The following is a 513,211-nucleotide window of genomic DNA, read 5'->3' as shown; positions in this document are numbered from 1 at the left end:
TTTCCTTTTCTTTGGGGAGTGCCCGGGCCCCCCCTCTGGGTGCGCCACTGCAACACAATCATAAATAATCATGCCTACAGTGAGATGCGAACTTACAATTCATTCGTTAGTTATAAGTATGTTAACCATTCAGCCAACCAGACCGATCAGCTACGGCACATAGTTATCCTATAAAAACGTTAAAAGTATGAATAGATAAAATATTATTATTATTATTACACAAACACCTCCTAAAGTCAAGACTCATAAACAGATAAATAATTATCATTCTTCCATTAAAATTAAAGTCTTTAAAATAAATACTTATTGACTAGACTTTAGTTATCATAAAATTATTACAAATTAAAATTAGAAGCTTATTTCAAAGATGATTAATTAATAATCAAAAATCAAATTAAAATATGTATATGCATTATTCTCTCTTACACCATTTCAAAATAAAAGTATTCCTTATTAATGTACGTTTCTGAATGTTTGTTTTTTCACTTTAGCCTGTAGCGCCCCACGATGTACACTAATATGATAAAACTTAAGGGCAATCAGAACAAATCTCTGTCATTCGAAACACCGTTGTTCAACAAGGACTCGAAACTTCATGAGAATACGACGACCGAAATTATGTTCATACATGATACAGCTCTCAAATTCTTGATAAAGGCGACTTCTACTTATCCTAACCAAGTAGACTGTCGAGTAATGGATTACAATGAACATAACTTATAGAACTACAAGCCCTACAAAGACACAGTGGAATCGCCTCATTTCCAATCACATCAACAGAGGAACAAAGTGTTCAACAAACATTCCTACACAAGGCATTCTCGTCAACAATATAGGGATTACTGCCATCTCTCGTTAGCGTTATTAGCTGGTCATCCTCAAAATTATAAATTAAATTTTGAATGTATTGAATCAATTATTTTGCTGAAACTAAAAATAAATTTTAAAAACTTGTACTTTTTTTTTTCTTCAAAAATCATCATTGTGACGAAATCGACACGAGCAACTGAGATTCCTCTATTCATTACCCATCTCCACTATCTTTCATTATTTCATATACTTTTATTTTATTTTGTTTTATTTTTAAGTATATATTTATAAATATATATACTTAACAGTACCGACAGGACAAAATTCCTATCCTCCATCTAGAATAGTATGTAATTCTTTCTTAAATTACATAAATTCACTCCTTTTATATCTCGCCTGAAAGTAATTCCACAATTTTCAATCCCATTGGATAAAATCAACTTCTTATCTTCATTACTAATAAAATCTCTTTTAATTAGTAATGCCTGGTTCAGGAAAACGGTTATCTCCATGGAGTCAGAAGACTCATCGCTGTAGGAAACATGCAAGAAACTTCATCAGATCACAACCGATTCTCATAACTGTCATGACACACATCTTCATTAATCTTCTCTGAATATCTCCATCTCCTTGTCATACATTGCACACGTGGTCGAGTAAAGTCGTGAGCTATAAAAAATAAAACTTCGCTTCTAGAAGAAGGGATGTTATGATGCCATTATACAGATCTCTGGCTAGATTAATATCCTTTCTTCTACAAGTGAAGTTTTATTTAAATAAAATCTAGATTGTTAATCTAGATTTTATTTATTACCCCCCTCAATCATAGAACATCCTGGAACTTAAATAATCGGAACAGTTGACTACTCTACCCCACTTCACATGAGCAACAGAGAGAAAAGATTACCCACCCACCCCTCCTCCATCAATCCGTTCAGGTGGATGAAATAGCCAAACCACCGGTGCTTTACTCATGGATCAAAACTTTAATGGCATTCTACCTTTTATCATATTATTATCTCCCTCTGCCGTTAATCCCTTTACAGCTATTTTAGAGCCATTAGTGGATTAACTGTTGGTTAGCAACAGTTAATCCACCTTTCTGTCACCTGTCTATAAGAGTTCTGTGTTACTTGGAATTTCCTTTACTGTCCTAAGATATTTGACCTTATTATTTTTTTTTTTTTGCCTCGCAATTGATTTATTGTGTCTCTTCCCCAAAACTGAAACCAATTTCACATGTAATTATTCCTGAAATGACCACCGATCAGCCTTTGCAATGAATCTATTTAGTAATAGTAAATTTGCTGTATTTTATTCTTAAAATCAGTGCAATGGAACAGTTGCACTGATTGTTCTTTCACTTTATTGACATTACAGAAGCATTTTGGGGGGGGGGGGGATTTTCAAATGTTTGTTTGCATTGAAAATATCTCAAATATTTATTTTTTTAAACAAAACATTATTGAAATAAATATAATGACCTTTTGCTTTCTTTTGGAGCAAGATACCATTATATGGATCATCAGATTTCAGTTTTAGATACGAATTTTTTTGGTTTTGGTTTTTTATAAATAACAAATGATGTTAAATTGCATTACTCGGTTTCGATTGCGAGTCATTTTAGTATCAAAAATTTATATCCAATGAGCAGGGACTCTCGCCTTCGATTTTTTTTAGGATAATATCCGGTACGTAACCACCATATATATTGTTGAAAACATAGTATGAAAGATATCATATTACTGAATGGTTCAAAATGTATGCTCATTTTGAAGATTTTCTAATGCTTTCCCCACCCCCTTATCCTCTCTAGGAACGCAATTATATAACTAATCTATATTTCTACAGGTTCGAAAACGTTTCCAGACAGTATTCAAAATTTTGCAATCTAAAATCAGCTGTTCATATTTTCACCGTGTAAAACTGTTGACATGCATACCACACAAAAGAAAGTTCAGTAGTATTATTTTTGTTTATTTTTCTTAAAAAATCTAAATATTACTACTTGTACTGCTGTTGCTGGTTGCTATTAGAAATACTTGATAATAATCCTCTAGCTGGAAGAAAATCTAAAAGCTTAGATTACTCTCACTGCTATTGAGAAAGAAAAGAGGGAACACTTCTCCATTAGTCACACTCAAGTGCCTCGAGCTGTACTGCAGAATACATCAAGAATGTCTTGTTGATTAGCAGACATCCTCTCCCGTAGTCCTTGATGGAGCTTTGGGTCACTCATGGCTGAGCCATGAATTAAATATATATTTAAAAATTTTCAATTAAATTAAAATATTAAAGAAGGTTCCATAACCGAGGTACACCTCCTAAGAGTATGTCTTTTTGAAGACCTCTTTAAATACTTCTTTATTTCTTTTATTAATCAACCCCATCTCACTAGGCACCTACTGGAAACATTTTCATCAATTGATTCTTATGTGGAACGCTAGCAAAGGCTTGATAAAACCCAAATAGATCACATGATAGAATTTATCTTAGTCTATTTACCACATGATTTCATCGTTAAAAAATAAAACAAAGAGAAGTCAGCGGATTTATCATGACAATTTCCCCTTAACAAACCATGCTGGGCTCTATTCAGCAAGTAATCACTATCTGGATTACTAATTAAGTTTTTTTCCGAGTTGCTAGGAAAAAAATAATTAGTGCTAATTGTCCACTTCTCCACTAACCAAACATTTTCTTTTAGGAAAATCCTAATAAAAAAAAAGTTTTTATGAATATCGATGCTACAGTATGGTTCGAATCCAACTGACGTCTGTCGAAGTGGTTTTATTAGCCACAGAAGCTGATATTATACATAAGATTTAATTAAAATATTATGTTAACATTACTGTATATTATAATAATTGCAAATAATTAGTGATTTAAGCATATTTAAAACTGTATTGAAATTTTGAAATTATTCATTATTAAAATAAAAAAAAAAACTGATGTTCGGTGCACTTCATAATTTTGTATCCAAGAGCAGCGCTATTTTTTAATACATTTTTAAAACATAAATATTAATTGCTGCTCATTGAATTTGGTGTTCGTCAAGTTGATGGTATGTAAAAAATGTCAAAACAGAATTACGCATATCAGGCAACATAATAAGGAGAACAATAACTGAAAATATAGTTATTGTTCTCCTTATTATGTTGCCTGAAAATTAAATTTCACTGAAAATTTAGAGAATTTCAAAGATATTACATGCTATTTCTTTAACCAGCATACAATAATCTTAGTTCTCAACGTTTTTCTATTTGTAATTAATCTATAAGATAACTCTTTCTTAACTATTTCTTATAAGATAACTCTTTCTTTATATATATATATATATATATAATAAAATAAATAAAAATGAAAACTACAATAAACTCTGCTAACGTCCTCACGTACTAAGATTCTTCTGGAATTGTACAGTTCATATTGTTATACTAAGATATAAGATCATTTCTTTTCTCAAATAAGTAATAGACATCTTTATTATCAGAAATATGTAAATATGTGTTAATATTTTAGAAGAAATAAATTTCGGTATTTAATTTTATCAGTGTTGTTGTTTCCTTTCTTAAAAAATTACTTTTGCAGTGATATTAACTGCATTATTTCACATCCCTTTGAATATGTCAAACTGTATTTATTTACCAGTGGTTTTCATGCGATTAAAATAATGAAAACCATTTCTGGAAACGCAAAACCAATTAGTTATGTTTTTATAACGTTACAGAAGAATAATTATAAGTTTTTAAAAATAGGGATGTTGGTATCAAAAGAATTCTAAGTACGGATTTTGTCATTAATGTATCGACTATATTTTATAGCTTTATGTTTGAACATTTCTTGTAAAATATCGTCTACTCTAGCTGACTTTTCATATATTTTTATGGATTTTTCTACTTTAAGTTTACTCATTATTGTACTCCTCTTTAATGTCTCCCACGTGCGACACTGCTTGTTTCATTTAGCAGTCTTTCAAAGTAATTACTCCAGGCATCTAGAATATTTTTAAGTTTCCATACCACCTTTTTTCTTTTTACAGTACATCCAAGCTCTTTCAGTTTTATCCTCCCAAATTATACGATCTTTCAAACATCTACATGGTTGGTATTACATTAAGGCCTGTAGTAAATTGCACTGACTTCCCTCCCTATGCATAAAGTTTCCAAGTACTTGTTTCCGTTATCTGTCTTCGCTTCAGCTTCTCGTGTTAAGAACGCTGTGTTTTAAAACTAAAATTTGCGATCTTTTGTGACATTTCTCGTAAACTTACACAAGGGTGCAGATGTGTCGTTATTTTTGAGATAGAAAAATGGTTCTCCATTTGATCCGAAGCTGTCCCGAAAATAACTAATTCAATTCACTCTAGAGGAAGAATCTTTGTCAGCTTGATGGTAGTTTGCAATTCTCGATATTTTTTTTTTTGAAAGGAAACACCTGTTTCTTCTTACATCCATGCTGCTCATCTTAATCTCAGTCAAAGAGTTAATCATCAAGACCTTGTTATACCGTACTTATAATTTATGTTCTACTGAAAAATTTCTACCTCAAGAATTAGATTTCGTATCTGCCTTTTACTGATATTCCTTTATCGGCAAAGCGTTTAATATCTCGCGAAATCTATCACATCCCGCTAACATTTTTATGAGAATATCTGAACACATTGCTAAAGTTCTAAGGCTTTGTAAACATTGTGGTATCTTTCGACCAGCCACGAAATTTCTACTTTTCAATTCTCACCTAAAGACAAACTGCCTTCACTCGACTTTCCAGGTGTGTGCCATATCCCTTTACACCTTTGGCATGTCTTGCTTCAGTATCGTAGATCTGTCGTGAAGACAAATGTTACATCCAGTATCTGTTCATGAACCTGAACCACATTGCTCATAAACCTGAGCCACATTGCTCATGAACCTGAGCCACATTGCTCATGAACCTGAGCAATATAGCTCAGGTGAATATATGACCAAACACAAAGTACTTTCGGGAGAAAAAAAAAAGCTTTTACATAAAAGATTCCTTATGGAACGTTTTCTTCGGTTATTATCTTAATAGGAAATATTGTATCTTCTTCACCTAGGGTCTCTCTAGATAGTTGGGGTACTATAAAGGTAACAGTGCTGACATAGTTTCTCCAGGTGTTTCTGTCTTGGGATCTCCTTAACAAGGTGGAGAACATGTGTGTGAGTTCATAACGGTTGATAATCGTCATAGCATGCATGTTTTCTATCTCTGCAATAAGACAAAAATCTGCTGGTGACACTATTCTTTCCATATTCGAACATACAAGAATGAAGTCATGCCATGAATTCAAAAAAGGGACAAAACGGGACTAAAGTTAATAAAAAGGAACAATTAACGTCCCGTTAAGGGTTTTTGTAGGGGACAACAGGACCAGAGTCTAAAAAAAGGGACAATCCCGTTAAAAAAGGGACGTCTGGTCACCCTAATATATATATATATATATATCAGTGGCGGCTGGCGAAAATTTTAAGTGGGGGTACTGCATATACAAAAAAAAATTCATTTTTTCCTAATCAGTAACCACAATTTTAAGTAAATTTACATATCACAAAAATTGCTTTATTAAAAATATATTTCACCCTCACTACGAACACACACCAATAAAAAAAAGTTTCGTACATAGAAATAACGCGCGCAAGCATACAATATATCTGTAGTGACACTCCTCAACGTGCTAGTTTCGACATGCCGACACTGCGTTAGATCGCAGCAGGGCGGGTTTTAGACTTTAGACGCATGTACAGCAGTGAATAGAACATATGCAAGAATGATGATAGCCACGTTGACGGAAAAAATTTGTACAGAACATCACCATTCTTGTGCATATGTTCTATTCACTGCTTTACATGTTCGGAAAAAAAAAAAAAAAAAAAAAAAAAAAAACTAGTGTAGCCTTACCCTAACAATGCAGATCGCGAATAAATTTACAGCATATGACCAGAATATTACTATTAGTACGTTTTTATGACAGTACAATATAGGAAAAACAACTGACAAAGGAAAATTCATAAAATATTTTATATATTGTAGGCTATTTATTTTAATTTTATAAAAATAGAAAGAGTAAAATGAATGTATAAATTATATCAAATAGATGCAAAATGTAAAACTTCCTAAACAGATGCAATCATTACGTCAGAACATTGCTCTTCTTGCTTTTTTATTTGCCAATTCATCAATAACATTTGATAATTTTAATTTTTCAGACAAATCCTTTTCTATTGGTAGCAATCCTAAATCACTAAACCTGTCTTGGGTCATTGATGTTCCTAAATATGTTTATATAAGTTTGAGTTTCGAAAAGCTCCTTTCACCTGATGCTACACTAGCGGGTAATGTGAGGAAAATTCTCAAAGCTATGAATAGATTTGGAAACGATGACATCAAGTTGTTTTTTACAATATATGTCAAATTTTTTAATGGGTCATTTTAATACCACCGCTAAAAGTTCTGTACATTATCAGCTCATTGAAGAGCTCAAAACCATCAATATCTTTAATATATTCACCATCTTTATTAATTTGAAGGGAAATATCTAAATCAACACAAGATTTTTTAATTTTTTATTCGGTCATTTCTCTGAATTCACAAAGAAATTTAAATTCATTATTACATTCATTCAGAATTTCAAATCTTTCCTTAATAGAATTTAATGCAGTAACAACAATTTCTAGATAAAATTGTATTCTGAACAATTCTTTTGAATTTTTTATTTCTTCATCAAGTACATCTGGACTTTCAAAATCTAAGTGGCGAACTTTAGTTCTGTTCCTTACAACTGGAAATTCGGATACTACGTTTACTTCTTTAGCTAAGACGTCTGCGTCTTTAATATAAGTATTAATTGCTTCATCGCATCTAGCTGCCCCTTAAAAATTTAACGAGCTCACCCAAAACATTAAGAAATTCATTTATATTAGATTCAGGAGACTGCAACATTTTGCTTACGACATCAATTTTTGACAGAATATCGTTCTTCCATATAACAATTGAGCAAATGAACTTGAAAAAAGCAATCTGACTGAACAAGCACTGAGCTGTATGTTTTGTTTTCATGTCTCTGGAATTTTTATTTTTATATTTTTATTTTATTTTTAAAGAGATAGACAATGAAATCCAAAGAAGATATTTCGAAGTTAGCACCGCTATAAGTTTTAACAATGTTACGTTCCTATTTCATCACCAATATTTTTAAAATTAATAACTATAGGCTATATCGAATTTATTCCATCGGCAGCCCTAGAGATTTGGCCGCCTGTGTGCACGCACGCTCTGCACACCTATTAGAACCGGCCCTGGATCGCAGTGCATTTGTTTCGTGTAACGATAATTGAAAAATATAATTGTTTTCATATTATCCACAGTGACACTCGTCATAATTCAGCCTTGTATCTATAATAAATAATTATATTTTATTTTAACAGAAAAAAATAAGATTTATCAAAAATATTTCACCCTCACCACGAACACGCACCAATAATAAAAGTTTCGTATCTCACAGAAATAACGCGCGCAAGCCTACAATTTATCTGTAGCGACACTGGTCGTTGAGCAGTGTCGCTACAGATTCGCTTGTTACATGTAGTGACAAGTGCAAACGAATATCAGCGAGTCTAGCCGTAACTGACCGAACGTGATAATTCCGACATTGAGTTAGATCGCAGTGCATTTGTTTCGTAATCTAAAGCGTTAATCGAACAATTCCAATTATTAACTATTCAATCAATGTCGAAACATAAGCTCTAGCCTTTAATATGTTGTACTGCATTTATATAATATTGTAAGCATTATTATTTATAAACAAACAAAATTTAATTTTTTCATTTTTTTCCTTGGGGTGCTACAATGTCGTACTGCTTATGTACAAGCCGCCACTGATATATATTGTCATGTACTATGCATGTTATAACATGCACAAATGTTATCCACACTTATTATCATGATAAAGTGGTCTGAATACGGAAAATAAAATTGACGAACTTTTTATATAATCACGTGACAGTTTTTAAGGTAAAAATCTGTATGTGGATTTTATATTACAAAGATATATATACAGGGTGTTCGGGATAAATTTGACATATTTATAATTAATTATATTTTTCCGTAAGTTACATGTATTAACACACACTTCTCTTCATTTAAAAGTTTGGACCCTTCTTCATTCATATACAAGATGTCAGAAAGGATGGATAGCTCTAACCCACCTGAATCATGGAAGAGAATAACTTGTATCATGATGATTCGTGCCCGCCATCAAAATAAGGATATTACGACTGCTGCCCAATGCTCCCTGAATACAGTAAAAACAATCAGGCATGAACTAGAGACTTGCAATGGTGACTACGAGGATGTAGCAAGAAGAAAGATCCCTAGCAGACGATCTGATTGCGTTCGTACAGCAGAATTCCTCGCAAATCTGCAGGAACAGGTGTTGAAGAACCCTGGCATTGGAATTCGGGCTTTGTTCGTGGAGTTGCTAACTGTAGTCAAGCCCTGGATAACAAGGGTAGCCAATGGTAGGCCGTATGTATGGCAGCAGGATTCGGCCCCTTGCCACACCTCTGGGAAAAGTCAAAAATGGTTGTCTGAAAATTTCTACGACTTCACCAGTCCAAATGTTTGGCCTCCAAACTCCCCAGACCTTAACCCCATGGATTATTTTGTATGGGGCGCAGTTGAAAAAGACACCAATCGCACTTCCAGTAATACAAAAGCCCAGTTAATGGATAAAATTAAAACAGTTTTTGCGGCCCTTCCCAGGGAGACTGTAGCATCAGCTTGTTCGAGGTTCCGAAGCAGAATTGAAGCTGTGATCGATGCTAATGGTGGTTATTTTGAGTAAATCTTGTTGATAGTATTGTAATTAACTCTGCCTGTAATGTTTTTTTGTTGATTCATTAAATTTAATAGATATAAAGAAGATTTTCTTTTTCCTTACGAAACTGTCAAATTCATCCCGAACACCCTGTATATACACGCGGTCACCTATTCAAATATGACTGTTACTATTCTGCTTTTTATTAAGCTGGAAAGTCCATGTTTTTTACCGTGTTATTTTTATATCTTATGTTTTTTCTTTCTCACCTGAAGAAGTCGGAGCACCGATGAAACTAGTCGTGATGTATTAAAGGTTTTTGTTTTACTTTCTCGGGTTCTAGTCAGTTAAATTTATTTTTATAAATGTATACATCCCGAGTAAATCCTAATTTCAATAATTTTTATTTATATATATATATATGTTAGCCTGTGTAGCTCAGTGGATGTGGCGTTTGCCAACCATGGCGCTTGGCCGCACGAAGGAAGACTTGGTTTCGAGTCTAGTCGGCGACTAGAGGAAATTTTTCTAAGCCTTTTTTCGACCGGTTCCCGAGTTAGTCGATCTCTGGCACGGGCAAGCAGGTTTTTCCTCCCGGAAACTCGGGTTTTTCGTCCTGTAAACTCAAGAAAATCGACCGTAGAACCCACATTATTTCAGACATTAAATGTATTGTGTTAGGGTTAGGGACCACGAGATGGCGGCACATTTGAGCCGTCTCTCTTCACTGAGTACTGCTTAATTAGTGATAGCCTTGGGCCATCTATCTCTGATTGGTACCAGTGGAGATTGAACTGCCCACTCAGTCTCAAAAGTTAGATAGGGCTAAATGGCCTCGCCTACTCCCCGTATACGGGAATAAAAAGGCGTTAGCTGATTTTTTTTTTTTTTATATATATATGTGTGTGTGTGTGACGTTTAATTTGATAATTATCTTCTAATAGAGGAAATGAATACCTCATAAGATAGCAATGCAGTTACTTTCTTTTTCTAAGGAGAGTTAAATATTTAATCTCCAGTTGGTTTTACTATTTGTAGAGAGGAAATTGCTAGACATCACAGTATGACACCATCTAACTAGCCTCTGGTTAAATTATGGGGAATTTAATTTGATTTATGATAACAATAACATTCATCTTCAGGTGAGTGTACAGAAAATATTCCTGGAAAATAACATCACAACGGAAACATTGAAATTGGTAAAAGGTGATTTTACTCAGCACTGCATTTTGTATCTCTTGTTTTCTTTCTATTTTTTGTTTTTGAAAACGCATAAGCCGTGCACATTTTTTATAATCGCGATAAAAGCAATACAGTTGGCTTCTATGAGAGGAGGGAAAAAGTGCTCCTATCTCTCTCTCTGTGTTATCTGGACCCACCATTCCTCGAGTTGCATCACAGTTCAAACTTTTCTTTGCCTTTGAAGTAATGTTATGCCAAAGTTATACTGCTGGGATCGATTTGATTTCGGTTTTGATAAAAATAATTTTTGGTAATTTCATCAAACGGATTTTATTGCTTCATTCGGCTTATTTCTTCTGCTTAAAATTAAATTAAATACTAATTTAAATAACCTAATAACCTATCTTTCTGAAAAGGAATCGAAATCCGTTTGTACATTATATAATCTACAATATATCTACATCATACTACTTAGTACTAGGTTTAAACATATTCTGGAAATGGATTACAAATCCGCTTATAAATATTTATTTATTTTATTTTTTTTTTTTTTGGCTAGATGGGTGAAGCAAGAATGCTTTTCATATTCCCCTTTATCTGTAGAAGAAAGTGTATGGATAGAGTGTTATTGAGCTATAAGTTCTGGTCATGGCGGGATAACAGCAATAGTCGAGCCTAAGTTAGAACTTCATTGGGTACAGCATTGCCATCCATTACCCTCTGGAATCCCCTCTGTCCAAATTTTATGAATAATAGTTGACCATTGACCATTGACGTTACTGACAGGATGGGTGAAGCACAAGTGCTTTTCATATTCCCCTTTATCTGTAATGAGAGTTATTTGGGAATGGGAGATTTGTGAGCAATTAAGCTCGCCCTCTGAGGGCAGTAGTGTTAGCTATGATCAGTTGAGAGAAGAACAGCCTTCGGTCTTTTGTGTTTGTAGTAATCAGTCTCATTGTAATTGACAGCTTGCACGATTAGTGGGTTTGAATGGGAACTTGACTTCACGAAGAATTTTTCTGCAAGATCACGAAGAAGAGAGGAGATGTATGGAGTGCCGGTTTCTCGGTGAATTTGTGAATTTCTGATGAACCACGGTGCATCCAGGATCATCCTAAGGCATTTGTTTTGGATTCTCTGTAATTTTGAAATGTTTGATCTTGAAGTGTGACTCCATGCTGGTGAGGCGTAGGTAATGACTGGACGTATTACCATCTGGTAAAGAAGCAATTTATTATGTAGGTTCAATTTGCTCTTGCGGTTGATCAATGGGTAGAGCTGAGCTATGACTTTGGAAGATTTGGAACAAACGAGATTGATGTGTTTGTTGAAAAGGAGTTTCTTATCCATCAATACCCCAAGATATTTGGTCTCTGAATGCCATGGGATCTTTTGACCAGAGAGCAGGATGTCTTCTTTGTTGCAGATCTTTCTTCTTGAAAACATCATGGCTGAGCTTTTGAGGGGGTTTACTTGAATTCTCCAGTTGGTGAACCAGTTTGCTAGCTCATTGATACTTCCTTGGAGTCTAGTGATTGCTAGGTGAGGGCTGAGCGATCTGGATAGAATAGCGGTGTCGTCAGCATAAAGAGCCGTAGTAGTTTTTGGGTTGAGAGGAACATCTGCCATGTAAGTTGTGATGAATAATAGTTGAGTTCGAAAGAACTCTATTATAATTATTTTATGTACGAGTTTATAAGGTGTCGTTATTAACTAAGTACTTCTTATCATTAATAATTCATCCAAACGGATCACTTCTTCCACAGACTGTTGATTGGACTCGGGGAATTCAACTATCAAGTTAGTGTCCTTTTACATTATTTAATTGAGTATTTTATTCTAAAGCATGCGATGGCGAAATTTTTAGACTCAGGGTGTCAAAAATTCGGAAAATGCCTAATTTGACTCTACTGGCATAACCCACCTCCTACGGATAAAAGAGAAACAATTCTTTACTAATTCATTTATTTAAAAAATTTTTTTTAAAAAATCCAGTCACGTGTACTGTTATGCATTGAAACATCAAATAATTACAAAACTGAAATAGGAGTAAAACAAACTGAGCAACCAGCGAAATATTAGCTTCTAAGTTAATAGTTATTTTCTTATCCATCTGTGTTCATATCATACTGTGAAATCTATTACAACAGCTAATTAATGTTTTGGCTAATTTCTCTCTTACTCCACATATATTTATTCAATTGACTTCCTACCATACCAGCTTTACTGATTCTGTTGTCTATTTTCATATTTTAACTTACCATCTTCATTAAAAATCGTGCCTAAATAGCTGAAATGTTTTACTTGTTCCATAAATTCTCCATTCACAATATAGTTGATATTTTCGATGTTTCTGTCTATTTTCATTGTCTTTGTCTTTTTAATGCTGCCCTTCATACCATATCTATTACAGCAATTATTCAATTTAGTCAGGGAATCTTGTAGTGTAGCGGATTAATTTAGAAGTATAACATCAACCGCATAAATTAAAAAGAGGCTGATATTAACATCTCCAATTTTGATACATATCAGGTTTAATACCACTTTCCTTCATAATGTGATCCATATATATAATGAATAACAGAGAGGATAATTTACATCCCTGTCTGACACCAGATTCAACATTAAATCATCTCCCTGTACTCCTTTAATTCTAACTGCTGACTTACAACTCAAATAAAGACTACGTATTGCTTGATATAATGGCCCATTGACACCACATAACTGTAGCGTATTGCATAGCTTCTCTCTTGGCACCTTGTCATATGCCTTTTCCAGATTGACAAAACTTAATACAGATCTTTGTTGTTATATTTCCATGCTTTCTTAGCTATTTGTCATAAAGTGAAGATCTGATCCTGACAGCCTCTATTTGGCCTCAATCCAACTTGTTCTTCATCAAGCTTTTCTTCCACAATTCTTCTCAACCGTTTCTCAGGTATCATATATCTTTCTCACATTCATTTCCTTTAAATATATATATATATATATATATATATATATATATAGGTACTATGAAAGCTCTACTCCAATCATCCGGAATTCGTCTGTCTGTCCAAGCCTTCTGAACTATGCAGTGCAGCCACTGTAAGACTTTTATACCTCCATACTTGAGCATTTCTGGTCGAATATCATCTACTCCTGCTCCCCTCCACATTTCAGTCTTTTGATGTATTTTTCTACTTTAAGTATGGATATGTATTCCTGACTGCATGCCTGGTCAGTGTTTTTAATCATGCTCTCATCACTGCTTATTTCATTTAGCAGTTTTTCAAAGTAATTACTCCGTATTTCAAGGATATCTTTTTCTCCAGTTTTCATGTCACCTTTATCATCTCTAATTCCTTTTACAGCAATCTTTCCTCCATTTCTGAGCTTCTTCAACAAACTCCAGAATATCTTGTCACCTTCTTGATATTTATTTTCTATGTTTTTGCCAAAGTCTTCCCATGACTTTTGTTTAGCCAGTTTTACACAGTGTTTAGCTTTCTTACATTTGTCTCTGTATTCTCTAAGAGCACAAGCTGAGTTATTTGCCAGGAACTTTGATTATGATTTATTCTTTTCCTTCTCTGCCTCTTTAATCTTCCTGTGTCCACCATGGAGTTCGGATTTTTCTATCCTTGCAGACCTCACCACATGCCTCTCTGGCAGAATCAATCAATGTTTTCTTCAGAGTTTGCCACTGAATCTCCAAGGTTTGATTCCTGTTCTCAAACTCTTTCATTTTCTTTTCAATAATCTTTCTGTATTTTAGTCTACAGTTAACATCTGAGAGCTGCTCAACTTTTATTCGCTTTAAAACTTTCTTACATGTTATTCTTTTCAATATGAAATTCAATTTTATCCTGCTCAAGACTAAATGGTGATCACTTCCAATTTCAAATCCTCTGTACATTCTGGTGTCCTTCACCAGCGGGAAAACATCACTATCAAAAATAACAGTCAATGAGACTTTTCTTATTCTTTGCCTCTTCTCCCATGTGAATTTATCAATATTTTTTATGTCGGAACTTTGTGTTAGCAATAACCAGTCCATGTCCTGAGTAGAAATCCAACAGGTATTTGCCATTATTATTAGCTCTGCTCTTTCTCCAAATTTTCCCAAAATATTTTTGTATGTCTGACAATCATTTCCTACTCTGCCATTTAGATCCCCAACAACCAACTCTTCCTTTTTCATTGTGTCGGTTGCTTTTTATAAAGCATCAAAATCCTCCACTTCTATCTTAGTAGAACCTTCTGTGGGACCATAGGCACAAATAAGTCTCATTGTCCAGTTCCCCATTCTCATATTTGCCCACATCACTCTACTTAAGACGTATTTAATGTTGAATACTATGGCTACTCCTCCTTTTCCTTGACTGTCATTGCCTGAATATAACATTTTGTATTTATTGCTCAGAAAAAACGCACCAGTTTTTGTCTTTTTTGTTTCAGTCACCCCTATTATGTCGATCTGGTACTTATCCAATTCCTCAGCTAGCTCCATTTCTTTGCCATTCAGGCTTCTTATGTTGATAGTACTGATCTTTAACTCTGGTGATGTTGAGTTGGGGTAAGTTTTAGGATTTGTTCCAGTAGCTGACTTGTCGCTGTTTGCCCTGGTTCCCTGAAAAAAACAACGGGGGCCCCTTGTTTAACCAAATGCACCCCAGCCAGCATGATATTCTGTCATGTTGTACCATCATTTGAAATTTTGGTTTAAGCCAGTAAGAATACAATTTGGTCAGCTAAATCCCAAATTGACAGCCCATCATCGTTCATTGATTATCCAGATAGATACCTAACAAGGTGCACCACGAGAACGTGAGGATTGGACATCAGGTCAGAAGCTCTGGTCGGTTCTCCGCAGTACTTTGAAGGCTATGTGGAGGTCTCCTCTCAGTTATATAGCTTCGACTCTTATGCACCCCTGCAAAAAATTTCTAAATAGTTTAATTCAATAACAAACATATATATTGACGATAATGGTCAAAAACAAGATGCCAAATTAAGATTGTCAAAGTGTCTCAATAAGGAATGTGGTCAGCAACAGGGGCGGCTCATGCATAGGCACTGTGGAACTGCAGCACCCCCCCAATTTTTCTCGATATATAAATATATTTATTAATTTATTTATATTTGCTTGTAATATTTAATCTTATCAACAATCCTATTATTTTGCATAAAAATAATAAAAATCCATCTTGTAGCACTTAGGAGGGCGAAGGACGCTAGCAGCACTGTGTTTATCACAGTGTCATATTGCTACGAGCGCAAGCATATGCACGTCATAGTGAGATGCGAGTTATTAGCGTAATGCGGCACTGTCCATCGCGCAGTTCCACTGTTGTTTATATGCAGTTTGCATATAAACAACAGTGGAACTGCGCGATGGACAGTGCCGCATTACGCTAATAACTCGCATCTCACTATGACGTTGAGTGTTCGTAGTGCTTATCGTGTTTACTCCGTCTGTTGAAATATTTGGACATACAATTAAAGATATAACATGTTATAGTTTTTATTTAACATTATTGGAGTTACTAACAATTATGACCTCAGAAATGCAACCTCAAGAAATAAGTTCTATAACTGGCAAAGGTTGGTCGATTGGTAGAGCCTCTGCTACTAATGGCTCAGTTAAGTAAGTTTGAGCGTGGGTAGTTGTTGGAAGGTGACCAATTGTTCGATGCTGTTAGCACTCTCTTCCTCGATGAGTCTCTGAACTCCCTGGAGGTGCCATATAATAATAATGACAGTAAGTGAACTACAAAAACTTAAATTTTTTTCACAGTTGACTCGCTGAGAGTCTGTCCTTTACCCAATATTCAAATATCTCATCCTGGAATAAGTAATGATAAGAAGTACATGAGAAGTTTTAATACAGAGTGGCATACAAAAAAAAAGTTGGCTATGTGGTTTTGAAGTGAAACATTTTATCCCAACACGTATACACTGTACAGTACTTACTGTGTAGGTATATTTCGAAACTTGCAGCATCCCCACGATTTCAAGCCACGAGCCGCCACTGGTAAGCAAACAACGACGTTTCATACTGTTTATAATGGTGCCTAGTAGCTCAGTTAGTAATAACAACCATTGCTACTGCAAAACTCTCTTAAGTCCTTCAACGACTTCGGAGAAGAGGGCCGAGAAAGCAACACTAGAGCATCGCAGACATGCTCAACACGATTAAGATCAGTTGACCTGGCTCGCTGACAGTCCATATAATATTATATACATATATATATATATATATATATATATATATATATATACACACACACACACACAGTGTTTTTTTGTGGAAAAAAAAAGGTGCCGGTACTCACCATGAAGATATTACAGCAACTTCCACACTTTTAACATATCTTCCGATATGCTCTCGTCGTCTCGCTTTGTGCGCTGCACTCTACTTATGATCGTAAATCTTTTTTTCTTAATGACATCAACATTAACTGTTCCTTGCGAGATTCTCCAAAATGACTGATTTTATCATTTGCCCAGTCCGCTGAAATTTTCATTCCCATGTGTTTATCGACGGCCAGACTTCCGACATCATGACGGAACGACTGGCTGCAGCCCAACATTTTATTCTTGACATACAGCCAGTCGTTTCTCTCGCAGAAGTCATTTTTCTGGAAAAGTGTCCAACATTCGGGCCAATCATTATCAGAATCTGCTTCCTTTTGGATCTTCGGTCTTGGTTTCGTGATACTCTTCACCAAGTGTATTTTCACAAAGTTTTCTGTTTTAAAGGATCACAAGTAGATTCAACAATTTCTGCTTCTTCAGCCTTCCTTTTTTTACTCATTGGCATAAAGTAGCTACTTATTTTACTCATGTTGAACAATGATTGCATTAATTTAACTTAGATTAATTCAAAACTCACGTGAGCACCTGCCTGTTGCAGAGTGAATATAGAACTCAAACTGATATTGGAAGCAATCGGAAGTGAACACAACTTCCTGTTTCCGGTTGCGTACCAACCCATGAAACAGGAAAGCAGGATATCTAATAAACAGTGCCATCTACCAGAATATTTATAATACATTTTGTTGTCAATAAATCGCAAATTTTTAAAAACTTAAATAAAAAGGTGCCGGTACTGCGTACCGCCAGAAAAACAGCTCTGTGTGTGTGTATATGTATATATATATATATATACTTTATAATATAAAATAAGCCTTTTTTTGTAACGTTTTGAAACTCAGGGGCTATCCTGAGTGTCGAGTCTTCAAAATTCGAGTCATCAGAATTCAAGAACTGGCCTACCAGTCCGCAACTCGGGGGATGGGCGCCGCAGACGCCGGGGGGGGGGGATCCTCCATTTTGAATATTCAAAATTCGAGTCATCAGAATTCAAGGAGAACCGGCCTACCAGTCCGGAACTCGGGGGATTTGGGCACTGTAGGCGCCGGGGGGGGGGGGGCCTTTCGAGTCATCAGAATTCAAAGAGAACCGGACTACTAGTCCGGAACTCGGGGGGGGGGGGGCGCCGTATGCGCCAGGGAAGCGGAACCCGCCTATCGACTCTTCAAAATTCGAGTCATCAGAATTCAAGGAGAACCGGACTAGTAGGCTAGAACTCGGGGGGGGGGGACGTATTATGCGTCATAGTGTGTGTGTGTGTATATATGTGTGTGTGTGTCTATGTTGAGGAACATTGACTCGGTTGTTTTGATACTTTTGTATAAAGAGAATTTAATGACTGAAACCGAGAATAATTGTAAGATTTTAATGGTATAACACAGTACTAATTTCGGCTTTTGAAAGCCTTCTTCAGGCGTCTTTTAAAAAATAAGAAACAGCATTAATAACACTGAAGCTTATAAAAAACTGAAAAACAGGAAAAAATTGCAGTACATAATTAACATGAAAAACGTTGTAGTTACATTTAAGTTGTTCTTTCAATCGTGGCATTGTTTGGAGACTGCAAGCACTCATTGAGTGAGTGCTTGCAGTCTCTCGTGAACGCCAGTACTGAACAACAGCAGAATGGTTATCTGGGAGGATGTAGCTCAAATTGTTATTTAAATGTTCGTGATTAAGGATGATTTCTCTGGACTCCACAATTTTTCTTTCAAACTCATCATGGCAAGGAAATATATTTTTGTATCTATCCCAGCAGACTGAATGACCCTGGTGTTCATCATCAGGATTATTCGAGAAAAGAACATGACTAGACAGGGCACTGACGCGTGTTCTTTTGTAAGAGACGTCTCTCTTATGCTCCTCTATACGTAATTCAAAAGATTTATCTGTTTGTCCAAAATAAGGGATATTACAGTCACACCATATCTTGTACACGCCAGGATATTTCAGATTATGATGATGAGGCTTCGGATGGCTTACTAGAGAGCAGATTTTTGGAACTGTAGTAAATTAATCATGAACATTTAAACCTAATTTTTGAGAAACTGAACTGATGAATGGGATATCTTCGATGGATTTCATTTCTGGAATCCATTCAAGGTGAATTCCAGAAATGAAAGTAATAAAAAATTGAGTATCAGCATATAAGATGCACGCTGTTTCTCAGATCTATTTTCAAAGAAAAAAGTGGGTCTTATACGCCTGCAAATATGGTAATTTCTAGCGCACTTATTGAATCAATGTACCCAAACCATGGTCTTCCATCCTTCCTTCTATCTCGGTCTCAAACATATTTTGCCAATATTTCCTCTCACATTCTTTAAGTAACCACCTTAGATTAGGTATTCACACTTGAATGCTAACAAATGATACGTTGTTTCTACTATCTTCATTTTATGGTAAGATTCTGCCCCTGATAACATAGGTTTACTCCACTAATTTTTCTAATAATTCTGTGGTCTCAAATCTTAGAACAAGTACTTTATTTTTAACCCAGCTGTAGGGTCATACCTTAAAACTAGTTTGAATACAATCTCATATAATGACAGTTTGATGTTTGGGCTGATTTCTCTTATTCTATATAAATATATTCAACTGGCTTCCACCATACCAGCTTTGTTTTAATTAAAAGAAGTTCTAAAGAGTCGTTTGAACAGTTTTAGTTTTTTTCTTATCGGCATAAATTCTACGATAAGCAAAATGACTCTCCAGACCTCGGCAAACAAGCATTCTTCGATTAACATCTGCATCCATATCCATTATTTGCTGCTTAAGCGATTGTAAACTGCGAAATATTCCATCCAGTTAAAGATACCAAGCTATTTTAAATATAAACCTGGTTTTTTACTCCATTTCCCAAGTAAGCAAACAGACAAGTAAGTCAAGTTTGTGCCTGCAAGTCTAACTGACCCTGCAGGTAGTGCAAGTCAAGGCAACTCGTGGTGAAGGGAGTATAAGCTCTGATCACTATTCTTAATATTTACCCTTAATGCAAAGCACATCTCCTGGAGATGTATGATGCTATGTATTAAAGGCAAGGGGCCACTACCCAGACCGATTTCGACCTTTATTGAGGTCTCGTCAGTGGGAACCAGGCTAAGAAATACTAAGTTTTAAGTAATACAGAGCTTATATTTTTACCAAACCAAGTTACCATAAGGTGCTTTGAAACCTTATTAAATAAAAATCTTGTAGAATACCCAAGGTAAAAAACTTTCTACATCTATCTCTCATCCTGAGATTTTTATTTAATAAGGTCAAAGCACCTTATGGTAACTTGGTTTGGTAAAATATTTATGAGCTCTGTATTGCTTAAAACTTAGTATTTCTTAGCCTGGCTCCCACTGACGAGACCTCAATACAGGTCGAAACCGGTCTGGGTAGTGTCCCCTTGCCTTTAATACATAGCATCATACATCTCCTCCAGGAGATGTGCTTTGCATTAAGGGTAAATATTAAGAATAGTGATCAGAGCTTAATCTACCTTTACCACGAGTTGCCTTGACTTGCACTACCTGCAGGGTCAGCTAGACTTGCAACACTTGCAGGCACAAACTTGACTTGACTCGTTTGTTTGCTTACTTTGGAAATGGAGAAAAAAAAAAAAAAACAGGTTTATATATTTAAAATAGCTTGGTATTTTTAACCTATATCATACCCAAGGTATGAAACTACATTCCATCCAATTCTTTGACTGTTATTTGCTTTGGAACCTCATCTTCACATTCCATTTATTTGTTGTCTGCGTTGTTCAATTTCAAGAAGATCGTTGTCACTAAAATCTTTTGAATTTGAATCCAATAATTCTTTAACATCTGCATCAAAACCAAGATCTTCACCAACTGCAACGATTTCTTTGACCACGTTGTTCACAGGATTTTGAAAACAACCTAAGTCATTAGCGCATTCTGGCAGGTTTTTCCAAACAGCTTTCATGCGGCTAGAAGACACTTGCTCCCATGAGTGTTCTCAATTGCGTGTTTAATGTTAAATGTTTTCCAAAATTCGTGGAGCGTAATCGCATTTTCTCCCGTTGTTTCTACTGGCTTTCAGAATGCCTTTTTAAGAAAATAGGCTTTGAAAGTTGCAATGATGCCATGTCCATGGGGTGTAGCAATGATGTCGTATTTGGTGGGAAAAATAAAACTTTCACATTCTCACACAGATCATTAAGAGAATTTGGATGACCATGAGGCTAGCAGCGTCGTGGCGTGAGCATGATTTTGCGTAGTAAATTTAAAGGCGCGTCAATCAAAACTCTTGCCGCGTATATCAAGGGATTGCCGCAATTATTTTCGCCGTGTTAAGCAAAGAATACCTGTATACCAAACTATAATTTTATCGATAATCAGGTACGCTTACTGGTCGGCATTTTGTGTTCAGATTCCCATTAGTTTGAGCTCTTGATTTTTTTCGACTTTATAATGAATGGTAATATTTAACTATATACATATAAAGCAGTACAACCAATAATAAAGGTCATGGGAAGTCTTTCCTTTACGAATTACAAGAAAAATGAATGCTTATGAATATTATACAGCTACTTCTTTTACTGATAAATGATACGCGATATATAAGTATACTGTATAACCATGGCTTATGTATTTTATCAAAATCGCTAATACTTAATTATGAAAAAAATATACATATAAAGCAGTACAACCAATAATAAAGAACATGGGAAGTCTTTCTTTACGAATTTCACGAAAAATGAATGCTTATGAACGTCATACAGCCTTCTGTTTACGGATAAATGATACGAGCTCTAATCGCCAAGATGGCGCCTGTAAGCGTACTTGTTATTTAGAGCCTTACTGGTACCCAATCAGATAGCCCAAGGGGAGCTCATGTATAGGCACTGCAGAATAGCTAATTTTTCTCGATATATATAAATATATTTATTAATTTATTTATATTTGCTTGTAATATTTAATTTTATCATCGACAATCCTATGCAATTCTCTTATTTTGTATAAAAAACAATAAAAAAAATCCATCTTGTAGCAACTTAGGAGTGCGAAGGACGCTAGTTCTTCGCCCTCCTAATACACTGTACTTACAGTGTGTATGTATATTTCGAAAGTTGCACCACCGCCACGATTTCAAGCCACTGCCAAGGCTATCAATAATTAAGTGCCACGCAGTGAAGAGACAGCTTAATAAGTGGCGCCATTTCTAACCCTAACAAATATGAATACAAATTTGTTAAATTTTTAAATCTTAAATTAAATTTAAAATTCAGTTCAGTTAAATTTTGGTTTTAATGAGACTGATTTTAATCACTAAGTTGAGATCAATATTTTCGTTTTAATAATTTGCCATATGTGGAACATTATTTTGCAGACGTATGTTGATCTAAAATATTAACTATTTAAGACCTAAAAATTAAACTAACCAGTCATATAACGGTAGCAAAAAATATTCAAGAGGAATGCAAGCCAGAGTACATCTTAATATTTGATGTAGAAAAACTATCAAAAGCTTGAAATGTAGAAATGTTATTTGAACAAAAATGATCATATATGTATGGAGGAATAAAAGTTAATTAGCGGCTACACCACATAATTTAGAAGGCGGAATTCCCGATAATGAAGTAGAACTCTTATAGAACCAATCTAAAATAGAATAAAACTGAACGTGATAATTATAGATATTATGAAAGCATACTGGAGAAGAGGTTATAAAAATTGTGGAAGAGAAACTTTGAGAAGAATAAGCTGGGTTCAGGCCAAATAGAGATCAAGATAAGATTTTCCCCTTTGTGAAAAATAGAGAAATATCGCTGGAATATAACAATAACCTATAGGTTTTATAGATCTGAAAGGTAGAGAACAAGGTGCCCAGAGAAAAGCTCTTCAAAATACTACAATTATATGGTGTGAATTAGGAGTAAGAATTGAAAGAAATTCAGGAATGTGGTTTGATGTAAAATGAGGTGTAAAACAAAGAGTGTACACACTGATCTTAGTATGAAAGAAAGTGACAGGAAAGTTGATATTAGTGTTGGAGAACGAAAACTTAGCTCTTTGCTTTATGTACATCACAATGCACTCCTAAACAAATCCCGTGCAAGTCTGCAAGATCCTCTAATTAAATGGAAATAATTCGAATTTGGCTGGAAAAATAATAAGCAATTATAACGCCAAATCTATGACAATCACAGAAAAACTTCAACTGTATTCTTAATGGAGAACCTATAGAACAAGTAAAATATTTCAGCTGTTTAGGCAGTTTTAGTGAAGATGGCAAAGCAGTAACTAATGTAGGTACAAGTATTTATTAAACATTTACTTTGCAGTCATTTTTTTTTTCTTTCCTAAAAGAGTACCATGTAAAACGAACTATTATTACAGTAACTGATCAGGGACGAATTGTACTTTTTACCATTATTAGATTTGATTAACGCGATTTTGATATATGCGGTAACATCGAGGGATACCTGTAACTCAAAATTACTTAAAAATAAAACATATTCTTCTTTTGTTTCATGAAAAAAAAAAAGATTGTTTATTACCGATAAAATTATAGTTTAGTATAATTCAAAATTACTATAACAAATTTTATATCTTTAATTGTAATGTCCAAATATTTAAAGAGACGGAGTAAACACGATAAGCACTACAAACACTCTACTACTGGCGCAAACTGCATATAAACAAGTGGAACTGCGCGACAGACAGTGCCACATTACGCTAATAGCACGCATCTCACTATGACGTGCATATGCGTGCACGTATGGCAATATGACACTGTTCTAAACAGTGCTGCTAACATCCTTCGCCCTCCTAAGTGCTGCAAGATGATTTTTATTATTTTTATACAAAATAAGAGAATTGTATAGGACTGTTGATAATAAAAAGTAAATATTACAAGCAAATATAAATAAATTAATATATTTATATATCAAGAAAAATTGGAGATGCTGCAGTTCTGCAGTGCCTATACATGAGCTGCCCCTGAGCCTTGGACTATCTCCGATTGGGTACCAGTTGAGATTGAACTGCTCACTCAGTCTCCAAAACTTAGAGGGCTAAAAGGGCCTCGCCTACTCTCTATACGAGAAAAAGGGGTTAGCTGATTTATATTTTAGAACCAAATTCAGGAAAAATATAAATTATAGAAATGAAAACACAGGAATCATATTTTATTTACTTCTTTGTTTTTACGTTAGAATAAATTTCTAACCTTTGGAATGAAACCTTCAAAATGCAGTTCAGATTTCTTGAAGATAATAGAAAGAAAAAAAAAAAAACATTCCTGATTACGTATTTTTAAAATTGCAAAAAAGCACCCTATTTGAAATTCAAAAATCTTGATGTGAACTTTCACTACAGCTTAAATAAAGCATAAATAAGCATAATTTGCCATTTCATGGAAAAAATATCAGAAATCAATGTTTAAAAAAAATCAGCTAAAGCCATAGCTATCACTAATTTAAGCAGCATGCAGTGAAGAGAAGACTAGCAAGTGCCACCATCTTATGACCCCTAAACCTAACAATATTTTTATTGCCTGAAACAGTGTGAAGTCTACGAACGATTTTCTTGAATTTAAGGGACAGAAAACCAGTTACTAGTAGGAAAAAAAAAAAAAACCTGCTTGCCTGTTTCAGAGATCGACCAACTTGGGAACTGGTCAATAAAAGCTAAGAAAAAGTTTCTCTAGTTGGCAGCTAGAATCGAACTCATGACGCTCTTTCTTCAAAGCCATGGCTTTGAAGAATTCTAACCTAAATAAATTTGGGAGACTGTCATCTTAAGAGCACCTCCCACATAGCTGGAATATATATATATATATATTTTTTACATTAGAGGCTGCCAAAATAGGACTAGATCTTTGGTCCATTACAATTGCATAGCTTCACTTTACTGTCGCATATACAAGCTGTGTTGTGCTCTGATACCGATTTGAAATTCAGCAAAACATGAGCAGTTACTAAAACATCGTTTGATAAAATTGTTAATACCACTAAAAATAAGTCCTAAAATACCATCAACACCTAAGCTTTTCTGTAAGAGTGAAATGAGCCAAAACACTAAACTGGCATGATATAAGCCAATATTCACACCAGTTTTAAGTTATGGATCTGAGAACTAGTTTAAAAATAAAGCAGTTGATCTAAAACTGGAACCACCATTGTTCTGAGAAAAATTAGCAGAGTTAATGTACATCAATGGCAGAATCATAATGTAAAATGAAGAACCTAAATATATTGTTAGCACTCAAGAACGCATGCCTCTACCATCTTATTGTAAAATGAAGATATTATGAAGAATCTAAATATTGTCAGCATTCAAGAATGCATGCCTCTATCATGGTTTGTAATTTTCAGGAGATATATATATATATATATATATATATATATATATATATATATATATATATATATATATATATATATATACAGGGTGTTCGGGATAAATTTGACAGTTTCGTAAGGAAAAAGAAAATCTTCTTTGTATCTATTAAATTTAATGAATTGACAAAAAAACATTACAGGCAGAGTTAATTACAATACTATCAACAAGATTTACTCAAAATAACCACCATTAGCATCGATCACAGCTTCAATTCTGCTTCGGAACCTCGAACAAGCTGATGCTACAGTCTCCCTGGGAAGGGCCGCAAAAACTGTTTTAATTTTATCCATTAACTGGGCTTTTGTATTACTGGAAGTGCGATTGGTGTCTTTTTCAACTGCGCCCCATACAAAATAATCCATGGGGTTAAGGTCTGGGGAGTTTGGAGGCCAAACATTTGGACTGGTGAAGTCGTAGAAATTTTCAGACAACCATTTTTGACTTTTCCCAGAGGTGTGGCAAGGGGCCGAATCCTGCTGCCATACATACGGCCTACCATTGGCTACCCTTGTTATCCAGGGCTTGACTACAGTTAGCAACTCCACGAACAAAGCCCGAATTCCAATGCCAGGGTTCTTCAACACCTGTTCCTGCAGATTTGCGAGGAATTCTGCTGTACGAACGCAATCAGATCGTCTGCTAGGGATCTTTCTTCTTGCTACATCCTCGTAGTCACCATTGCAAGTCTCTAGTTCATGCCTGATTGTTTTTACTGTATTCAGGGAGCATTGGGCAGCAGTCGTAATATCCTTATTTTGATGGCGGGCACGAATCATCATGATACAAGTTATTCTCTTCCATGATTCAGGTGGGTTCCAGCTATCCATCCTTTCTGACATCTTGTATATGAATGAAGAAGGGTCCAAACTTTTAAATGAAGAGAAGTGTGTGTTAATACATGTAACTTACAGAAAAATATAATTAATTATAAATATGTCAAATTTATCCCGAACACCCTGTATATATATATATATATCTCCTGAAAATTACAAACCATGATAGAGGCATGCATTCTTGAATGCTGACAATATTTAGATTCTTCATAATATCTTCATTTTACAATAAGATGGTAGAGGCATGCGTTCTTGAGTGCTAACAATATATTTAGGTTCTTCATTTTACATTATGATTCTGCCATTGATGTACATTAACTCTGCTAATTTTTCTCAGAACAATGGTGGTTCCAGTTTTAGATCAACTGCTTTATTTTTAAACTAGTTCTCAGATCCATAACTTAAAACTGGTGTGAATATTGGCTTATATATATATATATATATATATATATGGTAGGTGGTCCGAATATTTTGAATAAGGACTCGTGGACCAACAGGGGGGGGCAATAATCTTGATTGTAAGTGAAGTGGCACTCTCATGGTTCCCTAGCTGGACCTATCCTCTTCTTCAAGGAAGATCCACTCACTTTAATCTTTCCTATAAGGCCTTATCAGCCAACTTATTTTTATGACCCTTATGCTATTAGAGTACTTGAAGGCCATGGGGTCTTTCCATTTCTGGCCTATATTTATGTTCCCTCTATAAACCTCTACTATAAAGTACTGTTTCCCCTTCAATATACCCTATTCCTCCTATGGGTTTAAATTTGAAAGAAGGCTAGTGCTGAAGCCTCAGCCTTAAGGTAGTAGCCCTACCACCGGACTATCCATTGCCAGGCTAGTCACCTGACATGGTGAACATTATTCTACTTTTAAGCTGACATAGAAAGGTAATCGGAATGAATCTATGGAACATGACCTATCTATGGAATGGAAAAGGTAAAACCAAAATGGAAACGACAAATAATAGATATGGCAAACTGGAACATAAGAGGAATAGCATATGGTATCATGTATATTCCTTGAGAGTACATATCTTTACTACATTTCATCTGTCCAACACTATTAATTCTGTACAAATCCACCTAAATTTGTTATACAGCTCCGACATTTTTGGTGGTGCACCTGACTCAGATCTCTCTAAAAAGCCATGATACTATCCAGAAGATATAAGATTTAATAATGGAATAAAAACAGCATAAACAATTAAATACATGTTTAACCAATCCTGCATTTCATTTGTCACTGAGACATCGTCGGGGGGGGGGGGGGATATTACAGCAACCAGAAACAACATAATAATATATGTTGCTAGTTGACATCACGTGTAAACTATTTAACCCACCTACTGTGACCTCTTGGGGCAAAAAAAATAAATAAAATAAGAAGAAATAAATTATACAAAATAGTAGGTAACAAATTTTTTAATATTAATTATAATATAATTATATCAACCAATCTCAATATTCTTTATGACACCTAGTTCTTCCTTATTTAGTCTTGATATTTATATTACTGTATTCATTTATTGGCTTGATTTTCAGCCATCCTTTTTTACATATACAGTTGGTCTCTTCATATTGGAAGAGGCTATATTCTGTGAACTATACTCTCAACCAAATAGCCCAAGATGTTTTCTATATATATACACACACACACACATATATATATATACATACATATATACCTAAACACTTAAACAATATTACAATTAAGAGAAAAATGTTTAAATGTGCTTTAAAAGGTTTTTATCATAATGAGAACCATTTTAGAACCAATGTTTTAAAAATACTGTGTCAAAATTCGATTACATAGTAAAGAAAAAGGTATGTACCAGGGTATTTACCACAGGCAGTGCTCCTCAGTAGCAGGAATCTCAAAGACTTAAGTAGTAGCAGGGTTAGCTATTGTTAAGATCTCTGGTTTAAGGGTATAAGGAATTTTAGGTGTTGAAGTGGAAGTTGTCCTTTTCAGGAACATTGTGATTAATGTAACGTATATAATAATAGAGCCTCCATAGCTTAGTTGGTATAGACCAGCAATTTTCAACCGATGTGCTGCTAGAGGTCTTCAGGTGTGCCACGAGATTTATGAAAACAAATTAATTGAAAGAAATAATGTCGTAATTTGTGCATTTATTTATTAGTGCCTGGTCTTCCATCTTCTTGTGTGTGTAAAGCAATCAAAATTATGCCTATTTTTTGCCAGATCATCAAAAAAATTAAAAAAATATATTTTGGTTTAGGTGGGTGCCGTGTTATGAAAAAGGTTGAAAATCACTGGTATAGACAAATTCCTTTGGTCGGAAAGACCTAGGTTCGATTCCCATCAGTGGTGTGAGAAACCTTTATCTAAAGATGAGTAAGCCAGTCTCATACATAGGCAGAGTTTTTCACACAGAAACTCTAGTTTTTTGTCACTCAGAATAGGCAAACTGGCCCCGGGAACACAGACATACAGTCAAAAATAGCTTACAATCCTAACCATGTTAGAAGGATTCTAGGCTAAATACCATATTGCAATGAATGAATATAGTAATATAAAATAGATAAGATGTACAAATGAAATATTTTGATTTTGATACTAAGATCAGCCAATAAGATTAAATTGTCGAATGTTTGTTAACTTGGTTATAAATTAAATTAAGAATGCCAAGAAATTATATTCTTGTTCAATCCTTTATTATTATTATGCGAGATCTCCAAGGAGTCCAAGGACTTATCGTGGGAGGGCACACACTATTCTATTTTTATTTAAGTGTAGGCAAACAAAGTTTGCACATGAAGTATCTTCAAGACTAGGCTACTTGTACATAGAGGCTAATGACTTCATATTAATTGCCTTTATCCCATAATGCAAAATACACATCCTTTTGGATGTATAATACTATGCATTATGGGAAGGTCTACTACACAGATTGATTGACCCTTATTGAGATCTCATCAATGAGAGCTAGATCTAGAAGAGATACTAAGGTTGAATGCAAAATTGATACAAACAAAAATATAATTTCTTGGTATCTTTAATTTATAACCAAGTGAAAGCAAAACTTTCAACAACTAGTTCAAACCCAGAGTATTTTAATGAGATGTTACACCTTTTCACCACTTGTATATGGGAAATATGAGTTCTGTATAATTTTAACCTTGGTATCTCTTCTGGGTCTGCCTCCCACTAATCAGTAAAGGTTGAAATTGGTTCGGATAATGACCCTTCACACACACGAAAGAATGTGTTTTGCATTATGGAATACTAAGGCAATTAATATAGAGTCATTAGTCTCTATATACAAGTAGCCTAGTTGCGAAGATTCTTCATGCAAAAAAACTTTGTTTGCTTATACTTGGACAAAGGGTTACACTAGAATATAATTTTTTGGTATCTTTAATTTCAATCAGATTAATCTAACTTGGATAAATAGTTCAGACATGACACAAGATACTATGGGATATCACTAGTTACCATAATGTAGATGCATATACATATGCATATTCCTAAAGATGACAACATCAAGGTTGCAATAATTTCTCTGCCTATCCCTTCTTAATGCCTTAGAGAAATATATCTTCTGGCACTTGGCAACAAGAAAAATAGTATGACAAAGCAAAGAACTGCTAGATACTGTCTGACCACAGAATCGAGAGCTGTCACTGGCAGATTGCCAAGAAGAGTCAATTCATGTTGAAAGGAATAAGGCAATGTATGAATTTGCAACAACATGCGAAATCGCATGCTTTATATGTAAAATTTAACTGTTGTACAAGCAAAATAGTTACTTCTTTAAAAACCAGAAGTTTCATGAAAGAAAAACTAAGATACCAAGGTTAAAATTACCCTATTATCAGAATGGATTCGCCTTCTTCTGCCATGCACAGAAGTGTCGATAGGCTCACATTTGTGGTTCGCACAATAAGTGGTCTAGGTAATCTAGGCCATCAGAGATGGAGTCATATTCCATGTTTCAAAACTTCCTGCATGTGTGCGCATGGGAGGGGAATACTAAATGTCCCAAATGATCTCTGGTTTAAGTGTATAAGGAATTTTAGGTGTCGAAGTGGAAGTTGTCCTTTTCAGGAACATTGTGATTAATGTAATGTATACAATAATAGAGCCTCCATAGCTCAGTTGGTATATATGAATTCAATACTTTGAAAGGAATTAATGTATCTATAAGACAGTAATCTTCAAATTGCACTGACTGGAAAAGGCAGGATAGGATATCACCCTGCATGATTTTTGCTTACTTCATTAGTATATTCTGTTATTGTTTTCTCTGACATAATTATTTTAATGAAAACAATAGCAGAATAATTTACTCTCTCAGCAAAGATGAACCACTTGAATTTTTTTTCTCTCCCCTGCACATAAAGGACAGCAAATATCTCAAATACATTTGGAATTTTATCAGAAACCATACCTTATGAAGTTCTATAAGAATGGTCTCGCTTCTTGTTGTGTGTGATATTTTCTTGAATTCTGCAATACATCTGCATTTGGTTATCAAAGCACACTAACATTGCATAGTTGAAACTTAGCATTACCATACATTATACTTTATACACATTAAACAAAATGATACTATAGAAACTGAACATTTTGTATGACAAAGAGCACTAAAAGTTAATAGTTTACTGATTTTTTTTTCCCCCTTCAGGTATCTATTTCTGCATAATGTGCACTAAAAGCACTTGAGTTATGAAAAACATCCTTTATGGTTGGGGTTTGTATCATTCAAAATAAAACAGCAGCTGGAGTAAGTGAGAGCAGTTTAATCTATAACTGCTTTCACTCACATCCACATAATAAGTATTAGCGAGTTCTAAACTTACTAACTTTTCCCTGATTTCATGTGTTCCTCGCAATCACTTGAACAACCTTTTCTCTTTAATATATTAACATATGTCAGCATCTTACTTCTTCTCAAAACTTATCAGGATTAGTATAGCATACTCAAAATAAAGCAGCAATAGTGTACTGTGTGCATTATGTTTTGTTTTGGAAGTACAAAACCAACTAAAAATGTAATACATAAATCTGCACTTTGATATGTAAAAGAAAATATTAATATTTTGAGGGCAGTATTATATTAAGATAAAAACTGAAATGCAACTGTTTTCTTAAAGCAAGATGCTGGAAACTTTTTTATCAAAATTAAAATTAACATTTATTACCACACTGTGGTCACACAACTAACTTTTCAATATAAAATTTAACATGAGCAAATTATTTCCAAATTAAATCCAATTGGAAATGAGTTAAACAGAATTCCAAAATAAATTTATTCAATAAAAGAAAATTTTTATTGTTTAAACTTTAATGAAAGATTTAAGACTTAATTGAAACACTTTTAAAAATATATATACAAAACACTTGGTGTAATATATATCCAAGTGGTGCAACTAGGACAATAACGAATTTTTGTTTACTTTATTTTTTACATTTAAAACCAAAGAAAGAATAAATATCAAAAAGCAAAACCTTAACTTTTATTATAAATAATTTTTTTTTTTTTTTTTTCAAAATCTAAAGTCAACTCTCACTATAGCAAACTCGCAGGGATCTTAGGAATTGTTTGGCTGTAGTGGAGAGATTGCTAATATAGAATTTTCTTTAGAATTACAAACTACTTCAAAATCCAATCTAATCTGTGCAAATTTGGATGGAGCTTTGAACTAGTTTACAATAGTAAGCAAGTTTATGTTATTACTATATCAAAAGTGACTACTGCAATGAAATTATAAAGTGTATTAACAATTCATCAGCAAAACAATACAGATTTGAAGATGTTCACATAATCTGAGAGATGAATACATTTTCTACTAGCTACATATATTGAAGTTGATTAAATGATAATATTGGGATTGCTGAGAGCCTCTGTAGCTCAGTTTGTATAGACGAAGCCCTTTGGTCGGAAATACCTGGATTTGATTCCCATCTGTGACATGAGGAACCTTTATCTGGTCTCTTTCAATGAGAGGCGAGTTAGCCAGTCTTATACAGAGGTAGGGTTTTTTTATATTTTCACCCGGAAACTCTGGTTTTTTTGTCCCCCCAGAACAGGTAAAAGCCCTGCAAACACACATCTAGACACAGAACACTCTGGGGGACATAGGGCTAACCACCTTATCCTTGAATTAGGTTTAAGAAATCCAAGAATACTTGGAAGGTCATGGCTGCATAAGTGCCTGTTAGAACCACTGATGGATGGATGGATTGGTGACCAGATCTGTGCTATTAATAACATTTCAGAATATTCAATCTAACGTTTTATACTGCTTTTGTATCACAACTGAAGGAGATAGTTACTGTACATGTTATATGCATGTTAAACTAGTGTTAATAATCAGCAGGATAAAGTTAGACATTGATGGACTAAGAGGTGAGAGGTTATTTTATTTTAATCCGGAAATTCTGCTCTAGAGACCAAACTTAGTACTTTTTCTCCCAGCTGCTTCAGGTCTTCCAAAAGCAGGGTGATGGTCATACACCGGGTAATGAAATTCACGTCTCACCTGTGTGGACTGCACCTTTACCATTCTCTTCACTACTTTGATACAGACTACTTAATTATCAAGCAACTTAAGACAAAAGGCAAAAAGATGTTATATGTGCAGTGCAGTTATTGTCCACACATAGCACTAACGTGTCACAGGTTTTGCAATATTTTGCACGCGTGTTCATGCGCACTCACATGCATTAAGTAAATAAAAATAACATGTATCACTTTTTTGATATGCTATATAAAAATCTGTTAAATATCTCTAAAAAATACCTTAGCAATCCTAAATGAAGTACAAAAATCATACAAGAAAGTTGAACATCAAAATTTATGTAGAAGAGGCACTGATCAATTTCTGAATATTTCCAAAATTAGTACATGTGAAAAGAATATGTTAATTATAAAATATTTCTCAATATATGAAATATTATTATACATGACATTCTATTCTACCATGTCTACTAATTTGATCCTGAGACTAGGCAATATTCAATTCATGATAAAAAAAAATAAATTAAAAAAGAGAGAGGGAGAGAATATAGGTATTTAAAGCAAGCAAAATAAAACATAATAAGAACAAAAATCACATTTATAAACATTTAGGAGGAGAATTTATTCAAATAATGAGCATAAAAGTGCAATTAAATTCAGTTTATGTTTCATGTCTAACTTGGGTTAAGGAATTTTCTAGTTTTGCCAAAAAAAATAATTTTAAAATAACCATCCCAGGAAACACATTTTTTTTTTTTTTATTGGATTGAAGGTTAAACAAAGACCCCCCCCACCACCACCACACACACACTCTTTCACCTAGTGCATTAATCTGGCAGATTTTAAGTAATAATGCAAATATTTCCAAAACACTATCAATAAATTTAAACCTATAGAACAAGGTTGCTTAAAGGTTCATCCTCACTTTGACCAAAATACCGTAATGGACAGATTTAAATTACTTAAATATCACTTTTTATCATTTTCTTATTAGTTTTAACATTGGTATATTACAAATAACAGAGTAGAAAGATCTAAAAATTAACGACCAAGTTTATGCAGAACTCATAAAAACCTATTAATATCATGCTAATGTTTTCATATATATAAAAAGGTGAAGAGCTTGAAAGACCAATTAACTGCTAAATAAAGTGAAACATACACTAAGTTTAGAATGTATAACAGATTATCACTTCAAGTAAATGGAGATGGAAAGATAAATATCTCTTATTTGAAAATGTAATTTGTTATTGCTCAAACACCCACCTGTGATGATTAATATTAACTAAAATGAAAGATCATTTCAGGCTTAATCCCCTAAGATCCAACATTAAAATTTTATGAAAGGGTATTTTGAATTGCTTTTAACCAACCTTGTCTTATATATATCAAATGAAATTTAAAATTAAAATCAATTAAACTAGTTAAAAAACATTAGCCAGAAATTTGAAATATTCTGAAAACAAGTTTCATGTAGCTCCATAAGTTAGACATTAAACAAAAAGGATAAGCTTTATAGTAATGAAGCTTTTCTGTTAATCAAAGCAAAAGATTAATAGATAATTGCGAATAATTTTTGATGTTATAAATCAAATGAACCTGGATAATTTGAAGGCCATGATGATGGTGATATTTAGAATTTAAAATTAAGTCAAAAAAATTATGTGAGATTGACAAACACTGAAAAGTCAAACCAAATGACTGAGCAAAGAAAGTAGGAATAAAATAAAAAAAAATTAAGAACCCAGTGAATTTAGATATGATTTTAAAAATATAAAAAAAAAAAAAAAAATGAGCTAAACTGCCTTTCCCTGAAAATTTGTAGCAAACATGATCCAGCATATAAATTATGGCATGCTGGCCATTTTGGCAGATATGTCATTAGATAAAAGACAGGAGGAAAAAAATAATACTTATTAGCATGATGTGTGGTTCATAATTTTTTCAATATCTTTTTCATCAGATTAACTAATGCACAAAGCTCATAGCCAGCTTTTTTCTGATTATGAATTCACCAAGTCAGCCAGCACAACATCATTTATACTTTTGGCTGATCATGTTTACTACAAGTATCATTTTTTGTTCATATTTATTTAAAAATTCTTAATCTTTAAATTCCTTGCCTTGTTAATATTGTTTTATCTATGTTTTTATTCTTACTTTTTGATATGTCTTTATGTATTTGCTTTTCTCCTTCCACATTGTTTTCTAATCTTACATGATTTTTGGCCTAATTTTAAATTCTGCACTAAATATTACTACCATCATAATCTTCAAAATTACCAGGTAAGTTTAATATGCTATTCTTTTTTTTATTAATAAATAATTTATTCACCTCTTAAAGCCTACAGTTTAGGAGATATTCCATTATTACTATAAGCATTTATTTTTGTTTAATGTTATCCAAAAATATTAAATGATAGATATTTTAAACAAACTTAAAAATTTCATATTAAACCCAAATGCATCTTGATAATTCAAATTACACACTGCAGAAAATTTACAGAAGCAAAACTTGAAAAATAGAAATAGCCATTAAATTAAAATACTTAGGCTCCATCAAAAAATAAAATGAATTTTTAAGCATATAAAGACTAAACTTTAGAACAATGAAAAACTAAATAATACAAGAACTATTAATGTGCACTTAAAATGAAAACCTCAAAATTTTAATACAAATTTTTTTAAATATCAAAAATAAATAAAATTATAAATTATAAAATATAAGTAAATGTTTTGCAAATAGAAAATCATGCTAAAAACTGAACTTTTTTTAAATGCATTCTATGGCATATTAACTTATACAAAGGGGAGATGAAATATATAGAACAATAACTATCTATGCAAATATTTAAAGTACAACCTATTATTTTACTGAATAAGGAATTATTTTCAGTTAGACTAGTTGCACCACTTGGTAAAACAGTTTAATTATTACACTAAAATCTCTAAATTTTTTAGGCACCAACAGATAATTTAATAAAATTTTATATTATGCCTATATTATATTTTATAAGTGGCAGTATTTTGTAGGGTAACCAGAACAGAGGAATCTTGATTTATCGTTATTCTCTATTCCAGCACCTATTATGACTATTTATAGCACCAAGTATATTTTGTTGTCCACTGTATAAATGAGTCCTCTTGCTCATAATGAATAAGATGAGAACACAGCGTACTGAGTTTCTGTACAATGATGATGAAATAACTACTTTTCAGAGTTTCAAAAATAAGCTGATCAGTAGTAAAAACCTGATCATAAGACACTTCAAGGGCTGAGAATGCTTTTATACACTGGCCAATCCTTCATGGGAATATATAAAAAAAAATAATAAACTTTATCACTAGAGACCAGATCTGAATTTTCTTTTATCTTCACTAGAAGATGCACCACAAACATCTATCAGACTACTCCCGTCTTTCCTTTAATACCTACTTTTTCAGCAAATTGATCAAGTAGATTCGATAGTCCTCCAGGCTCATTACAGTTCTTAAAATGAAGAGAAGCATATGCACTGTTGAAAATACAACGCACGGCCTGCAATTTCTCTAGTCTCATTGTCCTTACATTTGCTTTAGATAATGAATTAGATGGAAATTTGTTATTTCCAAGATTTTCTTGAATCCTATATATATATATTAAAAAAAAAAAAAAAAAAAGAAACTTATAGCAGCTAAAGGGAGTTTGAGAAAGCAAAATTTTCATTAATATATCTGATTAAAGCAACTAATTTTATCAGAAATAAAGCATTTGCTTTTCTTTCAGAAAACAATATATGATTATTCAAAACTCATTTTATGTACTTATCTTTTTTTTAAGGTACTAATCCAGTAAAAATATATAAAAATTCAAAATGGCTTATTATCTGAATAGCAAGTTCAAAGTTCACTGATGATAAGAAAATAGTAACTGTTAATCAGTCAGTTGCTACTGTAACTTAGAGATTGAGATTCAAGTTAGGTATCACATGTCACTGGATTGGGGAGGGTGGGGAAGAAGAGTTTTATTACACATGTATTACTGTTGAGGGGGGGGGGGGTTCCTTATTGCTTCTAAAATGCAATATGAGTGATGTGCTTAGTTTCATTAGCTTTCAAAATAGTATATTTTGAAAAATATACTAATTTTTAATATATTTTAATTTAATATTTAAAATATATTTTTTACCAAATGTGGCCAGAGCAAGTGGTATACAGAAGAAAAGCAATGGCAATATTGAGGCCATAATTTCTATATGGAAGGCAGAAAATAATCCATCACGGTGTATTCCACAATCCCAATATTAAGTTGTTTAATTACCATGAAAAGTCAAGCAAACAGAAATAATTATATGAAAGAAACAAGCAAGACACCTAAAACTTATGTGAAAAATTGCAGTGGTCAAAACCTCAGTAATATTCAATTTCCATATTTCCAGTATGAAAACCACAAAGAGAAAACACTAAGAAAATTGTTTATTCAACCAGTTTTCTATATCAGGAATACAATTTAATATATATGGCATATAATATCAGAAATACAATTTAATTTTTTTTAAAAAGTTTTGGTTCCTAAATCATACACTGTTAAACTGATGGCAAACATTTTGCTGAGATACCAAACACGTGACTTATTCTTGAGCTGCACTATGTATATCTAGTGTTGCCAAATGAAAATTACTAAAAACAGCTAAATCTTAAAAAAAAAAAAAGAGCTAAAAAGGAGTTAAAAATAAAAATTTTAAGCTAATTAAAAGTAGTAGATGCTACTTTTAAGTTACTTACTGTATTCAAGTTGAAGTGATACTTGCATATAAGTGGCTAAATACATCTTCCATGTGGTCTTCTGCACTTAATTCACCCACATTTTCACTTAGATTTTCAGCTTTATTATATCTGGCCATCGTTAGAATATTACTCAGTGTAGATGCTGGTAAATGATAGTCTGTACAGCACTTGTTGTTATGCCTAAGGCCATACTTGACTGACAAAATAGCTGTCAGCATTGCCAATTCCATCTTGTTTCTTAATTTAGTTTTCACTACATTCATGGAAACTAAACATTCGTTCAATTTCCACATTAGAATTTGGCAATATTATTAAATTTATTGCCCACTGAGCAATTTCTTTAAATGGATTCATTCCAGATGCATCTTTATATTCTCATACTTCAGTCCAGAATAGTTCAGTGTTTTTTATATTTGTCCATTTATTTAAGTGGATAGCATTGAACTGGTATTCAGCAGCAACATCTTTTTCTGTTTTCAGCATTATTTCTAAGATGGGAGTAGCAGGTTCTTTTATATGTTTTAGGATATTGTCAACAGAAAAAGAAGACATCATTCTCAAAATATTCAAGTTTTCAGGCAACCTTTGCTTAAACTGTTTGAAAAGACCAAGAAGAAACTGTCTTGCTCTACTTCTAAGATTTTGCTCATCATTTTGCTTTATTTTCTTTTGTATCATCAACTCTGAAATTTTTCTTTCAAATCTGTAACCAAAATTTGGACTGGGATCCAAATAGTCATCAATCTCTGACTCTAGAGGGTCGACTGTGGATGATGGTAGCACTACCATATTAACAACAGAGCGAATCAAACGAGAAGGTCTTCAAATAATCTCATCTTATCTGCACTGTTAGATGTGAAAATTTTGTTAACTTGCTGAACTTGAACAGGATGCAAAAATAAAAGGTACAACAGATTCCTTTCATCTTTATACATCGCCCACAACATTTGAGCTTTGTAACATTTCTCAGTCACACTCACGACTTCGAAGTGAGTTTTTAATTCCAACCACTGGCTGAGAATTCTGCCTATTGCAGGTTCAATGGAGAGCCACCTTGTTGCACAATTGCTTAAAATTTTCAGAGGAGCATAATTTTCGTTGATAGTTTGATACAGCTCTTTGTATGTTGCTTGTCTTGAAGAAGAATGTGAAAACCACTTATGTTTCGGCAACTAAAAATTCTAATTTTCTTGGGAGAGATTCTGCACAGGTGTGAGACATTGCCAGTTGTAATGAATGGCATACACATCTAATTAAAATTAAGGAGGAAATATATGCCTTCAGTTGTTCATAAAAGCCATTATTGACACCAACCATAAAACTGGCATTTTCTGTACTGATTGCAATGAGATTTTTAATGTCCAGTTTCTTGGTCAAGAGCTCTTTTTTCAGTGCTGCCACAATACCACTAGTGTCACACTCTTCTAGAACTACCATGCTCAGAAATGTATGCATAATTTTGTTGAATTTCCTGCTATAATAAATGATGGCCATTCCTAAAATCTTATTCACTGTGATATCATTCAATTCATCTATTAGCAAGCTGAAATTCTCATTTCCAATGTCCGCGGAAGATTTTGAAGACTATTTTCAAGATCTAATTGCGGAAATTTCATTTCCGCAATTAGATCTTCAAAATGCTCGCTTAGAATATTCTTTACAATTGCAGAGCACTTAGTTCGGTGCATTTTTACCTTTGGCATAATTTGACTGTCTGGGATGATATTTTTGCAAAGATCTACTAGATGATCGCAACTGTTGAATGATGAGTGACAACAAAGAAATAATGCTAACCTATGTGGTCTCATCAGACTTTTTCACAAGCATATTTGTAATAGCAGCAGCCTTATATGGAACTGCAGCAAGATGTTTCTTAGTTTCGCTATGCTTTACAAGTCGACAATATTTAGCAGCTATATCACATCTGCAAAACTTAAATTGGCCTTTTGTAGCATCACCAGGAACTTCACACAACCATTTACTAAACATTCCAATTTGCAACCACTCCCTCCTAAATTTTTGCTTGTAAGCTTTATTTTTCTCTTTGCTCATTTTTGAAGAAAGATATACAACTCTTTTCTGCAACGAATTACAATCAGTCTTTGAAAACTTCCCACTCGCTATTGTAACTACACCAGAACACTGTGTAACTTGTAGTGGTGCTATCAACTTTAAAATGACAAAATGGCAGACTGTTGGGCCACATGACTGACTGACGTCATCATGCATTTAAAACATGTACGATGCTCATACCAAACGTACAATACAATTCCTTCAAATGCGAACATCTGGAAAACTTTTAAAACAATTTCTTTAACAATAAGTTATAAAAACAACTAAAAAGAGCTGGAACTGGTTCTGAAGGAGCTAGATTAAAATTTTTGAAGCTAGGGAAGAAAAAAGAGCTAGATCTAGCTCCAAAAGAGCTAAATTGGCAACACTATGTATATCATAAGCTAGTCCTCAGCTTCTCAAGGTCTTTAATATATGCTAACTAAAGCTGGTTTAATATAAGACCTTGATTTGTGTCGCACAATTTTGAACGATGTATCATTTCAGTAGCTTATTTTGAACATAGCTGTTGAATTCATTATATGGAATTTTTATAAAATGCCGAAGAAGTACCTGATATCTTTCATTGGTAGTATGATAAGAAAAAACTAAATTTCTGCATCTGCCATTTTGGTCAGCATACATTAAAGACTTACATCTCTACATCTTTAATATGTTCTTTCACAAATCTCTTCTGAGCATCCCATTTGTCTGATGTAACAGACACTGAATGTACAGAAAATTTTATAAATATATCCAGTCCTTTGAGTGGTAAATGAGGATATTTTGGTGACATAAGCTTCATGGAGGACTGTCAATGTGTGAAGACAAAGTTGTCTTCACACATCAATACACCAGCAATCTTATCAGTTGTTTTAACGTAAAGTAAAGAACCTGCATCTTTCTGTTTTGTATGTGTCGAAACACAGAAATGGTAGGCACAAATTCCAGCTTGGCATGTCAAACTAACAATGAAAAAAAATTAAACTTTATCAACTCACAAGAATGCTATATACTAAATTCAAAAAGGATATGTTATATAGCACAGTGCAATAAAATTAACATCTTATTTTAATCAAGTTTTGGTCAGCATACATTAAAGACTTAAGTTAACTAGGTTATGATAGACAATACACATTTAGGCTCAAAATGAGCCATGCTTGATATCTAAGCAATATGTTCACTATCAATTTAACAATTCTACATGGCAGTTGTTTTAGGAAACAATCCGTTAATGTGATTTTTTTTTTTAAATATAATTATGCCCTATTATTACATGATGTATGCCAGAATGTAGGAAACTAGAATAAAGTTTCCTACACTCTGGCATACATCATGTAATAATAGGGCATAAATAAAGACAGTGTTTCTCTTTGGGTTCATACCAAAAATATCACGGACAATTCAAACTACATAAGCTTAAAGTAAATTTTCATTTCCATCTCCAATTGTAAAGCCACCTTTTTTTTTTTTTTCACATATAAAATTAAAACTTGTATAAATTTCAGCTTTTGGGCACTAGAGGTCTTGGTCAACTTATTTATATACAGGATGGTCATAAAATAACTTTCCCTCTCTGGAGGCATCTGTAGCTAAAACCAATAAATGGAATGAGACCAAATTTTATATTGAGACTTTTGAAGGCATGGGGAGATGATTTCTGCAAAAAAAGATTTAATACCAAAAGTTGCCGATAGGGGAAATTTTGGTGCTGGCAGAGCTTAAAACAAGCAGGCAATTACATTAAAGGCAGATAAAATGGAATAATAACATTTCAATGGTGTAAGCTGTCATTTACATCATTGAAATGTCACAATGCGTTATAATGATAATAAGAATAATAATAATTAAACTAAAACAACAACTTGCAAGAGAGACAGAAATTAATGTAGCGATTGAACTCACAGGAAATTACTATTACTATTATTACGGGCAACTCCAGGGAGTCATTGGACTCATCGAGGGAGGCCCCAAATCATATTCATCACAACTATTTGACATTCATACAGTATCTATCATACCTCGCCTTAAACTCATTCACTGTCACAGCATCCACCACAGACTCAGGGAGCGCATTCCACTCATTCACTACTCTAAAAGTAAAGAACCCAGCTCTAACACCTTTACTAACCACACTTTTGCCCAGTTTCCATGGATGTCCCCTAGTCCTCCCACAACCAGCCCTGTTCTCAAAAATATCTTCTGAATTAATTTTATAGAAACCCTTCAGTAATTTGAATGTCTCAATCATATCTCCCCTCCTCCGCCTATCAACCAATTTTTGCAACCCACAAATCCTCAACCTGTTCTCATACGGTTCATTCTACAGACCTGCTATCATCTTGGTCACTCGCCTCTGGATGGGGTCTTGATGGGGTCTTATCAAGGCTCGATACAGAGGAACAATAACCTGCTTGTCTCTGCTTGTCATCGTATTCTTCAGCAACCAAGTGATTTGATGAGCTGTTTTGGTCACTTTTGCAATGTGTCCCCTAAATTTCAATTCCTTATCTACCAACACTCCTAAATCTCGTTCCTCATCAATTTCCTGGAGCACGGTTCCACCAATGCAGTAAACTGCCGCCAATCTTTTCACCCCAAAATGCATAACATTACATTTTGCCACATTAAACTGACATCCATTCTCCTTAGCCCAGACCTCCAATCTATCCAAATCATCCTGCAAAATTTTGACGTCATCTGCATTCACTATTGCCCTACCCAACTTCGCATCATCCCCAAACAAATGAACTGTTCCTCTCAGATCATTTCCTATATCATTTATGAACAAATTAAACAGTAGTGGTCCAAGAACAGATCCTTGTGGCACACCACTAGTCACAGGCCGTCTTGTGGACTCTACTCCCGAGTAAACCACTCTCTGATATCTCTCCGTCAACCACCCTCCTATCCATCTCACCAACCCGAAATAATGTTTTATTCATCAGAATCAGGGTCCCCTGGATCACACACATGATGTGCTTCTTGCACTGCTTTCCATCATCTGCCAGATTTAATTCCTAGTGATCCAGTTTCTTCAAACTTCTTAATCAGAGCTCTCAGTGCTACAGTTGACATAGGACCTGTACGCAGGTTATGAAGCCTTCAGAATACCCGAAGGGCTGCTACGCATTGCACTGTTTAAGGTAAAACAACTTAACAAGTAAAGCACGCCGAGGCAAGGTAGGACATATTGAGCACAATTCGTCAGTCATTCGAATAACTGCCTGAACATTCCCAATCCCTTTTTAAGTGGAATTGGTGGCACTGCTGTCACATACGCACAGTAAAATTTGCATAATCCTTTTTACCTGTGTTTACTGCAAATATTTGGCTGCTTTCGGCTCTGCCAGTGCCAAAATTTCCCCTATCTGCGACTTTTGGTACTAAATATTTTTTTCGCATAATTCATCTCCCCGTGCCTTCAAAAGTCTCAATATAAAATATGGTCTCATTCCATGTATTAGTTTTAGCTACAGATGCCTCCAAAGAGGGGAAAGTTAATTTATTGCCACCCTGTACTATCTGACTATTTCAAAAATGATATTTGTGCATATATACACAGATATACAATGTCAGAGAGTTTGGAACTTAATTTCTTTCTCTCTATTTTTAAAATAAAAACATATTTGCTTATTTGAATTGTTAGCTATCCCTACTACTCTCAAAAACAAAGCCAGTAACTTTCTTTACATGTTGACTTTCTCAAGTACAACTTTGCTAATAGTTAAGTCATTTTTTTTTTTTTTTTGGAGATTTTAATGCTCAACACAAAGTGGACTTCCAACTACTTTGTTGGAAGTAAATACAGATGTTGAAGAATTTGCTGTCACCAGTGAACCCTCTCCAAAAGTTATTTCTTCAATACTAATGAAAAACTTCAAGTATACTTGAAGTATACTTTAATAGTACATAGTAAATAGAATGATAGTACAGAATTGTCTAGAGCTACAGTACTCTAGGCAATTCTGACTACAACTCTAGTGCTGATTTCTTCTCCAACAGAAAAATTCACACAGTCATCCACAGGTGTTCAATAACGTAGGAATGCCAAGTGACTTCTGAATTCTATGCTTTATTTACTTGGCTTATTGTTATCAGACTTCTCCACACATTTGCACTGAAAGCATCCAAACCACTCTTATTAATATTCATTCCACATTCCAGTCAAATTTTTATCATGTATATCCAAGTCTTCAACTTGCAATGGAGTACACTAAGGATATGCATGAGAAGAATCTAGCTTCTTATGTTTATAGTAAATCTGAGATTTACTACACTTTTTTTTCTAGTTTCTGAAATAAGAAATGGAGGAAAGAGTAGGTAAAGAATCAGAAATGATAAGACTATGAAATTTGAGGATAAAGATATTCAGGATGTCCGAAGTAATTCCTTTGAAAGATCATTAAATGAAACAAGCAGTGACAGTTCACATTCCATGGTAGAAAGAAAAATTAGACACCTGAAATTTAAAAGGAAGTTGGTGTAGATAATATTTAACCAGAAATACTAAAATATGGAAGTATAAAAGTTTTACATGTTGGGTATCTAACTGGATACTGAACGAATGAGGACAGGCTGGCAATTTGGGATTTAGCTGACCAAATTGTATTCTTATTGGCTTAAACCATATACAAATATACAAAATGATAGTACAACATGACAAAATTTCCGGCTGGAGCGTCGCATGGTTAAACAAGGCCCACCTTTTTTTCACCAGGGAACCAGACTGAACAACAAAAAGTCAGCTACTGGAAGAAATCTGAAAGCACACCCCAACTCAACATCACCAGAGTTAAAGATCGGTAGTATCAACATAAGAAGCCTGAATGGCAAAGAAATGGAGCTAGCTGAGGAATTAGATAAGTACCAGATCGACATAATAGGGGTGACTGAAACAAAAAAGTCAAAAAATGGTGAGATCTTTCTGAGCAATAAATACAAAATGTTATATTCAGGAAATGACAATCAAGGAAAAGAAGGAGTAGCCATAGTATTCAACACAAAATACAAGGCTAATCTTGAATGGCGGGCAGTCTAAATTGATGTGGGCTAATATCAGAATGGGGAATTGGACAATGAGACTTATTTGTGCCTATGGTCCCACAAAAGTTTCTACTAAGGTAGAAGTGGAGGAATTTTTTGATGCTTTACAAAAAGCAAATGACACAATGAAAAAGGAAAAGTTGGTTGTTGCTGGAGATCTAAATAGCAGAGTAGGAAATGATTGTCAGACATACAAAAATATTTTGGGAAAATCTGGAGAAAAGAGCAAAGCTAATAATAATGGCAAATACCTGTTGGATTTCTACTCAGGACATGGACTGGTTATTACTAACACCATGTTCAAACATAAAAATGTGCACAAATTCACATGGAGAGGCAAGGAATAAGAAAAGTCTCATTGACTATGTTATTGTTGATAGTGATGTTTTCTCCCTGGTGCAGGACACCAGAGTGTACAGAGGATTTGAAATTGGAAATGATCACTATTTAGCCTTGAGCAAGATAAAATTTAATTTGATATTGAAAAGAATAATATGTAAGAAATTTTAAAGCGAATAAAAGTTGAGCAGCTCTCAGATGTAAACTGTAGACTAAAATACAGAAATATTATTGAAAAGAAAATGAAAGAGTTTGAGAACAGGAATCAAACCTTGGAGATTCAGTGGCAAACTCTGAAGGAAACATTGATTGATTCTGCCAGAGAGGCATGTGGTGAGGTAGTCTGCAAGGATAGAAAAATCAGAACTCCATGGTGGGCACAGGAAGGTTAAAGAGGCAGTGCAGGAAAAGAAGAAAGCATATCAAAAATTCCTGGCAAATAAGTCAGCTTTTGCTCTTAGAGAATACAGAGACAAATGTAAGAAAGCGAAAGTCATAGGAGAACTTTGGCAAGAACATAGAAAATAAATATCAAGAAGGTGGTAAGATATTCTGGAGGTTGTTGAAGAAACTTAGAAATGGAGGAAAGAATGCTGTAAAAGGAATTAGAGATGATAAAGGTGACATGAAAATGGGAGAAAAAAAAAGATATACTTGAAGTATGGAGTAATTACTTCGAAAAATTGCTAAATTAAAGAAGCAGTGATAGCACTGTGGTAAAAAAACACTCAACAGGCATACAGTCAGGAATACATACCCATTACTTGAAGTAGAAAAAGCCATCAAAGGATTGAAATGTGGAAAGGCAGCAGGAGTAGATGATATTTGACCAGAAATGCTCAAGTACGGTGGTATAAAAGTCTTACAGTGGCTGCACGGCATCATTCAGAAAGCCTGGACAGAGGGACGAATTCCCAATGATTGGAGTAGAGCTCTAATAGTACCCATATATAAAAAGAGAAATAAAACTGAATGTGAGAATTACAGAGGTATTTCTCTACTGAGTGTTCCTGGCAAGATCTATGCACGTATACTTGAGAAACGGTTGAGAAGAATTGTGGAAGAAAAGCTTGATGAAGAACAAGCTGGATTGAGGCCAAATAGAGGCTGTCAGGATCAGATCTTCACTTTATGACAAATAGCTGAGAAAGCATGGAAATATAACAACAAAGATCTGTATTTAAGTTTTGTCAATCTGGAAAAGGCATATGACAAGGTGCCAAGAGAGAAGCTATGCAATACGCTACAGTCATATGGTGTCAATGGGCCATTATATCAAACAATACGTAGTCTTTATTTGAGTTGTAAGTCAGCAGTTAAAATTGAAGGTAGTACAGGAAGATTTTTTAATGTTAAATCTGGTGTGAGACAAGGATGTACATTAACCCCTCTGTTATTCATTATCTATATGGATCACATTATGAAGGAAAGTGGTATTAAGCATGATATGATATGTATTAAACATGAATTGGATATACCTAAGATGAAAAGCCAAACGGCTATTTTTCTGGCGAGGTTGATAAGTTAAGGGGATAAAAATCCCTTATTGTTTTTCAGCCAGTAAGCGAAACTAAGATCGAAAACTACGATCTGAAACGTTTCACGCCGATGAACTGTTGGCAGATCCAAGCATAAGTGACCACTTGGTAGTGCCACACCAAGGCAACTCGTTGCAAAAGTGGAGCAAGCTCCCTCACTATTCTTGATATTTTCTCATAATGTAAAAAAACACATCTCCTAGGAGATGTAGTACTGTTTTACATTATGAGGGGAGGTCACTACCCAGACCGGTCTTTTTTGAGGTCTCATCAGTGAGTAGCTAGACCTAGAATATCAGAGTTTAAGTGAAAAGAACTTACATACTTTCACTATACGAATGCCAGAAAGGTGTGTCACTATATTATGTTATAACTAAGATGAAAAGCCAAACAGCTATTTTTCTGGCGAGGTTGATAAGTTAAGGGGATAAAAATCCCTTATTGTTTTTCAGCCAGTAAGCAAAACTAAGATCGAAAACTACGATCTGAAACGTTTCATGCCGACGAACTGCCGGCGGATAAGTGGTCACTTACGCTTGGATCCGCCGACAGTTCGTCGGCATGAAACCGAGCTCTCAAATCCATAAGTTAAAAATGGTAAATTAAATATGGAAATAGACAACAGAATCAATAAAGCTGGTATGGTAGGAAGTCAATTGAATAAATTCATATGGAATAAGAGAGAAATTAGTCAGGATACTAAATTAACTGAATTAAGCCCAAATGGTTTGAACAAGACAGTGTTCAAACCATTTTTAACTTATGGATTTGAGAGCTCGGTCAGAAGTAAAACACTTGCCCAAAGACTAGAGACCGCAGATATGAGAGTCCTGAGAAAGATTACAGGCGTGAACAGATGGCATCAATGGCAATATCATATTAAAAAATGAGGATATTAGGAAAGAACTTGACATTGTCAGCATCCAGGAATGCATTAGCAGAACTAATCTCAGGTGATATGGTGACTTAAACAGAATGGGCGAGGAAAGATTAGCAAAAAAAGTGTTCTCTGACAGGTTGGCAAGAAAACGACCCAGAGGAAGACCAAGATATAGGTGGATTGATATGGTACAAAATGCCTTAGAGGATGGAAATATAAGATCTGATAATGTTGGAGTCTTGACAAGTAACAGACTGATTTGGAGGAAAATTGTAGATAGGAAGTTAGTAATGACGTGAATTTTTCATGTAGTACTATCATATCCTGTACGCCCCCTCGAGGGTACATGTCAGGAATTTGATGATGAAACGCTTTACAGTGGCTGCACAGCACAATAAAGAAAGTCAATATCTAGATGACTGGAGTAGAGTACCCATTTATAAAAAAATGCATGCAAAATACAGAGGAATTTTGAGTGTTTCAGGTTAAGAATTATGCAAGCATGCTTAAGAGGCTAAGAAAAATTGTTGAAGAGGAACATGAAGAACAAAATGTGCTCAGCCCAAATAAGAGTTGAAAGATCAGATTTTTTTTTTTACTCTAACCGGAAAAAACATACACGGTGCCAAGAGGGAAAACACTACAATTATATGTTGTAAATAGATATTATACAGAGCAATACAAAGTCTATATTTCAGTTTCTTGGTAGTTAGAACTGAAGAAGGTGAAAAATGATTTGATGCAAAATCAGGTGTATATATTTATATTATCTCTATTATTAACCATCATCTATATGAATCACATTATGAAGAAAATGTAGCATCAAACCTCACATCAGAATTGGAGATATTAACTTTGCTCTACTTTATGCAGATATTATACTTCTAAATAAACTAAGTGCAAGTCTTCAGGGTATAACAAGTTTGGTATGAAAATCTGCAATAAAAAAGAAAAAAAAATGAAAACAGACTGGAACACAAAAAATGCCACCTGCATTTTCAAGGGGGAACTACGGAATAAATATTTCTAGGTGGTAGATGATCTTTATTGCTTAGTGAAGTGGCAAATGCAGCATTTAATCACCAGAGCAGGAGTTCTGGTTCACCCCCCCCCCCTGACACACACACACACTCTCTCTCTCCACTGCACATATTTTGCCAGGTAGTGTCTGAAAAGGGAGTCCAAGTAGTCTCTGTACCATAATGGGGTTTCATTATGGCACGGAGACTAGTCACTCTTTACTGGTGTAATGCTCAAGACTATCTCCTCTCACTGCATTTTTGCTTTATCCTTACATCAAACCATAAAATGATAAAATGTATAAACACTGAAAGCAGCATTGTGACTAAAACAGATCTCCCTCAAAACCATTCTACACAAAAAAGACCAAGCACAGTACATAAATCATGCCAGATTCCCACATTCACTTTACTGATATGTGTCGCACTACTTCCTTTCATCACATAACGCTGCACATTCGCCTTTGTGAGATCTGACTTGCTTGACAGAGAATAGCTAATTTAGAATCCCCTGCTTTTGATCTCCTCTGTCTCAAAGGTTTCCTTGCTTCACTTAGTCATCTACTTCAAATTCTAAAAACCACTTACCTCTTCACCTTCTCTATGAAACTCAACCATTCTCAATCCAGCTATCTAAACAAAGTCTTCTTCTTAGATGACTAATGTCCTCAACTCAAATTGGCTTCCCTTTTCCCAACATTGACCATTCTGGACAAGATGCATTAAATGTCTGCTATAAACAATGACCTAATGCAAATCATACATCTACCTACTTGAATTCCTGATAATCCTCTTTACTCTCCTAATACTCTTGATCTCATTTTAACCAGCTCTCTTTCTAGATACAGATGCTATCTCTTCTCATAGATTAGAATGTAAAAGTTACAGAGCATTTTCCTTCCTACAACCAATTCCTACTTCATGTCCTTTGGCACAACAAAGGCACTAAGTGGAACAAACCTCTAGAATTTCTACTGTTTCCATAGTCTGACTACTGCTTCCACTCTTCTCACTCTGCTTTGAGTGAGTCATGCCTTGGTTCAACAGAAAGTGTACCAAAACAGTAACATGCAATAAATGTAAAACAGCCATAAGCAAATATGACTTCATAAATGCGAACAGCAGAAAACTTGCCTCCTGTTCAAACAGATGCCATGCCTTCTAGTCCTTTGTGAGAGATCACTGGATGCAACTTTTACTCACCTGAGCTTCCACCTCTCTCATCCAAATGGCTGCTGTTACAGTAAAAAATACCTAGTATAACTTGTCCTATAATTTCCAGACAGGTGACCAAAATAAACTACCTCCTCACACACCAGCATCTAAGCACCAAACGTCTCCTGTGGTTTTTCATCAAAAAAAAAAGTATAACTTCAACACTAAAATCTTCTGCCCTAATGGCATTACTCCAAATGGACTCATTGTGTTCCAAAACATTCCTACTTTTATTTTTATGGCTATTTCGCCTACTTTCGTTTAGGAGTGTCCTTTTTTGTGTCGTTGGCTTTTTACTCAAAAATTCTTTAGGGCATTACTGATGTGTTATAGAGACAAATATATGCAGAATAATAGAGGAAGAAATTGCAGACATACCTTACTTGGATGTTGTTGGCTGTCTTCTTTCCACGATGTGCATACTTCTGCTGTTAGGCTGTTAAAGAAAGGGAGTTTTTGGAAAAAGTGGGGTGGGAACGGGGGTTGAGGCAACGTGGGAGAATTAATTTGAAAAAAACCCAGGTTTTTTATATAATATATATATATATAATATTATTAAGGGGTGGGTGGAGTACTTTTTTGGAGAGAGAAGAGATCAAAAAGGGAGCTGGAAATAGAAATTTTTTTTTGAGGAAGGGTTTATCGGAAAAGGCGTCAGGGGAGGGGGTTAATGGGGTGCGAGCCATTTCGACTGTTCGTCATCTTCGGAACTCATGGGGAAAGTGGATGCTATGTTGTCATGTCGGCTTGGTGTTAGCATCCACTTCCTCCTTATTGGTCGAGGTCGTGACCTAATTTTTATGTTATGGAACTTCCAACAATTATGTAGGGTCGGTGGACGTTGATTGAGTTTGTCACATTTTATGGTTACCGTTTCCAATATTTTAAGCACTGTTTCTTTGTCTTGTCTATTTGCAGGATATATTTCAGTTCAAGGGCATGTGTGCTGCTATTTCTGTTTTCCCTGTACTTTGTATTCTATTTTTCTTTTTGTTGTTGCGTTTTTTTTTAGTGTTTAACTGTTCTGGAATAGGAATGTTACAGTCACGGAAGTGTTCTTGTAGTCTTGGCCCATAAAGACCTGATGGTAGAACTTGTGTAGGTGACTTCACAGTCTTTTTGGCAAGGAAATTTGTAGACTACATTGTGGTGTTCTAATATTTCTTTGTGTGTGAGAGATTTAGTGGGTTTTAGAAGTGTTGCCAATTATTGGTTTGTGGTGAATACCAACTTATGGTCAGTATGTTTGAAAATGTATTTGTAAGCTTTGTATGTGTTCTGGATGTATGGCAGCTTGATAACTTTTTGTGTTGGGAAGTTTGTTTTGGTTGTAGGGTTGTTTTGACAAGTTTTTGCTCCTGTTAGCATAATTTATTAGTTGTGTAGGAGAGTTTTAATTTTGAAAAATCTGTGTTAATTTCTTTATTTCTGTGTTGAGATAATTACAGTTAGTTGAAAACTTGTAAGCATTTATGAATTGTAATAGAATGACCGATTTTTTTAACTGAATATGGATGGTATGAGTTGAAATGGAGGTAGTGCCGAAATGTGTGGGTTTGTGGTATATTTTTGTTGCTATTTTGTTGTTTGTTCTGATTAATGTCATTCCTACTTTGTTCTAAAGATAACATCTGTCCCCTATCATCAATACCATCTTCTTCACTTAGCTGGCACTTTTCAAAATGTGTGAAAGTCATCATATGTCCATCTTCTCCCAAACAAGGAGATAGAAGTCTCAAACTACTGATAACCAACTATTGATAACTTTTTCCCAAAACAATGGAGAAAGTTATCAATAGCTTCTCCACTACCTAGAGGTCCACCAGTACGGATTTTGCCATTCAAGATTCACAGCTAGCATCTCAGCCGAGATCACCAATCACTGGAATGATTTGGAAACATGTGCTGTTGGGCATGACATTTCTAGAACTTTTGGATGCATCTGGTATTGTGGCTTGTTAACAAAATTACAATCTTTTGGTCTACCATCCACTCTAATTGGGCAGCTAGCTTTCTGTGGTCATTCACTCTGTGTGTGTCATAGTGGATGGCTCCCTCTTTCTCTGAGCTTTGCCACCGCTGAAGGAGAGCCTCAATGATCTATTCTATCATTCTCTTCTTGAAATTACCCTGACATCAAGCCTCTCCTGGCATAAATACATCACAACCATTGCATCCTCAGCTTCTAAAAATATGCTCTCACATTTGGAGGGGTCCCTAAAAGCTCCCTCAAAATGCTTGACTCAATGTAGAGGAGCAATCAGACTAATGACTCATCTCTTACCAACTCACTCCTCTCACTTTTGCAGATGTTTGGCTTCTGCAATATGTATATTCTATAAATATTTCCATGGGAAATGTTCATCTGAAATAGCATTACTAATTCCCCGCTTAGTACTGAGCTCAGAACACATGCAGCTGCTCAACAACCCTTCACAGTGCACCTTGAAACCCACATAACAAGTTTCTTTTCCTCCTCCTCCTCCTTCATCCCTGCTGCTGCTGCTGCTGTATTGTGGAACAGTCTTCCCCTTGGTATGTTTCCCAAGGAATACAGTCTCAAATCAAATGTAAACAAGTTCCTCCTTTACCAACCCACTACCCATATATGGTACTAATGTATTATAGGACAATCACCACTAATTCCATTCACAGTTTTGCTGATGACAGCACTCCCCATTCATCCTACTCATTTGACAAACCGTGCAGTGCTCAGACATCCAAGCTTCAACATAATCTTCAACTAATGCTGTAAACATTAATCTTCACACCATCCTTCAATAGGGTGAGGACAATTTGGCCACCTTCAATACCACCAAACTGTTCCCTATCCCACTGAGTAATACACACAGCAAACAGGATCAGATATTTGTTTTTACTGACATTTATCTTTAGCCTCTCTTAGAATCAATATAGTATGACACACTAAAAAACAGTACTGAATAACAACATGATATATATTGAGTAAATGGGTTTATTAACAAAGAAATATGTCTTCACCTGATATGTACATCCACAACTATTTTTCGAATCTTGGTTAAATAAAGCATTAACAACAGTAGATTATGTACTCATAATGGGCACCTTGTTTTTTAAGACCGGTTTTGTAGTGCATGTGAAAGTTCTGTCATCTTGGAGAACAAGGGTTGGGACATTTGCTGGACATATCGTGTAATTTTATCCCTTAGTTCATCAAGATTTGAAGGTGAGTCATGGTGGAATACCCATTCCTTCAACATACTCTAAATGAAGGCTTGGACCATTAGCTCTACCAACTCTATATGAAGGAAAATAATGCTCAACAATAAACATCTTTTCTTCCAACATCAACACCATTGCTACAGCTAAACATGATGGTGTAGACCAGTGGTTCTTAACCTTTTTTTTTGCCTGATGCCCCCTTTCAACTATTCGTATGGCCTTGAGCAGGGGGCACAAGGCCCCTACTCATTTTTACACTAAATTAATGACTCAATAAGATAATTATAATATTATTAGCCACACCTAAATTACCATCAACATATTTAAACTGACAGTTAATTAAAAATTAGTGACTGATGCAAATTAATTTTTACCCAAAAAAATGTAAACTTACTGTATTTAATAAGCCAATCATTAATGGCTACCCTGAGCCTGATAAGATCCTGGTAATTTTTCGATATCAGGTTCAATGTTTGACGGTCAAGTTTTTCTTATTTTTTTCCAAGTTTATTATAATGCTTACTGCCCTCCCCTCAGCGTTAACCGTGCCCCCATGGGGGGGATGCTACTGCCCAGGTTAAAAACCACTGGTGTAGACTCTACATGTGCTCTTCTATTAACGTGCATTCAGTCGAATGGCATATCTCATACTGAAGGGAGTGTTGAAGTTTAGTACTTACTGTGTCATACTGAACATCATATCAAGTAAGCTTCCTCAGCATCTAGAAAATTATGCAACTGTTCCTCTCAAAATGATATTTTTCACCCAGCTAGCTACTAATCTCTATACCAAATCTATTCTTGTCCCAACCTTAGAATACTGCTTTTTCCATGACCAATGCTCCAATGAACTAACAATATTATTCCTCCACTTTTTCTTGGACCTGTTAAAACAAAGAACAGCTGCCCACATACCCTTTTCAGTGCAAATGCAAAACCACTGAATCCTCTTTTATTCCACCTACTTGTGTTCTCTGGAACAGCCTTCCTCATGAAGACTTTCCAAACTACAACTTTTCAAAAGTTGCACATTATAGTTACTTGGGACACATCTTCTATACCACTTGCATAATTTAAACTAATAAATTATTGCTGGAATGGATTCCAACGATCAATAAATGTTAATAAATTTCTTTCTCAGTCCTCACCAGCACCACACATATAGCACTGAATGCAGAAACTATTAGTTTATGGATGTGACAGTTGTGTTAGAAATAAATGTTGATCAAAGACCAAGGATAGCAGATCATCTGAGAAAAATTAGGGAAGTAAGTAAAATAGAGACTTAAACAATCATGATATTTTTACCATTCTTGAATGGCAATAATCACCAAAACAACCCAAAGATCAAAATCTACATGAAATGATATAGCTAAAAGTGTCACTCATCATCAAATTCCTGCCATGTACCCTCAAGGGGTGTACAGGATATGACAGTACTAGACGAAAAAATTACATCATTACTAACTTCCTATCTACAATTTTCCTCCAAATCAGTCTGTTACTTGTCAAGACTCCAACATTATCAGATCTTATATTTCTATCATCTAAGGCACTTTGTACCGTATCAATCCACCTATATCTTGGTCTTCCTCTGGGTCGTTTTCCTGCCAACCTGGCAGAGAACACTTGTTTTGCTAATCTTTCCTCTCCCGTTCTATTTAAGTGACCATACCACCTGAGATTAGCTCTGCTAATGCATTCCTGGATGCTGACAATGTCAAGTTCTTTCCTAATATCCTCATTTTTAATATGATATTGCCATTGATGCCATCTGTTCACGCCTCTAATCTTTCTCAGGACTCTCATATCTGCGGTCTCTAGTCTTTGGTCAAGTGTTTTACTTCTGACCCAGCTCTCAGATCCATAAGTTAAAACTGGTTTGAACACTGTCTTGTATACAGCTAATTTAGTGTTCCGACTAATTTCTCTCTTATTCCATATGAATTTATTCAATTGACTTCCCACCATACCAGATTGCTGATTCTGTTGTCTATTTCTATATTTAATTTACCATCTTCGGTAAAAATTGTGCCTAAGTAGCTGAAATGTTTTACTTGTTCCACAGGTTCTCCATTCACAACACAGTTGACATTTTCAATGATTCTGCCTATTTTCATTGTCTTTGTCTTTTTATTGCTGACCTTCATACCATATCTATTACAGCAGCTATTCAATTTAGTCAGAGAATCTTGCAGACTTGTAGCGGATTTATTTAGAAGTATAACATCATCCGCATAAAGCAAAGAGCTGACATTAACATCTCCAATTTTGATATCAGGTTTAATACCACTTTCCTTCATAATGTGATCCATATAGATAATGAATAACAGAGGGGATAACGTACATCCTTGTCTCACACCAGATTTAACATTAAACCATTTTCCTGTACTTCCTTCAATTCTAACTGCTGACTTACAACTCAAATAAAGACTAAGTATTGCTTGATATAATGCCCCATTGACACCATATAACTGCAGCATATTGAATAGCTTCTCTCTTGGCACCTTGTCATATGCCTTTTCCAAATCGACAAAACTTAAATACAGATCTTTGTTATATTCCCATGCTTTCTCGACTATTTGTCGTAAAGTGAAGATCTGATCCTGACAGCCTCTATTTGGCCTGAATCCAGCTTGTTCTTCCACAATTCTTCTCAACCGTTTCTCAAGTATACTTGCGTAGATCTTGCCAGGAACACTCAGTAGGGAAATACCTCTGTAATTCTCACATTCAGTTTTATTTCCCTTTTTATATATGGGTACTATGAGAGCTCTACTGCAATCATCGGGAATTCGTCCCTTTGTCCAGGCTTTCTGAACTATGCAGTGCAGCCACTGTAAGACTTTTATACCACCATACTTCAGCATTTCTGGTCGAATATCATCTACTCCTGCTGCCTTTCCACATTTCAAGCCTTTGATGGCTTTTTCTACTTCAAGTATGGATATGTATTCCTGACTGCATGCCTGGTCAGTGTTTTTTTATCACTGTGCTGTCATCACTGCTTGTTTCATTTAGCAGTTTTTCAAAGTAATTACTCCACACTTTAAGGATATCTTTTTCTCCTGTTTTCATGTCACCTTTATCATCTCTAACTCCTTTTACAGCACTCTTTCCTCCCATTCCTAAGCTTCTTCAACAACCTCCAGAATATTTTGCCACCTTCTTGATATTTATTTTCTATATTCTTGCCAAAGTCCTCCCATGACTTTTGTTTAGCTAGTTTTACACACTGTTTAGCTTTCTTACATTTGTCTCTGTATTCTGTAAGAGTAAAAGCTGACTTATTTGCCAGGAACTTTTGATATGCTTTCTTCTTTTCCTTCACTGCCTCTTTAACTTCTTGTGTCCATCAGGGAGTTCTGATTTTTTTATCCTTGCACACAACCTCGCCACATGCCTCTCTGGCAGAATCAATCAATGTTTTCTTCAGAGTTTGCCACTGAATCTCCAAGGTTTGATTCCTGTTCTCAAACTCTTTCATTTTCTTTTCAATAATCTTTCTGTATTTTAGTCTACAGTTAACATCTGAGAGCTGCTCAACTTTTATTCGCTTTAAAACTTTCTTACATGTTATTCTTTTCAATATGAAATTCTATTTTATCCTGCTCAAGACTAAATACTGATCACTTCCAATTTCAAATCCTCTGTACACTCTGGTGTCCTGCACCAGGGAGAAAACATCACTATCAACAATAACATAGTCAATGAGACTTTTCTTATTCCTAGCCTCTTCTCTCCATGTGAATTTGTGCACTTTTTTATTTTGGAACATGGTGTTAGTAATAACCAGTCCATGTCCTGAGCAGAAATCCAACAGATATTTGCCATTATTATTAGCTTTGCTCTTTTCTCCAAATTTTCCCAAAATATTTTTGTATGTCTCACAATCATTTCCTACTCTGCTATTTAGATCCCCAACAAGGACCAACTTTTCCTTTTTCATTGTGTCAGTTGCATTTTCTAGAGCGTCAAAAAATTCCTCCACTTCTACCTTAGTAGAACCTTCTGTGGGACCATAGGCACAAATAAGTCTCATTGTCCAGTTCCCCATTCTCATATTTGCCCACATTACTCTACTTGAGACTGACTGCCATTCAAGAAGATTAGTCTCGTATTTTGTGTTGAATACTATGGCTACTCCTTTTCCTTGATTGTCATTGCCTGAATATAACATTTTGTATTTATTGCTCAGAAAGATCTCACCAGTTTTGGTCTTTTTTGTTTCAGTCACCCCTATTATGTCGATCTGGTACTTATCTAATTCCTCAGCTAGCTCCATTTCTTTGCCATTCAGGCTTCTTACGTTGATAGTACCGATCTTTAACTCTGGTGATGTTGAGTTTGGGTTTGTTTTCAGATTTGTTCCAGTAGCTGACTTTTCGCTGTTCGCCCTGGTTCCCTGGCGAAAACAATGGGGGCCTTGTTTAACCGGGCGACGTCCCAGCCGGCATGAAATTTTGTCATGTTGTACCATCATTTTTTAATTTGGTTTAACCAATAAAAATACAATTTGGTCGGCTAAATCCCAAATTGCCAGCCCATCCTCTTTCGTTCAGTATCAAAGTAGATACCTAACAGGGTGCACCACGAGAAGGTGAGGATTGGACATTAGGTCAGAAGCCCTGGTCGGTTCTCAGCATTCCTTTAAAGGCTATGTGGAGGTCTCCTCTCAGTTATACAGCTCTGACCCTTAGGCACCCCAAAAAATGACAAAAAAGTGTCACTAAAAATGAAAATAAATATAAAATTCTACAGTCATGCTGACAAATAGATTATTCTGGAGAAAAACTTATAGGAGTTATATAGGAATTTAATAATAATGCAACCTTAAGAATGTGTTACACCTCTTGAGATTACACATCAAAAATTTGATGAGTAAATATCAAAGTAGTTGCAACAATCAACATCCAAAACACAATGATTTCAAAGAGGCCAAAAGTAGAAACTTACATCATAACCAAAAGGTAATGCTTTCTGCTCTCCACAGCTACTGGTCCCACTCCATCATTGTTATTGCCAAATAAAAAGAAACTAATCTTCTGGCTTTTTTTTCTCCAGTTCATGCATGGATGATGTTGGTAAACATTCTCCTACCATTCCAAACAAAGGTTGATCAAAGCTGTTTAATGATCATAGGTTGATTAATGCTGCAATTTTTTCCCAGAAGAATTTTGTCCAAACTCAATAACAAAAAATTGTCAAGTCCTGATGGTATCTCCAAATTTACTAAAGATTTGTGCTCTAGAGTTAAGTCATGTTCTATGTTATACTTTTATTCTTTAGTAAAAGAATAAAAGCAGCTTGAAGATTGATTTTCAACCCATTCCCAAGCAGAACAATTCATCTCTACCATTAAGTTACCATCTGATTTTTTTTCACTTCAGTTCTTTCTAAAATTGGAGAAAGCATTTGCACTTAAAAAGTATGGGGGTAGCACAGAAGTTAATTAATAAATTGTCAGGATATGTTCTGTGATCAATGGTATCTTCTTGCTAAAGTCACTCAGCTTAGAGAAAAATTAAGCTCCCAGTTCTGACAACATCATTAATTTCAATGCTAATAAATAGCCATTCTCTTCTGATGTCTTACTTTAAACACCAAAATCTGTAAACAGATTAGATTTCTCTTCTTGGGACCAGCCTCTAGTTTTCTTTGCCATAAACCTATTTGAAATATCACTTTCTCAGCAGTCAATCAATTAGATTCTCTTTCGCATGAAAAGTTACTTCTGAATAGCTATTAATTCTGTACTAACAACCATTGAATACTGTTCTTACCAATTCAATTCATTCTCTTTCACATAGACTAAATTTTTACTGCATACATTCACTATAAAGATCTCTATGGTGATTGTTCAAATTGGTATGGTTAATTCTCCCCTCCCCACTCTTCTCTAAATCGATTAAAATACATGCATTAACTATCCAAATATTCTTCACATTTCAATTCTGGTCTCAGTATTTTTCTGTTCTCTTTATTATTTCCTTTCACTGCTGTCTTTTTGGAATGGTCTCAACTCTAATGCATTTTTAAACTGCACAATCTGTAGGTCTCGGTATATACTGGGCTGAAAAACTTCTTGTTGATGAAATTACCATAAAAATGTGTCTGTAACAATTGCTGAACTACTAGTGATCCTTCTTTGACAAATTTCCTACTCTTACTAATAGTAGTGTAGATTTTTCCATATAGATGAGAACACCATTTTTGTCTATAATCAGTTCTGAATTATCAAACTCAGAAAAAAAATAATCTTGAAAACCGTACAAAAAGCTTGGGGTCAAAGCAGGCTGACTGGAAGAGATAAAATGGAGAGGAAGATGAATAGCACTCTTAAAGTAATTAAAGAATGCTATATAATAATTACACTATGTTACAGGTTTAATGAAGTACTCGCAGCACTAAGAAAGGATTAAAAATTAATTTATAATGCTTCCAATATTTTATCTCAGTCACAGACATCTTCAGGGAGTACAACTAACACTTGTAACACACACACAAAGACAACACATACTCAAGGAAACATGAGGTTATGAACTAAAGTCTGGTGTGCCCTCTATGGACATTTGTAGGCAGTCTAAGATGTAAACTGGGAACTCTGACGATTAATGTTTCCCAAATTTCAGAAAAATGTTCTGCGCTCATACTTGTTTAAAGTCAGTTGAGTTCTGAGTGCCACTGCAGATTCCAAAAACAGTCTTTTTTTAAAAAAAATTACTGTGAGGAGCCTGGTGGTTTTTCTTCCAGTGATCCCTGTGAGTGGCATTCAATACATGATCCATGACAGACTAGACATCTGGAAAAAAAAATGGAATCTGCAGAAATCAACAAAATTTAAACAAATACAGGTGCAAAAAAGATATACAAATTTACATCCTAGGCCACTTACAAATGCCCATAGAGGACAAACCACCTAGATAAATAAAACTTTAGTCATAGCCAAGCATTTCCTTGAGTATTGTGTTGTCTTTGTGCGTGTGTTACAAGTTAGTTATACTCCCTGAGGATGTCTCAGTGACAGATGAAATATTGGAAGCATTAAAGATTAGTTTTTAATCCTTTCTTAGTGCTGGAAATGATTTATATAAGTACACTTTATAAAATATCAAGAATAATTGATGAACAATCTGAGACTGAAGTTTGAATTGTTGAAACCAGGCTTTATCATTGTGATAATAGTTAAAAAATATTATACAAATCTCTATAATGTGAAAATACATGGTGTGTGTGTGTGTGTGTGTGTGTATATATATATACACACACACACACAGTGAATTTTGTGAGGATGAAGATTATATTTAAAAAAATACACTTAAAAAGACATTAAAATATACAGAGTATTATCTACATCATTCAAAGGATAAAGAACTGAAGAAACATCACATGCAGCTGCTAGTAAAACATCACTGATCTAGTTGACAGATTGCTTTTCATATCCTGCTATTTCATGAAAATTTTTGCTACTATTCAGTTGCCTTCATTAAGTTACATAAGAATATGTACAGTCAATTCATCTTTCTCATTCCAACATGCTCTGTTCTCTAGAACAGTCTTACCCATACCGTTTTTCTCCAATGAATACAAAACTTCCAGCTTTTCAGGAAACTTGCTAACAGATTCCTTCCTTCCTTCATTTTTTTTTACCAACAAGCAGCACTGTTGCATTATAGGCTTTTATGACCTCTCATATGTGGGTGGGCAAGATTAATATATATATATATATATATATATATATATATATATATAAAGAAGCAAACTAGCAAATGTTGAGAATGTAATAAAAACAAACCTTTGTTCTTATTGCATTTCATGGATGAGCAAATCATCTGCACTGCTTCACTGAACTTCAGAATACAGTAATACCCCATCATATGACAATCTGCTCATATGACACTTTTCAGTTATGACCAGCCATTTTATACAACACCACTCTTCCTTATATAACAGGTTTAGCTACATGAACTGCTGTGAATCAACCAATGCAGTTTTCATGGACTCGGTATACAATACCACTGCTTCCTGTATTTCTGTGTTTTGGTGTTACACTGTGAATTATAAACTGATTATAAATATTATTTTATTGTTGTTAATAATGGCAGATAAAATTCAAAGTAAGAGTGCTGGTTTTTCATTGAAAAGAAGATGTTTAAACTTATTACATTATATGCTAAAACTAAAATTATTGAATTTAATGACAATGGTGTATTGAACACTCATATAGGCTGCAGGCTAAACTTAATCTTGCATTATTGTTGCTACATTTATAAAAAACAAAGATAAAGTTTTAAAATGAAGTGAAAATTGCTACATTAGTTATCTGTAAAAATGCTTTTCGATGAAATGGAAAAACTTAATGACATAGAATGATGACCGAACTAGTTAGCCAAGCTATTCAGAATAACTTCGTTTGCAAAAAAAATTCTAAATATATAATTTGCATATCTGACATGAATAAATGCCTTTTTACCTTTGTTTTCCACTCTCCCACTCCTTAAAAATTATTAAACCATTACATACATCTACAAGTGGGAGAAGGGGGAAAAAAAAAAGTAGCAATTCACTATATGACAGTGGTCTGGAACCTAAAATATAGTGTGACTGGGGTATGCCTATAAAATATGAGATTGCAAGCCATGGATAAAATATGAGTATGTACAGGAGATTTTGAAATAGGATATGACTACCACCTAGCATTCATTCAGCAGCATACAAATGAGGATCTTATTAAAAAAAAAAAAACCTCCTCTGCAGAGCTCAAAGAAGTCAGTTGAACATCTCTTAGATGTTAGACATTATTAGAAAAATTCATATTTCCGAATTTAGGGAGACAAAACACATGTGTTGAAATGTTTTTTCTTCTGGCCATGTGTTAACTGATTTAATTAATTCAGTTGTTTTCTTTTTGATACGTTTTGTGGGGTTGTAGTTTACCATTAGGTAGGTGTTGTGGTCCGATACCAAATGGTTCATTTTCTATATGCAGGTAGTCCGGTCTAAAATGACAGTGGCATCCCCTTTATCTGCTTCTGTGATAATGTCCTGGTTATTTTTTTGTTTGAATTTAGAATACAGGATGTTTCCATGATATCATTTATTATATCAAGAGAGGTTTAAGATCCCTCCTCACCAATTTAGCTGACAAAATACACATGGAAACATCCTGTATTCTAAATTCAAACAAAAATCTAAGCAGCTACATAAACAAAAAGGAAAAACAAGCCCTTAAATCCTTAAAAAATAACCAGGACATTATTATCACAAAAGCAGATAAAGGGAATGCCACTGTCATTTTAGACCGGACTACCTACATATAGAAAATGAACCATTTGGTATCGGACAACAACAACTACCAAATGGTAAATTACAACCCACGAAACGTATCAAAAAACAACAACAACTGAATTAATTAAATCCGTTAACACATGGCCAGAAGAAAAAACATTTCAACACGTATGTTTTGTGTCCCTAAATTCAGAAATATGAATGTTGATCACCGTGTAACCTTAAAAGAAAGAATTATTAGAAAAAAGTGAAGGAATTGAGAACAAATAAACTTCTTGGATGGCTAAGCTAGATTTTTATGTGCTCTATATTTCCAATGTATTTGCCTATTTGAATTTCATGTGCTAATTCAAGGGACTTAAGCAACTGTATTTTTTTTAAAGTAGTAACTACAATTTAGATTACTGGATATCTGTATATACTTGCAAGATGTTACTGTTTTTTTTTTTTTGTATTACTGTTCTTATAAATAATGCAAGATTAACCATTTTTAATTAGGATTTACTTTGAGTATTCAAGCCTACTTTTTTTTTTGTTGCTGTTCTCATCATTTGATATACCATATGTTCTGTTCCTCGTGGTGTTGATGATTTCATATTTCTGTGCTGGTGGCAGTATGCACGTGCCATGTAGGCATTTTTTATGCTCGTTTTCTTTTGGCATACTGCTGGCCTGGTTGGATATCATTTATGCTATCTAAATAGGCTGTGAACTAGAATCTCATCAACCATTATGAAATCATCATCATCCTTTATTTATTGAAGGCCTTAAGTGGCATTAAAATGGTTCCATGGTTGATGTGACGAGCAGCATCCTGGTTTATCCAACCCTCAACTCATCATAGGGTTGGATGATCCAACCCTATGATGCTAATGGATGACAAATTTATTTTCACTAGTGCAATTTATTAAAAAAAAAAAGTTTGTTCTGCTTGCATATGGCTATTAAGATGTCCAAAGAGGGGGGGGTTCTGATTTATTTCAAGTATGAAACAAATTAAGGCATCATTCAATTCTCCTTCCTGTTTTAAGTTTATATGTTAAAAACAATTGTTTATCTCCATATTTAATTTACTATATTCACTAAAAATTGTGTCCACCCACCCACACCAGTGGCAAGCAAAGTCATGGTATCAGTCTTCTTAGATTCCAAGCAAATAATGATCAATTACCATTCAAAGTGCCAAACTATGAATGAAGAGTACCACCATGACTCGAGCATGCCTATAAAATATGAGATTGCAAGCCATGGATAAAATATGAGTATACAGGAGATTTGAAATAGGATATGACTGCCATCTACAAAGTTAATGTGGTACTTAGTTCAGAAAACTGAGGTTTCTGAACTAAGCATTCAAAACTTTAGTCAGGTTTATTTATTCTCAATTCCTTCACTTTTCTCTAATAATGTCTAACATCTTAGAGATGTTCAACTGACTTCAAGCACTACAGAGAAGTTTTTTTTTTTTTTTTTTTTTTTGATAAGATCCTCATTTGTATGCTGCTGAATGCTAGATGGCAGTCATATCATATTTCAAATCTCCTGCATACACACTCATATTTTGTACATCATTATCACTATCAAGCACTTATTTGTGCCTATGGTCCCACAGAAGGTTCTCCTAAGGAAGAAGTGGAAATTTTTTTTTATGAGTCACTAGAGCAGACAGCTCACAAAGGAAAGGAAAAGTGGTACTTGTTGGAGATCTGAACAGCTGAGTAATAAGTGAATCCCATCAGGCATATAGAAATGTTGGGGAAAATTTGGGGAAAAAGGACAAGGCCAAGGACAATAATAATGGTAAGTATCTGCTAGATTTCTGCTCAGGATATGGACTAACACCATTTTCCAACATAAATGTGCACACAAGTTCATGTAAAGAGAGAGAGAGAGAGAGAGAGAGAGAGAGGACACCAAAAATAAGAAAAAGCTCATGATTATGTTGTTGATGGTGATATCTTCATGGTGGTTCAGGATACAAGAGTGTAGAAGATTGGAATGTGAAAGTGACCATCACTTAGTTTTAAGTCTAGTTTACTTGGAAACAAGTAAACCTCTACACTCAGCTATACAAACATAGAACACAGAATGAAACAGTTTGATAACAAAAACAAAACCATGGAGTCTCAGTGGCAAACTCTGAAAGAAATTACTGATTCAGCTAGGGAGGCATGTACTGAAGTTGTTTGCAACAATAGAAAGATAAGAACACCATGGTAGACACAAGTAGCTAAATAAGCAGTCCTGTAAAAGAAGAAAGCATACCAAAAGTTTCTAGCAGATAAGTCGGCAGATGCCCTAAAAGTATACAGAGAAAAATTATTATTATAATACGGGAATTTTCATGGGCCCGAAGACTCATCGCAGGAGACCCAATCTACCCACACAATCTACCATACCTCTTCTTGAACCCATTAACAGACAAAGCACTCATAACTGACATTGGCAACTCATTTCACTCATTAACAACTCTCCAAGCAAAAAAAAATCTAGTCCAACACCCCCTATTAACCACACTTGTATTTAACTCCCAGGGATGACCCCATGTTCTGGTCACTCTAGCCAAGTGCTAAAACATTCCCCTTGCATCAATCCTATAAACCCTATAAGCAACTTAAATGTTTTATCATATCCCTTCTTTTTCTCCTATCAACCAACTTCTACAATGCACATATCCTTAATTTATCTTCATAGGGAACATTCCACTCACCAATCTTGGTTGCTTGCCTCTGAATCCTCTCCACCACATCCTCATCATCAAGAAACCCAGGGGGACCAGACTTGAACACAGTAATCCAAACATGGGTGTATCAAGGCCTTATAAACAGGAATAACAACTTCCTTATCTCTACTTGTTAATGTGTTTTTCAATACCCAAGCAATTTTATGGGCTACTTCAGCAGCCTTAGCATTATGTCCTCTAAGCTTTAACTCCCTGTCTACCATCCCCTCCCCAAATCTCTAGTGTCAACTATTTCACAGAGAACAATGAATCAATGTGATACACAGCTTGCAATCTATTTATCCCAAAATGCATAAATTGACATTTATGCATTTTGGGATAAATAGATATTTCTTGACAAACTGATAACTCATTATCTTTTGTCCATACTGGCAGCCTATTTAAATCATCCTACAAGCTCTCCACATTACCCTGATAAACTATTACTCTACCTAATTTTGCAAACAACTGAATATTTCCTATCAGGTTATTTCCTATATCATTTATGTACAAATTAAACAGCAATGGTCCTAGCACGGAACCTTGCTGACACACCACTAGCCACCTGTTTTTGCCTTGATTCTGCCCCTCCATATACCACTTTCTGATATCTGACTAGCAGCTACAATCTTATTCACTTAACTAGTGTCATATCCATCTCCATTTGTTCTAATTTGTGTAACAGAGCTCCATGTGGTATTCTGTCAAATGCCTTTGCAAAATCATCATGTCGCCATTTCCTTTATCCAACTCAGCTATTACTATATTATAAAAAGTAAGTAATAAATAATGAAAAAAACTCACGTAGAAAGATTATTTATTAGTATAATTTTTGCCTGTGTGTCACAGGCATCCTCAGTACATTAAGCTCAAAATTAAACACTAACTGACAATTCCAAAAAGCGCCACCTAAGTAGCTGGTGTAAGATAACTAAAAAGGTCAATAACTTGACTAAAAATAAAAAATAAATAAATAAAAAATAAAATAAAAAAAATAAAAAAATAATACAATAAAAAGTTAGGAAAGATTAGCTGATTTGTAAAGTACTATCTCCCATAAAGGGGACAGACGTAAGCCGTCGGATCTGTTTAAGTTAGGAGAATGAAGTAGAGTTTCACATGTTTCTTTATAAAGGCGTTCCATGAGAAACTGACTTTTGTGAAGAACTCTTGTCTTTCTCCAATGAACTCTGTGTCTAGTGAAGATGGCATGTTCAGAAAGTCCAGACTTTTCAGGTTTAAAGTATTCAATATAAGACTGGTGTTCTTCTAGCCGAATAGAGGCAGATCTTCCCGTTTGCCCGAAATAAGATAATCCACAAGAGCGTGGAATCTGGTAGACACCTGGATGATTAAGATGTGGAAGATTGTCCTTAGAAGAAGTGAGAAAGGTGGAGATTTTTCCAAATGGTCGAAAGGCAACAAAAATATTCAGTGGTTTTAAAACTTTTGCTATACGTTCACTGATGCCTTGTACATAAGGAATAGTAATGTGCGTTATTTCCTCTGTGTTTGAAGAGGAAGACATATTAAAACTACTCAAAGTTCTTTCAATGAAGTAATTCTTATAACCATTAGATAGAAAGTAAGAAGTTATGTATTGTAGTTCTTTCTGTAAAAGATCATCTGTAGAACAAAAGGAGTAGGCGCGATGAACCAGTGTTATTAAGTTCCTGCCTTTTGACTGGGATGGTGATGAGATTCCGCATGGATATAATGGCCTGTATGAGTCTTCTTTCTATAAACTGAGAAATGTAGGTTACCATAATAGAAATAGAATCAAATAAGCAGTTAGCCTTTTTAGATCTTCTAATTCTTCGCCAACCAGATGGTAACCTACATTTCTCAGTTTATAGAAAGAAGACTCATACAGGCCATTATATCCATGCGGAATCTCATCACCATCCCAGTCAAAAGGCAGGAAATATTAAAACACTGGTTCATTGGGCCCACTCCTTTTGTTCTACAGACGATCTTTTACAGAAAGAACTACAATACATAACTTCTTCCTTTCCATCTAATGGTTATAAGAATTGCTTCATTGAAAGAACTTTGAGTAGTTTTAATATGTCTTCCTCTTCAAACACAGAGGAAATAACGCGCATTACTATCCCTTATGTACAAGGCATCAGTGAACGTATAGCAAAAGTTTTAAAACCACTGAATATTTTTGTTGCATTTCGACCATTTAGAAAAATCTCCACCTTTCTCACTTCTCCTAAGGACAAGCTTCCACATCTTAATCATCCAGGTGTCTACCAGATTCCATGCTCTTGTGGATTATCTTATTTCGGACAAACGGGAAGATCTGCCTCTATTCGGCTAGAAGAACACCAATCTTATATTGAATACTTCATCATCGTCATCAAATTCCTGCCATGTACCCTCAAGGGGTGTACAGGATAATGATAGTACTACATGAAAAAAATTACATCATTACTAACTTCCAATCTACAATTTTCCTCCAAATCAGTCTGTTACTTGTCAAGACTCCAACATTATCAGATCTTATATTTCTAACGTCTAAGGCACTTTGTACCGTATCAATCCACCTATATCTTGGTCTTCCTCTGGGTCGTTTTCCTGCCAACCTGGCAGAGAACACTTGTTTTGCTAATCTTTCCTCTCCCGTTCTATTTAAGTGACCATACCACCTGAGATTAGCTCTGCTAATGCATTCCTGGATGCTGACAATGTCAAGTTCTTTCCTAATATCCTCATTTTTAATATGATATTGCCATTGATGCCATCTGTTCACGCCTCTAATCTTTCTCAGGACTCTTATATCTGTGGTCTCTAGTCTTTGGTCAAGTGTTTTACTTCTGACCCAGCTCTCAGATCCATAAGTTAAAACTGGTTTGAACACTGTCTTGTATACAGCTAATTTAGTGTTCCGACTAATTTCTCTCTTATTCCATATGAATTTATTCAATTGACTTCCCACCATACCAGCTTTGCTGATTCTGTTGTCTATTTCTATATTTAATTTACCATCTTCACTAAAAATCGTGCCTAAGTAGCTGAAATGTTTTACTTGTTCCACAGGTTCTCCATTCACAACACAGTTGACATTTTCAATGATTCTGACTATTTTCATTGTCTTTGTCTTTTTATTGCTGACCTTCATACCATATCTATTACAACAGCTATTCAATTTAGTCAGAGAATCTTGCAGACTTGTAGCGGATTTATTTAGAAGTATAACATCATCCGCATAAAGCAAAGAGCTGACATTAACATCTCCAATTTTGATATCAGGTTTAATACCACTTTCCTTCATAATGTGATCCATATAGATAATGAATAACAGAGGGGATAATGTACATCCTTGTCTCACACCAGATTAACATTAAACCATCTTCCTGTACTTCCTTTAATTGTAACTGCTGACTTGCAACTCAAATAAAGACTAAGTATTGCTTGATATAATGCCCCATTGACACCATATAACTGCAGCATATTGAATAGCTTCTCTCTTGGCACCTTGTCATATGCCTTTTCCAAATCGACAAAACTTAAATACAGATCTTTGTTATGTTCCCATGCTTTCTCGACTATTTGTCGTAAAGTGAAGATCTGATCCTGACAGCCTCTATTTGGCCTGAATCCAGCTTGTTCTTCACCAAGCTTTTCTTCCACAATTCTTCTCAACCGTTTCTCAAGTATACTTGCATAGATCTTGCTAGGAACACTCAGTAGGGAAATACCTCTGTAATTCTCACATTCAGTTTTATTTCCCTTTTTATATATGGGTACTATGAGAGCTCTACTCCAATCATCGGGAATTCGTCCCTCTGTCCAGGCTTTCTGAACTACGCAGTGCAGCCACTGTAAGACTTTTATACCACCATATTTCAGCATTTCTGGTCGAATATCATCTACTCCTGCTGCCTTTCCACATTTCAAGCCTTTGATGGCTTTTTCTACTTCAAGTATGGATATGTATTCCTGACTGCATGCCTGGTCAGTGTTTATTATCACTGTGCTGTCATCACTGCTTGTTTCATTTAGCAGTTTTTCAAAGTAATTACTCCATACTTCAAGGATATCTTTTTCTCCTGTTTTCATGTCACCTTTATCATCTCTAACTCCTTTTACAGCACTCTTTCCTCAATTCCTAAGCTTCTTCAACAACCTCCAGAATATTTTGCCACCTTCTTGATATTTATTTTCTATATTCTTGCCAAAGTCCTCCCATGACTTTTGTTTAGCTAGTTTTACACACTGTTTAGCTTTCTTACATTTGTCTCTGTATTCTGTAAGAGTAAAAGCTGACTTATTTGCCAGGAACTTTTGATATGCTTTCTTCTTTTTCTTCACTGCCTCTTTAACTTCCTGTTGTCCACCAGGGAGTTCTGATTTTTTTATCCTTGCACACAACCTCACCACATGCCTCTCTGGCAGAATCAATCAATGTTTTCTTCAGAGTTTGCCATTGAATCTCCAAGGTTTGATTCCTGTTCTCAAACTCTTTCATTTTCTTTTCAATAATCTTTCTGTATTTTAGTCTACAGTTCATATCTGAGAGCTGCTCAACTTTTATTCGCTTTAAAACTTTCTTACATGTTATTCTTTTCAATATGAAATTCAATTTTATTCTGCTCAAGACTAAATAGTGATCACTTCCAATTTCAAATCCTCTGTACACTCTGGTGTCCTGCACCATGGAGAAAACATCACTATCAACAATAACATAGTCAATGAGACTTTTCTTATTCCTAGCCTCTTCTCTCCATGTGAATTTGTGCACAGTTTTATGTTGGAACATGGTGTTAGTAATAACCAGTCCATGTCCTGAGCAGAAATCCAACAGATATTTGCCATTATTATTAGCTTTGCTCTTTTCTCCAAATTTTCCCAAAATATTTTTGTATGTCTCACAATCATTTCCTACTCTGCTATTTAGATCCCCAACAAGGACCAACTTTTCCTTTTTCATTGTGTCAGTTGCTTTTTCTAAAGCGTCAAAAAATTCCTCCATTTCTACCTTAGTAGAACCTTCTGTGGGACCATAGGCACAAATAAGTCTCATTGTCCAGTTCCCCATTCTCATATTTGCCCACATTACTCTACTTGAGACTGACTGCCATTCAAGAAGATTAGCCTCGTATTTTGTGTTGAATACTATGGCTACTCCTTCTTTTCCTTGATTGTCATTGCCTGAATATAACATTTTGTATTTATCGCTCAGAAAGATCTCACCAGTTTTGGTCTTTTTTGTTTCAGTCACCCCTATTATGTCGATCTGGTACTTATCTAATTCCTCAGCTAGCTCCATTTCTTTGCCATTCAGGCTTCTTACGTTGATAGTACCGATCTTTAACTCTGGTGATGTTGAGTTTGGGTTTGTTTTCAGATTTGTTCCAGTAGCTGACTTTTCGTTGTTCGCCCTGGTTCCCTGGCGAAAACAACGGGGGCCTTGTTTAACCGGGCAACGCCCCAGCCGGCATGAAAATTTGTCATGTTTTACCATCATTTTTTATTTTGGTTTAACCAATAAGAATACAATTTGGTCGGCTAAATCCCAAATTGCCAGCCCATCCTCGTTTGTTCAGTATCAAAGTAGATACCCAACAGGGTGCACCATGGATATCGAAGTGCTGACAAGTAAGACTAATTTTGAGGAAAATTGGTGAGGATTGGACATTAGGTCAGAAGCCCTGGTCGGTTCTCCGCATTCCTTTAAAGGCTATGTGGAGGTCTCCTCTCAGTTATACAGCTTTGACCCTTAAGCACCCCTATTGAATACTTTAAACCTGAAAAGTCTGGACTTTCTGAACATGCCATCTTCACTAGACACAGAGTTCATTGGAGAAAGACAAGAGTTCTTCACAAAAGTCAGTTTCTCATGGAACGTCTTTATAAAGAAACATGTGAAACTCTACTTCATTCTCTTAACTTAAACAGATCCGACGGCTTACGTCTGTCCCCTTTATGGGAGATAGTACTTTACAAATCAGCTAATCTTTCCTAACTTTTTATTGTATTAATTTTATTTTTATTTTTTTTATTTTTATTAGGAAAGTTATTGACATTTTTAGTTATCTTACACCAGCTACTTAGGTGGCGCTTTTTGGAATTGTCAGTTAGTGTTTAATTTTGAGCTTAATGTACTGAGGATGCCTGTGACACACAGGCGAAAATTATACTAATAAATAATCTTTCTACGTGAGTTTTTTCCGTTATTTATTGTGTACCGATATGTCTACTCACGGTTTACCTCTTTTAAAACTTAAAAAGTAAAGTAAATTACTAAAGTGATCCATAGTGATTTTTCCTATTACTTACTATGTAACAATAGATGAATTGCAACCAAAAAGAACAGGAGACAGGGTGGTTCATATGAAGCAATCTGGTTTGAGATTAAGGCCAGCAAGACAAAATATGCAGTTGTTTGTTGCTATAGACCGAGAGTTCCACAGATGATCTGAAAGACATGCATCGCCAAATTGGTACAAATTAGTACATGTCGAGTGACTATTATGGGGGACTTACCTATGGAGATATAGACTGGAAGGAAGAAAGATCACATGGTAGGAAGGAAACAGAATTTATACACCTGTTAAGAGATAATTACTTAAGGCAGCATGTGATGGAGGGGGACTAGGGTGGGAGAGTATTAGACCTGATCATAGGATCAGAAGAGCTATCCATAACCAATGTAGCAACATAGTCATTCTTCCTCTTACTTGCCATGTAATAAAAGAACTCTTTGGGATTTCCTTTGGCCTGCTTGGCTAGCTTCTTCTAAAAGCTCAGGCAAGAAAGATGAATAGCATAGCAAGGAAAGCAAAACAAATCATCTTTCTTGCCTGAGCTTTGTATTGTTCATGAGTTTGCTGGTCACCTTTCTCTTTATATACCCTCCAAAGCATTTTCTTCTTCTGCAGCTCATGCTTAATGATATTACTCATCCATCTTAACTCCTACCTGCTATCCCCCTAACCTAGGTATACAATTTAGTATTGCTTCCTCTAAATGACCCATAACTATATCCCATGCATCCTTACCCTGCAGTGTTTTATGCCACAGTACAGATTTAAGCTTCTTCCTAAGCATGTCATAATCACCTGCCTTGTAGTTCCACATATACCCTTTCTTGATAGATTATTCCTCATGATCTCCCAAATCAAGATCACATGGTCGCTTTCACCAATTGGAGACAATGTTGTCACATTGGTTATGGATAGCTCTTCTGATCCTATGACCAGATCCAACTCTCCCACCCTAGTCCCCCTCTATCACATGCTGCCTCTCTTAGGTGTATAAATTCTATTTCCTTCCTGCCATGTGATCTTTCTTCCTTCCAGTCTATATCTCCATTGAAATCCCTCATACCAATCACTTGACCAGTACTCAATGTACTAATTTAGTGAGGCATGTCTTCCAGATCATCTGTGGAACTTCCTGGCCTATAGCAACGACCAACTGTATATTTTGTCTTACTAACCTTAATCTCACACCAGATTCTTCAAATGAACAGCCACCTTCCTGCCTAATATCAAGAAATTATATACTTGGTTTATTTCTTGGTATCTTTAATTTATAGTATAACCCCCAAGTGAAAAAACTTCCAACAACTTTCTTTAATCCAGAGTAATTTAATAATAAGGTGTGACACCTTTTGGCAACTCATATACGAAAATATGACTTCTGCATTACTTCAATCTTAGTATCACCTCTGGGTCTGGCTCCCACTGACAATACCTCAATAAGGATCGAAACCAGTCTGGGTAGTGACACTTCCCATAATGCATAGCATTATACATGTCTGCAAGGAGATGTGCTTTGCATTATGGAATACTAAGGCAAGTGATGAAGTCTTAGCTTCCTTATAGGAGTTTCCCCAGTCCTGAAAATACTTCAGGCGCAAACTCTGTTTGCTTACATTTGGATAAAGGATTAAACCAAGTATATAATTTCTTGGTATCTTTAATTTATAGTATAACCAAGTGAAAAAACTTCCAAAAATACAAACTCACTTCTTTCCACCCTAACCGCTTAGTTTCATGAATTTGCACTTCAGCATTCTCGGTGAATGCTGAAGCTCTCTCGAGACACCTAACATCAAAGCCATTTAGATGCAGTCCATCAGCATTGTACAAATCCTTTCAGTCAAACACAGACTACAGATCAACAAATCCTATAACATTCCTTCTGCACTATCTACATATTGATTTATTTGCTACCAACACCCTTCTCAGTTCTCCTCTATCACTGCCATGATAGAAGGAGAATTTCACCTTCTTGCTCTTCAATTTTGCCTCTAACAGCTCCTTTACATCCTCCCTCATAGAATACTTTTCACCTCTCAAATCATTTGTACCAACCAACCAAGACTTCCTTTGACTTACCTTTTAGCATCTGGATAGCATGGCTAATATGAATTTTTCACATGTATGTAAAGGGGATAAGCTATGTGTGAAAGTAACTAAACAAAAACCATGGGAAAAATATAGAAGGTAAATATCAGGAAAGTGATAAAATTTTTTGGAGCCATTGAAAAAGCTAAGAAATGGAGAAAATAGTACTGTATAAAGAATTAAAGATAAAGGTGACATGAAAATTGAGGATAAGGATATTCTAGATGTTTGGAGTAATTACTTTGAAAGACTTAAATATGGTTCTGACAAAAAGTGACAGAACCATAGCAGAAAATTTGGGAGAAATGCAAACAGGAGTACATATCAATACTTGAATTAGAAAAGATGCTTTCAAAAACTTAAAATGTGGAAATGCAGCTGGAGTAGTGTTTGACCAGAAATACTTGATTATGGAGGTATAAACGTTTTGTAGTGGCTACACAGCATAATTCAGAGGGCTAATCAGAAGGCAGATTCCAGATGACTGGAGTATAGCTCTCAATTCCCAGCTATAAAATGATAAAGCTAAAGCGAAATTACTCTAATTCTCACAAAGTGCTCCAGGTAAGTTTTATGCAAGTATACTTGAAGAGGCTGAAAAAATTGTGAAAGAGAAACAAGCTGGATTTGGGCCAAAGAGAGGTGGTCAAGATCAGATTTTCACTTTACAACAAATAATTGAGAAATCATGGGATTATGACAAGGATCTGTACTTAAATTTGTAGATCTAGAAAAGACATACAAGATGCCCAGGGGAAAAGCTTTTCAAAACACTATAGTTATACAGAGCAATACATAGTCTATATTTAAGTTGTAAGTGGTTATAATTAAAGGAAATACAGGAAAATGGTGTGTAAAATCAGGTGAAAGATAAGGATGTACATTATTCCCACTCTTATTCATCATTTATATGGAAAACAATATGAAAGAAAGTAGCATTAAACCTGATATTAGAATTGGAGATATCAAATTTAGTTCTTTGCTTTATGCAGGTGATATACTCCTAAACACATCTAGTGCAAGTTTCCAGAATTCTCTAAATTGAATAACAGCTGTAAAAAAATTGCATAAAAATCAGCAATAAAAAGACCAAAACTATGAAAATAGGTAGGAGCATAGAAAGCTTCAGCTGTATTCTGAATGAAGATCCTACAGAAGTAAAATATTTCAGCTATTTAGGCACAGTTTTTAGTGAAGAGATGCCAGGTTAAATCTGGAAATAGACAACAGAATAAGCAAAGCTGGCATGGTAGGTAGCCAACTGAATAAATTCATATGGAATAAGAAAGAGAGAGAGAAGCCAAACCACCAAACTAGCAATATAAAAGACAGTTTTCAAACCAGTTTTAAGTTATGTATCTGAAAAGCACTTGATCAAAGATTAAAGATCACAGATATGAGTCTTAGAAAAATTATGGGTCTGAACAGATGGCATCATTAGCAGAATCATGTTAAAAATGAAGACATTAAGTAAGATCTTGACATTGTTTCAATTCAAGAATGTGTGGGCATGGATAATCTAAGGTAGTATGGTCACTTAAATAGAATGAGAGGAAAGGTTAGCAAAACAGGTGTTTGATACCAAGATGGCAAGAAAAGACTCAGAGGAAGGCCAAGGTCTATGTGGATTGATTCAGTCAGAAGTGCTTAGAAGAACAAAACGTTGGATACTGAAGCTGGATAATCAACAATTTTTCTCCAACTTAGTCTATTACTTGTCAGCACTTCAATAACCAAAATTTTGTTGGATATTGAAGTGCTGACAAGTAAGACTAATTTTGAGGAAAATTGGTGATAGATTAATAAGATTTCAAACTTAATTGTGTAGTGCCATCATGGAAGCTTTAATATTCCTTGAGGGTACATATCAGGAAATTGATGATTATCACTATCATATAGCAAAACAATGTGCATAAATTCTCTATATAAATTTGTAATGAGTGATCCTGAAAAAGTGAGAAATGACTAGTTCAGAAAATTCATTTAGTTCTGCTGAGTTCTTTAGAGGATATGTGAGAGTCAACCCAGTTATCTAGCCCAAACTTGCTATAAACTGTAAACTTGCTATATGTGTAAACTAAAAAACATACATAGCTAATAACTAATATTTTATCCCAAAACATTTCATCATGAAGATTATTTGACATAAGTACAGATATATTTAAAGACATCAAAAATTTCATATAGCAAAATTTATGCATATAACTTCCAAGCAAATAAATTTGTATTTTAACTTACACTGAATCAAGTAAGCTTCTGCCAGACAGATTGCTAAATAAAAAGCATAAGTACAAGATTAAAGCAATTTTTTTATATATATATATAACAGCAGAGGGAGAGGGTTATGATAGTATAAGAAAACAATTATTCAACAAGAATATTTCATTTAAAACAAAAATTAAATTTGATATTAGTATCCTTTGTAATACATCAACTAAAGATATGTTTTGTAATATTGTTGGATTCTGATTATGTAGAGATTAGAGTAATTATTATTTGCTTCAGAATCCAACATGATCTTCCATCACAAAGGCTAAACTTGTAAATAATATTTAATGTAAACAATTTATTTTACAATTTAATATTCATATAACTACTTTAATTTTGTCTAATATCTAATTATTTAATCAAAGATATATGTATTAATAGTGATAAGACTGTATTAAATATTATTAAGCTATTTTATTCATTACTATGTTAATATTATAAGAATTTATATTCAATATTTTAACTGCGCATTTATTGAAATGTAAATATTGTCTATTTATTCCTGTTTGTAGAAGTTTAACGTTATGCAATAGCTCAATTTTATTATATTTTGTTTTGTTGTCATGGAAACGTATGTGCGTCAGTGAGCGAGCACGTTTTGGAACACCACGTGAGGTTTATTGAAAAGAGTTTTAGAAAGAAATGACGTGAGCAATTTAGGGGGGAAAACAGATATATAAGCGACGAACGCTGGAATAAATAATTAGGAGATTAGAGCATTAGAGATTTATTAGAGAGAGATTGGCATTAGGTTGGAGTCGGGCATTCGGCAATCACAGTGCGATAATAGCGAGTCGGCAAGTCACTCAAGCAACTAAATAAAGTCTACAAGTTGAGAAGCAGTTAGCTAATAAGTTTCTGAATAACAAATAAAGCAACAGAAGATAGCTGAGTGACTACTGAATGACTAGCGATATTTTAGTTGAGATTTATTTTCAGGGCCGACCTTTCAAGGACACACTGAAACGTGAAGCATAGTAAGAAGTAACTATAGAATAAATAGAGGCAACAGGGTTGTGTTTAATGATAGAGGTGTTTAGAATTATAGTGCCTAAAGAATTATTTGAATGCCGGAGGAATGAACATCTGTACATATAAAACCCCAAGTTAAAGAATTATTGTGTATTGCCCTAATTCAAGAGTAATCAGTAGTGCTTCATACAAGAACATCTGATTATATGTATTGTGCCCATAAATTAATTCAGTTAATGCTAGAAGATTTATTTTAATGAGTGCTGTTTATTGTTAAAAGTGTTTACAGTTATAAAAAGTGTTTGTGTGTATGTTGATGAAGGAAGAAGATTAACAGTAAGATTATTCCAACTTTAATATTTCTTTTCAGAGAAGTGTGCGAGTTTCATCTTAGAATTCCCTGATGTTAACAGTAACTATCGTGCAGAATTAAAAGAAGCGTAAAATCAAAAGTGTCTGTTTATGAAGAGGTATTACTGCAATTTTTATTGTATTTGGAACTTAAGGAACTATGAAAAGACTGTGATATAGAGATAACAGATTTATCTTTTCCGAGTTTGAGTTTGATTGTACTTATCGGAGAAGCTGAAGTGATTGTGATATCTTAATTACTGATTTGAAGTTAAGTGTAAAATTTATGATTTTAAAATTAAATGTTTGTTTTGTTAATGAAAAGTTTTATTTTGCCTGAATCTCTTTTACTGCACCATTCATAAAATATTCGAACCAAAGTGGGAAAATTAAGTAAGTTAAATATACTCGGCCAGTATATATAATAACATCATATAAAAGAGGATAGTTGTGAGTTGGTTTTTCTTCAATTCTTGAACTAATTCAGATATAGAGTGGCGCAGTCTATAAATATAAATTTTCTCTATATTGAATTAGAAATCAACTAGCAACTTATAATTTTGTTTAAGAACATCGTAGTGACTAACATGTCGGATCCAAGGTATAAATTAAGAAGTAGGATCCAACAATATGTACGCTTATTTCAGACCATGCCAGGCATTTTGCAAACATCTGAAATACTCACAGTGATTTTTCAGCAGGAAAATTAGATACAAGTTTTAACGTTTACTGCTTGAAATCAATTTCTTTTAATGTTAAAGGATGTCAAAGAATAGAGGAAGATTCAGAGAATTTTAGAATTCCATAATAAACAAAGTTAAGAAATTACATACCAAAGATAAAGAAGTCAAAGAACTGAGAAAAAAATCCTGTAATCCACAAGTTGTCGATAAAAAAAATAATAAAAAATAAAAAAATAAATACATAAATCTACACAAGAAGTTGCAGAAGTTATACAAGGTGTTATCAAAAAGTTTCGAGACTAGGTTTGTAACATGCCAACAGAGGGCAGCACAAGGCTGCAAGCACAGTCACAGAGAGCACCTACCTTCATAAGTCAGTGTGCCAAAAGACATTGTCCTGTGTACATTGGGAGCTGTGCAACTGATGCTATTCTGACCACCTGTGCTACCACATCTGCGATTTCATCATGGACAGCAAGTTAGAACAAAGAGCAAACGTGAAATTCTGCACGAAACTAGGCAAATCTGCCACAGAAACATTTGACATGATTCGGCAAGATTACGGCGATGCTCCAATAAGTCGTTCGAAGTGTTTTGAGTGGCATGCATGCTTCAAGAGCAGAAAAACATCAATGGAAGACGATGACAGATCAGGAAAACCTTCAACGAGCTCAACCCCAAAATATGTCAAAACTATTCAGCAACTTGTGCATGAGGATCGTCGGAGAACACTCCACAACATTGCTGCCATTGTCAGTGTATCATACGGAATAGTCCAGGCAATTCTCACGTGTGATTTTAACATGCGCCATGTTGCTGCCAAGTTCGTCCCCAGGCTGCTGATCCAGGAGCAGAAGGAACACCGCGTCAAAGTCTGCCAAGAACTCCATCAGCATGCCGTGGATGACCCATCCTTCATGTCAAGGATCATTACCGGTGACGAAACTCGGGTGTATGGGTACAACCCTGAGACGAAGCAACAGTCTTCACAGTGGAAGAGCTCATCATCTCCATGACCGAAAAAGGTGAGGCAGGTCTGCAGCTCGACCAAGTGCATACTCATCATCTTTTTTGACATCTGCAGCATTGTGCATCGAGAATTCGTCCGCAGAGGCCAGACCGTCAATAGCGAGTTCTACTGCCAGGTTTTAAGGCACCTGAGGGAGGACATTCGGCGAAAGCGACCAGATCTGTGGCGCGTGAAAAACGATGCTCCATGATGACAATGCACCCTGTCGCAGAGCTCTCCTCACACGTGAGTTTCTCACCAGAAACAACATGATCTCATTTCCACACCCACCCTACTCACCAGATTTGGCTCCTGCAGACTTTGCCCTCTTTTCCCGAAGATGAAGATCCAGCTCAAAGGTCACCATTTTGACACCATTGCAGAGATCCAGCACGAATTTCAGAAGGTGCTTGACATGCTTCGAAAAGAAGACCTCCAGGACACATTCCAGAAGTGGCAAGAATGCTGGGAGCGCTGTATTAACATGCAACGGAACTATTTTGAAGGTGATAGTGTGTAAACGTAGATAAATAAAGTAATTTCTCGTAAACAGAGCTAGTCTTGAAACTTTTTGATATCACCTCGTAGCATAGTAAGGATACATGGAAAGGAATTCCCTTGGTGTATTACTTGAAGAGCTAGACGTTACTGTTGGGGAAAGAACACCGTCATAAAAGTTATTCTATTCCAAGAGACAGTTGGAGAGCATGAAAAAGAGAACATTTAGGTTCTATGGATTCACAGTGGACAGGCTTAGGGGTAAATGGGATAATAATGAATGTCAGTTGAATTGAACAACCATGTAAGAAGCAGAAGAGATGAATGATCGAAAGAACCAAGATTCATCAGAGATGGTTACTTATCATTCAGACCATATTCCTGGGCACAAAAATGCATCAAGGATTTATCCTTGATGCATTTTTTTTTTTAAATATCATCTTTAGGGCACAAAATAGTTTAAAACTAACAGCCAACACAAAGAATCAAAGCCCACAATGATGACATCTACTGTTGGATAAAGTTTACAAGTATTAAGTTTATCTTAAATTAACTCTCCCAGGTTTTTGGTAAATTGACAACACTATACTTATTGAGGTTTGGGGAATGTTTTAAAAGTAGCTGCAGATTCAAAAAATTCACTGACTTGTAATGACTTCTGTTTACTTTGAAGTTTTCCCATACTATATGAAAGGGTGTTCAAGACATGGATCTGCTACTCCCAAATTGCTATAATGTTGACGTTGAACGTATTTCTTATGTTCTCTGAGGTAGATGTCAACAAACATAAGAAATACATTCAACACCATTGTTATGGTACAATGTGCAGGATAGCAAATATGCCTTGGATACCCCCTTCACATAGGATTAGAACCAAAGTACTTCACAGAAGTCATTACAAGCCAGAGGGACTGTTTTTGGAATATGAAACAGCTTTAAAACATTTTCCCAACCCTTGACTAGTACAGCTGTATCAATTTACAAAAATATGAGAGACAGTCATTTTAAGATCAAATTAGTACTTGTTAACCTCTTTATCCAACAACAGAGGACATCAATGTCTAATAATTATTATTCTTATTATAATTACTTGCCAGTTGTGTACTGTAACTGTTTTGTGCTCTGAAGATGCTGAATAAAAACTCAGTAAAAATGATTTAAAATAAATATTTTCTTATTATTGTCCTGTATTGTGAATTAACTGAATTGATTGATCCAATGCAATTAATTGTAGGATAACTTTGAATACTTTATCAATTAATTGTAACCAAATCTGCACAGAAGGGGGAGGGACAATATGTTTGTTTTAAAATATATTAGAGGATAATAATGAAGGAGAATGCTATATGTGAATTACTCAAAGGTGTAAATATAATAGTAAATTTGGAAGAGGAGAATGAGCTTTCTTCCTTCAACCACAATCATACAATCCGCAGAAGCCCTGGCAGAAAATGAGACATTCAGTATATTGTCAACACTGTTTCCCCATTATAAATACAGACAAAAAAGTTATGATTTATAGAAAACTAGCTGAGCCTTCCTGCTTCACCGAGGTGAACTTATATTGCCAGTGTTTCACTTCAGGGTATTTACAGTATCTGGTGCTAGTGCTTTCGTCATGGTGCAGAACTGTGAGCATTATAATGCTTCTTTGTAAACAACAGAAGTTTCATCATCCTCAACAACAATAATTACTGATAACATGCTACATATAACTGCCTGTGTCCAAAACATTCACCTCTTAAATCTAAACCTGCATATCTAATGGTCTATCCTGGGGCTTTATTAATTATCATTGCAAAGCATTTGAATTGTAACCATTTAAATGTAAATGGATAGTCTGAAGGAATGAGGGGATATCTGAGGAATTGAAGAAAATTTCTCCAATACCAGAACCTGTAAATATCACAGCTTCTATCATATTCGGTTTCAATGATTTTACTTTATGCCTAGATCCATTGCAGAGATTTTTTTTGAGGTGCAGATTTTGGAGCAACATAATAGAAACACTTATTTTCAATTTAATTTCATAACTAGGCAAATCAAGGTGGATTAAACAAATTTAAAAATTCCATGGGAAAATTAACTACAACATCTACATCCACAGAAGTATCTACTGATTTGTAAACAAATTAGATCATTAACCCTATTAAGAACTTATTCATTATTGATACGGTGTCATTTTGAGGTGCAAAGATAGCTCTTTCCCTGAATCAAGAAGGTGACTTATCTGTTATGTTATCAACCAATATTTAGGTGTGTTAATGTAATTTTTCCATTTCTTTGCTGTACTTCACCATTGCCAATTTTTAACATTTTTGAGGAGAATGAATTGCATTAGAGTCCATATAGGTGAACACACATATTGCTTTCGAGAGAAAACTTCTCTATATCATGACATAGAGACAATTTCTTAAGGCAGGCATTCACTTCATCTGCCCTGTTTCCACAGGATATGACAGGCAGCACTTGCCAAAAATCACCGACAAAGCAGTTATTCCACCCATTCTTGATCATCTGATAAGATATCCCTCATTGTTCTGTCAACCACTTCAACAAATGTTTTATGGTTGTACATCTATCCCAAACAATCAAAGAAACCTTTTGCAATAATTTCTATAAATTACTTTGTTTTGATATATTGCACATAGGTATATCATTAGTCACATTTGTAAGTGGTACTTTGAAAGTAGAATGAGCAGTCTGACTACCTTGCAATACAGTAACTGCTATACCTGAGGATACCACAGCGAGAGCAATTTTACCTTGGCTTCTCAACTTAGCTAATAACAAATTTAGTAAAAATGTTTTCCCAGTACCACCTGGAGAAACCAAGAAAAACAGTTTCTCTGATTGATTTTTTACAGCATGTTAAAACATTGCTGGCCTGGTTGGCTGAGTGGTTAATGTATCCGCTCTCCAGCCAAAATGCTGCAGGTTTGAATCCCACTGTGGGCATGGATGTTTGCGATTGTCTGAAAAATACCAGTGGTGGTGGGCAGTGGATGGCATTGGTGGATTGGGTGGAGACAGAGCTCTAGAGTAGGTGCCCTCCCTTGATGAGTCTTTGGACTCCCTGGAGGTGTCACATAATAATAATAATTATGAAAAACTTCAAGCCTGATATGAAGTTAGTGACTGTTCCTGTCGACTTAATAAATTCTGAAGTTCACTGAAATTGTATGAGGTTTCCCAGATTAAATCTGTATCTAGATGCAAAAGATTATTCAGTATTGGAAGACCGAAATTATTAATAATAATGCCTTATTATATATTGCTTCGTTAAACTAAGCTGAGAATGAATAGAACATTCTTGGTGTAAGATATCTTCTGAAAAATGATTTTTTTGTAAGTTGACGTAGTGATAAAGAATCAGTTATGTTGCAGTGAGCCAACATTACAGTGAGCAAAAGGAAACAAAGATGATTATGAATTTGAAATTATTGCATTGCTGAGACAATCCGACCAGTGAGAATCATCAAACAAATTCAAAGCCTTACATGCATCCCGGTATGTCAGATGTTCTTAGGTCACTGAATGATTTTGGTCCTTTCATACACATCAAGAGCATTCATAAATAAAATCATTCAGCATTATTGGGATGTACACTATAAACATTAACTAGAGCATTAATTCTTGCTCAGTAATGTAATAACAATTGCTGCTTCATTAGCTATGGGCACATTGAATCTGCCTGCATGATATCCTGTCAGTACTCAGTTTGCATGTATGGCCAGTCTCAGTTCTTGCATGTTGTTAGCATTCTCTACAGCAGACTTAAAAGTTTGCACATGTTATGCTAGTATAACATTCCTTGTAAATCAAATACAATTTCTGAGTTCAACCCTGTGATCTGTCTACAACAGAAAGCTGCTTGCTCGTATAGGTTTGAAATGAAATAAATTTGCAAAAATTTATGATCATTTGGTTCGACTGGCAACAAACTTCCAATCAAATAGTACACTTGACCTTGTGTCTTGAAAGTAGGCATGAATCCCCTTTCAACTATTTGCTTTGCACCAAATTATGTCATTTGAAATGCACAAATGTAAGCTCAAAAGGTTCGATAAATTGACAAGACTGTGGATTGCAATGAGTGACAATGATGGATTGGGAGGAGCTGTGATTTCATTTAGTTTCACCTTTCTATTCAAACAACATTATGGGAGATTCATGTCTGTATTTAAGTACTTTACATTGCTGACATACTACAGTCATAGTACCAATCGCAACTGTTGGATCAGTGGAATATCTTATATTACAATTATAAAAGAAAGTAAACTGTTCCTTATTATTCCAACTCCAAAAATTTCACAGTCTAGTTAGTCTCTCATATGCCTTGCTGTGGGAATCTAGCAACTTATAAAACTTGCTCTTCATCATGGCATATTGGAAAAAAAAAAAAATTACTAATACTTATAAAAGCTACTAAAAATGACTAATAAAACATAATGATAATAACAAAAGAACTTGATATCACGATATCTAACAACAGAATTTAACAATATCTAAAAATTTTTTAAATATCTGGCCACAGATAATAATGAAAGAACTTAACATCTGTCCACAAAATTGTGGCCATAAACTGCAGTATGGGCCATGGAATGAGTTAAAAGAAAATTAATCAGTGCTCCATTATCTGGAGATATACATTAATGAAAATGTGCATAAACCATCTTTGGAACATCCTCTATCAATTGGTGAAGACATCAAAATCAGTCAATTCGTTATCAAGTTAAATGTGAACATCTATAACAGACTTTGCTTTATATATACAGATTATACATCAAAAACTTGTCTATATTGATGTCATAAACATGTCAGTTCATGCAAACAAAAAAATGAAACCCAGAAAACAAAAACAGCAACTCATGACAACATTCAAATGGATTGGTTGACACAATAGCCAATCACAGCCACTGATTTCTGGGTGCCTGTCTTCTCAGCACTATCCCCTGCCTTGACTTCTGGTTGGTTTAAAACCACTGAACTGCTAAGAATTTGACCCATGTGCCATCTGTATGCCTGTTCAAAGGTCTGAAAGGTGTCTGTATTTGTGACTGCACACCTGGGTTATTAATGCAAATGTGGTGCAATGTTTAAGCATCAAAAAAGTGTCCTCTCCATGAAGCATTAGTATATTGTTTAATTTTAGGAATCACACGAAGTCAGGAAACAATTAAAGGAATCTTTAACAGAAATAAATACAAAAACATAATATCTGTGATATTACTATTCTGTGGGTATGCACAGCACACTCTGAATAAATGCCCCTGATATACAGTAGGGCCCCCCCACATCTGTGGGGTTTGGTTCCATCGCCTTCTGTGGATACCTGAAATCAAGGAGTAGTGAACCACTAGTGAGACCCAGATTTTTGCACATATAGAGCAAAACTGAAGCAGGAAATTATTAGTAAATTGACTTAGTCTCACGCACTAGGACTGCAGGGTTCTTTAGTGAATATGCTATGTAGTTAACATATAATGTACACACTAAATTGTATGACTAAGTAAATAATAAAAAGAATTTTTTTTTTTTTATTAAATGAGGTAATTTCTAGACTATCACTTCACCCATACTATTCAGGAATGCTATCAATCGCATTTGGGCACACATTCCATTGCTGCTCGATAATAATATTACATATTTAAAATGATCATGAAACAATTTTTACGTCTTTAGAATCTATGAGGAGCAATGGAATGTGTGCCCAAATGAGGTAGAAAGTACTCCTGAGTAGTGCGAGTGAAGTAGCAAACCAAAAAAATTGCCTCATTCAATAAAACTTCATCTTTAGACAAATAAAATTTAACCCACATAATAATTATGTGGAACGAAATGAGAAAATATGCTAATGAAAATGTAATTGTTAATAAAATCTTAACATTTTTATTCTTATTAGGAGGAATCAACTGAGATCAGAACACCTCGTGTTCAGCTACATATTTATTCATCTTCCGAATCTTTGGCAGTCAGCTGCTTGCTTGCCTACTGAGCAAACGATGTGGATGGCTAAGGATCATCAATTGTAGAAGCTTTGTCGGCTTTTTTAAAAAACATTGTTATTGGAAGCTGCTATTTTTCTCTCTTCAATTCAGTAAACAGGTTCTGCAAAACTTTTGTTATTGCGCGAGTAATTTTTATACTGCACTCCATCGTTGAATCATAATCCATTATCTGTTTCTTTAATGTTTGAGCCGTTCGAAATATTGTGGCAAATTTTCCGAGTGTCCACACTGGTGGGTCTTGTTCAGTTTCATCCTCATCGTCATCTTCTTCTGTAGAAGATTTGGAAATCTTTCAATTCCTCGTCAGTGAGCACCTCACGATGTCATCTATGTAATCATTCAATTCTTCTTCTGTCATATCGTTCTCCACCTATTTTCCTTGCTGTGTTAATTATTGTTGTTATCTGTGAGTTATTGTCAGGGACATCTTGGGAATTATGAATAGCATCACTCCACAAATTCTTCCAGCATGTAGTTACCATTTCTGGTTTCAATTCGTCCATTGCTCCCTTGATGAATACAACTGCATCCGCAATTGTGAATGATGTCCACCATTCCATGACTTCAATATCAGCAGAATCCTCAACTATTGCACAAATCATATCGAAAACTTGCCGAGCATATGAGGCTTTGATGCATCTAATGACACCTTGATCGAGTGGCTGAAGCAATGAGGTCATATTAGGCGAAAAGAAAACCACTCGAACATTTCATCTTCGGTGACTGGTGACTCAGGGTGTCCTGGAGCATTGTCTATTATCAATAAAACTTTAAATAGTAATCCTTCCCTCTCCAAGTATTTTTTCACCTCCGGAATAAAATATCGATGGAACATTCCGTAAATAACACGGCAGTGACCCAAGCTTTCAGATTTGATTATCAAAAAACAGGCAGACAACTTCTGTTTTTAAGGGCACGTGGATTCTGTGCTCAGTAAACAAGGCCAGGTTTAATTATATGACCAGCTGTGTTTCCACAAAGTACCAGTATCAATCTGTCCTTAAATGCTTTAAAGCCTGGTGCTTGCTTCACAGTTTTATGGATGTAGGTCCATTGGGGCATTTTCTTCCAAACGAGACCAGTTTCATCACAATTAAAAGCTGCTTAGAAAGATAACCTTTCTCTGCAATAATTTTTTTAAATTCTGCTGGGAACAATGCAGCAGCTTTCTCATGTAATTTTTATGTTTTTTAGATTAAACCTAGTCTTGAATTTATGCAACCAGCCCTTGCTTGCTGTCAATGACTTTTCTTCCTCTTCTGTTTCACCTTGCAGCCACATCTTCATATAGGATCAATGCTTTTTGTCGTAACGTGTTACCATCAACAGGAATTCTTTTTCTTGTCATATCCTCCACCCACAAATTCAAAGCTTTCTCTACCTTGAGTAACAGCTTATCACGCACTGTACCCATAACTTTTGCAGATTTGGGTGCAATGGAAAGACTGGCCCAAATTTTTTCTTTGTTCTTCAACACTTCACATACCGAAGATTTGTTTTTATCATAGATCTTAGCAACGGTTGCAATTACTTTTTTTCTACTTCAATCATATTGATAATCTTTGATTTTTCACTAATACTGAGCTTCACGTCTTCTCTTCGGTTTTGAAGCCATTTTTAATTTTTTCACAATTTATTTGCTTGAATTTAAATGGAATTTTTAATTGCAATGACAGACAATTGACTGCTTTCTTCGACAATTCAAGTAAAAGTAAACACGGACAAACATGCATGTTTAAGTCCACACGTAGCAAAACAAGCATGTTTTGACAAGTTTTCGGCCTGCACTCATGCATGTTTCAACCGGCGCAGTGCTTGACCGTTTTGCACGTTTTTTTCGAACCGCGGATATGGGAGGTGGGGGCTACTGTGCACACACACACACACCATCAATGTTTTGTTTACTATTGTGCTTTGTGTAATTGTTATAACCTGGATGAGCTCATGCTATTGGGTTATATGTATGTTAAGATTTTATAATTTTGTGATAATAAATAAAGAAGTATTGATATTAATGCAGCACTCATTAAAACTGCAGGCTTCATTCAGGCCAAATCAAACATGGTTTTTCAACTGTTGATGAATGCTATAAAATGACAGCAAATTGAGATCCTTCTGTGTGAATAAAAAACTGCTATACTAGAAATGAAATTGACTAGGTTGGCCTCACTTTACTGGTTAGGGATTCCTTGAAGCTTAAGACATTCAGGCACTCTGAGATTTTTCAAATGAGTAAAAGAAATGAGTGCACTTTGTCAGTAAAACCAGAGATAATCAGTTAGTGAGTGAAGGTCATATATGTCAAGCATGTTTCGTAATGTGAATCTAAAAGTATCAACAAGTACTTTTAGTATTGGTAAATAAGTCCAGAGAGAGAGAGAGAGAGAGGGGGGGGGGGGGGAAGCAATCTTTCATGCAGTGATTGACAAGAGAGAATGGAAGGACTAATGAAATTTGTTGACAGAACTGACTAAATGCTCTAGGAGTATCAAGTTCAACAAAAACAACATAGGTTTCTCGAAACCCTTCCATGACATGTCCAGACGTAGGTAATGTTTATGTTTAATCTAATCTACAGCCAGATCTGCTGTAGATTAGTGAACAGAATCCATACTGGCAATTGTTGGTACTGGGAAAGGATCTTCAAGGTAGTGAATAATTTCATCGATGGCTATCTGATAGAAGATGAGTAATGCCTATTTAACATGTTTGCTGCCACGCTCCTCAGGCATAGTTTGTTCCTGCACGCCAAGCATTTTCACGTCTTCAAGGTCACTACGAGTAATCTCATATCACTCACATCTTCAAGGTCACTACAAGTAATCTCGTATCACCCGCAATCTTCAAGGTCACTACAAGTAATCTCGTATCACCCGCATCTTCAAGGTCACTACAAGTAATCTCGTATCACCCGCATCTTCAAGGTCACTACAAGTGATCTCGTAGCTGGCTTATCAGACAGAATTTTGTTTCATACGCCAACTACGAGTAATCTCGTATCACCCCACATATAAATTACATATGCTGATGACTGTGTTTATTGCATCTAGTCTCAAAAAACCTTCAGTTTCGCCATGACCAGTAAAAGAAAACTTACTGATAAAGAATTAGAAGCTTACGCTAATATGAGCGATGATGAATTCATTAAATTCATCATCTCAAATGGAAGGATAAGAGGGAAGTTCTTTCCATTTCAAATATGCACAAATCTCGGAATGGTAAAATTCAATTAAAACCAAATATCGTTAGGGACTATAATTTGCGTATGTCAGGCATCGATTTTTCTAATCAAATGCTTTCTTATTCTCGTAGACAAGCTTATATGTTGGTTATGCATTACTAAATCACTTAATTGACAACGTACATAAGAATATAAATTAAATTACACTTTAATAAATATTTCTGATATTTCTGCAACGTCACGTTGCCATCTTCAAAAGGAACTTACAAAAAAGGCACGTGCATATAGGCTACAACACAGTAACTGAGAATGAAGTGATGAAGTTATTGTTCTCCTAAAAGTCCTGATGGTGCCCCCTAGCGGGCTATGTAGATGTTCTTGGCCATTGGGCTGAAGGTCTGCTGATGTACCTTCTGAATCAAATCACCAACAGTGTAAGACTGGATGTAGCTTGTGTCCTTTCCAAAGCAAGACCACCAAAAACCAACATATCCAACATGGAATATAAAGCTCTGCCAAAAATGAGGAATAATAAAGAAATAGTTATCACCAAAGCAAATAAGGGAAATGCAACTGTAGTTACTTAACCAAAAGGACTACACAGGTAAGCTTAATGCTCTTCTATTAGATCAGGCTACTTACCTTCCTATCGAATACAATCCCACCAACTCACAAATCAGAAAACTTCACAGGCTCCTTAAGAAAGTCACTTCTTGGCTTGTAGAAGTTACTAACAGATTAAAACCTGTTTAACTCTATACCCCCTTCCCGTATTTATGGACTCCCAAAAATACATAAAGAAAATGTGCCATTACGTCCGATAGTGCAGGTGACATTGATCTGACCACATACAAATTAGCTAAACATTTGGCCGGAGCGATCACGCACACACTATACTGGCAACACACTATCACACATAAAAAACTCAGCCCACTTCAAAGCCAGCATAGAAAACCTTACACTCCAACATACTGACATAATGGTCAGCTTTGACGTCTTCTCCTTATTCACAAATGCCCCACTCAAGGAAACTTTAGAGCTAATCCAAGCTAAATTTTCTCCCGATATCTCAGCCCTATTTCAGTTCACAATGAACTCAGGCTATTTCATTTGACAGGGAAAATTCTACAAACAAATAGAGGGGACAGCCATGGGTTCACCACTCTCCCCACCCTTGACTTTGACCAATTTCAAATGACCATATGGCATCGACACGTTGATGATGTGTTCGCTATTTGGCCACATGGCTCTGAAACACTCCTCTCCTTACCACATTTAAACAACCAATACCCTAGAATCAAGTTCACTCTGGAAAAAGAGGAAAACAACAGCCTCCCTTTCCTAGACACCCTAGTCAGCTGCCAGCCTGATGGAACCTTAGTTTTCTTAGTTTATAGAAAACCCACCCATACAGTCAGGTACATTCACCAACAATCCCCCTCCCCCATTCACAGCAATATGGAGTGGAAAACACTATACAACAGGACTTAAACTAATCTGTTCTAATGACAAGGCCTTAAACACTGAACTAAATCACATTCTCAACACTTTCTCAGTCAATGGCTACCCCCCCCCAAAAAAAAATCCAAAAAATATTGAAACCAACAACACCCCCCCCCCCTCACAACAAGGATTACTCTAAATCCATCACCATCTCAGAAAAAATTACCAAAATCTTAAAAAAACATGACTTGACCTCCTGTTACAGATCATACAGAAAATTGGCATCCCTTATCCACTCCACTAAAGACCAACCACTTCCCCTAGACCTACCTGGTGTATACCAGGTCCCTTGCAGCTGTAAACTGCCTTACTTTGGCCAAACAGGCAGGAATATCTGAATTTCAGAACACAAGGACTACATCTGGTTTCACAAGTACAGTCACTCTGGTCTTGCAGACCATGCTCTGGATACACGTCACAGAATATAGTGGAAGAAAGCTACAGTAATACACCGTAGCAAATACAAATTCGAAAGACTATTCATGGAATCAGCCTCAGCCCTAAAAAACTCTCCAAACCTTGGTTGTATGAGACTGCCCCAAATTTGGGAGGCTTACATCAGCAGACCTTCAGCCCAATGGCCAAGAACACCTACATAGCCTGCTAGGGGGCACCATCAGGACTTTTAGGAGAACAATAGCTTCATCACTTCATTCTCAGTTACTGTATTGTAGTGCCTACATGCACGTGCCTTTTTTGTAAATTCCTTTTGAAGATTGCAACGTGACGTTACCGAAATATCGGAAATATTTATTAAAGTGTAATTTAATTTATATTCTTATCTATGTTGTCAATTCCTTAAGTGATTTAGAAATGCTTTCTTACTATTCCGCCTTACGAAATACAATTAGATGGTCAAAGAAATTGGCAATACGCATTTTTGATATATACATTCAAAATGCGCATAAATTTTATAATATAATTACTGGAAACGCAATGACTGCGTTAAAATTTAGAGATCGATTTATTTCAGTTTTTGTTGGAATGGATGAGTTAAAAGCAGCACAGAATATCAGCAAGATTCAGGATCTTCATTATTTGGAAATTTTACCACCTATAGAAAAAAGAATCGCCTGACAAAGCCATGCCAAGTATGTACATGAAACAAACAACGACGCGAAACATGGTTATTATTATCCTGTTTACCAGAAAAAACCACCATTGTGAGAGGAAAATTGTTTTAAAGTGTATCATTGTTAATTTGAATAAATTGGTTTTTATTTTATTGATTTTATTAGTTTTAATTTGATTTACAAATTATGGCTTAACTCGTGCTTGGAATAGGAGGTCGGTAATCGACATATGAGTATATTCTGGTCGACTTCTGAGGCACACATGTACTATATTTTAGCTGAAATTATTTCCCTTCTACCAAGCCCCAAAGAAGTGCTCTCTGCTTTATTCACAAGTGAAGGGTCCAAATTAAGGTACTTATACTAAGGATTAACTCGTGATTGGTATAGGAGGTCAGTAATTGACACACAAGTATATTTGTAGTTGGCTTGTGAGGCTCATATACCAACTACGAGTATACTTGTAGTTGGCAGCGAATGTGTTAATATTTAATTCCTGTATCTACCTGTTATGCTAATTAATACAAATTTCGCAAATTATTTTCATATTATATGCATTCGTTACCAGCATATTTCATGTATATAATACAAGAAATCTCAACAAGAAATTATATTTTTGTTTTAATCCCAAGCATGAAGTAACTTCATGACAAATTCTGTAGTCTACTTGTATATAGAGGCAGCTGTAATCACATCAACTGTTTAGTTTCCCATAAGATATGAGTAGTCACGAGGTTACTTCATGCATACACTTGGGTAAAGGATTAACAGAAGTAAGTTTCTTGTCAAGTATATTAAATGTTATAAACAAGTGGAAAAACTTTCCATACTTTGTTGACCAATCTTGTTGCTAAAACTGACTGAATGTTTTGGAAATATCACATGCAAAAATGCAATAGATAAGGTCACTGGACTCGCAGTGACTGTTTCGAACTAATTTAATTCTCTAGTAACCAGTATGGCTACAGCTCTTGGTTACATAATACACAAACTAACTTACTTTATCACTAAAACCCGTAACTTATTATAAACTACGAAAACTATCTGAAAGGTATTTTATTCTATTTGTATATAGAAGGAAACATTTATTAACTGTAACAAAATAAATAGCCAAAAATAAGTAATCACCAACAGAAAATGATAGTAATACTTGAACTATATTGTATAATATTGTACATTGAATTGCAAAACTCGAATTGTATTGTATAATATTGTGCATTAAATTGCAAAACTTGAACTGTATTGTATAATATTGTACATTGAATTGTACAACTTGACTTGTATTGTATAACACTGTACATCAGGGGTCAGCAACTGGCAGCCCAAACATACATTTTTGGTGGCCCATAAAAGGTTGACTATACTTACATGGTATGTGTAAGTATAGTCAATCAATTTAAATCAATTTATTGTATCATATTTAAATCATATTATAAATTTAAAATAATTTTATACCTATACTCTGTGATATCGCCGTGAAGGACTGTGAAGTTTTCAGAGATTGTCTTGATTGGGAGGACGAATGGCAAGCAAGAGTGTTAACTTGCAGAGAGAGAGAGGGAATGAGAGGAATGATGGGGGGGGAACCAGGGATAGAGAGATGCAGGTGAGCAATCAAGGAACAGAGTGATAAGAGGTATGATGTATGGAGACTCGATGATCCGTGGTGTGCAAGATAGGATGCCAGAGGAGTGTTTGCCTGGAGGAATGATAGAAAGCGTGGCCATGGCAATTAAGTAGGGTGAAAGCGAAGATGAGATGATTGTGATGGTGGGCACGAATGACTTGAGAGGCAGTGTAAATCGGATGGTGAGAGATCTGAAATTCATGCTTGAGGTTGTACAAAAGAAAATGTAGAGAGGAAAGTTTGTGTGTGTGTGCACACATGCTACCCAGGTATGATAATGACGAGCTGAGCAGAAGAGCAGTAATAATGAATAGCATAATAGCCAGAATGCATCAGAAGAGATGATTGGAATATGTGGATGCTTGGAGGGCATTTGAGGACAAAAAGGAGCTGTATGCAAGAGACCACTTGCATCTGAATGAGGAGGGACATAGGCATCTAGATAGATCATGTCTTTTCCCCACCCTTCATAAATTGAAAAATTCCATCAGTTGAAATCCTGTATGACCCTTTCAGAAGTTTGTAAGTCTCAATCATATCACCACCCCCTCTTTCTCCTGTTTGCTAGTGTCTGCGGTCTACTGATTCTCAATCTGTCTTCATAATCCTGATATCATTTTTAACACTCTCCTTTGTACTCTCTCCAATATATCAAAATCACAATTTCTCACAATATTCCTCCAATAATTCAAAAAAATCCATATCTTCCTTACTATAACCTTCCATAGAACCATAGATACGTAGGTATCTCTGTATAATTCCTGAATACGTTCCTGAATGTGTTTGGTATCAGGAGTCTTGAAAAACTAACAACAGGTATGAGACCTTGCACAGAGAGTCACGGAAACTAAATTATAAAGGGAGGAATAGTGAGAATATGAGTGTAAGAACAGAATGTTATATAACCATGTTAATGACAGAAATGGGCTTTATCATGGAAACGTTTATGAGGAGAGAAAGATTTCGACTTTGTGTTCATCCAGTTCAGACTCATGAAATGTGTGCAAAGATGTCTACATGTATAAGGCACTGGAGAAGAATAGAGATCTGCAAGTTGTCCAACTGTTCATGTATACTGTTGTCTGCAATCTGCAGTATGCAAAAGAACATGCAAATAGATTATTACTTCTATACACAAATGCTAGGAGTATCAGAAACAAAGGGTAGAGTTTGTTGCCTTGATCATTATGTTGGGACCACAGATTGTAGGCATTAGTGAGACTTCACTATCAGAATCAGACATACTAATTGGTATCGAGTGTAAAAGGTACAATATTTTTAGGAAGGATAGAGAGGATAGGAGTGGAGGGGTGTGTGTTGCTAATGATATCAGATGACTTGAATCCAGTTAGAGCTTAGACCTATGATTGTAGTACTACTACAACTAATAGTATTTCATCTGGCAGTGAGTTTGAAGCTATCCGGTGTGAGATGGAATCTAAAACAGCAATCACATACTGGGATGATGTTACAAACCTGGTGGATCGGTTGCTAGTGATGAAGAAATGCATCACCAAATAGAAAATATGAGCGTAAAAAGAGTAACCATCATGGGAGACTTTATCCAAATGTTGATTGGGCACCTATAAAATCTCATGAGATGAATGAAAATGAATTTACTGAGCTGTTGCGGGACAACTTCCTCAAAGCAACATGTGACAGAAGCAGCGTGAGTTCAAAGGCTGCTAGATTTGATTATAGTGTCAGAGGGCATTTCAGTTAAAGACGTGACTATTCTGCTTCCAGTTGATGACAATGATCATGCGGTGCTCACTTGGGAAGTGACTAAGTTTATGAATGTTCCATTCAGAAAAGGTTACATGCTGAACTACAAAGCAGGAAATTATGACCAACTGAGGAGTATACCAAGTTCAGTAGAATGGGATCTGTTGCTGCATGGGAACAATATTGACAGTGCATGGGAAGCATTTAAACAATACTTAAATGAAGCAATATCAGAATGTGCCCTGAGCATTTCGAAGAATAAATAGGATAGGAGTCAAATAGATGTGTAATCTTATTAAGCAAGAGATTCGTAAGAAAACGATCATGTGGAAGGAATACCGAGTGCATAAGGATGATGACCATGAATATTATAACAGCAGGCTAGAATAGTTACAAATGTTGTACAAAAAAGCAAAGTCTGAGTATGAAAGGAAACTGGCTCTGCATGCTAAAAACAACCCACAAGAATTCTGTCGATATGCTGCAAGTGTAAGAAAAAAATTAACATGAAAGAATAACTCTTAAATGCAGATGGTGTGAGGGTTACAGATGCAGAAGAGGTTGTTCAACTAATCAATGCCCATTTTGTTAAAAGCCATCAACCTGGTGTGTGCAACATTGAGCTCATAGCTACCTCTTCACTGAATGAAGAAACTCAGATATATAAGGATGAGGTATTAGAGCTGTTGAACTAACTGAATAAGAATTTAGCAATAGGGACTGGTGGGATATCAGCATATGTTAGAACGTTGGGTGCTAAAAGAGGGTTCAGCTGAATTGGCTATTCCTTTGACCAGGTTGTTTAACAATGCTACTGGCCAAGACATCTATAGATGTCAAGGTTATCAAGGATGCAAAGTGCATATTAAATTTTAATACCATTAATATTACACTGAAATGCATGATGGATATGAAGTGTATGAGGATGCATATTTGATCCATAATGGCCAGTAAAGCGGTTAATATAAGTCTCAGAACAGGGAAGATTCCACAGGAATGGAAAGAATGTATGGTAATTCCATTGCACAAGAGTGGTGCAAAGATTGTTGATGTATCCAACTATCAACCAATTAGTATCTCAGGAGTGGTGGTGAAGATTTTGGAAAAATTGGTTAGGGCTCGCATTCAGAAATGGGACAGTGAATCTACTTTCGATGAGCAACATGGGTTTACTAAGGGAACATCATGTTTTAGTAACTTCCTCACATTCTATAACAATGTCACCATTGAACTAGACAAGGGAATTTATACACCGTGATACTTTTGGATTTTGCTAAGGCTTTTGACAGAATACAGCAATAGACTGTTGCATAAGTTGGAGAATATTATTATTATTACGGGCAACTCCAGGGAGTCCTTAGACTCATCGAGGGAGGCCCCAAATCATACTCATCACAACTATTCGACATTCATACAGTATCTATCATACCTTGCCTTAAACTCATTCACTGTCACAGCATCCACTACAGACTCTGGCAGCTTATTCCACTCATTCAGCACTCTAAAAGTAAAGAAGAACCAGCTCTAACACCCTTACTAACCACACTTTTGCCCAGTTTCCATGGATGTCCCCTAGTCCTCCCACAACCAGCCTTGTTCTCAAAAATATCTTCTGAATTAATTTTATAGAAACCCTTCAGTAATTTGAATGTCTCAATCATATCTCCCGTCCTCTGCCTATCAACCAATTTTTGCAACCCACAAATCTTCAACCTGTTCTCATAAGGTTCATTCCACAGACCTGCAATCATCTTGTCACTTGCCTTTGGATCCTCTCAACCTCCTCCCCATCAAGAAGAAACCTAGGTGACCAAATCTGGACACAATAGTCGAGATGGGGTCTTATCAAGACTCGATACAGAGGAACAATAACCTGCTTGTCAACGTATTCTTCAGCAACCAAGTGATTTGATGAGCTGATTTGGCCACTTTTGCAATGTGCCCCCTAAACTTCAACTCCTTATCCACCAACGTGCCTCATCTATTTCCTGGAGTACAGTTCCACCAATGTAGTAAACTGCTGCTAATCTTTTCACCCCAAAATGCATAACCTTACATTTTGCCACATTAAATTGACATCCATTCTCCTTAGCCCGGACCTCTTTGGGTTACAGAATATTAGTGTGGATAAGATGATGGCTGACTGACAGATATCAAAAAGTGGTATATGGGGGGATGTGAGTCTGCAAGATTTAAGGTAACCAGTGGTGTACCACAAGGATCTGTGCTTGGTCCACTGTTATTCAATCTGTACATTAATGATATTGGAAAGGATTTGACAAGTGACATACAGCTATTTGCTGATGATGTAAAGATAGGTAGGGTAATCAGAATGCTGCTGATATGCATTACTAGCAGAATGATTTGAATAGGCTGGAATTGTGGGCATGGTTAAATGGATGTCAGTAAATGCAAAGTCATGCACTTAGTGTGATTAGATATCCAATATCATATTATATTGGTAGGAGTGCTAGAAGAAACTGATGAGGCTCCAAGGGATCTTGGAGTGTTACCAGATAGGAAGTTGAAGTTCAGGGACCATGTAGCAAAGATTGCAAATACAACTCAAAAGATATTGGAAGTTTATTTTGCACTTGGTTAGACTAGAATAAATTTAGACTGATGTTAAATTACCTGATGGTGAGAAGGATGTCTGAAAACAATAATTTGTTGTCATTTTCAATTTCCATGGTGAATTTGATAAGTGGGTGTCAAGTATTGATTTCGACTAAAAAGGAAGGTAAAGAATCTGTTGTGAAGCCACACTGCAAAAATGTCATCTATATATCTAACCCAAAACAAAGGTTGAAGATATATAGATACATATCTTCTAAATGCTCCAAATAAAACTGCCATGGGAAAGTGGACTTCCCATGGCAGTTCCTTCTATGGTTGTAGAATTTGTTTTGACACAAGAAATACCCAGAGTGCATTACGAATCCAAATAATTTTACGATATCTTCCGGGAAGATGTCAGTAAGCAGTGTAAAGTCTCTTTGAGAGGTACATTTGTGAATACGGATTCTACATTGAAGCTCACCATAAGATCAATAGGTTGTAAGGAGACATTTAATTTGTGTAAGAATCCGAAGAGCGAGATTTGTCCATGTGATTTCAATAAGTTCGCTAAATATTTGGCTATGTGGTAAGTAGGTGAATCAATACAGTCCACAATAGGATGGAGAGGAATGTCTGTCTTGTGGATTTTTGGTAGACCATAAAATCTTTCTTTTTTTTTTTTTTTTTTTAAATGAAGATCTAGATACTACATCTGTCAATGATTAATGATATTTTAATATGATTTTATAAATTAATTTTGTATGACATTGTAAATTTATACATGTAACTATTCTGCATGCTTATGTTTACCTTTCTTCAGTGAAATGATAATCATGATTAACGATGTAACATCACGCGGCTCGTTCTAATTTTGAATGAGCGATTGTTTGTATTCTACCTTGTAAAAGACTGTTTTCTGTTTAGCACTGATGATACTTTATTTTCAAACTGAAATATTTGGCAGTATATTAAATATACTTTTCTTGTGCTAATGTGTAGATAATTCTTAAAGATTTGTATAATACTGATGGACTGCATCTAAATTGTTCTGATGTTAGATGTCTAGAGAGAGCTTTGTTCACCAAGCATGCTGAAACACAAATTCAGGAAAACTTTAGTAATTAGGGCGGAAGCAGATTAGTTTGTGAGAAGGCACCCATGAGATGAGTGAGAGTCAGAATGACCAAATACTGAATTTAGTCTCTCAAAAAAAATAATAAAAATAAATATATATATTAAATAAGGTAATCAATTCAGGCCTAAAGGGATACTGCAGTTTCCACGTACTAATGCCAGAAGTATTAGGAACAAGAGATGAATTTTTGGTGGTGGCTAGTGCAATTTCAACAAAAGTTATAGGTATTAGTGAGATTTAACTAACAGCAGATGTAGTTAAAGGGATTGAATATGCAGGGTTTCAGGGAAAATACAGGTCAGGGAGAAGGGTAATCTGATCATAGCAGATGAATCGCAGCCAAAAATAGTAGATAGGCAGACAAAATATACTGTTAGTTGTTGCTATAGACCAGGAAGTTCCACAGATGATCAGAAAGACATACATTGACAATTAGTACAATGATTAGAGGTTGGGGGACCATCTACAGAGATATACACTAGAAAGAAGAGAGATCACAGGGTAGGAAGGAAATGGAATTTATACACCGACTGAGAAATAATTCGTTGAGGCAACACGCAATATGGGAAACTAAGTGCTAGATTATTGGAATTAACCATAAGATCAGAATAGTTATCCATAACTAAGGTGGCTGCATAGCCTCTTAGTGGCAAAAGTGATTATGCAATTTTGACTTGGGAGGTTGTAAAACATGAGGAATATTCTGTCAAAAAAGGGATATATGTAGAACTACAAGGTAGGTGATTATGACAAGTTTAGGAGAAAGCTTAAATCTGTGCCATGGCATAAAATAATGCAAGGGAAGGTTATAGTGCATGAGGAAGCAGTATTAAATTGTATACCTAGGATAAATAGAGTTAATCAGGTAGGAGTTAGATGAGTAATATCATTAAGCATGAGATACAGAAGAAGAAAATGCTGTGGAGGGTATATAAAGAGAAAGGTGACCAGCAAACTAACGAACAGTACCAGATTCAGGCAAGAAAGGAGACCAGCGTGGCAAGGTAGGCAAAATCAGATTATGAGAAGAATATAGCCAAGAAGGCCATAAGAAATCCAGAGTTCTTTTGTTATGTGGCAAATAAAAGGATTAATACTATGGAAGATTAACCTTAATGAGTGATGATAGTCACGAGATGACAGAAGAAAGTGAGTGATCACTTTGCAAGAGTACATCATCCAAGGGAGATTACTGCTATAACATATGCAACAGACACTAATATAGGAACAGAGGTGGATGAATTAGTTTCTTAGGATATTGCAGAATCTCAATGCAAATACAGTTGTGAGATTAGATGGGATATCAGCTAGGTTTTGCGAGAAGAGGTCACACCTGGTAATGTCTCTGACTAGAGTGTTTACGTCTCAGCTCAGGTAGAGTTCCAAGGGAGTGAAAAGAGGGCAAAATAATTCCCTTGAATAAAAAAGTTATAAGACATCACCATCATCAAATTCCTGACATGTACCCTCAAGGGATGTACAGGATATGATAGTACTACATGAAAAATTTACATCATTACTAACTTCCTATCTACAATTTTCCTCCAAATCAGTCTATTACTTGTCAAGACTCCAATATTATCATTATCAGATCTTATATTTCTATCGTCTAAGGCACATTGTAGCGTAACAATCCACCTATATCTTGGTCTTTCTCTGGGTAGTTTTCCTGCCAACCGAGCAAAGAACACTTGTTTTACTAATCTTTCCTCGCCTATTCTGTTTAAGTGACCATACCACCTGAGATTAGCTCTGCTAACACATTCCGGGATGCCAACAATGTCAAGTTCTTTCCTAATATCCTCATTTTTAATATGATATTGCCATTGATGCCATCTGTTCAATCATTGGGAATTCATCCCTCTGTCCAGGCTTTCTGAACTATGCAGTTCAGCCACTGTAAGACTTTTATACCACCATACTTCAGCATTTCTGATTGAATATCATCTACTCCTGCTGCCTTTCAACATTTTAAGCCTTTGATGGCTTTTTCTACTTCAAGTACGGATATGTATTCCTGACTGTATGCCTGTTGAGTGTCACCTTTATCATCTCCTTTTACAGCATTCTTTCCTCCATTTCTAAGCTTCTTCAACAACCTCCAGAATATCTTACCACTTCTTGATATTTATTTTCTATGTTCTTGCCAATGTCCTCCTATGACTTTTGTTTAGCTAGTTTTACACAGTGTTTCACTTTCTTACATTTGTCTCTGTATTCTCTAAGAGCAAAAGCTGACTTATTTGCCAGGAACTTTTGATAGGATTTCTTCTTTTCCTTCACTGCCTCTTAACTTCCTGTGTCCACCATGGAGTCCTGATTTTTCTATCCTTGAAGACAACCTCACCACATGCCTCTCTGGCTGAATCAATCAGGGTTTTCTTCAAGGCTTGCCACTGAATCTCCAAGGTTTGGTTCCTGTTCTCAAACTCTTTCATTTTTTCTTCAATAATATTTGTGTATGTTAATCTACAGTTCACATCTGAGAGCTGCTCAACTTTTATTCACTTTAAAACTTTCTTACATGTTATTCTTTTCAATATGAAATTCAATTTTATCCTGCTCAAGACTAAATAGTGATCGCTTCCAATTTCAAATCCTCTGTACACTCTGGTGTCCTGCACCAGGGAGAAAACATCACTATCAACAATAACATAGTCAATGAGACTTTTCTTATTCCTTGCCTCTTCTCTCCACGTGAATGTGTGCACATTTTTATGTTGGAACGTGGTGTTAGAAGATTAGCCTTCTATTTTGTGTTGAATACTATGGCTACTCCTTCTTTTCCTTGATTGTCATTGCTTGAATATAACATTTTGTATTTATTGCTCAGAAAGATCTTGCCAGTTTTTGCCTTTTTTTGTTTCAGTCACCCCTATTATGTCGATCTGGTACTTATCTAATTCCTCAGCTAGCTCCATTTCTTTGCCATTCAAGCTTCTTATGTTGGTAGTACTGATACTATGGTGATGTTGATTTGGGGTGTGTTTTCAGATTTGTTCCAGTAGCTGACTTTTTGCTGTTCGCCCTGGTTCCCTGGCGAAAACGAGGGCCTTGTTTAACCATGTGATGCCCCAGCCAGCATGAAATTTTGTCATGTTGTACCATCATTTTTTATTTTGGTTTAACCAATAAGAATACAATTTGGTCGGCTAAATCCCAATTTACAGCCCATCCTCGTTCGTTCAGTATCCAGGTAGATACCCAACAGGGTGCACCACGAGAAGGTGAGGATTGGAAATTAGGTCAGAAGCCCTGGTCGGTTCTCCGCATTCCTTTAAAGGCTATGTGGAGGTCTCCTCTCAGTTATACGGCTTTGACCCTTAAGCACCCCAAGTTATAAGACTACAGTTGCAAATTATAAACCAAAAAGTATTTCAGGTGTGATGGCAAAAATACTGAAAAAAATTGGTCAAAAAGAGAATTCAAGAATGAGTGGATAAAAATATACTGAATAAGGGGCAACATGGCTTTGTGAAGAATTGGTTATTCTTTAGTAATTTACTATCTTTTTATAATAGAGTAACAGCTGAGTTGGATAAAGGAAATGGCTACATGATGATTCTGCTGGATTTTGCAAAGGCACTTGACAGAATGCCACATGGAACTCTGTTACACAAATTAGAACAAATGGGGATTAATATAACTTTGGTTCAGTGGATGGCTGCTCAAAAGATATCAAAATGTGATATATGAAAGGTAATGTCAGTGCTTTGACCATTGCTGTTTAATTTGTTCATAAATGACATAGGAAATAATCTGAAAGGAAATATTCAGCTGTTTGCTGATGATGCAAAATTAGGTAGAGCACTAGTTGATCAAGGTGATGTGGAGAGCTTGCAGGACAATTTAAATAGGCCACGTGGGCAAAAGTTAATGGGTGTCAGTTTAATTTGAAGAAATGTCAAGTTATGCATTTTGGGATAAATAGATTACAAGCTGTGTATCACAATGATGGAAATCTGTACTCCGGGAAACAGATGAAGCTAGATTTAGCGGTGGTGGTAGGCAGAGTTAAAATTTAGAAGACATATTGCTAAGGTAGTCCATAAGATTACTGGGTATTGATTACAGAACACACTAACAAGTAGAGATAAGGAAGTTATTCCTGTTTATAAGGTCTTGATACATCCACATCTAAATTACTGTGCTCAGATCTGATCTCCTGGGTTTCTTTTGGATGAGGAAGCAGTGGAGAAGATTCAGAGATGAATAACCTAGATGGTGAGTGGTCTGTGGAATGTTCCATATGAAGATAGACTGAGGATGTATGCGTGGTTGATAGGAGAAAAAGAAGGGATATGATAGAAATATTTTTAAGTTGATTAGAGTTATATAGGATTGATGCAAGGGAAATATTTCAACACTTGTCCAGAGGAGCCAGAATAAGAGGTCGCCCACCCTGTAAGTTGCATAAAGGGGTGGTTAGGAGTGTGAGAACTAGATTTTTTTGCTTGGAGAGGTGTGAATGAGTGAAGTGGGTTGCCAGATAAGCTGTGAGTGTTTTGTCTGTTAATGAATTCAAGGAGAGGTATGACAGGTTGTGTGAATAGTTTGGCTCTCCTGCAATGAGCATTAATTAAGCTCCATGGAGGTGCCCATACAATAATAATATGTATGTACAAAAAATTAAGCTAAGCAATGTAATATCTACGTATAAATAGCACTTATAATCAAATGTGTTTGTATAAATTAAATTCTTTGTAAAAAGTTAAAAATGCCATGCAATTGGCCTGTATCTGAGTCTATATGACTCAGCCAGGTATGTAAAAATCTCATGTGAAGTATTGACACTACCAGAATATGACAAATGATAAGATGCATGTTGCATTTTTCACACATAGGTGGGTTCATTAGTCTGTAACAAATAATGTGTCAAGATGAGTGTGAGCTATGCAGAATCTAGCAAGAACTTCCTTTCTCCATTTCTATGTTGGCTAGACTGTCAATGCTCAATTTCAGGCTTATTATCATGCAATTTATTTTTCTGTGCTTCTTGCCATGATAACTGCCACTGGGCAATTAGTAATGGTACATAGAATAGTATGAGATAATCCAGCAGCAGAGTTTGCATTCTCGTTCTCCCTATTTCCAATGTGGCTGAAATTGAAGCAACTGCACATCAAAATTAAGACTCTTCATTCTGTATAATAGTTATAACACCTCGCAAAGCACTGGATGTGGATTATATATAGAAATGATAGTGCATAAAGAACTCTAAGAGCCTGTATACATTACACACTTTTGGTAGTAGTTTTTCTTTTTTTTTAAGTCGAATGGCATGCAACACTGCTGTATAATTACTAATATCAGGAAACACAGCTGACAGAGCTGGTTCATTTGCTTCCAGAGATCTCTGATCTTAAACCATCAGTACAGATGAACAAGAAATCAGAGTTAGCTGCTATATGTGCATTAAACAATTGAAGGTAAATAGATGATGCATGAGATGTTTATAACTGACGAAGTGAGAAGTTGCAGGATGGAGTGCAAACCTACTATTGGGGGGGGGGGGGGAATGTCATGTTTGGTGTAGACAATGTCAACATTCATGCCAATAGCTTCCATAATCTCTTTAATACATATACCAAAAGGATGTATGGCAGTCTGATAAAGCCTCCCAATACAGAACTAGTCCACACAGGATGCTCTAGAAGAGACTATTTTTTTTTTTAGAGAATAGCTAAGGGACAACTGCTTCCATCTACGTGATAGAGTTGGTTCATTTGTTTCCACATAAATGTTTTGAGTGGACGATGTGTGAAAGGCACCAGCAGCTATCTGTATACTTTAATGACGGATGGGATCCAACCATTGGAGGTTACTCCGCCCTGCAAAACCAGACTTGAGACCCATATCCAGCTTTGAACATAAGCACACGATACAGATGAAACAATGAAGATCAATCGCATCCCATTTGGTAGAGAACAGAGTGCAAAGAAAATTCAGTGACCTCTTCTACTTTTTCCTTAGTTGACAAATATGTGCAAGGAATGCAAGTTTTCTGGCAAAGATGAGTCCCAAGAAATTGCTTCTGTTGTTACTGGAATAACAATTTGTCCCATTCTTAACAGAATCTGGGTGAAGAGTGCATTTTTGGCAGAAGTGTACACAATCTTTTTTCTGCTGAAACCCCTGAAATCATTACTAAGAGCCCACAGAGAGATAAGATTAATTGCTTGCTGAAGTTGTCTTTTAATTACCCTCCATGTTTCAAGAGTGACAGTAAATTATGAAGTCATCAACATACACACCTGCACCTGTAGTTATACCTTTTTATATACAAGGGAATTATTTTGCCCTCTTTTCACTTTCTTGGAACTCTACCAGAGCTGAGACTTAAACCCTAGTCAGAGACATTACCAGGTGTGACCTCTTCTCGCCAAACCTAGCTGATATCCCATCTAATCCCACAACTGTATTTGCATTGAGATTCTGCAATATCCTAAGAAACTCTAATTCATCCACCTCTGTTCCCATATCAGTGTGATAACATTGCTGATCTGTTTCATGAGTATAGCATCTAAGATATTATTTAGCAGTATTCATGCATTTTAATCTTTGTTTCAGTAACATTAATTACAGTGCAATTTTACTTTCTGATTCTTTTGATTCCAATGATACTTCTTATACTGATTTATGCCTACCTTCAATTCCACTGTTTAAATAAAAATTCCTTTACTATTCTGCTAAAACTGAACACTGCTACCAACTTACTTTCCTAATTTGCAGATCCTAAAAAAAAAAAAAAAAAAACCTACTTCTTTAGAGGGATTGCACCTCTTAGTCTCAGTAATACCAAATATCACAATATTTGTAATTCTTCTATTAGCTCTATAGTTGGAAACTGTTGAACAATCCAAGTACTAAAATTTTTCTTCACAAGTAAATTCTTAATTTTCAAAAAGAAAACCGGAATAAATTTTCTAGGTACAGTAATTTTCCACAGTACTTTAACACTAGCTATAAAGGCACTATGAACTATTTCATGCTTGTTAAGCAAGCCATACCCATTTTAGTCTATTTCTTAGCATAATTTTCTTTGTCCTAATCTTATTTCTTATGCCTTAAAGTGATTACTTTCTCATATAGTTTGAAATTACTAACTGTATAAGAAAATAATTACTTTCTTATACAGTTAATGTGAAATACTGACTAATCATCTGTTTTTTTCTGAAATTTCTCTGGATATCAAAATTTTCAAGGGATAAAGTAATGGTAGGTAAAAATTTATAGCTAAGAACACAACATGAAAAGGAGACCCCTCCCTTCCTCTATCACAAACAAGGCACCAAGGACAAGCCACAAGCAGACAACTTACATTAAAAAAAGTGCTAGCTTAATTTTTAACCACACTATTAAAGGACAACAGACAAAACAAGGACCAACACTTACAGGTTAGACTTGCTGTTGGCAGCATTCTGATTCAACTCTAAAGTTGGAGAACTAATTGAACTCCTATTGGACCCTGATCCTCTAATACTGCCTGTGCTACTGATGAACTGCCAACTGCAAGAATAGTTTGTTAGTTAGAACAATAGATCAAAACAGTACACTACATATTAAGCAAAACACTATTTATTACAAAATGAGCTGATGTTATTTTTAGACAGGTCTTCAAAATTATGGACCTACAATCAATATGTGAAAAACACTTTAAAAATCAATCAGCTGTTACTTCCATTCAATTTTCATGTTAGACCAAATGGCACATCACAGCCACGTAAATTGGAGCCATTTAAATTTAATTTGCTATATCAGGGAATGCTACAGCTGTAAATTGCATGTATTCTCAGACCAGTCTCAGGTCAAATTGCAGGAATGAAAAGACTTTTTGAAAGCATTTTTTCATTCTAAAGAAAGGATTCAAATCCAGATCTTTCCAATAAAAGATCACTGTTGTTACCACTGGACTATGGAAGTTCTCTGTAGCTCAGTCCATTTAAAAGAAGAGTTCTGAAAATTGTATTACTGGAAGAATAAGAAGGTTGAGAGAAAATTCTTTGACAATTCATGAGAAAACTTAATATTGTAATGATTCAGATATACAATAAATGGGAAATAAGTATTTTAGAAAAACTTATTTCTTACTGTATTATTTAATTAGATTTTATTTAGCTTTACGAAATTTTAAAGTTAATAGTTGATATTTATCTTCTTGACTGGGAAAAAAAGTATAGGTATATGCTCCCAAAGTGAAATGCATAAATTCTCACAAGAGAATTTATGCATTTCACTTTGTAAGCCATGTGGAAACTATTCGGCCAACAGTTCCAACTATAGATATTTCTGATTACACTTTATTTTTGAATTGTTTGCATGAGAATTAATCAGTTATATATTTCACTTTGAAAGGACACATCATGAAAGGATTTATGTAACTTTATCATTTTCTTTAATTACTCAGGAGGTACACATATAGCCTTAAACTAATCCTGTAAAACAATAATAGCCTTCAAAATCAGTTCCAAAATACACACGCATCCTATAACTGAAAGCATCTTACTTCTGAATTAGTTCAGTAAAAATCACATCTGGATGACTTAAGTGTGCAGGACATAAAGTGAAACCACCTTATGATTTTGTAAAAAAAAAAAAATTTATATCCCTTCTACAAAGCCTTTAGTATCTAAAAAAAAACATTAACACTAAGAAATAAACAGGGATTAGGGAGCTCATTGATCCATAAAATACAAAATACTACTACTTTCACTTTATTCAGAATAAAAATAAAGTTTTGAGTCCAGTTAGGATAGATAGCTATAATTGCTAACAAATAAACCTAATGGGTATTAAATGATTAATTATCATGAATAACTAATTACCTAAAACTGATGGGTTAGCAGTGAAATCTCATGAAAAGAATGAAGCTGAATGTATTAAGTTCTTGAATATTAACCTGATTATAGTGTGAGAGGAGATTTCATATAAAAGATGTAATGATTGTGCCTCCAGTTGTTGAACATGATCATGCCATACTGATATGTAAAGTAGCTAAGTATGGTTATTCCATTAAAAAAAGGTTATGTGCTGAACTTCAAAGCAGAAAATTATGACCAACTGAGGATAATTTTAGGTTTGGTCTCATTTGATAGATGAGAAAGATATCAGCAGTACATGGAGGGAAGTATTTTAAAAAAAATACAGCGATGCAATATTGGAATATGTCCCTAGAGTTCAAAGAATAAACAGGATGTGAGTGAAATGAATGAACAATCTTACTAAGAGCAAGAGATTAAGATTATGTGAAAGGAATATCATGTGCATAAGTTATGATATGTCAGTTATTTATTTCGTATCCAAACACAAGTAGTACAGTAGTAAGTGGTACAACATGATTTACAACAAATTAGAATACATTACAATGAGATCAGCTTAGATTTGGTAGGTGAATTATACAGGGAATAATAATTTAATATGGAAAAAAAAAAAAGGAAACTATACATAACGTGTATACAATAAATATGGTCAGATGTTCCTCCAGTATCTTGCACAATCAACTGCTCTTTCTGTGCAGGATATAAGGTCCTCTTTTGTGCAAGGTGATGGAAGAAAGGGACAAGAAAGAAGGTGTTCCATGGACTGGGTTGTCTCACACTCACAATTGTCTGGACCAATGAGGTAGCTCCATTTGATGATTGTTTGCAGCGTCCTGTCGTTCGAAGACTGTTGAGGCTTTTCCAAGTATTCCAGTCCAAGCGGGCACCACATGGAAGATGTTTGGCTGTTGGAATACCAGCATTATTTTTAAGATATAGTGCAAGCCATTGTTGAAGTCTTGTCTCTGGGAGTTTTTAGGTGGTTCAACAGTTGCCAGGAAGCTATGTCGGGATCTTAGTCTTTTGGGGGACTGCGGTCTGGCCGAATAGTGGGTAGCGTTCATCATGATGTGTCAGTTATGAAAATTATAAGGCTTAGACAAGAAGAGTTACTAACTACTGTGTGGAAAACTAAGTGAAAGTATGAAAAGAAACTGGTTCTGCAAGCTAAAGACAACCCAAAAGAATTCTACTGTCATGTTGCAAGTAAAAGAAAGAATGAATGTGAAAGAATAACCCCTGTCAATGTGGATGGAAGATGGAAAAGACTGTTCAACTAATGAGCACCATTTTGCTAAAAGCCTGGTGTATGCAACCACCACATTGACGGGTTATTCTTTCACATTCATTCTTTCTTTTACTTGCATTTCTAAATAACTTAGGGAATTGAAACAACGTAGATCCGAATATAAATTAAATAATATTTTAATAGATATTTCCGATATTTCCATCAGGCTGGCGGGTGACTAGTGTGTCTAGGAAAGGGAGGCAGTTGTTTTCCTCTTTTTCCAGGGTGAACTTGATTCTGGCGTGTTGGTTGTTTAAGTGTGTAAGGAAGGAGATATGATTCCCCCACATACAAATTAGCTAAACATTTGGCCAAAGAGCTCACACACTATACTGGCAACACACCATCACACATAAAAAACTCAGCCCACTTCAAAGCCAGCATAGAAAACCTTACACTCCAACATACTGACATAATGGTCAGCTTCGACGTCTCTTCCTTATTCACAAATGTCCCACTCAATGAAACTTTAGAGCTTATCCAAGCTAAATTTTCCCCCGATATCTCAGCCCTATTTCAGTTCACAATGAACTCAGGCTATTTCGTTTGGCAGGGAAAATTCTACAAACAAATAGAGGGGACAGCCATGGGCTCACCACTCTCAACCACCCTTGGCCAATTTCTTTATGGAGACCTTTGAGGAAAAAGCCTTAGCCTCTGCCCCACAAAAACCTACCATATGGCTTCGCTACGTTGATGATGTGTTCGCTATTTGGCCACGTGGCTCTGAAACACTCCTCTCCTTCCTTACACACTTAAACAACCAACACGCCAGAATCAAGTTCACCCTGGAAAAAGAGGAAAACAACTGCCTCCCTTTCCTAGACACACTAGTCACCCGCCAGCCTGATGGAACTTTGGTTTTCTCAGTTTACAGAAAACCCACCCATACAGGCAGATACATCCACCAACAATCCCCCCCCCCCCCTCACAACAATATGGAGTGGTAAAAACACTATACAACAGGGCTAAACTAATCTGTTCTAACGACATAGCCCTTAACACTGAACTAAATCACATCCTCAACACTTTCTCAGCCAATGGCTACCCCCCCCCCAAAAAAAATCCAAAAAATATTAAAACCTACAAAACCACAGCCCCCCTCCTCCCCCCCTCCACAAAAAAGATTACTCTAAATCCATCACCATTCCCTACATCCGAGGCACCTCAGAAAAAATTACCAAAATTCTAAAAAAACATGACCTCACCTCCTGTTACAGGCCTCACAGAAAATTGGCATCCCTTATCCGCTCTACCAAAGACCAACCACTTCCCCTAGACCTACCTGGTGTATACCAGGTCCCTTGCAGTTGTAAACTGTCGTACTTTGGCCAAACAGGCAGGACAGCAAATATCAGAATTTCTGAACACAAGGACTACATCCGGTTTTACAAGTATAGCCATTCTGGTCTTGCAGACCATGCTCTGGATACTCGCCACAGAATACGGTGGAAGAAAGCAACAATAATACACTGGAGCAAATATAAATTCGAAAGATTATTTATGGAATCAGCCTCTGCCCTAAGAAACTCTCCAAACCTCAATAAATTTGGTTGTATGCGACTGCCCCAAATTTGGGAGGCATACATCAGCAGACCTTCAGCCCAACAGCCAAGAACACCTACTTAGCCTTCCAGAGGGCACCATCAGGACTTCTAGGAGAACGATAGCTTCAAATCTTCATTCTTAGTTACTGTATTGTTATTGCCTTGTGTGCACCTGCCTTTTTGTAAGTTCCTTTAGAAAATGGCAATGTGACATTGCCGAAATATCGGAAATATCTATTAAAATATTATTTAATTTATATTCGGATCTACGTTGTTTCAATTCCCTAAGTTATTTAGAAATGCATAACCAACGTATAAGCCTGTCTACGAGAATTCTTTTACTTGCAACAGGACAGTAGAATTTTTTTGGGTTGTCTTTAGCTTGCAGAACCAGTTTCTGTGCACAGAACTCAATATGTTACATCACTGGAGGAAGAAACTCAGGTATGTGAGGAGGTACTAGCGCTACTGCATAAACTGAATATGAATTTGGAAATATGGAATGATAGGATATCAGCACAAAAGCTAAAATGGATGTTCCTTTGACTTGGCTGTGTAATTTGAGTTTCAACACAAGAAAAATCTCACAAAAGCATAGAGAATGTTGATAATCCCACTGCACAAAGATAATGCAAAGAATGATGTGTAACTACCATCAACCTTTCAGTATCTCTGGAGTGGTGATAAGATTTTTGAAAAGTTGGTAAGTGATCACATGCAGAAACAGGTTAACAGATTCTATAATTTGCAATGAAAAGAATAAGGTTACTAAGGTGAGGAGGGAAGAGAAGGTCATGTTTTAAGTAATTTGCTTGCACTTTACAATAAGGTTATGGTTAGACAAAGGGAATGAATACATAATAATTTTGGATTTTGCTACAGTTTCTGACAGGACTTCTGACAACAGCATTAAGCTCGTTGCATAAGTTGGAGGATATGAAATTGAGTTATAATTACTAGTTTGGGTAAGAAGATGGCTGAGTGACATCAAATAGTGGTGTATGGGGTATGAAAGTCTACATGATTTGAGGTGACCAGGATCAGTTATTCAATCTTTACGTTAATGATATTGGGAGGATCAATAAATGGCATACAGCTCTTTGCTGATGATGCAAAGACAAGCAGGTAATCAGGAATTTCAATGCTGAAACAAACACTAAGAGAAAGTTATTTTGTCTCGCAAGTTTTTTGATATGATCTCATCTGGACTATCAAGTGCAATTTGGTCTCCTGGTTTTTGAGGTGATGTAGATACAGTCGAAAGGGTGCAACAGAGAGTGTTAAAGACAATATTGGGACTGTGCACATAAATTATGAAGGGAAATTGAGAAGTTTGGGACTGCAGATCATAGCAGACAAGAGAAAGCAAGGTGATATAATAAAGACCTATAAACTTTTGAAAGGGTTTTATGAAAGATTCTATAAGATACCAGTAGATGGAATTTGATTTTATGGAAAGGAGTGAGAACAAGAGGGAAGGTAGTTTTATGTTTGAAACATAAAACTAATAGTTTTTATGTAACTGGAAAATAACGCAATTTTGCATACTAAAAATACTTTTTTTCTCCTCTTTACTTATATTATCAACATTCATTGTGCTTTACTAATTCAACAATAAAGCTTCTAAAACTATTCTAATAGTGCAAAAAGCTAGTATAATAGATCAATGGATTATTTGGATATTGAAAAGCACACTAACAAGTAACAAGTAAAGATACAGATATTCCATTTTATAAGGCTATGATTCGGTTGCATCTTGACTAGTGTGCATGGATTTGCTCTTCTGGGTTTTTTGGAGATCAGCAAACAGTGGGGAAGATTCATAGGAGTAACTAAGCTGGTGACAGGTCCGTGGAATGCTCACTATGAGGATATTCAAAGTTGAAAAGCAGAAAAGAGAACATGTTAGAAACTCTACATTATTAAAGGGGCTTCATAAAAGTGATCGAACGAGAGAGAGAAGTAGCAGTCGCCCTGGAAGTTGTCTAAGGGTATGGTTAGTGAGTAGAAACTAGACATTTTGCTTGGAGAGTGGTGAGTGAATGTAGTGGATTGCCAGAATTAGTTGTGAGCATCCTAACAATGAATGAGTTTAAGGAGTAATATGATCAGTATAAAGGTTACTGTGGGTCTTCCGACTCCATGGGACACTTGTATAATAATAATTTTTAATGGCAGGCAATGTCAAGTTGAGTAAGATGGCAACATCAAAATGGGGAATTGGACAATGGTCTCACAGAAGGTTCAAAGGAAGAACTGAAGAAATTTTTCAAGGCATTAGACAAGCAGCTGACAAAGAAATAATGGTCCTTGCTGGAAATCTAAACAGCAGTAGAACTACCAGAGAGAAATGTTTTCAGAAAATTTGGATAAAAGAGCAAAACTAACAATAATAATAAATACCTGCAGGATTTCTATTCTGATTTCTTTCTATTTTATTCTATTCAGAATAAATGGTCACATTACTAATATCATGTTCCAACAAATGTGCACAAACTCACATTCAGTTTCTGTAATAAAATAAATAAAATGCAAGAGGAACATCCAATTCCTGATATATGAGAGCAGTTATAAGTTTCCAGCCTGGCTAACTTTTAGAGGTGATAAAAAGAAACCTGTTGCTTTTCAATATAATCTTTTACTTCAACACACTTTCCTCATCTTTGAATTAACATTTCTATGCCCTTCAAAAATAGTCTAGATTACTTGGATATTGAAAAGCACACACTAACAAGTAAAGATACAGATATTCCATTTTATAAGGCTATGATTCAGATTCAAATGGAATATCTGTATCTTTACTTGTAAAGATACAGATATTTCATGCTAAAGAATTTTTTTCAGTTTTGAGAACAGTAGTAGGGGCTGGATGCTAGATCTGGGCTGTAGGATTTGTGTTCAATCAATAAAGCTGCAGTATAGGAAGCCACAGTCCTATACTGCAGCTTTCAAAAGAATAGTCATATGGACTGGAGCATTGTTGTGAAGCAGGCAAATAATATGACTCAGCATTTCTTATCTCTCTTCCTTTATGGTGTTGTGCAGTTTGTGCAGGAGTGAAGAATAATATTCTACATTCACGGTGGTATTCCTTTCCCTGAAGTCAATCAAGAGAATTCCCTGGCAATCCCAAGAGATTGTTGCCATTGTTATATACTGCTCAAAACAATTAGGGGATATTCTTGTTAAAATAATTTCATGCTAAAATGTATAATCTGTTAAATTTGTAATAAATATCGATTATTTAAACAATATCTCATCAATTACACCCTATCTATAAGTAAGAAATATTTATTCATGTATAAAGTACCCAATAGTTAATTATTTGCAGAAATTTATAATTATCCGACAGAAACTAAAATACCCCCCCCCCCCCCTAATTGTTTTGAGCAGTGTATTTGTCTATTACGTATTTCTCATCCCTGCTTTGTCTTTGTTGTTCTTTACTTATAACTTCATGAATTGTCATGAATGGTTGACTGTCTTAACTATTGACTGCCACCATTTATTTATTTCTACTAGATCTTAATGTTCACTCATTCTATAGTCTAACAAATTTATTTTATGACTGTGCCAGTTAGACTATGTATTGAGTACAGGATTATATGATTTTAAACTAAAGACAAAGCAGATAGTTTTTATTTCACCAGTTAATGTTGATCTTTACCTTTAATAAGTCATGGTCATCAGTAATTTAATCAGTTGATTATTGATCACTTAAACTTTATCTTATGCAGTTCGAAATTTTCAGGATAGTGCATTGACAGAATCAGTCCAACGTGTTGTTCAAGAACCATTTAATTAAATCAAAAAGGAATATTTACATAGTCTGATCCACATCAATACATACACTATTGCATTACATATCAATTTCAATTCTTCCTGATTCAGGCTTAGTTCTATGTTTCTTCCCTTAAAGTTAAATCACAATCTAGAATATCCTACTAATCATACATGCACAAACTGAAAATAATGCATATCTTGAGTAAGCTTATATCAATGTTAAGAATTAAAGATACGTAAACAAGATTATTTTAATATTTGCCAAATATTTCAGTCTGAAAATAACAGACTATCTTCAGTGACTACATAGGAACAGTTTTTAACAAGGTGGAATACCAACAATTGATCATTCAAATGTAACACGAGCCAAGTGATGTTACACTGCTAAGTATTAAAGAGAGGAAAAATTTCATCAGAGTGATGATTAAGCAATAGGTTTTAATTCACAATTTCATGTAATAATCTTAATTTATAAATAACATTAGACTAATGTAGGAATTACAAGTCTCAATTTAAAAAAAATTAATATGCTATCCTGATTAAACTTTCCCATATTTTTGATAAGGAAATAGTCATTTTGATTCAAGCTATGGTGTTGAAGTAAGGCTTCAGCACTTTCTTTAAATAGGCGTTCAAATTTATAGCGACATCTGAGTAGAAGGCGAGTCTTGGACCAGAGGATGTTGTAGCTTGTCTCTATCCTGTGCTGAGCCAATCCAGACTTATTAGATTTGTTGTAAAGAATGTATGATTGATGTTCTTGAATTCTTTTTTCTATAGAGCGTCCTGTTTTGTCCAAAGTAGGACAGATTGCAGTTACAAGGAACTTTATGCACACCAGGCAGAGACATAGTTGAGCATTTATCTTTAGAAGAGGAGAAATAGGTGGATATTTTGTTAATAGGTATATAAGTGGTTGTTAAATCATATTTCTTCAGAATTCTTGAAATTGGTTCTGAAATCCTGGAAATATATGGAATTGGAACGCGACATATTGAATCTTTGTTGTTCTGGATTGGATTATAGGAATCGAAAAGATGCTGTGTACTTTTTTCAGAGAAGCCATTTAATTTCATGTGATGTTTGATAGTTGAAAGTTCTTTCTGTAATTCATGAGAAGTTGAACAATTAGTTCTAGCTTGTCAGATTAAACATTTTATGATTCTTGTTTTTCGATAAGGATGATGAGCAGATTGTTTGAGAATATAACGTCCAGTGAAAGTGGGTTTTCTGTAAACTGTTGTTGTTAGAATACCTGAAGGTGAACGGATGAGGAGGACATCTATTCTACAACCAAGTTGAAGGAAAGGCCATGGGAAGTCCACTTTCACCTGCTCTAGCCAACTTTTATTTGGAACATCTAGAAGACGTCCTGTTTTCATCTATATTCCCTCAACCATCCTTTTGGGTAAGATATATAGATATAGACGACATCTTTTCAGTGTGGCCTCATAACAGAGATTCCTTACCTACCTTTTTAGCCAGAATAAATTCCTTACATCCTGGTATTGTTTACCATGGAGGTTGAAAAAGACAAGCTATCCTTTTTAGACATCCTCCTCATCTGTTCACCTACAGGTATTCTAACAACAACAGTTTACAGAAAACCCACTTTCACTGGACGCTATATTCTCAATCTGCTCATCATCATCCTTATCAAAAAACAGGAATCATAAAATGTTTAATCCGACGAGCTAGAACTAATTGTTCAACTTCTCATGAATTACAGAAAGAACTTTCAACTATCAAACATCACACGAAATTAAATGGCTTCTCTGAAAAAAGTACACATCTTTGATTCCTTCCTACAATCCAATCCAGAACAACAAAGATTCAATACATCGAGTTCCAATTCTATATATTTCCAGGATTTCAGAACCAATTTCAAGAATTCTGAAGAAATATGATTTAACAACCACTTATATACCTATTAACAAAATATCCACCTATTTCCCCTCTTCTAAAGATAAACGCTCAACTATGTCTCTCCTTGTTTGCATAAAGTTCCTTATAACTGCAATCTGTCCTACTTTGGACAAAACAGAATGCTCTATAGAAAAAAGAATTCAAGAACATCAATCATACATTCTTTACAACAAATCTAATAAGTCTGGATTGGCTCAGCACGGGATAGAGACAAGCTACAACATCCTCTGGTCCAAGACTCGCCTTCTACTCAGATGTCGCTATAAATTTGAACGCCTATTTAAAGAAAGTGCTGAAGCCTTACTTCAACACCATAGCTTGAATCAAAATGACTATTTCCTTATCAAAAATATGGGAAAGTTTAATCAGGATAGCATATTAATTTTTTTTAAATTGAGACTTGTAATTCCTACATTAGTCTAATGTTATTTATAAATTAAGATTATTACATGAAATTGTGAATTAATACCTATAATTTAATCATCACTCTGATGAAATTTTTCCTCTATTTAATACTAAGCAGTGTAACATCACTTGGCTCGTTCTACTTTTGAATGATCAATTGTTGGTATTCCACCTTGTTAAAAACTGTTCCTACTGAAGATTGTTATTTTCAGACTGAAATATTTGGCAAATATTAAAATAATGTTGAGTTTACATGTCTATAATTCTTAATCATAATGTCAGAAGTGTCTCTAAAGAGTATAAGTCAATATTAATTTACATTATCTAGTATAGCACTCTTCTTACTCTTACAATAATTACCTATACACAATTGAGATTAAGACACACCTAGAGTGAGCTTATTTTGATATTGCTTACACAATCTTGTTCTACCTATACAGACATTTGATGTGCTTTCTTGCTTGGAAATATCACATATATACTTACAATTCTCATTCAAGCACAGTCTTTTACATGAATCTTTTGTTCACATGAAAGTGTCCCTTTTGTTCTCTTTGTTTCTGCTGGCTCATTAATCCCCCGTCAATAAAAATTTTTTGTCTGAGTCATCAATTATTCTATGCCCCTTAGGATCCTTAACATGGCAGCAATGTGCAGCTCTTTCCTAGTGAGAGATCCCAACGATCAACACTATTCTTCTGGTGGCAGGAGACTTAGGTAAGTGAAGACTGAGAATCTTTAGACACAGTCCTGAACGTTTCCCCTTATAAAGGCCCAGACTTCCACTGTACACATCACGCATCTCTCAAAATTTCCATATATGGGCATGTTTTCACATAAGGACATGACATCATACTCCACACATCTTGATGAAATTGTCACATATAGACATGGGTTAACAGTGTTACATAATGATATCACATGCCACATTATTTTAACAAAAGCTCATGGTTAAGTTATTACACATATAAGATTATTACAGAAAAAAACTGACATTTCTCTAAGTGCAATCTCCTTGTAAAAACGTAAAATGCAACATAAGTTACATATCATGAGAGATTTTACACCATGATCTTCTTGGTGGACTGAGTGACCTTGGTTTTTCTCAGCAGTGCTTCGCCTGGTGTGCACCACTCCATGAATTCCCTTTTTGGAAAGAATATCATAATGACTATTGTTTCATTCCTGGTAACAATGGATTCCAGCACTTCTCTCTGATTCCCTTGGCAAAGCTCTAGAAACTTGCATGGACAGGTCACGTGATGCTCCTTCAGAATTGAAATGAGAAGTCGGGATCCCACCTTAGTCATGTGAAGCTTCTGGTGAATGATGCAAAAGATGGTTGTTATAGAAACCCCAACCCCTTGCAGAGATTTCTTTGAGCTTCAGCCATCTGTCATTGAGCAATTCCTCCTCAAAAAGAGACATTTTCTTAGTCATCACTTCCAAAGGTCATTTGTAAATTATCAGATTATTATCAAATGTTATTTTTATCTTGTACCATCACTGTCTTTTAGTTTCAGTCAATACAGAACAATCTGATTAGCTAAATCATGAACTGTCAGTCCATTCTCATTTGATTTGTATTCAGATAACTATTTATTAATGGGGTAAACTACAAGAAGGTAAGGACCGGACATTGCATTAGACGTTCCAGTGATTCCTATATTCCTTAGAAATGCTACATGGAGATTTCCTCCCAGTTATCTAGTTTTTATTCTTCAGCAAATCTAAGCTTTAATATTCAACTTACACAATGCAAGAGGGAACAGGACAGTGGACTGCCATGTCGACTAAACTGACTTCTCTAAAGAATCATTGCTTTTGCATTCCATTTATATAACATGATTAACATTTATCAAGATTTACTAAAAATGTTAAATATTCAAAATTTTAAGTATTAAATCAATAACTAACTAGATAAGACTGATATGGATGAAAATTAATGATATGAAGTTAGTAATTGAAGTAAGCTGTTCGTGTAGTACCACCATCATATTTTATATACTCCTCAAGGATGTATATCAGGAATATGATTATGATTACAAATTTAATGAATAACGTATGGATACATACCAGGACTTTGATGAAAGTATGAGAATCTGGTTTCCATGGTGTGAAAATTATTATTAGTAAAGCAATAACCTTCAACTCATCTTTCTGCCAGAATGCAGAAAGGCGAGGTGAAGAATATGTATGAGAAAAGATATGAACATTACTGGAAGAAGCAAAAAAGAAGAGCAAGAGTAAAGATTGTAAGTCTGCTGTCATGTTATAATAGAGAAAGAGAGTGAGTAAAAAATCTAATGCATAGGTTGTGAAGATTTAATAATGTGCAGTTTCAAGACTTATGGACTGATTTGACACATAAAAGGACTCAATGCTGATGGATTGCACTATGGATTTGTAGTTAAAATTACCTCAAGAGAGCATTATTCATTGAATGTGGAATGACAAAATCAGGAAAAAACTAGAGCTATTACAGTGGGTTTAGGAATCCTAAGTCAAGCGAGCATGAAAATGACAAAAAACAGAATCCAGTCTTTCAAGTAAAATTAAATGGATGTGCAATGATGTAAAAGGTAGTTGGGGGTCTAAGGGAATGCTGCAATTTATGTATACTAATGATAGAAATATCACAAATAAGAGGAAGGAGTTTTGACATTGGTTGATGCAACCATGCCAAAAGTTATAGGCATTTGTAAGACTTAACAGACAGATGTAGTTAGAGGAGCGTAGTATTTTCCAAGAGAACAGAGAGAATAGAAAGGAACAGGGTACTGTTGCTGATAGCAAATGAATTGCCAAAAAACAGTAGGAGATTAGGAAGACAGAGGGTGTGGATTGTTTTCATCTGAAACAATCTGGTGAAAATTAAACAGAACAAAATATAAGCTTGAGTGCTGTTATCTACTAGATATATCAGGTAATAATATCAGATAAGGAGAAGACAATTTACAAAGAGCAATATATAATTTAAATGTTATAGTAGAACGGTTTGGAATGAAATTTCAATAGATAAAACTAAAACAATGGCATTTTGTGGACAAACTCCAGTTAGAAGTAAAATAATTATAAATAATAAAATAATAGAACACATAAATACTTTCAGTTATCTTGGATGTGAAATATCATATGAAGGAGAAAAAGACAAAATTAAAAACTTCAAAATTTTTACAGATTATAAGCCTGATAAATAGAACACTCAATTCAAATATAGTACAAAAAGAAACACGCTTGAAAATATACAATACTTTAGCAGTGCCCCCATTATGATATGGCAGTGAAATTTGGGCAATAAACAAACAAGATAAACAAAGAATAAAAAAAGTGAAATGAGATTTATGAGAAGAACTGCAAAATACACATTATTACACAAAACAGAAACAAAGACATTTTAAAAGAACTAAAAACAAAATCAATAGAAGAAAAACTAAACAATTATAAACAAAAATGGATAGAACGTGTAAACTGAATGGCCAACACCTGATATCCTAAACAAATACTAAAATATAAGCCAAGCGGAAAGAGAAGGCAGGGTAGACCTCAAAAAAGGATATTGGATGGATAATGAGACCGGAACAGACCAATATGATCTACACCTATAATTAGCGTTATGATGATAATATATTAGCTACCACAAAGTCCTAGCTTGATTCTCATTAAACCAATGCTATTTTATGATTGGTATTACAAACAGTAAAAGCTGAAGATCTTCAATACAAGGAAATTAATTTCCTCGCAAATGATGTTGCAATCAGGATATTCAAAGCAAACAGCCAAAAAACATAAAAGAAAAATCACAGGAAATAAAACAGAAAAATCATGATGCATCAGGTGATTACATGACAAAACCAATGTTTATTAACCGATCCTCAAATCCTCAAATACTGATGACAGAACACAAATGATTGGTAGGAATCATACACAGCACACATAAGAACAGACCATGAAATTATAAAAATTAAGGATAAAGGTCAAAATCAGTCTGGGTAGTGGTCTTCCCATAATCATGGTTATGCACATCCAAAAGGAAGTGTGCATTGCATTATGGACTACTAAGGCAGCTGATGTGAAGAGTGATCAGCATCTATATACAAGAACCTAGTTGTGGAGATCTCATACGCACACTTTGTTTGCTTACACTTGGATAAAGAATTAAAAATATATATATAATTTCTTGGCAACTTTAACTAATCTAGAATTAACATTTAAATTTTGAAAGGTTAGATTAGCTTAATTAAATTAACGTTACTTATCTGAAATTTTCAAAATGAACTACACCAAATATGTTCAGCCAGTTGAAATTTAGGTTTTTATAATTAAAATCTCACACTTAGGTCAAACATTCTAAATCAGAAATTTAGAATTTGGTTACCGAAATAAAAATATATACAGGTAACCCTTGTATAACACTGATCTTATTCAATATGGTTTCGATATAATGCGTCTACAAATTGTGGTAACCCTTGCTCAACGCAGAGCTTATACAACACGTTTTCGATATAATAACATGGTCTACAAATTGCAGTAACTCTTTATCTTTTCACATATTTTTCACCACGTGACTTAAAAATCAGATTTTATCTTCGTTAAATTTGTGTCTGCCTGTATCATGCATGTAGTTATAAGTAGTGAATTTATAGTAGGGGAAATACCCTTTAGCACGTATGTATGTCAATTGTTTACTGTATAAAGTGTTTATTGTTGAAAATTGTCTTCATTTTCTGCCAGGAAAGTACATTAAAAATCACAAGTGTGTTAATCTCAAGCTGAGCACTTCATTTTCTGGTGAGTTACATAACTGATATGTACAGGGTGTTCGGGATAAATTTGACAGTTTCGTAAGGAAAAAGAAAATCTTCTTTGTATCTATTAAATTTAATGAATTGACAAAAAAACATTACAGGCAGAGTTAATTACAATACTATCAACAAGATTTACTCAAAATAACCACCATTAGCATCGATCACAGCTTCAATTCTGCTTCGGAACCTCGAACAAGCTGATGCTACAGTCTCCCTGGGAAGGGCCGCAAAAACTGTTTTAATTTTATCCATTAACTGGGCTTTTGTATTACTGGAAGTGCGATTGGTGTCTTTTTCAACTGCGCCCCATACAAAATAATCCATGGGGTTAAGGTCTGGGGAGTTTGGAGGCCAAACATTTGGACTGGTGAAGTCGTAGAAATTTTCAGACAACCATTTTTGACTTTTCCCAGAGGTGTGGCAAGGGGCCGAATCCTGCTGCCATACATACGGCCTACCATTGGCTACCCTTGTTATCCAGGGCTTGACTACAGTTAGCAACTCCACGAACAAAGCCCGAATTCCAATGCCAGGGTTCTTCAACACCTGTTCCTGCAGATTTGCGAGGAATTCTGCTGTACGAACGCAATCAGATCGTCTGCTAGGGATCTTTCTTCTTGCTACATCCTCGTAGTCACCATTGCAAGTCTCTAGTTCATGCCTGATTGTTTTTACTGTATTCAGGGAGCATTGGGCAGCAGTCGTAATATCCTTATTTTGATGGCGGGCACGAATCATCATGATACAAGTTATTCTCTTCCATGATTCAGGTGGGTTCCAGCTATCCATCCTTTCTGACATCTTGTATATGAATGAAGAAGGGTCCAAACTTTTAAATGAAGAGAAGTGTGTGTTAATACATGTAACTTACGGAAAAATATAATTAATTATAAATATGTCAAATTTATCCTGAACACCCTGTAATGCTTTTTCTTTTAATGTAAAAAATTTATTTTTATAGTAATGGCCACTAAAACTGCAACGAAAGGGAAAAAAAACCAACATTAAAAAGAAAATTAATGTTGCAAGGACTTTGAATTTAAATGAATCAACAATTCGAATAATTAAACAAAATGAACATAAAATCCGAAAAAGTGTTATTGCTGGATCAACAGTAAGTGCAAAGTGCGTTGCTCATGTACTCGATATTCGAATGGTAAAAATGGAGAATCTCTAACAATTTGGACAGAAGATTGCACTCAAAAAAAAAAAAAAAATCCTTTGGACAGAAATCTTATTAAACAAAAAGCTCTCAAAGTTTATAAATATTTAAATGAACTTGATCAACATTCTTCAGAAGAAAGCTCTCGCATGAATTTTGTGCCAATAAGGTTTGGTTTGAAAACTGTAAAAAGCTGTTTTCTTTGCATAGTTCTAAAATCCAGGGAGAATCATCATCAGCAGACGTAGAAGCTGCCCAAAAATACCCAGGAGAACTTTTAAAAGTCATTGAAGAAGGTACAGACCAGATGTTCAATGTGGATGAATCTGGGTTATATTGGGGAAAAAAATGCCAAAACTCGCCTATATTTCGAAAAATGAAAGATCAGCTCCTGGATTCAAAGTTTCCAAAGATAAAATTACTCTACGGTTTTGTAGTAATGCATCAGGTGATTACATGACAAAACCAATGTTTATTAACCGATCCTCATATCCTCGTGCTATGCAAGGACTTGACAAGTCCACCCTACCTATTTATTGGAGGACCAACAAAAAGGCATGGGTTACGTTCTGGAACAAAATTTCGTACATCCAGTGGATGCTAAGCTAAGTTATAATAAAAATCGCACACATTTTTGGTGGAGAGGGCTTTTGCAATATGGCAGAAAATGAAATCAGTGAATTAACTGATGAACAAACAGATTTAAATAAGGAAGAACTGGTACAATTAATAGATGACGTATAACCAAATAGCAGGGAAAGTTGTGCTGAAGATTCTGATTGTGATGAATCCGTTAAAGAATTCAGTTTAAAGAAATTAGCAGGACTGCATTTGGCAAGAAAGTTAGGAAGTTATTTTATGGATAATGATCCCTCAATGGAGCGATCTGGAAAATTCATGAGACAATTGGATATTTGTTTAGCTCCATATTATGAACTTAATAAAAAAAATCACAGCATAGTGGTAAGCAAGGTCTTATTACTGACTTCTTGATAACTAAACCAGCTGAAGTATACAATGAGAATTATACAAATGATGTCCAAGAGTGATGACAACGTCTGGCCTCTCGTAAATAAAGAACACATACGAAATGTTATTTTTGATGTTAAAATATGCACTTTGTTTTATTTTGCCTAAAACATTTATGCATTATGTGCAGTGAAATTTATGTACAATTTGTAATTTTTATAATTTTATACTATGTATTTGTTTCATAGTTTATATATTTTTCTTAACTTACATGAATTACTTGAATTAAATAAAAAAAAATATTTTCGTTGGACATGTCATTGTTGTTCATATAATTAAAAAAAAAAATGATTTCGGAACATAACCCTACTTTTTTCTATGTGATCCTAGTCTCGCATAATGCGATTTATATAACGTGGCATTTCTATGGAACCTAACATCTGAGTTATGCAAGGGTCACCTGTGTGTGTGTGTGTGTGTGTGTGTGTGAGTGAGTGAGTGAGTGAGTGACTTGGTTAAATGACGTTTAAAATTATTAACTGACTTAAACACCGAGAAAAAATACAAGAGATTTAATAAGGTTTGACTACTAGTTTCATTGGAAATTTCAAGCAGAATCTGATTATGAGAAGAAATTAGCCAGCAGGGCAAAGGAAATCCAGTTCGTTAAACATGTGACAAATAAAAGGAAGAATGATTATGAAAGGATAAGTAACAAGTGCTGATGGTAGTGAGGTTACAAAAGCAGATAAAACAGGCCAGTTAATGAGTGACCATTTTTAAGAATGTAAGTGACAATGTTGAGGTAAGAGATGTGACAGGAACAAGGAGGAAAAGAGGTTGATGAACTGGAAGTACTTTGTTTATTGCAAAATCTCAATGCAAACATGATCATGGGATATCAGAGTATTATGAGAAAGTGTAAAGGAAGGCTGAGGTCACAAATTATAGATCAATCAGTATCTAGAGAGGGGAAAAGTTAGTCAAAGACAAAATTCAGGAATGGGTAAATGCAAATATGATACTCTATGGAGGTACAAACATGGCTTTAAGATAAGTCATGATTAACAATTTACTAAATCTATTTCATAATAATGACAGCTGAGTTTGGAATAAAGTACACTGATACCGCTGAATAGTATGAAGGCCTTTAACAGGATACCACATGAAACAAATGGGGATGGATACGAAGTTTATATAGATATCAGAGTAGATGACGGACAAACTCTAAACAGTAATATGGAGGAATAAAATCCAGGAGAAAGTACAGACAACTCGCAGCGCAACTCGCTGCGAGTTGTCTGTGAATGTCTGCAAGGCTCTGTGAATGGACCACTAGTTTTGTTCATAAATAATATAGGAAAAGATCTGAAGGAAATATTCAGTTGTTTGTTGGTGCAAAATTGGGCAGCATAAAGTGTTAATCAAGGCAATGCGAGGGTTGTTCGATACGTCCATGCAAAAATGAACCTCATCGTTTGATAAATCTCTCTTTCCTGTCAGCCATTTTTACATGTTTGGAAACAGACAGTTTCCAAACATGGATGCGAAAGGACTTCGCAGCATAAATTGAACGATTTCGCGGTCACGATTGCAAAAAGAGTGAGTGGGTGCAGTGTCGTGGTGAAAAAGAATCTTCTTTATCACCAAGTGTGGTCGTTTTTCCTTTATTTCATTATTTAAACGATCTAGCAAAGATGCATAACACATTCCAGTAATTGTTTTATCCTTTCCAAGAAGTCTATGAAGATTGCCATGAGCATCCCAGAAGATGGTGGCCATAATCTTTCCTGCTGAAGGAATGGTTTTTGCTTTCTTTGGTGCAGATTCCCCACTTGCAACCTATTGTTTTGACTGTTCCTTGGTCTCAGGCTGGTAGTGATGAATCCATGTTTCATCCACTGTTACAAAATGACACAAAAATTCCCTAGATTCTGTTGAAACAGCTTCAAGCTGTCCCTGCAACACGTTGATGCTTTTCATCCAATGTGAGCAAATGCGGCACCCATCTTGTGGATAGTTTTCTCATATGTAAATGTTCATGTAAAATATTATGTACGTGGTCATTTGAGATGCCCACAGCCTTAGCAATTTCACACACCTTCACTCTTCTATCATCCATCACCATATCATAGATTTTTTCAATAAATTTCTGGAGTAGTGACCTCAACAGGGTGTCCAGAACGTTCAGTGTCATTTGTGCTCATATGGCCACTTCGAAAGTTACTAAACCACTTATAAACCATTCTAATCAAAGGTGCAGACTCACCATAATGTTTATCAAGCTTAGCTTTGGTTTCCTGAGCCGTTTTGCCTTTCAAAAAGGCATGTTTAATCACTACACAAAATTCTCTCTCATCCATTTTTCACAAACCACAGTACTTGATCGATTCAAATGAACGCCAAACTCAGAGTAATAGATCTATTAGACTGAAACTTAGTGTGTGATGCTCCAACAGTTGCCAGCAACTAAAAATAACCTTGATACGGTGTCGTCATCTTAGACTTTGCACGGACTTATGGAACAACTCTCATAATAAACTTGCAGGACAATTTAAACAGAGTATGGGGAAAAGATAATGGATTCTGGTTTAATGTGAAAGAGTAAAATTATGCATTTTAGGATGATTTGGATATGTTATTGGATAGATAACTGAAATTCAGAAAGTGATACTGTGAAGATTGCCAAGGTAACTAATAGGATTACTTTGTTACTAAAGAGCATGAATAATAAGAAGGCCAAATTTGGTCTAGTCACCTGGGTTTTTTGGGGATGAAGTGGTGGAGATGATTCAGAGGTGAGTGACAAAGATAGTGAGGGGTGTATGGAATGCTCTGTATGATGATGGATTGAGAATTTGCAGATGGCAAAAAAGAGGGGATATGATAGCATGACAGTGGCCTTTAATGTCTGCTGAACTACGACTTCTCAAAGGATACACTTCTTTTACATTACAAAAGAACATTTATATTAAACAAATTTACAAACTTTATAAAAATTTTAAATAATAAATTAATGACTTAATTAGTGTTTTTGCAAAAATATAATGAAATTGTGTAAATAATTTTTATAAAGCTAAATTTCATATCAAACAAATATCAAGGGGTGCTTAAGGGTCAAAGCTGTATAACTGAGAGGAGACCTCCACATAGCCATTAAAGGAATGAGGAGAACCGACCAGGGCTTCTGACCTAATGTCCAATCGTCACCTTCTCGTGGCGCACCCCTGTTGGGTATCTACTTGGATACTGAACAAACTATGATGGGCGGCTATTTGGGATTTAGCCAACCAAATTGTATTCATCATCATCATCATCAAATTCCTGCTATGTACCCTCAAGAGGTGTACAGGATATGACAGTACTACATGAAAAAATTACATCATTACTAACTTCCTATCTACAATTTTCCTCCAAATCAGTCTATTACTTGTCAAGACTCCAACATTATCAGATCTTATATTTCTATCGTCTAAGGCACTTTGTACCGTATCAATCCACCTATATCTTGGTCTTCCTCTGGGTCGTTTTCCTGCCAACCTGGCAGAGAACACTTGTTTTGCTAATCTTTCCTCTCCCATTCTATTTAAGTGACCATACCACCTGAGATTAGCTCTGCTAATGCATTTCTGGATGCTGACAATGTCAAGTTCTTTCCTAATATCCTCATTTTTAATATGATATTGCCATTGATGCCATCTATTCACGCCTCTAATCTTTCTCAGGACTCTCATATCTGCGGTCTCTAATCTTTGGTCAAGTGTTTTACTTCTGACCCAGCTCTCAGATCCATAAGTTAAAACTGGTTTGAACACCGTCTTGTATACAGCTAATTTAGTGTTCCGACTAAATTCTCTCTTATTCCATATGAATTTATTCAATTGACTTCCCACCATACCAGCTTTGCTGATTCTGTTGTCTATTTCTATATTTAATTTACCATCTTCAGTAAAAATTGTGCCTAAGTAGCTGAAATGTTTTACTTGTTCCACAGGTTCTCCATTCACAACACAGTTGACATTTTCAATGATTCTGCCTATTTTCATTGTCTTTGTCTTTTTATTGCTGACCTTCATACCATATCTATTACAACAGCTATTCAATTTAGTCAGAGAATCTTGCAGACTTGTAGCGGATTTATTTAGAAGTATAACATCATCCGCATAAAGCAAAGAGCTGACATTAACATCTCCAATTTTGATATCAGGTTTAATACCACTTTCCTTCATAATGTGATCCATATAGATAATGAATAACAGAGGGGATAATGTACATCCTTGTCTCACACCAGATTTAACATTAAACCATCTTCCTGTACTTCCTTCAATTCTAACTGCTGACTTACAACTCAAATAAAGACTAAGTATTGCTTGATATAATGTCCCATTGACACCATATAACTGCAGCATATTGAATAGCTTCTCTCTTGGCACCTTGTCATATGCCTTTTCCAAATCGACAAAACTTAAATATAGATCTTTGTTATATTCCCATGCTTTCTCGACTATTTGTTGCAAAGTGAAGATCTGATCCTGACAGCCTCTATTTGGCCTGAATCCAGCTTGTTCTTCACCAAGCCTTTCTTCCACAATTCTTCTCAATCGTTTCTCAAGTATACTGGCATAGATCTTGCCAGGAACACTCAGTAGGGAAATACCTCTGTAATTCTCACATTCAGTTTTATTTCCCTTTTTATATATGGGTACTATGAGAGCTCTACTCCAATCATCGGGAATTCATCCCTCTGTCCAGGCTTTCTGAACTATGCAGTGCAGCCACTGTAAGACTTTTATACCACCATACTTCAGCATTTCTGGTCGAATATCATCTACTCCTGCTGCCTTTCCACATTTCAAGCCTTTGATGGCTTTTTCTACTTCAAGTATGGATATGTACTCCTGACTGCATGCCTGGTCAGTGTTTTTTTTATCACTGTGCTGTCATCACTGCTTGTTTCATTTAGCAGTTTTTCAAAGTAATTACTCCATACTTCAAGGATATCTTTTTCTCCTGTTTTCATGTCACCTTTATCATCTCTAACTCCTTTTACAGCACTCTTTCCTCCATTCCTAAGCTTCTTCAACAACCTCCAGAATATTTTGCCACCTTCTTGATATTTATTTTCTATATTCTTGCCAAGGTCCTCCCATGACTTTTGTTTAGCTAGTTTTACACACTGTTTAGCTTTCTTACGTTTGTCTCTGTATTCTGTAAGAGTAAAAGCTGACTTATTTGCCAGGAACTTTTGATATGCTTTCTTCTTTTCCTTCACTGCCTCTTTAACTTCCTGTGTCCACCAGGGAGTTCTGATTTTTTTATCCTTGCACACAACCTCAACACATGCCGCTCTGGCAGAATCAATCAATGTTTTCTTCAGAGTTTGCCACTGAATCTCCAAGGTTTGATTCCTGTTCTCAAACTCTTTCATTTTCTTTTCAATAATCTTTCTGTATTTTAGTCTACAGTTCACATCTGAGAGCTGCTCAACTTTTATTCACTTTAAAACTTTCTTCATCACTATCAACAATAACATAGTCAATGAGACTTTTCTTATTCCTAGCCTCTTCTCTCCATGTGAATTTGTGCACATTTTTATGTTGGAACATGGTGTTAGTAATAACCAGTCCATGTCCTGAGCAGAAATCCAACAGATATTTGCCATTATTATTAGCTTTGCTCTTTTCTCCAAATTTTCCCAAAATATTTTTGTATGTCTCACAATCATTTCCTACTCTGCTATTTAGATCCCCAACAAGGACCAACTTTTCCTTTTTCATTGTGTCAGTTGCATTTTCTAGAGCGTCAAAAAATTCTTCCACTTCTACCTTAGTAGAACCTTCTGTGGGACCATAGGCACAAATAAGTCTCATTGTCCAGTTCCCCATTCTCATATTTGCCCACATTACTCTACTTGAGACTGACTGCCATTCAAGAAGACTAGCCTCGTATTTTGTGTTGAATACTATGGCTACTCCTTCTTTTCCTTGATTGCCAAATTGTATTCTTATTGGTTAAACCAAAATAAAAAATGATGGTACAACATGGCAAAATTTCATGCTGGCTGGGGCATCGCCCAGTTAAACAAGTTTTTTCGCCAGGGAACCAGGGCGAACAGCGAAAAGTCAGTTACTGGAACAAATCTGAAAAAACACTCCAACACAACATCACCAGAGTTAAAGATCAGTACTATCAACATAAGAAGCCTGAATGGTAAAGAAATGGAGCTAGCTGAGGAATTAGATAAGTACCAGATCGACATAATAGGGGTGACTGAAACAAAAAAGGCAAAAACTGGCAAGATCTTTCTGAGCAATAAATACAAAATGTTATATTCAGGCAATGACAATCAAGGAAAAGAAGGAGAAGCCATAGTATTCAACACAAAATCCGAGGCTAATCTTCTTGAATGGCAGCCAGTCTCAAGTAGAGGATGTGGGCAAATATCAGAATTAGGAACTGGACAATGAGACTTATTTGTGCCTATGGTCCCACAGAAGGTTCTACTAAGGTAGAAGTAGAGGAATTTTTTGATGCTTTAGAAAAAGCAACTGACACAATGAAAAAGGAAGAGTTGGTTGTTGTTGGGGATCTAAATAGCAGAGTAGGAAATGATTGTCAGACATACATAAATATTTTGGGAGAATTTGGAGAAAAGAGGAAAGCTAATAATAATGGCAAATATCTGTTGGATTTCTGCTCAAGACATGGACTGGTTATTACTAACACCATGTTCCAACATAAAAATGTGCACAAATTCACATGGAGAGGCTAGGAATAAGAAAAGTCTCATTGACTATGTAATTGTTGACAGTGATATTTTCTCCCTGGTGCAGGACACCAGAGCATACAGAGGATTTGAAATTGGAAGTGATCACTATTTAGTCTTGAGGAGGAAAGAATTGAATTTCATATCGAAAAGAATAACATGTAAGAAAGTTTTAAAGCAAATAAAAGTTGAGCAGCTCTCAGATGTGAACTGTAGACTAAAATACACAAATATAATTGAAGAAAAAATGAAAGATTTTGAGAACAGGAATCAAACCTTGGAGATTCAGTGGCAAACCTTGAAGAAAGCTCTGATTGATTGATTCTGCTAGCAAGGCATGTGGTGAAGTTGTCTGCAAGAATAGAAAAATTAGAACTCCATGGTGGATACAGGAAGTTAAAGAGGCAGCATATCAAAAGTTCCTGGCAAATGAGTCAACTTGTGCTCTTAGAGAATACAGAGACAAATGCAAGAATGCTAAACACTGTGTAAAACTAGCTAAACAAAAGTCATGGGAGGACTTTGACTAGAATATAGAAAATAAATATCAAGGAGGTGGCAAAATATTCTGGAGGTTGTTGAAGAAGCTTAGGAATGGAGGAAAGAGTGCTGTAAAAGGAGTTAGAGGTGATAAAGGTGACATGAAAACGGGAGAAAAAGATATCCTTGAAGTATGGAGTAATTACTTTGAAAATTTGCTAAATGAAACAAGCAGTGATGACAGCACAGTGATAAAAAAACACTGACCAGGCATGCAGTCAGGAATACATATCCATACTTGAAGTAGAAAAAGCCATCTAAGGCTTGAAATGTGGAAAGGCAGCAGGAGTAGATGATATTCGACCAGAAATGCTGAAGAATGGTGGAATAAGAGTCTTACAGTAGCTGCACTGCATTGTTCAGAAAGCTTGGACATAGGGACGAATTCCCAATGATTGGAGTAGAGCTCTCATAGTATCCATATATAAAAAGTGAAATAAAACTGAATGTGAGAATTACAGAGGTATTTCCCTACTGAGTGTTCCTGGCAAGATCTATGCAAGTATACTTGAGAAACGGTTGAGAAGAATTGTAGAAGAAAAGCTTGGTGAAGAACAAGCTGTATTGAGGCCAAACAGAGGCGCTGTCAGGATCAGATATTCACTTTACAACAAATAGTCGAGAAAGCATGGGAATATAACAAAGATCTGTATTTAAGTTTTGTCGATTTGGAAAAGGAATATGACAAGGTGCCAAGAGAGAAGCTATTCAATACGCTACATTATATGGCGTCAATGGGGCATTATATCAAGCAATACTTAGTCTTTATTTGAGTTGTAAGTCAGCAGTTAGAATTGAAGTGAAGTACAGGTAGATGGTTTAATGTTAAATCTGGTGTGAGGCAAGGATGTACATTATTAATATGAATAACCCTCTGTTATTCATTATCTCTATTGATCACATTATGAAGGAAAGTGGTATTAAACATAATATCAAAATTGGAGATGTTAATGTCAGCTCTTTGCTTTATGCGGATGATGTTATACTTCTAAATAAATTCGCTACAAGTCTGCAAGATTCTCTGACTAAATTGAATAGCTGTTGTAATAGATATGGTATGAAGGACAGCAATAAAAAGACAAAGACAATGAAAATAGGTTAAAATTGTTGAAAATGTTAACTGTGTTGTGAACAGGGAACCTGTTGAACAAGTAAAACATTTCAGCTACTTTTGCATGATTTTTTTAGTGAAGATGGTAAATTAAATATAGAAATAGACAACAGAATCAGCAAAGCTGGTATGGTGGGAAGTCAATTGAATAAATTCATATGGAATATGAGAGAAATTAGTCGGAACACTAAATTAGCTGTATACAAGACAATGTTCAAACCAGTTTTAACTTATGGATCTGAGAGCTGGGTTAGAAGTAAAACACTTCACCAAAGACTAGAGACCGCAGATATGAGAGTCCTGAGAAAGATTATAGGGGTGAACAGATGGCATCAATGGCAATATCATATTAAAAACGAGGATATTAGGAAAGAACTTGCCATTGTCAGCATCCAGGAATGTGTTAGCAGAGCTAATCTCAGGTGGTATGGTCACTTAAACAGAATGGGCAAAGAAAGATTATCAAAACAAGTGTTCTCTACCAGGTTGGTAGCAAAACGACCCAGAGGAAGACCAAGATATAGGTGGATTGATACGGTACAAAGTGCCTTAGACGATAGAAATATAAGACCTGATAATGTTGGAGTCTTGACTAGTAATAGACTGATTTGGAGAAAAATTGTAAATAGGAAATTAGTGATGATGTAATTTTTTTCATGTAGTACTATCATATCCTGTACACCCCTTGAGGGTACATCGCAGGAATTTGATGATGACAAATATCTATTTTTCACTTTGCACAAACACTGAGAGACTTACTCAAATATAGGATTTGGATGACAAATAAAACAATTCATGCATTCCAGCAATTTTTAAATATTTAGTATAATTAAAATGAAAGGACAGTTTTTACCTGCCACAACTTGTTGATGATGAACTCTCGGAACGCTGCCTTCCATTAGCTGGAACAGCAACTGGACTAGTTGACATATTACTGGTTACTGGTCGCCAACCTAAGCTGGATTCATTTACATTGTAGGCACTGTTATCACTGCAGCTATTGGTCAGAGTGGGTGGAGTTATGCTCCCGCTAGATTGTACATCATCCAGTTTCATCCCCCAGTCTGCAGAATGCCATCCATTTGGAGAAGATGTGTGACTTCCAGGAACATTACTAGAATACAGTAAAAAAATGTAAATATCCTGTATAAATATCCCTTGAGGTTGCATCAAGAATTTGATGAGTAAAAAATTTAATTGAGGAAGGAAAAAAAAACAATCTCAAGTTTGAGGCTACTCATTTTGCCAAGATAAATGACAAATAGAACTTAATTTTCCAATTTTTTAATCCATCTGTTCTTTACAATTTAAGGCATTTTCAAGATCTATTTCATACAAATTCCAACCTCTCCATTCTGCTGATTTTTTTGAGAGTAACTCATTCATGTGAAGTATTCTAAAGGAAAGTGATAGGTGATTTCCAAGGATGATGTGCCACCATATTGTCCCAGTCAAGGGATACCTAAAGTGGCATAAAAAAAAAGTTTCAGAGCAATATTTCCAATTTACTTTTGTTCTATTTCTAGTACTGATATCTACCAGAAATGTTTACACAGATCAACTTATTTCCTTACACACACATGCACACCAAATTGAATATTACATTGTAAATTAGTTTAATGTTAAGTGAAAAATTGACTAACTAAAGATCATTAGACATACTGAAAGGTTTAGATGTCGATGATTGTTCATGGCAATGCTTCATGGTATAAAGAAAAAAAAAAAAAGGAATAAAATGTATTCTTATTAAGTTGTTAATATTTTGCTGGATTCAAACCATATCCACCAAGCACAAAGATTTTTTTTTTGTTATGAAACAGTATTTAATCTAGTTGTTGCAGAAACATAAAATCTTATTGGAAAGAAACTAAAATCTCGCACAATAAGTAAAAATAATTAACTTTATCGAGCTCGGTTTTACAGGGGTTTCAAACACGTGTATACATAATGTAAAATGTGAAGTTAAAATAATATTTAAAATAATACCTGTTGAAAGTCATATGAAAAACTAAAGAGGTAATTAAGCAAGATTAGGAAGATAAATCAGCAAAAATAAAAGTTAGTAAGGTTTGTGAACAAAAATAGGCACCTGCATTAGAGACGTTCAAAGGGAGAAAGTTGAAGTGACATCATCACACCACGGAAAACTTCAGTATTAAGGATTAGTAAGATATTTAAAGGGACTGAGAGGGAACAGAAGGCTTTTTTTTACTTTCCTTCTTGGAGGATCCAGTTCTGACTGTGAGGAGACAACGCTGCACCTGTGGGGTTCCTGCTTCACAGAAGGAGGAGCAAAAAATTATTACCGAGAACGTGATGGAGACATTGGCAGGTTCTTTCTAGCAACCCAATGGAAGATCATAGCAGCTGCGTCAATGGAATATCTCCCCGATATCATCTGGCTGTTTCCAGGATGAGATCTACCACATGGATGCAAGTTCTTCCCATTACAGACCAAGTGACCAACCAGCAAGGGTAGAAACAGTTGTCGGCATAGGAAGTCCAAGGAAAGGATATAGTCTGCAACTCTAGCTAAGGGCACCACAGTTACCTATGGAGGGCCTAAACAACTATTGCACCCTGAAGTAAAGGATCAGAAGCAAGAAAATCCAGATTGAAATTTTATTCATATAACTGGACTAAAAATGTAAAGGTTACTGTGAGTAGGCACGCTTTGTCAATGTTCTTTTTCTTAATTGTAGATACATAGAATTAGTATTAGCATAAGTGATAATTGTGCTTATAGAAAGGAGCTCATGTGAATTTGAGTTTAGTGTTATAGATATGCAAAGGTAATACAGTTATGATCATGTACAAAGAATGGAAGGAACTGAATTAGATTAGAGATAAGGGAACAACTGCTCTTATATTGTAAAAAAAATTTGAGCAATGTGCCAAAGTTACGTGGAAGCTATGTGTTTAACAAATATATGGATGTTAAGCTGTTTCAGTATAGTTACGATTAAGAGAAGTAATTTCCTCCCCATGAATGTAATATTTGTAACATCTTACTAGTTAGCAATAAACTTGTCATATTTGTTTAATAACCTTGCCTGATCTTTTGCAATTCACTGACTCAAAATAATTGCAAACCTGTGTGCAAACTGATATAGAATCGCCACAACTAATTGATGGGTAGATGTAATTTAACTAAGATTTGCCTATGTTCCTTTTCCCGATATTCTCAGTCTATATTAATTCAATTAGGCTGGTACAGTCGATAATCAAACAAATTTGCCTAGTTGAGAAGAACGAGAATTTTAATTTTTGCAAACTGCTAACCGCTAATTGGACAACATAACTTTAAGGTCTACTTTGCATGCAGCAGGAACTAGGGACAGAGTTAAGAAGGGACAAAGGATAATCAAATGTAAGGTAGAGTTAGTTTAAGTAAAGTGATAAAAAGTTATATAAGAAGCAAATATTAATGTAACAAGGCTGCATTCTAGGATCTATTTATGAGTGATTATAATAGAGTAATTGACCCAATAGACATTAACAATGGTGCAGTCAACAAAAAAGATAAAGATAAAAAGCAAACGAGAGAGAGAGAGCGAGAGAGATTATAACAAAACTTCTGCCCTATCACAGAGCCTTTTCTTCAAGTCAGATAAAAGGCAGTGAATTCAAAGAACATTATAATACTAATTAATGACAGAAATCACTCAGCTGAAAATTCTACAAATAATTTTTACTTGTTTCATAGCCCTTTTCAATATGCTACAGGAAGATAATCACAAAAAATAGAATTAAAATGAAAGCACATGATATTATATACACTATCAACTGCAGGAGAATAACTATCTGGATTAATAGATATCAATGAATTAAATTAAAATGATAAATTTAAACAATTAGATTTTTTTATGAAATATGAATAGTGAATATTAGTGAATTAAATAACTTCACACAATTCAGAAAGCATAAAGCAATCATTTTTGTAAATGTTGGGATCACGAATACATGCCTCCCAGCTTTATTTGTACAGTCTTTCCAGAAGAAAATAGCCTCCAGAATTTTCTAGCTATGAAATATAGCTGAAAATTAACAAACAAATAATTTTTATGTGACTTTCATCATTAATTAGTGTTATAATCTCGTCTCAAATTCCTGATATGTATTCTCAGGGAACGTACAAGATATTATGATAGTACTACAAGAAGAACTTACATCATTACTAACTTCCTATCAATAATTTTCCTCCAAATCAATCCATTATCTGTCAACACTACAATATTATCAGATCTTATGTTTCTGTCTTCTAAGGCACTTTTTACTGTATCAATTCCACCTATATCTTGGTCTTCCTCTGGCTCTTTTTCTTGCCAACCTGGCAAACACTTGCTTTGCTAATTTTTCCTCTCCAATTCAACAACTTTTCACATTAACGATATTTTTTTCTTGACCACAGAAGCTATATGAATTGACTATTTGGGAAATGTTATTTAATGTATCTAAGAAAAAACTACAGGTATCCCTCGATGTTACTGCGTATATCAAAATCTCGTTAATCAAATCTAATAATCAATGGTAAAAATTACAATTCATCCATGATCGATTATTGTATTAATAATTCGTTTCATATGGTACTCTTTGGAAAGATAAAAAATGAATGCAAAGTAAATGTTTAATAAATACTTGTACCTACATTATTTACTGCAATTTTTTTTATCAAAAGAAGTTATCAAGAGTCGTTTGAACAGTATAACAAGCAAAATGACTCTTCAGACCTTGGAAAGCAAGCAATAAAACAAAGAAAAAACACTGCAAATATAATATATGATGATACAAATTAAATGGATATTGAATCCAACATTATTTCACAGCCGAATATAGAAACTAAAAGTGCCAAACATATAGAATAAAAGTTTCGGCAGATGCAAGCATAAGCAAACTCATGGACAACTCGTAGTAAAGATGGAGTAAGCTCCACATCACTTTCCTTAGTATTTTCCATAATGTGAAGCACATCTCCTAAAGGAGATGTATGATAAATAAGCTTTTGGATCTCTTTCAGTAATACATGATGGTTTATTTATTTTCAGTTACAATCTAGAAATTATTGAACAAAAAAAAAACATACTATACTGATATCGGTGGTCGCAGTATCTCTCAGATACAATTTACTGTCAAATATCACAAACCTTTACATAACATGTGTTAAACCAAACTGACAGCAAAAAAACAGTGTGGAATATCACTCGTAACATATGAATGCACAGCTACTCATGACCTCCAAGCTATACACTGAATTGTGTAAGAATATTTATATTAAACATTTTGCATGTATCTGTCAAATCAGCTGCAAGCTCCGCAGGGTTAAAGGCACGTTAATCAAAACTCTTACCACCTATATCAAGGGATTGCCATAATTAATTTCACCGTGTTAATCATATCCTGCGTTAAGCAAGGGATACCTGTATTTTAATACCAACTAGTTTCACCAACTAAAGCTGTTGGCATATTCAGGATACAGGTCTGATGATAGGAACTAAAGCTAACAAAACATGTTACAGACTAGACATTAACAGAATTCTAATTATAAATTACAAAACAACACTAAATGTGTGCAATACACGTGTGGCGCATACATGATTTTACTTGTTGTTTAGGAACGTTTTATAGTTGGTACTAAAGTTCATTTCTTGTGTGTTTCGAGATCTAATTAGGGTCTTCCAGATCTCAGACAAAATGAAACCTTGGTTCCTATTAAGATTTTCTACAGAACGGGCGACTGTTGTGGCTTCTTTAAAAATACGAGCGCAGTAATCCTCTTCTATGTAAGGAGTACAGCTTTTATCCCACTCAATGACATGGTTGGTTGTGGAGAAATGGGAAGATAAGCCCAATATATCTTGTATGTTGTTTTTGACATATCCGATGTATTCTCTCTGTCTTATCTCAAGGCTTCTTGAAGTTTGGCCGATGTAACTTAAACCGCACGAGCATGGTATATTATAAACTCCAGCATATTTAAAGAAAGGATGGAAGTCTTTTGGAGATCTTAAGAGTTGTCGAATTGTATCTTTAGGTTTAAAGGTCACTCTTATTCTATATGGTTTGAGGAGTTTAGCAACCTTGTTAGAGGCTGTCCCCACGTATGGAATGAGGAAGATTAGGGGTGTGAATAGATCGCATCAATGGCAATATCATATTAAAAGTGAGGATATTAGGAAAGAACTTCACATTATTTGCATCCATTGCAAACAATGTGAAGAGTTGATCAAGTATCTGAGAAAAAACTATTTTAATACCAACTAGTTTCACCAACTAAAGCTGTTGGCATCTTCAGGGTACAGGTCTGATGATAAGAACTAAAGCTAACAAAACATGTTACAGACTAGACATCAACAGAATTCTAATTATAAATTACAAAACAACACTAAATATGTGCAATACACGTGTGTGGCGCATACATGATTTCACAAATACAGGACGTTATTTATACTTCAGCTCCTCCCACCACATTTCTCAAAAACTCAGCATTGTACATATGCTAAAGAAGAGAGCTGGTAATATATTGAGTGTCTTCTTGTTGTGTTTGTGGTGGATCAGAGAACAGAATCTTGTTAACAAGTCTCTGGGTTTAGCCATTCAAGATGAGGTTGTTGGATATCAGTGTCAGTTCGTCTTGGAGATCTTTTTGGTCTGTTGTAATCCAGACAGCTCTCTTCTTTAGCATATGTACAATGCTGAGTTTTTGAGAAATGTGGTGGGAGGAGCTGAAGTGTGAAGCGAGGTGAAATGGACTTGGGGAGAACAAGGTAAAAGACAAGTGGAATCTGCAGACTATAAAAGACCGCTCACAGGCTATAAATGAATAGACAAGATAAGAAAACAATTATCCATAATTAACAACATATGACATCATAAACTATACAAAGAACTGAAAAACCACAGAAAGAATGAATGAGGACAGATGGACAAATATTGCTTGGAAATATAAACCAAAGGGACACCGATCAAGATGAAAACCCAGGAGGAGATGGAAGACTTTTTAAACCCTTGAAAATGTTACAGGCAAACATTTGCTTAATGTGGGAAGCCAAGAAGAAGAGTAGCTATGGCAAGGTCATCAGCATAGATAAAATTTCTAGTTCCTGGAAAGATGGGAAGATCATTGAATGATATAATCACGTAATCACAAGAAAGATATTTATTTAACCAAATATTTCGGTCTGGAAATAGCAGACCATCGTCGGTGGTATTACAAGAACAGTTTAAAAAATATACAAGCTAGAATACTAACAATAGATCATTGAAATTAGAACATGCCGTGTGATGTTATATCACTAAGTATGAAACGAAATATTTTGAAGTAGAAACATGATTGAATTTGCTATTAAAAAAAAAAAAAAAAAAAAAAAAAAAAAAAAAATTAATGAGTAATCTTGATTAGGCTTTCCCAGATTTTTGATATAGATATGCAGTCATTACGATTCAGGTTGGGATGATGGAGCAAGGCCTCCACGCTTTCCTTGAACAAACGTTCGAACCTATAACGCGATCTATGTAAGAGGCGCGTTTTGGACCAAAGGATGCTGTGGTCAGTTTCAATCCCGTGTTGAGCCAAACCAGACTTTTCAGGTTTATTGTGAAGAATGGATGATTGATGTTCTTGGATTCTTTTTTCAAGAGAACGTCCAGTCTGTCCAAAGTAAGAGAGATCACAGTTGCAAGGAATTTGATAAACTCCAGGAAGAGATAAAGTTGAGCGTTTGTCTTTAGGAGAAGGAAAATGAGAAGACAATTTGTTAATAGGAGAATACATAGCTGTTAAATCATATTTCTTCAAAATTCTTGCGATAGGTTCTGAAATACCGGAGATATAAGGAATAGGTACTCGACGTATTGAATCTTTGTTGTTTTGTGGAGGATTATAAGATGTAAGAAGACGTTGAATACTTTTTTCAGAAAAGCCATTGAGTTTCATGTGTTGCTGGATAGTAGAAAGTTCTTTCTGTAGATAATCAAAAGTAGAACAATTAGTTTTGGCTCTTTTGATGAGACATTTTATAATTCCTGTTTTATGACATGGATGATGGGCTGATTCTTTCAGAATATAACGACCTGTGAATGTTGGTTTCCTGTATACTGTAGTTGTAAGAATATTTGAAGATGATCGGATGAGGAGAACGTCTAAAAAAGATAACTGGTTGTTTTCTTCTAATTCCATAGTAAACTTTATGCGATGATGTAAGGAATTAATACTGTTTAAAAAGGAAGATAAAGTGTTTTTACTGTGAGGCCAAATAGCAAATATGTCATCTATATATCTTACCCAAAAAGATGGTAGAGGGAAACTAGATGTGAAGAGGACTTTTTCTAAATGTTCTAAATAAAAGTTGGCTAAAGCTGGAGAAAGAGGACTTCCCATGGCTGTTCCTTCTACTTGGCTATAAAATTTGTTTTGACATATGAAATAACCAGAATGTATAACGAAATCGAATAGTTTTATAATATCTTGAGGAAAGATGTCAGCAAGTAGTTTTAAAGTTTCCTTAAGAGGTACATTGGTGTATAAAGATTCTATATCAAAACTAACCATAAGATCTGTAGGTTGTAATGAGACATCTTTTAATTTTTCTAAGAAATCTGAGGAGTTTTTTAAAAAAGAACTCGAGTTGCCAATGTAAGATTTCAGTAATTTAGCTAGATATTTGGCTATACGGTAAGTAGGAGAATCAATGCAATCTACTATTGGACGAAGAGGATAGTCAATCTTATGGATTTTTGGAAGGCCATAGAATCTAGGAGGTCTTGCAAAATGAGTTTTAAGTCTTTCAATTGTGTCTTTATCCAAACTGATGACTTCATCAAGGAGAGAATTTAATTTCTTTAGTTGTCTGTTGGTTGGATTATAATCAATTTCTTGATATGTGGAGCGATCTCGAAGCAAAAGAGAAAGTTTTCTTCTGTAATTTACTGAGTCCATAACTACTGTTGCTTTTCCCTTGTCAGCTTTAGTGATAATGAGGTGATTATTTTTTCTCAAGGACTGTAAAGATTTCATTTCAGAAGGAGATATGTTAGAAGGAGGAAGTTTAGCCTTAAGTAGAGAAGAAGCGACTTCTAGGCGAAGAGCATTAGCTTTATCGCTGGTTAGATGATTAAGATTCCTTTCAATGTTAACTAGGAAATCTAGATATGGTATTTTATTTGGAACAATAGAAAAATCATGTCCTTTTGAAAGGATGAGGGTTTCGCTTTTAGTCAAAGGACGTCCGGATATATTTACAATCCAATTATCTGGAGTTATGAATGGCTTGGATTGTTTAGACGAAAGAGCCTCATATTTACGGTTAAGATGTTGACTTAGTTTATTATAAGCACGTTGAGTAGAACGTTTAGCTACATTTAGAACTATGTGAGAAAGATGTGGATCCAAATTTGTGGATATATAGGTGCGTAAATCAGAAGTCTGATGACTGTGAATAGCAAGATCACGTTTAGCAGCTTTAAGTTGATTACGGATTAGAGATAAACTTGTGTTCCGGTAAATATTATGAGCTCCAGGAGCTCATAATATTTATCATAATATTTGTTCTAATTTCAACGATCTATTGTTAGTATTCTAGCTTGTATATTTTTTAAACTGTTCTTGTAATACCACCGACGATGGTCTGCTATTTCCAGACCGAAATATTTGGTTAAATAAATATCTTTCTTGTGATTACGTGATTATATCATTCAGTCTTATGTCGCAAGTATCCTTAAAACAACAAATTCTTATCCTTCATGGGAAGATCATTGACGTAGATGTTAAAAAGTAATGGTGATAACACACTTCCCTGAGGGAGGCCATTTTTTGGGGGCTCTTCCAAAAAATGGCCTCCTTCAGGGAAGTGTGTGGCCAGCAGCTCTTCCAACCCCCCCCCCCAGGTCCACAAAAACATCTATTTTCTGAGAATGATTGGATCAGGAGGAGAAGGCAATAGTCTCTAGTTATTCTGTATATTTTATTTCTGAATGCGAGATGGTTTATGGTATCATATGCTGCAGTTACGTCTACAAAGAGTACTCCTGTGGCTAGTTTTTGCTCAAATCATTTTCTATATATTGAGTGAGGTTAAGAATTTGTGATGTACATGATTTGCCTGGTCTAAAACTAGCCTGCTCAGCAATAAGATGGGGTTGGATTAGGGGGTTGTAGCCTATTCAAAATTAATCGTTCACAGTTTAAAGAGGTTGCTGAGTAGTGATATAGGTCTGCAATTTTTTGCTTCGGTTGGAGTTTTCCCTGGTTACAGAAAGGCCACTTTAGCATGCCTCCAGATAGTTGGTATCCTTAGGGTTCTGAGGCAAGTGTTGTTTAGGTTTAATAACCACTCTTTAGTCCTGGATCCAAAATGTTTAATTTGTTCATTACAGATATCATCAAGGCCTGCAGATTTTCTAGGTTTTTTAATAGGTTTATGGCAAGCATTGAGTTCAGTGATGGTGAAATCTGAATTAATCATATTTTGTTCCTCACTTGGGGGGTTCTCAGTATCTTAATTTTTAGGTGCTTTTTTATGGAATTTTCCATTCAGCAGCAGCTGGTGAACAATTTCATTAGCTGTTACCTACGGATGCTCATATGGCTTAGTGAAATCCTTTCTAATTCTGTTGATAAAGTTCCATGCCTTTCTGCTACTATTGGTCATATCAAGGGCTTCTATTTCTTTTTTCTAGGAGAACGCCTTTTCTCTGCCATCTTGGAGCATAATTTTTCTCCTGCATGGATAGTCTCCTCTGAGAAGGGGTTGGTGTTGTAAAGTTGTAAGTAATTAGCATACTGAGCTTGTATGTCACTGGAAAGGCCTGGAATGTAGTTTGCATGGCATCCTAAGGGGGGGGGGGGATGTGTTTGGAGATTTTCCTCAGTATGCATTTTTATGAATTGGGGATACTCTCGAGGGTTTGGAGGGACTTGTTCTATGGAGCAGTCAAGATCTTCCATGAAACCCTTCCAGTTAGCTTTTTTGAAATTAAATCGTCATCTGTAAGGGACTGTGTTAAGCATAATAGCTGGGTTGAACTGAAGCATTATGGGCACATGTTGAGTATGTGGAATGGGATTTAAAACCCTTTTAACACAAATGTTGGATATTTTTGAGCTAACAAATATTGAGGTCAGGGTTATAGCCTGGCTTCCATCTGCCACTGTTGAAAGATGCATGGAGTTTTGGATAATGTATCAGGTTTAGAGAAAGGTTTTCAGCCCATTTTTGAACACGTTCTCCATCTTCATTGGACTTTGTGTAATCCCAGTTAATACTGTTTAAGTCGCCTAATACAACATTAGTCATGTATGCATTATTATTGAAGAGGATGTCAGGGAACGAAAAAACTTCTTCTGGCAGTTTATAAACTGAGATGATCAAGATATTTTTAGTGATTAAAATATTAGTACTAGATGATGTCTTCAAGTGACTGTTCACCAAATCTTTGATTAAGCACTCCACTCACTGAAGTAAGGAGGGGGTGTCCATAGTCAATGCTGATTGAAAAATAATTGCTCTTAACTTGTAGTGACCTCTCTGCAACACAGAGGTCATCTCCCATTTAATCTTCTGTGATATGGTATATTGAAATGGGTTTGACAGCCTTACCTGAACAAATGGCATCAAATGTAATTTTTATGTTCTTCAAGGCAAATTTACTCTATACAAAGTAGACTAAAGTGGTAAGGCAAATGAAAATTTTTAATACACCGTAAGATGTAAATAGATGAAGTTTGACACGAGGAGAATGGATGGAAGTTGCTAGTCAAATGTGGTTTAGCATGACATAAAGACAACATTTATAAACAACTTTGCATTATTTTGTGCTTCTCGTGTGGATTATACTATAAAGCAGCATTATGATTACAGATCATTAGCACAAATAAGTTATTTTCACAGGAGTTTTGTCACCTGTACTGTAGAGAGTGGAAATGGCAAAGTAAAATTAATAAAAATTTAATAAAATAAGAAAAGGTCTTTTAAAATGCTGATCAATTTATTCAATTATAAAATTTATGGCAAATGAAATGGAATAGAAAATTAGTATATAATACCATATTTTATATATCTAACATAAATCTATTTACCCATTTGTAGTTAAATGCGACTCATCTCCAGAGTCATGAGTAGAAAACAATGTAGGAGGATTACTTTCTTGACTGCGACTGCTTACAGAACTACCTGAACTATTTAAACTGGTATTACTACCTCGAACTGGTGAAGTTTCATCATCTATAAGAGTTAAAAAAAAAAAAAATAAAAATAAAAAAAAATCCTTCCTTATTTATACCAGCCATAAATCATTTGCTAATCTTGTCATTTTTGCAAATTTCTTAATATTTTTGGGATATCAATATTAATTTCTTTTTTTTTGGGGGGGGGGGGGGGGGGGGATAAATATAAAAAAAAATTCTCAGACCACAAAAGAAATAATATACTGTAAACAATTTTTTTCGCTAAGTGTAGATGTTTTCTAGTGTATAAGTATCATACAAATTATAACAATCTTCAACCCCAATAAAGGAAAAATATAGAAAATTTTTGCAACAATTAAGTTTTTAAATGTTGAACTAAGAATTAAAAGTTCAGTTCTCACTATGCCCTTCAATATAACCATCAAGAATAGTATAAATACACTGTACAAAAACAAGCCTCATATTTTGTTTTTCTTAATTTTTTTTCCTTTGCAAATCCATATTTCCAGTATATCGACTTCAAAAATACAAATCTTGCAAATAAAACTAGGCAAAAGGATTAAAAACATTTTCTTGAAAATAAAATCCTGAACTAAATACTCCATGCTGCATTCACTTCACAAAAACAAATGCTATCACCAGGTGAAATATCTTATTATATACAGTATGGTTAGATTGATTTTTGCCTCCCCATGTCATATGCTAATGTTAACATGACCGACATAAGCAGAGGAATTGATTGTGCAGATAAGTTTTCTGTTTCTTAAGGTCATAAGAAACCTATCACCTATGATTCACAAGTAATGGATTAATTCACTTCATCCCATAATAAATTACTACATCACCCAAATACAGAAATCCTCTAAATTAGTAGGCATTTTACATTTTTCAAAGGTTTTCCCTCCTTTGTAAATTCACTTTTAATCAATAAAACGGAGCAATATTTTGAATGTACTCTTAAATTTTCAAGAAAATTATTTTTGTCAGTATATTGCCAATTTCAAAATTTATACCACTTCATGAGCATCTTGAACTTCAGTTCACAAATTCAAGCAATTACAATACTTGGAATGTTAGTCATGTATGTTCAACAACATAAATACAGAAAATTTTGGTTTTCATTTTACTGTAAAATAATTCAGAATAATTAAAGGAATCTTATCATTATTATTTTGTCACCTCCAGAAAGTCCAAAGACTCATCGAGGGAGGGCATCCACTCTACAACTCTGCTTCCACCACTCACAATCCACCAACTGATCGCAACTACACCAACACCATCTACCGTCGACCACCACCACTAATATTTCCACAGACAATCACAAACATCCATGCCCACGGCAGGATTCGAACCTGCAGCTTCTTCACTTGCTAACACTATATAGATAACCACTTATCTATATTCAATATATGCAATTTCTGATTAATATCCAAAAATATTAAACACATTAAAAAAATTATAGAGACAACTACCATGTTAGAGCAAAACTTTAGTTTAATATAAACCAAAATGAACACTCGATGTTTTGACCTTCATAACAAGTTATCTAAAGCATACATATATATAATACAAAGAAACAAGCTGCACTACAATCTACATGGTCAGATAAAGTTACTGACCAACCATTACAACAATTATTGGCCTGACCTCTGGTGAAAAAAAAAAAAACCTTGACTACATCAAAGCTAGAGTCCTATTATTATTATCTATTAGGTTACAAATTTAAATTGGGCTGGAGAGCAACATTATATATAACTATGTAATTATACATATAAATTCCAACTGGTATGGAATAGTTTCCAATAAAAGCTGAAAATTGCTTCAAGTCCTAAAGTCAGGGTATGCTAGAAACTAAGTAGGCTGAATATGTGCCATCCAAATTCTTGGAATTTTTAAACCGTAATTATTGTTGAGATTAAGGTGGTTAATCAGATTCGCAGGCTTCTTTAAATTTTCGTTCATACCATGTTTTTGTATGATGTCAAGAGCAGGTACTTTTCCAATCAATTTATTGTATGTGTGTATATATATGTGCCATCCAAATTCTTGGAATTTTTAAACCGTAATTATTGTTGAGATTAAGGTGGTTAATCAGATTCGCAGGCTTCTTTAAATTTTCGTTCATACCATGTTTTTGTATGATGTCAAGAGCAGGTACTTTTCCAATCAATTTATTGTATGTGTGTATATATATATATATATATATATATATATATATATTAGGATAACCAAGCAATTTTATATGCTTGGTTATTTTAGCACCTAATCCCAAGTATGCAAACAATTAAGTTTGCGCCTGAAACAAAGTTCAAGTCTAAAGATGGTACAACACCAGGGCAACTCATTGTAAAGGTGGGTAAAGCTTTGATCACTATTCTTAGTATTTTCCCATAATGTAAAGCACATCTCACTAGAAGATGTATACTGCAATGCATTATGGGTGGGGTCACTACCCAGACCGGTTTCAACCTTTTTTGAGGTCTCCTCAGTGAGTAGCTAGACCCTAAATACCAAGGTTTTAGTAATACAAAGCCTTATCAACTTTACCTATATAAGTTGCAACAAGGTGTATTAAGTTTTAATAAAAATCTCTGGAGGAGATATTGATGGGAATAAATTTTTAACTTGGGTATATTGTATATTAGGATAACCAAGCAATTTTATATGCTTGGTTATTTTAGCACCTAATCCCAAGTATGCAAACAATTAAGTTTGCGCCTGAAACAAAGTTCAAGTCTAAAGATGGTACAACACCAGGGCAACTCATTGTAAAGGTGGGTAAAGCTTTGATCACTATTCTTAGTATTTTCCCATAATGTAAAGCACATCTCACTAGAAGATGTATACTGCAATGCATTATGGGTGGGGTCACTACCCAGACCGGTTTCAACCTTTTTTGAGGTCTCCTCAGTGAGTAGCTAGACCCTAAATACCCACATCTAGTGAGATGTGCTTTACATTATGGGAAAATACTAAGAATAGTGATCAAAGCTTTACCCACCTTTACAATGAGTTGCCCTGGTGTTGTACCATCTTTAGACTTGAACTTTGTTTCAGGCGCAAACTTAATTGTTTGCATACTTGGGATTAGGTGCTAAAATAACCAAGCATATAAAATTGCTTGGTTATCCTAATATACAATATACCCAAGTTAAAAATTTATTCCCATCAATATCTCCTCCAGAGATTTTTATTAAAACTTAATACACCTTGTTGCAACTTATATAGGTAAAGTTGATAAGGCTTTGTATTACTAAAACCTTGGTATTTAGGGTCTAGCTACTCACTGAGGAGACCTCAAAAAAGGTTGAAACCGGTCTGGGTAGTGACCCCACCCATAATGCATTGCAGTATACATCTTCTAGTGAGATGTGCTTTACATTATGGGAAAATACTAAGAATAGTGATCAAAGCTTTACCCACCTTTACAATGAGTTGCCCTGGTGTTGTACCATCTTTAGACTTGAACTTTGTTTCAGGCGCAAACTTAATTGTTTGCATACTTGGGATTAGGTGCTAAAATAACCAAGCATATAAAATTGCTTGGTTATCCTAATATACAATATACCCAAGTTAAAAATTTATTCCCATATATATATATATATATATATATGTACAATAAATATTGTGTTCAGAGCATGATCTGAGAGGCCTGCTTCACCAAAATTGTTATATTTAATGTGTCATTTGTGTTCTTTTTTTAGTATAGGGATTATACGTCTAGTTTCACCAATATTAGGTAAGTTACAGGTGCAGTAGATGCAATAAATTCCAGGATGTGCCAAAGGGAGGAGAGGATCCTTAGAGGAGTTGAATGTTTCTTTAATTTTATAGGTGGTTTAAAAGTGGCATTAAGATTATAATGTCGTAGGATCTACTGATTTTTTCTGATAACCCTTTAATGTATGGGATAGCTATGGTTTTACTGTAATCTATATTCTTTTTTGATGAAGTTTTATGAAGAACTTTATTAGTAGTCCTTTTTGTTATAGCCATTATTTATAAAATGTATTGCTATTAATCTTTAATTCTTGTTTAAGAGCTTGTTAGGAATTATGGACATGTTAACACAAGAATATTTTATATATTTGCCAAATATTTCAGTCTGAAAATAACAGCCTATCTTCAGTGGCTACATAGGAACAGTTTTTACCAAGGTGGAATACCAACAATTGATCATTCAAAAGTAGAAGAGCCGTGGTTTAATATTAAAATATTCTTATATACCTATACCGTGTGTTAACGTGTCTATAATTCCTAATTATAATGCCACAAGTGTCTCTCAAGAGTAAGAGCTTGTTCATTAGAGCAAATTGTTATAGCTCTGTTTTTAAGGGCGTTAATGACTCCAAATTTTATAAAGGGTGGTGATATGAGTTAGAACGTATATATATATTAGCCAGTATGTGTCAGTTTGAGTAAACCCTGCCTGAGGGAAGACGTGTGACCAGTGTATCAAGGAACGGGAGTGAGTTCTGATTTTCAATATGTTAATAGGAAGAGACTAAATGCCTCTTTCTATGTGGTATATAAAATCTAGTTTATTAACAGTTTTAGGTGCTACTGCGAAGTTAAACTGTTAATAAACTGGATTTTATATATATATCCATAGAAAGAGGCATTAAGTCTCTTCCTATTAATATAGCTGATAAAATTCGTTTAGAAACAGCATTGTTCTGAATAAAAAGAAAACCTTATATAGCAATCTTACAATAACAGAACTAGCAGCAATCAAGTCATTAAAAGCTAATCAAGATATAATTATAACAAAATCAGACAAAGGTAATGCCACTGTCATCCTTGACAGATCAACTTGCATCCATCAGATGAATCAACTAGTCTCCGATAACATCACCTATCAGCTTAAACTATAATCCAACTAATAGAATAAAGAAAAAAACTGAGAAATTACTTAAGTCCATCACTTCTTGGCCATCAAACACTGTTAAAAAAACTTTCACCCATTACACCTATTCTCCCAGAATACATGGTGTTCCTAAAGTACACAAACAAAACGTTCCACTTCGGCTGATAGTTGATGGAATAGACAGCCCTAATTATCACCTAGCCAAGAAATTAGCATCAACACTCAAGGAGTTGGTAGGTCATTCCCATCCTATATAAAGAACACACAATGCTTTATAAACAAAATTAAAAACATAACGCTCGGCAAAAATGATTTATTAGTCAGTTTTGGCATTTCTGCCCTTTTCACAAATGTCCCAATTAGTGACACAATTCTTCTCCTACAGAACAAATTTCCATCCGACATTACAGCCCTCTTTGTCTGCATACTACATTCCAGTTACATTGTGTGGCAAAATAAATTTTACTGCAAAAGGAAGGTACAGCTATGGGCTGTACCACTATCCCCCCCCCCCCCCCCACACACACACCCAATTCTAACTTTTGTATGGAAGCTTTTGAGCAAAGTGCTCTTGATTCCTTTACTCTAAAACCTACAGTGGGGCTTAGATACGTCGACAATGTTTTCATTATCAAGCCATACGGTCAACAAACTTTAAACATATTCCTTAGCCACCTGAACAAACAACATGAGAGCACGCAATTTACTATTGTATTCTAAAATCAGAACTCGCTCCCGTTCCTGGATACACTGGTCAAACATCTCTCAGGCAGTCTATCCTTCACAGTTTATTGCAAATCAATACATACTGGCCAATATATACATGCTAACTCATATCACCACCTTTTGCAAAAATTTGTTCATTAACACCCTTAAAAACAGGGCTATAATGATTTGCTCTAAGGAACAAGCTCTTAAAAAAGAATTAAAGATTATTAGCAATACATTTATAAATAATAGCTATAACAAAAATACTATTAATAAAGTTCTTCATAAAACTTCATTCAAAAAAGAATACAGATTACAGTAAAACCATAGCTATTCCATACATTAAAGGGTTATCAGAAAAAATCAATAGAATCCTACGCCATTATAATCTTAATGCCACTTTTAAACCACCTATAAAATTAAAAAAAAAACATATTCAACTCCTCTAAGGATCCTCTCCTCCCATTGGCACATCCTGGAGTTTATTGCATCTACTCCACCTGTAACTTACCTTATATTGGTGAAACTGGAAGTACAATCCCTATACGTAAAAAAGAACACAAAAGACACATTAAATATAACAATTTTGGTGAAGCAGGACTCTCAGATCATGCTCTGAACACCCTACACCAAATTGATTGGAAAAGTACCAGCTCTTTACTTCATACAAAAACCTGGTATGAATGAAAATTTAAAGAAGCCTGTGAATCTGATTAACCACCCTAATCTCAGCAATAATGATGGCTTAAAAATTCCAAGAATTTGGATGGCACATATTCAGCCTACTTAGTTTCCAGCATACCCTGACTTTAGGACAAAGCAATTTTCAGCTTTTATTTGAAACTATTCCATACCAGTTAGTTGGAATTTATATGTATACTTACATAGTTTATATATATATATATGTTAAAAATACCAAGCAATTTTAAACCTGGTTTTACTCCATTTCCGAAGTAAGCAAACAGACAAACAAGTCAAGTTTGCACCTGCAAGTGATGCAAGTCTAGCTGACCCTACAGGTAGTGCAAGACCAAGGCAACTCGTGGTAAAGGTGGCATAAGCTGTGATCACTAATCTTAATATTTACCCTTAATGCCAAAGCACATCTCCAAGGATGGGATGTATGATGTTTTGTATTAAAGGCAAGGGGCCACTACCCAGACCAGTTTCGACCTTTATTGAGGTCTCATCAGTGGGAGCCAGGCTAGAAATACCAAGATTTAGTAATACAGAGCTTATAAGTATTTTACTAGAACAAGTTACCATAAGGTGTTTTAACCTTATTAAATAAAAATCTCTGGAGGAGATATAAATGTAGAAAAGTATTTTACCTTGGGTATAATAAATGTTAAAAATACCAAGCAATTTTAAACCTGGTTTTACTCCATTTCCCAATAAGCAAACAGACAAACTTGGAGATGTGTTTTGGCATTAAGGGTAAATATTAAGATTAGTGATCAGAGAGTATGCCACCTTTACCACGAGTTGCCTTGGTCTTGCACTACCTGTAGGATCAGCTAGACTTGCATCACTTGCAGGCGCAAACTTGACTTGTTTGTCTGTTTGCTTACTTGGGAAATGGAGTAAAACCAGGTTTAAAATTGCTTGGTATTTTTAACATTTATTATACCCAAGGTAAAATTACTTTCTACATATATATATGTATATGAAAGAATGATCATTAACTCGGTTAACATACATATTTTTTAAAGTATTTTTTAAAGTAAAAAAGTTTTCATATAAAAACGTGACTAGTTTTGGCTTGTAATAGCCTTCATCAGGTGACATTATAAAAGAAAGAAAAAACACTAAAACACTGAAGCTTAAATAAACTATGAACATCATGAGAGTCTCTATACATAATTGACATTAAATCGTTGTGGTTGTATTTAAAGCTGTTCTTTCGTTTGTTATGAAAGTACGTGCTAGTAGCATCTCATCTAGTCGTGTTTTTATATTAAAATCCTCTTACTTGTAATCATGTACTGGCGTTCACGAGATGCTACTAGCACGTACTTTCCCAACAATACAACATACGAAAGAACAGCTTTAAATACAACAACAACGATTTAATGTCAATTATGTATAGAGACTCTCTATGATGTGCATAGTTTATTTAAGCTTCAGCGTTTTATTTTTTTTCCCTTTCTTTTATAATGTCACCTGATGAAGGCTGTTACAAGCCGAAACTAGTAGTGTTTTTATATTAAAACCTTTTTACTTAAACCTCAGTTCTAGTCATTTAATTCTTTTTTAAAAAAAAAAAAAAATATATATATATATATATATATATATATATATATATATATATATATATAAACATGTTGCTTTCCAGTCCACTTTAATTTTGTAAAATAATAGATAATAATAGGACTAACTTTGATGTAGTAAAAGTGTTTTCTTTTTCCCCACTAGAGGTCAGGCTAATAATTGCTGTAACGGTTGGCGAGTAACTTTAGCTATGTAGATTGTAATGCAGCTTGTTTCTTTGTATATATGTGTGTGTCCTCCAGATGATGACCTTGATATGAAGAATGAAACATCGAGTGTTCATTTTGGTTTATATTAAACTAAAGTTTTGCTCTAACATGCTAGTTGTCTCCATAATTTTTCATAATGTATTCTGATCACCATGTAAGCAGGAAGGAAAGGACAAAAATATTAAGAGATTCAAATGATATTTCTTGGTTTCCTATTGTTTTTGAAGTAATGGGACATTAGCACAATGAGAGATGTAATTGTTTTTTTCACTTGGTTACAAAGTAAATGATACTTGACTGGAATTTTATATATATATATATATATATATATATGTATGTGTGTTACCGCTAAAGTGCAGAAATCAGTTAATCTGCAGATTAGCTAGGTAATGTGCAGATTAACTAGGGTGATCCGTTAACGTGCCGAAAACTGTTCCATTTCTCAAATTACCTAGGTAATCTGCAAATTACCTAGATAATCTGCACATTACCTACTAGGCACTCGTTAAAGTGAAAATAAGATATTTGCTGGAACAGCAATTAAAAAACTATAATACAAAGAATCAAACGGTTTAAAATATTATTACAATTAAGGAAATGAATTTGCAAAACATATGATAAAATTATGTTTACTTATTAGTGCAATCTAAAGATTGGTGACACTTTGAATTACATAGCAATTGGTTTTTGCGACAAGCACACCTATTTGTGGTACATTTAGATTTACAGTCACGTTTTCTGAAACCCTGCCCAGTACCAAGGGATTGTTTTATTGCTGTTTGACGTAAAGATATTTCTACAGCAGGGACATCTTCTTTCGTTAAAAATCTCTCTTTGCAAACACTGAATTCAGATTTTGCATACAATTGTTTTAAAATACCCTTTTTAGTACCAAGTTTATAAAAGCCATCCTCTGTTTTACTAAGAACCACAGCTAAAATCGAGCGGGCATCAGATTTTGCTCTGTCTACTTCCGGTACTTTAATTCTCACAGTGACACCTTCATCAACATTTGGGTGCTTTGCATTAGAAACTGCTAACATTTTCTTTACTTGCTTTTCTAAACCTTTCTTGACTTCATCACGCTGTATTTTCTGATCCATATTCTTTTTACAGATGTTGCACAATACATTAATACCATACCCTTCCTCTTTAGGATCTATTTCACCACAAATTACGTGAACAAACATGTCACACGATTTACACTTGTGAGCACCTGATGCTGCTTTTGAGCAAACAATACAGACCATTTCTTGTACAGTCCTCTTCACAGACTGTACGAAACTGTGATGGCGATTCTGCTGAAGTTGAGGGTAACTCAGTGATGACTTCTTCAACATGCAGAGGTGATTCCTTGGAGGTGCAGGGTAACTGAATATTCTTCATAACTGTATCCTCAATCAACGGTATAGAAGGCAGTTTAAGATTACTATCGATAAATTCTTGTATTTCTATAGGTGATTCTGTAGAAGCAGGGGATAACGGAATGTCCTCTTGAGTAAGATTTGACTGTGATCACATATCACAGTTTCTTGTGAATCTTCTAATTTTTCAAGGTCTTCTTCAGTATTTATCGAATGTAATACACTTTGTGGTATAATAGAAGAAGACAATCCCACTTTTGCAGGACAACCGAACATGGCTTCATATGGACTTCTTTTAACTGCAGAATGATAGGCACGATTCTTCATGAATTGTACAAATCGTACGCCCTCACTCCACTTGTTAGTTTGGTTATCAGCCATCCAAGTAGTTAGCATGTTTTCAATGTCTTGATTCGCTCATTCTACACTTCCTTGACTTTGGCTGTGTCTAGGTTTGACATTAACCATTTTGATTTTTGGCCACAACTGTGTTACACATTCCAAGATTTTATTACAAAATTCGCGTCCGTTATCAGAATGCAAAATACTTGGAGCACCAAAAAGGAGAAAAATACCAAGCAAGTTATAGGCTACTTCATCCGCCTGTTTTGATGTGAGCGGCTTCAATACAACAAATTTTGTTAAGTGGTCTTTGTATACGAGAAGAAACTTACACTTTCCATCTGGTTGAGATTGGCAATCGATAAGATCCACCTGGCATCTGCAATTGAAATGCGATGAAATAATCGGCTTTACAACAATCCCTTTTTTCCCACATTTTTGTTTTTGTTGACAAGGTTCGCATAAATCCAAAAACATTTTATTTGGGCTTGGGTTATGTTTTTATTTAATAGTGTATTTAATTGCTTGATCATTCTGTCTCTTCCACCGTGGCCAATTGACAAATGAGTAGAATACAATATGTCAAACAATTCTTCGGCATGGACAAACTTTTTCACACTTTCTCACGCATCTGACAATGGCTCAATGAGTTTTTCACAGCCTTGTATAGTTAGCACATCATACCCTTGAATTATTCGATAATCTCGAGATGATTCTTTCTTCTTGGAAACTTTTATTCACTTTACATCGCGACGACAAGACACTGGCGAAACCAAACTAAAAGTGGAGGGGGGGAGGAGTAGGGAAAAGAAATGAGAGAAACAAACTTTTGAACTTTAACGATATGGAAGCCGTTAATGTGCACATTACCTAGGTAAAATGCAGAAAACTCCGCACGTTAACGGAGCAAATCAGTTAATCTGCAGATTAGCTAGGTAATGTGCACATTAACGGCTTTCGAGCTTTAGCGGTAACACACACACACACACACACATCAAATGCCTGATGTACCCTCAAGGGGTGTGTACAGGATATGATAGTACTCCATGAAAAACTTACATCATTACTAACTTCCTATCTATAATTTTCTTCCAAATCAATCTGTTACCTGTCAATACTCCAACATTATTAGATCATACTCTCTCTTCTAAGGCACTTTTTACTATATCAATCTTCCTATATCTTGGTCTTCCTGCCAAACTGGCAGAAAACACTTGTTTCGCTAATCTTTCCTCTCCATTCTGTTTAAGTGACCATACCACCTGAGATTAGCTCTGATAACACATTCCTGGATGCAAACAATGCCAAGTCCAATGTCAATTCTTTCCTAATATCCTCCTTTTAAATATGACATTGCAATCGATGCCATCTATTCAAGCCCCTAATCTTTCTCAGGACTCTCATATCTGTGGTCTAGTTTTTGGTCAAGTGTTTTATTTCTAACACATCTCTCAGATCGATAAGTTAAAACTGGTTTGAACACCATCTTGTATACAGCTAATTTTTTTTACTAATGTCTCTCTTATTCCATATAAATTTATTCAGATGACTTCCTACCATACTGGTTTTGTTGATTCTGTTGTCTATGAGGTCAAATAGAGAACACACCATCTACATATCTTAGCCAGATAGAAGGTTTTAGAGGGGGGAAGAGTCAATGGCTCGTTTTTCAAAATTTTCCATGTAATAATTGGCTAGAGGAGGTGAGAGGGGACCAATGGCAGTTCCCTCTATCTGTCTGTAGATTTTGTTCTTCCAAGAGAAATAACCAGAGTTGATGGCAAAGGAAAACAGCTCTAAGATATCAGAAGGAAAAAAGTTTTTTAAGAGTGTTAAGGTGTCAATTAGGAGAATATTTGTAAACAAAGAAGTCATGTCAAAGCTGACCAATATATCTGTATTATTTAAAGTAACATTTTCAATTAAGTTTTTAAAATGGGTGGAGTTTTTTTTTTACATAAGATGAAGTAAGACCAGTGGGGGGGGTCAAAGAGTTAGCTAGCTGCTTTGATAATTTGTAGCAAGGTGCATTGGTAGCATCTACTATAGGTCTTAGGGGAGAATTAGGTTTGTGGATTTTGGGTAAACCGTATATCCGGGGGTGGGGGGAAGATGAGAACAGAATGGTTTGAGTTTTTTTGTAATGTCAGGAGTCCAGGAAGAAACATTTTTAAGTAGGTTTCTTTTTAATTTTTTAACTTGAGTTTTTGTGGGATTGTGTTGCAGTGGTATGTAGGTAGTGCGATCACAGAGAATAATATCCATTTGCTAATTATATTCTGAGGCGTTGAGAACAACAGTGGCATTATCCTTATCAGTTCTGGTGATGACAATACTTTTTTCTTTCCATAACTTTTTGAGGGCAGAGAGTTGACTGGAAGATAAATTAACTTTAGGGGGTGAAGAACGGGAGAGAATGTTAGCTACATCAAGTCTGATGTTATTGGCTGTTTCTGGAGCTAAGTGACAGATTCCACGTTCGATGTTGTACATAACATCCAATACCGGAACTTCAATAGGTGCGACGGCAAAATTGTGTCCGAGGCTTAGGGCACTAATGGCATCTTCGCTAAGATGCATTAATGCTATCCTTAATGCATTAAGGGAAAGGTCACTACTCAAACCAGTTTCGATCTTTATTGAGGTCTTGTCAGTGGGAGGCAGATCCAGAAGTGGTGATACTAAGGAAGAAGCAATGATGGAGAGGTCATATTTACTTATACGAGTTGCCAAAAGGTGTACCATCTTATTATTAATTTACTCTGGATTTAGAGAAAGATGTTGGAAGTTTATTTTCCACTTGGTTAGACTATAATAAATTTAGTTTAATCCTTTATCAGTCTGGGTAGTGGCCCTTCCCTTAATGCATAGCTTTATACAGGGGTGTCCCAAAATTCATGCAAGAAGTAATTTTGATAGAAAACACAGGTTTTTAATTAAAAATTGTAATTTCTTATTGATTCATAAAGTATACAGTATAGGGTTATGCATGGAATAGCATATTGGGTAAATGGCCTCCACAGCTTTGCTGGCACATATGCATTCTTTTGTCGAAATTTCCATGACCGTTTTGCATTAAATGTGGTTGAATTTCGTTGATACAGTGCTCAATTTCCTCCTTCAAGGCATGGGTGGTCGTGGGCTTGTTGGCATAAACCTTAGACTTCAAAAAACCCCAAAGAAAAAAGTCCAACGGCATTAAGTCACATGATCTGGGCGGCCAATTCTGATAACCAAAACGGGAAATTACACGACCAGGAAATGACTCGTGCAGTAATTGTTTCTCGGGCTGTATGGCATGTGGCACCGTCTTGTTGAAACCACATGTCGTCCACATCCATATCTTGCAATTTAGGCACAAAAAACTGGATTATCATGTCGTGATAACGAGCACCATTAACTGTTATTGCCTTACCAGCCGCATTTTCGAAGAAGAATGGACCAATGATGCCTCCAGCCCAAAATCCACACCAAACAGTGACACGTTGTGGATGCATTTGTTTCTCAACAATCACTCGTGGATTTTCTGAACCCCAAATGCGACAATTTTGTTGATTAACGAAGCCATCAAGATGAAAATGAGCCTCATCGCTGAAGATGATTTTGTTCGAAAAATAAGCATCCACTTGTTCCATAATCCATTCAACGAACTCTCTTCGCTGTGTGTGGTCAGTAGGCTTCAGTTCTTGAGTTAATTGAACTTTGTAAGCATAAAGATGCATATCTTTCGTGAGAATACGCTGTAGAGAGCTTCTTGAAATGCCCAATTCAAGACCACAGTGCCGAATTGATGTTCCTGGACTCTCAGCAACACTCTCACGAACTGCTTCGATGTTTTCTGTTGAACGACTTGTTGAAGGACGGCCAGAGTGTATAAGATCACTAATTGATCCAGTTTCCTTGAATTTTTTAATTAATCTTTTCACAGTTGATGAAGTTAAATCACTATTCCGACCATATTTTGTACGAAAATTGCGAACTGTAGCTGCCAAACCTTCATTATTTTTAAAATATTGCTCAACAATGAAAATGTGTTGTTCTTTCGTGTAGCGCTCCATTTTTAATAACCCTGAACTGTCAGCTGTCATGCTGTCTTTTTTTTCTCGTTGGCAACACTTTACCGCACAAATGGTGCTAAATTTAAATCTTTTGTGAATTTTGGGACACCCTGTACATGTCCCCCAAGGAGATGTTCTTTGCATTATGGGAGATACTGAGACAAGGCATGATGAGAGCTTGGTCCACCTTTACTACAAGTTGCCTCAGTCCTAAACTACTTCAGATGCAAACTTTGTTTGCTACACTTGGGTAAAGGATTAAACTAAATTTATTATGTAAGCATTGTCTCCTACATAGTTTTACATAACAATTTTACAGGAATATTTTTCAACCTTCACTTAATTTATACTAGAGACTGTTTCTTAAGGTAATGATATTCTCATGTTAAATGTGTGTCAAAAGATTTTGAATTTCTAGAATTGCTGTGAACTTAAAATCATTACCCTAAGATGGGAGGGGAGGGGTTGCAATTCTCTAGAGGGAGAATTCACTGTTTTAAGTGAGCTGGTTGTTAAATCATCACACCCCTAGTCATTTGCTGCATTATAAATTAAAACAAATTAAAGATATTTATTTATCAATTTATTTAAAATAATAATAAACCTATTACATATATTACAAATGATTTAATGAAAAAAAAATAACTATTTTCTTAATATTAAGAAAATAGTTATTATTTTCTTAATACTAAGAAATATGCTGGCCGGTTGGCTGAGTGGTTAGTGTATCTGCTCTGCAACCAAAAGGCTGCAGGTTCGAATCCTGGCGTGGGCATGGATGTTTGTGATTGTCTGTGAACACAGTGGTGGTGGTCGGCGGTAAATGATGAAGGCAGTTGCGGTTAGTGGAGACAGAGTTGTAGAGCAGGTGCCCTCCCTTGATGAGTCTTTGGACTCCTTGGAGGTGTTATCTAATAATAATAATAATAATAATATTAAAAAAACAGTTTGGGGCTCACAGATCCTCTAAAAGGGAATAGGTGATCCCTAGTGGTCTGCAGACTACACTTTGAGAACTGCTCAGCCTTTCCAAACAGTCTTAGATTGTTTGGAAAGAGTGGGCTTAAATCCTAAGAGCATTTTTATAGGCTGAATGGAGACTCCTTTTACACTGCTTAGTGGAGGCATGAAGTGCCTTGAAAAAGTAATGTCTTTAGAACAGAGTTTACAGATGCCCCCCTCCATACAAATCCTTTGGCATAGGTACATAGCATTTTTTTGGGAGAAGAGGTAGATCCCCTTCCCAAGCTGTCTCCATCATTCATACATACACAATGATTCTTATCACAGTTTGTCCATCCCTAATTGCCAGCTAATCCCCAATCTGAAAGAAAAAAATTAGGTATAGTTTTAAACATAGTAGTGTTAATGCCATCATCTTGTTATAGTAGAACAAGCAAAAATGATTAAGTTATTTTAAACACAGGCGGCCAAGTATCATAAACTTGGCCATTAAGGTCAAGTTTATGATACTATGAACATTAGAACTTCGTGTTCATAGTATCATCAGTTAACAAAAATAAGGATATGGAAATAAGGAATAGTAGTGAAGCACGCAGCATTACCCAGATTATACATTACTGCATATGTCATTCTTATAATGCTATATTATAAACTGAAGTAAGATGAGCAATGGTCTTATCTTCAAATTACATATACAGGGTATTTCAAATTAAAGTATCCCTATTCAGAACAATCTATAGAGAGAACCAGTAGACAAAATATCCTCAAACTTAGTGGGTGCCCTAACCAGATTGACAATAAAAAAAAAAAAAATTAGTTGAAAAGTAACCGATACAGAAAATATAGCACTAAGCAGGGATAAAATTACATTTATGTGAACTGGATGGGATGGGATTGTGAAATGATTCGGAGTCAATGACAAATGAAGTTATTCAATGATGTCTATTTCACTAATCGCATAACAATGTGATACAAAAAACATATCACAGAGATGACATGCAACATGAGAGATCTGGATAATCAATGGATGTAACGGATGTATTGGCCTCTGTACAGGACCAATAGCTGATACTGCCATACAGCATAATGCAATTGATCTGTTGAAAGATTTCACACATGATGTGTGATTTTGTCTTTCGAATCTGCCAGACGAACTATGTCCCATTGCCAAAAGTCACAGTTGTTAAGGCCTGGTAACATAGTGGCCATTTCATAGAAAATGAGCAATTGATTACTATCTACTGTGAAATGTTGAAGCAATAATTGTTGAACTTCAGATGTTATTTGGGGGAAGCACTACATCTTGCACCAACACTGTTGTGTGTTCAGGCATCCTTTTAGCTGCAGATGCAGGATGATGAAACTGCCTAACAAGTCTCGATAACTCACCGTGACATTGCAGTATGCAGAATTCACTCTTTTTCACTCACAGTGCAATATTTCCCCTATCAGTCATGTTTTGAACAATTTTTTTCATTACAAAATCTCTTCCCTGTGATTTGGTTAGGGTACCACTGGTTCTCTCTACAGATTGCTTTGGATAGGAGTACTTTAATTTGAAACATGCTATATAAGTATTCTTTTCTTGAGAATCAAGCTCATGTCATGATCCATAATTGGTGATGTATTTAAGGGAAAACTCTTAATAGATAAAAACAGCATTCACAGAGTTCCCGATTTTCCTTTGTACTTCATGCACAGTTTCCAAAAATTAACTATGGATAATTTCAGATTATGATTAAGTGTGGAATGATATGAATTTTCAATTATTATTTTTAACCCATTATTTGTAACAAGAAATAATGCAGCTTAATTAACTGAAGTACCTATTACAGAACTATTAAAAACTGACTCACCATCATCCAAAACATCAGACATTTGCAAAGATTTACCCCCCCCCCCTCCCCCAACTGGCCAGGACATCTACAGGCATCCAGCTAAATCTGGATATGATTCTGCAACACCTATTGAATAATATGGATAAGAAGAGCAGTTCGGTCTCACTATTTATCCACCTCGGTCGGTAGGGATGTCAAATGCATTTTTTACCCACTGACTTAATTACTAGTTTCACAACTCTATTCCAAAGTTGCATTAGTAAATATTTTCTAACTAATTTTAATCAAATTTTAAATAAGCATATTATACATTGGTGTACAGTTAGAAAACTTTGTACCACGAAGCATAGAAGAGAAATACAATGGCTCAGAAGAAATTTCATTCTATAAACCGAACTCCTTTGAAATTGGCAAAATGAAGATACATGCCAATTAGGCATGTAGCTTTAAAGAATTAAAAAAAGTAATAAGTTACTTACCAAACATGACCCCATCCATCTGACAATCACTATTGCCACTTGTTCTGCGATTCTTACTAAAAATTAAGATTTATTAATGAATAAACTTGAAAATGAATGAAATGGGAAATTTAAACTAAAGAAATACACCTGACACACACATTTTTAAATACATGCACATTTTTCAAGGTTTTTTTTTTTTTTTTTTTTTAATTCAATGTGATATGAAGTCTTAAAAAAAAGTGGAATGTCCAAAAAACAGTAAATATATGCTGACAAGAGATAGAAAGAGTTCTAGTAGAGGAATAAAAGTGCCACTATCCTAACCTATCAACATTAATTAAAACACAAATTAGCAACATTCCTACATCTAATTTAACATATTTAGATGTAGGAATGCTACATGCTAAATATTTGAGAATTGTGTTTATTCATATTTCTTAGAAGCATAATTCATCACTAAGAAAATCAAAAAGATGTTCACTGTTAATTACACAACATTTTTCTGTAAGGGAGGGGGGAGGTTGATTTAAATGGATAGTTACTTTCCTTTAAGTAGATATGTCAAAATCAAATGAGCCTTCAGAGGTATTTCAATAAATTTTGATGATGTCCTTCAGCTGGAAAGACTTGGGTTTTGAATCTCATTAGGACGAAGCACCTTTATCTGGATTTTCCAAATGAAAGCAAGTTAGATAGATACATTTTTTTTTTCTTTGTTGTGGTTCCAGCCCATGAAAGGTTATTAGTAAACCACAAATAAAATGATGGTACAACATGAGAATTTCATGCTGGCTGAGGCATCATTTGTAGAGTGGGTGGGCTAAGGATTTTTTTGTTTTTTCATTTTTACCAATTCTAAATTTTTTTGTAATTTTTTATTTTATTTTAATTATTTTTACATAGTCTGGAAGCTGTGCTCTAAAGACCAAACATGGAATTTTTTTCAACTTCAGGTCTCCAATAATTGGGGTAATGATCTTAACACTGGATGATGAAATTCATCTCCCAAAGACAATCAGAAACATCCATGCCCATTGCAGGATTCAAGCCCATGACCTACTGGTTGGAAAGCAAGTAGATTAACCACTCAGCCAAATAGACCCACAAATATGGAAGTGAAATGGTTTTCCCTCTTACAGAAACTTGGGTTTTTCATCCTGCAAAACAGGTAAACTAGTAAAGAGGAACACACAACTGATGGCCTTACACCATGCAGATAGTAGCAGCTGTCATATCAGAGCACTGATTACATTTCAAATAAGTCAACTTACTTGGTTAGTTGCCAAAAGGTGTGGCAACTCATATAGGTAAATATGACTTCTCCATTACTTCCACCACCTCTGAGTCTGGCTCCCACTGACGAGACCTCAATAAAGGTCAAAACCCGGTCTGGGTAGTGGCCCTATGCTTAATGCATAGCATTATACATGTTCACAAGGAGATATGCTTTGCATTATGGAAGATACTAAGACAAGTGATGAGAGCTTAGTCTACCTTTACCATGAGTTGCCTCAGTCCTGAAGATACTTCAGGTGCAAACTTTATTTGCTTATACTTGGATAAAGGATTACACTAAATTTATTATAGTCTAACCAAGTGGGAAAAAACTTCCAACATCTTTCTCTAAATCCAGAGTAATTTAATAATAAGGTGAGACACTGTTTGGCAACTCGTATAGGTAAATATGACTTCTCCATTACTTCCACCTCGAGGTCTGGCTCCCACTGACAAGACCTCAATAAAGGTCGAAGCTGGTCTGGGTAGTGGCCCTTCCCTTAATGTATAGCATTATACATGTCTGCAAGGAGATTAAACTAAATTTATTATAGTCTAACCAAGTGGGGAAAAAACTTTCAACAACAATAACATAGTTAATAAGATTTTTCTTTTCTTATTCCTTGCCTCTTCTCTCCATGTGAGTTTATACACATTTTTATGTTGAAACATTGTGTTATTAATAACTACTCCATGTCCTGAGCAGAAATCCCAGGTATTTGCCATTATTAGCTTTGCTTTTTTCTCCAATTTTTCCAAAAATATTTTTGCATGCCTGACAATCATTTCCTACTCTGCTATTTAGATCCCCAACAATGACCAACTTATCCTTTCTCATTGTGTCAGTTGCTTTCTCTAAAGCCTGAAAAAATTCCTCCACTTCTACCTTAGTAGATGTGGGACCATAGGCACAAATAAGTCTCATTGTCCAGTTCCCCATTCTGATATTTTCCCACATTACTGTACTTGCTATTGTCTACCATTCATGCTATTCCTTTTCCCTGATTGTAACTGCCTGAAAATAACCTTTTGTATTCATTGCTTAGAAAGATTTCGCCAGTTTTTGTCTTTTTTGTTTTAGTCACCCTTATTATGTCGATCTGATACTTATTCAATTCCTCAGCCAGCTCCATTTCTTTGCCATTCTGGCTTCTTATGTTGACAGCACTGATCTTGAACTCTGATGATGTTGGGTTGGGACATGTTCTGGGATTTGTTCCAGTAGCTGATTTTTTGCTGTCCTTCCTGATTCCCTGGCAAAAACAACAGGGGGGGGGAGGCTTGTTTTACTGGCCGATGCCTCAGCCAGCATGAAATTCTCACATTGTACCATCATTTTATTTGTGGTTTAAGCCAATAAGAATACAATTTGGTCAGCTAAATCCCAAATTGTCAGCCCATCGTTGTTCGTTCAGTATTATCCAGATAGATACCTAACAGGGTGCATCGCAAGATGGTGAAGAATTGGACATTAGGTCAGAAGGCCTGGTCTGTTCTCTGTGTTCCTTTAAAGGCTATGTGGAAGTCTCTTCTCAGTTATACAGCTTTGACCCCTTCATTATACATTCATAAAGATTTATTATTTTTTTTAATCACATTTAACATACTGGTTTATATAGGAGGCCTGTGTAGCTCAGTGGAAATGGTACTTGCATCCTCTGCACTAGGCCTCACAAAGATAGACTGAAGTTCAAGTCTAGTCGATGAATGAAGGATTTTCTATTTCTATGCCTAGATTCAGATTCAACTGGTTCCTGAGTTAGTCAATCTTTGGAACAGGCAAGTGGGTTTTAATCTCCCAGAAACTCAGGTTTTTCATCCTGCAAACTCAAGAAAATCAACAGTAGAACAGACATTTCAGACAAAACATATCCTGTTAAGGTTAGTTACCAAGTGATGGCAGCATTTGTTTGCCTGTCTTTTCATAGGTTGCTGTTTATAGTGGGTCTTGGGCCAGCTATCTCTGATTGGCTACCGATGGAGATTGAACTGCCCATCCAGTCTCCAAAAGCTAGAGAGGGTTAAAGGGCCTTGTCTACTACCACCTATAAGGAAATAAAAGGTGTTAGCTGATTTTTTTTTTTTTTTCCAGAAAATTGCTGGTATCATACAGCCCTCCTTTAATATAGCAATTGCCTTTTTCTTACTTGATTTTATAATTAAACCATGATGAAAACAAAGTGCAGTGAACCTTGATGAAAATATTAATAATACATAATACATTGGTATAGGAAATTATAGGATGCAATTAGAAAAATATTGACTAAAGAGTCCTTTTTTTTGGGGGGGGGGGGGTATGATTACTAAAGGAAGATTGAGAAACTGATTTATAAGGAAAATAATATCTATCAGATACCTTGTGATTAAGATTTTTGGACATATGAGACAACCAGGAATGACTGTAGATGTTTGCCATTGAAAATTACATGACCTGCAAGCAACATTGTGAACTAATGCAACCTAGAGTTAGTAGAGAATGCAATCAACTTATACATACAGGATTTTCTGGTAGAAGACAAGTCTTACATAGATGCAGATTTCTTATGAAGATGACAAAGAAACTCTTGAAAAACATTCATGATTCAGATTTAAAAAGACAGATGAGCAATGGTGTTCTCATTACGAGATTTAACATTACTTTATACTCATCACTGTTAATTGGGTTTCTATTCACATACTTCTGTCACTTGGCCTTTGTTATAATTAGGACTATGCTGCTCTACAACTCCTGACCACACTTTTTCCTTATTGAGCAAAAATTCTGCAGATAAATTTCTTTATCTGGTAAACCAATATAGTCACAGATGTCAAAATTAATTGAAAATTTTGAAAAAATTTAATGGAAAATGTTTTGCTAACAGATTGCTTACATTGATCACAGTATTATTATTTAAGTTTTTAAAACAATCAGTAATACTGAAGACTGAAAGTATCCACAACTGATTAAGAACTCAATTTTAAACTGGTCTAGATTCAGAATAGAATATCTTAATGTCCTCATAACAACAGCTTGGCAGGAATGTGTTAAAATTAATATCCTATTAAAATTGATTATAAATTAATTTTAAAAACTTACATGTGAATGACGGAGAACTCTTCAGAAGCAAGATGTTTCAGCATATAGAAGCAGAAATACATTATCTGGGAAAAACACACAAAACACTCAGTAAGGATCATGTTTAAGTAGCAATTCATAGACAGTGATTATTTATAAGTGAGTGAATGAATGAGTGAGTTCTATTGACATAGTGACAGAGACAGTGATCCAATTATAAAATCTTAGAGCATCACTTCCTCATAAATGGCAAGCAATAATGTTCTCCATTTTAATTATGATTTTTTTTAAACTTAATATAATGCTATGTCATTTCATTATCTAATCAAATTGAATTTCATTTCAGAATCACTTAATTTTATTGGGTCTTATTGTAATCTTATTTTATTTAACTCTCACTAGGTGGCATCAGTAGATGGCTAAGTTCTGCAAATGGGATTAATATTCTCCATTTTAGCTTCACCTTGTGATAATGCTGAAGCACTGATGATGAACAGTTAGTTTCTGGTTGAAATATTTGCAGTAATAAAATTACTATATTCTTGTGAATACATGCGTATAATAATGCACAAGTTCCACTATGGATTCATAGAGAAACATTATGTAGTAGTAAAAATAATAATAATGTTTGATTAGAATAAGACTCTCCCATATTTTCGACAGGGAAAAGCAGTCAGTCATTCCAAGTGGAGTAAGGCTTTGGTACACACACCTTGAACATTCAAATTTATGGTGGTTATGATGGAGTAGATGTATTTCAGACCAAAGGATATTATGGTTGTATCAATCCATGTTGTACTAAGCCAGATTTCTCAGATTTTTTTAATTATTGGCAAGACAAGAAGGTGTTCTTGCAGTCTTTACTGCGCCGAACGTCCGATTTGTCCAAAGTAGGAAAGGATAGTCATACAGAACTTGGTGGATGCCAAGATTGGGGGGGGGGGGGTCATTTATTTTTAGAAAATGGAACCACGATGATAGTTTGTTGAAAGGAACAAACATAGCCACTAGATTATATTTTTCCATGGTTCTTGAGATCAGAACTGAGATGCTAGAAATGTATGGGATATGAACCTTTTGTACTGTTTCATTGTTGTTTTGAGCTAAGCAATAAGAATCAAAAATATGTTGTTTAGTCCATTATGAAAATTGTTCAATGCATATAGCATTTCCTGTAACACCTGTCTCTTCAGAAGGATGGTAAGCAGATTACTGTTCATTAGCATTCAGTAAAGTTTTAAATAAACAGAAGTAAATAATGCTTCAACCTCTGTCAGACTTATTTCTATATTAATCTCACATTTATATTCATTCTTGCTCGTTTCACTTTTTATTTTTTTAAATAGATCTATAAGATAATTTTGCCATAGTATCCTAATCTTTTTTCCAATTGTCACAAGATTTCTATATTTATTAAAATACTGTTTCTCATTCCATTTTCTATTGTGTAAATTCAACTCCGATTTTTATCTTTTTTTCAGCAGATTAAAGAATTTGAAGAATTAGAACTTATATTCAGGAAGATATATGGGTGTTATCTTTATCTCAGACAAAAGAATTATGGGCACTTTTCTGAATAATTGAGTAGCTTTAAGTCTTTTTCAGTGTTGTGTCTGGTACTGGTTAATTGCAGAGAAATATATATACAGATTGTGAAGTTAAATTGTTCATATTTGGTCTAATGCATTAAAACTAAGAACTTTTATTGTTAAAAGACCATAAGATTTAACAATTACAAATACAAAGCACCAACAAGTTTCACTAGCCACTGTCTAGCATTTTCAAGGCTGTACTGGTGTGAAAACCAATGCATCAAGTAACATGAAAACATACTTTAGTAACTGCTAGGCCATTGCATTTGATAATTCATGTTTGATGGCATGCATGCATTCGAATGCTTCAGTCAGAATCCGGTACATGACCACGTGTTGTGTAGTTTTTTGCATATTGTAGTTCTGTTGAGCTGAGAGAATTGATGAGATATTTCCATATGTCTTTAAAAACTTAGTAACTTATTTACAAAGTGATTTAGTAACTTAGCAAAAAAAAAAAGCTAAGTTACTAAATCACCTTACATTTCTGAAGAGATGTAGAGATTTTTCTGTCATCCCGAAGTTCTTAGTAGTAAAAGGACATATCCAATCTGCAACAGCCAAAAGAATATACTACAAGACTTCGTTAGCATTAATCAGAGAAAGGATACAACATACCAGGTATGAGCTTAACATCATTGACGTGAAGTGAAGAGAACAGTTTGATGAAATATCTATCAGTTTAGACTACATGACTTGGAATAACACTGACCACTTATTACATCGTAGCTATGAAAAAACTTTCAGAGTGAGTAAAATCACACAAATTAAAAAATTTGAGATACTGTATAAGAACAAATTCCAGTCGCACCACAGTCTCCCTAAGAATAAAGTGATTTTCAACTTATCAGATTACAGGCTTTCTAATCTTGAATCAGAAATCCTTAAAAGGGGTTTTAACTTTGCTATCACCTCAAATTTTATTCTTAAAATGGATTTCATATGTGGGATAAGAAAAAGGTTTTTATCATCTTCCAGAGGGTACAGCAACAAAACTGTATAAGAACAAATTCCAGTCGCACCACAGTCTCCCTAAGAATAAAGTGATTTTCAACTTATCAGATTACAGGCTTTCTAATCTTGAATCAGAAATCCTTAAAAAGGGTTTTAACTTTGCTATCACCTCAAATTTTATTCTTAAAATGGATTTCATATGTGGGATAAGAAAAAGGTTTTTATCATCTTCCAGAGGGTACAGCAAATAATATCAGATTCAATAGTACGATTATTCTTGCCTCAGCAAAACCACCAATATCTAATACTACTCCATATGATAAGAAAGCAATCCGCAATTTACTTAACAACAAAGACATTATAATAACCAAAGTGGACAAAGGAAATTCAACATTCTCAACTCGAAAGATTAATTTAATAAGATTAACTTGTTACTAGCAGACAGTTCCACTTACCAAGTCTTAAATAGAAATCCCATCATGAGTAATCATCTGGAGACTAACGCTCTTATCCGCAATATGACTGGTTGGTTGGATGAACTGAAAAAACAACTTAAATCCTTACATCCTATTACTCCACGCCTTTATGGGACACTGAAGATTCATAAAGAAAACGTATCACTTCGTCCAATAGTTGATGGAAGATCCTCACCTACGTACTTACTAGCAAAGCATCTGGCAAATTTAATGAAAGGAAAAATTAGACAAACGGAGACCTACATTAAAAACTCTCGACAATTTGTGGAAAAAATCAAGAGTATCAAAATATCACAAACTGACATTATGGCTAGTCTAGATGTAGTGTCCTTATTCACTAATGTACCAGTCGTAGAGGTGGTCAACATTATAAAAGATCTCTTCCCTCAGGACATCACCCAGTTGTTTCATCATTGCCTGAAATCAAATTTCTTCAAAGTAAATAACATAGTATACAAACAATCAGAAGGTCTAGCCATGGGTAGTCCCCCTGTCACCACCATGCACAGACCTATTTATGGAAAAATTTGAAAAGGATATTTTTTTCACCATTTCACCTAAACCATCGATTTGGTGGAGATATGTCGAAGTGTTCATCATCTGGAAGGATACCATGGAAAACCTTCATGTTTCTTAATAAAATCAACTCATTACATAATAAGATCATATTCACTATGGAACTGGAGAAGAACAAAGAACTACCCTTTCTTGACATACTGGTGAGGAGAGAAGATAACAATGTCCAACTGTCCATTTACAAGAAACCCACAGGTACAGGTATATATATACATTATTTGTCTAACCATCATAGTTCACAAAAATACAGCATCATTCATATGCTCCGTAATAGAGCCTTAAGGTCTATTTCGAAAGAAGTAGATATACAGAGAGAACTGTCACTAATAGCTAACACTATCTCTGAATGGATATCCTTCTAACATTTTAAACAAATTGCTTTTTAAAGACAACCTCCAACAACGTGGAACGGAGTCCCAATATGTGTCCACAGCTGTCATTCCATATATTAATTCAGTATCCACAAAATTGGCAAGAATGTTAAAAGCTCATAACATCAGAGTAGTTTTTAAACCAACTACCACGATCAGACAAGTCTTAAAATCACCCAAAGATGAGGTACCTTTCTTAAAATTTCCTGGAATATACGAAATTCTATGCACGTCTGGCCTTTCTTACATTGGACAGACCTCTAGAAGTTTTGAAATAAGACAGAAGGAACATGTGGGGGAGTCGATCACAATAGAATCATCACATCTGCTTTAGCTCATCATTTCTCAACATCAAATCACCTTATAGATTGGAAAAACAGTTCTATGCCTTACATCGAGAATGACTACAGACACAGAACTTTCAAAGAAGCAGCAGTGGTGCTACGCACAGGCAATAATTTAAATAGAAATCAAGGTGCTATTCTTAAAGACATATGGAAATATCTCATCAATTCTCTCAGCTTAACAGAACTACAATATGCGAAAAACTACACAACACGGTCATGTACCGGATTCTGACTGAAGCATTCGAACGCATGCAAGCCATCAAACACGAATTATCAAATGCAACGGCCTAGCAGTTACTAAAGTGTATGTTTTCATATAACTTGATGCATTTGTTTTCACACCAGTACAGCCTTGAAAATGCTAGACAGTGGCTAGTGAAACTTGTTGGCTCTTTGTATTTGTAATCATTAAATCTTATGGTCTTTTAACAATAAAAGTTCTTAGTTTTATATATACAGATTATTAAAATCATTTCATTCTTAATTTGTGTCTTAGTATACATTGTTCATCATACTGTATTTTTCTTTTGGCAGCACTGCCTTCTCAGGAAAAAATAAATACAAAAATTGTTTTCTGTAGTGAAAGGCAATAATCTACCTCAATTTTCCTTTTATTTTCAAATAAATGAAAACAGAAATAATTACCTCTTCTCCTTTATTGAGTCTATCAGCCAAACTGTGCCTGTGGAGAAAAAAGGTAAAAGAATATATAATATTTGTAGTAATGCAAATGTATCTTATTCTTAAAAAGAAATGAAAAATCTGCAGGAAGGCTGGAAAATAATTTGCCAATCTTTCAGCAAAACTACAGGTGATAATTTACAAGTGAAACCTGATATATGAAAATGGATTTACTAAAGCATTTTTAAAAGAACTTAACATAGTATATTTTACATTCTTAGTGGACAGTAAAAAAAGACCAATCTAAATTATATACACAATCCTGAATATAATTTCTTGGCATCTTTAATTTATAAAGAAGTGAAAAAACTTGTGTATATGGGAAATATGGCTTTTGCATTACTTCAACTTTAGCATCGTGTAAAGAAAGGCTGATACGTGCTTAAAAACTATCAAAATCAATATCAGTAGCAGACAAAAACTGCAGTCGTTAAACAGATGCTCTGAAAAATGACCAAAGCTCTACACACAGACTGTAAACCTCTCCCACCAATCCATGGTGAACATGGTCTGGTTTAGCATAATGTAGATAAAGTTGAAGCCTTTGCCAACAGTCTAGAGAAGCTGTATAGTCCAAACTACATCCATGCAGATTTAGACTCATCAGTAGATATACATCCAGGAATGCTGTTTGCTAAAATGAACAAAGAAATAAACCCCATACAACTGACATCACCTGCTGAGGTATGGGAAATCTTCACCAAACTTAATAGGAAAGCACCAGGCCCAGACAGGATTTCTAACAAAATTAAATGCCTGCCACAATGCGATAATGCACATTGCTGCTATTATTAATGCAATATTAAAATTTCACTACTTTCCTACATGATGGAAAGTAGATGTAATCTTAATCCCAAAACCAGGAAAGCAGCACACCTTTCCCAAATCTATCAGCCAATTAGCTTACTTTCCTCCCTAGAAAAAATAGCTGAGATGATAATACTAATAAGAGTGCAGAAAGTCACTGAAGAATTAAATCTCATCCCAGATGAGCAATTTGGATTCCTGGAGAACAGCTCCACAGAACAAGTTCTCAGAATTGTGGAATACATCAGTGTAGGGGTTCAAATGGAAGCAGCACACAGGGGCAATCTTCCTGGATATTGCCAAAGCATTCAATAAAATATGACATGAAAGGCTTCTTTTCAAACTCCTGCAGACCAAATTTCCACTAGGACTGGTCAAACTTACCACATCATATACTTCAGTGATTGCAAACTCCAAATGAAGCTAAGGGAATTATATCATCTGAACTCAACATCACTGCAAGCATCCTCCAGGGCTCCCTACTATCACTTCTACTTTTTGCCATCTGTGTGGCTGACATCTCACACACCACAATGACCTATATGCAGATGATTCTGAAATAATGGTCTGCTTCTTACAACCCAGAGTGGCAACCGAAAAACAGCAAAATGCAGTCTCAGTACTAGAACAATGGTTTAAAAAATAGCAAAATCGATGTTAATGCAGACAACAGTAATGAAGTGCTATTCACAAGAAGACAAGTGTCCCTGGAGGGCAAAGTTTGCCCCCCCCCCCCAATTCCATTGCAACCAGTAGCCAAATACTTAGGAATACAACTAAATAAAGGGCTTCACTTTACAACTCATGTCAATCATATCTGCTCCAAAGCAAATAGGGATGGGACAGTTACACCAGTTACTGAATTCTCAGAGCTAAGAACAGAATTCTGCTATACAAGACACTGATCAAGCCAGTCCTGATGTAAGGCTCACCCATGTGGAGTCACAAATGGAATTTCAAACATTAGCAAACTATAGACAATCCAAAACAGGACATTGTTTTGGGACACTGTTTACAAACAATATCCCAAACCCATACTGAACAGGTAATTTTTCTAAAAAATTACCTGCCAGAAGCACAAAATGAGAGAGCCAAATGCTTAATAATATTCCTAGCCCATTATAGTTTACCACATAGCAGTACACTAAAACAAATATCTCAGGACAAACATACTGAACAAGTTTTTAAAGGAAAAAAACACTGATGGTCAGTAACCCACAATGTGCAAGCCAAGTGCTCAATAATATTCTTCCTTAATCTAGAAATTTCATTGCAAATCCAACCAAGGTAAAGGATCACACGTCCAATCAATTCATCTTGCCAGAACAGTTACCTTTGGTATCTCTTCTGGGTCTTGCTCCCAATGATTAGATCTCAATAAAGGTAGCAACTGGTCTTGGTAGTGGCCTTTCCCATAATGCATAGCATTATACACATCCAAAATGATGTGCGTGCTTTGCATTACGGATATTAAGGCAATTAATGTGAAGTCACTAGCCTCTATATACAGTAGCCTAGTCATGAAGTTACTTCATGACTATGCTACTTGTGTATGTAGGCTAGGTTACTTCATACCAACTTCTTTTGCTTACTTGGATAAAGGATTAAGCAAACAAAGTTTGCTTAATCCTTTAACTTGAATTCCTTGTTCTAGTAACTGAAACAAGTTACTGATGCACAGAAGAAAAAGGGTAAGTGAGAGGACAGAACTTTGTGGGACTTCAGCATTAATTGCATAATTAGAAGATGGAGAACCATCCATCATCATGCAATGTGCATCCAGTGAGAAACCACAAACCCAGTTGCAGAAGTCATGGGACAGACTAAATGATGAAAACAGACCAGATAGAAAGCCTTGAGATATCTAGTGCAAAAACTTGAGATTCACCAGACATCCATGGTGCTTTATTCAGAGGTAGGCAACATATTGAGCAGATCTGTTAAACTGAACAGCACTGGAAGAATCTATACTGGCGGTCATTTATTAGTTGAATATTTTCCAGATAGCGTAGGAGTTGGTTGTTGATCTGATCGCTTCATCGTGAAAGGTCAGAGAAGGCACTGAGTGTTTGGAATGGTTGGGAAACATTTACCAAAATCATCTCTGCAGGCATTTAAAGAAAAGGTATGATGTAAGTTTCCTGCTTTTTAGCTCTTTAGAAATCAATTTTTGATACATCAATGATTTTCTTGTAGCGTTTTTTGCTTTGATGCAAGCAGTGAGACAAGGTAACCAGTTCTTGATAGCCAGTTGTAGTATGCTTGGTTCTTCATTTGTACAGTCTTGACAACACACCTTTTGGAGAACCATGCAGAAGCACATAATAGATGTAAAACAACTCACCAAATCCATCTAACTTCATAAATACCAATAGCAGAATACTTACCTCTTATACAAACTGAAGTTGTGCCTTCTTGTCTCACACAAAAACCATCAGATAGAACTTCTGCTCAGCTACGATTCCACCTCTCTCACTCTCCCATTCAGATGGCACCATTGTTATAGCACCCAAAGAAAAAGCTGATCTCCTGGCATCTCTTTTTCCTCTGACTCCTGCATAGATGATGAAAGTAAATCACCTCCTCCCATACCAGCAACTGAGCACCTGTGGTCTTTTGTCAAAAAGATATAAGAACATTAGACAATCTGAACACTATGAAATCATCTGGTTCAAATGGCATCTCTTCTGTTGTATTCAAATATTGTGCTCCAGAGCTAACAGGTATCATCTCTTCAATCTTCTATACTGAAGCTAAAACTTATTCCATCTCATGGAAACAAGCATACATCCAAACCATTCTAAATAAGACAAAAGCCTATCAACCAACCACAATCATCTCAATTCTCTCCAAAATAACAGAGGAAGTTACTAGAAGCTCACCAGTTAATCAGAAACCACCAGTATGGATTCCATCAACTGAGATCCATGGCTGATCTCATAACCGACATCACCCACCACTGGACATGTGCCATAGAAAAGGTATGGAGAAAAATGTGCTATCGCCCTTGACATTTCCAGTGCTTTTGATTGTGTTTGGCATCAAAGCCTCCTTTACAAACTGCCTTTCTATGGTCTACCATCACTCTAACTAAATGGATAGCCAGTATTCTCTCTAGTCATTCACTGCATGTCATGGATAGCACCCTCTTTCAGCTTTGCCACCAATGCAAGAATGCTTCAGGACTACATTCTATCACAGACAGTTCCCAGACATCCCTTACATCAAGATCTGTAACCATACCTTAAACACTGATCTCTACACTATCCTTCAATGGGGCAAGGATAACCTAGTCACTTTCAGTGCCTCCAAAATGCAGTCCTGCCTTTTCTCCCACAAAAGGGATCACAGCTAACCTTCCCTCATCCTCAGTAATACACTCATCACACAGGATAAGCTATTCCTCGCTGGACTAACATTTACTTACAGCCTCTGTTGGCACAAACAAATCATATCAATGGCTTCCTCAGTTTCAAATACTAAGAATTCTTTTTCACTCAAGAAGCTATTTGACACCCACCCAGCCTACTAACCCTATACAAATCCCAAATCTGTCCATCTTTAGAATATTGTTCACACGTTTTAGAGTGTGGTGCACCTAAAACCTCCTTAAAAATTTTTGATGTCCAGAGGAAAGCATTTCAGCTCATAGATGACTTCCCACAGGCTCACTTTAACCTCTATCCTACAGAAACAATGTTTCAGATCTGTCTCTTCTACAGACACTTCTATGGTCCCTGCTCTGGTGAATTGGCAAGCATCATTCCTCCATTTGCTGTTATCAAGCCTTTTATTAAAAAAAAAAAAAAAAAAGAGAGAGAGAGAGAGAGAAATGGCTACCCAATATTCCTTCTCAGCACAATTCAAACCTACCTCCTCTCTTCCTCATTCATTCTAACTATCCTCTGGAACAGTCTTCCTCATGATGTGCTTCCTGACAACTTCAACCTTGTTAACAGATTTCTTTTTATTCAATCCTTATCTGCACCTCACAAGTGACACTGATGTGCTACAGGTTCTCTTATCTCTCTTGCAGGATAAATATAAAATTTTGCGCGCGCGCGCGTGTGTGTGTGTGTTCTCTATGCTCATTTGGAAATCCAGAAAAATACTAGTAAGTACCATTTAAACTGAAAGCAAATAATTGAATTGATGCTTTTCTCAGCATCGCAAGTGATGCTGAGAAACTTTTTTTGTAGTAAGGTTTGGTGTAAAAGATGGTCAAGAACACTGATCGAGATTCTGCATGAAATCTTGCATCAGATTACGAATCAATAGCTTAATACATTTAAATTTTTTTCACAAATTTAATTAATTTTGAATTTCATTTAAATAGGATTCAAAAACACAGACAGATGTAAGAAGTGATGTAAATTGATCAATATCGTACCCAAACATATACCAATCATAGGCAACAGTCAAATATGTAATTTCCAGTGCTGTTAGCGAAGAGTGGATCTTTCCATCAGCCCAGAGAGAGAGGCGAAGCATTGATATATACAAAGGAGTTCGATCCCAACCTGATATACAATGGATTAACAAACCAGATGTACCTAAAACAAATATTTTAAATCATGTGATGTTATTACATAACTTTAAATTTTAGATGAATTAAAACAATTCAATTTTAAATGAATAAAACCTGCAAAGAATCTTGAGCTTAACCATGTTTCAATATTTTGAATCTTATGCAATTTGTTTAACATCCATTTTAATACTTCAACATATGACATTTAGTCTTCTAAAAACACCATTCAATCACAATATTTCAAAAAATGAAAAGTTAGTTACAAGATTTACACATCTGACCTATCAACAAGTCCTTAGTTCTGCCTCTGATCTTTGGCTGTGAATTTATGCTTTTTTGGCTGCTGACTTAATGCAATAATTATCATTGCTATTATTTAATTTCTGGCTGTTTAAAAAATATTACATGAAGATACATTCACTAACTCTTTTTTTAATTTATTTTGCTTTCTGAAACTATATTCAGTTTTAAAAAAAGATCACTTAGAGACGAACTATTACCAGTCCACCTACCGAAAAGCAAGAAATTGATGTCGACCCCCACCCCCTCTCCCATACATACAAATCTGCATCATGATTTTTCCTGTAAGTGTAAAAAGGACAGGCTGAAAAAAAAAAAAATTTTACTGGCAATTTCCATATTTTGTATAAAATTCAAAATACACTTATTTAATTTTATCAAAAATAATTATAATTGTTAAATTTAAATTTTAAACTTTAATTATGCCATTAGGTGCAATCTTCAACGCAATGTGCCTAATGTCGGGGGAAGGTCATAGAAGTTTACTATTCTGTAGTCTGAACTTCCATTTAATGTACTGATGTATTGATTTAGTGTTTATATATTCATAGTGCCTTGACTTGTGAATAAAAGCTTTCTAAACTTTGTAAATGTTCCTTGTTTTCTTTGTAAAATAGCTATTTTGTTATTTTTCCAGCTTTTAACTGCTTTCATTTGTGGTCTCCAACATGGAAATAAACATAATAATAATAAAAGGCATGCTAATATAAAAGTGAATGTTTTGGTTAATTAGATCATTCAGAGACAAATTGCATAACTTATTTAAATCAAAGAGAAATATACAGGATTAAAAGAATTCAGGGATCAAATGTATGAAGAGGAGGCATAAGAAAATAAAACTGTCAAGAGAAATAAAGATTAGAAGGAATGCTATAAACAAACTTGATTCTGAAGAGGGGGAAAAAAAAAACAGAATGAAAGAACAAAAAAAAAAGTTTGAAGATCTGATATATAGGAGGAAAGAAAGAGAATACATAAAATGTAAAAATTAAAATAGTAACATGATCTCTTTGTAAGTCGTTTCAAAATAATTTTTATTTACTGCTCTTTATTAGTAAAATATGCTGACAGTACAAACAAACCCAACTGAAATAGTAATCTAGCATAGGCTACTAAAAAATTGTGTGACTGTCTTTGGAAAGTGAAAAAGGACTGAACTAACAGTACAGATATATTCATTCCCATATTCTTCTAGTTCTGCATGTCCCCCCACCCCACTTCTTCCATGGCTTAACTGTCTATAAATATATATAGATAGTTTGCATTTCACTCAAGTTGTATTCTTTTAGATATGTAAAAAAGCTTAAGCATTGGTAGTTGTCAATCACTGATTTTTTGTAGTTTAAATTCAAAAAAAGGAAATAAGATTTAATTATTTAGTGGTAATATTTTACTGGTTATCAAGCATATTTGCCAGCAGTGGCAAAAATAAGATAGTTGTTCAGAGACAGTTAAAATAAGTTAAATTTTATGTGTGTGTGTGCGACATGAGTTTTCAAATGAATTTTGTTCAGAGATAACTGAGATTGGTAAGATGAGTATTAGATTTTACATTAATTTCTAATGTTTTGTGTTTATTTATTAATTAAGGATAAAATGGTGGTGAGATTGAGGTCAAGATGTACATTGGTGCAAAAGAAGAACATAAGCCATGTGGACTTATAAAAAATAGTTCGAGTGACATTAATATTATGTATGCATAGGGAGATGGTGGAGAGGTCAACCAGATGAGATGAGCGAGTGCAAGTATATAAAAAAGTGTGCCATGCTCATGGACTATGAGGTAAATTTAAATGTGAGAAGTAGCAAGTAAAAAGGCAGAGCAGGAGATTATGAGTGTGCAGTTATGGAGAGAAGCAAGAGTGATAGTAAGACAACATGTGAGGCTAACAGCACAAAAAAAATGACTAAACTTTAAGTTAACATGTGAAACCGATGACAAGAAAGAACACAACCAGCAGTAAGATAGCAGGCATGAAAGACAAAAAAGAGCATATATGACAAGGAAGGAGCAGTGAATGACAGTGAGAAAATGAAAACATATGTGGGATGAAATACTTGATATTACTAATCTTCTTGAATAGCAAGCAATTTCAAGTGGAATGATGTGGGCAAATATCAGAATAGGGATGGACAATGATACTTATTTGTACCTATGGTCCCACAGAAGTTTTACTCAGCTAGAAGTGGAGGAATTTTTTGAAACTTTAGAGAAAGCAATTGACATAATGAAAAAGGAAAAGTTGATCCTTGTTGGAGATCTAAATAGCAGAGTAAGAAATGATTGTCAGACATACAAAAATATTTTGAGAAAATTTGGAGAAAAGAGGAAAGCTAATAATAATGGCAAAAACCTGTTGGATTTCTGCTCAGGACATGGACTGGTTATTATTAACACCATGTTCCAACATAAAAATGTGCACAAATTCACATGGAGAGAAGAGGCAAGGAATAAGAAAAGTCTCATTGACTATGTTATTGTTGATGGTGATGTTTTCTCCCTGGTGCAGGACACAAGAGTGTACAAAGAATTTGAAATTGGAAGTGATCACCATTTAGTCTTAAGCAGGCTAAAATTGAATTTCATATTCAAAGAACATTTAAGAAAGTTTTGAAGCAAATAAAAATTGAGCAGCTGTCAAATGAGAACTGTAAACTAAAAGACAAATACTATTTAAGAAAAAATGAAAGACTTTGAGAACAGGAACCAGACCTTGGAGATTCAGTGGCAAGCTCAAAAGAAAACATTGATTGATTCAGCCAGAGAGGCATGTGGTGAGGTTGTTTGTAAGGATAAAAAAATCAGGACTCCATGGTGGACACTGGAAGTTCAATATCGAAAGCATACTGAAAGTTCCTGGGAAATTAGTCAGCTTGTGCTCTTAGAGAATACAGAAACAAAATGTAAGAAAGCTAAACACTGTGTAAAACTAGCTAAACAAAAGTCATAGGAAGACTTTGGTAAGAACATAGAAAATAAATACCAGGAAGGTAGAAAATATTCTGGAGGCTGTTGAAAAAGCTCAGAAATAGAGGAAAGAGTGCTGTGAAAGGAATTAGAGATGATAAGGATGACATGAAACTGAAGAAAACAATATGCTTGATGTATGGAGTATTTACTTCGAAAAATTGCTAAATGAAACAAGTAGTGATAGCACAGTGGTAAAAAAACACTCAACAGGCATTCAAATCAGGAATATATACCCATACTTGAAGTTAAAAAAAAAAAAAAAGCCTGAAATGTGGAAAGGGCAGCTGGGGTTGATGATATTTGACTAGAAATGCTGAAGTATGGAGGTATAAAAGTCTTGCAGTGGCTGCACTGCATAGTTCAGAAGGCCTGGAGAGAGGGGATGAATCCCAGATGATTGGAGTAAAGCTCTCATAGTACCCATATGCAAATAGGGAAATAAAACTGAATATGAGAATTACAGAGGTATTTCCATACTGAGTATTCCTGGTAAGATTTATGCAAGTATACTTGAGAAGGATTGTGGAAGGGAAGCTTGGTGAAGAACAAACTAGATTCAGGCCAAATAGAGGCTCTCGGGGTCAAATTTCACATTACGATAAATAGTTGAGAAATCGTGGGAATATAGCTTAGATCTGTATTTAAGTTTTGTAGACCTGCAAAAGGCATATGACAAGATGCCCAGGGAAAAGTTTTCCAAAATGCTACAGTTATGTTGTCAGTGGAGCGTTATAGCAAGAAATGCTTAGTCTTTATTTGAATTGTAAGTCAGCAGTTGGAATTGAAGGCACCACAGGAAGATGGTTTGATGTTAAATCTGGTGTCACACAAGGATGTACATTATCCCCTCTGTTATTCATTATCTATATGGATTACAATATGAAGGAAAGCTGTATTAAACCTGATAAAAAATTGGAAATGTCAATCTCAGCTCTATACTTGATGCAGATGATGCCATACTTTTAAATAAATTTTGCTGTCCTGGTTGGCTGAGTGGAAATGGCGTTGGTGTAGTTGCCGTCGCTGTAGTGAGTGGTGGAGACAGAGCTGTACAGTAGTTGTCCTCCGTCAATGAGTCTGTACTCTGGAGGTCTCACACAATAATAATAATAACAAATAAATCCAGTACAAGTCTGCAAGATTCCCTGCTATACTGAATAACTGTTGTAATAAATTTGGTATGAAAATCAGCAATAATAACAAGACAGATAATGAAAATATCAACTGCATCATTCATGGAGAACCTATAGAACAAGTAAAACATTTCAGCTACTTGGACACAATTTTTAGTGAAGATGGTAAATTAAGAAAGCAAAATAAAACCTGAGAACAGAGCAAGACTGTTCAACCAATGTGTATTGCCTGTGATGACATACAGAGCAGAAACCTGGCTTAAAAAGAAAATAATAACATGCAAAAAACAAAGAATAGAAAGACATCTGCTAAACATAAGACTCAGAAAAAAAATCAAAAAAATGAAGAAGAGCTAAAACAAAATTTTTAGATATTGGGAAAACATACTTCGAAAGAAATGGAAATGGGCAAGACACATCGCAAGACTCAAGGTCAGAAATGGACAAAATTTTTACTGGAGTGGCAGCCATATGAAGGTAAAAGATAAGCTGGAAGACCTGAAAGAAGATGGTCAGATGATATAAGAAAAATAATTGGAACTCTTTGGCACCAAGAAGCTCAAGATAGAAACAAATGTTGAGAATTAGAAGAACTTATAGCCAGAAGTGGCTTTTAAAAGGGACAAAAGAAAGAAAGAAACAAAAAAGTAGAGGGAAATTCAACACCAAATTAGATGAATAAAAGACAGTGTTCAAACCGATTTTAACATATGAATCTGAGAGCTGGGTTAGAAATAAAACACTTGACCAAAGACTAGAGACCACAGATATGGGAGTACTGAGAAAGATTAGGAACATGAGCATCAATGGCAATATCATATTAAAAATAAGGATATTAGGAAAGAACTTGGCATTATTAGCATCCAAGAATGTGCTAGTAAAGCTAATCTCAGGTAGTATGATCACTTGAACAGAATGGAAGAAGAAAGATCAGCAAAACCAGTGTTCTCTGCCAGGTTGGCAAGAAAAATACCCAGATATAGGTAGACTGATACAGTAGAAAGTGTCTTAGAAGACAGAAATATAAGATCTGATAATTCTTACTAAATAACTTAAGGAAATTACAACGTACAATAAAATATACATCAAAATAAATTTTAATGCATCTTCCAATATTTCGGCAATATCACGTTGCCATTTTCACAGGAACTTAAAAAACAAGACGTGCACGCAAGCACAACACACAGTAAATGAGGACGAAGCAGGAAGCTATTCTTTCTCCTAAAAGTCCTGATGGTGCCACCCTAGCGAGCAATGTTGGTATTCCTGGCTAATTGGGCTGAAGGTCTTCTGATGTAGGTTTCCCAAATTTGGGGCAGTCTCATGCAACCAAATTTATTGAGGTTTGGATTGTTTCCTATTGCCCCTGCCAGGGGGCACCATCAGGACTTTTAGGAGGAAGGATAGCTTCCTGCTTCGTCCTCATTTACTGTGTGTTGTGCTTGCGTGCACGTCTTGTTTTTTAAGTTCCTGTGAAAATGGCAACGTGACGTTGCCAAAATATTGGAAGATGTATTAAAATTTATTTTAATGTATATTCTATTGTACATTGTAATTTCCTTAAGCTATTTAGTAAGAATGTATAACCAACATCTAAGCCTTTCCACGAAAAAAAGATCTGATAATGTTGGAGTCTTGACAGATAACAGATTGATTTGGAGGAAAATTATTAATAGGAAGTTAGTAATGATGTAAGTTCTTCATTTAATACTATCATAATATCCTGTACACCTCTTGAGGGTACATGGCAGGAATTTGATAATGATGATTAAAAAAAAAAAAAACGGAACATAAGATGGCCACCTGAAAGAGGCAACAAATGACTGACTCAGTAAGGAAATTCAATTATTAGAAGTGTGATGAATGAGAAGAGTCTCATGGTTCATTTTTCTGAAGATGGAATGATGAGGCACTGGATATGATGAGTATGTGAAGGGTTGGTAGTGGTAATAGGAATGAATGATTTCGTTGGGAAAAAAAGAATGTAAGAATATCAGTAGGTTGCTGAAGAGAGTAAACAATAGTGGGAAGTATATCTGTCCAAAAATTATCAGAATAAGTGAGATATGGTTTGATGAGGATGAGATCATGACAAGAACAGAAATGGAAGGATGTTTTCCCTAAAGACAGATAGGGCAGAAAGGGAGGAAGAGTGATGTTGATGGCATCGGGGAAGTTAGCAGGCAAATAAAAAATGAATTAGTTGGTAAGGTAGCAAAACTGTAGTATGAGTAGCAATTAGCAAGAGACCAAATAAATAGTTGGTAAGAAGTTATTAGGGGGTTAATGTGGACAAGGTTTTTTCATAGAATGGAGGAGGAGGAGGAGGGAACAGGGATAGGAATCCCTGCAAGCTGTATATGCAGGGACAATTCTTTCTTTTAAAGTTATACGATCAGCATTCATAGTGAAGACTTTATGGAGACAAAAGAACGTGTGTTGGAGCAATTACTTTACTTATAATTAAGAAAATAATACTAAGCATTTCAACACAAAAGTAAGATAAATCAAAATGCTTTGTAAATCGTTTACCCTAATCTTACCTCTGGTGAAAAAGAAAAATTTATAAAAATAAAATATTACTACATAAAATATATATAAAAATAAAAATTAATTCATAAAATAAAATACATATTAGTATAATAATATACGGATGATAAAAAAGATTTTATAGAAGAACTATATTAAGCAATTTCTATTGTCCTCTTATATTAAAGTGTTCTGGACTATATTGTTCTTCCATATTCTTGGAATTATTAATCCATCATTCTTGTTTAGATTCAGATGTTTCGCATCTCACAGGCTTCTTTGAACTTTCTTTCAAACCAAGTTTTGTAGGAACTTTGCGCCTTTTATTCGATTCTGTGACATGTTTGATATGCATCATCTGACAGGCCTATTTTACCATAGTAGGGAATTTAGTGTGTCATTTATGTTCGTCTTTTCTTATTGGGATGGTACACCCTGTTTCCCCTATGCAGGGTATGTTGCAGGTGCACTGAATTTTGTAAATCCCTGGGTGGGCAAGGTATGGAAGAGGATCTTTGGATGAGTGGAGTAAATATCTTAATTTTGCAGGAGATTTAAAGGTTGCCTTAATATTGTATTTATGTAGTGTTTTATTTTTTCTGATATTTTTGTGAGGATATTGTGAACTTTTTTTTTATTGCAGCTTTTTTTTTTTAAATAAACATTTGACTAATAATTTCATATTCTTTGAAAATTGTTGGGCTCTATGTTTGAGGGTGCTGATGATCCCTAGTTTTTATGTTGGATGGTGGTATGAATTTTTATGTATGTATTGGCCTCTATATATAGGTTTGCAGTAAACTGTGAAGGAAAAGCAGCCTGAGGGAAGACATGTGACAAATGTGTCTAGAAAAGAAAAAGTTATTGTTTTCAATCTTTATGGTAAATTGGATATGTTTGTTGTTTGTTAGGTGGCTTAGGAATGTAACCTTATGTTATTATATTACATTATATATAAAATAAATTTTATTTTATTTTTAATATTGACCCTATACACAAGAGGCTGAAGGACCTATTAAGCATATCAGTTCATGTGGAGTGCAGATGAGGATATATAGATTGACTTTTTTTTGAAGAAGAAGAAGAAGAAGGAGAAGAGTTGCAGGTTGTAGTTGGGAATACTTCAGGAAAGCTGTTCAAGAGAACAGAAGTAGATGGAGTAAAAGAGGAACAGGAGAGGCAGGTGTGGTATGTTTTTTTCAGTTACACAGCAATGTGTTTGAACAGCTGCTGCTGCTACTCTTGTATTAATAGGTGCAACAAAAAGTGGAGGAATGATGGCTGCAGTTCAGTGGAACAATGACTATTGAAGTACCTGTAGAATAGAAACATTGTATCTGTGAGACAAAGGTTGAAGTGAATCTGTACGAGATTTATGAGTCAAACTGTTTTCCTTGGGCAGCAGCAAGAATTTTTTAGGTATATCACCTCAAATATGTGAGCAGTATTGTAAGGATAGGCAGATTTGGAATTTGTATGAAATTAAAAGTTGGGTGTAAAACAGCCCTTGAATAAAAGAGAATGCCTAGTTTTTTGGATGCTGAGGAAGCTAATAATGCGATGTGTTTATGGCAGGAGAGAATGGAGTTAAATGTTAGTCCAAGCTAAGAGATGATTTGTGATTACTGAGAGTAAAAGTAGAGTAGCTGAGATTTCTTTTGCAAGAAAAAAGGCAGGACTGCATTTAGGTGGCATTGAAGGTGCCAGATTGTTCTTACCCCCCCCCCCACTGAAACTGAAATAGTACATAGATCAATATCTATTGCACTAGTTTTAGATTATCTTTCAGCTTTGGATGTCAGAGCACTATATGGTATGTTTTTCAAAAGAGTGGGATTATTTATTTAGTGTTTGGTTAAGAGGAATACATGCATATATAGTACGCCCACAGATACAAGAGCCTTCAACACTTCTGCGCATGTCAAAAGAAGGAGAATCCATTCCGATAATAGGGTAATCAATCTGTATTGTGGGATGAGTGTTTATTATTACACATCGGAAAATTAACTTCTCTTTTATGATCATTGTAGTTTTTGAAGTGGTAACTATTTTGTTTGTATAACAGTTGGAAAATTTTATGTATAAAGCACGTGATTTCGTGTGTTGGTGACCAATCTATACATTGCCTTATTTCTTTCTCCCCTTCAACATGAATTGACTCTTCTTGGCAGTCTGCTAACGATAGCTCTTTCGCTTATGTGGTCAGACTATATAACCAAACACACACAAAAAAAGAGGGCATACTAGACAATAAAATGTATAAAAAATATATAAAAGAATACGTTAGAGTGAAGTGTTACCGTAGTCATATATACATATAAAAATATACAAATAAGCATAAAATTAAAATCGAATGTCTAAGTTCGACAGCCAAACGTGATATGTTGTATAATTTGATTATCCTCACCAGTTGGAAGATAAGTTTGATCTTATTCTCCAAGAAAACAAGGAATCTCTGCACCTAGCATGGTTGGTGCAAACCCTATTTAGGGAGATCCATATTTTTCGAGGTAGTCGAACCCTGATGGAGAGCTGTTTGGGTTAAAGACAGTGTGCCAGATTACTGGGGGGCTTGGGCAGTCCATCTGCCATGCTATTGTTGCATCATAGCTCTTAGTGACAAGTCGTTGTGTCATTATAATAGGCAGGTGTCTTGACTTAAGCCTCTGCAATGTATAGCTGTCACTATCAGAGTGTATAGGAAGCAACGGATTCCGGCAAATTTTGTTATATTCACAAATCAGGTTGTAGTGGTTGTATATGGCTCAGAACTGGGTAGCTAACATGATGGAGTAGTCTTTATTGTTCCAGAAATGGAACAATAAAGACTTCAGGATGGTATCAATTAATTTAACATGTGCACTATTCAGCCAGACAGCTGAGCAGATATGTTTGTCCTTAACGTGGGAGCAGAAGTCCTCGGGCTGTTCTGGCAAGTTTATGCAGAATGTTATTTCTAGTCCTGGGTTTGGCAGCAACATTGGAGAAATGTCTATTAAAGGTGAGGGTTCTGTCTAGGATTATGCCCAGATACTTTGGATTAAAATTGTGCAGTAATATGTTCCCATTTAGTGGCACTCTTAAGATGTCATGTGCCATGCTATTGTTCAAATGGAAACAGCATGTTCCAGTTTCTTGATAGTGCCTTGGAATAAGACTCCACTTCTCAAAGAAGTGATTTAACAAAAAGAGGGATGAATGAAGAGTAACTATCATCTGCAAGGCTATGGATAAGATCAATGGTAATTGAGAATAGGTCATTTATGTATAGAGCTGAGAGAGGACAGAGCCCTGAGACACTCCTGCATTGCCGGTGAAGGGGGGGGGGGGGGAGCAATCTACCCTGACACAGTGAATGACAGAGAAAGCTGGCTACCCAATTACAAAAGACTGCAACTAGACCAGATCATGGCAATCTGTTCAGGTCTAGATACCAATGGGAGATGATGATTAACTGGTAGGCTCCAGATAGTGGAGAAGTTGGCTACTGATGCTTTGGAGAGGACTAAGATGTGGGTTCAATTCATCTAGACTTCCATTTTTTGGAATGGACAGGATATGTGATTATTTCCATGCACTGAATTAAGTACCAGCTATGTATAATAGATTACAGAGAAAATGCAGGACAGGTGTCAGCTCTGAAACAATGTCTAAGAACAATGGAGAGATGCTATCAGGACCGGAAGACTTTTTAGTATCAGTTATTTAGTCATCTTCAATGTCTTTTTGTCAAAAAACAATGGGAGGCTTATTATAGTGCTCTGATTCCAATATGGTAGGAGGCAATTCATCAATGTGGGAGTTTGATGAAAAGAATAATGCCAGGAGGTCTGCTTTATCTTTGGGTGAAGTAACAGTGGTAACATCAGGATGAGAGAGAGATGAAGTGCAAGTGAGCATAAAGTGCATCCAATAGCTTTCTTACCAAAGGACCAGAATGCATGGATGAAAGTTTTCTCTATTGTCCTTTATGAAGTCAGATTTAGATCTGCAGATAAATGTTTTGAATTTGTTGCATGCTTTGGTATAGGCCGAGTATAAAGCTGGAAGTTCTTGATGTGAGCCACCTGCAGTCAGATACAGTTGTTTTAATGCACTTTGTTGAACCAGGGGCTTGGAAGAGAATTTTGGATAGAATGGGGGATGAAAGCATTCATACCAGCGAGAATAATTTATGTGACTTGTTTGGAGCAGGTGTAAGGATCAGATAAGCAAAAGCAATAGTCAGCCCAAGGAAAGGAGAAGTAGAAATTCCAGAGGTTATTCCACTTAGCACCTTTATAGCCAGAGGATGCAGGGTGGAGAGCAGAGCAGTTTGAGTTAGGGAGTTCTGCGAGAAGAGACCTGCACAAGACTATGTCTGAGTTGCTGAGAGAGGAGGTGATCTCTACAGTATATATCTGGAAGCAGAACAGGTGAAAGATCCAGGATACTGGAGAGTGTAAGAGGATTATTAGGAATTTGTGTGGTAAATGTACAGTTTAAGTTAGGTCATTGCTAATAGCATAAACTCTCACTTTTTGTCCAGCTTGGGAAAGCTAGACAAAAAGTGAAAAAGGGAAAGCCATTATGGATAAATGGAGGTTGCCTAGAAAAAAAGGCAACCTTCACTTATCCATCTGGGCTTTCCCTTTCTAGGCAATGACCCTACAATTTGGATATCTGGACTGCAGATGTCCAAGTTTCATGAAAGGAATGTGAGGAGATCTGAGAAGCTGTCAGAGTTTGGAGCAAAGTGCAGCAAACAAATATTAAATGGGTTAGGAAACCTTGAGCCAGAGAAGGACAAAAGCAGAGGATTCTAAATCCACTATTCTCTGGCAAGCAATGTCAGATCTCATTCATCACCTCCATATGAGACCACAAATTATGAAGATACAAAGTCTGTTGTCCTTTATTTTCCAATTTTTTTTAAATTAAAAAAAAATTATTTAGAAGGAGAAGCTAAAATATAACCTAATTAGCATGTTTTTGAATGACTAGAAATAACTTATATTTTTTTTCCCTGAAAATTATTTACCATTACCAGTTATCTTTCCTAAACCAAACATAAGAGTAAGAATTTGCTACACATCTTGCAAAGTATACAGTAATCCCTCGATTAATGCACTTCCAATTAGTGAGTCATTTTTTTTCTATACTCAAAATCGATTGGTGCACCTATATACATCTTAAAAATAAATGTTACAGATTTAAAAAAATTTTCTATCTCTACATTTTTTATGGATAACTATTTTTAAAAAAAATCGCTCAACAGGATGAAATAATTTAGTTACCAATTTAAAACATTTTACGGTTTTTTTAAATGACATACTACACTATTTCCACGTACACTATGTTTGAAATTTACTGCCAAAATTTATGTCGTCTGCTAATTACATAGCATTTTGATAATCATATCTCGTGCCTCCTTTGCAATTGTTTTCCTTACTTTTGGTTTTTTATTTTAAAATATTTTCCCAACCTTTCATCATGAGTAAAAGAATTAGCAAGCATTAAAAGTGGAAGTGTGAAAATGATTGGAAAAGTAATCACGTTATAAGAAAAACTTGAAATAATAAAGAAAAATGAATAAGGCGAGTCCAGAGCAAAGATAGGTCAAGAATACAAAAATGGGTGAATCACCTATAAGATTAATTTTAAGCAAAGCTGCTGAATACAAAGAAAAACTTAAGGCTGCTTCTAGTTCATAAATGCACTTGAAATCATTTCATCTCATTTTCCTTTTATCCTCTTTTACCTTGCAGTGTCGAGGGTTTATTAATCATCGAACCCCAAACCGTTTACAGGATAAGGTGGTCAGCCCTATGCACCAGTATATCCTATGTCCTTAGTGTTGAGTTCTCAAGGCCGGTTTGTCTGTTTTGCAGGATGAAACATCCCAGGATAAACTTGGGAAAAACCCTACTGTCCACGCCCAAGACTGACTATCTTGGCTATGGCTGAGGAAAATCGTTAAGCTCCTCACATCACTGACAGGAATCGAACCTAGGACACCCCTTCCCCAGGCATATAGCACACAGCCAATAGGCTAACCATGCGGACAAAAAATTGAAATCGCACTTGAAATCAAAGTATTATAATGATTGAATTAGAGAGATTTCTTTCTACATGAATTGAAGATTGTAACCAAAAACAGATCTATTTAGCATCCCTTTGCAGAAAGAAATAGATCTCTCCTTGAAAGAAAGGGCTATCAATGATGGAAAAGAAGAATTCCACGCTAATGCTGGGTGGTTAGAGAGTTTCAAAAAGAGAAATAGCCTACATAATGTTCTAATCACAGACGAAGCTGCAAGTGCTGATAAGGAGGTGGCAGCAAAAGTTTGTCTTTGGAAGGCATTCGCCTTTTTTTGGAAGCGAATGCCTTCCAAAGACAAACTTTTTCTGGACAAATCAGAGAAATCTCAGCCTAGTTATAAAGTCGCAAAGTTGAATGAAATTACTGCTAGCAATATGCGAGTCATTTGTAAGCACATTCTTCCACATTGTACAAATGATTTTAGACTTTTCAAATGAATCTAAATTAATCAAATCTCATTCTGAAAAATTGAGTGATTCTGACCTACTAAATTTAGATGAACAGCAGGAAGATCCTGAAGAAAATTTAATCACTGGTAAGCTCAAAGAGATTTCACAGAAACAAATTAAAAATATTTTTCGTGTAACTGAAGTTTTTAAGCAGCAATGCTTAGAGGCTGAACCTGATGAAGAGAGAAGCAGTAAAATTTGCAGTAGAGTAGAAAAGGCAATAGGGCCATACCATCAGTTTTATGAAAAAAACAGAATACTCCAAACTACATCAGATCAATTCTTTGTTAAGAAGTAAAATAATAAATTTATATTCTGAATATGTTTTTGTCCTTCAGCTTCATGGTTTCCTTTAACTAGGCTCCAAGATATACCCTAATTCTTTTATTAAAAAAAATTAAGGGTCAAAAAAGAAATTTGAGGAACGAATTATACTTTTTCCCCATAGGTTATTATATTCGATTAGTGCATTTTGATTAATGCACTGGCTTTAAAGAAAGCATTAGGCACATTAGTTGAGGGATTGCTGTTCTTTTTCTTTCATGCACATAAGACTAAAAATAATACCTAATATACAGGTTATTATTAGAATTAAGAATCAGGTTACATAACGAATAAACAAACATGAAATATTTTTTTAGTTTTTAAATTTTTCATTTGACAGAAAAGGATAATTAACTCAAATATCTCAAACAATAAAAATGAATAATTACAGTTTACATTATTTAAGTTCTCTACTAATGATGTAAGGAAATATTAATGAGACAATAAGCAAAACGATAAACAATAAAAAAAAATTATATTTTACACACAAAATTTGTGCCAGTGTAATATACAATTTCAGTTCTAATATCTGAACGAATAACCATACCTTCAACAAGATACTTCAGAAGCAACTTCATGTAGTTTTTTGTTAACTTGACTAGATCCCATGACTGCAAATAAAAAATAATTGTATCCTATAGAAATAAGAATACAAAAATTTCATTTAAGAAACAATTACATATATAAAAATGGGTTCAATTATCTTTCTCACATCACCTTATGGTTGTGGATTTTATTTAGGTAGCAAAACATCCTTTCAAATATATTAACAAAATGTACTTAAATTATGAATTTAGTTTTAACAGAACAACCAGTCTTAAGAGTTTAATTTAAATACAAACAGCATGCCGTAACCATCATAATAAATCTTTTAATATATTTAAAACCATCATTTTGTATTTTGGTTAAAACATCATTGAAAATGTCAACTGCATTATGAATGGAGAACCTGTGGAACAAGTAAAACATTTCAGTTAATTAGGCACGATTTTTAGTGAAGATGGCAAATTAAATATGGAAATAGACAACAGAATCAACAAAGCTGGTATGGTAAGAAGTCAATTGAATAAATTCATATGGGGATAAGAGAGAAATTAGTCAGAACACTAAATTATATTATACAAGACAGTGTTCAAACCAGTTTTAACTTATGGATCTGGGAGCTGGGTCTGAAGTAAAAAACTTGACCAAAGACTAGAGACTGCAGATATGAGAGCCCTGAGAAAGATTAGGAATGCTAAAAGATGGCATCAATGGCAATATCATATTAAAAACGAGGATATTAGGAAAGACTTGACATTGTCAGCATCCAAGAATGAGTTAGCAGAGCTAATCTCGAGCTAATCTTTCCTCGTCCATTCTTAAACAGAATGGGCGAGGAAAGATAGCAAAACAAGTGTTCTGTCAGGTTGGCAGGAAAACAACCCCAGAGGAAGAAAGATATAGGTGGATTGATATGAAAACAAGTGCCTTAGACAACAGAAATATAAGATCTGATAATGTTGGAGTCTTGACAAGTAACAGACTGATTTCGAGGAAAATTGTAGATAGGAAGTTAGTAATGATGTAAATTTTTCATGTGGTACTATCATTTCCTGTACACCCCTTGAGGATACATAGTAGGATCCTTTCTTTCATGCTTACAAGGTAATCAGAATACATTATGGAAAATTATAAAGACAACTACTGTGTTAGAGCAAAACATTAGTTTAATATAAACCAAAATGAACACTCGACGTTTCGACCTTCATATCAAGGTCATCATCTGGAGCATACACATATATACAGAGAAACAAGTTACACTGCAATCTACATGGTTTGCAAAAGTTACTGACCAACCGTTACAACAATTACTGGCCTGACCTCTGGTGAAGGAAAAATAATAATTTACTACATCAAAGCTACAGTCCTATTATTATCTATTAGGTTACAAAATTAAATGGGGCAGGAGAGCAACATGTTTATATATCATCATCATCAAATTTCTGCCATGTACCCTCAAGGGGGTATACAGGATATGAGAGTGTACATGAAAAATTTACATCATTATTAACTTCCTATCTATAATTTTCCTCCAAATCAGTCTACTTGTCAAGACTCCAACATTACCAGATCTTATATTTCTATGTCTAAGGCACTTTGTACCGTATCAATCCACCTATATCTTGGTCTTCCTCTGGGTCGTTTTCCTGCCAACTTGGCAGAGAACACTTGCTTTGCTAACCATTCCTCGCCCATTCTGTTTAAGTGACCATACCACCTGAGATTAGCTCTGCTAACGCATTCCTGGATGCTGAAAATGTCAAGTTCTTTCCTAATATCCTCATTTTTAATATGATATTGCCATCGATGCCATCTGTTCACGCCTCTAATCTTTCTCAGGACTCTCATATCTGCGATCTCGAGTCTTTGGTCAAGTGTTTTACTTCTGACCCAGCTCTCAGATCCACAAGTTAAAACTGGTTTGAACACTTTCTTGTATACAGCTAATTTAGTGTTCCGACTAATTTCTCTCTTATTCCATACGAATTTATTCGATTGACTTCCTACCATACCAGCTTTGTTGATTCTGTTGTCTATTTCCATATTTAATTTACCATCTTCACTAAAAAAGCATGCCTAAGTAGCTGAAATGTTTTACTTGTTCCACGGGTTCTCCATTCACAACACAATTGATATTTTCAATGATTCTGCCTATTTTCATTGTCTTTGTCTTTTTATTGCTGACCTTCATACCATATCTATTATAACAGTTATTCAATTTAGTCAGAGAGTCTTGCAGACGTAGCGGATTTATTGATAAGTATAACATCATCTGCATAAAGCAAAGAGCTGACATTAACATCTCCAATTTTGATATCATGTTTAATACCACTTTCCTTCATAATGTGATCCATATAGATAATGAATGAATGACAGATGGGATAATGTACATCCTTGTCTCACACCAGATTAACATTAAACCATCTTCCTGTACTTCCTTTAATTGTAACTGCTGACTTGCAACTCAAATAAAGACTAAGTATTGCTTGATATAATGCCCCATTAACACCATAGAACTGTAGCGTATTGAATAGCTTCTCTCTTGGCACCTTGTCATATGCCTTTTCCAAATCGACAAAACTTAAATACAGATCTTTGTTATATTCCCATGATTTCTCCACTATTTGTCGTAAAGTGAAGATCTGATCCTGACAGCCTCTATTTTACCTGAATCCAGCTTGTTCTTCACCAATTCTTCTCAACCGTTTCTCAAGTATACTTGCATATATCTTACCAGGAACACTCAATAGGGATATACCTCTATAATTCTCACATTCAGTTTTATTTCCTTTTTATATATAGATACTATGAGAGCTCTACTCCATCAATGGGAGTTCGTCCCTCTATCCAGGCATTCTGAACTATGCAGTGCAGCCACTGTAAGACTTTTATACCACCATACTTCAGCATTTCTGGTCGAATATCATCTACTCCTGCTGCCTTTCCACATTTCAAGCCTTAGATGGCTTTTTCTACTTCAAGTATGGATATGTATTCCTGACTGCATGCCTGGTCAGTGTTTTTTTTTTTTTTTTTTTTTTTTTTTTTTTATCACTGTGCTGTCATCATTGCTTGTTTCATTTAGCAGCTGTTCAAAGTTATTACTCCATACTTAAAGGATATCTTTTTCTCCCATTTTCATTTCAGCTTTATTATCTCTAACTCCTTTTAGAGCATTCTTTCCTCCATTTCTGAGTTTCTTCAACAACCTCCAGAATATTTTGCCACCTTCTTGATATTTATTTTCTATGTTCTTGCCAAAGTCCTCACATGATTTTTGTTTAGCTAGTTTTACACACTGTTTAGCTTTCTTACATTTGTCTCTTTATTCTTTAAGAGCACAAGCTGACTTATTTGCCAGGAACTTTTGATATGCTTTCTTCTTTTCCTTCACTGCCTCTTTAACTTCCTGTGTCCACCATGGAGTTCTAATTTTTCTATCCTTGCAGACAACTTCGCCACATGCCTCTCTAGCTGAATCAATCAGGGTGTTCTTCAAGGCTTGGTTCCTGTTCTCAAACTCTTACATTTTTCCTTCAACAATCTTTCTGTATTTTAGTCTACAGTTCACATCTGTGAGCTGCTCAACTTTTATTCGCTTTAAAACTTTCTTACATGTCATTCTTTTCAATATGAAATTCAATTTTATCCTGCTCAAGACTAAATAGTGATCACTCCCAATTTCAAATCCTCTGTACACTCTGATGTCCTGCACCAGGGAGAAAACATCACTTTCAACAATAACATAGTCAATGAGACTTTTCTTATTCCTTGCCTGTTCTCTCCATGTGAATTTGTGCACATTTTTATGTTGGAACATGGTGTTAGTAATAACCAGTCCATGTCCTGAGCAGAAATCCAAGAGGTATTTGCCATTATTAGCTTTGCTCTTTTCTCCAAATTTTCCAAAAACATGTTTGTATGTCTGACAATCACTTCCTACTCTGCTATTTAGATACCCAACAAGGACCAACTTTTCCTTTTTCATTGTGTCAGTAGCTTTCTCTAGAGCCTCAAAAAATTGATGAGCCTTGTATTTTGTGTTGAATACTATGGCTACTCCTTCTTTTCCTTGATTGTCATTGCCTGAATATAACATTTTGTATTTATTGCTCAGAAAGATCTCACCAGTTTTTGTCTTTTTTGTTTCAATCACCCCTATTATGTCGATCTGGTACTTATCTAATTCCTCCGCTATTTCTTTGCCATTCAGGCTTCTTATGTTGATAGTACCGATCTTTAACTCTGGTGAAGTTGAGTTGGGGTGTGTTTTCAGATTTGTTCCAGTAGCTGACTTTTCGCTGTTCGCCCTGGTTCCCTGGCGAAAAAAAACGGGGACTTGTTTAACTGGGCGACGCCCCAGCCGGCATGATATTTTGTTGTGTTGTACCATCATTTTCTATTTTGGTTTAACCAATAAGAATACAATTTGGTCGGCTAAATCCCAAATTGCCAGTCCATCCTCGTTCGTTCAGTATCCAAGTAGATATCCAATAGGGTGCACCACGAGAAGGTGAGGATTGGACATTAGGTCAGAAGCCCTGGTCAGTTCTCCGCATTCATTTAAAGGCTATGTGGAGGTCTCCTCTCAGCACCCTATGTTTATATATATATATATATATATATATAAATTTAAAAAAATAAATAAATAAATAAACTGATTATACGTATAAATTTCAACCAATGGGTATGGAATACTTTCCAATAAAAGCTGAAAATTGCTTAAAGTCCTTAAGTATGGATAATAAGTAGGCTGAATATGTGCCATCCAAATTCTTGGAATTTTTATGCCACCATTATTGTTGAGATTAGGGTGATTAAACAGAATTTCACAGGCTTCTTTAAATTTTTTCATACCACGTTTTTGTATGATGTAAAGAACAGGTACTTTTCCAATCAATTTGGTGTAGGGTGTTGAGAGCAAAATCTGCTTCACCAAAATTGTATATCGAATGTGTCTTTTTTTTTTTTTTTCCCCTACGTATAGGGATTGTACATACAGTTTCACCAATATAACTTCTCCTCCCATTGGCACATCTTAGAGTTTATTGCATCTACTGCACCTGTAACTTACCTTATATTGGTGAAACTGGATGTACAAACCCTATACGTAAAAAAGAATTACTGAAAATGCATCGTTTGCCATCATAGCCCTTCTTAATTCATTTTCATCATATTGAAGTAAAATGATTCTGTGTTCATTCAGTTTGGAGCAATCAAGCATGTGTAAAAATGTCTGCATAAATAAGCAATTAGATAAGAACAGAGAACTAGCAAGTTGTTGAACTGTGTCATGCAGACGACAGAGAACTGTTTGCAAAAGAGCATGCAGGTAATTTATGATGTCTGTACATGAAATGAATGCTAGGAGTATAAACAGAGTAGAATTTGTTGAATTAGTTAATATTTTGGGATCTCCATGTTGTAGACATTAATGAAACTTGGCTATCAGAAGCAGATGTACTAACTGGTATCGAGTGAAAAAAGTACAGCATTTTTGGGAAGGACAGACAGGATAGGAGAGGAAGGGGGGGGGACATGCTACTAATGATATCAAATGTCTTGAGTCCAGTTAGAGTTGAGACCTATGATTGCAATACTAATAACAATTTTTCATGTGGCAGTGAGTTTGAAGCCATCTAGTGTGAGGTTGAATCTAACAAGATTATATACACAGTGGGATGTTGTTACAGACCTCATGGATTGGTTTCTAGAAGAAATGCATCAACAAATAAATATAATGGGTATGAAAAGAGTAATAATGGGAGACTTTCATTATTATCTAAATATTGATTGGGTAGCTATGAAATTGCATGAGAAGAATGAAACCGAATTTTTTGAGCTGTTGTGGGACAACTTCTTCAAGCAGAATATGACAGAAGGAACACAAGGTCAATGAGGGTTAGATTGAATTTAGTGTCAGAGGGGGTTTCAGTTAAAGACATTACTATTCTGCCTCCAGCTGGTGACAGTGATCAAGCAGTACTCACTTGGGAAGGGGCTAAGTCTATGAATGTTCCATTCAGAAAAGGTTGAATGCTGAACTACAAAGCAGGAAAAAAATAATGACCAACCGAGGAGTATGCTGGGTTCTGTGTCATGGTATCAGTTATTGGATGGGAAGAATATCAACTGTACATGGGAAGTGTTTAAAAAATACTTAAATGATGCACTATCAGAATGTGTCCCTAGAGTTCGAAGAATAAATAGAGTAGGAGTGAAATGGATGTGTAATCTAATTAAGCAACAAATTCGTAAGAAAGATGATGTGGAAGGAATGTGCATATGGACGATGTCAATTACGATAAGCATAAGCAGCAGGCCAGAAGAGTTACAAGTGCTGTGTAGAAAGCTAAGTCCAAGTATGAAAAGAAATTCACTCTGCAAGTTAAAGACAACCCAAAAGAATTCTATCATTATGCTGCAAGCAAAAGAAAGAATGAATTGGAAAGAATAACTAATGAATGCAGATAGTGTGTGAGTGACCAATGAGGAAGTGATTGTCCAACTAATGAGCACCACCCTTGTGGTGCTCATTAGTTGTTAAAAGCTATCGACCTGCTACACACAACATCGAACTCACCACTACCTCTTCACTGTATGAGGAAACTTATGTGGATGAGGAGGAAGTACTAGAGCTGTTGCATAAAATGAATAAGAATTCTGCAATAGGAACTGATGGGATATCAGCATGGATGCTAAAAGAGTGCTCAGCTGAACTGCTTATTCCCTTGACAAGGCCATATAATTTGGGTCTCAGAACAGGGAAGATTCCACAGGAGTGGAAATAATGTATGGTAATCCCATACATACTCAGGAGTGGTGGTGGTGAAGATTTTGGAAAAGGTGGTTAGGGCTTGCATTCAGAAATGGGTTGACAGTGAATCTCTACTTTGCAATGAACAGCATGGATTTACTAAGGGAATTAAGATATCCCAATATCAATAACTATGCATCCTTGAGGAGAATGAATGCACGATGATACTTTTGGATTTGGCTAAGGCTTTTGACAGAATACAGCATGGAATACTGTTGCATAAATTGGAGAACATGGGATTGGATTAAAAACTATTGGCATGGCTAAGAGGATGGCTGACTGACATATCAAAGTGGTAAATGGGGGTGTGAATCTGTAAGATTCAAAGTGGTGAGCCTCAAGGATCAGTCCTTGATCCATTGTTATTCTATCTCTACATTAATGACATTGGAAGGATTTCATAGGTGATATACTGCTATTTGCTGATGATGCAAAGATAGGTAGAGTAATCAGGAATGCTGCTGATATGGTACTTGCAGAATGATTTGAACAGGCTGGAATTGTGGGTATGTGAAAATGGCTGTCATTTGAATGTCGATAAATGTAAAATTATACACTTTGGTGTGATTAGATATTACAATGTCTTATTATATTGGAGGGATTATATTTGAAAAAACTGATGAGACTAGGGATCTTGAAATTTTAGCAGACAGGAAATTGATATTCAAGGGCCATATAGCAAAAATTGTAAATACAACTCAGAGAATAATGGCAATGTTGAAATGAACTTTGACAAGTAAAGAGGCAAAATGACTTATCTTTACAAGGCCCTGATGTGCACAGGTCTGGCCTCCAGGTTTCCGTAGTGATTCTGATACAGTGGAGAGAGTGCAAAGGAGAGTGTCAAAAATGATATCAGGATTGCAAAATACTAATTAAGACATTGAAAATTTGTAGGCTGCAGACACTAGCAAACAGGAGAAAGTAGGGGTGATATGATTAAGACTTACAAACTTCTGAAAGGGTTATACAGAATTTCAGTAGATGAAATTTTTCATTTTATGGAGGATGCGATATCATCCATGGAAGTTAAGAATGAATGCTATCAACTGGGGGGGGGTAGATTTTACTCAGAGTAGCGAGTTATTGGAATGGACTGCCATTGGTAGTGTGCAAGTAGCATGAATGAATTCAAGAACAGTATGACAGCTGGTGTGAATAGCATTCACACTAGCTGTCATACGATGAATTCCTGACTCCCTGGAGATTTCTCTCTTAATAATTTCTTTGAAAACAGTTATAAATTGCTAATGAAATGGTAATCCTTATAATCAAATTTGCAGGAATTTCTTTTTATAAATAGGGATACAGGTGTGGTGTAAAAAAGGGAAGAAACACCCTGAGCTCCATGTCTACATATTGTACCATAAAATTGTTTAGCTTCGCCCTTAAGTCACATGACTGACAATCATGCCACACATTTGATGTGATCAAGGAGAAAGAAAAATCCCTTAGTGTTTTTTTTGAAAAGAGGGATATTTATTTGGGACAGCATGAGAAAGACTATTAAAAAAAAAAATTAAAAAAACGTAGACAGAATGAAGAAAAAAGACAATATGGTTTGATAAGTTTAAAGTCAACCTGTGTATTGATGTTGACAAGCAGCCACTCATGTTTTTACATGATCAGAGGAAAGCAGATGAATGGTGGAAGCCAGTTCAAAGGGGCAGTTATTACCTAGGAAACAGACAATGTAGAAATCTGATCTATAAGAAAGCAACTGGAAGGAATCTGGGGAGGGGGTTGCCCTCTTCTAGATACAGTCAAGAAGAGGGCAACCTCTTCTTGAATACATCAAGAAGAGCATTTTTAAGGTTTTAAGTGCACCATGCCACATGTAAGAACAATATTCTGAGCATATTTGGGTTTATAAAGTTTTAGGCATTGTTCAGTTGCATAAAAAAATATTAAAAAAATTAGCATTTTGAATGAAAGAGAATGTCAACTATTTTGGAAATCAAAGAAGCTATGGATTTAATGTATTTGTAACAGGATAAATGCAAAAGTCAATCCAGAAAGAGAAAACTCTTGACTAATAACTATCTTGACTATCAGGATATTAACAACAACAGAGGGATAAAGCAAGATATTTCTGTCATGAAGATTACTGTTTGACAAGGTGTGTTTAGAATAGCATGGTTAGTTCTATGCGACTTAGACCATTCTGTAGTTCATTATAATGGTGTACGCTATAGTGTGTGTGCAATAACTATATTAAAAAATGTTACTGAAATAATTAACTCAACACAGGTCACATGCTAGTCATGTTTGCTATAATGCATGTCTACTGTATTTCAAAAATGTTAGTGAAATAAGATAATTCAATCAAATCACATGCTATTGACAGAATTATGTTATTTCACTAACATTTTTGATATGCTATTTGTGGTAACTCGTCAATATGATATAGTAAGATATCCCAATATCAATAACTATGCATAATTCTAGAAATATTTTTAAAAAAAACTTTTGTTCATAAAATGAACATTTTCTTAAACTAGGTACTCCAACAGAATGAAAAGTAATTAGAAATAGAATAGCAAACCTTGTAGTTACTCCAATCAATATCCAATTCTGAACAAAAAGAATCACTAGGTAGACCCAATTGTGCATCAACAAAACCCTGAAAAGGATTAGGAGGAAAAAAATATTAATGCAAATAACATTACCTCATTAAAAAATACATCTAAATACCAAATATCTCTATAATAAATATTACATTCTTCAAAGTTTAGTCTTTTTTCACTAAAAACTACTTCTAACCTACAACTACTAATATTATACAAATCCCAAATCTATCTAGTATCTTAGAATACTGAAACATTAGTTATGCACAAAATCCTCCCTAAAAATAACTGACGTTATCAAGAAGAGAACAATCTGATGATCCTTCTCATTCACTTCCACCATTCTCATTAGTAATCCATTCATTTTCTGCCTAATGCTATTTCCATAAGTATTTTTATGTCCAGTGTGAAGTGGCCACCACCATTCCTCTATTTCTTTTAAGACTAAGACCATCAGTAGCTGTTAGCCAACATCCATTACTGTCCAGCTTCAGATCTATAGAACTCTTTCATTCTGCCTACCTCTATCCTTTGGAAAAGCCTCCTTCACTGTTTTACCCAAAGATTACAACTGCAAACTTTGAAGACTGCAACTGTTTTGTATTTGCAACTTTGTAATTGAGAAATATTGTTTCTGATCTATTTATATTGACAACAATATGTTATAATATAAGCTAGTTATAATGAAGCCACCAAGAAAAAGAGGTGGACTAGCAGAAGAATTTACAGAAATTTCCTAGTAACACAAGGTGTTTTCATTTACATGAAACCAACTAGTATTACTAAGACATCTAAAAACATGCAAGATCCTTCTAAACTATATGAATTTTTCAAGCACTGGGTTTCAAGAGGAGAAGGGATCTCCTCTCTCTGAATGTTCATTAAACATGAAGGTAAACTCAAATAGGAGCTAATTTCAAGAAGTGGCACAGAATAATTTCAAGGAAAGCTGGAAAATATGATCTATTGTCACAATGGCACCATAACAGAAACCTGAAAAAGTTTTTTTTTTTTTTTTTGAAAAAAATTATAATAATAGGTATTTGAAAAGGAAAAACAAAAAGTGGTTCTACACAGAAACTTTAAACAGCAGAATAGGAAATGAATTCCAAACTAATAAATATTTTCAAAAAATCTAGAGAAAAGGGCAAAGCTAATAGTAATGTTTAGTATCTGCAAAATTTCTCTGATCAGGACAATTGTTACTACATATTCCAACAAAAAAAAAAAAAAAAAGTACATAAATTCATGATACAGAACACACGAAAAAAGGAACGATACCGATTACATCACTAATGATAGTGATACCTTAAGAATGATCCAGGATAGATGAACAAGTTTCGAATTAACAAGTTTCATGCAGATAAAATGTTTTATAGTAAACAAAAGTGCTACTTTAGTAGCATTTGTGAGCTCCTACAGTTAGAACACTCATCACAGGAGATCAATTCTTGTTGATAGTCATGTTACCAACGTATAAGCCTATTAAATTATTTAAGGAATTTACAACATATACTGGAATATTAATTAAAAGAAGCTTTAATAAATACCTTCTATATTTCGGCAACGTCACATTGCCATCTTCATGGGAACATACAACTATGACGTGCATGCAGGCACTACAAAAAACAAATGAAGCAGAAAGAGAGAAAACTACTGTTGTTCCTAGTCCTAAAGGTGCCCCCTAGTGGGCTATATTGGGTTGTCTTAGCTGTTGGGCTGAAGTTCTCAAGATGCAAGCTTCCCAAATTTAAGGCAGTCTCATGCACCCAAATTTGTTGAGATTTGGAAAGCCTCAACAAATTTGGGTGCATGGAATCATGCAAATGAAATTTCCATGGAATCATGGAAATTCATGGAATCAGCCTCAGCTGATTCCATGAATAATCTTTCATATTTAAATTTGCTGCGGTGTATTCACGTGGCTTTCTTCTAACGTATTCTGTGGCGGGTATCCAGAGCATGGTCTGGATACCCACGGAGTATACCCACATACTGATGAAATGTTCTGGATACCCGCCACAGAATACGTCAGAAGAAAGCCACGTTAATACACTGCAGCAAATTTAAATATGAAAGATTATTCATGGAATCAGCCTCAGCTCTAAAAAAAACTTTCCAAACCTCAACAAATTTGGGTGCATGAGACTGCCCCAAATTTGGGAAGCTTGCATCTTGAGAACTTCAGCCCAACAGCTAAGACAACCCAATATAGCCCACTAGGGGGCACCTTTAGGACTCTAGGAACAACAGTAGTTTTCTCTCTTTCTACTTCATTTGTTTTTTGTAGTGCCTGCATGCACGTCATAGTTGTATGTTCCCATGAAGAATGTGACGTTGCCAAAATATAGGAGGTATTTATTAAAAGTTTCTTTCAATTAATATTCCAGTATACGTTGTAAATTCCTTAAATAATGTAATAGTCACAAGAGATAAAATCACAATCCACAAACTCAGAGGTATTTCCATGGAGAGCTCCAGCAGACCATTGACAACTGCCATGCCACATTACCCATTAATAGTGTATAAAGGCAGCTGCTGTTGAATTCCACAGTTGATTAGTGCATTGGCAGCTGAACGATATAATTTCTCATCCTCTTCCTTCATTTCACATACTTTGGAATAGTTCTCTCCATACCACTCTCCAAAATGTATTCAGCTTAAAAACTTTTCAAGAAGCATAACATCCCATTTTTTTTTATTTATTTTTTTTTTTTTTTAATCTAATCAACTGCCCACGTTATAAGTCTTGAGACCTCAAAAGTATGGGACTGAAAAACCCTGGCATATGCACAAAATATTTAGAGCTAAGCTATGCATAAAAGTAGCTACACATGAAAAAGTGATAAAATATTCTGGAGGAAATGCTTACTGTGGGAAGTAATGAAAAGAATGGATTTTCCTCAACACACTATCAGGTTGATAGCCAACTTGTATAAGGAGCAAGAAGCCATGGTAAGAACAGGTGTTGGATTAACTGACTGGCTTCAAGTTGGAAAAGGAGTTAGGCAAGGATGTTTAGTATATATGCAGAGGACATCATGCGTGAAGCAGTGGATGAGCTCAGGACAGGAATTAGAATAGGAGGTAGATTGATCAGTAATCTGAGGTATGCTGATAATACAGTACTCCTTTATAATGACATGGAAGAACTAGGACTAATTCTTGACAAAGTTAAGAAGATCAGTAATAGCAGAGGACTTCAACTCAATCCTAGCAAGACAAAAATTATAGTTCTTAAAGGAAATACAAACAGAGAAGCTCTTGAGAAACAAGTGTACCTTAATGGAGAAAGAACTGAGGAAGTCAGCAAGTTTGAGTGCTTGGGATCCATTATTAATGTGAAGAATTGCTGTTCATCAGATATCATAAGAATGTTAGAAATGGCTAAAACAACAGTCTAAAAGACCTGTCTAAAATCTGAAAGGATGGATCTACCTTCATGGGAACAAAGTTGAGGATTTTGGATGAAATTGTTTTTCCAACATTCTCATGGATGTGAGACTTGGAACCTAAAGAAGTCAGATAAGAAACAGATCTCTGCTTTTGAGATGTGGTGTTACAGAAGGCTGTTGAGGATATCATATACTGAAAGGCGTACAAATGAATGGATGTTAGAAAAGATCAGTAGAACTTTAAGGCTCTTTACGGATATTGACAGAAGAGAGTTAAAATATTTTTGACACATGGAAAGGGTGGAAAGGGGACTTCTCAGAACAGTAATAGAAGGTAAAGTTCCTGGAAAAAGAGGAAAGGGTAGACCATCAATGAGATGGATGGATGGTGTGTGTGTGGAGTGACTGATCTTCAGCGAGTTGAGGCCGCCAGAATAGCAAACAACAGGACTACATGGCAAGGTGTGGAACATCACCGAGCATCGGAGTGACCATATGGCAGGGGTGTTCAACCAGTCGATCGCAGAGCGATTTTTGGTCAATTTCTTGTGCATTCCTCTTTACTTACAAATTTAATTAAAACTGAAAACATAATATTTTATTTATCATTATTTTGTATTATTTTTAATTCGCTTCAAGTGTATTTCTATTGTTTATTTAGTTTTCGTTAAAATTGTCAAATCAGTAATTTTCTTATAAGTCCGGGTAAATGAATTAATTTGGATCAGTGGAAGTCAAACAGCGAGCCGAGTGAATACGATTATAAGCAAAGTGTAAAAACTCGATTGTAGCTTAAATATTAAATATTTCAAAGCACATTACATCGATTTTTTACTTAGGTTAGTTAAGTCCCATGTGAATATTGTAAAAAAATAAACTTTATTTGTCTCGGTATAGTTTGTATTAGATGTTTTTGTAAATAACTCTTTTGAAGCTAACTGTGCATACTGCTTTAATAAGAATATGTTACAGTGTTAAAAACAAAGGCAATGTTTTTGTTGCTAAAGCTGTACATGGCAGCATTAGAAAGATTGTTATTGAAACTTGTATGTATGAGAAAGGTTTGCAGGCTCTAAGTGTAAACATCTCCGAAGTCGGTCAGAAAGAGTTCAAACAACTTTCCGATGGCTGGCAACTTACAATAAAAAAAGTGGAGGAGAACAAAAGGCGTGCCGAACTTGAAACTTAAGATGAAAGACTCATAGATTCTTTGGGAGTTGCCAAACTTCATGCGAGGTCTCAGAGGAAGCCTAATAAAAAGTGACTGAAGCAAGCAGAAGGTGTCCCAGTTCCACAATTGCTGTCAGAGAGGAGGCCACCCAGTCCAGAGTCACCGTCAGAGAAACTGCCCGGATCCACGTTGCTTGAGAGAGGAGTTTCCTGCTTCTAGAAAGGAGCTTCTCGGTTTGAGACGTTGCTAGAGAGAGACTACTTCTAGGCCACAGAGAAGGTTTCAAATTGCCGAAAGGAAGAGTTCCAATTGCCTGTGAAAAGTTTCTAGGCCAGGTTAATGTCAGACATTCACCAGTGTGTTGCGTTTTCATTACAATTTGATGAATCAAACGACTTCACTGATATTGCTCAGTTAATGGTATTTATTCTCATGGTATTTCAAGATTATTCAAGTAAAGAAGAACTTTTGAAAATTATACCATTATTGGGAAGGACTAGGGGGAGAAGACATTTTTTTGGCATTTGATGAATTTGTGAAACAACACAAACTTCCACTTTTTAAACTTGTGTCTATTACTACTGATAGTGCTCCTGCAATGATAGGTAATAAATCAGGCTTCATTTCATTGTGTAAAAACGATGACAAATATCCAGATTTCTTAACGCACCACTGTATTATTCACCAACAAGTACTGTGTAGTAAAAGATTAAACACAAAAGATGTTTTGGATATTACATTTAAAATTCTGTTCCAGGAAAAGCCCTGCAACAGCGGTTATTTAAATTACAGGCAGATGATGATAGGGAACTTCTGTTGTACAATAATGTTCGCTGGCTCAGCAGAAGTCAATTTTTAGAAAGATTTCTTGTATTAATTAATGATATAAAAAATTTTCTTGATGAAAAAGGAGATATTTATCCACAATTGAATGATAAAAGATGGTTCTTACACTTATCATTTTTAGTAGATTTCTGTACGAAATTAAGCAATTTAAATTTAGAGTTACAAGATAGAGATAAAAATTTAATTGACATGTTCAAGTTCAATAAAAACTTTCCAACAATACTTATTTTTATTAAAGAAAAATATAAATGACAGCGAATTTAGACATCTTTCATATTTATTAAAATTTTTTGAACAAAATCAAGAAATGCTTCGTTACGATTTAAAAGAATTTATTCATGAAATAGAATTAGTTGAGGAAGAAATAAATTCAAGATTTAAAGATTTTAATAAAACTGAAATGATTGTATCTTTTATCAATAATCCATTTCAAGAAAACTTGAACATCACAGAAATTTCAAATAAAATTAGTGGGCTGTTTGATATAAACCAAGCTGAAGTAGAACTTGAGATAATAAACATTCAGAATAGTTTACATTTAAAATCAATAAACAATGAAGTCATTTGGAAGTCTGCACATGAAAAATTCTCAATATTAACTGATATTGCACGAAAAATTCTGTCGTGTTTCGGACATACTTGTCAGAATCCACTTTTTCAAATATGAACGTCATAAAAAATCAATTAAGAAATCAAATTACAAATGATCATTTGGATGATTGTCTGCAATTGGCCACTTCTTCATATCAACTTGACTATGAAAATATTGCATGGCCCAAACAATGCCAAATTTCACATTAACTTTTTTTTTTTTAAATCAACCAGCATTTCCTGTAACTTGTGAGTTTCTAATCAATCTGTTGTTTTTCCTAACTTTGGTTTTCCAAAATAGAGAATTTTATTCCAATATATATATATATATATATATATATATTTTTTTTTTTTTTTTTTTTTTTTTTTGTATTAAAATAATTAAAAGTGGTAAATAAATTTTTAAATACACAAATAAAGTTTTTAGTTGTGTATTTTTTTTTAGTCGTTATTTTTGTGCGTAATCAGATATCGGGTTGGGGGAACGTGATCTATATAAGAGAGTAGATCGCTGAATAACTTATAAGAGTAGATCGCCGAATAACTTTTCATAGAAAAGTAGCTTGCGTAGTAAAAAAGATTGAACACCACTGCCATATGGCATCTGTAGATGCCCAGTGAACATATAGAGAAATGCTTACTGTAAAAGGAATCAGATGATGAAGGTCATGTAGAAAAAGATAGCCAGAAATATATGCTTTGCAAAATTCTAAAATGAAATAAGTAGTGACAATGACAAAGTATCCAGGAAGAATGCAATCATGACTACATTTTAGTACTGAAAGAAGACAGATGGAACAAAAATATAATCAGAAATGCTCAAATATGGAGGTACAAAGTTTTACTATGACTGCAATACAAAATCAGTAGTCCAGATCAGGTGAAATTCCAGAATGGAGTAAAGCATTTAGAGCACCATTTATAAAAAAAAGGAAATTAAACTGAGAATTATAGAGGAATTTCCCTATTGATGTTACAGGTAGATTTATACAAGCATACTTTGAAAATGTTTAAGAAAAGTTGAAAGAAAGCCTGGGAAAAGTTTAGGCCTAACAGCCAAGAATTTTTATTGTAACTTAATATTTGGTCCCTTGACACTAAGTATGAAAAATTTTCTTTTTGGATTTATTAGTGGACCATGGTTCTTTATAAATATATACAATCGTCGACAATTTTCGCCAGCTAAAGTCTGTCTGGCTTCTTCAGGACAAGAAATGGGTACACTAACGTTAAATGCTAAAAAAGAATGGAGTAACAACAGTTAAATTAATTAAAATCTAAATGACATAACATCAAGAGCATGAAGCATGGAGTCTTAGTCATTGTTTGTTGATTGCATTTTATAGTTTTTCGAAAAGTTGAGTTCTGCTAAGCATAGCGAATTTATCAAGCTTTTCCAAATGTCTATCTTTTAGTATCATGCCTTGATTTCTGTTGAGATTGTCTCCTGTCTGGAGTACCACTGCAGCTTCTTTGAAGTTTCTACATCTGAAATCTTCTTCAATGTATGGCATGGAGCTGTTGTCCCAATTGATGGAGTGGTTCGAAATCGAGAAATGATGGGCTAATCCTGAGGTATCTGTTCTGCTGTTGACATCCCCTATATGTTCTTTTTTTTCAGATTTCTAGGCTTGGTAATGTTTGGTCTATATAATTCAGTCCACAGGATTTTATTTATTTATTTATTGTATAGTAGCTGTAGATTTTGGGGAAGACAGGTGTTACAGAGAAAAATTTGATTCTATAGGTTTGAAGGGGGATGTTAACTAGTAGAAGCTTATGCATTTATGGTCTAAATGTCCATGAAAATATCTACATAACAGTAGTAGTGTTTAGGACAGAAACACTAATCACTGTTATGTCTGAAAGAAGGGTCATCAATTAATCATATATCCTCATGGGGGGGGGGGGTTATACAGGATAATTATGATAGCACTACATGAAAAAAGTTATACCTTTGCTAACTTCGGATCAACAATTTTCCTCCAAATTAATCTGTTATCTGACAACGTTCCAATATTATCAGATGCTATATTTCTGTCTTTTAAGGCACTTTTTTTTACTGTATCAATCTATCTACTTCTTGGTCTTCCTCTGGGTCTTTTCCCTGCTAACTTGGCAAAGAATACTTGTTTTGCTAATCTTTCCTTTCCCATTCTGTTTAAGTGACCATACTATATGAGATTAGCTCTACTAACACATTCCTGAATGCTAATAATGGCAAGTTCTTTCCTAATATCCTCATTTTTAATGTGATACTGCTTGATGTCATCTGTTCACTCCACTAATCTTTCTCAGAACTCTCATATCAGAGGTCTTCAGTCTTTGATCACTTGTTTTATTTATAACCGAACCCCCAGATGCATAAGCTAAAATTGGTTTGAATGCCATCTTGTATACAGCTAATTTAGTGTTTTCACTAATTTCTTTCATATTCCATATACAGGGGGTCCTCGAGTTATGTCGGAGATCCGTTCCTACGGACCGACATAAGGCAATTTTCGATGCAAGTTGGAATTACCATAGCCTAAGTTACTTACCTAACCTAAAACACCTTATAGTCATATGTATATATCAAGAAACAGAACTAGGTCATAGGAAAATGAAAGGGAGAACATAATTACTGTATAGTACAGAAAAATGACAAAAATGAAACTGTAATAAAAAAACATAAAAATGAGAACAATTCCCAAAATGACAAATGAAACTGTACTTTCACGTGTTCAAGAATGCGAACTTTATCCTAAATAATAGTCCCAACTGTGGTACGACTTAAGTTCAATGCACGGCCGATGTTTGTTGGCATTTCTCCCTTTTTTGCCCTTTTAATAATGTCTAATTTCACTTCTAATGTAATGGCTTTCCTTTTCTTTGACACACTGCCATCAGAAGAGTCTGCCTTACGTTTGGGAGCCATATTGAAGGGTAAAAAGTCACAAAAAAACACAAACACAAAAGTGAGAGAACGGATGTAAACAAAGCACGCGGTACCCAAAAAAGTGTATGCTGGGACCCAAGCGATGCCACCTCTCCCAAACAAACGGCGCATAACGGCGTATTTTTCCGCCATGCTCGCAAACAAGTTCTCCCGCGACATTTGAATTTTACGTCGCACTGCTTCAAGTCGAAATTTATTTTTTAAATTATTTATGGGATTACCGCCGTAAAGTCGAAACGACGCATGTTGAGGATGATGTAGGTCGAGGACCCCTGTGTAAATTTATTCAGCTGACTTCCTACCATACTAGCTTTAACTAATTCTGTTGTTTATTTCCATATATAATTTTACCATCTTCACTAAAAGTGTGCCTAAATAGTTGGAAGGTTTTACTTGTTCTATATTGATGTTTTCAATGTATCTGCCTATTTTCATTGCCTTTATATTTTAATTGCTGATTTTTACCAAATTTATTATAACAGTTATTCAATTTATTCATAGAATCTTGCAGACTTACACTGGATTTATTTGGAAGTATAACATTATCTGCTTAACTAAATTGCCAAGATTAACATCACAAATTTTGATAGATTTAATACCACTTTCCTACATAATGTGATCCATATAAATAATGAATAACAGAGGAGGTAATGTGTGCCTTTGTCATGCACCTGATTTTACTTCAAACCTCCCTGTACCTCTAAGTCTAACTGCTGACTTACAGCTTAAATAGAGACTATTTATCTTGATATAATGTCCCATTTATACCCTTTAACTGTAGCGTTTTTAAAAGATTTTCTCTTGGCATCCTGTCATATGCCTTTTCCAGATCAACAAAACTTAAACACAAATCCTTATTATATTTGCAAGATTTCTCAACTATTTGTCTTAATAAATTTCACTTAAATGAAAATCTGATCCTGACAACCTCTAACTGGATTGAATCCAGCTTGTTCTTCACCAAGCTTCCTTTCTACAATATTTTATATCAGTTTCTCAAGTATACTGGCATAAATCTTACCAGGAACACTCAGTTGGGAATTACCTCTGTAATATCTCACATTCAGTTTTATTTCCCTTTTTATATTAGATTGCAAGAAACATTAATTTTGCAAAGTCAAGCAGATTTTTTATTTATACAATATTGGCAGTTATTGTTTAGAATTTTAAATCTAAATGTCAGCATGTAAGAATATGATAATGATAAAATTAGGGAGCAACAACATGACACATTAGATAAAACATATACTGAGTTTTGGCTAGGATTTTAGCAGTTGTCTATTCAGATGAAAACAAATAATAACACTTAAATTACAAGAGCATGACAATATAGTCAAACTCTTGGTACACAATAAATAACAGAAAAAACTCATGTAGAAAGATTATTTATTAGTATAATTTTCACCTGTGTGTCACAGGCATCTTCAGTACATTAAGCTCAAAATTAAACACTAACTGACAATTCCAAAAAGCGCCACCTAAGTAGCTGGTATAAGATAACTTTCCTTAAAAAAAAAAATAATAAAAAATAAAAAAAATAAAAAAAATTAATACAATAAAAAGTTAGGAAAGATTAGCTGATTTGTAAAGTACTATCTCCCATAAAGGGGATAGACGTAAGCCGTCGGATCTGTTTAAGTTAGGAGAATGAAGTAGAGTTTCACATGTTTCTTTATAAAGGCATTCCATGAGAAACTGACTTTTGTGAAGAACTCTCGTCTTTCTCCAATGAACCCTGTGTCTAGTGAAGATGGCATGTTCAGAAAGTCCAGACTTTTCAGGTTTAAAGTATTCAATATAAGATTGGTGTTCTTCTAGCCGAATAGAGGCAGATCTTCCCGTTTGCCCGAAATAAGATAATCCACAAGAGCGTGGAATCTGGTAGACACCTGGATGATTAAGATGTGGAAGCTTGTCCTTAGGAGAAGTGAGAAAGGTGGAGATTTTTCTAAATGGTCGAAAGGCAACAAAAATATTCAGTGGTTTTAAAACTTTTGCTATACGTTCACTGATGCCTTGTACAAAAGAGATAGTAATGCGCGTTATTTCCTCTGTGTTTGAAGAGGAAATATCTCTTTGAAAAATCTCCACCTTTCTCACTTCACTTTCCACAAATCAGCTAATCTTTCCTAACTTTTTATTGTATTAATTTTTTTTTTTTTTTAGGAAAGTTATTGACCTTTTTAGTTATCTTACACCAGCTACTTAGGTGGCGCTTTTTGGAATTGTCAGTTAGTGTTTAATTTTGAACTTAATGTACTGAAGATGCCTGTGACACACAGGTGAAAATTATACTAATAAATAATCTTTCTACATGAGTTTTTTCCATTATTTATTGTGTACCGATATGTCTACTCATGGTTTACCTCTTTTAAAACTTAGTCAAACTCTTGGTTATAATGAGAACAATGGTAATGCAAAAATTTCCATGTTGTCACCATTACTCGCTGTATCAGCAATGAATTAAATCTGCCTCCTATTTTTTCAACCCTCAATGACAAAAAAATAAAAAATAAATAAAATACATTCAAAAAACAATTTATTTATTTTAAATAAATATGTAAAATTATGGACAAATAAATTCACTTATTTGTCGATAATGGTACAGCATGACAGAATTTCATGCCAGCTGAGACATCACCCTGTTAAACAAGACCCTATGTTTTCACCCGGGAACAGTGTGAACAACAAAAAGTCAGAGTTCAAGAACGGTACTATCAACATAAGAAGCCTCAATGTCAAAGAAGTGGAGCTAGGAAGAACTGGATAAGTACCAGATTGACATAATAGGGATGACTGAAGCAAAAAAAATTCAAAACTGATGAAATCTTTCTAAGCAATAAATGCAAAATGTTATATTCAGGAAATAACAATCAGGGAAAAGAAGTAGTAGCTATAGTATTAACACTAAATATGAGGCTAATCTGCTTGAATGGCAATATCAAGTAGAGTGATGTGGGCAAATATCAGAATAGGGAACTGGACAATGAGACTTATTTGTGCCTATGGTCCCACAGAAGGCTCTACTAAGATAGAATTGGAGAAATTTTTTGAGGTTTATGAGTAACTGAAACAATGAAAAAGGAAAAGTTGATCATTGTTGGAAATCTAAATAGCAGAGTAGGAAATGACTGTCAGACATACAGAAATATTTTGGAAAACTTTGGAGAAAACAGGAAAGCTAATAATAATAGCAAGTATCTGTTGGATTTCTGCTCAGGACATAGACTGGTTATTACAAACTTACTATGAAAATGAAATTAATTTATTATGAAATTAAATGAAACAAACAGCAACAGCAAAGTGGTAAAAAACACTCAACAGGCATGCAATCAGGAATATATATATATATATATATATATATATATATATATATATATATACTTGAAGTATATAAAAAGTCATCAATAGTCTGAAATGTGAAAATGCAGTGGCAGTAAAGAACATTTGACCAGAAATGCTCAAATATGGAGGTATAAAAGTCTTGCAGTGTCTGCACCATATAGTTCAGAAGGATGAATTCCAGATGATGAGTAGAGCGCTCACAGTACACATATATAAAGGGCACTTAAACTGAATGCAAGAATTGCAGAGGTAATTCCCAATTGAGTGTTCCTGGTAAGATTTATGCAAGTATACTTGAGAAACAATTGAGAAGAATTGTGGAAGAAAAGCTTGGTGAAGAACAAGCTGGATTCAAGCCAAATAGAGGCTGTCAGGATCAGATATTCACTTTACAACAAATAGTCGAGAAAGCATGGGAATATAACAAAGATCTGGATTTAAGTTTTGTACACCTGCAAAAGGCATATGACAAGGTGGCAAGAGAAAAGATATTCAAAACGGTATAGTTATATGGTGTCAATGAATCATTATATCAAGCAATACTTAGTCTATATCCAATGCAGCAAAGAAAAGTATCCCAAAGGGCTACAGGAGAAAAGTTATTTCAAACTACACAAAGGTTCACCAGGAACTTGCCAGTAAAATAACTAAACGAAATGAATTATTTAACATCTTAAAAATTGGAAGCTCTTCAGAAACCAGGATCGAGTACAACAAGATAAATGCTGAAATTAAACAAAAATATAATATATTACAAAGAACTAGGTGGCAAGAATTTTGCCACAACTTAAATCCAAACACTTCAGATACCAAACTTTGGAAACTGACTGCTAATTTACAAAGAGGGCTACCAAAGGCAAGTGAGACTAACACGCTAAAAGATCCAGATGGAAATATCAAAATTGGAGATAGGGAGATCGCAAATACCTTGGCCTTTCATTTTCAAAAAATAAGCAACCTAGAGATGAATACTAGGAAAGACCATCAAATATCAAAACTGGCTCGACAGCAGAAAAATGCTGCAAACTTCCCAAAATATCAAAACAAACTATTCTGGGATCTATTTACAATCTCTGAATTGGGAGATACCTTGGAGAGACTAGATATAAATAAATCATGTGGACCAGATAACATACAAGAAATTATGATCAAACATCTTCCTTCCCTAGCCCTAGATTGGCTACTTCGCCTAATACAACAGTAGCCTAAAAGTTCCGAAAGACTGGAAGACAGCCACAATCCTGCCAATCTTAAAGCCTAACAAACCGCAAGACCAACCAGGAAGTTATAGACCAATTTCATTGACTTCAATTCCAGGCAAATTAATGGAAAAAATGATACTCCAACGGTTCAATTACTATCTAAACAAAAATAGTATACTATCACATTTTCAGGCTGGCTTTAGAAGAAATCGCTCAACAACTGATCAACTTTTCGATTTAACCCAAACAATTCAAATAACTTCTAGACCAAACCTACCAAATCCACCATTGCAGCTTTTATAAATTTTAGCAATGCCTTTGACAAGGTGTGGAGGCAGAAACTCTTTTCCAAACTTTGCCATATTGGAATAGAATGGAAAGTTCTTTACTGGATCTATGACTTTCTAAGAAATAGAACAATTCGAGTTAGAATAAATAATACCTTTTCCAAGAAAGTGAAAATAAGACAGGGACTCTCTCAAGGTAGCATTTTGAGCCCACTCCTTTTTTCCCTCTACTTAAATGACTTAGATAAAAATATAAATAAAGAAACAAAGATAGCTATGTTCGCTGATCATTTGGTCCTATTCTCAGCTCACAACAACCTAGAAACACCAGAAGGTCACTTAAATAAAGCCATTGAAAGTTTAGCTAGATATTGTGAAAACCAAAAAATGAAAATTAACCCTACTAAATCAGAAATCTGTGTTTTTACTATTAATAACCACCTCAGAAAGTGGAGACCAAAGATTAAGCTAAACAGGCAACTAATTACATTTAACAAAAACCCCAAATACCTTGGAGTTACTCTGGATACATTGCTAAGCTTCAATAAACATATCAACAATGTTGCAGTCAGAGCAAAAAGAAGACTAAATATCATGAAAAGTATCTCAGGTAAAAAGTGGGGAGCCAATGCTAAAACCTTAAAAGTCACATATACCTCTATTATCCGTCCCATAATGGAATATGCTTCGCCTATCTGGATGCAAACATCACAAACCAGTTTAGACAAGCTTATAAAAATTCAGAAAAATGCAGCTAAAATCATATGTGGACTAAGGAATACAACTCCTGAAAAATAGCAGAATTCGAATCCAATCTTGTTCCTTTAAAAATTAGGTGGCAAAAAAATCTTGCCAAATTTGTAGAAAAAATTGCATCCCTTGTGCACAATCTGGTGAGAGGTTGGGTGTTAAGATGAAGTGTCAATTTCTGCAGTGTTTTCATATATCATTCAAATGTGAATGCTGTGATATCCAAAAATATCCATAAGCAAGACTCCACCTTTGTCTAAAAATACGATTGCCATGATTTTGCTCATAAAAGGCTGATTTCCATGGCCAAAATAATGATAATGAATGGTGTTATCTCAATATGATATATTGTTAATTCACAAATTAAGTGACATAATGCCATTCTATTGGCTATTTTGGTAATGCTGAAACCATGCTTCATCCATATAAAGCAAGAAAACCTCCCTTGTCATAAATATATATGTGACATGCCTTTCCGGGCTTCTTTGTGTTCCTGCACAGCATTTTTGGATCACTGTGCACAAACTTAGCTGTAGCTAAGCATCAATGATAGTCATCACCAGTAATTTTCCAATACTGACTGCACTGTACATTTATAGTGACATGATGATCCACCTTGATCAGTACACTGTGACTTGTCAGCTGTCAATGCCAGTGATGGCTGCTTCAAGCCTCATCTGACATGGATTTCCATTGCTCTTGAGGTGTCTGATCAAGCATAACTGTGCTCACATCAATAATACTTTCTCCATACGCATTTTCCACTGGACTTATCTTCTACAGGAAGGAATTCAATCATCACTCTGCTTTATATGTACATGTATAAAAACCTTTATTTTAAATCACTTGCGTTTATTTAAACAAAGCTTTCTATTGCAGTGTCATGTTAAATCAAAAGAAAAAAAAGTAGGTGGCATTACTTTCCTACCACTCTCTCACACTATTAGTAGGAAGCTAATAATATCACAGTATCCTATATACCTCTTCAGGGTGTATATATCAGGAAACAATAATTGTGTATTGTTTGAGTGATTTCACATTCCTTGGGATTGATGGAGAATAACTTTCAGATCTTACAGTTGAGTTAATTACAGCAAATACTTTACCCTCAAGAGAAAATCCTACTATATGTTGCAGGAATGTTCTTTTCTTAGTCCCATATCACAATGAGAAACTAACATCAGCCACTACTTTTAGAAAGGTCTCACCACTATGACTTGATAAACATCTGTTTCAATAATGGAATACGGAGAGTTGTCATAAAATAAATACACCCAATTCTCCATTTACACAGTAGATTGGTTCCAGAAAAATCCATGTAAAAAAGAATACAGCACATATAGAAAAATAAAAGAATGGCTCCAGATGTGAAAATCCAATCTATCTATCTATAAGTTCACTGGGCATCTACAGATTCCGTATGGTCACTCCGGTGCTCAGTGATGTGCCACACCAAGCCTCACCATGTAGTCATGTTGTTCGCTTTTCTGGCAGCCTCAACTCTCTAAAAGTCAGTCACCCCACACACACACACCATCCATTCATCTCGTTGATGGTCTACCCATTCCTCTTTTTTCAGGAACTTTATCTTCTATTACTGTTCTGAGACGTCCTCCTTCCATCCTATCTATGTGTCCAAAATATTTTAACTCTCTTCTATCAATATCCTTTAGGATCCTTAAAGTTCTACTAATATTTTCTAACACCCGTTCATTTGTATGACTTTCAATATATGATATCCTCAACAGCCTTCTGTAACACCACATCTCAAAAGCAGATATCCGTTTCTTATCTGACTTCTTTAGGTTCCAAGTCACATCCATGAGTCGTTCTTGGGAAAACAACTGCATCCAAAATCCTCAACTTTGTTCTCATGGAGACAGATCCATCCTTCCAGATTTTAGACAGGTCTCTGACTGTTGTTTTAGCCATTCCTAACATTCTTATGATATCTGATGAACAGCAATTCTTCACATTAATAATGGATCCCAGGTACTCAAACTTGCTGACTTCCTCAATTCATTCTTCCTTGTTATATTTGTTTCTCAAGAGCTTGTTTGTATTTCCTTTGAGAACCATAATCTTTGTCTTGCTAGGATTGAGTTGAAATCCTCTGTTATTACTGATCTTGTTAACTTTGTTAAGAATTAGTCCTAGTTCTTCCATGTCATTACAAAGGAATACTGTATCATCAGCATATCTCAGATTAATTAGGATAGAATAGAAGGTAGATTGATCATCAATCTACCTTCTATTCTATCCTAATTCCTGTCCTGAGCTCATTCAATGCTTCCTCCGCATATATACTAAACAAGTGAGGAGAAAGTAAACATCCTTGCCTAACTCTTTTTCCAACTTGAAGCCAGTCAGTCAATCCAACACCTGTTCTTACCGTGGCTTCTTGCTCCCTATACAAGTTGGCTATCAACCTGATAGTGTGTTGAGGAAACCATTCTTTTCATTACTTCCCGCAGTTTCACATGCTCAACACAGTCAAAAGCTTTGGAGTAGTCTAAGAAACACATTACCAGAGGGAGTGTGAATTCTTCATATTTTTCTATAATCTGTCTAAGACAAAGGAACCTTTCCTAAAACCTGCTTGTTCCTCGGGCATCTCTGCCTCAACTTTGGCCTCAATCCTATTTCGCATGATTTTCAATAAAATTTTGCTTTCATGAGATATTAAACTAATAGTTCTATAATTCTTGCATGCCTTCATATCACCGTTCTTATGTAGTGGTATGAAAACCAACTTCTTCTGGTCTCTAGGCCATGATCCTGTCTCCCATATCCTTGTAATCAATCTATGAAACACTTTATCCCTCCAGCCCCTGTGGCCTTAATTAACTCTGCTGGGATTTCATCTGCACCTGGGGCTTTATTGCTGTTAAGCTACTTAACTGCTCTTTCAACTTCATACTTAAGTGGATGAGGTTTCAAATCAAAATTTGCCTGGTGAGAGGGCTCCACATTTTCTTTATCCACTCTGCTGTACAGTTCCTCACAGTATTCTTTCCATCTGTTTTTGATTTCCAACTCTTAGTAATGCTCCATTCCTGTCTTTTGATGACATTTGATTTAGGCTTAAACTTGTGCTTTAAGTCACAAACTAAATAAAACATCCTTTTATAATTGTACCTCCTCATCTGGAACTCTATTTCTTCACATTTATTAGTATAGAATTTCTTTGTCCTGCTTGATGGCTCTTCTGACTTCTCTCTCCTGTATTCTTCAGTCCCTTTGTCTCGCCAACCGCCTTCTTTTGATTAGTTTCCATGCTGAATCTGAAATCCATGGGTCTCTCTTGGTGTTTTTATTGGGTCGAGATACTTCTTCGCTGTATCCTATATTATCACCTTGACTCCTTCCCAAAGTATTTCTGGTGAGTTCTCCTCATTGGTCTCCAAAAAATCATCCAACCGAGTTGATGTTTCTTCTGTGAATCCACTAGGAATTACTCTAACATCCAATCTAGTGGGATTTGTCTGACCTGGAAGTTTTCAGAGTCTTAGTCTTACTTTGGCTCTTACTAGCTGATGGTCTGTACCACAATCTGCTCCAGGATAAGTATGCACATCAGAGATGCTAGTCTTCCACTGCTGGAGAGCCAGGATGTAATCAATCTATCAATGTTAGATGTCCAAGTATAGGTCCGTCGTAGATGTTTCTGGAAGCAAGTATTGGTAATAAGTAATCTGTTAGCACGGGCAAATTCCAACAGTCTTTCACCACGGGTGTTACGCTCACCCAGACCAAACATGCCACACTCCAACCTGACTCTCATACTCTTTCCCACTTTTGCATTTAAGTCCCCCTAAGATGTAAAGTATGTTTCTCCTTGGTTGGCAGTTCAAAACAGTTTGCAAGTTTTCATAGAATTCCCCACTCCCTTCTTCAGACCGATCTGTGTGGGGTGCATAAACTACCACAATTGATACATTGGTAGGCTGTGCCTTAAGTTTAATAGAAACTATCCTATCATTAATGGGATTATAACCAAAAAGGTTTCTTGCCTGAGCTCTCCTCAGTATCACAGTTACCCTATGATGTTTTGAGTCATTACCTGAGTAAATAACTAGCTTACCATCCTGTCTTTTGAAGTGACCTTCCATCTGGTATCTGTAATTCCCAAGATGTCAATTTTATACCTATCCATCTCTTTATAATCTCAAGAGTACCTATCTGTAGACCCCAAACATTCCATGTGCCTATGTAAAATTCCCTTCTAAGATTAATCTTATACCTTCTGTGTTGCTCATTCACGGTATCACTGACTTTTGATGGAGACTGTAATATACTTCTCAAACAGGACCCTTTGCCTAAGCCCTGAATGTGGCTCCGATTATTCTGTGTGACAACCGATGCAGCATGAGATGTGTTACAAGGCACAACCATATTAGCATTTTGGAGTGGTCACTGCAAGAAGAAAGTGGTAGGGTTGCAGAGGCCCTTTCCACATAAGATGAGATGAAATAGCAAAATAGGAAAGATTCATCCCCAGTTCTCAAATACTCTAATAGCATTGGAGGGGTGGGAGGGGAAGCAAGAAGAAAAGAAAAAAGGGAGGGACCAGTCTACAGATGTATATTACGTGAAGGAAGGCATGGTCAAGGCATTTGCCATGCCTGTACTCACTAAAGTGTGCCCTTCAGGCAGTAAAAATCCAATACGAGCAATAAGTTATTTTCAAACAAAACATATGAAAGTCATGGGAATAAAACTATTTAATATTAATGGAATATATTTTTTAATTTTAAGTACTTATTTAAAGTATATACATATGTATCTTTCTTAAAGAAAATAAGTGTGTCACTAATAAAAACAAATTCGAAATATCCAAATACACCTCGCATATGGTTACTAGTTATTAAATTTTATTCACAGTCACTTTCTGATAGTCTCTTCTGTGAGACTGGAATTAAATCACTTCCATCACTTGAAACACTTGGGCAGTCCTGTTCATACTGCAATGGCAAAATATTTTCTTTAGTAAAGGAACTACTGTATTTTTCGGACCATAAGCACCACCTTTTTACATAGAAACATCGACTGAAAATTGGGGTGCGTCTTATGGTCCAAAGGTAACATTAAAATACGAATCTTTACAGTGTTCCAAAGCTGTTAGTAAAGTTCAATTACTGGCGCAATATGTTAATAAAATTAGTAAATATGCCATTGAAGGTAGGTATCTAAGTTATCTCCCGGCATGTGGGTGAATCACCGATTTAGAGCATCAATAGACATTAGTGTGTAAACATGTGCTTTTGTACGGTTCATTTCAATTATTTTTTATAAGTCGTTAAAATTTTTATCTTAAAATTAGAAAAAATGAACGTAAACCAAAAAAAAAAAAACTTTCATATAACGCGAGTTATAAATTAAATGTGATAAATTATGCAAAACAACATGGAAACAAAGCAGCAGAAAGACATTTTGGTCCACCACCAACAGAAAAAATGGTTTGCAAGTGGAGAAAACAAGAGGAACAATTAAAACTGCTATGTAAACACAAAAAAAAGAAAATTGGCCAGAATTAGAAGTACAAATGAAAAATTGGGTAACAAATCATCGAAACATGGGAATATCTGTTTCTACGAAAATGATAATTTTTGAAGCGAAACGATGGGCAACTGCTAATGGAATTTTAGATTTTACCAAATCAGTTTTGGTGCTTTAGATTTATGAAAAGACACGGGTTATGTATGCATACAAAAACCACTCTAACCCAAAAAATGCCAGCTGACTATGAAGCTAAAATTATAGAATTCCATAGATTTGTCATATCAGTGAGAAGGAAATTTGACTTTGAGCTTAATCAAATTGCAAACATGGATGAAGTGCCTCTAACTTTTGATGTTCCTTCAAATCAGACAGATTCAAAAGGCACCAAATCAATAGTGATCGAAACAACAGGTCACGAAAAAACTCGCTACAGTGTAGTTTTAGCTTGTTGCACGGACAGAACAAAACTATCCCCTGCCCATGTTAATCTTCAAGAGAAAAACGTTACCAAGAGATGAAATTCCTCGTGACATTATCCACATTCACGATAAAGGCTGGATGGACGAAACAGGAATGAAATTATGGATACAAAAGATATGGGCAAAACGTCCTTGTGCGTTGTTTAAAAAGCCTGCAATGTTAGTGTGGGATCAATTCAGAGATAAAACAGAATCAACCAAGAAGCTTCTAAAAGAAATGATACAGAATTAGCTGTCATTCCTGGAGGCCTTTCAAGTCAATTACAACCCTTGGATGGATCTATTAATAAACCTTCAAAACTTTTATGTGGGAAGATTGGAACAAATGGATGGCAAAGCCAAATCACGATGTTACAGCAACAGGACGTATGAAACGCCCAACAATTTCAGAATTATGTACCTGGGTGAAAAATTCATGGGAAGTTGTGAAAGAAGAGACGATTATGAAGTCATTTAAGAAATGCGGGATAAGTAATGCAATGGATGGTACCGAAGATGACGCAGTTTTTGAAGGGAGTGACAACAATAGTTCAGCCGAAAGTAATATGAACAGCGACATTAACAAGACCAATGATAGTACAGAGTGAAGAAACTGAATATTGCTAATACAAATGATTGTAACAATAAATAAAAATTAATTTGTAAATATCTTTATATAATAAAATATTTTTTTCTAAAAATAGTCTTGTAAATTTGGGGTGCGTCTTATCGTCTGAAAAATACAGTAAATTAGCACTAATTTTCAATAATTTTGAAAGGCGATTTTTTTTTTTTTTACCATGAACTCTGTAATTAATCGATATCCTGTTTTGACTAGATCCTTGTATAAACAGAAATTCAAAAAGACCCAAATACACCTGTGCATAGGTTCTTCTTTTCAGCCATTTTCTGTCCACTGCTGGACAAAGGCCTCCTCCACTTCTTTCCACCTTTCTGTTCTTGGCAATGGTTGACCAATTTTCCCCCAAAACATTTGACAATTCATCACTTCACCTTCTTTTAGGACGTCCTCGTTTCCCTTCTTTAGGAATCCAGTTCGTTAGTATTGTGGTCCATTGCTCATCTTCTCTTCTGGATAGATGTCCAATCATTTCTAGTTTAGTCGCTTGTGGTGAAGAACGATGTCAGTGATGCAAATCTGGCTTCTTATCCAAGTGTTTCGTTTCTTATATTTTAATGTGACGCCTAGCATCAACCTTTCCATTTTTCTTTGAGTTAATTTATTTGCCAGTGCTTTTGTTAGTGACCAAGTTTCACAACCATATGAGATGACTGGAAGTATATACTGGTTAAATGTCTTCTTTTTTAAACAGAGTAGGACATAGTGTTGAAAAATGCTTTTCAATTTTCTGCAAACTCTATTTAATTCCTTTTGGCATTCGGTTTAGATCAATGAGATGACCTAAGTATGTATATGAAGACTCCTTCCAAGAAGTTATTTTCTATCATGTTTTTTGGTGTTACAAAATGATTAAACATGATTTTTTTTTTTCTGTTCATCTTTAGACAGACGTTTCTGCTTTCATGATATAGGTCTTCTGGAGTGTTTGCAAAAATTATATCTGCATATCTTAGGTGTGTTAAGTATCTGTTATTAATTTTTATACCAAGGTTTGTCCAGTTTATATTAATGAATGTTTCTTGAAGGACTGCTGTAAAGATTTTGGGTGATAGTGTCTCCTTGTCACACTTTTTTTCAATTGATATTTTATTGCTACTCGTGTGAAGTTGGATTGTTGCTGATGCAGTGAGGTATATTGCCTGGAGGAGGTCCATACATTCTCCAGAAACTGCCTGATTCTGGAGTGCTTGTCAGATTATTGCATTAGTTTGGATGGAATCAAATGCTTTTTCATAATCAATGAAGGCTAAACAGAGAGATAATTGGTTTTCTTCTGCTTTTTCTATTATTTGTTTTACTGCATGCATATGATCAATTGTGTTAAAGCCTTTACAGAATCCTGCTTGTTCGACTGGTTGATTTGAGTCTAGAAGAGGTGTTAACCTGTTTGTTATTACTTGAGAATTTTGTACAGATCAGAGAGAATACCAAATGGTCCATAGTTCTTTACTTCTTTGTCCCCTTTTTTTAAATATCAGTAACAGCATATGGTTATTAGTTATTAAATTTTATTCACCATCACTTTCTGATAGTAGCCACATTCTCTTGCGCGAGACTGTAATTAAATCACTTCCATCACTTTGGCCGTCCTATTCATACTGCAATGGCCATGCCCTAGAATTTTGGGTAAAGAGCCAATGACGTTATAAAAAAAAAGGGCACTCCTAAATGAAAATAGGCTATATTAGCTATTAAAATAGTTTATTTTTTAGAGGAGTAACATGAGAATTTTCCCAGAAATAATATCTATAGGAAAACTCACTTTTTTTTAATGTAAAAAAGTAATATAAAAATTTACATTCTTTTTTTTTTTTTTTTTTTTTTTTAACCTGTTTTCCTCTATTTTTATACAGCTAATTCTCTTTTCACACGACATTTTTTTATTTTTTATTTTATTTACACGATTTCGAAATAACGCGGTTTAGAAAACAAAAGCAATTCTATTTTTACATAGAATATTTTGATTTAACATGGTTCAAATGGTGTTTATTTTTAAAATTTCTGTTTGGATTCAGTTCTGTTAAATAAAGTATTTCCATAATAATTATCATTTCCTAGAATGGTACTATGTACTTAAACTTGAATTTTGAGGAACTCCCTCAATGTTTTAAATAGCAGGGATTACTCTAAGCTACAGAATGTAGATAATTGTGGTGACAACAAAAAAACAATTTTTGTAGTTACGATTCCTCGAAGTTAAGCCAACAGATGATCCTTTATATTCATTTGCCATTGGTTCATGGAAGAAGGGTGCTATGCAGATTCCTCGAAGGTAAGTTGGTCCATTACAGAAGGCCTGCCTAAATAAAGCTGCTTGGAAGGAGTTAAGCTGTTTGCTAAACAATCATTTCTTGATTACAATTCGAAATGGTTACGTGTTTTGTTAATGAAAGTTTTGTTCGCACAATAGAGTTCGCGTCTAAGACCACAGGCAAAGCAACGAAAGGTGTGGATTTTAACATGTTACCAGTGCACCGGAAGGCAAGCAAAAAAGATTGGATTACAAAAGAAATTTTCAATGAATGGTTCAATGTTTTGTTCCAGAAGTTAAATGCTATTTGATGGGGGGAAAAAAAAAAATCTGGACTTTAAAGTTTTATTGATTATAGACAATGCACCCTGGCCATCCTGTTTAAGAACACCCAAATGTGGAATTTTGTTTCCTGACACCTAATACAACCACTAGACCAGGGTGTGATCGCTACCTTCAAAACTTACTAAATAAGAACATTCCAATACATTTTGGATAAATTACTGAATTACTTCCTTTTACTGAAGAAAATATTTCTTCAGTATAATAAAAATAAAAAAAAATTTTTAAAAAAATAAAAATGTAAGGGAAAAAGACTTTTTCCCTTAAATCCCTCCTCTTTCCTTCCCCCCCAAAAATTATTTTATCTTCAGCTCCTCTCACCCCACCTCCCAAAACGCTCTCTACCCATCCCTTAATATTATACACATATTAAAAAATCTTGGTTTTTTTTAGAATAATTCCCCTGCATTGCTTTACCCCCACTACCCCAAAAATACTCCCTTCCTTTAAAAGCATATGAAGGCACATCGCCAGAATGAGACAGAAAACAACATCAAAAAAGGTATGTCCAAAAATTTCTATTTTTATTCTTCATATATTAGTTTTATAACACTTCAGTAATGCCCTAGAATTTTGGGCAAAGACAGAAAACAACATCAAAAAAGGTATGTCCAAAAATTTCTATTTTTATTCTTCATATATTAGTTTTATAACACTTCAGTAATGCCCTAGAATTTTGGGCAAAGAGCCAGCGACATTGTAAAAAAAAGGGGCACTCCTAAATAAAAGTAGGCTATATTAGCCAATAAAATAATATTGAGTTTTTCCTGTTATATTTCTTTTGAATAAAGATCTGTTTTTCAAATATATTATTGCATTTCATTTTGTAACCTTAATGTGTTACTCACTCAGTTTTTACCATAACCTTTTCATTATTTACAAAGCAGCACAATAAAAAAAATAAAATAAAAAAAGACATGGATGTTAACCAGTTTAAACCTTATATATAGCAACAGCTAAGGTGTGTTTATAATTGTCAAAGAACATATGTCGATTAAGAGCATTATTTTACCATAACCTTTTCATTATTTACAAAGCAGCACAATAAAAAAAAATAAAATAAAAAAAGACATGGATGTTAACCAGTTTAAACCTTATATATAGCAACAGCTAAGGTGTGTTTATAATTGTCAAAGAACATATGTCGATTAAGAGCATTATTTATTATTCTAGTTATAAACAGCTGAAAAAATTTAACAAATTAACTATAAACATTTCGATATGCGTAACATGAAACATCAGTGAAATACAGTTTAATTTCCAGAAAGTTAAAAAATTAAACAATGAAGGTATGTGGAAGAATGGAATCTACTTATATATCAAATAATCTCAACATTGTTAAGGCTGAGATTTGGGTGATGCATGAATACTCCAGAACCTTCTTTAAAAAAATGTTCATATTTATATGGGAACATCCATTTGTGTTTTTTTTTTTTTGGGGGGGGGGGGGACGTAGTGTTCACAAAGGTATACAGAAAAAGATCAGCCTGTCTGCCCAACGAAGAATAACTCAGTTGCATGGATAAAAATCAGATTCACATTAGAAATAAATAAGAATGCTTAAGTACCATTTCTAGATAATTTTGTCAACAAAAACAACTGTAGAATTAACAATAGAATTTTGCAGGAAAAAACATGCAAGCTTGGTCAGTTCCTCCAAAATGGCACTCAAAGCTATTAAAGAAGTTTTATTTACCAATGAATAACCCTGTGTGTTAACTCAGAAATTAATTAAAAAGGCAAAGTCCCCTTACCATATGTTGGCAATACATCAAGAAAAATAGCCTTATTATTAAAATTAGTCAACCTCGGAATGGCCTTCAAACCAGCTAACACCTTACCTATGTCTTCCCCCCTAAAGACAAAATTCCTTTCTCCAAAACATCTGGGGTAATCAAGATTTCCTGTTCATGTGGAAAGGCATACATAAGTCAAACTAAGAGAAGTTTTGAAATTTATAAAAAAAGAACACGCAGGTGATGTTGAAAACGAGAGAGAAGGAAAATTGGACCCACAGCACATCATACAGTAGATAGGCAAGTTTCCTCCATGCCTTACCTCGAAGATAATACTTTTATTAGACTGTCCAAGAAGTCTTTGAGATCATTTGCTCACACAGCACACTAAATAGAAACCAAGGACACATACTTCATGATATATGGAAGTCATTATTTAGTATATGTAACATTCACAACCTTTCTTATGCTAGCAATCAGAGTTTAAAAAACAATATATAGACTGCACATGATGGGCCTAGTGAAAATTAAACTATCAATCCAGCATTTTTCAATTTATAGAAAAATCAGCTGTTATATCTGTTTCAGCCATAGAGAAAACAAAACATGTCAGAGAAACATTCCGTATTAATGATTAAAAATCTACAAGTTAAACCTGGTTAATCATTCAAAAGCTGATATAAGGGGTGCTTAAGGGTCAAAGCTGTATAACTGAGAGGAGACCTCCACATAGCCTTTAAAGGAATGCAGAGAACCGACCAGGACTTCTGACCTAATGTCCAATCCTCACCTTCTCGTGGTGCACCCTGTTGGGTATCTACTTGGATACTGAACGGACGAGGATGGGCTGGCAATTTGGGATTTAGCCGACCAAATTGTATTCTTATTGGTTAAACCAAAATATAGAATGATGGTACAACATGACAAAATTTCATGCCGGCTGGGGCATCGCCCGGTTAAACAAGGCCCCCGTTGTTTTCTCCAGGGAACCAGGGCGAACAGCGAAAAGTCAGCTACTGGAACAAATCTGAAAATAAACCCCAACTCAACATCACCAGAGTTAAAGATAGGTACTATCAACGTAAGAAGCCTGAATGGCAAAGAAATGGAGCTAGCTGAGGAATTAGATAAGTACCAGATCGACATAATAGGGGTGACTGAAACAAAAAAGACCAAAACTGGTGAGATCTTTCTGAGCAATAAATACAAAATGTTATATTCAGGCAATGACAATCAAGGAAAAGAAGGAGTAGCCATAGTATTCAACACAAAATACGAGGCTAATCTTGACTGGCAGTCAGTCTCAAGTAGAGTAATGTTGGCAAATGAGAATGGGGAACTGGACAATGAGACTTATTTGTGCCTATGGTCCCACAGAAGGTTCTACTAAGGTAGAAGTGGAGGAATTGTTTGATGCTCTAGAAAAAGCAACTGACACAATGAAAAATTGGTCCTTGTTGGGGATCTAAATAGCAGATTAGGAAAAGATTGTGAGACATACAAAAATATTTTGGGAAAATTTGGAGAAAAGTGCAAAGCTAATAATAATGGCAAATATCTGTTGGATTTCTGCTCAGGACATGGACTGGTTATTACTAACACCATGTTCCAACATAAAAATGTGCACAAATTCACATGGAGAGAAGAGGCTAGGAATAAGAAAAGTCTCATTGACTATGTTATTGTTGATAGTGATGTTTTCTCCCTGGTGCAGGACATCAGGGTGTACAGAGGATTTGAAATTGGAAGTGATCACTATTTAGTCTTGAGCAGGATAAAATTGAATTTCATATTGAAAATAATAACATGTAAGAAAGTTTTAAAGCGAATAAAAGTTGAGCAGCTCTCAGATGTGAGCTGTAGACTAAAATACACAAAGATTATTGAAGAAAAAATGAAAGAGTTTGAGAACAGGAATCAAACCTTGGAGATTCAGTGGCAAACTCTGAAGAAAACATTGATTGATTCAGCCAGAGAGGCATGTGGTGAGGTTTTCTGTAAGGATAAAAAAAAATCAGAACTTCCTGGTGGACACATGAAGTTAAAGAGGTAGTGAAGGAAAAGAAAAAAGCATACCAAAAGTTCCTGTCAAATAAGTCAGCTTGTGCTCTTAGAGAATATAGACACAAATGCAAGAATGCTAAACACTGTGTAAAATTAGCTAAACAAAAGTCATGGGATGACTTTGGCAAGAATATAGAAAATAAATATCAAGAAGGTGGCAAAATATTCTGGAGGTTGTTGAAGAAGCTTAAGAACGGAGGAAAGAGTGCTATAAAAGGAATTAGAGATGATAAAGGTGACATGAAAACGGGAGAAAAGGATATCCTTGAAGTATGGAGTAATTACTTTGAAAAACTGCTAAATGAAACAAGCAGTGATGACAGCACAGTGGTAAAAAACATTGACCAGGCATGCAGTCAGGAATACATATCCATACTTGAAGTAGAAAAAGCCATCAAAGGCTTGAAATGTGGAAAGGCAGCAGGAGTAGATGATATTCGACCAGAAATGCTGAAGTATGGTGGTATAAGAGTCTTACAGTGGCTGCACTGCATAGTTCAGAAAGCCTAGACAGAGGGACGAATTCCCGATGATTGGAGTAGAGCTCTCATAGTACCCATATATAAAAAGGGAAATAAAACTGAATGTGAGAATTACAGAGGTATTTCCCTACTGAGTGTTCCTGGCAAGATCTATGCAAGTATACTTGACAAACGGTTGAGAAGAATTGTGGAAGAAAAGCTTGGTGAAGAACAAGCTGGATTCAGGCCAAATAGAGGCCGTCAGGATCAGATCTTCACTTTACGACAAATAGGCGAGAAAGCATGGGAATATAACAAAGATCTGTATTTAAGTTTTGTCGATCTGGAAAAGGCATATGACACGGTGCCAAGAGAGAAGCTATTCAATACACTGCAGTTATATGGTGTCAATGGGGCATTATATCAAGCAATACTTAGTCTTTATTTGAGTTGTAAGTCAGCAGTTAGAATTGAAGTACAGAAAGATGGTTTACTGTTAAATCTGGTGTGAGACAAGGATGTACATTATCCCCTCTGTTATTCATTATCTATATGGATCACATTATGAAGGAATGTGGTATTAAACCTGATATCAAAATTGGAGATGTTAATGTCAGCTCTTTGCTTTATGCGGATGATGTTATACTTCTAAATAAATCCGCTACAAGTCTGCAAGATTCTCTGACTAAATTGAATAGCTGTTGTAATAGATATGGTATGAAGGTCAGCAATAAAAAGACAAAGACAATGAAAATAGGCAGAATCACTGAAAATGTCACTGTGTTGTGAATGGAGAACCTGTGGAACAAGTAAAACATTTCAGCTATTTCGGCACGATTTTTAGTGAAGATGGTAAATTAAATATAGAAATAGACAACAGAATCAGCAAAGCTGGTATGGTGGGAAGTCAACTGAATAAATTCATATGGAATAAGAGAGAAATTAGTTGGAACACTAAATTAGCTGTATACAAGACAGTGTTCAAACCAGTTTTAACTTATGGATCTGAGAGCTAGGTCAGAAGTAAAACACTTGACCAAAGACTAGAGACCGCAGATATGAGAGTCCTGAGAAAGATTATAGGCGTGAACAGATGGCATCAATGGCAGTATCATATTAAAAACGAGGATATTAGGAAAGAACTTGGCATTGTCAGCATCCAGGAATGCGTTAGCAGAGCTAATCCCAGGTGGTATGGTCACTTAAATAGAATGGGCGAGGAAAGATTAGCAAAAGAAGTGTTCTCTGCCAGGCTGGCAGCAAAACGACCCAGAGGAAGACCAAGATATAGGTGGATTGATACGGTACAAAGTGCCTTAGACGATAGAAATATAAGATCTGATAATGTTGGGGTGATGACAAGTAACAGGCTGATTTGGAGGAAAATTGTAGATAGGAAATTAATAATGATGTAATTTTTTTTTTCATGTAGTACTATCATATCCTGTATACCCCTTGAGGGTACATGGCAGGAATTTGATGATGATGAAGCTGATATAAATCATCATAGTGCTTTTCAAGAATTTAGGCCTAGAGTGGCTTCCGGCCTTGGACATCATCGTTGAATATCTTTAGAGGATGTCCTGGTTTTCTTTTTCCTAATGGATTGTAATTTAAGGCTTGTTTTGGTAATCTTTCTGATTTCATTATTTTAAAGTGTACCATCTATTTATTGCACATGTTAAATATTTTTAAATGTTTTCAATTACTGATTCCTACTTTAATTCTTTCATAATTTCTTTTATGATCAAATAAAGTATATTTTGCAGTTTTTCTCAAATTTCATTTCAGCTGTTATTAATCTTATTTTGTCTTTGTTTTACTGTCCAAATTTCACTTCCATACATTAGGACTGATAGGGCTAATGTATTGTATACTTTTAGTCTGGTTTGTTTTTGAACTAGGTTAGGTTTAAATAGAGTTAATTACACCTGTAATTTTTAAACATTTTGTAATTTTTTGGTTTATATCTTTTTCATATGTAATCATACATCTTAGGTAGTTAAATGAGTTCACCTCTTCTAATATCTTGTTCTCCATTACTATTTTAGTTCTTATTGGATCTTGTCCTTTAAAGGCCACCGTTTCTCATTTTTCTGTTGATATTATCATTCCATAAACTTTGGCTAATTCATTTTAATTTTTTGAAAAAAAATATATTTCTGTAAGTTACCGTCAGAATTTGTAATTATTTTGTCATTCTCGTAGAAAGGCATATACGCTGGTTATACATAATTATTAATTGACTTAAGGAATTCACAACGTACAATAGAATATAAATAAATTAACTTTAATATATATTTCCAATATTTCGGCAATGTGACGTTTCCAAAATATTGGAAATATATATTCAAGTTTAATTTATATTCTATTGTACATTGTGAATTCCTTAAGTCAATTAATAATAATTATTATTTTCTCATCAGCAAAAAAGAGTGTTTAAGTTCACAGCAAGAGAAAGTTCAATACTGTGATGCAAATTTTTATTCCATTTTATTATTTCATTTAGATAAATATTAAAAAAGAGTTGCTGAAAGGGGAAATTCCTGCAAGATTCCTTGGTTTATCTCTCTTGGATATGAAAGTTCATAATTTAATCTTATTTGTATTTGATTATTTTCATATATACTTACAATAGCTTTTAGAATATTATTTGGTATTTGTCTTTCTTTTAATATGTTAAATAAAATTTCTTTTAACTTTATTAAACTTCATTAATTTAGAAACATACATTACATTTATTGACTTTTTCAAAGTCAATAAATGTAATGTGTGTTTCTAAATGGCCAGCCTGGTTGGCCGAGCAATTACAGTATCTGCTTTCCAACAGGCTGTGGGTTAGAATCTTGTTGTGGGCATGGATGTCTGAAAATTTTAGTGGTGGTAATTGGCAGTAGATGGCATTGGTGTAGTTGCGGTTCATTGTAGTTGTGGAGACAGAGCTGAAGAGCAGGTGCTCTCCCTCAATGAGTCTTTGGGACTTCCTAGAGGTGTCACATAATAAGAAAATTATATTCTCTTCTTTTCTCTGTTATTAATTTCAGGCAAAAGGCAGTGTTGTCCTTTTTCTAAACCCATTTTGTACTTCTAAAATAAAGCTTTCATATTTTATTAGTTTGTTATTTAAAATTCTGCTATTTATTTTGTAACAGGAATTGAGAATATTTATACCTCTATAATTTTTAGGGTCACCTCTACTACCTTTTTTAAAGATAGGGATCAATTATTGCTTTTTTCCATTCTATTGGTGGGATATTGGATGAATTTATATTATATAATGAACTTAACTTATCTTCTCCAGGGGATTTTCCATTTCTTGTTTCTTTCAGGCTGATTTCTAATCTTTAGTTATTTCCTTTTCATATTCATGAAATGTTTAGCAATTATTTTATTAAAAGAACTATCTGTTCAGAATTCTGTAGAGAAATTTAGAAATTTTAATTTGAATTCGGTGTTTAATTTAACACCTACTTTAGTATCTGCTCTTAAATGTTTCAAAATCCTAAATACATTGGGTTTTATTTTATATAAATAATGTTCTAAATTAGAAACAAATTTGTTCCATTATTCTCTGTCTTTTCTTTTAGCTATGGCTCTTATTCTTTTATATTCTATTTCATCTTCTAATCTTTTACTGCTTAACCATTTATGATATGCTTCTTTTTTCATTTCGATTATTTCTTTGATTGTATTGTCTCATATGTTCAGGTTTTTTTTCTTTTTATTGAATTTTTTGGTCTTTCCCAAGTTTTCATTTGCTGCTGTAATTAGTATTGTTTTTATATTAAGCCATTCTATTTCTATTTCTTCATTTCGTTTTATTTTATATAAATATTGGTTAATTCTTTGTTCATATAGCCATTGTATATTTGTGTCATTTAATAATCTAGTTTTATAAAGAAATGTTTTAAATTTTCTTTCTGTTCTTGTTATTTGTAGCCATTCAGGTGGTAATCTTAATTTTATTTTAATGAAGAAGTGGTCACTACTTATTTCATATCCTTTGTGAACTCTAACATCTAAAGAGAACAATGTCTTTTCATTTAAGATAAAGTAATCTAATATTGATTTCCATCCCCTTGCTACCCAAGCATATTTATGTATGTCGTTATGTTTATAGAAAGAATTCATTATTTCATGAATATTATAAACTGCAAAGTCGATCAATTTTTTACCTTCCTGTTTACAGTATGTTCTCCATATACTCCTATATTATTATTAATCTTCATGTTTCTAATTCTTGCATTTAAGTCTCCAGCTAATATTACATAATCCATTTCATTTATTTTTTATATATATTTTGTAATTGATAATAAAATTCAATATTATCCTCTTCTCTTCCTTCTTCTGGTGCATATAAACCAATTATTATTAAATAACCTCTATTTTTATTCTAGCTTCAATTATTCGTTCATTCCATAATTTATAATATTTTAACTGTTTTGAAAAGAAAATATGAATCCAAATCATAAAACCAACTATATATTACATTAAAATTTTTCATTTCTCATGGTTCCTTTTATTTTTCAGTGATTACTGCTACTTTAAAAATTTCTTTCATTTAATATTTGACCTAATTCTATTTCTTTATATACTATTCCTCTTACGTTCCAGTTTGTTATATGTATTATATTTTGTAATTTCCATTTTCATTTTACCTTTTCCATTCCATGGTCATTTTCTATAGATTCATCTTGATTACCTTTCTCTGTTGGCTTAAAAGTAGAATAATGTTATCCATGTCAGGTGACTAGCCTGGCAACAGATAACCCAGTGGTAGGGCTTCTGGATTAGCCTTCTTCCAAATTTAAACCCGTAAGAGGAATACGGTATTTGAAGGGGAAAGAGTAGATTTCAGAGGAGCCATAAATGGAAAGACCCTATAGCCTTCGAGTACCCTTCTTATTTTATCACCCTTATGCTATTAGAGTACTCGAGGGCTATAGGGTCTTTCCATGGCTGATAAGGACTTACAGGAAAGATTAAAGTGAGTGGATCTTCTTCAAAGTAGAGGAAGAAGAAGATAAATCCAGGTAGGGGACCAAGGGAGTGCCACTTCCCTTACAATTAAGATGAATGCCCCTTACGGTGGGCTCTCCTATCCCAGGGGATACACTCTCTAGAGTGTTACAGGGTCTCCCAAAAGGTTGATATAAACTACTTCTAAAAAGTTGTCTTCAGTTCCTGATATGTACCATTCCTCCTGCTCATTTGGAAACCTTGCATCTCAAATATTCTGAACTACTGGATCTAAAACCAGGACCTTAAACAGGTACCTTCATGCCATAGTTTTCAGCCTGGCTGGCCGCGTGGTTAACATATCTGCTCTCCAGCCAAAGGGCTACGGGTTCGAATCCACCGTGGACATGGATGTTTGCGATTGTCATTGGAAATGGTAGTGGTGGTTGGTGGCGTAGTTGCGGAGTTGGTGGAGACAGAGTTGTAGGGCAGGTGCCCTCCCACGATGAGTCTTTGGACTCCCTGGAGGTGTCAAATAATAATAATAATATCTGGTGGGCTCTCCTATCCCAGGGAACACACTCTAGAGTGTTACAGGGTCTCCCAAAAGATTGATATAAACTACTTCTGAAAAGTTGTCTTCAGTTTCTGATAGTATGTACCATTCCTCCTGCTCATTTGGAAACCTTGCAGCTCAAATATTCTGAACTACTGGATCTAAAACAGGTACCTTCATGCCATAGTTTGTTAAGATAAAGACTTAATCATCTCCAATGCTACTTACAGTTTATTTATTGTAAAACTAATCTCACTTTATTTCTATCTTTTATAATACTCTTCTCTAAGAAAAATCTTGTTTTAGATCTGAATAAAGTTATTAGTCTGAGGTACGCCTTAAATGCCAGAAAAACTTAGCATCACCTTCCAATCAAAATGTTAGTTTAGACCTATTCAGCTACCAAATGTACAAATACCCTGCCTCACCATAACATACTGCTCTTACATTCTAGTGGGTGCACCAAAAATCAATGATCCCATCTCAGAAAGACTCTCTCCAAACAATAGCTGGCTGTTATCGTCTTTCCTGGGTATGTTCATGGTGCCATTCCACTGATTGGCATCTATCATTCTCCATCTCCTCTAAACCTGCTATAACACAAACAGCTTCTCAACATCCATTTAAGCTATGAGCTTTCTGAACCTTTACTTCTCCCACTCCTCTTTCATTCCACCTACTATGTTATCTGGAATCCCCCCCACACACACAAACAATTATTCCAATACATTAACCTCCATCTGTTGAAAAAGAATCGGAATAGACTCCTGCTTTAATGCTCATACACATACTGCATTAATCTGCTAACAGAACAATTTGAAAAGTAAATTGCAGAAATCTAGAACACATGCTTAATAAGCAATACACTATAATCTCTCGTGGGTATATTCCAGAAAATTCCAAGTGGGAGATGACTTCTTTTACTACTATCACCTAGCTTAATGAAATAAAAAATGTTTATTTCCAAAGAGGATTTCCCCTAATCCACTGCCTACCCATATTATGCAAGTTTTAAACCTTTCATAGGAGTCAACATCTCTTTCTCACTTCACAACTGTTACAAAATTTCTCCATCTTTTGGCTTCACTTCAGCATTTTTGTTCTTAAAGTTCACACACTCAAGATTGCAAAACCTATAATAACAAATCAAGATTGTATGGCCAAGACAGTAAGAAGAGAAAGAATTTGTTGATGCATTTTTGAACACCTAAGGCTGGAAAACACATTGAGAAATGATGTTAGAACAGCGACAGAAGGGAGGAAGGGGGTAGATTCGAGAAGAGAATTGATCAGCAGGCTTGAAACTAGACAGTAAATGCATGTTAACCAGAAGCAGCTTTTGCTCTCATCATCTTCAAAAAAATTGGAAAAAAGTAAATTGCAGAAAACTAGAACACATGCTTAATAAGAGATAATGCAATACATTATCTCTCATGGGTATATTCCAGAAAATTGTAAGTGGGAGACAATTTTTTTTTACTACTATCACCTAGCTTAATGAAGTCCTGAGGAGCATAAAAGAAAATGTCTGATTTCCAAAGAGGATTTCTCCTAATTCACTGCCTACTTACATTATGCAAATGATGGCAATGTACCTTGTCCATGAAAATACCTATAAAAGAGAAAGCAAAAAACAGAGAAAGAGCGAGAAATTTGAGAGCAGTCATCAATTAATCAAATTGCTTTATTCTGAATAACACAAAGCATTCTTGAAAAGGTATGAGGTGCACCAACCAAAATGTGAACAGGTTATTCCAAAGTAGGGCAAATTAAGATTTATGAATGTTAGCAATTGCAATTGTGAGAAATAATGTCTTAAGTAGAAAAGGATATCTAGTGTTTTGAAAGATGAAGATATTATGAAAATGCATTGGTACTATGAAAGGCTTTTAAAGGTTGGTAAATCAGCCCAAGAAGAGAACTTTGATAATGTTTATAAGTTCTCCAGTGGGATCTATCAGAATCCCACTGGAGAACAACAAAGAGATCAGTGATGATGAAGTTAGTGTTAAAAATGCATGAATAATTGTGTGTGGAGAACAGCTTTAATTTTGGGATTAGAAATATCTAGACTGCAAAATCTGAACTATTTTGAATACATATTTGTGTTAGTGATATCTGGCCAATATACAGTGTCCAAATATTCATCAATGGCTGCAAGATGTGCATAATAATTTTAAAAAATATAAAGAAAATCATACCTGACTCCAATCAAATATTAAATTTTCTGCATTATAATTATTATCCCTGTAGTCTCTAAAGAATTCACATCCTAAAAAAGACAAAATGAAATTTCAGTTTCTGGTAAGTCTACATTTAAAACATTATGTACCAAAAAAAAAAAAAAAGCAACATGTACAGCATTTCTTGAACTCAGACATTTTTGACCACAATCATGAAAGTCAGACAAAGCTCAAAGTAATTTCCGAATATACATCTTTTTCTACTGAAACTGTATTCTAAATAATGTTTTTGTTCTAGCATATAAATTAAAACAATGTCATAGCAGTTATTAAAACAGCAATGACATTATGTTACTACTTTTAGGTTATGGATGAACATCATCCTGCTTAAGAAAGCCTAAAATAAGATGACAATGTATCATAGATGGCAATACATAGAAGTCCACAGACAATCCAAAATGATAATGTATTATAAGTTCAATATTTTCTTGAAGATAGGAATCTAACTAATAGTGGTCTTTAAGAGTTTGCATTCTTTATAAACATTATACACACTCTTAAAGACTGCTTCTAGAAGATGATTTGTTTCTATTATGGTATGTGTATTATGCATGTTTCACATTAAAAGTATTTTCCCTATTCAAAAAACACCATATGCAATGGTCTTTAGTGGCAACATGAAAGCATGACATACAAAACATATAAATCAATGTTCAAATTGTTATATATTGTTTTGTTTCTAAGTACATTTGTTTAAAAATAATTGCAGCAAGATTTTTTTAAAATTTTTTTTTTTAGCCGAGATGGTGAGTATATTATACAGCAATATTCTACTTAATGCTGCTAGTCATGCTCAGTAATTTATGAGAGCAGCAATTACTATACTGTCACTAATACCAATTAAGTCATTTGATGTACATACAAGATCAGCAGCTGTGTACAAGTACAGACAAGATAAGAGCTTTTGCCTACCAACACCACTTCATTAATATAACCAGTTAAGGAATAAACTGTGGGTTGCTATGGTCCAGGATTAATGGAACACCAATAGTCTGATCCTTAAAATACAGTATAATTTTAGTATAATTACAGACTTCCTTAAAAAACATTAAATAAAAGTTCATTGTTTTATTGTATTTGTATTTCTACAAATTTGTGGAATGCAGAGGAAGCAACCAGTGCTTCTGATCTGATGCCCAATCCTCACCTTCCCTTGGTGCACCCTGTTGAGTATCAATATGAATTCTGAACAAATGAGGACGGACTGGCAATTTGGGCTATTTTTCTTGGCTTAAACCATAACCCAAACTGATGGCACAACATGCAGAAATTTAATGCTGGCTGGGGTGTCACCTGGAGAAACAAGGTCCCCATTGTTTTCGTTAGGGAACCAGGTCAAACAACGAAAAGTCAGCTATGAACAAACCTCAACTCAACATCAGCACAGATCAAGACTGGCACCATCAACATAAAAAGCATCATTGAAAAAGAAATGGAAATAGCAGAAGAATTGGATAAGTACCAGATCAGCATAATAGGCATTACCAAAACAAAGACAAAAACATGTGAGATCTTTTTTAAACAACAAACACAAGATGTGATATTCAGGCAATAATAATTAAGGAAAAAGAAGATTGGCAGGCAATAACTGGACTAATTATCAGAATTGGGGAACTGGACAATGAGCCTTATCTGTGCTTATGGTCCCACAGAAGGTTCTAATAAGGAGAGAAGTGAAAGAATTTATCGAAGCATCAGAGAGAGGGTAGCTGACACAGTGAAAAAGTAAAGTTGGTTCTTGTTGGAGATCTAAACAGCAGAGTACGAAATGATTGCTAGACATAAGAAAATTTAGAGAAAACTGCAGAGCTAATAATAATAATGGTAAGTACCTGCTAGATTTCTGCTCAGGAAATGGATTAGTTATTAATAACACTGTGGGGGGGGGGGGGCTGAAAAGTTCTGATAAACACCTAGAACAAAAATGATATTAAAGCAACTGACATAACCACAAGAAAGAACATATCTTAAAACCCTTTAACACCCATGTTTCATCAAATTGTAATATGAAATTTTTCTTTTAAGATATATAAGATGTGTCAGAAAATTTGAAGAAATTCGACAGAGTTGTGGCTGTCATCAAGTTTTTCGAGGCAAGAAAAGCCTGCAACCCAGTTCAAACTTTGTGTGAGACCTTAGTATATATCTAACAGCTGCCAGATGGGTGGTCAAATTTAAAACTGCACATCCTGAGACAGCAGATGCCCCAAGGTCAGGAAGACCTTCCACAGCAATCACATCTGAAAACATCTATACAGTGCATACCATGATAAACAGATGAATACCAGCCAAAAACATTGCAAAGACTGAGATATCCAGGGAATGACTTGATGTTATTATCCACCAACATCTGGACATGCAGAAGCTCTCAGAGAAGTGATTTTCCAATTTTTTCAAATGCTAACCAAAAGAGAGAAAGTGTGCTGTTATCTGAAAAGATTTTGGATCATTCTGAGAAATCAGGTGCAAATTTTTTGGCTCGTATTGTGAATGATGATGAAACATGACTTCATCACAATAACCCAGAGACTAAACAACAGTAAATGGAGTGAAGACAAAGATTCCCTACAGCCAAAGAAGTTCCAAACACAAAAGTCAGCAGGGAAGGATCTTGGCAATGTCTTTTGAGATATGGATGGTGTAATCCTTACCAAGTATCTAAAAAAAGGTGAAACTGTTACAACAGCAGTTTATTCAATAGCTCTAAAGGAAATGAAAGGGTGTCCTGCTTTTACAGGACACCGTACTTGCTCACACTGCTCATGAAACTCAAACAATACACAACTTGGGCTTTCGATGTCTGCCTCACCCACTCTATTCACCAGACCTGGCACTATCTGACTATTTCCTGTATCCAAATTATATCCATGAACTGTATAAAGTGCAGGCTAGAAGGGTAACGAGTGTAGTAAGAAAAGCAAAAGCGGATTATGAAAGAAAATTAGCCATGCAGGCTAAAGAGAATCCCAAACAGTTTTTTCGATATGTTGCAATTAAACGAAAAAGTGTATAAGGCAGAATGATTTTAAAGAATGCCGATGGTAGGGAGGTAACCAAATCAGTCGACAGTGGAATTACTGAGTGAGCACTTTGCAAGAATATATCATCCAGGTGGTGATATTGCAAGAATGAAGGAACCAACAGCTTATACGAGAATTGTGGTGAATGAAGTGGAGGCGAATAGTCTATTACAAAACCTCAATGTGAATACATCTGTGGGATTGAATGGTATACCAGCTCGTGTCGTATGTGAAGCGGCTAAAGAATTGTCAGTGCCCTTGACTATTTTGTTTAATTTGAGTCTCAAGTCTGGGTTAATCCCGAGGAGGTGGAAAGAAGGGGAAAATAGTTCCACTGCATAAAGGAGGTTCCAAGAGTGCTGTTGACATTTACTGACCGATCAGCATATCAGGAGTCATTGTCAAGGTCTTGGAGAAAGTAGTCAAGAGGAAAATACAGAATTGGATAGATGAAAATGGAATACTATAGGGGGGAACAGCATGGTTTTGTGAAAGGTAGATCATGCCTCAGTAATTTGCTCACATTTTATAACACAGTGACGGCTGAACTGGATAAGGGTAATGGGTTTACAGTGATTCTGCTAGACCTTGCTAAGGCCTTTGACAGGATACCACACGGAATTCTAATCAGTAAACTGCAGCATATGGGGATGGATAGGAGGGTGGTTGATGGAGAGATATCAGAGAGTAGTTTATTCAGGAGTAGAGTCCAAAAGACAGCCTGTGACTAGTGGTGTGCCGCAGGGTTCTGTTCTTGGACCACTACTGTTTAATTTGTTCATTAACGATATAGGAAAGGATCTGAGAGGAACTGTTCATTTGTTTGCTGATGATGCAAAGTTTGGAAGAGCAAGGTAGAGCAATAGCGAATGCACAGGATGTCAAAATTTTGCAGGATGATTTGGATAGTTTGGAGGACTGGGCTAAGGAGAATGGATGTCAATTTAATGTGGCAAAATGTAAGGTTGTGCATTTTGGGATGAAAAGATTAACAGCAGTATACCACATTGGTGGAACTGTACTCCAGGAGACCAACGATGCCAGGGATTTGGGAGTGTTGGTGGATAGGGAGTTGAAGTTTAGGAGGAACATTGCAAAATGTGGCTAAATCAGCGCATCAAATCACTTGGTTACTGAAGAATACTTTGAAGAGCAGAGACAAGCAAGTTATTGTTCCTCTGTATCAAGCCTTGATAAGACCCCCATCTAGAACTAATGTGCCCAGATTTGGATGCCAGGATTTCTTCTTGATGGAGAGGATCCAGAGACGAGTGACCAAGATGATAGCAGGTCTATAGAATGAACCTTATAACAGGTTGAAGATTTGTGGGTTGCAGAAATTGGTTGATAGGCAGAAGAGGGGGATATGATTAAGATATTCAAATTACTTAAGGGTTTCTATAAGATTAATTCAGAAGATATTTTTGAAACAGCACTGGTGGTGGGAGAACTAGGGGCCATCCATGGAAACTGGGCAAGAGTGTGGTTAGTAAAGGTGTCAGGGCTAGGTTTTTTACTTGGAGAGTGGTGAATGAGTGGAATAACCTGCCAGAGTCTGCTGTGGGTGCCATGACTGTGATGAGTTCAAGGCTAAGTATGATAGATACTGTGTGAATGTTGAATAGTTGTTCTTGACATGATGTTAGAGCCTCCCTCAATGAGCCTAAGGACTCCTTGGAGTTGCCCGTAATAATAACAATAATAATAAATTTAAAGAAACACTTGAAAGGAGCAAATTTTACCACAGATGATATCATATCTGCAGCTGAGGACTTGTTTCTGCAACAAGGGAAAGACTTTTTTTTCACTCAGGGGACTGCACATGATGCAGTAGCATCCTTTCTTTTAGTGTTACACAGTGATCAGCATTCATTTTCGAAATTATGGATTTTACAGCCATGTTATAACTAACTCTTTATTATCCCGGCATTTCGATCTTATATTAAGATCATCATCATCTGGAGCATACACAAATATACAAGACAAGCTGAGTTACATTACAAACCGTAAGCTAGAGAAACAATTATTTGATCACGTTATTCTACTGCCATGACCTCTAGTGAAAAAAAAAAAAATTATAAATTACATCAAGCTAGATTTAATTTAAGATAACACGAATAAACATTTTTTTCTTTTAGATAGTTTTTTTCAGTAATAGTGATATCCTATTTTTAGTATTACAATTTATTTTTGATTTAGGATCCTGGATTTCCTACAGTCCCACACCAAAACATGGTATGAACACTAATTTAAAGAAGCCTGGAAGATCATTATCAACCATCTCCATCTGAACTTATTTACACAATAATGAAGGTCTAAAAATCCCATACGTATGGAAGGCATATATTCGACCCACAGAACCCTCCTCTCTAAGAACAACTATAAACAGGACTGTAGGAAATCCAGGATCCTAAATCAAAAATAACAATTGTAATACTAAAAATAGGATATCACTATTACTGAAAGAAAACTATCTAAAAGAAAAAATGTTTATTCATGTTTAAATTAAATCTAGCTTGATGTAATTTATAATTTTTTTTTTCCACTAGAGGTCATGCCAGTAGAATAACATGTGATCAAATCATTGTTTCTCTAGTGTTATGTCGTCGTTTGCGATATATTTTAATGGTTTTACTTTATCTTAATTACAGGAACTGTTATTTTGCTCCTCTACACTTTAACCTTTTTATCCTATCTTGTGCGTAAGTTCCAAACTACAAAAAATCTTGATTGTCTTGCTTCGATTCCCATGAAGAAATTTAGAAGAACTTAGAATTATATTACCAATATCTCCTAAATCCCACTGATTAACAATTACCCTCATCGACTCAGAGAAATTTGTGTCCTGCGCCACTCTGAATCTAGATGTTTGAGAGCATAACATCAAGGTATTGACTATCAATAACTAATGGTTCACTTAATTCTCTTAAATAATTGATCAAGATTCAACTTATAAATTCTACAGTCGTGGTAGTCAAACTAATTTACTTATTTACACAATGGGTTTCCCGCCATGATTCGAAATTTTTATGAGTGGTGCAATGGAGACTAATCAGGCAAGCACTTCAATTATTAAAACAAAATACATTTATTACTGGACTAAAGATACAATTCATAGAAATCTTCATAAGGAAATAATTAATCAACTTAATATGAAGAACATGACAACTTAAAAGATACTATTAAAATTCACATGCACATCAATTAATATCTGATACTTCTAGACATTTAACATTACTCCACATAGGTAACTTCTCATACAATTCAGCGGTTCAACATAATATTCCAAATAGCTGCTTAAGAGGCTAATTCCTTTTGAATTTATCACTGTGCTAACTATATAATAAGAGTCCACTCTAATTCAGAACTTCAAATGATGTTCCTAAACTCAGTAATACGTTCCACAAGAACCATACAGTACAACAATAGTACAGGGAACAATAATCAAACTTATCAATCTCGTAATATTAATTCGAGATGTAACACTCTTTCTCTTAGAACAATTTTCTCACTGAATATAGACTACATTAATTATTAGGACAGTAATTACATCTTATTCCACGTTCTCTAAGAACTTACAATATTTCAATTACTAAACACGTTCTTCCTTCGGAACAAACATTCTAAGGGGAATTAACACGTTCATAAGGAACCTCTACTAGCACTATACACGTTCTCTTGGAACACTAATATAACTTACAATCATTCTAATAAGGTCACACAACAAAACCAGACACATTCCTCAATTTTACTAATAGTACAGAGAATTGCATGCTCTTACCAGATCAGTCAATCTACTACCTCGCTTTACTGGATTACAGCACTTTCCACAAGCATTCTACAGGAGGTTCAGATCTGCATTAGCTACTTCAGGAACAGACTTCACTGAAAACTTGCTGAGCACTCTCCTTTCTGCTTCCGACGCTTATTCGGCATAATACGAACATCATCAACTCTGGACTCTAACTGCAGAGACATACGTCCCATCAGAGGATACGGAATAAGACTTCTCTGAGCTTTGAGCGAGAGACTACGACGACACAGGATCTTCACGACATCCGAGTGTCATCTCCAAGAGCGAAAACTTACCACACGAGAAGCAAAGAAAAGAGAGCTTTTTAGGCCTTCACAAAATTTTTATATTTCTCACTACTCTCTAGCTTCCTCCACCTTTGCAACGAGTTGCCCGGAGTTGTACCACCTTACCCCAGTCCTGAAGATACTTTCAGGCTCAAACTTTGTTTGCTCACACTTGGATAAAGGATTAAACTAAATTTATTATACTACTCTCTTCTATTGGGCCTTATTTTCCTTCAATCAGTGTTTGACATCTTGACATTAAGCGCCAGCTTGTACGATAGCAGGACTATGAATAACGCGCGGTAATCAGCACCACAAGTTCATCTGGTGGGACTCTCATTTACTAGGAGCATGACTTGCAATTTTTATAGTGCACATGTAGTATTACTCATCAAGGGATTAAGTACTAAGTATTTAGTACACATGGCATATATTTAGCTCACAAGGAAAAATACTACAATTTCAAGTTTATATCATACAAAATTTTATATCTAATTTATACAAAACAGTAAAGGACATCCAGTACAATTTCAAATTAACCAAACTGGCTTTAGGGAATGGTTGACTTGTTAAACTCTGAATGAGATTTTATTTATTCCATAAATTATTCTCATTCAGAATTTAACACTAGCTTATGGTTTGTAATGTAACTCAGTGTCTCTTGTATATTTGTGTATGCTCCAGATGACGATCTGGATCAAATCTGAAAATAAACCCCAACTCAACATCACCAGAGTTAAAGATCGGTACTATCAACGTAAGAAGCCTGAATGGCAAAGAAATGGAGCTAGCTGAGGAATTAGATAAGTACCAGATCGACATAATAGGGGTGACTGAAACAAAAAAGACCAAAACTGGTGAGCTCTTTCTGAGCAATAAATACAAAATGTTATATTCAGGCAATGACAATCAAGGAAAAGAAGGAGTAGCCATAGTATTCAACACAAAATACGAGGCTAATCTTCTTGAATGGCAGGCAGTCTCAAGTAGAGTAATGTGGGCAAATATGAGAATGGGGAACTGGACAATGAGACTTATTTGTGCCTATGGTCCCACAGAAGGTTCTACTAAGGTAGAAGTGGAGGAATTTTTTGAGGCTTTAGAAAAAGCAACTGACACAATGAAAAATGAAAAGTTGGTCCTTGTTGGGGATCTGAATAGCAGAGTAGGAAATGATTGTCAGACATACAAAAATATTTTGGGAAAATTTGGAGAAAAGAGCAAAGCTAATAATAATGGCAAATATCTGTTGGATTTCTGCTCAGGACATGGACTGGTCATTACTAACACCATGTTCCAACATAAAAATGTGCACAAATTCACATGGAGAGAAGAGGCTAGGAATAAGAAAAGTCTCATTGACTATGTTATTGTTGATAGTGATGTTTTCTTCCTGGTGCAGGACACCAGAGTGTACAGAGGATTTCAAATTGGAAGTGATCACTATTTAGTCTTGAGCAGGATAAAATTGAATTTCATATTGAAAAGAATAACATGTAAGAAAGTTTTAAAGCGAATAAAAGTTGAGCAGCTCTCAGATGTGAACTGTAGACTAAAATACACAAAGATTATTGAAGAAAAAATGAAACAGTTTGAGAACAGGAACCAAACCTTGGAGATCCAGTGGCAAACTCTGAAGAAAACATTGATTGATTCTGCCAGAGAGGCATGTGGTGAGGTTGTTTTAAAGGTTAAAAAAATCAGAACTCCCTGGTGGACACAGGAAGTTAAAGAGGCAGTGAAGGAAAAGAAGAAAGCATACCAAAAGTTCCTGGCAAATAAGTCAGCTTTTGCTCTTAGAGAATATAGAGACAAATGCAAGAATGCTAAACACTGTGTAAAACTAGCTAAACAAAAGTCATGGGAGGACTTTGGCAAGAATATAGAAAATAAATATCAAGAAGGTGGCAAAATATTCTGGAGGTTGTTGAAGAAACTTAAGAATGGAGGAAAGAGTGCTGTAAAAGGAATTAGAGATGATAAAGGTGACATGAAAACGGGAGAAAAAGATATCCTTGAAGTATGGAGTAATTACTTTGAAAAACTGCTAAATGAAACAAGCAGTGATGACAGCACAGTGGTAAAAAACACTGACCAGGCATGCAGTCAGGAATACATATCCATACTTGAAGTAGAAAAAGCCATCAAAGGCTTGAAATGTGGAAAGGCAGCAGGAGTAGATGATATTCGACCTGAAATGCTGAAGTATGGTGGTATAAGAGTATTACAGTGGCTGCACTGCATAGTTCAGAAAGCCTGGACAGAGGGACGAATTCCCGATGATTGGAGTAGAGCTCTCATAGTACCCATATATAAAAAGGGAAATAAAACTGAATGTGAGAATTACAGAGGTATTTCTCTACTGAGTGTTCCTGGCAAGATCTATGCAAGTATACTTGAGAAACGGTTGAGAAGAATTGTGGAAGAAAAGCTTGGTGAAGAACAAGCTGGATTCAGGCCAAATAGAGACTGTCAGGATCAGATCTTCACTTTACGACAAATAGTCGAGAAAGCATGGGAATATAACAAAGATCTGTATTTAAGTTTTGTCGATCTGGAAAAGGCATATGACAAGGTGCCAAGAGAGAAGCTATTCAATATGCTGCAGTTATATGGTGTGAATGGGGCATTATACCAAGCAATACTTAGTCTTTATTTGAGTTGTAAGTCAGCAGTCAGAATTGATGGAAGTACAAGAAGATGGTTTAATGTTAAATCTGGTGTGAGACAAGGATGTACATTATCCCCTCTGTTATTCATTATCTATATGGATCACATTATGAAGGAAAGTGGTATTAAACATGATATCAAAATTGGAGATGTTAATGTCAGCTCTTTGCTTTATGCAGATGATGTTATACTTCTAAATAAATCTGCTACAAGTCTGCAAGATTCTCTGACTAAATCGAATAGCTGTTGTAATAGATATGGTATGAAGGTCAGCAATAAAAAGACAAAGACAATGAAAATAGGCAGAATCATTGAAAATGTCAACTGTGTTGTGAATGGAGAACCTGTGGAACAAGTAAAACATTTCAGCTACTTAGGCACGATTTTTACTGAAGATGGTAAATTAAATAAAGAAATAGACAACAGAATCAGCAAAGCTGGTATGGTGGGAAGTCAATTGAATAAATTCATATGGAATAAGAGAGAAATTAGTCGGAACACTAAATTAGCTGTATACAAGACAGTGTTCAAACCAGTTTTAACTTATGGATCTGAGAGCTGGGTCAGAAGTAAAACACTTGACCCAAGACTAGAGACCACAGATATGAGAGTCCTGAGAAAGATTATAGGCGTGAACAGATGGCAACAATGGCAATATCATATTAAAAACGAGGATATTAGGAAAGAACTTGACATTGTCAGCATCCAGGAATGCGTTAGCAGAGCTAATCTCAGGTGGTATGGTCACTTAAATAGAATGGGCGAGGAAAGATTAGCAAAACAAGTGTTCTCTGCCAGGGTGGCAGCAAAACGACCCAGAGGAAGGCCAAGATATAGGTGGATTGATACGATACAAAGTGCTTTAGACGATAGAAATATAAGATCTGATAATGTTGGAGTCTTGACAAGTAACAGACTGATTTGGAGGAAAATTGTAGATAGGAAATTAATAATGATGTAATTTTTTTCATGTAGTACTATCATATCCTGTACACCCCTTGAGGGTACATGGCAGGAATTTGATGATGATGATGATGACGATCTGGATATGAAGATTGAAACGTCGGGATAATAAAAAGAGTTAGTTATAACATGGATGTAAAATCCATAATTTCGAAAATTGATGCAGTAGCATCGCAACAAGTGCAATAACACTTTGTGGGAAATATGTAGAATAATGTGTAAGCTACATGTTTCTACCAATTTCTTTCATGGTGATTATCACATCTTTTCAGCAGACCCTTGTATGGTTCAACATAAAAACATGCACTTATTCACATGGAGAAACATACAAGGAATAAGAAAAGTCTTAATCACCTAACTAGCCAAGATGTCTATAGACATCAACTTAACATGGATGTGAAGTGCATATTAAAATTGTAACACCATCTATATTACGTTGAAATATATGATGGATACAAAGTGTATGAGGAGTGTGTATTTTATCCATTTGGCCGGTTGTGTGGTTAATGACTGTTATTGTTGATAGTGATGTTTTCCCCACTGGTTCATGACAAGAGTATACAGATGATTTGAAACAGGAAATTATTTAGAGTTGAACAGGATAAAATTAAACTTCATATTGAAAAGAAAGGTGTATAAGAAAGTTTTGAAAGGAATCAAAGTTGAACAGCTATCAGATGTGAACTGTAGGCTCAAATACACAAAATTATTCAAGAAAAACAGTTTGAAAAAAAGAACTAAACCTTGGAGATACAATGGCAATGGAAAACCCTAAAGAAAACTGATTCAACCGAAGAGGGTGGTGAGGTAATATGCAAGTATAGAAAAATCAGAACTCCATGGTGGACTCAGGATGTTAGACAGTCCAGAAAAAGATGAAAACATATCACAAAGTTCCTGGCAAGTAAGTCAACTTGTGCTCTTAAAAGAAAATGTAAGAAAGCAAAGAATCATGTAAAATTAGCTAAACAAAATTAAAAGGAAGACTTTGGTAAGAATATAGAAAATAAATATCAGAAAAGTGATAAAATATTCTGGAGGCTATTGAAAAAGCTCAGGAAGAAGAAAAAGTACAGGTATCCCTTCCTTAACACGGTTTTGCTTCACGGGATTTGATTAACGCAACGAAATTAATTGCGACAATCTCTTCATATATGCAGCAAGAGTTTTAATTAACACGACTTTAAATTTACCAAAATTCATACCAAATACGACATCACTGCTACAAACCATGGACATGGGGGTCACTGCAACTTTCAAAGCCTATTTTCTTAAAAAGACATTCTCAAAGGCAGTAGAAACAACAATGGGAGAAAATGCAATTAAGCTCCAAAAATTTTGGAAAAATTTTAACATTAAACACACTACTGAAAACATTCATGATTAGTGGGAGCAAGTGTGGTGAAGACCTTGGTTTTGATGGTGTTGGATGCAGAAGATGTTAAAGAATTATAAATTTAGTTTAAGCCTTTATCCAACTGTAAGCAAATAAAGTTTGCACCTGAAGTATCTTCAGGACTGAGGCAACTCATGGTAAAGGAGGACCAAGCTCTCATCACTTCTTGTCTTAGTATCTCCCATAATACAAGGCACATCTCCTTGCAGACATGTATAATGCTATGCATTAATGGAAGGGCCACTACTCAGACCGGGTTTCGACCTTTATTGAGGTCTTGTCAGTAGGAGCCAGACCCAGAGGTGGTGATACTAAGATAGAAGCAATGGAGAAGTCATATTTACCTATATGAGTTGCCAAAAGGTGTCTCACCTTATTATTAAATTACTCTGAATTTAGAGAAAGATGTTGAAAGGTTTTTTCTATTTGGTTAGACTATAATAAATTTAGTTTAATCCTTTATCCAAGTGTAAGCAAACAAAGTTTGTGCCTGAAGTATCTTCAGGACTGAGGCAACTCGTGGTAAAGGTGGACCAAGTTCTCATCACTCCTTGTCTTAGTATAATATAATATAAAAAACTTTCAACATCTTTCTCTAAATCCAGAGTAATTTAATAATAAGGTGAGACACCTTTTGGGAACTCTTATAGGTAAATATGACTTCTCCATTGCTTCCACCTTAGTATCACCACCTCTGGGTCTGGCTCCTACTGACAAGACCTCAATAAAGGTCGAAACTCTGTCTGGGTAGTGGCCCTTCCATTAATGCATAGCATTACACATGTCTGCAAGGAGATGTGTTTTGCATAATGGGAGATACTAAGACAAGGAGTGATGAGAGCTTGGTCCACCTTTACCATGAGTTGCCTCAGTCCAGAAGATACTTCAGATGCAAACTTTGTTTGCTTACACTTGGATAAATGATTAAACTAAATTTATTATAGTCTAACCAAGTGGAAAAACCTTTTAAAATGTTAAAGAATTATTGGATTCAAATTCAAAAGATTTCAGTGACAACGATCTTCTTGAAATTGAACAACAACAACAACGCATATGAAGACACCAAACAAATGGAATGTGAAGATGAGGTTCTAAAGGATATAACAATCAAAGAACTGGATGGAATATTTCGCAGTTTAGAATTGCTTAAGCAGCAAGTAATGGATGTGGATCCAGATGTTAATCTAAGAATGCTTGTTTGCCGAGGTCTAGAGAGTCATTTTGCTTATCGTAGAATATATGCTTATAAGAAAAAAATTAAAATGACTCTTGATAACTTTTTTGATAAAAAAGTGCAGTAACTAATGTAGGTACAAGCATTTATTAAACATTTACTTTGCATTCATCTTTTTATCTTTCCTAAAAGAGTACCATACAGTAATCGATTAGGGACAAATTGCAATTGTTACCATTGATTATTATATTTGATTAACATGATTTTGATATATGTGGTAACATCAAGGGATTAATTAATTGCGTTAATAAAGGGATACCTGTACTGTAAAAGGAATCAGAGAATAAAGGAGACATGAAAACAGAAGATAAAGATATTCAAGATATGAGCCTGAGGTGCAATGTAAGTGATGGAGAAAATCTTTTAGTGAATAGACAAATATAGCTAATTGTAAGGCTTGAAAGAAGTTTGAACATATTAAGAACACAAGGAATTCTCCACCCTCATGCATCCCATAATGTAAGGGATGATGGTTCTAGCATTATTTTCTAAAGTTGCAATAACATCATACTGTTGTAAGGGAGTGATAAACATACCTACAAGCATGGATAAGTAACCTTTTCTGTAACTGACAACCCAAGTAAAAGATTTATGTAAAATGGATCTTAGAGTACTGGCTATAAAGTTGTGCTAAACACTAAGATATCCAAAGTCACAGGACCATGATCACTAGTATAGGTTTAGGTAAAGCAGAAGTCTGGTAATTTTTTTTTAAACTGTTACATGAGATTGGTGCTGGAGGCATTGCTGTACTTCAATCTGCAGGTTTTTCCCAGGTAGATATCCTAATGCTTTCTCCCTGATAAACGTTCTGCAGTTTCTTTTAGAGAACATCAGTGAAAAGTGAAGCTATATTGAAATGACCACTTCTGTATATCAGAAAATCATGTCAATTCAAGATGTGAACCACAGTTTTTAATATGGAAGGAAGTTGGGGAGGAGTAATGAGAGAGGAAAAAATCCAATACCAAAATGGTATTGGACCAGTTTATATGTATGGGAACCAATAATCTTGACAATGGGTCTCAAAAGGTGTTTTGGTTTATGTATCTTTTGCAATCCATAAAGCTGGAGGACCATAAGATTATGCAGTTTAAGTTCTTGAATAATTATCGATGACAAAGATATAAAACATTATCAAAAATTACTAGATAATGTTACTATGAATAGGACTGTTAATTAATAGCAATAAGTACAGTGGTCTAAGCAACACAGACATCATTTGTTCATAATCAGAGCTATTGGGAATTGCATAAGAAGGGATAGTGGTTAATATGCCTGCACCTACAAAATATTTTGCCAAACTAGAAGAACAGGCAAATATTCAAATAGAAGAATTTAGAAAATATTTCTTACATGTACACTACACCCAACTGAGGTTATAAATCATTTGACTATGGAACTCCTTGCTATATCTGAGATTTAAAAAATTTGTATGCCTTACTCTACCAGAAAACTGAGAGACCATCAGCTAGGTGACCAAGTCCCCTCCCCTCCGACTGCATGATTTTGGAATGCAGTTTGCCTTATACATCAAGTTATTACATCTATGAAGAATGAAATATACAAAATGAAAAATATGCCAGGGATTACTCAGATAAGCAAGACCTTTTCTTAAGGAAACCAAGGCAAATGGTGGAATGTCAAGCTTACTGAGATAAACTCCAACTTAACACTTGCAGAACTGAAGATACACAAAACTGGCATAAGAAATATTGATAGAAAAGAAATTGCAGAAGAATTAGAGAGGACCAAGCGGATATAATTGGTGTTGCCAACACAAAGACAAAAGATGATTCTTTTAAATAACAATAGGATGCTAGATGTTATATTCAGGCAATAATGACCAAGGAAAAGGAGTAGCATTCAATATCAAACAAATATAATCTTGAATAGCAGACAAGTTCAATGCAACTTATTTGTGCATGTGGTTGCGCAGTGGAAGAACATTTTAGAGAAGGTAGCTGACATGAAGAAAAGGGGATGAGTTGATTCTTCTTGGAGATTTAAACAGCAGAGCATGAAATGAATACTAGACACAGAAAATTTGTAGAAAAGACCAAAAACTAATAAACTTAATTAATGCATTCATAGGACAGTTAATTCTATCTGTAGAGTATCGTAGATGTGAATTACATGTTCTTCTGACTGGTTTGCCTGTCAAGCAGATGCTTACCATTATTAAATCATAAGCATCTGTTGGATTTTCTGTTCAGAACATAGGCTAGTCATTACTAACAATATATTCTTCCAATATGCAAATTAGAGAGAAAAGCATCATCTACTAATGTTATTGTTGACAAGTTATGTTACTTTCATGGTGATTCAGGACATAAGAATATATAGTAGATGGGATTTGAAACTGGAAATGATCATTTGGATTTTGAGCAGGATAAAAATGAATTTTGTATTGACCTGAGCTCCATATAAGATGCAAAGAATATTTGTGGTTTTGCAAGTTAAGATTTGTTTAGCCACCTCATACACAGATGGCAAGATTTTTCTTCCTAGAAACATTGGTTTTTCATTCGCACAAAACAGACAAACTAGCCTAAACAATTCACAGCCATAATCTTGCTGTCTGCATAAAGACAGAAAGAATTCTTCTATATCATACAACTGATTCATTTTAAAAGAAGCCATGTTACTTAGTTGTGACAGGTCAATGAGCTTAACATGCAAAAGAAAATGAAGAGTTTTAAAAATAATCAAAATCAAGGCATTCAATAGGTGAACTGTATACACTAATATATACAAATATTATTGAGAAAATAAAAAAGAAAGGGTATGAAAACAAGAACCAAACTTTCAAGAAAACAAGTGATTAAACCAGAGAACCATATGGTGAAGATGACTGCAAGGACAGAAAAATTCAAACTTCATGGTGGATCATGAAGTTGGGAGGTACTAGAAAGAGAATACAGAAAATGTGCTCAGAGAATACAGAGAGAAATATAAGAAAGTAGAGCAATATGTACAAGAAACTACACAAACGTCCAGGTAAGATCATGGCCATGTAAGAAGACTGACGATAAATATCAGAAAGATAGGAAAAGATTCTGGAGGCTATAGAAAAGCTTAGAAAAACTGCGAAAGAAATGATACATGATAAAGGTGACATAAAAGCTGAAGATAAAGAAATTCAAGATGTGTGGAGTAATTATTTTGAAAGATCAAACATTTTAAGGGAACATGTGCATTAGACATATTTATACAGCTTATACATGCAGAAAAAAATAGTTATTCAAAAACTTCAATATATTTCATCCAATAGACCATACACAGGGGTGTTTAAGGGTCAAAGCTGTATAACTGAGAGGAAATCTCCACATAGCCTTTAAAGGAATGCGGAGAACCGACCAGGGCTTCTGACCTAATGTCCAATCCTCACCTTCTCGTGGTGCACCCTGTTGGGTATCTACTTGGATACTGAACGAACGAGGATGAGCTGGCAATTTGGGATTTAGCCGACCAAATTGTATTCTTATTGGTTAAACCAAAATAAAAAATGATGGTACAACATGACAAAATTTCATGCCGGCTGGGGCGTCGCCCGGTTAAACAAGGCCCCCGTTGTTTTCGCCAGGGAACCAGGGTGAACAGCGAAAAGTCAGCTACTGGAACAAATCTGAAAACAAACCCCAACTCAACATCACCAGAGTTAGAGATCGGTACTATCAACGTAAGAAGCCTGAATGGCAAAGAAATGGAGCTAGCTGAGGAATTAGATAAGTACCAGATCGACATAATAGGGGTGACTGAAACAAAAAAGACCAAAACTGGTGAGATCTTTCTGAGCAATAAATACAAAATGTTATATTCAGGCAATGACAATCAAGGAAAAGAAGGAGTAGCCATAGTATTCAACACAAAATACGAAGCTAATCTTCTTGAATGGCAGTCAGTCTCAAGTAGAGTAATGTGGGCAAATATGAGAATGGGGAACTGGACAATGAGACTTATTTGTGCCTATGGTCCCACAGAAGGTTCTACTAAGGTAGAAGTGCAGGAATTTTTTGACGCTCTAGAAAAAGCAACTGACACAATGAAAAAGGAAAAGTTGGTCCTTGTTGGGGATCTAAATAGCAGAGTAGGAAATGATTGTGAGACATACAAAAATATTTTGGGAAAATTTGAAGAAAAGAGCAAAGCTAATAATAATGGCAAATATCTGTTGGATTTCTGCTCAGGACATGGGCTGGTTATTACTAACACTATGTTCCAACATAAAAATGTGCACAAATTCACATGGAGAGAAGAGGCTAGGAATAAGAAAAGTCTCATTGACTATGTTATTGTTGATAGTGATGTTTTCTCCCTGGTGCAGGACACCAGAGTGTACAGAGGATTTGAAATTGGAAGTGATCACTATTTAGTCTTGAGCAGGATAAAACTGAATTTCATATCGAAAAGAATAACATGTAAGAAAGTTTTAAAGCGAATAAAAGTTGAGCAGCTCTCAGATTTTAACTGTAGACTAAAATACAGAATGATTATTGAAAAGAAAATGAAAGAGTTTGAGAACAGGTATCAAACCTTGGAGATTCAGTGGCAAACTCTGAAGAAAACATTGATTGATTCTGCCAGAGAGGCATGTGGTGAGGTTGTCTGCAAGGATAAAAAAAATCAGAACTCCCTGGTGGACACAGGAAGTTAAAGAGGCAGTGAAGGAAAAGAAGAAAGCATATCAAAAGTTCCTGGCAAATAAGTCAGCTTTTAGTCTTACAGAATACAGACACAAATGTAAGAAAGCTACACAGTGTGTAAAACTAGCTAAACAAAATTCATAGGAGGACTTTGGCAAGAATATAGAAAATAAATATCAAGAAGGTGGCAAAATATTCTGGAGGTTGTTGAAGAAGCTTAGGAATGGAGGAAAGAGTGCTGTAAAAGGAGTTAGAGGTGATAAAGGTGACATGAAAACGGGAGAAAAAGATATCCTTGTAGTATGGAGTAATTACTTTGAAAAACTGCTAAATGAAACAAGCAGTGATGACAGCACAGTGATAAAAAACACTGACCAGGCATGCAGTCAGGAATACATATCCATACTTGAAGTAGAAAAAGCCATCAAAGGCTTGAAATGTGGAAAGGCAGCAGGAGTAGATGATATTCGACCAGAAATGCTGAAGTATGGTGGCATAAAAGTCTTACAGTGGCTGCACTGCATAGTTCAGAAAGCCTGGACAGAGGGACGAATTCCCGATGATTGGAGTAGAGCTCTCATAGTACCCATATATAAAAAGGGAAATAAAACTGAATGTGAGAATTGCAGAGCTATTTCCCTACTGAGTGTTCCTGGCAGATCTATGCAAGTATACTTGAGAAACAGTTGAGAAGAATTGTGGAAGAAAAGCTTGGTGAAGAACAAGCTGGATTCAGGCCAAATAGAGGCTGTCAGAATCAGATCTTCACTTTACGACAAATAGTCGAGAAAGCATGGGAATATAACAAAGATCTGTATTTAAGTTTTGTCGATTTGGAAAAGGCATATGACAAGGTGCCAAGAGAGAAGCTATTCAATACGCTGTGGTTATATGGTGTCAATGGGGCATTATATCAAGCAATACTTAGTCTTTATTTGAGTTGAAGTCAGCAGTTAGAATTGAAGGAAGTACAGGAAAATGGTTTAATGTTAAATCTGGTGTGAGACAAGGATGTACATTATCCCCTCTGTTATTCATTATCTATATGGATCACATTATGAAGGAAAGTGGTATTAAACCTGATATCAAAATTGGAGATGTTAATGTCAGCTCTTTGCGGATGATGTTATACTTCTAAATAAATCCGCTACAAGTCTGCAAGATTCTCTGACTAAATTGAATAGCTGTTGTAATATGGTATGAAGGTCAGCAATAAAAAGACAAAGACAATGAAAATAGGCAGAATCATTGAAAATGTCATCTGTGTTGTGAATGAAGAACCTGTGGAACAAGTAAAAAATTTCAGCTACTTATGACAATTTTTACTGAAGATGGTAAATTAAATATAGAAATAGACAACAGAATCAGCAAAGCTGGTATGGTGGGAAGTCAATTGAATAAATTCATATGGAATAAGAGAGAAATTAGTTGGAACACTAAATTAGCTGTATACAAGACAGTGTTCAAACCAGTTTTAACTTATGGCTCTGAGAGCTGGGTCAGAAGTAAAACACTTGACCAAAGATTAGAGACCGCAGATATGAGAGTCCTGAGAAAGATTAGAGGCGTGAACAGATGGCATCAATGGCAATATCATATTAAAAATGAGGATATTAGGAAAGAACTTGACATTGTCAGCATCCAGGAATGCATTAGCAGAGCTAATCTCAGGTGGTATGGTCACTTAAATAGAATGGGAGAGGAAAGATTAGCAAAACAAGTGTTCTCTGCCAGGTTGGCAGGAAAACGACCCAGAGGAAGACCAAGATATAGGTGGATTGATACGGTACAAAGTGCCTTAGATGATAGAAATATAAGATCTGATAATGTTGGAGTCTTGACAAGTAACAGACTGATTTGGAGGAAAATTGTAGATAGGAAGTTAGTAATGATGTAATTTTTTCATGTAGTACTATCATATCCTGTACACCCCTTGAGGGTACATGGCAGGAATTTGATGATGATGACTATACACATCAGGAAGAAAGACTGGCACCTACATTCAAAACATGAATCATAAGAATGATTCATGCATGTGCTTACTGGCTCGTGTCTCAGCTGTAGCTGAGCTGTCAAGATTGCACTATTATAGTTGAAAGGAGCTGTACATGTTTCTGCAAATTAAATAATCTAAAAAAAAAGTTAATAGTAATCACTTACCAAAACTAAATTGGTATATTGTCAAAACAGTTAAGGTCTTGATGATTTCATAGCATTTCACATGTTTCAAGGGAAAAAAGCAAATTTGAATATGTTTGAATGAAGAATCTATCTGGTTCCAGAGAATTCTGTGTCAATAGCCTGAGAAGCAAAGCAAGACTATCTTGATTTCAAAATTGCAATATAGTCTGGTTGAAACATTGGTTTCTGAAAAAAATTCTATATTTTTTCTACATGAGTAATATAATTATTTATAAATATTTTGAAGAATGTTAAAATATATCAAGCAGTGACAGAACAGTGGCAAAAAGGGTATTCAGGAGAAATACAATAAGGAAGATATATAACCAAGGCAGAAAAGTCAAAAACCTGAAATTTGAAAATAACTAGAAATTACCTCCTAGCTGCCATTGTTGTCAAATGTTAACTGACATTTGACCAGAATGGCAGCTATGGAGGTATATCAGTTGTATAGGGTCTGCAAAATTTAGCCTGATCAGAAAGTTGATATTAAAGATGACAGGTGCAAAACCCTCACAGTAACCATCTATAAAAAAGATAAATAAAATAAATGTGAGAATTATATGGGAATTTCTCTACTGAGTGATATTCTTGCATAAATCTTACCTAGAAGAAAAACACCATAAAAGAAAATACATACCAGGAATGTGGCAATTCACTTTTTTTGATGCCTACATAATATTTATCTATTTTTCCTTGCAAAGAAATAGAAAGTTCCCTAAGTTCATTTTGAACTATGCTTTACACTGTTTAAATGATGCAAATTCTGATTAATAAAAATGTGAAAATAAAGTTGAAAACTTAAACTTGCCAATGTACAGTAAAAACCAATAAGTTATATTCCATTCTGTAACAATGATTTTGTCAACTTGAATACAATCAATGAAGATCTCACCAGTAGTATTTCTTCACTTCTAATAATGGAATTAGACATCCAGTTTCAGTCATATGTGCAACATGGCATTTCCATTGATGTGGAAAAATTAGCCTGTTATTTGGTAAGAAATAAATTCAATAGAGAAATAATGTAACATATTGGGAGGGAAACTCAGTACAAACATTTCTGCTAACAGAAATGTCCATGAAGAAAATACTGACTGGTTGTAAAACCACAACAATAAAACAGAACATTACACAGCAGGCAGCACAAAACACTTAATTTTGAAGGCCTGTGGATCTCAGAGCTAACCCAATCATATAAAGTCAGCGAAACAGACAAATCACCATCCCAACACAAACAAAAAAATGGCTAAAAACATGGGAAAAAAAAAAAAAAAAAAAATGTGGCCACAGAGAACCAAACAACTTTGGCTTGCAGCCCTTAGGAGCTAATCTGGAAGCTCTGCCACCATACATAGCTTCTTTACCCTCCCCTCCCCACAACAAGCAGATGAATTCCTCCCAAAGAACATCTTTTCCCATCTCCAAATATGCACATACCCCACCTCAAAAAACACCAACATTATTGGCTCCCTGTCATCAGTAACATTGCACTTCCTAACTTACACAGAAAAGCAGCTCTTGCTTTTATTAATTAATAAAATTAATAGGTGAACCTTTCAACTTGACTGATAGATGGAAAGATGAATGGTTCCAACACTAACAATCCAAGATTAGCTATATCAGACCCTACATCTAAACTACCTGGATTTGGACTACCAAGCCATCTTTGGACAACCTTAAACCACATTAGAACTTGCCATGGAAGATGTAAACACCATTCACATAAATGGAAATGGACTGACTCTCCTTGTGATTGCAGTTATCACTCTCAAACTATTGACCATATTTTACTGGACTGCCTGATATATGTTTTTGATGGCATTATACAAGATATACATAATGTTACGATGGAAATTGCTTTGTAAAACTTTGTTATGTGGCTTTTAGTTGTCATACATCTGTTACATTGGTGTGTTATGTTTATTGCTGTATTTTACCATCATATTATAAGACACATGAACTGTAGAAAAAAAGAAAAATCCAACAAAAATAAATACACCACCACAACAAAAATAACATTACAAGAAACCACATAAAAATATAAAGCAACTTCAATAAAAAAATCAGCATAATGCTTTCTAGTCATCTACATGGTAGTAGTCACCTGAGTGATGTCACTTCCAGTGATTTTACCAATGTACCACTCACTGGGTCATGTGAGTTCAGTGGTGTCTCGGCAATAGGAAAGTAGGCCATTGTCATATAGTTATACAATAACATGATTTCTGTTACATGGGCTAGGATGCTTGGAATTGTGGCCAAAGCAATTTAACAACATATGACCAGTGTGGATTACAAGTAGAGGTGTACTTGTAATAGCCTATGCCTCTATCACCTAAGGGATCAGATGGTAATATCTGCTCACATATTACAAGAATAATGTTAAGAAAAGAACATTGCCTTTGACCAGATTATTTAATTTAAGTCTCAGGCTGTGGCTAGCTTCTAAGGGAATGGAAGAATGGTAAAATAGTTCCATTGCATAAAGAAGGCTGAAGATAGAAGCAACACATTCAACTAACAAGCATATGAAGAGTAGTGGTTAAGAGCAAAATTCAAGAATGGGAAGACAGGAATGTGATGCTGTATGGGAGACTTATTTGTGCTCCCCAAAGGAAAAGGTGGCTGCATGGTTCTGTGAAGGTCATACATCAGAAAGTTGCTTTTTTTTTTTTTTTAACTAAAGAAAGTAACACTTTTTTTTTTTTTTTTTTATAACTGACAGCTGAGTTTCATAAAGCAAACTACAAATATTTTGCTGGACTTTTCATAAGGTGTACAACAATACTACAGGGAATTCTGCAGTATTCCATAACTGAATATGAATCTGGTAATGTGGATAAGAAGGGGACTGATGGAATATCAGAATAGTTTATGGAAGCAGAATCCAAGAGGAAATTAATTTCACATATTAACACAGTTCCTATATTATACTAATAATAAAATTTATATTAATGAAACAGGAAATGATCTAAGTATTTAGTTTGCTGATGCAAAACTGAATAGGCAATAATAATTAAAAATGTCGAGATCTTGTGGAATGATTTAAATAGATTGACAGTATCACCAAGGAGAATGGTTGTTTAAGTGTAAGATTATGCATAGGAATAAAAAGATTACAATGATGGAGCTGCAGAAAATTATGAGGACAGATGTGGGGGCACTAGAGGACTTGTTCAGAGAACATACTGCATAAGTCGATAAAGTTAGCTGGTTATTGAAGAACACACTGACAAGCAGTGATAAGTTATATTCCTTTATAAGGCTTTTGATACAGTCTCATCTACACCACTGCACAGATCTGGTTGCCTGGGTAGAAAAGAACCAGAAACAAGTGACCAAGATGATAGCAAATCTATAGAATATTCCTTATGAGGGTAGGATAGATTAAGGATTAATAAGCTATAGAAATTGGTGGATGGATGGATGGTGAAAAAAAGGGAGATGTGATGCAGACATCGGTTACTTAAAGGGCATTACAGAATTGATACAGATGAAATTTGTCAGTACATGAGTAATGTGGAAGTTACCTCCTGGAAAGTGAGCAAGAAAAATTATTAGCAAGAGTGTGAGATGTAGTTTTTTTTGTGTGTGTGTGCTACTTGGAAAATAATAAATGAGAACTAGGTTGATAGAGTCGGTTCAATGCTATATTCATGAATGAATTCAAAGTGAAGTATGACATATATTGTGCAAATAACGATGTTGGCGTTTGGTAAAATGTTCAGAGCCTTTCTCCATGAAGATTCTTGTGTAATAATACTTTCATATGAAAAGATATGTGCTCCATATTAAAATTAACAAATGGAACAAAGTTATGCTAGGATAAGTTATCACAGTATTATCCTGTAAACCATGAGGCGTCTGAAATGTCCTTGACTTGTGTTGATGGTTTGAGTTTAGTGCAGAGTGACAACTTCAGTTAATTAAGGCTTATCAAACAAACTGGTCATGTGAGTTCAATATCTATAAAAATAAAAGCAATACTTTTTAGCAACCTGATGCAATGAAAAAGAATTTGCCTCACCTGGATAAGGAAGTGATAATATGATGAAGTCACTATACCTATTTTCTTTATCAACTTTTTCAGATGATGTCACACTAAAAATAAACAGATATACAGAGTAAATGGATCAATACTTTGTTTCAGTTCATATTTTCAAATTTTATTGGAAGTCAGTAAGATAAGATTCTCAATAAAATTCAAATATTCTGAGGTTTTAATACTGAAATCTTATTTTTAAAAAGATGCAACAATAACTTGTGTTTTTTATGGTATGTCTGAAATAGAAAAAATTATAATACACATGAAAACATTTGAACAATGAAGAAAGAATTAAGCAGGAGTTTTTCTGCTGCTTGAGAACCAACAGTTCAATTGAATGTTTAGTTTGATTTCAATGTTATACTTTAAGATGAGACGAGACTTTTTTTCCTCAGCCATCAAAACTGGATCAGCTTCCCCTTAGGTCGATCACTACCTATCATGGTAAATGGTTCCCTCTCAAATATCCTCACCAGTGCAGGTGTTCACAGGACTACACTCTTATCCACTCTCTCCATCAAATTAATAATTACCTACTCTGACTTCAAAAAAAAATTAAGAACTGTGACTTATTTGGGAGATTAACAAATATCCCAAATAAGTGACAATTCTTAATTTTAATTCACTTTTTTGAAAGGCGATTACATCAGAGGCTGTTGCAATGTGTTTTTATCGCTATAGTCTCAATGTTCACCACCCCTACATTATCTCTGATGTTTGGCAGCTCTAAAAAATATGCTACCAAATGGCTTTCCGTCTATCAAAATATCACAGATCAGAGTGCACTACAATTTTCCCCTAATCTGAAGACAGTTATTCCAAAAAGATTTTATTTCAATCCATAAATTGATTTGTTCACTTCTAACTGCATCTCTATTTTACTAGATTTTTTAAGTTTTTATGGCTTTTAAATTTGTCTTTTTTTATACTTCAAAAGTTTTAATGTACTTTTAATGTCCAACACAGTTTTATATTTTTTCACCAGAAGATTGAAGAAGTTTTTATTGCTGTTTTTTGTACTCATTCACCATCTATTTATTTATTGGTTCATTATCATTCTCTAACATCATCATGCTCTTTCATTACTGATTTATTATTTCATTGTCTTTTACATGAACTCTGATAAATCTTAAAATTACATGAAGGTCTAGAAACTACATAAAGATTTTAGTGCTAGAAAATTTAGACAATGATACTGATTTATGATTGTTTTCATTAATGGTTTTTTAATATTTTAATTTAAAGAAAATTGTAGCAGGAAAAAAAAAAAAAAAAAAAACTATTTCACAGAATAAAATTTGCTTATTACTTTATACTAAAAGTCGCAGAAAGAAGCTACATGAACCATAGGTTCAGAGATGCTATTAATTTATCATTATTATGTAACACCTCCAGGGAGTCCAAAAACTCATCGAGGGAGGGCACCTATTCTACAACTCTGTCTCCACCAATTCAACAACCGCAACTACCTTTGTCATCTATACTAACACCATCTACTGCCGACCATCACCAATAGTATTTTCACAGACATCCTCCATGCCCACGGCAGGATTCGAACCCGTAGCCTTTTGGCTGGAGAGTGGATATGCTAACCACTTGGCCAACCAGGCCAGCAATTCCTTAGACCACTTACAACCTTTTGTGAGTGAGAATCATAAAAAAAGGTTTTCATTCATCCTTCCTGCACAAAATTATCAAATACCTCCACAGTTCTAAAGGATTTATCTTATAGAACTGTACCATGTCATGAGCTAATACATAACTCCAGACCTAGTAATGAATGAGTAATGAATCTTTAAACAAAAGTAAACAAAATCAAAGCTATGTAAATTAATGATTAGTATTCCCATTAATTTTGTGTATGTCTGTGTGTGAGAGAGAGATGTTAAATTTATCCTAAAACTTGAATAATTTGGAATGTAAGCAACTAAAAGAAGCCCAAACTTAGCATGAGTTTGAGTGAGAATCACAAAATTCTGACACTAAGTACCAATAAAAATTGTTGGCTGAATGCTTAGCATACTTAGTGGTTAGCTCTCCAACCAAAAGGCTCTAGGTTCAAATCCTGCCATGGTTATGGATGTCTCAAGGATTGCAAATTTGGAGAGCTTTGATCATCAAGGTATGTAATATTAATTTAAAAAATATAAACAAAAAATATGTAAATATCTTATCTCATCCACAGTATCAATGTACTATAGGTTTACAACTTTGTGGATGGAAACCATATCAACATTTTTTTTTTTTTGACCATTGTTACTTCTATAAATTAATTTTGGATGTTGCACATAAATCTCCTTTTCAAACAAATAAAATTAAGTAGAAGGAATTGATTAATTGATTCCTAAAATGTGTTATAGTTTAAGTAGAAGGAAGTTTGAATAATCATGCAGACAATTTCAAAAGAAAACCAAACAATATAACGTGTCTGTAGTCTCAATGGCAGTAGTCAGTAGTCACCAGTAATGAAGTAGAATTCTCCAATCATTAGAATGAATGGCTCAATGCATAAATTATGCAGGAAGGAAAAAAAGAAACCCATACTTAAAAAGAAATGCTTTCAGTAAATGTCTGACTATTATCACCATGCTCAAGTATAAAAATAAATGGAAATTCACGAATTTAAATGAAAGAAACAAAAACGAAAAACAAAAACAAACGAAAGACAAAAAGACAAGTAGAAGTTAAGGTGGATTAATGTAATTAATAACAGCTGCAGACTGACAAAGGATAGGATTAACAGAAAGGGAATATGAAATAAAAATTGACTAATCATGAGTAGGATAAAATATCACCAAAAACTAATGTACAATAATTTTAAACAAAATCAGTGTGGAACATCTTTTAGTGCAAACTATAAAGTCAAATATGTAGATTATTACTGTAGAAAAAATTGAAACAGAAAACTTCCTGATAAATGTAAGACACAGTAACATTCCAATATTGGGTGTAAAAAATAAATCAATGAACAATTTCTAGTGTTAAATATCCTGTCTCTGTGGTACTTTCAGTAATAATAATAAGCCTTAGTTGTAGAGACCTAAATTCAAATCTCCTGGAGGACAAAGAACCATTGTAAAGGCAGGTCAAGATGTTATAGCTAAGTAATAAGATTTATACTACCATTTTAAAATAATCCTGTATTCAAAACCAAATTTTTCTATACATTTTGTATTTTAAAGTAAAATGGAGAAGAGAAAAAAAAAGATAATTTAGTGGCTTACAGACATTACATAAGAGTATTTTTTCAGATATAGAAATATTCAAGTGTTAGTGACTAGTATAAATGCAGGTAGAAAGAGTGGAACAATGTTGGTATGTTTAAAAACATGAATGAACATGAAGTCAAGCCTCGTGAACAGTAATACCTAGTAGACGAGATGGTTGATAGATTAACTCGCTGTGATCAAGTGAATCAAAGCAGGTAGTAAAGATGAGCAGACTTACATTAGTGTAAGGATTAATGATAATCTTATACACCCACCCAGATTATATCAGAAAGTGGTGGTGAACATATAAAAGTACAAGACAGACATTGGTGCAATGTTTACCAATGCTTGACAAGGCTATTTAAGAGATTTTAACAGATAATGTTGAATAAGGTTGCATATTGGCAAATCAGCTAAAACTGTAGCATGTTTCTTTGCTTTTTAGTAATATAACTAAATCAGTTATATTACTAATATAACACTGAACTATGTTCCCAACCTCCCACAGGGTGGAACATTCCTAGTGTAGTATAAACTTACTAGCAGAACCATATGATAGATTAATGTAATTAAGTACCAGATATAGCCATAAGTACTATTATAACTTGAAGAGCACAAACCTTTAATCTATCAGCAAATCATTCACAGCTTTTAGCACATATAAGTCACATGTATAATGTGCATATAGCAGCACTCTGTTCAAAATGCCCCCTTTTTTTTTTTTTTTTTATCTTCACACAAGCAGTCTGTGAGGCTACATATCGATTGTGGTGCACACAGTGGCATATTTAGGTATTTCTCATCCCTAGGCCTGCAGAAAGTGCTGCCCCCTCATGACCTGCCCATAGGCAAGTCATGATCCTAACCTCCAGTGACTGAAGTTGCCATAGAATCCCACTTGCTTCACATCACATAACTTTCTTCTGGGTGGTGTCATTTTCAATTTCGGACAAAGTGGAAATTATTTCCGTCCATCCCTCACGAAGGCTCCGACAGGCATTGTCATGAACTGACCAATGAGTAGGCGAAGGACGTTTGATTACTTTTGCAGAAGTTTCCAGGTGCTTTCTTAGCACACTCTGCCGATATGTTGAAGATGTGAAAAATGCATACAGTTTTTGAAGAATACCAAAAAATGCAGAAGAGCATGGACAGGATTCAGCAACGCAAGTACCAATTTGAGACAGAGAATGTCCAGCGCATGGTGTGAATTCTGCCGATGAATTTATTTCAAGAATTCTTGCTTGCAGTCCTATATACTTTCCTGACATGTTATTAGCATTATCATATGCCTGCCCTCTGCAATTTGCTATATCAATTCCAAGCTAGTTTTGTGAAGTCAAAACCGCCTCTTGTAACTCTTCAGATTTGTGCCTTACGTTAGGAATGAAACACAAGAAACACTCCACAGGAGTTCGATGTTCTTTCACATATTGTACAATGAAGGACAGCTGATCAACATGAGACAAGTCTAGTGATGAGTCAACACTTATGGAATAGTACTTAGCTATTTTAAGTTCTTTCACAATAAATCCGTTTACTTTCTTGCCCGTTATTTTAATAAATTCCTCATGCATAGCAAAGGAAAGATAGGAAACTTAACCTTTTCCTTTTTACCCCCGCTTTTGGCAATGTGCTCAGCAAGAAAGGGATCAAATTCACTAATCCCTATTGCCTTTGTGTCGAGTTACCGACAACAATACATTAGCTTTCCGTGCACGTGTCTCGGTCTGTATAGTTATGTAGAATCCAATTACATGCCAATATGATTGCAGACTAAACTTACAATGAGGAAAAGAAAAATATTTCTCTACTTGTGAGTAGATGCAGCATATAAGGAACATGTTATAATTAAAAAATGAGAGCCTGGAAATTTCCGCCGTCCCTCAAAATTTGCCGCTCTAGGCCTGGGCCTATACCTAAATACGCCACTGGGTGCATACAACATCCAATGGAAAATGCTGCCACTGCTTGCTCCAAATCCACCTTCAGGCTGGCAATGCTGGAATGTTGTTTCTTGCAAGTCAAGAGAAACATGTAGCTGTACACAGCTACATGGTTCTCATAATCTCCCTACTGCATGTTTACCTGTACAGCTAAACAATTGTCTACTGATAAACATGTGAATATTGATAACACTACTAATGGAACCAGGCTCGTAACAGCTCGTAACATATGGCAAGACTGTATATGGCTGTGTGATCAAGTGATAAGGTTGCAATCACGGTGAAAGGTAAAAATAATGAAGAGTTCAATAATGATCGTTATGCAATTATCTTTTAAAAAGATAAAACTTTGTATCTGCATTCTTATAGTGACATTATCACAACCAAACCTAAAGCTATTTTTTGTATTAGGTAATACACACAAGTTTGTTTCACCTAACTAATTAAAACGAACCAATTACAACAAAAATGATTTCAAATAATTTTGATAATCAAAGTTTATCAGTAGACAACAGTTAGTCTTGTGTTGCACGCTGCAATTACTTATATTAGTCCCACTGTTACACCGGATTTTGGTTGTCTCGCATTTGTAACAGACTTTGTGTGCTCTGAAGATGCTGGATATAATACCAGCAAAATATTAGCTTTTAAGTTAATAAATAGTTATTTTTATGTTAATCCATGTTCGCATCAATACCATTTAAATCATTTAACATGTGTGATGAATACATAAGCCTATCCATGAAGTTATAAAATAAAAAAAGCTAACTAAAAAATTTTCTTCAAGCAGTTGGGATGAAAGATTAGTTTAACAATAAAATGACTGCCCAGTATTATCACCCAAACTGATTATGGATTAATATAATACTGAGGTTGAATTTTTGACGGTTGCTATTTCCATTGTTTCTGATAAGTTATTCAAAGAACTTTATCAAGCAATACTTTATAAAAAATCTGAACTATGTATAAACTTTATAATATGAAATCAAATCAAATCAAAATTATGAAAGCTCTTCCAGAGAATCCAAGGACTGAAGACCCATTTAGATACTAATACTTAAATACCTATTATATTTCTCCTTGAACCGATTTTGTGAAAATTCACTCAAACTTTGCTCATTCCACATCAAAGCCATGAGGACTTGGACCACACATTTGCTTTATTACATTCCTAGCCAAATTCCATAATGATCAAGTTCTACCTCCACATTCCATAAGCTATAAAATCTAAGATTTTGCAGCTTATGATTAAGATCTTGCAAGAGGATGTTACAATATATCTATACTGTAGCATCCTCTTGCTAACTTGCATGTTTCAATTATGTCTCCTCTCTTCATCTATTCTCAGTCTCTCCTCATATGCACAATTCTCACATTCACTTCAATTTGTCCTCATAAAGACAATACTACAGACAGTTATCTTGATTACTCTGGCAACTACATGTCTTTAGAATCTTAGCACAACAGTTCAGATGTGGGCTTATCAAATTCTTCAAAGTGAGAAAATAGCTTCCTTATTCAAATTAGTGGATTCTCTTTCCAATGCAATGACTTAACACCTTAACAAATGATGTCGGTGGCCTCTATATACAAACAGACTTGTCAAGATTTTATTATTGAGTCCATACACGAGAAGTTAGTTGATCAACCCATAAAACATTAGTAGTGTGTATGGGTTGGGGAAGAAGGTACTTATTCACATTTGATTAGAAAGGTCTGTATATGGCATTCTTGAGAAATGCATCAGGGGAAGACTGTTCCATAATACAGCAGTTGCAAGGATGAAGGAGAAGAAACTGTTCTGTGAGTTTCAAGGTGCACTGTGAAGGAATGTTGAGCAGCAGCTGCATGTGTTCCAACGAGCTTAGTACTAAGTGGGGGAATTATTGATGCTATTTCAGATGAAAATTTTCCATGGAAATATTTGTAGAATGCACACAGTGCGAAGACCAATCGTCTGAGCATAAGTGCGGGGGGGGGGGGGGAGAAGTGAACTGGTAAGAGATGGGACTGATTAACAAGTCTGATTGGAGCCCCAACCCCATATGTGAGAGCAGTATTCAATGGTTGGGCTGATTTGAGATTTGTATAAGGTTAACAGTTGTTCAGGAGTAAAGTAACATCTTGAGCGAAAGAGAAAACCTAGTTTTTTTAGAAGCTGAGGATGCAATGGTTGTTATGTGTTTATGCCAGGAGAGGCTTGATGTCAGGGTAATTCCAAGAAGTGAAATCTCAGATTGTCTGGAAATTTGGGTGTTGTCAAAAATAATACTGGGAGAAGATGCTTCTTTTTTTATGAGAAATAAGAGAGTACTGGGTTTTATTAGCATTGAAATTGACTAGGTTATCTGAACTCCATTGGAGGATGGCTTGGAGATCAGAAATGAGGGCAGTGGTAGTTGATGTTCTATAGGTTGAGGTGAGTTGTGTGGAGTAAGGGTTATCAAAAGAAAAGGAGGAGTGCAATGTGCTGTCATCTGCAAAACTGTGTATTGAGTTGGAGGTCAACTGAAGTAGATCATTGATTAAGAAGAGGGTTGATGAGAGACAGAACTTATGGAACCCCAGCATTAGTTGAATGGAGAGAGGATAAGGAACCATCCACTACCACACAGTGTGCATCTAGACAAAACTGGCAATCCAACTACAGAGGTCTTGAGATAGACCAAATGTTGGTGGATTGCTTAGTAAGACCTTGTGCCAGACCCGGTCAAATGCAATAGAGATATCAAGTGCTACACCACTTGAGATTTGCCAAACTTCTCCATGGCATTTGTTCAGAGATGGGTGACATGTGAGCAGATCTCCTGTTGATCGGCAGCAAAAGAATCCATACTGGTGGTCGTTTAAGAGACGGGTACCTTCAGGGTAGTGTCCTGGCAAAAGGGTATAGTGGGCATTGTATGTTGGGCATCTGGAATGGTTGTGGGACATTTTCCATTTTCAATTATGCATGCATTGGAAGCAAAGTGCGATTCCAGGAGGTTGGCCTTTTCTGTAGGTGATGATGCAATAGAGCCATCTGGGTATGATAGGGGTGGGAATAGTGTTGGGAAGAAGTTACGACCAATTGCTTTGACGAGAAACCAAAAGGCTTTATGCAAGAACTTTGCTTATATTTGGGTAAAGATTAAAACAAAAATATAATTTGTCAACTATAAATCAGAGCATTTTTGGTCAAATATAATTACTCCAGCTATATTTCTGCATTTCCGGCATATGACTTTTTTCCCTACCTTTTCATTTTATCAATATCAAGCATTGATATGTATTACTGATTTGCATTCCCCATGAATATTTGCTACCACTATTCTGTCACTGCTTGTTTCATTCAACAGGTTTATAAAGTGCTTACTCCAGACATAGAATATATCTTTAGTTTTCACAACATATTATTGTATTCCTTTTACTATACACTTACCTTTATTTCAAGTTTTTTTTAACCAAGTTCTAGAATGTGTTTGTCACATTCCTGATATTTATCTTCTACATTCTTATTCTTACCAGTCTTCTCATGATTTTTGTTTACCTACTTTGCACACAACTTAACTCCATTTTTCTCAGTATTCTCTTAGGGCATCTGCTGACTTATCTGATAACATTTTCTTTTCCAGAACTGCCATAATGGAATTCTGATTTTTCTATCAGTGTAAACTACTTCACCCTATACCTTCCTAAATTAATGATTTCTTCAGTTTGCTACAAACTTCAAAGTTTGATTCTCATTTTCAAACCCCCCCCCTTTTTTCTTTTTTTAACAACATTTGTATAACAGTCTGTAATTTATCTCTAATGCCTTTAAATCTTTTATATATTTTTATTTTCAACATGATATTCACTTTTATCCTGCTGAAAACTCAAATCCCCATATATTCTTGTGTCTTGAATCAGTCTGAAGATATAACAGCAAACTTTTTTTTTTTTCATCTTCTCCCCAGGTGAATTTGTGCACAGTTTTTATGTTCAAACGTGGTATTAGTGAAATCCAGCAGACATTTAGTTATCAGCTTAATTCCTTTTGTCCAAATTTTACCAAACATTTCTGTTTAGACCTCTAACAAGAACCAACTTTTGCATGCCATATGGCTTCTCTAATGACTCAAAAAAATCCTTTACTTCTTCCTTCGAAGAACCTTCTATGAGACCACAGGCACAAATAATTTTCATCATACAATTCCCCCATTTTGAAATTAGCTTGCATACCTTTGAGTATTAATGGAAAGGAAATCAAACTTGCAGAAGAATTGGAAAAGTACTAAGTGGACATAATTGGCATTACTGAAACAAAAACGGGTAAGAGCTTATTAAATAGTAAGCATAGGATGCTATTTTCAGGCAATAATGGTCAAGGAAAGGAAGTAGTAACAATAGCATTCCACATCGAACGAAGATAAATTTCTTGATTGGAAGGCAGTTTAAATTAACTGTGTGGGCAAACTTCAAAATGGGGAAATTGACAATGAAACTTATTTGTGCCTATGGTCCCACAGAAAGTTCTTCTAAAGAAGAAACTTAAGAATTTTAACTTATTAGAACAGGCAGCTGATATTAAGAAAATGGAAAAAATGGTCCTTGTTGGAGAAGATCTGAACAGCACAATAAGAAATGAATCCCACCAACAAGGCATATAGAAACATTTGGGAAAATTTAGAGAAAAGGGTAAAGCTAATAATAATGGTAAGTATTTACTGGACTTCTATACAGGACATGGACTAGTCATTACTACCGCCATGTTTCAACAAAGATGTGCACAAGTTCATATGAAGAGAAGACAAGAAATAAGAAAGCCTCATTGATCAAGTCACTGTTGATAGTGATAACATGCTGGTTCAGGATACAAGAGTATACATTTGATTCGAAATTGAAAATGACCATTACTTAGTACTAAGCAGGATAAAAATGGATATCACATTGAAAAGAACAGTATGTAAGAAAGTTTTACATTATATAAGGGTAAGCAGCTTTTACAGGTAAATTGTAGACTCGACTATACAAACATTACTGAAGAAAAAATTAAACAAATTGAAAACAAGAACCAACCTTGGAGTCTAAGTGGAAAACTCTAAAGAACACATTGATTCAGATAGAGAGCTTTGTGGTAAAGTTGTTTCCAAGGATAAAAAAATAACAGTACCATGGTGGACACAAGAAGTTAAAGCAGTTTCTGGAAAAGAAGAAAGCATACCAAAAGTTCTTAATTAAATAAGTCAGCAGATGCCCTAAAAGAATACAGAGAAAACTGCAAGAGCCAAATTATGTGTAAAAGATAGATGAACAAAAGTCATGGAAAGACTGGTAAGAGTATGGAAAATATATATCCATACTGAGCTCTCATAGTAACCCATCTACTGTATAAAAAAAAGGAATAAAGCTGCATGCGAGATTATAGATAAATTTCTCTACTAAGTATTCCAGGTAAGATTTATGCAAGCATACTTCAAAAGAGGTCTAGTAAGATTGTGGAAGAGAAACTTTAACAAGACGTGTTCAGGTAAAATAGAGGTGGTCAAGATCAGATTTTTATTTAAGACAAATAGTTAAGAAATTGTGGGAATATGACAAAGATCTGTACTTAAGTTTTTGTAGATCTGAAAAGGCATATTAGATGCCCAGAGAAAAGCTTTTCAAATCACTTCAATTGTATAGGATGAATGGAACATTATACAGAGCCCACACATAGTCAATATTTAACTTGTCAAGTCAATAGTTTGAATGAAAGGAAATACAGGAAGATGTGTAAAATCAGAGGCGAGACAAGGATGCACATTATCTCCACTCTTATTCATCATCTATATGGATCACATTATGAAAGAAAGTAGCATCAAGCTGGATGTTAGATTGGAGATGTACTCCTAAACACATCTAGTACAAGTTTCCAGGATTCACTAACTAAATATTGCTAAATTGAATAATAGCTGTAACAAATTTGGCATGAAAATCAGCACTAAAAAGACCAAAACAATGAAAATAGAAGCATAGTAAACAGCTACATCCTGAATGGCAATTCCTATAGAACAAGTAAAATATTTCAGCTATTTAGGCACAGTTTTTAGTGAAGATTAAATTTTAGTGCAAGTTAAATCTGGAAATAAACAGAATAAGAAAAGCTGGCATTGTGGGTAGCCAGCTGAATAAATTTATATGGAATAAGAAAGAAAATAGCCTAAACACCAAATTAGAAGTATACAAGACAGTGTTGAAACCAGTTTTAAGTTATGGATCTGAGAGTTGAGTTAGAAATAAACACTTGATCAAAGATTAAGTGTTTATTACATGTCTGAACACATTATTAAGGAGGAACTTGGCATTTGTTTGCATTCAAGAATGTGTGAGGAGGGCTAATCTTAAATGGTATGGTTACTTAAATAGAAAGAGAGGAAAGGTTAGCAAAACAGATGTTTGATACCAAGATGGCAGGAAAGAGACCCAGAGGAAGACAGGTCTGGTGGAGTGATTCAGTCAGAAGTGCCTTAGAAGCACAAAATGTTAGATATGACAATATTGGAGTGCTCACAAGTTATATTGTGATATATTGCTAATCAATGAAACTCACCTGAGGCCTGCTGACACTCTGAAAATCAGAGGGTATCAGATTTAAAGAAACGACACTTGGGTATAGAGGTGGAGCCACTGACTGATTTGGAGGAAACTTCATAAGAGATTAATAATAATGTAAACTTAATCATGTAGTGCTGTCATAGTAACCTAAACACTCCTTGGGGGAGGGGGAGGGGGTACATATCAGGAAATCGATGACTTATTTGAAATTGTTTGGCAATCAATTAGTTAATTTTCATGCTTGGTGTTGAATGTTATCATTACTCTTCTCTGATTGCTATTGTCCAAATATAACATCTTATTGTTTAGTAAGATTTCATCTGTGTTGACTTATTTTCTGTTGGTGCATCTTCAATTCTGATGATATTGAAGTTGTTCCAGTAGTTAACTTTTCACTGTCTTCCCTCATTCCTGACAAAAACATGGGATTTAAACAGGAAATGCCACAGCCAGCATGAAATTTCATCCTGTTGTACCATCATGCTTGTTTCTGGTTTAAGCCAATACAGAATACCATTTAAATTATACTTGAAAATTATATTCTCATTTAATCCTTTATCCAAGCACAGGCAGACAAAGTTTGTGCATGAAGTATCTTCACAACTAAGCTACTAAGTATATAACAGGCTGTTGATCTTACATCTACTGTCCTATATACCATAATACAAAACAGACCCTTCAAACATGTATGCTGCTATGTATTAAGGAAAGGGGTCACTACTCATAATAATCTGCAACTTTTGAATCTGTCATTTGAAACTAGGTTTGTCCACATTTGCCTTATCCATAATATGGGAGTCGAATGAAGTCTGTAGTATGAGAAGAAAGAGAACTGATAATGTAATCAATACACTCTGGGTGCTGATGAAAAGAGTACATATTTTTGGAAAAAAATATGTACTCTTTTATATGTACTTGGTTACTGTTTGGTGAAATATATTTTTTTTATTTGTTTTATGAAAAACTTAAATTTCTATTAGTAAAAAAAACTATTATAGTCAATTCTTGAATACAGTAATATTTAAAAATTTTACTATGAAGACCATATGCAAATGCATTCAGAGAACTTACTTCACTCCAAATTTCACCTTCTTTTTCTCCACCATCAAATCACAGATGTAGCCCACAGAAAACATTTTTAGTAATCTAATATCTTGACTTCTGACTTTAGAGAAAAGCTGCCAGTCACTAAAAGTAAAAAAGCAAAAATTCAAATATATTCTATAAAAACTATATTATAGTTTTTCCATATAGAATATATAAATTCTATATGGAAGATTTTACAATGTTACTATTGAAGAACGTGCAGTCTTGTGATTTCAAGCACTTTCCCATCTGTAATAATATTTAACTGTCTAGAATACAAAAATAAAAATATATAAATTTATGTAATATTTTTAGATCAGTATTTTATAGTAGATATTGGCGACACTGTTAAATAAAATTGGTGGTATAGTCTTTATTATTATTATGCGATATTCTTTCAAAAATGTTCTTCGTTACGGCACCTATGCATAATAGAAAAATGACATCGATGTTGACTGATTTCAATGTGTGGAATTTAGTGCCATGTAGCACGTATGTAATGTATTTGTTGCCAAGAGTGAATGGTTTGTGGTATGGGAGCAAGAATGGAGAAAATATCTGTTGGAAATGTTTCTTAAGCAAGCATAAAATATGCAAGTCATGTCCAGAGCAAAAGAATGACGTGACTGATATGAATATAAGGCAGGATTATGGAAGTGTTGTGGAGAATGTAGCAGAAGCAGCAAATGACAGTGCACGAAATACAACTGAGAAATGCAAAAAAAATTGCATGCTTACATGGAACTACTTCACAGCACAAAACATGAGCTCACCCAACTGGAGAAATGATTGGTGTGTAATACAAGGACAGAGAATGAAAAAAAGAGTAAATGGGGGAAAAAAAAAAAAATTGGGAGAAAAGAGATAGTATTGTATAGGGATTCGATGAAAAGAGGTATATTTAATGAGAAAGTGATGAAAGCATCTTTTTCAGGTGCAAAGATTGAATGTTAGTGAAGTTTTGCAGAAGAAAGAAGCAAACGATTTGTTTTTGGAGGCACAAATGATTTGAAAGCTGAGAAATATGCAATGAGAGAAGGTATAAAAAAAAGTTGTTAGAAGAAGCAAAAATGAAGAGTAAGAAAGTAAAGATAGTAATTCTGTCCTTTCTTACCAAAGGACAGTAAGAAAGGACAGAATTGAGAAGGACATGATTGCCAATGAGAAGATTGTGAAGGAAGAATGGCATGCAGTTTATAGATGTGTGGAGTGAATGTGATGGATGTAAGGACCTGTACCTGCCTGATGGACTGCAGTTAAATGATTTTGGAATTAGTGCTTGGAGAAAGTGTTGTTCAATGATAAACTAGAGATATTAGGGGGAAGCAATCAAGCATGTGACTAGCACCCCTAGACAAATGAGCACAGGTGCAGGAATGACCACAGAGAGAGCAACCCCTGGGATAGATGAGTACAGGAATGATTGTGAAGAGCTGAGTGCAGTTTCCCAGGTTTCAAAACGGAATGGGCTACTAATGACCTTACGTAAAAATAACTGTGGACCCAAGGGAATGTTGAACTGCATGTACACAAATGCCTGAAGTATCAGAAATAAAGGAGAGGAGTTTTGAGCATTGATCAGCTCAACTTGGCCAAACGTGTGGCGTAAGCAAGACTTGGTTGTCAGATAATGATGTAGTCACAGGGATAGAAAGTAACAGATATTGTATTTTCAGAGAAAGAGAAGAAATAGGCAGGAGAGGAAGGGTATTATTAATGATAGTTAAAGCACTTCAACAAAAATAGAAATTAAGAAAGACTGTAGATCTGATTGGAATGGTTCAATTGAGGCTGTCTAGTGTGAGAGAGGCCAACAGGACAACATATTGTTGGTTGCTTCTATAGACTTGGAGGGTCCAGAAGATGTTGAAGACATCCATCAGCAGATTAACACAATGAGTGCAGGCTGAGCAATTATCATGGGAGACCTCAACTATGGTGATATAGAATGGAAGGAGGAATGGGCTTGTGACAAAATGGAATTCATACAGCTACTAAAGGATAATTACCTGAAACAGCATGTGATGATGAGGATCTGGGGTTTGAGAGCACTTGATCTGATAGCAGCATCAGAAAATCTATAACTACGGTAGCAACTCTACCTCCGATCGGGGAAAGTGACTATGCAGTCTTGTCCTGGGAGGTTGCTCAACATGTGGAAATTTCAGTCAAGAAAGACAGCCTCAAATGAAACATTTCCATCAGATCTATAAGAAAGGGTTTATATGAAACTATAAAGCTAACGATTATGACAAACTTAAGAGGCATATTGTTATTAGTGCATGAGAAGCATTCAAGGATTGTTTGATCAAAGCAATATCAGAGTGCATACCCAGGATCAGGAAGATAAACTAAGTGGATGACTAGGAATATAAACCAGGAGATGCAAAAAAAGGACGCACTGTGGAAGGAATATAAACAAAGTGATCACAGCATACCCATGAACATTATAAAGCACCAGCAAGAAAGATACCTAGTATGGTAAGGAAAGATAAAAATCAGATTAAGAGAAAATTAGTTAAGCAGGTTAAAGTAAATCAAAAAGTTTTCACTATGTAGCAAGTAAGAGAAAGAATGATCATGGAAAAATAACTAATATGATATCTTTCCATATGATGGTAGGAAGGTGACAGAAGCAGATAAAATAGTTCAGTTACTAAGTGATCACTTTGAAAAGAATATATATCATTCAGGTGGTGACTTTGCAGTTACTGAGGCAACAGACTGATGTGAACATTGAGGCAGATGAACTGGAAGTATTCAGTATATTAAAAAATACCAATGTGAATACAGCATTGGGTCTGGTCAGTATGTCAGCTCGTGTGCTATGGGAACATGCTAGTGAACTGGCAGTGCCTCTGAGGAAGTTGTTTAATCTAAGTCTTAGCTTTGGCAAGGTTTCAAGGGAGTGGAAAGAGTATAAGATAGTTTCATTACATAAAAGTGGCTCCGAGAGTAGCAAATTACAGCCCAATTATATCTCTGGAGTGGTGGTGGTTAAAGTATTGAGAAAGTTGGTTAAAAGTAAAATTCAGGAATGGGTGGATAGGAATATGATATTCTATAGGGGCAGCATGGCTTTGTAAGAAGTAGGTCCTGCCTCAGTAATTTATTCACATCAGAACTGGATAAAGGAAATGGATACACGTTGATACTGCTGGACTTTGCAAAAGGCATTTGATAGAATACCACAGAAAACTATTACAAAAGCTGGAGTATATAAGAATGGATATGAGGCTAGGATCATGGACAGGGGGAAGCTAATAGACATCAGAGGGTAATTGGTGGAGTGGAATTAAAGCAAATGAGGATGACTAGTGGAGTGACCCAGGTCTCTATACAGGAGCCACTATCCTAATTTGTACATTAATGATATAGCAGAAGATTGAAAAAGGATATTCAGTTGTGTGCTGATGATGCAGAACTAGAGACAATAATTATTGTCCTTCCCAGTAGTGTAGGCAAAGGACAATAGTTGTCAATTCAACGTTGTAAAATGCAAGGTAATGCAATTATATTAGGATGAAAAGAATACACATTCGGTATCATATTGATACGAAAGGATCTGGGGATGATGGTGGATATTGAAATTCAGAGGACATATTGCAAGATTTCACAAAATAGCTCAGAGGATTACTTGGATGCTGAAGACATTGGCAAGTAGAGATAGGGAGGTTATTATCCCTCTTTATAAGGCTATGATTTGGTCCCATGTTGGCCAAACAGATTTGTTCACCTGCATTTCTTGGGGATCGAAAAGTGGAGAGAATTCAGAGTGACCAAGTTGGAGACAAGTTTGCAGAATGTTCCCTATGAGGACAGATTGAGGGTGTGTAGGTTGCAGAGTTTACGAGTAGTTGAGAGTGGAGATAGGATAGACACTTAAGTTACTAAAGGGATTCTATAAGATTGACAGAAGAAATTTTTCAATACATGGAGAGTAAGGGGAAAAAAAAAACAAGGGGTCACATTGGAAGTGGTCTAAGAGTGTGTGTTAGTAAGAATGTGCAGACTAGATTTTTTTTTTACTTGGAGAGTGGTAAATGATTGGATTGAATTGCTAGAAGTGGTTGTGAGCACCCCCCCCCCAACAGTGAATAGGTTTAAGGAGATGTATGATAGGTATTGTGTTAATGGATGTGGATCTCCCATGATGAGTCCTGACTTCATGGAGTACACCATAAAAATAACAAGATGAATGTTTATTGAAACATGTATAAAAACTGAACAAATTTCAAAGTACAAGGTTTGAATTCCAGACTTAAGATTACTACATTTCCAAAGAAAGGATCATATGTTAAAATTATTTAACAATCTAACTTTGATAAGTAATTTGTTGCAGATAAATAACCTACCACGAAGAATGATCTGGTCAAAAGATTAGTCAAATTACAACTAGATAATAAACTTAAAACCAAACATGTATAGAAATCATAAAGGTAATTTTATGATTTCTCTGCTTATGAGATGAAAAACTGAAACAAGGTATGAAAAAAAGAAGCACTAAAGAAAGAAATGTACAGTAGGCTGCAGAGTCCATTAAGGAGGCAGCTTTAGTTTGTGTGTTTTTATCCCACTCATGAAAGGTTATAAATCTATACTACACATTAGCACTGTAAATAGTGCAAAGATTTTTTTTTAATCATTATTTTTTTTTACACACACTCTAGAAAGTCTGTTCTAGACCAAAAGTGGAATTTTTCAAGCTACTTCAGGCCTCTCAGGCAATACAATTCATCTACCATTTAAAAACAATCACAAACATCAATGCCCCAGTGGGATTCAAACCTACAGCCTGTCATTTAGAAAGTGGATAGGTTAACTGCCTGCCCAATCAAGCTGGTAATTAAATTTAGAGTTAAAAAATCAAAACCAAGTGGTAATAGAAATAAACTAAAAGGGGACTACCTTAAGTGAATGACACCTGCAAAAGGTTGCAAACATACAGAACATTAATACAGTGGATGGGCTAAGGGTTAGCAGAATTTTCCTGTAGGCCAAACAAATTTTTCAAGCAAGGTAGCAATCACAAACCAGGTAATGAAATTAGTCTTTCAATAAGGAATTACTGTGTGTAGGCATATTTAAATTATAATACTGGAATTAACTCACAAAATATAATTTATTAGTATAATTTTCATCTGGGTATCAGGCATCTTCAGTACAAAGCTGATAAAGCTTTAACTGACAATTCCAAAAAGGCACCACTTAAATAGCTAGTGTAAGATAACTAAAAAAGGTCATTAAATTTCCTAACTACTTAAAAAATAATAAAATTAAATTAAATAAAATAATATATACACATACACATTTAAAAAAAAAAAGTCAGGAAAGATTAGCTGATTTAAAAAGTATTAATCTTTATTTCTTTATAAAGGCGTTCCATTAGGACCGACTTTTGTGAAGGACTCTCGTCTTGTTTCAATGAACTCTATGTCTAGCGTTGATGGTATGCTCTGCAAGTCCAGACTGTTAAGGTTCAAGGTACTCAACATAAGACATGAGAATAAAGAAACATCAAATTCCTGACATGTACCCTCAAGGGGTGTACAGGATATGATAGTACTACATGAAAAATTTACATCATTACTAACTTCCTATCTACAATTTTCCTCCCAATCAGTCTGTTACTTGTCAAGACTCCAACATAATCAGATCTTATATTTCTATCATCTAAGGCACTTTGTACCGTATCAATCCACCTATATCTTGGTCTTCCTCTGGGTCGTTTTCCTGCCAACCTGACAGAGAGCACTTGTTTTGCTAATCTTTCCTCTCCCATTCTATTTAAGTGACCATACCACCTGAGATTAGCTCTGCTAACGCATTCCTGGATGCTGACAATGGCAAGTTCTTACCTAATATCCTCATTTTTAATATGACATTGCCATTGATGCCATCTGTTCATGCCTCTATTCTTTCTCAGGACTCTCATATCTGCAGTCTCTAGTCTTTGGTCAAGTGTTTTACTTCTGAACCCAGCTCTCAGATTCATAAGTTAAAACTGGTTTAAACACTGTCTTGTATACAGCTAATTTAGTGTTCCAACTAATTTCTCTCTTATTCCATATGAATTTATTCAATTGACTTCCTACCATACCAGCTTTGTTGATTCTGTTGCCTATTTCCATCTTTAATTTACCATCTTCACTAAAAATCGTGCCTAAGTAGCTGAAATGTTTCACTTGTTCCACAGGTTCCCCGTTCACATTTTCAACAATTCTACCTATTTTCATTGTCTTCGGCTTTTTAATACTGACCTTCATACCATATCTATTACAACAGTTATTCAATTTAGTCAGGGAATCTAGCAAACTTGTAGCAGATTTATTTAGAAGTATAACATCATCTGCATAAAGCAAAAAGCTCACATTAACATCTCCAATTCTGATATGTTTAATACCACTGTCTTTCATAATGTGATCCATATAGATAATGAATAACAGAAGGGAATATGTACATCCTTGTCTCACACCAGATTTAACATTAAACCATCTTCCTGTACTTCCTTCAATTCTAACTGCTGACTTACAACTCAAATAAAAACTACGTATTGCTTGATATTGACACGATATAACTGTACCGTATTGAATAGCTTCTCTCTTGGCACATTGTCATATGCCTCTTTCCAGATTGACAAAACTTAAATACAGATCTTTGTTGTTATATTCCCATGCTTTCTCAGCTATTTGTCATAAAGTGAAGATCTGATCCTGACAGCCTCTATTTGGCCACAATCCAGCTTGTTCTTCAAGCTTTTCTTCCACAATTCTTCTCAACCGTTTCTCAAGTATACTTGCATAGATCTTGCCAGGAACACTCAGTAGGGAAATAGCTCTAATTCTCACATTCAGTTTTATTTCCCTTTTTATATATGGGTACTATCAGAGCTCTACTCCAATCATCAGGAATTCATCCCTCTGTCCAGGCTTTCTGAACTATGCAGTGCAGCCACTGTAAGACTTTTATACCACCATACTTCAGCATTTCTGGTCGAATATCATCTACTCCTGCTGCCTTTCCACATTTCAAGCCTTAGATGGCTTTTTCTATTTCAAGTATGGATATGTATTCCTGACTGCATGCCTGTTGAGCATTTTTCTACCACTGTCCTATCGCTGCTTTCATTTAGCAATTTTTCGAAGTAATTACTCCATACTTCAAGGATATCTTTTTCTTCCGTTGTCATGTCACCTTTATCATCTCAAACTCCTTTTACAGCACTCTTTCCTCCATTTCTAAGGTTCTTCAACACCCTCAGAGAATATCTTATCACCTTCTTGATATTTATTTCCTATGTTCTTGCCAAAAGTCCTCCCATGACTTTTGTTTAGCTAGTTTTACACAGTGTTTAGCTTACTTACATTTGTCTCTGTATCCTTTAAAAGCCGACTTATTTGCCAGGAACGTTTGATATGCTTTCTTCTTTTCCTTTACTGCCTCTTTAATTTCCTGTGACCACCATGGAGTTCTGATTTTTCTATCCTAGCAGTCTACCTCATCACATGCCTCTCTAGCTGAATCAATCAGGGTTTTCTTCAAGGCTTGCCACTGAATCCCCAAGGTTTGGTTCCTGTTCTCAAATTCTTTCATTTTTTCTTCAATAATCTTTGTTTATTTTACTCTACAGTTCACATCTGAGAGCTGCTCAACTTTTATTCACTTTAAAACTTTCTTACATGTTATTCTTTTCAATATGAAATTCAATTTTATTCTGCTCAAGACTAAATAGTGATCACTTCCAATTTCAAATTCTTTGTACACTCTTGTGTCCTGCACCAGGGAGAAAACATCACCATCAACAATAACATAGTCAACTTTTCTTATTCCTAGCCTCTTCTCTCCATGTGAATTTGTGCACATTTTTATGTTGGAACATGGTGTTAATAATAACCAGTCCATGTCCTGAGCAGAAATCCAACAGATATTTGCCATTATTATTAGCTTTGCTCTTTTCTCCAAATTCTCCCAAAATATTTATGTATGTCTGACAATCATTTCCTACTCAGCTATTTAGATCCCCAACAAGGACCAACTTTTCCTTTTTCATTGTGTCAGTTGCTTTTTTTAAAGCATCAAAAAATTCCTCTACTTTTACCTTAGAACCTTCTGTGGGACCATAGGCACAAATAAGTCTCATTGTCCAGTTCCCCATTCTGATATTTGCCCACATCACTCTACTTGAGACTGGCTGCCATTCAAGAATATTAGCCTCTTATTTTGTGTTGAATACTATGGCTACTCCTTTTCCTTGATTGTCATTGTCTGAATATAACATTTTGTATTTATTGCTCAGAAAGATCTCATCAGTTTGTCTTTTTTGTTTTAGTCACCAATATTATGTCGATCTGGTATTTATCTAATTCCTCAGCTAGCTCCATTTCTTTGCCATTTAGGCCTCTTATGTTGATAGTACCGATCTTTAACTCTGGTGATGTTGAGTTGGGGTGTGCGCTTTTAGAACACGAAGAAACATGTGAAACTTTACTTCACTCTCCTAACTTAAAGAATCCGATGGTCTACGTCTATCCCCTTTGTGGGAGATAGGAAAGATTAGCTGATTTAAAATGTACTAACTTTTTTTTATTTATTATTTTGTGTGTATTATTTTATTATTTTTTAACGTTAGGAAATTTAATGACCTTTTTTAGTTCTTATATTAGCTATAATTATTGACTTAAGGAATTCACAATGTACAATAGAATATAAATTAACTAAATCACATCCTCTACACTTTCTCAGCCAATGGCTAACACCGCCAAAAAATATTGAGACCAGTAAACCATAACCCTCCCCCCTTCACAACAAGGATTACTCTAAATCAGATTTTCAACCTTTTTCATAACACAGCACACCTAGACTAATTATTAAAATTCTGTGGCACACCAAAAATATATTCTTTTAATTTTTTTGATGATCTGGCAAAAAATAGGCATAATTTTGATTGATTTACACACACAAGAAGATGGAAAAAACCAGACACTAATAAATAAATGCACAAATTACATTATTTCTTTCAATTAATTTGTTTTCATAAATCTCCAGGCACACCTGAAGACCTCTGACGGCACCGGTTGAAAATCACTGCTCTAAATCCATTACCATTCCCTACATCTGAGGCACCTCGGAAAAAATTACCAAAATCTTAAGAAAACATGACTTGACCTCTTGTTACAGACCATAATATAGAAAATTGGCATCCCTTATCTGCTCCACTAAAGACCAACCACTTCCCCTAGACCTACTTGGTGTATACCAGGTCCCATGCAGCTGTAAGCTGTCCTATTTTGGCCAAACAGGAAGGACAGCAAATATCAAAATTTCAGAACACAAGGACTACATCCATTTTCACCAATATAGCCACTCTGGTCTTGCAAACCATGCTCTGGATACACGCCACAGAATACGGTGGAAGAAAGCCACAATAATACACCGTAGCAAGTTCAAGTTTGAAAGACTTTTCATGGAATCAGCCTTAGCCCTAAGAAACATGCCAAACTTCAACAAATTTGGTTGCATGAGACTGCCCCAAATTTGGGAGACATATCATGAGACCTTCACCCCAACGGCCAAGAATACCTATATAGCCCGCTAGAGGGCACCATCGGGACTTTTAGGAGAAACGACAGCTTCCTGCTTCGTCCTCATTTACTGTATGTAGAGCCTGAATGCATGTGTCTTTATTGTAAGTTCCTTTGAAAATGGAAACATGACGTTGCCGAAATATTGGAAATGTATATTAAAGTTTAATTTAATTTATATTCTATTGTACGTTGTGAATTCCTTAAGTCAATTAATAATTATGTATAACCAGCATATAAGCCTTTCTACGAGACTTACATTAGCTACTTAGGTGGAGCCTTTTGGAATGGTAAGTAATTGTTCTATCAGCTTTGTACCGAAGATGTCTGTAATACTGAGATGAAAATTATACTGATAAATAATATTCTGTGAGCTAATTCTAATTCATTTAAGTAATGAAATTCATCTATCACGTGAAAAGTGATTGAATACTAGATATATAAACTAGAAAATATACAAAAGGAATTGATTGGTATGTTCAAAAAGATTCAAAATTGATTGCTGTGTCCATAACATTCTTGTATAGTGACAACAATATCTCCTACAGATGAAGCTATTTTTGTAGGTTGTATTGCAAACAACTTTCTTTTGATTTTGCCATTTTGGATCTAATTTAAATGAGAAATTTTAACAGTGATCCTAATACTGTATTTTATTAAATTAACACAAGATGGAAAGGGTTCATCCCCAATAAAACTGGAATTATAACAGAAAGGAATAGTGAATTAAGTACTTTTGAACTGTTAACTGAATAATGATTAAGATTACTGAACTTCAGCAACCAAAATGTACTTTCAGTACATATTCAGTGTACTGAATATGTACTGAAATGCACATAACACCACTTACAATGGGCTTAACAAGTCCAATTATTTTGCTTTTGCAAAAACTATCATGTTCTGTGACAATTTACAAATTATTCCAAGGGTTTAAAAAGTGTAAGAAATGCCGACTTTCATACATGCATTTCTGGCTTCTATGTGTACACTAAACCAGTGCTTCCCAAACTTCTGGATGTCAAGGACCCCTTTGCAAAAATTAAAATATTTCACGGCCCCCCTCGAAACAAAATCGTAATAGAGAGATATATTATTATTATATTTATTGTATTTATATTCAATACAAAACATACACAGCGAATATTGCAAAAATCAAATGCATATATTACATTTTTGCCTCTTACCGTTTGGTTCTGAAGACGATGCGGGCTGTTCTGGTAAAATATGAAATACTGTCTTTTTTTTTTTTTTTTTGAGTCTGTTTCTGCTTCTTCTGATTGTTCGCGAAATTTTTTTTATATTTTTTTTTATCAGCCACTTATCTTTCTCAGGGTTAAATTTTTTAACGTAAAAAAGATCAAATAATATCACCACTTACCGATACTGGCACACCACAGACTGATAACATGAAATTAGTGAATATTACCTGAATAAGGGAATCCCCGGACCAGGAACATTTTTCTCTTTTGTGACTTTTCTTCCTTTACGGTAATTAAGCCTAACGCGAAACAGACAGCAAAGGCAGGGTGTTAAAACGTGCATATGATTGGTGCGGTATTAACAAAAGATCGCACAACCGAAAGATAAAAGCATAGCTGACAATCGAGTTGAAATGCCTAACTCTTCAACCGAATTCCATATGTGAAACTGCCATAACATTCATTATATATATATAAAACTTAGTTTTAACACTTTTACGAATTTTAACACGTTCGGTTGAATTTTATTGCTGCCTTGGGAAATCGAACTCTCACACAATTAATAACAATAGTTTTTAGTTAGATACTGTGTTTGCCCATGCAAATGGTTTTGTTTCAGCCTATACAGTATAGTTTCTGTATGAGGGGACTATGTGATTCATTAATTAGTGTATTTTTTATACCAGTTGTCTCTAATTGCACTATTTGTTGAGAAATATATTACACAGACTCCTCATAACTTATTCACTGGCATAATAAAAGTACTTGTTTTTATTGCCTCTGCAGTATAGTGGCTGTTAGGGAGGGGTGTTGTTTACCACTGCAAGCGAGTTACTATCTCCCTACATGAACTTGTTTAAGCTTTTTTTCATGTGAAGTATATGCGAAACTTTTATTGGTAACAGAAAACTAGCTCGGATGACAGTGATAATATAAAACGAGTTTTGATATGTATATAAAGTCAATATCAACAGTCCCTGATTACGAACGCGTGATGAAAGGGACAGGAAGATTTGGAGCTTCCATGGAGGGCATCCAAAGTAAATACAATTAACCACTGCTTTGAAATGAAACATATGAATAAGCAATATTTACTAATATTCATTAAGCGCCAAAATACGCAGGAAGTAAAGTTTGTGAACCAACACCATGTGTGAATTTTTCCATTAAAATATAAAAAATAACAAAAAAGAAATAATAATAAAAGTTAAATACGTTTCTTTTAAAATAAAAAATCTACTTAGTCTTAAAACATTTTAAATTTGTTTTCATTATTTCACGGCCCCCCTCAACAAAACCCACGGCCCACAGTTTGGGAAGCGCTGCACTAAACAATTATGTCTTGCCTATTTTTGCCACTTAAAACTGAAAATCTGGCAAATTTTATTAGAGATCCTGTACTAACAAGTAACAGACTAATTTGGAGGAAAATTAGTGACAGGAGAATAGTAACAATGTAAACTTAATCCTGTAAGATTGTCACAGTAGTCTGTACATCCCTTGAGGATACATACAGGAAATTGATAATAGAAACTATTCAAAACATTAAACTAAATACACAAGACAGTGTTTAAACCAATTTTAACTTGTGGATCTAATAGCTAGGTTAGAAATAAAATACTTCATTAAAGACTAGAGATCAGATATAGTTCTGAGTAAAAAACTGGTGGAATTAACAGATGGCATCAGCAGTAGAAGCATGTTAAACAAGATATTAGAAAGGAACTTGATGTTGTTAGCATTCAGGTATGAATAGCCTAAATGAATAACCTGAGCTAATCTAAGTCGTATGGTCCCTTAAAAGAGAAAAAGGTTATCAAAACAGTGTTTGATGTTAAGATAATAGCTGAAAAATCAAGATCTAGGTGGATTAATGCAGTAAAAACTGCTCTAGAAGAGAATATAAGATGACAATACCGATAAGTGAGACTGATTAGGAGGAAAATTGTGCTGTTATATCTTATTAACTTCTTGAGGGTACATATCAGGCAAATGGTGCTGCAACCAAATATAAATTACAAGAAAAAGTACCTTAAATTTAATATTAAGCATCAAGTTAACTTTATGGCTGAAAGGAAACTTCTTACAGACAAGAATTTTCTAACCCCCCCCCCCCACTGCAACAACCAGATCTATAGACAGCAATCTATTTTTTTGAACTGAAATTTACTTCTTAGCCTTTTCTAGCATCAAGAAGTCATGTGTTGTAGTTTATTTGGTCCCATTAATCTTGGTATCATCTTTAGGTCAAGGCATTACTTTTCACCTGTCCAATAATGGTACTAATCCTAATCCCATTCTGACCAATCTTAGAACACAGTTCTTCCATTTGGAGTGGTGCACAAAAAATTTAAAAATTCTTCTACCCAACATATGAATTGGTCCAAAGCTAATTAAGAACCCTCTCTCTCTCACACACACACCATTTCTGCTTTACACCTTTTCTACATATACCTTCAATAATGTTCCATGGAAGCACCATTTGCCCCTCCCCCATGCCTGCTAAGTTTACGATAACACAAGACAGCAAATGGCTAACAGCCATCATGAAACTATACATTAGCTCTGTCATTCCTCTGCTTTTTTCACAAACTAACACAAGCAGCTGCTATTCCATTGAATGTTCAGCTCCAAATCTACTGACCAGCTTCTCTTCATCTTACTTCTGTTTTTGCAAAAACCTCGCTATCTTCCCCAAAGACTAACTTTTAGCTGTTCAAGGAACACTAACAGATTTGTTCTATTTTAATCTATTGCTTACACAGCACTGTGATACTCCTATAAGATTGTCAGAGTAGCCTGTACATCCCTTGAGGATACATACAAGAAATTGATAATAGAAACTATTCAAAACATTAAACTAAATACACGACACAGTGTTTAAACCAATTTTAACTTGGGGATCTAACTTCTGCCTATTTTCATTGTCTTGTTATTGATGGCCTTTATACCAAATCTGTTACAAGAGTTATTCAATTTAGTCAGAGAATCTTGCAGACTTGTAGCAGATTTATTTAGAAGTATAACATCATCTGCATAGAGTAAAAAGCTGAGATTAACATCTCCAATTTTGATATCAGGTTTAATACCACTTTCCTTCATAATGTGATCCATATAGATAATAAATAACAGAGGGGATAATGTTCATCCTTGTGTGACACCTGATTTAACATAGAACCATCTTCCTGTACTTCCTTTGATTCTAACTGCTGACTTGCAACTCAAATAAAGACTAAGTACTGCTTGTAATAATATATTTAGTTTAATCCTTTATTCCAGTGAGAGCAAACAAAGTTTGCACCTGAAAATATCTTCAGGACTGAATATAGTGTTGTACTATCTTACCTGGATAAGTAGTACAACACCAGGCAACTCTTATCAAAGGTGGAGCAAGCTACCAACACTCCTATCAATACTTTATTAAGTATTGCTTGATATAATGCTCCACTGACACCATACTACTGTGGTACTTTGAACAGCTTCTCTCTCTCTCGGCACCCTCTCATATGCCTTCTCCAGAAACTTAAATACAGAATTTTGTTATATTCCCACAATTTCTCAACTATTTGTCGTAACGTGAAAATTGGATCCAGAAATAGAGTCAGCCTCAATTTGGCCTGAATCCAGCTTGTTCTTCACCAAGTTTCTTTTCCACAATCCTTCTCAACCATTTCTCAAGTATACTTAAATAAATCTTACCAGGAACACTCAGTAGGGAAATACCTTTGTAATTCTCACGTTCAGTTTTATTTCCCTTTTTATATATGGGTACTATGAGAGAGCTCTACTCCAATCATCTGGAATTTATCCCTCTGTCCAGGCCTTCTGAACTATGCAGTGCAGCCACTGTAAGACTTTTATACCACCATACTTGAGCATTTCTGGTTGAATATCATTTACTCCCACTGCTTTTCCACATTTCAAGCTTTTGATGGCTTTTTCTACTTCAAGAATGAATATGCCTGATTGCATGTCTGTCGAGTGTTTTTTTACTACTGTGCTGTCATCCCTGCTCGTTTCATTTAGCAATTTTTCAGAGTAATTACTCCATACATCAAGGATCTCTTTTTCACCAGTTTTCATGTCAAATTCCTTTTACAACACTCTTTCCTCCATTTCTGAGGTTTTTCAAGTATCCAGAATATTCAACCACCTTTTTGGTATTTATTTTCTATGTTCTTATCAAAGTCTTCCCATGACTTTCGTTTAGTTAGTTTTGCACGGTGTTTAGCTTTTTTACATTTGTCTCTGTATTCTCTAAGAGCACAAGCTGACTTATTTGCCAGGAAGTTTTGATATGCTTTTTTATTTTCCTTCACTGCCTTGGGGTTGTGATTTTTCTATCCTTGCAGACCTCTCACATGCCTCTCTGGCTGAATCAGTGTTTTCTTCAAGGCTTGCCACTGAATCTTCAAGGTTTGGTTCCTGTTCTCAAACTCTTATTTTTTCTTGAATAACGTTCGTGTATTTTAGTCTACAGTTCACATCTGAGAGCTGTCAACTTTTATTCGCTTTAAAACTTTCTTAGATGTTCTTGTTTTCAGTATGAAATTCAAATTGTATCCTGCTCAAGACTAATGGTGATCACTTAAAATCCTTTGTACACTAGTGTCCTGCACCAGTAGGAAAACATCACTATCAACAATAACAGTCAATGAGACTCTTCTAATTACTTGTCTCTTCTCTCCATGTAAATTTGTGCACATTTTTATGTTGGAACATTGTGTTAGTAATAACCAGTCCATATCCTGAGAAGAAATCCAAGAGGTATTTGCCATTATTATTAGCTTTCCTCTTTTCTCCAAATTCTCCCAAAATATTTATCCCTACTCCTTTTCCGTAAGTGTCATTGCCTGAATATAACATTTTATATTGCTCAGAAAAATCTCACCAGATTGTCTTCTTTTGTTTGAGTCACCCATATTATGTCGATCTGGTACTTATCAAATTCCTCAGTCATATTTCTTTCCACTGAGGCTTCTTATGTTGATAGTACCGATCTTGAACTCTGGTGATGAGGTGGGATGTCTTAAGATTTGTTCCAGTATCTGACTTTTCGCTGTTCGCTCTGGTTCCCTGGCGAAAACAATGGGCACTTTGTTTAACAAGCCGGAATGAAATTCTGTCATGTTGTACCATCATTTTTATATTTTGGTTTAAGCCAATAAGAATACAAATTTGGTCGGCTAAATCCCAAATTTCCAGCCTATCCTCGTTCATTCATTATCCAGGTAGATACCTAACAAGGTGCACCACGAGAAGGTGAGGATTGGACATTAGTTCATTAGCCCTGGTCGGTTCTCTGCATTCCTTTAAAAGGCGATGTAGAGGTCTCCTCACAGTTATACAGCTTTAACCCTTAAGCACCTCCCTTTAAAGAAACACTTGAAAGGAAATTTACCACAGATGATGGCATATCTGCAGCTGGACTGGTTTGTGCAACAAAAAATACATTTTTCCCTCGGAGGAAAAAAGTATTTCTTGTTGCAGTTTCCAGAGAATTGCAAATGATGCATCAGCGTTTATAACACTTCATGGGGAATATGCAGAATAATGTGCAAGTTACATGGTGGTTCTACTCTAATTCCTTCATGGCAATTATCACAACTTTTCAGCATACCCTCGTGCACATGTGTGTGTAATTGCAAACTTTTTAAAGTGGGAATAAAAATTCTCACAGGTAATATTAGTTAGAAAGAAGCAGGGCATCATATATAAATTTGTAAGCATTCAACATTTTTTTTTTTTTTAAATAGGTTTCATTTCACCATGGAAGTCATGTTTAAGCAATGCTGTCAAAGTGCACTATCATATAATAAATAAAAAGTGTGCCACTGATGGAAATGCTTACCTCATCTCTGCAATGGATTCACCAGTATAAGCCGTCTGTTTTCTGCACAGTAAAAAAGTATAAAGTAAGTATAGCTGTTAATAGTTAACTGATATCATAAAATCTAGGAGTGTGGAAACATGAGATATATACAGTATATCTTCCCTGAATATTACTGTTAGTTTCAACTTAGTTAACATCTTATTTTATCAATTTTCAAAGATGTCAGTTTTCTTCATCTTCAAATTAATTACTACATTTTGCTTAGATTAACTATTTCAAATGAATGTCATTTTCAGTACAACAGGACAGCTATCTGGTTGGCTGAGTTAGCACATCTGCTCTCTAACCAACAGGCTGCAGATTGGAAGCCTGTTGTGTATATGGATGTTTGTGACTGTCTTTAGGTGCGAGATGAATTTAATCAGCAAGTGTAAGACCAAAAATAAATAAAAACACATAAAACAATTCAAAAAAAAAAATTCTTAGCTCACCCACAGTACTAATGTACTATAAATTTACAACCTTTTTTTGTGATATGTCTATACCAGTATTGATATATGTCTATATCAATACCAGGCTAAGCAGGCTGTTAATGGCTAAATAACGTAGCTTGCATCTAGGTTTGTTTGCCAGCTTTATTCAAGGAAAAAGCCCAGTTTGCAGAAGGTAAAATCCAGCTAGTTATGTATTTCAATATGACTGACTAACTCACATTTAGTTGAGAATGCCTTTACAAAAATGTTTTGTATCCTAGACAGGAATTTAACCAGATCTATTCAACCAAAGGGCAAGATCATTCTTCTGAGTATCCTATGAAGAATGCCAAAACAATTTCATAAAATAAATTTAGTACTCAAGTGAATGTTGACAAATATCCACCTGTTCCATTACAAATGTTTTACAACATTTGTAATGGAACAGGTGGATAATGCCGCATTAAGAAATTAAAAATAAAATAAGATTAAAAGATCTGTTGTTCAACAGGATACTCCTCGTACTGAATAATGATACTATTCACAAGTGGTATATATCATCTTCATAGGCTTCATGTACTGTTGATTAACATTTCATTAAGGTAACTAATTATAATAATATTAGAAAATGCTTTTCTTTCTTTTCCATTGCATATTTCCAATGGGAAAGTGGGAGGCAGGATGCAAGATATGACAGTCTCAAATGCAATATTTCATGGCATTTCCAATCAACTTTGTTGAATTGCTAAGCTGAAGCAGGACAACGAAGCAGAAGATTATAAGTTGGATCTCACAGTGACCAGTACTGGGACCTGCATTGTTTGACATTTATATCAATGACATTGTCAGTGCATTGAAGGGGATATTCAGTTGTTTGCAGATGATGTGAAGCTGGGAAGGGCTATTAGTAATAGTGCAGATGAAGCAGCCCTGCAAGAGGATTTGAATAAACTAGACAGATGGGCAAACGAATGGGGGTTTCGGCTAAATGCAGCAAAATGTAAAGTCTTGAAGTTTAGGATACATCAATGGGAGGAGCTGTACTGGAGGAAGTAAGGGGAGGCAAGCGATCTTGAGGTGATGATCGATAGAAAACTGAAATTCAGGGAACATATTGCAAAAGGTGAAGGTAACCCAAAGGATTGCTGCAATACTGAGAAGGACGCTGACCTGCAGCGATAAAAGAGTTATCATTCCCACACTTCGACTATTGTTCTCAAATTTGGTCCCCAGGATTTGAAAGGGACAAATTAACTATGGAAAGGGTACAGAGGTGGCAAAATATTCTGGCGTTTGTTGAAGAAGCTTAGGAATGGAGAAAAGAGTGCTATAAAAGGAGTTAGAGATGATAAAGATGACATGAAAACGGGAGAAAAAGATATCCTTGAAGTATGGAGTAATTACTTTGAAAAACTGCTAAATGAAACAAACAGTGATGACAGCACAGTGGTAAAAAACACTGCCCAGGCATGCAGTCAGGAATACACATCCATACTTGAAGTAGAAAAAGCCATCAAAGGCTTAAAATGTGGAAAGGCAGAAGGAGTAGGTGATATTCGACCAGAAATCCTGAAGTATGGTGGTATAAAAGTCTTTCAGTGGCTACACTGCATAGTTCAGAATGCCTGGACAGTGACGAATTCCCGATGATTGGAGTAGAGCTCTCATAGTACCCATATATAAAAATGGAAATAAAACTAAATGTGAGAATTACAGAGGTATTTTCCTACTAAATGTTCCTGGTAAGATATCTGCAAGTGCACTTGAGAAACAGTTGAGAAGAATTGTGGAAGAAAAGCTTGGTGAAGAACAAGCTCGATTCAGGTTAAATATAGAGGCTGTCAGAATCAGATCTCCACTTTACAACAAATAGTGGAGAAATCATGGGAATACAAAGAACTGTATTTAAGTTTTGTCGATTTGGAAAAGGCATATGGCAAGGTGCCAAGAGAGAAGCTATTCAAGATGCTACAGTTATATGGTGTCAATGGGGCATTATATCAAGCAATACTTAATCTTTATATGAGTTGTAAGTCAGCAGTTAGAATTGAAGAACAGGAAGATGGTTTAATGTTAAATCTGGTGCGAGTCAAGGATGTACACTATCCCCTCTGTTATTCATTATCTATATGGATCACATTATGAAGGAAAGTGGTATTAAACATGATATCAAAATTGGAGATGTTAATGTCTGCTCTTTGCTTTATGCGGACGATGTTATACTTCTAAATAAATCCGCTACAAGTCTGCAAGATTCACTGACTAAATTGAATAACTGTTGTAATAGATATGGTAAGGTCAGCAATAAAAAGACAATGAAAATAGGAAGAATCATTGAAAATGTCAACTGCGTTGTGAATGGAGAACCTGTGGAACAAGTAAAACATTTCAACTACTTAGGCATGATTTTTAGTGAAGATGGTAAATGAAATATAGAAATAGACAACAGAATCAACAAAGCTGGTATGGCAGGAAGTCAATTGAATAAATTCATATGGAATAAGAGAGAAATTAGTCGGAACACTAAATTGGCTGTATACAAGACCGTGTTTAAACCAGTTTTAACTTATGAATCTGAGAGCTGGTTTCAGAAGTAAAACACTTGACCAAAGACTAGAGACCGCAGATATGAGAGTCCTGAGAAAGATTAGAGGACAGATGGTGAACAGATGGCATCAATGGCAATATCATATTGAAAACGAGGATATTAGGAAAGAACTTGATGTTGTCAGCATCCAGGAATGTGTTAGCAGAGCTAATCTCAGGTGGTATGGCCACTTAAACAGAATGGGTGAGGAAAGATTAGCAAAACAAGTGTTCTCTGCCAGGTTGGCAGGAAAACGACCCAGAGGAAGACCAAGATATAAGTGGATTGATACGGTACAAAGTGCCTTAGACGATAGAAATATAAGATCTGATAATGGAGTCTTGACAAGTAACAGACTGATTTGGTGGAAAATTGTAGATAGGAAGTTAGTAATGATGTAATTTTTTCATGTAGTACTGTCATATCCTGTACACCCCTTGAGGGTACATGGCAGGAATTTGATGATGATGATGATGAACCAAGTGAAAAATAAACTTTCAACATTAATATATTCATTCATCACCATGAGAGATGTGGTAGAATTATTGGTGAGGCAAAATGTATGTGAACTTTTTTTTTGAAAATTCTGGTTTTTTTTTTATATTTTTTAAAAAATTAAGGGTGGGCAGAGAATACTTTGGGATGGGGTGAACATAGAAATTTTTGGGGAAGGAGAAGGATATTATGGGATAAGACTCCTTCCCCAAAAATTTCTGTTCACCCCATCCCAAAGTATTCTCTGCCCACCCTTAATTTTTTAAAAAAATATAAAAAAAAACAGAATTTTCAAAAAAGTTCACATACCCTTTGCCTCACCAATAATTCTACATCTCTCAAATCCCACTTTTTGACCCCCTTTCATTCAAAAGTGAACGTATATGCCAGGATGCCACTGAAAAAGAAGACAACCAGCAACATCCCACAAAGATATGTCCAGTTTTTCTTCCTATATATATATATATATATATATATATATATATATATTTTTTTTTTTTTTCTATATATTCTTCATATATCTGTCCATATAAAATATCAGTAATGTTCTAAAATTTGAGTAAAAAGCTAATGACATTATAAAAAAAGGGTACTCCTAAACAAAAATAGGCTAAAATACCCATAAAAATATGAAATAAATGAAAGAATAATAGAATGGTTATAAAAATATTCAGGAGAACAGTACCCTAGAATACCCTATACAGGATAATCAGGAAACTCTTTCACAAGTTGAATCTCAGTTGGTTGGAGCAGAGATTTAATCATATTATTCTGTTAAAGAAAATGAAGTAAAGTTTAATGTCAGAAATTTAAATATTCTTAGTGAGTGTTCCAAGAAGGATTTATACAAACATTTAAGAAATGCTTGCAATGGAATAAGAATCAAATGTCCAACAGTTAAACACCAAGAGTTATATTTAGTAATCCAGGCAAGCAGAGTATAAGTTGGATTTAGACCAAGACCAGATCTTTACAAACTGTTGAAATAATGAGGAAGTATAAGAATCTTAGTGTTTTACTGATCTTTAAAAAGCATAAGTGTGTGTATGGGGGGGAGGCTTTAACACACGAAATCTGTATGGTTATCATATTACTAATCAAATAATGTTCAACACGTGTTAAAATTAAATTTATTAACTCCTATTCCTACTTTTTGCAAGGACATCAGGAAGAGAAAAAAAAATCAGTTCAAAATTTAACATGAATCACATAGTACATGTTTACTTATGTCTCAGTCACAGGTGAGTAAACAGAACACTCATACACTATGAGCAGTAATCATAATTACTTCCCAATACTTTGAAATACACTCAATCTGTATGGTTACCCATACAGATGTAATTTGGATGTCAAAGTTTCACAAGGTTCGAGGAATAGCTGACCAAATTTCAATTTATTTAAATGCAGAATCTTGGTTTGCTTATCCATTGATACCAGACAAGGAAATTTGTGTACTATCAATGGTAAGGCTAGACTTCTCAGATTCCAAGTATTTGATGTAATCCTGATGTTCTTCAATAAGTTATAAGAACAGGGTAGTTGGTAAACAAAACAAGAATTTTTTATCCTATATCCTATAATAACAAGGTGACAGAAGCAGATAAAATTGTTGGATTACTGAGTGATCACTTTGTAAGGATATAATCATACAAATGAGGTTAATGCTGTGACATGTGGGACAGAGGTGGATGAATTGGACATTCTTAGGATGCAAAATCTTTATGTAAATACAGCTGTAGGATTGGATGACATATAAACTCACATTTTGCAAGAATGTGCAAGGGAACTGGCAATGCTCTTTACTAGGATCTTTAAGTTTCAGCTCTGGGAGAGTGGAAAGAGGCAAATTAATTCTTTTGCATAAGGGAGATTGATACATCCACATCTGGATTACTGTTGCTCAAGTGTGGTTTCCTAGGTTTCTTGTGGACGAGGTGTTGGTGGAGGAGATTTAGAGGTGACCAGTGGAATCTTCCCTATTAAGATAGATTTAGGGGTGTGTGTGGATTGCAGAAGTTGGTCAATAGAAGAAAAAGAGGGGATATAATAGAATTTTATAAGATTGATATAAAGGAAATGTTTCAGTACTTGGCTGGAATGGCAGAACAAGGGATCATCCCTGGAAGTTGAATAAAGGTGTGGTTAGTAGGGAAGTAAGGACTAGATTTTTCACTTTGAGAGTTGTAAATGAATGGAATGCCAGAGTCAGTTGTTATTGCTTTGTCTATTAATGGGTTCAAGGAGAGGTGTGTGTGGATAGTTTGGGTCACCTGCAATGGGTCTTTAAACTCCATGGCAGTGCACATACAATAATAATAATTATTATTATTATAATAAAAACTTCTGATTTAATTTAAACTTTCATTTTAAGTACATCTGTCTGGTTGAGGTTTCTAGAGAATAAATCCACATGCCCTTAACTATGACTATTCGAGTATTTTGACTCTATAATTTAGCATTATTTGAGAAGAACAGCTTCTTGATCTGAAGCCGCTGATCTATTATTAATAAAACCTTGATCAGTTTTTTGATAAATTCTGAGTGCAATGAGGAATTTGATGTTCTCCTTTATTTTTTACAGTTAGAAATAATATCTGCATTGCTATTGTGCTTAAGAAAGGTAAACATTTCATGAATTATTATTTTTTTTTTGCTTTTTTTAATAAACCTCTTACAAAATCTTCTGACAACTTTCCAGTATTTCTCATCATAGACATTAGTAACTAGATATTTTAAGGGAACATATGCAGCAGACATGAATTAAATAATGGCCATCATATCATATGTAAAAGATTACAGAATCCATTAATGCCTGTATTTTTTCCACATTAGGACATCAAGGATCAATTAAGGACAGAAGAAAAGATCACTTGACAACATTTAAAAAACACATAGCATAGCATGTAATTACTTTAAACTTTCAAACCTGTGAACTGAATCTTAACTATTCTGACTAAGGATGAATATATGAATACACATAACGAATATTTATAGAACACCATACCTGAATTACAAAATACTAACCACTTTCAACTCCAATAGTGTTCTATCATTTACTCAACTGAAAAAAAAAAAAACATGCTATGTGATTCAGTTATGCACAAGAACTGACCTTTTCTGATGTCTTTGTAAGAAGGAATATATACTTCATAAATTCTGTATTTTTTTTTCATGTGCTGATCATCTCTTGAAATGTCTAAATTTATATTGTATAAATGAAAGATAAAAATCAGACACACACATGTACTCAAGTTGCAAGTCAGAAGAAAAGCATATGCAGGAAGATCAGATTTTAAATAAGGTATAATGTAGAGCCTCACTATCTCCATTACAATTTATAATCTACATGGACCACATCAAAGTTGGTCCTTGTTGGGGATCTAAATAGCAGAGTAAGAAATGACTGTCAGACATACAAAAATATATTGGGAAAATTTAGAGAAAAGAACAAAGCTAATAATAATAATGGCAAATATCTGTTGGATTTCTGCTCAGGACATGGACTGGTTATTACTAACACCATGTTCCAACATAAAAATGTGCACAAATTCACATGGAGAGAAGAGGCAAGGAATAAGAAAAGTCCCATTGACTATTTTATTGTTAATAGTGATGTTTTCTCCCTGGTGCAGGACACTAGAGTGTACAGAAGATTTGAAATTGGAAGTGATCACTATTTAGCCTTGAGCAGGATAAAATTGAATTTCATTTTGAAAAGAAAAACAAGTTTTAAAGTGAATAAAAGTTGAGCAGCTCTCAGATGTGAACTGTAGACTAAAATACACATACATTATTCAAGAAAAAATAAGAGTTTGAGAACAGGAACCAAACCTTAGAGATTCAGTGGCAAGCCCTGAAGAAAACACTGATTGATTCAGTCAGAGAGGCATGTGGTGAGATTGTCTGCAAGGATAGAAAAATCAGAACCCCATGGCAGACACAGGAAATTAAAGAAGCAGTGAAGGAAAAGAAGAAAGCATATCAAAAGTTCCTGGCAAATAAGTCAGCTTGTGCTCTTAGACAATACAGAGACAACTGTAAGAAAACTGAACACTGTGTAAAACTGGCTAAACAAAAGTCATGAGAAGACTTTGGTAAAAACACAGAAAATAAATATCAAGAAGGTGGTAAGATATTCTGGAGGTTGTTGAAGAAGCTCAGAAATGGAGAAAAGAATACTGTAAAAGGAATTAAAGATGATAAAGGTGACATGAAAACTGGAGAAAAAGATACCCTTGAAGTACAGAGTAATTACTTCAAAAAATTGCTAAATGAAACAAGTAGTGATGACATCACAGTGGTAAAAAATACTCAAAAGGCATACAGTCAGGAATACATATCCATACTTGAAATGTGGAAACGCAGGAGGAGTAGATCATATTTGACCAGAAATGCTCAAGTATAGAGGTATAAAAAGTCTCACAGTGGTTGCACTGCACATAGTTCAGAAGGCCTGGACAGAGGGATGAATTCTAGATGATTAGAGTAGAGCTCTCATAGTACCTACATATAAAACGGGAAATTAAACTGAATGTGAGAATTACAGAGGTATTTCCCTACCAAGTATTCGTGGTAAGATTTATGCAAGTATACTTGAGAAACGATTGAGAAGAATTGTGGAAGAAAAGCTTGGTGAAGAACAAGCTGGATTCAGGCTGTCAGAATCTGATCTTCATTTTACGACAAACTGTTGAGAAATCATGGGATTTTAACAAAAGATCTGTATTTAAGTTTTATAGATTTGGAAAAGGTATATTACAAGATGCCAAAAGAGAAGCTATTTAGTATGCTACAATAATATGGTGTCAATGGGGCATTATATCAAGCAATACTTAATCTTTATTTGAGTTGTAAGTCAGCAGTACAATATCCCTTCTGTTATTCATTATCTATATTGATCACATTATGAAGGAAAGTGGTATTAAACCTGATATCAAAATCGGAGATGTTAATGTCAGCTCTTTGCTTTATGCAGACGTGTTATACTTCTAAATAAATCTGCTACAAGTTTGCATGATTCCCTGACTAAATTGAATAACTGTTGTAATAGATATGGTATGAAGGTAAGCAATAAAAAGACAAAGACAATGAAAATAGGTAGAATCGTTGAAAATGTCAACTGTGTTGTGAACGGAGAACCTGTGGAACAAGTAAAAAACTTTTCAGCTACTTAGGCACGATTTTTTAGCGAAGAAGGTAAACTAAATATGGAAATAGACAACAGAATCAACAAAGCTGGTATGTTATAGGAAGTCAATTGAATAAATTCATATGGAATAAAAGAGAAATTAGTCAGAACACTAAATTAGCTGTATACAAGACATTGTTCAAACAGTTTTAACTTATGGATCTGAGAGTTGGGTCAGAAGTAAAAGACTTGATCAAAGACTAGACACTGCAGATATGAGAGTCCTGAGAAACATTAGAGGCATGAACAGATGGCATCAATGGCAATATCATATTAAAAACGAGAATATTAGGAAAGAACTTGACATTGTCAGCATCCAGGAATGCGTTAGCAGAGCTAATCTCAGGTGGTATGGTCACTTAAACAGAATGGGCGAGGAAAGTTAGCAAAACAAGTGTTCTCTGCCAGGTTGGCAGCAAGACGACCCAGAGGAAGACCAAGATATAGGTGGATTGATACAGTACAAAGTGCCTTAGACGACAGAAATATAAGATCTGATAATGTTGGAGTCTTGACAAGTAACAGACTGATTTGGAGGAAAATTGTAGATAAGAAATTAATAATGATGTAATTTTTTTCATGTAGTACTATCATATCCTGTACACCCCTTGAGGGTACATGGCAGGAATTTGATGATGAAAAGACAGCAAAAATAACAGAGTACAGTATTTTTTAACCTGTTCTCCCAGCCATCATAACATGCCTTTTTTGCCATATGTAGAGTTTAAGGCAGTCAGTAAAACTTTTCAGGTTATTTCCAGAATCTTTTACTTATTTCTGTTTTTACCTGTTCATTTACAAAATATATACTTGAGATGCATCTTAAATTTAGGAAGACAGCAAAAGATCTAATGTAGCCAAGTCTTGGCTGTAGGAAGAATGTTCCACAACTTTGTTCACTTCAGAAGCAGTCAGATTTGAAGTTGTGAAACATCTCTCCAGCTTTGACTTGGCTCAAACTTTTTTTTTTTTTCCATTTTGATAAAATTATGGATACTACTACTACATTATTAAGAAAATGTTACTTTAATTTCCTGACATGTTTACATTTGCATTCAGGTCATCATCTGGAGTAGACACAGATAAGTTATGTTACAATTCAATAGTAAGTCAAAAAGATACTACTTTGATCAACCATTATTTATCTGACCTGATCTCTAGTGAGAAGGGAAACCCTACAAAGCTATAGCCTATATTTACATAACCAGAGAACAAATCATCTTTTAATACATCAAAAGTGATGATCTAATCAACAATTTAACAAATGTTTATAAGATCCTGAAGTACTATAGTCTTCATTATAATTTATAATGAACTTTTAGAACAAAAAAGGTTGTGGGTTGAATATGTGCCATTTATATTCTTGGTATTTTTCCAAATTTTGGTGTGATGTAATGAAGAGGTGCCTTTTCAAATCAATTCTATTTAGCATATCCAGAGTATGATCAGAAAGGCCAGATTTGCCATAGTTATTAAAATGTCATTTGTTCCTTTTTCCAGATAGAAATTGTGCATCCAGTTTCACCTATATAATGCAGATTACAGCATAGTTCACTATTACAGTCCAAGGAAGGGGGATCCTTACAGGTTCAATAAGTTTTAATTTTGCAAGAGGTTTAACCACCTTACCGGCAATTATGGATCAAATACACACACACACACACACACACACACACACACACACACGCGTAGCCTGGTTACAGGTGGCATTAAGATTGTATCCCTTTATTGCATGGAATAGCTACAGTTTTATTTTATTATTAGGTGCAGTCTCATGAAGAATTTTGTTGATAATTTTGCAGTAGCCATTTTTTAGAAAGTATTGCCAATAATTTTTAATTCAAGCTTAAGAGCTTGCTCATTAAAGCAAACCTTTAAAATACCTTTACCATAAACCTGCACATACTGTGCACCAGTATGTGCAGGTTTATGGTAAACAGTGAAGAAAATACTGGAAGGAAGACATGTGGCAAGCATATCCAGAAAATTTTTGGAAGTGCTTTCCAGCTTTCAATTTTAGTTGTGAAATATATGCAATTGTGTTGTTTGGTCAGGTAGTTAAGCACCTGTCGTGGGACCAGATAATGAAAACATCCATCAACATACCTAAGCCAGACTTTGGGTTTTAAAATAAAGGAATCAAAAGCATATTGCTCAAAAGATCCCATATAAAAGTTAGAAATAGAAGGATATAGATTTGATGTATTTTTCCCTCCTAAAAAGAGGTCAGGCCACTTAAATAACAGATGATCAAAGCAGTGTCACTTTGACTTACTGTTTGAAATATGATTTGTGTCTACTCCAGATGATGCCCTTAAGAAGATGAAAATACATTTCATAATTTTATCAAAATGAATGCTGGTCACTATATAACATTAAAAGAAAAGATCCTAATTTCTGCTTATTTCCTTAACTGAAGACACATCAAGGGTATCCATTTTGAAAATGATGAGAAGTTCAAAAGAAAAGGAGAGAAATAGTTCCAAAAATAATCTAAAAGGGTTTACTAATTGTTTGAAAAACTTGTTATGCAATGGAAAAATATACTGAAAGGGAAAGAGATTATGTTTTAGAAATGATATTTGAAATAAAGTAGACTTCAAACTATCTTGCTTTTCAATTTTTTGTCTTTTCTGGGGAATGGCTATTAACACTAGATAGCAGTGCTTTTTAAATACTCCTTGAATTTCAACTGACGATTGTGGTCCTCTTATATAATCTAGATGCTATGCTCTAGAGAACCAAACTACTTTTAAAGTCACATCAAATTCTTGACATGTACCCTCAAGGGGTGTACAGGATATGATAGTAATGATGTAAATTTTTCATGTAGTACTAACTTCCTATCTACAATTTTCCTCCAAATCAATCTGTTAGGTGTCAAGACTCCAATATTATCAGACATTTTTATCGTCTAAGGCACTTTGTACCGTATCAATCCACCTATATCTTGGTCTTCCTCTGGGTTGTTTTCCTAATCTTTCCTCGCCCATTCTGTATAAGTGACCATACCATCTGAGATTAGCTCTGCTAACGCATTCCAGGATGCTGACAATGTCAGGTTCTTTCCTAATATCTTCGTTTTTAATATGATATTGCCATTGATGCCATCTGTTCACATTTTTAAATCTTTCTCAGAACTCTCATATCTACGGTGTCTAGTCTTTGGTCAAATCTTTTACTTCTGACCCAGCTCTCAGATCCATAAGTTAAAACTGTTTGAACAATGCCTTGTATACAGCTAATTTAGTGTTCCGACTAATTTCTCTTTTATTCCATATGAGTTTATTCAATTGACTTCCTACCATACCAGCTTTGTTGATTCTGTTGTCTATTTCCATATTTAGTTTACCATCCTCACTAAAGATCGTGCCTAAATAGCTGAAATGTTTTACTTGTTCCGCAGGTACTCCGTTCACAACACAGTTGACATTTTCAACGATTCTACCTATTTTCATTGTCTTTGTCTTTTTATTGCTTACCTTCATACCATATCTATTACAACAGTTATTCAATTTAGTCAGAGAATCATGCAAACTTGTAGAGGATTTATTTAGAAGTATAACAACATCCGCATAAAGCAAAGCGCTCACATTAACATCTCCAATTCTGATATCATGTTTAATACCACTTTCCTTCATAATATGATCCATGTAGATAATGAATAACAGAAGGGATAATGTACATCCTTGTCTCACACCAGATTTAACATTAAACCATCTTCTTGTACTTCCTTCAATTATAACTGCTGATTTACAACACAAATAAAGACTAAGTATTGCCTGATATAATGCCCTATTGACACCATATAACTGTAGTGTTTTGAATAGCTTCTTTCTTGGCACCATGTCGTATGCCTTTTCCAGATCGACTAAACTTAAATACAGAGGTTTGTTATATTCCCATGCTTTCTCAACTATTTGTCGCAAAGTGAAGATCTGATCCTGACAGCCTCTATTTGGTCTGCATCGAGCTTGTTCTTCACCAAGCTTTTCTTCCACAATTCTTCTCAACCGTTTCTCAAGCATACTGGCACAAATCTTGCCCGGAACACTCAGTAGAGAAATACCTCTAATTCTCACATTGTTTTATTTCCCTTTTTATATATGGGTATTATGAGAGCTCTACTCCAATCATCATGAATTCGTCCCTCTGTCCAGGCCTTCTGAACTATGCAGTGCAGCCACTGTAAGACTATTATACCACCATACTTCAGCATTTCTGGTCGAATATCACCTACTCCTGCTTCCTTTCCACATTTTAAACCTTTGATGGCTTTTTCTACTTGAAGTATGGATATGTATTTCTGACTGTATGCCTGTTGAGTGTTTTTTTACCCTGTGCTATCATGCTTGTTTCATTTAGCAATTTCTCGAAGTAATTACTCCATACTTCAAGGATATCTTTTTCTTCCTTTTTCATATCACCTTTATCATCTCTAACTCCTTTTACAGTATTCTTTCCTCCATTTCTAAGCTTCTTCAACAAACTCCAAAATATTTTGCCACCTTCTTGATATTTATTGTCTATGTTCTTGCCAAAGTCCTCCCATGACTTTTGTTTAGCTAGTTTTATACAGTGTTTAGCTTTCTTACATTTGTCTCTGTATTCTCTAAGAGCACAAGCTGACTTATTTGCCAGGAACTTTTGATATGCTTTTCTTCTTTTCCTTCACTGCCTCTTTAACTTCCTGTGTCACCATGGAGTTCTGATTTTTCTATCCTTGCAGACAACCTCACCACATGCCTCTCTGGCTGAATCAATCAAGGTTTTCTTCAAGGCTTGCCACTGAATCGCTAAAGTTTGGTTCCTGTTCTCAAACTCTCATTTTTTCTTCAATAATCTTTGTGTATTTTAGTCTACAGTTCACATCTGAGAGCTGCTCAACTTTTATTCGCTTTAAAACTTTCTTACATGTTATAAAATTGAATATGAAATTCAATTTTATCCTGCTCAAGATGAAATTGTGAGCACTTCCAATTTCAAATCCTCTGTACACTCTGGTGTCCTGCACAAGGGAGAAAACATCACTATCAACAATAACATTGTCAATGAGACTTTTCTTATTTCTTGCCTCTTCTCTCCATGTGAATTTGTGCACATTTTTATGTTGGAACATGGTGTTAGTAATAACCAGTCCATATCCTGAGCAGAAATCCAACAAATATTTGCCATTATTATTAGCTTTGCTCTTTTCTCCAAATTTTCCTAATATATTTTTGTATGTCTGACAATCATTTCCAACTCTGCTGTTCAGATCCCCAACAAGGACTAACTTTTCCTTTTTCATTGTGTCAGATGCTTTCTCTAAATCCTCAAAAAATCCCTCCACTTCTACCCTAGTAGATCCTTCTGTGAGACCATAGGCACAAATAAGTCTCATTGTCCAGTTCCCCATTCTGATATTTGCCCACATCACTCTACTTGACACTGGCTGCCATTCAAGAAGATTAGCCTCGTATTTAGGTTGAATACAATGGCTACTCTTTTTCCTTGATTGTCATTGTCTGAATATAAAATTTTGTATGTATTGCTCAGCAAGATCTCACCAGTTTTTGTCTTTTTTGTTTAAGTCACCCCTATAATGTCGATCTGGTACTTACCTAATTCCTCAGCTAGCTCCATTGCTTTGCCATTCAGGCTTCTTATGTTGATAGTATCGATCTTTAACTCTGGTGATGTTGAGTTGTGGTGTTTTTTCAGATTTGTTCTAGTAGCTGACTTTTTGCTATTCATCCTGGTTCCCTGGTGAAAACAATGGGGGTAGGGGCCTTGTTTAACCGGGCAATGCCCCAGTCGGCATGAAATTTTGTCACGTTGTACCATCATTTTGTAATTTGGTTTAAGCCAATAAGAGTTGCAATTTGATCGGCTAAATCCCAAATTGTCAGCCCATCCTCATTCGTTCAGTGTCCAGGTAGATACCCAACAGGGTGCACCACGAGAAGGTGAGGATTGGATATTAGGTCAGAAGCCCTGGTCGGTTCTCCGCATTCCTTTAAAGGCTATGTGGAGGTCTCCTCTCAGTTATACAGCTTTGACCCTTAAGCACCCCTATAAATTAAATTACACTTTAATAAATATTTCCGATATTTCGGCAATGTCACGTTGCCATCTTCAAAAGAAACTTGCAAAAAAGGCACGTGCACATAGGCACTACAACACAGTAACTGAGAATGAAGTGATAAAGCTATTGTTCTCCTAAAAAGTCCTGATGGTGCCCCCTAGTGGGCTAAGTAGATGTTCTTGGCCGTTGGGCTGAAGGTCTGCTGATGTAAGCCTCCCAAATTTGGGGCAGTCTCATACAACCAAATTTGTTGAGGTTTGGAGAGTTTCTTAGGGCTGAGGCTGATTCTATGAATAGTCTTTCGAATTTGCTACGGTGTATTACTGTAGCTTTCTTCCACCGTATTGTGTGGCATGTATCCAGAGCATGGTCTGCAAGACCAGAGTGGCTGTACTTGTGAAAACTGATGTAGTCCTTGTGTTCCGACATTCTTATATTCGCTGTCCTGCCTGTTTGGCCAAAGTAAGACAGTTTACAGCTGCAAGAGACCTGGTATACACCAGGTAGGTCTAGGGGAAGTGGTTGGTCTTTAGTGGAGTGGATAAGGAATGCCAATTTTCTGTATGGTCTGTAACAGGAGGTCAAGTCATGTTTTTTTTTGTTGTTTTTTTAAGATTTTGGTAATTTTTTCCGAGGTGCCGCCTCGGATGTAGAGAATGGTGATGGATTTAGAGTAATCCTTGTTTAAAGGGGGGGGGGGTAATATTTTTTCGATTTGGGGGGGGAGATAGCAATTGGCCGAGAAAGTATTGATGTGATTTAGTTGAGTGTTTAGGGCCTTGTCGTTAGAACAGATTAGTTTAGCCCTGTTGTATAGTGTTTTCACCACTCCATATTGTTGTGTGTGTGGGGGGGGGGGGGGAGATTGTTGGTGAATATACCTGCCTGTATGGGTGGGTTTTCTATAAACTGGGAAAACCAAGGTTCCATCAGGCTGGCAGGTGACTAGTGTGTGTCTAGGAAAGGGAGGCTGTTATTTTTCCTCTTTTTCCAGGGTGAACTTGATTCTGGGGTGTTGGTTGTTTAAGTGTGTTAAGAAGGAGAGGGGTGTATCAGAGCCATGTGGCCAAATAGCAAACACATCATCAATGTAGCAAAGCCATATAGTTGGTTTTTGTGGGGCAGAGGCCAAGGCTTTTTCTTCAAAGATCTCCATAAAGAAATTGGCCAAGGGTGGGGAGAGTGGTGAACCCATTACTGTGCCCTCTATTTGTTTGTAGAATTTTCCCTGCCAAACGAAATAGCCTGAGTTCATTGTGAACTGAAATAGGGCTGAGATATCAGGAGAAAATTTAGCTTGGATTAGCTCTAAAGTTTCCTTGATTGGGACATTTGTGAATAAGGAGGAGACGTCAAAGCTGACCATTATGTCAGTATGTTGGAGTGTAAGGTTTTACATGCTGGCTTTGAAGTGGGCTGAGCTTTTTGTGTGATGGTGTGTTGCCAATATAGTGTGCGAGCACTTTGGCCAAATGTTTAGCTAATTTGTATGTGGGAGAATCAATGCCATCCACTATGGGACGTAATGGCACATTTTTTTTTATGTATTTTTGGGAGTCCATAAATACAGGGGGGGGGGGAATATAGAGTTAAACGGCTTTAATCTGTTGGTAACTTCTAAAGGCCAAGAAGTGACTTTCTTAAGGAGCCTGTGAAGTTTTCTGATTTCTGAGTTGGTGGGATTGTATTCAATAGGAAGGTAAGTAGCCCGATCTAATAGAGAAGCATTAAGCTTACCTGTGTAGTCCTTTTGGTTAAGTACTACAGTTGCATTTCCCTTATCTGCTTTGGTGATAACTATTTCTTTATTATTCCTCATTTCCTGCAGAGCTTTATATTCCTTGTTGAATATGTTGGTTTTTGGTGGTCTTGCTTTGGAGAAGACACAAGCTACATCCAGTCTTACACTGTTGGCGATTTGATTCAGAAGGTGACGGATTCTGTTCAATCTGGATCATGATATCCTCACTAGGTACTTTTCTGGGAGCAATGGCAAAGTTGTGGCCACGTGAAAGCATGATGAGTGCTTCAGGGTGACTGAAGAAAGGTTGATTACCCTAAGAAACTCTCCAAACCTCAACAAATTTGGTTGTATGAGACTGCCCCAAATTTGGTAGGCTTACATCAGCAGACCTTCAGGCCCAACGGCGAAGAACACCTACTTAGCCTGCTAAGGGGCACCATCAGGACTTTTAGGAGAACAATAGCTTCATCACTTCATTCTCAGTTACTGTGTTGTAGTGCCTACGTGCACATGCAGTTTTTGCACGTTCCTTTTGAAGATGGCAACGTGACGTTGCCGAAATATCGGAAATATTTATTAAAGTGCAATTCCTTAAGTGATTTAATAATGATAATAGAGCTTGTCCCCCCCACACACACACACAAGTGAGATTCCAATCTTTCAAAATTAACTTAATCAAAAATATACCTATTTTTCATACATATTAAAGGCATAAGAGTAGTAAAATATTCAGTATGCAAAAAACAAAGTAGGTCTTTGTTTTCAAGATTAATACATTGTAACCAGAACTTAATCACATCTTTAGCTGGCATGCTGAAGTCGAAGGCTGTTTTTTCAAGAATCTCTCAATGGAAACCTGACTTGCAGGTTTGAACTTCTAATAGTAACCTCTCGGTATGCAACCTACTTCTATTTTTGCTTTGAAGATATCATGAAATTTTTCAGTGGCAATACGATCTGCAGCCTTGCTAGTCATGCTGAGATGGTGATATGCACAGCAACTCATAGGGTCACACCAGACAACATGCAGCAAAAGGTGTCGATTGTTTTCATCTTTCATCAGATCATACAAATTTTTTGTCTTCTCTCTTATGACTGTCCCAGACAAAAGGCATTCTGCTGATTCCGATGCTCAATCCATATAACTAGCATCCGTTCCATTTTCTCAACTGAATGAGATCAAGATTTTGTTACTCTGATCACGCTGAGATTTGTGGATGACTCAGTGCTCTTATAAATGTGTCAACATTATCACAAATGATTCTCACTGTAGAATCACTCAGTCTTGTAGCCCTTTGAATGTCAATGCTATGTTCACTTCTATCAAACTGATTCACTTCCAACCTCACTTCTAAAGAATGGGATTAACTAGGCTTATTTTTTTTTCACTTTGTCTTTATTTACATTCTTCTTTTTAATCATGGTTTCTTGAAAAGAGTACTAACGTTATTTAAAGGAAATAAACACTATACCACTGAGTGGATGGAGAGAAGAAACAAAGTGCATGCACAGAAGTGTCCACACCTTGGATAGTGAAGAGTAATAGTCCTTATGTACCAAACTGAAACCACATGTATATGCAAAAATGTGGATAATGAGAGCATGTATGAGAGTTACCTGTATATGAATTTAAACATAATAGAAAAAGTCACCTCCTCAGTCAGCATTAGTCTTTTCTTGTATTCATTAATAAATGAAATTACTCTAAGCATTAAACATTGAGATTGGTGGTAACAGAACAAAAAACGTTTCTGCCCATAAAGTTTAGATTTGCAATCTATCAATTTAAATACAAATGTTTCTACAAAATTTATACCAGAATGAATTCAAATGTTTACCCTTGAGACAAAGAAGCCAACTCTTCATCTTCCTCACATACAGGATCAGTATGGGCTGAAAAAACAAATTATCAATTACATATTTCTCCCAAAGAAATTTCTCGAAACATCTGACTAAAGCTAAAAAGTTAAATTACAAAATAATCATAACTAACAAATTTATGGGTTTTAAATTTTGTTTATTACAAGAGTCTTATTTTTAAAGTTGTGATTAAAAAAGTGCAAGTACATAGATTTTATGAAACTGAAAGCTAAATTTTACAACAGAGCTGCCTATTTTTGCATTTTAAGAAGGTCATAATTTCTGGAATCTTTCCGATTGTGAGGTGAATTTTAATGTCCATAATGATACAGCAAAACATTAATTCATCTTGCATGTTCCTTTGAAAATACAGTGATAGGATGATGTAAATAAGTACAACCTATAGCTACGTTATGTTTTTTGAACCATGTAAGTATAATGCTAAATACAAGAATGTCTTTGTTGTAATGAGAATGCTATGTAACCTTTTCTCAATTAGTTTCTGTGGTTATTCTTAATTCATTCATTATTATTCTTCATTCAGTTTCTGGTATGACTATAAGTGGAAAGCTTTTCACATTTGCACAGTGACCAGTGTGAAGCAAAGCAGGAATTTGTCTCAAGAGAATCCTAACACTATGCACACACCTGCAATGGATCAAGCAGCAATGTTTATAAATCAACCTAGTTGTGTAGCACAGATTTCAATGTTGACATTTAAAGTACTACTTGCTTTGGGATTTCCTAAGTTACCACTGCAACTAAATCATATTAAATAAATTACAACATGTTAATAAGATTTATTTGTGCCTATGGTCCCACAGAAGGTTCTACTAAGGTAGAAGTGGAGGAATTTTTTGAGGCTTTAGAAAAAGCAACTGACACAATGAAAAAGGAAAAGTTGGTCCTTGTTGGGGATCTAAATAGTAGAGTAGGAAATGATTGTGAGACATACAAAAATATTTTGGGAAAATTTGGAGAAAAGAGCAAAGCTAATAATAATGGCAAATATCTGTTGGATTTCTGCTCAGGACATGGACTGGTTATTACTAACACCATGTTCCAACATAAAAATGTGCACAAATTCACATGGAGAGAAGAGGCTAGGAATAAGAAAAGTCTCATTGACTATGTTATTGTTGATAGTGATGTTTTCTCCCTGGTGCAGGACACCAGAGTGTACAGAGGATTTGAAATTGGAAGTGATCACTATTTAGTCTTGAGCAGGATAAAATTGAATTTCATATTGAAAAGAATAACTGTAAGAAATTTTAAAGCGAATAAAAGTTGAGCAGCTCTCAGATGTAAACTGTAGACTAAAATACAGAAATATTATTGAAAAGAAAATGAAAGAGTTTGAGAACAGGAATCAAACCTTGGAGATTCAGTGGCAAACTCTGAAGGAAACATTGATTGATTCTGCCAGAGAGGCATGTGGTGAGGTTGTGTGCAAGGATAAAAAAATCAGAACTCCCTGGTGGACACAGGAAGTTAAAGAGGCAGTGAAGGAAAAGAAGAAAGCATATCAAAAGCTCCTGGCAAATAAGTCAGCTTTTACTCTTACAGAATACAGAGACAAATGTAAGAAAGCTAAACAGTGTGTAAAACTAGCTAAACAAAAGTCATGGGAGGACTTTGGCAAGAATATAGAAAATAAATATCAAGAAGGTGGCAAATATTCTGGAGGTTGTTGAAGAAGCTTAGGAATGGAGGAAAGAGTGCTGTAAAAGGAATTAGAGATGATAAAGGTGAAATGAAAACAGGAGAAAAAGATATCCTTGAAGTATGGAGTAATTACTTTGAAAAACTGCTAAATGAAACAAGCAGTGATGACAGCACAGTGATAAAAAACACTGACCAGGCATGCAGTCAGGAATACATATCCATACTTGAAGTAGAAAAAGCCATCAAAGGCTTGAAATGTGGAAAGGCAGAAGGAGTAGATGATATTCGACCAGAAATGCTGAAGTATGGTGGTATAAGAGTCTTACAGTGGCTGCACTGCGTAGTTCAGAAAGCCTGGACAGAGGGACGAATTCCTGATGATTGGAGTAGAGCCCTCATAGTACCCATATATAAAAAGGGAAATAAAACTGAATCTGAGAATTACAGAGGTATTTCCCTACTGAGTGTTCCTGGCAAGATCTATGCAAGTATACTTGAGAAACGGTTGAGAAGAATTGTGGAAGAAAAGCTTGGTGAAGAACAAGCTGGATTCAGGCCAAATAGAGGCTGTCAGGATCAGATCTTCACTTTACGACAAATAGTCGAGAAAGCATGGGAATATAACAAAGATCTGTATTTAAGTTTTGTCGATTTGGAAAAGGCATATGACAAGGTGCCAAGAGAGAAGCTATTCAATACGCTGCAGTTATATGGTGTCAATGGGGCATTATATCAAGCAATACTTAGTCTTTATTTGAGTTGTGAGTCAGCAGTTAGAATTGAAGGAAGTACAGGAAGATGGTTTAATGTTAAATCTGGTGTGAGACAAGGATGTACATTATCCCCTCTGTTATTCATTATCTATATGGATCACATTATAAAGGAATGTGGTATTCAACCTGATATCAAAATTGGAGATGTTAATGTCAGCTCTCTGCTTTATGCAGATGATGTTATACTTCTAAATAAATCCGCTACACGTCTGCAAGATTCTCCGACTAAATTGAATAACTGTTGTAATAGATATGGTATGAAGGTCAGCAATAAAAAGACAAAGACAATGAAAATAGGTAGAATCATTGAAAATGTCAACTGTGTTGTGAATGGAGAACCTGTGGAACAAGTAAAACATTTCAGCTACTTAGGCACAATTTTTACTGAAGATGGTAAACTAAATATAGAAATAGACAACAGAATCAGCAAAGCTGGTATCATGGGAAGTCAATTGAATAAATTCATATGGAATAAGAAAGAAATTAGTCGGAACACTAAATTAGCTGTATACAAGACTGTGTTCAAACCAATTTTAACTTATGGATCTGAGAGCTGGGTCAGAAGTAAAACACTTGACCAAAGACTAGAGACCGCAGATATGAGAGTCCTGAGAAAGATTAGAGGCGTGAACTGATGGCATCAATGGCAATATCATATTAAAAATGAGGATATTAGGAAAGAACTTGACATTGTCAGCATCCAGGAATGCGTTAGCAGAGCTAATCTCAGGTGGTATGGTCACTTAAATAGAATGTGAGAGGAAAGATTAGCAAAACAAGTGTTCTCTGCCAGGTTGGCAGGAAAACGACCCAGAGGAAGACCAAGATATAGGTGGATTGATACGGTACAAAGTGCCTTAGACGATAGAAATATAAGATCTGATAATGTTGGAGTCTTGACAAGTAACAGACTGATTTGGAGGAAAATTGTAGATAGGAAGTTAGTAATGATGTAATTATTTCATGTAGTACTGTCATATCCTGTACACCCCTTGAGGGTAAATGGCAGGAATTTGATGATGATAATAAGATTTAAAATTTTTATACTTGCAAAAACCGAAAATTACTGAACTGAAACAAAAAAAAACAAACCAAAGCCAAAAAAAACTTGACAAAAATTTGGATTTATGTACATGTTGATTTCTGTGGTTAAGCAGTTCTGTAGGAATTTTTTGGTATTGAGACCACATTGTAATATAAAGGAGTTTATTAAAAATAAACAATTAAAACCCAACAAGTTTTGTGCATTGTAAGACTTAGATCATCAGGGGTAGCGGAACATAAAAGGTTTTGTTGTGTAAAACTTAATTAATTACACAGAGTGTGTTGATGACTTCAACTGTTAAATAATTGATAAACCAGAATACAAATGATAAATTTATCACTTGTATTCTAGTTAAGTCGAAGATATCAAAAACATCTAATATGTGCAATTGTTGATAGGCTTTTGTTGTGTAAAACTTATACCACTATCCCTGATGATGTAAGTCTTACGACACAAGACACTTGTCAGGTTTTAATTGTTTATTTTTAATAAACTCCTTATATTACAATGTGGTCTCAATACTTCCTACAAAAAATTCAGTTTGTTCAGATTAATTTTGTTTGTTACAGTATAATGGGATTATTGGACATTGTTTCTACTTCTGTGGAAACAATATAGAATCTTTTTTTTAGATTAAGTTTCACATTCATAAGTCACTACTAAAAAAACAGATGCATCCAGAATACTCAGCTATGTTCCTGTGGAGATAGATCCACCCTTCAGATTTTAAACAAGTCTCAGACCATTGTTTTAGCCATTCTAATCTGAACAGCAGTTCACATTAATGACCGACCCAAAGTATACAAATTTGCCAACTTCCTCAATTAGTTCTCTGTTAAGGCACACTTGTTTCTCAGGAGCTTCTATGTCTATAATTCCTTTAAGAACAATTGTGTGCAAACTACTGTGCAATCCAGCATTCACATCCTGGAGTGTCCAATCTTGACGGATTAGAATGCTAGGTGGCATGCACTCACCATAGCTTTTGAGAAAAGAAGTTAACAAAAGCTTGAAGTGACTACAGTCTTAAGTTAAAATAAATGGATAACATATCTTGTTCTCAAAATGACATTATCAAGATCAGATGTGCTACTCCAAATAAACTTAATTTTGTTTAGAGTGTTTAAGTGGATTCACTTTTCATTAGCAGTAATTTTTTTTTCTTAAATTTATTCAATGAAATATTCATTAGAGCATTGGCAATTGTTTTATAATAGGCCTTGGTATAATGCAAACATCTGTCAATGTATACAAAACAATTCAACATCTTTGGGTTTTAAAGAAGCCTGATAAAGATGATGCTCCTTGAGAAAATATGCAACAAGTTCAGAAAACAATCAAGTGTTTATAGCCAGATCAGCTTTGCTAGATCATAGTTTAGTATCAGTAGTGCTATTTGGAATGGAATTGGTCTTCAAAAACTGATGTTACCAAGGTGGAAATTTATAATGTTCAGAATTTGTTTTTTTGTTTTTTTTTGAATAATTGAGTAAAATTAAAGTCTTAAATATTTTAATTATTTTGTTTGCAACATTTTAATTTAATATACAGAACACATAATTTATGATAAAAAGTACAAAAAGGCAATCTGGAAACTTAGATCACCCTAGCATAAAAGCATTCCATTACTTACGAGCAAACAGATATTCATATCCTGATCTGGTATATATTTCAGGTCCACCAGAAAGTGTTGAAGATCTACATATATACTACAGGGGAGGGGAAAAAATAAAACAGTTTTATTATTTATGTAATAAACTTGTAATCATTTATTTAAAATTTACTTATTTTTTTTAATAAAAGTGACAGTCATCATTAAGGAAATGATGATATTCCTGAATTTTACAAAAAGGTGTTACACAGAATATCACAATGAAATTGTTAGCAAGTGACTAGCAGTGTGTCAAACCTCTGCATTTGGACCAGAGGTGTTTAAATTGTACATAAATCATTAAATAAGAGATGTGAAGGAAAATATTCAGTTGTTTGCTTGTGATTCAAATCTGGGTAGCATATGAGTTAAAGCAATGCAGAGAGCTTGGTGTAATTTAAATAGGCCATTAGTATGGGCAAAAGAATGAATGTTAATAAGAAATTAATGGAGGAGAGAGAGAGAGAGAGGATAGAGATCTGAAGTTCAGAGGACACTGGTATGTATGGGTTTTCTATAAATAGAGATTTTCAGTTTTTCTGACACATGAATAAGTTTGACATTCAGGAACAGAAGAAAACCATTAACTTTCAACTCAGAGGTAAATTGTATTTTTGGGTGTTGATTGTTGAGATGGTTCAGGAACTCATTTAAGGAATCAGTCACGGACCGGATTGCTTTAGAGAATCTGGTCCATTCACCCAAATTAAGAAAACATTGATATACTTTTTTCCATAATTATGGCTCCAATGAGAAAAAATTGATTGCTTTTTCCCTCAACGGCATCTACATATAAATTTGTTAATATAGCAGATAACAGGTTGCCCATGTCCAAGCCAAAATTCTGTTTGTAAATACAGTATGGCATAAAAAAAGTAGTACCGAACTTCGATACCCCCTTCCTCCTTCAAGTACATGCGGTATGTCATTCCATTCAGTACTCTTATTTTGCACCATACTGTGGTATTTTTAAAAAAGGAAGTAACCAGAATTTACACAGTGGGTCAGGAGTGACATAACTGTTTTTGATAACTTCTTTTAAAAGAATTAAAACCTCTTCTGTAGACACATTTTTGAAGAGTTCTCTCCCATTCCTGGATGTCAAACACTGAAGATTTCATGTGGGAAAAGCCACACACACATGACAATAGATACCTTCATGCACATCATCATTAACCACTGTTATGTACCTATCCTGTATATGCATTGCATATTCTTTAACTATTTTAAATTTGTATTTTTATCTAATCTTGTTTGTTATGTATACCCTACACACTCATACAAATTTCCCTTTCTTTAAACAAGCTAAATTCAGACCGCTCTTAAGTTTAGTCACGTGTAATTTAATTTATGATTAGGGCTTTGTCCAAGTATGGGACGCTGCCATTAAACATATCCTCTGAGAAAGTTCACCTGGTAAATATTGACAAATTTAATTTTTAACTGTGCCAGCCAATACTGAGGATAGACGATACTCTTATCCAAGGTGGCTCTCTCAGAGTGATATACAGTAATAAACTTCCAACAATAAAATAAACTAATTCTTTGCATGCAGTCATGGCTCTAAGTATCAAATTGTACCCGTGGGTCCCTCCCGCTAGGTTCAATGGTAATTTTATGAGTGGCTATTTGAATTCATATAACAAGCTGGACTTAGGCAAATGCTATGAAACATATTTATTAAATCAAGAAATTATACATGAGAAAATATAAATGCATGGTTAACTATATCGTGTTGCTAGCAAGATCTCAATTTCAATATTAACATTACAATACAAGAACAAATTACTTGGACCACTTCTATATATAATTTAACAAACTTTTAGCTTATGTAGCCTATCTTTTATCACTCACATGGTCACTAGTTATATCTCACAACATATCACAATCAGCTCTTATACAAATTCCTTCTAGGGAGACATTTCTCAAACAGGGACAAGTCAATGCCAAAATAGGGATAGTTCCTAAAGTTCTTTACAATATGCCCATTATACACAAAATATCCTATAGAATTCACACAAATCTTCAACTGGAAATCAGAATATGATAATCTACATTACCGTTCCTGGAATGACTTTCAGGTCTTTCTTCAGCCTTGTCTGGACATCAAGGCTCCTTTAAGATTTAAAATTCTCCGGGTCACATACGATAGCTGCACGGCCAGATTCTCCAAATTGGAAAGACTGTCGCTCAGGGCTTTCATTAGTATCGCAGGCATACATCTGGAGTACCGGTGCACGATATAGCATAGCTATCCTGGTCTGAGGAAAAGGCTAGCCCTAACTCGCACGCTACGGCAGACGACTCATAACTTCTACGGCCAGCCTAGAATCTTTTCCGCTAGGGTGGAGACCGAGAGCCAACATCCACGAGGTCAGGAAACAGGAACCCAAAAGCCTTGTGTTGGGGGGGGGATTGGCATTTATAATGCCCGCTTCAGTCTCTGAGATTCGCGCACTTTGCCATGGTGTTTATTGCGTTACGTACATTCCTCAACGTGCGTGTGGCGCGTTTTCCCAGAAAGCGTTCTAGCTTCCTTTTTGTATAACTTCACTTTCCCTCCGGCCATACATTATTCTGGACTGCTAAAGTGTGATCCTTGGACCTTAGCTTATACGCTTTGCTTTCTTATAATACATGAAATGGGATACTTTAAATAAATTAATACCTTAAATAAATTTCTCTATTAGACTTCCTACAAAACAGGTTAAGTCTCATAATTTTCATATTAATTATTTCTTCACTTCTATCTTAGTGTTATTTATATATGTATACACTCCGTTCATTGTCAAAACACAACATTCTCTACCTACAATCAGATTTTGTTCCTGAATAAACTAACGTTTTGTTCCACTTATAATATGATTATTCAGGACACAACACCACCCAAAAACTTGGCATCGTTTCTACATTATGGGCTCATTTCCTCCTTGGTGAAGAAGAGATCAAAGAACTACAGTTTTTTTCTTACAATTCAAAAAGAACAGTTCTTGTAAACAGACTATTAATATGCTGCGATTTAATCTACCTGCTCACTATATTGAAGATAATGATGCAAAATATTTTACATCTCTGCTGTATATCAGCTGTTTCACCAGTTAGCTGAATTCAAGAAATTTAAAATCTGCACTTCTTTTACTCCTCTAAGCTGTTTCTTATTTAGTACACCTGAACTGAAATATCACAGCCTAAAGTATCAGACAGAAATCCAGTGCATTGTGTATAGAAGAGCATGCAAGACATTATGTATGGCAGAACTAGAGGCAGTATCTAATCATGTTCTTATTTCTGCTAACCTTGGTGAAGTTTCTATTAATCATCCAGTAATAGAATAATGTTACCTGTGTTCACTTCTCAACTATCCAACTTTGGCATACGCGAGGTCATGCCCACATGAAACATCTTCAACAATATTATTGCATCCAGAATGCTTTCAAATGTTACTTTCAACTGTTTACTAAACATTAATACTGTTCTCTTGTAATGTACATTTTTTTTTATATTTCTCTTTACATGTTATGCATCAGATGAAGCCCAAGAGGACAAAACAAGTTCTCATCATCTCATCTTCCTTATACCCTCTTTTACCTTGCGGTGTCGAGGGTCCATTGATCATCGGACCTCACTCCGTTTACAGGATAAGGTGGTCAGCCTTATGCCCCGGTGTATCCTATGGCCTGTAGTGTTGAGTTCTCAAGGCCAGTTTGCCTGCTTTGTGGGATGAAAAACCCCAGAATAAAATGGGGGAAAAACCCTGCTGTCCACGCCCAAGACTGGCTAACTTGGCTATGGAAGATCCTTCAGCTCCTCACATCACCGACGGGAATCGAACCTAGGACACTCCTTCCCCAGGCATATGGTTGTGAAGCACATAGTCTTGTAAATCCATTTTTAAAATTATTTTATTATCTCCCGGCTTTTAGTCATTAAATTTCTTCAATTATATCATAACTGAGCAAATTAATTGCATTAAATTACAAATTATATGTATTTTATGTGGCTGTCACCCATGAAAGGCTTATTTGTTTTGTACACCTACAGAGCATATTTACACTGTAGGAGTGTATTTTTTTTTTTTTTTTTTTTTTTTTTAAGAGATAGTCCAGAAATCCTGCTTAGAGACCAAACATGAAACTTTTTTTCATGTTTAGTCTTGTAAACAGACCAAAAAAAGCCACTTCAGGCCTTTAATAATCTCACACCAAGCAATGAAATTCATCTCCAATCTACAATTCTGCTTAAATATACTTGATCTAAAGATTCTTTATTCATTTTATTGCTAAATTTATATATCAAATTTATTTTACTTGAGTTACAAATTCCTTCAACTTGTACTAGAAGTCAAAGGATTTAATTAAGCATAAAAGCATATGCATAAAGTAAAAACTTGAATTAAAATATCAGCTGTTGATAAAAGCCTAATGCCACTTCTTTCATAATGTGATCCATATAGATGATAAATAACAGTGGAGATAATGGTCATACTTCTCTCACTCCTGATTTACATCAAAATTATCTTCCTGTACTTAATTCATTTCTAAATGCTAGTGCCTACCAACTCAAATATAGACTATGTATTGATCAATACAATGTCTCAATTACACAATATGATTGTAAAATTTTGAGCAGCTTTTCTCTTAGCAACTTGTCATACATCTTTTCCACACCAAATTTGAAGATCCTTGTTATATTCCCAGGATTTCTCAATTATCCATCTTAAAGTGAAAATATCCTGAAGACCAAGGTGAGTTCAAGTCAAACAGAGTTTGACTTGAACTCGCCTTGTTCTCCAAGTTTCCATTCTACAATTTTTCTTAGTATGTTTGCAAAAATGAAAAACCCAGAACATTAGTAGGGAAATTCTCTGTAATTCTCAAATTGTTTTATTTTCTTTATGTACAGATAGGATATGAGAGCTCTAATCCAATCATCTAGAATTCTATTGCTTTTAATATTTCAGTGTTAATTTTTCTAATATATAACCTCAAGGATATCTCTGTAGGTCAGTCGGTATAGACTAAGCCCTTTGTTCGGAAAGACCTGGTTCAATTCCCATCCAAGACACGAGGTACCTTTATCTGGTACCTTTCTACTAAAGGTGAGTTAGCTGGTCTCATATGATATGGAGGTAGTGGTTTTTTTTCCCACCCAGAAACTCTGGTTTTTCATCCCCCCAGAACAGGCAAAATAATATTTATGATCTTGTTGAATACATGCCCCTAAAGGATGCAGCAAAGGAGTGATGAGACAGCAGCATTAATTTATCATAAGCTCCTCAATGGGGGGAATCAACCCATCCTAAGGGATGGATGAGAAGGATAGGTAGGATATCCTACATGATATCCTCAATTAAGTTTACATTAATATTAATGTAAACTTAATTGATTACATGATTAAGTTTACATTAATATTAATCTGTCAACAATTTTCCTCCATATTAGTTGATTACTTGTCATAAATCCTATCTAGCATTTCATTCTTCTAAGGCATTTCTGACAGAATCAATTCATGCCAAGTCACACCACTTTAGATAGCTTGCTCACACATTCTTGAATGCTACCAATTCCTTTCTACATTTTTCATGATTCTGCCACTGATGCATTTATTTGGCCTCCAATAGTTGTCAGAACTTTCATATCTGTGGTATTTAGTCTTTGATCAAAGGATTTATTTCCAGCCCAATTCTGATCCACTGGTTTGAAAACTGTCTTGTAAACTGGCTTCTTCTATTATCTATTTTCAAATTTAATTTGCAATCTTCCCTAAAAACAGTGCCTAGATAGCTGAAGTATTTAATTTGTTTTAGGGTCTATAACTGAAATGCAACTCAAGTTTTGAATGCTCTTGACTATTTTCAGAGTTCTGGTTTTCCGATTGATTTTCATGCCAAATCCATTATGTTAAACTGAATCTCATTCAATTTAGAGAATCCTGGAGACTTACTGGATGTATTTAGGAGTACATCTGCATAAAGCAAAAGCTAAGTTTGATATAGCTACAATTCTAATATCAGATTTAATGCCACTTTCTTTCATAATGCAATCCATAGAAATGATGAATAAGAGTGGAGATACGTGAATCCATTTGTTTGAAAAAGATTTTCTCTGGGAAACTTATGTTTTATAGATCTGAAGAAGACAAACAATAAGAATAGATTCTTATATATATCCACAATTTCAACTATTTGTCATAAAGTGAAAATCTGATCTTGACAACTTCGAATCTTATTCCAGTCATATTCTGGTTGAATATCATCTACTTCAGATACCCTCCCAAAATAAGTTTTGGATGGCTTTTTCTACTTAAAGTACTGATTTTACACACATGCACGTTTGCATCTAAGAATGTAAACAGGAGTATACATTTTGAAGTAAATACCTCCAAACATCTAAAGAATCCTTACCTTCAATTTTCATGTCACCATTATCATCTTTAATTCTGTTTACTTTCCTCCATTTCCAAAGCTTTTTCAAATAGTGTCCAGAATATTTTGCCACATGCTTAATATTTATTTTCTATAGTATTACAGAAGTCTTCCCAAGACTTGTTTTACTTTTACATAAAGCTTAACTGTCTTATAGTTTTCTCTGTTCTTTAAGAGCATCTGCTAACCTATTTGAAGTTTTTGTATGCTTTCTTCTTTTTTCGGGACTAACTTCTTATGTCCATCAAGGTGTTCTCATTTTTCTATCTTTGTGGACAATTTCACCACATTCCTTCTAATTGAATCAATATTTTCTTCAAATTTTGCCATTGGAAGTTCCGAGATATGGTTCATGTTTTAGAACTGTTTTATTCTTTTTTCAATGTTTGTATAGCTAAGTCTACATAAAAGCTGCTCAAACTTTAATTCTTTTTTGAAATACTGTTCTTTTCAATGTGATATTCAGTTTTATTCTACTTATAATGATGGTCACTTCCAATTTCAAATCCTCTGTACACTCTTGTATCCTTAACCAACATGAAGATATAATTGTCAATGATCATTATTTTTTTTTATTTCATGTCTTCTCTCCATGAGAGCTTATGCACATCTTTATTTTAAAAGATGTTAGTAAAGACCAGTCCATATCCTGAGCAGAAATACAGAAGATATATTACTATTAGCCTTGTCCTTTTCTCCATAATTTTCAAAAACTGTTCTAGATGCTGGGCAGGATTCATTTCCTACTTTATTTAGGAAAAATCCTACCAGGCATATAAACATTTTCTATATCAACCACCAGATCTAATAACTGGAAAAATTGCCTCATTTCTTTAGCACATTCTGTGGGACCATATGCACAAAATTATTTCCAATGTCCATTTACTCATTTTGAAGTTATCCCACATAACTTTACTTTACATTCAAGAGGTGCTTAGGGGTCAAAGTTGTATAACTGAGAGGAGACCTCCACATAATCTTTAAAAGAATGCAGAGAACAGACCAGGGCTTCTGACCTAATGTCCAATCCTTACCTTCTCGTGGGGCATCCCATTAGGTATCTACCTGGATACTGAACAAACAAGGATGGGATAGCAATTTGGGATTTAGCTAACCAAATTGTATTCTTATTGGTTTAAACCACAAATAAAATGACGGTACAACAAGACAGAATTTCATGCTGGCTGAGGTGTCACCAGGTCAAGCAAGGCCACCATTGTTTTTGCCATGGAACCAGGGCGAACAGTGAAAAGTCAGCGCTACTGGAACAAATCCCAGAACACATCTCAACTCAACATCAAAGTTTAAGATTGGTACTATTAACATAAGAGGACTGAATGGCAAAGAAATGGAGCTGGCCAAATAATTGGATAAGTAGTACCAGATCAAAATAATAGGAGTGAACAAACTCGCGAGATCTTTCTAAGCAATAAATACAAAATGATATATTCAGGCAATAACAAATCAGGGAAAAAAAGGAATGGCTATAGTATTCAACAGTAAATACAAGGCTGATCTTGAATGGTAAGCAATATCAAGTAGAATGATGTGGGCAAATATCAGAATGGGACAATGAGACTTATTTGTACCTATGGCCCTGAAGAAGGTTCTACTAAAGGTAGACATGAAAGAATTTTTTTAGGCTTTAGAAAAAGTAACTGACACAATGAAAAAAGAAAAGTTGGTCCTTGGAGATCTAAATAGCAGAGTAAGAAATGACTGTCAGACATACATAAATATTTTGGGAGAATTTGGAGAAAAGCTAATAATAATGGCAAATACCTCTTGGATTTCTGCTCAGGACATGGACTGGTTATTACTAACACAATATTCTAACATAAAATGTGAATAAATTCACATGGGGAGAAGAGGAAAGGAATAAGAAAAATTTCATTAACTATGTTATTGTTGATAGGGATGTTTCTCACTGGTGCAGGACACTAGAGTGTATAAAGAATTTGAAATCTGAAGAGATCATTTAGTCTCGAGCATGATAAAACTGGATTTCACACTGAAAATAACATGCAAGAAAGTTTTAAAGCAAACAAAAGTTGAGCAGCTCTTAAATGTGAACTAAAATACACAAAAATTATTCAAGAAAAAATGAAAGAGTTTGAGAACAGGAACCAGACCTTGGAGATTCAGTGGCAAGCCCTGAAGAAAAGATTGCTTAGTTTTGTGCAGTGTTTAGTTTTCTTACATTTGTCTGCAAGGATAGAAAAATCAGAGCTCCATGGTAGATATAGGAAGTGAAGGAAAAGAAGAAAGTTCCTAAATAAGTCATCTTGTGCTCTTAGAGAATACAGAGAAAAATGCAAGAAAACTAAACACTATGTAAAACTAGCTAAATAAATGTCATGGGAAGACTGGCAAGAACATAGAAAATAAATAATCAGGAAGGTGACAAAATATTCTGGAGGATATTGAAAAAGCTCAGAAATGAAGTAATCAGTACTGTAAAAGGAATTAGAGATATAGGTGACACAAAAACTGGGAGAAAAAAAGATATCCTTGAAGTATGGAGTAATTACTAAATGAAATAAGCAGTGATAGCACAGTGGTAAAAAAAAACACTCAACAGGCATACAGTCAGGAATACATATCCATACTTGAAGTAGAAAAATTCATCTGAAATGTGGAAAGGCAGGAGGAATAGATGATATTCAACCTGAAATGCTCAAGTATGGAGGTATAAAAGTCTTGCAGTGTTGTCTGCACTGCATAGTTCAAAATGTCTGGACAGAAGGATGAATTCCAGGTGATTGGAGTAGAGCTCTCATAGTACCCATACACAAAAAAGGAAATAAAAAACTATGTGAGGATTACAGAGGTATTTCCCTACTGAGTGTTCCTGATAAGATTTATTCAAGTATACACCTGGATCAGTTTTTCGCCAGTAATGACCTCTTGCCATCTGTCCACCAACTTCATTATGCCGTGTTCATAAAACTCCTGAGGTTTACTGGTGAAAAACTGATCCAGGTGTCTTTTGACAGCCTCCTCTTTGACCCTTGGAAGGTGCTAGGTCCGGTGAATACTGAGGATGCGGCAAAACATCCCAGCAAGAGGTAACAATTTACTCTGGGTTGTTACCAATGTGTGGGGTCTGGCGTTGTCATGGTGAAAGACAACTCCTTTTGATTTGCCAATGCAGGACGTTTTGTGCTAATTGCATAGGCCAGTCACGTTAACTGTGAGCAATAGACAGTTGAATCAATCATTCAACTTACAGTAACACCTCTTAGTGGACAACACCTTTATAATCCCACCACACAGAGCATGATCTTCTTTGGGTGCAATCCCGCTTATGAGGTTGTTTGTGGCGGTTCGCTCGTGCCCCATGATCTTTCATGTACCATGGTATCATACACGGCCCATTTTTCATCTCCCTTAATCATCCGATTCAAAAATGGGTTGTTTTCTTGGTGATGTCGCAGCGAATCACAAATGGATATGCGAGCAGTCATATTGGCCTCAGTCAATTCATGCAGCACTCAAACATTAAGTTTTGAAACATATCCCAGCTTGTACAAATGGTTTTCAACGCTTGTATGGGATATGTTCAGTACTGCAGCAATCTCCTGCACTGTTTGCGATGGATTTTTGTTGACAATATCCTTCACAACACTCTAATCAACCTTGGTCGGGCAACTGGTGCGAGGAGCATCGCTGATGTCGAAATCTCCAGAAGGGAATTTGGCAAACCACATTTGGCATATGTGTTCTGTTAAGGCACCATCCCCATATATGCTGCATATTTTTTTTTTTGTGAGCCTCTGCAGCTCATTTGCCTTTTTTCAAATAAAAAAAGCAAAATATGCCGGTAATGTACATTATTTCCTTCCATTTCTAAAAATGTTACACACACAACTGAAGTAGGCCGAATGAAAATTCACTGAAAGGTTATGTGAAATGTTGCCTTTCAACTGCGCAATAGTGTTGCATGGTATCGCAACAATAGTGACAGGCGAAGCAGCATAAACTTGTACTAACGCATAAAACCGAAGACACTTGTTTGCCAATCCAATACATCATCCCCTCTGTTATTCATTATCTATATGGAACACAATATGAAGGAAAGTAGGATCAAACCTGATATCAAAATTGGAGATAATCTCAGCTCTTTATGTAGATATTATACTTTTAAATAAATCCAGTACAAGTCTGCAAGATTCCCCGACTAAATTGAATAACTGTTGTGATAAATCTGATATGAAAATCAGCAATGACAAGTCAAAGAAAATGAAAAATAAGTAGAAACATTGAAAATATCAACTGCATTGTGAATGGAGAACCTACAGAACAAGTAAAACATTTCAGCTACTTAGGCATAATTTTTAGTGGAGATGGTAAATTAAATATGGAAATTGACAACAGAATCAACAAAGCCAGTATGGTAGGAAGTCAACTAAATAAATTTATATGGAGTAAGAGAGAAATTAGTCAAAACACTAAATTAGCTGCATACAAGGCAAGTGTTCCAACCAATTTTAACTTGTGGATCTGAGAGCTGGGTTAGAAATAAAACATTTGACCAAAGACTAGAGACCACAGATATGAGTTCTAAGAAAGATTGGAGGGGGGTGGGGGATGAACAAATGACATCAATGGCAATATCATATTAAAAACTAGGATATTAGGAAAGAACCTGACATTGTTAGCATCCAGGAATATGTTAGCAAAGCTAATCTCAAGTGGTATGTTCACTTAAACAGAATGAGAAAGGAAAGATTAGCAAAACAAGTGTTCTCTGCTAGGCTGGCAGGAAAAAGACCCAGTGGAAGACCAAGCTATAGGTCGATTGATACAGTAAAAAGTGCCTACGAAGACAGAAATATAAAATCTGATAATGTTGGAGTCTTGACAGATAGATTGGTTTAGAGGAAAATTGCTGATAGGAAGTTAGTAATGAAGTAAGTTCTTCATGTAGTACCATCATAATATCCTGTACACCCCTTGAAGGTACATGTCAGGAATTTGATGATGAAATTGCATTCAGATGAAGTTTATCTTCACATTTCATTGAATGCTATTGCTACTCATTCCTTTTCTTGATTGTTGTTACCCAATTATAAAATCCTATAATTATTTAGAAAGAACACTGCTGTTTGTCTTCTTTGTCATAATAATGTGACAAAGAATTACCATGTCCACATGGGACTTTTCCAGTTCTTCTGCAATATGATTTCCTTTCCATCAATATTCCTTCTGTTGATGGTTTACATCTTCAATTCTTCTGATGAGTTTGTTATTCTTCTGACGATCGAGTTGGACTTTGTTCCAGTAGTTGACTTTTCATCGTTCTTCTTTAATCAGCATCTTCAATACCCAAGGCCACATGAAATCTCATCATGTACCATCATATGTATTTGTATAGCTATAAGCTATATAATTTGATTTGGTTAAGTTCCAAATTGCACCTGATTCTCATTCATTCAATACCGAATGAATATGGATACCTACTGAAAGAATATACCATGTGAAAGTGAGGATTGGACATTAGGGCAGAAGTCCCAGTCAGTTCTTTGCATTCCTTTAAGGTGATGTGGAGGCTGCCTTCCAGTTAAATCGCTTTATCAAAGCCAGATGTCATTTCAGGGATTTGATATCCTTTTCTACTTTGTGTATCGACACACACACACACACACACACACACTCATGACTGCATTTGTCTCCAGAATATTTTGTACTACAGTTCTATCTTTTCTTGTTTTATTTAGCAATCTTTCAAAATAATCTGCTGGCCTGGTTATCATATCTGCTCTCTAACCAACAGGCTTCAGGTTCAAATCTTACTGTGGGCATGGATGTTTGTTTGCAATTGTATTTAGATGAGAGAAATTTTATTAACCAGCTTCAAGCCACCACCACTACTTACTGAAGGCCTGACAATTCTGCTCTGAACATGAAACTTTTTCAGACTATGTAAAAATTAAATTAAAAAAAAAAAAAAAAAAAAATTTATATATATATATATATATATATATATATATAAAATTAATAAACAAAAACCCCTTAATCTAACCACAATATAAATGTATTATAGATTTATAAAAATCTTTCATAGTGGGAACAATATAAAACATTTATAATACAGTAATCCCTCAATTAATGTGCCCCTGATTAACGAGTCATTTTTTTTTGATACCCAAATTCGATTAGTGCACCTATATACATCTTAAAAATAAATGTTACAGATTTTAAAAATTTTCTAACTATTTTAAAAAATCACTCACCAGAATAGATAACTAAATGAAATCATTTAGTTATCCATGTAAAACATTTTACAAAGTTATTTTTAATGGCATACTAAACTACTTCCATGTACACTATGTTTCAAATTTTTCCCACCAAAATTTATGTCTGCTATAGTAGCGCTTCCCAAACTGTGGGCCGTGGCCCCCTTGGGGGCCCATACGTTTTGTTGAGAGGGGTCTTGAAATAATGAAAATTCAAAATGTTTTAAGACCAAGTAGGTTTTTTTAAATCTTAAAAGAAATGCATTTCATTTTTATTATTTATTATTTCTTTTTCATATTTTAAATGGAAAAAATCATACATTGGTGTCGGTTCATAAATTTTCCTTCTTGCGTATTTTGGTGATTAACCAATATTAGTAAATACAGGGTGTTCGGGATAAATTTGACATATTTATAATTAATTATATTTTTCCGTAAGTTACATGTATTAACACACACTTCTCTTCATTTAAAAGTTTGGACCCTTCTTCATTCATATACAAGATGTCAGAAAGGATGGATAGCTGGAACCCACCTGAATCATGGAAGAGAATAACTTGTATCATGATGATTCGTGCCCGCCATCAAAATAAGGATATTACGACTGCTGCCCAATGCTCCCTGAATACAGTAAAAACAATCAGGCATGAACTAGAGACTTGCAATGGTGACTACGAGGATGTAGCAAGAAGAAAGATCCCTAGCAGACAATCTGATTGCGTTCGTACAGCAGAATTCCTCGCAAATCTGCAGGAACAGGTGTTGAAGAACCCTAGCATTGGAATTCGGGCTTTGTTCGTGGAGTTGCTAACTGTAGTCAAGCCCTGGATAACAAGGGTAGCCAATGGTAGGCCGTATGTATGGCAGCAGGATTCGGCCCCTTGCCACACCTCTGGGAAAAGTCAAAAATGGTTGTCTGAAAATTTCTACGACTTCACCAGTCCAAATGTTTGGCCTCCAAACTCCCCAGACCTTAACCCCATGGATTATTTTGTATGGGGCGCAGTTGAAAAAGACACCAATCGCACTTCCAGTAATACAAAAGCCCAGTTAATGGATAAAATTAAAACAGTTTTTGCGGCCCTTCCCAGGGAGACTGTAGCATCAGCTTGTTCGAGGTTCCGAAGCAGAATTGAAGCTGTGATCGATGCTAATGGTGGTTATTTTGAGTAAATCTTGTTGATAGTATTGTAATTAACTCTGCCTGTAATGTTTTTTTGTCAATTCATTAAATTTAATAGATACAAAGAAGATTTTCTTTTTCCTTACGAAACTGTCAAATTTATCCCGAACACCCTGTATATGCTTATTCATATAAGTTTCATTTCAAAGATATTGATAAGAAACACAAAATCTTGAATATAAATACAATAAATATTATAATAATGTCTATCTTACGATTTTTTTTTCCGATGGGGGCCGTGAAATATTTTAATTTTTCCAAAGAGGGCCTTGGCTTCCATAAGTTTGGGAAGCACTGTGCTATAGTATGCCCACAGATTCTAGACCCTTCGACACCTCTGTGCATGTCACAAAAAGGAGAATCGATGCCGATAATAGATTTTAAAGTGGTAACTATTTGGCTTGTATAACAGTTGGGAAATTTTTATCTATAAAGCACGTTATTTTGCATGTTGGCGACCAATTCATACATCCTTCATTTCTTTCTCCCCCTCAATGATAACGTCCATGAGTTAATTAAATCTCATTCTGAAGAATTGAGTGATTCAGACCTGCTAAATTTAGATGCACAGCAGGAAGATCCTGAGAATATGAAGAAAATTTAACCACTGATAATCAGCCAAAAGAGATTTCACAGAAACAATTTGAAAATATTTTTGGTACAATCGAAGTTTTTAAGCAGCAATGCTTAGAGGCTGACCCTGATGAAGAAAGAAGCAGTAAAATTTGCAGAAGAGTAGAAAAGGCAATAGGGCCATACCGTCGGTTGTATGAAAAAAAAAAAAAGAAACAAAATACCAGCCAAACTAACTTAGCTCAATTCTTTGTTAAGAAGTAGAATAATAAAATTTATATTCTGAATATGTTTTCGTCTTTCAGCTTCATGATTTTCCTTTAACTAGACCCTGAGACATATCCTAATTCTTTTATAAAAAAAATTAAGGTTCAAAAAAGAAATTTGAAGAACGAATTGTACTTTTTCCCATAGGTTATTATATTCGATTAGTGCATTTTTGATTAATGTGCATGTTTTAAAGAACGCATTAGGCGCACTAATCGAGGAATTGCTGTATATACCTTTTCCACCCTCTAAAGACAGTAAACATCTTTAGTTTTCATTTAACTTGTTTAATATATTCAAATCCTGATGACTTGCACAAGTTGCTGAATATGTTATCCCCTAGTTTTACAGGTTCTATCCTCAGACCTGTGTTGAATATTTCACTATGCTACATTCATGAATACGAATGTTGTCTTTTTTATATATTTTATTAACAAATTTGTGTATGTGTAAAAACTGTTGTTTAAAATAAAATTGTTGTTTAAATATAAAGAGCTAATAAGCTTCATTTCGGTGATAAACATTATTTAAATTAAGGGGATATTAAATCCGACATTGTTTTTAAAACCGAATAAGAAACTCAAAGATTGGAATCAGAGAGTTTCATGCCGAATATAGTAAACTATAAAGTATCAGCAACCACTAGCGTGAGCTAATGCAAGTGACCCTAGTACGTAGTACAATACCGGAGAACTCGCAGCAAAGTCAGTAAAGTTCTGATCGCTATTCTTAGGTATTTTCCATAATGTAAAAACGCATTTCCTAGGAAATGTATGCTGTTATTACATTATGGTGGGAGGTCACTACCCAGAGCGGTTTCAGCCTTTTTTGAGGCTTCATCAGTGAGTAGCTAGACCAAATTAATACCAAAGTGTATAGCGAAAAGAACTTATATTCTGCTATACGAGTTTCCAAACAGGTGCAAACATCAAGTTACTTAAATATAAAGAGCTAATAAGCTTCATTTCAGCGATATAAACATTATTTAAATTAGCTCACGCTAGTGGTCACCGATACTTTATAGTTTACTATATTTGGCATGAAACTCTGATTCCAATCTTTGAGTTTCTTATTCGGTTTTAAAACAATGTGGGATTTAATATCCCCTTAATTTAAATAAATATTGTTGTTTAATATAATAAAATAGAATAAAATATATTGAAGATACAGGTATGCACAGTAATTTCTTGTGTGATTGTGTGCAAGGAAATTGTTGCAAGTTATGTGTTTTTATCTCTCACATCACATCACAGTAACACATACACTGATTTGCAACTGCACAACAACATCATGACAACAGGATATTACAAACAGCAAAAAGAAGTTTCCAGTAATGTTCAGTAATGGCAGAATAGATATGTTCAAGTCATGCAATGAAGTTTCATTTACACTAGACTATTTCACATACTCAATATTAAAAAAACTTGCATGGGTATTTTAATTCCAATGATGTAGAAAGCTACATCTTAGCACTTCTTATTGCTGCTAAATCTGGATAACTCTTTCCACCAGTAACTAACCATGAGGCATGGTTAGGCATATCAGCCTCACTAGTCAAAGCAAAAAGTAAGTACTGCTGCTATGTCTTGTACATCAGAATATAGTTTTAACAAATAATATTTTCAACATATTTTTACAGAACAGAACTTATGAAATTACTAGCATGCATCCTCAGGAGTGCACCAGACATGATATTACTACATGAAAAGTTACATCATTATTAACTTCTTAGCAAGAAGTTTATTCCACACTCTATATTAATCTGTTAAGACTTCAATATTATTAGATCCATTTCTCTAAGGCACATTTTTACTGCATCAATCCATCCATCTAGATCTTAGTCCTTCTGCCATCCTAGCAAAAGGGAGCACTTTGTTTGCTAACCTTTCCTCTATTCAGTTTAAGTGACCATACCACCTGAGATAGCTCTGCACACACATTCCTGAATTCTAACAATGTCAAGTTCTTTCTTAATAGCCTCATTTTTAATACATTATTGCCACTGATGCCATCTGCTCACTCTGCAAATCTTTCTCAGAACTCATATCTGTGGTCTCCAGCCTCTGATCCAGTGTTTCAAACCCAACTCTCAGATCCATAAGTTAAAATTGGTTTTAACACTCTTGCATACAGCTAGCTTAGGGTATTTTGGCTAATTTCTCTTATTCCATATATGTTTATTTAGCTGACTTCCTACCATACCAGCTTTGTTGATTCTGTTGTCTATTTCCATATTTAATTTCTCATCTTCATTAAAAATTGCCTAAATATCTGAAATATATCACTTGTCCTATAGATTCTCCATTCAGGATATAGTCAATGTCTTGTTTCTGCCTATCTTTATTTCTTTTAATTGCTGGTTTTCATGCCAAATTTATTACAACAGTTATTCAATTTACTTGGAGAATCCTGCAGACTTATACTGGATTTATTCAGAAGTATAATATCTACATGAAGTAATGATCTGATATTAATATCTCCAATTTGGATATCAGGTTTAATACAACTTTCCTTCATAATATGATATATATATATATATATATATATACACACATACATACATACACACACACACACACATACACAGGGTGTTCGGGATAAATTTGACATATTTATAATTAATTATATTTTTCCGTAAGTTACATGTATTAACACACACTTCTCTTCATTTAAAAGTTTGGACCCTTCTTCATTCATATACAAGATGTCAGAAAGGATGGATAGCTGGAACCCACCTGAATCATGGAAGAGAATAACTTGTATCATGATGATTCGTGCCCGCCATCAAAATAAGGATATTACGACTGCTGCCCAATGCTCCCTGAATACAGTAAAAACAATCAGGCATGAAATAGAGACTTGCAATGGTGACTACGAGGATGTAGCAAGAAGAAAGATCCCTAGCAGACGATCTGATTGCGTTCGTACAACAGAATTCCTCGCAAATCTGCAGGAACAGGTGTTGAAGAACCCTGGCATTGGAATTCGGGCTTTGTTCGTGGAGTTGCTAACTGTAGTCAAGCCCTGGATAACAAGGGTAGCCAATGGTAGGCCGTATGTATGGCAGCAGGATTCGGCCCCTTGCCACACCTCTGGGAAAAGTCAAAAATGGTTGTCTGAAAATTTCTACGACTTCACCAGTCCAAATGTTTGGCCTCCAAACTCCCCAGACCTTAACCCCATGGATTATTTTGTATGGGGCGCAGTTGAAAAAGACACCAATCGCACTTCCAGTAATACAAAAGCCCAGTTAATGGATAAAATTAAAACAGTTTTTGCGGCCCTTCCCAGGGAGACTGTAGCATCAGCTTGTTCGAGGTTCCGAAGCAGAATTGAAGCTGTGATCGATGCTAATGGTGGTTATTTTGAGTAAATCTTGTTGATAGTATTGTAATTAACTCTGCCTGTAATTTTTTTTGTCAATTCATTAAATTTAATAGATACAAAGAAGATTTTCTTTTTCCTTACGAAACTGTCAAATTTATCCCGAACACCCTGTATATATATATATAGATGATGAATAACAGTTGAGATGATGTGCATCCTGTCTTACACCTGATTTAACATCAGGCTAACTGTTGACTTACAACTCAAATACAGACCCTGTATTCTATGTATGCCTGTTGTAAATGCAGGCATACATAGAATACAATTATTCCATATAACTAGTGTTTTGAACAGCTTCTCTTCTGGAACCTTGACATATGCCTTTTCCAGCAAAATTTTAATTTCTTGTTATATTCATGATTTCTCAACCATCTGTCTTAAAAGTGAAAATTTGATCCAGACAACTTCTATTTGGCCTGAATTCAGCTTGTCTTCTCCAAGCTTCCTTCCCATAATTGTTCTAAGCCACTTGTGTATTCATGCATAAATCTTGCTAGGAGGACTCAGTAAGAAAATTCTTCTTATTCTCACATTCAGTTTTATTTCCCTTATTTATAAATGGATACTATGAGAGTTCTACTCCCATTTGATTCTCCGACTAGGTCTTCCCTATGAATTATGCAGTGTAGCCACTGCAAAATTTTTTCTCTCTCTCTCTCTCTCTATATTTGAGTATTTCTGATCAAATATCATTTACCTCAACTGCTTGTCCATTTTTAGTTTTTGATAGCTTATTTCTACCTCAAGTATTGATAGGCATTCCTAATTTCATTCCTGTTGAGGGTTCCCTACCACTGTTCATCACTGCTTGTTTCATTTTAGCAATTCAAATTAGCTCCACAGATTCTATTCTCCAGAACCTGTAATAACATCTTTCATAAAGAAAAAAATCATGGAAAGATATTTAAATATCTTTACACGCTTATCATCTGATTCCTTTATAGTACATTCCTCCATTTCAAAGTATTTTCAATAGCCTCCAAAAAATTTTGCCACTTCCTGATATTTTATATTCTTAAAGTCTTCCGTGACTTGTTCAGCTAATTTTTAGCTGTATTCTCTCAGAATACAGGCTAATTTACTTGCCATCAAGTTTCGATATGCTTTCTTCTTTTCTTCAACTGCTCTAACTTTCTGAAGCTGCCAAGAAGTTCTGATTTTTCTATAAATTAAAGATACCATGAAATTATATACTTGGTTTAATCCTTTATCTAAGTGTAAGCAAAAAAGTTTGTGCCTGAACTATTTTCAGGACTGGCGAACCTCGAACTTCACATCACTTGCTTTAGTATCCCATAATGCAAAGCACATCTTCTTGTGGAGATGTATAATGCTATGCATTATAGGAAGGACCACTACCCAGACTGGTTTAGACCTTTGAGGTCTCATCAGTGGGAACCAGACCCAGAGGTGATACTAAGATTGAAGTACTGCAGAAGTCATATTTTCATATACGAGTTACCAAAAAGTGTCAACACCTCATTATTAAAATACTCTGGATTAGAAAAAGTTGTTAGAAGTTTTTCCAATTGGTTATACTATAAATTAAGGCAAGTGATGCGAGGTCATTGGCTTCTTTATATGACTCACCCTAGTCCTGAAAATAATCCAGACATAAACTTGTTTGCTTCATCATCAACAACCATGGGTCCAATGCCCGTAGGTGGCTGATGCCATCTTGACAAGATTCTTCCATTGCATTCTATTTTGTGCAAGATGACTCAGTTTGTGTATAGAGTTTCCACACCATTTGACAATGTTATCACCCCATTCTCTGTTTGGTCTTCCTTTTTTGTTCTTTCTTTCAAATCATCCCAAAGTGCAGCATTTTTATTTTCCTTTCATCGTTCATTCTACATATATGGTCAAAGAGACAGTTTCCTTTTGATTATTTTCTGGATCAGGTTTTCTTTTGGTTGTATTTGTCTGTAGATTTCCTCTGTTCACTTTCTGGATCCAGCTTATTCTCAAGATCTTTCTATAGCACTTCCTCTCAAATGCTAATATTCCTCTTTTCAGATTCTCTTAGGAGTACCCAGGCCTCACATCCATAGAGCATGCAGACAGGTTTCTACAATGTGCAGTTTCGTTTGCATCTTTATAGCTCAGCTCTTCCATATTTTGTCCATGGCTTTTAAAATAGTTGTTGCTCTGGCTATTCTAATTTTTCTCTCTTTTTTGGAGTCCAAATCATGCATCATGTGGCATCCAAGATATGTGAAGTGCTCCACATTTTCCAGTTGAAATCTGTCTATCATAACTCTGTTCAGTAACTCCTGTTGTCCAAATATCATTGTTTTAGTTTTTTTCAAAGTTGTCATTTAGTCCATATCTTTTTCCTTCTGTATAGTGTTTGTAATGTCTGTTCCAGCCTTGCTGCATCTTCTTCAATCAGGATGATGTTATCTGCAAAGCAGAGGTAGTTTATTCTCATGCCATTTATTAAAATGCCTCCACCTTCTTTAATCTTATCTAGTGTTCTTCCCAGATGTGTGATGAAGATGATTGGTGATATTGGGTTCCCTTGTCATGTGCCTTGACTAGTGGCAAACCAGTCTCCAATCCAATCCAATCCAATCTAATCTCCAAAAATAACACAGGATGGGAAAAGGAGCATTATATGTCCATTTACGACAATCTTTTTGTTGGAATTTGGTATTGCAAATCATCAGGTTGTTATCCGTGGAAAAAATTCCAGAAGCATCTCTCCACGTTCATTTCTTTCTCCATATCCAAATTTTCCTATCCTGTGTTATTTTTGCCAATCTTTGCATTCCAGTCTCTTCCAATAATGAGTATATCTGCTTCAGCATCTCATCAATTTCTAGTTGTAGATCCCTGTAAAATCTCTCAATGTTTTCATCTGCACTCTCTGCAGTGGGCGCATATATTTGAATGGTCGCGATATTAAATGGTTGGGCACTGAATCTTGCAACCATTATTCTTTCACTAACTGGTTTGTATCCTATCATTGCCTGATAGGCCTTGCAAGCAGGAAACCTACGCCTGCTTCATGCTTACTTTCATTTCCTGACCAGAGAACTCTTCCACCATTTGATTCTCCTGACAATGTCCATCTCATTTCTGAAATACCCAATATATCACATCTGTATTTCTTAATTTCTTCTTGAAGAAACTGCAATTTTCCACTTGCCCAGAGTGTACAGACATTCCATGTACCAATTGATATTCCATCCTTTACAAGCCTGAGTTTGATTTTTTTGTCTTTGTTTTCAGTAACTGATTTTTCGATCCAACCCCGATTACTCGATTGGGGACGCGAACCTTGTTTGACCGGGTGACATCCGAGCCAGTATGAGTCTTTTCTGTTGTTCTTTGGCATCAGATTTCAATCGTGTTTTCTTTTTACTGTCAGCACATAGACACTTATCTGACAAACCCTTAGTCTTTCCTGAAGAGCTTGGGAGAGAATCAAGAAGGAGCATAGTTTGTTTGCTTACACTTGGATAAAAGGATTAAACCAAGTATATAATTTCTTGGTATCTTTAATTTATAGTATAACCAAGGGGAAAACTTCCAACTGATTTTTCTATCTTTGTAGACAACCAACCAAATTACGTCTCTCTGGTTTGCAGCAATAAGGAAGGTCTTTTGATAAGATGACAAACTGACTAGTGTACTGTGATAGGCATACATGGGCTCAGAAGAGATGAGGGAACAATTCAAAATTGTCCTCTGAAGGGTAATCGTGATAATATTTGAATAATATGCAGGGAAGTTTATCAAAATGGCATGAATTTTGATATAAAATTTTCTTTCAAAGGATAAGAAATGTGTTTTATAAATATTAGTTGATGTTCTGATTCCAGGTTTCAAATAAATAAGGTTTGATCATATTCATTATTTACATATTAATTTTAAGAAAGATAAATTTTAAAATCTAAAGCAGGCCACAATATACATATTTCAAATCTCACAACTCCATTTCAGAATAAACAATTAAGAAAAAGTTAAAATGTGTTAAACAGGAAAGTTAAGACTTACCTTCCCATCAAAGAGTATTACAGGAAAAGGAAACCTTGCTCTGCAGCGTGCTATTCTTGCTTTCAATATTAACTCCCTGAGCTTGGATGGATCACTTAAGGTGTCATATATACTTCCAGATCTATAAATTCAAGTTTTCTACTTAATAAACTAAACTTTAGTGTAAATCTCCAACTTAAAACATTTCTAAATTGATCACACTGAGTTCAATGTATATTTTCCTTCATAATGAGCAGCAATGATTCTGAAGTCATCTAATTTAACTACTGTTAATATTCTGATTATTAACCACTATAATCAATATCCTGATTATGCAAACAGCACTATTCATACATTTTGAAAAATAGTACAGAACTATTATGCAGAAAAAGAAATTTAAAAAACTAACTGCGGTGAAAATAACTCCCATGTCAAACTAATAGTGGATCTCTGCTGATATAGATATCCTATAGTCAAAAACAGGTTTGCAACAGGAATACGTTCTTTATGAGATTTTAGGCAGAATGCAGAAAATGGAATCAAAATAGGTATCATCAATAATATTGTCGTCTCTGCTAACAATTTCACCCAGTAGAGAAGAATTCAATTTACTGCTCTAGTCATTAATACAGTTGTGATCAATTTCTTGATAGTCAGTTTTTTTGCTTTTTTTTTGCAATTTTATATAATTTGGTATTATTTTTATATAAACTTATTTTATATTTTAATCCTTCACTTTTAAGATAAGCAAGGAATTAAAAAAAAAAAAAGTGACTAAGACTGCCTTCACTAGAATTAAATTTATTAGGTAAATATCAAAGACTGAAATAATTACATCCTATACCTTAGAGATGTGGCTAATGTTAAAGAAGAGATCACGTTTGGCTACTCAAAGTTGATTACATAAGTGAAAGAAACTGGCATTGACATAAATCTGATTGATATTATGATGTTTGGTTTTTTTAAATCTGTTCATAATCTTATCTTACAAGTAAGGATATAAAAAAAAAAAAAATATATATATATAGTTTGCCATTTTACCTGTAAAATCACTTCATTGAAGCAATCACACTCTAAGATTAGTCTACTATAACCCACTGTTGCTTCAGCTTTGAGTATTTGTTCAAACGCACAAGTATTTTTTCAAAAGATTGAAAAATATGTTTTTTTTAATTGCATCTTGCAATCCACTTACTGTACTATATTGCACTAGAGCATGACTTACCTTTTGAAATGAAAATTCCTGATTTCCTCTATAACACTGAATGCAACTTATCTATACTCTAATAATGATGCCAAGAAACTTCATATTTCTTCTGTGCTACTCAAGGCTAAGCTTTCTTGTCCTAATATGTATCCAGTGAAAGCTAAAACTTGAAAATCCTTAAGATACAAGAAACATCTAATGAATACAGCCAACAAAAGAACTGTTATTAACTCTGGTACTGAAACCTCTCATTATCCTTCTTCCTCCTCCTATAATGAATTTTAGACCACGTGACCTATTCCAGTTTCATACCATTGCTTTCTTGGTCTTCCAATTCTTCCTTTTCCATTTAGCATTTCTGGCAGTTTGCTATTGTCCATTTGATTTAAATTTTCTAGCATTTTTGGCTATATTTACTTATATAGTGGCTAATAGGTTTTATATTAAGGGATTATAAAATTTCATTTATTTTAGTCCCACTTGGTATACCCAGCTGGTTTTCTGAGAAATTTCATTTCTGCTGTTTGAATCCATTTTTCATTCTTCTTTATGGTCCATGTTTCACTTCCATATAATAAAGTTGATTTAGACAGAATGTTACAGTCTGATTCTGCAGTGTTTTTATACCAAGGCTGGCTTAAATACATTATTAAACCATTTACTTTAAACAAAATTTGATATTTTAATGTCTATATCTTTTCTAACTTCATATGGTAAATTGCATCCCAGGTATGTGAAAGTATTTAATTGTTCTAATATTTTATTACCTGTCACTATTTTACTTCTTATTGGATTTTTCTCCTTTGCAAGCCATTATACTTTCGTCTTTACATTTGATATTCATATATTATATGGTTCTGAAATTTCATTTAATGATTTTACTGATCTCTGTAGATCTTCTGATATAGCTAATACAATACAACAATCTCACCCTCTACAGCTCTTAAGAAGAATGTTAATAGGTTTAGTCTTTCTCAACTTGTAAAACTTGCTCATGGCATTGATGTGCTACAGGTTTTGGTACATCCGATGTTGGGATAAATATTTAAATTCTCTCAAATCGAGTCTTTAGTTTTTTTGATATCTTTGTCCCATCTAACAACTTTGCCATTACAGAATTTGCTGGATTGTGTTCATTGACGTTCTTGTTATTTGTCTTGTAAGGAACATTTTTGTTATAGTCAGAGGTAATCAATTTAAACAGAATGACCATAACAAAATAACCATTCCTTACATTAAAGGACATCAGATAAAATAAACAAAATACTACAGAAATTACAACCTCAAAGCCACCTTTAAACCTCCTGCAAAATTAAAAAGCTTACTCAACTCATCCAAAGACCCACTCTCTCCACTGGCCCACCCCGAGTATACCATATTTATTGCACCTGTAATCTACCATATATAGATGAAACAGGACGCACAATTCCTATCAGACAAAAGGAACAAACAACACATTAAATATAATAACTATGGTGAAGCTGGCCTTTCTGATCATGCCCTGAACACTTGACATAGAATTGATTGGAAAAGCACCAGTTATTTACATCACACCAAAACATGGTATGAATGCAAATTTAAAGAAGCCTGTGAGATTCTTATCAACCACCCAAATCTGAACAATAATGATGGTCTAAAAATCCCAGGCATATGGAAGGCACATATTCTACCCACGGAACCTTTCTCCCTAAGAGTTAACTATAAACAGGACTGTAGATAATCCAGAATCCTAAATCTAATATAACAATTGTAATGTTAAAAATAGGACATTATTGCTACTGTAAGAAAACTATCTATAAGAAAGAATGTTTCTCTCATTTTATCTTAAATAGAATTTAGCATTGATGTAGTTTCTAAATAATTAATTTGTAATTTTATCCGTATTTTTTTTTCACATCATGCCAGTAGAATAACCAGTGATCAAATCATTGTTTCTTTAGCTTACTGTGTGAAATGCAACTCAGCTTGTACTTGTATATATTCCAGATGACCTTTAATATGAAGGTTGAAACATCAGGAAATAAAAATAGTTCTTTATAACACGGTTGTAAAGTCCATAATTTCTGAAATGAATGCTGATCACCGTGTAACACTAAGGAAGCTGATTTGGTATATTTAGATTAGTTAATATTTTAAATAAACTTACGTCTATTAATTTTATCAAAGGCTTTTTCATAATCACTGAAGGCCATGTGTAATTCTCTTTGCTTTTCAATTAATAGTTTTAGAGTAAAAACTATCTATGCAAGAGCAGACCTTTCAGAATCCATTCTGTTTAGATCGATTACCTCTGAACTATAATAAATTTAGTTTAATCCTTTATCCAAGTGTGTGCAAACAAGGTTTGTGCCTGAAAGTATCTTCAGGACTGGGGTAAAGTGGTACGACACACCAGGCGACTCTTTGCAAAGGTGGAGCAAGCTACCAACACTCCTATCTCAGTATCTCCCATAATGCAAAACACATCTCCTTGCGAAGATGTATAATGTTATGCATTAAGGGAAGGGCCACTACCCAGACTAGTTTCTACCTTTATTGAGGTCTCTTCAGTGGGAGCCAGGCCCAAGTGGAGATACCAAGGCAGAAGCATTAGCAAGGTCATCTCCTTCTATAGGAGCTGCAAACGGTGTGCCACCTTTTTATTAAATTATTCTGGATTTAGAGAAAGATGTTAAAAGTTTATTTTTCACTTGGTCAGACTATAATAAATTTAGTTTAATCCTTTATCCAAGTGTGTGCAAACAAAGTTTGCACCTGAAAGTATCTTCAGGACTGGGATAAAGTGGTACAACACCAGGCGACTCCTTGTAAAGGTGGAGCAAGCTACCAACACTCCTATCTCAGTATCTCCCATAATGCAAAACACATCTCCTTACAGATATGTATAATGTTATGCATTAAGGGAAGGGCCACTACCCAGACTAGTTTCTACCTTTATTTTAGTTATTACTTTAACTATTATAGTCTGACCAAGTGAAAAATAAACTTTTTACCTCTAACTATAACAGAAAAATATTCCTTACAAGACAAATACTAAGAAAATCAATGAGTACTTACCAAGAAAGGTGAATGAACACAATCCAGCAAATTCAGTAATGGGCAAAGTTGTTAGATGAGACAAAAGATGTCAAAAAACTAAAGACACAATTTGAGAGAATTGTGCGAGAGTATTTAAATATTTATCCCAACATGGGAGGTACCAGAACCTATAGCACATCAATGCCATAAGCAAGGTTTACATGATGGTTGAGAAAGAAGAAACCTATTAACCTTCTTAAGAGCTGTAGAGGATGAGATTGTTGGGAAACATATCATGAGGAAGACTATTCCAGAGGACAAAAAAGTAGATGGGACAAATGAGGAAAAGGAGAAGCAGATTCTATGCATTTGCAGTTGTACTGTAAAGAGATGTTTGACAGCAGCTATTTTTATTTATTAAAAAAACAGCTCAGTAGAAAAGACAGAGCTGAAACACTGAGTCTGTGAGATAAAGGTTGAAGTGAGCCTGTGAGGGAAGAGTCATCTATGAGCTGAATTACTCTCCTCTGGAAAGCATCAAGAATTTGAGTTTTTAGGTGAACCACTCCGAATGTCTGTATAGTATTTTAAGGATGGGTGGATTTGAAATTTATACAGGATTAGCAGTTGGGTGGGTGCAAAACAGCTCTCCTTGAGCAGAAAAGAATACCCAATTTTTAGAAGGTGAGGAAGCTATTGCTCTAATGCATTTGTGCCAAGAAAGGTTGAAGATAAATGCAAATCCAATAAAAGAGAGAAAGTTCATCTTGTCTGGTGATGTGTGTGTATTACTGAGGATGATGGAAGGTGAGCCGAGATTCCTTTTGTGAGAGAAAAGGCACAACTGCATTTTGACAGCACTGAAAGACTAAGTTATCCTTGCCCCGCTGAAGGATGGTATGGAGATCAGTGTTTAAGACAGTGACTGCAGATGATCTTGATGTAGGTGATATCTGGAAGCTACATGGTTTGTCAAAGCAGTAGGATGAGTGGAGAGTGCTATTGTTGACAAAGCAATTGACAGGATTTGTGGCGATTGAGAGTAGATCATTTATGTATAAGAGAAAGAGGGCAGGTGAGAGAACAGAGCTCTTTGGTACTCCTGCATTGGTGGCAAAACTCAAAAGTGAGGGTGCTGTCAATCATGACACACAGTGAACAAATAGCTAATGTGTTTTATTCCTTTAATAGGGAGTAGGCAAGGCAGTTTAGCACTTAACTTTTGGAAACTAAGTGGCAGTTCAATCTTCACCAGTAGCTAATCAGAGAAAGCTGGCCCAAGACTATCACTAATTATAAGCAGCAACCGATGAAGAGATTGGTAAACAAGTGCTGTCATCTCATGGTACCTAACAGGATATGTTATTGTTCTAAAATAATGCAAGTTATACAGTTTATTTTCTTCAGTTTGCAGGAGAATAAAATCTACTTGCCCATGCCAGAGATTTACTATCTCGGGAACCAGTCAAAGAAAGGCTTAGAAAGTTCATCAGTAACTAGAATAGAACTTACGTTTATCTTCCACTGAGCTACACTGCAGAAGGTAAACAATCATCTTCCTTTCCAGGCTTATAGGCCAAGTGGCCTGTTCAGAACTTACTATCTTTTTAAGGGTCTTCCTCTGCATCGGGTACTTTTTGGTTGGCAATTTAGAATTTGTTTAGGTATTCTGCTTCTATTCATTTCTCAGTATGTATTCTTTCTATTTTTCTCAAATGCTATTAAAGTAATCTATTTAATCGATGGCTATGGATCATTCTATTTCTATGTCTTCTTCCTTTCCAGGCTTATAGGCCAAGTGGCCTGTTCTGAACTCAATTCCATCTTTTTAAGATGGAATTGAGTTCAGAACAGGCATCAAGTACCTTTTAGGTGGATATATCTATGTTTTCTCTTTAAAATTTCTTCCTACCACTTTAAGGCAAGCTTGAAGGCCTCAAGATGGCAGCCCCATCACCAAGCTAGACTGCAGATGGCCAGTAACCTTCTCAGTCGAAATTTACATACTAAAAAGACTCATGAAGATAGTAAACAGACAGACTTTTCTGGTAATGAACTGCAAACAATCATACGGTACCGTATTAACAATTTTTCCCAAAATTAATTCTGCAACTGATCCAATCTGTTCACTCACATAAGAGTTGTAACAACAACTAGGATTTGTGTGTCGTCTTTTATACTACTAGTGTTTTGGCTAATTTCTCTCTTATTCTATATAAATTAATTTAAGTGTCTCTCCACCATATCATTGTTTATTGTACTGTATATCTCCATATATAAATCTTCACTAAAAATTGTGAAAATAGCTGAAATATTTCACTTGTTCTATAGGTTCATCATTCAGGATGTAGTTGATAATTCCATTACCTGACAACTTTCATCCTTTCCATGCTAAATGCATTACAGCAATTATTCAAACCAATTATCCACCACTCAAAGCTTAGTAGTGGATTTTATTTAGGAATATATTATAATAGGACAGCAGGTTTAATGCTATTTTCCTTCACGATTTCATCCATTTAAGCAACAAGTTAAGAGATAGCATAAATTCATCTTTTTCTTGATTTTACATCAATCATCTTCAATTCCATACAACTTAAATTTGGAAGTATAGAATAGAATAAGCAATGATATGGTGGAGAGCAGCTTAAAATGAATTTATATGGAATAAGAATGAAAATAGAAAGATTACCAAAACAAGCCTTAAAGTACAAGCCATTAGGAAAAAGAAAACCAGGACGTCCTCTTAAACGATTCAACGATGACTTCTAAGGCCGGAACAGGCCATACTAGGCCTAAATCCTTGATACGTATGATGATGATGGAATAAGAGAAAATATCCAAAAGGAAACAACACCCAAATCAGTTTTAATTAAAAGTTTGATTTGCAATGTTTAAATTTTAAACAGTGCAAACCATGTTTTTGTTCAAAATATTTAAAAATAAATGTTTTGAACATTATAAAAAAAATTATATACACACATTAAACTTTTTTTTAATCAATTTTATTATTATCTGAGACCTCCAGGGAGTCAAAGACTCAGAGGAAGGCTATAAAATCACCCAAACGAGCTGTCATACCATCTCTTAAATAATTCATTCACACTACATGCCCTCTCTACCCCCTAAAGGCAAACTATTCCACTCATCCACTGTTCTGTGAAAAACCTAGCTCTTACTCCTTCCTTAACTGCAAACAAACTCAACTTCTATGGATGCCCCCATTCTCTCCCCACCTTCCATATAACTTAAAATTTCAGATATCCTATAACACCCATTCAAAAGTTTATAGACTTCTATCCTATCACCCCTCTTTCTTCTGTTAATTAGTCTGAAAACCACGTATTAGCAATCTATCATCAATTTAAACCCCATAATCTGGATATAATCTTTGTTAACTCTTCTTTGCACCCTTTCCACAGCTTCTCTATCCCCTTGAAATTCAGAAGACCAAATCTGTGCACAATAATCCAGGTGTGGTCTTATCAAGGCCTTATAGAGAAACAAAATGACTTCCTCATCCTTACATGACAAGGTTCGCTTTAACATTGCAATTATTCCCTGAGCTGTATTTGCAACTTTTGCTATGTGCTATGAACTTCAAATTCCTATTCACCATTATGCCAAGATCCTTAAACTCAGTTTCTTGTAGTATAACCAAGCTAATATAATATGCTGTTGGAAATCTCATCATGGCAAAGTGCATAACTTTACTTACTTGCATTAAAAACTGACAGCCATTTTCGTTTGCCCAAATTTCCAGACTATTCAAATAATTTTGTAGCATCCCTGATTACTCTGCCTATCTTTGCATTATCAGTAAATAGTTGCACAAATACTGTTAGACCCTTCCTAATGTATAGATTGCATAATAATAGGCCCAAGGACTGAACCCTGAGGTTCAGTCCTTGGGCCATTATTATGCTAGAATTAAGGACCACAAGATGGTGGCACTTCACTGGAGGAATGCATAATTAGTGATAGTATTGGGCCAGCTATCTCTGACTGGCTACCAGTGGAGATTGAACTGAACCCTCAGTCTCAAGAAGTCACAGGTCTAAAATGGCTTCGTGTACTTCCTATATGAGAATAAAAGGTAATTTTTTTTTTTTTAATAAGAAGCTAGTAATAATGCAAACTTAATCATGTCTACATATAAATGCTATCTTCAAGAGTATAGGATACCAATCAGGAGTTTGATGATAAGCAAGGCTTGATAAATTGTTCTAAGGCATTTACAAAAACAAGTCATATTTGATGTTTCTAGAGAAACAATCAAGAATGATAGCATCTCTACACCCTTCTATCTTCTGTTCAAAAGGCAAATGATGATGCTAAGAGATAAGATGAAAATCAAGATTAGAGAAATCAATTTTGGAAATTTTAAGTTTGACACTAACATAGGATGTTAGATTTAACATACATATTCCTTTTACCTAATTCTTTTGGACACAACTCTTGTATCCAAAAGGAATTAGGTAAAATGTAACCTGGACAGTTACAGTGGATGGAAGCTAAAGTCAGCAGATGCAGTTGTATTAAAAATAACTGAGGTTTTCCATTAGATATTCTCTAAGGTAAAACATGCAAAATCATGCTGTTCATGATTTTGTATGACAAGTGGTAGTATAAATAGTTTGTTGCTGTTGAAACAATGAATTTAAGCAGATGTAGAAATGTTTATTTGTATATATTACTGGGTTTTTTGTAGTTTTATTTTAGATTTTTTTTTTTTTTGTAGATTTGCGATTTGCAGAAAAACTTATGTCCTTATCGTTAATGGGATGGAAAAGTGGAAGGATGCAGAGTCTCTCTCTCTCTCTATCATGATATGGCTGTGTATAAATGCCAAATGTGGTTGTGAGAGTCCTGATTTATTACTTTCAGGTTTGAGTTCATGTACTACCTAGGAACCAGCTTGCAAAAATTTTTACTGGTTTATCCACAAATGGGAGGAGGGTCTGCATTAATACAGTGTATTTGGTATATCCCTGAAGAGTGTAATCTACACTGCAGAAAGGAGGACAAAATCCAGGGACAGTGCTCTGAAGAACAAAACATAACAGCCACTTCACTATTTCACCAGACAATGAAAGTAATCCTCCAACTATGATATACTATATCATAGCAAGCTAACTCAGGCTGTAAATGCACATAATCAACTTTTAGCAGCCCACATCTGTTAGTTGTTTTTTTTCTCACAGAATGAACTGCGTGCCATCTCAGTATGAGACCAGCTAACTTACTTTTTCAAGTATAGCCATTACAATGCACTATGGAAGCTTAAAAAAATTCACTTAACTATACACTATGGGAATACCTACTTCTGAGTGTGGATATTCTAACAGACAGTAAAAATACATTCAAGATATAATTGTGCAAGTGTGTGTAGCTGTTCATATACTCATTCAGCAATATGGCTTTATGACTATTCACAGGTAAGCATAACCTCTAGGATCAATTCAATCATAATTTGCTTTTGGGAAAAAAAAAGGTTTTACATAAAGCATAGCCAAATTTAGAACATTAAAAGCAAAAAAAAAAGATAACATTACCTTCCTAATGGATCTATGGATTCTCTATATCCCTGACTATCTTGAAGTAGAAAAAGGTAAGCAGGGTAAGTTGAAGCTAACTTTGCATCAGTGTTTATAACAACCTGGTAAAAAGGAGAAAAAGGTTATAACTTGAAACTATGGTTATTAAACAAATGTCATCATTATCAATTTCCTGATATGTACTCCAAGGAGTATTTAAATTACCGTGCTATATGGTAAAGTTTACGTTATTATTATTAATCTCCTATCAACAATTTTCCTCCAAATTACTCTTACTTGTGAGCACTCAAGTATTGCCATGTCTAATATTCTGTGCTTCTAAGGCATTCTGACCAAATCAATCCACCTAGCCTTTTGTCTTCCCCCTAGGTAACAAAAACCTGTTTTGCTAACCTTTCTTCACCCATTCTATTTAAGTAGCCATACCACCTCAGATTAACCCTGTTGACACATTCTTGAATGCTAATAATGTTGAGTTATGGTTTTGCATTGATATCAATGGTTCACTCCCTTAATTTTTCTCATAACCGTCATATCTGTGGTCTTTGATCAAGTGCTTTATTTCTAACCTGACTCTCAGATTCATAACTTAAAATTGTTTGAACTGTCTTATATACTGCTTGTTATTTTGGCTAATTTCTCTCTTATTCCATATAAATTTATTCAGCTGGCTACCCACCATACCAGCTTTGCTTATTCTTCTATTTCTAGATTTAATCTGCCATCTTCAAAAAAAACTGTGCCTAAATAGCTGAACTATTTTACTTGTTCTATAGGATCCCTATTCAGAATGCAGCTGAAGTTTTCTATGCTCCTGCCTATTTTCATAGTTTTGGTCTTTTTCTTGCTGATTTTCATGCCAAATTTGTTAGAGCTGTTATTCAATTTAATGAATCCTGGAGACTTGTACTAGATGTGCTTATGTACTCCTAAACGCATCTAGTGCTTTAATAAGTTTAGTTTAATCCTTTATCCAAGTGTAAGCAAACAAAGTTTGCACCTGAAAATATCTTCAGGACTGAGGTAAGGTGGTACATCCCTTGGCAACTCGGAGCAAAGGTGGACCAAGTTCTCATCACTCCTTGTCTCAGTATCTCCCATAATGCAAAGCACATCTCCTTGCAGAGATGTATACTGCTATGCATTAAGGGAAGGGCCACTACCCAGAGGGATGTACCACCTTACCTCAGTCCTGAAGATATTTTCAGGTGCAAACTTTGTTTGCTTACACTTGGATAAAGGATTAAACTAAATTTATTATAATCTAACCAAGTGCAAAATAAACTTCCAACATCTAGTGCTTAGGATACATCATCTGCATAAAACAACGAGCTAAGTTTGACATCTCCAATTCTAATATCAGGCTTGATGCTACTTTCTTTCATAATGTAATCCGTATAGATAAATAAGATAGAGATAATGTGCACCCTTGTCTTTCCCCTGATGTTACATCAAACCATCTTCCTGTATTTCTTTCAATTCTAACTGCTGACTGACAATTGAAATCTAGACTATATATTGCTCTCTAGAATGTCCCATTCACTCCATATAATTGTAGTTTTGAAAAGCTTTTCTCTAGGCACCTTGTCTTATGCCTTATCCAGATTTACAAAACTTAAGTACAGATCCTTGTCATATTCCAATGATTTCTCAACTATTTGTCTTAAAGTGAAAATCTAACCTTTATATAATCTGAATCTAGCTTGTTCTTCATGTTTCTCCTCCACAATCTTTCTCAACCTCTTTTCAAATATGCTTGCATAAATCTTACCTGGAACACTTAGTATAGTAATTCCTCTGTAATTCCCATTCAGTTTTAATTCTATTTTTTATAGATGGATACTATAAGAATTCTACTCCAACCATAGGGAATTCAACCTTCTGACCAGTTGCTCTGAATAATTTTGCAGTGTAGCCATCGCAAAATTTTTATACCTTCATGCTTAAGCATTTCTGGTCAAATATGATCTACTCCAGCTGCCTTCCACATTAAGTTTTTGACAGCTTTTTCTATCTCAAGTATTGATATGTACTCTTCTTGGCATTCCTCTTATAAATTTTCTAGTATGGTTCTGTCACTGCTTGCTACATTTAAGTCTTTCAACATAATTACTTTAGACATCTAAGATACCCTTACTTCAGTTTTTTATGTCATTATATTATAAAACTATTAAACAGACATCTGTTTTTGAAATTAAGATAATTTAAGCATGCTTGTCTGCAGTTGGTTCAATATTCAGCAAATGATTTTATTTTTATTTTTTTTAAACAATGCCTTTCCAAATGTAAATTTTCTTCAGCTTAATTTAACGATGCTTCTCAGGAACACGATTCCTTGTTTGCTTTTCATACACTGTGATTTTATAAAAAGTGAGAGAATAAACCTTGTCTCAATGTTTGCCTGTCCAGTTAACTACACATTTTACTAACAGCTATCAAATTGACATGCAACACAGAGCTCAGTGCTACCACTGGATGAAGAAACTCAGGTAGATGATGAGGTACTAGAGCTATTGTGTAAACAACTGAATAAGAATTTGACAGTTCTAGCTGATGGAATATCAGCTAGAATGCCGAGATTGTTCAGCTGAACTGCTGTATAATGAATCTCGGAAAAGAAGATTCACAGGAGTGGAGATGGGTCTATCAACCTTGAGTTAGGCGAGTGAAGAAGATTTTCAAAAATTTGGTAAGAGCTCACATACAGAATGGGCTGACAGAAAATCCATACTTGGCAATGAATAACATGATTTTAATAAGGGAAGATTACATTTGAATAACTAGTCTACATTTTATTAGAACAACATTATGGTTAAATCAGACAAGGGAAATAGATATCATGGAAGGCTGTGACATGCATTAGAGAATATGGGACTGGATTATAAACTTAGCTTGGATAAGAAGACAGCTGACTGACATAAAAAAAAAAAAAATAAAAAAATAAAGTGGTGTATGGGAGAAGAAAGTTTGCAAAATTAAGGGGTACTCAGAGATCAGTTCTTGGTCCATTTTATTCAATCTTTACATTAATGACAATAGAAAGAATTTAACAAAAGACTGTTATTTGCTAATGAGAACAGGTATGATAAGGAGGAATGCAGTACTAATAGAATGCTTTTTAAATGTCATTTTCACCTGTCAATATATTGACAATAATGATATTGATGGAACTGAACTGTAGCAAATTAATGAGGCCAGGGACTGTGTGTGCATGTGTGTTGGGGGGGGATTGTGGAGTTGAAGTTTAGGGGACATACTGTGAAGGTAGCCAAAACAGTACATTATGTGGTTGTTGAATATGCTAGAGTTAGAGAAGTTGTACCCCCTTTATAATGCTTTAATAAGGCCTCATCTGGACTACTGCATACAGATCTGGTCACCAGATTCTGTGAGAATGAAGTGCAGAAGAGGATACAGAGATGAGTGACAAAGATTGTGACAAGTATATGGAATGAATCCTGTGAGAATAGATTGAAAGGAGAAGAAAGTTTGCAAAATGGCTTGTGGGCTTCAAAATTGCAGCTGATAGGTGAAAAAGATATGATAGAAGCATAAGTTATTAAAGAGTTTTATGGGAATGACAATGGGCTACCACTCATTTTTTCAGGAAGGGAAAAAATGAGTGGTAGCCCATGGAAATTGCATCTAGTCCTTAACGCCCTGTTAGCAAGGGTGTTGAGGACTAGATTTTTTGCTTGGTGGCAAAGTTTACTAGAGATGGTTGCAAGTGCTTTGTCAAAGCACTCGCAAACTGAGTTTAAGGAGAATATGGTAGGTATCGTGTGAATAATGGATCTCTCACAATGAGATTCATTCAAGATATCCCATATAATGTTTGGGATAGTGTACTTAAAACTCTTGACTTTCTAGAGAAGAGCAATTTGGTTCATAGATGATCCCTTTCTTTAAAATTCACTACAATCTTAATCTCAAAGAAGAAATGCCTCAGCACTGTCTATTCTGCAGGTGCTTCAATGATCACTGCTCCACTGAACTGCAACTATAATTCCTCTACTTTCTGATGTACCTGTTAACCTAAAATCAGCCACCCAGCATCCCTTTACTATGCAACTGCAAAACACATTGAACCTGCTTCTCTTTTTATTTTATTCCATCCATCTTTCTGCTTGAAGTATTCCCAAACTACAACTCTTCAAAAAAGCTTCAGTCCTTACTGCACCTCAGGGCACTGATATGCTTATAAATCCTTCAATCTCTTGTGTACGAGATCAATAAAAATAAATTATCATGAAAACTGGAATGTTCGAGAACTGTAAGGTTCATCATAGGAGTAAAATGAGTGCTATCATCAACAAAATTGAACAGAGTGAGGTAGTAAGGACATGTCATTATTATGTATATATCCAGAGCTCTACTGTAGAGCTGCATATATATGCTTTACCACTCACCTTTTGGGGAACAGATTTTGGCAGCTGATGAATAGCTGCAGACTGAATAAAATAGAATTTTTTTTTTAATTTTTATATTAACTTTCTACATTTAAGTTAAAAAAAGATGAGATACAATAACAGTGATAATTTTATGGAAAGCCTGATGACTTATTAGGAAAAATCATTTTTAAAAAAAGCGAGGGGGGGGGGATTTTGGGCGAGTATATATTTTTGCAATGCCAAGTATGATGTTACACAATTTGTTGAGCAGTGTGTGAAAGAAGGTAGTCCTTAGAAATGCCTGAATAAACAGAAAACTCTGAAGAAAGAACACCTCCCACCATTAGTGTGAATGACCCAAGAGAAAACTGGCAATCCAATTACAAAGGAAAAAAAGACAGATCCTAAAATTAGCAATCAGCTGAGAAGCACTCAATGCCACATCCTATTAAATTCCATGTAAACATCAAGTGCAAAAGCACAGGTTGCTCCAAACTTCTCAAGTGACACCTTCCAAGGTAAGTGATGTAGGCCAGGAGATCATGCGAACAACAGGTTATTTCAGGAGCACATCTTACGTGCAATTGGTGAGATTCTATCAGGTCCAGAAGTCTTTTTTTTTGGTGTCCAAAAAAGGCTTCTGGAAAAGAAGCTTTTTGTTGAAAAGATTCAGGTTGTTCAAGATTCTTTTGACATCTTTCGCACAGCAAGTTAAGGTGGTGGTGATTTGCCTTCATCTGTACAGGAGTTGGATCCGAATGTCCTCGAAGGATATAACCCACACCACTACATATCAAGTGACTGGTGAAAGGACAACCGAAACCAGAATATCTGCTCTGGAAATTGAACATAACAGCCACTTCAGATCTCAGGAAGAAAGGTGGTAGTGGTATTACTTTTGATAAAAAGTAAAGTTCAGGACAGCATAATAATGACTGTAAATACAACTCAGAAGATAACTGCAATGCTAAAATGAGCATTGACATGTAAGGAAGTCATTTTGCCTTTTCAGGGTATTGATGCAACTTCACTTAGACCCTTGTACAGATCTGGTGGCCCGGTTTCCATGATATTGATATCAGGAGTGCAGAACAGATTATGAGAATTTGTGGATGGTAGAATACTAGAGAGATGAAACAATGGAGATCTAAACAAATTTGTAAAAGGTCATATAGGATATCAATATATGGAAGTTTTAATCTTAGGAATGGTAGAGTGGGCATCCATGGGGGTTGAGAATAAATATAGTCAAGGGTTAAAAAAAAAGCTACATTTTTCACTCAGAGCATGACTGGGATGGCTCCTTCAGAGTAGTGAATGAATTCAACAAAAGATACATTTGGTAATGTCATATTTGTTGAGGATGATATGTAGCCTCACTCGATAAATCTGACTCCTTAAAAAGGTCTCTGGTGATAATTATAAAATTTATCAAAAGGTCAGTTACATAAGATGCAGAATCAGGGCTTAGAAAATTTTGTGATGACTCACCAGTTAAGCAAATATCACCTTAGTCAAGTGCCAGTCTAGGTAAAGTCTCCATGGACTAATTGCTAGAGGATAATCCACACTGTGCCACTACCAAATAGTAATGGATTCTATGCTAAGTTGCATGTTTCCTGACCTGGTCACAATTTACAAAAACTTTGTTAATGCTATGCTTTCTTTTACTTGTAACTTTTACCAGTGTTGGAGCAAAAAAAAAAAAAAAAAAAGTTTTACTTATAGTGTGCTTATGATTTCCAAAAATTTAGGGCTAAAAATATTATCAGCTATCTTCTTTGGGGAATGAAAATGCATTAGAGAAATATCATATCCAGTTTGAAAATCTCAAAATGTCCAACTGTGCAGATTACAGAAAATACTCAACTTCAAAATATCTGAATAAGAGCATTAAGAAAAAACTTATAGTGAGTCATGAAATAACTATAGCTACTCTGTTAAGATAGTTTGTTTTCAAGAACACACTCCAAGAAGTCTTGCTACTCTCCCCACTTCTGTTATTACTAATGAATCTACTATGCTATACTTTCTAATATACACTCAGTTGATGTCAGCAGTTGCTAATACATTCAAAGTACATGCCAGTGTTTCTAAGAAGCAATATTCAAAAGTAAATCTACACTTAAAAAAAAAAAAAAAAAAAAAAAAAAAAGGAGGGGGATCCAGAAGTGACAGATTTAGCCTTGTGGGGGAAAAAAAAAAGATAATATATGTAGAGCCTCCATAGCTCATTCAGAGATGAAGCAATTTGGTCAGAAAGACCTGGGTTCGATTCCTGTCAGTGATGCGAGGAAATACTTTATCTGGTCTCTTTCAACAAAAAGGTTTTTTTTTTCCTACCACAAAAAAAAGGTTTTTCATAGTCATCCCCCCCCCTTCCCAGAACAGGCAAATCAGCCCCGTGAGCACACAAGGATTACAATTACGAATACGTATGTCCCAGCCATAGGTCTGATTTATCAGCTATATGCTGGTCCCGAGCCCAGATAAAATGGGAGGGGGTTGGGGAAGCAATGGTGAACTACCCTGTAAAAATCTCGCCAGGAACACTTGCCTACAAGTCACCTAGAGTCGGAAAACAATTGAAGAGATAAATCATCAGCAATATACATAATAAATATAATATTTAAAGAAGATTACTGTAAATTAATTCATAAGGCTGACATGATCACTTTTAAAGTGCAAATTTGAAAGTAAAGATCAAGTATGGAAACTGAATGCAAGTTATGCTAAATAAATCTCCATTTCTTGACCATTTCGTACTTCAAGTAAACGTGTAATAACAGAAGACTGGATTTACATTCCTTTTGCACTTTCCTAATTTTGGGATTAAATTTTTTTACATTAAATAAGATTTAAAAACTTAACCTTCGAAAAAACCATGTTATCCCTTATAAAACATATTCCTATCCACTAGTCCTGAATTCTGTCTTTCACTAATTTCTCCAATACCTTAACAACAACAATTGAGATACTAATTAGCCTATAATTTACTGTTTCTGTCTTGGAGCTCCCTTAATACAATAGGACAATGCCGTCTTGCCACTTCAATGAAGTGGGAAGGTGCCAATAGAGTTGCCCTCTTTCCACTCCATTGGCACCTTCCCAGTACCAAAGCTTAAATTACACAGCTTGATCAGAGTAGAGCTGATAATTACTTTGTACACTGTTATAATACATGGGCCGATATGCCAGCTAATCCCATGGCTGTGTTAGCACTGAGGTTTTGTAATATTTTAAGCACCTCCATTTCTATTTCTTTTCTATTCTCTCATCAGTCAATGTCACATCTGGCATTGCAACATCAACTAGATCACCACCTGCAAAATGCTTACCCAATAATTCAAACTATTTGGTTTGGCTATTACCTTCCTACAATCAGCAGTTTGTTTTGCTTAAAGTCATCCTTCTGTAGTCATTCTTCCTTTTACTTGCCACATAACATAAGAACTATTATGTTATGTCATATCCCTTGTACTGCTCATGGGCATGCTATTCATTTTTCTTTATATTCCCTTCACAACTTGTCTGCAACTCTTGCTTAATGAGGCTATTCATCCAACTTCTACCTAGTTTCTTCTTCTGACTCTGGGTACACATTCTGATACTGCTTTCTTCAGACACTCCTTAACCACTCCCCATACATCATCCTTAAATTCTTGATATCCTCAAGGAATTTACAAGATATTATGATAGTAATCTATCCCAATAGCTTTACAGGCCTTTAAGGCCCACAACCTTCCAAGCATGCTTGGATTTCATAACCGAAGTACGAGAATAGGATGGTCACCCCCTATGCCTGTAAGTATTCTTGGCTATATCCTTGTGTGTTCATGGGGCCGGTTTGCAGGATGAAAAACCCCAGATAAACTGGCAGAAAAAACCCTGCTGTCCACGCCCAAGACCGACCAACTTTGCTATGGCTGAGGAAGATCCTTAAGTCGGCGATGGGAATCGAACCTAGGACGCTCCTTCCCCAGGCATATGTTTGCGAAATGCAAAGTCACTAGGCCTAACCACGCAGACAGCATTACACTATTACTAACATTATGATAGTAATGGTGTAACTTATTTAGGTAGTATGAACTTCCGATCAACAATTTGCCTCGAAATTAATGTTCCGGGATTGTTCCAGCAGCTGATTTTGCACTGTTTGCCCTAGTTCCTTGATGAAAACAATGAGGGAACTTGTTTAACCAAGCAGCACCCCAGCTGGCATGAAATTCTGTTATCTTACACCATTATTTCATTTGTGGTTTAAGCCAATAAGAATAAATACAATTCGGTTAGCTAAATCCCAAATTGCTAGCCCATCCTCATTCATTCAGTATCCAGGTAGATACCTAATAGGGTGATGAGGATTAGACATTAGGTCAGAAGTCCAGTAGGTTCTCCATATTCCTTAAAAGGCTATATAGCCCTTAAGCATCCCCAACCAACATCTCCCCCTCTAAATTCTTATGGCATAGCACTGCTGACAGCTAACAACTCAGTTTGTCATAATCATCCTTTGCATAAAAAGATGTGCAATTACAAAGTAATTGCACATCTTTTTAACAGATGTCTGCTAATCTCGCAGGTCAAGACTACATGATCACTTCCCCCAAGCAGAGGCAATGTAACTAGATTACTCCATTAAGTTCTGATAAAATGATTAGATCAGGTACTCTCAAATCTCATGCCCCCCCCCCCCCCTTGAACATTCTATGAGAACATAGAATGCTGCCATTCTATGCTCCCATAGTTGAAATCCCATAATTACTTAACCTGCATTCATTGTGCTAACCTGCTGATGTGTCATCTATATTCTTCCTTGTACACCCTGGATTATAATGGCAATGAATTACATATTTCATCAAGATGGCCTCTATCTCATACCTCTCGAATGAGAGGCCCTTAGAATCCTTTTCTTCCTGATGTACTTCTTTGGCTTCAATTCTTCTGCTATCATTAGCATAAAACTTTCTACCATCCTGTTCCTTCAGTCCATTCCTATGACCATATCATCCACATTCAACTAAGTTTCACTAATGCCTATAACTTTTGGTAAGGCTAAGGCTGAGCTAACCAATGCCTCATCCTTATTTTGAATACTTCCAACATTAGTACAAACTACAATAACCCCTTTGTTCCACAACCTCCCTTACACCACATGTTGCTTAGCCCACTAATGAATGAGAATAAGGCATCTTCTAGATGGTTCAAAAAAAAAAAGTTATACAATCAGGATATTTCAGCTGGAAAAACAAGATCTATAGACAAGTTGAAGGTACTGCTATGGATAACCCTCTGTCTCCACCTTTGGCAAACTATTTTTTGAACCATCTAGAAGATACCTTGTTCTCATCCATTCATCCCCAGCCCTCTCATTGGCGTCGTTATGTTAATGATGTCTTTGCTATTTGGCCTCGTTCTGAAAATGAACTCATTACCACTTTCCTACAACAGATCAATAGCCTTTGCCCACTCATTCAGTTCACCATGGAAAAGGAAAAGGCTAGTAGTTTACCATTCTTGGACATCTGCCGAACACGCACAGACTCCGGTCGGTAATTTATCAACCAGTGTTTATTGAAAACCTACCTTCACTGGTATACATCCATCAAAAGTCTGCTCATCACACCTCTCAAAAAACTGGTGTTATCAAGTTCTTAATTAATAGAGCATATAAGGTGCGCTCTTCTCCCTCAAGCTTACAACAAGAACTTCTATCAAAAAGTTAATGGAATTTAATGGTTACAACCCTAATCAAATCCAGCAGATAATAGACTCCTTTGTTCCAACACCTCCTCAGACTGCAGGGTTTCAATCCCTTATATTTCTGGCATCTCAAACTGATTGGTATAATTTAAGAAGTATCATCTCACTCCCACATATTTTTCAATCAACAAAATTTCTCATCTGTTGCCATCTACAAAAGACAAACTGGCACCTCTATCATTAGTTGGCGTTTACCAGATACTGTGTGAATGTAATCTAACATACTTTGGACAAACAGGCCATTCTGTAGGGAAAAAAAAAAGAATTAAAGAACATCAATATTATATCGAATACATGAAACCTAAAAAGTCTGATCTGGCACTACATAGTATTGACACTAAACACAATATCCAGTGGGATAAAGCTCATCTTTTCCATGAGGGTTTAAATATGAACGCCATTTCAAAGAAAGTTGTGAAGCCCTTTTACATCAGTCAAATATGAATCGGAATGATAGTCTCCCCCCCCAAAAAAAAAAAGTTTGGGAGATTCTTATCTTATGCAACCATCAAAAATAGTTTAATAATATTATTTATTAATACTAATTTCTAGCACATGGCAACAGTTTTTAATTGGTAAACCACTGACTGCTGAATATACTTTGTAATCTGGTTCCGTTGATTGTTTGTTTCTACACATTGATGATGATGATGATGTACTGCAACAGATCAATTTGTTATTTTCAGTAACAAATATCTGTACTTTCATTTCATTAAAGTTAATTAATGTGGTTATCATGTAATTCAGAATTCATTTGAAAAAATAAAATGCAAATATTTTTTTTTACAGGTTTGAATAAAATTTAACTGATTAGTATATTCATTACATCTATTACTTAATTTAATCTCTTTGTATTATAATCCAGAATGTAATAACACAGATCATATATAAAATTGTAGCTTTCATATTCACTACTGTAAACAATTCAAAACAATGAAAGTCCATTTTCTGGGGGGGTGGGGGGGGGGGGGGGTGGGGGGGGGGGGGGGTGGGGGGGGGGGGGGGTGGGGGGGGGGGGGGGTGGGGGGGGGGGGGGGTGGGGGGGGGGGGGGGTGGGGGGGGGGGGGGGTGGGGGGGGGGGGGGGTGGGGGGGGGGGGGGGTGGGGGGGGGGGGGGGTGGGGGGGGGGGGGGGTGGGGGGGGGGGGGGGTGGGGGGGGGGGGGGGTGGGGGGGGGGGGGGGTGGGGGGGGGGGGGGGTGGGGGGGGGGGGGGGTGGGGGGGGGGGGGGGTGGGGGGGGGGGGGGGTGGGGGGGGGGGGGGGTGGGGGGGGGGGGGGGTGGGGGGGGGGGGGGGTGGGGGGGGGGGGGGGTGGGGGGGGGGGGGGGTGGGGGGGGGGGGGGGTGGGGGGGGGGGGGGGTGGGGGGGGGGGGGGGTGGGGGGGGGGGGGGGTGGGGGGGGGGGGGGGTGGGGGGGGGGGGGGGTGGGGGGGGGGGGGGGTGGGGGGGGGGGAAATGACTTGAAAAGGAGGCCAAATGGTGCTCTGTAAAAGACTGAATGGGATAACGTACCTTGTAAATTACAGTTATAGGTTTCAATCCCACTATCGCATGATATACATGTACATGTCTTAAGTGAAAGACGCATCTAGAATGGCATTAATACTACATACTAGTAGAAAAAAGAAAAAAAAATGTTTGGACCTCTATTCTAACTTATCTAAACCTTAAAATGTTCAGGACATTGTGTACTAAAGGTTTCCAATTTTTCACAGACAAAATAATTTTTTGAATTGCACATATGACAACTGCCTTCAGTCCCCCCCCCCCCCAACTAAGACCACTAGCTCCATCATTTTCTGCAAAACTATGTTTCCACATGTGGATGACACCCCAAGACATAACCTACAGACAAGGCTAACCTGATATATATTTTTTAATTCCAACTATTGCAATGATCCACACACACACTATTTAATTCACAGTGCCCAATAGTTAAAAGGACAATAAGTGGGAGGGGAGGGTAATTATATCCAACTGGTAAGAAAATAATATTAGATAGATATAAGGTGAACGGACAGTTGATGAATACAAAAGATATTGGGAGAACGGTTTGAGTGTTAGCATGCAATGGTAACACCACTAGGACTTAAAGTAATCAAGTAACTGTTCATACAGTAACATTCTGATTACCATAAGAACTTTCCACCATTAACCTAAGATGGATATGGTACCCCATGAATGGCAAAAACCAAAGTTCAATTCTCACCCTGATGAGAGAAATCTTTATGTGGATTTTTTTTTCAAACAGAAGGCGAGTTACCAATCTCTTATGGAGGTAGCAATAGCAGAGATTTTTCTCCTGGAAACTACAACCCACTAACAGTAAAAATAGCATTAGTGGTGATAGATAGTGTAGTGTGTATAAGATGATTTATTTAGCATATTAATGACAGATTCATAGTGGATGATGTAGTAGTCTACACCACATTGCATCTACTGTTCTATGGTTTGGTTACCAAAGTTTCTTGGGAATAAGCTAGGTCATAAGGGTGTCAAAAGCAAATCATTCATCAAGAAGGATGATAAAAACATTAGTTATTTCTATGCATGGGCATGGAAAAGAACAATCACCTTGGAAGTGAAGTAAATATGTGGTCAAGGAAGATGAGAAGGTTAGATTTTTTTTTCCTTAGTTTTGCTTGGTGAGTGAATGGAATGACAGGGGTAGATGAGAGCATACTATCAGTAAATCCATTTAAGGAGGTATATGGCATGCATTACATGAATAACAATTTATGTTGACCTCCCCATGATAAATCTCTTTAGTTCATGGAGATGCCTAGGTTAATAACATTCCTGCAGTACTAGAGAATATATAACACACTCGCAGAACAAATGGTGATGTGCAAGCTTCTATGATTATTTTTCATAGTTAAGAATAACTGGCAATTTTTTCTGAATAAATAAAAAAGTTTGTTACATAAAATAAAAAATATTTATTAAAAATAAATAAACAAACGCTGGGTCAGAAACTTGGAAAACAGCTAACTCTCCAAAAATAATTAAATTATCCCAATTCATAAATTAATTTCATGCGTAATTACCGTTCACAAATATTAATTTAACCTTAGGTAGTATTTCGTTTCCATCGTTGACTAAAATATTCAATTCGATCTTACGAAATTATGATGTCGAGGTTCTCATCAGAATATTACAAACCATGCTTTTTCGGTGCTATTTACTGATAGTTACAATTTGTATATTTGAGTTAATGCTTACTCGCATATTAATCACAATGTAAAGGAGAGTTCAACAAGCTCATCAAGAAGAATTCGTGTTTTCATAATTTTATTAAATTATTATCCACCGTAAAGCGTTTTCAAAGAATTAAATACTGCTGCTAGAAAATAAGTGGGTGTTCATGGACGCTGCCGTAAAGCGCACGTGATATTTTGAGAGCATGCCTTAGGTAGTATTTCGTATCCATCGTTGACTAAAATATTCCTTTCGTAATAATGTCATGCAATTCGATCAGCTCAAACAATTCAAAACACTTAAACACAGGAATGATAGTTAGCAAATTAAAATGTACGCACTAGTAGTAATTTTCATTTTTTTTTTATTTTAAGCACTACGCGTTACAAACATTACCCTACCCTTGGTTCATTATCTTTTGGTCGAAATACGTTCTTCGAAAAACAGTCGAATAATTCATGAACATCTTCCTTCGACACAAGATCCATAACAGGAAAGCTCACTCCATTCACCGGAATACCACGACACTAACTTACTGAACACTGGCACACACAAACGGCCAAAATAGCCGCTGCTTAAAAGCAAATCATTCACCTTCCTAGGAGTAAACGCGCCATGTTGACAACCTGTGACATTCGGTCACGTGTGATTGGTGAAGAAAGCACAATGACCAGCCAATAAAAAAAAGACAATGCAAATTTTTATCTGCATAGTTAGAAAGTGACACGTTGATCTATATTACAATTAAGGGATTCAATACTAACATTACACAAAAAAATTATACGCCAAAAAACTACATAGTTTGCCCATACGACTTCTTGCAATAGTACAACACTAACGTATCTCAAGTTTCTGAAAATGCATATTTCCGGATAAAAATCTTGGAAAAAAAAAATTACAATGCACTTGAAAATATAAACAAAGCCCATCAAATTATATAATGGCAAGCGTGGGGGATCGCAAAGAGCCACCTCGTGATGAGCCTTTGGAATCCATGGAGATACCCGTTAACAATAACAACAACAAGATTAATAATAAGCGGCAATAGAGTGATCTGATTCTGTCATAGATATGCTGTATTTACATTTAAATACAGTATATCTATGCTTTTTTGCATAGTTAAAATGTAAATACAAGTAAACTATATAAATGTTTTAAGAGAGGAAACAAGTGGAAATAAACCCACACAAGCTAGATGTTTCACAAATTAAAATTTCACACACACACACACACACACACACACACACACACACACACACACACACACATATATATATATATATATATATATATATATATATATATATATATATATATATATATATATATATATATATATATATATATATATATTGTACTATCTAGGTATTTGCTTACGCTTGGACTCACCGAACTTTTATAGCTTGCTATATTCGGCATGAAACTCTTTGATTTCTATCTTAGAGTTACTGATTGTTTTTCTCATCCCCTTATCGGTTACCATTAAATTTCATTTTTCATGTTTAAACCTTGATATCATGACTATTGTGTTATTTTAAAACACCGTTTATATTTCTTAGATGATCAAGAAAAGATAAGTTATAATAAAAATAATATTAAAAAAAATCTTCTCTCTCTCTCTCCACACACACACTGCTTGGAAAGAAGTCAACGAACGCATCAGCCCATGCAGCGAGTCAGGAGCATGTAGCCGGTATAAATTGGAGGAATATCTTGCTCCGAAATCAATGCAACTGTGTCCTGGTGAAATGGCTGCGAGAAGGAAACTGCGGAGTTTGGAAGAGGCGTTGTAATAGAATGATAATGTTGTAGGCCTATCTGTTTGGTAAATTGTTGACAAATTCGGCCATCCCAAGTCAACAATCAGATGATGAGATGGAAGCACAGGGAGTAGATGACCACCACACTCACTGAACGTCACGTACGATGTTATGAGAGATAATATGTAAAATCGGCATTCGTCGGTGAGTACGTTGAATGCAGAATTCCGAACATCGACATGAACACGAATCTAAAAAAAAAAAAAAAAATCAGCTAACGCCTTTTTATTCCCGTATACGGGAGTAGGCGAGGCCATTTAGCCCTATTTAACTTTTGGAGACTGAGTGGGAAGTTCAATCTCCACTGTTACCAATCAGAGATAGATGGCCCAAGGCCTTCACTAATTAAGCGGTGCACAGTGAAGAGAGACGGCTCAAATGTGCCGCCATCTCGTGGTCCCTAACCCTAACACAATATATTTAATGTCTGAAATAATGTGGGTTCTACGGTCGATTTTCTTGAGTTTACGGGACGAAAAACCCGAGTTTCCGGGAGGAAAAACCCGCTTGCCCATGCCAGAGATCGATTAACTCGGGAACCGGTCGAAAAAAAAGGCTTAGAAAAATTTCCTCTAGTCGCCGACTAGACTCGAAACTAAGTCTTCCTTCGTGCGGCCAAGCGCCGTGGTGTGCAAACGCCACATCCACTGAGCTACACAGGCTCGAACACGAATCTAAAAAAAAAAAAAAAAAAAAAACTCAGATTCAGAATCGAGGCTCACAAAATGGATTTCCATGGTAGGACTATATCACCATAATAAGCTAGCAAAACTGTGTTATGGGATCGACGAATCACTATACCCTCTACCCAGAGATAGAAGGGTGTGGGTGTAGTAGATGACCAGGAAACGTCCCTTACCAAAGTGTATAACCGCAATTATGAAATTCGGAGGTAGAGATGTGATGGTTTGACCTCGGACCACTGTTTGTGGTGCCACGAACATTGGATTCGAGAGGTATATGAGCATTCCAGGCAATGCAATGCTTTCTACTTTGTGGCATTTCTATGGAACTGAACATTGTCTCTTTCAGTAAGACAATGCACCATGTCTTACTGAAAGTAAGACATGGTGCATTGTCTTCCTGTAACTGTGTAGTTTGTAAACGTGAATGTGATCACACTTCCACAGAGCCCTGATCTCAACCCTATTCAACATCTGTGGATGTACTAAAGTGTCAGATGAGATCAAGGGTAGGCTGACCATATTTCCTTGAGACAAAAACGGGACTGGGGATAAGTAATATTCTGTATTCATGAAAATGTAAGACGATAAAAAAAAATTATTACATACAAATATTGAGCTTACCGTTATTCTTCAGTGACAGAACCCATACAAAAATTTAGGTAGACATAGAGAGGGGCTGTATTCAGGTAAGGAAATAAACTTTATAATTTTGTCTTGAACACTAGAATTTGGCAAAAAGTACCGCAGAAATAGGAAAAAGTTTGATGTCATTTTTGTTTGATGCATCTAAACTGACTGTAATGCTTTTTGTTTTATTAAAATCCTCTATTACTTTGCCCAATATGTTTGGTGATAAAACGTTACTAATTACTGCTTCTGATTTGGCACGTGTAGAAGAAATTTTGGTACATAAATTTTATTTAAAAATGTCGACAAGTAGTCATTTGTGGAAACTTTCTCCCTAATGTACAGTATGATAAGCAACAATAGCTTCACAATTTTATCGCTTTCACTATCACTATCACATCTCACCATAAACGAGCTGATGTTTTTAACTGAAACCGAGTCTTTTCAGCAACTTTATGTTTCTGGATAAGTAGATGTTGGTTGATGTCGCTTCTGCTTCTACGAGCAAAATGGACAATAAAATGTTGGCATATCACTTTTGTTCCATGCTACACAGCTTGTCCAGTTTAATAAATTTAAATTCTTTCTGGTGATTATCATTAAAACCGCAGTTCGCCTGTTTGACATTGCAAGGATAGACTTAAAGCTTTAAAAAATAATACTTAAAATTTTAAAAAATATGAAATTTAAACCACCGGTATTGAATAACAAAGCCACTGGTTAGCATACAGACAAAACAAAAACTAACACTACAGCAGAGTAGAGGCGGCGTCTGAGATGAGCAAGGGTTGCCAACTTGTATTTCTTATTTTCTTTGAATAAATCACTGCAGATATCGATATTTAGTATCGAACAATGCGACTCCATGGTTATACAAATTACTGTTGTCAATGATATTGATATACGATTATAACTTATGAATAATAATTTATGATCGACCAAAATGAGGTGTCAAATCTTCCACCAGTTGGTGAGAGTGACCACGAGGTGATCACGTGCAGGGTGACCAGTCATTCGAGGACGTCTGTTAGAAAGGGATATATGTGTAATTATAAGACTGGTAATTACGAAAAGCTCAGGACACAGCTTGCGATAATAAATTGGAAAGAAGAACTGGATGGAAAGGATATCAATGCTGATTGGGCCATACTCAAGAACTATTTGGTGGAGGCAATATCAGAGTGTATTCCGAGGGTCAAGAGGGTAAACAGAGTGGGTGTAAAATGGATGAATCAAGAGATAAGGTATGCAATATGGAAGAAGAAGGTATTATGGAAGAAACACAAAATGAGTATATATAACAACCAGTTGCATGAGAAGTACAAAGAGCAGGCGAAGAAGGTGACTAGCTTGATAAGGGTAGCAAAAATGCAGTATGAGCAGCAGTTAGCTAAAGCGGCCAAAAAAAATCCTAAGGAGTTTTTTCGATATGTCGCCAGTAGAAGAAAGAATGATTATGGTAGAATGGGATTGATTGGTAAAAACGGAGGAATGATAACCGCTGCGGAGGATATAGTTGAGATATTTAATGAGCAATTTCTAAAGGTATTTCACTCTTGCGAATGTGACATCATGCAGAACTTGAAAGTAGTTGGAGAAGAGGAGGAGGAGGAACTGTTAGTAAGTGAACAGGAGGTATATGAGGAATTGAATAGACTTGATGTAAATAAGGCTGTGGGACTTGATGCTATTTCACCACGTGTCTTGAAGGAATGTGCCAGAGAGTTAACAACAGCTTTTGTATATCTTTTCAACATGAGTTTTTCTCTCACTGGGTCAAGTTCCAAAAGAGTGGAAAGAAGGTAAAATTGTTCCAATTCATAAGAGAGGTGATAAGAGTAAGGCTTTGAATTATAGACCAGTCTGTGTGTCTGGAGTTGTGGTCAAGGTATTAGAGAAGTTAGTTAGGAATAAAGTTCAGAATTGGGTTGACAACAGAAAAATACTCTTTGGTGGCCAGCATGGATTTACTAAACGAAAATCATGCTTTAGCAACCTGCTTACTTTTTATAATAAAGTGACAAATGCGTTGGATAAGGGTATTGCGTATACAGTGGTATATTTAGATTTTGCAAAGGCGTTTGATAAATTGCCACATGACAAGCTGGTAATTAAATTGGAACGGATGGGGCTGAACAGTAGATTGGTTCACTGGGTTGGAGATTGGTTGTCTGATAGGTATCAGCGAGTTGTCTATGGAGGAGCGATATCCCAGAAGAGGAAAGTTACTAGTGGTGTACCTCAAGGGTCTGTTTTGGGTCCATTGCTGTTTAATTTGTGTGTAAATGATATCTGGAGAGGTCTGAATGGTGATGTGCAGTTGTTTGCAGATGATGCAAAGTTGGGCAGAGCTATCAGGAGTAGTGTGGATGCTGTAGCTTTGCAAGAGGACTTGAATAAACTGTCTGAATGGGTAAATAAGTGCGGATGTCAATTCAATGTCTCAAAGTGTAAGGTTTTGAAATTTGGGAAGCAGAGATGGGATGTAAAGTACACAATCGGTGCGAATATCTTGGAAGAGGTAGAGGAAATGAGAGATCTGGGAGTGATTGTAGACAAGGACCTAAAATTTCGGGGACATGTTACTAAAATAGTGAAGACAACACAGCGGATAATGGGAATGATGCGGAGGACATTGACTTGTAGAAGTAAGGATGTTATGGTTCCTTTGTATAAGGCTTTGATCAGGCCACATATGGATTACTGTGCACAGATCTGGTCACCTGGTTTTCAAAAAGATGAAATTGCGTTGGAAAAAGTTCAGAGGCGATTGACTAAGGTGGTTTCTGGTCTCTGGAATGTAGAGTATGAAGACAGATTGACAAAATGCAATTTGCAGAAATTGGTGGATAGAAGGAGGAGGGGGGATATGATTGAGACATATAAGCTGTTGAGTGGTTATTACCAGATTAACGTCGGGGAGGTTTTGCACAGAATGGGTGAGGATAGCAGGAGAACAAGAGGTCATTCCTGGAAGCTGTATAAGGCGGGTGTGAGCAAGGGAGTGAGGAGCAGGTTTTTTGCATGGAGAGTGGTGAGTGATTGGAATGCTTTGCCCGAGAGTGTGGTGTGTGCAGAGACAGTGAATATATTTAAGGCACAGTATGATAAACTGTGTGTATAACAGTGGACCTCCCACGATGAATCTTTGACTCCATGGAGGTTTTTATAATAATAATATTATTATTATTATTATTATTATTATTATTATTATTATTATTATTATTATTATTATTATTATTATTAAATTTTTATTAAAAACGGGACAAAACTGACATTTTTATTATAACGACGGGATGGCTGGGAAATATGAAACAAAAACGGTACTGTCACGGACAAAACGGTAGTATGGTCAGCATAGTCAAGGGTCATACGCCCCACAACAGTCAAGGACCTCATTACATACTTAACAGGAAGAATGGTCCAAAATTCACATTAGTCGCTATCGAACGCTGGTAGAAAGTATGCCCAGTAAGACTGCTGCAGTCACCACAACAAAACAAGATCCCACATCTTATTTGGCTGTTTGTTCCTCACACTATGGTGACTTCTTTCCAAATTAAATTTAATTTGGAAAGAAATCAACAATTTAATTTAATACTAATATATTATTTATATTATTATTACTTTATTTACATAATTGATACACAGTAAAATCCAAGAATCTAAGAATAATCTGTCAGGTTGCGTCATAAATATGAACTGTTCCAAATAATGCCGTTTTTTGTAGATCACATGGAGATGTGATTCTTTGATGTTTAATTCTTGTAAATAGCTGGATAGCTTTTTTTGAAATTGCACCAAGTGTGCCGCAAACTATTGGGATGACATTGGTGTGTTTAAGTCACAGCCGGTCAACTTCGATTGTCAGATCTCGATATTTAGTAAGTTTTTCCAGTTCTTTGTTGTTAAAGTTGTTATCACTGGGTAAAGCGACATCAATAATCAAAGCCTGTCTACTTTCAATAATTTTGATGTCAGGTCTATTGTGTTTCAAATGCCGATCATTTTGTATTCTAAAGTCCCAAAGAATGTTTGCTGTTTGGTTTCTAATACGCTCTCTATTTTATGCTGCCACCAGTTATCAGAAATAGGAAAGCCTATATTATTATAGGCTTTCCTACTTCTTTTTATTATATTATACTATATTATATATCATTTATTATGATTATTATTATTATCATTATTAACCTGCATGGAGCTTGAGACTCATTGGGAAGGTCCCACTGTTATACACACAATTTATCATACCATGCCTTAAATATGTTCACTGTCACTAACCACAATCATTCACCACTCTCCATGCAAAAAACTATTCCTCACCTCTTGCTCACACTCTCTTTATACAGCTTCCAGGGATGACCTCTTGTTCTCTCCCTGTTCTCATCCATTCTATACAAAACTTCTCAAATTAATTACTTGGGATGTTTAATTGGGGTTGGTTAATTGAAGATGCACATTAATCTATATATGACCTGATCAAAGCCTTATATAAGAGAAACCATAGAACCTTATTTTTACAATTTGGTGCCATCTGCATCATTCCCATTATCTGCTATGCTGGCCTCACAATTTTTGCAATATGTCCCAGAAATTTGAAGTTCTCGTCCATGATCCTTCCAAGATCTCTTATCTTCTTTACCTCTTCCAAGATATTTCCGACGATTGTGTATTTCACATCACATTTCTGTTTCCCAAATTTCAAAACCTTATACTTCGCAACATTGAATTGACATCCTCACTTATTTACTCATTCCGTCAGTGTATTCAAGTCCTCTTGCCAAGCCACAACATCAGTTCAACTCTTGATAGCTCTTCCCAACTTTGCATCATCTGTAAACAACTGCATATCACCATTCAGATTTCTCCCAATATCATTTACATAAAAATGAAACAGCAATGAACCCAAAACATACCCTAGGGGTACACCACTAGTAACTTTCCTCTCCTGGGATAATGGTCTTCCATAGACAATTGGTTGGTGACTATCAGACAGCCAATATCAGTGACTATCAGACTGCCAATAGATTTTAAGGATAGAACTATTCTGCCTCCAGTTGGTGACAATGACTATCCAATACTTACTTTAGAAATTACTTTTTTCACCTCTTTTTCACGTAAGTTTCATTCAGAAAAGGTTACATGCTGAACTAAAAGAACTAAAAAGGAAATCACGACCTCCTGAGGAGTATATTGGGTTCTGTGCTATGATATAGTATGATAGATGGCGTTGGTGTAGTTGCAGTCAGTTGGTGGATTGAGTGGTGGATACAGAGTTGTAGAGCAGGTGCCCTCCCTCGATGAGTCTTTGGACTCCCTGGAGGTGTCAAATAATAATAATAATAATAATAATAATAATAATAATAATAATAATAATAATAATAATAATAATAATAATAATATCAGTTGTTGGATGGAAATGATATCGACAGTGCATGGGAAGCAAAGCAATGCGCTAGAGTTGGTGAAACCCCTTGTTGTGAGATTAGTATTAAAAAAAAAAATCAGCTAACGCCTTTTTATTCCGTATATAGAGAGTAGGCGAGATCGTTATCGTCTTTGGACTCCCTGGAGGTGTCAAATAATAATAATAATAATAATAATAATAATAATAATAATAATAATAATAATAATAATAATAATAATAATATCAGTTGTTGGATGGAAATGATATCGACAGTGCATGGGAAGCAAAGCAATGCGCTAGAGTTGGTGAAACCCCTTGTTGTGAGATTAGTATTAAAAAAAAAAATCAGCTAACGCCTTTTTATTCCGTATATAGAGAGTAGGCGAGATCGTTTTTAGCCCTATCTAACTTTTGGAGACTGAGTGGGCAGTTCAATCTCCACAGGTACCCAATCAGAAACAGCTGGCCCAAGGCTGTCACCAATTAAGCGGCACGTAGTGATGAGAGAGACGGCTCAACAAGTGCCACCATCTCGTGGTCCCTAACCCTAATACTCGTATTTAATGTCTGAAATAATGTGGGTTCTACGGTCGATTTTCTTGAGTTTATGGGAGAAAAAACCAGCCTGCCCGTGTCAGAGATCGACTAACTCGGAAACCGGTCGAAAAAAGGCTTAGAACGCCGACTAGATTCGAAATCAAGAGGTCTTCCTTCGTGCGGTCAATATAAATGCGCTTTGTGCGCATGATATAAATAAAGACAAGCTATTTTCTTGTGTGGTAGCTTAGCAGAAACATTTATATCAGAAGGGTTCATTTTCGATTCTGGTTTCTAAAATACGGTCAAGCGCCGTGGTGTGCAAGCGCCACATCCACTGAGCTACACAACCTCCTCCTAGTATTTAAAAAAATCTAAAATATATATAACCATTAGCCCAAGAGAGCAAGAGACCTTACTTTTCTAAGGGAATGTTTCCTATAATCAGAATTACAATAATCATTCACTGGTTAAATTTACCTTTTAATACTATTCCTGTGAAAATGTATTCAGTCCCTTGAGAGTCAGAAATTTCTTCTTAAGAGTTATCTAATAACCATACTGTCTCTTCAAATGTTAACCGAAAAAATAAAATTGCAAACATGAGTGGTCACTCTGGCCAGTGATTGATCTGACTATTAAAAAACTGAGAATTTGATGACACTGTAGGCTTGGAAGGGAATGAATAGGAGTGGGCGTACTTTGTTTCTACCATGGAATTTTCTGGCAATAGATAAAACTCCTCAAAACTAAGAAAATGAAAACCTGTTTTAAAAAGAGAAATAATCTTCGTGTTATAAAATAAATAATAAATCCGCAGAAGTTTTCTATTCTACAGAGGGAGAGTTCGTGGCAATTTAGCCTTAACTAACTTTTGGAAACTAGAAGGGTCCAATCTGCACTCTCTTAGCCATCACCTTTGGCGAACCCAAAGGTAATCAATGATTTGAATAGGTATTCGGGAAGGAGAGTACAGTAATCAACTGTCACCATGTGGTGGTCCATGAAAGTTTCATGCCTTTCAACATCATCATCATCATCATCATCATCATTATCAAATTCCTGTTATGTTCTCATGAGGTGAAAGTTTCATGCTGAATGAGCGAGACTAATGATGAGCCAGATTAATCTACATTTTTACTAATATTATACGTTTCAAAACAATTGCTGTTAGAATTGTTCAGATTTTTTGTATATTATCTGTTTATCTTCTTGATGAAACTGTCAGTTAGTAGTCAATAAAACATATAGAAAAAAAAACATATAGAAATTTAGCTAAAGTGCAGCTATTTTCACAATAAATCTGCAAGTAAATTTCGTTATTATAGTAAGAACAAAAGTGTATCAATGATCACCCGAAGAATATCTAAAATTCTAAATTATTTTGTATGATATAAATAAAGACAAGCTATTTTCTTATATGGTAGCTTAGCAGAAACACTTATATCAGAAGGGTTCATTTTCGATTCTGGTGTCTAAAATACGGGAGTCTGAAGTAGTGGATCTGTTCTGATTTCGGGACTCTCATGGTATAAATCTTCCAAAAATATTTGTTACAATTTTTCTCACGTATTTGTATTTCGTATTTAAAGTTTATGAAATTACCTTTAAGGTACGAAACAAGATGTAGTTCGAATGTAGGAATCTTGATATTTTTCGACTCACTTACTTAAGTATTATTTCAAGAATGCAATCGCGCTGCCTTATATCAAGAAGGTCACAGACAAAGTGACTTTTTTATCTTTACAAAAAGTATCAAGATTCCCACTTCCACTAAAACATCCACATCACCCCATGAATAAACCAGGCGTCTATGTAATTCATTGCTCTTGTGGCATTCGTTATGTAGGAGAAACAGGAAGGTCGGAAGAGATCCGCAGTTTTAAACAAGTAAATGAGTCTAAAAAAGAAGAGAACATAAATCAGGCCTGGCATTCCACATAACCACTACTAGTCATCAAGTACTCTGGCAACAAACAAAAATGTCATATATTGATAATAACTGTTTCACAAGAAAATTTAAAGAAGCCTCACAAATGCTTAGGATCCCTACACAATGCAATAAAAATCAAGGCTTACTTTTACATCAGGCATGGTCTGCTTTCATCAAAAATTTAACTGCCATGCACCTAGGATATAACACACGTGATACTGCAATATTACATCATGCATACAGTAACGAATTTATCATTTGTATTTTGGTTTATCAATTATTTTTAACAGTTGCGAAGCTTTCACAACATCTAATGAGTGTAATTAATTGTTAATAGGCTTTTGTTGTGTAAAATTTTCATGTTCCACTTCCTTTGATGATGTAAGTCTCACGAAACATGTCACGTTTTAATTGCTTATTTTTAACAAATTATTATTATTATTATTATTATTATTATTATTATTATTATTATTATTAGCGCTATGTAAGCATACATACGAGCAAACAGTGATATCGCTGCTCCAATTTTTTATAGTTTTAAAGCGGTTCTAATTCCTGTTTTTAATTTGAAAGTGTTCTCAAGTAACTCCACTTATCTGATTGAAGACAGTGATATAAAATTCACCGAAATCGGCTAAGAAGAAACCAAATTTTGAAGTGCTGAAAAGTGAACAGAGAGAACCATGGTCAACAATGAGCAAAGCACAAAGGACGTCGCCATCTTTACAATCACGCTACAGTTGGTCAAGGGAAGAAAGGTGAGTCATGAAGTGCATCAAATGCCTGAAGGATTTATCATCCAACGGAAATCATATAACCTGCAGGAAATGCCGTAGAAATCTACACTTTGCATGAGTTGGCTTTTCAGAAACATCCCGGCAACTTAAATCCTATGCAACATGGGAGGAATAGAATTGCCTACTCTGCAGGGAGTACAAAGAAACACACCTAAGGCAGTCACCTACAGCGCAGCCGATTATACGGCAGGAAAAATCAGACGACGAACTAAACAGACAAAAAAATTCAGATGAGTCCTACAATTTGAACTCCTTAAATATACTAATAGAAAACGGTCTAGAGACCATAAAATCCAGCTTAGTAGATTTTGTGCAAGAACTCTTTAATAAACAGAACAAAGAAATAACAAAAAAATCTAACGAATATGAGGATTTGGTCAAACATAATAATTTAACAGTGACAGGTCTTGCAAACGGTAAAAGACATTAAAATCAGCATGAATGCACTAACTGATAGGCAACACAATTTGATGAAAGTGACATCCAAACTCCATCAAGAACTTAATTCCCTAAAACTAGAATACGAAAGTTTAAATCAGCAACAATATAAAAACATCTTGTTATAAACGGTCTTCCTGAAGCTGCACCTACAGAAAACCTCAGAGACATAGTTTTAAAATTAGGCCATGTAATCGACATCTCTCTCTACAGCATAATGACATTCAGACCGTAAATCGAATTCCTCTTGAAGAGAAAAAAAAACAAGGCTTGCCACGACCTGCACCAGTCATAGTTTGTCTTACAAGGAAGTCCACAAGAGACAATCTCATAAAAGCCAGCAGACAGACAAAAAAAAACCAGTTGCCAAGGGCTTGAACGCATTGCAAGACAAAATGCCAATCTTCCTATCAGAATATTTAACACCATTCAACTAGAATCTGTTGTACCAAGCAAGAAAAGCAAAAACAGAAAAAAAAAATTTTTTTTTGTGGATCATAGATGCCAAGATATTCTTGAGGAAGTTACTAATTTCAAATCCGATACAAATTAAAAGCTCAGAAGACATAGAAAGGCTACCACAGTGAAAAAAGTCTCCTAATTGGTTCAAAAAGAAGACCACAATAAAAACGAATGTGAACCATCAAGACCGATGCAATAACAACAGAATATATCAGCAATTTCCAGACCTTTGAGATCATTCATTTGACCTCTCAAACAACAGCCTACATCCAATACAGCAATCAAATTAATAAAAGATATCTAACCATTGTCATCCTCAAATAAGCTTACTAAAAAGCTTCGAGGATGCAAGATGAGACATTACATCTCAACTGAGAATGTTACAGCACTTTAATATATTAAAAGGAAACATTGTAAAATATATATAGCTTATTGTTATACTATAAATACTATTAGAATGTAATCTTATTCAACTGCAACTATAAATTACCATCTACAGTAACTATTATTAACATTTGGAACAATGTTTTATAAATGCATAATATATAATCATAATTTTAATAAAAAATCATTGAATTAAAAAAATACTATTATTATTTTTATTATATGTATGTAATATTTTTATAATTTTTAAGTGTAGCTCAGTGGATGTGGCGTTTGCCAACCACCGCGCTTGACCGCACGAAGGAAGACTTGGTTTCGAGTCTAGTCGGCGACTAGAGGAAATTTTTCTAAGCCTTTTTTCGACCGGTTCCCGAGTTAGTCGATCTCTGGCATGGGCAAGCAGGTTTTTCCTCCCGGAAACTCGGGTTTTTCGTCCTGTAAACTCAAGAAAATCGACCGTAGAACCCACATTATTTCAGACATTAAATATATATAGTGTTAGGGTTAGGGACCACGAGATGGCGGCACATTTGAGCCGTCTCTCTTCACTGAGTACCGCTTAATTAGTGATAGCCTTGGGCCATCTATCTCTGATTGGTACCAGTGGAGATTGAACTGCCCACTCAGTCTCCAAAAGTTAGATAGGGCTAAAGGGCCTCGCCTACTTCCCGTATACGGGGAATAAAAAGGCGTTAGCTGATTTTTTTTTTTTTTTTTTTTTTTTTAAATATTGTGACTTCTATAATTTTATAATGTAATTATTAATTGTATGCAAAATATAATAAACTGTTTATTATATCTTCGGTTTTAAAACAATGTGGGATTTAATATCCCCTTAATTTAAATAATGTTTATATCACCGAAATGAAGCCTATTGGCTCTTTGTATTTAAGTGTTTATTATTATTCAAAAAAAAATTATAAGGTGCCTCCATGGAGTCAAAAAACTCATCGCAGGAGACCCAACATTTACAAACTAACTATTGTTCACACAGTACCTGTGGTACTTCTCCTTAAACTCATTCACAGATGAAGCATTCACAACCACTTCTGGCAACGCCCACCCATTTAACCCTCCAAGCAAAAAATCTACTCCTAACACCCTTGTTAACCACACTCTCTCCAGGATTGCCTCCTCATTCTCTCACTTCTTGTACTAGTTTTAAAGAAATTATCAGTATCAATCCTATAAAACAATTTTAATAATTTATATGCCTCTATCATATCTCCTCTCCTACATCTATCAACTAGTTTTTGAAGCCCACAGACCTTCAATCTATCCTCTTGGGAAACATCCCACAGGCCTGCAACAATTTTCATAACCTGCCTCTGAATCCTCTCCACCATTTTCTCATCACTAAGAAATCCAGGTGACCAGATCTGTGCACAATAGTCCAAATAAGTTCTTATTAATGTCTTATAAAGTGGGACAATCATTTCCTTATCTCTGCTTGTCAGTGTGTTCTTCAATAACCATGTAATTTGATGTGAAGTTTTGTCAACCCTTAAAATATGTCCTCGAAACTAAGTTCTCTGTCCACAATAACTCACAAGTCCCTAGTCTCATCAACTTCTTGCAGTTCAGTTCAGTTTTGCATCATCAGCAAACAAGTGGATATTTCCTTTCAAATTATTCTCAATATTACTGGGAATACTTATTATTGATGTACAAATTAAATTATGGAGGACCAAGCACTGAGCCCTGAGGCACACCACTAGTCACATGCTTTTTACTGGACTCCACTCCGCCATAAACCACTCTTTGATATCTATCCACTAGCCATCCTCTAATTCAAATCACTAGCCTCGGATCCATACCAATTTGCTCCAATTTATGCAACAGAGTGTCCCATGCGGAATCGTGTTAAATGCCTTTGTAAAGTCCAGCAGATTCACCAAATAAGGATTTCCTTTATCCAACTCCATTGTTACTTCATTATAGAAAATGAACAAATGACCAAGGCAAGATCTACCCTTCAAAACCGTTTCCCCTTATAAAGTATCATATTGCTGTCCACCCAGTCCTGAATACATTTATCAATTTCTCCAAAACCTTAACCACCACTCCTGATATACTGATTGGTCTATAATTTACTACCTCAGTCCTGGAGCTCCCCCTTATGCAGTGGAATAATTTTCCCCTTTTCCCACTCAATTGAGACTTTACCAGAACTGAGACTTAAATTAAACAGCCAAGTTTGATGACGTGCTTGCGCATTTCCTTATGCCATCTAACCCAATGGCATTGTTAAGGTTCTGTAATATACCAAGTACCTCAAATTCTTCTATCACTAGCCTCTCATCAATGAATGACACATTTGGCACTGCAATATCATAACCAAGATGGTGTACTTTCGCAAAATGGTCACTAAGCAACTCAACTATTTGATTAGCTTCTGTAATTTATTTACCATCAACACTTTTTAAAGTCATCCTCCCAAAGTTATTCCTCCTTTAATTTGCCACATAGCGAAAGAACTTCTTAGGATTTTTTTTTTTTTTTGACTCATCAGCTAGCTTCCTCTCATAATTAGCTTTGGCCTTCCTTACCATGCAGATTATCCTTCTTGCATGTACCTTGTATGCTCATGGGAATGCTCACCACAACCTTTTTCTTTATCTGCAACTCTCACTTAATAATATTATTCATCCATCTTACTCCTACCTGATTCCTCCTCCTGACTCTGGGAATACAGTCAGGTGCAGCTTTCATTAAATACTCCTTGATAATCTCCCATCATGCACCATCAACATCTCTCCCCTTTAAATTCTCATGCCATAGCACTTTTGAAAACTGACTTCTCAGCTTGTCATAATCAGCAGCCTTGTAATTCCACATATAACCTTTCTTAACAGAATATTCAACACATAATACAATCTCCCAAGTCAAGACCATGTGATCACTTTTCCCAAGTGGAGACAGTGTATCTAAATTACTTACTCATATGTTCTCCGATGTTATGACCAGATCTAACACCCTCAAATCTCTTGTCCCTTCCATTACATGCTGTCTCAGGTAGTTATCTCTTAACAATTGTATAAACTCCAATTCCTTTGTTCCATGAGACCATTCCTTCTCCATCTATGGGGACATAGATTGGGAGAATATAAATAAATTCCTTATTTATATTACAATGTGATCTCACTACCGAAATCTTCCAATAGAAATGTTTAACCACAGAAACCTATGTGTACAATTTTACCAATTTTTCATTTATTGTAATTTACATGATGCCATTTTTTTGCAAGCTATTTTTAAGTGTGAACGACACTGTCACCAAATATGACCTTGTTTTTAGTTACACATACTGAATAATGATAAATAGTCGAGAGACATTATGATACGATTGAAAGGGGATTTCTTTACTAATGAATAACTACCTCAAACTGAAACATTATGAAAAATAAAAATATAGCATTTCTCAGAATATAGCATCATGAAGACTTCAAATAATTATTCATTATATTTTGGTGATTGCTTGGGCATCAATATACTTTTCGCGGTGCAGCTTCAGTGAAAAAATAATTTAACAAAATTATGCTGATTACCTAATATACCCAATACCTAATATACCTAATACCCAATACTCGCTTACTTTGATATAATAATATACGCCACCTAGTCAATAAAGAAATCCTGCCTTAAATTCCTGTCATAATTCAACTTTACCTCGATGTGGCTGAACTCTACTAATTACAAAAGTATCTGAGGTAATACATTGTAGTCACACAAATTTTCAAATAGATTCACTTCTAGAATATGATCTAAGAGGAAAGAGATCTAATTTCATTATGATCTTTTGCAATAATTTAAAGGTGTGCTAATGGGTAAGGTCATTATCATTTTGAAATCTTAAATGTGACTCTTTAAAAAATTACGGTTTAATTAAAGCCCTGATTTCCTATTTTTATTTCATAAACGAGTGTTGTATGAATGAGAGAAACAACAGCTCAGTATATATATCAACTGATTTCTGAAGAAATCAAAGGTAATAATTGATGAATGTGTAAACGGTGAGGCCCTAAAATTCTATTTAAAGAAGTTTAAGATTTTACATAACTATTTTCAGTTCTCGTGTTTATAGCCTATTAATAGTTTAGTGAGTAGTTGATTTGTATTAATAGTTGATATCTGACCCAAAGTATATCAGGATGAAGACCATTAATTTGGTGTGATTCTTTCACAGTTTGCAGTTTCGAGCTTGTACCTGCAAGGAGCAATTAGATGCTGTTTTTACAACTTGGCAGTGGTAACTTTGGGAGAATATTAATAAATTCCTTATTAAACAAGAACAGTAAACAAGTGTAATTAATTTATTAAAAGTTTGAACTCGACAAATCTGTTTAAAACGGAATAATCACAATATTAATATATTAACTATTTTTAATGAATTATGTTCTAGTGAAACTGTTGTATATACCTTTAGCGTGTAAAGACCAGAGTCTAAAGGCTCACAAAATAGTGCTGTCTGCTTATTGTTTATTCTTTATTTATGTTTTTCATGAAAACTACTGTAAAAATCCTATTGTGATCCTCAAGAAGATAAAATACATGGATTTGGAAGAGATTGTAGATTTTATGTACAATGGATGTACATAAAGCGACCATTACACATCTCAGTACTGCTGAAAGTCGAAATGTAACGAGTTTTACAGTATGTGCATTGGGATGGTTCTAGGATTAATCTGCAGGAAGTGTATGATCATAATTTAAGTACACAGGTCATGTTTCTTATGAGGTACACCAAAACAACACGGGGCACAATTCTCACCATTAAAGAAGAGGAGTAGATTTCTTAGTAGTTCTAAAGGTAAAGGCATAAGGAAAAGAACTTCATCAAGATTGAATGAACCAGAGACACTAGATGATATTAATGAGGAGGTAAAATCGATCTCAAGTGAAAAACGTTCGGATCTATCAGAATTTACTGTTCACTAACTCGGGTTTCTCGACTGCATTCAAGTGAAAAACCTATGAACTTCCTTTCTTCCTTCCGTACAGAGTTCAGTGTTTGTAGAAGAATTGTGACAAGGAAAAGACATAGCAATTGAAATGATGGCGCCTAGCTTAGTAAAGATTGGACAGCAGTTAGATGATGAGTCAAAAAAAAAAAAAAATTCGGAGAGTTTTTTGATACGTGGTCAGTAGAAGAAAGAAAGAATGATTCGTTGCAATTCATAAAGGCATTTCATTCTTGCGAATGTACTACCATTCTACAGAACTTGAATGCAGTGAAAAGAGAGCAGGAGGGAGCACTAATGGCGAGTGAGTAGAATATAAATGAGATATTGCATAAATTTGATGTTAATAAGGTTGTAGATCTTGATGACATCATCATGTGTTTTGGAAGAATGTTCCAGGGAGTTAATAATAGCTTCGACATCCTTATTAACATTGCATTGAACCAGATTCCAAAGAAGTAGAAAGAGGACAAAATTGTTCTGCTTCGTTACTAAACAAACACACGCAATAACCACAGTGATGAGTTTTAATAAGTAAATATTTCATCCTAAGTACATTGTCAGTACAGTTTAATTCAAACAATACTAGGAATAACATACAGTTAGGGCGCATGATTACAATGGAATCCCAATATGTATGCAGTAGGGTGTTATAGAATTAAATTAAAATATATCTGGAGGGGGGGAAAAATAGATTACATTAAAATAAGACAATATAAAAAAATTATTTTACACAATTTTGTATGATAATTTCCCATACTTCAGGAATAGCAAGAACGTCATTACGGTTTAGATTTGGTCTGTGAAGTAGGGCTTCAGCACTTTCTTTATATAAACGTTCATGTTTATATAAAGATCTATGTAAAAGTTTGGTATTTTTCCAATGAATCCTATGGTTTGGGTTTTCAACTCCGTGTTGTAATGTTCCGAATGATGGTCTTGATGTTCCGAAATGCGTTTATGAACACATCTACCTGTCTGTCCATAGTAAGAGAATTTACAGGAGCATGGAACCTCGTACACCCAGGTAGCATCAGAGGTGAGAGTTTGTCCTTAGAAGGTAACAAGTTATAGATCTGGTTGATTGGTTTGTAGGTACTAGCAAGTTTACATTTCTTCATAATTTCTGAAAGACGTTCAGGGATGCCTTTGACATAAGGTATGGGAATCTTACGGGCTTGTTCTTGTCTAGGTTGATGTGTGCGGAAGTGACTGATGATTTTTAAGTTGTTTTAAGATTGTATCCATTTAGTATGCCGGTATTTTTGAATATTTCCAATTCTTGGTTGAGAGATTCTTCAGAGGGGCAGAATCTGTGTGCTTTGGTTACTAATGATTTAATGATGCCAAATTTTTGAGATGGATGATGAGCAGAAGAATTGTGAATGTAGCGACCTGAAAATGTCGGCTTGCGATAGAGAGAAGTGGAGGTTGAACCATCTTCTTTTCTTTGGATGTGTGAATCTAGAGAGGAGGTACCCTGTGGAGATTTTTTTTTCTAGCGTGAATTTGATGCGAGGATGAAGAAGGTTATTTTATCTAGAAACAGGTATGATTCTTGTTCGGAATGACTCCAGAATCTCTAAAGAATCTCTAAAAATATTGAGGATAGTGATGGAGCTTGCTCCACCATTGCTCCGAGTTGCCGTAGTGTTGTATTACCAGGTGTTGACTTACGCTTGGACCCGCTGAAAGTTCTTCGGCATGAAACTCTTAGATTTCGATCACCGAGTTTCTTATCCGGCTTTAAAATAATGAGGGATTTATTATCCCTTTAACTTAATTTACGTCGCTGGAAGAATAGCCTCTTGGCTCTTTATTGTAGTAATAATATAATATATGGGTACACCTTGCTGGCAATTCGTATAGTAAAGGTATGTAAGTTCGGTTCACTTAAACCTTGGTATTATCCATCTGCCCACTCACTGATGAGACCTCAATGAGGGTTGAAACCGGTGCGGGGTTGGCTTTGAGAGGCTCCGCTTGGGGGTAGGTTTTTTTCCTGTCTCTGAGTGGGACCACCACTGAAATTATAGCTCTTCTTGGTGGTGGGGATGAGCCTGTCGCTGGATAGAGCCAATGCTGAGAAGTTCTTCTCGGTGACGGGGTGAGCCTGTCACTGTGTGGAACAACGCTGAGAAGGGCGATATTTCGGGATCGCCTAATTTTTAGAGCCTATACAAAGGTCGAAACCGGTCTGGGTAGTGACCTTTCTCATAATGTAAAACAGTAATTCATCTCCTATGAGCTGCGTTTTATATTATGAGAAAATATTAAGGATAGTGATGGATCTTGCTCCACCGTGCTCCGAGTTGCTCTAGTGTTGTACTACCAGGTGTTGACTTACGCTTGGACTCGCCGAAAGTTCTTCGGCATGAAATTCTTAGATTCCGAACTCCGAGTTTCTTATCCGGCTTAAAAATAATGAGGGATTTATTATCCCCTTAAATTAATTTACGTAGCCGGAAAAAATAGCCTCTTGGCTCTTTATTGTAGTAATCGTCATTTTTATTGAAATGTACACTCATGACATTCATTATTTTAGAGAATTTTTTTTATTATTTTTTCATTTTTTTTAATCAAAATATTTTTGTCCAGAATTTTGTTTTATGATTTGTTGATATTCAGATATCATTAGTCTTTGGTCTTACGAAGTCATCACTGTACGACTAAGATCTTATATATTCATTTCCTTTTCATATTTTTAAAATTAATTTTTAAACTATTTATGAATATTATTTTCGATTAATGTCTCCATCAATTTCGATCGGTACCTACTTTCTTTATTACAACCAGGGCAGGTCCGAGAGTATCTGATGCCCCTAGGCAAAGAAAATTTAGTCGCCCCTATACATTCTCTCTCTCTCTCTCTCTCTCTATATATATATATATATACATTGTCATACGCACACAAGCACACGTACACATGTGAATATTTATAAAATAATATCATTATGAACATTAAAAAAATTTATTAATCAAAACCACCAATATATGATTAATATACATATTAATATGATATTAGTATGTATATTAATCATATATTGTATATCAAGAAAATTATTCCATCTTAAATACAAAAATTATGAAAAAGTAATCTTTCGAGCTTTTGCTTTGGCAAAGTTTTGAATTAATTCATCTATATTGAAAACAATGTGGGATCATCAGCGAGTACCAGGATGGCTTGACTTATTTCAGTTTTTTGTTATTAATCAAGGTTTTACTATTTTTTTTTCGAAGGTTGTAATTTTTCCCCGAACTGTGTAGCAAAATCTGGCGCCCCGAGGTCTTAACGCCCCTAGGCGATTGCCTAGGTTTGCCCAATGATAAAATCGGCCCTGATTACAACTATATCATATGTATATGCCCATGAATATTTAATTGCAATTTCAGCAAATTAAGGCTTCCTGCTTTGCTCAAACAAATGTCTTCAGTTTATATTAACTCTTCAAGTTATCAATCGAACGAAAGTAATGTAAATGTTGCTTAATCAGAATTTTCGCTGACCAAGCGACCGTTTCGTAAGTGTCACTCGATATCCATGGATTATTCCTTGTTGAAAGTATGATAATATTTAAATAACATTATCTGTTTAAATGTATATAATTTAAACATCATCATTGATGAAGATGTTCTTTAACTTATTATTATTATCAGGGGAGAATTCTCCATGCTTGCTGCGCCAGCTCATTAATTGAGAAAGGAGTAATATTTATTTGTTAATAAATGCATGCATTTATAAGCATTCTATTTAAGGCTTTTATTTTTGTAGACAGAAGTCTTAAGCTTGCGCGGCAATAATTGAGCTTTGCGTTGTGTATCAAAGGTCGATGCTTGCTCGTCTAGTCAAAGCTACCTTGGCTTGCTCTGTTGTAGGAGCTTCCAGCTCCTCGCAACAGCACGGTGATTTCATGCGCGCGCATAGCCATTTCACGTCGTCTCACTCTGTTGCTTAAACACAGTCCATATACAGTCACAGTAGCTCTAGCCAGTGAGCTTCAGCCAGCCTGTACAAGTGTGCATGTTGCTTGGGAAAATTAAGTTACAACCAACTTTTTATGACGATGTTATTGACCAGTTCATAAAGAAGAACCATAGGGTAGAATTTGTATTCAAGTAGCTAACTTGAAAACGATAGAATATCATTTGTAAAATAAATGTTGTATTTGTATGATTAAATGTACATAAATTTCTAAATGTATAGTTTTGAATGGTCAGTAATTCATTATTCCGCTAATCAGACTTCAATCACACCGCTCACTCCCTGAATGATAACAAGAGCAAGCGTGAATTTCAAGACCAGCATTCTCCTCTGATTATTATTATGTGATACCTCCCGGGAACCAAAAAAACTCATTGAGGGAGAGTGTGTGCCAACAGCATCGAACGACTGAACTCCTTCCAACTACTATCCGCGCTCAAACTTGCTTAACTTTTTCGTGAGCCATTAGTAGCAGAGACTCTACCAATCGACTAACCTTCAGAGTGCAAAACAATTAAGAGTTGTATTTTCTTTCCAGTTCCTCTTCTTTCTTGGTCTAAAAAACGCAAATTTTTGGACAGCTAATTGCATCTAGTTCAGCGAGTTTCAACCGGTGTGCCGCGGCACACCGGTTGAAATAGTATAATTTGGTAATAAATAATTTTTGTTTCTCTTTGCGTGAGTATAAAGTTTTTTTTTTATTATTTTTTATTTTTTACAAGTTATTTTAATTTTATGGATTAATATATGTTGGGTCAACCTCCAACATATATATATATATATATATATATATATATATAAACAATATATATATATATATATGTTGTTTATATATATGTTTATATATAATTTATAAACAATATAGCAAATATAAAGATATAGCACAGGTTGGTCGATTGGTAGAGCCTTTGCTACTAATGGCTCAGCAAAAAGTTAAACAAATTTGAACGCGGTTAGTAGTTGGAAAGGGATCAATCGTTCGATGTTGTTGGCACACTCTCCCTCCAAGAGTCTTTGGACTCCCTGGAGGTGTCACATAATAATAATAATAATAATAATAATAATAATAATAATAATAATATACTAACGGTATCCCCTAGTTGGCTGAGTGGTTAGTGTATCTGCTCTCCAGCCAATAAGTTGCGGGTTGGAATCCTGCCAGGGACATAGATATTTGTGACTGTTCTACTAACTCTTTGTGGAAAGGGTATCGCGACCCTACCACTTCTTCTAGCCTTCTGCTAGAAGAAGTGGTAGGGTCGTGATATATGAATAACTGACCAACTAACTAAGCAAAATACGAGTCATAACACAGGGTGATCGATATTAAAGTATCATTGTTTAAGGGCTTGTGGAACGCCACCCATTGATCCAACTGATACCAATCTTTGAAGGAATGCATTGTGCGTCAATAGAAAGCGATATCTGAGAGAGAAAAAAATTAGTTCCTAAAGTCACCGCCAATGGTCGCTGTATGATGTACCAAATGTAAATATAGTGATTTTTCTCTCTGTGTGTAAGAAGGAAAAAAACGACGCAAGCATAAATAAATGAAGTGTATCGAATACCTGGAGGATTTATCGTCCGGTGGAAATAATATAACTTGTACGAAATGCAGTAGGATTCTACACTTAAAATGTGCCGGCTTTTTAGAAACAGCCGGGCAACATAAATATAAATCCAATGTAACACGCGAGGAATGGAAGTGCGTACTCTGTAGGAAGAACAAAGAAACGCACCTAAAGCAGCCACCTACGACGCAGCCGATTATACCGGAGGCAAAATCAGACGACGAACTGAACAGACAAAAAAATGCAGGAGAGTCCTATGATTTCAACTCTTTAAATATACTAATAGAAAACTGTCTAGAGACCATAAAAGCCAGCTTAGTACACCTTGTGCAAGAACTCTTTAATAAACAGAACGAACAAATAACAAAAAAAAATCTAGCGAATATGAAGATTTGGTAAAACATAATAATTTAGCAGTGATAGAAGTGTTGCAAACGGTAAAAGACATTAAAATGAGCGTTAACGCACTAAATGACAGGCAACACAATTTGATGAAAGAGACATCCGAACTCCGTCAAGAACTTCATTCTCTAAAACTACAATACATACGTATAAATCAGCAACAACATAAAGAAGATCTTATCATAAACCGTCTTCCTGAAACAGCACCTACAGAAAACCTCAGAGACGTGGTTTTAAAATTAGGCCATGCAATCGACATCTCTCTCTACAGCATAACAACATTCAGATCGTAAATCGGATTCCTAGGAAGAGCAAAAACCAAGGCTTGCCGCGACCTGCACCAATCATAATTCGTCTTACGAGCAATTCCACAAGAGACAATCTCATAAAAGCCAGCAGGCAGAAAAAACCATTTGCCAAGGACTTGAACGCACAGCAAGACAATACACTAATCTTCCTATCCGAATAGTTAACATCATTCAACCAGAATCTGTTGCACCAAGCAAGGAAAGCAAAAATAGAAACACACCAAGTTTTGTGGACCAGAGATGCCAAGATATTCATAAGGAAGTCACAAACTTCAAAGCCGATACAAATTAAAAGCTCAGAAGATATAGAAAGGCGGCTACAGGGGAAAAAAAAAGCCTCCTAATTAGCTCAAAAAGAAGCCCACAATAAAAAGAATGTGAGCCATCATGCAATAACACAGGATATATCGGCAATTTCACTTTGATCAGACCTTTCAGATCATTCATTTGACCTGTCAAACACCTGCCTACTTCCAACACAGCAACCAAATCAATAATATACTGTATATATATATAACCAGTGTCATCCTCAGATAAGCTAATTACAAAGCTTCGACGATGCAAGCAGAGACATTATATCCCAGTAGTAGTATTTATCTAACATTATTTACTTAACATTCTGTAATGAATACTTGTAGTAAACAGAAAATGTGATTGTAATACTTCAGTTATATATTTGTAAATAATTTGTGATGAGAATAATAAACTTTGGCATTGTCAAAAAAAATATTATATTATTATTATTATTATTATTATTATTATCATAAGTTGCAAGGTCACTCAAGATGTCTATTGTATGTGTAAATATTTTAGCAATCAATAAATTACTATTACTATTAAAAAAATTATTATTATGTGATAATATCACTAATATAATATTACTATGTAACAAGAAAAATAATGTAAGAAAACATTATTATTATTAAAAAAATTATGTAAATAAAAAATATATATATTATCATTATTTAAAAATATTATTAACTTGCAAGTATCTGTTATTCACAATTGTAATGTATTATAAATATTATATATATAATTATTACTGTATCTATGTATGTAATTAATCTGAGACGTTAAAGAAATATTATTATTGTTATTTTATTCACATAATTGATACTCAGTTAAAACAATATATCATTTAAACAACGATTTGACTGGTGATAGAGAAAAATTCAGATTCTATCCAAGAATCTAAGAATAGTCCGTCAGGGAGCGTCGTAAAATATGGACTGTTCCAACTAATGCTGTTTTTTTCGTATTTCATATGTTATAGGTATATGCCGGCCTGGTTGGGCGAGTGGTTAGCGTATCTGCTCTCCAGCCAAAAGGCTGCTGGTTCGAATCCCCCCACCCCCGTGCGCATGGATGTTTGTCTGTGAAAATACTAGTGGCGGTGGTAGATGGCGTTGGTGTAGATGATGAAGGTAGTTGCGGTTGGTGGAGTGGTGGAGATGGAGAGTTGTAGAGTAGGTACCCCTCCCTCGATGAGTCTTTGGACTCCCTGGAGGTGTTATGTAATAGTAATAGTGATATGGGGGTCACTTCGTTGATGTTTAATTGCTGTAAATAGTTGGACAGCTTCTTTGAAGTTGCACCAAGTGCACCGATAACTATTGGGATGACTTTGGTGTGTTTAATCCACAGCCAGCCAACTTCGATTGCCAGATCTTGATATTTAGTAATTTTCTCAAGTTCTTTGTTGTTAATGTTGCTATCACTGGATATATATTGCGATATCGATAATCCAAACCTGTCGATGTTCGATAATTGTGATGTCAGGTCTACTGTGTTCCAAATGCCGATCAGTTTGTATTCGAAAGTCCCAGAGAATTTTTGTTGTTTCGTTTTCCAATACAGTCTCTATTTTAGGCTGCCACCAATTATTAGAAGTAGGAAAGCCATATTTCTTGCATACATGCCAATGAAATATTTTGGTCACTTGATCATGGCGGTATTTATAGTCAGTTTGAGCTATTTTGCTGCAGGCACTGATTAGATGTTCTACAGTCTCATCTTTCTGATCGCATAATCTGCATTTGCTGTTATCAGCATACACATGCCGGCCACATATTATTATTATTATGGGCACCTCCTTATAGTTTCAGAATGCATCACAGCAATAGACGTATTTTTGTCTGGCAACTTTCAAAAATTAATCCTATGATTTTTCAATTGGAGATTAACAGATTTTATTGTCAACTAAAAAAAAAATAATAATGATAACAACACTGGAATATACACATGCCGGGCATAGAATTAAAAACCTTGATCGGATGCACGTAAGTCACTTTCGCTGCACATACTCAAAATACTTGATCACGTGCGTCACCGCCTGTTCTAGGCAACTATTTAAGAATGTTGCTGGTCAGTAATCGTAAATAGTGTTGATCACAATGAGGGAAAAACAAAGGATCGTTTGGATTCGATAAAGGGCTTATTGTGGGTGCCCGTCTAGCTGGTGCTAAGATTTTGAAAACAGCAGAGCTAACTGGTTTCTCAAAAGGTGAGATATCCCGGTGTTAAATCAATGGGAAAAACTTAGACGTAGGACCACAGTTACGCTTCTTAGACACTGCTTGTCTAAGAGGCGTAAGTGTGTTCCTAAAACAGTCTGTCAGGAATGAGAAGAGGTGTTTTGACAAATATAACTTCCTGTGCGAAGCAATTGACCGAAGCATTTAATGAAAGCTGTTCCGGATCCATATCTCACCGAACTATGCGCAGGTAATTGAAGAGGGTTGGTATTGGCAATCGCATGCCTGTACAGAAGCTACTGATTTCTGTGAAAAACCGTATGTTCTTTTACAGTGCTGTCGGAAACTTTTTTCGACTGGAAAAAAATCACGTGGTCCGACGAGTCACGTTATGTCTTGTTCTATACCAACGCTGTAAATAGTTGTAGAGAGTTTGGCGGGAGTCCCATGAAGCAATGAATCCAGCTTGCCTTGTAAACACAGCTCAAAGTTCCGCAAGTTGTGTCATGGCGTGCGACTTGTTCTATTAGTGAGAAACGGATCCTCTTGTATTACTGGATGATCAAGTGTCCTACACTGTTGACTATCATGTCCATCCTGCAATGCAGACCAGTGGTCGCCAAAGGGGTCGATATCGACCCCTGGGGTCGATATGACATTGTTAGGGGTCCATTTGGGCTCAGGGGTCGACAGAAAAATATAAGACATCATTGTATGGGTAATATTTAATTCGGTTAACTTGGATTACCTCCATGACAAAAGACATGGAGGTAATGACAACGCAATTAAGAGTGAATCGTGGGATCAGTACCTCCATCTTACAGGTCCATGAATAGGACCTGTAAGATGGAGTAAGGTCATGAAAATAGTTATTACTGAGGCCAATCAAGTAGGCCAAAATGACGTATTTACCAATAAACGGATGTTGGTGGTTCCTGCCGGCCGGCGCAGTGGGAGCGAGATTGCAACACGTGCATGGTTCTTATTTACTGATACAAGTATTCGATTCCAGTCTCATTTTTGCGCATCGACATACAAGTGAGCGTTAATGTTCTAAAATTCATCAACATACATATTATAATTCAATCGTTATTCATTCACGAACTAAACTTCTCTATGTTTGAAGAGTTGAGCAGCGCTGGTAGTAATACCAGTGATATTAATACTAGTAGTTTATTAATATCACTAGTAATACCAGTGATATTACTAGTGATAGTAATAGTATAGTAATAGTAATATAATAATATATTGTATGTATAATATAGTATATATTATTATATTACTATTTAAACACTGTAACTATAAAATAAACAATCTAAAAACTCACATATTTTTTTTTGCTTGTCCTATTATAATTACGTAATAGTAAAATATAGGGGGTCGATAAAAAGTCAAGAAACTCTTGAAGGGGTCGACGGGCAAATAACTTTGGCGACCCCTGATGTAGACTTTTTATTTAGCAGGTGATTGTTGTTTTACGGACGACAATGCTACTGTCCATTGCGCAAGAATTGTTTAGTAGCGGTTCAGCGAGCATGATAGTGACTTCCACCATTTTTCTTCGCTATTACGAAGCCTGGATCTGAATCCCATTGAGAATATGGAGGACATGTTAGAAAAATAGATCCTGGGAGCAAAGTCTTCTTTCGTCAAATCTGAGTAAAGGACTGTTTAGTGAACGCCTGGTATGTTTCAGACGTAGATGCAATCCAGCATGCCAAACCGTAAATGTGTTGTTATTCTTGCTAAAGGAGGTCCAACACGATACTAAATGAAAGTTTTTAATTCAGTGGCCAGTATATGTGTATATTCCAGTGATATTATTTGTGTGTGTGTGTGCGTGCGTGCGCGCAACACACTTGAAAATTTAGAGGTGGGAAAAGTCAAATATATTAGTTCAAACAAACTTCTCGTCGGCCGTTATAGACAAACACACCTTCCTTATGATAGCAGTCAAACAGGAAGGCGGTACCTTTGAACTTACGCAGAAACGCTATTTCATTGCTACCCAAATAAAATTACTGCAATCTTTATTGAACTACAAAAAGTGTATATGATTAATATTACACTCTTATGAATGATTCTGGTACATATTAGTGAACGTAACTTTATAACACCTGTTGAAGGTCTGTTACCTTTTCATGAAGCGTAAAATGACTTTTCCGCCTCTTCCCCCCACCAGGGAAGTTAAGGGTATAATGAAAGTAGAGTTATCTCAATTCCGGAGTGTGAAGGGCATTGTGAAAATGTCACTTCGCGATATGAGTGAATTAGAAACTAAAACTGCGAATAAACAAATAGCACGACATTTGTGAGTCCATTGCGTATACAACAATCCCTCGATTAACGCGTTCTTTAAAACAGGTGCATTAATTAAAAACACTCTAATCGAATATAATAACCTATGGGAAAAAGTACAATTCGTGCCTCATAATTCTTTTTTGACTGTTAATTTTTTTTTTTAAAATTAGAATATATCTCAGGGCCTAGTTAAAGGAAAACCATGAGGCTGAAAGACAATAAAACATTCAAAATATAAATTTATTATTCTACTTCTTAACTCATACAACTTACCAGGTGTGTAGTCGGGCCAGGGACATTCCCTGGTACTTTTTTTTAAAACTATCAAAATTTTTAAATTCATTATTATAAATTATAAGAATTATAATAATGAGACTTATAATGAATTTCCAGCTTTCGGTCAAAAAATAGCAGCTTCCGCTCTTGTCATTTTCGTTTCAGAAAACAAGGCAATGACCTGCGTCTATGGGCGTGGGCAGCAGGGTTTTTTATCCCCAGTTTATCTGGGGTTTTTCATCCCGCAAGCAGGTAAACCGACCCCTTGAACACACATGGATCTATAGCCATAAATACTTAACCTCCCATGAGGGGGGGGGGCTCAACTCGCCCCAATAGGGACGGGGGAGAAAAGGGAAGGAACTCCATACGAATAAATAAAGAAATAAATTTGAAAAGCCTCTAAAATCATTTGCACAATGTGGAAGAATATGCTTCAAATGGCTCGCATATTGCTAGCAGTAATTTCATTCGACTTTGCGACTTTATAACCAGGCTGAGATTTCTCTGATTTGGCCAGGGAAGTCTTGGAATGCATTCGCTTCCAAAAATGGCCGGTTTCATCGACATGCCATGAAATATTTGTTGGTCACAATAGCCTCCTCCTTCCATAATTTTCTTCAGAATCTCTGGATAATTTGCAGCCACCTTCTTATGTGCACTTGCAGCTTCGTTATTAGAACATTATGTAGGCTATTTCTCTTTTTAAAACACTCGAACCACCCAGCATTAGCGTGGAATTCTTCTTTTCCATCATTGATAGCCCTTTCTTTCAAGGTTGCAAAGAGACAATGCTTTGGATTTAATAAGGTCAGTGCTTAGCTGGATTCGTTTTTGGTTACAATCTTCGATCCATGTAGAAAGAAGTCTCTCTAATTCAATCTTTATAATACTTTGTTTTCGAGTGGTCTGAATGCATGATATACAGCCGTACCTTTCTCTTTGTATTCAAGCAGCTTTGCTTAAAATTCCTCCTATAGTTGATTCACTCATTTTTGTATTCTTGTCCTGTCTTTGCTCTGGACTCGTCTTGTTCATTTTTCTTTATTAAGTTTTCTTCCAGTGAGAATACTTTTCGAATCATTTTAACACTTTCACTTTTTTGCTCACTAATTCTTTTACTCGTGATGAAAAGTTGGGAAAAATACTTTAAAATAAAAAAGTAAGTCAAACTATTGCAAAGGATGCACGAGATATGATCATCAAAATGCTATGTAATTAGCAGACAACATAAATTTGGAACATAGTACACATGGAAATGGAGTAGCATACCATATATATATATGAAAATTTTTTACCTTGGGGATAATATATATTAAGGATACCAAGTAATTTTATAAACTTGGATTTTTTTACTCCTTCTCCCAAGTAAGCAAAACAGTTAAGTTTGCGCCTGACAAGTCTAAAAGGTAGTGCAAACTCGTTGTAAATGTGGATAAAGCTCTGATCACTATTCTTAGTATTTCCCACAATGTAAAACACATCTCACTAGAAGATGTATACTGTTATACATTATGGGTGGGGGGTCACTACCCAGACCGGTTTCAACCTTTTTTGAAGTCTCCTCAATGAGCTAGACCCTAAAATACCAAGGTTTTTATTAATACAGAGCCTTGGTATTTTAGGGTCTAGCTACGCGCTGAGGAGACCTCAAAAAAAGGTTGAAACCGGTCTGGGTAGTGACCCTTCCATCCATGTATAACAGTATACATCTTCTAGTGAGATGTGTTTTACATTATGGGAAATACTAAGAATAGTGATCAGATCTTTACCCACCTTTACAACGAGTTGCCCTGGTGGTGCACTACCTTTTATACTTGAGCTACGTTCAGGCGCAAACTTAACTGTTTTGCTTACTTGGGAGAAGGAGTAAAAATACCAAGTTTATAATATATATATATATATATATATATATATATATATATATATATATATATGACATAAACGTTTCTTCCTTGTTTGTTAATATTCCTTGATTAACTAATAAAATTAATTCCGTTTTCACCAATAATGTTTATTTCAGTTTTTTACTTTATTGAAATGCAAAAAAATAAAAAAAGTTTATTATAATACAAGCTATATTGCCTGCTTCAGTTTAGGAGTGCCCCTGTTTAAAAAAAGTTTTTTTAAAATTAGAGCCTTGATAGCTCAGTTGGTTTTGATGATTACCTTTGGTGCCTGGGTTCGAATCCCTAGATCTCTAAGAACCTCTATGAGGCTTTTCGGTTGTTGCGTTAGACGGTCTCATCTCTGGCTTTTCATACTGCAATCAGAAATACCAGTCAGTGGAAGACGCAGTTTGTTTACATAAGTAGATTTAGGTATCAGGCTAACAACGTTATCCCATAATAATAGGAAAACAACGTTCTCCTATTATTATGGTTATGAAAAAACCAAGGATACTTGCTAGGTAGTTAGTGAGGGTCTGTAAGCAGCAGAGATTATTATTATTAGACTTTTTTTTAATAAAAGCAAATGCATTTTTAGTTTTATTACTCCACAAAGGACAATGGAACTTGGTGGTACACTTCGATCCTAATTTTTTTTTACCTCCTTTCCTTTTTTTTTTTTTAATCATTTTGCAGTTTGGCTCCATCTTCTTCAATGATGTGTATGAAAAAAAAGCGACAGAAGAATACAACAGACGACTGTCATATTTTATTCATAAACTTATTATTATTGTGAAACAATGTAAGTTCTGAGATTTATTTTTCCGATTTGCTAAAAACTCGAGTTCCTTCAGGGGAGAAAAATGCCCTATTAAGCGGAGATCAATTACTCTTCAAAGAGACTTTTAAAAGTTTAGAAAAATTCTTTTAGATGCTAACTAGAAGTGAAGCTACAGATATTTTATTATGATGATTATTGTTGTTGCTGTTGTTTTATTACTGGAACCAAAATTCACATTCGCACAATTTCAGAAGACAAACAATCCTTCCTCCCCCCCTTTCGTATATTACGACCTTGTAATATAAGACCTCCTTGCAGTCTCAAAAATGCGTCTTGTGAAGAATTCAACAATGTATGAATTAATGATGGTCTCCAAAAGTCGAGAAATACAAGAATATAGACTATATTTGGGTTCAAAGATTCATCAATATTTCTTTCGAAGACATTTTTTTCGTGTGTCTTAACATCTTAGGACAGGTTCAACAACCAGCCCCTATATGTATATTCGCATGCAAGCACATTGCAGAAGTCATACTGTTACGTACTGTTTGACCGAGTAGATATTGAATATGCTCTCTAACTAATAGGCTGTATTTCAATCCCACCACTGCCTGTTTTGTAAATGTTTTTATGTGAGATGAATTTCATTCCATGGTGTGAGAGTGCCCTCATATTGGAGCGAAGTACCATGAAAAGCTCCTCTACAGTTAGGTCTCTAAGTTATGTAACCTTAGTCCATTCACAATGTTAATAATACCAATGGGCTTAAAACCAAAACCAATACTAATGAGCGTATCAGTATTTGTTTTGATGTAAGAACAAATACATGTGTGCATTGTTTATCTGAATTGGAAAATGATAATCATTCTTTGCTATCTTAAAAGATACAAGAAGTACAATGTGAGCATTTTTGCTTAATGCGTAGGTCCCTCCCGTAAGGCGGTGTAGCGTGGGAGAGCTAAGGATTGGATATTCCACAAACTCTACTGTAGAGACTAAATATAGAACTTTTTCAAGACATTTAGGATTCTGATTAAGACATTTAGGATTCTGATTCCAGTAAACAGGATACTAGTCTCGTGCCAAGTAACGAAATTCGTCAACCTCCTAAAGGATTTCCCAAAACATCTATGCGCAAGGTGGAATTCCAATCCATAATCTGTTGGTTGGAGGACGGGTACGCCATTTATTCGTCATCCAGGGCGAAGAGTTTGGGTCTATTTTTTAAATTTATTTTTATTTTATTTACATTTTTTCCAACATATTTCAGAGTTGGTCGATCTTTGGCTCAGGTGTGTATGAATTTATTTCCACAACTCTGCAAAAATGGCAGTCGAACGCACCCTAGGGTATATAAATAAATATTAGCTAAGATTAAGTTACTTAAATATAAAGAGCCAATAGGCTTCATTTCGGCGATATAAACATTATTTAAATTAAGGGGAATTAAATCCCACATTGTTTTAAAACCGAATATGAAACTCAAAGATTGGAATCAGAGAGTTTCATGCCGAATATAGTATAATAAACTATAAAAGTATCGGCGACTACTAGCGTGAGCTAATGCAAGTAATCCTAGTACGTAGTACAATACCGGGAAACTCGTGTCAAAGGTGGTAAAGTTCTGATCGCTATTTTTGGTATTTTCCATAATGTAAAAACATATTTCCTAGGAAATGTATGCTGTTATTATATTATGGTGGGAGGTCACTACCCAGACCGGTTTCAGCCTTTTTTGAGGCTTCATCAGTGAGTAGCTAGACCAAATTAATACCAAAGGGTATAGCGAAAAGAACTTATATACTCTGCTATTTCTGCTATCTCTGATTCCAATCTTTGAGTTTCTTATTCGGTTTTAAAACAATGTGGGATTTAATATCCCCTTAATTTAAATAGGCTAAGATTAATATTTTTACGCCATCTTATTATCACGATGTGGGAAATACACTCAACGTAGGTGTGATGCAGATTACAGCTGCATACCTATTTTCAATATTTAATATAAAAGAATGCTGCCAACTCCCATTGAAGCATGAAATGATATTAAATGGTTTGTTTTATTTACCGTTAAAGTAGTACTAATCTAAAAGAACAATTCTAATGAAACTCTGCGACAACACGATTCTGGAAATATCATCCTATTTACATTAAATTACCTGGAAAGTTAAGACGTGTTCTAGTGATTTATCAGACAGTAGATTTGTTACTCATAGTAACAAATTTACCTGCCGATAACTCCTTTCACTCCCTCTACTATAATTATAGTGACCTGGCTACTCAGTTGTAAGGAAGTATAAGTTACAATAGGTTATTTGCTTAATAGGTTCCTATGTCAAATCAGTTCAAATGGCGTAGAAAATATGTCAGCGACTTGACAGCCTTCTAGTGTATAACTAAGTTGGAAAGAGGCGTGGATGAACTAGGCAAGGAGATCTGTATATGCGGACTAGTGGAATCCGTACTGATGGCCATTGATTAAATTGAACATGTAGGAGGAGATAAAGAGGTGTCTATTAATGTCTTTCGCCACCATTTTTGAAAAGAATGAGAGAGCCCTGGTTAGCCTAGTGGTTAGTGTGTCCGACTCCAGCCAAAAGGCTGCAGGTTCGAATCCCGCTGTGGGCTTGGAGTTTGTGATTGTCTGTGAAAATACTAGTGGTGGTATTGGTGTGTGTGTGTGGGGGGGGGTAGATGGCGTTGGTGTAGTTGGGGTTCATTGTCGTTTTTGGATTGTGAGTATTGCCCTCCCTCGATGAGTCTCTGGAATCTCTTGAGGTGTCACGTAATAATAATAAAGACGAAACACCATGTTAGTTATTCTCCTGGCTCGTTTTGCCTGCTTATGGGATGAAAACACGAGTTTCCGGTTTGGGGAGCCTTTCCATGAGACCGACTTACCCACATTCAGATAAAATACTTTATAAAAATCCGCGACTTCCTGGAGGTTTAATAATAATAATAATAATAATAATAAAGGTTCTTTGCGTCTTTGACAAAACTCCAACACAGGGCTTTTCAAAGATCTTCGTAGAAACCGGCTGAGCTATGTTATATGTCACTTGTCGTTTCTGAGTATTTGTCGACTCTTGTCTCCTCCTTCAAAAGATGTAACTTCATATTGCAAATTCTTTTATGTTGTCCATCCAACCCTTTTGTTGTCTTCTTCTCATGACCTCAATCTTTCCCAACGTAATTAATTTGCTTTTTCATAATGATTCATCCGATCTCATTTTATGTCCAATGTTATGTTAACTTCAGTTTAGCAATCAGGGAGAATTCTACGTTATATTCTCTAAAACCTTCTTGTTAGTCATTCTTGAAGTCTAAGGGAGTCTAAATAGTTGCATCCAAATTCATCATTCAAACTAAATTAGTTTTCTTTCTTTCTTTTATACATCTCCAGTGGATCTTAAATAAGTTAATAAAATCCTAAATTTGAAAAAAGGATTTTATTACACTTTCAACGTACTTTTTAGAGAATTATTTATTTCAAGAACTTTTTAGAGAATTATTTATTTATAAATATCCTGTATTATATATTATTTATATATCTATGTTATTTATAAATATCCCAGTTTGTTACAATTTCTATATATAAGTCATATACCTACATTTCCACTGTTATAAAGTCGAGAGAGAGAGAGAGAGAGAGAGAGATAATAGAATTTATTTCGCAAAATTCTTCCATCATCTTTTTTAAATAACATTTCTCCTTTTTTGTACATTTCTGTATCAATTATAGATTATTATTTTAATTAATAAAAAATGCATCAATCAAAACGCATTGCGTAACTTCACAATTTACTCCAGTTTTTCAGTGAAGATATTTTTTCGTAACAACAGGGAGAAAATTAGCAGCAATCGAAATTTTTCTTTACTGAAACGTTCCCTATTAAGCACTTGACATTACAAACGCTTCCCTGCAGTAATCAAATACCAAGAGGTATTCCAACCGGAACTATAGTCATTCGCTTGAGGGAAAAAAACAGCGCGTATATTGAAGGTAAATGACGTAAGAAGAAAAAATGCTTTTCATTTTGTTCTAAGAGGTCGTTCATAAAAGACTTAGATTTGGGGAGGAAGAGGGGAAGTGCCTTCAAATTAGACAAAAGGACCACATGGAAAGGAAAGGAAGGGAGTTGAAAGAATGCGGACATTCAACCAACAAGAAATGTTCATCAGCTGCAGGTAGATCACTCTGTCTGTAGGCAAATCATCAGTAGGTCAGTAACAGATAGACATAAATTCATCTGTAGCGGTGATTATTTTATTAAGGATTAATAAAAAGCATGAAATATGCAAGTGAATACTTGTTTCAATAAGCTACCTGTAATCGACTGTGTGAAAAAATATTAATAATAATCTAGTACACAATGTAATAACTTTTGTCATTTTTGACGATAAGAGGGGAAAAAAAACCGTTACCGAAAACGTTTTAATCAATAATAGAATTTTAATAACTTCAAAGATTTTACATCGAAATTTATTAAAAGATGTCAGTTAAGAAGTACTTTTTATATTTACAATCCTAATGCTGTTTTGTACAATACGTTTTGTCAAATTATAACATAACTATCAGTAAAGATAGCATACATTCTTGCCTTAAATATATATTTAAGGCAATATATATATATATATATATATATATATATTCTATATATATTAGGGTTACCAAGTAATTTTATAAACTTGGTTATTTAACTCCTAATCCCAAGTAAGCAAACAGTTAAGTTTGCGCCTGAACGTAGTTCAAGTCTAAAGGTGGTGCAACACCAGGGCAACTCATTGTAAAGGTGGGTAAAGCTCTGATGCCTATTCTTAGTATTTTCAATAATGTATACTACAATACATTATAGGTGGGGTCACTACCCAGACCGGTTTCAACCTTTTTTGAGGTCTCCTCAGTGATACATCTCTTAGTGAGATGTGCTTTACACATTATGGAAAATACTCAGAATAGTAATTAGAGCTTTACCCACCTTTACAATGAGTTCCCCTGGTGTTGCACCACCTTTAGACTTGAACTATGTTCAGGCGCAAACTTAACTGTTTGCTTACTTGGGATTAGGAGTAAAATAACCAAGTTTATAAAATTACTTGGTAACCCTAATATACATTATTCCCAAGGAAAAAAAAACACTTTATATATATATATATATATATATATTAATTAGTTTAAATGACTGATACTGTGATACTGAGAGATAAAGAGGTGACATGGTTTATTTAAAAAGATACTACTAGTTTCGTTGAATGGATCAACTTCTTCAGGTATATATATATATATATATATATATTGCTCATGATAATATTTCATATACCATAAATGATTTTTAGAATTTTGAAGTTTTTAAAGTTTTGCGAAACTTGAATGCTTGCCATATTCATGACATTGCACAGCTATTTGTCTGTAAATAAAAATATGGTCCTGACAATCCCTGTAATTTAACTTTCACATCCATTTTTATTCCCCTTTTTATAGATGGGTATTATGAGAGCTCTATCCCATTCCTCCGGAATTCGACCTTCCGGATAAGTCTGAATTATGCAGCATATAATTCTTTCTATGCTTAGACGGCTTACTTCTCTATTTCGGATGCTACAAAACTGTGCAGTGTAACAATTCTTATATCTCCGTATTTGAGCATTCAAGCCAACTTTATGTAAAATACTTTTTGTCAATTTTCAATACACTTTTAATTTCAGTTGCGTTTTTTTTATTAATTCATGATTAATATCAATTTTAATTTCAACAACGTATTTCCTGTTCGGTGATTTTTGATTTTTTTAATATATTGGAATAACTTAAATAAAGAGCCAATAGGCTTCACTTCGGCGATGTAAAATTATTTAAATTAAGGGGATATTAAATCCCACATTATATCAAAGCCGAATAAGAAACTCAAAGATAGAAATCAAAGAGTTTCATGCCGAATATGGCAAACCATAAAAGTTTCGGCGGATTGTAGCGTAAGCTAAGACACATGGTTCAATACTAGGGCAACTCGTTGCAAAGGTGGGTAAAGGTACTGATCACTATTCTTAGTATTTCTCATAATGTAAAACACATCTCCTAGGACAGTGGTGGCGAATCTTTTTATGTTCACTTGCCAAAAAAATGTACAAATCAAGTTGCTGACGTGCCCGGCACATCAGCAACTAATTAATACAACACTAATTAATTAATTAACATTAATGAATACAAAATTAATTGCAGAATTTTATTGAGAAGTTTAAAAATTAATATAGAATTTCATAATAATGAACACATAATTTGACATGCAAATTGTCATATACAAATCAATATTAACCTATTATCAATTTATTAATTTATCAATATCAATATATCAATTTATTAATGAGATTTTTGTTGTTGTACATTAGATGCCAAATGCTTTATATCAGGTTCATATTTTATCACTTTTAGTAATACACACGCGGAACTAGATTCATCAGTCATTCTATTTCTTAAACTGTCTTTTATAAAATTCATTTCAAAAAATAACGACTCACAAGCATATGTAGAGGAGAAAATTGATAATATAGCCATCGCTAGTTTTTTTAAGCAACAAAAGGTTTCAGGAATGGCATTCCAAGTTCTCAATATTTCCTCTTCTGCATTCTTTTTAATTGCCCCCAATAATCGATCATTTTCGACTATTTCCAAGTCATTTCTCAAATCGACAAACTTTTGTTTCCATATATAACTGGATTGAAAATCGATTAGTTACATTTCTATATCTTCCAAATTCAGCCACTCGAAAATTTCCAAGTTGAGTTTATCTGTTGATGTTGTGTCCGGATGCAAACTAAATTTTGGTGTCTCTGCAAATTGCCTGAACTGCGTAAATCTTGAAGAAAATTCGTTGATTATCGACTGAATAACTGTAGAAAACTCTTTTGTCAATTTAACTTGATCTGTTTTTTCATGGGATTCTAGATCTGCAAAGACATTTTTTATATTTGGAAAATATCGGAAGGTATTAGAAATGACGTCACGATTAAAAATTGGTAATTTAGCTTCGAATGCTTTGATTAAATCAAACATGACAATAATTGTCTTGTTAACACCTTGCAGTTTAACATTTAATTCATTTAAATGTAAACACAAATCAGTAAAAAACATTAATTTTGAAAGCCATTCGACGTTCATTAATTGATTGAATTTTTCAATGATTTTCTCATTATGTAAAAAAAGTCTGACTTCATCTAAACACTCAACAAATCATTGAAGACTACAAAGATAATAAGCCGGAAGGCTATTTTACCGCCGAATTTGTTAATTAAGAGGGAGATGTTAAATCCCGTTTTATTTTATAGCCGGGTACGAAACTCGGGTCGAAATCCATCGACATCCGTACGGATGTCGATGGATTCATCAGTGAGTAGGTAGACCTGGAAGATATCAAAGCTTAGTGAAAAGATGAGACCTCAAAAAAGGTTGAAACCGGTCTGGGTGGTGACCTCTCCTCATAATGTAAAACAGTAATACATCTCCTAGGAGCTGTGTTTTACATTATGAGAAAATATCAAGAATAGTGAGGGAGCTTGCTCCACCTTTACTTCGAATTGCCTTCGCCGATAGTTTTTCGGCATGAAACTTATAGATCGTAGTTATCGATCTTTAGTTTCGCTTACTGGCTATAAAACAACAAAGGATGTTTATCCCCTTATTTTCTATCTCCCTCTTAATTAACAAATTCGCCGGTAAAATAGCCTTTCGGCTTATTATCTTTGTAGTTAACAATATATAGTGCACCACTTCGGCAATTCGATAGCAGAGGTATGTAAGTTTCTGTTCACTTAAAACCTTGATATATTCTTTCATAATGTAAAACCCAGCTCCTAAGAGATGTAAATATATTGTTTTACATTATGAGAATCGGTCACTAGCCAGACCGGTTTCAACCTTTTTTGAGGTCTCATCAGTGAGTAGGTAGACCCGGAATTAAAGTTAGTGAGGGAGCTTGCTCCACCCTTGCATGGAGTTGCCCTGGTGTTGTACTATCCAAGTGATCATTTACACTTGGTTCCGCCGATAGTTTTTCGGCATTGTAACTTTACGGATGTCGATGGATTTCGACCCAAATTTCGTACCCGGCTATAAAATAAAACGGGATTTAACATCTCCCTCTTAATTAAATCTTTGAAGAACTTTTCTACGACTTAACCTTCGGACGTTGTTGTACAAGTAAACCATGGTACACCGAGTTTACCTCACTTAATAATTCTATAAATTTTCGTTTATTTAAAGCGCGTGCCGATATAAAATTGACCAATTTTGTTACAATGCTCATAATATCTTCCAGTGGCTTGAAACTAGCCTTTGTGCATAAAACCTGCTGATGTATAATACAACGAAAACCCAGAACTGAATGTCCAATATATTTGGTAAATAAATTGACGAACCCATTTTCCTCTCCAGTCATACTGCGAGCACCATCAGTAGTTACTGCTACAATTTTGGAGGGATCTATATCTCTTTTAGCAAGGGCATTTACAACTGCGTTGCAAATATCTATTCCTTTTGTTGTTGTTGCTAATGATGTTAAACTTATCAATTCTTCTTTGATGTTATTCCCAACACAATAACGAATAAAAATTGCTAAACGAGCTGATCCAGTTATGTCAGTATTCTCATCAAGACAAAGAGAAATCAAACCAGAAGATTTTATATCTGTTTTTTGCTGATGAGTTATATTTTTAGCCATTTCTGTGATTCTATCTTTCACCGTGTTTCTAGCCAAAGGCATTCTTTTATTCTTTGAATAATTTTTTCCTTGTTTTCAAAATCTTCAAAGAGAACTGGTGCGCATTTTAACCATGCTTCTTTTATATATTCCCCATCACTAAAAGGTTTTCCGTGTTTAGCAATTACATTTGAGGCAAAAATACTAGCAGCAGTTATATTTGAACGACTGCCGATAAATTTCATTAGGGTTGTTGACTGGATATTCCTATTTTTAATTGTCCGAACAATAAATTCTTTCTGTTCGTCCTTGTTTTTCTCAAGGAGCGATTTACGGTTTGTCTCATAATGCCGTTTCACTGACGACGTTCTGCACACAACTGTCCTGGAACATGAAACGCATATTGCTTTATTGTCTTTATTAATCATGCCATATTCTTCAGTCCACCAGCTTTGGAACTCTCTGCTGCTTGACTGTGATAATTTTAGTTTTTTATTTTCGCCAGCCATGTTCGGTAGAATTGTAACAAAATAATTCACAACTTAAATCAAATGCATTTTTTATAGTTTCAAAAAAATCAACATTTTATTATATGCCTAAATTAAATTATCTTTATAAATCCCATTTACAGTAGCAAAAATAAAACAGTGCACATACGCAACAATAATGCACCTACCGCTGCTTATAGTACGAAATGCATAATGAACGTACGTGCGATTAGAAAAGGGAAGTCAGGGAATCCTAAGGATCAGTCGTTCTCAATTCTTTTTCTATAGACTGTATTTTTATTTATTCTTATTGTATTAGAGGGCTCCGTCCCAACAAACTTACTCGTAAATATACCGTTTCCATTTTTTTAAAGTTCATACATTAAACTAACATAAGTATTAATATTATATAAATTAAGTGGATATTAAATCCAACATTATTTCAAAGCCGACTACAGTAACTATAGAATTTTCGTGGGAAATTTGGCTATTCCCGTAAGATCTCTGGTCAAATTTCGCAAGAAACGTCTATAGTTTCTGTAGTCGACTTTGAAATAATGTTGGATTTAATATCCACTTAATTGCCTTTTGGCTATTTATTTTAGTAAATAAGTATTAATAATTAATTGTGGCATAATCATAAAGAGTATTAATACACTTAATGTATATGGTGTAGCATGTCGACAAATATAAAAGTACGCATTTAAATTAGTTATCAATCACAGAACTAATGCTACAATATTGTAGTTTCCTCAGGCTAACATCATTAAATTTACTTCTGGTAAGTTTCTTTGACATATCCCATTCTGATCACCAAAAATGTACAATATTATTCAGTATTAAAATTGATTATTGCATAATTAAATTGATTTTAATGATGTTGGTTTGAAAAAAAAAAAAAACGGTAGTGAGAAAAATAATTATGCATTGTAACTCACCATAGAAGTCAGCGGAGCAGGGGAAGCAGCAGAAGGATGTCGACTTGTCAGCGAACGCTTACCGTCGAATATAACTTGCTCTCGCATATAACTGGCACCCTGATTTCACTTTACGAAAAAAGACATTAAAAGGTTTTGCATATATACCTCCCAGACAAAAAAAACAACACGCCCTCCCCAACAGCCATTATAATACTGTAGATGCAAGCAAAAAAATAGTTTTATTGTATCCCTGAATAAGGTACAGGAGCTTTTGCAGTCTGTGTAATATATTTCTCAATAAATAGTGCAATTAGAAACAGCTGGAATAAAAACGGCGCCTAACTAATGAATCGCATATCCCCTCTCACAGAAACTACCGCTGTATAGGCAAGCAAAACCATATGCTGCACTGGAAACACAGTATCTAACTAAAACTCTTGTCCAATTTTTCAATTACATGAAATAAGTGTTTGTTTGATTGCATTTGAAATTCTCGATGTCATTATGACAGATCACAAAGGCTAACTTCAAATAAAATTCTACCACAAATTGAAACATGCCATATAATGCTTTTGTGAGTTCCCCTTCCAGTTCAAATGCAAACAAGGCAATAAAAACCAATCATGGGTTGAAACTTTGTGTGAGTTGAGCCTGCCGGTAATGACAAGTTCTGTCTCTGTCGGAACGATAAACGACACCCCGTCGTGAATGTCTTAAAACTAAGAAATATATAGTGAAGGTTGTTATGACAGTTGCAGATGTTATGGAATTCGGTTGAAGAGAATTAGCATTTCAACTCAAAAATTGTCGGTTCCATCTGTCTTTGGGTGGCGTGATCTTTTGTTAATACCGCACCAATCAAATTCATCTCTTCATAGCTGCTCTTTCCTGTAAAACAAAATTTAATTTGTAGGTATTCTAACAATTAAAAAAACAGGCTGAATAATTTATAAGCATATAAAAGGATATCACATGTAAATCGTTGGCGTGCCAGCAAAATTCTCGGGCGTGCCACCTCTGGCACGCATGCCATAGATTCGCCACCACTGTCCTAGGAGATGGGTTTTACATTATGGGAAATACTAAGAATAGTAATCAGAACTTTACCCACCTTTGCAACGAGTTGCCCTAGTATTGAACCATGTGTTTTTAGCTTACGCTACAATCCCCCGAAACTTTTATGGTTTGCCATATTCCGCATGAAACTCTTTGATTTTTATCTTTGAGTTTCTTATTCGGCTTTGAAATAATGTGGGATTTAATATCCCCTTAATTTAAGTAATATTGGAATTAGTTTCAGTTTAGTTTTATTTACCATTTTTATTTCAAGGGGATGTTTGAAAATCTGATTTATTCTTTTATTGGAATGTATATGCAGTTTTGTTTTCTGATGATGAATCCAGATAACGGTGGGTGAGCTTTGTACTACACGTCGATCTAGCCATCTCATTTAATAACGTTTACAGTAAAAAAATAAAAAAATTGATTTGCAACCTTCCCATGGTGAAAAAGCTCTACTGGTCACCTTACGGAATATTGCGAAAAACACAGTAACAAAAACCACAGTTATAAGTCATAAAAATTACCAAAATCTTAACGATAAGAAACACTTTTTTTCATGAACTTTTCGTTCATGAAACATTGATACTAGTGAAATAATTTGAAACTATTCTTCGTACAATATCAAACAAATAATTCCCAAAAATTAACCTTACATCGAATAGTTTGATTGCTTGATTGGTTGGCGTTTCTAATTATGACCGATGAGGCAAGGCTTGTGAGGCACGTCCTTGAATTACATGTGTTTGTTCTTCTGGCTTTGCATGTTTATTGTTAGAATAAACGATGCAATCATCGTATGAGACTGGTTAAGTTAACCTCAGTAAAAATGGATGAGTGAATATTGAAGTATATCGAAGGCGAGTTTTTTTGTCAACTTTATTTCTTTTGATTATTGAAGTATATTGTAATAAATAGTTTTCATTCAGGAAAACCAATAGCTGTTTTAATTTGCAATAAACAAATTGATAATAGACCTTGAGAATGTCTTGCATAATGATTTATAACAACTGTGCCAATAAAATGTTTGAATTTTAAAGTTATGTTCACCATAGAATTGCCTAAAGGAAAGCAAATAGCAATGAAGGCTTCAAGGTTTCGAAATGGTTGACTTCTTTAAAAAATAAAACATAAAATAAAAATACCCCTAATAAGGAACACGTTTGGGATTCAACTTATTTCGTTTCAGATCACGTTTCTACGTTCAAACAGTAGAACTATTTTTCGTACATTCGCTTCGCTAATTTTATGAAAACGACTGGCCTGCCATTCCAGTGAAATTCATCACACAGAACTCCCCCCCCCCCATTATTTGCTTATTTGTCATCTTATGTACTATGTAAATTCGAGAGCGCCCCTAGCTTTGTAAACGAACGAAAATGACACCCTGTCAATAGCATTTCAAACGTAATGCTCTATTTCCCATGTCATGCTCTAGTACTTGTGTTTTAGTAGGCCGAGTTGCTTCTTCCTGTACGCAATCGTAGAACTACTGATAATAGATCTTGAGAATGTCTTGCATAATGACCCATAAGTTGGTCACAAAAATCTCATGAACAGTTGTGGTAATATCTCAAAACATTAAAATCTTTTCTTGTCCACAGTTTTGTGCTTGGTGGGAAAACACACGTAGCTAAAGACCCCCTGTCTTATATTTCCATAAAGCATTCACCTCATTCTTTTACTTGCATTGCTATGCGGTTACATGAAATAGTTACTTTCAGTGAAAACTAGTCTACTGTTTATTTTTTAATAACGAACACAAATCCATATTATATTGCTGCTCGTAAAATGTAGGACAGCAATCATGTATCGTAAAGAAAGTAGATTTTTAATTCTTATTAGTACACTACCAAGGCTCCAGAAAGTATAAATTCTCAATGATCTTAATTCACCAGCAGTCCCAAAATTCATGAAGGTTGGGGGAGAAGGAGGGGGATTTCGTTGACCGAGAATTTTAAAGTGGTAGCTGAACTGTTCCATATTACAGCGAAGCAACTAAAGCTTTGATACAAGTTTGTATGCCATTACTGCTCCATGTGTTCAGCATCTGATAGTCTACACTTTGACACTCTCAAAACAAAACAACAAAAAAAAAAAAAAAACCAGCTGGTTCCATTTTATTTCATATATATATATATATATTTTTTTTTTTTTTTAATTTTTTTTTTTAAAGTTCTATTAGGTCTCAGTACTGGATGCTGTCTACAAAACTTCTAAACTACAGAAACTTAAGTAATCAAAAATAATTATAATTTTCTAAATTTTCAAAATATTCTTCGAAATAAAACATAAATTTTTTTAAATTTTATGTATCATTATTATTATTATTTTGCAATAATCGGAACATTTGTATAACTGTTTGATGTTCGAAAATTCCGCAGAGAAAAACTGCTGTAAATAATTCTTAATAGAAAATTGTGTGTGGGGGGGGACGCACGTGAAATTCAGTGGATTTCTCTATGCCGCAGTGGAATTCCAACCTACTTTATTTTTGTTGGAGTGCAGAGATGCTGTCTACTATCTGCAATTCAGTCCGAATAGAAAAGTTATGTTACCAGAAATTAAATTTGAAAAATGAATTGATTACAAAAATAAATAAATAAATAATAAAATAAACTCTACTTAAATTAAGGACCGCGGCAATACCAGATATTTTACTAGTACTTTCTAACAGGGCTGATCCGAGAGTATCTGATGCCCCTAGCCAAAGAAAATTTAGGCGCCCCTATACATTGTCTCTCTCTCTTTATATATATATTTTGTCATATTCACACAAGCACACGTACACCTACACATGTGGATATTTATAAAAATAATAAAGAAAGAAAGGTGGAAATAATGTAGGATCATCAGCGCGCACCAGGACGGCTTGACTTATTTCAGTTTTTATTATTAATCAAGGTTTAATTAATTTTTTTCGAAGGTTTTAATTTTTCCCCGAACTATGTAGAAAAAGTTGGCGCTCCGAAGTCTTAGCGACCCCAGGCGATTGCCTAAGTTCGCCTAATGATAAAACTGGCCCTGCTTTCTAAAAACACTAATCCGTCACGTATTTTTGAGGAAATGTTCCGGAGAGTTATCAACAGCTTTTACATATCTTTTTAACATGAGTCTTGCACTGGGCCAAGTGCAAGGGAGGCGATAAGCCTAGGCTTTGGATTATAGGCCAGTCTGTGTGTCTGGAGTTGGGGTAACTAGCTCTGTAAAGTGTTACAGAGCTAGTTACGACCAAGATTCAGAATTGGGTTTACAACAGAAAAATATTCTGTGGTGGCCAGCATGGATTTGTTAAAAGAAGATCGCGTTTTAGCAATCTGCTTACTTTTTATAATAGTGGAAAATACATTGGATAAGGGTGTTGCATATACAGTGGTATATTTAGATTTCTCAATGGCCTTTGATAAATTGCTACATGACAAGCTGGTAATTATATTGGAATGGATGGAGCTGAACAGTAGATTAGTTCGCTGGGTTCATGATTGACTGTCTGATAGATACATGTCTGACAGCGAGTTGTCTATGAAGGAGCGATATCCCAGAAGAGGAAAGTTACTAGTGGAGTACCCTAAGGGTCAGTTTTGAGTTCATCGCTGTTTAATTGGTATGTAAATGATATTGGGAGAGATCTGAATGGTGATATGCAGTTATTTGCTGGTGAAGCAAAGTTGGGCAGAGCTATCAGGAGTACAGGGGATGCTGTGGCTTTGCAAGAGGATTTGAATACACTGGCTGAATGGGTAAATGACCGGGGTTATCAGTTCAGTGTTGCAAAGTATAAGGTTTTGAAATTTGGGAAGGAAAGATGGGTTGTAAAGTACACAAACAATGGAAATATCTTGGAAGAAAGAGGTAGAAGAGATGAGAGATCTGGGAGTGATTGTGGATGAGAATATAAAATTTCGGGAACATGTTGTTAAAATGTGAGGATAGCACAGCGGATAATGAGAATGACGCAGCGGGCACTAACTTGTAGAATTATGGATGTTAACGTTTCCTTGTAGTAGGCTTTGATCAGACCATATATGGATTACTGAGTACAGATTTGGTCACCTGGTTTTCAAAAAGATGAAGATGTATTGGAAAAGGTTCAGAGACGATTGACTAAGACGGTTTCTGGTCTCTGGAATGTTAAGTATGAAGACAGATCGAAAAAATGCAATTTACAGAAATTATATTGATAGGAGGAGGAGAGGGGGATGTGATAGATACATATTAGCTGTTAAGAGGTTATTACCAGATTAATGGTGGGGAGATTTTGCACAGAATGGGTGAAGATAGGAAGAGAACAAGAGGTCATCTCTGGAAGCTGTATAAGGAGAGTGTAAGCAAGGGGGGGGGGGGTGAGGAGCAGGTTTTTTGCATGGAGAGTTGTGAGTGATTGGAATGCATTGGTTGAGGGTGTAGTGAGCGCAAAGACAATGAACATATTTAAGGCGCAGTATGATAAACTGTGTGTGGGGGGGAGGGTGGCAGCAGGACTTCCCATGATGAGTCTTTGACTCATGAAAGTTTTTATAATAATAATAATAAGAAGAGAGAAACGCCCTATCGAGATGTGCGTTCGTTTTCGTATCAATACCTCAATATAAGGTATCAATAATAGTTATACGCACATAACTATTATTAATCATTCTTAAATGAAAGTGAACGGCTTTGAAAACGACAGCATGAATACTGAAGAAGATTCCTCAGGTATTTGAAAATATATTATAAAATCAATCTTTTTATTGCTTTTACCATAAAGTGTTTATTATTTTTTGATTTTCGACTTCAAAAAAGTCAGCCACCATTAATATGAAAACTAACAGTTGTTTACAAGATGGGACGGTAATGGTGTAGTATAAAATAATCAGGGTACCGGTCTTGATGTGTTTATACGTCCATAAGTACATGCATGCATGAGAAGTGTCCATTGAAGTCAATAACCTATGGATATTATAGAAATAACACGAAGTATATATTGTTGATATATTTTCTCCATAACAGTCATTCTCATTTTTTATTCCTGATTGAATTTGTACATTTCTTTCTGTTTCATGATTATTCGCAGAAACTGTTCCCCGACATAATTTGTCTAAGTGGTTATTCATTATTATTATTATTATGTGACACCTCCAGGGAGTACAAAAACTCATCGAGGGAGAGTATGCCAACAGCAGCGAACGATTCATCCTCTTCACGCAAAAAAAGTTAAATATCTCCACTTTGGAAGTGTTTAACTTTTTGCGTGAGTCATTAGTAGCAGAGGCTCTACCAATCGACCAACCACTCGTCTTTATAAACACTTCCAAATATCGGGAATATCTGTGATTTCGGACTTCCATCTTCCAGATTTAATGTCATTGAGATGTATCTCCCTTTTACCTAATATTAATTTCTTGGAAACATTGGAATTGTTAACACTTTATTTTCATCATTATAAGGACTTTTCAACTAAAGGGTTTCAGTTAACTGGTCTCGTATGAATTCCGCAGGATTTTACCCTCCCGGAAACTCTCTTGAAAGAGACAAACGGATATAACATATTGACCTCACGCTATGAAGACTCCAGACTGATGGACAGCTCTCTCTCTCTCTCTTTCTCTCTCTGAAAATTAGTAAATTGTAATTTTCTAATTCTCCAAAAGTTTCTTCACCTTGGAATTCAGTTTATTTTAAAAACTGAAAGTTACAGTGCGCGCGCACACACACACACATACACACTGCTAAATACTAGACTAGACTGGATAGGATTAAGAACATCGCCTATCGTCTATCATGCTTCAGAAAGGCATTGAATTGACTGTTGCAATGATAATAGATAGCGCGTAGTTGCCTGACGATTTTCAAAAATAAAAATAAAAATAAATTATTACTATTATAAAAGAAAGCTTTTTTACCTTGGGTATAATATATATGTTAAAGATACCAAACTATGTTAAACCTGGTTTTAATCCATTTCCCAAGTAAGCAAACAGACAAGTAAGTCAAGTTTTCGCCTGCAAGTAGTACAAGTCTGGGTGACCCGCAAAGCAGTGCAAGTCTAGCCAACTCGTGGTAAAGGTGGAATAAGCTCTGATCACTATTCTTAATATTTACCCGTAATGCAAAGCACATCTCCTTGAGGAGATGTATGATGCTATGCATTGAAGGCAAGGGGCCACTACCTAGACCGGTTTTGACCTTTATTGAGGTCTCATCAGTGGGAGCCAGGCTTAGAAATACCAAGATTTAAGTAATACAGAGCTTATAAGTATTTTACCAAAAACAAGTTACCATAAGGTGTTTTGACCTTATTAAATAAAAATCTCAGGATGAGAGATAGATGTAGAAAGCTTTTTTTTTACCTTGAGTATAATATATGTTAAAGATGCCAAGCTATTTTAAACCTAGTTTTAATCGTAAAAGATAATTGCAATGCTGAAGCGAACATTGACTTGTAACTATAAGGAAGTCATTTTGTCTCATTACGCGACTGTGATACGATCTGTGCAGATTTAGGTGTTGCAGGTGATGCAGATACAGTGGAGAAGAGACAAAGGAGAATGTTAATGATGATAGTGGGAATACAGATAATAAGGACTGAAAAAAAGTATATACATATGACTTATTATGTTATATAGGATCTTACCTGATAAGTTGATAAGTATACATAGAGTAGATAGATTAATGCTTTACTATATGTAACATCGCCTGATAAGTACACACAGAAAAATAAAGCCTTATTCTGTCATATGCCTTACTTTCTCTTACGAGACTTCATCATTAGTTCTCTGTTAAAAATCGCTTATAAAACTAGAATTCCTTTTTATTTTTTTATTTTTTCTAACCGAATCAACTCATCGATATCTTGGATGGAAGAACCATAAGAATAGTTTCATCCCTTTCTATAGGAAGGGAAGGTGAATTCTTTCTCCTGTCTCAAATAACTTCTATTTATTACTTCATTCTCTCTTTCTTTTTAGCGGCATTAATAAATTGTTCTTGGCGATATCATTTTTAAAATGCAGTAATAAATTCATAATATATTTGTTTGTTTTATTTTTGAAGAACCATTGATACACGTAATCGTTGGAATTTTCTCAGACGTTGTGGAGATGAAAAGAAGTCTGTTAGTGGCCATATATGGGCGCGGTTGTAGAAAAGCCTTTTAATCAACAGTGCCCTCAGGTAAGTGTCAAAACCAGGCCGGTTTCGCCTTATAACACGGGTGGGAATGGAATCAGTGAACTTTCTCTCGCCAAAATTTATCTGACGCTTGTTTGCTGATATACTAGGGCGGAATCCGGTCATACTATATTTCCTTGCAGGATTTTTATTAGTTTCAACCTTGGCTATTGACTCTATATCAACTTGCTGAGCTTGTTTGCTGAGATACAAGCTAAATAATAAAATGATAAGTACACGATGAATAAGTAAATAAATAAGAAATTACCAAAATATAAATACAAATATAAATAAATTATGATCTATATTTGAATAGCATTAAAAAAAATAAAAATAAAAACTATTTTTTTAACCAACCTGCCATTCACTCTAACTAGAATAACACAGACTGTGCAATATTCCGTGCAAATGAAAATAACTATAATTGAACTAATAAAACAATTCATGCAATTTTTTCTGGCTTTATATTGAAAAGAGCTAGGGAAAAAAAAAGATTTTTCGCATCGTAACAAAAAGTACATTTTCATTTTACATTAAGCTCTTTTTTATCATATGATGATCCCAGTTTTGACATCGCATCGTTTTCTACGACTTAACCTTCGGAGTTATTTAGTATATTTTATTTTTAAAAAAAACCTGAAGTTTTTTTATATGGTATAGTTTATAAGATAAGAGAGTTTTAATTAACTTTCATAGTATTTTAATAAAGTGCAATATATATATATATATCCAATATATAACTCACACAATGGAACTTCGCCTCCTACGCCATTAAAATTTTAAATGTTCTTTAATGCATTTATGATTCCTAAAACTATATTCGCCCATGATTCCTAAAATCATAAATGCACGTAACACTCATACGTTAGGTGTATCAAGTAGTATCAACAAAGACTATAAATTCGTCTTCTGAAATTGCACTGCAGAGTCATCTTTTTTCTTCTCGATGAGAGTAAAATCCCTCGAAGAAGAATAAAATTGTGTTTTGTCTGGAAACAGTTTAGTAAATAGTTTAAGAAAGAGAGGGGGAGGGAGAGCAGAGAGAGAGAGAGAGAGAGAGCAAATTCTTGATTGCTTTTCTTGCCTGAACAATCCGAGGTGAAAACTGAATTGTAGATTACATGTTACTTCTTTATCCAATTTAGTGTCTTGATAAGGAAAACATTTTTTTTTCTTGTGGTAAATGTAAACTACTAAACTTTAATAGTTTAAGACATCGTTTTTCTAACTTTCATAATAAAAATAAATAAAAAAATTGGAGTACTATTCACGAATCTTGCCATATTCAAAAATCTTATTCATAAAAATGGACCACTCTGGAAGTTTAGAGTTAATGTTGCAGAATAAATATTGTTCAAAATGATCTATGAAATAGCAGTGAGGAGAGAGAGAGAGAATTGACTTTGATTTGTTTATATAGTTTATTTTGACAACGTAAATGGTCAAATTTACGTTGTATATTGAATATTGGATGATACTGAATGAAATTTATATTATTATTATTATTGTTATTATGTGACACCTCCGTGGAGTCCCGAGACTTATCGCGGGAAGCAACACTATATGATTCTACATCGTTTACTGTTCCCTACAAGTATTTTTGTCTGTTAATTGAGTGTGTTTATTCTAGGGTCAGTTTGACGGTTATGTTGGAGAAAAATTCAAGGTTTGCAGATTAAATGAAAAAGAAAAAAAAAACCTGCTATCTCGGTATCATATTAATATTCTGGCATGATGACGCAATAGAACCAGCTTCTTTTTTTAAGCGGGGGGGGGCATATCCCATCATTCTTATACCTACTTCTAGCATGTAGAATAGCACATAGACTTTAGTGTATTTCTAACAATATATCATCAATTATATTTACGGAAAATATAAGCCCCTAAAATAAGGTCTCGTGACTCTCGCAATTGGCACTCAATTGTTCATTGTTATACTTTCTACAAATATGATAATACAGTGTTAGAAATATACCAAAGACAGCTGTTCTGCACACTAAAAGTAGATCTCAGCCGCCATATTAAATTTATGAATATAGTAATTTGATCATTTGTCAGAATATGCACATAGTCATTAAGTAGAACAAATCAATCAGCCACTATAATTTATTTTTTGATTGAAATTCTGTTTCCAACATTTGTCTGTCATTAAAAAACTAATTGAAATTAGTCATTGATCGAATTCGTAAATAAAAATTAATAAAAACATAAGCTAAATCTGGAATTAAAAAAGAAAGAAAGGATAATTCCTTTCTTCGCCGGATAATTTTCGTTTATGATTGCCAAGCGAAATTATCTAAAATTGTCGTGCGTTTCTTGTTATTTGTGATCTGTCAGGTGAGAGAACAATGGAATATCTGAACTACTTTTCGTTTATTTGCTTTTCATTTTTTATATTTATGCTTATCCTTATCTGACACTTAACTGTCCATACCCTAGATGAGTCTTTGACTCCATGGGGTCCTGGATAATAATAATAATAACACAGATTAGCTTTTGTTTCTTTGTTTCTTTTTCTTTGTCACCCCGTTCTGAATCTGTGGCACGTGTTTGAAAGTTTCTGGCAGGATTAACATTGCTATATTAAACATTGTTTCATACAACGTTAAAAATTGCTTTATAGTGAAGTGAAGTATGAGTAATTCTCAACAATATCTTCGAAACCACCACAATGATATTTCTGTAAATTGATCATTTTTTACTAGACCTGAAAGCGATGACTAAAGAAAAGCAACGCTGACTGAGAAGTCCACGACAGTCGGAGACTAGTTATTAAAAACACACAGCAGTGTCACTATTAACGACAATTTCAAAGGTTATTGAAGAAGAAGAAGAAAAGATTAATACGTGTAGCTACTTAAATTCCATATCTTTTACTTGATTAATCAGAAAAATTCAAATCTGGTTTCAATATGAAAAAAAAAAAGTGTTATTGGATTGGATCATAAAACAGTATGTTTTTTCTCGATATATCTCAAACATTCGAAACATCAGAAACATCATGACTTCAAAAATGTTTATGACAACTTGAAAAGCGGAACAAAAATAAAATATGGAGTTTCACAAGGTTCAGTGATAGGAGCTATCCTATTTGTAATATACGTTAATGTTCTGTATTGAGTACAAACGTTCTGGTAAAATAAATGACTTGAGAGTTCATAATTAATAAAATATCTTATGTTAAAAATTGTCCAAGAGGAATTTTAAGATGTTTATACTATTCATGTGTAAATTCCTCATTACAATATGATAATACCTATTGGGATGGAGATTAGTACAATATACTGCCTTTGATAAGAATTCAAAAATAGAATTATTAGAGCTCTAGAAATTGGCGACTTATTCGCATGGAATATGAAACTCGGATGGTACACTCAGTGACCTGTTTGTCATTCTTAATATTTGTCAAATATACAAACATTGCATTTTTTTTTTTTTTTTTTTTTTTTTTGTATATAATGTAGATTATGGTTTGAGCTGCGGCAGAACTTTCTGGTTGTCCCTAAAAACAAAGAAATGTTTTATAAATCTTTTGAACACTTAACAACAAGGGCAGATGCAGTAAATTGCCTAATGAAATAAAGTCTGTAATCTCAGAATATGTATTTTAAAAAAAAGATGAGAGGATAGTTTATGGGATTAAATAATGTTGCCTTTTATTTTAAATGTATATCATATGAGAATACTAGAACTATTATACTTTATGTATAATAAAGTATATATTGCTTCTGTTTTCTATTCTTTATTCGTTTTTTTTTTTAATTATTATTATTAATTATATTCCTATAATATTTGTATTGCATCACTATTGCATCATATTTATATTATCATTTTTACTACTTCTTCCTTCTTAAATTTCAAATTAAAAAAAAATTACTAACATTTTTAATATTAAAAAGGTGTGGGTTATAGTATGTAACTGCAAACCTAAAATTTATATAGGATTTTCTTGAATTAGTAAATAAATTTACTGGCAATATTACTTGTCAACCCATCCTCCTTTTCCTCTTTTTTTTACACAATATCCATTCTATTTTAGCTACACTTACGTTCATTCCAAATTAGGATTGACCTATCTGTTATAAAAGTCTGTACATTAAAATAGTATGGGCTATTTTAAAGCGGAGATTGTTGTACACATGGATGGATACTGGTAACCTAGAAGATATGCAACAGGTCATGCGTACACTTTATTAGTTGTTTTCGATAACAGAATTATCCACGGACACTGACATTCGGAACAAATTTAAAGTGATGACTGTGTAAAGTAAATAGCTGTAGAATATTTGTAAATTTTTATTTCATTGCCTTTCTATATGAGATCAACTACTGAACAACATTATTTCAGAATGCATTTGGTTAATTTGAGAATCAACTGTATTCATGGTTGAAAAAAAAAGTATTGCCATCTTACGACAATAAATATTGTAAAATAATACCGTTCAAAAAGATTTATAAGCCACCAAATCCTTTTAATGCATCTGAAAGGTTTATTAATGTGGTATAAACCTTAAAATATATCAAATAAATTTCGTAAAAAAACAACAATAATAATAAATGCTGCTGAACATCTATAATCAAAAACGAATCCGAGAGAAAGAGAGAGAGAGAGAGAGAGATTATTATTTACATTTTTCTAATGGAAATGCGCTATTGTACTACCAGAATGCAACTACTTCAATAGCGCTTCCATTTCTCCACGTTTCCAGAATCTTTCCATCTTTCCCTTGAAGTAAAAATGAAATCAACAGTTGGATCATCGGAGCCTCCGTAGCTCAGTCAGTATAGACCCCCCCCCCCGGGTCGGAAAGACGTAGGTTCGATTCCCGTCAGTGACGTGAGGTACCTTCATCTGGTCTCTTTCGACTAAAAGTGAGCTAGCCGGTGTCTTATACAGAGGTAAGGGTTTTTTTCACCCGAAAACTAGGGTTTTTCGTCCCCCAGAACACACTCGGATTACAGTCATGAATACATCCCAGCCATATGCCGGACCCGGCATATCCCGGATAAAATTTGGGGGTTGGGGAAAGCAATGGTGAACTATCATGTAAAAATCTCACCAGGAATATTTTGTGGGCAATGCTTACAAAGTCACCTATATATATATATATATATATATAGGCAAACAATCCCTTTGGTCCAATCATTAAGCATCGCCATATTTCTCTATATCAGTATGAAGTCTCACAACCGTTTCAGTCCTAAACTACTAGAAGCGCTGATCAATTCAGCAGACAAGTCATCTTTCCTAGAGAATTTTCCATTCTTCTTCATCTTCCTTAATGCTTCTTCAACCGCTGCCAGCCTATTTTCTTATTATCTATCTCATGTATATATTCATTCCAGTTTATTTCAATATGACATCTTTGTTTAACAGAGCTCTAAAATAATATTGCTACATCATCCTAATCTCTTCTATTCTTTCTATCTCCACTCCTTAAACATAAGGTTCCTAATTGCTTATTCTGTTCTACATTAATCAATATAATTCTTCTTGTTTAGAATCAATATTTTCTTTCAACTTATGTGTTAATTTAACATGGCTTTTTATCTTTTCCTCTTTAATTATTTTGTTTTATATGATATATTTTCATTTAATTTAGTATTGGTGAGTTTCTTCAGAAAACTTTTGTTCTTACTTAATTGCTTCTTTAACTTTTGTTTCTCCTCAGCGCGTTTGACGCACACCCACCCACCCACACCCGCACCCACACACCAAGATAAACATTCAAGACAAACATTATTATTGCTATTAAAACGTCTACCTAAAGCAAACAAACCTACTCGATCGATTTTGGTACTACAGAATTTCAAATATCAGGAAAGTTATTAAAGGACTTATTGTCACCAGCACATTTTTAACTTCTTCGCAGAAAACACAATGGTGACGACTTCAGGAAAGAATGGAGCAGGTACGTGTCGATGAAATTAAGATAAATTCTATAAAAATTTCCCATTGAAATTTCACTGACACAAAATGCAATATTCGAGTATTTTGTCTTAGAAGTATTTATTATCGATCCACGCTATTTTGCTAAATGACGGACAGTTTAAGTGGAGTGATAAACGCCTCCAACAAGACAAATTGCGTAGTGATTTGTCTTGTTGGAGAGTAATTTGACCAAAATACCACAACAGAGTTTAGATCCAAGTATTAATATTAATGAAATGCCAATTTCTAAATTCGAATACTTGACATGCTCCTATGAGGAGACTTCCCAACGTACTTTACATGCTAAGTTCTCGGAAGAAATTAAATCAAGAATGGTCTTTGATTCGGAAACATGGGAATTAACCAAACATGAAATAGACGAATTGGAAACCATCGGGATGTGTTGCTGGAAGATATTTGAATAAAGAAAAGAACAAATAGAGTAGTTTTGTTTTGGGGGGAAGATAAACAAGAGAGAAAATTATCGGCAGTGTTCAATAAAGAAAATTGAAATTATTATATGCTCGTGACCATAATCTAGAAAAAATTAATGGGAATAAAACTACAAGGATGCTCAAGAACAAGACGAATAAATCTTCAATCGAAATAAGACACAAGAAGGATAGTCTATTCAGATATCAAACCACATAGCAAATAACAGAACTGCCAGAAGACCGGTCGTGAAATGTCGTGAAAGACTAATCAATCTACGGATGATGATTTGGAAGATGGCACGTACCTTGCACATTGTCAGGCTGAAAACAGAACCTATCAGTACGTGTAGATGTCACATCAATAACTAGCGATTTAAGATAACGTAAATCATTTATTGTCAACCGGAATTATATATGTTGTCGATTGGAGTTCTATGTTCAGGAACCGCTGTAAAAAGGCAGGCAGAAAAGGTTTTTTCTAGTCAGGGTAAAATCGAATCTATAACGCTCAGGTGATATGCGTTTACCCTATAGTATACCCTAACAATAATAATTTGTATAATTATTGCATACAATTTGTTATCTGCGAAAATCGCATAACAGAATTGCGTTAATATATGGTTAAATTTTTCGTTCTCTTTTGTATGAAAATAAAAACATAAATACTTAATGAAACTTACAAAGATATCATTGAGTTGTTAATCATGTTGTTATTAACAAACAATTTTTACTATTTATTAATAATAGTTAAAAACGACTGCTAAATAGTTACTGTATTCCTACAGGTATAGCACCTACAGGAATAAAGTGATGTTTCATGTTTACTAGATTATAATAAAATTTTAGATTTGGCGCCACGCCATGATTATATAGTTTCAACCCTATAAACACAAGTAATCGAATGTTTACTTTTCATAGTTGTTTTTCTTTCAGCGTCAGTCTATTTAGATGAATCGCCAAAGCCGTTCACGCCCTATCTTCTTCCGTTATAGTGCAGTAATAGAATGTTTCTCTTTCGATCACCTAGTATGTTTTTAATTCATATTTTGCTGAACTTCTGGACTCTCCTTTGAAATCTATTGTATTCATTTCTTAAGAAGCGTTGTTATCATAGCAACCAAGGTTACATAAAGCTTTCCTCTGTCAGATGTATGCTGCCAATATTTGTTTGCATTTCTGATGTAAAAAACGAACGAATAGTCTTATAAAACTGGTGGAATACAGGGAAAAGAGAGCAAGAGAGAGAGAGAGAGAGAGAGAGAGAGAGAGAGCAATTGTTCTCTCTCGATATAATTGCAATCTCGAAAAGAAAAACGATATACATTTGTTATCTATTGTAATTCTTCCCTTTCTTATTTATTAAAACCGATGGCTACTGTTGTTGCTACCTATAATAAAGAAATAATATTAAAATTGAGATATGAACGACTTGGCGCTGATACTTGCCTATACAAAAAAACAACAACTAAATATCCGCGCTTTTAAATGATGAATAGATTTATTGATATTATTTAGCATTAATCTTATTTGTATATCTTTAGCAAAAAAATCTTACGTCATCTATAATACGTGTAATATATTGATAACATAATTTCTCCGCTAGATGGCTGGCTGACTACAGTTGTTATTATCATTACTGCTTATACGGGCTTGGGATATTCTCAGGTCTTCTGCGTGATTTGATATTCGCAATCGCATATAAATGATATGTTTACGTTACTGGGTCGCGCTAGAAATGCTTACAAAATGGCAAGCAATAGTTGACTAGACTCATATTTGCAATCCAAATTTCGATAAAATAAGATAATCTCTTCTGAATTTATAAATATATTTTTTGCTTTATAAATAATTTATAAATGTTTTTCCATTTATAAATCATTTATAATTCATAAATTTACAAATAATTTTTATCTATAAATATTTTATAATTTATATATTTTATTTTATTCACAGATACATGAAAACATGTATTTAACATACCCAAATTTCGATGCCCATTGAAAAGGGTTAACCTTTTTTTTTGTACGTCTTCCTCAATTTCAGATAATTAAAAGGTGCAGCCACTACTGAGGATGGAAGAGAAATTCCTTATCTACTATTTTGATCATTCCGTTTCTCAAATTTCTGCTGGCCCACCAGAACACTGTTTCCGTTTAGAGGTATACTGAATTAGATTGATTAGAAATATATTCTGGTGTAACCAAGTATTATGCTTTTATTATTATTATTATTTTAGAATTCGGAACCTCCTCGAACAGCAAAAAAAAAAAAAAAAAAAAAAATGAAATAACTAACATGATGTGTTCAAAAATTTACTTATTTAAGATTTTTCAATTATTATAAAAGCATTAAAGAGAACATATATAATTAAATATTAAATATTCATCCACGGTTCCTACTAGGAAATATATTCATTTTTTCTCCCTGGAACTCTTAGGATGTACGTGTGTAGTGGCCTTCCATTGTACGAATTCCAAGGCTCATCAGTTTGTACGAGAAACGGTAGGAACAATATACACATTTAAAACCGGTTAACTCAACCTCGGTTGAAAAAAGGCCCAGAAAATGTTTCTCCCACTCTTGATGGAATTCGAATCCAGGTGTTCTGAGGAAGATAATGTCTTTCTTCCAACACAATTGTTCCCTGCTCCCTAACAGAGTAGATAGTGATGACAAAAAGATCTTATTGGCATAAAATATTGTCAATAAAATAAATTATAAAATGCCAATTAAATATTTACGTAAGTTAAATCCGTATTATGTTTACTAATGAGGTCTCCATTCTGAAAAGAAAAAAAAAAACATTCTGAGGTAAATATTCTGTTTTAACACTTAAAACACTTGTTTTAAGTATTTTTAATACATAAAACATGATGAAGCAAGTGTGTAACATCGCAACATGATATGCACTTTCAGTTTAGCTACGATTCTGTTAAAGTCAATTTGAGGACTGTAATGTATTGCGCTCGTATCATTATTGATTGTTCAAGAAAAAACTTCATGCAAGCATACAGCGTCACTCATAATATCTTCGGACCAACATTAAGCAGTTGTACTTCTGCTAAATTCTGTTCCTCTTCAAAGTTTTGAGGAAGAAAAAATCTTTTTATTTTATTTTAACGTATTGTTTAATGGAAGCGATCTTATAACCGGAAAACTGGCATTCCAACGGAAGCATTCATTCGAGCTATTCCTGCCATCTATGGGCAATTGCAAGAAATGCAGTACAATGCTTACTCCTAGGCGCTACGTTCATTCCAATATTTCTCGTTCGCATATAGTGAGTGTTCACAATATTTGGAAACATGTACACCAGGAATATAAATAAGGAAAACGAATTGTAATAAAAATAAAAGAAGAGATTTCAGATGTGTGAGTGTTAGGAACAGAATCTGTACAACCTCTGCTATACCCAATTTATAATATAGCTTTCTATGTTATAAATATATCATATGAAAAATGCAACGATCGTTTAAGATCGAAAAATGTAATGAAATCGCCTTAAGGATCAAAGGTAGGTAAGGTCTCTTCAGGGAGGAGATCTTCGAAAAACGGAAAACCGGCTAGAACTTCTAATCTGATCTCCAATCCTTACCTTCGCGTTGCTTACTCTATTAATAAGCATCAAACTGACTGAAAGAACGAACGAGATGACTGGCAATTTCGAGTTTAGTTGACAAAAACTATCTTCTGTATTGGCTTAAGCCAAAGAAAATGATGATAAACAACATGAAAATCTCTGCTAACTAAGGTGTCTTCCTGGTAAACAAGTGAACAACTGTTTTCGCCGGAACAAGGATGAACAGTAAAAATTCAGCTACCAGAACAAACTCAAACAAGACATAAGCTGAATTCAAGACGACCTCCATAAACATAAGAAGTATCAAGGGAAAAGAAGTGGAACTGGTAGCAGTATCAAATTATATCCTGACAATAATGATAAGGGAAAAGAAGGAGTAGCTATGGTATTCAATACTAGACAATATAATCAATCTTCTTACATTCAGGCAATTTCAAGTAAAGATATGAGGACAAACATTAAAATGATAAAATGTACAATGAGACTTATTTGTGCATATGGTCACAGAGAATGTGTTGCTAAGGAAGTGGAGGAAATTTTTGAGACATTAGTGAATGCAGCAGCTCCCAGAAAAATAAAAGGAAAAGTTTGTTTTTGTTGAAGATCTGAACAGCAGAGTAGAAAATAAATACCATACATAGAGAAATGTTTGGAAAAATTTGGAGGAACGAGCAAAGCTAATGATAATAGTAAGTACCAGCTAAGTATCTCTTCAGGCATGAGCTCATTACTAATACCATGATCAAGCATGAAGATGTGCACAAATTCAAATGGATACAAGACAGAAGAAATAAGAAAAAAGCGCCTTGACTATGTATTGTCGATAGCGACATCTTCAGGAGACAAGTGTATGTAAATACAAGAGTAATCGAAATTGGAAGTGACGACCATTTAGTTTTGAGCAGGATAAAGATCTTCAAATGAAAGTAATGTATTTAAGAAAGAAGACAAGGTCAAGCAGCTTTCAGAAGTGAAGTGTAGACTCGAAATATACAAGTGCTTTTCAAGAAAATAAATAAATAGTTTAAAAACAATAATCAAACCTTGACAACTAACAGATTCGGATGAAAATATTGATTCAGCAAAGAGGCATATGGTAAATTTTTCTTCAAGGATAGAAAAATTCACAATTCCATATCAGACCAAGGATAAAGAGTCATAATGAAAAAAAAAAGCTATCAAAAGTTCCTGAAAATAAGTTAGCATATGCTTTAAGAGAATACAGAGAAAAATGTAAGAGAACTAAAATATGTTTAAAAGTAACTAAACAAAAAAGTCATGAAAAGAATTTGTTAAAAACATAGAAGACAAATATCAGGAAGATGCAAAATGTTCTGGAAGCTATTAAAAAGCTTAGAAATGGAGGAAAGTGCATGTTAAAAGAATCGAAGATGATAAAGTTGACCTATAAACTGAGGATGAAGGTATCCTAGAAGTCTGTAGTAATTACTTGAAAAGAATGTTAAACGAAACAAGCAGTGACAGAACCATACTACAATATTTTCAAGAACACAAAGAGGAGTACATATCAATACTTGACGTAGAAAAGCTATTAAAACCTTAAATATGGAAATACAGCTTTGATTGATGATATTCCAAATGAAATGTTCAAATATGGGAGTTTAAAGATTTTTCAGTGGCTACACCGCATAATTCAAGAGGCCTGATGAGAGAGTCGAATTCTAGATGATTGAAGTAGATCCTCTTCATAAAAATGGGATAAAATGGAAGTATGAATTACAGTATGCAGAAATTTCCCTACCGTGTGTTCATGATAGATTAAGCAAAAAAAAACTGTGGAAAAGAAACTTGGATAAGAATAAGTAGTGTTTAGTCTAAGTAAGGAGTTTATTTGATACAAAATCAGAGGTAAGACAAGGGTGCACACTATCCCCGCTCTTTTTTATTATCTATATCTCGACCTTTCTAAGCCCAAGGATCAGTAAAATGCGTAAAACAATTCTGCGGACCACTAAGTTACAGAGGCGTAGCTGGGGGTAGGGGGGGGGGGGAGATCCGTCCCTGCCGGCACCTTTTTTGGCGTTTATGAAATCTTGTCTTACAGTCTTATAAAACAGCAACTGAGTGATGAAATTGTCGAAGTCTATTTCATCGACGATTTTGCGAACAGAAAAGCAAGAAAAACAACATTTTAGAATGTTGGAATTAAAGTTTTACTTCAAAAATAAACAGTGTTTTTAATTTATTTCCCTATACGTCGTTTTGACTTTTTGTAATTTTTTTTAAAAAAAACCTATGTAGAAATTACCAACATTTCGGAAAAACTGTGCATTTATAACATAATAAATCTAAAAGCATGTTTTGAAAGATATGAAAACATAATTAATTAAATTGGAAGTAGACGATTAAAAGTGTATCATCATTGAACAAAGTTTTAATTTTTATTAAACAAATAAATAAGATGATATAATTATGCTACTACTGACTTTTAATGAGATGGTTGAGCTTCTCGGCCCTTGCAGAGTTACTGGATATCTGGCTCAATATTGGTCAACTTCAGTCGAAGATCGGCACACACACTAAGACGATTTCTGTATTTTGTTTTTATTTGAAGGAGCGATGAAAACCCTTTCTCACAAAGATAGGTTGTAGAAAACTGCAGGACGATTTCCAATGCTTCTCCGGAAATTGACTTCTCACTGAAGACGAGATCCAAAATCGAGCAAAACCAAGATCACGGAATTGCATTTTAAGCCCACTGTCACTTGAAAACTCAACTAACTGTTCCTTTTTCGACTGCAAGCCTGAAATGGATCGCGAATCCACAGAAAATTCTTATAAAAGTTATTCGGAAAATACGTTTCAAAATTCCGTTTCAGATTTTTGAGGTGGTCACAAACCCTTTCCACAAACTCAGAATGAACAAAAATATTATTTTCCACTAAAAAGGATTCCAATGTTGGAAAAGGCGCAAATTGTCTGTCTTTTACATAATTAATCCATAAAACCAATTTTTTCTCGAATGCCTTTATTTTGTCGTAGGCATTAAGAACAGTTAAAAAATTTCCCTGAAGGGAGAGATTTAGTTCATTTAATTTCGAAAAACTGTCTGAAAGGTAGGATAGTGTTGATAACCATGCTTCGTCAACAAAAGGTGATGCAAAATCAGAATTACGTTCATTTACAAATAATAAAACTTCGTGCCTTAATTGAAATAACCTTGTTAGTACTTTGCCCCTGGAAAGCCAGCGAATTTCAGAATGAATCAAAAGTTGTATATATTCACTGCCCATTTCATCGCAGAGCACTGAAAATAACCTGTTATTTAACGATCGAACTTTAATAAAATTAACTAGCTTTACAGCGTTGTATAACACAATTTTAAATTCTGGTGCCATTCCTTTAGAGGTTAACGCTGCCTTATGTACCCAATTCATATCCGGAGCTACTTCCTTGACCACAGAAACAATCCCACTATGCCTGCCTGTAAGGGCGCGAGCTCCATCCGAACAAAAACCTATACATTTTCCCCACTGGATCTTTGTGTATTATGTAATTATTGAGAGTGTGAAATATTTCTTCTCCAGTTGTTCGGGATGACAAAGTTCTACAAAACAGAATATCATCATGAATGTTGTTATCATGCGCACATCTTATGTAACATATTAACTGTGCATCATTTGTAACATCAGTAGTCTCGTCTATTTGTAACGCATGATAAGGGCTCATCTTAACTCTTTCGATTAGCCGAGATTCTATGTCGCCTGCCATATCATTAATTCTGCGACCGACAGTGTCATTTGAAAGAGGAATCAAATCAACATCTTTTAGTAACTTGTTGCCAAACATAGTTTTTACCACATCTTTTATAGCTGGAAGTAGTAAATTTTCCCCGACAGAATGAGGTTTCCCTGTTTTCGCTATGCACAAACTTAAGAAATAGGATACTTCCAGTGCTTTGCTATTAATGGAATCCATGGCTGAAATTATATCTTTCCCATGATTTAATGTACCTAAGCGTCCCTGAAAAAATTCAAATTGGCTTATTTTTCACATCACAATGTTTAGTTTCTAAATGTCGTCGGAGTTTCGCAGGTTTCATGCACTCGTTCGACAACACTTCATAACACAAAACACATTGAGGTTTCTGTTCGCTTTCATCACCACACCAAGTAAACCCGAATTCCAAATATGAACTGTTATATTTCCTACGGTATTTTTTCTTTGAACTGCTTGTTTCTTCTACTTTAATAGTATCAGATTTACTCGCCGTTATAACACATGTATTACAATTAGGGGTTAGCATCACCTGTTTCATTTGCTCTTCTTTTCAAAGTCCTAGTTCTAAGCCACTTTTCCATTATTATAAAAACATTTCCGAAAAATATATAAATACTGGAGTTAACTCACGAAACACTTTGTTCAAGTATCACTTAGCACTTCTGAAGATATACTGAGCCTTGGTTGAAGGAAACCTTCAATACAACAAGCAATTGGTTGAAATGTGGATAACAAGTGTTCACTTGAAATCTAACAAAACAGCAAGGGAAGGCGGAAGCAATAAAACTATATTGTTTTTCACTTTACCCCTCTTTTATTATTCGTAGGCATTAAGAACGCCTTTGAACATTCTGAGGCTACTTGGGTTTTTTTAAGGCTCCATTTGATTTCAATAATTTTTACTTACTTATTCAATTTTAATTTGTTTTGTTTGGATAATTAAAAAATATATATTTATTTAATTAATTTAAGTCTGCCTGCGGACCACCTGTCCCATCGTCGCGGACCGCAAGTTGAGAAACACTGATCTATATGGATTGCATTATGGCAGAAAGTGCATTAAATCTGATATTAGAATCGTCGATATCAGACTTAGCTCTTTGCTTTATTAAAACAATGATATAGTCTTTATAAATACGAGTCTGCAGTATAAATTTGTTATAGCAGTAGATAACTGCTATAACAAATTTGTAATATGAAAACAACTAAAACAAAATTAAGAAAATAGGAAAGAACATATAACTTCAACTGTAATAATTTCAATTGAACACCTAGAGATCAATTTACACGGATTAAAAAAAGGCAGAAACTAATCAAAAAGTCTACGATAGCATGCCACTTAGACAAAAATGTGAGAGGAAAGGTCAACAAAATAGGTGTTTGAAGACAGGAAAAAAGATCCAGAGGAAGACCAAGATCCATGTGAATTAGTGCAGTTAAAAATGACACAGAAGACAGAATAATTCGGAGCAAAATTGTCGGCAGGAAGTTAGTAATGATGTAAACATTTAATGTAATATCTTCATAGTAACCTGAACACATCTTGAGGCTACATATCAGGAATTTGATGATGATGATGATGATGAAAAGCCAACACGTAACTAATGCAAATTAAAAGTTTACTTGATTAAAATATATTTAATGTATATTTTTTTCTTTTAATGATCAGTTTATTATTGATGCTCCAAATTTTGGGAGCTTTTAAACTGATACACATTATTATTGTTACTGTGGAAACCGTTTAAAGTAAACTTGTATTACTGTTTTAAAAATGGATGGATGTAATATAATAAGTAATGCAACAGTAACGGCTATTTTAACTTTCAATAAGACCTCCCCGATTCTATATATACAAGTAGTCCCGGACTAAAGTAAGAATTGCATTCCCCAAACATTACGTAACTTGGATTTTACCAAGTCGATGTCAATCCCTTGACAGTTAATCACACTGTATTACTTACGTGTTTACAGAACATGTATGCGGTAGTACATTAAAATGTAAAGGTCACAGAATTCACACTTAATGCTAGGCAATATAATGCAGTAGAAATCGTATAAAAATAAATTTTAAAAACAATTTTTAATTTGACTGTTCGACCTTTCTTAGGAAATTATCAAGCGATGACTGAACATGGCTTATTTCTTCTCTTCATCAAAAAATCTCTCCATTATAAGCTAAGACGTACCCTATATCTCGTCGAACTTTTAAGAATTATAAGACATTTAGATCTAGGAAAAGACTGAAAATATATAGCACTAAAAAACTAAAACTACGCCAGTGTTGCATATATATATATATATATATTTTTTTTTTTTTTTTTTGAAAGCGGAATAAGAAAGTGCACATGCGACACATGGATTGTTTGTCACATGAAAAACCGCCGTTAGATGGCATCGAAAAATCTAAGTGGGTTAAGTAAAATTTTTATAATTCACCATTTTCGCCTTTTTATGATATTTGCAGTCCGAAAAACGTTTGCATTTTTTTTTGTCAGAGTACGCCGTTCTAAACAGAGATGTAGAACCGTTTGGCAAATTCCTAAAGGGGACATTTGGCAGGATATTGTACCAGTAATTTAAACTGTCTCACAATAAAAGCACTTAGCTACGAATTTGCTAAAGGCGTAGTTACGCTTCTGTTTTTAAAGATCCATATGAATAATATAAAAGTATTTTTGTTATGTTTCAAAGTGTGATGTACATGTAAAGCCACGAAACATGAATAGTGTCGCAACGAGCAAATAATAAAGAGCGAGCCATAACATGCAGTTGAACACAGGGTACTACTGAACGGCAGTCGTCAACGATGTTTAATTCTATAAAGTGCTCACCCGATATTTTTCAAAATCAAAAATAACTAATGATCGAAAACAAATATAATTACAGCAATATAATTACAATGCAGCTGTAAGAATTGGATACACGAAAACCTAAGTTTATTTATATGCATTTAGAGATATGAAATTTCGTGTATGAACATTAACAAATATACGCAGTTTATGCTAATTGATTCTGAATGTTAATTATGATAAACAGCATATCGTTCCTGCTTATGTATAATTAATCATGCATGAGAAGTTTGATGTGTTTATCTAGAATTATGACATGATCCCAACAAACAGTAGCGTCCGATAATATATAACATACAAGAAACAAATTTCTACATTTCTGCATTTTTCGTGAAGATAAAAATGAAAATTATATTTTATTAACAACAATTACTTGGCGCATGTTGTAAATGAGATGCACGAAACGCCGGAGAGACAGGTGGAACAGCAAATCGTGTCTTGATTTACTGTGTAGTTTCTACCTTGCACAAGCGTTTGAGGAGAAAACATACGTGATGTAAACACCTCAATGGTATAATTATGGAGACTAGTTGATAAAACGTCAAAGAAACAAAAAAAAAGGTTGTATCCTATAGTAGATATCTTTGGAATAGAATAAATTGGTCGTTTTTTTCCCTATTATTTATGATTAGTGAAAACATTAACTAGAAAGGAAAGAAGATTAATTATTTACAAATATGTTAGATTTATTTCTGATCCTGTTTGTTTCACTTTCGTTTCGGGTAAAAAAAAAAATTTTAAATTAAAAAAAAAAAAAAAACCTGCAATAGTGAAATTTCTGATAATCCCATAGCTGTACGTATCAATGTTATGTATAATAATGTACACTTCTACACCACACATATGTTTGTAATATCCATACCTGGATGATACACTTTAGAAAGTAATCACTCAGTAATTCAACTATTTCGTCTACTTCAGTCATCTCCCTACTATTAGCATTCATGAAAATTATTCCATATCATTCTTACTGTTACTTGCCAGATACTGAAAGAACTCTCGGACTATCCTCTGCATATACTTTATAACGGTCAAAAGGTTTGCTGATCACCTTTTCTGTGCTGATCACTCCTTTTTCAAATACTATTTGATCATTTCCCCATGATCAAGTGGTATTTCAGTTTATCATCCTATTGTCCTACACCAAGCATTCTTTTGAATTTGGCACCTCTGCAATTTTACATATAATCCTTCTCCACTGAAAATTTTGCATGCTTAGCCACCTCCTGTGTCAAAACTACACGATCGCTCTGACCACTTGGCTGCACAGTAGCCATCTTGGTTAGAGAGAAATCCTCTGATTCAATCGCAAGATCCGGCACTGTCCATCCTTCTAGTACCTTCCATTACATGTTGCCTGAGTTAATTATTCTTAGTAGCTGCATAAATTCCATTTCGTTTCGCCCATCTGCCGTTTCCTCTTTTCAGTCTATGTCTCCATACTGAAATACTTCCATAATAATTATCAGCCCTCCACGCATTGAATTTAATGCATGTATATACACTGTCCACATTATCCTTTGCATTTACTGTCCTTATAGTAGCAATACACTATGTATTTTGTTGTGTTAACTTCACACTAGATGGCCTCAAATGCTCTCCTTTTCATTCTCACTGATTTTCTGTTTAATTAGTATTCTTTTTGGCTGTAATTCATATTCCATCAAATGAACTGCATTTAATTTAAGGTATGATATTTAAAAAACTTTGCATTGAACAAAAAAAAAAAAAAACAGATTCAACTATTAACGCACATATAGTATACGAGTATATCATCATTCTTCCTATTGCAATACAGCAGCAGACTATTCCTTTATGTATTTTCGATAAATAAAATATGTATTATGATAAGCATTTATAAAAAAGTATTTAATGAAAAGAAAGAAGTTGCTGTTAAATAAAGTTTGTAAACGACTGCTCTAACCAATAATTTCGCTAAATGGTAAGCGTTAAATTTCCAATTTACTTCACCTGCTCTGCCAGACGAAATTAGTTTTGCTTAGATGACCGCTAGGGGCGGTAGTATGCAATCTATCAGAACAGTTATTACACATACCTGCTAAAATACTGGGAGATAGTCATTATTTATTAGAACACCCAGGTAATTAAGTGAAGCATATTTTTTACACGTACTTTACCACACACTGTATTTAGGGGTGGAGTAAATAGTCCGATAATTTACAGTGAATGTCATTAACAGAATATTTATGCAATATATGAAATGAAAAATATAATAAATAATATATCACACAAAACGACAGGGGTCATTGGCTATACTTGTGAAGACATCTTTTCCAAATATTCGTACAAAAAATTAAAATGACTTATGGAGTTCAAAAATTCTAAAATCATTGAAAATATTACTGTTAATAAACACAACTAAGACAATAAGTTGTTTAAGAAATGAAATTAGAACCGAACACTGCACCGCAGAAACAGCTATCGACCAACAATGAGATGATTGATGATGTAGATGTAGAATAATTGCTAACACGGATATAGTCATGAGACAAATATTACATCTACCAGTTATCCATTTTACATTGGTACCGATTTCTTCCACATCAATCTAACTGGTCTTCTCGACTTAAGCTGAAAAAAATAAAATAAAAATAATCTAAACTCTCCAACTGAATCATATTTCCTTATGATTATGACTATTTTGCACAGAAAGCTGAGCTTAAATAGATGCATCGTTTGTTATTGTTGTGTGTGTGTGTGTGTGTGTGTGTGTGTGTAAAATCTCGGAAAGGTGACAAACTTTTCATCTTCAATAATTTGTTAGAATATACTTGTATACAGAATAGAAAATAATCATGAAGCTAAAGTTTCTTCAAGCTAAAGAGCTCCCTCTTTAGCTTGAAGAAACTGTTTTTCCCTTGTTATCATTCTCTGTCACTGACAAATATATTAAATACACAAGTTTATCATTAATTATTTATATTTTCCTCAGTATGAAAAATAGCCTCGGTTAAGAGCTACTGCATAGAATATATTACAGATATTTCACTCGTGACTGTGTTTGTCTCCCCTGGTACACGAAAATTCAACAAATACAGTTGCCAGAACGTGACAGTGATGGAGGAGTTTACATTCTTATTCAGAGCGAAATGATTAATGTGCCTTGGAGATAGAGTCGAATAAGGGTACCCGCTTGCTAGTACGTTCACAAGTGCTGGTAGTACCTTTTATTCTCTTTTCTAATTAACATTTAGCATTATCGCACGTGGTTTTTGTATTATTGTTCTGGAAACAAGTGAGTTTCCAGAACAATGTAATGAGTTAGCTTTGTAGAAATAGAAATACAAACTATTAATATCTCTCATAATGATCTCCCAAAGACTTAAAAAATAAAAAAAAAGAAAGAAAGAAAATGGAACCGTTGAGTTCAAAACAATTGACTTTATCAGTCCTGTTTAATCTGCAGTCTCAACATCCAGGATACGAGAGTATCTAGCAATGGCAAGTGAATGACCCCTTAATACATATTTACTTTAAATCATGAAATAATCATATCACCTGTGATTTGTGAAGGGCCATTTTAACTACAGGTGCAACTCTACCAAAAGATTTCACGTACCACTTTTAGCTTTACACCTGCTTCAGGAAAAGTACAGTGACCCCGAATATCTTCTAGCATCACTAATTTGTTGAATGTATGTAGTTGAGCAAACCGAAAAGATCTGATCGTATAGAGAAGAGCACATACTATGTTTATCTACTGATGAAACCCGCAAAAAGGTTAACCATCTGTACACGTGTTTTAAGAATTCATTCCATGAATTCATAATAGCTTCATATTTAAACCACTTCTGTGCTGATTCTCTACTAATGTATCGGGAACATCGTTATTACATAGGAAACGCAACTTTTGTACTTTCTCTTGAATAAGGATAACCTTTTATTTTTCTATTTAAAATATCCGCAAGAACTGACTGACGGATTATAGATCAAGGTGTATTGTTACTAGTGAATGATGTGTTTCCTGCTTATCCTTTTTTTTTTCCCCTTTTTTCGATATATTATCTTTAAGAGTGTTATTTATAGTTCAGTAAGGAAAGCTTTTATGTAGTGCTTACATTTCGCCCAGACAAGTGGCTTTGAATTGTCTATTGGATTCATAATTTTGCCCAATGTAGCGGAAACGCTAGAGCTGTTGACGAATACTGATGGCGATTACAAAACTGTATTGTCCATAATCAACGCAGCCTGTTGTTTAATCTGCAGAAGGAGAAAGGTCATTTCACAGCTCGGTGTGTTGTAACTAGCGCTAACGAGAGATTGTGGGGGGGGGGGGGAAGGAGAAGCCTGTTCAAATTAGAGAAGCCTGACATATGTTAGACATGTTTTTGTTTCTTGGTAGCTTAGGAACGGGAACAGAAATATTTTTTCATTGGTCTGAACCCCCCCCACACACCCACCTTCTTGACGACATTGATTATAACAACAAAAAAGATAAACCAACATTTTATTTTATAATAAAACAAGGTGCGACAAGTGAGGTAATTATAATTTAATTCCTTTTTCTGACAATTAAGAAGTCAATGGACACCACAGTGCGAGGAACAAACTGCCTTGGTGCCTACCTTAATAAGATGTAGGATCTCCTTTCGCTTTGATGACTGCAGCAATGTTACGGGGCATACTTTCCATTAGTGAATACGATAGCGATCAATGAGAATGTTGGACCATTCTTCCTGTATGCATGTAACGAGGTCCTGGACTGTTGCGGGGAAACGTCCCATGACCTCACATGACGCTGCAGTTCAGCCCACAGATGTTGGCTGAGATCAGGACTTTGTAGAGGTCAATCCAATGTGGGGACGTTTATGTCCACAAACCACACAGTTGAAGCGGCAATCTTATGACAGAGTGCATTGTCTTGCTGAAAGAGACAATGGTCAGTTCCATAGAAACGTCACCAAGTAGGAAGCATTTCATCGCTCAGAATGTTCAAATATCTCTCGGGGTCTTGGTTATACTGATTAAAGGTTTGTTATGGGCGTTTTATCAATCCTTTCTATAGTTAGGATTGAGTCGATCTATGGCTTTTAAAACCCAGGAAATTTGGATTTAACTCCCACATCTAAAAAAAAAAAAACATGACCAAACAACAATACGTTCTCGGATTGAGGATCACGAGATGGTTCCAGTTGTTTGTCCTTCCCAAATGCCTTGTAAATCATTGACAGCCACACGCTATTGATAGGAACATGGTAGGGACTGGCTGTCCACTGCTTTCTAAAAGTCAGTTGGTTATATCTAAAAGAGTGTCCCATGCCGCTTTTGAGGAATGGGGTACTTTTCAGACATAAAGGAGTATCCCATGTCGCTTTTGAGGAATCAGAAGACGTCAGATGAGTTATTTTCACATTTCAATAATTTATATTTTGGTTAATTTCAGTATGTATAATAAATAAAAATTATACGTTATTTAAAACAATTAAATAAAAAGTACCTATGTAGTTTACAACTTTTTTAAAAAACCTTTAAATAGTTTAGAATTTTTTTTATTTACTTTGAACTTGCCTTATTTTTAATATACTTGTTTTAGGTATTGCCAAATGGAAAAAGAATGAAATAATTTGTCTCAAAGGCCTAGGAATCGACTAGACATCGTCGTAAAAATGTGAAATGTCCCTAAAAGTGGAATTGAGATGGTTATGTCTTGATTGTTCAGTTTTTCTGGATGTTTCACTTGGTACTGCTTCCAGAGTTCTTGTGGTTGATTGTTGCTCTTTTGTTCCAAATTTGTTGATTTTTCAATAGCTGGATCTCTATACTTGTAAATTTTTTGTGCTCTTTCTTTCTTCTACGCTATTATGCCTGGTATTGCTACATCAGTAAACTACACGTCTTTTCATCGTCTTTTTCATTTCATATCTGTCATGTTATTTTCCTCATGTCGTCTATCTGTCTGAATATTATTAGTCTTTAATATCTTCGTCTTTTTTTTTTTAACTGTTATGTTCCCAAAGTTCATCATATCAAACTTCCTACACGGATTCCAATGTTTACCACTTGTAGCTTGATCATGCCTTTGTTTATAGTCAGTCTGAGCAATCTTGCTGCAAGAACTAATCAGATAGCCTACGGTTTCTTCTTTCATTTCCTCATCTATCATTACGGATCTTTTCAGTCGTCGCCTTTATTGAACATTCATTTATAGTGTTTGTTCTTGAGCAGCAGGGTATCATACGTGTGGGTGTTTTGATGTGCCCTATTTGCGTCATCAAATATTGACAGTGAAATGTTTTATTTTTAGCATTATCTTTTTGTCAACCTTCTAATAAACTTTCCATTTTTCTAATCATCATTATTATTATTATTATATTTGTAAATCGACGATTTTTCTTAATTTGAGAGAGGTTTTTTTTTTTTTTTTTTTTTTTTTTTTTTTTTTTTTTTTTTTTTTACAAACTAATTTCTCTGACCTTGACTAGTTTCATTTTTATAGTTCCATTCTTAAGTGAGAATAAAAATCCGGAAGTGTTTAATTGCTCACTGTTCGTAACAAAATTTCACTCACTTGGGTGAAGCCGATGCAAGTGACAACCCAGATATTCAACATCGTGCAATACCGAGTCTTACGATAAATTCTCCACCTTCCCAGTCTCTGGAGAATTTACATATACACGGCAGCGTGCTCACGGATTCGTAATAGGTCACTAAAAACACGAAACTCGGAGATTCTTCGGGATCACGCACAGGCACGTGATATGAACTTCCCGGAATGAGCATCATTCTAAGAATGAATCGTTTATAAAAACGGTGTGACGCACGCTATATTAAACGGTTTACTAGAGGGGTATGCGTGCGATATTTTTTCGGTATCCATCGGTTGGTGACCGAGAAAAGTAATGCAACTAAATTTCCTTTCATTTCGGTTCCTTTTCTTTGCAATATTTTTCTATCTTGCTAATATTTCATTAACCTTTCAGTCAATGTCTGTATTAGTCGGTAATAAACGCATACACACACTCTCTCTCTCACTATATATATATATATATATATATATATACCGGGTGATCATAAAATAACGTTAAATGTTCAGAGTCCTCTAGCGAGTAATGTATTGGACGAAACACACCAATATTCGGTAGACGTACACAGTGGAACATGGGGATTCGATTTAACCAATCAAAAAGTACCAAAAGTCGCCAAGAGGGGAACTGTTTACTGAATAAAATGCATTAATTTGCATTATCGCGTTTCTTGTGAGCAATCATGCAATAAAAGGAAACCTTCCATTTCTTATTATTCATAGACGAACTGCTTTTCGATGCCTCTTACCTTACGTGAGCGTGCTTTGTTAGTCAAACTATTATCAGCGAAACAATAATGCCAGTGCTTGTCTTCGTGATTTTCGGCATATGAGAAATTTACGAAAAGGACCGATTAGCGTAACAAACTTACGAAAACTGATTCGGCCATTTGAAACTACTGGAAGAATTTTAGCAATGCAGGTAGGCAGGGGAAGCAAACCAATCAATCAATCACCAACAAGTTGAACAAGTTGCAACTGCTATTGTGGAACAGGAGATCACGAATGTGCAGGGTACCAGCAGTGCACGAGCAATATCCCAGCAAACGGATATTGCATACACAACGGTGTGGAAAATCCTACATCAAATGTTGAAGTTTTACCCCAATAAAATCAGTCATGTTCAAGAATTGCGTCCTGGTGATGTGACCACACGAATCGATTTATCTTTAAGATTCTTAGCGCGCATGGAAGTGGATGATGCATGGCGTGGCAGATTTTATGGAGTGACGAAGCGCACTTTTATTTGAACGGCGATATTAACACATGCAACTGTCGCATATGGGCTGCAACTAATCCGCACGTGTGTCTGCAGATGCCTATCCACTCGCCCAAAGTCACAGTGTGGCGCGGATTTACGGCATCTTTTATCATCGGTTCATACTTTTAAGAGGAAAATCGCCAAAATGGACCAGTGACCTGTTCCATCAATGCTAACAGGTATGCCAATATGCTACAGAACTTTGTGGTTCCACAACTGCAACAAAGAGGATGTCTCGATTCGACCATCTTCATGCAGGATGGTGCACCACCCCACATCGGACCTCAGGTACAGCATGTTTTGCGACAATATTTCTCTGACAGAGAATCGTTAGTCGTGCATTTCCCACGCCACTGAGATCGCCTGATCTCAATCCTTGTGACTTTTGGCTGTGGGGATTTCTTAAAAGCATTGTGTATCAAGTACATGTACCCGATATTCCAACTTTGAAAGATCGAAAAACGTTACACGTGAGACAAATCAATTCCGATATGTTGCGAGCCACTGTGGAAAATGTCGTGCACCGTATGCAGTTCCTGGAACATCAGAATGGTGGTCATATTGAACCTCATTTGTAATTAACAATAAACGTCATGAAATTGATGGGTGCTGTCTCTCATTTGCCATTTAGTCATTCGTCAGTCACACCTACTAAAATTGATTTGGCAGCGCCAAAATTTTCCCTGTTGGCGACTTTTGGTACTATTTTTTTCGTTAAATCGAATCCCTCATGTTCCACTGTGTACGTCTACCGAATAAGGGTGTGTTTCGTCCAATACATTATTCGCTAGAGGGCTCTGAACACTTGACGTTATTTTATAATCACCCAGTATAATAATTATCACTTCAATTGTAAACTTGTAGCTTCTCCATTCCATAGCTTGGAGAGTCATTGGTCGATTAGAAGCTGGACAAACGCAGGAAGTCGCTCAATTGTGTCGTTTATCTCAAAGCGTAATTTCGCGACTTTCGAATTGCTTTCTGGAGAAGGGATATGTTCGAAATCGTCTTCATGCCATAGGTTTGTATGCTCGAAGACCAATGGTTTGCATTCCACTTACTGCAAATTACAAAAGAGCCCGAAGAATTCGGGCACAGGAACATCGCAATTGGACAAATGAGTCAGACTCGTCTACTTTTTAGTGACCAGTCCAGGTTCAGTCTGCAACTAGATAACCGACGTATCATGATACGTCGGTTATCTGGCATGAAAGTGGAACAAGAAATAATGCACAGTTTGTTAGTGAAAGACCCCAACATTAAGGTTGGAGTTTGATGGTATGGGCTGGATTAAGTATAGGTGGCCATATTGATCTCTATTTTATCAGAAACGGTTCCTATCGCGATGAGATTTTGGAACCTTTTTGGAACAATTGCAGCAGCATATTGTTCCAAAAATAGGAAAAATAACAGATTCTTCCTCGTTAAGGCGAACAGAATTAAGAATGTGATTAGATGATTCTAATTCTTCCACATGTAATATCTCTCACATTCTTCCATACGCAATTCAACGGATTTCTCTGTCTGACCAAAACAGTACACATTGCAGTTACACAGACGATAAACTGCTGGATACTTTAGGCTGTCATTTCGGTTTAGATGTGCCGAGTAAGGAACGGAGTTTGGAAAGGATTTAAATTTCTTGAGAGTTTTTGCTGATTGGGGTGAAAGGGAGCTGATATACTGTACAGATATAAAAGCATTTGCATCAGTGAGCAAATAAGGGATAACGGTTTGCCCATGGCCAAACCGAAGTTTTGTAAGTAGTATTTTTAAAAATAAAGTCACTAATATATATATTTCCCTCATCTTATTCACCAATCTGGTGTTCACTCTCTTCATGAAAAACCCTTCTAGTTGATTTTTCCAAGTTATCGATTTAATGGTGTGCTGTAACTCCCTTCCTTCTCTTACCTTGGCACATGCACTTATAATAGCTATGATGACATTGCTGTTGTAAAAATGATTCCTTTGTGCTTTAATTCTCTTAATATTATCGAAGACGGTAATATTACAACAAAATTACGTAGCTAATTCTCTCAACTTCGAAGTTAAGAATCCAATAATTATTTGATTTTTTGGAATTTCTAATCTGCTCAATCCATTACTTTTCTTACAAGTAAGAACATGTTTCACTAAAAGAATTCTAGAATTTGGAATTTTTCTTTTAATTTTAAAAGGAAAAAATGTAATTCTCTACAACGCTTAGTTAATTATCCTTTATTGTTATTATGTGACATCGCCAAGAAGACCAATAACTCATTCCTAGAGGGCACCTACATCGTAAAACCGAAGATCGTCTACACTTCTGAATCCACTACCTACACCTACTGTCCACCAATACATAACACACTCTACTATTCACACAGTCATCAACAGCCCAGTAATAACCTCTCTCTCTCTCTCTCTCGCACACACATGCACACACAACCGCATGTGTTTTTTTTTTTTTTTTCGGAGAAGTACTTTCTCCGGAAACACGAGTTTCCGGGAGAAAAATCCCTACCACCTCAGAATGAAAATGAATTTGGCTAACTCACTTTTCAACGAAAAAGGCCATATGAAAATTTTGTGTTAAAATATTTTATGTGAGCCTAGAAGGCTGGATCTCACTCGCGTACTTTGAATTGGAAACTGGCACTGGTAGAATATCGACACTTACAGAGCAATGCTGTCGTCAAAAATAAATAAAAATAAAATATGTAAATAAATAAATAAAAACGAATAAATAAAAAAATAATATATAGTAATAATAAATAGTAATAATAATGTATGTTCCTGGGTTTGGGCTATGCCTTTAGTAAATACTGTAGAAGTGTGTCAGAGGTTTTTTTTTCTTTTTTTTCCCTCGACTAGCTTGATTTGTCGAATGGAAAGCGTCTTTGCCTTCCGACCAACAGGGTGAGGGTTCGCGTTCCACACTGTGGCGTGGATGTTTGCGAAAGTATTTTGGTGGTGGGTGTGTTTCTTTCTTTCTCTCTCTCTCTCTCTCTCTCTCTCTGAGTGTGAGACCTTCATCCTTCTTATTGGAGGCCAGAAGACTGCTTTAAAAAGAATCATGTTTAATCTCTAGAGAAAGGTTTAATTATCTAAAACTTAATCGACGTCCAACCCGAAGAAAACCGGACAGAGAAAAACCTTGATAAACCAAGATTTCTCTCTCTCTGGTTTTCTTCGATTGTATTTCATTTGTGTCATTGATGAGTTTTTCGTCGAGCTATATTGTTCATTCATTTGACGCAATCATTAATTTAATGGCATTCCCCGATTATCATATACTCATTCTTCACTGGAGAGGACTCTCAGTAACTTCTCAACCCAGAAGTTGACCTCTTTCAAATTCGAAACCTAAATATCAATGTGATAAAACCAAGTTGAGGAACTGAGTAATATGGAATAATACTTGTGTGTAAATGGTATTCCGTATTACCCGAAGTTCCCCTACACATTTTCTTGTCCTCTCTGCTCCTCTTTTGTAACCCACTCTACAGTTCCCTTCCGAAAGTCCTCCCGCTTAAGCCTGAACAGCATATCATTCTTAATGACTTCCCTCTTTGTATCCCTCACTACATATCAGCCAGTCATAGGTAAAATATTTCTTAGTACTGTCCAGAATGGATGCAGCCGTTCTCTCAGATTTTTGTCTAATCTAGTTTATGTCTTTCTCATGGACATTAGTATTTTTGCATGCCGCTGTAACCATGAAGATCTTGATTCCTTCCTTCCTTCCATGTGACGATTAATGCTTATCCAAATTAAAGAAACATTTCCTCACCACTTTAAAAAGTATGTCTTATTTCATCTAGGACTTCGTGTATTAAGGATGATTCACGACGTATCTCTGGATGGATTGAGGGACACCGATTACAAGAGACTCAGCTGAACAAAGAACATGGATATTAATGCTGCATCATTCAATCGACGGAACTCCATTACAACTAAGCATGTTCCTTCCTGTCATCAATGGATAAAAGAGACTCGCTGTGATTTGAATATACATATTTTATGCATCTTATAGAAACTTTCGACTCATGTTGCGCAGTGTTGCTATTCATGGAGTACAGAATACACAATGCAATAGTGAGAATTATGGAGAACAGATTAAAGGACAGTGGTCGGATAACAGCAAAAGAACCCGACTACCATCGGAATGAGGAAGTCTAGAGATTTTTTTTCTGAAACATGTTTTTCAGAACTGAATGCAGAGGACTTTTAAACAACAGCCTTGCTTAGAATACACGCTAGAGATTTAATACACATGCTTCACCAATCAAATAATGGTGAACTAACTCATCTAAACTTGCGACGTCATTTTGCAGCTAATGAAAACTATAACAGAATAGTAAACTCCCGAGCACTATACTGAATATACTTATACTTAGAAGTGTATTCTAGAATTAAGACAATTCTCGATTCCGCCCAGATCTTTTGCACCGTTTGTGATTTACATACTACTGGGACACCCTGTATTTATCGCACACTGTCACCATGTTTACAAAATCCAGCACACCTACGCCTTTTCCTTACTTTAAAGTCGAACACTCATTGTCGTCAATAACAACTTTATTTAAACTGATTAGCGTTAAAATTATATGTCTGGTGCTAATAAACGAATCGAATCCGATTGATATATATATATATATATATATATATATATACAGTATCTCTCCGTTTGTGTGGGGGGGGGGAGGGAGGGCAATGCCCATGGTAGCGCTGAGTATGGGCGTGATTGCATGAGTCATTATACATGATACGTTAGTCATTTTAAAAGTTCTGCACACTGTATTGCAGTTGCTAAACCAAACACTATTTAACAAAATATACTTACAGACCTTTAGTATAATTCTTTCGAATTCAGGAATGATCTTCTTCTTCTTACAACTGCTGTCAGTTTGAGTAAGTCTTGAATGCTTGTCAAGAAACCTTTTTTTTTTTTTTTTTTTTGTTAATATGATTGATCACTTCAGCTGTAATCTCGTCAATAGTAATGAAGCATTCCTCACGGAGTGGTTATTTCAACATCAAGAATAGATCGTGCTCTGTAAGGCTCATGTCACGAATCTTCCTCCATTTTGAAGTTTTATTTAACAGCACTAGAATCACCTGAAACAGATGACACACAACATTTTCAAAACTTTAAGTCTGGCTTAAATTGACTTGAAGATGGCAACCATTATATCATCCTAGTCACGCATGCACGATGTATAAAAGATATGAAATGATCCTCATGTGGAATCTAAGATCCCTTGGAGGGAAGGCCTATTCTTGTCATTACACATAACTTTGGCAGGGACGTGCCGGCCATATGTGCAATGTGTGCGACGCACACAGGCGCCAGGATAGCAAAGGTGCCAAAGATTTGGTATATTTTAAATAAAGTGAATTTTGTCAGCAAAATACTGCAGTATTCATCTATGAATCTCGAACTTGCTTTAGATGCATTGAATGATCTAAATCAATTTTTAAATGATTATAGGTCTGATGAAACTTTCAAAGAAATTTTAGAAAGCTGAAAATCAATTGCAGCAAAATTTGACGCAGAATCTGTATTTTGTAACAGTAGACCACTAAGGCGAGGTTAAAAGACAACACAATTTGATTACGAACATGAAAATATAGTAGATTCTTTTCATTTAAAGTAATTTTTTTCCTCTGCATAATAGATCAAACATTACAATCTTTGCAGGAAAGATTTACTTTATTAAAAGAACATATGAATTAATTTCAGTTTTTGTATTTGTTAAGTACTTCACAAAACAAGAATATTTATTATCTTGTTGTCAAAAGTTACGACAAAAATTAACACACGAGAATCGTTCAGACATTGACGCAGACGATTTATGCAAAGAAATTTTACACTGTCAACCATTTATTTTGTCAGTAATTCAGTATATTTATTCAAACGACTTAATCACGGTTTATCCAAACTTTTCTCTTCGGATCTACAATTGCTTCGGATCCGAATCTTGCCATTATATCAATATAGTCATATATTTTGGATCAACTTGATATAAATGATATTATTCGAGAATTTTCATTAATGAAAACTAGAAAAGTTCAATTCACAAAGTGATTTTTCTTTCTGTTTAAATATTTATTTAACTATTTCTTTACCCAATGATGTTTAATATGTTCGTATTTTATATACTTGTAAGTTACTATTATTTATTTATTTTATTTATTTTTTTTTTCCCAAATTATTTTTGGTGTTTTTGTAGCCTTGTATGTTTGTTTTTTATACTTTTTTTTTGTAATTTCTGCTTTTTGTTCAATAAACTTATAATTAATATATTTCATATTTACTCACTGATACGTTTTTATAAAGTGATTTTTTTTTTATTGGGGGAGGGGTATAGGGGCGCCGACTAAAGTTTTGCACACAGGCGCCGGACACTACTGGCGCGCCCCTGAACTTTGGACAGATAATACTACTAGTAATAATAAAAATAAATGAAAAAATGCCTGAAAAACAATCTATAAACCAAGGAGACAGAATGTCTTCTGTCTCCAATACTTTTCAATATTAACATTAATGAAATATTAATACAGTGGAACACCATAAACAATCCAGGCATAGAAATTTCCCGGAATAACAAAATAAATACGCGATTATTTGCAGAAGATGAAGTAATATTATCAGATAAGGAAGACAATTTACAAAGAGAAATGTATAATTTAAACATTATTATAGTATATCAGTTTGGAATGAAAATATCCATAGATAAAACTAAAACAATGGCATTTTGTGGACAAACTCCAGTTAGAAGTAAAATAGTTATTAATAATAAAATAATAGAACAGATTAATACTTTCAGTTATCTTGGATGTGAAGTTGAAAAAGACAAAATTAAAAACTTCAAAATTTTTACAGATGGCCTGATAAATAGAACACTCATTCCAAATATAGTACAAAAAGAAACGCGCTTGAAAATATACAATAATTTAGCAGTGCCCACATTATCACGTGGCAGTGAAATTTGGGCAATAAAAGACAAACAAAAAATAAAAACAAGTGAAATGAGATTTATGAGAAGAACTGAAAAATACGCAATATTAGACCAAAAAAGGAACGAAGATATTTTAAAAAGAACTAAAAATGAATAGAAGAAAAACTAAATAATTATAAGCAAAATTGGATAGAACATTTAACCCGAATGGCAACACCCGGTATCCTAAACAAATAAAATATAAACCAATTGGAAAGAGAAGGTCGGGTAGACCTAAAAAAAAAATGATATTAGACGGATAATGAGACCGAACAGACCTTAGTATTATAATGATGTCATGTAATAAAAATAAAAAGACACTTAATTCGTTTTCTTCTTCTTCTTCTTCTTCTTCTTATAGCAAAGAAAAATGTATTCGAGAAATACCGAAAATAAGCCTAGATACACTTTTTTTTTTTTTTTTTTTGCTATGACACATAATTGGGTTTATTATCGTTAGGAAGGGATTAAAATTTTGTTTCAATCTTTTACAAAAGCAAACAAAGTTAGTGCGTGAGGTATCTTCATTATTAGGCTACTTGTATATAAAGGATGTTGTTGACATCACCTCAACTGCAATAGTAATTTGAATAAGGTACTACCCAAACCAATTCACTTTTAAAAGACGAATATAATTCCTCGTGAAATATAATATAATTTATAACTCAGTGGTAATTTCCTGATATTCTCCAGCAAACTGTCTCCAAACTCGGAAAATCGATGGTTTGTAGATCTAGGAGTTAAAAGAGCATGGCAGATACCTCCTGCCATCTTGTGTTTCTAATCCTCACTGATATTCTAGTTTGAAATAGTGAGAATTGTACTCTCGCTTTTTCTGATTTGGAGAAGGTTTCTTGGAGAAAAATCCTATCTGCTGTTACAAAGATCAACTAATTAGGGAACCGGCTTAAAAAAAAAAAAAAACGATTGTTAATAAACAAGTCATGATTAGCGCGAAGTTACTTTCACTGGACGTGAATGATCATACGATGAAACTATTAAAATATGCACTTTAATTCTTTTAAAGCTATAGCTATTATTATGTGATTTTAACCAAAATTAAAATTGCTGAGTAATTTTTTATTCAATGTCTTAACAGCAAATATCATCGAAGTTTATTTATCTGTTTTGGAGTTGCTAAGGAGCAGACTTGATGGTGCTATGATGCCATTTCCTGCAAAAAGTCACTAAAAATGAGACTAATATACAATTAAGATATTCATTACCAGACTTGCGATATAATACTAGATCTTCAAGCTATGTGTATAAAGTTATCAAGATTTTTGATATGTAATAAATCTAAGTAGAGATTTTTCTCATTTAAAACTAAGCTAAGATGCTGGCTATTATCAGATTGAATGTTTTTCTAACATTCAGTCTGATAATACAGTGTTAATACAAAATTAATGACGGAAAATCTCACGTAAAAAGATTTTTTTAATAGTATAATTTTCGCCTGTGTGTCACAGGCATCTTTAATTTTTTATTCATTAATTTTATATTTATATGTCTACTCACGGTATTCCCCTACTAAGAGTTAATGCAGTGTTACACATAGTTGGAGATGTAGTACAGTCTTTTATTGCAAGTCTTCCCTTCTCCTACATGGTCAATGAGAATGAATATCTTAATTGTATATTAGTCTCATTTTAGTGAATTTTTGCAGGAAATAGCCTGCAGAATAGACTTTGATCAAATTTGCTTCTTTTTTTTTTTCATTGTCATTTACCATCCATCAGAATCAGTCCTGAATAAGTCGAAAAACGATATGTACACACCTTGGTTAGAAAGAAAAGGGCTGGAAGGCTAGCAAAATGTGAAACCTTTTTCAGTTAAAGCTGAGTTTCCCAGTCTTGAGTAGCGGTGGAACTTTTTTTTTTTTTTTTCATAAACCTTGAGTTATTCATCCAGCAAAACGAACAAACCAGATAATAATAATAATATGAAGAAAATAAAACAGAGTACCCTCACTGCATTTCACATGTTATATAATCAGCCATTTTTCTGTACACTGATGGACAAGGCCTTCCCAAATTCATGTTTCACTTTCCACATGTGCTTTTCCTTGTATTACCACACGAAGCACGCGCTAATTCCAAGCTTCTGATATTTCCGCACGCAGTAATGTGATACAGAACTGAAGGGGAATGTCCGACAATAGTTAGGCTTTCTTTTAAGATTCCGCAGCTACTCCTGCTCAAATTATCTCCCCACCGATACACAGCTTCTGTCTGAAGGACAAAAAATAGACCTCACCGCCAGACACGCGCTTTAGGGCTTGATGCAACACATGCTTTTCAAGGACATCCGTTGGCTACGTCTCATAACATTGTTTTCATTTAGGAACTCTTCACTTCCTTATTCAGAATAAACTCAAAATGAGTGGGCATACGCCTCGGCATGTTGATATTTTGTCATCACTAATCCATTTCTTAATCACACGTCATCGTATAGGCCATCCCCATACACGCGTACCTTATTCCAATTCCTAGTCACGAACACGACTGTCAAAACTATGCCACTGTCCAATCCTCTGAAATGAATACGCCCGTAATAAAAATAGTTGAAATGCGACATCACATCATTACATATACATTTAATTAACAAAAAACTTTCATTTAGCAACACTGCCTCTTTGATACCGCTTAAGAAATAGCTACACACACATTATATATTGAGAACTGAATACCAGTAGTCATGTTGCAGCACTTGAAGATCACTCATATATTCCATGTAGAATTAAGAAATAAGTTATATGTCAAATATCGTATAATCAGTTTTGAAAATACGGCTTTTGTTTGTTGAAATACGTGTCGTAACACATACCATTGAAGGAAGAATGTTTTGCAAGTTGCATCCATTTCGTAATGTCATGCGATTTTCGCATAGTTGGAATAAGATACCATCTATTACCTTTAGCAGCTTTACTGCATTTATTAATATAATTATTATTACGCAAAATTTAAACGTGTATTTAATTATTTATTTGTGCTATTTTTATTCCATTAATTTTATGAGTTCAAACCAGCAGAGTCTAAATAGTCTTAAAAAAATGTGAACCGTTTTGTGACTAATAATGCAATATTTTCAACGATAATTTTTGTTGCCGCTTTCGTTTCTCTTTATTTTTCTAAAACGCCAAGCCGGCAAAGAAGATAAAGTCTGAAATGTCCATGAACCGAATAATCTCCCTCTTAAATTCAGTCTCTAATAGTACTTCCTTTTAGCAACCTTGTACTTCAATATATTATCAGATAAGTGATACCCAAATTTGGTGGAAGGGGGGGGGGAGGAGATCAATCGAGTTATGCTCATTACTTTGTGATTTTTGTTGCTTAGTAACTGCAGTAACATACCGATATTACCATTCGGTTCACAAGCACCATGTGTCACCGACGTATGACCTTCAACATCGTTATCAATGAAGCAAAGATAATACTATCAAGGTCAGGCAGACCCTCGTGCTTGTGCGTGTTATTTACAAAGTGATAATTTATGCCTTTATCTTACTGAAAAGGCGCCAAACGAAATGGAAAACTTACACGTTCATTCTTTTATATTCACAAGCGACTACCTTTCATAAGGGGCTTGGAAATGTGTTTAATAATGAAGAACAGATTATTATTTCGTCGACAATACGTATATATATATATATATATCTCAATACAACAGGGAATTTGTGATCGTTGGATATGCAATATTTATCTGGCACGTATATAATAATGTTCACAAACAGCTGAACAAAAGGTTTAATAAGACATGTTTGTAAAGAAAATTGAACGAGTAATTTAATCTCACCAATTTGCAGATCCAAAAAAGCGGTTTTTTTTTATACATTTTTTTTTTTTTTGTAAAGTATTTCCATGTCAGTGCTGATCGCAGCCGTTGTGTTATGAAATAAGCGAAATAAACATCTGTCGTCTTTTGATTATAAAATCACTCCTATCTCATAAAAATTTCATATCAGTCATGTCTAGATATAATTACCGTTAAATAGATAAGATATGTTTAAAATAAATGTCTCTATTTGATTTTTTTTTTTAAACAGTTTCAGTATTTTAACGATAATCTAAATAAGTAACTCCACTAATATAAACAATGACGTCAGTTACATAGCACGTGCAGCTCGGTAACTGGGTTACTGAGAGAAATTTTCGAATTTTGGAAACGTCACTATTTTTATTTGTAAAAAAAATTTCCTGAAAATATACAAATTTGGGGATTTTTTTAAAATCTTAATATATCAATATTTATTTATGTTCAAATGAAAGTCTCCCCTAGTTCTTTTATTTATCCAATCGTGGTTTTAGCGTATTCCGGTAGATGTCAGGTAGAGGCTGGTTTGAAACAAAAGTTTTGTTTTCTGCAATATTTGCAGGAGATTATTTGAAATTCGTGTTATTTAATTTTGAATAATTAAACAAATTATGCAGGTAAAAGTGAACTCGAAAACACATATGCGTGCCAATAAGCATGAGATCATAAGAACGAGGTCACTTGGCATTACGTTAATCATAAAATAAGGAAAAATTACCGAAGAAGATATAAGCAATGCAAAACTGCCGTGTTATTTTGCAGAACATAACGTAACTACAAAAGTTGGGCGATTTCGTTCCTTTGCTGAAGGATTCGTTCACTAATTTATTATTATTCTGATACCTCCTAGGAGTCCAAAGACTCATCGCTGGAAGACACCTACAACTGTCTCAACCACTACACCGAACCTCTACTGCGAATCATCTCCATCAACGCCATCTACCGCCCACCTTCACCACCACAACTATTTTTTCTCTGTAAATTGCGTGTGTTCTGAAGAGCCGATTTGTCTGTATGCGGGATGAAAAACCTGAGTTTCCGGGAGAAAAAATTCTGCTACCTCTGTATGAGATCGGCTAACTCACCTTCGATTAAAATCGTCCAGATAAAGATTCCTCCCTTCGCGACGAGAATCGAACTTAGGCCTATTCCAAAAATTCAAAAACTAAAGAAAATCTGGCATCATAGGAATAAATGCAGATTAATTATTAGATGTAATAATTATTGAAGATTAATGATTATGATTAATATATTGATCTACAATAATAATTATTTGTCATTAATGTTATTATAAAACTAAACCTGATACTTTGGTTAATACATTAATCAAAGTTTAAAGTGTGTGAAGAACCAGTTAGAATATTTGTAGCAAGTTATGCATCTATCAAAGAAGCATTGAAGATTATATCTATATAAAATGACAAACTACGCTTATCTTTTCATTGGGGGGGGGGGTTGATTGATAGATAGAGAGGAGTGAAGAAATGGCAAAATATTTTATAAGTATCTAATGTGCTCTTTGCTGAACCCACCTCCAACTAGATAGTTAGCAATGCATCAATACAGTGATAAAATCCAATAATGTTAAATCGATGTCTTAAAATCTATCTTTTATTTGAAAAATATGTTTCGCAATACTTGAACGATTTTAATGCTTCGTTTCAGTATAATTCCTTTTCTAAAAGCCGAGTCTCAAAAGTGATTAGGTTATAATCATTCTTGTAACTTAACTGGTTCATGGATTCAAAGTTTTGAGCTAGAAATTATTACACGGAAATGTCATCAAAATAAGCAGGATTTATTGTTTTAGAGATTCTTTGGGGAAGGGGTAAGCCACGAAGTTTCTTCTGAGTTACGTAAAATTTCTCTGCAGAATGTCAAAGCATTCTAGCAGGATGTATCTCCTTTCAAAATAATGTAAAAGCCTAAGTTATTCGTTTTTTCTCTAAGGGTACTAATATCATTATGCTGGAATAATTTTAAATTAACTTGATAATAAATTAAGAGAGAAACAAATTACAATAGTTACTACAACTGCGGGCTGTAATCCAATTCTCCTCTGCATCAATGAAGTGGTCCACCTACGACACGTTGCAATTTTTTTTAAAATGAAAATGCACATCTATTTGCTGCATTGACTGTTATTAGAAATCATACTATTTATCACCTTTATTCTAAAATTTAAAAAAAAAAATCCACTTATAGTGATGCATATAGATATTTCCTACATCTGATCTATGGTCTCAATCAACTGGCAACGTAGAAGGATACGCATCTTGATTTCCTCTCTTCTATAGCCTGCATTTCACACAGTCATAACAGAATTCATATTGGTCATAAAGTTGGGGTACGGGGAGGTTGTAAAGCGAGCGGTCAATAAGCTGGGTTTGCTCAGGATCAAAATTTATGGTTGCTGTGGCCCTAAGATATAGCATTTAAGAGCTCTCCCCCTCTACTCCATAAATTTTAGGTTATCTATACTTAGAAGCATCTTGTAATGCGAGGCCCTAAGCTGTAGGTTATCTAACTTATGCGTAAATCCACTTCTGACTCTATTTGTAGACTGTTCTAGAAAGTCAATACTCTTTTCTCCTTAGATCTATCTATCTATATATATATATATATATCAACTGAGATGAGAAAAAAGAATTCAGCATTATTATTAAATAACAATTTGTATAGAAATGTAGCAAAAACTTTTGTTATAATTAGAAACACTAGCAGAGGGCTCGTGTTTTGATCCATTGCTGGCTTTAAATGCATCTACACTACAAGAAAAGGAGATCAATGAAGCTACGGTTAGTATTCTCTGAGAGAGTGGAGATTGAAAGCAGAATTAAGAAATCTGCTACTTGCGCTTGATAATAAAAGGAACAGATATGAAGAAATTCGAAATTTAATCTTAAGATGCAATAGGAATTTATTTCTTCCAAAACACTTTTTCATCTGGCCAAGAAGTTGTTTCCTGCTCTGTTATTCCAATCAGTAGCACAGCTAGAGCTTTTGCCGCAAGGGAAGGTCCCTAAGTTTGTCGCCCCCTCTCAATACACACCAAAAATACTATAAAAAAAATCAAAAAGACGTTTAGAGAAATAGATTAAAACATTATGGTCATTTCTGAAGTAAAACTTTAATTCCAACATTCTAAAATTCTGTTTTCTTGCTTTTCTGTTAGCATAATCGATGACAGTGGCGAAGTCTATTTCATAGTAATGTAGGTAATTGTTAATCAATTTCAATTTAGAAAACTCCTCTCATAACACTTACAGCAATTGTGAGGAAAATTCTCAGTAGTATTACAATATTTCTGAGTTCTCGAAACTGTATTTTAGAATAAACAAGTTCAAAAAAGGTTCAAAGTGACGCCAGGGAATGATCGCCCCTTTTAGATACGCCACTGATTCCAATGAGGAATGTAAAAAGTTTAACGTCTCGAAACACAGATCTTCCATCATAAAATGCATCTCGTAAACGTGTACATCCATTGTTTCCTTTCATTCCGAGTAAAAAAAAAAAAAAAACACTTTCCTTATATGACCAAAACATGTTATGATAAACTGAAGAAACAAATCGAAGACGATCATTTTAATTTCATCTTGTATTTTGTGATTTGATTTTTCTTCTTAGTTTACTTGTAAAAAATATTTCTATGTTTTCATGTAGTTTAATGTACTTGGGTTACTTTCTCTTTGGATTTACATACTTTCTCTTTTTAGTTTTTGCATAGTTTACTACTTTGCTTTCTGACAAATCCATAGACAAAATAAAATTTTTGGACTAACTGAGAATTTTTGCAAAACGTTTTAGTCTCAGCCTTGGAATAGGTGGCATGCCATCTTTGCATCACTGATGGTTATGATTCTGTTAGTTTAACTGATGAAGTAATACGTATCCAAATTTAAAATGAATACGGGATTGATAAAAAGAGTTTATGCATCCAATTCTCGTCCTTTCGAGATGGGTTGAGTACTCTAATCAGGATTTTTGACAGTTAATGCAATCGGCTTACCACTCTTCTATTGCATTCCCTAAAAGGGATATTTAAGATATAGATTTATTTGTTCACGGGGCCGATTTGCCTGTTTTGATGGACGAAAAACCCGTTTCCAGGAAGACCCCTTCACCTCTGTATGAGACCAGATGATCATTTGTAGTTGAAAAGTCCTGATGAAGGTTCTTTCGTCCTAAAGGGGATTCAAATCCAGGTCTTTCCAACCATAGGCCTCTATCGAAACTAGCTGAGCTACAGAGGGTTATTACAGTTTATAAGGCAAATTAATAAGTCCTTTTTGGTTCTCATACTTTAATACTGTATGGTTAGAACTCAAAGTGAGAAGATATACAGCTTTCTTGACCAACTGGAAGAACAATGCCCTTTGAATGGAAGAGGCCCGAGTTCGATTCTCGTCCTGAGAAGAGGAAGCCTTAGTGGAACTTTTTCATTTGATAGACACTAGGATTGTCCAAGAAACTTGGTGTTTTTCATTCTTAATGCAGGCAATTAGTCAGAACAATTTATGGACAAAAATACTATTAGTGGATTATAGATTGAGTTGTAGTGCAGGTAGTTAACTGTGTGCTTTTGACCTGCTTGGAGGTGTCACATAATAATAATAAATACCATGTCATTGAATTATAACTATTTTTTAACCTTAACCTTAGCATTTAAATCAGATTTTTTCGCATGCATTAAAGGATGTTTGTTGAAATCAATGTGTATAAGTATCTTCGAGTTTTTTTTTTTAGAAAAATTTCATTCATTTTTTTTTATCCCTTCTGTAGAAACTTAAAATAGTGTCTGTGTTGCCATTTTGTGCTTAGAACTATAACCATTCAGGCAATATTCATTGACATTTGTATGAGATCATAAACTTTATTTTATTCAATATTCAACTGAATGGGTTGGAACACATTTCTCTCTGAGGATAGCTAATGCAACTTCAGTTGCAAATACTTACTGTTCTTGGCACCTTGAGATTTAAAACCACATCTTTTCAGCCAAGGAGTACGTTTCTTTTTTCCCTTTTTTCTTTTTCTTTTTGACGGCATGAAAAGTACTGCAAATATGGAAGTTAATATGGCTTCCCGGGTATTGCTATTGTTATTTTATTTTAGCCATTTTTGAAATATCATTTGATTATTCAACTAATATTCAACAATAGGACTTTTGACACGTCACATGTCTTAATATATTATTCCGGTTTTCTAGCTTATAAACTCTTATAAGTTATTTATATAGAATTTATTCCAAAACTCCAATATATTTCATTCTATTGAAAATACATTCAAAATATGAATAATAGAAATGAGTCATACACGGGTATATTGACTTGCATCTCGGCCGCAACTGAAGCATATACTGTATTACACTATTACGGTTCAAAGGAATAATTGTAATAAGTTGCACAGAACTTAACAAGGCCAGACTTATCAGGTTTAAAAAAAAAAGATGTGTTGATGTTCTTCAGTTCTAATCAAGGCAGAACGGCTTGTCTGTTGAAAACAGGGAAGGTAACATGAGCACTGGTAAGGAAAGAGGTAGTAATGTATCCTTTGTTGATGGTAAGAAGGAAGACAGTTTTTCCGAGCTGGTTTGAAGGATGCATATAGATTGAATTTACAAAGAATCCCTGCAATTTGTTCCGAGGTTCCTTTAAGGCAGGGTATTGGAAAGCAATTTGATATGTAATGGATACAACAAAACTACCATTCAAAAATTATTGATAATTATCATCCCTCTACCAGACTATAATCCGATGTGAAAAGAATTTCAATACTCTACTTTAAAGGAACTGACTCAAAACAGAAATTTAGACTCTCTCTCTAATTTCTTTGTTCTCAATTGCTATTCCAAGAAAACGCCATCATCAAATGACAAAATTAATTTATGAACACTTCAATAAACTTGTTACGAAAATATAAAAATAAATATAGGCACACCAAAAATAGTTGCTTACGAATGTCAAAAGTTTGCATCTAATTTTGATGTTTTTTATATACTTATACTGCCAGATAGATTAGTAATATTTTTATATTTACTTTCTTTCAATATGTAACTAAACTCCAATCTGTAGTGAAGTATGTATGATAGATGAAGAAACGACAAGTGAGCTTCATCACTGTGCAGTTTAAACAAAGTTTTATGTTGTAGCTAATGGCTAAGAGAGAAAAGGAATTTGACACACACACACACACACATAATAAAAGTGCGTTAGCTAGTTTCGTGGTGGCAGAACTTTCCCGGAGGAAAAGCCTGCCACCATGCGCGCGAGTGTCTTTGGGAGGAACTGTGGAACAGTGCGTCTTTCGACTGGAAAAGATTCAAATTCGACCACTGCTAGGGAAGTAGCATTTTTTTTTCCTCTCTCTCTCTCTCTCTCTAAAACTCGGATTTCTAGTCCCGCATACAGGTAAATAAGTTCTAGCATATATGCAGTTTATAGACATGTACTATTAGTAAGTATAGATGACACTGTGTGCACCGATAGAGGATTAAGAGGTGCAGACAGTGGTTAGTTAAATGCAGTGCCTTCTCCCGGTAATGAAGCCCTTGGAGATATAACGTAAGTCTTACTACTGATGCGAAGTACCAACGCTCGTTCTTACCGCAGCCATCCCATTAATTAATTCACCCGATATTGGTGGAATTGCTGCCTTTGAAGCATATTGTTTAAGAAATACTTTTGCTAATACTGCTGCCGAGGATGAGAAAATCCTCAGAAACTTTTGGAATACAATAACTTTCCGATTCAACATGGAGTGAGGATGTTTGAATGGTGTTTGAAAGAAGCTCCTGAAAATAAAATGGACTTCCACAGGATTCAAATAAAGCAAAGCGAAGACAGAAAAAAAATCAAATAACGATAAACAAAAAAATCTCAAATAACTAAAATAAGTCATTTTAGTTATTTGAGGGGATGGTTCCAAGGTAGAGAGAGATTTAGCAAAGTAAAAGGATGGTGCATGCTGCAATGGCTTACTACAAAGAAACTTATGCACAAAGGAAAAGGAAGCCTGTGTCAAGTAAGTTAGAAGTAATATACAAACATTTTAAGAAACCAGCTCCTGTTGTCATGTCATCCTTTAAAGATTGAGCCCACCCACAAATTGCGCGTCCTTATGCATCTAGTGAACCACCATCTTTATTACAATTTCTGAATTTGAATAAATTGTTGATTACTTAGCATCTCCTGCCTCTTTTGATGAATTGTAAAATTAATAAAGCAGCAACTTTGAAGAATTACTCATGTTCCATCTGATTATTTCACTGGTAAGTGCACAGAAGCACTGTACACTCGTTTCATTATTTATTACAGTACAACACTGTATACAGAAATTGTTTTATTTGTACTTTGCATTATTATCCTATAAACAAGGAGTGAAATAAGTTTAAGAAGATACCAAAACAGATCTACAGAAAGACTTTTGCATACAGGCATGTTAATTTTTAATATATCTTATGGTTCATATAGTAATTTTTCACTTTCGATCTATACAACTTATGAAGGGATCGTTGAGACGCGGAACCCGTCATAAGTTGACTGACTTCTTTTTGCAACTTAGTATTTATTTATTTTATTTTAATTAGAATTGATTACATAATTCAATTTTCCACATCGACGTATAAATTAATCCTTAACTTTTTTTGTTTAATCGTTTACATCAAGGTTTGCCAAACTATGTTCCGCGAGAAGTTCTCCTGGAATTTGACATTTTAGTTTTCTAAGCATTTTTCATGAATAAATATTTTATAGCGGAACTATTCTGAGGAGAATAATATTCGTGAATATGTCGAAAAGCTCAGACACAGAAAGCCTAATAACTTCTGTGTATCGTTAATTTTCACACATCGAAACCTTTCAACATTTGGGAAAGGGAATACCGCTGTTTATGACCGGTCATAAAAATTGCCTGCAAGCCGATTACAACAATAGGCGGCGTATCCTCTGTTCTCAAAACTGAACGAAATAACATCTGTGTTGCAAATGTTAGTGACCAATCAGCAAGGAAGTATAAAGAATTTTTCCACTGAAATTCTCAGATCTAGTATTACTGAATACTTTCTTTACAAGTTCGTATTGTAGGGTGAAAGTGCTTGTTTCGAAACCGTAGTTCCGTGATTCTATATTATTCATATTAAAATAAATTTTAATATGAATAAGAGACAAGGAACTTTGTTTAATTTTGGTGTTAAGAAATCTCTTATTAAAGGTGTTTGTGACGCAACAGATAGTGATCTCATCCACCTCCAGGATGTACAAAAAGAGGGGGAAACTACCAGCACACAGGACAAAAAAGTCTGCATTCACTCGTAAGTACTTATATCATAAACTTTTGATCAGAATGTGATGTCAATGAAAATCAGCACAAATTAATTTAATAATGTTTATGTTTAATTGATGTTTTAATTAATAATAAAAAATAAGCTAAATTAACAATTAATACATTACAAAATAACCAAGGTGTTCCGTGAAAATTTCAGGAAGATTTGTGAAGTGTTCTGTCGTAGGAAAAGTTTGGGAAACGCTGGTTTACTTATAAAATTGTCGGCCTGGTTAGCAGAGTGGTCAACGTATCGATTCTCCAGCTAAGAAGCTGCAGATTGGAATTCCGCCATTGGCATGGATGTTTGTGATTATCTTAATAACATTATATGGAAAGAGATTCTGCGATCTATTACGAAAAATCAAAGTGTGCGCCCTTTGATTTTTATTTATTTATTTTGAAAATCACCCAACTTTAATCCCTTTTGTGAAAACAGTTAATATATAATCAGTGCTGCCATCTTGTGCTTAGAACTCTAATTATGCAGGACATTCAGGGTCATTTTTAAGAGATTAAAACTTCTTTTTTTTTTTCTTTTTGATAGTGTCTAGAATTACTTAAGACTACCAGTTCAGGCTATGCCGAGAAGAACTAGAAGTGCATTTGTCAACACAGGATTAACCTATAATAACTACAAATTTCCAAAATTAGTATTATTCACACTGGATACAAGACGTGGAAAGTTTTTCCAAACCTAATTTTGGTTCTGGATATTTCCAATGTATTTGGTCGGGTGTAGTATATTCTCTCCGTTACCGGTTTAGTATAGTTCCGCCATCCACCACTGGATCGTAATTTTCTCTATGGTCGTTTCTTATGGATCCTGCGGCTAATATCTGATACTATCAGAAAGAATACCTATTGTCTTCTTACCATGAGCAACATCTCCCTCCCCACTTTTAGAGAGCTGATGATCTAGTTGGAGAGAGAGTAGAAGATAAGTAATAATCACCATTATCTGTACTTTAATCAAAATCTAGACGAACAAGTGAAACAGAAAATTTTGTTTTCTGTTTCACATGTTTGTTCACAAATAATTTCATCTCCAGAAAATAAGGAACGGTGGGATACAAACACTGATGATCTTCAAATACAAATGCGGTTTCGAGATATTAGCAACCAATCTTCTGTTTTTGAACTTCCACGTAGGACACATGCGATTCTTAATAGGATACCTAGGAACCGCGGAATATATGCTCGTTATTTAAGTGGACAAGATGCGTTTATCATCAATGTTACCATGGCGGCTCCTAAACAACCAATTCTTCACATCAGCTTGCTTATTAATGTGATTGGCCTGATTTGTCAAAAACTATAAACTTGTGACAGTTTTTGTTTCCCATGTTCGTCTAGATTTTGATTGATTTTCAAGTCTCGAATGTCTTTGTGTACAGATAGACAATGATTAATACTTGTATACTCTCTCCAAGGAGATCAACTCTCCAAAGGTGGGAGGCAGATGTTGATCATGGTAGGATTTATAATTTCAAAATTATTTTTTATTTTTCAACCTAACCTCCCTTCAGACTGATACATTTATTCCAGCGTTATTATCCCGTCCCTGTAGTCGTTCTCAGTAAGATCTGCAAAATACCCTTCTACAGTTGCAATCACCTCTTGATTTGTAAGAAAAAACGCTGACCAGCGAGGAAGAATTTTAGTTTTGGGGAGAGACAGAAGTCAGAGGGAACAAAATCTTGGGAATAGGGTGGATATTCCAACAATTCATAGTGCAGATGCCTTAAATTTGGCATCTGCGCTATGAATTGCCAAAACAACTTTGTGGGCAGGTGCATTGTCATGATGAAAGATGATTTTTTTTCTTCTGCAAACCGGGTATTTTCTCACGAATTTTTTCTTCGTCTTGTTAAAAAATCGGAATAATATTCCCCGGTTATTGTTTAACCCTTTTCAAGATAATTAATAAACAAAATGCCTTTAGCATCCCAAAACACCAATGCCATGACCTTGTTTTCTTTGGTGCTGAACAACCGGCTTCTGTCCACTTCTGATTGCTGTTTGGATTCTGGTGTGTAATGGTGAATCCAAGTCTCATCCATAGTAATAAATCGACGCACAAAATCAGTTTTATTCTTGTTAAAACGCTACAAGCACTGTTCAGAGATTTTCATGCGAGCGCGTTTTTGATCTGTGCGGCACCCATCTTGCGGAAAGTTTTTTCATTTGCAAATCTTAATGCAAAATTTCAAAAGAACGTGTATCCTACACGTTCTTTTGAATGCCTATAGTCTTAGAAGTTTCACGCACTTTGACTCGCCGGTCATCCAATACATATCGTGTACTGATCAATGATTGCTGGTGTTGTTACACTTTCTGGAAGTCCTTCACGTGGATCATCTTCAAGGCTGGTACAGCCACGTTTAAACTAGTCAGCCCATTTCTTAATTGTCGAAACCGAAGGACAAGAGTGCCCATAAACTTTTATGAATTTCTTTTGGCGTTAAACCTTCTTTTACAAAAAAATTTACAAGCGTAGGATAGTCAATTTCATCCATTTCAAGTGATTCATTTAGACAATGTCTCCAATTCTTTCTTAAAGTAATTTCCTAGATCAAATGCTAGTTTCTTCCATATTTTTTAATGAAATGTCTAATAACAAGAGCGATGTCATCAGCATAATCGAATTTTCTGGCTTGCGTATCAGGGAGATGTAAAATATAGGTTAAAATGGAGATTAGCTAATACTGATTTCTTGGATAAGCCATTCTTTAGTCTTTTCTGCTTATTCTTTTCTTAGAGTCACAGAAAATATCCGCCACTCAGCATATTTACTAATCGAAAGTGTCATAAGCTGCTGTTAGATCGATTAATACTGCAGCTGTTTTCAGTTTATGTAAATAATGTCAAACAATAACACCATCTGCGATGTCTTTTCCAAGAGTTTCTTTGTAGTTAAGTAGTGCTTTCGGTCTGTAGCTCTGCAGTTGATCCATTGGTTTACCAGGTTATGGAAGTGGAGTGATTTTCCTATCTTCTTCAATTATTTCGGTAGGATTCTTGATTTTAGAATATTAGAAACAAACTGTACATATTTTTTGCATTTGTTCATAAGTTGAGGAGGAATTCTGTGTGAATGCCATCAAAACAGACAAATCGACCTTCAGAACACATGCAATTTAGAGACAAAAAATGTTGTTGTTGATGATGATGGGCGATAGATGTTGATTTTAGTAGTGTCATAGTTGAAAAATTAAGTAGTAGTGGAGAGGATGAGATGTATTTAGCAAAGTAGAGTAGTGTGCCCTCCCACGATGACTTTGATGTCTTGGACTCCCTGGAGGTGTTACGTGATAATAATAATAAACCAGGAGCTTTCCCAGGTTTGAAGTCTTTCAATGCTAAAACATCTTCAACAGATAAAGATCATTAAGATTCTGATGAGCAAGCTGATTTAGGCTGGTGAAGTTCTCTTTTAATAATTTTTGTATGATTTATTTTGTATGATCCATTGCTGTTTAATTTGTATGTAAATGATATCTGGAGAGGTCTGAATGGTGATGTGCAGTTGTTTGCAGATGATGCAAAGTTGGGGAGTGCTATCAGGAGTAGTGTGGATGTTGTAGCTTTACAAGAGGACTTGAATACACTGGCTGAATGGGTAAATAAATGGGGATGTCAATTCAATGTTTCGAAGTGTAAGGTTTTGAAATTTGAGAAGCAGAGATGGGATGTAAAGTACACAATTGGTGCAAATATCTTGGAAGAGGTAGAGGAAATGAGAGATCTAGGAGTGACTGTAGACAAGGACTAAAATTTTGTGGACATGTTACTAAAATAGCGAAGACAACACAGCGGATAATGGGAATGATGCGGAGGACTGACTTGTAGAAGTAAGGATGTTATGGTTCCTTTGTATAAGGCTTTGATCAGGCCACATATGAATTACTGTGCACAGATCTGGTCACCTGGTTTTCAAAAAGATGAAACTGCGGTGGAAAAAGTTCAGAGGCGATTGACTAAGGTGGTTTCTGGTCTCTGGAATGTAGAGTATAAAGACAGATTGACAAAATGCAATTTGCAGAAATTAGTGGATAGGAGGAGGAAGGGGGATATGATTAAGACATATAAGCTGTTAATAGTTATTACCAGATTAATGCCGGGGAGGTTTTGCACAGAATGGGTGAGGTTAGCAGGAGAACAAGAAGTCATTCCTGGAAGCTGTATAAGGAGGGTGTGAGCAAGGGAGTGAGGAGCAGATTTTTTGCATGGAGAGTGCTGAGTGATTGGAATGCTTTGCCCGAGAGCATGGTGTGTGCAGAGATAGTGAATATATTTAAGGCACAGTATGATAAACTGTGTGTATAACAGTGGACCTCCCACGATGAGTCTTTGACTCTATGGAGGTTTTTATAATAATAATAATAATATCATTCACAGATCTTGAAATATTTATATCAGGCTTTGGCGACCTGCATGCAGCCGATAAAAGGTTGATCATACTTACATGGCATGTAGCCCGTATGTTGAATTATTTAAATAATACATTTTATAATATGAATAATAAATTAAAAATAATTTTTAAATTGCAGCAAGTAGGCAATTGTGAATCATCATGAGTGGGGATGACAAAGGCGATTTCATCTGACAACTGAGGTTTTGGCGTACTTTTGCAGTCGCATTCCCTGGTCCATCTTTTAATATAATAATTCAATAATATCAACTATTATTTTCAGAGGATATATATATATATTTGCTAAAAATAATTTAAAAAATGGATTCAAGAAAACGTAAGATTGCAGATGAAGGAAGAAGGTTTAATGATGAATGGAACAGCAAGTACTTCTTTATTGGAAATGAGGGCAAGTCCCTTTTTCTTATTTGTCATAAGTGTTGCTGTTATGAAAGAATATAATATCAGGCGTCGTTACGAGAACAAATACAAGAATTTAAATCCAATACAAGGATTTGAACTGTGAACTTAGAAAAAATCAAATTAATAAATTACAAGCTTCTTTGACTGCTCAACAAAACATATTTAAGAAGCAAAGTATTCATAATGAATTGGTTGTTCGTGCTGCGTTTGTGGCCCGATTATTAAAAATAAAAGTTGAATGTGGCCCGTGAGTCTGAAAAGGTTGCCGACCCTGATTTATATGATTGGCGATCATATTTAGTGTACTTCAGGTAATTTCTTGAATCCACTCGTAATCTCACTCCACTTGCATGAGAAGCAAGTGGAGTGAGATTACGAGTGGACTGAATGTTTGAAATTGTGGCTTTCTCACCATTTTTTTTTTTTTTTTTTTTTTAAGAGTGTAAACTGTTGTCTGCGACACCCTCAAAATACCCACTCATAAGGAAATCACTGTATAATAAATAGTCATGTTAATTCTAGCTAGGTATAACCCTTTCAATATCCTCTAGGGTTGTGTATTGTGACGGATGATATAACTCTACAAAACTATCACAAGTTTTGTAAGTAAGAGGAATAAAGCGGAAATATTTCTCTAATTCTTTTCCCTAACTGGCTTTAATCTAGTGTAAGGAATGGATTTAATCAGAGATGTAGCAATACCTATCCCAAAAATTGCAGTCCTCTATTGGCTATGGGGGAAAATTTCCTGACTTTCTTTGTAGTTGAAAGATAGTAACTTTGATGATTGCAGGATACAGAGCTTAGATCAAGGTTGCAATGTGTTCCAAGCAGCAGATTTGAATGTGTCCTGATTTTTAGCATTGAAGATTAATTGAATCTTATGTTCTTCAGTCCATTCAACTAAAACAATGTCATGATCATTTCTGTAATACTTCCAGTATTCATGATGGCAGTTAAAGTCACCTGCATATATCAATGAGAGATCTGTGTTAAAAGTACATGAGCCAGGAAAAGGCTGAAGGCTTGTGCCCACTGGTGATATATCTTCTACCCTGATAGTATATTTGATTTCAAAAAGTGCACATGATCAATCATTTCAATTTTTTCTTTTTGAAAAATTGTGTATGGACAGCATCCATCATTTCTTCATCAGGAGACATATCAGAGATGTCATACTGGACTCCTTGTAGAGCACTTGGTTGGAGGGAATATAGAAGGCTCCATGTCTTTTATTAACTGGTCTGGAGTAATATCTTTAGTCCTCTGTGGTGCACATTCCATGATTTTTACAATTAGTGAATTCTTGTGTAGTGGAACTATTTATGGGATATCCTCAGGGGGGGGGGAGCCCATATCAGTTTTTCTATTTTATGTGGTCAAGGGAGAGAAAATCATACAATTCAGAGATGTAATTATCAGAAAGCAGGATTAACAAACATGCCAATATCTTTCACACTTTCTTTACAGTTGCTTTCTTGTTAGAGGGGCTTTCCACTAAATGTTGCTACATTTTTGTTATACATTTTCCTCGTCTCCTGACAGGAGATGCTCTACTTAGAGTATGCTGAATACTCTCTCTTAGAATTATGCATTTCAGTGTGTTTATTCTTAGTCTTTGTTCTCATGATCTTTATTCTCACATCAGGCACAGATGGCAGAGTTATGACACAGTTTGAGAATGACCATACTCTTGACATTTAAAGTAGCACAAAGGGTTCTAGACTCTTCTCTTGCTAGGCAGTTTTGATATCCAACTTTCAAAGATGCTGGTGGTTTAGGTGTGTTGAAATAAGGATGATATTCTTGGCAAGAATATCATCCTTACTTTCATGGTCTCCTGGCAGGAACCAGGAGTCCACCCCTGCATATGAGTATTCTCTTCATGGGTCACTTTCATCTATTATTGTGCGACATCTCCAGGGAGTTCAAAGACTCATTGAGGTAGGGCACCTATTCTACAACTCTCAGTCTCTGCCACTCAGTCCACCAACTATAGTGAACTGGATCATCTACTGCTAACCACTATCACTAGTATTTTCACAGATAATCACAAATCCATACCCATGGTGTATACGCTAAATCACTCGGCCAACCAGTGGTTGGAGCAAATCTTTTCATCATGAGCATCAAGGATATTCCGCTGCAATATTATGCCTTTAGATAAGTTTAAACGTTTGTGGAGAAGTGACAGTGATTGCTATTTCCCCCCAACAGATGGTGCACAAAGCAGTACTGTGTTGCCATTGTTATTTTGCTAAGAATACCCACTGAATAGTATTTCCTGAATGATTTTTTTAAGATCCTGACAGCCCTTCCAAACCCATGTTTTTCATATTGACATTTCCTTGTTGAATTCAAGATAAGGAAAAAAAGTATTTGATTAATCTTTTTTTTTACACTTTGTTGATGTTTCAATGGTTTCTGCACTAGGTTGGGGACTTGCAGGTCCTGAGAAACCAGAGAATGAAAAATGACTCTTTAATGATTTAAATAGGCTGACAGTATGGACAAAGGCTAATGGGCCTCAGTGGAAAAGTGTCAAGTTATGAATTTAGAATAAAAATATTACAAGCAGTGTACCACACTAATGGAACTGTGTGTCATGAAATTGATCTTGGGATAGTAGTGGATAGAGAGTTGAAATTCAGAGGGCATATAGCTAAGATTATAGCTTATAGGATTACTTGGTTAATGAAGAATGCACAAACATGCAGAAATAAGGAAGTTATCATTCTTCTTTATAAGACTTTAATATGTCCACATCTGGATTACTGTGCTCAAGTCTCACCTGGGTTTCTTAGGGATGTGATTTTGCTAACTTTCTTTTGATAGCTGAAAATGAGGGGATCTGATATAAACATTTAAGTTACTTAAAAGAGTTTTATAGGATTGGCTTGTTTTGCTTTTTTGCTGACTTCTGATCACCTCTTATTCTGAGAGGCAGAATAAGAGGTGATCAGAACAAGTGATCTGAAGAAGAGGAGAACAAGTGGTCATCTCTGGAAATTGAGTAATAGTGGTGAGCAAGAATGTGAAGATGACTAGATTTTTAGCTGTCAGATCAGTTGAGTTCTTTTTCTGTTGATGAGTTAAAGTAAGATATGATGCTGTGTGGATAGTTTGGATCTTCCACAATCAGTCTTTGAACTCCATGGAAATCCTTGTACAATAATAATAGCAGGTGAGAGCTCCCACAATGAGTGCTGATCCCATGGAAGTATAATAATAATAATTAAGAAAGATGTTTTTTAAAGTGATGATGAATGCAAATTATTATTATTACTATTATTGCAAGGGCACCTCCATGGTGTCCTAAGGCTCATGGGAGGCCCAAACCATTAACACAATATCTATCGTACCTCTCTTTGCAACCATCAACCAACAAAGCATGCACAACTGATTTGGGCAACCCATTCCATTCATTCACTACTCTCCAAGCAAAAAATCTAGTGCTGATCCCCTTACTAACCACACTCTTACTCAACTTCCAGGAATGACCTCTTGCTCTGCCCCCTCTAGGCTAAGTGCTGAAACATTTCCCCCATCGATCCTATAAAAGCCTTTAAGCAACTTAAATGTTTCTATCATATCCCTCCCCCCTTTTTTTCCCGAGTATCAAACAACTTTTGCAATCCACAAATCCTCAATCTGTTTTCATAAAAAGCATTCCACAGATGACCTCTCACAATCTTGGTCACTTGCCTCTGGATCCTCTCCACCACTTCCTCATCCCCAAGAAATCCAGGTGACCAGATCTGAGCACAGTAATCCAGATGTGGTTGAGGATGATTTAAATTCCCTATAATGAGGAATGAAAACTTCCTTTCATTTTTTTATGTTCTTCAATAACCTAGTAATCTTGTAAGGCTACCCTGGCTACTTTAGCAATATGCTCTCTAAACATCAGCTCTTCATCACCTCTTTTTCTGCTACTACCACAATCCCCAAATCCATGGCTTCATCAATTTCCTGAAGTACAGTTCTCTCAATGTGATACACTGAGATGTGTAATCTTTGTATCCCAAAATGCATAACTTTACACTTTTCCACATTAAATCAATCTGTTATGTTTTGCCTATTTAAATCATCCTGAACTCTCTACATCACCTTGATTAACTATTACTTTACCCAACTTTGCCTCTGGCACGGGCAAGCAGGTTTTTCCTCCCGGAAACTCGGATTTTTCGTCCTGTAAACTCAAGAAAATCGACCGTAGAACCCACATTATTTCAGACATTAAATATATTGTGTTAGGGTTAGGGACCACGAGATGGCGGCACATTGAGTCGTCTCTCTTCACTGAGTACCGCTTAATTAGTGATAGCCTTGGGCCATCTACAGGGTGTTCGGGATAAATTTGACAGTTTCGTAAGGAAAAAGAAAATCTTCTTTGTATCTATTAAATTTAATGAATTGACAAAAAAACATTACAGGCAGAGTTAATTACAATACTATCAACAAGATTTACTCAAAATAACCACCATTAGCATCGATCACAGCTTCAATTCTGCTTCGGAACCTCGAACAAGCTGATGCTACAGTCTCCCTGGGAAGGGCCGCAAAAACTGTTTTAATTTTATCCATTAACTGGGCTTTTGTATTACTGGAAGTGCGATTGGTGTCTTTTTCAACTGCGCCCCATACAAAATAATCCATGGGGTTAAGGTCTGGGGAGTTTGGAGGCCAAACATTTGGACTGGTGAAGTCGTAGAAATTTTCAGACAACCATTTTTGACTTTTCCCAGAGGTGTGGCAAGGGGTCGAATCCTGCTGCCATACATACGGCCTACCATTGGCTACCCTTGTTATCCAGGGCTTGACTACAGTTAGCAACTCCACGAACAAAGCCCGAATTCCAATGCCAGGGTTCTTCAACACCTGTTCCTGCAGATTTGCGAGGAATTCTGCTGTACGAACGCAATCAGATCGTCTGCTAGGGATCTTTCTTCTTGCTACATCCTCGTAGTCACCATTGCAAGTCTCTAGTTCATGCCTGATTGTTTTTACTGTATTCAGGGAGCATTGGGCAGCAGTCGTAATATCCTTATTTTGATGGCGGGCACGAATCATCATGATACAAGTTATTCTCTTCCATGATTCAGGTGGGTTCCAGCTATCCATCCTTTCTGACATCTTGTATATGAATGAAGAAGGGTCCAAACTTTTAAATGAAGAGAAGTGTGTGTTAATACATGTAACTTACGGAAAAATATAATTAATTATAAATATGTCAAATTTATCCCGAACACCCTGTATCTCTGATTGGTACCAGTGGAGATTGAACTGCCCACTCAGTCTCCAAAAGTTAGATAGGGCTAAATGGCCTCGCCTACTCCCCCTATACGGGGAATAAAAAGGCGTTAGATGATTTTTTTTTTTTGATGAACTTTGCATCATCAGCAAACAACTGAATATCTCTTCTAATTATTTCCACTACATGTCTCTGAAGTTGAAGTTCCCCATAATAATTACTTTGTGTGTGATATTAAACCACACACAAAGAAATCAAAATGATACGATCTTTTAACTATACCCCTAGTTTCACGAAAAACTTTCATCATAAAAATCACAAAAAAAAACTTTGTTAACATTTCTAATGAAGAATATTTGAAAACTTTTAAGCCATGGAAAGAATGCATTCACTGTTACTCTGACTGCTGGTTTGGTAGATACAAGTGTGTCATGATGGATTAAAGAAGACCAGATTAGATGTAAAATCATTCTTTGTTTTTTGTTACTGTAGAGGATACTTCATTATTTCAGCTGATTCTTTGAATGCTCTTGAGTAAAAACAGCAATTAGTGTGGAGCACTTCAATTTGTTGCCATTATACTAAATGTTTTGTATCTGTTGCCATCCCTGATTTGCACTTTCTTTTATTCTCAATGTCCTTGATGTGTTCTGATAGGCATATCTCCCCAGATCTGCCAGTTTGTTCTATGTAATGTTAGCTCACAAATGCAGCTGATCTTGTAGATCAGTGCTTAAAGTTTTTCCACTCGTACCCCCTTTTCACCTAAGAAATTTTTACGCCACCCCAGGTATATAAAATAGGTATACAAATCAAACATTTACTTAATAAATCATAAAGAAATTTAGTTTTAAACAATTCTTTTGATATACATATAATTTTACCATTTGCTTAAAGAATTACAAACAATAGTCTCGAATCTGAATTAATTTTTGGTCTCTGTGCGTTCAGAAACCTTTTACTGTTGCCAAATTTTTTGCAGCCCACAGTTTAAGAAGCTCTGTTGTAGATAACTGGTTCTTTAAGTGGCAGATGTAGTGGTTTAGTAGGTTTCAGATAATTGGAGATTTCCTATATCATTTATGTACAAATTAAATAGCAGTGGTACAAGCACAGAGTCCTGTAGTACACCACTAGTCACTGCCTTCTCCTGGATTTTGCTCTTCCATATATTACTTTTTAGTATCTGTCCATCAGCCGCCCTTTTATACATATCATGGGTTTCCTATCCACCCCATTTGTTGCAGTTTGTGCAGCAGAGTTCCATGTGGTATCCTGTCAAATGCATGTGCAAAATCCAGCGGTATCATCATGTAGCCATTCATTTATCCAACTTAGTTGTCACTATTATAACAAGTTAGTAGATTACCAAGGCATGACTGACCCTTCACAAAGCCATGCTGACTTTTATAAAGTATCATATTATCAACCCATTCCTGAATTCTCTTTTTGAGCAACGTTTCCAGTAATATAATAAGTACCTCAATTCTTCAACCTCTGTTCTCACATAAGTCCCTGTCACCGCTGTCATCACAATATCTTTACTTGGATGATATACCCATACAAAATGATCATTCAATAGCTAAACAATTTCATCTGCCTCTATTACCCCTCTATAATCTGTATTTTGCCTTCTTTACCATGCTGTTACCTTTCTTCCCTGATTCTTGTATTGTTCATGAGTTAACTTGTCACCTTTCTCCTTATACACCCTCCAAAACATTTTCTTTGTTTGCAGCTCATGCTTAACAATACACATCCATCTAACTATTGCCTGATTTACCCTCCTGACATTGGGTATATCGCTTTCTCCCTTTGAATATCCACAGTGCACTGTGATCATCTTTCCCTTGCAGCTCTTTATACCACAGTACTGTTCCAAGTTGCCTCATAATCATCTGCTTTGTAGTTCCAAATACACATTTCGTACACTGAAGTTTCTACATGTTTTGCTATCACCCAAGTCAAGACTACATGATCACTTTCCCTAATCAGAGTCAATATAGCTGTAGAGTGCAGAAGACCTGTCCATATCTTAGTTATGGACAGGTCTTCTGCACTCTTGTACCCTGAGTCCCCTCTGTCACAGTCTGCAAGTAATTATCTCTAAGTAAGTGTAAAATTTCCATTTCCTTCTTGCTGTGATCTTTTCCCCTTCCACTACATGTCTCTGAAGTTGAAGTTCCCCATAATAATTACTTGACTTGCACTCATTGTGCAAATCTGCTGATGCATGTCTTCCACATCATCCCTGGTATTCCCCACCCTGGCCTATAGCAGTAACTAACCAGTTTTATATTTTGTCGTATTGGCCTCAATCTCACACCAGATTGACTGAAAAGAACTGCCATCTGCATGATTGTCCCATATTCTTATTGACTGCAATTCATCACCTATCATCAGCAGTACCCCTCTCCCCCTCCATCATTATCTACTTTTTCCTCCCTGAAAACACTAAAATCCATCACATTCCATTCTGTTTGCATCATCTGTTGTTAGCCAAGTCCCACTAATGCCTAAAACGTTTGGCAAGTTGCACTAACCAATGCCAAAAACTCCTCCCTCTTGTTTCTGATACTTCTGGCACTGCAACATCCCTATTGGCCCTCAACCACCTTTATTTCCTGAAATGACTATCCTATTCAATATTTTTGCTTGCTTGAGGCTAAATCCTACACTTGTTGGTCATTCTCACGCTCATTTGCTTCATAGTGCTTTCGCACACAGTCATCTGTATCTGCTTCAATTCCTTGACTTTTTGCTTCCATGCTCAATCGTGAACAAAAGCTCTCTAGACACCTAACTCCAAAAACTACCTGATTTACCCTCCTGACATGAACAAAAGCTCTCTAGACACCTAACTCCATATCCATTTAAGTGCAGTCCATCAGCATTGTATAAATCTTTATGCCAATCCAAACTCAGGGCTGTAAGTCCACAAACTCTGCATCATTCCTTCTGCAGAATCTGTGTATTGATTCATTAACTATCATCACCCTCATTCTCAGTTCACCTCTATTAGAGCATGCATCAAACTCACAAACTCTATCGTCTTACTTTTAATTTTTGTTTCTTCCAATAACTCTTTCACATCCTCTCCTTCTCACCTCTCAGATCATTGGTTTCAACCAACATAATCAATTTTGAAAAAGCTATTTACGAACTTTTTTTTTTTTTTTTTTGAGAAACATTTTAAAACATACCTTACATTAATATGTGAATTTTAGTAGGTACCTCGAATATACAGAAAATATAGAGATATCTGTATATAAAAAATATATACTACACCAAATTTTTCTTAAGGTAGAGATGCCTTTGAATGAGATGGTTAACTGATTTATGCAATTCATAAATTAGCAGTTATGAGTGAGAGTAAAAATTCATTTCTAAATTTTTGTCAACACCATCAATACCATCTAAAACACTTTTCAATAAAAATACTCTTCAAATTAAATACTGGCGATGTCAGTCTCTTGTGTATAAGAAAGATGAAATGTTAATTATCATGTCACTAATGCTCTAACATTGAGCAATATAAAAAGTAATACTTTAATCTGAGTTTGGTCATTCATCTATTACAACATCGCAATACATCTGAATGCATTTTAAAACTATAACAAATACAAAGGGTCTTTGGCATATCACAGGAAAGAAATACTTAAACAATACCCCCCCCCCTGCACTGCATTCCCTTGTTGAAAAAATGATGCAATGCTATAGCAATCCATTACAGCTTTTAAATTCATTATAATAATAACCATGCTGATTTTTAAGTATTATATCGCATCTTGAATTTTGAATTTTTATCTCAAATGTTTGAAGAATCTTGCATTTCTATTCTATTAATACATCAGAATATTCATTAGGTCAAACTATATAAAATAAATATATATGTTTCTATTGACACACACACACACACACACACACACACACAAACAAATATTTGCATACAAAAAAATGAAAGTTCTCATTATCACCGTTTCTATCAGCAAAAATACTTGACAGTTTAAAAAAATACATGCTTATTTTTCAGTTTTGATATGTTCTAAATTCTATACATCCTCCATAATCTCCATTAAGTACAAATTATTAGACTAGATACGTTTAACAGTATAATTATTTAAAGAAAACTGCATGCCAACAAATAAACATATAGAAAACCAAACATTAAAAATATTAATCTAAAATTGTGCTTATAACAAAACTTTTTCTTTTTATCTTTACTCTGGTATATTCTTTACCCACTATATGAAATATAACTATTCAGGAACCTGGCTGGAACTATGGCCGAAGCAACTAAGGCTCTGATGTCAGTATATTACTATTATTATTTTACTTACCTCTATGGCATCACAAGACTCACTGTGGGGGAGGTCAACACAAAGTCCATTATACCACTCCTTAAGCTCATTCACTGTTTGCATTTTCATCACCTCTCAGGCAATCCATTCCAAGCAAAAAACTTACTGTTCTCTTTTGCAACTTCCAGGGATTGCCTCTTGTCCTTGTTCCACCACATGAAAAACCTCCTCCATGTTACCATGTTAATAATTCATCAATAGCTTAAATGTCTTGATCATATCTGCCCTTTGTCTTCTATTCACCAAACTCTGCAGTCTGCATGCCCTCAGTCTGTCCTCATAATCAACATTGTACAGTTGATCAGGGAGTAGGTTCACAGATAGTATTTTTGTTATCCAGCTCAGTACCATTTCCAAGGTTATTTCATCCCATTAATCCCAGTGGTCAGATCTAATCAGAGAAATCTAGAAGTGGTCTGATCAAAGCTTTATACAATGGGACTACCACAATTTTACCTCGTGGACAATGTCCTCAACATTGCAGCAATTCTCTGAGATGTCTTCACAACCTTTGCAATATGTCCTTGGGACTTCAAATCTCTATCCACAATCACCCCAAGATCCCTTGCTTCCTCCCTCCACTTCTTCCAGTATAACTCCACCAAGTGAGAATAAAGTATCCTATCTGTGCATTCCAAATTTGGAAACCTTTAGTAGCATTAGGGGTGCTTAAGGGTCAAAGCTGTATAAATGAGAGGAGACCTCCACATATCCTTTAAAGGAATGCGGGGAACCGACCAGGGCTTCTGACCTAATGTCCAATCCTCACCTTCTCGTGGTGCACCCTGTTGGGTATCTGCTTTGATACTGAACGAACGAGGATGGGCTGGCAATTTGGGATTTAGCCGACCAAATTGTATTCTTATTGATTAAACCAAAATAAAAAATGATGGTACAACATGACAAAATTTCATGCCAGCTGGGGCGTCGTCCGGTTAAACAAGGCCCCCGTTGTTTTCGCCAGGGAACCAGGGCGAACAGCGAAAAGTCAGCTACTGGAACAAATCTGAAAACAAACCCGAACTCAACATCACCAGAGTTAAAGATCGGTACTATCCACGTAAGAAGCCTGAATGGCAAAGAAATGGAGCTATCTGAGGAATTAGATAAGTACCAGATCGACATAATAGGGGTGACTGAAACAAAAAAGACCAAAACTGGTGAGATCTTTCTGAGCAATAAATACAAAATGTTATATTCAGGCAATGACAATCAAGGAAAAGAAGGAGTAGCTATAGTATTCAACACAAAATACGAGGCTAATCTTCTTGAATGGCAGTCAGTCTTAAGTAATGTGGGCAAATATGAGAATGGGGAACTGGACAATGAGACTTATTTGTGCCTATGGTCCCACAGAAGGTTCTACTAAGGTAGAAGTAGAGGAATTTTTTGACGCTTTAGAAAAAGCAACTGACACAATGAAAAAGGAAAGATTGGTCCTTGTTGGGGATCTAAATAGCAGAGTAGGAAATGATTGTGAGACATACAAAAATATTTTGGGAAAATTTGGAGAAAAGAGCAAAGCCAATAATAACGGCAAATATCTGTTGGATTTCTGCTCAGGACATGGACTGGTTATTACTAACACCATGTTCCAACATAAAAATGTGCACAAATTCACATGGAGAGAAGAGGCTAGGAATAAGAAAAGTCTCATTGACTATGTTATTGTTGATAGTGATGTCTTCTCACTGGTGCAGGACACCAGAGTGTACAGAGGATTTGAAATTGGAAGTGATCACTATTTAGTCTTGAGCAGGATAAAATTGAATTTCATATTGAAAAGAATAACATGTAAGAAAGTTTTAAAGCAAATAAAAGTTGTGCAGCTCTCAGATGTGAACTGTAGACTAAAATACACAAAGATTATTGAAGAAAAAATGAAACAGTTTGAGAACAGGAATCAAACCTTGGAGATTCAGTGGCAAACTCTGAAGAAAACATTGATTGATTCTGCCAGAGAGGCATGTGGTGAGGTTGTGTGCAAGGATAAAAAAAATCAGAACTCCCTGGTGGACACAGGAAGTTAAAGAGGCAGTGAAGGAAAAGAAGAAAGCATATCAAAAGTTCCTGGCAAATAAGTCAGCTTTTACTCTCACAGAATACAGAGACAAATGTAAGAAAGCTAAACACTGTGTAAAACTAGCTAAACAAAAGTCATGTGAGGACTTTGGCAAGAATATAGAAAATAAATATCAAGAAGGTGGCAAAACATTCTGGAGGTTGTTGAAGAAGCTTAGGAATGGAGGAAAGAGTGCTGTAAAAGGAGTTAGAGATGATAAAGGTGACATGAAAACAGGAGAAAAAGATATCCTTGAAGTATGGAGTGATTACTTTGAAAAACTGCTAAATGAAACAAGCAGTGATAAAAAAACACTGACCAGGCATGCAGTCAGGAATACATATCCATACTTGAAGTAGAAAAAGCCATCAAAGGCTTGAAATGTGGAAAGGCAGCAGGAGAAGATGATATTCGACCAGAAATGCTGAAGTATGGTGGTATAAAAGTCTTACAGTGGCTGCACTGCATAGTTCAGAAACCCTGGACAGAGGGACGAATTCCTGATGATTACAGTAGAGCTCTTAAAATAACCAAAAAAAAAAAAAAAGGGAAATAAAACTGAATGCGAGAATTACAGAGGTATTTCCCTACTGAGTGTTCCTGGCAAGATCTATGCAAGTATACTTGAGAAATGGTTGAGAAGAATTGTGGAAGAAAAGCTTGGTGAAGAACAAGCTGGATTCAGGCCAAACAGAGGCTGTCAGAATCAGATCTTCACTTTATGACAAATAGTCGAGAAAGCATGGGAATATAACAAAGATCTGTATTTAAGTTTTGTCGATTTGGAAAAGGCATATGACAAGGTGCCAAGAGAGAAGCTATTCAATACGCTCCAGTTATATGGTGTCAATGGGGCATTATATCAAGCAATACTTAGTCTTTATTTGAGTTGTAAGTCAGCAGTTAGAATTGAAGGAAGTACAGGAAGATGGTTTAATGTTAAATCTGGTGTGAGACAAGGATGTACATTATCCCCTCTGTTATTCATTATCTATATGGATCACATTATGAAAAAAAGTGGTATTAAACCTGATATCAAAATTGGACATGTTAATGTCAGCTCTTTGCTTTATGCAGATGATGTTATACTTCTAAATAAATCTGCTACAAGTCTGCAAGATTCTCTGACTAAATTGAATAGCTGTTGTAATAGATATGGTATGAAGGTCAGCAATAAAAAGACAAAGACAATGAAAATAGGCAGAATCATTGAAAATGTCAACTGTGTTGTGAATGGAGAACCTGTGGAACAAGTGAAACATTTCAGCTACTTAGGCACGATTTTTACTGAAGATGGTAAATTAAATATAGAAATAGACAACAGAATCAGCAAAGCTGGTATGGTGGGAAGTCAATTGAATAAATTCATATGGAATAAGAGAGAAATTAGTCGGAACACTAAATTAGCTGTATACAAGACAGTGTTCAAACCAGTTTTAACTTATGGATCTGAGAGCTGGGTCAGAAGTAAAACACTTGACCAAAGACTAGAGACCGCAGATATGAGAGTCCTGAGAAAGATTAGAGGCGTGAACAGATGGCATCAATGGCAATATCATATTAAAAATGAGGATATTAGGAAAGAACTTGACATTGTCAGCATCCAGGAATGCATTAGCAGAGCTAATTTCAGGTGGTATGGTCACTTAAATAGAATGGGAGAGGAAAGATTAGCAAAACAAGTGTTCTCTGCCAGGTTGGCAGGAAAACAACCCAGAGGAAGACCAAGATATAGGTGGATTGATACGGTACAAAGTGCCTTAGACGATAGAAATATAAGATCTGATTATGTTGGAGTCTTGACAAGTAACAGACTGATTTGGAGGAAAATTGTAGATAGGAAGGTAGTAATGATGTAATTTTTTCATGTAGTACTCTCATATCCTGTACACCCCTTGAGGGTACATGGCAGGAATTTGATGATGATGATTAGTAGCATTAAACTGACATTTCCCCACCCATTTGTCCACCTTTCCAGGCTATTCAAATCCTCTTGAAGAACCAAAACATTGACTCTATTACTAATAACCCTCCCAAGCTTCACATCTTCACAAACAACTGAAAATCTCCCTGTAGTCCTATGACAATATCATTGACAAAGACTGAACAGCAGAGTCGCAGTACTGAACCCTGTGGAACTCCACTTATAACCTTCATACTCCCCAATATACAACTGATATCTACCCGAGAATACAGTCACCAATTTGATCACCAACCAGATATCCAAACTCATATGTTGTAATATTATATTTCTTAATTGCATGTATTCTTCTGGAGTTTGCTTGATGTACAGAATGAAAATCCCAAGTTTCTGGGAGGGAAACCCTGCCACCTCCATATGGGACCAACCAACTTACCTTGAGTTGAATCTATTATTTGTGAATCTGCAGAAAGCAAATGTACTATGAAATGTAATATTAAAGAGGACATCATAGCTGATATCAAAAATACTGCAAAATCCAAATGAATGTAATGAAGGCTCTACTATAAAACTTTTTTCTTTCCTTTGTGACAAACTGAGTTACAAATATGGGTTACTATGCTGCTGCTGCGGATTTTTGCACATAGATATCATTGCCTGAATTTTTGGAAAGAAGAAACAATGAAGATCCAAAGACAGATGTCAAAATAATATCTAGACCACAAAATGTCTTTTGGGTGTGCAGCTTAAAACAGAGGATATAATTATATATGATACTGAGAGGATCATATAGAGTAGATATTCTCTAGTAAGCAAGGGCTAAAGAAGTAGATATTCCTCATGAAAAGTGGAATGTACTGCTGGAAAGGATGACAAATGTGCAGACAACGAAACTACAGTACATCAAGAATGATCATGACCATTTGGAATAAATGCTTCACAGAGATCTCATAATAATAATAAATTGTTGTTACGCAGTTATCTTTGTGTAATATTGCATTCATATTCCTTTCGACATGATTCATTTTATCATTTTGCACATCTTTATGTTATCATTATAGCTGATATTAAAACAAAAGGAATCACAAACTAGAAATCCAAGTTTTTCACTTTGCATTTTAATTGACTAATTCCTAAAAGAGAAAGTTTCTGCATATTAAACTTTTCATAAATAGCAATGATAATATGTTGGAAAATTGGAAAACAGTGGAACTTGCTATGGACTCAGAAATGAAATGTTATATCTGTATATAACTTAATTGCAAATGACCATGCGCAGGTTACGCAGGAGGAGGAGTGGTGTGGAGTTTGTGGATGTGTGGAGTGAGTTTGATGGGCGAAAAGACTTATATAGGAAGGATGGTTTTTCATTCAGCAACCCTTTTGAAAAAGTGTTGCTGAATGAAGTGAAAGTGGATGTGCAGAATCAGGGAAACTAGAGCTATTAGGAGTGGGGGGTTGGAAGTGGAGATACAGACATCAGTGCGGCAGTTGAGTGTAAGAATGTGTATAATATGCCTGAGCTAGTACATAGGACAACAAACCAGAATGGGATAGTAGAAGACATCAAGATAAGGGTGGGACTAATGGGCTACTGCACTTTATGTATACTAATGCCAGGAGTATTAGGAACAAGGAGGAGGAATTTTTGGCCTTGGTTGGCTCTTCCTGACCACAGGTTATTGGCATTAGCGAGACATGGTTGACAGAAGATGATATAGCTAGTGGGATAGAATGCGAAGGGTATAGTGTGTTTAGGAGGGACAGAGAGAAAAGAATGGTGGGGGGGGGAGTGTTATTGATGATAACTGATGAACTGCAGCCAAGGAGAATAGAAGCTGAACTGCAGGATAGTGAAAAAGAGCACATTTGAGGCTATTCGGTATGGGATTGAGGCTAGCAGAATAAAATATACCGTTGGGTGCTGCTATAGACCAGGTGATGGAATAAATAATGGAGAGTATGCATAGGCAAATAGACTCAATGTGCAGAAGACAGATAATTATTATGAGGGATTTCAACTATGGTAACATTGATTAGCAAGAAGAGAGGACACAGACACATGGGAGGAAGGAAATGGATTTTATGCAGTTACTAAGGGATAACTACCTGAGACAGCATGTAATGGAATATACTAGGGGTTGGAGAATGCTTGACCTAGTAATTACATCTGAGAATTTGACTGTAATGAATATGATCACGTTGCCACCAATTGGTGAGAGTGATCATAAGGTCTTGACCTGGGAGGTGGCTAAATATGTGGAATTTTCAATTAAGATAGGGTACATGTGGAATTACTGGGCTGGTAAGTATGACAAGCTTAGGAGATTGCTTGGTTCAGTGCCATGGCATGTAAAACTGCAAGGGTGTGATGGGTTTTTACAAGATTAATTCAAAGGAAATTTTTCAGAAGAGGTCTGGTGGTGAGAGAACTAGGGGGCCATCTATGGAAACTGGGCAAGAGTGTAGTTAGCAAAGGTGTTAGAACTGGGTTTTTTGCTTGGAGAGTGGTGAATGAGTGGAATAAGCTGCCAGAGTCTGTTATGGGTGCCATGACTGTGAGTGAGTTCAAAGCAAAGTATGATAGATAGATACTGTGTGGATGCTGAATAGTTGTTCTGGACATGATGTTTATGGCCTCCCTCGATGAGTCTAAGGACTCCTTGGAGTTGCCCGTAATAATAATAATATAAATGCCAGAAGTATCACAAATAAAGAACAAATGTCGCATTGATTTAGTTCACTGACTTCAAAATTGTAGGAAGAAGTGAGACGTGGTTGCAAGAGTGACATCATGACAGGAATGCAGATGGAAGAGTATGATGTATTTTGAGAAAAATAAAAAAAAAAGCAAAAAATGGAGGGTGCTGTTGATGACAGAAGAAAAGTTATATCCATGTAAGGCAGAGATGCAAGGAGAGAAATGGTGGCAGTGGCTTTGAGGCAGTATGGTGTGAAGTAGAGGTAGATAGAATAAAATCCTTAGTTGGATGTTCCTATAGAGGTAATGCAGATGGCAGTGACATTGAAATGTATAAGCAAATTAGTCAAGCAATTAGGAAAAGGGTGATCATTACAGGTGATTTTAATTATGGTAACACACACTGAGATGACAAGACAGCATCTGGAAGTAAAGAAAATTTCTTTTTCAAGTTTTGAGGAACAATTACCTTGAGCAGTATATCACAGAGAGCACATGCCGATCAGAGGGTCTTGGATTTGATCATTTTGTCAGAGGATTTCATTGTAAATGAGATGTCAAATCTCCCTCTAGTTGGTGAGTGATGACTATGAAGTGATTACTTGGGTGGTTGCCAGCTATATTATGACATCTGTGAGGAATGTATATAAATGGAACTACCATTAACTTGTATGTTAATGATATTGGGGAAGGTTTGAATGGAGATATTCAGTTGTTTGCTGATGATGCAAAGTTAAGAACTGAGGAGTACAGCATATGCCATAGTTTTGCAAGAGGACTTGGATAGATTGAGTGAATGAGCATGAGATTAGGGTTACCAGTTCAGTATTGCAAAGTGTAATGTTTTAAATTTTGGAAAACAAAGATAAGATGCAGACTATACAGTTAGTGAGAATATATTGAAGGAAATAAGAGATCTGGAGTGATGGTGGATGGGGACTTAAAATTTAGAAAATACATTGCTAAAATTGTGAGGACAGTACAATGAATTCTGGCAATGATATAGAGGACACTGATTTATAGAAGTAAGGAGATTATGGTTCCATTATATAAGTACTTGATTAGGCCACATATGTGCACAGATCTGGTCACCTGATTTTCAAAAGAATGAAGAGATACTGAAAAGGCTATATTGGAATTTTGAAATTTGGATACTGGAATTTTGAATATGAAGAAAGGTTGAGAAAATGTAATTTGTTGGATTTAATGGATAGAAGGAGAAGGAGGGAGAGGATATGATAGAGGCATATAAGTTGGTAAGAGGTTTTTTTTTTTTTTTTTATGAGATTAGTGTTGAAAATGTTTTTCATAGAACAATGGGAGAGGGAAACAAGAAGCCATTCCTGAAAGTTATATAAGGAGAGCATGAGGATAGAGTGGTGAATGACTGGAATGCATTGCCCGAGTGTAGTGACTACAATGTTAATGTATTTTAAGGCAGTGTGTGTGTGTGTGTGTGAGAGAGAGATCTCCTATAGTCAGTCTGATGCTATGGAGGTCCGAAAATAATAATCATAAAACATATCCAGCAAATATTAGGTTTATCAGAAGCTGCTCATCATGTTATTCTGTGAGTGAAAAAGGATACTCAAAAATATGTGGCCTGAGTAAATTCTTATAATAATCTCAAGTACTACACAGATAAGTATATTTTTGTATAAAACATTACTTGTAAGATTTTTTAAACTAAATTATTGTAACAAATTTATATCTATTATTATATTAAATATTATTCCTTTTAAGAATTCTACAAATAAATATGATCATGCATTTTCACAAAACATAACAGATTACTAAATATCTTCACATGCAAAACTAAAACAAATTGACATGCTGGTATTAAAATAAAATGTATAATTTCCACAACAAGGAGGAAAACGATGCAACAAAACAGGGCAATTAACTTTTTTCTGTGCCAACTACACATTCTTCTGGAGTTTTGCCTGACTGATAAAGTTGTGGAGAATGTGGAGGATTACTGGTTGTGAATTCTGGTAGATGATGAGTTGATCTGCAGATAAAATATGCATCAATTAAAATGTGAAAACCTTTAAGGAAAAAAACTTATGTTCCCTGTGTATGAGTGCATATACATATGAATACATGCAGTATAATTTGACAACATATAATTAAACTTGACGGATGTGAGTTTAATTCATTTTTCTTAAAAAAAAAAGTAATCAGTATGTATAATTTATGTATGTGTGTGTGTAGGCATATATATGTATGTATGTATGCCTACACACATAATACTAAACATGAAAGACTAAGAAGAAATAAACTTATTAACAGTAAATATGATACATTCACTTCAGTTTATTATTCAAGAAATAATATAGAGCAAGTTACATTTAATAAAACAGCAGTAGCAGTAAGGAGGAATGCTCATTACTGGTACCAGTTCTATTGCTGACATCAATAATAATAACCATGGATATATCTCTGCAAAATACATGCAGCAGAAACAATGCCTATATGGATTAAATTAGTAAATAAGAAATAAATCAGTAAGAAAGATATGATTCCATGTGTTAAGTCTTAAGTGCTGCTGAGAGAAACTCATGTTAGAGGCTTAATGGAGTACAGGGTTACAATATTACATTACAATGCTATTTGTAATATTGTAATGTAATATTGTCAATGTCTCAGTGACTGATACCAAGTATTGAAAAAATTAAATATTATTTTTAATTCTTCTAACATGATAAAGATGTCAATCAAATTAACTTCAAATTCTCTATAGATTCAAGAATTTTTGGAAGCTTTTAGCAGTATGCAGCTTTACTGAAGAAAGAAATATGGAACTAAATGCCAGATACTGACTGACTTAGTATATTTACCCTTCTATCCCTAGAGTTAGAAGGGTAAATAGAGTGGAAGAAAAATGGATGAATCATGGTACTATATAAGAAATGTGCAGATATAGATTGGTGAAAGATTGGCTGAGAAAGAAAAGCAAAAGAATAGAGAATTCTAAAGTTGTATAGCTAATAAAGCACAGGTGTCAGCATGGAAGACCAACTGTAGAGGTGGTGCATGAGTGAGATCTAGAGAAATAAAGCTTCAGTAGGTGCTGTATCTTATTAGTATATTTCATATTGGCAGGTTGGGTTTGTTATTTGGGATTACAGCCAAAGCAACTAAAGCTATGAAGATAATGTATAATATTTGTTAATTGTATATGTTCGTTAGGGTAGTTTTTTTCCTGTTTGCTAGACGAAAAAACACAGTTACCAAGAATAAAAATACTATATTTTTAGTTCTCTAAATTGTTTTTTTTGGAAGATTTGCTTATAGTATATTACATGGGATGAAAAACTAGTATCCAGGAGAGGAAAATCTTTGCTACCTCTGAATGCAATTGACTAATTCACCTTCATTAAAAAAACAAAAAAAAAACAAAGATTCCTCTAGTGATAACAAGAATCACTCAAGTCTCTTCCAGTTGATATTTCCAATCCAGTATACTTCAAGGTGTAAGAAGAGATAATCACTTTGCAGATGATGCTAAACTGAGGACAATGACAATCTCTACAAAAGAAGAATTTGAATATATTCAGATTCTTTTTTTGTAAGAGGATCTGAATAGGTTGGTGCTTTGAACAGATGAATAGGGATGTCCATTCCTTATTTGAAAATCATGCCCTTTGGCAGAGGAAGCAGGATGAGGCACCCATCAATACAATGGTGATAGGGTGGCAAGAGATCTGTGGGAGTGTTGGTGAATAAGTATGAAGTTAGGAGAGACTACATGTGAAAGAGGATTGCTGCCATATGTACATGACACTGACAAGTAGGAATAAGTATCAGGCATTCTTTGAGACTGATTATGGTCTGAGTTGCCAAGAGGAGGGGTAACCTCTGCAGCCTATCTGGAAGGAGAACTCATTAAAAAAAAAAAAAAGATCTAGGGTATTGAGAAAGTGGAGGATTATCTGGAATTGAGGCAGGTAGCTGCACAATTTGCATTAGATCATTACTTATAGCAAAAACATCTGTATCAGGTCTAGCTTGATCAGTAGTGTTAGAGAGGAGGAGCCAGCTGAAGTTATGGACATTCAAATTATCTAGAAGAATGACCACTGTTTGGATAGCTGGATTGTAGATGGTCGAGTTTCAATGAAAGGAAGGTGAAAATGTCCAGGGTTTGGAGACCAGTAAATGCAGCAGACGAATGTTATTAAGTGGGACAAGGAAACCTTCAGCCAGAGGAGGTCAAAAGCAAGGGATTCTAAATTTAGAATTCTCTAGCAGGCATGTCAGAACATGCAAAGGCAACAGGTACCACCTTTGTGGCAAAATGAATCAAGAACATACTACTCATTACTGAATTTTCATTATGTACAGAACATATAAATCCAAATTAATTTTAAGAACTGTTTATTATGTCATACGTATTGCCACTAATTCCATGTATTTCCAGTTATTCTGAGCTTACCTGAAGATAATATGCAGTCATTACAGGGAAAGAGTATTATACTATTAAAGATGTAATGAACAACTAAAATACTTAACACAAATCCTCCAACAGAATGGATATGAAACAAAAACCATCAAAAGAATCCTGCCTCCAACTAACAACACAATAAAACAGGATTACAAAAATGCAATCTCACTTCCTTATATCAAAAATGTTACAGATAAGCTAGCCAAATTAATGAACAAACACAACATAAAAGTAGCCTTCCTTCCTATGGAAAAAATCTCAAGATTCCTACATCCCAAAACCACCTCATCATCCTCTTAAAAAACCAGGAGTCTACAAAATTCATTGCTCTTGCGGGATTTGCTACATAGGACAGACAGGAAGATCTGGAGAAATACGCATGGCTGAACACCAAAAAGACGTACAATACAAAAGAGAACAAAAAACGGGTCTTGCTTTCCATACCACTTCCACTGGACATGATGTACTCTGGCAAAAAATGTTTTCTATGTATGACATCGTTATACATAGAAAACAACAGTTATATAAGAAAATTTAAAGAAGCTGTTAATATGCTAAAAAACCCAACCCAATGCAATAAAATCAAAGTTTAATTCTCCATCAAATGTGGTCAGCTCTAATAAAAAATCTACCTCAATCTGAGCTCGGGCTGTATGAACGAGAACACGTGACATTGTCCAGTATTGTTCAACGTCAATAACGTTTCATATCTGCATTCTGTTATTTGAGTTTATGAATAGCCAGATGGTTATGATTTGTATTTATTAATTCTCTTGTTTAAACTTTAAGTTATACTATTTACCCCCTGAAGATGTAAATCCTATGATTTACGAAACTTGTTGGGAACTATTATTTCAGTATTTTGTATAACTGAGTAATAAAAAATGTGGTGTAATCACAGAAATATCTTTTGAGTATTATACTAGTTTTAATACTTGCATCTTAAAATAAGTACTATTTCAAGCTGCAAGACTCCATTCTCTTCAGTTTCTATTTTATTATTAAAACTGAAATTTAAGTGGAAAAAAATCTCACTTATGCAGCCCTCCTATCTGGGACATAATAAGTACTGAAATTAATGATCAGAAAAATAGGGAAAGAAATATACTAAAAATATGACCAGTTTGACATCTGCAAAAATCAGGATTTATTGCATATTTTGATACTTGTAGCAAGGGATCTTCAGATTGAGATAGTGCTAAGAAATTGTAAACTTACAGTCAATTTTACATGCTGTGTCATGTGCTTATAATGCAAGTTTCAGTCAAAGTTGAATATGTAGAATAATACATCATAGTAATAACACTCAGAATTTTAAATTGGCATACAATCTGATAATTAATTGTAACTAGTAAAAGCTATTATTATTGCACAGACACCTCCATGGAGAGTCATCCTGGTAGGTCCACACTATCGAGACAAAATCTGGACTTGACTAGCTTGATAACAACACTCAATTTCCTATGATATCTTTTCTGTCCCCTTAACCAAGAACCAAAAATTTTTTTCTGCATCAATCCTATAGTATGTAATCCTAAAATATACTGTATACAGTTTTGTAATTTTTCTCACCTCAAAATGCAGAACATGTCCTTTTTCCCACATTAAAAAAACTGGTACTTGTTATCTTTTGCTTATACTGTTAACATGTGTAAATTATGTTGCAAGCTCTTGGTTGTGATTAACTATTACACTACCCAATTTAACATCATCAGCAAACAGAGAACCTGAACCTTGTAGCACAGTAGTTGCTTTCTTCTAAAGAAAATCAGCTTCATATCTAACTACTGTTCTTCGATAGATAACGCGTGCGTTATCTATACAAAAAAAAAGTCTAAATTCGTTAAAAATGAACATGTGCAGTATACATTTGAAGGGTATGAGAGGTAAATCAAATGTAATAACAAAACTAAGGTATAAGTATTACTTAATATTTATTGAACATTACACTATTCAAATCCAAAAAATTCTTCATCAGACTCAATATTGAGAGACTCAATTGCATTAAAAATTTCGTTTGGTATTTCTTCAGCTTCATAATCAGTCACTGGACACCACTGCATTCCCATGTGCTTTAATGAAACCATTTCTAACACAGTTTTCACTTACAGCAGCCCAACTTTCTATAATCCACGTAACTATATCTTTAGGCGACATTCTTTTCATCTGCCCTGTTTTGTTATATTCATGGATACCATTCATCATCCAGTCTTCCCACTTAGCCCATAAATTGTCTTTGAATGGTTTATTTACTGCAAGATCAAGGGGTTGGAGTTTTTTTTTTTTTGTTAAACCACCTGGAATGACGGCCAATTTGGAATACTTATAATTATTTTAACTTCTGCTGTCGTGTGTGCCCTACACAAATCCAACGCTAACAAAAAAAAATTAGGGTTGAAAAATGCCATTTTTCTCTTTCACTTGCAACGCACGTTTTTAAAGAATTCCTTCATTCTCTGTCTGTACTTCCTAACTCTACCGCTAGTTGGCACATGCGCGTTATCTATACAGCAAAAGGAGTGATGAAAACGTTGGGGTGATGTTATACATTAGGTGCATGTTATCTATGAAAAAATATAGTATTTGCTCCAATTTTTGTAGAGAGCTCCAAGCGATATCCCACTGCCTGTCATGAAACAAGTTGAGGCCGTAGCACAAGTTCAAGCATGGCGACTTGATATACTTTGGCAGAGGTTTTGATTTCTTTCTCACAAAAATGCAACTTGGATATCCTACAATAAGTCATCCTCCATCAAACCATCACTGACTCAGGGTGATGACCCCTCTCTGAATCATGTGTATACTATAGCGTACACACACACTGTTCATCCAGGGTATATTCATGATTGTTTTGGTGGTTAAACAACTCTTCAATGTTGAAAATCTTTTCATCTGTGAAGAGGATGTCTGTTGTTTATGTACTGCAGGAAAAATGCCTTTGATTTTATCACCCATTGTTACATGTTGTGGTGTTAGAAAGTGTCCAGTAGAATGATGATAGGCTCTCACCCCAGGTCATAATCAATTAACACATGACATTTTTGCGTTCTCACACGATTACAGTGGAGAAGTGGCTTCATAGCCCTTAGAAGCTGTTGCATCTTAATACAGTGTGGTTGATCTGTTCTTTGGTGGTCAGACATGTTTTCTGTATCACTATAACAGTTAATAGTCTAATAAACAAACATCCTACTGATTCTGGGTACTTTCAAAGTGTTGAAAATAACAGGTGGCCACATTCCAACCTTGTGAAGTGCTATTACAACTATGCAGTTCTCATAATCTCTCCGCTGCATGTTAACCTATATGACTAGACAACTCACTCTCTACTGATAAACATGTGAACATTGGCTGTACACAGTGCCAATAATGGAACTGGGCTTGTGCAATTCTGTGGGAAGCACGGGGCTTACTGAAGTTGTAACAGTATTTATGGCAAGACTGTGTATTATAAAAAAAGGGAGAAAATTACTAAGGCATGACCTACCCTTCACAAAGCCTGTCATCATAAAATATCATATTCTTATCACCTATACCTAAATTCCATCTTTTATCAACTTTATCACCATTCTTGAGATATTGATTAGTTTATAATTTATTACTTTCGTCTTGGAGCCTAATTTATACAGTTGAGCCCCTCCTTCCACTTCCTTGGGAGCCAGAGCTGAGACTTAAGTTAAACAGTTTAGTAAGAGTTAATAACAATTCTTGTGAATCTTCTTTATTATTATTATTATTCAGGCCTCCATGGAGTCAAAAGACTCATCGTGGGAGGTCCTTCCTAAGAACATAGTCTGTCAAGACTCATCGAGGGGAGGTCCCCCTCCAAAGAAACAAAGTCTATCATACCACTCCTTAAACTCACTGACCGTTCTCGCTCCCACCACTCCATCAGGCAATGCATTCCACGGTTCAACCACCCTCCACACAAAGAAACTACTCCTTACCCTCTTGCTCACAGTTACCTTTCGTAACTTCCAGGGATGGCCTCTTGTCATCACTCCTTCCTGCTGTTCAACCAAGCGAAAGAACTCCCCAGTGTCAACCCTGTAACCACCTCTCAACAGTTTAAAAGTCTCAATCATATCACCTCTCCTTCTATCCACCAAACTCTGTAGTCCACATTCCCTCAACCGATCCTCTTGTGCAGTCCTGAAACCATCTTTGTCATCTGTCTTTGTATCCTTTCCACAGTCAATTTATCCCCTTCAAATCCTGGGGACCAAATCTGAGAACAATAGTCCAACTGTGGTCTGATCAGAGACTTATACAACGGAATGATAACCCTCTTATCTCTGCAGGTCAGTGTCCTCATAATTGCAGCAATCCTCTGTGTTACCTTCACCACCTTTGCAACATGTCCCCTAAACTTCAGGTTTCTATCAATCATCAACCCCAGATCTCTTGTCTCCCCTATTTCCTCCAGTATAACTCCACCCATAGAGTATGCAGCATCCCATTGATGTTTCCCAAACCTCATAGGTCCTAGTACTGAGCCCTGTGGGACCCCCACTTGTAACCCTCTGCCTCCTTGAAACTGCTCCACCATACACAACTCTGATACCTATCAGACAGCCAATCCTGAATCCAGTTGACCAATCTGACATTCAGACCCATGTGCTGCAACTTAAATATCAGCTTATCATGTGGCACCCTGTCAAATGCCTTCGCTAAGTCTAAGAAAATTGCAGTATATGCCTTTCCCTCATCTAATGTTCTTGTAACTTTATTATAAAAGGCTAACGTATTGCTAAAACAAGAGCGCCCTTTCACAAATCCATGTTGACTCTCACAGATAACATTACCCTCATCTGCCCAATGCTGTATATGGTCCCTCACTTTCTCCAAGATCTTAACTACTGATAACACACAGACTGGCCTATAATTAGACACTTCCAGTCTGTTACCACCCTTCTTGCAATAAGAACTGATATCCTATCTAATCCCATGATCTTATTTGCATTGAGAGTCTGCAATATCTCAAGAATTTCCAATTCATCAATTATATCTTCACATGTATATCAATTATATACATCCAAGATTAAGATCCTGGAAAAGTGGTCATTGCCCAAATCATCTATTTTGTCTGCTTCTGTCAATCCTACTACCATCACCATTTATTAAAATTATCCTTCCATAGTTATTCTTTATTTTACTTACAATACAACAAAAGACTCCTTGGGATTTACTTTGTCTGCTTTTGGGTAATTTTTTTTTTTTTTTTTTTATATGATTTTTCCTGGCTTACCATGTTGGTCACCTTTCTTGCCTGTGCTATATAATGCTCATGAGCTTGCTGATAACTTTTCTCATTACAACATATTTTATTTTTTGTAACTCTGCTTAACAATACTACTAATCCATCTAACTCCTACCTAATTTATTCTCTTGATCTTGAAATATACATTGATACTGCTTCCTTGAGATACTCCTTATATCTTATTAGATATTTCATGCATTCCACAATATCCCTTGCATCCTCTGGCCTATAGCAACCTTTAACTACATATTATATTGGCCTACTGCAAATATCATCTAATGTCAACCAAGTCTCAATAAGGTCTATAATTTTTGCACCAACCAATGCAAAAAAACTCCTCACCCTTACTTTGAATACTTCTGGTGTTAGTATACATAAAATGCAATATTCTCTTCATCCCACCACCTTGATTACACCTTGTGTTGCTTGGCCCACTGAAATTAAGAACCTAGAGTGATACATTTAGCATCATGTGGTCAGTATCCCACTTACTAATCTCTTGGATGCCTGGATCCACACTCACCTGCATTCCCCTCCAAACATTTGAATTTTCCTCAGGGGTCTGTTTTAGGGCCATTACTATTTAACTTGTATATTAATGATATTGGCAAAGATTTGGATGGAGATATTCAGTTGTTTGCATATGATGCAAAGTTGGGATGAACCATAAAGAGTAGTGAAGATGTTGTGGACTTGCAAGAAGACTTGAATAAATTGAGTGATTGGGCAAGCAAATGGGGATGTGAGTTCAATGTTGCAAAATGTAATTACAACTCCTGAGGTATAAGGTAATTACAATTACCTTATATTACAACTCCTGAGCTCTCACTGAACAATACTTTCTCAAGATGCCTAATCCCAACTCCATTCTAATGCAAGCCATCCACCTTATATATAAATCTTTCATTCCATCAAACCACTCCACACCATTCCTCCTGCACAATGTGCACGCTGATTCATTCACAGTCATAGCTCTCCATCTCAGCTCACCTCTGTCACACTGTGCAACAGATCAATTTTTACTCTCTCACTGTTCTTTTTCTTATGCACTAGCAACTCTTTCATGCCTTCTTGCATACCACACCTGTCATGTGCTAAACCAGCCAAAATCAACATTTTTCAACTTCAATCTTTGCATCTATTATTGCTTATTAAAAACATCACTAACTGTATCCAAACAGCTTCATTGGTGTCTTTAATCATATCTCCCCTCTTCCTTCTCTCCACCAGACTCTGCAAATTACATCTTCTCAATCTTTTCTCATAATCAACATTCCAGAGGTCAGAAACTACCTTAGTCAGTCACCTTTGGACCCTTTCCAACATCTCTTCATCCTTCTGAAAACCCGGTGACCAAATCTGGGCACGATAGTCCATGTGTGGCCTAATCAAAGCCTTATACAATGGAACAAGAATCTCCCTATTTCTACATGTCAGTGTCCTCCGCATCATTCCCAGAAGTCTTTGTGTTGTCTTCACAATTTTGGTGATGTGTCCCCTAAATTTTAGATCCTTATCCACTATCACCCCCAGATCTCTTATTTCCTCTACCTCCAACAATATATTCTCACCAAGCATAAATTCTGCATCCCATCTTTGTTTTCCAAATTTTAAAACCTTACATTTTGCAACATTGAACTCGCATCCCCATTTGCTTGCCCAATCACTCGATTTATTCAAGTCTTCTTGCAAGTCCACAACATCTTCACTACTCTTTATGGTTCGTCCCAACTTTGCATCATCTGCAAACAACTGAATATCTCCATCCAAATCTTTGCCAATATTATTAATATACAAGTTAAATAATAATGGCCCTAAAACAGACCCCTGAGGCACTCCACTAGTGACTTTCCTTTTCCTGGATATCGTACCCCCATAGACAACTTATTGACACCTATCAGATAGTCAGTCTCCAATCCAATGCACTAATCTAATATCCAACCCCATCTGCTCTAGTTTGACTGTCAACTTATCATGAGGTACTCTATCAAAAGCCTTTGCAAAATCCAAGTATATTACTGTGTAGCCTTCTCCTCTGTCCAAGGAAGCAGTCACTTTATTGTAATAAGTAAGTAGATTACTAAAACATAATCTCCCTTTAGCAAATCCATGCTGTCCATCAAAGATTATACCATTGTTGTCAACCCAACTCTGGATCCTAGTTCTCACAAGCTTCTCCAACAACTTAACCACGACACCTAACACAGAGATAGGCCTATAGTGTGATGCTTGAGTTCGATCACCTCCTTTATGAAGTGGCACAATCTTGCCCTCCTTCCACTCTTTAGGAACTTGACCAAGTGCAAGACTCGTATTAAAAAAATATGTCAAAGCAGGTGTCAACTCTCTGGCACATTCCTTCAGAATACGTGGTGATATATTATCAAGTACCACAGCCTTATTTATATCTAGTTTACTCAACTCCCCAAACACCTCTTGCTCACTTACAGTCAGTCTCTCCTCCCCATCATCAACTGCTCTCAATCTCTCCATGAAGTCACATTCACAAGATTGAAAGATCTTTATGAACTGCTCATTAAGTATCTCCACCACACATTCTGCAACAGCTGTCTTTATACCATTTCCTCCAATCAATGTCATCCTTCCATAATCATTCTTTCTTTTTCTGGCTACATATCGAAAGAACTCCTTAGGATGCTTTCTGGCTTCATTAGCTAACTGCTGTTCATACCTCTCTTTAGCTACTCTCACTAACCAAGTCACCCTCCTTGCCTGGTCTTCGTAGACCTCATGAAATTGGTTACTTCCACTTCTTCTATGCTGCCTCCACAATGCCCTTTTTCTCTGTATCGCATGCTTAATCTCTTTATTCATCCATCTCACACCTACCTTATTTAACCTTCTCACTTGTGGAATACATTTAGACATTGCATCTACTAAATAGTTTTTGAAAATCCCCCAAGCTGCATTGATCTCTTTTCCAGCTAACTCCTCATTCCATGCTACACCTGCAAGCTGTCTCCTGAGCTCTTCATAATCACCCTCCTTGTAGTTCCACATATACCCTTTTTTCACAGGGGTCCTTGCACTGCCGGCAACCACCCAGGTAATCACCTCATGGTCACTTTCACCAATTGGTGGATGATTTGACACCTCATTTATAATTACATCTTCTGATGAGATGACCAAATCCAAGACCCTTAATCCTCGTATGCCCTCTGTTACATACTCTCTGAGGTAGTTATCCCTCAAAAACTCAAGAAACTCATTTTCTTTACTTCCAGTTGCTATCTCTTCATTCCAGTCTATATTGCCATAATTAAAATCACCATAATGATCACCTTTTTCTTATTTGCTTGGCTTATTTGACTATACATTTCACTATCACCACCATCCACATTACGAGGTCTATAACAACATCCCACCAAGTATTTGATTCTATTCACCTCTATCTCACACCATACTGCCTCAAAACCACTGGCCCTATTTCCCTCTTGCATCTCTACCTTGTATGGACATAACTCTTTATCATCAATAGCATCCCCCCCCTTCCCTTTTTATCCATTCTATCCTCACGAAGCACATCATACCTTTCCATCTCTATTCTTGTCAGGATGTCGTCCTCATCTAACCATGTCTCACTTATTCCGACAATCTTTGGGTGAACAGATGCAATTAGTGCAACCATTTCATCCGCCTTGTTTCTTATACTTCTAGCATTGGTATACAAACACGACAGCTCATTTCTGGATCTACAGCTAGTTCCACTGATACCACTCACTTGATGTGATCTCTCCATGCTGGACTGGGGCCATTTCCCTTTCTGCTTTTTCATTTTAGAACCCTTTGCAATTCCATCTGTTTCCTTTTGATCCCTGGTCATCCCATTTCTTTCCTGCCTACACATGCTCTCACCACCTCTTGGAGCATCCACCTTTCTCATGCTGTGTACCCCTGTCCACCCTGAGCCTCCCTGTTTCCCTGCTCCTCTTGCACACCTATTCTCTCATTTTCTATACTCATACCACTCACTTCCCCATTCATATCCACTTCTTCAATCTCTCCTGCTCTTCCACATCACTCCCCTCTCGATCCGATTCATTCTCTCTCTATTCACTTCTCTTACCTTCCAGCAGCAGTCTCTCCAAGCGACTCACACCATAACCACTCAAATGCAGTCCACTGCTCCCATACAGCTCACTTCATCCCTCAAACTCATTCCACACATTAACAAATTGTACTCCCATCTCCTCACACATTTCAGCCAGAATATCATTCATAATCCTTGCTCTCTGCCTCATTTCACCACAATCATACCTAGGCAACACACTGACTACCCTTCCTGTCACACTATTCTCTTTTATCTTTCCAAGCAGCCTCCTGATATTCATTTTGACATGCTCTTTGTTCTCTCTCAAATCATTTGTACCAATTAATACTATTAACTCTTTTGCTCGCTCCCACCTCATATCCAATGCCTCAATCACTCTACTCATTTTACCACCTGGAAAACATACCTTGTGCATTTTATCCTCTAGCACACCTTTAATAATGGAGTCTCCATACAACGCCACTCGCTCATGGTTTCATGAACGAGTGGCATCATGATTTATTTTAATAGTTTTGACCTGAATTCTCTTCATTTCATTCCGCATCCATTTCATTTCTTGCCTCATCCAATCCAATTCACTTTCTGAATCTCGCGAGACATTCTCTCTAACATTAAATCTTTCTAATTCTTGACCCCCTCTTCTCACTTTCCTCATTCATCCTTCGTTTCCGTACTTTCAGTCCAACATACGTCCAACTTTCACTATCATTATTCTCACTTTTACTCTCATTCATCTTTCTTTGTTTCAGTACTTTCAGTCCAACATGCGTCCAACTTTTGCCATCATTCATTATTTTTTTGCTAACATTTATTCTTTTGATTTTTTTCATTTGCGATTTCTGCATCACACCATTTCTACTTTCATTTGTTCTCTCAATTTCGTTTCTTTCCGCCTCACTTTCATCCCTTTTAACATCCGTTACAGTTTTCAACTCGCTCTTTTTCTTTTTTCCTGATTTTTTTAACATTTTTTTGCCTCTCTTTCAAACATGCACTTGCGACACAATCGGTACTAACACTTTCTGTCATCAATTTCATATTTGCATTCATCAGTTCCTCATTCAGTCATTCAGGTCACACTTTGCACACACCCTTCTTCCATCCGCAAATCATTTATGTAATTGAAGGAATACATATAACAGACCTCACACTTAATGAAACGACTGAAATCTAAATTAAAATCATGGAATGACAATGCTGCCGCCATTTTTTTTTTCCCCCTCTCTGCAGGTTACTAGGTCTAATAATAATGATTTCGTAATTTAGTTTAGCAAGAAAAATCCCCCACACTAATAATACCAGTAGTGCACAACGTTTACAGCCGCTCTTACTCAAACAATTCAAATATTCATCCCAAAAATTGTTGGAATAAGTGAGATATGGTTGGAGAGGATATTTTGACATCCTCCTCCAACCATGAAGGCAGAAGGAGTGCTATTGATAGCAGCAAAGGAATCACTGCCATTTTAGATGGAGATGAAAGGAAAAGACCATGGCACTGTGGTTAGGAAGCAGTATGGTGTGAGGTGGAGGTGAAGAGAATGAAACATCTAGTTGGGTGCTGCTGTAGATCTAGTAATGTGGAGAACAGTGAGAAGGAAACGTATAGGCAATAGTCTGGCTAGTAAGAAAAAAGGGTGATCATTATGGGTAGTTTTAAACTGTAAAAATATAGACTGGAATGAAAAGATAGCATTTCAGGCAAAGAGGATACACGAGAGCTTTGACTTATCTCATCAGAGGATGTCATTGTAAATGAAGTATAAAATCTACTACTTAGTGAAAGTAACATATGTGGAACCAGTAATTGTGACAAGTTCAAAAGACAGCTTGTAGCTATATCATGGAATGAGGAATTAGATGGAAAGAAGATTAATGATACTTGGTATCTGTTCAGGAATTATTATGTAATGTCTGAACACATTCTCATGGTCAGGACATCAAATAAGGTAGTTGTGAAATGGATAGATGGAGGTGAAGCATGTAATTTGAAGAAGACAATATGGAGGCAGCACAAAGCAATTAGTAATGATCAATTGCATGATTACAAAGAGCAAGCAGGAAAGGTGACTGACTTGGTAAGGGTAGCAAAAGTGCAGTATGAGGTGAATGGCAATTAGTTTGGCTTGTTAGCAATTAGCTATCAAGGTCAAAAGAAATCCCATTTTTATTTTAATACATAGCCAGTAGAAGAAAGAATGATACTTGTTGGCAAAAATGGTAAAATGATAACCATCCTTGTGAAAGTAATATCATGAATAATTTGAGAGGCAGTGGGGAAGGAAGAGCCATTAAGTGAGTGAGCAGAAGATATACGAAGAACTGAGTAAACTTGGTGTCAATAATGCTGTACAGCATTATTGTGGCTCTTTAACATAAGTCTTAGATTGGCTCAATTTCCAAAGGAGTGGAAAGAGGGCAAAACTGCTTCATAAAGGAGTACATGTTTTTTTTTTTTTTTTTGGGAGGGGGGGAATAAGACTAAGGTTTCAAATTATAGGCTAATTTATTTGTGTGGAATTGTGATCAAAGTGTAAGAGACTGATGAGGACCAGGATTCAGAATTCAGTTGACGACAGTAGCATTCTCTTTGATGGACAGCATGGGTTTGCTAAAGGAAGATCATGTTTTAGCAATCTACTTTCTCCTTATAACAAAGTGAAAGATGTATGTATATATATATATATATACATCTTTTGGCACTTATATATATATATATATATATATATATATATAAAAAAAAGCTGATCGCCACATATATATATATATATATAAAAAAGCTGATCGCCACATATATATATATATATAAAAAAGCTGATCGCCACATATATATATATATATATATATAAAAAAGCTGATCGCCACACATATATATATATATATATATAAAAAAGCTGATCGCCACATATATATATATATATATATAAAAAAGCTGATCGCCACATATATATATATATAAAAAAGCTGATCGCCACATATATATATATATATAAAAAAGCTGATCGCCACATATATATATATATATAAAAAAGCTGATCGCCACATATATATATATATATATAAAAAAGCTGATCGCCACATATATATATATATATATAAAAAAGCTGATCGCCACATATATATATATATATAAAAAAGCTGATCGCCACATATATATATATATATATATAAAAAAGCTGATCGCCACACATATATATATATATATATATAAAAAAGCTGATCGCCACATATATATATATATATATATAAAAAAGCTGATCGCCACATATATATATATATATATAAAAAAGCTGATCGCCACATATATATATATATATATATAAAAAAGCTGATCGCCACATATATATATATATATATAAAAAAGCTGATCGCCACATATATATATATATATATATATAAAAAAGCTGATCGCCACATATATATATATATATATATATAAAAAAGCTGATCGCCACATATATATATATATATATATATAAAAAAGCTGATCGCCACATATATATATATATATATATATAAAAAAGCTGATCGCCACATATATATATATATATATATATAAAAAAGCTGATCGCCACATATATATATATATATATATAAAAAAGCTGATCGCCACATATATATATATATATATATAAAAAAGCTGATCGCCACATATATATATATATATATATATAAAAAAGCTGATCGCCACATATATATATATATATATATATATATAAAAAAGCTGATCGCCACATATATATATATATATATAAAAAAGCTGATCGCCACATATATATATATATATATATAATATATATATATATATATATATAAAAAAGCTGATCACATATATATATATATATATATATATATATATAAAAGCTGATCACATATATATATATATAAAAAAGCTGATCACATATATATATATATATAAAAAAGCTGATCATATATATATATATATATAAAAAAGCTGATCACATATATATATATATATAAAAAAGCTGATCACATATATATATATATATAAAAAAGCTGATCACATATATATATATATATAAAAAAGCTGATCACATATATATATATATATATATATAAAAAAGCTGATCACACACATATATATATATATATATATATATATATATAAAAGCTGATCACACACATATATATATATATATATATATATATATAAAAAAGCTGATCACATATATATATATATATATATATAAAAAAGTTGATCACATATATATATATATAAAAAAGTTGATCACATATATATATATATAAAAAAGCTGATCACATATATATATATATAAAAAAGCTGATCACATATATATATATATATATAAAAAAGCTGATCACATATATATATATATATATAAAAAAGCTGATCACATATATATATATATATATATAAATATATAAAAAAGCTGATCACATATATATATATATATATAAAAAAGCTGATCACATATATATATATATATATAAAAAAGCTGATCACATATATATATATATATATATATATATATATATATACAGGGTGTTCGGGATAAATTTGACATATTTATAATTAATTATATTTTTCCGTAAGTTACATGTATTAACACACACTTCTCTTCATTTAAAAGTTTGGACCCTTCTTCATTCATATACAAGATGTCAGAAAGGATGGATAGCTGGAACCCACCTGAATCATGGAAGAGAATAACTTGTATCATGATGATTCGTGCCCGCCATCAAAATAAGGATATTACGACTGCTGCCCAATGCTCCCTGAATACAGTAAAAACAATCAGGCATGAACTAGAGACTTGCAATGGTGACTACGAAGATGTAGCAAGAAGAAAGATCCCTAGCAGACGATCTGATTGCGTTCGTACAACAGAATTCGTCGCAAATCTGCAGGAACAGGTGTTGAAGAACCCTGGCATTGGAATTCGGGCTTTGTTCGTGGAGTTGCTAACTGTAGTCAAGCCCTGGATAACAAGGGTAGGCCGTATGTATGGCAGCAGGATTCGGCCCCTTGCCACACCTCTGGGAAAAGTCAAAAATGGTTGTCTGAAAATTTCTACGACTTCACCAGTCCAAATGTTTGGCCTCCAAACTCCCCAGACCTTAACCCCATGGATTATTTTGTATGGGGCGCAGCTGAAAAAGACACCAATCGCACTTCCAGTAATACAAAAGCCCAGTTAATGGATAAAATTAAAACAGTTTTTGCGGCCCTTCCCAGGGAGACTGTAGCATCAGCTTGTTCGAGGTTCCGAAGCAGAATTGAAGCTGTGATCGATGCTAATGGTGGTTATTTTGAGTAAATCTTGTTGATAGTATTGTAATTAACTCTGCCTGTAATGTTTTTTTGTCAATTCATTAAATTTAATAGATACAAAGAAGATTTTCTTTTTCCTTACGAAACTGTCAAATTTATCCCGAACACCCTGTATATAAAAAAGCTGATCGCCATATATATATATATATACAGATAGATTTTGTTAAAGCCACTGATAGATTACCAAATGACAAGCTGGTAATTAAACTGGAACAGATGGGGGCACAGTAAGATAGTAGATTAGTGCAGTGTCTGATAAGCACCAGCAAATTGAGTATGGGGCAATGATATCCCTGAAGAGTAAAATTACTAGTGAGTGACCCCAAAGATCTGGTTTGGAGCCATTTGTTTCATTTGTATCTAAATGATATTGGGAGGGGTTTGAATGGCGATAAACAGTTTTTGTTGAGCCCATACATGAGAAATTGGTTAATCAACCTATCGTACATTAGTATGGCGTATAGCTAGTTGGTTGGGAAAGGAGAAACTTGTTTAAATTTGATTTAAAAGACTGCATATTGTATTCCTTGGAAAACATAAGGGGGGAACAGTGCCGGATTAAGAGATGGGCTGACCAGGCACTCCACCCCCACCCCCCCAGGGGTGCCAAAACTAAGGCCTGCACTAGGGCCTTATAGCCTGTGCTCCTTCCAAAAATAATGATTTGCAAATTTAAAATTCAAAAATGACAGTTTACTTCCGGTAAACATCAATTTGCCTTTAGAAACTTGAAAATTTTTAAAAGCAATGGAGTTTGCCCGAGGCAGACTCTCTGTGTGGGCTCCGGCACACATGGAATCTGCCCAGGGTGCAAAATTATCTTGGTCTAGTACTGAGGGTGGGGGTTGAAGACTGTTCCGCAAAATAGCAGTAGGAGGAGGAAAACAAACTTGTTCTATGGGTTAAGGTGTACTGTGAAGGGATTGATGATGAAAGTTTATTTTTCACTTGGTTAGAGTATAATAAATTTAGTTTAATCCTTTATCCAAGTGTGAGCAAACAAAGTTTGTGCCTGAAAGTATCTTCAGGACTAGGGTAAGGTGGTACAACACCAGGGCACTCCTTGCAAAGGTGGAGCAAGCTACCAACACTCCTATCTCAGTATCTCCCATAATGCAAAACACATCTCCTTGTGGATATGTCTAGTGTTATGCATTAAGGGAAGGGCCACAACCCAGACTAGTTTCGACCTTTATTGAGGTCTCTTCAGTGGGAGCCAGGCCCAAGTGGCTAATGCTTCTGCCTGGTATCTCCACTTGGGCCTGGCTCCCACTGAAGAGACCTCAATAAAGGTCTAAACTAGTCTGGGTTGTGGCCCTTCCCTTAATGCATAACATTAGACATATCCGCAAGGAGATGTGTTTTGCATTATGGGAGATACTGAGATAGGAGTGTTAGTAGCTTGCTCCACCTTTGCAAGGAGTGCCCTGGTGTTGTACCACCTTACCCCAGTCCTGAAGATACTTTCAAGTGCAAACTTTGTTTGCTCACACTTGGATAAAGGATTAAACTAAATTTATTATACCGTGAAGGGATGTTGGGACGCAGCTGCATGTGTTCTGATAGAGTGGGGGAAATTATTGATACTATTTCATATGTGCACATTTGCCATGAAAATATTTATAGAATACACATATTGCAGATACCAAATGCCTGTGTGAAAGTGGGTGGAAGGAGTTGGTATGGGCTTTTTTAAAATCAATCTAATTGCTCTCCTCTGTATTTAGTCAAGCATTTTGAGGGAGCTCTTGGGGACCCTACTCCAATGTGAAAGCAGTATTCAATAGCCAGGCAGATTTGTGATCTGAATAAGGTTAACAGCTGTTCGGGCTGAAGTAACAGCTTGAGTGAAAGAGAAATCCTGTAGGTTGAAGTGATTTGTGTAGATTAAGGTTTATCAAATGAAAGGGAGAAGTGCAATGTGTAGTCATCTGTAAAACTGTGTATTGGGTTGGAGGTCAACTGAAGTAGGTTATTGATATAGAGAAGGAAGAGGGTTGGTGAGAGAACAAAACCTTGTGGAACCCTGGCATTAGTTGAATAGTGAAAGGATAAGGAACCATCCACTATCTCACATGATGTGTATCTAGACAGAAAGCTGGCAATCCAACTGCAGAAGTCTTGGGAGAGACTAAATGATGGGAGTTTGCTTAGTAGGCCTTTTTGCCAGACCTAGTGTCAAAAGCTTTGAGGAGATAACAATTACAGTTGGGAATTGATGGCTCTCCATTACTTTAGACAGGATTTGTCACTCTTCTTTGGAATGGGTTGAACATGGCCAATTTCCAGGCTGTGGGATGAATACTAGTTCAGTAAGAGAGTGTATACAAACAACATTGGATACAAATAAGTTCTGGTGCACAAACCTTTAAAACAATTGGAGGAATGCCATCAGGGTTAGGAGACTTTTGCGTCTAATTAGGAGAATATTTTTCTGATCTCTTTCTGGCATAAGGACATTCGGTATTGGGCATCTGGAATGGTTGGGTTGGGGGTTGTGGGCATTTACCATAGTCAGTTATGCATGCATTGGAGGCAAAGTGTGAAGCCAGGAGATTTTTTTTTTTTCTGTGGGTGATGAAAACTATTTGAGTATGATAGGGGTAGAAATAGTGCTGGGCAAAAGTTGCAACCAATTGTTTGGCAAGAGATCAAAAGGCTTGGCTGTCATTTGGGCAGGCTGCAAGTTTCTTGTTTTTTGCTCTTTCAAACTCTGTTTAGAAAGTTTGTAGTTTTCTTGCAGATGTTTCAAGCTTGGGTATAAGTACAAAAGGAGGACAGGTTTCTTAATGTAAGCCAGTTATGGTATGCTTGATTTTTTATTTGTACAACCTTGGCAAATCTTTTGGTAAACCAGGGCTTAGTTAGGAGACAGCAGTTCAGAGAAGTGTGGGAAATGTATGTTTCCATGCTAGTAAGGATTACTTTGGTGATACGATCAGTGCATTTTTTTTGGTTAGAAGGCCGCAAACAATACCAATCATGGGAATTCAGCCCCACTTGGTGGTGCTGTTATAATGCCAAACTACTCTTGTGTGGGAGTGTCTGTGTAAGTGTTGTTGCATGGGGAGGGGGGGGGGGGCAAGAACTGTGGTCAGAATTACCTGGGGAGGCTTCCTGCATTTGCTACGTGTTTGGAGGGTTACTGGTTAGGAAGAGATCTAGGGTGTTTGGAGAGTGTTTAGGGTTGTCTGGTATTCTAGTTGGTATGTGAAAAATTTGTGTAAGGTGGTTAGTGATGGCAAATGTTTCAGCATCTTTGCCTGCTAGATCTGTACAACTGGAGGAGGAAAGCCAGTTGGTGTTGTGGACATTGAAATCTCCTAGGAGGATGATTTTACTATTAGGGAAGTGGGATTGGAGAAGATCAATGTTTAAGAAAAGGAAATTAAAGAGTTCCAAGTGGTTGGTGGCATTAGAGGAGCAATAAAGACAGCAAATGAATTCGACTGAGTGGAGATTTTCAATCAGGCGATTCTAGGTTTGCTTCTGGATGGTATGTCAGAACAGATATATGCACAGGTGTTACGCTTGGAGCGAAAGGAATTAGAGTATAGTTTTGAAAAGTTAAGATGAATATCACTGGGGGGAAGGCAAAATTTGGGTTTCTGCCAATTAGAGTAGGTATGGGATTTGGTAGACTGGAGATGGTAGTGGACACTATTAGGACTGGAGTTGATTCCACAAATGTTACTTAATTGGATTGGCAAGGCTCTGTGGGACATATATTTGACTGCAAGAGTCTTGCACATTTCTTATACAGTGCCTGTGCATCAGTCTCCACAATAGCTATTAGTGAAGTCACTTGATTTCTGCACCAATTTTCCTTGTTTATAGTGATACCACTGTGTTTTTCTTCATATTGTTTTCAGAGTTTACTTCCTTGTTCTCTCTCTCTCTTTGGGTGGAAGTTAGGTCAGATCCAGTGTGTATAGGAGATTAGGGGAAAGTGCCCTTGAATTCGATATTAATGACTTAATAGTTTAGATGTGCATGTTAGTGCACTGCAAGTCACTTTCACAAGGCGTGGAAAGTTTGTTCCGTCTTTTATTTTATTTTGTTGGTCTGAAACGATGGCACCTAATGAAATTTCTGGAATCAGAGTTGCCTTCTCCTGCTATTGGCCGATGTCATATTTGGGTGATTCGCCAGTTTCCACTGGAAAGTTTAGAATAACAGTATTGAATCTCTTGTTTTCGGCCTCGATCAAGTCATGTACTGTTGATGTGATTATGTTGCAGAGTTCACATTGTTGAGCAAGGGTGAACTTGCACTGTGGCACTGATCATAGAGTAATTCAAGTTTAGTTTCTAGCATTTGGATTTTAGAGGAGAGTTCATAGTTTTAAGGTGTTGTTCGAGGCTTTCGACTGGTGTATATCCAAGTTCAGAAGCTGCTTTGCAGAAGTGAGGCACAGTAAACAGAAGGACTGGTTGAGGTCGATAAGTAGTTTGTGCACCGATTTCTCTATTTCTGCACAGGAAACATGTAACCAGTGGCAACAGAAATTGCACAATCTATCCTTTTTATCAGTAAGTTCGATTTTACAGCCAACATTTTATATGGCTTTGTTGCTGCCATCTTTGTTTTGCACAGTGGGCATAGCAGGTTCTTGTATGTGGCCGATTTTTAATTGAAAAGATAACTGACTTGATGCATTATAAGTACTTGCATGTCTTATACTGTAGCATATGCTGGCACCATTAAAGTATTCGAATCTTCCTTCAACAATAATAGAACCATTTTTTTTTCCATAATAATTATGAGTTCCTTCACATTATGTGATATGTACTGAGGCATAAAAATAATAGACATAAAAAGCAGTAGTCATCATACTGTAATCAACAGGAGTACTATTGTTAAGAATGAGGAATACAACTAGCAGATATCACTTACTGAATGATGCAAACAAATTGTCTCAGAAAGAGAATGAATAAGTCTAGTTAATGCTCATAATCACTGAAAGAGTTGGTTGTAATGATGGATTTGCATTACAACTAAGTAACATTGTGAGTGTAGAATGTTGGATAATGACTCATCCAACATCTTACAATATAAGTTGTAGCATGTTGGATATGCATGATTATTACTAAATTATGAATATTCATTCTATGTATGTTACATCTTTATCATCAGCACTTATATCCTTAAAGTTTAATACGGTGAGATTCCAAAAATACTTCTAGAGGACACGTTTACCTATATAACCAAATATCAGAAATTTTAATTACACTCACCTTCACTAAGAATAACTCTTTAAAAAAAATAACAGCATACTATTATCAACAATTAATTATTTAAAATAATTTTTAATTTCCCAAGGACAGAGAGGAATTTAAGGCAGTAATATTACAGCTTTGCATGTTCATAAACACAAGATTTGAAGCCTAGTAGATACTAATGTAGTGTTCTTAACTATTCAAAACCTGTGAAAAGTTATGATACCAGTATATTCAATACATTCTTAAACATATGTTTAAATAAAAACAACAAAATAATTTTTTTTTTTGAATAAATACAAAATTAGTTTATGAAACTAATTCCATATTTATTTTTCACCTTTCACACTTTTAAAACCAGATTTGTCCTTCCAATCTCAGCAACATTCACACCCTCCCAAATGTGGACATCCTTCTTCCCTGTAAGCAGAAGACAAGGAGGAAGTACAGTGTATTTCTTTTTTTAATATGTTATTATGATTCCTATGTCTATTCTTTGTCAATGGAAAAAAAAAAAAATCACATATAGTTTTCAACAAATACTTTACATATTCATGTATAAAAAGAACTAAACACAAAATGCTGAAAAATTAACATACTAATATATTAAACTCCGGTAAAGGATTTCATACAGTTTGTTGCTTTTAATCAATTATCAGTATCACAAGGCAAGTTCAGATTTATGATTTTAACTTCTAAGTGAAATAAAACTACAGTAGTATTGCTACCTTTACAAAAATGTACAAGTCACTGTTTGAGGTTATCTGACAATGCCATTTTGTCCATATTCATATTAATAAAGAGAAACCAGTTTGATTACAGCCAGATTGCTTGCATCTTCTGATACATAAAATGAACTTTTAAAAATAATTGTGGTTCAGACAATACAGAAACACATAAACATAGTGAATGATTGTTTAACAATTAAACATCAGATATTTTGGAACAAATAACTCAGTTCTGTCTTCAGGAAACAAGGACGATAAGTAACTATAAGCCTTCAAATAAGAAATGCCTAGCTTCTACCGTGTTTTTTTTTTTTTTTTTTTTTGCATTCTGTATGTGGTCTCCTGAGAAGAAGAGACAGATCAGAAGGAATATATCAGGATAGGATAGCCTTTAACTTCTACATAGGTTACTGATAACATGATTTTTCCATTTACAAAACATATTTAGACAGTTGAGTTTGGCAAGTGCAAGAAGAATGGTTGTTATGGGAGATTTTAACTGCAGTAGTATAAACTGGAGAGAGGAAGATGCATGTAGCAATAAGGGAATAGAATTTCTAGAATTCTTGAATGACAAATGTCTTAGGCAACATGTAATAGAGGGAACAAGAGATTCAAGAGTTTTGGATTTGGTTATAGCATCAGAAGAGTTGACAATAACTGAGATGACATCTCTCCCACCAGTTGCAGAGAGTGACCATATGGTTTGGACTTTGAAAATGAATAGACATGCAGGAGTATCAAAGACACAGGAACATATGTGGAATTATAAGGCAGATGATTATAATAGTCTAAGACGTCAACTTGAGGAAGTTTCATGGAGGGAGGAATTGGAAAGCCGGGATATCATTAGTGCATGGGAAATTATGAAAGAATATTTGTTAGCAGCAATGGTAAGTTGTATACTACGAGTGAACAAGAGGACACAATTTGGAGTAAAGTGGATGACAAACAATATTAAACAGGAATTGCATGCAAAAAAGAGGCTGTGGAAGAGATATAAGGAGACAGGTGAAGAGAAGATGCATGAAGAGTATAAGACACGGGCCAGAAGAGTGACTAGTATGGTAAGGAAGACGAAACTGGAATATGAGAGGAGATTAGCCTAAGATGCAAAGAAAATCCTAGGGAATTTTTTAGATATGTGGCCAGTAGGAGGAGAAATGACTATGGTAGAATGATATTGTGGGATAAAAATGGGAATAGAGTGACTGATGCAGAGAACATAGTAGAATTGTTCAATGAATTTATTGGAGTATTTCATCCTGGAGGAGTCAGTTTTAATGCTAGAGGGATAGGGAAGGTTTGAGGTTTAGAGGTATAGGAGGAGAGTGCGTTTCCAATACTGAGTACTCTGGATGTCAGTAAAGCTGTGGGACTGGAGTATTTCATCACAAGTTTTGAGAGAATGTGCTAGGGAAATGATAGTGCCTTTGACCTAGATTTTCAATGAAAGTCTGTCTGCAGGAAAGGTGCCCATGGAATGGTAGGAAGGTAAGATAGTGCCATTGCATAAGGGCAGTAGCAGACTGGAAGTGTCTAATTAACCACCAGTTTGTGCATCATCAGTAGTTAGTAAGATCTTGGAAAAAGTAGTGAAGGACCGTATACAGCATTGGGCAGATGAGGGTAATGTTATCTGTGAGAGTCAACATGGATTTGTGAAGGGGCACTTTTGTTTCAGCAAAATGCTAGCCTTTTATGATAAAGTTACAAGAGCATTAGATGAGGGGAAAGGCATACTCTGCCATTTTCTTAGACTTAGTGAAGGCATTTGATAGGGTGCCATATGATAAGCTGATATTTAAGTTGCAACACATGGGTCTGGATGTCAGATTGGTCAACTGGATTCAGGATTGGCTGTCCAATAGGTATCAGAGTTTTGTATGGTGGGGCAGTTTCAAGGAAGCAGAAGGTTACAAGTGGGGGTCCCACAGGGCTCAGTACTGGGACCTATATTGTTTAACCTTTATATCAATGACATTGTCAGTGGATTGCAAGGGGATATTGAGTTGTTTGCAGATAATGCAAAGCTGGGAAGGATTATTAGTAATAATGCAGATGCGACAGCCCTGCAAGAGGATTTCAATAAGCTAGATAGATGGGCAAATGAATGGGGGTGTCAGTTTAATGCAGCAAAATGTAAGGTCTTGAGGTTTGGGAAACATCGATGGGATGCTGCATACTCTATAGGAGGAGTTATACTGGGCGAAGTAGGGGAGACAAGAGATCTGGGGTTGATGATTGATAGCAACCTGAAATTTAGGGGACATATTGTAAAGGTGGTGAAGGTAACACAGAGGATTGCTGCAATAATGAGAAGGATACTGACCTGCAGAGATAAAGCAGTTATCATTCCATTGTATAAGACCCTGATCAGACCACACTTTTTCTATTGTTCTCAGATTTGGTCCCCAGGATTTGAAAGGGATAAATTAACTGTGGAAAGGTACAAAGGCAGATAACAAAGATGGTTTCAGGACTGTACAATGATAGTTGTGAGGCTCGGCTGAGGGGAATGTGGAGCGCAGAGTTTGTTGAATAGAAGGAGAGGTGATATGATTGAGACTTTTAAACTGTTGAGAGGTGGTTACAGGGTTGACACTGGGGAGTTCTTTTGCTTGGTTGAACAGCGGGAAGGAGTGATGACAAGAGGCCATCCCTGGAAGTTACGAAAGGAAACTGTGAGCAAGAGGGTGAGGAGTGGTTTCTTTGCATGGAGGATGGTGGAACCATGGAATGCATTGCATGGAGTGGTGAGAGCAAGAACGGTCAATGAGTAGTATGATAGACTGTTTCTTAGGAAGGACCTCCCACGATGAGTCTTTTGACTCCATGGAGGCCTGAATAATAATAATAATAATATCCTCTTTTTTAAACTTCATGCATAACATAGAACAAAATTTAATGCCCCTCAGGTGATGTTAATAAACTATGCTTTTTTAGTTTTAAGATCAAATTCTATCATCTAATATATTTCTGCTATCAAATTTCCACTCCCTGGCCTAAAGTGTTTTTTATTTTTTTGATTAATTTTTAAAATTTTTGATTTTTAACTATATAGAAACTGTTCTAGATACCGTCATGGAACTTTTTACCCCAAGCTACTTCAGGTCCCCACTAAGCAGTGCAGTGGTCTCACATCAGACAAAGAAATTCATTTCCCACCCAGCAGGATTAAAATCCATATCCTGTTGGTAACGATTTTGCCAACCAGGCCAGCAAACTGCTGTTGATATAGATTAGATAATAGAAAAATTGTGTTATTTTTCCATAATAAAACAACTTATCAAGAGATTATTTGTCTTTTGGTAGGATAGGAATAACATTACAGACTTGCTATAATTCTCACAGAAATTGCTAAATTATTACGACTATTAAGCACTTACAATCCATATTTCATTAATAATTTGGTGCTTTTTCACTCACACACACACACACACACACACACACACACACCCACACACTAGTTTGTATATTTACACCTGAAGATATCCTGTGTAATTGGGATTGAAATGTCATGTTACTAAGTAAATAAATGTCAACAATTTATTCCGGTGTTCTGCCTTATAAACTTTAATCAAATATTCATGAATGGGAAAGTTTACATACTTACACATAAAGTCAAGGACATAACAAAGATTTTATGGTCAGCTTTGATACTGTTATCTGTTTATCAATATTCCCCCCCCCCCTTGCCTAAGGCATCTGTTATACACTCCATTTGTTTCAGTTGGAAGAAGAAGGAAAACATTTTAATGATTGTAGACCAAAATCTTTGCATCCTTCTGAAAAGAAGGTAACCAAATCTGTACACAGTAATCCATATTTAACCTGATTAAGGCATTATGCCATGGAACCATAATTTCCTTACTTCTATTCGTCAAGTTGTTATGCCACAATGATGTGGAGTAACAACTTGACATCATTGTGCTGCTCTCACTTTTTAATAATTGTCCCTTAAATTTTAGATCCTTATCCACTATTTCTCATTTCCTTTTTAATTTGCAATATCCACACAAGGTTTAAACCTATTTAAGTATATTAGTGCTAGGTGGGATCAGAAACCGTGCCCTAAGAGACCAAACATCATTCAAACCAATTTCAGCCTTTGGATTAGCAGTAGGTGATGAAATTCATCTCTCATCTAAAAACAATCACATACATCTACTCATAGTGGAATTTGAACTGCAGCTATTGATGAGAGCACTGGTACATTAACCAGTTAGCTAACTAGGCTGGAAAACTAGTTTGCAGTCCTTGTTTCACAGAAGATTGAGTTAAGCATTTCGGCTTAGGTGGTGGTTATTGTTTATACTGAAATGATTTAATCTGCTGTTTAATTATTTCTCTTGTGCTCTGGTTATTCCATTAAATTGTATTATGAGTGATAGATTGAGTTATCCTTCTGAAACATTTGATGGTTAAGTGAACAATAAATTAACTATGTTTAAATGGTTCTGTATTACTTTTTAATATATACTTTGTCAGTTGAGTAATGCACACACCATTCATAAAAAATCAAGTGTGCAGACACAGTTTTACCATCTCTGCTAAACAGGAGAATGAAAATATGCAGTAACTTACCAAACATTTTTTTATTTAGTTACTACATCATACATTTGATTTTAATGGAAAAGCTTCATCATCATAATCAAAAGATCATGATTATATTTTCTGTGTATGTGTGTCTTATTCATAGCTAAGAAAAATAATTAGACTGGTTTTATGTTATAAATCATCCAGGCTGATAAAGTTTGTGTATGTAAATCTGTATTTATACATGCACGCATACTGGTGTGTTTATCAAAAATACCTTATATTTAATCTCGTCTCTTTCATAAAACATAGGAAATACATAAACTAAACTTATAAGATATGTATAAAAAAAAAAAAAAACTAAAAATTATTTCTTTTTAATCAACAAGATTGATTTTTCCTAACCTGCTCACATCAATTTAGAAAGTTCTATAAAAAAAAATACAGAATTTAGTGGAATGCCTAAATCAAAATACATATCATTATAACATTGCAGATATAAGCATTAATCTAAACAAACAATTATCTACTACAGCAGTATTTCAGCAACATGGCATCTGAATAAGAATTCAATTAATAACATCAATGGAATGGCTTTCATAAGAAATGTGTTATTATTATTAACATCCCACCTTCATGGAGTCAGAGACTCATCGTGGGAGTACACACTTACACTATGTGTTTATGTATTAAAAGTCAAAATATCTTATAATAATTACAGTAGTTTGAACTTATTAAAAACATTAGAGTTGAAGTAACTGAAATGAACACCAATACATTACTCTCATAAATTTTAATTCTATGTTATCCTGTATTTGGTTTTAAGCTGTTGTCATTTTACTTATTGGTTATTTTTCAGTTTATTATTTTAGCTACTCATGAAATATAGTGTATCATGTTTATAAATTGAGTTTTAAAACTGGTATACTACTTGTTTTTAAAAGAAAAGTCTTGCCATTTCTATAATAATATTAATTAGCTTAGATATGACCAAAAAGATCTAGAAAATTATTCTGCTTATCTCAAATGGAATTCAAAGCCAGTTTTCTATGTGAAGTGTTATATGCAAATCATGAAGGCACCATTTCTTTTATGTATTAATATTATTATGAATGATTGAAATCTTAAGACTCATTAAGTTATAATACCTTGCTTCTAATGCATTAAAATTTAACATAACTTAATAAAATACTATTATGAACAAATCATATCACACACTCTTTGGTTTTCTTGTAGTCTCACTGATATCAAACGAAACCTATGAAAAATCATGGTAGGTTCTTAAATTAGATATATTCTGGTGGTAAACTTTAATTGAGATAACATAATTAATAAATGGCATTTCAGAGAGGAAATTTTAACCAATGGTTAAAAAGAAAACTGTATGCGAATCTGCTGTGAATTTCCTTCCTGCATCATTAATCCTCCACAGTCAGTAAAAACATTTCTAATATGTCTATGTTTTATGCTAAGAATATTGATTATATATACATATATATTTAGAAAATTAATATTTGTACCGACTAGAGCCCAAGTATAACACAAAAAAAAAAACTTTAATTAATCACGACTAGTTTCATCGGTGTCTCGACTTCTTCAGGTGAGTAAGAAATAACACAAAACTTATAAAACTAACAAGGTAAAAAACATGGACTTTTCAGCTTAATAAAAAGAAGAAAAATAGCAACAGTCATATTTGAAATGGTGACCGCGTACTATTGTTAGCGTGAGTTGAATGTGAGTGACAGCCGATTTTAGAGCGCCAGTACTGGATTACTGCACTATCGAAATCAGGCAAACTGTAGTTCAGATTGTTGTTCATGTGTGAAGGGTCCAGAACTATTTCTTTGGATTCTACAATTCGTCTTTCAAATTCATCCTTGCATATATATATATATATATATATATTGGTCGTGCAGTCCCAATCAATTTGGTGTTGACATTCTTCTAGGTTAGAGTTGACGGAGAAAAGAACATGACTGGAAAGGGCGCTTGCTCGTGTTCTTCTGTAGGAGATGTCACGTCTATGTTCATAAAGACATAGTGAAATAGATTTATCTGTCTGACCAAAATAAGGTTGACCACAGTCGCACATAACTTTATAAACACTGGAAAATGCAGTTGGTTGTGTTTTGTTCGACTCAGAAAAGAACGAAGTTTCGGCAGAGTGGTATAGTCGGTCTTTATGCTGAATTTCTATGTAGAAATTCAACATAAAGACCGACTATACCAGTTTTGGCGGAGTGGTAAAAGTGGTAGTTTTGGCAGAACTTTTCATAGTCGGTCTTTATGTTGAATTTCTATGTAGAAATTCAACATTAAGACCGACTATACCACTCTGCCAAAACTTCATTCTTTTCTGAGTCGGCCAAAACCAAAACACAACCAACTGCATTTTCCAGGTGTTTATATAAAGTTATGTGCGACTGTGGTCAACTTTGTTTTGGTCAGACAGATAAATCTATTTCACTATGTCTTTATGAACATAGACATGACATCTCCTACAGAAGAACACGAGCAAGCGCCCTTTCCAGTCATGTTCTTTTCTCCGTCAACTCTAACCTAGAAGAACATCAACACCAAATTGATTGGGACTGCACGACCAATATATATATATATATATATATATATATATATATATATATATATGCAAGGATGAATTTGAAAGACGAATTGTAGAATCCAAAGAAATAGTTCTGGACCCTTCACACATGAACAGCAATCTGAGCTACAGTTTGCCTGATTCCCATAGCGCAGTAATTCAGTACTGGCGCTCTAAAATCAGCTGTCACTCACATTCAACTCACGCTAACAATAGCACGCAATCGCCATTTCAAATATTACTGTTGCTATTCTTCTTCTTTTTATTAAGCTGAAAAGTCCATGTTTTTTACCTTTTTAGTTTTATAAGCTTTATGTTATTTCTTACTCACCTGAAGAAGTTGGGACACCGATGAAACTAGTCGTGATTCATTCAAGTTTTTTTTTTTTTGTGTTATACTTGGGTTCTAGTCAGTACAAATATTAATCTTCTAAATGTATACATCCCGAGTCAATTTTAATAATAATAATATATATACATACACACACTGTATATTAATTCATAATAAAATTTGATTTTTCCTCAAATTTTGATATTGAAATTTTGAATTCCTCCTCTTTGAAACAACTTTTCAGTGTACTCCTTGAGAGCTTCAGATAGGTTCGCATTAACCCATCCCCTGCTACAGTCTTTCTGAAGTCACAAGATTAACTGTGGAAAGTGCTTTCTTCACTACTACAGTGTCGCTTATAAGTGATTTAAAATCTTTTCAATAACATGTATCACTCACCCACAGCTCACCATGCAAAAAATCATTTCTATTCTGGTTCACAGCATCTCTATATACTTTCCAGAGACAGACCTCATAATTTTCCACTTGTTCTAATTTAATTGTTGGTTCAGTACATGTGAGTAATCTTACAAGTACTGAACTATTTATAGTCACTTACCTAAGTTATTACTGGCATATAGGAGGGGGGGGAGCTGAAAAGTTCCGATAAACACCTAGAATGAAAATGATTAAAGCAACTAATATAACTACAAGAAATAACATATCTTAAAACCCTTTAAACCCACATGTTTCATCAAATTGTAATATAATTTGTTCTTTTTCTTTTAGGATATATAAGAAGACATGTCAGAGGTTTTGAAGAATGACAATATAGTGGTGCAGGCCATCACAAAGTTTTTTTGTTCTGCAAAAAAAATCTGCAACTGAGATTCACCAAACTTTGTGAGACTTCAAGGGACTGTGCCCCAGCATATTAACAGTTGCCAAATGGGCAGCCAAGTTTAAAACTGAGCATACTGAGATGACAACAGATGTCCCCAGATCAGGAACATGTTCCACAGTAATCACATCTGAAAATATAGATGTAGTGCATGCCATGATCCTTGATGATAGAAGAATACCAGCCAAAACATTGCAAAGATGCTGGAATATCAAGGAATGAGTCCATTATCCACCAACATCTGGACATGTATAAGCTCTCAGTGAAGTGGATATGTTGACCAAAAAAAAGAAAATGTGGTGTCATTTCAATGGATTTTGGGTTATTTTGAGAAATCAGGAGCAATTTTTTTGGCTCATATTGTGGCCGCTGATGAAACATGGTTCATCACTATGATGCAGAGGCCAAACAAAAGCCACTCCTTTGGCCTCTGCACAACCTTTGTGCAGAGGCCAAAGGTTCTCCACAGCCAAAGAAGGTTTCTGAACCCAAAAGTCAGCAGGGAAGGTTCTTGCCATTGTCTTTTAGTATATGGAGTATAATCCTTACCAAGTACAGCAATCCTTCGATTAATATGCCCCCGATTAGTGTGTCATTTTTTTCAATACCCAAATTTGATTAGTGCGCCTGTATTTTTAAGACGTATACATCTTAAAAATAAATGTTACAGATATTAAAAATTTTCTATCTATACATTTTTTATGGTTGACTATTTTAAAAAATCACTCACCAGGATGAAATAATTTAGTTACCGATTTGAAACATTCTACAGTTATTTTTTAATTTCATACTACACAATTTGTCATGTTGTACCATCATTTTTTATTTTGACAATCAAGGAAAAGAAGGAGTAGCCATAGTATTCAATACAAAATACGAGGCTAATCTTCTTGAATGGCAGTCAGTCTTAAGTAGAGTAATGTGGGCAAATATGAGAATGGGGACCTGGACAATGAGACTTATTTGTGCCGATGGTCCCACAGAAGGTTCTACTAAGGTAGAAGTGGTGGAATTTTTTTGAGGCTTTAGAAAAAGCAACTGACACAATGAAAAAGGAAAAGTTGGTCCTTGTTGGGGATCTAAACAGCAGAGTAGGAAATGATTGTGAGACATACAAAAATATTTTGGGAAAATTTGGAGAAAAGAGCAAAGCTAATAATAATGGCACATATTTGTTGGATTTCTGCTCAGGACATGGACTGGTTATTACTAACACCATGTTCCAACATAAAAATGTGCACAAATTCACATGGAGAGAAGAGGCAAGTCTCATTGACTATGTTATTGTTGATAGTGATGTTTTCTCCCTGGTGCAGGACACCAGAGTCTACAGAGGATTTGAAATTAGAAGTGATCACTATTTAGTCTTGAGCAGCATAAAATTGAATTTCATATTGAAAAGAATAACATGTAAGAAAGTTTTAAAGCGAATAAAAGTTGAGCAGTTCTCAGATGTGAACTGTAGACTAAAATACACAAAGATCATTGAAGAAAAAACGAAAGAGTTTGAGAACAGGAATCAAACTTTGGAGATTCAGTGGCCTTGAAGAAAGCCCTGATTGATTCAGCTAGAGAGGCATGTGGTGAAGTTGTCTGCAAGGATAGAAAAATTAGAACTCCATGGTGGACACAGGAAGTTAAAGAGGCAGTGAAGGAAAAGAGGAAAGCCTAAAAGTTCCTGGCAAATAAGTCAGCTTTTGCTCTTAGAGAATACAGAGACAAATGCAAGAATGCTAAACACTGTAAAACTAGCTAAAGTAAAGTCACGGGAGGATTTTGGCAAGAATATAGAAAATAAATATCAAGAAGGTGCCAAAATATTCTGGAGGTTGTTGAAGCTTAGGAACGGAGGAAAGAGTGCTCTAAAAGGAATTAGAGATGATAAAGGTGACATGAAAATGGGAGAAAAAGATATCCTTGAAGTATGAAGTAATTACTTCGAGAAATTGCTAAATGAAACAAGCAGTGATAGCACAGTGGTAAAAAACACTCAACAGGCATACAGTCAGGAATACATATCCATACTTGAAGTAGAAAAAGCCATCAAAGGTTTAAAATGTGGAAAGTCAGGGAGTAGGATATTCAACCAGAAATGCTGAAGTATGGTGGTATAAGAGTCTTTCAGTGGCCACACTGCATAGTTCAGAAGGCCTGGACAGAGGGACGAATTCTCAATGATTGGAGTAGAGCTCTCATAGTACACATATATAAAAAGGGAAATAAAACTGTAAGCATTACAGAGGTATTTCCCTACTGAGTGTTCCTGGCAAGATCTATGCAAGTATACTTGAGAAACGGTTGAGAAGAATTGCGGAAGAAAAGCTTGGTGAAGAACAAGCTTGATGCAGGCCAAATAGAGGCTGTCAGGGTTAGAACTTCACTTTACGACAAATAGTGGAGAAATCATGGGAATATAATAAAGATCTGTATTTAAGTTTTGTTGATCTGGAAAAGACATATGACAAGGTGCCAAAAGAGAAGCTATTCAAAACGCTACAGTTATAGTGTCAATGGGACATTATATCAAGCAATACTTGGTCTTTATTTGAGTTGTAAGTCACAGTTAGAATTGAAGTACAGGGAGATGGTTCAATGTTAAATCTGGTGTGAGACAAGGATGTTCATTATCTATATGGATCACATTATGAAGGAAAGTGGTATTAAACATGATATCAAAATTGGAGATGTTAATGTCAGCTCTTTTCTTTATGCAGACGATGTTATACTTATCAATAAATCTGCTACAAGTCTGCAAGATTCTCTGAATAAATTGAATAACTGTTGTAATAGATATGGTACAAAGGTCAGCAATAGAAAGACAAAGGCAATGAAAATAATCAGAATCAATGAAAATGTCAACTGTGTTGTGAATGGAGAACCTGTGGAACAAGTAAAACATTTCAGCTACTTAGGCACGATTTTTAGTGGCAAAGCTGGTATGGTGGGAAGTCAACTGAATAAATTCAAATGGAATAAGAGAGAAATTAATCGGAACACTAAATTAGCTGTATACAAGACAGTGTTCAAACCAGTTTTAACTTATGAATCTGAGAGCTGGGTCAGAAGTAAAACACTTGACCAAAGACTAGAGACTGCAGATATGAGAGTCCTGAGAAAGATTATAGGCGTGAACAGATGGCATCAATGGGAATATCGTATTAAAAACAAGGATATTAGGAAAGAACTTGACATTGTTAGCATCCAGGAATGCGTTAGCAGAGCTAATCTAAGGTGGTATGGTTACTTAAACAGAATGGGAGAAGATAGATTAGGAAAACACGTGTTCTCTGCCAGGTTGGCAGCAAAATAACCTAGAGGAAGACCAAGATATAGGTGGATTGATACGGTACAAAGTGCCTTAGACAATAGAAATATAAGATCTGATAATATTGGAGTCTTGACAAGCAACAGACTGATTTGGAGGTAAATTGTAGATAGGAAGTTAGTAATGATGTAAATTTTTTTTCATGTAGTACTATCATATCCTGTACACCCCCTTGAGGGTACATGGTGGGAATTTGATGATGATGTTACTACATTATTTCCATATACACTATGTTCCAAATTTACCACCAAAATTTATGTTGTGTGCTTTACATAGCATTTTGCTTATATCTCGTGCAATTGTTTTCCTTACTTTTTTATTTTAAATTATTTTCCTAACCTTTAATCATGAGTAAAAGAATTATTGAGCAAAAAATAGAAGTGTGAAAATGATTCAAAAAGTAATCTGATTGGAAGAAAAACTTGAAATAATAAAGAAAAATGAACAAGGCGAGTCCAGAGCAAAGATTGGACAAGACCACAAAAATTGGTGAATCAACTGCTGAATACAAAACAAAAAGGTAAGGCTGCTTCAAGTTCATCATGCATGCACTCGAAATCAAAGTTTTATGATGATTGAATTAGACTTCTTTTTACATGGATTGAAGATTGTAACCAAGAACAGATCCAGCTAAACACTAGCCTTATCAAAAGCATTGTTTCTTTGTAACCTGGAAAGAAATGGCTATCAATGATGAAAAAGAAGAAGAATTCCAAGTTACTGCTGGGTGATTTGAGCGTTTCAAGAAGAGAAATAGACTACATAATATTTCTAATCACAGGCGAAGTTACAAGTGCAGATAAGGAGATATCCAGAGATTTTGAAGAAAGTTGTGTAAAAAGGGGACTATATTGTGATCAACAAATATTTAATGTGGATGAAATTGGCCTTTTTTTTTTTTTTTGGAAGTGAATGCCTTCCAAGAGTTTTCTGGCCAAATCAGAGAAATCTCAGACTAGTTATAAAGTCACAAAGTTGAATGAAATTACTGCAAGCAATATGTGAGCAGTTTGGAAGCACATTCTTCCATATTGTGCAAATGATTTTAGAGGCTTTTCAAATGAATCTAATTAACTAAATCTCATTCTGAGAAGTTGAGTGATTCCAACCTGTTAAATTTAGATGCACAGCGAGAAGATCCTGAAGAATATGAAGAAAATTTAATCACTGACAAGCCCAAAGAGATTTCACAGAAACAATTTTAAAATATTTTTTGCACAATCGAAGTTTTTAAGCAGCAATGCTTAGTGGCTGACCCTGGTGAAGAGAGAACCAGTAAAATTTGCAGAAGAGGCAATAGGACTATACAGTCAGTTGTATGAAAAGAAGAAACAGAATGCCTGCCAAACTATGTTAGCTCAATTCTTTGTTAAGAAGCAGAATAATAAATTATATTCTGAATATGTTTTATTGTCTTTCGGCTTCATGGTTTCCCTTAACTAGGCCCTGAGACATACCCTAATTCTTTTATAAAAAAAACTTAACGGTCAAAAAAAGAAATCTGAGGAACGAATTATACATTTTCTCATAGGTTATTATATTCGATTAGTGCATTTTCGATTAATGCGCCTGTTTTAAGAAACACATTAGGCACATTAATTGAGGGATTGCTGTATCTCAAAAAAAAAAAAAAAAAAAAAAAAAAAAAAAAAAAAAAAAGTGACCCTGTTACAGCAACAGTTTATTCAATAGCTCTGAGGAAGTATTGAAGGAAAAACACCACAGGAAGCTGAGAAGAGGAGTATTGCTATTGCAGGATAACACATCTGCTTACACTGCTCATAAAATCCAACAGACGATACACAACTTAGCTCTCAATGTCTGCCTCAGATCCACCCTATTCACCAGATCTGTCCCCCATCCGGCTATTTCCTATTCCAAAATTTAAAGAAACATTTGAAAGGAACAAAATTTATCACAGATGATGAAGTCATATCTCCATCTGAAGAGCAGTTTGTGCAACAAGGGAAAGGATTTTTTCTCAGAGGATTGCAAATGATGCAGCAGCATTGTAGAAAGTGTATAACACTTCAAGGGGAATATGTAGAACAATGTACGAGTTACATGGCTCTATCTCAATTCTTTCATGATGATTATCACAACTTTTCAGTATACCCTTGTATTATGTTCTGCAGGATGAAAAACTTAGTTTCTTGAAAGGAAACCTTTAAGTTAAGATGTACTAATTTAGCTCCCTGGAAATGTCTGTATAAACCATTTACAGTTAACAAGATGAGATATGGGTTTAGGCTGAAAACATCTTCTGTACAAATGTGATAAATTCTAACTTTATTATTTTCTTCTACTATTCTAGCTTTGGCAACTCAAAGCATTTTTTTTATGATAATTCCACCAAAACAGAAAATTAGTAACAATGCCTAAGGACCTAGGAGTTCTGCTGTAGAGACCAAACATTTTTTTTGATATTCTTCAGGCCTCTAACATTAGGTAGAGGTGGCTCATACAAGGAATTGATTCATAACCATCCATGCAAGCACCCATATTGGGAAGAACCTTTGAACTCTACTCTCCAACCAAACAGATTGGAGAGTAGAGATGCTTCCTTAGTAATCAGACCAGCAATCATAGTAATGACTTTGTCTCTATATTCAACTCTTATGATCTAAAAATCCAAGCAAATAAAATCTACATAAGTAATTTATATATAATCAACACTAAATTCAGGAAAAACAACTACTTCAACTCAGCTTTCAGGTCCTCCTCATTTAAAGTCATTAAATGCATCTTAATTTGGAGAAGTTGAAGGAATTGTTTTAGGAATTAGATTTACCTATTTGAGATTTACTGTGCAACTTGGAGTAAAATTTTAGTATCTATCTCATTATGGCTGAAACAACAGTAGTTTAAAGACTAGTATTTCCTCACTTCTATACTAGGATGGAGTTGTTGATCTTTGTTAAGGTTTGGTCATAAAATTTAGCAGGAAATGTATGCATGTGTTGGGGAGGAGGCACCAATTATGCTGCACTGAAACTTCAGCATTCCCAATGCTTTCTTCATTAAGAAAGTAAGAGGACTGAGCTAAACCTAAAACACTGTTCAACTTACATTTTTTTTTTTTTTTTTTTTTTTTTTTTTGCTGCCACTCTTAGTAATGATAAATAAACCAGTTTAGTTATCAGCTAAACTGAGCTAAATATTCATAATGTTTTATGATTATGTTACCGAATAGGACTGATTATAATGATTTTTTTATTATACAAATGCGTTTCTTTAGGTGGAAAAATGTTGCTCTTTAGAGGTTAGAAGTTTGTCAGAATCCAGCCAAATCTAATCCAACAAACTGATAGCCACTGTGGGAGACAGAGAGACAGTGATAGTAGATACCATGTTCAATACTGGACATGACAGCAAATTTATGACCTCAAATGAGGGCATTGACAATGTTTTAAGTGACTGTCAATTCAATAGCATACAATCTTGCCATACTTGAAGCTGTGATGTGTTTCACTGTTGGAGAACTTCATATTTTTTTTTATAAGTGATGGTGTTGAAATTTTTCAAGTTCTTTGGTAACTGCAGATTCAGAGACAGTGTAAAGGATTGACCACAATATTGTGTCACAGTTCCTCTCTTAATTTTGAATTACTCAAATCAACCATTTTATCATCATCATTATCAGACCTCTATGAAGTCGACAGACTCATTACAGGAGGTCCCACTCTTACAGACACATAGCTCATCATATCTTGACTTCAATGCATTCAGACTTTCAGGCACTGCATGCCCAATCATGTACTACTCCTCATCCTCTTTCTCATAACCCTCCTTAAACAGCTTCCAGGGATAGCCTCTTGTTCTTCCCCTGTCTCTAATTATTCTATGAAAAATTCATTCACATTAATCTGGTAATTATCCCTTACCTACTTATATGTCTCGATCATGTTCCCCTTCTTCCTTCTATCCACTTGGCTCTGCAATTTGCATTCTCTCAAGCTCTTTTCATACTCCATATTCCACAAACCAGAAACCGACTTAGTCAATTGTCTATGAACTCTCTTTAATAACTCTCTCTTCATATTCAACATTCCAAAGATAAGAAACTACCTTAGTTAATCACCTCTGGATCCTTTCAACATATCATCCTTTTGAAAACAGAACCTAAGTGACCAAATCTGTGAACAGTAATCTATATGTGGTCTTGTACAATGAAATCATATACATCCATACTTTTACATGTCAGTTTTCTGCATCATTCCCATAATTTGTTTTCTTCACAAATTTAGCAAAATGTCCATAAAATCTCAAAGCCTCTATCCAACATCACCACCAGATCTTTCATATCCTCTACATTCTCTAAGATATTCCTACCAATTATAAACTCTGCAACTTTGCTTCCCAAATTTTAAAACCCTATGCTTTGCTTCATTAAACTGACATTCACCATTTACTTACCCATTCAGACAGCCTACCTATTCTAGTAAGTAGGCACAAGGCAAAATTTGCTCTGCCTCTAATAATTCTCCCCACCTTGCATCATCTGAAACAACTGTATATCACCATTTAAGATCTCCTTCCAATATCATTTACATATGAATTAAATAGCAGTGGCCCCAAAACATACTCCTGGAGCACATCACTAGTGAATTTCATTGATGACTTCAGAGATGATTTACTCAATTGTTTTCTGGTCTCTGGAATATGAGGACAGATTGAGAGAATGCAAGTTACAGAACCTTGTGGATAGAAGGAAGAGGGGAGACAAGATCGAGACATAAGTTGGTAAGTTAATTACCAGATTAGCGTGGCTGAGATTTTTCATAGAACATTTGTAGACA

The 513,211-nt window shown here is 35.1% G+C and overlaps 1 protein-coding gene across 1 annotated transcript; it reads right to left on the bottom strand.

Moving 5' to 3' along the window:
• Positions 1–31,531: 31,531 nt before the first annotated feature.
• EDTP (Egg-derived tyrosine phosphatase) lies at positions 31,532–482,557 on the bottom strand. The gene is made up of 21 exons (XM_090399919.1): positions 482,432–482,557; positions 347,853–347,894; positions 343,441–343,544; positions 333,682–333,802; positions 311,586–311,661; positions 306,448–306,502; positions 288,074–288,115; positions 271,428–271,544; positions 258,626–258,699; positions 234,364–234,434; positions 198,644–198,721; positions 189,286–189,349; positions 174,813–174,975; positions 169,580–169,616; positions 164,640–164,704; positions 160,307–160,362; positions 143,100–143,244; positions 131,880–132,140; positions 105,298–105,411; positions 75,546–75,578; positions 31,532–36,503 (listed from the first exon to the last, which is right to left on the bottom strand). The coding sequence occupies exons 1-21, from the start codon at positions 482,555–482,557 to the stop codon at positions 36,281–36,283; spliced, it is 2,067 nt and encodes a 688-aa protein (XP_090256045.1). The 3' UTR covers positions 31,532–36,280.
• Between the last annotated feature and the right edge of the window lie 30,654 nt (positions 482,558–513,211).

This window comes from Typopeltis vanoorti, chromosome 1 (genome assembly GCF_054136105.1).
Source record: "Typopeltis vanoorti isolate ZY-2024b chromosome 1, IOZ_Tvanoo_1.0, whole genome shotgun sequence".
Lineage (NCBI taxonomy): Eukaryota > Metazoa > Arthropoda > Arachnida > Uropygi > Thelyphonidae > Typopeltis > Typopeltis vanoorti.
The sequence above is the reverse complement of the archived record's forward strand: the minus strand, read 5'-3'. Positions and strand labels throughout refer to the sequence as shown.

Excerpts from the sequence above, each read along its gene's own strand:
- EDTP (XM_090399919.1), bottom strand. The coding sequence starts at position 482,557 with ATGTTGATTTTGGCTGGTTTAGCACATGACAGGTGTGGTATGCAAGAA. Across the intron at positions 288,116-306,447 it reads TTGGCTTCTTTGTCTCAAGG|AAAACAGACGGCTTATACTG; the intron begins GTAAACATTTGA and ends TTTACTGTGCAG. Across the intron at positions 271,545-288,073 it reads GAATCCATTGCAGAGATGAG|TGACTGGCAGCTTTTCTCTA; the intron begins GTAAGCATTTCC and ends TTTTACTTTTAG.